The sequence below is a fragment of the Heptranchias perlo genome, unplaced genomic scaffold (genome assembly GCF_035084215.1).
Source record: "Heptranchias perlo isolate sHepPer1 unplaced genomic scaffold, sHepPer1.hap1 HAP1_SCAFFOLD_52, whole genome shotgun sequence".
Taxonomy (NCBI): Eukaryota; Metazoa; Chordata; class Chondrichthyes; order Hexanchiformes; family Hexanchidae; genus Heptranchias; species Heptranchias perlo.
The window spans coordinates 3,882,174-4,458,889 of record NW_027139537.1 but is presented as its reverse complement, the minus strand read 5'-3'; the positions used below and the strand labels follow the sequence as shown (position 1 = coordinate 4,458,889).

Genomic DNA, 576,716 nt, shown 5'->3' with positions numbered 1-576,716 from the left:
TCAACGTGTGTAGGAGAAGGAAGCAGAAACACCAAACATTCAGTAACAAAGAGTAAAACACAGGTTTCGGGCGGTCAACCCCCAGTGGGCGAGCAGAGCTTTCCCCGCACGACGTCAGTGCGTTATCTTAACTCAGCAATGACACAGCCCTTCACAAACTCCATGACATCAACCATCTCTTCACCCAGCTGGCAGCATTCGTGCCTCTGAGTCAGAAGGTTGTGGATTCAGGCCCCTCGCTTCAGTGGGATTTGGGAACGAAAATCTGCCCGTAAAAAGTTTCCAATCTAACGGGTTGTGGGGTATTAGCCCAGGAGTACAGACACACACCGGCCAGCGGTGGGGCCCCACACACAGCGGGCGGCTCCTAGGATAACCAGGGACAGTGAACCTGGGAATTTCCCCGAATCTGCCCCACTCTGTGTGTGGTCCCGCTCGGGAGGGAACTTCAGAAAATTCCCCATAAACTGTCGGGCCAGTTACACCTGAATAAATGTAGAGCCAGTTTAACTGGAATAAAGTGAGATGCTCTCCTCTCTATAAATGAGGGAATCTTACAACACCAGGTTATAGTCCAACAAATTTATTTTAAAATCACAAGCTTTCGGAGATTATCCCCTTCGTCAGATGAATGAGTGAAAAGGTTCTCAAATCGCGTATCTTATACTTGGCTGGGACAGCATCACACCAATCAAAAGGTGTCGTTGTTATTCAAACAGGCCAGTCACGGAGAACAGCACGTCCCAGTACACTGGATAAACATTGTGTCTATTACACAGGCAGGCAGAAAGAAACCCAAAATGGCAGAGAGAGAGAGAGAGAGAATATGAAAAAACATATAATTTTGTTCCCCCTTTTTGCTGGTGGGGTTACGTGTAGCGTGACATGAACCCAAGATCCCGGTTGAGGCCGTCCTCATGGTTGCGGAACTTGGCTATCAACTTCTGCTCGACGATTTTGCGTTGTCGTGTGTCTCGAAGGCCGCCTTGGAGAACGCTTACCCGAAGATCGGTGGCTGAATGTCCTTGACTGCTAAAGTGTTCCCCCACTGGGAGGGAACCCTCCTGTCTGGCGATTGTTGCGCGGTGTCCGTTCATCCGTTGTCGCAGTGTCTGCATGGTCTCGCCAATGTACCATGCTCTGGGGCATCCTTTCCTGCAACGTATGAGGTAGACAACGTTGGCCGAGTCACAGGAGTATGAACTATGCACCTGGTGGGTGGTGTCCTCTCGAGTGATGGTGGTATCTGTGTCGATGATCTGGCATGTCTTGCAGAGGTTACCGTGGCAGGGTTGTGTGGCGTCGTGGACGCTGTTCTCCTGAAAGCTGGGTAATTTGCTGCGAACGATGGTCTGTTTGAGGTTGGGTGGCTGTTTAAAGGCGAGCAGTGGAGGCGTGGGGATGGCCTTAGCGAGGTGTTCGTCGTCATCGATGATATGTTGAAGGCTGCGGAGAACATGGCGTAGTTTCTCCGCTCCGGGGAAGTACTGGACGACGAAGGGTACTCTGTTGGTTGCGTCCCGTGTTTGTCTTCTGAGGAGGTTTAAGCGATTCTTCACTGTGGCCCGTCGGAACTGTCGATCGACAAGTCGAGCGTCATATCCCGTTCTTACGAGGGCGTCTTTCAGCGTCTGTAGGTGTCCATCGCGTTCCTCCTCGTCTGAGCAGATCCTGTGTATTCGTAGGGCCTGTCCATAGGGGATGGCCTCTTTGACGTGGTTGGGGTGGAAGCTGGAAAAGTGGAGCATCGTGAGGTTGTCCGTGGGCTTGCGGTAGAGTGAGGTGCTGAGGTGCCCGTCTTTGATGGAGATTTGTGTGTCCAAGAAATAAATGAGGAGTACAGGGACATTTAAAACTTGTAACAGGACAGAATAAACTCTCCTCATCAAATAAAACATCCTGGGGGTCACCATTGACCAGAAACTTAACTGGACCAGCCACATAAATACTATGGCTGCGAGAGCAGGTCAGAGGCTGGGTATTCTGCGGCGAATGACTCAACTCCTGACTCCCCAAAGCCTTTCCACCATCTACAAGGCACAAGTCAGGAGTGTGATGGAATACTCTCCACTTGCTTGGATGAGTGCAGCTCCATCAACACTCAAGAATCTTGACACCATCCAAGATAAAGCAGCCCGCTTGATTGGCACCCCATCGACCACCCTAAACATTCACTCCCTTCACCACCGGCGCACAGTGGCTGCAGTGTGTACCATCCACAGGATGCACTGCAGCAACTCGCCAAGGCTTCTTCGACAGCACCTCCCAAACCCGCGACCTCTACCATCTAGAAGGACAAGAGCAGCATGCACATGGGAACAACACCACCTGTGCGTTCCCCTCCAAGTCACACACCATCCCGACTTGGAAATATATCGCCGTTCCTTCATCGTCGTTGGGTCAAAATCCTGGAATTCCCTTCCAAACAGCAGTGTGGGAGAACCTTCACCACAAGGACTGCAGCGGTTCAAGAAGGCGGCTCACCACCACCTTCTCAAGGGCAATTAGGGATGGGCAATAAATGCCGGCATCGCCAGCGACGCCCACATCCCATGAACGAATAAAAAAAATCCTGGGGGATGAATTTTGCACCAGCCGTTAGCGCAGTTTCACAATATAACTCACCCCGAGATATTATACAGATTAATATAAAACTGCATAAAGTACAGGTAATCACCGCTTTATCATTTAATTCCGGGAAAACCCCCATTCCAATAAAATCTGGGATTTACGAAGCAGCAGAAATGACATAGTTTCCCCAAACATGACTGGACCAGTCACTGACCTTCAGAAGGGTGATTCTGATCATCAGGGAATGAAACCTTCAGCAGGTTAATTCTGATCATCAGGGAATGAAAAGTTCTGATCGACAGGGAATGAAACCTCCAGTAATTTAATTCTGATCATCAGGGAATAAAACCGGACTGAGGGACATTTAAAGGCTTCACGCAGACAGCACTTTATTTAATAAATACATTTACTGACAGTCCCTGAATATATGGGCTGTTGGACAGAATTAGATTCATTGTCAGTGACAGGGAAATCTGGTTATTAATTTCCTGAAGATTTTTCATTGTTTCCTGTAATATCAGAGAAAAAATGTATCAGATCTGGGATTGGATTCAGTTTGTTTCCAACTCGCTGTCTGTTTGTGCTTCGACTGGGGAGAAATAAACTGGGAGATTCAGGAGTGAAACTACTATCTGCGGCTCTGGGGAACCCGGACTGTAAAATACAGGAACTGTAGTAAGTATCAGACTGTGAGATTGTGTTTATCATAACTGGATGTCTAACACTGTACATTAATGTCGGTATAAGTAATAATAATTCAAATAAACATTGGGGATTTATCTTGATTCCTGTTTTTTCTCTATCTCTCTCTGATCCCCAGTCTGGATGGTGCCGGTCTCACAGATTCTTGTACCAAGGATCTCGTCTCCGCTCTCAGTACAAACCGGTCACTGACGGATCTGTCCCTGGGATCAAACTCCTTCACAGACCGATCTGTCCCCGCTCTCCGCTCCCTCATACTGACCCGCAAAAGTCTGGAACAGAACGGATGAGTGTTTGTGCTAATGTTTAATGTAATAAATAAAATATCGATGAGATCCAGTTCCTATTATCGGTAATATTTGTCAGTAATTATTATTGAAATATTAACCCCAGTCTCCCTGTTATTTACACTGTTGTTCAATCTGTTTATTTCCTGTTTAATCTTTAATTTGTTTCAGGCTGGTGGAGAATCAGTTCTGTCGAAACGGAAAGAGACACCTGGAGTCACTGCGGGAATCCAGACCCGGACTGAGTGTGGGAGTGTGAACATTTCAATTTATAACCATTCCTGGTCTCATTATATGAACATTTCAATTTATAACCATTCCTGGTCTCCTTATATGAACATTTCAATTTATAACCATTCCTGGTCTCATTATATGAACATTTCAATTTATAACCATTCCTGGTCTCATTATATGAACATTTCAATTTATAACCATTCCTGGTCTCATTATATGAACATTTCAATTTATAACCATTCCTGGTCTCATTATATGAACATTTTTGGCCGATTCTCTGTCCCTCCCCTTTAACCGGCCGCGCTCCAGGTTTAAATCCAAACGGCCCTTTAACGGTTTCCAGCTCGAGCTGAGCGAGCGTCGTCTCCCATTGTGACGTCAGAGGCCCAGCGACAGGGTCACGAGACTCAGTCACCCGGTCCCACAGCGCTGATTCTGCCGGATATCCGGGGCTGGATGGTCCCCAATGGGACACTGGGTCAATGTACAGACAGGAAGGGCCCAGGGTGGGTCTCAGTCTGGGCTGCAGTGGGACACTGGGTCAATGTACAGAGAGGAAGGGCCCAGGGTGGAGCTCAGTCTGGGCTGCAGTGGGACACTGGGTCAATCTACAGACAGGAAGGGCCCAGGGTGGGGCTCAGTCTGGGCTGCAGTGGGACACTGGGTCAATGTACAGAGAGGAAGGGCCCAGGGTGGGGCTCAGTCTGGGCTGCAGTGGGAGACTGGGTCAATGTACAGACAGGACGGGCCCAGGGTGGGGCTCAGTCTGGGCTGCAGTGGGACACTGGGTCAATGTACAGACAGGAAGGGCCCAGGGTGGGGCTCAGTCTGGGCTGCAGTGGGACAATGGGTCAATGTACAGACAGGAAGGACCCACGGTTGGGCTCAGTCTGGGCTGCAGTGGGAGACTGCGTCAATGTGCAGACAGCAAGGGCCCAGGGTGGGGCACAGTGTGAGCTGCAGTGGGAGACTGGGTCAATGTACAGACAGGAAGGGCCCAGGATGGGGCTCAGTCTGGGCTGCAGTGGGACAATGGTTCAACGTACAAACAGGAAGGGCCCAGGGTGGGGCTGCAGTTTTACATCCACTGAAACAAAGGGGGCCCTGGTTTAACATCGCATCGGGGCAAGCAGCATTCAATGGAAAATAAAATCAGGCAGAGTGGAAAACTAGCTGCCAATTCGCTCTCGCCTGTTTTGCTCGAACATCCGAGATGAATTTATTCTCTAATCTGTTCCCTGGGCTGGCGATCTAATGATGTTAAATTATCAGATATCTAAATGGTGAATCCTAAATTAATCTCAACAATCTGCAGTCGTGTCAGAAATTGATCTAAACTATAATGTGATAATCAGTGATCCAGCTAATGCTGAATTACGGTGATACTCTCAGCTGCTTTTATAATCGGTTATTCGTTGTGTTAATTATCTGTCATTAAAATTTCTACATGACCCTGTATACAACTGTTTATATTTAATTTTTATTTGTGTACTCAATGTTTCAACAACGGTAGTTATGATTTCCAAGTCAATAAAACATTATTGTGCATGACTTGCTGTCTGACTTCTTTGAAGATTTGGTAAGAAAGTGTTAACCCAATCACTCAGCAGCTTGTGGGGATTCTAATCAATGGTCGGTGAGGTGAACTCATTCAATCTGAACTGGGTGATGTAAGACTGTTCAGCGAGCAATATTAGGCATCATTCACTTCTAGACATAGGCTGGGAGGTTAAACCCAGACGGTTCCTTCGTGAGGAGGTGAGGTGAAGGGGTCAAAGTTTCATCTGGTGCCTTGCCATGTATTTGTTGAGACACTGAATACCAGCGTTCAAACGGGCTTATGACACACAACTCTCTGGATCAGAAACGATTGTGCTCCCACTGAACCACAGCTAACACTAGTATGGAATGAAATCTCAATCCACCTGTATGAATGAGCCACGCTACAGATGTCAAGATATGAATAGGATTGAAGGTACAATGTACATGAAGATCTCAGAGTGACAGCATCTGGTCTCGGGGAAGACCCCCAGTTTCAGTACTGAGAACTAAACCAGTGCATCGTGACAGTAAGGGACAGGATAGGAAAAGTCGAATCTGCAGAGGTACAAACCCAGGATCAGTCTGCCCAGTGAGGAGAGGACACAGCTCCACATCTCGAGTTATTGAATCTTCCGTTGGCATCAGTTAATTAACCTCAATATTTCTAGATCAAATTCAAAAAATGTTTCCTTGTTGGTTGCCTGCTAAAAACGGAGACCAAATGTCATACCTGGTCATCAAATAGTGTGTGCCCTCCCCCCATTATAGAAACAGTCTCTGCCGGATCTAACCGAGCACTTTAAGCCGCAGTCATCCCTCGATAGAAACAGTCTACACTTTCTGGAAAGCCATGCGGAGGGAGAGGGGAAAGCTGTCTGTTTATCGTTCCCTCCATCGGTTTCCCTCTCTCCCGTCTCCCTCTTTCTTTTTCTCCCTAATTCTCTGTTTTTAATTGTTATTTTTCTTTCTCTGATCTCCGTAGAATCATAGAAGTAATAACATTACAGTTGATTGTTATAATGAAAATGATAACTGATAGAGTGGAATGAAGTTATAGATAGTAGTTAGATTGGACATAATAACTAATACACTGGGGAATGAATTTACAGTTGTTTGTTAATATAGGCATGATAACCAATACAATGGGGAATGAATTTAATTTACAGTTGTTTGTTAAATTGGACATGATAACCAATGAACTGGGGAATGAATTTACAGTTGTTTGTTAAATTGGACATGATAACTAAAGCACTGGTGAATGAATTTACAGTTGATTGTTAATGTAGTCATGATAACCAATAAACTGAGGAATCAATTTACAGTAGTTTGTAAATATAGCATGCCAACCAATACACTGGGGAATGAATTTACACTTGCTCGTTAATAGAGTCATAGAGTCATAGAGTTATGCAGCACGGATAGAGGCCCTTCGGCCCATCGTGTCCGCGCCGGCCATCAAGCCCTATCTACTCTAATCCCATATTCCAGCATTTGCTCCGTAGCCTTGGATGCTATGGCATTTCAAGTGCTCATCCAAATGCTTCTTGAATGTTGTGAGGGTTTCTGCCTCCACAACCCTTTCAGGCAGTGAGTTCCAGACTCCAACCACCCTCTGGGTGAAAAAGTTCTTTCTCAAATCCCCTCTGAACCTCCAAGCCTTTTACCTTGAATCTGTGTCCCCTTGTTATAGAACCCTCAACGAAGGGAAAAAGCTCTTGTTGTCATGATAACTAATGTAGTCATGATAACTAATACACTGGGGAAAGAATTTACAGTTTTTTGTTGATATAGTCATGATAATGAATACACGGGGGAATGAATTTACAATTGTTTGTTAATAGAGTCATGATGACCAATACACTGGTGAATGAATTTACACTTGTTTGTTCATGTAGTCATAATAACTAAAATACTGATGAATGAATTTACAGTTGATTGATACGATTGTCATGACAACCAATTCATTGGGGAATGAATTTACAATTGCTTGTTATTATAGTCAAGTTAACTAATACACTGGGGAATAAATTTACAGTTGCTTGCTAATGTCGTCATGATAACCAATACAGAAGAGAATGAATTTACAGTTGCTTGTTAACATTGATAATGATAACCAACACACAGGGGAATGAATTTACAGTTGATTGTTAATATAGTCATGATAACCAAAACAGTGGTGAATAAATTTACAGTTTTTTTGTTATTGTGGTCATTATAACTTATACACTGTGGAATGAATTTACAGTTGATTGTGAATATTGACCTGATAACCAATACACTGGTGAAATAATTTACAGTTGATTGTTAATATAGTCATGATCACCAAAACAGTGGAGAATAAGTTTACAATTGTTTGTTAATATAGTCATGACAACCAATACACTGGTGAATGAATTTACAGCTGGTTGTTAATATAGTCATGATAACCAATACACTGTGGCATGAATTTACAGTTGATTGTTAAATGGATATGTTAACCAATAAACTGGGGAATAGATTTACAGTTGTCTGTTGATACAGTCATGATAACCAATACACTGGAGAATGAATTTACAGTTCATTGTTAATGTAGTCATGATTACGAAAACACTGATGAATGAATTTACAGTTGTTTGTTACTGTAGTCATGATAACCAAAACAGTGGTGAATAAATTTACAGTTGTTTGTTATTGTGGTCATGATAACTTATACACTGTGAAATGAATTTACAGTTGATTGTGAATATTGACCTGATAACCAATACACTGGTGAAATAATTTACAGTTGGTTGTTAATATAGTCATGATCACCAAAACACTGGGGATTGAATTTACAGTTGAATGCTAATATAGTCATCATCTCCAAAACCGTGGGGAATAAGCTTACAGTTGTTTGTTAATATAGTCATGATAAGCAATACATTGGTGAAAGATTTTACGTTTGGATGTTAATATAGTGATGATAACGAATACACTGGGGAATAAATTTCCAGTTGGATGTTAATATAGTCATGATAACGAATACACTGGGGAATGAATTTTCAGTTGATTGTGAATATAGTCATTTTACCCAATGCACTGTGGAATGAATTTGCAGTTGCCTGTTAATATTGTCATGATAACCAATACACCGGGGAACGAATTTACAGTTGATTGTTAATATATTCATGATAAGCAAAACAGTGGTGAATAAATATCCAGTTGTTTGTTAATGTAGTCATGATAACCAATACACTGTGGAATGAATTTACAGTTGATTGTTAAATGGATATGTTAACCAATAAACTGGGGAATAGATTTACAGTTGTCTGTTAATATAGTCATGATAACTAATAAACTGGGGAATGAATTTACAGTTGATTGTTATTGTAGTCATGATAACCAATACACTGCGGAATTAATTTACAGTTGTTTGTTGATATAGTCATGATAACCAATACACTGGAGAATTAATTTACAGTTAATTGTTAATGTAGTCATGTTTACTAAAACACTGATGAATGAATTTACAGTTGTTTGTTAATATAGTCATGATAACCAAAACAGTGGTGTATAAATTTACAGTTGTTTGTTATTGTGGTCATGATAACTTTTACACAATGGAGCGAATTTACAGTTGATTGTGAATATAGTCATGATCACCAAAACAGTGGGGAATAAATTTCCAGTTGGATGTTAATATAGTCATGATAACGAATACATTGAGGAATCAATTGACAGTTGTTTGTAAATATAGGCATGCTAACCAATACACTGGGAAATGAATTTACACTTGTTTGTTAATGTAGTCATGATAACTAATACACTAGGGAATTAATTTCCAATTGTCTGTTAAATTGGACATGATACCCAATACACTGGGGAATGAATTTACAATTCATTGTTAATGTAGTCATGATTACGAAAACAGTGGGGAATAAGTTTACAGCTGTTTGTTAATATAGTCATGATAACCAGTACATTGGGGGAATGAATTTACAGCTGTTTGTTAATATAGTCATGATAACCAATACATTGGGGGAATGAATTTACAGTTGATTGTTAAATTGGACATGATAACTAATAAACTGGGGAATGAATTTACAGTTGATTGTGAATATAGTCATGATCACCAAAACAGTGGGGAGTAAGTTTACAGTTGTTTGTTAATATAGTCATGATAACGAATACAATGGGGAATAAATTTACAGTTGTTTGTAAATACATTCATGCTAACCAATACACTGGGGAATGAATTTACACTTGTTTGTTAATGTAGTCATGATAACTGATACAAGAGGGAATTAATTTACAATTGTTTGTTAATTTGGACATGATAACCAATACAATGGGGAATGAATTTACAATTGATTGTTAATATAGTCATTACAACTAATCAACTGGGGAATGAATTTACAGTTCATTGTTATTGCAGTCATGACAACCAATACACTGTGGAATTAATTTACAGTTGTTTGTTAATACAGTCATGATAACCAAATACACTGGAGAATGAATTTACAGTTAATTGTTAATGTAGTCATGTTTACTAAAACACTGATGAATGAATTTACAGTTGTTTGTTAATATAGTCATGATAACCAAAACAGTGGTGTATAAATTTACAGTTGTTTGTTATTGTGGTCATGATAACTTATACACTGTGAAATGAATTGACAGTTGATTGTGAATATTGACCTGATAACCAATACACTGGTGAAATAATTTACAGTTGATTGTTAATATAGTCATGATCACCAAAACAGTGGAGAATAAGTTTACAGTTGTTTGTTAATATAGTCATGACAACCAATATACCGGTGAATGAATTTACAGCTGATTCTTAATATAGTCATGATAATCAATACACTGGGGATTGAAATAACAGTTGAATGCTAATATCGTCATCATCTCCAAAACCGTGGGGAATAAGCTTACAGTTGTTTGTTAATATAGTCATGATCAGCAATACATTGGTGAAAGATTTTACATTTGGTTGTGAATATAGTGATGATAACGAATACACTGGGGAATAAATTTCCAGTTGGATGTTAATATAGTCATGATAACGAATACACTGGGGAATGAATTTTCAGTTGATTGTGAACATCGTCATTGTGCCCAATGCACTGTGGAATGAATTTGCAGTTGCCTGTTAATATTGTCATGATAACCAATACACCGGGGAACGAATTTACAGTTGATTGTTAATATATTCATGATAACCAAAACAGTGGTGAATAAATTTCCAGTTGTTTGTTAATGTAGTCATGATAACCAATACACTGTGGAATGAATTTACAGTTGATTGTTAAATGGATATGTTAACCAATAACCTGGGGAATAGATTTACAGTTGTCTGTTAATATAGTCATGATAACTAATAAACTGGGGAATGAATTTACAGTTGATTGTTATTGTAGTCATGATAACCAATACACTGCGGAATTAATTTACAGTTGTTTGTTGATATAGTCATGATAACCAATACACTGGAGAATGAATTTACAGTTCATTGTTAATGAAGTCATGATTACTAAAACACTGATGAATGAATTTACAGTTGTTTGTTAATATAGTCATGATAACCAAAACAGTGGTGAATAAATTTACAGTTGTTTGTTATTGTGGTCATGATAACTTATACACTGTGAAATGAATTTACAGTTGATTGTGAATATTGACCTGATAACCAATACACTGGTGAAATAATTTACAGTTGGTTGTTAATATAGTCATGATCCCCAAAACAGTGGACAATAAGTTTACAGTTGTTTGTTAATATAGTCATGACAACCAATACACTGGTGAATGAATTTACAGCTGGTTGTTAATATAGTCATGATAACCAATACACTGGGGATTGAATTTACAGTTGAATGCTAATATCGTCATCATCTCCAAAACCGTGGGGAATAAGCTTACAGTTGTTTGTTAATATAGTCATGATAAGCAATACATTGGTGAAAGATTTTACGTTTGGATGTTAATATAGTGATGATAACGAATACACTGGGGAATAAATTTCCAGTTGATTGTGAATATAGTCATTTTACCCAATGCACTGTGGAATGAATTTGCAGTTGCCTGTTAATATTGTCATGATAACCAATACACCGGGGAACGAATTTACACTTGTTTGTTAATGTAGTCATGATAACTAATACACGAGGGAATTAATTTACATTTGTTTGTTAAATTGGACATGATAACCAATACAATGGGGAATGAATTTACAATTGATTGTTAATATAGTCATTATAACTAATCAACTGGGGAATGAATTTACAGTTCATTGTTATTGTAGTCATGACAACCAATACACTGTGGAATTAATTTACAGTTGTTTGTTAATACAGTCATGATAACCAATACACTGGAGAATGAATTTATAGTTAATTGTTAATGTAGTCATGTTTACTAAAACACTGATGAATGAATTTACAGTTGTTTGTTAATATAGTCATGATAACCAAAACAGTGGTGAATAAATTTACAGTTGTTTGTTATTGTGGTCATGATAACTTATACACTGTGAAATGAATTTACAGTTGATTGTGAATATAGTCATGATCACCAAAACAGTGGAGAATAAGGTTACAGTTGTTCATATAGTAATGATAACCAATACATTGGAGGAATGAGTTTACAGATGATTGTTAAATTGGACATGATAACTAATACACTGGGGAATTAATTTACAGTTGATTGCTAATATAGTCATGATAAACAATACACTGGGGAATGAATGTACAGTTTGTTAATGTAGTTATGATAACTAATACACTTAGGAATGAATTTACAGTTGATTGTCAACAGTCATGATCACCAATACACTGGTGGAATGAGTTTACAGTTGACAACATAGTAATGATAACTAATACACTGGGGAAAGAATTTACAGTTGATCGTGAAAATCGTCATGATAAACAATGCACTGCAGAATGAATTTACAGTTGATTATTAATGTAGTCATGATAACCAGTACACTGAGGAATGAATTTAAAGTTGTTGGTTAATATAGTCATGATAACTAATGCACTGGGGAATGAGTTTACAGTTGATTGTTCATATAGTCATGATAACGAAAACAGTGGTGAGTGAATTTACAGTTGATTGTTAAATTGGACATGATAACTTATACACTGGTGAATGAATTTTCACTTGTTTGTTGATATCGTCATGATAACCAAGACAGTGAGTAATGAATTTACAGTTGTTTGTTTAATTGCACTGATAACCAATACACTGGGGAATGAATTACAGTTTGTTAATATAGCCATGATAACCAATACATTGGGGAATGAATTTACACTTGTTTGTTAAATTGGACATGATAACCAATGAACTAGAGTATGAATTTACAGTTGTTTGTTAATATAGTCATGATAATTCATTCCACAGTGTATTGGTTAACAGTTGTTTCTTTAATATCGTCATGAAAACAATACACTTGGGAATGAATTTACCGTTGTTTGTTAATTTAGTCAAAATAACCAATACTTTGGGAATGAATTTACAGTTGTTTGTTAAATTGGATATGATAACCAATGCACTGGGGAATTAATTTACAGTTGATTGTTAATGTAGTCATGATAACCAATACACTGGGGAATCAATTTACAGTTGTTTCTTAAATTGGACATGATAACTAATACACTGGGGAATGAATTTACACTTGTTCGTTAATATAGTCATGATTACCAAGACACTGAGGAATGAATTTACAGTTCTATGTTAATATAGCCATCATAACCAATACACTGGGGGAATGAATTTACAGTTGTTGTTAATATAGTCATGATAACTAACACATTGTTGATTGAATTTACATTTAATTGTTAATGTAGTCATGATAACTAATACACTGGGTAATTAATTTCAACTTGTTTGTTCAATTGGACATGATAACCAAGACACTGGGGAATGAATTTACAGTTGTTTGTAAAATTGGGCTGATAACTAATGTACTGGGGAATTAATTTACAGTTGTTTGTTCATATAGTCATGAGAACCATTACACTGGGGAATGAACTTACAGTTGTATGTTAATATTGTCATGATAACCAATACAATGGGGAATGAAATTCCAGGTGTATGTTAATTTCGTCATGATAGCCAATACACAGGGGAATGAACCTAAATTTGTTTGTTAATATAGGCATGATAACCAATGCAGTGGGGAATGAATTTGCAGTTGTATGTTCGTATGGTCATGATAACCAACGCACTGGTAATTGAATTTACATTTAATTGTTAATGTAGTCATGATAACTAATACACTGGGTAATTAATTTACACTTGTTTGTTCAATTGGACATGATAACCAAGACACAGGGGAATGAATTTACATTTGATTGTTAAATTGGACATGATAAACAACACAATGAGGAAAAAAATACAGTTGTTTGTCAATATATTCATGTTAACAAATATACTGGGGAATAAATTTACATTTGATTGTTAACATAGTCATTATAACCAAAATAATGGGGAATGAATTTACACTTGTTTGTTAAATTGGACATGATAACCAATACACTGGGGAGAGAATTTACATTTGATTGTTCATGTAGTCATGATAACCAATACACTGGGGAATTAATTTACAGTTGATTGTTAATGTAGTCATGATAACTAATACACTGGGGAATTAATTTACATTTGATTGTTAATTTGGACATCATAACCAATGCACTGGGGAAATAATTTCCAGTTGTATGCTAATCTAGCCCTGATAACCAATACACTGGGGAATGAATTTACAGTTGTTTTTTAATGTGGTCATGATAACTAAAACACTTGTGATTGAATTTGCAGTTAATTGTTAATGTAGTAATGATAACTTATACAGGGGGGAATTAATTTACAGTTGATTGTTAATGTCACCAAGATAACTAATACAGTGTTGAATGAATTTACAGTTGTTTGTTAATATAGTCATGATAACTAATGCACTGGTGAATGAATTTACAGTTGATTATTAATATAGCCATGGTAACCAATACACTGGGGAATGTATTTATAGTAGTTTGTTAATATAGTCATGATAACTAATACAGTTGGGATTGAACTTCCCGTTGCATATCAATATAGCCATGATAACCAATACACCGGGCAATGAATTTCTAGTTGTTTGTTAATGTAGCCATGATAAGTAATACAGTTCGGAATGAATTTACAGTTGATTGTTAATGTAGTCTTGACAACCATTACCCTGGGTGAAAAAAATTACAGTTGTTTGTTAATATAGTCAAGATAACAAATACCCTGGAGAATCAATTTACAGTTGATTGTTGATAGAGTCATGAAAACCAATAGATTGGGGAATGAATTCACGGTTGTATCTAAATATAGTCATGATAAGCAATACACTTTGGAATCAATTTGTAGTTGATTGTTAATAAAGTCATGTTAACCATTACCGTGGGGAATCAATTTACAGTTGTTTGTTAAATTGGACATGATAACTAATAAACTGGGGAATGAATTACAGTTGTTTGTTCATAGAGCCATGATGACTATTACACTTGGGAATGAATTTACAGTTGTTTGTTAAGGTAGTCCTGAAAACTAATACACTGGGGAATGAATTTACAGTTGATTGTTAATGTAGTCATGATAACCAACACACTGGGGAATCAATTTACAGTTGTTTGTTAAATTGGACATGACAACTAAAACACAGGGGAATGAATTTACACTTGTTTGTTCATATAGTCATGAGAACCATTACACTGGGGAATGAATTTACAGTTGTATGTTAATATTGTCATGATAACCAATACAATGGGGAATGAAATTCCAGGTGTATGTTAATTTTGTCATGATAGCCAATACACAGGGAATGAACCTAAATTTGTTTGTTAATATAGGCATGATAACCAATGCAGAGAGGAATGAATTTACAGTTGATTGTTAATGTAGTCAGGATAACCATTGCACTGGGGAATGAATTTACAGTTGTATGTTCGTATGGTCATGATAACCAATGCACTGGTGATTGAATTTACATTTAATTGTTAATGTGGTCATGATAACTAATACACTGGGTAATTAATTTACACTTGTTTGTTCAATTGGACATTATAACCAAGACACAGGGGAATGAATTTACAGTTGATTGTTAAATTGGACATGATAAACAACACAATGAGGAAAAAAAATACAGTTGTTTGTCAATATATTCATGTTAACAAATACACTGGGGAATAAATTTACATTTGATTGTTAACATAGTCATTATAACCAAAATAATGGGGAATGAATTTACACTTGTTTGTTAAATTGGACATGATAACCAATACACTGGGGAGAGAATTTACATTTGATTGTTAATCTAGCCCTTATAACCAATACACTGGGGAATGAATTTACAGTTGTTTGTTAATGTGGTCATGATAACTAATACACTTGTGATTGAATTTGCAGTTAATTGTTAATGTAGTAATGATAATTTATACAGGGGGGAATTAATTTACAGTTGATTGTTAATCACCAAGATAACTAATACAGTGTTGAATGAATTTACAGTTGTTTGTTAATATAGTCATGATAACTAATGCACTGGTGAATGAATTTACAGTTGATTATTAATATAGCCATGGTAACCAATACACTGGGGAATGTATTTATAGTAGTTTGTTAATATAGTCATGATAACTAACACAGTTGGGAATCAACTTCCCGTTGCATGTCAATATCGCCATGATAACCAATACACCGGGGAATGAATTTACAGTTGTTTGTTAATGTAGCCATGATAACGAATACAGTTCGGAATGAATTTACAGTTGATTGTTAATATTGTCATGATAACCCATACAGTGGGGAATAAATTCACAGTTGTTTGTTAATGTAGTCTTGACAACCATTACCCTGGGGGAATGAATTTACAGTTGTTTGTTAATATAGTCATGATAACAAATACCCTGGAGAATCAATTTACAGTTGATTGTTGATATAGTCATGAAAACCAATATATTGGGGAATGAATTCACATTTGTATGTTAATATAGTCATGATAACCAATGCAGTGGGGAATGAATTTACAATTCATTGTTAATGTAGTCATGAAAACCAATATATTGGGGAATGAATTCACAGTTGTATGTTAATATAGTCATGATAAGCAATACACTTTGGAATCAATTTGCAGTTGATTGTTAATAAAGTCATGTTAACCATTAATGTGGGGAATCAATTTACAGTTGTTTGTTAAATTGGACATGATAACTAATAAACTGGGGAATGAATTACAGTTGTTTGTTAATATAGCCATGATGACTATTACACTTGGGAATTAATTTACAGTTGTTTGTTAAGGTAGTCCTGAAAACTAATACACTGGGGAATGAATTTACAGTTGATTGTTAATGTAGTCATGATAACCAACACACTGGGGAATCAATTTACAGTTGTTTGTTAAAGTGGACATGATAACTAATACACTGGGGAATGAATTTACACTTGTTTGTTTGTTAATATAGTCATGATTCCCAAGACACTGAGGAATGAATTTACAGTTGTTTGTTAATATAACCATCACAACCAATACACTGGGGGAATGAATTTACAGTTGTTGTTAATATTGTCATGATAACTAACACATTGTTGTTTGAATTTTATTTAATTGTTAATGTAGTCATGGTAACTAATACACTGGGTAATTAATTTACACTTGTTTGTTCAATTGGACATGATAAGTAAGACACTGGGGAATGAATTTACAGTTGTTTGTTCATATAGTCATGAGAACCATTACACTGGGGAATGAATTTACAGTTGTATGTTAATATTGTCATGATAACCAATACAATGGGGAATGAAATTCCAGGTGTATGTTAATTTTGTCATGATAGCCAATACACAGGGGAATGAACCTAAATTTGTTTGTTAATATAGGCATGATAACCAATGCAGTGGGGAATGAATTTACAGTTGATTGTTAATGTAGTCATGATAACCATTACACTGGGGAATGAATTTACAGTTGTATGTTCGATTGGTCATGATAACCAATGCACTGGTGATTGAATTTACATTTAATTGTTAATGTAGTCATGATAACTAATACACTGGGTAATTAATTTACACTTGTTTGTTCAATTGGATATTATAACCAAGACACGGGGGAATGAAGTTACAGTTTATTGTTAAATTGGACATGATAAACAACACAATGAGGAAAAAAAATACAGTTGTTTGTCAATATATTCATGTTAACAAATACACTGGGGAATAAATTTATATTTGATTGTTAACATAGTCATTATAACCAAAATAATGGGGAATGAATTTACACTTGTTTGTTAAATTGGACATGATAACCAATACACTGGGGAGAGAATTTACATTTGATTGTTAATGTAGTCATGATAACCAATACACTGGGGAATGAATTTACAGTTGATTGTTAATGTAGTCATGATAACCAATACATTGGGGAATTAATTTACAGTTGTTTGTTAATATAGTCATGACAGCCAATGCACTGGGGGAATGAAGGAACACATGATTGTCAACATGGACATGATAAACAATACAGTGCGGAATAAATTTGCAGTTGATTGTTAATATTGTCATGATAACGAATACAATAGGGATTGAATTTACAGTTGTTTGTTGAAACGCTCATAATAACTAATGCACCGGATAATGAATTTACAGTTGATTGTTAAAATGCACATGATAATCAATAAACCGGGGAATAAATTTACAGTTGTTAATATAGTCATGATAACCATTACACAGGGTAATGAATTTACAGTTGATTTTTAATGTAGTCATGATAACCAATACACTGTGGAGTGAAATTGAAATATTTTGTCAATATAGACATCATAAACAATTCATTGGGGGATGAATTTACAGTTGATTGTTAAATTGAACATGATAACGAATACAGTGGGGAATGACTTTACAATTGATTGTTAATGTAGTCATGACAACCAATACCTTGGAGAATGAAGTTACACTTTCTCTTTAATACAGTTATGATAACCAATACATTGGATAATTATTTACAGTAGTTTGTTGATGTCGTCATGATAACCAATACAATGGGGAATGAACTGACTTTTGTTGGTTAATATAGTCATGATAACCAGTACACTGGGGAATGAATTTACAATTGTTTGTTAATGTTGTCATGATAACTACTACAGTGTGGAATAAATTTACAACTGTTTGTTCATATAGTCATGATAATCAAAACACTGGGGAATGAATTTACAGTTGATTGTGAATATAGTCATGACAACCAAGACACTGGCGAATGAATTTACAGTTGTTTGTTGATATAGTCATGATAACTAATACACTGGGGAACGAATTTAGAGTTGTTTGTTAATTTAGTCATGATAACTAATCCAGGGGAATGAATTTACAGTTGATTGATAAATTGGACATGATAACGAACACACTGGGCAATGAATTTACACTTGTTAATATGGTCATGATAACTAATACAGGGGAATGAATTTACAGTTGATTGTTAAAATGGACATGATAACGAAAACACTGGGAAATGAATTTACAGTTGTTTGTTGATATCGTCATAATAGCTCATACGCTGGGGAATGAATTTACAATTGTTTGGTAATGTAGTCATGATAATCAAAACACTGGGGAATGAATTTACAGTTGTTTGTTAATATGGTCATGATAACTAATACACTGGGGAAAGAATTGAGTTTTTGTTAATTTAGTCATGATAACTAATACAGGGGAATGAATTTAGAGTTGTGTGTTCATGTAGTCATGATAACCAACACACTGAGGAATGAATTTACAGTTGATTGTTAAATTGGACATGATAACTAATACACTGTGGAATTAATTCACAGTTGCTTGTTGATGTCGTCATGATAACTAATGCAGTAGGGAAATAATTTACAGTTGTTTGTTCATATAGTCATGATAGCCAATACACTGGCGATGGAAGTTACAGTTAATTGTCAAATTGGACATGATAACCCATACATTGGGGAATTAATTTACAGTTGTTTGTTAATATAATCATGATGACCAAAACACTGTGTCATGAATTTACAGTTGATTTCTAAATTGGACATGATAACTAATACACTGGGGAATAAATTTACACTTGTTAATATAGTCACGATAATCTATACATTGGGGAATGAATTTACAGTTGATTGTTAAATTGGACATGATAACTAATACACTGGGGAATGAATTTACAGTTAATTGTTAAATTGGACATAATGACTAATACCCTGGGGAATGAATTTACAGTTGCTGGTTCATGTAGTCATGATAACTAATACACTGGGGAAAGAATTTACAGTTGTTTGCTGATATCGTCATGATAATCAATACACCAGGGAAAAAATTACAATTGCTTGTTAATATAGTCATGATAGCCAATACACTGGCGAAGGAATTTACAGTTGATTGTTAAATTAGACATGAAAACTAAAGACTAGGGAATGGATTTATAAGTGTTTGTTGATATAGTCATGATAACCAATGCACTGGGGAATGAATTTACAGTTTCTTAATGTAGTCATGATAACCAATACACTGAGGAATGAATTTACAGTTGATTGTTAAATTGGACATGATAAGTAATACACTGGGGAATGAATTTACAGTTGTTTGTTAATATAGTCATGATTTTCAATACACTGGGGAATAAATGTATTGTTGTTTGTTCATATAGTCATGATGTTCAATATACTGGGGAATGAATTTACAGTTGATTGTTATTATATTCACGATAACTAATACACTGGGTAATTAATTTACAGTTGTTTGTTGATATAGTTATGATAATCAGTACACCGGGGAAAAATTTACAATTGTTTGTTCATATAATCATGATAGGCAGTACACTATGGAATTAATATACAGTTGATTGTAAATTGGACATGATAACTGATACACTGGGTAATGAATTTACAATAGCTTGTTAATATAGTCATGATAACCAATACATTGGGGAATGAATTTACAGTTGTTTGTTAATATAGTCATGAAAGCCAATGCACTGGAGGAATGAAGTAACACACGATTGTCAACATGGACATGATAACCAATACAGTGCGGTATAAATTTACATTTGATTGTTAATATTGTCATGATAATGAATACACTAGGGATTTAATTTACAGTTGTTTGTTGATATACTCATAATAACTAATGCACCGGATAATGAATTTACAGTTGACTGTTAAATTGGACATGAAAATCAATACACCAGGGGAAAAATGTACAGTTGTTAATATAGTCATAACCAATACACAGGGTAATGAATTTACAGTTGATTCTTAATGTAGTCATGGTAACCAATACACTGGGGAATTAAATTACTATATTTTGTCAATATAGACATCATAAACAATTCATTGGGGAATGAATTTACAGTTGATTGTTAAATTGGACATGATTACTAATACACCGAAGAATGAATTTACATTTGTTTGTTCATATAGTCATGATGTTCAATACACTGGGAAATAAATTGACAGTTGATTGTTAATGTAGTCATGAAAACCACTACACTGGTGAATGAATTTGCAGTTGTTTGTTAATTTAGTCATGATAACTAATACAGGGGAATGAATTTACAGTTGATTGTTAAATTCGACATGATAACGAATACACTGGGGAATGAATTTACAGTTATTAATATGGTCATGATAACTCATACACTGGGGAATAAATTTACAGTTGTTTGTTGCTATCGTCATGATAGCTCATACACTGCGGTATGAATTTACAGTTGATTGTTAAATTGGACATGATAACCAAATCGCTGGGGAATCAATTTAGAGTTGATTGTTAAATTGGGCATGATAACGAATACAGTGGGGAATGCATTTACATTTGATTGTTAATGTAGTCATGACAACCAATACATTGGATAATGAAGTTACAGTTGTTTGTTGATGTTGTCATGATAACCAACACACTGGGGAATGGATTTACAATTGATTGTTAAATTGGACATGATAACGAATACAGTGGGGAATGCATTTACATTTGATTGTTAATGTAGTCATGACAACCAATACATTGGAGAATGAAGTTACAGTTGTTTGTTGATGTTGTCATGATAACCAATACACTGGGGATTGAATTTACAGTTGTTTGTTCATAGTGTCATGTTAATCAATACACTGTGGAATGAAATAACAGTTGTCTGTTAATATAGTCATGATAACGAATACACTGGGGAATTAATTTACAGTTGTTTCTTACTATAGTCATGATAATCAATACACTGGGTAATGAATTTACAGTTGTTTCTTAATACAGTCATGATAACCAATACACTGGGGAATGAATTTACAGTTGTTTCTTACTATAATCATGATAATCAATACACTGGGGAATGAATTTACAGTAGTTGATATGGTCATGATAGCTCATACACTGGGGTATGAATTTAAAGTTGATTGTTAAATTGGACATGATAACGAATACAGTGGGGAAAGCATTTACATTTGATTGTTAATGTAGTCATGATAACCAATACATTGGAGAATGAAGTTACAATTGCTTGTTAATACAGTTATGACAACCAATACATTGGAGAATGAAGTTACAGTTGTTTGTTGATGTTGTCATGATAACCAATACACTGGGGAATGCATTTACAGTTGTTTGTTAATACAGTCATGATAACCAATACACTGGGGAATGAATTTACAGTTGTTTCTTACTATAATCATGATAATCAATACACTGGGGAATGAATTTACAGTTGTTGATATGGTCATGATAGCTCATACACTGGGGTATGAATTTACAGTTGATTGTTAAATTGGACATGATAACGAATACAGTGGGGAAAGCATTTACATTTGATTGTTAATGTAGTCATGATAACCAATACATTGGAGAATGAAGTTACAGTTGCTTGTTAATACAGTTATGACAACCAATACATAGGAGAATGAAGTTACAGTTGTTTGTTGATGTTGTCATGATAACCAATACACTGGGGAATGCATTTACTGTTGTTTGTTGATATCGTCATGATAACCAATAAACTGTGGAATGAATTTAAATGTGTTTGTTCAAATAGTCATGATGACTAATACACTGGTGAATGAATTTACAGTTTTTTGTTAAATTAGTCATGACAACTAATACAGGGGGAATGAATTTGCAGTTGATTGTTAAATTGGACATGATAGCTCATAAACTGGGGAATGAATTTACAGTTGATTGTTAAATTTGACCTGATAAATCATACACTCGGGAATGAATTTACAGTTGTTAATCAAGTCATGATATTCAATACACTGGGCAATGAATTTTCAGTTGATTGTTCAGGTTGTAATGATAATCAATACGCTGAGTAATGAATTTACAGATTTTTTAAAATATCGTCATTATAGCCAATACACTGGGGAATGAATTTACAGTTTGTTATTATAGTGATGATAACTAATATACTGTGGAATCAATTTACAGTTGTTTGTTAATATAGTCATGATAACTAATACACTGGGGAATGAATTTACAATTTGTTGATATCGTCATGATAAGTACACTGGGGAATGAATTTACAGTTTGTTAATATTGTCATGACAAATACACTGGGGAATGAATTTATAGTTTAATATAGTCATGATAAATACACTGGGGAATGAATTTACAGTTTGTTAATATAGTGATGTTAAATAATAGAATGGGGAATCAATTTACAGTTGTTTGTTAAAATAGTCATGTTAAATAATACACTGGGGAATGAACTTGCAGATGTTTTTTTAATACATTCATGATAACTAATACACTGGGGAATGAATTTACAGTTGTTTGGTAATATCGTCATGATAACAATACACTCGGGAATGAATTTACAGTTTGTCAATATAGTGATGGTAACTAATACACTGGGGAATCAATTTACATTTGTTTGTTAATATAGTCATGATAACTAATACACTGGGGAGTGAATTCACAGTTTGTTAATATAGTCATGATATCTAATACACTGTGCAATGAATTTACAGTTGTTTGTTAATATAGTCATGATAACATACACTATTTAATGAATTTACCGTTGTTTGTTGATATAGTCATGACAACAATACACTGAGGAATGAATTTACAGTTGATTGTTAATATAGTCATGATAACAATACGCTGGCGAATGAATTTACAATTGTTTGTCAATATAGTCATGGTAACAATACACTGAGGAATGAATTTACAATTGTTTGTTAATATAGTCATGCTAACCAATACACTGGGGAATCGATTTACAATTGTTTGTTAATATAGTCATGATAACAAATACACGGTGGAAAAATGTGATGTTATTTGTTAAATTATACATGGTAACTGATACATCAGAACATAAGAAATAGGAGCACGTTTAGGATGCGCTCCTCGATCCTGCTCCGCCATTGAATAACATGAGGCCTGATCTTCTTCCTCAACTCCACTTTCCCGCCCATTCCCCATATCACTTGATTGCCCAAGAGTCCAAAAATCTATCGATCTCAGCCTTGATTGTACGCAACGGCTCAGCATCCAGAGCCCTATGGGGGAGAGAATTCCAAATATTCACTACTCTCTGAGTGAATAAATTCCTCCTCATCTCAGTATTATATGGCCAGCCCCTTATCCTGAGCTTATGGCGCCAAGATCTACACTCTCTAGCCAGGGGAAACAGCCTCTCAGCATCTACCTTGTCAAGCCCCATCAGAACCTTACATGTTTCAATGAGATCACCTCTCTTTCGTCTAAACTCCAGATCGTATAGACCCATTCTACTCAATTTTTCCTCACAGGACAATCCGTTCATCCCAGGAATCAATCGAATGAACCTTCGTTGCATTGCCTCTCAGGCAAGTATATCCTTCCTTATACGAGGATTCCGAAACTGTACACAGTACTCTCGATGAGGTCTCATGAAAGCCCTGTACAATTGTCGGAAGACTTCCTTACTCTTGTCCTCCAACCCCCTTGCAATACAAGGTAGAATGCCATTCGCCTTCCGAAATGCTTGCTGTACCGGCATGATAACGTCTTGTGTTTCTCGCATGAAGACACCCAGATCTCTCTGAACACAACATTTCGTGATTTCTTATCATATATAAAAAGAATCGTTTTTCTATTCTTCCTACCATAGTGAATAACTTCACATTTCCCCACATTAATTTTCATCTGCCACCTTCTTGCCCATTCAACTAACCTGTCCGTATCCCTTTGCAGACAATTTGTGTCCTCCTCAGAGCTTGCTTTCCAAATTAACTTTGTACCATCAGCGAACTTGGATACATTATACTCGGTCCCTTCATCTAAGTCATTAAAATAGATTGTAAAAAGCTGAGGCCCAAGCACTGATCCTTGCAGCACTCCACTAGTTACAGCCGAACAACCTGAAAATGACCCGCTCATTCCTAATCTCTGTTTTCTTTCCGTTAAACAATCCTCTGTCCATGCCAATATATTAGTCCCAACCCCCAAACGCAAGAACCATGTTTCTTGAACAAGGAAACACAAATCCCTCTGAGCACCAACATTTAATGTTTCTCACCATTTCAAAAAATATTCAATTGCTCTATTCTTCCAACCAAAGCGAATAATCTCACATTCCCCGCATTTTACTCCAACTGCACCCTTCCTGCACATTTCTTGGAATGATTGCCATTGCTTATCTACCATCACATCTCTTAATCTAGTTTCCCAATCAACCTAAGCCAACTCGCCCATCATAACTATGTGATTGGCTTTGATGAAGTTGAAGACTCTAGTTTTGGACTCAAATGCGTCACTCTAGAACTCAATGTGATATTCTATCATATTATGATCACTCTTCCCTGGAGGATCCCTTACTGTGCGATTATTAATTAATCCTGTGTCATTACACAAGACAAGATCTTAAATAGCCCGTTCCATGGTTGGTTCCATGTAGCATCGTTCTAGGAAACGTTCTCGAATGCATTCCATGAACCCGTCCTCCAAACTACTTTTGCCAATTTGATTTGCACACTCTATATGAAGATTAAAGTCCCCCACGATTATTGCAATACCTTTGTTACAAGCTCCTCTTATTTCTTCATTAATACTCTGTCCAACAGTATAACTACTATTAGTGGGCCTATAAACTACTCCCACAGTGTTTTCTGCCCCTTGTTACTTTTTATTTCCACCCATACTGATTCTACTTCCTGATCTCCCGAGCCAAGATCCTTTCTCACTACTGTCTTTATCTCGTCCTTTATTAACAGGGTTACGCCCGCTCCTTTTCCATTTTGTCTGTCTTTTCCAAAAATCATGTACCCTGTAATACTTTGTTCCCACCCCTGGTCTCCTTGCAACCACTTTTCAGTAATGACAACTAAATCAAACCTATTTATCTCTATTTGTGCCATTGATTTGTCTATCTTGTTACAAAATACTTCATGCATTCAGATGAACCACTTTTTGTTTTAATTTTTTGCTCTTTTCCACTGATTTGACCTTATTCACTGATGCACTATTACCATTAAACTCTCTGTACCTCCCTGACACACTATAGCTATCTTTACCCAAATTCCTACACTGCTCTATGGCCTTGACTTTTCGCCATGAATCGAAACCCCTGTCTGCCACACCATGCATTTACTCCATGATCTGTTTGACCCGATGCCAATTTGCTTGTGGCTCAGGTAGTAATCCAGACCTGATTACCTTTGAGGTTTTGCTTATTAATTTGGACCCTCGCTCCTCAAGCTCCCTCAGCAGAACCTCTTTCGTTGACCTACCGATGTCGTTGGTTCCTACGTGAACTACGACAACTGGATCCTCCCATCTTGCTCCAAGAGCTGTGTGTTGTCACTGTACATGTGGAATCTGACGTTGTGTTTTCAGATGATGTCTCCGAGGGGCAGCATGTAGATGAGAACTAGGAGGGGGCCAAGGATAGATCCTTGGGGGACTCCAGAGGTAACGGTGCGGGTGTGCGAAGAGAAGTCATTGCCGGCGATTCTCTGCCTATAACTGGATCGATAAGAATGGAACCAGGCCAGCGCATTCCCACCCAGCTGGGCGATGGACGAGAGGCGTTGGAGGTGGGTGGTGTGTTCTATCGTGTAAAAGGCTGCAGACAGGTCGAGAAGGATGAGGAGGGACAGTTTACCACGGTCATAGTCACATGGGATGTCATGTGTGAATTTGATAAGGGCCTTGGTACTGTTTCTGCAACGTTTCAGAAACAGAAAAATCTACTGGTTCAAACTCAGATCCGAAGATTGGTCGGGTCTGACATGCAGATTGGAGGATCTGCGATTTAGTTTTGAGAAACGTTTATTCAATAGATAAAATAGAAGCGCAAAATACACGGCTGAAGCGTTTGCAACCATCTTCAGCCAGAATTGCCGAGTGGATGATCCATCTCGGCGTGTTCCCGATATTCCCACCATCACAGAAGCCAGTCTTCAGACAATTCGATTCATTCCACATGATATCAAGAAACGGCGGAGAGCACTGGATACAACAAAGGCTATGGGCCCCGACAACATCCCTGCTGCAGTGCTGAGGACTTGTGCTCCAGAACTAGCCGCACCTCCAGCCAAATTGTTCATATACAGCAACAACACTGACATCTACCCGACAATGTGGAAAATTGCCTCGGTATGTCCAGTCCACAAAATGGAGGTCAAATCCAATCCGGACAATTACCGCCCCATCAGTCCACTGTCAATCATGAGCAAAGTGACGGAAGGTATCATCGACAGTGCTAGCAAGCGGCACTTACTCACCAATAACCTGCTCACCGATGCTCAGTTTGGGTTCCGCCAGGACCACTCGGCTCCAGACCTCATCACAGCCTCGGTCTAAACATGGAAAAAAAAGCTTAATTCCAGAGGTGAGGTGAGAGTGACTGCCCTTGCTATCAAGGCAGCATTTGACCGACTGTGGCACGAAGGAGCCCGAGTAAAATTTAAGTCAATGTGAATTAAGGGGAAAACTCTCCAGTGGCTGGAGTCATACCTCGCAAAAAGGAAGATGGTAGTGGTTGTTGGAGGCCAATCATCTCAGCCCTATGATATTGCTGCAGGAGTTCCTCAGGGCAGTGTCCCAGGCCCAACCATCTTCAGATGTTTCATCAATGACCTGCCCTCCATCATAAGGTCAGAAATGGGGATGTTCGCTAATGATTGCACAGTGTTCAGTTCCGTTCGCAACCCCTCAGAAAAAAAAGCAGTCCATGCCCGAATGCACTAAAACCGGAATAACCGACAGACTTCGGCTGAAAAGCGGCAAGTTACATTTGCACCAGACAAGTGCCAGGCAATGACCATCTCCAACAAGAGAGTCTAACCACCTCCCCTTGACATTCAATCGCCGAATCCCCCACCATCAACATCGTGGGGTTCACCATTGACCAGAAACTTAACTGGACCAGCCATATAAATACTGTGGCTACAAGAGCAGGTCAGAGGCTGGGTATTCTGCGGAGAGTGACTCACCTCCTGACTCCCCAAAGCCTTTCCACCATCTACAAGGCACAAGTCAGGAGAGTGATGGAATACTCTCCACTTGCCTGGATGAGTACAGCAGCAATAAATCTCAAGAAGCTCGACATCATCCATGACAAAACAGCCCGCTTCATTGGCACCCCATCCACCACCCTAAACATTCACTCCCTTCACCATCGGCGCACAGTGACTGCAGTGTGTACCATCTGCAGGATGCACTGCAGCAACTCGCCAAGGCTTCTTCAACAGCACCTCCCAAACCCACGATCTCTACCACCGAGAAGGACAAGAGCAGCAGGCACTTGGGAACAACACCACCTGCACGTTCCCCTCCAAGTCACACACCATCCTGACTTGGAAATATATCGCCGTTACTTCATCGTCGCTGGGTCAAAATCCTGAAACTCCCTTCCTAACAGCACTGTGGGAGAACCGTCACCACACGGACTGCAGCGGTTCAAGAAGCCAGGTCAGCACCAACTTCTAAAGGGCAATTAGGGATGGGCAATGAATGCTAGCCTTGCCAACGACACCCACATCCTATGGACGAATAAAAAAACAGTTATTAAACATAACAACGAGATCTGCACCTGTGTTTTATCTGTGCAATTTCTGATCTCCATTCAGAACTGTATCTGTGTTTCACTTTATATTTCCTGTCCTCTGTACAGTGTGTTTCTTTCCCAGTGAGGAGTGGTACTCTGTAATAAATGTCCCACTGCTGTGTTGACACAAAATGGTGGCCCTGAATAAACACAAAATTGAGACATACACCTGTAAAAAAATCAGTGCCTTTACATTTCAACAAAATGCCCCTCTCAGTGTGTCTCGCCTTCTCGGTACTTTACGGCCCATGTATGGAACAGTGACAGCTCCTGGACATGTACAGTACACAGTGGGTAACAGGGAACCATTCATTCCCTCCCTGAACTGAAAACATAATGTCTGCCAGCAAGGCTCACTGAGGGGCAAGGCGGCCATCATACTGTGGGGCAATGCGGCCATCTTACTGAGGGGCAAGGCGGCCATCATACTGAGGTGCAATGCGGCCATCTTATTGTGGGGCAAGCTGGCTATCATACTGAGGGGCGAAGGCCATAAAAATGCAAACATTTCTCGAGGAATAGAATTGAAAAGCAGAGATATTATGTTGAACTTGTACAGGAGCTTGGTTAGACCAGTCTATGTGAAATGTAATTAAATCAGATAATGCTGGACACACACAACATGTCAGGCAGCCTCTGTGGAGAGAGAGACAGTGTTAACATTTCAGGTCTGTGAACAGTTCTGGTCTCCATATTATAAAAACGATACACGGTCACTGGAGAAGGTGCAAAAAATGATTCACTGGAATGATACCAGAACTGAGAGGTTATAAATATCAGGAAAGACTGAACAGGCTGGGTATTTTTATTCTAGAGAAGAGAAGGCTGAGGAGTGCCCTAATAGAGGTCTTTACAATTAGGAAGGGGTTTGATATGTTAGAGGTAGGGAAGATGTTTCCACTTGTGGGGCGTCCAAAACTTGGGGTCATCAATATAAAATAGTCACTAAGAAACCCAATAAGGAATTCAGGAGAAACTTTTTAACCATGAGAGTGGATGGAATTTTGGATCTTGCTCCTACCTGGATGACTTGAGGCGAATAGTGGAGATGTATTTAAGGGGAAGCTGGAAAAAGTACACGAGGGAGAGAGGAACAGAAGGATATTCTGAAAGAGTTAGATGAAGTCAGGAGGAGGCTCGTGTGGAGCATAAACACCGGAATGGAACAGTTGGGCCGAATGGCCTGTTTTTGTTTAAGATTAAGTCTCGTCTTTTCTATTCCCATGGAAATAATCCTGTTTTTTCAAGTCTTTCCAAATAAGTTTCTCTTCCCTGGCCTCATTCGAGTGAATCTACATTGTGCTCTCCCTATGGCTTTAATGTTGTTTCTATAATGGGACACCGAAACTGCTCTGGAACTATGTGGTTTAACCGAACAGAATAACTCATAAATCTTCATCATAATCATCAGTCCCAGGGAGCAGTAAAACGGGTTATAATCAAAGAGTAAAAAGACAAATAACTAATAAATCTACATCCTAGTCAGTGTTGCTTGTCTCCTATTAGATCAAGGATCCCCTAAAGGATCCCTCACGGTTGTACAAACCGATTTCAATGCGATGCCTGAACATAAACCAAGTTATGTTGTTCGAACAAAACGGTGTCCACGAGCAGTTTCCAATGTTTATTTATGTGAGCAAGTCTGTGTCTGATATAAATCTCTTTCTGGTACAAGAATATGATCCCAGAAACTACTTTTGCTCAGACAGTGGACAACTAATGAACACATTCCAATGAAAGTTAACAACAACTTGCATTCCCAGACTGCCTTTAATGGAATAAACATTCCCAAGCGGATTCACGGAGAAGTAAAAGGAATAAGAAGATGTCAGGAGGACTGGCGAAAACCTTGGTCAAAGAGTGGGTTTAGGGAGGATGTAAAAGGAGGAGAAGTAAATGGAGAGTTGGAGGGGATATGATTGGTTTTCAAGAGTAGAATTTCGACGACCCCTGACCAAGGAAGGAAATAGTAGGAAGGACGGCAAAAGCTTGGAGCGAGAGATGGGTTTCTTGGAAGGTCTGAAAGAAGGAAAGAACTTGCTTTGAAATAGTGCCGTTCTTGACCTCGGGACGTCCCGAAACAATCAATGAAGTGCATTGTTAAGTGTAGTCGCTGTGTTAATGTAGGAAACGTGGCAGCCAATTTGCGCACATCAAGCTCCCACACACTGCAATGAGATCAATGGCCAGAAAGTCGGTTTTGTAAACATTGGTTGAAGGGTAAATATTGGCCAGGACACTGGAAGGAACTCCCCTGCTCTTTTTCGAATATTGCTGTGGGATCTTTTACATCGACCTGAGAGGGCAGATGGGCCCTCGGCTGAAAGTATCCTACCGTCGGCACCTTCAACAGTACAGCGCTCCCAGAGTACTGCCCGTCCGACAGTACTGCACTCTTTTAGCACTGACCATCCAGCAGTGCGCCAGTCCCTCAGTACTGACACTCAGAGAGTAATGTGCTCCCTCAGTAGTGACCCTCCGATAGTCGAGTGCTCCCTCAGGACTGCACTGCAGTGTCAGCCGGGATTATATGTTCAAGTCTCTGGAATTAGACTTCAATGCACAGACTTCTATCTCACAGGTGAGACTGCAACCACTGAGCCACGTCTGACACGTGAAAGGAGGAATGGAGATGGAGGGGCTTAGGGAGGGCAATCAGGAGCGTGGATATGGCTGAAGGCACGCCTGTCAGAAGTGGGACAAATGGACTCCAGATGCACAAGCGGCCAGAGGGGGAGGAGCAGAATGTTTGGGAGGGGCTGTCGGAACTGGTAGTTTATAGAGATAGGGAGGGGTGAGACACTGATGGATTCAAGTGTGAGAAAGAATAAAAATAAACTAAAGGCTGAGGAGATTGGAATCCAAAGCAAGTCAGTAAGGGCTTGAGTGATTGGTGAGTGACTCACCAATCAAAAAACCAGGGGTGAGGATGGAATCCCTGGCAAGGATGTGGAGATTGTGGGGCCAAAGATCATGACATCTCAATTTTTAACTGGAGGAACTGGTGGCTGATCTAAAACAGAATGTGGACCTGACAACACAAAGATATTGGAAGGGTCAAGAAAGGCGGTGGTTTCGTCAGCGTCCATCTGAAAGCTGGTCCGTGTCTGTGGACTGTGTCACCAAAGGGCAGCATATGGATGAGGAAGAGGAGGGAGCCAAGGATTGAACCTTTAGAAACATCAGAGATAACGGTGATAGGGTGGGAAGAGAAGCTTCTCCTGGCTCTGATCAGATAGGTGAGTGGAACCAAGAGAGGGTAGTCCCAGCAAAAGAGGCCAGTGTCCGATGAATGAGATGGTGACGGGTGGGTTGTCTGTAGGTGTGGAAATGGGGAGGGTTTTAAACCCAAGGATGAGAATTTTAAATTTATTGAATATGTAACTGGGAGCTAGTGAGGGTCAGTGAGTCCGAGCAGGACCTGGTGCTGGTTGGACACGGACAAGACTTTTGGACGAGCTCACGTTTATGGAAGGTGGAGGTTGGGTGGCCGGTCAGGAGTGCATTGGAGGAATGGAGTCTGGAGGGGACAGAGGCATTGATGAGGGTTTCAATGGCAATGGGCTGAGGAAGGAATGGAGGCGGGTGAGGGAATTACGGGGCCTTTGTGATGGAGGTCAAAAAGGGTCATGAGCTCAGCTCGGTTTTACACGGGACCAATTTTACTGGAGTCGTTAACCAATGTAGAATAAACGGGTAAACATCTGCAGTAAAATAGCGGAGAGAGGAATGTCAATGGGACACGTTCAGTGTCCGTCCCCAAATATCACCCACAGTCATTTCTAGGCTGCAATCCTCAACCTGCCCTTTAACTGTCCCCGTGTCAGAGACTCAAAATTCATATTTTAACTGGAAACTGCAGGAACAGAGTGAAACGGGTCTGCTTGTGTCCCTGGATTCAGTGCACACTGCGCAGACATCTGTCTAAATTATAAATGAAACACCAGGAGTGAACATGGTCAATATAGTTATATAAAAGCTGTAAATGAAGCCGTTTATTATTATTGGATCAGTCCTGTATGAGAACAGATTTAAACTTTATTCCTGAGAGAGGTCTGATTAAGTAATATCGTGGACTTAGAGATTTTTGTGTTTTATTCACCACATTATTTACAGCGGAGTCAAAGCTGCTGATGTAATGTGTTTGTTAAACTGACTGTAACTAATAGCAATGATCAGGAGTATAACCGTGTCAGTGGAGACTTCTCCCCTGTATAAATCAGGGCTTGTTGGAATGGATCAGCTCAGAGTGTCTGCCGAAGCTGTGGTTTCCAGGCCAACAGAAGTCAGTGCTTCTCACAGAAATGGGATATCCAGTAATATTTCTGGTACAAGATATTTATTTTCCTGTTCTTGCAGCGGTTGGAGTTCCAGGTATGCCGTTATCTCAGCTGTTAATGACGTAAATCAGAGTTGACTCCGCTGCTGTACTTGGTACATGATTTTTTTCTCCTACCATGTTCAACACAGTCACCTGTTCTATCGGTTGAATGATGGAATATGTTAAGTCTCTGCTCTTTCGGTCTTGTCAGAGCTGCATTGTATCCATAATGACCCTTTTATATCCAACCCTGGCATTGTTACTGGATTATTCTCTGTACTGAATGTTGTGTTGAATAATGGTACGTCCTTAGCTTCCAAATGTTCGATCTTGTAGGAGTTACATTATATCTGTAATGACTTTATATATACAAAGCTGACATTGTTACTGGATTATTCTCTGTACTGAATGTATTGCAATCAGGTGTTTGGGCTAAGAGTTGGTTTCAGACCATCAGGAGCTGTTAACAGTTTCTTGTGGAACTAACCTGTCCTGGAATATGTTTTCATCAATGTGTTTTCAGTGATTAATAATGAGACAGCTCACGGTCTCAGTGTTACAAGGAGGCAGTGCAGTGTCCTCCCTCCCCAATAACATGCTTCAATTCAACTGAAATTTCAATGTATTTATTGGTGATCACTGTTATGAAATATTATTTCATTATGTGTGTATCTGACGCCGCTTCAGATGTTTGGTTACTGATCTGAATTTACTGCTGACTCTTTCACATCTCCTTCTCTGCTTCACTGTGGATGAATTCACTGACTGTCACTGGACTTCACTGTTAAATGAAAAGTGTGGTTGTTATGTTATCTCAATTTGCACCGTATCTGTTGGAATCAGGAGCCCTTCTATGTATCTGTCGATTATCCGTGTGATTTTGGCGTTTTGTTAATTGAACAATCCCGCCATCTATCACTTTACTTTATAATTACAGGAGAAGGAATCTCAATTATTGTGAGATCTGCCTGGGAGAGGCATTCGATTCTGTTTATTCCTTGATTTGAAGATGAAGTGAACAGTGTCGGTGAACAGGTGGAGAATTGGGTGATCTGTAGAAACATTAAACTATTCCACAGAGGCTTCACTATTTAACAAAATGAGACTGAGAATAGGATCGGTGGAACACGGGGCTGGTGAACAGAATGCAGGCAAAGGATGATAGGATTTAATCGGATATGAAAATGGACTTGAGAAAGAGAGTAGAGTGCGTGATAGAGAGGGCGACTGAGAGGGAAAGCGAGAGGCTGTGGTGTGAATAATTCATCAGAATGAACTGCTGAAACTTCCAGTACAATTAAATATAGAAAATGTGATTTGAAGCTGTTATTATGATGTGGTCATATTGGGTGAGTTTTTATTGTGGGACTCGCTCCTCATGTTTATATCCCTGTCAGGTCCTCAGTCTGTTTTTGTGAATGTTCTTTGTTTTCCAACTTAACACTAAACATAATTAAAATTTGCTGAAAAAAATATAATCAGAAATGTCTTGATCGGAATGACTAAATATAATTACAATTTACTTGAAGAGTAGAATTAGCAATTTATTTATCGTGATGAATTATGAGGATTCTGTGTTTTAGAAGCTCGGCTGAATTAAATAAACAACAAGTTTGATATAATTAATACCCAACACAGGTTGCCTGACACCAATAACCACAGAAATGAACCGTTGAATGCATTAGTTGGATTGTGTTCTTGGGACCTAGAGATTAGATTTCCTCTCACACTCTGCTGCTTTCTCGCCCTGTAATTCACAGCCTCTCCTCTCACTGCTTTGAATCCTCTGTCTCTTCTTCCCTTACTTCAGTTCGTGCAAGTTCCCAAATTATCTGCTCCTGACTCCCCTCCAGCTCTGACATGTCCTTTTCCTTGTCGACCTCCCAATGTGTCTCACTGGGACGGTCCTCAGCCGCCTTTCCCGTTTAGTGCCAGCCCCTGTCAGCTCTCTTAAACCAGAGCAACAAACTAAATGTACCTCTCTTTGTCCCCTCACCTTCCTGACCCTTCCCTCTCTTTCCCGTCAGTCTGGAGCCCAAATCCGGCTTTAATCCGCTGGATTCCCGGTGTGTAAAACCCCTTCTCCCTTCTCCACCGGCACTGCGCCCTCACTCAGCCCTTCCAGTGGATCCAGCGCTCACTTTATTCACTTTCTGTATCAATCTCCCAATTCATTATTGATCATTGTGTTTAAAAATATCTCTCTGCCCGAAAGCGCTGCCCAGGTCAATCAATCACTTTCCACCCTTCGATGCAGCAACAAAGCTGGAAATTTCACCTCAGATCCTCTCAATCTGCTGCTTTGGCTCCAGGTCTGATCAGTAATTTCTCTGCTTCCTTTTCTCTTACAGTTAACTTGGTGGCGATTGTGATCCTGTCCCGAGGAAAGTGCGGTCTCTCCAAATGTATCAGTCGCTACCTGGTGGGAATGGCAGTGGCCGATCTCCTGGTCGTTATCATTGGTGTAATATTGAATTGGATTGGTGCGATTTATTTCCCAGGTTCATTCCTGTTCATTACTCCCGTGTGTAGTTTTATTTCCTCCTTGAGTGAAGCAGCCACGAATGTTTCTGTCTGGTTCACAGTCACTTTCACCTTTGATCGATTTGTGGCCATTTGTTGTGAGAAGCTGAAAACTAAATATTGCACCGAGAGAACGGCGGCTGTGGTTCTGGGAACAGTGAGTGTGCTGGGCTGTTTGGAGAGTGTCCCCTGGTACTTTACATATGAACCTGACTATATAATTGATAATGTTCCCTGGTTTTGTGTGACTAAACCGAGGTTCAGTACTTCCCCCGCATGGGCCGCATTTGACATCTTTCACCTAATTTTAACCCCTTGTGTCCCGTTCTGTCTGATTTTGCTGCTCAATGTTCTGACGGTCAGGCGTATTTTAATGTCCAGTCGAGTCCGCAGGGGACTCCGGGGCCGCAGCAATGGAGAGAATCAGAGTGATCCAGAGATGGAGAACCGAAAGAAATCCATCATTTTACTCTTCAGTATATCGGGCAGTTTTATACTGTTGTGGCTGATACGGGTTGTATTTTTCATTTATCTGCGAATTGCAGACATTTGGTCTTATTACTCCACCGCTGACCCTGGTTATATCACACAACAGACAGCAGGAATGCTGCAGCTTCTCAGTTCCTGCACAAACACGTGTATTTATGTCCTGACCCAGACTAAATTCAGAGAGGAGCTGAAGAACGCGGTGAAATACCCAATAAATCTATTTGTTAAATTAGTGAAATAATTGAAAGAGCTGAAGGGTTTCAAGCACTAGAACTGAATCCCATTTCATTCTCCATCCCCTACACTTCCCAGGGGACGGAAAGTACATTTTATATTAGCAGCTCAGAGCCATTAAATGATCTGAAATATGGTTCTGATGTTATATTTTATTGAAAATCTGACCAATTGAGGCAGGATTTATTCTGCAGACGACACATGCATTTTGCTCGAAATGGCAGTCCTAAAGAGCCCAGCTGGACTTCAACTAAATGGTGATCCAGCAAAATGTGCAAAGCTGGGAGTCAAAGTAGCTGCTTTGGGCCAGATCAGAATGGGTGCAGGGGGAGAGAGGGAGAGAGAGGGGGAGAGGGGGAGGGAGAGAAGGAGCGAGAGAGAGAAATTCATAGAGTTTGAGAAAGAGGGAGAGAGATTGAGAGAGGCCGAAATACAGAGAGGGAGAGAGAGAGGGGAGAGTGACTGACATAGAGACAGAGAGGAACTTACTGCGATAAAGAGTGTGAGAGAGCGATATAGTGATATAAAGAGCGAGGGAGAGACAGAAAGTGAGAGCGAGAAAGAGAGAGAGAGAGGCAAAGAGTGACACAGGGAGAGCGTGAGAGAGATCAGAGAGAAAGACAGGGAGATATTGGGACAGAGAGAGTAAGAAAGACAGAAAGACAAGGAGGGAGACAGAGAAAGACAGAAGGAGAGAGAGGCGGAGAGAGGAGTGGACAGAGACAGAGAACACAGGGCAAAAGAAATATAATGATTAAATAGCGCAGAAAATTAAAACAGGTTCACATAAAGGCGAGAGGGTCTGTGACAAAGAGAGAGAGATGGAAACAAAGAGGGGTAGAGACAGAGGTACACAGAGCTGGAGATAAATAAAGTGAGTTTGTTTGACAGGAGAGAAAAAATAAAGAGAGAAAGAAAGTGAAAGAAAGCATATATGTATATATGTATATAATGAGAGAGAGCAAGCAGACATGGATGGAACGAGAGAGAGAGACTGACAACGAATTACAAATTGATGGAATAGAAGTGGAAATAACAAGATAGAATAACACACAGAAAATAAATAGAGACAAACGACATAAACAGAGAACAGACATATTGAAAGACGGACAAACACAAACTGTGTAATCAGCCTGGAGTGTGTGAGAGTGCTGACCAGCAGAACAGCAGCAGATGAAGCAGGCCAGACAGTTCATGTTTGTTCTGGGGTAACACTCGTGTGGATTTAATTTTGACATTTCTAAAGGTGATGCCTGGAGGCTGCACATTAAAGTCACTCAGTCTTGTGAACCTGACCCTGACCATTACTTACTGCAGGAGTCTCCCAGCTGTTCTGTGCAGTAAACATTCATCTGATGAACGAAAACCTGAGATTGAATCGGCTTCAGCATGTCTGAAGGAAAAGGACGATTAAAAGGTGGAAGCGCTGTTGAAAGATTGTTAATGACACATTGTAAAAAGATCACACAGCCGAGGATAGATCACCATAGCAACAAGAACGATTCCAGGGGGGCGAGAGGTCGTTTGAACTCCTGCCGAATTAACTTGGTTACGTTGTGGACACTGAGAGAAAACAAGTGAAGTGTCAATCAATCGTGGGTTGTATTTGGAGGAACCTATTGTTGAGAAGCCACTGTCCCAGAGGTGTGATTCTCTGTAAAAACGGTCTTAAAAATCTGGGCAGAAGTTGAGTGGAGAGAGAAGCAGATCCACCATAACTGCTCCAAGCTCACCTTTCGCTTCCTGACAGCACCACCTCACCTTGAATCTTCCTGACTACTCGCTACCTCCCAGCTTGATGCCTCGATGCAGGTTTACAAATTGCCTGTGAAGCAGATGACCTGTCTACTAGAGAAAGTCACGCTACATTACAACGGTATCCATCAAAATACCTGGAATCTTCCCGGCAAGTCTAAAACTTTCGTTATGGGCTTAGTCTAAGATAAACATTTGATTTCCAAACGGTTATGCATTTTGAGAATTGAGAATGTGTTGTTTAATTTTTGCGAAAGCAATTCTAAATCGGGCATAAAACCAAGATGAAGTTTAAATTCTAATGTCATTTTTTTCTATTGAATGAATAATAAATACTTGTTTTCTCTGTAAAGCCATGGTTTGTGCCTGAAGTTTGTTTAGGATAAAGAGCTCATTAAGTTAAATGTAAAACTAAACCTTGTGGAGATAAAAAGGCATTGCTCCAAATTAAAGTGTAAAATCACTTTCCATCTTTTTGCTCCTCCATCTGTACCATGTGTAACTTTCCCAGTGAGCTGCTGAATTCTGTGACAAATAATATGTATTTTACCCCTTCTGCAGTATTAATAAACTGGACAGGCTCCCGCAGCACTCTCTTGCTCTGTTACTGTTACACATGTTATTCTTTCAGATTAAAGAAAAAATATGAATAATGGAGAAATGAATTAAATCCCAGATCAGAACTACATTCAGATTGAGTCCAATTTTACTCTGATTTGTTGAATAGAAGCTAGAATTACATTCTCTACAAAAAATGGCTAATTGGACCTTTCCTCCGAATGTCTGGTCTCTCCTTTTCTGTAACCATTAGGTCCAAATAACCAAATGTTAATCCATTTTTTTGCAGAAGTTCACATTTTGATGTTTAATTCCCTCACTGCACCGCTGTCTTTATGTTGAACACCAGCTAGTGTTAGTCTCACTCAGTTTGTATTTTTAACTAGAGTGCAACAGTGATTTTACAGGAAAAGCAAATTATCCCTCTCTGTGTCTCTCATCACAAGCTTCACCTTGCCCCTCAGTAAGATGTCCGCCTTTCGGGTGCCATTTTGTTTCAGGTTCATGGCGTTGAAGTTGTTGTTCATCGATTCATATTTTGATAGCAGGCACGGTGCAAGAGGAGTCCATTCAGCCCACCCTGCCTGTGCCAGCTCCTTGAAAGCATGATCCAATTATTCCCATTTCCCTTTCTGCTTTCCCCCCACAGCCCTCATGGATGCTTGTAATAGTAGTTTTGATAATACACACACATATATATATATATATATATATATACATATGTATACAATTTGCTGTTGTAGGGGGTGGACATATGAGGAGAGGTTGAGTAGATTGGGACTCTACTCATTGGAGTTCAGAAGAATGAGAGGCGATCTTATTGAAACATATAAGATTGTGAAGGGGCTTGATCGGGTGGATGCGGTAAGGATGTTCCCAAGGATGGGTGAAACTAGAACTAGGGGGCATAATCTTAGAATAAGGGGCTGCTCTTTCAAAACTGAGATGAGGAGAAACTTCTTCACTCAGAGGGTAGTAGGTCTGTGGAATTTGCTGCCCCAGGAAGCTGTGGAAGCTACATCATTAAATAAATTTAAAACAGAAATAGACAGTTTCCTAGAAGTAAAGGGAATTAGGGCTTACGGGGAGCGGGCAGGAAATTGGACATGAATTTAGATTTGAGGTTAGGATCAGATCAGTCATGATCTTATCGAATGGTGGAGCAGGCTCGAGGGGCCGATTGGCCTACTCCTGCTTCTATTTCTTATGTTCTTGTATATATATATATATATATATATATATATATATATATATATATAAGTTGTTGTTGTGGATAAAGCTGTTTCTCAACCTTTTACTCTTTAGATTCTTCTCCTTTATAAATTGGGCTTTGTTTCTGTGTAAATGAATGTTGCTGAGCGATTGTCCCTGTAACTGAGTGAGGGATCTTGCTGTATATTGGGTTTTTAAAAAATTGCTTTGGCTCTTTTATATGTCATGAATTTATTTGAAATCTTTGGCTGATTGGAAAAAGCCACAAACTGTAAGTTGATCACAAACTGCTGGCATTTTGTCCACTGCAAATTAAAACAAGAGAAAAGAGCAAAGGTAAAGTTCGTTCACCTTTGCAAACTGCAACATAAAGGGCGAAGTAGCAAAAAATGCCCAGGGTTTTTGTCCCCTGCTCCAGGAACAGAAGTGAAAATGAGCACAGGGGCAATTTGAATCTTGCAGCGAACATTAACCAAGGACAGGCAGACAGACCAGCACCTTTTAGGGGAGGGGTTGGGTGAGGGAGTGAGTGGCAAAGCAGGAGAGAAAACCCTGCAAACTTGTATTAGAGAGAGAGAGAAGCAACATGTGCTCTTCAGTCTGCCCGAGTGTCTTTCTGTTTCTCTCTGTCCCAGCTTTTCACTCTTTTCTTCAGATTCTCTGCTTTGTAACTTGGGATTTTTTTTTGTCAGTGGTGTTTGCTGAGAGATTGCCTGCCTGTGTCATGGAATGAGTGAGTGACTGAGTGTGAATGTGTGTGTGTGAGTGAGTGTGAGGGAGCTCTGAGCTCTTGCTGTGCTTTTTTATTCGCTTGCTTTGTTTTTAATCCATTTTTAAAAATCAATTAAAAGATTTTTTTGTGGAAATGCTGTAACATGAAGTTGTGGAAAGAGAATTTTTGGGAGGAATTGGATTCCTTGGACAAGAAGCTTTCTCTCCACAGGGGACTGATCGAGGCCTTCACCACAGGCTCACGTGAATTGTGTCTGGGTCACTGTGGGATCACTGGGAGCACTGTGGGATCATGGGTTGCTATGGGATCACTGGGATACTGCAGGTTCACTGGGACATTGTGGGATCAGTGGGACATTGTGGGATCAGTGGGACATTGTGGGATCAGTGGGACATTGTGGGATCACTGGGACATTGTGGGATCAGTGGGACATTGTGGGATCACTGGGACATTGTGGGATCAGTGGGACATTGTGGGATCATTGGCTTCCTGTGGCATCACTGGGATACTGGCGGCCATGTTGTTTAAGATGGCCGCCTTAATGGCCACCATTTCGTTTCAGCTTCATGGGGTCACAGGAGAAACGACTTTACCCATTCTAAGTAATATAGAAATATTATATATGTACATATATATATATATATATATATGGACATGTAGAAATATTATATGTATATATATATATAGACATGTTATTTCATACACGCAAGTTGTTGTATATAAAGACAGTCTCAAACGTTTACACAAATGCAGTGAACTGGGATACTGGGACCTCTGGGTGCACTGTGGGATCACTGACTGCACGGTGGGATCACTGGGATCAATTAGCGAGCATTGTGGCATTATCAGTGGGTGTGCAGCTGGATCACCGGGTCACTCTGTTTTCACTTTGGGATCACTGGGTGCACTAGATCGCTGGGACACTGTGGATCAATGGGGCACTATCACTGGGTGCAGTGTGGAATCACTTCGTCACACTGTGGGGACTCGATGGGATACTTATTTACCCAGTTGGGCCGAATGGCTTGTTTCTGTGCCGTGCTGTATTCTATGTAATATATATGTATAAAGATATGTACGGGGTTAAATTCGATAAACCCCCGAATCCGGGCGCGATGGTCGATAAACCTCCACGTGATTAACCTGCACCCGGTCGTTGAGATGCAGACAGTCCGTGAGATTGGTGCTGCCTGGTGATTTATCGGATTCCTGCGAGCAGTCAGGCCTGACTGCGCTGTTCAGCGGCTTCTCACCAGCAGGGGGTCCCCGATATTGCGTGAGTGGTTTGCACCTCTGAAAGGCAGGCTGCACCTCTCAACGGCAGCCTGAACTCACAAAGTCAAACATTTGATTCAGATACAAACCTCCGGGGTCATTTCTCCTCGTACAGTTTTGATTGGCAGCTTCTTTTGAATTAAACAGACCGTTGCTTAAAATGACTGGCTCCCAGTCACTGTTTTGAAGGCATTTATCAGCCTGTCTTTTTCAAACTGGTGAGTCTGTTTGGAATCTCTGAGAATGTTAATCAAGTCGACAGTTTGCATAGTCTGTGCGAAAAAGACAACAAAGAACCAGGATGTTCGAAAGTTCGGGCACAGTTTCGTATGGTATTTTGAATTATTTATTATTTTTTATTTTCCAATAATGATCTGGTTGAGCTTTACAGTAAAACTGTTGTCTTATTGCTACTATTCTGTTTATTCTCTTAATGTTTCATCAATTTGTTTGGCAGTTAAAGTCTAAAACAAGCTCCAGTGTAGTGTGAATCTGTCACGCTCTGAAGAGCAGGTACTATTCGGCACTGGATAGAACGAGTGGGCTGAGATAATCTGAAGGGGTTTCACTGTTCATTATCTGGAGCCCTTCAAATGTTACATTGATATCAGGACAAGCAGAAACACTGAGACATTGGGAGTGAAGCCTCACCTCACAGAGGAGATGCTTTTTCAAGCTAAGAAATACAGCTGATTTTAAATCAGCAAAATTTCACTTCATTAAAGTAGACAAAAAGCAAATATATCTGAACTGTCTCCATTATCTGAAAAACACGGATATTTTACTGATCGGGTAATAATGGTCTTGTTCAAACTGTACAAAATAAAAATCAATTGTGATCTTTTTAAAATAATGAACTGATTTAAAGCATTGCCCAACCAAACAAAAGCACCAAGCATTCCCAGGACAATGAGAAATTATGTGAGTGGGCAAAACTGTGGCAAATGGAGTTCAATGTCGGGAAATGTGAGGTCATCCACTTCGGATCTAAGAAAGATAGATCAGAGAGTTTTCTAAATAGTGAGGAGCTCGGAACTGTGGGGGAGCAGAGAGATTTAGGGGTCCAAGTACAGAGATGATTAAAAGCTAGTGGACATTTGCAAAAATAATTAACAAGGCTAATAGAATGTCGGCCTTTATTTCAAGAGGGCTGGAATATAAAGGGGTGGAAGTTATGTTCCAGCTGTACAGAGCTCTGGTTAGACCCCATCTGGAGGGCTGCATTCAGTTCTGGGCACTGACCCTCAGGAAGGATATATTGGCCTTGGAAGGGCTGCAGCACAGATGCAACAGAATGATAATGGGTCTAAAAGCGTTAAATTATGAGGACAGGTTGAATTATCAAGGCTAGTATTCCCTGAATATAGAAGATTAAGGTGTGATTGAATTGAGGTGTTTAAGATGATGAAAGGAGTTGATAGGGTGCAAAGAGAGAAACTACTTCCTCTGTTGGGGGAGTCTAGAACAAAGGGGCATAACCTTAAAATTAGAGCTCGGCCGCCCAGGGGTGATGGTAGGAAGTTCTTCTTCACAAAAGGGTAGTGGAAATCTGGAATTCTCTCCCACAAAAGTCTGTTGAGGCTGGGGTCAATCCGAAATTTCAAAACGGAGATTGATAGACTTTTGTTCCGCAAGGTTATTGAGGATCAAGGAACCAAGGCGGGTAGTTGGAGTTAAGATACAGATCAGCCATGATCTAATTGAATGGCAGAACAGGTTGAGGAGCTGAATTGTCCACTCCTGTTCCTGTGTAACAGGCTCGTGTGGCTGAATGGACTCCTCTTGTTCCTATGTAACATGCTCGAGGGGCTGAATGGACTCATCTTGTTCCTATGTAACATGCGTGAGGGGCTGAAAGGCGTCCAGATCCTGTATAACAGTCTAGAAGGACTGAATGGCCTCCTTCTGTTCCATTGCAACAAGCTCGAGGGGCTTAATGGCCGAGTCCTATTCCAGTGTAATGGGCTCGAGGTGCTGAATGGCCTTCAGTTCCCGTATAACATGCTCGAGGGGCTGAATGGCCTGCTGCTTTTCCTATGCAACAGGCTTGAGGGGCTGATTGGCCTCCAGGTCTGGTGTAATGGGCTCGGGGCTGAATGGCCTCCTCCTGTTGATATCTGACAGGCCTGAATGGTTGGTTGGCGTCTAGTTCCTGGATAACAGGCTCGAAGGGCTGAATAGCCTCCTCCTGTTCCTATGTCATAGGCTTGAGGGTCTGTCTGGCCTCCAGTTCCGTTGTAATGGGCTCGAGGGGCTGGATGGCCTTCAGTTCCCGTTAACACGCTCGAGGGGCAGAGTGGCCTCCTCCTGTTCCTATGTAACAGGATTGAGGGGCTGATTGGCCACCAGATCTGGTGCAAGGTGCTCCAGGGGCTGAATGGCCTCCTCCTTTTGCTACCTGACAGGGTTGAACGGTTGATTGGTGTCTAGTTCTTGTATAACAGGCTCGAAGGGCTGAATGGCCTTCAGTTCCTGTATAACAGGCTCGATGGGCTGAATGGCCTCTTCTTGATTCTATGTAACAGGCTTGAGAGGATGATCGGCCTTCAGTAACGATGAAACGGGCTTGATGGGCTGTATGGCCTCCTCCTTTCCCTGTGCAGCAGCCGTGAAGGACTTGCCGCCATTTTGTCCAAGATGTCCCGCGAACTTGCCACAATTTTGTCTAAAAATTAGAGCCGGACCTTTCAGGAGCAAGATTAGAAAACATTTCTACACACAAAGGGTCGTAGAAGTTTGAAACTCTCTTCTACAAACGGCAATTGATACTAGCTCAGTTGCTAAATTTAGATCTGAGATGGATAGCTTTTTGGCAATGAAAGGTATTAAGGGATATGGGCCAAAGGCGGGTATATGGAGTTAGATCACAGATCAGCCATGATCTTCTCAAACGGTGGAGCAGGAACGAGGAGCTGAATGGCCTACTCCTGTCCCTATGTTCCGATGATATTATTTATATGGAATTCCGGCAGGCATTTGATAAGGTTCCACACATGAGACTATTGGCAAAAATGAAAACACGTGGATCTTGAGGCAATGTATTGACATGGGTAGAGAATTGGTTCGGAGATGGGAGACAGAGAGTAGGGATAATGGGTAAATACTCCAATTGGCAGGATGCGACTAGTGGTGTCCCCCCAGGGATCTGTAACTGGGGTCTCAGCTTGTCACCATATTTATCAATGACTTAGATGAAGGAACAGAGAGTCGTATATCCAAGTTTGCTGATGACACTAAGTTGGGTGGTACAGTAAGTAGTGTGGATGCGAGTGAAAAGTTGCAAAGGGACATTGATAGATTAAGTGAGTGGGAGAAACTATGGCAGATGAAGTTCATTGTGGGGTCATCCACTTTGGACCGATGGTCAGGGTATTTACCAAATGGTAAGAAGCTCGGAACTGTGGAGAAGCAGAGAGAATTAACGGTTCATTTACATAAATCAGTAAAAGCTAACGGACGGGTCCAAAAATAATTTAAAAGGCTAACGGAGCGTTAGCCTTTATCTCAGGGGGCTGGAATATCAAGAAGTGGAAGTTATGTTCCAGTTATATAAAGCTCTGGTTGGACTGCGTCTGGAGTAACTGCGTTCAGTTTTGGACACTGCACCTCAGGAAGGATAGATTGACCTTGGAGGGGTTGCAGAGCAGATTCACCAGAATGTTACCGGGGCTAAAAAGGTTGAATTATGAGGACAGGCTGCTTAGATTGGGCTCGTCTTCCCTCGAGTATCGAAGATTGAGGGGCGGTCTGAGCGAGGTGTTTAACATGTTCAAATTATTCGATAGAATAGAGAGAGAGAATCAATTTCCTCTGGGGAATCAAGAACGAGGGGGATATAATCTTAAAATTAGAACCATGCTATTCAGGTTCGAAATCAGGAAGCACTTTTTTACACAAAGGGCAGTAGAAGTCTGGAACTCTGTCCCCCAAAAGGCTGTGAATGCTGGGGGTCAATTGAAGCTTTCAAGACTGAGATCGATAGATTTTTGTTGGGTAAGGGTATCGAGGGATAGCGAGCAAAGGCGGATAAATTGATTTGAGGTTCAGATCATCTCTGATCTAATTGAAGGACGGAACAGGTTCAATGGGCTGAATGGCCTCCTCCTGTTCCCAATGGAAATGTTGAGAAAATGCTTTGTTGAGGCTGTGACGTCAGGGTCAACCCCTGTCCAAACAAGACAGGCCACATTTGGGAGTTTAATAACTTTGAAATGAACATTTTTCTTTTGTGACTTGTGCAACTTCGATCAAGTGAATTGTTATGAATGAGAATCAATACAGTCATTCTAACTTCTGGCTGGTAACCAGATCAGAGGTTTCCGTAGTGTAGTGGTTATCACGTTCGCCTCACACGCGAAAGGTTCCCGGTTCAATCCCGGGCGGGAACATTATTTTGGGGCAGATTTTTCTGTCCTCTGTGAAAGAGCCTGTTTTGTTCAGTTCGACACAAATTCGTGGTCTCACGAGCACTGAACATTTTAAACGGAGCCCTTCAAAATACAGTGTGTAAAATGAGAAGGAATAAAAAGTTCATCGCACAAAAGACATTATTAAACTTTTCCAACATCCCTCAGTGGCCTTTCATTCTGCAAAATAACGTTATCGGTTAATTAATGGTGAATAACAAAAATATTGTTTTTTTTTTCTTCCATGCGATTAATATAACAAGTGTTCAAAAGTTGCTCTTCTGGCTGGAAATCGCACCCCGGCCGCAGTGGTAAAAGCGGCGAATCTTAACCACTGGACCACCAGCGAGTTTTACTTACAGCATTATCAGATTTAACGAGGATTTCCATTTCTCTGTGATTCAGCTTTTAATCCTTTTTGGCTACTGATTGCGAATATTCCCGTCATTAAATAGGAATAAAGTACAATAGGCTCAGGAAAACCCGGGGAGGTGGCATCCCGCTCACCGAGCCTTTCCAGCATCATTTATATCACCAAGCACTCGAGTGAATGAACCTTTCTCCGGGGGGGGTCTCAATGTGGAAAGGGTGGCGAGGCAAAGTGCTATTTATCCGTCAGGATGGCCGAGCGGTCTAAGGCACTGCTTTCAGGTCGCAGTCTCCTTCCCACTTCCGACATTGGTTACTTTAACTCTTATTTTATTTCTTGCTTGAGCTGCAGTTGATTTTTCGGCCCAGTTGATTTGCTCTTCCCGCAATAACCAACCCGGTCTCGATCCACGGCACGTTTTGACGCCCACCGGCTCATCCCTAAACCAACCTTTAAACGAAAATATGCTTTAAACACAAGGTCGCAACTATGGAGAGAGCAGACACTTGGGGAAATGTACCATCGGAATTAGAGTAGGCCATTCAGCCCCTCGAGTCCGCTCCGCCATTTGATAAGATCATGGCTGAACTGTGATCGAACTCCATATACCTGCCTTTGGCCCTTATCCCTTCATACGTTCTTTTGGCAAAAAGCTATCGATCTCAGATTTAAAATTTGCAATTAAGCAAACATCAATTGCCGTTAGGGAAAGAGAGTTCCAAACTTGTTCCATCCTTTGTGTGTGGAAATGTTTTCAAATCTCACTCCTGAAAGATGTAGCTCTAATTTTTGGACTGTGCCCCCAAGTCCTAGAATCCCCAACCAGCGGAAATAGTTTCTCTCTATCCAGAAAATGTCAATGACACAGTCAATGAAAGGTGCAGTTCACGAAGGCGACTCACCAGCACCTCCTCAAGAGCAATTAGGGATGGGCAATAAATGCTGATCTTGCCATTGACACCCACATCCCATGAATGAAGACAAAAAAAGTCGCCTGCAAGGCCGACTAATTTCCTGCTGCTAAACGACGGGAAGAATGAAACCATCGGCTTCAGTCCTTTGAACGAACTGTATACACTTGCCGTCGAGCTCAATCCCCACTTGGTCCTCTGCCCCGAATATCCACTGCATCAGAAAATCCTCCATAACATCGAATCACAGCATGAAAACATCACAGAAGGAGGCCATTCGGCCCATCGTGCCTGCGCCAACTCTTTGAAAGAGCTATCCAATTGGACCTACTCCCCTTCCCTTTCCCCATAGCCCTGCAAAATTTTCCCCTTCAAGTATTTATCCAGTTCCCCTTTGAATGTTATTATTGAATCTGTTTCCACCAACCTTTCAGGCAGTGCATTCCAGATCATGACAACTTGCTGCGTAATAACATTCTCCTCATCTCACCTCTGTTTCCAATTACCTTAAATCTGTGTCCTCTGGTTACCATCCTTTCTGGCACTGGAAATAGTTTCTCCTTATTTATTCTATCAAAACCGTTCATGATTTTGAAGACCCCTGTTAAATCTCCCCTTAACCGTCTCTGCTCTAAGGAGAACAACCCCAGCTTCTCCAGTCTCTCCACCTCACTGCAATCCCTCATCCCTGGCACCATTCTAGTAAATCACCTCTGCACCCTCTCCAAGGCCTTGACATCCTTCCTAAAGTGTGGTGGGCAGAATTGTGTGATGGCCAGCTGGGGTCTAACCAGTGATTTATAAAGGTTCAGCATAAGTTCCTTGCTTTTGTACTCTATGCCTCTATTAATAAAGTCAACGATTCCGAATACGTTTTCGTTTACAATCTCTTCAACTTGTCCTGCCACCTTCAAAGATTTGTGTACGTATACCCTCAGGTCTCTCTGTTCCTGCACCCCCTTTAAAATTGCACCATTTATTTTAAAGAGCTGGCCAACGCACGATGGGCCGAATGGACTCCTGCGATTCCATGATTCCATGTTTTTGATTACACCTCTATGAAGCGCTTTGGGACATCCCCCAGAAGTGGGAGTCAGCAGTTCACTTTCTCCCTTAACACTTCCATCTGACCTGGGCTGGACTAAATAGATGTTTTCGTGGTGTAATGGTTATCATGTTGGCGTCACACGCGAAAAACTCCCGGTTTAATCCCGGGACAGAAACAATTTGCTGGAACATGCTCCTCACAAACCTCCAGGCACGAGCTTTCTCTCGTGTAAATTGGGCTGCAATCCTTTCACATTCAACAACGGCTGCACCAGATTCCTCGTCTCATCACCACTGAACACTTTGAAGCAGACTCCAAAAATAAAGTGCGTAAAATGAGAAGGGATGAAAGTCAGAGAAGTTCGCGTCTTTTCTACATTTACTCGGCAAACTTGTTAGCATTTCGTTCAGTGTGAACCAGAAAGTTGTGGGTTTATTAATGGTAATTGAAAGAATCATCTAAGAGACTTGTATAATTTTGCGTAATTAAGTGAACTGTTTTGTAAAAACAAATGCGCTGACCGGGAATCAAACCCGGGCCATAGTGCTGAAAGCGCCGAATTCTAACCACTCGATAACCATAAACCCGACTTATACATTGTCAACAGATGGTTATAAATATATTGGGCTGCAGCCGTGTTAGATTGAAAATATATTTCTGATTTGTAAGATGTAAATGCATTTCATGACTGCTGCTTACAAATCTATTTAGATATATCTTTTAGTTATTCCTTTTTTTGTGGGGTATATATTGTAAATGTATTTTCTGGATATTTATTTCTCTATGTCTTACTTTTCATTACACACAAATACATAACACAGATACACAGAGATATAATGATAACCACCAAGCAGTTACACCCAAATGTATTTATAAGTGTCACAGGTGCAATCATATATATTTATAACAAGATATATCATATTGTAAAAATAATCAAAATAAATTTATAAATGGCACACATAACTTAAACACTCAATTTATAAAGAAGCATGACATCCATTTATACACATCCATAGTTTAAATTTTCACACCGTCCTGTTAGCAGTCCTGAACAAAGTCCAAACACCGAAAGTCTCAGCGTTTTTTCAGATGCTGCCCGTCCTGTTATGTATTTTGAGCAGTTCCTTTCCTGTGATGTGATGATTCTGGGTGCCGGGTGTGTGTCATTGGATTTGCTGCAGTCATGCTGCCGCGGACAGGTGAAGGCTGCTTCTGAGGCTGCCTGATACCCGGTGGGAGTGGGCGGGATTTGGAAATCTGAAATAAATGAAATGGTGCATGAGAAACTTTCATAAAGGTAAATAACCCGATCGCTACCATCAGACCTCGTAGCGCAACGTTAGCGCGTCTGAATCTAAATCAGAAAGCTGCGTATTTAAATCACGGCGGGGGTCGCATTTGGTTTTAGCGCTGGTAGAATTCTGAATAATTCCGGAATTCATATTGCATTCCCTTTTTCACAATAAACAGAACCCTGCTCTGAATTCTGCCTCACTAGTTCCCCAGTGTCAGGGAGAGAAGCGTCTGATTCACTCATTTATTTGTTGCACGAAACATACACAAACACACTTATGAATTCAAAATCAGCCTGCAGCTCCACACGCACAGAGATAAACGCAGTCAGATAGACAGGGAAAAACCGGGAAAAAGACAAACCGGTTTGTCACAGAATTGCCTGTACCTCCACGGTCGAATGTCAGGGCTTTTGTTGTTCGCTTTCGTTCCACACCCTGGAATTCAGGAGAATCTGGTACATGGTTTGTTGGATAAGGCACGGGCGCGATGGCCCGAATGGCCTGCTTCTGAGCTGTATCCTTCGAAGATTCTGAACTCAGCCCCTGGGAGGGGAGGCCGGTTCATGTGGAAAAAGATCCGGATGAGAATGATCTGATTCATAAAGGGGAGGGAAATTAGGGAGCTCCTTCGGAACATTAATTACTTGAAAATGAAGACATTTTCCAGAGTATCTTGTTTGGTTTTGATGAATGAAATGTTTGCAAAAAGGCATCCGTGGAGAAGGATTGTGAGCTTTTAGGACGAGAGGGGAAATGAGGAGATTTTTTTTTTCACACAGAGGGTTGTTCCGATCTGGTAGCCACTCCCTGAAAGGGTGGTGGAAGCAGCTTTCATAGGAACTTTCAAAAGGCAATTGGACAGGTACTTGAAGAGAACTGATTTGCAAGGTTACGGGGAAAAGGCTGGTTTTTTTGGACTAAATTGGACAGCTCTTTCAAAGAGTAGGCACGGCAACACAGCCGAATGGCCTCCTTCTGTGCTGTAATAGTCTATGATTCTGGTCCATGATTTTAGTGTGGGACAGGAGAGATGTTGTTTAAAGAGAAGTAAAAATGTCCCAATCAGAGCAGAGAGAGGTGACTGGTCAGTTCCCCTCTGCCCAGTATAAGTCAGCAGCGGTTACCAGTTCGCTTTACACGCGAACGGCCCTGCTTTCGATCCTGGGCGGACAATTTAAGTTGCAATTGCTGTTTACAATCTATATTAATGACTGAGATGAGGGGACCGAGTGCAATGTATCTAAGTTTGCTGATGATACAAAGGTCGGTGGGAAAGTAAGCCGTGAGGAGGACGCAAAGGGAGGTGGACAGGTTAAGTGATTGGGTAAGAAGGTGGCAGTTGGAGGATAAAGTGGGAAAATGTGAAATTGTCCACTTTGGTAGGAAGAATAGAAAAGCAGAATATTTTTTAAAAGGTGAGAGTCCAATAAATGTCGGTATTCAGAGAGAGTTGGGTGTACTTGTAAACAAATCACAGAAAGTTAACATGCAGGAACAGCAATCAATTAGGGAGAAAAATGGTATGTTGGCCTTTTTGAAAGGAGGTTGGAGTATAAGAGTAAGGAAGTCTTGCTGCAATTAAATAGGGCTTTGGTGAGAACACACCTGGAGTACTTTGATGTCGTCTACATGGATTTTAGCAAGGCTTTTACAAGGTCCCAAATGACAGACTGGTCAAAAAAGCTGCGATTTCACTAGAGACGGTACAGAGGAGATTTACGAGGAGGTTGCCATGGCTGGAGAATTTTGGCTGTGAGGAAAGATTGGATAGTCAGGGGTTGTTTTCTTTGGAACAGAGGAGGCTGAGTGGTGATTTAATTGAGGTGTACAAAATTATGAAGGGCCCAGACAGAGTGGAGGCGAAGGACCTATTTACCTTAGCAGGGAGGTTAATAACTAGGGGGCATAGATTTTAAATGATTGGTGGAAGGATTTAAGGGGAGCTGAGGAGATTTTTTTTCACCCAGAGGGTGGTAGGGGTCTGGAACTCACTGCCTGACTGGGTGGTCGAGGCAGAATCCGTCGTGACATTTAAAAAAATACTTGGATATGCACTTGAAGTGGCGTAACCTACAAGGTTAAAGACCGAGTGCTGGAAAGTGGCATTCGGCTGGGTAGCTCATTTCCGGCCGGTGCGGACAGGATGGGCCGAATGGCTTGCTTTTGTGCCGTAAGTTTGCTGTGATTCGACAAAATTGGCAATTCTTTTTTGTAACAGCATATTCCCAACCCAGGCCGCCGTGATGAAAACACCGAAGCCGAACGACGAGGCCAGCAGGGAAGGCATGTAAGAGTGTTAAATATATCAGGGAGTGTTTGCATTCGGTACAATTAATATTTCAGCTCCCAGTTACTGCAGATCAGGGATCAAAACCTGACATAAGCATCAGGACGCTCAGAATATTTTCTTTTTATTCGTTCATGGGATGTGGGCGTCGCTGGCGAGGCCGGCATTTATTGCCCATCCCAAAAAGCCCTTGAGAAGGTGGTGGTGAGCCGGCTTTTTAAACCGCTGCAGTCAGTGTGGCGAAGGATCTCCCACAGTGCAACTAACTAACAGACAAAGCACCGGTGGGCACGCCGGTTGCAGGAGAGCTGGTTGTCGGTGATATCGATGCTTTGAGCGAGACCAGACCGTTTCCATGTTTCCACAAGCAATGTCCCATCCTTTATTTCTGGAAAAGTAACACTGATAGTGGACAATTGCATTTCTGTGGCTGCAACATGTAACTTTGGCTCGGTGACACGCTGCTTTAGTGTATCTTGCAAGAAAAAGGACCAGGCGGTCTCTGTGGCGCAATCGGTTAGCGCGTTCAGCTGTTAACCGAAAGGTTGGTGGTTCGACCCCACCCAGGGACGAAAATTGCACCTTTTTCGTCCCACTTTTGGATTCATTGCCTCATTCTGATCGACCTGAAGCCGATGCCATGTTTCAATTCCTGATCAGCAGCAACTGGGAGCACTTTAAATGGCTCCGATCTCTTCATCTCATTTCAAGTTTTCTAATGTGTGATTTGGCTGCAAGAAAACACTCTGTGAACAATGTCATCTGAGCATGCCTGATTCGCCATAATTTACACTGCGGTCGGATATCAGGCACATGAAAAAAAAACAGTGAAATGTTTGTGTGGGCGCGATGCTCTGAGATTCCCTGCCTGACCATCGTCACCGATCCTTCTCTGCAGCCTTCCGAAATACAGCGCAGTAAATGTATCCCTGTGAAATGAGCTCCTGGACAGTAATGCGGAAATTAGTTTGGCTGAGGGGTTATATCCCTATCACGAGGTTGGAGGTGTCAGGTTTCCGTAGTGTAGTGGTTATCACGTTCGCCTAACACGCGAAAAGTCCCCGGTTCGAAACCGGGCGGAAATATTGTGAAACGTTGTCCCCATTAAAAATGATTAAATATTGAACGATTCACATTGCTGATTAAATGTGAACAAAGTCCATATCTCCAAGCCCTGTTAATGCAGTCCCCTGAGAGCAGGCGATGAATGCCAGCGTGATATTGGGGGTGAAGGCTGCTTCCAATGCTGTCTCATTACCGGTGGGATCTGGCGGAGATTTGATAAGCCTCATCCATTCAACCAATATATGAAACGGTGTTTGAGAAACATTCAAAAAATATAATAACATCCAGGAGCCTGTCTTCAGAGTGCGCGGCGCAAAGGTCTGACTCCGGATTAAAAGGCTGGTGAACTTGCTTCTGCTTTCTGAAATGTACTTGTCCATCCTTCAGAGGTCATGGGAAATATGTTTTTTGCCTTTCGAAAAAAGACGCGAAAGTTAGAGACATGTTTTGTTTTCAACACGGCTGGAGAAATGGCCAGACGATCATAAATTCGCAGTCGCCTTTGAAACATTTAAAGGCGACTACCTAAAAATCACTTCGTGCAAATTTAAAATCACGGTTCCTATTTATTTCGGTCTGAAAGAAATAACGATAAACGTGTCAGTCAGTGCCCGCGGTGAGACGGTGATGAACTTGTTTGCTGCGAAGTTCACCGCTGGGCTAAAGTTGACACCGTTTAAAGGACGCGAACCCACTCAATGTAAAGGATGAGCTCATAACCAACAGGTCCCGTCAACGTCAAACACCTCCTTTCTTGTTCAATGGAGGGAGCAGAGGCGTGTCCATCATCAGACGCCAGCAACTTTAAGAAATGGAACAGATAAAGGCATAGATGCAAGTTCCAAATCTTTTCAATGCAAAGTTATTTCACTTTATTTGAAGTGCCGTGAGGCTAAAAACGGGTCCGAGATGATTTGCGTTCACTCGTGACTTGTTTTCCAGTGTTTGTCCGTCAGGTTTGCAATTCAATTTGTATTGGATATTGAAGATATTTCAGGATGATTGCACAACATACCATGTGAAAAGCAACCATCTTGATAACTTCAATCATCACACACTCTACATCGACGCTGCAGAGGCCCCAGCACCCCTTTCAATATTGTTTTTCTCAACTCACAGTTTTCAAAAGGGAATTGGATAAACGCTTGGATCAAACTTTTTCAGGGTTATGGGGAAACAGCAGGCGAGTGGGACGAACTGGACAGCTCTTTCAGAGAGCTGGCACTGGCACGATGGGCTGAATGGCGCTATCTTATTCTATGATTCTATTAATAGATCAATTTCCGCCTTTCACTGAGCCTCCCTAAATGGAGCGCAGTAATCGTGTCCCTGTGAAATAAGCTCCTGAACAGTAATACGGAAATTAGCGTGGCTGAGCGGTTTGAAACTCTGGTTAGGCACCTAACAGGAAATTTCCTCTCTAAGATTGATTAGTTTATCAATTATCTCCCCCCTTTCGATCTTAAATGTCTTTACATATCTTTTTGATCTCTTCTTCTACTGTCATGCCCAACAATACGAGTCTCCCTGGTAAATACTGAAGCAAAGTGATTATTTAATATTTCTGCCATTTCGCTGTCATTGCCTGTGAGTTTGTCGTGTGTCTCCCTTAGTGGCCCTATTATCATAGAATCATAGAATCATAGAATCATAGAAGTTACAACATGGAAACAGGCTCTTCGGCCCAACATGTCCATGTCGCCCAGTTTATACCACTAAGCTAGTCCCAATTGCCTGCACTTGGCCCATATCCCTCTATACCCATCTTACCCATGTAACTGTCCAAATGCTTTTTAAAAGACAAAATTGTACCCGCCTCTACTACTGCCTCTGGCAGCTCGTTCCAGACACTCACCACCCTTTGAGTGAAAAAATTGCCCCTCTGGACCCTTTTGTATCTCTCCCCTCTCACCTTAAATCTATGCCCCCTCGTTATAGACTCCCCTTAAGAGACATGTTTTGTTTTCAACACGGCTGGTGAAATGGCCAGACGATCATAAATTCGCAGTCGCCTTTGAAACATTTAAAGGCGACTACCTAAAAATCACTTCGTGCAAATATTCCTATCCTAAATTTTCTTTGGCTGTTGATGTGTCTCGAATACTTTGCTTTTTTGATATTCCTTTTTTGCCTTTCCAATAGATCTTCAGACTTCTTTCCCAGTCTTATCACATTCCCCTCTCTCTTTATTGGCTAGTGTGTGCCCTTTTCTTCAGTTTAAATTTTGCCCTTGTTTCTTTATTCATCCCTGGTGTGTCATTTCTGGCTAGTTTGTTCTTGCTTTTTAGTGGGATATATTTCTCCTGGACTCTATTTATCACCGTTTTAAATGTTTCCCACTGCTGTTCTATTTCTTTGTCCAGGTCATTAATATGTCAAACATATCACCGTTTGAAACTTCTCAAGTCACATTTCCATGAAAAAGCCAGTTGCTTTTGTGGGAGGAGCAAATCAACTTGGTCTAAAAATCAGCTGCAGCCCAATCCACAAATAAAATATTTTCACGACTTCGTAAAAATAAGCAATGTCAGAAGAGGGATTCGAACCCACGCCTACCGGAAGAGATTGCGACCTGAACGCAGCGCCTTAGACCGCTCGGCCATCCTGACTACAAATTTAACGTTTCATTATGCATCAATTCTGCACCGTTGGCCAGTGAACGCAACATAAAAGTTTTAAATGACACTCGCCCAACGTGGGGCTCGAACCCACGACCCTGAGATTAAGAGTCTCATGCTCTACCGACTGAGCTAGGCGGGCCTGATGGTACATCACCGCCTTATCTATTATTGCAGCAAGCAGGAGAAAGACTCCATTTCAAATTATTGGAATCAATTCTGAGTGACAGGATCAACTGTCACTCCGAAAGGCACGGACGAATCAAGGACAGTCAGCATGGATTTTTTAAGTGGAGGTCGTGTCTGACTAACGTGATTGAATTTTTCGAGGAGGTGACAAGGAGGATCGATGAGGGTAGCGCAATTGATGCAGTCGACATGGATTTTCGCAAGGCTTTTGAAAAATTCCCACATGGCAGATTGGTCAAAAAAGTAAAGGCCCATAGGATCCAAGGGAATGTGGCTTATTGGAGCCAAAATTGGCTCAGTGGCAGGAAGCAAAGGGTAATGGTCGACGGGTGTTTTTTGTGGCTGGAAGACTGTTTCCAGTTGGGTGCTGCAGGGCTCCGTACTTGGTCCTATGCTTTTTGTGGTATACATTAACAATTTGGACTTAAACGTCGGGGGCATGATTAAGAAATTTGCCGGTGACACAAAAATTGACCGTGTCGTTGATAGCGAGGAGGAAAACTGTAGACTGTGGGGGTTCAGGCAATTTTCTGATAACAAAGCACTCAATCTATCTCTGAATGAATTTTGAACGAATACGTGTGTTTGACCCAGCACAGGCACGATGGGCCGAATGATCTCCTCTTGTGGACTAACATAATACGATGATACCAAGTGTTGTCAGACAGAAAAGCAACACATTCCAAATAAGAGCAGAGAGAGGAAACTAGTCTAACAGCATAACAGCACGTTGAGATATTTTATTTGAGAAGGATGAGGAGGGATAGTTTATCATGGTGGTAGTCACTTAGGGTATCATTTGTGACTTTGATAAGGACCATTTCATGCTGTGACAGTCTCTGGCACTGTGTGTGAGTGTGGGATTCATTCTGTATCTGTCAGTCTCTGGTACTGTGTGTGAGTGTGGGATTCATTCTGTATCTGTCAGTCTCTGGCACTGTGTGTGAGTGTGGGATTCATTCTGTATCTGTCAGTCTCTGGTACTGTGTGTGAGTGTGGGATTCATTCTGTATCTGTCAGTCTCTGGTACTGTGTGTGAGTGTGGGATTTATTCTGTATCTGTCAGTCTCTGGTACTGTGTGTGAATGTGGGATTCATTCTGTATCTTGTCACTCTCTGATACTGTGTGTGAGTTTGGAATTGATTCTGTATCTTGTCAGCAGTGTGTGTGTGAGAGTTTGTGATTAATTCTTTATATAAAACTGTGTGTTAGTGTGGGATTCTTTCGGTATCTGTCAGTCTCTGGTACTCCATGTGACTGTGGGACTCATTCTGTATATACAGTCTCAAGTACTGTATGTGGGAGTTGAATTCATCCTATATATGCAGTTACTCATACTGCATGTGATTGTGGGATTCATTCTGTATATACAGTCTCCAGTACTGTATGTGGGAGTTGAATTCATCCTATATATGCAGTTACTCATACTGCATGTTAGTGTGGGATTCATACTGTACCTGTCAGTCTCTGGCACTGTGTGTGAGTGTGGGATTAACTGTGTGTCTGTCAGTCTCTTGTACTGTATGTGAGTTTGGGATTCGTTCTGCATCTGTGAGAGTTGGAGTCATTCTGTGTCTGTGTGTCTCTGGTACTGTCTCTGAATGTGAGATTCATTCTGTATCTGTACGTAATTATTCTCTCAGATTAAATTATGGTGTTCAATATTGCAGCTTTTATATCTCAATGTTTAAATAGTTTTACTCCTTGTTTAATTGGTAAATATGGACATACTTTCGGATTTGATGCTGGAGGTTTTAACCAGATTATTTGTGCGCTTTTTGGAGTACTATTAAATCTCTATCTCTGTGAGTACTGTTGTGGATGATAATGTATCTTTAAAACTGATAAGGTGACATTTTTGAATTGGTATGTAATGTGTAGATCAGTCTGTAGAAATGGAATTGATACCGTATCTTTCAGTCTAATATTGTATGAGATTTTTGGACTGGTATGTAATGTGTATCTCAGTCTGCACTAATAGAATTGATACTCTATCTTTAAATCTCATTCTACGAGTTCATTCTGAACAGGTATCTAATTTGTCTCTAAGGTTTACTATCTTTCAATATTTCTCAATCTGATACTCTGCCTGAGTTTTGGACTTGTGTGCAATTTGTATCATATGATACACATTTCGAATGGATATTCCATGGATTAAAGTCATGTGTGTGAGAGTTCTGGGCTAGTATTCAATTTGAATCTCGGGGTACATTATTGGGATTCATTCTGTACCTTTGAATCGGGTACCATGTGTGATTTCTATCTGGTATTTAATTCGTAGCTAATGTTGCTCTATTGTGAGATTGACACAGTGCCTTTCACTCTGAGAGTGTGATTTTGGACTGGGATTTTTGTATCTACCTGTCAGCGGGACTGAGTTAGGGGGAAATGGAACATTGTCTGCCTCACCTACTCTGCTTGACTGTTGGATTGAAAATGTGTCTCTGGAAATTGTGATCATTGTGGGACTGACTACTCCTGCTGTCTGAGACAGTGGAACTGATGAGCTGTCTGTGTCTCTGTGCTCTGTGAGTGATAATATACTTACTGTGTGTGAGAAGGAGCTGGCTGTACTGTTCCTTCTGCCTCGGGTGGAGGAAGCATCACATTTATTCTGGATCGTTCAAGGGTTTGCCTGGAGAAAGAAAATGATCTCTTGTTACTCAGGAACAGGTGAGGTCGAAAAGACAGAAGTGATCAGTTTAATATCTCTGTTGATGATCATTTTGAATATCCACAAATGAAATCCAGTGATACAAACAGTGTCAGTGTCTGACTCCACTGCAGTACTGCAGCACTCCGCTTCTGCATACCAGGTGTGTTGGGCTGTTTTACAACAATTTAATAACATCCAGACACGGCCCAACCCCTGCACCGATCCATGAATGGGACTACCCGATGGGGCAGGGACCTTTGTACAGGTCAGGTTTCTAATCCCCTCTCCCATGGGACTAACCGTTAAACGGAAACCAAACAGCCGCTGTTTAAAATGTGTCCTTGACACTTCTCACCTGATGCCTGCAATAGATGCTCTTTGTATAACTCCCCACATCCTTACTGTCCGGCTCTGTTTCCACTCTTCACTATCCAATAACAATAAACAGGGTGAGGCTGGAACTAAACCAGGACCATTCACTCCTGGTTTGGGGAGAGAAAGCAGCAATGATTTTAATAGCAGGTTCTTCCCATTCTCTCTCCCTTCCCCTGGACACACCCTGTACACACACAGTCCGAGAATGACCTCTCCCTTCCCCCCTCTCACTCCATGTTCCGGGACCAGTTCCTGATCCACTCCGCCTCTTACAAACAGCCCCCGGACTCCCCCTGACCTTCCCCCGGACTCAATGCCGATGTCTGAGCCCATCTGCGGACACGGTCCCGAAGCGATGATCTGCTGTAACGAGGCTGCTCTTTGCTCCCTTCCCCCGGGGGCCGTGATCTCTCCATTCCCGGCTGTTTTAAACCATCTTCTTCCGCTCACTGAGGGAATGGCGCCCACAATTCCCAATCCAAAAATCGATGGAAACTTTCCCCAATTGGAATTTTTCCGAGTCTGAGCAAAGGAAGTGGGACTGGGGGAAAGGTCAGAGGGAATGGGGTCCACAGGCAGTGCAGGAACAGGCAGCAGAATGGGAAACAGATGGGATTCCACCAGTGCCTAACGCTGGAATCCAGACTGACTTTACAATCTCCAACTATTAAACTAGATGTTTCCATCCCTGCTGTTTCTCTAGGGGTCTTTTGATGGTAAAGAGCCTTTCAGAGATAAAGTGAGCGGCTGTGAAATCAGCCAATGGATTCTCTTCATTAATGGCCCCTATAATGTGTGACTGAGAGAGGATTTCTCAAACCAATCCTGGAGAAACATGGGAGGAAAGTGGGAGTCGGTGTATTTGCTGGGACCGTGTAGGGTTAATATCAGGCAGCAACAGTCGCAGATTAATTTAACCGGAGTGAAACTGTAGGTCACTGAGAGTAATATCGAACAGCCCTGAGCTGTAAAACTGCAGATAGTACAACAGGCATTAGAGGGTTAAATGTGACCCATTGTTTCTGTCCCTCTCTGTACTGTCCCTGAGTGTGGGATTAATAGTGTTTCTGATCCTTGTACAATATCAGTGAGAGATGTGATTGCATCTTCTGTCTCTCCAACGCGATCTTTCTGGATAAAATCGCACTTTCCCGGTCAGTCTGGAACTAATACTGTTAACGTCTGTCTGTCACTGTGTCTCACCGCTCTCTCTGTCTCTCTCACCGTGTCTGCCTCCCTCTCTCTCTCTGGTGCTGTATATGAAGGTGGATACTGTTATTGAGCGTGATTTGGACACAGATCGGAAGTGTAAGACTCATACTGTCTCTCTCTCTCTCTATTGCTGGACATGATACTGTCTGATATAAAATAGAGAGAATGAGATGTCCGGGCCGGGCCTCACTGTAACTGGGGATGTTTCGGCTCCAGTCCCAGTTCATGGTCATAATCCTTTCACAGATTCAGGTCGAGAGTCTCTGTGAGACGGTAACACTGGCGGAGAAACTCCGCGTCATAACTCAAACCCCAACACATGAGATTCTCCAAATAAGCTGCAATAAGGTGTTTGTAAAACGCTGAACCCGTCTGGGAGGGGATGTGTTGGGAGATAGAACAGGGAAACAGACTGAAATGGAGGAGCCGAGTTGACTTGTTATTGAAAGGACTGTATTTAGGCAGGAATATTAACGATTTCTAATTGTAACGGGGCTTATTTGAAAGCTTCTGGTTTTTGGGAATCCTTGAATATGAAGCCCGGGTCTGTCAGGGTTTGTGCGGAGCGCTGAGGTTCGGTTCTATTATCGATAAACGGTTTGAAACTGTCGAATGGAGAGAACTGGAGGTGGAGCTGGAAGATCAGAGGCCACTCTCCGCTCTGTCACTCTGACTGTCTCCTCCCCTCCCGATTTCTCTGTTTAATCCCCCATATGGAACCAAAGCGGGTCGGTGGACTCTAAACACGGTTTACTCGTTAACAGGACGAAAGTCGAGTCATGTTCCTGATCTCCTGGGCACCAGGCAATTCACTGTTATTTGTTTCAGTACAGAGTTACATTTCAGTGATTCCCCAGTGAGTTTGATGCGTTATGTAAATAATCCAACAAAATAGAACAGAAACGGAGCGAAGCGCTGAATTCCACAGATGTAGAAAGGTTAGTCGAGCAGTTCTGGTGATTCTTTACGAGCCCAGCATGGCAAGTAGTTTAAATAAATACAAGAAACCTGGTGATGTGTGGGCTGGGATCTATAAGTCACCGTTTAAAGTACCGGACTGTGGTCACTGCCCCGACTCCAGTCCCATTAATTCCTCATCTCGTCCACAACGAAACAAAAGCAGCTCAAAGCCACACTGGTAGCATGATATTCGCGTTTCCCTTCAGACAGTCACCAGTCCTTTCACAGATACAGAGGGTGGCTCTGAAAAGAGCCTTTACATCGAGTTACATTGAACCTACAGCACAGAAACAGGCCATTCTGCCCAACTAATCTATGCCAGCGTTTATGCTGCTGATGAGCCTCCTCCTTCCTTACTTCATCTAACCCTATCGGCATATCCTTCTATTCCTTTCTCCCTCATGTGCTGATCTATCTTCCCCTTAAATGTCCCTATGTTATTTGCCTCAGATACAACCTCGTAGTTGCAAGTTCCACATTCTAACCACTCTCTGGGTAAAGCAATTTCTCCTGAATTCCCTATTTGATTTATTAGTGAATATTTTATATTTATTACCTGAAGTTTTGGACTCCCCACAAGTGGAAACATTTTCTCTACATCTATCCGAACAAACCCTATCATTATCTTAAAAACCTCGATCAGATCAACCCTCAGCCTTCTCTTTTCTTGTGAAACGAGACCCAGTCTGTTCAGCCTTTCCTGATAAGAATATCCTCTCATTTCTGGTATCATCCTTGTGAATCTTGTTTGCACCTTCTCCAATGCCCCTATGTCTATAATATGGAGACGAGACCTGTTCGCAGTATTCCAAGTCTGGTCTAAACAAGGTTATATACAAGTTTAACATGACTTCTTTGCTTTTCAACTCTATCCCTCTAGAAATGAATCCTAGTGTTTGATTTGTCTTTTTATGACCTGATTAACCTGGGTCGTTACTTTTAGTAATTTGTGTATCTGTACCACTAGATCCCTTTGCTCCTCTATCCCGTTTAGACTCTTATTATCCAAGCAGTGTGTGACCTCCTGATTCTTCATTCTGCAAGTTTATTAATGCCCTCTTGCATTTTGATGCTTTCTTCCTTTGTATTAACTAAATCCCCCAATTTGGTGTCGTCCACAAATTTTGGAATTGTACTTCCGATTCCCGAATCCAAATCGTTAATGTAAATTGTGAAGAACAGTGGTCCCATCACCTGGAACTCCACTTCCCACGTTTTGCCACTCTGAGTAGCGACCCTTAACCTCTATTCTCGGCTTTCAATTTTGTACCCAACTGACCTGACTCCACGTGCTCCGAACTTAGCCATGAGTCTACAATGTGGTACATTATAGAAGGCCTTCGGAAAACCCAAATATATCACATCTACTGCATTAAACTTGTCTACACTTTCTGTTCCTTCTTCAAAGATTTCAATAAGGTTGTTCCTGTCCTTTGGGTTATCATATTAAGCCTTGGCCGGTTTACTTGCTCTTGGAGCTCACAATGCTGGTTTTCTTCGGCATCAGCACGGCCTGGATATCAGACAACACCCTGAGCGATGGTCACCCGTCCCAGCAGCTTGTTGAACTCCTCGTCGTTGCGGATGGCCAGCTGCAGGTGTCTGGGGATGATGCGGGTCTTCTTGTTTGTCCAGGGCCGCTTTGCCGGGCAGCTCGAGGATTTCAGCCGTCAGATACTCGATGCACAGCAGCCAGATAGACCGGGGCTCCGGCACCCACACGTTCAGCATAGTTCCCCTTTCGCAGGAGCCTGTGAACACGGGTAACAGGGAACTGCAGTCCGCCCCGGGATGAGCGAGACTTGGCCTTGGACCGAGCTTTACCGCCGGTTTTTCCTCTTCCAGACATTTCCACAATCTCACAAACACTTTCACAAAGAATGAAGAAATCCTCCCGCACTCGCCCTTCTTATACCTTCTGGGGGAGGACAGTGGGGGCACTTGTGATGGGTCTCTCTCAGAGTGTTCACACTGCCCGCTCACCCTCACTGATATTCTATCTTTGAACTGCTGTAATATTGTCCTTTAGTAATATTGCTGCTCCTCCTCCTTTCCCTATTTCCCTGTCCTTTCTAAACATCTTATAGACTTGAATATTAAGCTGCCATTCCTGTCCAGTTGGTAGTCAGGTCTCTGTAATGATTTAATGGAATTATTTAACTTTACTCAATGGCTGATGTGAGCTGTGGTAAAATGTATTTCCAGCTGGTCAAGTATTGCAGGTATCGACTGTCTCTTCAGTCCGATATAAGGTGAAGAATTACTGGCTGGTGTGGAATTTCCATTGATTGGGGGTTGGTGAAATCTACTGGGCGGAAACAGGAACTGCAACAGAGCGAGAAAGGATCCGTCAGAAACCAGTGAAAATGAAGAACAAAATCCAACAGCCTGCAGTGTCTGGTCAGGATCTGATGTTTGGGAACTATTTTATTGTCGATTATTTTCAGCGGTGGTGGTATAGTGGTGAGCATAGCTGCCTTCCAAGCAGTTGACCCGGGTTCGATTCCCAGCCATCGCAATTAAGTGTTCTTATTAGTTTATTTCCATCAGAAACTCTTAAGTTTATAATTGAATTTGATGCAGTTCAGTTGGATATTGTTTCCAAAACATAATCGGGTGTAATGATAGTAAAATATTTTCAACCTTCATTTCTTTTCCCGACAGAAGGAAAAGAGGAAAAACATGCTGGAAATACTGAGTTGCCAAGGGTCTCATGAGAGTGAGGAAGGGAAATGATATGTTAGCCTTTATTGTAAGGGTGTTGGAATATAAGAGTAAGGTGGTCGTACTGCAATTGTCGTCTGAGGAAGTATTGTGTAAAATTGGCCAATATCCGGTGGAGTTTAGAAGAATGAGAGGTGATCGCATTGAAATGTATAAAATTCTTAGACGGCTTGACAGGGTAGATGCTGAGAGTCTGATTCTCCTGGCTGGAGAGTCAAGAACTGGAGCTCATCGTCTCAAGATAACGGGTCGGCCATTGAGGACCGACATGAGGAAACATTTCTTCACTCAAAGGATTGTGAATCTTTGGAATTCTCTGCACCCCAGAGGGCTGTGGATGCTCAGTCGTTGAGTTATATTCAAAGCTGAGATCGATAGATTTTAAGAGAGCAACATGCATTATAAAGAGTTGGACGAACATGCATTATAAACAGTGAGAGCACCATGCATTATAAAAGTGAGAGCACCATGGATTGTTATCAGTGAGAGCACCATGCATTTAAAAAAGTGAGAGCACCATGCATGACAAACAGTGAGAGCAGCATTGATTATGAACAGTGAGACCAATATGCATTTTAAACAGTTAGAGCACCGTGCATTATAAACAGTGAGAGTACCATGCATTATAACCAGTGAGAGCACCATGCATTATAATCAGTGAGAGCAGCATTGATTATGAACAGTGAGACCAATATGCATTTTAAACAGTGAGAGCACCGTGCATTATAAACAGTGAGAGCACCGTGCATTATAAACAGTGAGAGCAACATGCATTATAAACAGTGAGAGCACCATGCATTATAACCAGTGAGAGCATCATGCATTATAATCAGTGAGAGCAGCATTGATTATGAACAGTGAGACCAATATGCATTTTATACAGTGAGAGCACCATGCATTATAACCAGTGAGAGCACCATGCATTATAATCAGTGAGAGCAGCATTGATTATGAACAGTGAGACCAATATGCATTCTATACAGTGAGAGCACCATGCATTATAAACAGTGAGAGAACCATGCATAATATACAGTGAGAGAACCATGCATTGCAAACAGTGAGAGCAGCATTGATTATGAACAGTGAGACCACGATGCATTTAAAACAGTGAGAGCACCATGCATTATAAACAGTGAGAGCACCATGCATTATAAGCAGAGAGAGCACCATGCATTGTAAACAGTGAGAGCACCATGCATTTTAAACAGTGAGAGCACCACGCATGATAAACAGTGAGAGCACCATGCACGATAAACAGTGAGAGCACCGTGCACGATAAACAGTGAGAGCACCATGCATTATAAACAGTGAGAGCACCATGCATTATATACAGTGAGTGCACCATGCATTACAAGCAGTGAGAGCACTATGCACATTAAACAGTGAGAGCACCATGCATTATGAACTGTCAGAACACCATGCATTATAAACAGTAGGAGCACAATGCATTATAAACAGTGAGAGCACCATGCATTATAAACAGTGAGAGCACTGTGCATTATAAGCAGTGAGAGCACAAAGCATTATAAACAGTGAGAGCACAATGCATTGAATGCAGTGAGAGCAACACGCATGATAAACAGTGAGAGCAACGTGTATTATAAACAGTGAGAGCAACGTGCATTATAAACAGTGAGAGCACCATGCACATTAAACAGTGAGAGCACCATGCATTATAAACTGTCAGAACACCATGCATTATAAACAGTAGGAGCACAATGCATTATAAACAGTGAGAGCACCATGCATTATAAACAGTGAGAGCACTGTGCATTATAAGCAGTGAGAGCACAAAGCATTATAAACAGTGAGAGCACAATGCATTGAATGCAGTGAGAGCAACATGCATGATAAACAGTGAGAGCAACGTGTATTATAAACAGTGAGAGCACCATGCATTATAAACAATGAGAGCAACGTGCATTATAAACAGTGAGAGCACCATGCACATTAAACAGTGAGAGCACCATGCATTATAAACTGTCAGAACACCATGCATTATAAACAGTAGGAGCACAATGCATTATAAACAGTGAGAGCACCATGCATTATAAACAGTGAGAGCACTGTGCATTATAAGCAGTGAGAGCACAAAGCATTATAAACAGTGAGAGCACAATGCATTGAATGCAGTTAGAGCAACATGCATGATAAACAGTGAGAGCAACGTGTATTATAAACAGTGAGAGCACCATGCATTATAAACAATGAGAGCAACGTGCATTATAAACAGTGAGAGCACCATGCATTATAAACAGTGAGAGCACCATGCATTATAAACAGTGAGAGCAACATGCATTATAAACAGTGAGAGCACCATGCATTATAACCAGTGAGAGCACCATGCATTATAATCAGTGAGAGCAGCATTGATTATGAACAGTGAGACCAATATGCATTATAAACAGTGAGAGCACCATGCATTATAAACAGTAAGAGCACCATGCATTATAAACAGTGAGAGAACCATGCATTGCAAACAGTGAGAGCAGCATTGATTATGAACAGTGAGACCACGATGCATTTAAAACAGTGAGAGCACCATGCATTTAAAACAATGAGAGCACCATGCATTATAAGCAGAGAGAGCACCATGCATTGTAAACAGTGAGAGCACCATGCATTTTAAACAGTGAGAGCACCATGCATTATAAGCAGAGAGAGCACCATGCATTGTAAACAGTGAGAGCACCATGCATTTTAAACAGTGAGAGCACCATGCATTTTAAACAGTGAGAGCACCACGCATGATAAACAGTGAGAGCACCACGCATGATAAACAGTGAGAGCACTGTGCACGATAAACAGTGAGAGCACCGTGCACGATAAACAATGAGAGCACCATGCATTATAAACAGTGAGAGCACCATGCATTATATACAGTGAGTGCACCATGCATTACAAGCAGTGAGAGCACTATGCACATTAAACAGTGAGAGCACCATGCATTATAAACTGTCAGAACACCATGCATTATAAACAGTAGGAGCACAATGCATTATAAACAGTGAGAGCACCATGCATTATAAACAGTGAGAGCACTGTGCATTATAAGCAGTGAGAGCAACATGCATGATAAACAGTGAGAGCACAATGCATTGAATGCAGTGAGAGCAACATGCATGATAAACAGTGAGAGCAACGTGTATTATAAACAGTGAGAGCACCATGCATTATAAACAGTGAGAGCAACGTGCATTATAAACAGTGAGAGCACCATGCATTATAAACAGTGAGAGCACCATGCATTATATACAGTGAGTGCACCATGCCTTATAAGCAGTGAGAGCACTATGCACATTAAACAGTGAGAGCACCATGCATTATAAACAGTGAGATACCAAGCATTATAGACAGTGAGAGCACGATGCATTTTAAACAGTGAGAGGACCATGCATTTCAACCAGTGAGAGCACCATGCATTATAAACAGTGAGAGCGCCATGCATTATAAACAGTGAGAGCGCCATGCATTATAAACAGTGAGAGCACTATGCACATTAAACAGTGAGAGCACCACGCATTATAAACAGTGAGATACCAAGCATTATAGACAGTGAGAGCACGATGCATTTTAAACAGTGAGAGGACCATGCATTTCAACCAGTGAGAGCACCATGCATTATAAACAGTGAGAGCGCCATGCATTATAAACAGTGAGAGCGCCATGCATTATAAACAGTGAGAGCGCCATGCATTATAAACAGTGAGAGCGCCATGCATTATAAGCAGTGAGAGCACCATGCATTTTAACCAGTGAGAGGACCATGCATTATCAACAGTGAGAGACCAATGCATTTTAAACAGTGAGAGCACCATGCATTACAAACAGTGAGAGGAGCATTGGTTATGAACAGTGAGACCAATATGCATTATAAACAGTGAGAGCACCTTGCATTAGAAACAGTGGGAGCACCATGCATTATAAAGAGTGAGAGCAACATGCATTATAAACATTGAGAGCACCATGCATTGTAAGCAGTGAGAACACCATGCATTTAAAACAGTGTGAGCACCATGCATTATAAAGAGTGAGAGCCCCATGCATTTTAAACAGTGAGAGCACCGTGCATTTTAAACAGTGAGAGCACCGTGCATTATAAACAGTGAGAGCACCGTGCATTTTAAACAGTGAGAGCACCTTGTATATTAAACTGTGAGTGCACCTTGTATTTTAAACTGTGAGTGCACCTTGTATTTTGAACTGTGAGAGCACCGTGCATTTTAAACAGTGCACCTTGTATTTTAAACTGTGAGAGCACCATGCATTATAAATTGTGAGAGCACCATGCATTAAAAACAGTGAGAGCACCATGCATTGTAAACAGTGAGATACCAAGCATTATATACAGTGAGAGCACCATGCATTTTAAACAATGAGAGCACACTGCATGACAAACTGTGGGAGCACCATGCTTTATAAGCAGTGAGAGCACCATGCATTATAAACCGTGAGAGCACCATGCATTTAAAACAGTGAGAGCACCATGCATTTTAAACAGTGAGAGCACCATGCATTATGGGCAGAGAGAGCACCATGCATTTTAAACAGTGAGAGCACCGTGCATTATAAACAGTGAGAGCACCGTGCATTTAAAACAGTGAGAGCACTGTGCATTATAAACATTGAGTGCACCGTGCATTTTAAACAGTGAGAGCACCTTGTATTTTAAACTGTGAGTGCACCTTGTATTTTAAACAGTGAGATCACCGTGCATTTTAAACAGTGAGAGCACCGTGCATTATAAACAGTGAGAGCACCGTGCATTTAAAACAGTGAGAGCACCGTGCATTTTAAACAGTGAGAGCACCTTGTATTTTAAACAGTGAGAGCAACGTGCATTTTTATCAGTAAGTGCACCGTGCATTTTAAACAGTGAGAGCACCGTGCATTTTAAACAGTGAGAGCACCATGCATTATGAACAGTGAGAGCACCGTGCATTTAAAACAGTGAGAGCACCGAGCATTTTAAACAGCAATTGCACCTTGTATTTTGAACAGTGAGAGCACCGTGCATTTTAAACAGTGAGAGCACCGTGCATTTTAAACAGTGAGAGCACCGTGCATTTTAAACAATGAGAGCACCGTGCATTTTAAACAGTGAGAGCACCGTGCATTATAAACATTGAGTGCACCGTGCATTTTAAACAGTGAGAGCACCTTGTATTTTAAACCGTGAGTGCACCTTGTATTTTAAACTGTGAGAGCACCGTGCATTTTAAACAGTGAGAGCACCTTGTATTTTAAACAGTGAGAGCACCGTGCATTTTAAACAGTGAGTGCACCTTGTATTTTAAACTGGAGAGCACCGTGCATTTTAAACTGTGAGAGCACCTTGTATTGTAAACTGTGAGAGCACCTTGTATTTTAAACTGTCAGAGCACCGTGCATTTTAAACAGTGAGAGCACCGTGCATTTTAAACAATGAGAGCACCGTGCATTTTAAACAATGTGAGCACCGTGCATTATAAACATTGAGTGCACCTTGCATTTTAAACAGTGAGAGCACCTTGTATTTTAAACTGTGAGAGCACCTTGTATTTTAAACTGTGAGAGCACCGTGCATTTTAAACAAGGAGAGCAGCGTGCATTTTAAACAATGAGAGCACCGTGCATTTTAAACAGTGAGAGCACCGTGCATTTTAAACAGTGAGAGCATCGTTCATTATAAACATTGAGTGCACCGTGCATTTTAAACAGTGAGAGCACCTTGTATTTTAAACTGTGAGTGCACCTTGTATTTTAAACAGTGAGAGCACCGTGCATTTTAAACAGTGAGAGCAACGTGCATTTTTATCAGTAAGTGCACCGTGCATTTTAAACAGTGAGAGCACCTTGTATTTTAAACAGTGAGAGCACCTTGTATTTCAAACTGTGAGTGCACCGTGCATTTTAAAATGTGAGTGCTCCTTGTATTTTAAACTGTGAGAGCAACGTGCATTTTAAACTGTGAGAGCACCATGCATTTTAAACAGTGCGAGCACCGTGCATTTTAAACAGTGAGAGCACCGTGCATTTTAAACAGTGAGAGCACCGTGCATTTTAAACAATGAGAGCACCGTGCATTTTAAACAATGAGAGCACCATACATTTTAAACAGTGAGAGCACCGTGCATTTTAAACAGTGAGAGCACCGTGCATTATAAGCAGAGAGAGCGCCATGCATTATAAACAGTGAGAGCGCCATGCATTATAAGCAGTGAGAGCACCATGCATTTTAACCAGTGAGAGGACCATGCATTATCAACAGTGAGAGACCAATGCATTTTAAACAGTGAGAGCACCATGCATTACAAACAGTGAGAGGAGCATTGATTATGAACAGTGAGACCAATATGCATTATAAACAGTGAGAGCACCTTGCATTAGAAACAGTGGGAGCACCATGCATTATAAAGAGTGAGAGCAACATGCATTATAAACATTGAGAGCACCATGCATTGTAAGCAGTGAGAACACCATGCATTTAAAACAGTGTGAGCACCATGCATTATAAAGAGTGAGAGCCCCATGCATTTTAAACAGTGAGAGCACCGTGCATTTTAAACAGTGAGAGCACCGTGCATTATAAACAGTGAGAGCACCGTGCATTTTAAACAGTGAGAGCACCTTGTATATTAAACTGTGAGTGCACCTTGTATTTTAAACTGTGAGTGCACCTTGTATTTTGAACTGTGAGAGCACCGTGCATTTTAAACAGTGCACCTTGTATTTTAAACTGTGAGAGCACCATGCATTATAAATTGTGAGAGCACCATGCATTAAAAACAGTGAGAGCACCATGCATTGTAAACAGTGAGATACCAAGCATTATATACAGTGAGAGCACCATGCATTTTAAACAATGAGAGCACCGTGCATTTTAAACAATGAGAGCACCATACATTTTAAACAGTGAGAGCACCGTGCATTTTAAACAGTGAGAGCACCGTGCATTTTAAACAGTGAGAGCAACGTGCATTTTTATCAGTAAGTGCACCGTGCATTTTAAACAGTGAGAGCACCTTGTATTTTAAACTGTGAGTGCACCGTTCATTTTAGCAGAGAGCACCTTGTATTTTAAACTGTGAGAGCACCTTGTATTTTAAATAGTGAGAGCACCGTTCATTATAAACATTAATGCACCGTGCATTTTAAACAGTGAGAGCACCGTGTATTTTAAACAGTGAGAGCACCGTGCATTTTAAACAGTGAGAGCAACGTGCATTTTAAACAGTGAGAGCAACGTGCATTTTTATCAGTAAGTGCACCGTGCATTTTAAACAGTGAGAGCACCTTGTATTTTAAACTGTGAGTGCACCGTTCATTTTAAACAGTGAGAGCACCTTGTATTTTAAACTGTGAGAGCACCTTGTATTTTAAACAGTGAGAGCACCTTGTATTTTAAACAGTTAGAGCACCGTTCATTATAAACATTAATGCACCGTGCATTTTAAACAGTGAGAGCACCGTGCATTTTAAACAATGAGAGCACCGTGCATTTTAAACAATGAGAGCACCATACATTTTAAACAGTGAGAGCACCGTGCATTTTAAACAGTGAGAGCACCGTGCATTTTAAACAGTGAGAGCAACGTGCATTTTTATCAGTAAGTGCACCGTGCATTTTAAACAGTGAGAGCACCTTGTATTTTAAACTGTGAGTGCACCGTTCATTTTAAACAGTGAGAGCACCTTGTATTTTAAACTGTGAGAGCACCTTGTATTTTAAACTGTGAGAACACCTTGTATTTTAAACAGTGAGAGCACCGTTCATTATAAACATTAATGCACCGTGCATTTTAAACTGTGAGAGCACCTTGTATTTTAAACTGTGAGAGCACCGTGCATTTTAAACTGTGAGAGCACCGTCCATTTCAAACAGTGAGAGCAACGTGCATTTTTATCAGTAAGTGCACCGTGCATTTTAAACAGTGAGAGCACCTTGTATTTTAAACTGTGAGTGCACCGTTCATTTTAAACAGTGAGAGCACCTTGTATTTTAAACTGTGAGAGCACCTTGTATTTTAAACTGTGAGAGCACCTTGTATTTTAAACAGTGAGAGCACCGTTCATTATAAACATTAATGCACCGTGCATTTTAAACAGTGAGAGCACCTTGTATTTTAAACTGTGAGAGCACCGTGCATTTTAAACTGTGAGAGCACCGTGCATTTTAAACAATGAGAGCACCATACATTTTAAACAGTGAGAGCACCGTGCATTTTAAACAGTGAGAGCACCGTGCATTTTAAACAATGAGAGCACCGTGCATTTTAAACAGTGAGAGCACCGTGCATTTTAAACTGTGAGTGCACCTTGTATTTTAAACTGTGAGTGCGCCTTGTATTTTAAACAGTGAGTGCACCGTGCATTTTAAACTGTGAGTGCGCCTTGTATTTTAAACTGTGAGAGCACCGTGCATTTTAAACTGTCAGAGCACCGTGCATTATAAACAGTGAGAGCGCCGTGCATTATAAACAATGAGAGCGCCGTGCATTTTAAACAATGAGAGCACCTTGTATTTTAAACAGCAATTGCACCTTGTATTTTGATCAGTGAGAGCACCGTGCATTTTAAACAGTGAGAGCACCATGCATTGTAAACAATGAGAGCACCTTGTATTTTAAACTGAGAGCACCGTGCATTATAAACAGTGAGAGCACCGTGCATTTTTTTCAGTAAGTGCACCGTGCATTTTAAACAGTGAGAGCACCGTTCATTATAAACACTGAGTGCACCGTGCATTTTAAACAGTGAGAGCAACGTGCATTTTAAACAGTGAGAGCACCGTGCATTTTTATCAGTAAGTGCACCGTGCATTTTAAACAGTGAGAGCACCTTGTATTTTAAACTGTGAGTGCACCGTTCATTTTAAACAGTGAGAGCACCTTGTATTTTAAACTGTGAGAGCACCTTGTATTTTAAACAGTGAGAGCACCTTGTATTTTAAACAGTGAGAGCACCGTTCATTATAAACATTAATGCACCGTGCATTTTAAACAGTGAGAGCACCGTGCATTTTAAACAATGAGAGCACCGTGCATTTTAAACAATGAGAGCACCATACATTTTAAACAGTGAGAGCACCGTGCATTTTAAACAGTGAGAGCACCGTGCATTTTAAACAGTGAGAGCAACGTGCATTTTTATCAGTAAGTGCACCGTGCATTTTAAACAGTGAGAGCACCTTGTATTTTAAACTGTGAGTGCACCGTTCATTTTAAACAGTGAGAGCACCTTGTATTTTAAACTGTGAGAGCACCTTGTATTTTAAACTGTGAGAACACCTTGTATTTTAAACAGTGAGAGCACCGTTCATTATAAACATTAATGCACCGTGCATTTTAAACAGTGAGAGCACCTTGTATTTTAAACTGTGAGAGCACCGTGCATTTTAAACTGTGAGAGCACCGTGCATTTTAAACAGTGAGAGCAACGTGCATTTTTATCAGTAAGTGCACCGTGCATTTTAAACAGTGAGAGCACCGTGCATTTTAAACAATGAGAGCACCTTGTATTTTAAACAATGAGAGCACCTTGTATTTTAAACAGTGAGTGCACCGTGCATTATAAAGTTGCAACAATGTCCAGATCTGAAATTACATTCTGCACATTACAAGGTGGCTTGGACTCAGTCCATATCTGAAATTACATTCTGTACAATACACAGTGGGTTGGACTCAGTCCATACCTTATATTACATTCTTTTCAATACACAGTGGAGTGGACTCAGTCCATATCTTATATTACATTCTGTACAATACACAGTGTGTTGGACTCAGTCCATACCTTATATTACATTCTTTTCAATACACAGTGGAGTGGACTCAGTCCATATCTTATATTACATTCTGTACAATACACAATGGGTTGTACTCACTCCATATTTTATATTACATTCTGTATATTACAAGGTGAGGTGGACCCAGTAAATATCTTATATTACATTCTGTATATTACAAGGTGAGGTGGACTCAGTCCATATCTTATATTACATTCTGGACAATACAAGGTGAGGTAGAGGTCGAGATTGAACAGGGAGGGGCGAGCTTCTAATTCAAACAGGAGAAAACAGTTGAGGGAAAAGCTGTTGACCTTTCGCTGACAGCAACTGCCAGAATTAAAGTTGCAACAATGTCCAGAGCAGGTGTGGGCGAGGCCCAGGGACAGAAGAGAAAACACACCCAGGGGGAGGGTTGGACCCTGCAGCAAACACTGAGCAGCTCAGACAGGCAGTGCGGCACCGGTTCGAGGCATTCAGAGGAAAGGCAGGGGAGAAACAAGCTGCAGACTTGGATTAGGGAGAGATTCTGTGCAACTGGGGGAGTGTGAGAGAGGGAGAGGGAGAGGGGTCGAGAGAGGGAGGGAGAGGGAGGGAGAGAGAGAGGGAGAGTGGGAGGGAGGGAAAGTGAGAGAGGGAGTGGGAGAGAGAGAGAGGGGGGAGAAAAAGAGAGAGTGAGAGAGGGAGTGGGAGGGAGGGAGTTCTGGCATCTTGCTGTGCCTTTTTAATCCCTTGCTTTTTTATTTTAATCAATTCCCTCTCTCTCCCCTCAGGAATCTTTTTGATGAAATGCTGCAAGGAGATGATCCAGAAAGAGACATTTTGTGAGGAGGAGGAGGAGTGGGAGAAATCCTGGGCCAAGCATCGTTCTCTCCGCTGGGGACGGACTGACTGAGACCTTCACCACAGCCTGGACCCGATGGGGAGCACGTGAGTAATGTCTGGGTTACTCTGGGGTCACTGGGTGCACACTGGAATCACTGGGATATTCAGGGGACACTGGGGGGGGGGTCACTGGGACATTCAGGGGACACTGGGGGGGGGTCACTGGGACATTCAGGGGACACTGGGGGGGGGTCACTGGGACAATCAGGGGACACTGGGGGGGTCACTGGGACATTCAGGGGACACTGGGGGGGGGGGGTCACTGGGACATTGTTGTGGTAGTTCTTATTGTTGTGGTGGTGGTCTGAACATCAAGACCGCCACTCTGACATCACTCTGGCATGACTGGGTGCAAGCTGGGAACCCTGGCTGCACCCTGGCATCATTGTGGGTTGACTGGGGGATCACTGGGGACACTCGGTTGGCTACTCATTAAATATCTGGTGTTCTCAGTCCATATCTTATATTACATTCTGGACAATACACAGTGGGGTGGACTCAGCACATATCTTAAATTACATTCTGCACATTACAACGTGGGTTGGACTGAGTCCATATCTCATATTACATTCTGCACATTGCAAGGTGGGTTGGACTCAGTCCATATCTTATATTACATTCTGTACATTACACAGTGGGTTGGACTCAGTCCATATCTTATATTGCATTCTGCACATTACACAGTGGGTTGGACTCAGTCCATATCTTATATTACATTCTGTACATTACACAGTGGGTTGGACTCAGCCCATATGTTATATTACATTCTGTACAATACACAATGGGTTGTACTCAGTCCATATCTTATATTACATTCTGTACAATACACAGTGGGTTGGACTCAGTCCATATCTTATATTACATTCTGCACATCACACAGTGGGGTGGACTCAGCCCATATGTTATATTACATTCTGTGCAATACACAATGGGTTGGACTCAGCCCATATGTTATATTACATTCTGTACAATACACAGTGGGGTGGACTCAGTCCATATTTTTTATTACATTCTGTACAATACACAGTGGGTTGGACTCAGTCCATATCTTATGTCATATTCTGTACAATGCACAGTGGGTTGGACTCAGTCCATATCTTATATCACATTCTGCACAATACACAGTGGGGTGGACTCAGCCCATATCCTATATTACATTCTGTACAATACACAGTGGGTTGGACTCAGTCCATATCTTATATTACAGTCTGTACAATACAAGATGGGTTGGACTCACTCCATATCTTATATTACATTCTGCACATTACAAGGTTGGGTGGACCCAGTACATATCTTATATTACATTCTGTACAATACACAGTGGGGTGGAATCAGTCCATATCTTATATTACATTCTGTACAATACACAATGGGGTGGATCCAGTCCATATCTTATATTACAGTTGGTACAATACACAATGGGTTGGACTCAGCCCATATCTTCCATTACATTCTGTACATTACACAGTGGGTTGGACTCAGCCCATATGTTATATTACATTCTGCACATCACACCGTGGGTTGGACTCAGTCCATATCTTATATTACATTCTGTACAATACACAGTGGGGTGGACTCATTCCATATCTTATATTACATTCTGTGCAATACACAGTGGGGTGGACCCAGTCCATATCTTATATTACAGTTGGTACAATACACAATGGGTTGGACTCAGCCCATATCTTATATTACATTCTGTACATTATAACATTGGGTTGGACTCAGCCCATATGTTACATGACATTCTGCACATCACACAGTGGGGTGGACTCAGTCCATATCTTATATTACATTCTGTACAATACACAGTGGGGTGGACTCAGTCCTTATCTTACATTGCATTCTGTACAATACACAGTGGTTTGGACTCAGTCCATATCTTATATTACATTCTGTACAATACACAGTGGGGTGGACTCAGTCCTTATCTTACATTGCATTCTGTACAATACACAGTGGTTTGGACTCAGTCCATATCTTATATTACATTCTGTACAATACACAGTGGGTTGGACTCAGTCCATATCTTACATTGCATTCTGCACAATACACAGTGGGTTGGACTCAGTCCATATTTTACATTGCATTCTGCACAATACACAGTGGGTTGGACTCAGTCCATATCTTATATTACATTCTGTACAATACACAGTGGGTTGGACTCAGTCCATATCTTACATTGCATTCTGTACAATACACAGTGGGTTGGACTCACTCCATATCTTATGTAATAGTCTGTACAATACACAGTGGGTTGGACTCAGTCCATATCTTATATTGCATTCTGGACAATACACAGTGGGGTGGACTCAGTCCATATCTTATATTACATTCTGTACAATATACAGTGGGTTGGACTCAGTCCCTATCTTATATTACAGTCTGTACAATACAAGATGGGTTGTACTCACTCCATATCTTATATTACATTCTGTACATTACAAGGTTGGGTGGACCCAGTAAATATCTTATATTACATTCTGTATATTACAAGGTGAGGTGGACTCAGTCCATATCTTATATTACATTCTGGACAATACAAGGTGAGGTTGAGGTCGAGATTGAACAGGGAGGGGCGAGCTTCTAATTCAAACAGGAGAAAACAGTTGAGGGAAAAGCTGTTGACCTTTCGCTGACAGCAACTGACAGAATTAAAGTTGCAACAATGTCCAGAGCAGGTGTGGGCGAGGCCCAGGGACAGCAGAGAAAACACACCCAGGGGGAGGGTTGGACCCTGCAGCAAACACTGAGCAGCTCAGACAGGCAGTGCGGCACCGGTTAGAGGCATTCAGAGGAAAGGCAGGGGAGAAACAAGCTGCAGACTTGGATTAGGGAGAGATTCTGTGCAACTGGGGGAGTGTGAGAGAGGGAGAGAGAGAGGGAGATGGGTAGAGAGAGGGAGAGGGAGAGGGAGAGAGAGAGAGAGAGAGAGGGAGAGTGGGAGGGAGGGAGAGTGAGAGAGAGTGAGAGAGGGAGTGGGAGAGAGAGAGAGGGGGGAGAAAAAGAGAGAGTGAGAGAGGGAGTGGGAGGGAGGGAGTTCTGGCCTCTTGCTGTGCCTTTTTAATCCCTTGCTTTTGTATTTTAATCAATTCCCTCTCTCTCCCCTCAGGAATCTTTTTGATGAAATGCTGCAAGGAGATGATCCAGAAAGAGACATTTTGTGAGGAGGAGGAGGAGTGGGAGATATCCTGGGCCAAGCATCGTTCTCTCCGCTGGGGACGGACTGACTGAGACCTTCACCACAGCCTGGACCCGATGGGGAGCACGTGAGTAATGTCTGGGTTACTCTGGGGTCACTGGGTGCACACTGGAATCACTGGGATATTCTGGGGACACTGGGGGGGGGGGTCACTGGGATATTCAGGGGACACTTGGGGTGGTCACTGGGACATTCAGGGGACAATGGGGGGGGTCACTGGGACATTGTTGTGGTAGTTCTTATTGTTGTGGTGGTGGTCTGAACATCAAGACCGCCACTCTGGCATCACTCTGGCATGACTGGGTGCAAGCTGGGAACCCTGGCTGCACCCTGGCATCATCGTGGGTTGACTGCGGGATCACTGGGGACACTCTGTTGGCTACTCATTAAATATCTGGTGTTCTCATTACATATCTTATATTACATTCTGGACAATACACAGTGGGGTGGACTCAGTACATATCTTAAATTACATTCTGCACATTACAAGGTGGGTTGGACTGAGTCCATATCTCATATTACATTCTGCACATTGCAAGGTGGGTTGGACTCAGTCCATATCTTATATTACATTCTGTACATTACACAGTGGGTTGGACTCAGTCCATATCTTATATTGCATTCTGCACATTACACAGTGGGTTGGACTCAGTCCATATCTTATATTACATTCTGTACATTACACAGTGGATTGGACTCAGTCCATATCTTATATTGCATACTGCACATTACACAGTGGGTTGGACTCAGTCCATATCTTGTATTGCATTCTGCACATTACACAGTGGGTTGGACTCAGTCCCTATCTTATATTACAGTCTGTACAATGCAAGATGGGTTGTACTCACTCCATATCTTATAATACATTCTGCACATTACAAGGTTGGGTGGACCCAGTAAATATCTTACATTACATTCTGTATATTACAAGGTGAGGTGGACTCAGTCTATATCTTATATTACATTCTAGACAATACAAGGTGAGGTAGAGGTCGAGATTGAACAGGGAGGGGCGAGCTTCTAATTCAAACAGGAGAAAACAGTTGAGGGAAAAGCTGTTGACCTTTCGCTGACAGCAACTGCCAGAATTAAAGTTGCAACAATGTCCAGAGCAGGTGTGGGCGAGGCCCAGGGACAGAAGAGAAAACACACCCAGGGGGAGGGTTGGACCCTGCAGCAAACACTGAGCAGCTCAGACAGGCAGTGCGGCACCGGTTCGAGGCATTCAGAGGAAAGGCAGGGGAGAAACAAGCTGCAGACTTGGATTAGGGAGAGATTCTGTGCAACTGGGGGAGTGTGAGAGAGAGAGAGGGAGAGGGGTAGAGAGAGGGAGGGAGAGTGAGAGAGGGAGTGGGAGGGAGGGAGAGAGAGAGAGTGAGAGAGAGACGGAGGGGGGACAAAAAGAGAGAGTGAGAGAGGGAGTGGGAGGGAGGGAGTTCTGGCCTCTTGCTGTGCCTTTTTAATCCCTTGCTTTTGTATTTTAATCAATTCCCTCTCTCTCCCCTCATGAATCTTTTTGATGAAATGCTGCAAGGAGATGATCAAGAAAGAGACATTTTGTGAGGAGGAGGAGGAGTGGGAGAAATCCTGGGCCAAGCATCGTTCTCTCCGCTGGGGACTGACTGACTGAGACCTTCACCACAGCCTGGACCCGATGGTGAGCACGTGAGTAATGTCTGGGTTACTCTGGGGTCACTGGGTGCACACTGGAATCACTGGGATATTCTGGGGACACTGGGGGGGTCACTGGGACATTCAGGGGACACTTGGGGTGGTCACTGGGACATTCAGGGGACACTGGGGGGGGTCACTGGGACATTGTTGTGGTAGTTCTTATTGTTGTGGTGGTGGTCTGAACATCAAGACCGCCACTCTGGCATCACTCTGGCATGACTGGGTGCAAGCTGGGAACCCTGGCTGCACCCTGGCATCATTCTGGGTTGACTGCGGGATCACTGGGGACACTCTGTTGGCTACTCATTAAATATCTGGTGTTCTCAGTCCATATCTTACATTACATTCTGGACAATACACAGTGGGGTGGACTCAGTGCATATCTTAAATTGCATTCTGCACATTACAAGGTGGGTTGGACTGAGTCCATATCTCATATTACATTCTGCACATTGCAAGGTGGGTTGGACTCAGTCCATATCATATATTACATTCTGTACATTACACAGTGGGTTGGACTCAGTCCATATCTTATATTGCATTCTGCACATTACACAGTGGGTTGGACTCAGTCCATATCTTATATTACATTCTGTACATTACACAGTGGGTTGGACTCAGCCCATATGTTATATTACATTCTGTGCAATACACAGTGGGTTATGCTCAGTACACATCTTATATTACATTCTGTACAATACACAGTGGGTTGGACTCAGCCCATATCTTATATTACATTCTGTACAATACACAGTGGGTTGGACTCAGTCCATATCTTATATTACAGTCTGTACAATACAAGATGGGTTGTACTCACTCCATATCTTATATTACATTCTGCACATTACAAGGTTGGGTGGACCCAGTAAATATCTTATATTACATTCTGTATATTACAAGGTGAGGTGGACTCAGTCTATATCTTATATTACATTCTGGACAATACAAGGTGAGGTAGAGTTCGAGATTGAACAGGGAGGGGCGAGCTTCGAATTCAAACAGGAGAAAACAGTTGAGGGAAAAGCTGTTGACCTTTCGCTGACAGCAACTGACAGAATTAAAGTTGCAACAATGTCCAGAGCAGGTGTGGGCGAGGCCCAGGGACAGAAGAGAAAACACACCCAGGGGGAGGGTTGGACCCTGCAGCAAACACTGAGCAGCTCAGACAGGCAGTGCGGCACCGGTTAGAGGCATTCAGAGGAAAGGCAGGGGAGAAACAAGCTGCAGACTTGGATTAGGGAGAGATTCTGTGCAACTGGGGGAGTGTGAGAGAGGGTTAGAGAGAGGGGTAGAGAGAGGGAGAGAGAGAGAGAATGAGAGGGAGAGGGAGGGAGAGAGAGAGGGAGAGTGGGAGGGAGGGAGAGTGAGAGAGAGAGAGAGAGGGGGGAGAAAAAGAGAGAGTGAGAGAGGGAGTGGGAGGGATGGAGTTCTGGCCTCTTGCTGTGCCTTTTTAATCCCTTGCTTTTGTATTTTAATCAATTCGCTCTCTCTCCCCTCAGGAATCTTTTTGATGAAATGCTGCAAGGAGATGATCCAGAAAGAGACATTTTGTGAGGAGGAGGAGTGGGAGAAATCCTGGGCCAAGCATCGTTCTCTCCGCTGGGGACGGACTGACTGAGACCTTCACCACAGCCTGGACCCGATGGGGAGCACGTGAGTAATGTCTGGGTTACTCTGGGGTCACTGGGTGCACACTGGAATCACTGGGATATTCAGGGGACACTGGGGGGGGGGGTCACTGGGACATTCAGGGGACACTTGGGGTGGTCACTGGGACATTCAGGGGACACTGGGGGGGGGTCACTGGGACATTCAGGGGACACTGGGGGGGTGGTCACTGGGACATTCAGGGGACACTGTGCAAATACACTTCCAAATATACAAACACATCATAAATATACAGGTAATATATCTATATTATAAACACAAGTCAGTCAGAGCTTGAGTGATTGGTGAGTGACTCACCAATCAAAAAACCAGTGGTGAGGATGGAATCCCTGGCCAGGATGTGGAGATTTTGGGGCCAAAGATCATGACTTCCAATTTTTAACTGGAGGAACTGGTGGCTCATCTAAAACAGAATGTGGACCTGACAACACAAAGATATTGGAAGGGTCAAGAGAGGCGGTGGTTTTGTCAGCGTCCATCTGAAAGCTGGTCCATATCTGTGGACTGTGTCACCAAAGGGCAGCATGTAGATGAGGAAGAGGAGGGAGTCAAGGATTGAACCTTTAGAAACATCAGAGATAACGGTGATAGGGTGGGAAGAGAAGCTTCTCCTGGCTCTGATCAGATCGGCGAGTGGAATCAAGTGAGGGGACTCCCAGCAAAAGAGGCCAGTGTCCGATGAATGAGATGGTGACCGGTGGGTTGTCTGTAGGTATGGAAATGGGGAGGGTTTTAAACCCAAGGATGAGAATTTTAAATTTAATGGATATGTAACTGGGAGCCAGTGAGGGTCAGTGAGTCCGAGCAGGACCTGGTGCTGGTTGGACACGGACAAGAGTTTTGGACGAGCTCACGTTTATAGAAGGTGGGGATTGGGTGGCCGGTCAGGAGTGTATTGGAGGAATGGAGTCTGGAGGGGACAGAGGCATTGATGAGGGTTTCAATGGCAATGGGCTGAGGAAGGAATGGAGGCGGGTGAGGGAATCACCGGGCCTTGTGATGGAGGTGAAAAAGGGTCATGAGCTCAGCTCGGTGTTACACGGGACCAATTTTACTGGAGCCGTTAACCAATGTAGAATAAACGGGTAAACATCCGCAGTAAAATAGCGGAGAGAGGAATGTCAATGGGACACGTTCAATGTCCGTCCCCGAATATCACCCACAGTCATTTCTAGGCTGCAATCCTCAACCTGCCCTTGAACTGTCCTCGTCTCAGAGACTCACAATTCATATTTTAACTGGGAAACTGCAGGAACAGAGTGAAACGGGTCTGCTGTGTCCCTGGATTCAGTGCACACTGCAGAGACATCTGTCTAAATTATAAATGAAACACCAGGAGTGAACATGGTCAATATAGTTATATAAAAGCTGTAAATGAAGCCGTTTATTATTGTTGGATCAGTCCTGTATGAGAACAGATTTAAACTTTATTCCTGAGAGAGGTCTGATTAAGTAATAACCTGGACTTTGAGATGTTTTTGTTTTATTCACCACATTATTTACAGCGGAGTCAAAGCTGCAGATATAATGTGTTTGTTAAACTGACTGTTACTAATAGCAATGGTCAGGAGTATAACCGTGTCAGTGGAGACTTATCCCCTGTATAAATCAGGGCTTGTTGGAATGGATCAGCTCAGAGTGCCTGCTGGAGCTGTGGTTTCCAGGGTAACAGAAGTCAGTGCTTCTCACAGAAATGGGATATCCAGTAATAATTCGGATACAACGTATTTATTATCCAGTTCTTGCAGCCATTGGAGTTTCAGGTAAGCCGTTATCTCAGCTGTTAATGGTGTAAATCGGTGTTAACTCTGCTGCTGTACTTGGAAAATTGTTTTTTGTCCCGACATATTTTACACAGTCACTGTTCTGTTGTATTGGTTGAATGATGGAATGTGTTAAGTCTCTGCTCTTTCGGTATTGAGGCGCTGCATTATATCTGTCATGAATTTGTCTATCCAACCATGGCATTGTTACTGGATTATTCTCTGTACTGAATGTATTGGGCTAAGAGTTGGTATCAGACCATCAGGAGATGATAACAGTTTCTTGTTGTGGAACTAACCTGTCCTGGAATATGTTTTCATCAATGTGTTTTCAGTGATTGATAATGAGACAGCTCAAGGTCTCAGTGTTACAAGGAGGCAGTGCAATGTCCTCCCTCCCCAATAACATGCTTCAGTTTAACTGGGATTTCAATGTATTTATTGGTGATCACTGTTATGAAATATTATTTCATTATGTGTGTATCTGACGCCGCTTCAGATGTCTGGTTACTGAACTGAGTTTGCTGCTGACTCTTTCACATCTCCTTCTCTGCTTCACTGTGGATGAAGTCACTGACTGTCACTGGACTTCACTGTAAAATGAAATGTTTTGTTGTTTTGTGGTCTCAATTTGCACTGTCCCTGTTGGAATCAGCAGCCCTTCTATGTACCTGTAGGTTATAAGTGTGATGTTGGTGTTTTGTAAATTGAACAATCCCGCCATCTATCCCTGTACCCTATAATTACTGGAGAAGGAATCTCAATTATTGTGAGATCTGCCTGGGAGAGGGATTCGATTCTGTTTATTCCATGATTTGTGGATGAAGTGAACAGTGTTGGTGAACAGGTGGAGAATTGGATGATCTGTGGAAATATTAAACTATTCCACAGAGGCTTCACTATTGAACAAACTAACACTGAGAATAGGATCGGTGGAACACGGGGCTGGTGAACAGAATGCAGGCACAGGATGATAGGATTTAATCGGATATGAAAATGGACTTGAGATAGGGAGTAGAGTGAGTGATAGAGAGGGTGACTGAGAGGGAAAGCGAGAGGCTGTGGTGTGAATAATTCATCAGAATGAACTGCTGAAACTTCCAGTACAATTAAACATCGAAAATGTGATTTGAAGGTGTTATTATGAAGTGGTCAGATTGGGTGAGTTTTTATTGTGGGACTCGCTCCTCATGTTTATATCCCTGTTAGGTCCTCAGTCTGTTTTTGTGAATGTTCCTTGTTTTCCAACTTAAAATTAAACATAATGAAAACTTACTTCAAGAACACAATCAGTAATTTCTTGATCGTAATGAATTATTCGGATACTCTGTTTTTAAAGCTCGGCTGAATTCAATAAACAACTGGGTTGATTTAATTAATAAATATCTATTTAATTTCAATTGAAGGTACAAAGTAAATTTAATGAACATATTTTACACCCAACACAGGTTCTCTGACATCAATAACCACAGAAATGAACTGTTGAATGTATTAGTTGGATTGTGTAAGTTGGAGCTATATATTTGATTGCCTCTAACACTCTGCTGCAGTCTCTCTCTCTCCGAATCCCAGCCTCTCCTCCCACTGCATTTTATCCTCTGTCTCCTCATCCCTTACTTCAGTTTGTCCACTTTCCCAAACCATCTGCTCCTGACTCCCCTCCAGCTCTTACATATCCTTTTCCTTGTCTCCCTCCCAATCTCACTCACTGGCTCGGTCTCCAACTGCCTTTCCCATTTAGTGCCAGCCCCTGACGGCTCTCTTCACCCAGAACAACAAAGCAGCTGCACCTCCCCCTGTCCCCTCACCTTCACGGCCTTTCCCCTCTCTTTCCTCGTCCGTCTGGAGCCCAAACCCGGTTTAATCCACTGTATTCCCGGTGTGTAAAACCCCTTCTCCCTTCCCCACCGGCACTGCGCCCTCACTCAGCCCTTCCACTAGATCCGGTGCTCACATTATTCACTTTCTGTATCCATCTCCCAATTCATTATTGATCATTGTGTTTAAAAACATCTCTCTGCCCGAAAGCGCTGCCCAGGTCAATCAATCACTTTCCACCCTTCGATGCAGCAACAAAGCTGGAAATTTCACCCCAGATCCTCTCAATCTGCTGCTTTGTCTCCAGGTCTGATCAGTAATTTCTCAGCTTCCTTTTCTCTCTCTTACAGTTAACTTGGTGGCGATTGTGATCCTGTCCCGAGGAAAGTGCGGTCTCTCCAAATGTATCAGTGTCTACCTGGTGGGAATGGCAGTGGCCGATCTCATGGTCGTTATCGCTGATCCGATATTGAGATGGATTAATGAGCTGTATCTCTCATGGTCATTCCTGCACATCACTCCCGTGTGTAGTTTTGTTATATTCTTGTGTTATGTAACCACGGGTGTTTCTGTCTGGTTCACGGTCGCTTTCACCTTTGATCGATTTGTGGCCATTTGTTGTGAGAAGCTGAAAACTAAATATTGCACCGAGAAAACGGCGGCTGTGGTTCTGGGAACAGTGAGTGTGCTGGGCTGTTTGGAGAGTGTCCCCTGTTACTTTATATATGAACCTGTATATATAATTGATAATATTCCCTGGTTTTGTGTGGTTAAACCGAGCTTCCGTACTTCCCCCGCATGGGCAGCATTTGACATGTTTCACCTCATTTTAACCCCTTTTATCCCGTTCTGTCTGATTTTACTGTTCAATGTTCTGACGGTCAGGCGTATTTTAGTGTCCAGTCGAGTCCGCAGGGGACTCCGGGGCCGCAGCAATGGAGGGAATCAGAGTGATCCAGAGATGGAGAACCGAAAGAAATCCATCATTTTACTCTTCAGTATATCGGGCAGTTTTATACTGTTGTGGCTGACATGGGTTGTATTTTTCATTTATGTGCGAATTGCAGACATTCGGAATTTTTACTCCTACACTGACCCTGTTTATCTCACACAACAGACAGCAAAGTTGCTGCAGCTTCTCAGTTCCTGCACAAACACGTGTATTTATGTCCTGACCCAGACTAAATTCAGAGAGGAGCTGAAGAACGCGGTGAAATACCCACTCAATCTAATTATTAAATTAGTGAAATCATAGAAAGAACAGAAGGGTTTCAAGCACTAGAACTAAATCCCATTTTATTCTCCATCCCCTACACTTCCCAGGGGATGGAAAGTACATTTTATATTAGCAGCACAGAGCCATTAAATGATCTTAAATCTGATTCGAAGATTATATTTGATTGATAATCTGACCGATTGAGGCAGCATTTGCTTTGCAGACAACACGTGAATTGTTGCTCAAAATAGCGGCACCAAAGAGCTCAGCTGGACTTTAATTAACTGACCGCAAGGCAAAATGGGCAAAGCTGGAAATCAAAGTCACTTCTGTGGCCCTGTTCAGAATGTGTGTACTCCACATAAATTGTGAGAGAGAGGGAGAGAGGAAGGGAGAGACGGAGAGAGAGACGGGAGACAGAGAGAGAGAGCGTGAGAGACAGAGAAAGAGGGACAGAGATAGTGTGGAGGGGGAGAGCGGGAGAGAGAGAGAGAGAGTGAAAGAAAGAGAGAAGGAGCTAGAAGGAGGGAGAGAAAGGGAGAGGCAATTAGAGAGGGACAGAGAGAGGGAGAGAGTGAAAGAGGGAGAGAGGGTGCTCGAAAGAGGGAAAGAGAGGGATAGGCAATTAGAGAGAGACAGAGAGAGGAAGACAGAGAAAGAGAGACAGAGGGGGAGAGAGGGAGAGAGAGACAGAGAATGTGACAGAGAGAGACACAAAGAGAGAGGCAGGGAGAGAGAGACAGAGAGAAAGAGAGAGGGAGGACAGAGAGAGAGAGACAGAGAGAAAGAGAGAGGGAGAGACAGGGAGGGCAGAGAGAGAGAGAGAGAGACAGAGAGAGGGAGACGGAGGGAGAGAGAACACAAGGACAAAAGAAATGTACCAATTACAAAAGTGCAGAAACAAAGAGGGGCAGAGACAGAGTTACTCGGAGACGAAGAGAAACAAGGAGTAGGTTATTTAGATTGGAGATAAAAATAAAGAGAGAAAAAAAGCATATATTATAATGAGAGAGAGACAACACAGATATGGATGGAACGAGAGTGAAACACTGACAAATGATTATATAGTGATAGGAGCGGAGAGGTAATTAGATGGAAGAAATCAATTCAAAATAACTAGAGACTGAGAGTGAGGCAGAGCAGGAGAGTGTCAGACATAAAAAGACAGTAAGAGAAAGAGAGAAATAGGAACAGAAAGCAAGGAGAATAATAGAAAACAGGAGAGATGGGAGAAATACAAATATTAAAACGGAGACTGAGAGAGATGGAATGAAATACTGAAACAGATGGAAAGAAGAGATCGAGAAGTCAAATGGAACCGGAGAGAAAGAAGGAGACAGAAGTAGAGCTGGAGAGAGTGAGAAACAAACAGAATAGAACAAAGACAGGTGAAAAGGGAAAAGTAGATCCACAGAGATAAACAAAGAAAGAGGTGATGCCGGGATGCCCCACAATAAAGCCACTCAGCCTTGTGTACCTGACCCTGACCATTACTTACTGCAGGAGTTTCCCAGCTGCTCTGTGCAGTAACAATTCATCTGATAAACGAAAGGCTGAGATTAAATCAGCTTCAGCATGTCTGAAGGAAAAGGATGATTAAAAGGAGGAAGGACTGTTAAAAGAATTGTTAATGACACATTGTAAAAGATCACACAGCAGAGGATAGATCACCATAGCAACAAGAACGATTCAAGGAGGGCTAGAGGTCGTTTGAACACCTGCCGACTTAACTTGGTTACGTTGTGGACACTGAGAGACAACAAGTGAAGTGTCAATCAATCGTGGGTTATATTTGTCTGAACCAATTGTTGATAACCCACCGTCCCAGAGGTGTGATTCTTTGTTAAAAAGGTCTTTAAAATCTGGGCAGACGTTGATTGGAGAGAGACACAGATCCACCACGACTGCTCCAACCTCACCTTTCACTTCTTGGCAGCACCACCTCACCTGGAATCTTCATGACTGCTCGCTACCTCCCAGCTTGATGCCTCGATGCTGGTTTACAGATTGCCTGTGAAGCAGATGGCCTGGATACAAGAGAAAGTCACACTACACTACAACGGTCTCCATCAAAATACCTGGAATCTTCGCGGCAAGATTGAACCAACCATGAGGATATAACTGTTGTTATGGGATCAGTCTAAGATAGATATTTGATTTCCAAACAGTTACGTATTTTGGGAATTCAGAGTGTGTTGTTTTATTGTTGTTGAAGCAATTCTAAATCTGGCATAAACCAAAGATGTTGATTAAATTGTAATCTCAATTTTTCTAGTAAATTAATAATAATAATAAATGATTGTTTTGTTCATAAAGCCATGGTTTGTGCCTGAAGTTTCTTTACGATAAAGAGCCCATTATTTCAATATAAAATTAAACATCGTGGAGACAAAAAGTCATTGATCCCAAATTAAAGTGTAAAATCACTTTGCACCTTTTTGCTCCTCCATCTGGACCATGTGTAACTTTCCCAGTGAGCTGCTGGATTCCGTAATAAATCACAATGTACTCTTACCCCTTCTGCTGTGTTACTAAACTGGACAGGGTCCCGCAGCACTCTCCTGCTCTGTTACTGTTACAAATACTGTTATTGTTTCAGATTAAAGAAAAGTATTAATAATGGAGAAATGAATTAAATCCCAGATCAGAACTACATTCAGATTGAGTCCAATTTTACTCTGATTTATTTAACAGAAGCTAGAATTACATTCTCTACACAAAATGGCTAATTGGACCTTTCCTCCGAATGTCTGGTCTCTCCTTCTCGGTCACCATTACGTCCAAATAACCAAATGTTAATCCACTTTTTTGCAGAAGTTCACATTTTTGTGTTTAATTCCCTCACTGCACGCTATCTTTGTGTTAAACACCAGCTAGTACCAGTCTCACTCAGTTTGTATCTTTAACGATAGTGCAACTGTGATTTAACAAGAACACGAAATAAACCCTTTCCGTATCTCTCACCAGAACAAGCTCCACCTTGCCCCTCAGTAAGATGGATGCCTTACTGGTGGCCATTTAGCTTCAGGTTTAGAACGGCCATTTTGATTAAAATTCATCGCCGCCTTGCCCCTCAGTAAGATGGCTGCCTTATTGATGGCCATTCAGTTTCAGGATCAGCGCGGCCATTTTCTTTAAGCTTCATGGCGGCGAATTTGTTCAATATGACCATCTTGCACCCCCAGTAAGTTGGCCGCCTTACCCCTCAGTAAGATTGCCGCCTTAATCATGTCCATTTTGTTTCACGTTCACGGCGTTGAAATTATTGTTCATCGATTCATGGTTTCATTATGGGTACAATGCAAGAGGGAGTCCATTCAGCCCACCATGCTTGTGCGAGCTCTTTGAAAGCGCTATCCAATTAGTCCCATTTCCCGTTCTGCTTTTCCCCCACAGCCCTTTTGGAGGCTTTGTAATAGTAGGTGTATAATGGAAATACATATATATGTGTATGTGCAAATTTAGTTGCAAATGATTGTCTCTCAATCTTTTACTCTTTAGATTCTTCTCCTTTATAAACTGGGCTTTGCTTGTGCGTACATGAATGTTGCTGAGAGATTGTCCCTGTAACTGAGTGAGGGATCATGCTGTATTAGTTTTTAAAAAAAACACTTTTTTGCTTTGGCTCTTTTATACGTCATGAATTTGTTTGAACTCTTTGGCAGATTGGAAAAAGCCACTAACTGTAAGTTGACCACAAACTACAGGCTTTTCGTCTATTGCTAATTAAAACAAGAGAAAAGAACAAAGGTAAAGTTCGTTCACCTTTGCAAACTGCAACATAAAGGGTGAATTAGCAAAAAATGACCAGGGTTTTGTCGCCTGCTCCAGGAACAGAAGAGAAAATTAGCACAGGGGTAATGTGGACCATGCAGAAAACACTAACCAGGGCAGACAGACAGACCAGAACCTTTTAGGGGAGAGGTGAGAGGGAGTGGGTGAGTGAGGGAGTGAATTTCAAAGCAGTAGAGAAAACCCTGCAAACTTGTATTAGAGAGAGAGAGAGAAGCAACTTGTGCTCTTCAGCCTGCCCTGAGTGTCTTTCTGTCTCTCTCTCTCTCTCCCAACTTTTCTCTCTTTTCTTTAGATTCTCTGATTTGTAACTGGGGAGTTTCTTTGTCAGTGGTGTTTGGTGAGAGATTGCCTGCCTATGTAATGGAGTGAGTGAGTGAGTGAGTGAGTGTGAATGTGTGTGAGTGAGTGAGTGTGAGGGAGCTCTGGGCTCTTGCTGTGCCCTTTCAATCACTTGCTTTGTTTTTAATCAATTCCTTTTCAGCACCTCTCTCTCTCCCTACAGAGGATATTTTTTTGTGGAAATGCTGTAACATGAAGATGTGGAAAGAGAATTTTTGGGAGGAGGAGGAATCCTTGGACAAGAAGCTTTCTCTCCACAGGGAACTGACCGAGGCCTTCATCCCAGGCTGCACTCAATGTGACTCACGTGAGTTTTGCCTGGGTCACTGTGGGATCGGTGGGAGCACTGTGGGATCACGGGTTGCTGTGGGATCACTGGGATCCTGCAGGTTCACTGGGGCACTGGCGGCCATTTTGTTTCAGCTTCATGGGGTGACAGGAGAAACTACTTTACCCATTCTATGTAATATAGAAATATTATATACATATATATATATATATATATATACATATATATATATATTATTTTATATACACATGAAAGTCTCTCAAACATTTACACAAATTCAGTTTGGATACTGGGACCTCTGGGTGCACTGTGGGATCACTGGGATCACTTTGGGAGCACTGTGACATTATCACTGGGTGTGCAGGAGGATCACTGGGTCACTCTGCGATCACTGTGGGATCACTGGGTTCAATGTGGATCACTGGGACAATGTGGATCACTGGGATACTGTGCATGACTGTGGCATAACACTGGGTGTACTGTGGGGGTCACTGGGTCACTCTGCGATCACTGTGCGATCACTGGGTGCACTGTGGATCACTGGGACACTGTGGATCAATGGGGCACTATCACTGGGTGTACTGTGGGATCACTGGGTCACTCTGCGATCACTGTGCGATCACTGGGTTCTCTGCGGATTACTGGGACAATGTGGATCACTGGGACGCTGTGCAAGACTGGGGCAGTAACACTGGGTGCACTGTGGGGGTCACTGGGTCACTCTGCGATCACTGGGTGCACTGTGGATCACTGTGACACTGTGGATCAATGGGGCACTATCACTGGGTGCACTGTGGGATCAATAATCACTGTGGGGACTCTATGGGATATTTACTTACCCAGTTGGGCCGAATGACCTCTGTTTCTCTGCTGTACATTCGATGTAATTCTATGTAGTATACAAATATAGATAATGTTGTTATGATGTTGTGGGAAAACAGGGAATCCCGGAGAGACTTCCTTACACAGATGGGCCGAATGGCCTCTTTCTGTGCCGTGCAGTATTCAATGCTATATATATATATATATATATCTCAAAAGATAAATATTTTATATATACAAGCAAATGTTGTAAAATAGAATTAGAAATCGGGCTGAATGGCCTCTGTACTATACTCTGTTGTACTGTACATTCAATGTAAAATATATGTAACTGTATAATTCTATTATATATTATATTATACCATATATTCAACAATTTGTTGTTGTTGTCAAATAAGAAATTCAGGGGAATTTCTTTACCCAGATGGGCTGAATGGCCTGTTTCTGTGCCGTGCTGTATTCTATGTAAAATATATATAAAGAAATGTACGGGGTTAAATTCGATAACCCCCGAATCCGGGCGCGGGGGGCGATTAACCCCCGAGTGATTAACCTGCACCCGGTCGTTGAGATGCAGACAGTCCGTGAGATTGGTGCTGCCTGGTGATTTACCTGATTCCTGCGAGCAGTCAGGCCTGGCTGTGCTGTTGAGCGGCTTCTCACCAGCAGGGGGGCCCTGATATTGCGTGAGTGGTGAGCGCCTCGAAAAGGCAGCCCGCACCTCTTCAAGGCAGGCCGCACCTCTGAAAGGCAGGCTGCACCTCTTAAAGGCAGCCCGCACCTCTTAAAGGCAGCCCGCACCTCTTAAAGGCAGGCTGCACCTCTGAAAGGCAGCCGGCACCTCTTAAAGGCAGGCTGCACCTCATAAAGGCAGGTTGCACCTCTTAAAGGCAGGCTGCACCGATTAAAGGCAGCCTGTACCGATTAAAGTCAGGCTGCACCTCTTAAAGGCAGGCTGCACCGATTAAAGGCAGGCTGCACCGATTAAAGTCAGGCTGCACCTCTTAAAGGCAGGTTGAACCTCTGAAAGGCAGCCCGTACCTCTTAAAGGCAGGCTGAACCTCTGAAAGGCAGCCCGCACCTCTCAAAGGCAGCCCATACCTCTCAAAGGCAGGCTGAACATCTGAAAGGCAGGCTGCACCTCTTAAAGGCAGGCTGAACCTCTGAAAGGCAGGCTGCACCTCTTAAAGGCAGGCTGCACCGATTAAAGTCAGGCTGGATCTCACAAAGTCAAACATTTGATTCAGATTCAAACCTCCGGGGTAATTTCCTCTCGTACAGTTTTGATTGGCAGCTTCTTTTGAATTAAACAAACCATTGCTTAAAATGACTGGCTCCCAGTCACTGTTTTGAAGCCATTTTTCACCTTGTCTTTTTCAAACTGGTGAGTCTGTTTGGAATCTCTGAGAATGTTAATCAAGTCGACAGCTTCCATAGTTTGTGATAAAAAGACAACAAAGAACCAGGATGTTCGAAAGTTCGGTCACAGTTTCGTATAGTATTTGTGAATTATTTATTATTTTCTTTTCCATTAAGGATCTGGTTGAGCTTTACAGTAAAACTGTTGTCTTACTGCTACTATTTTGTTTGTTCTCTTATTGTTTCATCAATTTGTTTGGCAGTTAAAGTCTAAAACAAGCACTAGTGTAGTGTGAATCTATCTCCCTCTGAAGAGCAGGCACTATTAGGCACTGGATAGAACGAGTGGGCTGAGATAATCTGAAGGGGTTTCACTGTTCATTACCTGGAGCCCTTCAAATGTTACATTGATATCAGGACAAGCGGAAACACTGAGACATTGGGAGTGAAGCCTCACCTAACAGAGGAGCTGCTTTTTCAAGCTTAGAAATACAGCTGATTTTAAATCAGCAAACATTCACTTCATTAAAGTAGACAAAAAGGCAACTATCTCTGAACTGTCGCCACTCTCTTAAAAACATAGATATTTTACTGATCGGGGAATAATGGTCTTGTTCAAACTGTACAAAATAAAAATCAATTGTGATCTTTTTAAAATAATGAACTGATTTAAAGCATTGTCCAACCAAACAAAGGCACCAAGAATTCCCAGGACATTGAGAGATTATGTGAGTGGGCAATACTGTGGCAAATGGAGTTCAATGTGGGGAAATGTGAGGTCATCCACTTCGGATCTAAGAAAGACAGATCAGAGAGTTTTCTAAATGGTGAGGAGCTCGGAACTGTGGAGGAGCAGAGAGATTTAAGGGTCCAAGCACAGAGATGATTAAAAGCTAGTGGACAGTTACAAAAATAATTAAAACGGCTAATGGAATGTCGGCCTTTATTTCAAGAGGGCTGGAATATAAAGGGGTGGAAGTTATGTTCCAGCTGTACAGAGCTCTGGTTAGACCACATCTGGAGGACCGCATTCAGTTCTGGGCACTGCAACTCAGGAAGGATATATTGCCAATGGAAGGGCTGCAGCGCAGATTCACCAGAATGATCTCGTGGCTAAAAGGGGTTAAATGATGAGGACAGGTTGAATAGACTAGCCTTGTATTCCCCTGAATAAAGAAGATTAAGGCGTGATTGAATTGAGGTGTTTAAGATGATGAAAGGATTTGATAGGGTAGATAGAGAGAAACTACTTCCTCTGTTGGGGGAGTCCAGAACAAAAGGCCATAACCTTAAAATTGGAGCTCGGCCGTCCAGGGGTGATGTCAGGAAGCACTTCTTCACACAAAGGGTCGTAGAAATCTGGAACTCTCTCCCACAAAAGTCTGTTGAGGCTGGGGGTCAATCCGAAATTTCAAAACGGAGATTGATAGATTTTTATTAGTCAAGGGTATTGATGATTAAGGAACCAAGGCGGGTAGATGGAGTTAACATACTGATCAGCCATGATCTAATTGAATGGCAGAACAGGTTGAGGAGCTGAATTGTCTACTCCTGTTCCTATGTAACAGGCTCGTGTGGCTGAATGGACTTCTCTTGTTCCTATGTAACATGCTCGAGGGGCTGAATGTTCTCATCTTCTTCCTATATTATCATGCTCGAGGGGCTGAATGGACTCCTCTTGTTCCTATGTAACATGCGCGACAGGCTGAATAGCGTCCAGATCCTGTATAACAGTCTCGAAGGGCTGAATGGCTTCCTCTGTTCAAGTGCAACGAGCTCGAGGGGCTTAATGGCCGAGTCCTATTCCAGTGTAATCGGCTCGAGGTGCTGAATGGCCTTCAGTTCCCGTGGAACACGCTCGTGGGGCTGAATGGCCTGCTGCTGTTCCTATGTAACAGGCTTGAGGGGCTGATTGGCCTCCAGATCTGATGTTTCGGGCTCGAGGGGCTGAATTGCCTTCAATTCCCGTATAACACGCTCGAGGGGCTGAATGGTCTGCTGCTGTTCCTGTGTAACAGGCTTGAGGTGCTGATTGGCTAACAGATCTAGTCTAAGGTGCTCGAGGGGCTGAATGGCCTCCTCCTGTTGCTATCTTACAGGCTTGAAGGGTTGATTGGCGTCTAGTTCCTATATAACAGGCTCGAAGGGCTGAATGGCCTTCAGTTCCCAGATAACAGGCTCGAAAGGCTAAATGGCCTCCTCCTTTTGATATTTGACAGGCTTGAGGGGTTGATTGGCCTCAAGTTCCTGTATAACAGGCTCAGAGGGCTGAATGGCCTCCTCCTGATTCTATGTAACAGGCTTGAGGGGATGATCGGTCTCCAGTAACGATGTAACGGGCTTGAGGGGCTGAATGGCCTCCTCCTTTTCCTGTGTAACAGCCTTCAGAGGCTGAATGGCCTTCAGTTCCCATATTAAAGGCTTGAGGAGCTCAATGGCCTCCTTCTGTTCCTGTCGAACAGCCGTGAAGGACTTGCGGCCAATTTGTCCAAGATGATTGCCAGACTTGCTGCCATTTTGTCCAAGATGTCGGGCGAACTTGCCACCATTTTGTCTAAAAATTAGAGCCGAACCTTTCAGGAGCGAGATTAGAAAACATTTCTACACACAAAGGGTGGTAGAAGTTTGGAACTCTCTTCCGCAAATGGCAATTGATACCAGCTCAATTGCTAAATTTAGATGTGCGATTGATAGCTTTTTGGCAATCAAAGGTATTAAGGGATATGGGCCAAAGGCGGGTTTATGGAGTTAGATCACAGATCAGCCATGATCTTATCAAATGGCGGAGCAGGAACGAGGGGCTGAACGTCCTACTCCTGTTCCTATGTTCCTATGATATTATTTATATGGAATTCCGACAGGCATTTGATAAGGTTCCACATAAGAGACTGTTGGCAAAAATGAAAGCGCATGGAACTTGAGGCAATGTATTGGCATGGGTAGAGAATTGGTTAGGAGATAGTAGTGAGAGAGTGGGGATAATGGGTACATACTCCAATTGGCAGGATGCGACTAGTGGTGTCTCCCAGGGATCTGTAACTGGGGTCTCAGCTTGTCACCATATTTATCAATGACTTAGATGAAGGAACAGAGAGTCGTATATCCAAGTTTGCTGATGAGACTCAGTTAGGTGGTACAGTGAGTAGTGTGGAATGCGAGTGGAAAGTTGTAACGGGACATTAATAGGTTGAGTGAGTGGGCAAAACTATGGCAGATGGAGTTCAATGTGGGGTAATCCACTTTGGACCTACGGTCAGGGAATTTTCCAAATGGTAAGAAGCTCGGAACTGTGGAGAAGCAGAGAGAATTAACGGTTCATTTACATAAATCAGTAAAAGCTAACAGACGGATCCAAAAATAATTTAAAAGGCTAACGGAGTGTCTGGAATATAAAGAAGTGGAAGTTATGTTACAGTTATATAAAGCTCTGGTTAGACTGCGTCTGGAGTAACTGCGTTCAATTTTGGACACTGCACCTCAGGAAGGATAGATTGGCCTTGGAGGGGTTGCAGAGCAGATTCACCAGAATGTTACCGGGGCTAAAAAGCTTAAATTATGAGGACAGGCTGCATAGACTGGGCTCGTATTCCCTCGAGTATGGAAGATTGAGGGGCGGTCTGAGCGAGGTGTTTAACATGTTTAAATGATTCGATAGAATAGAGAGAGAGAGAATCAATTTCCTCTGGGGAATCAAGAACGAGGGGGACATAACCTTAAAATTAGAACCATGCCATTCAGGTTCGAAATCAGGAAGCACTTTTTTACACAAAGGGCAGTAGAAGTCTGGAACTCTGTCCCCCAAAAGGGTATGGATGCTGGGGGTCAATTGAAGCTTTCAAGACTGAGATCGATAGATTTTTGTTGGGTAAGGGTATCGAGGGATCGGGAGCAAAGGCGGAGAAATGGATTTGAGGTACAGATCATCTATGATCTAATTGAAGTGCGGAACTGGTTCAAGGGGCTAAATGGCCTCCTCCTGTTCCCAGTCGAAATGTTGAGAATATGCTTTGTTGAGGCTGTGACGTCAGGGTCAACCCCTGACCAAACAAGACAGGCCACATTTGGGAGTTTAATAACTTTGAAATTAACATTTTTCTTTTGTGACTTGTGCAACTTCGATCAATTGAATAGATATGAAAGAGAATCAATGCAGTTAATCGAACTTCTGGCTGATAAATCCAGCAGAGGTTTTCGTAATCTGGTGGTTATCACATTCACCTCATACACGAAAAATCTCCGGTTCGATCCTGGGTGGGGCCATTATGTTGGGACAGAATTTTTTTCTTTCTCTGTGAAATAGCCTGTCCTGTTAAATTGAACACTAATTCGTGGTCTCACGAGCACTGAACATTTTCAACCGAGCCCTTAAAAATACAGTGTATAAAATGAGAAGGGATAAAAAGTTCATCGCACAACATAAATTGTTAAACTTTTTCAACTTCCCTCAGTAGGCTTTCATTCTGCAAAATAACGTTATCGTTTAATTAATGGTAATTAAAACAATAATTGTTTTTTTTCTTCCCGCAGAGTATGAAGAATCCATGCAATTAATAAAACAAGTGTTCAAAAGTTGCTATTCTGACTGGGATTCGAACCAGCGCCTCGGCAATGAGAGCGCCGAATCCAAACCACTGGATCACCAGGGAGCTCAGTTTCTATCCTTATCAGATGTAACATGGATTGCCCTTTCTCTGTGATTCAGCTTTTAATCCTTTTTAGTTCCTGATTGCGGATATTCCCGTGATTAAACAGGAATAAATTACAATAGGCTCAGGAAAACCCGGGGAGGTGGCATCCCGCTCACCGAGCCTTTCCAGCAGCATTTATCTTACCAAGCACTGGAGTGGGTGAAACTTTTTTCCGCGGGGGGGGGGGGGGGGGGTGGGGGGTCTCAGCGTGGAAAGTGTGGCTAGTGAAGAAGGCATTTGGTAGTTAAGATTGCCGAGTCGTCGAAAGCGCTGCGTTCAGGTCGCTTTCTCCTCGCGAGGCGTGGGTTCGAATCCCACGTTTAACATTGGTTATTTTGACTCCTGTTTTATTTTTACCTTGAGCTGCAGTTGATTTTTCGTCACAGTTGATTTGCTCTTCCCGCAATAACCAACCCGGTCTCCATCCACGGCACGTTTTAACGCCCACCGCCTCATCCCTAAACCGAGCTGTAAACGAAAATATGCTGGAAACTCAAGGCGGTCATTCAACAACTGTGGAGCTGGCCACAGTCACAGAATCAGAATGGCGACTTTCTGAGCGGGGGAGGCCGGTTCATGTGGAAAAGGATCCGGACGAGAATGATCTGATTCATAAGGTTAGGGGAGGGAAATTAGGGAGCTCCTTCGGAACGTTAATGACTTGAAAATGAAGTCTTTTTCCCGTGTAACTTGTGTGGTTTTAATGAATGAAATGTTTGTAAAAAGGCATCCATGGAAAAGGATTGAAAGCTTTTTAGGACCAGAGGGGAAATGAGGAGATTTTTTTTCACACAGATGGTTGTTCCGATCTGGTAGCCACTCCCTGAAAGGGTGGTGGAAGCAGCTTTCATAGGAACTTTCAAAAGGCAATTGGACAGGTACTTGAAGAGGACTGATTTGCAAGGTTACGGGGAAAAGGCTGGGTTTTTTGGACTAAATTGGACAGCTCTTTCAAAGAGTAGGCAGGGCAACACGGCCGAATGGCCTCCTTCTGTGCTGTAATATTCTATGATTCTATTCCATGATTTTAGTGTGGGACAGGAGAGATGTTGTTTGAAGAGAAGTAAAACTGTCCCAATCAGAGCAGAGAGAGGTGACTGGTCAGTTCCCCTCTGTCCAGTATAAGGCACCAACGGTTTTTTGTGGGGTAGTGGTTAAAAGTTCACTTAACACGCGAAGGGCCCTGCTTTCGATCCTGGGCGGACAATTTGTGTTGCAATTGCTGTTTACATTCTATATTAATGACTTAGGTGAGGGGACCGAGTGTAATGTATCCAAGTTTGCTGATGGTACAAAGGTAGGTGGGAAAGTAAGCCGTGAGGAGGACGCAAAGGGAGGTGGACAGGTTGAGTGATTGGGTAAGAGTTGGAGTATAAGGTGGGAAAATGTGAAATTGTCCACTTTAGTAGGAAGAATCGAAAAGCAGAATATTTTTTAAAAGGTGAGAGTCCAATAAATGTTGGTATTCAGAGGGAGTTGGGTGCACTTGTAAACAAATCACAGAAAGTTATCATGCAGGTACAGCAAGCAATTAGGAAGAAAAATGGTATGTTTGCCTTTTTGCAAGGAGGTTGGAGTATAAGAGTAAGGAAGTCTTGATGCAATTAAATAGGGCTTTGGTAAGAACACACCTGGAGTACTTTGATGTGGTCTACATAGATTTTAGCAAGGTTTTTGACAAGGTCCCAATTGGCAGACTGGTCAAAAAAGATGTGATTGCACTAGAGAGGGTACAGAGGAGATTTACGAGGAGGTTGCCAGGGCTGGAGATTTTTGGCTGTGAGGAAAGATTGGAGAGGCTGGGGTTGTTTTCTTTGGAACAGAGGAATCTGAGGAGTGATTTAATTGAGGTGTACAAAATTATGAAGGGCCTAGATAGAGTGGATGGGAAGGACCTATTTACCATAGCAGGGAGGTCAATAACGAGGGGGCATAGATTTAAAGTGATTGGTAGAAGGATTAGAGGGGAGCTGCGGAGAATTTTTTTCACCCAGTGGGTGGTAGGGGTCTGGAACTCACTGCCTCAAAGGGTGGTAGAGGCAGAATCCCTCGTTACATTTAAAAAAAAATACTTGGATTTGCAGCTCAAGTTGTGTAACCTGCAAGGCGACGGACCGATTGCTGGAAAGTGGGATTCGGCTGGGTGGCTCATTTTCGGCCGGCGCGGACGCGATGGGCCGAATGTCCTCCTTCTGTGCCGTCAATTTGCGATGATTCTGCAAAAGTGTTTTTTGTAAGAGCAAATTCCCTGACCGGGAATCGAACCCGGGTCGCAGCTTTAAAAGCGCCGAATCCTAACCACTAGACCACGAGGGAATGTGTGGAACATTTCTAAATATATCTGGGAGTGTTTGTATTAGGTACAAATAATATTTATGCTTTAGTGACTGTTAGTTGCAAATGTATTTACATGAATCTGTATTATTTATTTATTTATTGGGGTGTATAGATTCTAAATCTACTTCTGGCGCTGATAAGAGTCCATATAATTCCTCAATTAATGTTTCATTTGCGTTTTGACAATAACAGGTCTGTCTCACTGGTTCCCCAGTGTCAGGGAGGGAAGTGTCTGATGCCCTCTTTTATTTGATGTTAGAAACAGAAGACAAACACTCGTTTTCGTTCAAAATCAACCTGAAGGTGGACACACACACAGAGATAAACACAGCCAATGATATGGTCGTTATGTTGGGATTGCTGCACATGCATACCCAGTGGCGAGTTTACTGCAATGATAGACAAGAGCAGCTGAGTTTTTCAGGCCCGGTTAGCTCAGTCGATAGAGTGTGAGGCTCCAAATCTGAGGGGCGTGGGCTCAAACCTCATGTTGGGCGTATTCTGATTTAAACTTTTTATTTTGCTTTCAGGGGTGAACCCAAGCTCTGACTCCACCCGACCTCCCGTGCAGTGTCACCGCGCACATTGTGACCGCGCCCGGGCTGATTTCTCTCTATCTCACCCGGGACCGCTGAGTCTGCTGTACCGTGATCACCAAATCACCCAGTTTGCGAATTTAAACCGGAACAGGTGTCTCGCAAAGGGCAAGAGAAGTCGGGAAGGCTGCAACCTCTGACAAAATCTCATTCCCATTAAAGGTTTGTGAAACTGAATCCCGAACACTTTCTGCAACTTTTAAAAGTTTTGACATTCACTGTACAGGACGCGGCACCTTGAGACTCGTCTCTGACACTCACAGTGATGCGTTGGGCTGTTTTCACTCGTAAAACAGCTTTTGTGATATTGTGATATTGTCTTTCACTCCCTCACCAGTGGAAAGGGTTTGCCTATCTCCCTCTCAAAATCCTAAAAAGCCTTCTATATTCCAGGGAATACAAGGATGTAACCGCTCCTCATAATTTAACCCTTCGAGCCCTGCTAACATTCTGGTAATTCTGGTCTGCGCTCCTTCCAAGGCCAAAAAACCCTTTTGGAGTAAAAGGGAATAAAATTTAAAATGAGCGTCACTGAGGATCAGTATTCTGTCACTCAAAGTTATCTGCTTAATGAAGTAAAAGATGCAGCTTACAAAGAATAAGGGAGCAACCACTGTCTCCCTTTTTGACAAGAGAAGAAAATCAACCTGGATGTTTATGGAGACCAAGTTCCAACATAATGTTGCCACCCGGGATCGAACCGGGGACCTTTCGCGTGTGAAGCAAATCTGATAACCGCTGCACGACAAAAACCGATGGCATTTTGCTCAACACAATGGGCAACTGAATGGTGTCCTCTCTCTGCTCGTACTTGGAATGTGTTCTTTCAAGTACAGCAAGAGATTCAGACAGTTGCTGCTCCACCTTTTCTTTAAAAACTCTCAGGGTTGTGGGTTTGAGCCTCACGTTGGGCGAGTACCGTTTTAAACTTTTATGCTGCTTCCACCGGTGAGCCCCAGCTCTGGCACTTCCCACACCCCCTCCGTCTCACCGCGCACGATGGGGCCGCGCCCGGGATGAATATCTCCAATTAGGTTTCCGCCCCAGTCGCAGCATGAAATGGTCCTTATCAAAGTCACAAATGATACTCCATGTGACTACCACCATGATAAACTATCCCTGCTCATCCTTCTCAAATACAATATCTCACCGTGCTGTTATGCTGTTCGACGAGTTTCCTCTCTCTGCTCTTATTTGCAATGTGTTGCTTTTCCGACTGATAACACTTAGTATCATCGTATTATGTTAGTCCACAAGAGGAGATCATTCGGCCCATCGTGCCTGTGCTGGGTCAAACACACGTATTCGTTCAAAATTCGTTCAGAGATGGATTGAGTGCCTTGATATCAGAAAATTGCCTGAACCCCCACAGTCTGCAGCTTTCCTCCTTGCTATCAACCACATGGCCTATTTTTGTGTCACCCGCAAATTTCTTAATCATGTCCCCTAAGTTTCGGTCCAAATCGTTAATGCAGAGCACAAAAAGCAAAACACCAAGTACCGAGCCCTGCGGCACCCCACTGGAAACAGCCTTCCAGCCACAAAAACACCCGTCGACCATTACACTTTCCTTCCTGCCACCGAGCTAATTTTGGATCCAATAAGCCACATTCCCTTGGATCCCATGGTCCTTTCCTTTTTTGACCAATCTACCATGTGGGAACTTTTCAAAAGCCTTGCTAAAATCCATGTAGACGACATCAAATGCGCTACCCTCATCGATCCTTCTTATCACCTCCTCGAAAAATTCAATCAGGTTAGTCAGACACAACTTCCCCATAACAAATCCATGCTGACTGTCCTTGATTAGTCCGTGCCTTTCGAAGTGACAGTTCATCCTGTCCCTCAGAATTGATTCCAATAATTTGAAATGGAGTCTTTCGCCTGCTTGCTGCAATTAAAGATAAGGCGGTTATGTGCATTCAGGCCCGGCTAGCTCAGTCGGTAGAGCATGAGACTCTTAATCTCAGGGTCGTGGGTTCGAGCCCCACGTTGGGCGAGTATCATTTTAAAGTTTTATGATGCGTTCACTGGCCAACGGTGCGGAATTGATGCAGAATGAAACGTTAAATTTGTAGTCAGGATGGCCGAGCGGTCTAAGGCGCTGCGTTCAGGTCGCAGTCTTTTCTGGAGGCGTGGGTTCGAATCCCACTTCTGACATTACTTATTTTTTACTAAGACGTGGAAGTATATTATTTGTGGATTGGCCTGCAGCTGATTTTTCGACCAAGTTGATTTGCTCCTCCCACAAAAGCAATTGGCTTTGTCATGGATATGTGACTTGAGAAGTTTCCAACGGTGAAATGTTTGACATATTAATGACCTGGACAAAGAAATAGAACAGCAGTGGAAACATTTAAAACGGTGATCAATAGAGTCCAGGAGAAAGATATCCCACTAAAAAGCAAGAACAAACTTGCCACAAATGAAACACCAGGGATGAATAAAGAAATAAGGGCAAAATTGAAACTGAAGAAAAAGGCACACACTGGACAATAAAGGAGAGAGGGGAATGTGAAAAGACAGGGAAAGAAGTCTAAAGAATTATTGGAAAGGCGAAAAGGAATATCAAAAAAGCAAAGTATTCTCGACACATCAACAGCCAAAGAAAATTTAGGATAGGAATTGGGCCACTAAGGGATACACACGACAAACTCACAGGCAATGACAGCGAAATGGCAGATATATTAAATAATCACTTTTCTTCAGTATTTACCAGGGAGACTAGTATTGTGGGCATGACAGTCGAAGAAGAGATCAAAAAATATGTAAAGACATTTAAGATCGAAGGGGGGGAGATAATTGATAATCTCATCAAATTGAGAGAGGAAATTTCCTGTTAGGAGCCTAACCAGAGTTTCAATCCGCTCACCCACGCTAATTTCCGTATTACTGTTCAGGAGCTCATTCCACAGGGACACGATTACTGTCCTCCATTTAGAGAGGCTCAGTGAAAGGCGGAAATTGATCTATTAATAGAATCATAGAATAGGACAGCGCCATTCGAATGACATTCGGCCCATCGTGCCTGTGCCAGCTCTCTGAAAGAGCTGTCCAGTTAGTCCCACTCGCCTGCTGTTTCCCCATAGCCCTGATAATGTTTCCATCCAAGCGTTTATCCAATTCCCTTTTGAAAACTGTGAGTTAAGAAAAACAATATTGAAAGGGGTGCTGGGGCCTCTGCAGCGTCGATGTAGAGTGTGTGATGATTGAAGTTATCAAGATGGTTGCTTTACACATGGTATGATGTGCAATCATCCTGAAATATCTTCAATATCCAATACAAATTGAATTGCAAACCTGGCGGACAATCATTGGAAAACAAGTCACGAGTGAACGCAAATCATCTGGGACCCGTTTTCAGCCTCACGGCACTTTAAATAAAGAGAAATAACTTTGCATTGAAAAGATTTGGAACTTGCATCTGTGCCTTTATCTGTTCCATTTCTTAAAGTTGCTGGTGTCTGATGATGTACACGCCTCTGCTCCCTCCATTGAACAAGGAAGGAGGTGTTTGACGATGACGGGACCTGTTGGTTATGAGCTTATCCTTTACATTGAGTCGGTTCGCGTCTTCTGAACGGCGTCAGCTTTAGCCCAGCGGTGAACTTCGCAACAAACAAGTTCATCACCGTCTCACCGCGGGCGCTGACTGACACGTTTATTGTTATTTCTTTCAGTCCTATATAAATAGTGACCGTGATTTTAAATTTGCACTAAGTGATTTTGAAGTAGTCTCCTTTAAATTTTTCAAAGGTGACCCCTAATTTATGATAGTCCGGACATTTCACCAGCCGTGTTGAAAACAAAACATGTCTTTACCTTTTGCGTCTTTTTTCGAAAGGCAAAAAATATATTTCCCGTGACCTCTGATGGATGGACGAGTGCATTTCAGAAAGCTGAAGCAAGTTCACCGAGCTTAAATCGTCTGACCACGTTAAAGGCGATATATATATATGTGTGTGTGCAAATAGTTGCTGTCTGTTTCTGTGGTTGTCTTTTTTCTGTGTGTGTCCATCTGCAGGTCGATTTTGAATCAATACCAGTGTTCGTGTCAGTTTGTTGCATGAAATAAATGAGGTTATCAGGCGCTCCCCTCCCTGCCACTGGGTAGGTACTGAGTCAGGGTTTAGACCAAACATCTGTTTCGTTTTGTGTGAAAAAGCAATTAAAACATTCATTCGGGAATTATCCAGTCTCATGTGAGCGGTGAAAGAAACAGTGACCCCGATGTGATTTGAACACGCAGCCTTTTGATCTGGAGTCAGACCTTTGCGCCTCGCACTCTGAAGACAGGATCCTGGATGTTATTATATTTTTTGAATGTTTCTCAAACACCGTTTCATATATTGGTTAAATAGATAGGGCTTATCAAATCTCCGCCAGATCCCACCGGGTGTGAGACAGTCTTGAAAGCAGCCTTCACCCCGAATATCACGCTGGCATTCATCGCCTGCTCCCAGCGGACTGCATGAACAGGGCTGGGAGATATGGACTTTGTTCACATCATTCAGCAATGTGAATCGTTAAATATTTAATCATTTTTAATGGGGACAAGGTTTACAAAATGCTCCCGCCCAGTTCCGAACGGGGGACCTTTCGCCTGCTCGGCAAACGTGATAACCACTATACTACGGAAAACTGATGCTTCAAGCTCTGTGATATGGATATAACCCCTCAGCGAAACTAATTTCCGTATTACTGTCCAGGAGCTCATTTCACAGGGATACATTTACTGCGCTGTATTTCGGAAGGCTGCAGAGAAGGATCGGTGGCAATGGTCAGGCAGGGAATCCCAGAGCATCGCGCCCACACAAACATTTCACTGTTTTTTTCATGTACCTGTTATCCGACCGCAGTTTAAACTATTGCGAATGGCATGCTCAGATGATATTGTTCATTGAGTGTTTTCTTGCTCGAAACATCAGCCTTTACGGTTAACAGCCGAACGCGCTAACCGATTGCGGCACAGAGACCAACCGGTGTGGGTTCTTGCAAGATACACGAAAGCAGCGTGTCACCTGGCCAAAGTTTCATGTTGCAGCCACAGAAATGTAGTTGTCCATTATCAGTGTTACTTTTCCAGAAATAAAGGAAGGAACATTGTTTGTGGAAACATGGAAACGGTTTGATCTCGCTCACAGCATCGATATCACCGCCAACCAGCTCTCCTGCAACCGGCGCGCTAATCGCTGCTTTGTCTGTTACTTATTAGCACTGCGGGAGAGCCTTCGTCACACGGATTGCAGCGGTTCAACAAGGCGGCTCACCACCACCACCTTCTCAAGGGTAATTAGGGATGGGCAATAAATACCGGCCTCGCCAGCGACACCCACATCCCATTCACGAATAAAAAAAAATATTAATTTCAGATTCTGCATCAGTTTGAGGTGCTGTATTTGATTAAGCTGTTGTATTTGTTTGAGGTACTTTATTGCTTTGAGATACTGTATTAGATTGAGATGCTGTATTAGTTTGAGGTATTAATTTATGTTTCAGGTTCTGTTTCGGTTTGAGGTACTGTATTAGTTTAAGGTGTTGTACTTGATTGAGGTACTGTATTAGTTTGAGGTTCTTTATTAGTTTGAGATGATGTATTAGCTTGAGGTATTATATTAGTTTCAGATTCTCTATCCGTTTCAGGTATTGTATTAGCTTGAGGTACCGTATTAGTTTGAGGTACTCTTTTAATTTGAGAAGCTCTATGAGTTTGAAGTGTTATATTAGTTTGGGGTATCTGTATTGTAAGGAAAGAGTTAGTCTTTATATTGAATTAATATTAACCTTTACCATTTGCCTCTTAAGTAAGGAAGTATAAATCTCTGTTGGGAGAATGAAACTACAATCATCAGACAGATTTGCTTCATTTTATATGCATGCATATGTTTAATATAGAGACGAGTAGATTCTGAAGTCCAGAAACTCTTGGATCGGAGCTGATATCATAATACTCATAAGTTTAATTATCCTTTTGATATAAACAATTCTCTGACAATCATAACAAGGCCTTTAAATCATTCAGAGCTGGTGTGTATGTGTGTCAGACAGCATTGTGTGCTATTCGTCTTACCAGCTTCACAGGGAAGCAGGAGAGGTGTGAGATATGTATGATTGCTACGTATCATTCCAAGCTGATGCAGCGGGAAAGGGCTGTACTGGTGAGAGACAAACACCATTCTGCTCTCTGGTCAATGGGCAAGGCCATATGTTTTAACTAACAAGTTCAAAAGTTATAGTTATAATTAATGTCTAAAGCAGAACACCTGGCTGTGTGGAAGGAGCCTGTTTGCACCACAAGGCTGCATCTAGTGGAGGAGTGTAGTTAGGTGATGAGGGAAGTGATACTCTGATGACATCGAAAATTCTGGAAACCCTCAGCAGGTCAGGCAGAATCTGTGGAGAGAGTAACAGAGTTAATGTTTCAGGTCAATGACCTTTCATCAGAACCACGTTGGGCAGTTGTGTTTGGTAATAGTATGAAACATTGGAATTGTTTCACTCATGTGGGGTGATTTGGGTACTTTTCTGTCTTTGGAAGTTGAAGAGTAAAATAAGGGCTCGTCCGGGATCTCTCACATATTTGGATCGACAACCCCGAAGCGAGAATCATACCTCTAGACCAACGAGCCCGTTGATAAAAACTAATGCATTCAAGAGCCAGCCGTCTTAAAACCCTTTTTGTTGGCTATCCTTGATAAGCAATTGTGAGGACAGGTTGCAAAGACCAGACTTGCATTCCCTTGAGTGCAGAATATTAAGGGGTGATCTAATTGAGGTGTTTGGATTATTAAAGGATTTGACAGGGCAGATAGAGACTATTTCCTCTGGTGGGGAGAGTCCAGAACAAGGGGGCATAACTTTAAAATTAGAGCTGGGCCGTTCAGGGTTGATGTCAGGAAGCACTTCTTCACACAAAGGGGAGATTGATAGATTTTGGGGCTAATTCTGGAGTTTAATGACTTTGACATTTTTTCCCTGTGACTTGGAGAGTTTCGATCGATGAAATATTCGTGAAAAGAGTCAGTGCAAAGAGAGTCAACAGTTCATGTTTTCCCTTGACACTTCCTTCAGAGCTAAGAACGAAAAGTTTGTCATTTCCATCGTGTAGCGGTTATCATGTTCACCAGTTACACGCAGAAAGTCCCCGATTTAACCTAGGAGGGAAGCATGTTGTTGGGACTTGCTCCCCATAAACCTTCAGGGTCGAGTTTGTTCATGCATGAAAGGGGCTACAAACCTTTTTAAATTTAACAACGGCTACACCAGATTCCTGGTATAATAAGCACTAAACACTTTTAAGCAGACTCCTAAAATACAGTATGTAAAACGGGAAGGGATAAAAGTTCATGACATACAAAACACAAAGATTTATTGACGTTTTAATTGTCACTTGGCAAACAAGTTAGCATTTCCTTCAGTGTGCAACAGAACGTATTAATGGCGATTAAAAAAACATTAAATGTCTCACAGACTTGAATTATTTTTGTGCAATGAACTATTCCCAACCACAAGGGAACACTGCATCAAACATATATATTTAAGTATATAATAAGTATATATAATATATATATATATATATATATATATATATATATATATAATCTATGCCATCAGTAGACCTCGTGGTGAAACGGTAGCGCGTCTGACTCTGGATTCTGAAGGCTGCGTATTTAAATCATGTCGAAATCACTACTTCTTATACTATTCATATCAGCCTGGATAATTTCGGAATCAGTGCGTTTTAATGATAAACGAAACTTTGCTCACTAGTTCATTGTTCATTGCTCCCTGTCATTGATAATTGAAATGAAATATTAATCTGGCAAAGCCGGAGAACAAAATGTTAAACAAGCGAAACAAATACTGAGCAAAATTAATTGCAATGTTTGGGGGGAAGTGCAGCTGAAAAGCAGAAGATCTGAATGGAATGATCAATGATTGAGCGGAATACATTGCTCGACTTGTTACTCGATTGCCTTCTTGCACAGCACCTCACAAACCCGTGACCTCAACCACCTAGAAGGACAAAGGCAGCAAGTACATGGGAATAACACCACCTGCACGTTCCCCTCCAAGTCACACACCATCCCGACTTGGAAATATATCGGCCGTTCCTTCATCGCCGTTGGATCCTGGAACGCCCTACCTAACAACACTGAGGGAGAACCTTCACCACACGGACTGCATCGGTTCAAGAAGACGGCTCACCACCACCTTCTCAAGGGCAATTAGGTTTGGGCAATAAATTCTGGCCTTGCCAGCGACACCCACATCCCATGAACGAATAAAAAAAATCTCTGTGCTCCTCCAATTCTGGCCTCTTGCGCATCCCCGATTTAAATCGCTCCACCATTGGCGGCTGTGCCTTCAGCTACCTAAGCTCTGGAAATGCCTCCTTAAACCTCTCCGCCTCTCTCTCCTTTAACACATACCTTAAAACCTACCTCTTCGACTAAGCTTTTGGTCACCTGTCCCAATATCTCCTTATGTGGCTTCGTGTCAAATTTTGTTTAATAACGCTCCCGTGAAGCACCTTGTGACGTTTTACTACGTTAAAGGCGCTAGACAAATGCAGGCTGTGTCCTCTGGTTATCGACCCTCCTGCCAATGGAAACAGCTTCTCCCCATCCATTCTATCAAAATCCCCTCATAAGTTTGAATACCTCCATTAAATCTCCCCTTAACATTTTTTTGCTCGAAGGAGAACAATCCCAGATTGTCCAGTCTCTCCACATAACCCATCCCTGGACACGATGCAAGGCGGAGGTTTGCAACCAGGTTTGCAAATTATTGCCAGTCGGGAGCTGGACAAATCGAAAGGAACCGAAATGACAAACAGCTTTGTGAATCTATAGATACGCTTTGGGAAACGGAATTGGAGGCGAATAAAAGACTGACCAGACAGGCGGCCAAGACGCAGCTGAGTCGGCATGTCCCCCTGGAACAGTTACTCTGATGTTGTGGGTGAAATTAAGAGGTCGGAGCCATTTAAAGCGCTCCCAGTTACTGCAGATCAGGGATCAAAACCTGACATCAACGATCAAAACCTGACATCAGCGTCCGGACGCTCAGAATGATTTTTCTTTATTTGTTCATGGGATGTGGGCGTCGCTGGCGAGGCCGGCATTTATTGCCCATCTCTAATTGCCCTTGAGAAGGTGGTGGTGAGCCGCCTCCTTGAACCGCTGCAGTCAGTGTGACGAAGGTTCTCCCACAGTGCTACTCAGTAACAGACAAAGCACCGGTGGGCGCGCCGGTTGCAGGAGAGCTGGTTGGCGGTGATATCGATGCTGTGAGCGAGACCAGACCGTTTCCATGTTTCCACAAACAATGTCCCATCCTTTATTTCTGGGAAAGTAACACTGATCGTGGTCAATTTCATTTCTGTGGCTGCAACATGTAACTTTGGCTCGGTGACACGCTGCTTTAGTGTATCTTGCAAGAAAAAGAACCGCATGGTCTCTGTGGCGCAATCGGTCAGCGCTTTCGGTAATTAACCGAAAAGTTGGTAGTTCGAGCCCACCCAGAGACGAAAGTTGCATCTTTTTTTCCCACTTTCGGATTCATTGCCTCATTCTGGAAGCCCTCAAGCCGGTGTCAGGTTTTAATTCCTGATCTGCAGTAACTGGGAGCACTTTATATGACTCCGATCTCCGAATCTCTTTTCAAGTTTTCTAATGTGTGATTTGGCTGCAAGAAAACACTCTGTGAACAATGTGATCTGAGCATGCCTGATTCGCCATAATTTACACTGCCGTCGGATATCAGGCACATGAAAAAAAACAGTGAAATGTTTGTGTGGGCGCGATGCTCTGGGATTCCCCGCCTGACCATCGCCACCGATCCTTCTCTGCAGCCTTCCTAAATACAGCGCAGTGAATGTATCCCTGTGAAATGAGCTCCTGGACAGTAATAAGGAAATTAGTTTGGCTGAGGGGTTCTGTCCCGAACACGGCGTATCAGGTGTTAGGTTTCCGGAGTGTAGTGGTTATCATGTTCACATAACACGCGAGAAGTCCCCGGTCCAAAACCGGCGAAAAACATTTTGAAACGTTGCTCCCATTAACAATGAGTAAATATTTAATGATTCACACAGCTGATTCAATGTGAACAAAGTCCATATCTCCCAGCCCTGTTGTTGAAGTCCGCTGGGAGCAGGCGATGGAAGCGAGGGTGATATTGGGGGTGAAGGCTGCTTCCAATACTGTCTCATTCCCGGTGGGACCTGGCGGAGATTTGATAAGCCCTATCTATTCAACCAATAAATGAAACGGTGTTTGAGAAACATTCATATGCATAATAACATCCAGGACCCTGTCTTCAGAGTGCGTGGCGCAAAGGTCTGACTCCAGATCAAAAGTCTGCGTGTTCACATCACATCGGGGTCACTGTTTCTTTCACCACTCACATGAGACTGGATAATTCCCGAATGAAGATTTTAATTGCTGTTTCACAAAAAAAACAGAAGTTGGGTCTAAACCCTGACTCAGTACCTACCCAGTGGCAGGGAGGGGAGCGCCTGATAACCTCATTTATTTCATGCAACAAACTGACACGAACACTGGTGTTGATTCACAATCGACCTGCAGATGGACACACACAGAAAAAAGACAACCACAGAAACAGACAGCAACTACATGCATAAATATATATATACATATATATATATATATCTGTGCATAGCGCCTTTAACGTGGTCAGACGATTTAAGCTCGGTGAACTTGCTTCAGCTTTCTGAAATGTACTTGTCCATCCTTCAGAGGTCACGGGAAATATATTTTTTGCCTTTAGAAAAAAGACGCGAAAAGCAGAGACATGTTTTGTTTTCAACACGGCTGGTGAAATGGCCGGACTATCATAAATTAGGAGTCGCCTTTGAAACATTGAAAGGCGACGACCTAAAAATCACTTAGCGCAAATTTAAAATCACGGTTACTATTTATTTAGGTCTGAAAGAAATAACAATAAACATGTCAGTCAGCGCCCGCGGTGAGACGGTGACGAACTTGTTTGCTGCGAGGTTCACCGCTGGGCTAAAGTTGACGTTTATAGAACGCGAACCCACTCAATGTGTAGGATGAGCTCATAACCAACAGGTCCCGTCCACGTCAAACACCTCCTTTCTTGTTCAATCGAGGGAGCAGAGGCGTGTACATCATCAGACGCCAGCAACTTTAAGAAATGGAACAGATAAAGGCAAAGATGCAAGTTCCAAATCTTTTCAATGCAAAGTTATTTCACTTTATTTGAAGTGCCGCGAGGCTGAAAACGGGTCCCAGATGATTTGCATTCACTCGTGACTTGTTTTCCAGTGTTTGTCCGTCAGGTTTGCAATTCAATTTGTATTGGATATTGAAGATATTTCAGGATGATTGCACAACATACCATGTGTAAAGCAACCATCTTGATAACTTCAATCATCACACACTCTACATCGACGCTGCAGAGGCCCCAGCACCACTTTCAATATTGTTTTTCGTAACTCACAGTTTTCAAAAGGGAATTGGATAAACGCTTGGATGGAAACTTTTTCTGGTCTATGGGGAAACAGCAGGCGAGTGGGACGAACTGGACAGCACTTTCAGAGAGCTGGCACAGGCACGATGGGCCGAATGGCATCCGAATGGCGCTGTCTTATTCTATGATTCAATTAATAGGTCAATTTGTGCCTTTCACTGAGCCTCCCGAAATGGAGCACAGTAATCGTGTCCCTGTGAAATGAGCTCCTGAACAGTAATACGGAAATTAGCGTGGCTGAGCGGTTTGAAACTCTGGTTAGGCTCCGAACAGGAAATTTCCTCTCTAAGTTTGATTAGCTTATCCATTATCTCCCCCCTTTCCATCTTAAATGTCTTTACATAATGTTTGATCTCTTCTTCTACTCTCACGCCCACAATACCAGTCTCCCTGGTAAATACTGAAGCAAAGTGATTATTTAATATTTCTGCCATTTCGCTGTCATTGCCTGTGAGTTTGTCGTGTGTATCCCTTCGTGACCCTATTCCTATCCTAAACTTTCTTTGGCTGTTGATGTGTCTAGAATTCTTTGTTTTTTTATATTCCTTTTTGCCTTTCTAATAGTTCTTTAGACTTCTTTCCCAGTCTTTTCACATTCCCCTCTCCCCTTTATTGTCCAGTGTGTGCCTTTTTCTTTAGTTTCAATTTTGCCCTTATTTCTTTATTCACCCCTGGTGTGTCATTTCTGGCTAGTCTGTTCTTGCTTTTTAGTGGGATATATTTCTCCTGGACTCTATTGATCACCGTTTTAAATGTTTCCCACTGCTGTTCTATTTCTTTGTCCAGGTCATTAATATGTCAAACATTTCACCGTTGGAAACTTCTCAAGTCACGTATCCATGACAAAGCCAGTTGCTTTTGTGGGAGGACTGAATCAACTTGGCAGAATAATCAGCTGCAGCCCAATCCACAAATAAAATATTTCCACGTCTTAGTAAAAATACGTTATGTCAGAAGTGGGATTCTAACCCACGCCTCGAGAAGAAACTGCGATCTGAACGGAGCGTCTCAGACCACTCGGCCACGCTGACGACCGATCTCTCATTTCATTCTGCATAATTTCTGCACTGTTGGCCAGTGAAAGCAACATAAAAGTTTAAAATGATACTCGCTCAACGTGGGGCTCGAACCCACGACCCTGAGATTAAGAGTCTCATGCTCGACCGACTGAGTGAGCCGAGCCTGGGTTTTTTTAATCGCCTTATCTGTTATTGCAGCAAGCAGGAGACGGACTCCATTTCAAATTATTGGAATCAATTCTGAGGAACTGTCACTTCGAAAGGCACGGACTCATCAAGGACAGTCAGCATGGATTTGTTAAGGGGAGGTCGTGTCTGACTAACCTGATTGAATCTTTCGAGGAGGTGACAAGGACGATCGATGAGCGTAGAGTAATTGATGTAGTCTACATCGATTTTAGCAAGGCTTTTGAAAAGTTCGCACTTGGCAGATTGGTCGAAAAAGTAAAGGCCCATGGGATCCAAGGGAATGTGGCTTATTGGATCCAAAATTAGCTCAGTGGCAGGAAGCAAAGGGTAATGGTCGACGGGTGTTTTTGTGGTTGGAAGGCTGTTTCCAGTGGGGTGCCGCAGGGCTCGGTACTTGGTCCTTTGCTTTTTGTGGTATACATTAACGATTTGGACCTAAACTTAGGGGGCATGATTAAGAAATTTGCGGGTGACACAAAAATAGGCCGTGTGGTTGATAGCGAGGAGAAAAGCTGCAGACTGTGGGGGTTCAGGCAATTTTCTGATAACAAGGCACTCAATCCATCCCTGAACTTATTTTGAACGAATACGTGTGTTTGACCCAGCACAGGCACGATGGGCCGAATGATCTCCTCTTGTGGACTAACATAATACGATGATACTAAGTGTTATCAGTCGGAAAAGCAACACATTCCAAATAAAAGCAGAGAGATGAAACTAGTCTAACAGCATAACAGCACGGTGAGATATTGTATTTGAGAAGGATGAGGAGGGTTAGTTTATCATGGTGGTAGTCACATTGGGTATCATTTGTGACTTTGATAAGGACCATTTCATGCTGCGACTGGGGCGGAAACCAAATTGGAGAGATTCAGCCCGGGCGTGGCCCCATCGTGCGCGGTGAGACGGAGGGGGTTGGGGAAGTGTCAGAGCTGGGGCTCACCGTTGGATGCAGAATAAAAGTTTAAAACGGTACTCGCCCAACGTGGGGCTCAAACCCACTACCCTGAGAGTTTTTAAAGGAAAGGGGGAGCAGCCACTGTCTGAATCTCTTGCTGTACTTGAAACAACACATTCCAAGTACAAGCAGAGAGAGGACAGCATTCAGTTGCCCATTGTGTTGACTAAGGAGCCATCGGTTTTTGTAGTGGAGCGGTTATCACATTTGCTTTACACGCGAAAAATCCTCGATTCGATCCCGGGCGGAAACATTATGTTGGAACTTGGTCTCCACAAACATCCAGGTTGATTTGTTTCTCCTGCCAAAAAGGGAGACAGTGGCTGTTCCATTATTCTTTGTAAGCTGCATATTTTACTTCATTAAGCAGATAACTTTGAGTGAGAGAAAACTGATCCTCAGTGACGCTCATTTTAAATTTTATTCCCTTTTACTCCAAAAGGGTTTTTTGGCCTTGGAAGGAGCGCAGCCCAGATTTACCAGAATGTTAGCAGGGCTCGAAGGGTTAAATTATGAGGAGCGGTTACATACTTGTATTGCCTGGAATATAGAAGGCTTTTTAGGATTTTGAAAGGGAGATAGACAAACCCTTTCCGCTGGTGAGGGAGTCAAAGACAATATCACAATATAAACAAAAGCTGTTTTACGAGTGAAAACAGCCCAACGCATCACTGTGAGTGTCAGAGACGAGTCTCTCGGTGCCGCGTCCTGTACAGTGAATGTCAAAACTTTTAAAAGTGTTAGGGATTCAGTTTCACAAACCTTTAATGGGAATGAAATTTTGTCAGAGGTTGCAGCCTTCCCTACTTCTCTTGCCCTTTGGGAGACACCTGTTCCGGTTTAAATTTACAAACTGGGTGAGTTGGTGATCACGGTACACCAGACTCAGCGGTCCCGGGTGAGAGAGAGAGAGAAATCAGCCCGGGCGCGGCCACAATGTGCGCGGTGACACTGCAAGGGATGTCGGGGGGAGTCAAAGCTTGGGGTCACCCCTGAAAGCAACATCACAAGTTTAAATCAGAATACGCCCAACATGAGGCTTGAGCCCACGCCCCTAAGATTGAGAGTCTCACACTCTAGCGACTGAGCTAACCGGGCCTGAAAAACTCAACCGCTCTTGTCTATCATTGCAGTAAACTCGCCCCTGGGTATGCATGTGCAGCAGTCCCAACATTCCGACAATATCATTGGCTGTGTTCATCTCTGTGTGTGTGTCCACCTTCAGGTTGATTTTGAACGAATACGAGTGTTTGTCTTCTGTTTGTAACATCAAATAAAAGAGGGCATCAGACACTTCCCTCCCTGACACTGGGGAACCAGTGAGACAGACCTGTTATTGTGAAAACGCAAATGAAACATTAATTGCGGAATTATATGGACTCTTATCAGCGCCAGAAGTAGATTTACAATATATACACCCCAATAAATAAATAAATAATACAAATTCATGTAAATACATTTGCAACTAACAGAGTCACTAAACCATAAATAGTATTTGTACCTAATACAAACACTCCCAGATATATTTAGAAACTTTCCACGCCTTCCCTGGTGGTCTCGTGGTTAGGATTCGGCGCTCTCACCGCTGCGGCCTGGCTTCGATTCCCGGTCAGGGAATTTGCTCTCACAAAAAGCACTTGTCATTTTTGCAGAATCATCGCAAATTGACGGCCGAAAATGAGCCACCCAGCCTCATCCCACTTTCCAGCAATCGCTCCGTCGCCTTGCTGGTGACACCACTTCAGGTGCATATCCAAGCATTATTTATATATAACAAGGGTTTCTGCCTCTGCCATCTTTTCACGCAGTGAGTTACAGACCCCAACCACCCTCTGGGTGAAAAAAATTCTCCACAGCTTTTTTGGCCAGTCTGCCAATTGGGACCTTGTCAAAAAGTCTTGCTAAAATCCATGTTGACGACATCAAAGTACTCCAGGTGTGTTCTCACCAAAGTACGATTTAATTGCAGCAAGACTTCCTTACTCTTATACTCCAACCTCCTTTCAAAACGGCAAACATACCATTTTTCTTCCTAATTGCTGGCTGTACCAGCATGTTAAATTTCTGTGATTTGTTTACAAGGACACCCAACTCCCTCTGAATATCAACATTTATTGGACTCTCACCTTTTAAAAACTATTCTGCTTTTCTGTTCTTCCGACCAAAGTGGACAATTTCACATTTTCCCACCTTATACTCCCACTGCCACCTTCTTACCCAATCAATTAACCTGTCCACCTCCCTTTGCGTCCTCCTCACGCTTACTTTCCCACCTACCTTTGTATCATTAGCAAACTTGGATACATTACACTCGGTCCTCTCATCCAAGTCATTAATATAGAATGTAAACAGCAATTGCAACATAAATTGTCCACCGAGGATCGAAAGCAGGGCCGTTCGCGTGTAAAGCGAACTGGTAACCGCTACACCACAAAAAAACCGCTGGTGACTTATACTGGACAGAGGGGAACTGACCAGTCATCTCTCTCTGCTCTGATTGGGACAGTTTTACCTCTCTTTAAACAACTTCTCTCCTGTCCCACACTAAAGTCATGGAATAGAATCATAGACTGTTGCAGGACAGAAGGAGGCCATTCGGCCGTGTTGCCCGGCCTACTCTTTGAAAGAGCTGTCCAATTTAATCCAAAAAACCCAGCCTTTTCCCCTTAACCTTGCAAATCAGTCCTCTTCAAGTACCTGTCCAATTGCCTTTTGAAAGTTCCTATGAAAGCTTCTTCCACCAGCCTTTCAGGGAGTGGCTATCAGATCGTAACAACCCTCTGTGTGAAAAAAATCTCCTCATTTCCCCTCTAGTCCTAAAAGCTCTCAATCCTTCCCCACGGATGCCTTTTTACAAACATTTCATTCATCAAAACCACACAAGTTACAGAGGAAAAATACTTCTTTTTCAAGTAATTAACGTTCCGAAGGAGCTCCCTAATTTCCCTCCCCTAACCTTATGAATCAGATCATTCTCGTCCGGATCCTTTTCCACATGAACCGGCCTCCCCCCTCAGGAAGTAGCCATTCTGATTCTGTGACTGTGGCCAGCTTTGTTCGGGCAGTTGGTTTGACAGGGACCTCCTACCGTGTTTTCTTCCACATTCTCAGATTGGGACCAGGCCAACTCAGATCACAAACCAGCTCTCCTACACCCGATCACCAACTCACCCAGTTTGTAAATTGAAACCGGAGCAATTGCCTCGTCAGAGAGCAAGAGATGTCAGAGAGGCAGCAACCTCTGACAAAATCTCAGGCTCATCAGAGACGTTTGTGTATCTGAACCCCGAATAACCTTCTGCTCCTTTTAAACTTGTGATCATTGCACACGACGCGGCACTGACAGACTCGTCTCTTGCACTGACAGTCAAGCAAGTCGGAGGGTTCACTTGAGAAAGCAGTGTAAAGTTTAAAACAGAAGTCGTCCAACTTGGGGCTCGAACCCACGACCCTGAGACTCGAACACACGACCCTGAAACTAAGAGGCTCATGCTCTACCGACTGAGCTAGCCGGACCTGTAGAAATGTCTCCATTTGGTCTGTTATTGCAGCGAGGCAGCTGCTGGCTCCGCCCCAGGGGCTGAGTTTCGAATCGTGGAAGGACACAGCTCAGAAGCAGGCCATTCGGGCCATTGCGCCCATGCCTTGTCCAATAAACCATGAACCAGATTATCCTGAATTTCAAGGTGTGGAACGAAAGCGAACAACAAAAGCCCTTCCATTCGACCGTGGAGGTACAGGCAATTCTCTGAGAAACCGGTTTGTCTATTTCCCGGTGTTTGCCTATCTCTCTGGCTGTGTTTATCTCTTTGCGTGTGGAGCTGCAGGTTGATTTTGAATTCATAAGTGTGTTTGTGTATGTTTCTTGCAATAAATAAATGAGTGAATCAGACGCTTCTCTCACTAACACTGGGGAACTAGTGAGGCAGAATTCAGAGCAGGGTTCTGTTTATTGTGAAAAAGGGAATGCAATATGAATTCCGGAATTATTCAGACTCCGACCAGCGCTAAATGCAAGTGTGACCCCGACGTGATTTGAATACGCAGCCTTCTGATCTGGAGCCTATTGTACTTTCTTCCTATTTAATCACGGGGATATCCGCAATCAGGAGCATAATCGAATCAAAAGATGAATCACAGAGAAAGGGAAATCCATGTTACATCTGGTAATGTTCCAAATCTTACTCCCTCGTGGTTCGGATTCGGCGCTCTCACCGCTGCGGCCTAGGTTCGATTCCCGGTTAGGAGAGCAACTTTTGAACTCTTGTTTTTTTTTAATCGCATGAACTTACTCAAACTCTGTGGGGGGAAAAAACAATCATTGTTTGAATCACCATTAATTAACCAATAACGTTATTTTGCACAATGAAAGGCCACTGAGGGAAGTTGGAAAACTTTAATAATTTCTTTTGTGTGATGAACTTTTTGTCCCTTCTCATTTTACACACTGTATTTTTAAGGACTCGGGTTAAAATGTTCAGTGCTCGTGAGACCACGAATTTGTGTTAAATTTAACAGGACCGGCAAATTCACAGAGATTTTTTTTTGCTGCAACATAATGTTTCCAGCCGGCATTAAACCGGGAACTTTTCGCGTGTGAGGTTTACGTGATAACCACAACACTCCGGAAACCTCTGCGCTGCTAACCAGACAGAAATTAGAATGACTGCATTGATTCTCTTTCATAACTATTCAATTGATCGAAGTTGCACAAGTCACAAAAGAAAAATGTTCATTTCAAAGTTATTAAACTCCCAAATGTAACCTGCCTTGTTTGGACAGGGGTTGATCCAGACGTCACAGCCTCAACAAAGCATATTCTCAAGATGTCCATTGGGAACAGGAGGAGGCCATTCAGCCCCTTGAACCTGTTCCGCCTTTCAATTAGATCACAGATGATCTGTACCTCAAATCCATTGACCCGTCTTTGCTTCCTATCCCGCGATACCCTGACCCAACAAAAATCTGTCGAGCTCAGTCTTGAAAGCTTCAATTGACCCCCAGCATCCACAGCCTTTTGGGGGAGAGAGTTCGAGACTTCTACTGCCCTTTGTGTAAAAAAGTGCTTCCTGATTTCGAACCTGAATGGTATGGTTCTAATTTTAAGGTCCTGTTCCCCTCGTTCTTGATTCCCCAGAGGAAATTGATTCTCTCTCTCTATTCTATCGAATCATTTAAACATGTTAAACAGCTCGCTCAGACCGCCCCTCAATCTTCTGTACTCGAGGGAATACGAGCCCAGTCTATGCAGCCTGTCCTCATAATTTAACCTTTTTAGCCCCGGTAACATTCTGGTGAATCTGCCCTGCACCCCCTCCAAGGCCAATCTATCCTTCCTGAGGTGCAGTGTCCAAAACTGACTGCAGTTACTCCAGACTCAGCCTAACCAGAGCTTTATATAACTGGAACATAACTTCCACTTCATTATATTCCAGCCCCCTGAGATAAAGGCTAACATTCCGTTAGCCTTTTAAATTATTTTTGGACCCGCCCGTTTGCTTTCACTGATTTATGTGAATGAACCGTTAATTCTCTCTGCTTCTCCACAGTTCCGAGCTTCTTACCATTTGGAAAATACCCTGACCATAGGTCCAAAGTGGATTACCCCACATTGAACTCCATCTGCCATAGTTTTGCCCACTCACTTAATCTATCAATGTCCCTTTGCAACTTTCCACTCGCATCCACACTACTTACTGTACCACCTAACTTAGTGTCATCAGCAAACTTGGATATACGACTCTCTGTTCCTTCATCTAAGTCATTGATAAATATAGTGACAAGCTGAGACCCCAGTTACAGATCCCTGGGGGACACCACTTGTCCCATGCTGCCAATTGGAGTATGTACCCATTATCCCTACTCTCTGTCTCCTATCTCCGAACCAATTCTCTACCCATGTCAATACATTGCCTCAAGTTCCATGCGCTTTCATTTTTTCCAACGGTCTCTTGTGTGGAACCTTATCAAATGCCTGTCGGAGTTCCATATTAATAATACCAGAGGAACATAGGAACAGGAGTAGGCCATTCAGCCCCTCGTGCCTGCTCCGCCATTTGATAAGATCTGTGAACTAACTCCATATACCCGCCTTTGGCCCATATCCCTTAATACATTTGATTGCCAAAAAGCTATCTATCTCAGATCTAAATTTAGCAATTGAGCTAGTATCAATTGCCGTTTGTAGAAGAGAGTTCCAAACTTCTACCACCCTTTGTTTGTCGAAATGTTTTCTAATCTTTCTCCTGAAAGGTCCGGCTCTAGTTTTTAGACAAATTGGTGGCAAGTTCGCCGGACATTTTGGACAAAATTGCTGTAAGCACGGCGGCCATCTTGGACAAAATGGCGGCAAGTCCTTCACGGCTGTTCGACTGGAACAGAAGGAGGCCATTGAGCTCCTCAAGCCTCTTATATGGAAACTGAAGGCCATTCAGCCTCTGAAGGCTGTTACACGGGAAAAGGAGGAGGCCATTCAGCCCCTCCAGCCCGTTTCATTGTTACTGGAGGCCGATCATTCCCTGAAGCCTGTTACATAGAATCAGGAGGAGGCCATTCAGCCCTTCGAGCCTGTTATACAGCTACTGTAGGCCAATCAACCCCTCAAGCCTGTCAAATATCAAAAGGAAGAGGTCATTCAGCCCCTCGAGCCTGTTATCTTTGAACTGAAGGCCATTCAGCCCTTTGAGCCTGTTATACAGGAACTAGACGCCATTCAACCCTTCAAGCCTGTCAGATAGCAACAGGAGGGTGCCATTCAGCACCTGGAGCACCTTACACCAGATCTGGTGGCCAATCAGCTCCTCAAGCCTGTTACATAGGAACAGGAGGAGGCCACTCAGCCCCTCGAGCGTGTTATACCGGAACTGAAGGCCATTCAGCACCTCGATCCTATTACACTGGAACAGGACTCGGCCATTAAGCCCCTCGAGCTTGTTGCACTGAGAACAGGAGGAGGCCATTTTGCCATTCGAGACTGTTATACAGGATCTGGACGCCAATAAGCCCCTCGCGCATGTTACCAAGGAACAAGAGGAGTCCATTCAGCCTCTCGAGCATGTTACATAGGAACAAGAGAAGTCCATTCAGCCCCTCGAGCATGTTACATAGGAACAAGAGAAGTCCATTCAGCTACACGAACCTGTTGCATAGGAACAGGAGTAGACAATTCAGTTCCTCAACCTGTTCCGCCATTCAATTAGATCATGGCTGATCTGTATCTTAACTCCATCTATCCGCCTTGGTTCCAGAATCCTTAATACCCTTGCCGAACAAAAATCGATCAATGTCCGTTTTGAAATTTCGTATTGACCCACCGCCTCAACTGACTTTTGTGGGAGAGAGTTCCAGATTCCCACGACCCTTTGTGTGAAGAAGTGCTTCCAGACATCACCCTGAACGGCCGAGCTCTAATTTTAAGGTTGTGCCCCCTTGTTCTGGACTCTCCCCACCAGAGGAAGTAGTTTCTCGCGATCGACCCAATCAACTCCCTTATTCATCTTAAACAACTCAATTAGATCACCCCTTAATCTCCGATATTCAGGGGACCTGAACGCAGCTCCTTAGACCGCTCTAGCTGACTGACAAATGTCTCGTTCACTCGCCATCCTTTCCACACTGAGACCCCCCCGGAGAAAGTTTCACTCACTCCAGTGCTTGGTAAGATAAATGCTGCTGGAAAGGCTCGGTGAGCGGGATGCCACCTCCCCGGGTTTTCCTGAGCCTATTGTGCATTATTCCTATTTAATCTCGGCAATATCCGCAATCAGGAGCTAAACAGAATAAAAAGCTGAATCACAGAGAAAGGGAAATCCATGTTACACCTGATAATCATGCAAACAGCGTTCCCTGGTGGTCCAGTGGTTAGGATTCGGCGCTCTCATTGCCGCGGCGCGGGTTGGATTCCAAGTCAGAGAAGCAACTTTTGAACACTTGTGATATTAATCGCATGAACTTACTCAAACTCTATGGGAAGGAAAAAAAACAATCATTGTTTTCATCACCATTAATTAACCGATAACGTTATTTTGCAGAATGAAAGGCAACTGAGGGAAGTTGGAAAACTTTAATAATTTCTTTTGTGCGATGAACTTTTTATCCCTTCTCATTTTACACACTGTATTTTTAAGGGCTCGGTTTAAAATGTTCAGTGCTCGTGAGACCACGAATTTGTGTTAAATTTAACAGGACCGGCTATTTCACAGAGAAAAAATAAATTTGCCCAACATAATGTTTCTGCCTGGGATTGAACCAGGGACCTTTCACGTGGAAAGAAAACATGATAACCGCAACACGAAATAAACTTCTGCTCTAATCGTCAGCCAGAAGTTCGAATGACTGCATTGACTCTCTTTCATAACTATTCAATTGATCGAAGTTGCACGAATCACAAAAGAAAAATGTTCATTTCAAAGTTATTAAACTCCCAAATGTGACCTGCCTTGTTTGGACAGGGGTTGACCCTGACGTCACAGCCTCAACAAAACGTATTCTCAACATTTCGATTGGGAACAGGAGGAGGCCATTCAGCCCCTTGAACCTGTTCCACCCTTCAATTAGATCAGAGATGATCTGGACCTCAAATCCATTTACCCGCCTTTGCTCCATATCCCTCGATACCCTTACCCAACAAAACTCTATCGATCTCTGTCTTGAAAGTTTCAATTGACCCCCAGCATCCACAGCCTTTTGGGGGACAGAGTTTCAGACTTCTACTGCCCTTTGTGTGAAAAAGTGCTCCCTGATTTCGAATCTGAATGGCATGGTTCTAATTTTAAGGTTTTTCCCCCCTCGTTCTTGATTCCCCAGAGGAAATTGATTCTCTCTCTCTATTCTATCGAATCATTTAAACATGTTAAACACTTCGCTCAGACCGACACTCAATCTTCTGTACTCGAGCGAATATGAGCCCAGTCTCTGCAGCCTGTCCTCATAATTTAACCTTCTTAGCCCCGGTAACATTCTGGTGAATCTGCTCTGCACCCCCTCCAAGGCCAATCTATCCTTCCTGAGGTGCAGTGTCCAAAACTGAACGCAGTTACTCCAGACGCAGTCCAACCAGAGCTTTATATAACTGGAACATAACTTCCACTTCTTTATATTCCAGCCCCCTGAGATAAAGGCTAACACTCCGTTAGCCTTTTAAATTATTTTTGCACCCATCCGTTAGCTTTTACTGATTTATGGAAATGAACCTTTAATTCTCTCTGCTTCTCCACAGTTCCGAGCTTCTTACCTTTTGGATAATACCCTGACCATAGGTCCAAAGTGGATTACCCCAAATTGAACTCCATCTGCCATAGTTTTGCCCACTCACTTAATCTATCAATGTCCCTTTGCAACTTTCCACTCGCATCCACACTACTTACTGTACCACCTAACTTAGTGTCATCAGCAAACTTGGATATACGACTCTCTGTTCCTTCATCTAAGTCAATGATAAATATGGTGACAGCTGAGACCCCAGTTACAGATCCCTGGGGGACACCACTAGTCGCATCCTGCCAATTGGAGTATGTGCCCATTATCCCTACTCTCTGTCTCCCATCTCCTAACCAATTCTCTACCCATGTCAATACATTGCCTCAAGTTCCATGCGCTTTCATTTTTGCCAAAAGTCTCTTGTGTGGAACCTTATCAAATGCCTGTCGGAATTCCATATAAATAATATCGTAGGAACATCGGAACAGGAGTAGGCCATTCAGCCCCTCGTCCCTGCTCCGCCATTTGATTAGATTATGGCTGATCTGTGATCTAACTCAATATATTCGCCTTTGGCCCATATCCCTTAATACATTTGATTGCCAAAAAGCTATCTATCTCAGATCTGAATTTAGCAATTGAGCTGGTATCAATTGCCGTTTCTGGAAGAGAGTTTCAAACTTCTACCACCCTTTGTGTGGAGAAATGTTTTCTAATCTCGATCCTGAAAGGTCCGGCTCTAATTTTTAGACAAAATGGTGGCAAGTTCGCCGGACATCTTGGACAAAATGGCTGTAAGTACGGAGGCTATCTTGGACAAAATGGCGGCAAGTGAGGCGATCATCTTGGACAAAATGGCAGCAAGCCCTTCACGGGTGTTCGACAGGAATAGAAGGAGGCCATTGAGCTCCTCAAGCCTCTTATATGGGAACTGAAGGCCATTCAGCCTCTGAAGGCTGTTGCACAGGAAAAGGAGTTGGCCATTCAGCCCCTCAAGCCCGTTACATCGTTACTGGAGGCCGATCATCCCCTCAAGCGTGTTACAAAAAGTCAGGAGGAGGCCATTCAGCCCTTCGAGCCTATTATAAAGGAACTTGAGGCCAATCAACCCCTCAAGCCTGTCAAATAGCAAAAGGAGGAGGCCATTCAACCCCTCGAGCCTGTTATCTGGGAATTGAAGGCCATTGAGCACTTCGAGCATGTTATACAGGAACTGGACGCCAATCAACCCTTCAAGCCTGTCAGATAGCAACAGGAGGAGGCCATTCAGCCCCTCGAGCCCTCTACACCAGATCTGGTGGCCAATCAGCCCCTCAAGCCTGTTACATAGGAACAGGAGGAGGCCACTCAGATCCTCGAGCTCGTTATACTGGAACTGAAGGCCATTCAGCCCCTCGAGCCCGTTACACAAGACCTGGAGGCCAATCAGCCCCTTAAGCCTGTTACATCGGAACAGCAGCAGGCAATTCAGCCCGTCAAGCGTGTTATACTGGAACTGAAGGCCATTCAGCACCTCGATCCTATTACACTGGAATAAGACTCGGCCATTAAGCCCCTCGAGCTTGTTGAACTGGAACAGGAGGAGGCCATTCAGCCCTTCGAGTCTGTTATACAGGATCTGGACGCCATTCAGCCAATCACGCATGTTACAAAGGAACAAGATGAGTCCATTCAGCCCCTCGAGCATGTTACATAGGAACAAGGGAAGTCCATTCAGCCACACGAGCCTGTTATATAGGAACAGGAGTAGACAATTCAGCTCCTCAACCTGTTCCGCTATTCAATTAGATCATGGCTGATCTGTATCTTAACTCCATCTACCCGCCTTGGTTCCATAATCCTTAATACCCTTGCCTAACAAAAGTCTATCAATCTCAGTTTTGAAATTTCGGATTGACCACCCGACTCAACAGACTTTTGTGGGAGAGAGTTCCAGATTTCCACGACCCTTTTTGTGAAGAAGTCATTCGTGACATCACTCATGGACGGCCGAGCTCTAATTTTAAGGTTGTGCCCCTTTGTTCCAGACTCCCCCACCAGAGGAAGTAGTTTCTCTCTATCTACCCTATCAACTCCTTTCATCATCTTAAACACCTCAATTCAATCACGCCTTAATCTTCTATATTCAGGGGAATACAAGCCTTGGCAATTCAACCTGTCCTCATCATTTAACCCTTTTAGTCCCCATATCATTCTGGTGAATCTGCGCTGCAACCCTTCCAAGGCCAATATATCCTTGCTGAGGTGCAGTGCCCAGAACTGAATCCAATCCTTCAGGTGGGGTCGAACCAGAGCTCTGTACAGCTGTAACATAATTTCTACCCCTTTATATTCCAGCCCTCTTCAAATAAAGGCCGACATTCTATTAGCCTTTTAAAATTATTTTTGTAACTGTCCACTAGCTTTTAATGATTTCTGTACTTGGACCCCTAAATCTCTCTGCTCCTCCACAGTTCCGAGCTCCTCACCATTTAGAAAACTCTCTGATCTATCTTTCTTAGATCCGAAGTGGATGACCTCACATTTTCCCACATTGAACTCCATTTGCCACAGTTTTGCCCACTCACACAATCTCTCAATGTCCTGGGAATGCTTGGTGCTTTTGTTTGGTTGGAGAATGTTTTATATCAGATCGTTATTTTAAAAATATTACAATTGTTTTTTATATTTTTACAATTTGAACAAGTTCATTATTCCCCGATCAGTAAAATGTCTGTACTTTTCAGATAGTGGCGACAGTTCAGAGATAGCTGCCTTTTTGCCCACTTTAATGAAGTGAAATTTTGCAGATTTAAAACCAGCTGTATTTATAAGCTTGAAAAAGCAGTTCCTCTGTTAACTGAAGCCTCAATCCCAATGTCTCAGTGTTTCCGCTTGTTCTGATATCAATGTAACATGTGAAGGGCTCCAGGTAATGAACAGTGAAACCCCTTCAGATTATCTCAGCCCACTCGTTCTATCAGTGCCTAATAGTGCCTGCGCTTCAGAGGGTGACAGATTCACACTAAACTAGAGCTTGTTTTAGACTTTAACTGCCAAACAAATTGATGAAATATTAAGAGAATAAACAAATAGTATCAATAAGACAACAGTTTACTGTAAAGCTCAACCGGATCCTTATTGGAAAAGAAAATAATAAATAACTCACAAATACGATACGAAACTGTGACCGAACTTTCGAACATCCTGGTTCTTTGTTGTCTTTTTCTCACAAACTATGGAAGCTGTCGACTTGATTAACACTCTCAGAGATTCCAAACAGACTCACCAGTTTGAAAAAGACAGGCTGAAAAATGCCTTCAAACCAGTGACTGGGAGCCAGTCATTTTAAGCAATGGTCTGTTTAATTCAGAAGAAGCTGCCAATCAAAACTGTACGAGAAGAAATGACCCCGGAGGTTTGTATCTGAATCAAATGTTTGACTTTGTGAGGTGCAGGCTGCCTTTAAGAGGTGCTCACCACTCACGCAAAATCGCCCCCCACCCCTCCCGCTGGTGCGAAGCTGCTCAACAGCGCAGCCAGGCTTAACTGCTCGCAGGAATCAGGTAAATCACCAGGCAGCACCAATCTCACGGGCTGTCTGCATCTCAATGACCGGGTGCAGGTAAATCACGTGGGCCTAATCGACCCCCGCGCCCGGATTCGGGGGTTATCGAATTTAATCCCGTACATATGTTTACATATATTTACATAGAATACAGCACGGCATAGAAGCAGGCCATTCAGCCCATCCGTGTAAAGAAGTTCCCCTGAATTTCTTATTTGACAACAACTTCTGAAGTAGAAAAAAGAATACAATATGTAATTTAATAATATATTTATATATATTTAACATCGAATGTATAGTACAGCACAGTACAGTGTCCATTCGGCCCGACTACTATTTCTGTTTTACAACAGCTACTTCTTTTATGTAAACTACAATACAATATATCTTGGTATAAATATTGCATAGAATTCAGCACGTCACAGAAACAGTCCATTCGGCCCATCTGGGTAATTAAATATCCCACAGTGTTCCCACAGTGACCAAGTGATCCCACAGTGCACCCAGTGAGAGTGCCCCATTGATCCACAGTGTCCCAGTGATCTAAAGTGCACCCAGTGATCCCACAATGATTGCAGAGTGAACCATTGATGCCACAATGCATTCGTGATAATGCCCCAGTCATGCACAGTGTCCCAATGATCCACAGTGCACCCAGTGTTCCCACAGTGATCGCAGCGTGACCCAGTGATATTGCCGCAGTGATCCAAAGTGTCTCAGTGATCCCAAAGTGTCCCAGTTCTCTCAAAGTGATCCCAGTGATCCCACAGTGCCACCAGTGTCCCCACCATGCACCTGGTGATTCCACGGTGCACCCAGAGGTACCAGTATCCAAACTGCATTTGTGTAAACGTTTCAGAGACTTATATATATATATATATATAATATATTACATAGAATGGTAATGAAATTCCTCCTGTAACGAAATGGCGGCCATGAAGGCGGTCATCTTAAACAAAGTGGTCGCCAGTGTCCCAGTGCTCCCACATTAACCCAATGATTCCACAGTGTCCCACTGATCCCACAGTGTCCCAGTGATCCCAAAATACCCCAGTGAACCTGCAGTGTCCCAGTGATCCCACAGCAACCTGTGACCCCACAGTGCTTCCATTGATCCCACAGTGACCCAGACAAATCTCACGTGAGTCCCATTCTGTGCAGCCTCTGTTAAAGGCCTCGGTCAGTGCCCTGTGGAGAGAAAGCCTGTAGTTTGTGGTCAACTTATAATTTGTGGCTTTATCCAATCAGCAAAAGATTTTTAAAAAATCCTGACATTTAAAAGAGCCAAAGCAAAAAGTTTTTTAAAAAAACCTAACACACAGCAAGATCCCTCATCCGTTACAGGGACAATCTCTCAGCAACATTAATTTACACAGAAACAAAGCCCAGTTTATAAAGGAGAAGAATCTAAGTGGTAAAAGATTGAGAGACAATCTTTATCGACAACAACTTGTATTGAAATCTTACAGCAACATACGACAACATCAATTTGCATATATATATATATATATATATGTACTTGCATAATACAACTACTATTACAAAGCCTCCATAAAGGATGTGGGGAAAAATCAAAGGGGGAAATAGGACGAATTCGACAGTCCGTTCAAAGAGCTCGCACAGGCAGAGGGGGCGAAAGGCCTCCTCTTTTGCCGTAGTTACCATGAAACCTTAAATCCATGAACAACAACTTCAATGTCATGAACCTGAAACAAAATGGACACTAGTAAGGCAGTCATCTTACTGAGGGACAAGGCTGCCATTTAACTGAGGGGCAAGGCGGCCAAATTACTGGGGGACAAGATGGTCATATTGAACAAATTGGCCGCCATGAAGCTTAAACAAAATGGCCGCCTTGATCCTGAAACCCAACGGCCACCATTAAGGCAGCCATCTTACTGAGGGGCAAGATGAAGCTTGTTGTGGTGTGAGATACGGAGAGGGTTCATTTGCTGTTCCTGTTAAACCACTGTTGAACTATAGTTAAAGATACAAACGGAAATCAAGGACCAAAATGTGAACATCTGCAAAAAAATGGATTAACATTTGGTTATTTGGACGGAATGGTCCTGGAGAAGGAAAGACCAGACATTCGGAGGAAAGGTCAAATGAGCCATTTTGTGTAGTGTTTACAATTCTAGCTTCTATTAAATAAATCAGAGTAAAATTGGACTCAATCTGAATGTAGTTCTGATCTCGGATTTGGTTCATTTCTCTATTAATCATATTTTTCGTTAATCTGAAACAATAACAGTGTTTGTAACAGTAACAGAGCAGGAGAGTGCTGCGGGACCCTGTCCAGTTTAGTAACACAGCAGAAGGGGTAAGAATACATTGTGATTTATTACAGAATTCAGCAGCTCACTGGGAAAGTTACACATGGTCGAGATGGAGGAGCAAAAAGGTGCAAAGTGATTTTACACTTTAATTTGGGGCAATGACTTTTTATCTCCAAAAGGTTAAAATTTATGTTTAAATAATGGGCTCTTTATCCAAAAGAAACCTGAGGCACAAACCATGGCTTTATGAACAAAACAAGCATTTATTATTCTTAATACACTAGAAAAATTTACATTAGAATTTAAACAACATCTTGGGATTATACCCGATTTAGAATTGCTTTAACACCAATAAAACGACACAGTCTGAATTCCCAAAATGCATAACCGTTAGGAAATCCAATGTCCATCTTCGACTAAGCTGATAACGAAAGTTATATCCTTATGGTTGACTCAAGCTTGCCTGGAAGATTCCAGGCGTTTTGATGGATACCGTTGTCGTGTAGCCTGTCTTTCTCTTGTATCCAGGTCATCTGCTTCACAGACAATCTGTAAACCAGCACCGAGGCATCAAGCTGGGAGGTGGCGAGCAGTCATGATGATTCCAGGTGAGGTGGTGCTGCCAGGAAGTGAAAGGTGAGTTTGGAGCGGCAGTGGTGGTTCTGTGTTTCTCTCCACTCAACTTATGCCCAGCTTCTTTGTAACATCGAACCACACCTCTGGGGCGTTAGCTTATCAAAAATAGGTTCCGACAAATACAACCCACGATTGATTGACACTTCATTTGTTTTCTCTCAGTGTCCACTTCGTAGCCAAGTCAAGCCGGCAGGTGTTCAAACCATCTCCAGCCCTCCTGGAATCGTTATTATTGCGATGGTGATCTATCTTCTGCTGTGTGGTCTTTCACAAGGTGACATTAACAATCCTTCCAACAGCCCTTCCTCCTTTTAATCGTCATTTTACTTCAGACATGCTGAAGCCGATTTATTCTCAGGCTTTCGTTTATCAAATGAATGTTTACTACACAGAGAAGCTGGGAAACCCCTGCAGTATGTAATGGTCAGGGTCAGGTACACAAGGCTGAGTGACTTTATTGTGCAGCCTCCAGGAATCACCTGTCTGTTTCCCTCTGTGGATCTACTTTTCCCTTTTCCTTCTTTCTATCTCTCTCTTCTTCCTTCCCTTTCCATCTGTCTTTATTTCATTCTGTTTGCTTCTCACTCTCTCCAGCTTTACTTCTGTCCACTTCTTTCTCTCTGTTTCTATTTGACTTCTCGAACTCTTCTTTGCATCTGTTTCTGTATTTCATTCCATCTCACTCAGTCTTTTTTTTCTATTTTCTCCCTGCTTTCTGTTCCTCTTTTTCTCTTTCTCTTTGTCGTTTTTCTGTCTGACACTCTCCTGCTCTGACTCTCTCTCAGTCTCTCGTTATTTTGAATTGATTTCTTCTGTCTGTTTACCTCTCCTCTCCTCTCACTTTGTAATTATTTGGCAGTGTCTCTCTCTCTCTTTTTATGTATATATACACACATATATACATATATATATATATAATATATATATATATATATATATATATATATATATTTATTTATATATATATATATATAGAATTGTTTCTCTCTTTATGTTCCTCTCTTGTCTTAATAACTTACTCTTTATATCTCTCCGTCTCTGAATAACTCTGTCTCTGCCCTTCTTTATTTCTGCACTTTTCTAATTGGTACATTTATTTTGTCCTTATGTTCTCTCTCTGTCTGTCTTTCTCTCTGTCTCTCGTCTCTCTCCCTCTGCCTTTCTATCTATCTCTTTCTCCCCCTCTCTCTACCCTCTCTGTCTCTCAATCTCTCTGTGTCTCTCTCTCCCTGCCTCTCTCTTTGACTTTCTCCTGGTCTCTCTCTCTGTCTCTCACTTGGTCTCTCTCTGTCCCACTTTCTCTGTCTCTCTCTCTCTGTCTCTCTCTACCCCTCGCTTCCCCATCTCTATATCTCCCTCTCTGTCTCTTTGCCTCTCCTTCTTTCTCTCCCTCTCTCTCTCCCACTCTCTCTCCCTCTCTCGCACTTTCCCTCTCTCTTCCCCTTTGTCTCTCTTTCTCTGTCTCTCTCTCTCTGACTCTCTCCAACTCTCTCTTTGTCTCTGACTCTCCCTCTCTCATTCTCTCTGTCTCCCTCTCTCTGTCTCTGTCTCTCTCTAATTTCCTCTCCCTTTCTCTTCCTCTTTATCGCTCCCTCACTCCCTCTTTCTCACTCTCTCTCTGTCTCCCGTTCTCCCCCTCCCCTCTCTCTCTCTGTCCCTCTCTCTGTCTCCCCTCTCTCTCTCCCTCTCTCCCTTCCTCTCTCCCTCTCTCTCACCATTTATGTGAAGTACACACATCCTGATCAGGTCCACAGAAGTGACTTTGATTTCCAGCTTTGCCCATTTTGTCTTGCGGTCAGTTAATAAAAGTCCAGCTGAGCTCTTTCGTGCCGCCATTTTGAACAATAAATTCAATTGTTGTCTGCAAAGCAAACCCTGCCTCAATAGGTGAGATTATCAATAAAATATAATCAAAGAATCAGATTTAAGATCATTTCATGGCTCTGTGCTGTTAATATAAAATGTACTTTCCATCCCCCGGGAAGTGTAGGGGATGGAGTATGAAATGGGATTTCGTTCCAGTGTTTGGAACCCTTCAGCTCTTTCTATGATTTCACTGATTTAACAATTAGATTGAGCGGGTATTTCACCGCGTTCTTCAGCTCCTCTCTGAATTTATTTTGGGTCAGGACATAAATACACGTGTTTGTGCAGGAACTGAGAAGCTGCAGCATCTTTGCTGTGTGATCTGTAATATAACCAGGGTCAGTGTAGGAGTAAAAAGACCGAATGTCTGCAATTCGCACATAAATGTAAAATACAACATATGTCAGCCACAAGAGTATAAAACTGCCCGATATACTAAAGAGTAAAATGATGGATTTCTTTCGGTTCTCCATCTCTGGATCACTCTGATTCTCTCCATTGCTGCGGCCCCGGAGTCCCCTGCGGACTCGACTGGACATTAAAATACACCTGACAGTCAATACATTGAGCAGCAAAATCAGACAGAACGGGACACAAGGGGTTAAAATGACGTCAAACATGTCAAATGCGGCCCATGCGGGGGAAGTACGGAAGCTCAGTATAGTCTCACAACCCCAGGGAACATTATCAATTATATATTCAGGTTTCAATGTAAAGTACCAGGGGACATTCACCAAACAGCCCAGCACACTCACTGTTCCCAGAACCACAGCCGCCGTTCTCTCGGTGCAATATTTAGTTTTCAGCTTCTCACAACAAATGGCCACAAATCGATCAAAGGTGAAAGCAACGGTGAGCCAGACCGAAACCACGGTGGCTGCACCACTCAAGACGATAATGGAACGACACACAGGAGTCATGTCCAGGAATGGCCATGGCCTATACATCGCATTAATCCACACCAGTATGACACGAATAATAACGACCATGAGATCGGCCACTGCCATTCCCACCAGGTAGCGACTGATACATTTGGAGAGACCGCACTTTCCTCGGGACAGGATCACAATCGCCACCAAGTTAACTGTAAGAGAGAGAAAAGGAAGCAGAGAAATTACTGATCAGACCTGGAGACAAAGCAGCAGTTTGAGAGGATCTGGGGTGCAATTTCCAGCTTTGTTGATGCATCCAAGGAATGTGTTTCATTGACCTGGGCAGCGCTTTTGGGCAGAGAGATGTTTTTAAACACAATGATCAATAATGAATTGGGAGATGGATACAGAAAGTGAATAAAGTTAGCACTGGATCCACTGGAAGGGCTGAGTGAGGGAGCAGTGTCGGTGGGGAAGGGAGAAGGGGTTTTACACATCGGGAATCCAGTGGATTAAAGCCGCATTTGGGATCCAGACGGACAGAGAAAGAGATCGAAGAATGGGGAAAGTGAGGGGAGAGGGGGAAGAGCAGCTCTGGGTTAAGACAGCTGGCAGTGAGTGAGATTGGGAGGGAGTCAAGGAAAAGAGTAGTGTACATGAACGTGTCGGAGCTGGAGGGGAGTCATGAGCAGTTGGTTTGGGAAAACGGACAAACTGAAGCAACCGACGAAGAGACCGAGGCTTCATTGCAGTGTGAGGAGAGGCTGGGATTCACAGGGAGAGACTGCAGCGGTGTGTTAGAGGAAATCTTATCTGGAGGTCCCACGAACACAATCCAACTAATACATTCAACAGATCATTTCTGTGGTTATTGGTGTCAGGGAACCTGTGTTGGGTATAAAATGTCTTTAATAAATTTAAGTTGCACATTAAATTAAATTTAAACTGAAAAGTATTATTAAAATCAACTCCGTTGTTATTGAACTCAACCGAGCTTCAAAAATACAGTATCCGAATAATTCATTATGATCAAGAAATTTCTGATTCTATTTTTGAAGTAAATTGTAATTATGTTTCGTGTCAAGTTGCAAGAAAAGGAACATTCACAAAAACAGCCTGAGGACCTGACAGGGATATAAACATGAGGAGCGAGTCCAACAATAAAAACTCACCCAATCTGGCCACATCATAATAACACGTTCAAGTCACATTTTCTATGTTTAATTGTACTGGAAGTTTCAGCAGTTCATTCTGATGAATTATTCACACCACAGCCTCTCGCTTTCCCTCTCAGTTGCCCTCTCGATCACTCACTCTATTCTCTTTCTCAAGTCCAGTTTCATATCGAATTAAATTCTATCATCCTGTGCCTGTATTCTGTTCACCAGCCCCGTGTTCCACCGATCCTATTCTCAGTGTTCGTTTGTTAAATACTGAACCCTCTGTCGGATAGTTTAATGTTTCGACAGATCGTCCCATTCTCCACCTGTTCACTTAAACTTCATCTACAAATCATCAAATAAACAGAATGAATTGCCTCTTCCAGACAGATCTCACAATAATTGAGATCCCTTCACCTGTAATTGTAAAGTAAAGTGATAGATGGCAGGATTGTTCTGTTAACAAAACGCCAAAATCACACCTATAATCCACAGATACACAGAAGGGCTCCTGGTTCCAACAGATACGGTGCAAATTGAGACAACACAACAACCAAACATTTCATTTTACAATGAAGTCCAGTAATAGACAGTCAGTGAATTCATCGACAATGAAGCAGAGAAGGAGATGTGAAAGAATCAGCAGCAAACTCAGTTTAGTAACCAGACATCTGAAGCGGCGTCAGATACACACATAATGAAATAATATTTCATAACAGTGATCACCAATAAATACATTGAAATCTCAGTTAAACTGAAGCATGTTATTGGGGAGGGAGGACACTGCACTGCCTCCTTGTAACACTGAGACCGTGAGCTGTCTCATTATCAATCATTGAAAACATATTGATGAAAACATGCTGCAGAACAGGATAGTTCCACAAAATGAAACTGTTAACAGCTCCTGATGGTCTGATACCAACTCTTAGTCCAGACACCTGGTTCCATCACATTCAGTACAGAGAATGATCGAGTAACAATGCCAGCTTTGTACATACAAAGTCATTACAGATGTAATGTGACTCCTACAATATCGAAAGTTTGGAAGTTAATGTGATATCATTATTCAACAATAGACTCAATACAGGGAATAATCCAGTAACAACGACAGGGTTGGATATAAAAGGGTAACTATGGATATAATGCAGCTCTGACAAGACCGAAAGAGCAGAGACTGAACACATTCCATCATTCAACCAATAGAACAGAACAGTGACTGTGCTGAACATGGTCGGAGAAAAAATCATATCCCAAGTATAACAGCAGATTCAACACTGATTTACACAATTAACAGCTGAGATAACGGCTTACCTGGAACTCCAACCGCTGCAAGAACAGGATAATAAAAGTCTTCTATCTGATGGATTACTGGATATCCCATTTCTGTGAGAAGCACTGACTTCTGTTGGCCTGGAAACCACAGCTCCAGCAGGCACTCTGAGCTGATCCATTCCAACAAGCCCTGATTTATACAGGGGATAAGTCTCCACTGACACGGTTATACTCCTGATCATTGCTATTAGTTACAGTGCCTTGAACAAACACATTATATCAGCAGCTTTGACTCCGATGTAAATAATGTGGTGGATATAATACAAACATCTCAAAGCCCAGGTCATTATCTTAATCAGACCTCTCTCAGGAATAAAGTTTAAATCTGTTCTCCTACAGGACTGATTCAATAATAATGAGCGGCTCCATTTACAGTTTTTATATAATTGTATTGACCATGTTCACTCCTGGTGATTCATTTGTAAATGTTAAAGATTCTCCGCAGTGTGCACTGAATCCAGGGACACAAGCAGACCCGTTTCACTCTGTTCCTGCAGCTTCCCAGTTAAAATATGAATTTTGATTCACTGACACCAGGACAGTTAAAGGGCAGGTTGAGGATTGCAGCCGAGAAATGACTGTGGGTGATATTAGGGGACGGACACTGAACGTGTCCCATTGACATTCCTCTCTCCGCTATTTTACTGCAGATATTTACCCGTTTATTCTACATTGGTTCACGGCTCCAGTAAAATTGGCCCCGATTAATACCGAGCTGTGCTCATGACCCGATTTGACCTCGATTACATCGGCCCCGTGATTCCCTCACCCGCCTCCATTCCTTCCTCAGCCCATTGACCACTGAAACCCTCATCAATGCCTCTGTCCCCTCCAGACTCCATTTCTCCAATGCACTCCTGGCCGGCCACCCAACCTCCATCTTCCAGAAACGTGAGCTCGTCCAAAACTGTCTAATCCGCGTCCAATCAGCACCGGGTCCTGCTCGGCCTCATTGACACTCACTGGCTCCCAGTTCCATATCACTTAAATTTAACATTCTCATCGTTTCGTTCAAATTCCTCCAAGACCCACCCCTCCCTGTCTACCTACCTGCAGACAACCCATCCCCCACCCCCTCATTCATCAGACACTGGCCTCTTTTGCTGGGACTGCCCTCACTTGGTTCCACTCACCTATCTGATCAGAGCCAGGAGAAGCTTCTCTTCCCACCCTATCCCCGTTATCTCTGATGTCTCGAAAGGTTCAATCCTTGGCTCCCTCCTTTTCCTCATCTGCATGCTGCCCTTTGGTGACACAGTCCACAGACATGGACGCTGACAAAACCACCGCCCCTCTTGACACTTCCAATGTCTTTGTGATGTCAGACCCACATCCTGATTGAGATGAGCCACAATTCACTCCAGTTAACAATTGCGTCGTCTTGATCTTTGGCTCCACAATATCCACATCCGAGCCACGGATTCTTTATCCCCACCCCTGTTTTTTTTTGATTGGTGAGTCGTTCACCAATCACGTAAGCCCTTACTGAACTGCATTGGATTTCAGTCTCATAATCCTGTAGTTTATTTATATCCTTTCTTCTATTTAAAATCGATCAGGCCTCACCCCTCCCTAGCTCTTTAACCTCCACCAGTCCGACACCCCCTCCGAAAACACTCTGCTCCTCCACCTGTGGTCGCTTGTGCATCCGCAGTCCATTTGACCTCCTTTTGACAGCCGTGCCTTCATCCATATCCACGTTCCAGAATGCCCTCCCCAAACCCCTCCATCTCCCTCTCCTCCTTTCAGGTGTCAGCAGTGGCTCAGTGGTAGCAGTCTCACATCTGATGTTAGAAGATTGTGGGTTCAAGTCCCAATCTAGAGACTTGAACACATACTCCAGGCCGACACACAGTACAGTCCTGAGGGAGCGCAGTACTGTCGGAGGGAGCACTGTACTGTCGAAGGGTCATAAGAACATAACAAATAGGAACTGGAGTAGGCCATACGGCCCCTCGAGCGTGCTCTGCTATTTAATAATGTCATGGCTTATCTTCGACCTCAACTCTACCTTCCCGCCCGTTCCTCGTTTCCATTGGAGCCCAAAAATCTATTTATTTCAGTCTTGAATATATTCAATGACTCAGCATCCACCCACTCTGGGAAAGAGAATTCAAAAAATTCACCACCGTCTGAGTGAAGAAATTCCTCCTCATCTCAGTCCTAAATGCCCGACCCCTTATCCTGAGACTATGTTCTGGACTCTCGAGCCAGGGGAAACAACCTCTCAGCATCGACCCTGTGAAGCCTTTTTCAGAATTGTACACGTTTCAATGAGACCACCTCTCATTCTTCTAAATTACAGAGAATATTGACCCATTCTTCTCAATCTCTCCTCAGAGGATAATCCTCTCACCCCAGGAATCAATCTAGTTAAACTTCGTTGTACCGCCTCCAAGGCAAGTTTATCCTTCCTTAGATAAGGAGATCAAAACTGTATACAGCAGTCCAGGTGAGTTCTCACCAAAGCTCTGTACAATTGTAGCAAGACTTCCTTACTCTTGCACTCCAACCCCCTTGCAATAAATGCCAACATATCATTTGCCTTCCTACTTGCTCGCTGTACCTGCATGTTAACTTCCGGTGTTTCGTGGACGAGGATACCAAAATCTCTCTGAACAACAATATTTAATAGTTTCGCATCATTTAAAAAATTATTCTGTTTTTCTATTCTTCGTACCAAAGTGAATAACCTCACACTTCCCCAATTATACACCAACTGCCACCTTTTACCCACTCACTTAACCTGTCTATATCCCTTCGCAGACTCTTTATGTCCTCCTCTCAGCTGACTTTCCAACCGAGCTTTGTATCGTCGTAAAAATTGGGTACATTCGTCAGTATTGAGGGAGCACAGTGCTGTCGGAGTGTCAGTAATCAGGGAGTGCAATACTATCGAAGGATCACTACTGAGGGAGCACAGTGCTGTCAAGGGTCATGACTGAGGGAGTGCTGTACTGTCGGAGGGTCATCACTGAGGGAGTGCAGTGCTATCGGAGTGGCAGTACTGAAGGAGAACAGTGCTGTCGGAGGATCACTACTGGGGGAGTGCAGTGCTGTCGGAGATCAGTACTGAGGGAGCACAGTGCTGTCGGAGGGTCAGTACGGAGGGTGCACAGTGCTGTCGGAGGGTCAGTATGAGGCAGCACAGTTCTGCCGGAGGGTCAGTACTGAGGGAGCACAGTGCTGTCGGAGGGTCATTGCTGAGGGAGCACAGTGCTGTCGGAGGGTCAGTATGGAGGGAGCACAGTGCTGTCGCAGGGTCACGACTGGGGGAGTGCAGTGCTATCAGAGGGTCACTACTGACGGTGCGCAGTGCAGTTGCAGTGGCCGTACTGAGGGAGCACATTGTTCTCGGAGAGTTATTACGAGGGGAGCACAGTACTGTCGGAGGGTCAGTATGAGGCAGCACAGTTCTGTCGGAGGGTCAGTACTGAGGGATCAAAGTGATGTCGGAGGTTCACTAGTGAGGGAGCATAGTGCTGTCGGAGGGTCAGTACTGAGGGAGCAAAGTGCTGTCGGAGGGTCACTACTGAGGGAGCACAGTGATGTCGGGGGGTCACTACTGAGGGAGCACAGTGCTGTCGGGCGTCACTACTGAGGGAGCACAGTGCTGTCGGGGGGTCACTACTGAGGGAGCACAGTGCTGTCGGGCGTCACTACTGAGGGAGCACAGTGCTGTCGAGGGTTCACTACTGAGGGAGCACAGTGCTGTCGGGGGTTCACTACTGAGGGAGCACAGTGCTGTCGGAGGGTCACGACTGCGGGAGCACCGTGCTGTGGGAGGGTCACTACTGAGGGAGCACAGTGCTGTCAGAGGGTCACTAATGAGGGAGCACAGTGTTGTCGGAGGGTCAGTACTGAGGGAGCACAGTACTGTCGGACGGTCAGTATGAGGCAGCACAGTTCTGTCGGAGGGTCAGTACTGAGGGATCAAAGTGATGTCGGAGGTTCACTAGTGAGGGAGCATAGTGCTGTCGGAGGGTCAGTACTGAGGGAGCAAAGTGCTGTCGGAGGGTCACTACTGAGGGAGCACAGTGATGTCGGGGGGTCACTACTGAGGGAGCACAGTGCTGTCGGGCGTCACTACTGAGGGAGCACAGTGCTCTCGGGGGGTCACTACTGAGGGAGCACAGTGCTGTCGGGCGTCACTACTGAGGGAGCACAGTGCTGTCGAGGGTTCACGACTGAGGGAGCACAGTGCTGTCGGGGGTTCACTACTGAGGGAGCACAGTGCTGTCGGAGGGTCACGACTGAGGGAGCACCGTGCTGTGGAAGGGTCACTACTGAGGGAGCACAGTGCTGTCAGAGGGTCACTAATGAGGGAGCACAGTGCTGTTGGAGGGTCACTACCGAGGGAGCACAGTGCTGTCGGAGGGTCACTAGTGAGGGAGCAAAGTGCTGTCGGAAGGTCAGTACTGAGGGAGCAAAGTGCTGTCGGAGAGTCACTACTGAGGGAGCACATTGCTGTCGGAGGGTCACGACTGAGGGAGCACAGTGCTGTCGGAGGGCCAGTACTGAGGGAGCACAGTACTGTCGGAGGGTCAGTACTGAGGGAGTACAGTGCTGTCAGACGGTCAGTACTGAGGGAGCACAGTGCTGTCGGAGGTTCACTACTGAGGGAGCATAGTGCTGTCGGAGGGTCACTAAAGAGGGAGCACAGTGCTGTCGGAGGGTCACTCCTGAGGGAGCACAGTGCTGTCGGAGTGCCACTACTGAGGGAGCATAGCGCTGTCTGATGGTCGGTACTGAGGGAGCACATTGCTGTCGGAGGGTCAGTACTGCTGGAGCACAGTGCTGTCGGAGGGTCACTACTGAGGGAGCACAGTGCTGTCGGAACGTCACTATTGAGGGAGCACAGTGCTGTCGGAGGGTCACAACTGAGGGAGCATATTGCTGTCGGAGGGTCAGTACTGAGGGAGCACAGTACTGTCGGAGGGTCACTACTGAGGGAGCACAGTGCTGTCGGAGGGTCACTACTGAGGGAGCACAGTGCTGTCGGAGGGTCACTAGTGAGGGAGCATAGTGCTGTCGGTGGGTCAGTACTGAGGGAGCACAGTGCTGTCGGAGGGTCACTACTGAGGAAGCACATTGCTGTCGGAGGGTCACGACTGAGGGAGCACAGCACTGTCGGAGGGTCAGTACAGAGGGAGTACAGTGCTGTCGGAGTGTCAGTACTGAGGGAGCACAGCACTGTCGGAGTGTCACTACTGAGGGAGCACAGTGCTGTCGGAGGGTCACTAGTGAGGGAGCATAGTGCTGTCGGAGGGTTAGTACTGAGGGAGCACAGTGCTGTCGGAGGGTCACTACTGAGGAAGCACATTGCTGTCGGAGGGTCACGACTGAGGGAGCACAGCACTGTCGGATGGTCAGCACTGAGGGAGTACAGTGCTGTCGGAGGGTCACTACTGAGGGAGCACAGTGCTGTCGGAGTGCCACTACTGAGGGAGCATAGTGCTGTCTGATGGTCAGTACTGAGGGAGCACAGTGCTGTCGGAGGGTCACTACTGAGGAAGCAAGGTGCTGTCGGAGCGTCACTATTGAGGGAGCACAGTGCTGTCGGAGGGTCACTACTGAGGGAGCATATTGCTGTCGGAGGGTCAGTACTGAGGGAGCACAGTACTGTCGGAGGGTCAGTATGAGGCAGCACAGTTTTGTCGGAGTGTCGCTGCTGAGGGAGCACAGTGCTGTCCGAGTGTCAGTCCTGACGGAAAACAGTGCTGTCGGAGGGTCAGCACTGAGGGAGCACAGTGCGGTGGGAGGGTCACTACTGAGGGAGCACAGTGCTGACGGAGCGTCACTACTGAGGGAGCACAGTTCTGTTGGAGGGTCACTAATGAGGGAGCATATTGCTGTCGGAGGGTCAGTACTGAGGGAGCAGAGTACTGTCGGAGGGTCAGTATGAGGCAGCACAGTTCTGTCGGAGGGTCAGTACTGAGGGATCACAGTGCTGTCGGAGTGTCACTAGTGAGGGAGCATAGTGCTGTCGGAGGGTCAGTACTGAGGGAGAAATGTGCTGTCGGAGGGTCACTACTGAGGGAGCACAGTGATGTCGGGTGCTCACTACTGAGGGAGCACAGTGCTGTCGGGGGGTCACTACTGAGGGAGCACAGTGCTGTCGGGCGTCACTACTGAGGGAGCACAGTGCTGTCGGGGTTTCACTACTGAGGGAGCACAGTGCTGTCGGAGGGTCACTAATGAGGGAGCACAGTGCTGTTGGGGAGTCACTACCGAGGGAGCACAGTGCTGTCGGAGGGTCACTAGTGCGGGAGCAAAGTGCTGTCGGAAGGTCAGTACTGAGGGAGCAAAGTGCTGTCGGAGAGTCACTACTGAGGGAGCACATTGCTGTCGGAGGGTCACGACTGAGGGAGCACAGTGCTGTCGGAGGGTCACAACTGAGGGAGCACATTACTGTCGGAGGGTCACGGCTGAGGGAGCACAGTACTGTCGGAGGGTCAGTACTGAGGGAGTACAGTGCTGTCAGAGGGTCAGTACTGAGGGAGCACAGTGCTGTCGGAGGGTCACTACTGAGGGAGCATAGTGCTGTCGGAGGGTCACTACTGAGGGAGCACAGTGCTGTCGGAGGGTCACTACTGAGGGAGCATAGTGCTGTCGGTGGGTCAGTACTGAGGGAGCACAGTGCTGTCGGACGGTCACTACTGAGGGAGCACAGTGCTGTCGGAGGGTCACTACTGAGGGAGCACAGTGCTGTCGGAGGGTCACTACTGAGGGAGCATAGTGCTGTCGGTGGGTCAGTACTGAGGGAGCACAGTGCTGTCGGAGGGTCACTACTGAGGGAGCATATTGCTGTCGGAGGGTCAGTACTGAGGGAGCATAGTACTGTCGGAGGGTCAGTATGAGGCAGCACAGTTCTGTCTGAGTGTCGCTACCGAGGGAGCACAGTGCTGTCCGAGTGTCAGTCCTGACGGAGAACAGTGCTGTCGGAGGGTTAGTACTGAGGGAGTACAGTACTGTCGGAGGGTCAGTATGAGGCAGCAGAGTTCTGTTGGAGTGTCGCTACTGAGGGAGCACTGTGCTGTCGGATGGTCAGTACTGAGGGAGCATAGTGCTGTCGGAATGTCAGTACTGAGGGAGCGCAGTGCTTTCGGAGGGTCAGTCCTGACGGAGCACAGTGCTGTCGGAAGGTTGGTGCTGCGGGAGCATAGTGCTGTCGGAAGGTCAGTACTGAGGGAGCGCAGTGCTTTCGGAGGTTCGGTATGAGGCAGCAGAGTTCTGTTGGAGTGTCGCTACTGAGGGAGCACTGTGCTGTCGGATGGTCAGTACTGAGGGAGCACAGTGCTGTCGGAATGTCAGTACTGAGGGAGCGCAGTGCTGTCGGAATGTCAGTACTGAGGGAGCGCAGTGCTTTCGGAGGGTCAGTCCTGACGGAGCACAGTGCTGTTGGAAGGTTAGTACTGCGGGAGCATAGTGCTGTCGGAAGGTCAGTACTGAGGGAGCGCAGTGCTTTCGGAGGGCCAGTCCTGAGGCAGCACAGCAATGTCGGAGGTGCCGACTTTTTTCGGACACATGAAAGCGAGCGCCCATCTGCCCTCTCAGGTAGATGTAAAAGATACCCCGCCAATATTTATAATAGTGCAGGGGAGTTCTCCCTGGTGTTCTGGCCAATAATTATCCCTCAACCAATATTACTGAAACCGATTTTCTGGTCATTTATCTCAATGAAGTGTGTGGGATCTTGCTCTATGCAACTTGGCCGCCGCGTTTCCTACATTACTACAGTGACTACACTTCACAATGTCCTTCATTGACTGTTTTTGGACGTCCTGAGGTCTTGAAAGGCGCTATTTAAGGCAAGTTCTTTTCTTCTTTCAGACCTTCCATGAAACCCATCTCTTTCTCTAAGCTTTTGTCATCCCTTCTAATATCTCCTTATTTTGGGCCTTCTTTCGGGTACAATTGGGACCTGCTCTCCTCTGCCCAAACTGTTCAATATTCCAGGATCATCCTGGGATGTGAAGATAACCACCAGCTTCTCTTCTCCACTACAAACCATCTTCTTAAACCCCTCTCCCCTGCCCCCTCCACCCTCACCTCCAATAAAAAGTGCATGGAGATCATGGAATTCTTTATCATCATCCGTTCAGCTGCCTCCAGTCCCATAGCCCACCGAGCCAAACTTCCCCTCCGGCTCCCCCCTGCCCTATCCGTAAACTCACATCTTTCTCTTGTTTCTCTCCTGCCTCCCCTCATAACCTCTCCGAGCTCATCTCGACCATGAGACCCACCTCCTGCTCCATCGACCCTAATCCCACTAAACTGTTGACCATCCGACTTCCCTTCCTGGGCCCCATGTTAGCTGATATTGTTAACGGTTCCTTCTCCTCAGGGACTGTCTCCCTCCTCTTCAAATCTGCCATCATTACCCCCTCCACAAAAGAACCAACCTTGACCCCTCTGTCCTTGCAAACTATCGCCTCCATCTCCAACCTCCCTTTCCTCTCCAAAGTCCTTGAACTTGTTATCGTCTCCCAAATCCGTGCCCATCTTTCCCACAAATCCATGTTTGAATCCCTCCAATCAGGTATCGTCTCCTGCCACAGTACTAAAATGGCCCTTACAAAAGTCACAAATGATAATCTATGTGACTGTGACCGTGGTAAAATATCCCTCCTCATCCTTCTCGACCTATCTGCAGCCTTTGACACGGTTGACTACACGAAGGCCTAACCTCCTTTGTTCAGCTGGGTGGGACTGCGCTCGCCTGGTTCTATTATTATCTATTCAGTGGTAACCAGTGAATAACCTGCAATGGCTTCTCTTCTTTCTACCGCATCGTTACCTCTGGAGTCCCCCAAGGTCTATCCTTGCACCCCTTCTATTTCTCACCTACATGCTGTCCCTCGGCGACATCATCCAATAAGACAACGTCAGATTCCATATGTACGCTGACGACACCCAGCTCTACCTCACAATCACCACCCTCGATCCATTCACTGTCTCTCATTTGTCACATTGCTTGTCTGACATTCAGTAGCAGATGAGCAAAAATTTCCTGCGACTCAATATTGGGAAGACTGAAGCCATTGTCTTTGGTCCCTGCCACAAACTCCGTTCCCTCGGCACCGACCCCATCCTTCTCCCTGGCCGTTCGCAATCTTGGCGTCCTTTTTGTCCATGAGATGAGCTTCTGAACACATACCCGTTCCATCACTAAGACCGTCTACTTCACCTCCCTAACATCACCCGTCTCTGCCCCTGCATCAGTTCATCTGCTGATGAAACCCTATTCCTTGCCTTTGTTACCTTCAGACTGGACTATTCCAATGGTCTCCGGGCCGGACTCTTATCTTCCACTCTCCATAAACTTGAGTTCATCCAAAACTCTGCTGCCTGTATCCTAACTCGCACCAAGCCCCTTTCTCCCATCACCACGGCCCGCATCCTAACTCGGACCAAGGCCCTTTCTCCCATCACCACGGCCCGCATCCTAACTCGGACCAAGTCCCTTTCTCCCATCACCACGGCCCGCATCCTAACTCTCACCCAGTCCCTTTCTCCCATCACCACGGCCCGCATCCTAACTCGCACCAAGTCCCTTTCTCCCATCACCACGGCCCGCATCCTAACTCGGACCAAGTCCCTTTCTCCCATCACCACGGCCCGCATCCTAACTCGCACCAAGCCCCTTTCTCCCATCACCACGGCCCGCATCCTAACTCGGACCAAGTCCCTTTCTCCCATCACCACGGCCCGCATCCTAACTCAGACCAAGTCCCTTTCTCCCATCACCACGGCCCGCATCCTAACTCGGACCAAGTCCCTTTCTCCCATCACCACGGCCCGCATCCTAACTCGCACCAAGTCCCTTTCTCCCATCACCACGGCCCGCATCCTAACTCGCACCAAGTCCCTTTCTCCCATCACCACGGCCCGCATCCTAACTCGGACCAAGTCCCTTTCTCCCATCACCACGGCCCGCATCCTAACTCGCACCAAGTCCCTTTCTCCATCACCACGGCCCGCATCCTAACTCGCACCAAGTCCCTTTCTCCATCACCACGGCCCGCATCCTAACTCGGACCAAGTCCCTTTCTCCATCACCACGGCCCGCATCCTAACTCGGACCAAGTCCCTTTCTCCATCACCACGGCCCGCATCCTAACTCGGACCAAGTCACTTTCTCCCATCACCACGGCCCGCATCCTAACTCGGACCAAGTCCCTTTCTCCCATCACCACGGCCCGCATCCTAACTCAGACCAAGTCCCTTTCTCCCATCACCACGGCCCGCATCCTAACTCAGACCAAGTCCCTTTCTCCATCACCACGGCCCGCATCCTAACTCGGACCAAGTCCCTTTCTCCCATCACCACGGCCCGCATCCTAACTCAGACCAAGTCCCTTTCTCCCATCACCACGGCCCGCATCCTAACTCGGACCAAGTCCCTTTCTCCATCACCACGGCCCGCATCCTAACTCGGACCAAGTCACTTTCTCCCATCACCACGGCCCGCATCCTAACTCGGACCAAGTCCCTTTCTCCCATCACCACGGCCCGCATCCTAACTCGCACCAAGTCCCTTTCTCCCATCACCACGGCCCGCATCCTAACTCAGACCAAGTCCCTTTCTCCATCACCACGGCCCGCATCCTAACTCGGACCAAGTCCCTTTCTCCCATCACCACGGCCCGCATCCGAACTCGCACCAAGTCCCTTTCTCCCATCACCACGGCCCGCATCCTAACTCGGACCAAGTCCCTTTCTCCCATCACCACGGCCCGCATCCTAACTCGGACCAAGTCCCTTTCTCCCATCACCACGGCCCACATCCTAACTCGCACCAAGTCCCTTTCTCCCATCACCACGGCCCGCATCCTAACTCGGACCAAGTCCCTTTCTCCCATCACCACGGCCCGCATCCTAACTCGGAACAAGTCCCTTTCTCCCATCACCACGGCCCACATCCTAACTCGGACAAAGTCCCTTTCTCCCATCACCACGTCCCGCATCCTAACTCGGACCAAGTCCCTTTCTCCCATCACCACGGCCCGCATCCTAACTCGGACCAAGTCCCTTTCTCCCATCACCACGGCCCGCATCCTAACTCGGACCAAGTCCCTTTCTCCCATCACCACGGCCCGCATCCTAACTCGCACCAAGTCCCTTTCTCCCATCACCACGGCCCGCATCCTAACTCGGACCAAGTCCCTTTCTCCCATCACCACGGCCCGCATCCTAACTCGCACCAAGCCCCTTTCTCCCATCACCACGGCCCGCATCCTAACTCGGACCAAGTCCCTTTCTCCCATCACCACGGCCCGCATCCTAACTCGGACCAAGTCCCTTTCTCCCATCACCACGGCCCGCATCCTAACTCGGACCCAGTCCCTTTCTCCCATCACCACGGCCCGCATCCTAACTCGGACCCAGTCCCTTTCTCCCATCACCACGGCCCACATCCTAACTCGGACCAAGTCCCTTTCTCCCATCACCACGGCCCGCATCCTAACTCGCACCAAGTCCCTTTCTCCCATCACCACGGCCCGCATCCTAACTCGGACCAAGTCCCTTTCTCCCATCACCACGGCCCGCATCCTAACTCGGACCAAGTCCCTTTCTCCCATCACCACGGCCCGCATCCTAACCAGGACCAAGTCCCTCTCTCCCATCACCACGGCCCGCATCCTAACTCGGACCAAGTCCCTTTCTCCATCACCACGGCCCGCATCCTAACTCGGACCAAGTCCCTTTCTCCCATCACCACGGCCCGCATCCCAACTCAGACCAAGTCCCTTTCTCCCATCACCACGGCCCGCATCCTAACTCGCACCAAGTCCCTTTCTCCATCACCACGGCCCGCATCCTAACTCGGACCAAGTCCCTTTCTCCATCACCACGGCCCGCATCCGAACTCGCACCAAGTCCCTTTCTCCCATCACCACGGCCCGCATTCTAACTCGGACCCAGTCCCTTTCTCCAATCACCACGGCCCGCATCCTAACTCGGACCAAGTCCCTTTCTCCCATCACCACGGCCCGCATCCTAACTCGGACCAAGACCCTTTCTCCCATCACCACGGCCCGCATCCTAACTCGGACCAAGTCCCTTTCTCCCATCACCACGGCCCGCATCCTAACTCGGACCAAGTCCCTTTCTCCCATCACCACGGCCCGCATCCTAACTCGGAACAAGTCCCTTTCTCCCATCACCACGGTCCGTATCCTAACTCGCACCAAGTCCCTTTCTCCCATCACCACGGCCCGCATCCTAACTCGGACCAAGTCCCTTTCTCCCATCACCACGGCCCGCATCCTAACTCGGACCCAGTCCCTTTCTCCCATCACCACGGCCCGCATCCTAACCAGGACCAAGTCCCTTTCTCCCATCACCACGGCCCGCATCCTAACCAGGACCAAGTCCCTTTCTCCCATCACCACGGCCCGCATCCTAACTCGGACCAAGTCCCTTTCTCCATCACCACGGCCCGCATCCTAACTCGGACCAAGTCCCTTTCTCCATCACCACGGCCCGCATCCTAACTCGGACCAAGTCCCTTTCTCCCATCACCACGGCCCGCATCCTAACTCAGACCAAGTCCCTTTCTCCCATCACCACGGCCCGCATCCTAACTCGGACCAAGTCCCTTTCTCCCATCACCACGGCCCGCATCCTAACTCGGACCAAGTCCCTTTCTCCCATCACCACGGCCCGCATCCTAACTCGGACCAAGTCCCTTTCTCCCATCACCACGGCCCGCATCCTAACTCGGACCAAGTCCCTTTCTCCCATCACCACGGCCCGCATCCTAACTCGGACCAAGTCCCTTTCTCCCATCACCACGGCCCGCATCCTAACTCGGACCAAGTCCCTTTCTCTCATCACCACGGCCCGCATCCTAACTCGGACCAAGTCCCTTTCTCCCATCACCACGGCCCACATCCTAACTCGGACCAAGTCCCTTTCTCCCATCACCACGGCCCGCATCCTAACTCGCACCAAGTCCCTTTATCCCATCACCACGGCCCGCATTCTAACTCGGACCAAGTCCCTTTCTCCCATCACCACGGCCCGCATCCTAACTCAGACCAAGTCCCTTTCTCCCATTACCACGGCCCGCATCCTAACTCAGACCAAGTCCCTTTCTCCCATCACCACGGCCCGCATCCTAACTCGGACCAAGTCCCTTTCTCCCATCACCACGGCCCGCATCCTAACTCGGACCAAGTCCCTTTCTCCTATCACCACGGCCCGCATCCTAACTCGGACCAAGTCCCTTTCTCCCATCACCACGGCCCGCATCTTAACTCGCACCAAGTCCCTTTCTCCTATCACCACGGCCCGCATCCTAACTCGGACCAAGTCCCTTTCTCCCATCACCACGGCCCGCATCCTAACTCGCACCAAGTCCCTTTCTCCTATCACCACGGCCCGCATCCTAACTCGCACCAAGTCCCTTTCTCCCATCACCACGGCCCGCATCCTAACTCGCACCAAGTCCCTTTCTCCAATCACCACGGCCCGCATCCTAACTCGGACCCAGTCCCTTTCTCCCATCACCACGGCCCGCATCCTAACTCGGACCAAGTCCCTTTCTCCATCACCACGGCCCGCATCCTAACTCGGACCAAGTCCCTTTCTCCATCACCACGGCCCGCATCCTAACTCGGACCAAGTCCCTTTCTCCCATCACCACGGCCCGCATCCTAACTCGGACCAAGTCCCTTTCTCCCATCACCACGGCCCGCATCCTAACTCGGACCCAGTCCCTTTCTCCCATCACCACGACCCGCATCCTAACTCAGACCAAGTCCCTTTCTCCCATCACCACGGCCCACATCCTAACTCGCACCCAGTCCCTTTCTCCCATCACCACGGCCCGCATCCTAACTCGCACCAAGTCCCTTTCTCCCATCACCACGGCCCGTATCCTAACTCGGACCAAGTCCCTTTCTCCCATCACCACGGCCCGCATCCTAACTCGCACCAAGTCCCTTTCTCCCATCACCACGGCCCGCATCCTAACTCGGACCAAGTCCCTTTCTCCCATCACCACGGCCCGCATCCGAACTCGCACCAAGTCCCTTTCTCCCATCACCACGGCCCGCATCCTAACTCGCACCAAGTCCCTTTCTCCCATCACCACGTCCCGCATCCTAACTCGGACCAAGTCCCTTTCTCCATCACCACGGCCCGCATCCTAACTCGGACCAAGTCCCTTTCTCCCATCACCACGGCCCGCATCCTAACTCGGACCAAGTCCCTTTCTCCCATCACCACGGCCCGCATCCTAACTCGGACCAAGTCCCTTTCTCCCATCACCACGGCCCGCATCCTAACTCGCACCAAGTCCCTTTCTCCCATCACCACGGCCCGCATCCTAACTCGCACCAAGTCCCTTTCTCCCATCACCACGGCCCGCATCCTAACTTGGACCAAGTCCCTTTCTCCAATCACCACGGCCCGCATCCTAACTCGGACCAAGTCCCTTTCTCCCATCACCACGGCCCGGATCCTAACTCAGACCAAGTCCCTTTCTCCCATCACCACGGCCCGCATCCTAACTCGGACCAAGTCCCTTTCTCCCATCACCACGGCCCGCATCCTAACTCGGACCAAGTCCCTTTCTCCCATCACCACGGCCCGCATCCTAACTCGCACCAAGTCCCTTTCTCCCATCACCACGGCCCGCATCCTAACTCGCACCAAGTCCCTTTCTCCCATCACCACGGCCCGCATCCTAACTCAGACCAAGTCCCTTTCTCCCATCATCACGGCCCGCATCCTAACTCGGACCAAGTCCCTTTCTCCCATCACCACGGCCCGCATCCTAACTCGGACCAAGTCCCTTTCTCCCATCACCACGGCCCGCATCCTAACTCGGACCAAGTCCCTTTCTCCCATCACCACGGCCCGCATCCTAACTCGGACCAAGTCCCTTTCTCCCATCACCACGGCCTACATCCTAACTCGCACCAAGTCCCTTTCTCCCATCACCACGGCCCACATCCTAACTCGGACCAAGTCCCTTTCTCCCATCACCACGGCCTACATCCTAACTCGCACCAAGTCCCTTTCTCCCATCACCACGGCCCGCATCCTAACTCGGACCAAGTCCCTTTCTCCCATCACCACGGCCCGCATCCTAAATCAGACCAAGTCCCTTTCTCCCATCACCACGGCCCGCATCCTAACTCGCACCAAGTCCCTTTCTCCAATCACCACGGCCCGCATCCTAACTCGCACCAAGTCCCTTTCTCCCATCACCACGGCCCGCATCCTAACTCGGACCAAGTCCCTTTCTCCCATCACCACGGCCCGCATCCTAACTCAGACCCAGTCCCTTTCTCCCATCACCACGGCCCGCATCCTAACTCGGACCAAGTCCCTTTCTCCCATCACCACGGCCCGCATCCTAACTCGGACCAAGTCCCTCTCTCCCATCACCACGGCCCGCATCCTAACTCGGACCAAGTCCCTTTCTCCCATCACCACGGCCCGCATCCTAACTCGGACCAAGTCCCTTTCTCCCATCACCACGGCCCGCATCCTAACTCGAACCAAGTCCCTTTCTCCCATCACCACAGCCCGCATCCTAACTCAGACCAAGTCCCTTTCTCCCATCACCACGGCCCGCATCCTAACTCGGACCAAGTCCCTCTCTCCCATCACCACGGCCCGCATCCTAACTCGGACCAAGTCCCTTTCTCCCATCACCACGGCCCGCATCCTAACTCAGACCAAGTCCCTTTTTCCCATCATCCCTGTGCTCGCCGACCGACATTGGCTCCAGATCCGGGAGCGGCTCGATTTTAAAATTCTCATCCTTGTTTTCAAATCCCTCCATAACCTCGCCCCTCCGAACATCTGTCACCTCCTCCAACCCCACAACCCTCCGCGACCTCTGCGATCTTCCAATTCTGGCCTCTTGCGCATTACCGATTTTAATCGCTGCACCATTGGCGGCCGTGCATTTTGCTGCCTCGGCCCGAAGCTCTGGAATTCCGTCCCTAAACCTCTCCACCTCTCGACCTCTCTCTCCTCCTTGAAGGCACTCCTAAAAAACCTACCTCTTTGACCCCTGTTCTAATGTCTCCTTACGTGGCTCAGTTTTAAATTGTGTTTGCTAATCGCTCCTGTAAAGTGCCTTGAGACGTTTTCCTACGTTAAATGAACTGTGTAAAGGCAAGTTGTTGATGTTCATGTTTCAGTTTGTAGAGGGGTCTGGGAGAGTGAGTCAACATGAAAAAGGGGGACCAAGGACTGTAGATATCCAGACAGTCCCCAGATTGTGTCCTCATATCGAGGGATGTCTGTGAGTGAGCCAGTTTGTAAAATGGTTCCGAGGACTGTGGATATTCAGGAAGTTCCCAGATTCTGTCATTATTTACGGGGGTCTGTGGGAGTGAGTCGATATTTACAGGGATACCAAGGACAGTGGATCGTCATGGAGTCCCCCGATTGTGTCAGTATTTATAGGGGTTTGTGAGGGTGAGTTGATATTTACAGGGGGACCAAGGACTGTAGATATTCAGGGAGTCCCCCGATTGTGTCTGTTTTTACAGGGGTCTGTGAGAGTGAGTCAATATGTAAAATGGTTCCAAGGACTGTAGACATTCAGGGAGGCCCCACAAATTGTCAGTATTTACAGAGGTCTGTGAGAGTGAGTCAAAATATAAAGGGGTACCAAGGACTGTAGATATTCAGACAGTTCCCAGATTGTGTCATCATTTACAGGGGTCTGTGAGAGTGTGTCGATATTTATAGGGCTACCAGGGATTGTATATATTCAAGCTGTACTAGTCTATGTCAATATTTACAGGGGTCTGTGCGACTGATTTAATATTTACAGTGTTACTCGGCAGTGCACACATTTAGACAGTCCACAGATTGTGTGAGGAAATCCAGAAGTGGATCAATATTTTAAAGTATCCAGATCCTTTCTCATAGTCTGTATGAATAATTGAAGGGAATTCCAAAGACTGTGCGAATATTTACAGTAGAATCCAAAGACTGTGTCATTATTTACAGGTAGATCCAGAGACTGCCCCCAATATTTACAAGAGGATCCATAGACTTGCCAATATTGACGGGGTATCTAGAGATTGTACCAATATTCGCAGATTGGTCTCCAAACTGACCAGTAGAATGGTTCAGTTCCCATCTCTGAGTTTAAACCCATCCCTTGTTAAGTGGGTAGAAACTCTCTGAAATTAAAGGGTTTCACTCAGAAATAAGCTGCAATCTGTGAATGAAGCTGCTCTCCCTTCACATCAGTGCTGTCAGACTGTGGGTCTCATAGATTCTCTTCTTCCAAATATTTATTAAAATTATATACTGAGCTTTGGGTTTTCCACCTGTGTAATATTTGGTTAAATGTATGTTGTGATATAAATATTGTTGGATTTAAAGTTGTTAACTGAATCTGTTTGTTCAGTGACTGTAATTAATGTCAGCCTCCATGGGCCCTACTTGTGTCAATGGAGTGTTTCTCCCTGCTATTAATAAGCGAATACTTTCAACATGTTATCCCATAGTGTCAGTGGGAGCATCACCTCCAAGGTGGCCGACGGAACACGTCACGCTAGATTTATGTGCGCGCATTCCGGACGCCATCTGGGCACATTGGAAGGCTGCATAGCGCCGATACAACGGGTGTTACACGACCCAGTTTATAGCCCAGTGAGCTGGCACACCGGGGGAGGCCTCACAGTTTTGGAAATGCAGTGAAATACATTGAAGTGTTTATAAATACAGAGAGCTGACAAACCAGGGGAGGCCTCACAGTGTTGCAAATGCAGTGAAATACATTGACGTGTTTATAAATACAGAGAGCTGACATACCAGGGGAGGCCTCACAGTTTTGGAAATGCAGTGAAATGCATTGAAGTGTTTATAAACACAGGGAGCTGACATACCAGGGGAGGCCTCGCAGTGTAGGACACGGAGTGAAATACAGTGAAGTGTTTATAAACACTGAAAGCTGATACACAAGGGGAGACCTCACAGTGTTGGGCACGGAGTGAAATACAGTGAAGTGTTTATAATCACTGAAAGCTGATACACAAGGGGAGACCTCACAGTGTTGGGCACGGAGTGAAATACAGTGAAGTGTTTATAATCACTGAAAGCTGATACACAAGGGGAGACCTCACAGTGTTGGGCACGGAGTGAAATACAGTGAAGTGTTTATAATCACTGAAAGCTGATACACCAGGGGAGGCCTCGCAGTGTTGGGAACGGAGTGAAATACAGTGAAGTGTTTATAATCACTGAAAGTTGATAGACCAGGGGAGGCCTCACATTGTTGTACAAGGAGTGAAATACACCGCAGTGTTTGTAACACAGAAATCTGACACACCAGGGGAGGCCTCACAGTGATGGACACGCAGTGAAATACAATGAAGTCTTTATAAACACAGAAAGCTGACACATAGTTACATTGGAAGATCGGAACAGGATTAGGCCATTTAGTCCCTCGAGCATGTTCCAACTTTCAATGAGATCATGCTTAATCTTTGACCTAACTCCACATATCAGCCTTAGCCCCAAATCCCTTCATACCTTTGGTTACCATAAATCTTTCAATATCAAATTTATAATTAACATTTGAGCTAGCATCAACTGCCGTTTGATGAAGAGATTTCCAAACTTCTCCCACCCTTTCCCTGTAGAAGTGTTTCCGAACTTCACTCCTGAAAGTCCTGGCTTTAATTTTCAGGCTATGCCCCTAGTCCGAGACTCCCCAAACAGCGGAAATAATTTCTCTCTATCGAACCGATCAGTTCCTCGTAATACCTTGAAAACTGCGATCAAATTATCCCTTAATCTTCTAAATTCCAGGGAACACAAGTCTAGTTTGTTTACTCTCTCCTCGTAATTGAACCCTTAGTGCCCAGGTATCATTTCAGTAAATCTGCTCTGCACTCCCAAGGCCAATATGTCCTTCCTAAGGTGTGGTACCCAGGACTGAACACAGTAATCCAGCTGTGGTCTAACCAGGGCTTTATACAGCTGTAGCATAACTTCTACCCACGTATTCTGTTCCTCTGGATATAAAGGCCAGCATTCCATTCGCCTTTTATGATTATTTTCTGTGCCTGTCCATGATATTTTAATGATCGATATACATGGACCTCTAAGTCTCTTGTGATTTTGTGATTTCCGTTCCCACTGCTGTTTCCCTGCACCAGTTACAAAGTACAGTCCTGGTCCCACTGCTGCTGAGACCCTGTGATTCTGCCATCTCAAGCCTTCATTTCTCCAACACTCTCGTCACCTCACATATTTAAATTAGCTGAGCGAGGACATACCACCTGGAATCACAAAGCCTTTCCCTGATTTCTCTCGGTGTGACCCGTCCAGTTAAAGAGGCCTCATTCTGTTATCTCACGGTGTGACCCAGCCAGTTAAAACAGTCTCACCCTGAGATCTCACGGTTTGATCCGTCCAGTTAAAGGGGGTCTCACCGTGTGGTCTCACGGTGTGACCCGTCCAACTAAAGAGGCTTCAACCTGTGATCTCATGGTGTGACACCTCCAGTTAAAGGGGCCTCACGCTATGATCTCACGGTGTGACCCGTCCAGTGAAAGAGGTTTCATCCTGTGATCTCACGTTGTGACACCTCCAGTTAAAGGGGCCTCACCATGTGATCTCACGGTTTGACCTGTCCAGTTAAAGGGGCCCCACCCTGTGATCGCACGGATTGACCCGTCCTGTTAAGGGGACGAGAGAGAGACAGAGGAAATTGTCCCAGCTCCAGAAAAGCATGCAGGATCTGCTCCAGCTGCAGTCGATGGGGATCGATGTCGGGGAGGAACTCAGAGAGTTGAAGGGCCAGAAGTCTCAATCTTCACCTCCGAGGCCTCAAAGATCACCTTTTGGTCCAGAGTCCGCTCCGTGGGGCAGGACGAGAAGTGCTCGCGCTTCTTCTTCCAGAAGCTGCACAGAGAGACCTCTGATGATCAGCAGACTGAAGGAGGAAGAGAGCTCGGTGACGTCTTCACAGACCGACATACTGAGTGTCAGCAAGTCCTTTTGTGCCGGGCTGTATGACGCGAAGCCCAGAGACAGCACAGCCTCTCAGTCCTTCCTGTCCTCTCTCTGTTTGAGGACAGCGAGCGGGAGACCCTGGATTGGTCACTGACCTTGGACGAGTTGACAAAGGCCGTCCAGTCCTTCGAGAAGAGTAGAAGTCCGGGTAACGATGGTTTACCGGTTGAGTTGTTCTCAGCTCTGTGGGACTGGAATAGTCCAGACCTACTGGAAGTGTATGGGGTTACGCTTCTGGCAGGCAGCATGTCAGAATCCATGAGGAAAAGCATCATCATCATCATCTACAAGCAGAAGGGGGAGAGGGAAGAAATCAGAAATTGGTGACCCATTTCCTTGCTAAATGACGACTTGAAAATTCTGTCTGCGGCCATCGCCAACAGGCTCAAGTCTGCTCTGGAGAGGTTGATCCATCCGGATCAGTCCTGCACGGTACCCGGCAGGAAGATCTCTGATAGCCTTGTGCTGCCCAGGCATACGATCGCCTACGTGCAGGACAGGGGGCTAAACATGGAACAGGAGAAGGCCTTGCTCAGAATATCTCACACCGACATGATGGACGTGCTCTCCAAAATGGGGTTTGGGGAGGGAATCCGCGATTGGATCCGACTGCCCTATGTGGACATCCGCAGCACATTCCTAATCAATGGGCGGGAGTCGGAGAGTTTTCCGATCATATCTGGAGTCAGGCAGGGCTGTCCTCTCTCTACGGTCTTGTTCAAGTGTTGTATCGAGCTATTTGCCCCGTCCATCAGGAAGGGCACAGGTATCAGGGGGATGACGATCCCAGGCAGCGGAGGCTCTCAGGTTAAGGCCTCCCTGCACATGGATGACGTCACCGTCTTTTGCTCCGACCAGCAGTCGGTCCACAGACTGATGGGCATCTGTGAACGATTCGAACTGGCCTCGGGGTCCAGAGTGAACCGCAGTATGAGTGAGGCTACGTTCTATCGCAGGTGGGAGACCCGATCCTTTGTCCCTTTCACCGTCAGGTCCGACTACCTGGTTCAGGGGGGCCCCAGGTCTCCAGCAAGCAATGGGAGGAGCGGGTAGCCAAGGCGAAACAGAAGCTTGGTGTGTTGGGGGGCTCAATAACGGGCAGGAACCTGGTGATAAAGTGTGAGGTACTCGCGGTGTTGCTCTACGTGGCCCAGGTCTGGCCCATTCCCCACCGCTCGGTCGCCACAGTCACCCGAGCTATCTTCCACTTTGTCTGGAGGTCCAAGGTAGAATGTGACCACAGGGACACCATGTACAAGTCCCCAGGCAAAGGGGGCAGAAGCGTCCCCAATGCTGCCCTGATCCTGATGGATATTTTTGTGTGTGGCTGCCTCAGGATGTGTGTAGAGCGCGGGTACACAAACAGCAAGTGTCACTACGTGCTCAGTTTCTACCTGTCCAATACACTGAGAAAACTGGGTCTGGCCATGCTGGCCGAGCAGACGCAGGAGGTCCCGTCCAGCTAGACAATCCCCCACCACTGTCCCAGGTGGAGAATTTCCTGAGGAGGAACCACTTCGACCACAAGGCCGTCAGACAGTGGTCGACGAGGAACGTTCTGGGGGTCCTGCAGGAAAATGAGAGGGTGGATCCATTCGGGCAGTTCCCCGACCAGACGGTTGATGCCATTTGGCAGAACATCTCGTCGCTGGAACTGACCAACAGGCACAGGATGTGGCCTGGATGGTGGTGAGAAAGGACCTCCCAGTGCAGTCCTTCCAACACGCACGGAATCTCAGCACCACCTCGAGCTGCCTTCAAAGCTGCAACGGGGATGAGACCGTTGTCCGTCTTCTGGTGGACTGGACCTTCACGCAGAATGTGTGGAGAGAGATGCGTTTGTCTCTGTCCCAGTTCATCCCCAACACCTCGGTAACACAGGACGCTGTGCTCCATGGGTTGTTCCCCAGGACGTAAACTGAGACAGATATCGACTGCTGCTGGAAGACCATCAACTCGGTGAAGGAGGCCCTTTGGTCCACTCGAAACCTACAGGTTTTCCAGCTGAAGGAGCGGTCCACGACCGAGTGTTGCCGACTGACACACTCCAAGGTCCAGGGGAATGTGCTGCGGGACGCACTGAGGCACGGTGCGGCCTACACAAGGGCTCTATGGGGAAAGAGCACCGTGTAAAGCCATCCCACCTTTTATTACACAGAATGTATGACAAGAAATGCACTCTGCATTGTATCGAAATAATGGGATAAGAGTGTGTGCGATCTGTTTTGTATTGTTTAGAATTGAAATTGCGATTTTTACCCTGAACTGTATGCATCCTTAAATTTTATGAAATAAAGTATATTTTGAAAATAAAAAAAAATTGCTGCTCAACGGCACTCCTCTGAGCAGCGAGAGACCTGTCTGACTGTCTGAGAGAAGTCTTTTTTGCCTGAAAGTGAGTCCGGTTTCACGTGTTGTTGCACAAAGGCGCTCCCTGCTGGTGAGCAGAGGAAAATGCTCGAGCAAAACAGCCGTGTTCGGACAGACACAGAAAGCTTTCAGGTTTGAGAAAGGAAAAGCGCCAATATTTTAAGCAGTAAGCAATCTGTAAAGTTAAGAAAGCGGCCTTGAGCTCAACACCATTCGCTCCAAAAGCAAGTTTGCTACTTTGCGCCGGAATTAAACCAGCGATTGAAGAGTAATTTTGCTTTCAAGATTTAATCTCTACAAGTTTTCCGCATTACCAGCTGAGCTATCGAAGGGAAGCAGCAAAGGTGATTGTTCACCGTGCGCCTTTTGACACTCCCGGACTCGTGGAGTTGCGTGGGCATGACCGAGACTGACTCGGTACCTGCTCATACCGCAGCGCTTTGAGAGTGTGAGCTGCTCCTTACTCTCCACAACCTGGGTTAGTGGAGCAATGGAGAACGTGTCTGGCCAGAATTCAGAAGATTGTTGGTTCGATTTCCACCTGGATGGAGAGTTTTTTGCAAACTGCCGATTAGTTTATGATTTTACAACTTGCAAACTGTCCTACTTGGTAGTGCTGCCTGGATATGTATGGATCAAGTGCCTTCTTAGCGCAGCAGGCAGCGCGTCAGTCTCATAATCTGAAGGTCCTGAGTTCAATCCTCAGAGAAGGCATCTTTAAGCTTTTTTTTCCATCTTTGCTCAAGACCAAAATCAAGAATTTTTGCTGCCTGCAGCACACCAAAAGATTTGCTGCCCCTTGACCCCTCTGTACCGTAGCACGCAGTGAAGCTTAAGAAGTACATGGACCATGGGCTCGCTGAAAACTGACACCACTTTTGTTTCTGGACAATTGACCCAAGTCAAAAGGTGAGTGGAGAATACAAGAAACGATCCTGCTATCTCTCACATGCTCAGCGAGCACTCTATCAGAATCATAGAAAGGTTACAGCACGGAATGAGGCCATTTGGCCTATCGAGTCCACACCATTTGGCCTATCGAGTCCACAGTATCTCAAACTAATAGAGCACCTCAAACTAATAGAGCACCTCAAACTGTATTAGCTTGAGGTGCTGTATCAGTTTGAGGTGCTCTATTAGTTTGAGGTGCTCTATTAGTTTGAGGTGCTCTATTAGTTTGAGGTGCTGTATTAGTTTGAGGTCCTCTATTCGTATGAGGTTCTCTATCATTATGAGTTGCTCTATTAGTTTGAGGTACTATATTAGTTTGAGGTGTTGTAGTAGTTTGTGGTATTAGATTAGTTTCAGAATCTGTATCAATTTGAGGTGCTGTATTAGATTAAGGTGCTGTATTCGTTTGAGGTGCTGTATTAGTTAGAGGTACTTTATTAGTTTGAGATACTGTATTAGATTGAGATGCTGTATTAATTTGAGGTATTATATTGGTTTCAGGTTCTGTATCGGTTTGAGGTACTGTATTAGTTTAAGGTGTTGTATTTGTTTGAGGTACTGTATTAGTTTGAGGTACTTCATTCATTTGAGATGATGCATTAACTTGAGGTATAATATTCGTTTCAGATTCTCTATCCGTTTGAGGTACTGTATTGGTTTGAGGTACTGTTTTAGTTTGAGAAGCTCTATCAGTTTGAGGTGTTATATTAGTTTGGGGTATCTGTATTGTCAGGAAAGAGTTAGTCTTTATATTGAAGTAATATTAACCTTTAGCTTTTGCCTCTTAAGTAAGGAAGTATAAATCTCTGTTGGGAGAATGAAACTACAATCATAAGACAGATTTGCTTCATTTTATATGCAAGCATATGTTTAATATGGAGACGAGTAGATTCTGAAGTCCAAAAACTCTTGGATCGTAGCTGATATCATAATACTCGTAAGTTTAATTATCCTTTTGATATAAACAATTCTCTGACAATTATAACAAGGCCTTTAAATCATTCAGAGCTGGTGTGTATGTGTGTCAGACAGCATTTTGTGCTGTTCGTCTTACCAGCTTCACAGGGAAGCAGGAGAGGTGTGACATCTGTATGATTGCTACGTATCATTCCAAGCTGACGCAGCGGGAAAGGGCTGTACTGGGGAGAGATAAACACCATTCTGCTTTCTGGTCAATGGGCAAGGCCATATGTTCTCACCAACAAGTTCAAAAGTTAAGTTATAATTAATGCCGAAAGCAGAACACCTGGCTGTGCGGAAGGAGCCTGTTTGTACCACAAGGCGACATCTAGTGGAGGAGTGTAGTTAGGTGATGAGGGAAGTGATACTCTGATAACATCGAAAATTCTGGAAACCCTCAGCAGGTCAGGCAGAATCTGTGGAGAGAGAAACCGAGTTAATGTTTCAGGTCAATGACCTTTCATCAGAACCAAGTTGGGCAGTTGTGTTAGGTAATAGTATGAAACATTGGAATTGTTTCACTCATGTGAGGTGATTCGGGTACTTTTCTGTCTTTGGACGTTCAAGATCAAAAGGAAAATAAGGGCTCGTCCGGGATCTCTCACATATTTGGACAAACAACCCCGAAGCGAGAATCATAACACGAGACCAACGTGGCCATTGGCAAAAGCCAATGCACTCAAAAGCCAGCCATCGTAAAACCCGTTTTGGTGGATATCCTTGATAAGCAATTATGACGACAGGTTGCATAGACTAGACTTGCATTCCCTTGAGTATAGAATATTAAGGGGTGATCTAATTGAGGTGTTTAAGATGATTAAAGAATTTGACAGGGCAGATAGAGACTATTTTCTCTGGTGGGGAAAGTCCAGAACAAGGGGGCGTAACCTTAAAATTAGAGCTCGGCTGTTCAGGGGTAATGTCAGGAAGCACTTCTTCACACAAAGGGGAGTGGAAATCTGGAACACTCACCCCCAAAAAGCTGTTGAGGCCGGCGGTCAATTGAACATTTCAAAACTGAGATTGATTGGTTTTGGGGCTAATTTGGGAGTTTAGTGACTTTGACATTTTTCCCTGTGACTTGTATAGTTTCGATCGATGAAATGTTCGTGAAGAGAGTCAGTGTGAAGAGACTCAGCAGTTCATGTTTTCCCGAGACACTTCCTTCAGACCTGAGACCGAAAAGTTTGTCCTTTCCGTAGTGTAGCGGTTATCATGTTTACCAGTAACATGCAGAAAGTCACCGATTTGACCTCGGAGGGAAACATTTTGTTGGGACTTGCTCCCCATAAACCTCCAGGGTCGAGTTTGTTCATGCGTGAACGGGGCGACAAACCTTTTTAAATTTAACAGCGGCTGCACCGGATTCCTTGTATAATAAGCACTAAACATTTTTAAGCAGACTCCTAAAATACAGTATGTAAAACGGGAAGGGATAAAAGTTCATGACATACAAAACACAAAGATTTATTGACGTTTTAATTGTCACTTGGCAAACAAGTTAACATTTCCTTCAGTGTGCAACAGAACGTATTAATGGCGATTAAAAAAACATTAAATGTCTCACAGACTTGAATTATTTTTGTGCAATGAACTATTCCCAACCACAAGGGAACACTGCATCAAATATACATATTTAAGGATATAATAAGTTTTTATACATATATAATCTATGCTATCAGTAGACCTCGTGGAGAAACGGTAACTCGTCTGACTCCAGATTCTGAAGGCTGCGTATTTAAATCATGTCGAAATCACTATTTATCTTACCATTCATATCAGCCTGGATAATTTCGGAATTACTGCTTTTTAATAATAAACGGAACTTTTGTCACGAGTTCATTGTTCATTGCTCCCTGTCATTGATAATTGAAATGAAATGCTAATCTGGCAAAACCGGAGAACAAAATGTTAAACAAGCAAAACAAATACCGAGCAAAATTATTTGCAATGTTTGGGGGAAGTGCAGCTGAAAAGCAGAAGATCTGAATGGAATGATCAATGATTGAGCGGAATACATTGCTCGATTTGTTACTCGATTGCCTTCGACACCATGGAATTCAGGAGAACCTGTTTCATGGTTTGCACTGAACCCTTGGAGCGGAGCCAACAGCCGCTCGCTGCAACAACAGACAAGGAAGTAACAGTTTCCTCAGGCTTGGCTAGCTCAGTCGGGAGAGGCATTCCCCTCGGGATCGTGGGTGCGAGTTGCAACTTTTACGCTGCCCTCATGAGCGGACCCCAGCGCTCCATTTTCGCTGAAATGGAGAATTTCTCCGCAACCTTTTTCTTGATATCACAATTGCTGGCGGTGCGAGTGAAAACGGCCCTCAGCTATACTGTGAGTGCAAGAGACAAGTCTGTAGGTGCCGCGAGGCGTCCAATGAAAGTCAAAACTTTAAAAGAAGAGTTAGCGATTCAGGTACACAAACCTCGCTGGTGGACAAGAGATTTTTTTTTGTCAGAGGTTCCAGCCTTGCCTTCATCTCTTGCCTTTTGCGAGGCACTTGTTCTGGTTTAAATTTACAAACAGGATGAGTTGGTGATCGGGGGGACTGCAGGAGACTCAGCGGCCCCGGGTGAGACACAGAAAAATCCGCCTAAGCCCTGTCCCAATGTACGTATGTGGAAGTAAAGACGGGAGGGGACGGTGTGACGCTCCAGTCATACCCCCTGTCCGGGAACGCCTTGATTTTAAAATTCTCATCCTTGCTTTCAAATCCCACCAGAATCTCGCTACCCCACCCTATCATGTGGCTACAAGAGCAGGTCAGAGGCTGGGTATTCTGCGGCGAGTGACTCACCTCCTGACTCCCCAAAGCCTTTCCACCATCTACAAGGCACAAGTCAGGAGTGTGATGGAATACTCTCCACTTGCCTGGATGAGTGCAGCTCCAACAACACTCAAGAAGCTCGACACCATCCAGGACAAAGCAGCCCGCTTGATTGGCACCCCATCCACCACCCTAAACATTCACTCCCTTCACCACTGGCGCACAGTGGCTGCGGTGTGTACCATCCACAGGATGCACTGCAGCAACTCACCAAGGCTTCTTCCACAGCACCTCCCAAACACGCGACCTCGACCACCTAGAAGGACAAGGGCAGCAGGCGCATGGGAACAACACCACCTGCACGTTCCCTTCCAAGTCACACACCATCCCGACTTGGAAATATATCGCCGTTCCTTCATTGTCGCTGGGTCAAAATCCTTGGAGCTCCCGACCTAACAGCACTGTGGGAGAACCTTCACCACACGGACTGCATCGTTTAAGAAGGCGGCTCACCACCACCTTCCCAAGGTCAATAAATGCCGGCCTTGCCAGCGACGCCCACATCCGATGAACGAATAAAAAAAATCTCTGTGCTCCTCCAATTCTGGCCTCTTGCGCATCCCCGATTTTAATCGCTCCACCATTTGCGGCTGTGCCTTCAGCTGCCTCGGCCCCCAGCTCTGGAATTCGATCCCGAAATCTCTCCACCTCTCTCTCCTTTAACACATACCTTAAAATCTACCTCTTCGACTAAGCTTTTGGTCACCTGTACAAATATCTCCTGATGTGGCTTCGTGTCAAGTTTTGTTTAATAACGCTCCCGTGAAGCACCTTGTGAACTTTTACTACGTTAAAAGCGCTATATAAATGCAGGTTGTGTCCTCTGGTTATCGACCCTCCTGCCAATGGAAAAAGCTTCTCCCCATCCATTCTATCAAAATTCCCTCATAATTTTGAACACCTCTATTAAATCTATCCTTAACCTTTTTTTGCTCTAAGGAGAACAATCCCAGCTTCTCCAGTCTCTCCACATAACCCATCCCTGGACACAATGCAAGGCGGAGGGTTGCAACCAGGTTTGCAAATTATTGCCAGTCGGGAGCTGGACAAATCGAAAGGAACCGAAATGACAAACAGCTTTGTGAATCTGTAGATACGCTTTGGGAAACGGAATTGGAGACGAATAAAGGACTGACCAGACAGGCGGCCAAGACGCAGCTGAGTCGGCATGTCCCCCTGGAACAGTTACCCTGATGTTGTGGGTGAAATTTAGAGGTCGGAGCCATTCAAAGCGCTCCCAGTTACTGCAGATCAGGGATCAAATCCTGACATCAGCGTCAGGACGCTTAGAATACTTTTTTTATTCGTTCATGGGATGTGGGCGTCGCTGGCGAGGCCAGCATTTATTGCCCATCCCAAAACGCCCTTGAGAAGGTGGTGGTGAGCCGGCTTTTTAAACCGCTGCAGTCAGTGTGGCGAAGGATCTCCCACAGTGCAACGAACGAACAGACAAAGCACCGGTGGGCGCGCCGGTTGCAGGAGAGCTGGTTGGCGGTGATATCGATGCTGTGAGCGAGACCAGACCGTTTCCATGTTTCCACAAACAATGTCCCATCTTTTATTTCTGGAAAAGTAACACTGATAGTGGTCAATTGCATTTCTGTGGCTGCAAAATGAAACTTTGGGTAGGTGACACGCTGCTTTAGTGTATCTTGCAAAAAAAATATCCAGACGGTCTCTGTGGCGCAATCGGTAAGCGCGTTCGGCTGTTAACCGAAAGGTTGGTGGTTCGAGCCCACCCAGGGAAGAAAATTGCACCTTTTTCGTCCCACTTTCGGATTCATTCCCTCATTCTGATCGCCCTGAAGCCGGTGCCAAGTTTTGATTCCTCATCTGCAGCAACTGGGAGCACTTTAAATGACTCCGATCTCTTCATCTCATTTCAAGTTTTCTGATGTGTGATTTGGCTGCAAGAAAACACTCTGTGAACAATGTCATCTGATTCGCCATAATTTACACTGCCATCGGATATCAGGCACATGCAAAAAAAAACAGTGAAATGTTTGTGTGGGCGCGATGCTCTGAGATTCCCTGCCTGACCATCTCCACCGATCCTTCTCTGCAGCCTTCCGAAATACAGCGCAGTAAATGTATCTCTGTGAAATCAGCTCCTGGACAGTAATACGGAAATTAGTTTGGCTGAGGGGTTATATCCCTAACACGAGGTAAGCAGTGTCAGGTTTCCGTAGTGTAGTGGTTATCACGTTCGCCGAACACGCGAAAAGTCCCCGGTTCGAAACCGGGGAGAAAATATTTCGAAACCTTGTCCCCATTAAAAATGATTGAATACTGAACGAATCACATTGCTGATTAAATGTGAACAAAGTCCATATCTCCCAGCCCTGTTAATGCAGTCCGCTGAGAGCAGGCGATGAATGCCAGCGTGATTTTGGGGGTGAAGGCTGCTTGCAATGCTGTCTCATTACCGGTGGGATCTGGCGGAGATTTGATAAGCCTCATCCATTCAACCAATACATGAAACGGTGTTTGAGAAACATTCAAAAATATAATAACATCCAGGAGCCTGTCTTCAGAGTGCGTGGCGCAAAGGTCTGACTCCGGATTAAAAGGCTGGTGAACTTGATTCAGCTTTCTGAAATGTACTTGTCCATCCTTCAGAGGTCACGGGAAATATGTTTTTTGCCTTTCGAAAAAAGACGCGAAAGTTAGAGACATGTTTTGTTTTCAACACGGCTGGTGAAATTGCCGGACTATCATAAATTCGGAGTCGCCTTTGAAACATTTAAAGGCGACTACCTAAAAATCACTTCGTGCAAATTTAAAATCACGGTTCCTATTTATTTCGGTCTGAAAGAAATAATGATAAACGTGTCAGTTAGTGCCCGCAGTGAGACGGTGATGAACTTGCTTGCTGCGCAGTTCACCGCTGGGCTAAATTTGACGCCGTTTAAAGGACGCGAACCCACTCAATGTGAAGGATGAGCTCATAACCAACAGGTCCAGTCAACGTCAAACACCTCCTTTCTTGTTCAACGGAGGGAGCAGAGGCGTGTCCAGCATCAGACGCCAGCAACTTTAAGAAATGGAACAGATAAAGGCACAGATGCAAGTTCCAAATCTTTTCAATGCAAAGTTATTTCACTTTATTTAAAGTGCCGTGAGGCTGAAAACGGGTCCCAGATGATTTGCGTTCACTCATGACTTGTTTTCCAGTGTTGGTCCGTCAGGTTTGCGATTCAATTTGTATTGGATATTGAAGATATTTCAGGATGATTGCACATCATACTATGTGTAAAGCAACCATCTTGATAACTTCAATCATCACACACTCTGCATCGACGCTGCAGAGGCCCCAGCACCCCTTTCAATATTGTTTTTCTTAACTCACAGTTTTCAAAAGGGAATTGGATGAACGCTTGGATGGAAACATTTTCAGTGTTATGGGGAAACAGCAGGCGAGTGGGACGAACTGGACAGCTCTTTCAGAGAGCTGGCACTGGCACGATGGGCCGAATGGCGCTATGTTATTCTATGATTCTATTAATAGATCAATTTCCGCCTTTCACTGAGCCTCCCTAAATGGAGCGCAGTAATCGTGTCCCTGTGAAATAAGCTCCTGAACAGTAATATGGAAATTAGCGCGGCTGACCGGTTTGAAACTCTGGTTAGGCTCCTAACAGGAAATTTCCTCTCTAAGATTGATTCTTTTATCAATTATCTCCCCCCTTTGGATCTTATATGTCTTTACATATCTTTTTGATCTCTTCTTCTACTGTCACGCCCAAAATACCAGTCTCCCTGGTAAATACTGAAGCAAAGTGATTATTTAATATTTCTGCCATTTCGCTGTCATTGCCTGTGAGTTTGCCGTGTGTATCCCTTAGTGACCCTATTCCTATCCTAAACTTTTTTTGGCTGTTGATGTGTCTGGAACACTTTGCTTTTTTTGATATTCCTTTTTGCCTTTCTAATAGTTCTTTAGACTTCTTTCCCAGTCTTTTCACATTCCCCTCTCTCCTTTATTGTCCAGTGTGGGCCTTTTTCTTCAGTTTCAATTTTGCCCTTGTTTCTTTATTCATCCCTGGTGTGTCATTTCTGGCTGGTTTGTTCTTGCTTTTTAGTGGGATATATTTCTCCTGGACTCTATTGATCACTGTTTTAAATGTTTCCCACTGCTGTTCTATTTCTTTGTCCAGATCATTAATATGTCAAACATTTCACCGTTTGAAACTTCTCAAGTCACATTTCCATCACAAAGCCAGTTGCTTTTGTGGGAGGAGTAAATCAACTTGGTCGAAAAATCAGCTGCAGCCCAATCCACAAATAAAATATTTTCACGTCTTCGTAAAAGTAAGCATTGTCAGAAGTGGGATTCGAACCCACGCCTCCAGAAGAGACTGCGACCTGAACGCAGCGCCTTTGACCGCTCGGCCATCCTGACTACAAATTTAACATTTCATTCTGCATCAATTCTGCACCATTGGCCAGTGAACGCAACATAAATGTTTAAAATGATACTCGCCCATCGTGGGGCTCGAAACCACGACCCTGAGATTAAGAGTCTCATGCTTTACCGACTGTGCTAGGCGGGTTTTCGTGCTTTTCACCACCTTATCTGTTATTGCAGCAAGCAGGAGAAAGACTCCATTTCAGATTATTGGAATCAATTCTGAGGGACAGGATGAACTGTCACTTCGAAAGGCACGGACTAATCAAGGACAGTCAGCATGGATTTGTTAAGGGGAAGTTGTGTCTGACGAACCTGATTGAATTTTTCGAGGAGGTGATAAGAAGGATGGATGAGGGTAGCGCAATTGATGTCGTCTACATGGATTTTAGCAAGGCTTTTGAAAAGTTCCCACATGGCAGATTGGTCAAAAAAGGAAAGGACCATGGGATCCAAGGGAATGTGGCTTGTTGGATCCAAAATTAGCTCAGTGGCAGGAAGGAAAGTGTCATGGTCGACGGGTGTTTTTGTGGCTGGAAGGCTGTTTCCAGTGGGGTGCCGCAGGGCTCGGTACTTGGTCCTTTGCTTTTTGTGCTCCACATTTACGATTTGGACCGAAACTTAGGGGACATGATTAAGAAATCTGCGGGTGACACAAAAATAGGCCGTGTGGTTGATAGCGAGGAGGAAAACTGTAGACTGTGGGGGTTCAGGCAATTTTCTGATAACAAAGCACTCAATCCATCTCTGAACGCATTTTGAACGAATACGTGTGTTTGACCCAGCACAGGCACGATGGGCCGAATGGTCTCCTCTTGTGGACTAACATAATACGATGATACTAAGTGTTATCAATCGGAAAAGCAACACATTGCAAATAGGAGCAGAGAGAGGAAACTCGTCTAACAGCATAACAGCACGGTGAGATATTGTATTTGAGAAGGATGAGGAGGGATAGTTTATCATGGTGGTAGTCACATGGAGTATCATTTGTGACTTTGATAAGGACCATTTCATGCTGCGACTGGGGCAGAAACCTAATTGGAGATATTCAGCCCGGGCGCGGCCCCATCGTGCGCGGTGAGACGGAGGTGGGGGTGGGGGAAGTGTCAGAGCTGGGGCTCACCGGTGGAAGCAGCAGAAAAGTTTAAAACGGTACTCGCCCAACGTGGGGCTCAAAGCCACTACCCTGAGAGTTTTTAAAGAAAAGGCGGAGCAGCCACTGTCTGAATCTCTTGCTGGACTTGAAAGAACACATTCCAAGTACGAGCAGAGAGAGGACACCATTCAGTTGCCCATAGCGTTAAACAGCATGCCATCTGTTTCTGTAGTGTAGCGGTTATCACATTTGCTTTACACGCGAAAGGTCCCCGGTTCGATCCCGGGCAGAAACATTATGTTGGAACTTGGTCTCCATAAACATCCAGGTTAATTTTCTTCTCCTGCCAAAAAGGGAGACAGTGGCTGCTCCCTTGTTCTTTGTAAGCTGCATCTTTTACTTCATTAAGCAGATAACTTTGAGTGATAGAAAACTGATCCTCAGTGACGCTCATTTTAAATTTTATTTCCTTTTACTCTAAAAGGGTATATTGGCCTTGGAAGGAGCGCAGCCCAGAATTACCAGAATGTTAGCAGGGCTCGAAGGGTTAAATTATGAGGAGCGGTTACATACTTGTATTCCCTGGAATATAGAAGGCTTTTTAGGATTTTGAAAGTGAGATAGACAAATCCTTTCCTCTGGTGAGGGAGTCTAAGACAATATCAGAATATCACAATAGCTGTTTTACGAGTGAAAACGGCCCTACGCATCACTGTGAGTGTAAGAGACGAGTCTCTCGGTGCCGCGTCCTGTACAGTGAATGTCAAAACTTTTAAAAGTTGCAGAAAGTGTTAGGGATTCAGTTTCACAAACCTTTAATGGGAATGAGATTTTGTCAGAGGTTGGAGCGTTCCCTACTTCTCTTGCCCTTTGGGAGACACCTGTTCCGGTTTAAATTTACAAACTGGGTGAGTTGGTGATCACGGTACAGCAGACACAGCGGTCCCGGGTGAGAGAGAGAGAAATCAGCCCGGGCGCGGCCACAATGTGCGCGGTGACACTGCACGGGATGTCGGGGGGAGTCAGAGCTTGGGTTCACCCCTGAAAGCAACATGAAAAGTTTAAATCAGAATACGCCCAACATGAGGCTTGAGCCCACGCCCATGCGATTTGGAGTCGCACACTCTATCGACTTAGCTAACCGGGACTGAAAAACTCACCAGCTCTTGCCTATCATTGCAGTAAACTCGCCCCTGGGTATGAATGTGCAGCAATCCAAACATAACGACCATATCATTGGCTGTGTTTATCTGTGTGTGTGTGTCCACCTTCAGCTTGATTTTGAACGAATACGAGTGTTTGTCTTCCGTTTGTAACATTAAATAAAAGAGGGCATCAGTCACTTCACTCCCTGACACTGGGGAACCAGTGAGACAGACCTGTTATTGTGAAAACGCAAATGGAAGATTAATTGCGGAATTATATGGACTCTTATCAGCGCCAGAAGTAGATTTACAATATATACACCCCAATAAATAAATAAATAATACAGATTCATGTAAATACATTTGCAACTAACAGAGTCACGAAACCATAAATATTATTTGAACCTAATACAAACACTCCCAGATATATTTAAAAACTTTCCACGCCTTCCATGGTGGTCTAGTGGTTAGGATTCGGCGCTCTCACCGCCGCGGCCCGGGTTCGATTCCTGGTCGGGGAATTTGCTGTTACAAAAAAACACTTGCCACTTTTGCAGAATCATCGCAAATTGACGGCACACAAGCAGGCCATTCGGCCCATCGCGTCCGCGTCGGCCGAAAATGAGCCACCCAGACGAATCCCACTTTCCAGCAATCGGTCCGTCGCCTTGCAGGTTACACCACTTCAGGTGCACATCCAAGTATTTTTTTAAATGTAACGAGGGATTCTGCCTCTACCACCCTTTCAGGCAGTGAGTTCCAGACCCCGACCATCCTCTGGGTGAAAAAAATTCTCCTCAGCTCCCCTCCAATCCTTCTACCAATCACTTTAAATCTGTGGCCCATGGTTAATGACCTCCCTGCTGTGTTAAGTAGGTCCTTCCCATCCACTCTATCTCGGCCCTTCATAATTTTGTACACCTCAATTATATCACTCCTCAGATTCCTCTGTTCCAAAGAAAACAACCCCAGCCTCTCCAATCTTTCCTCACAGCAAAAATCTCCAGCCCTGGCAACCTCCACGTAAATCTCCTCTGTACCCTCTCTACTGCAATCACATCCTTTTTTGACCAGTCTGCCAAATGGGACCTTGTCTAAAACCTTGCTAAAATCTATGTAGACTACATCGAAGTACTCCAGGGGTGTTCTTACCAAAGCCCTATTTAATTGTATCAAGACTTCCTTACTCTTATACTCCAACCTCCTTGCAAAAAGGCAAACATACCATTTTTCTTCCTAATTGCTTGCTGTACCTGCATGTAAACTTTCTGTGATTTGTTTACAAGTGCAACCAACTCCCTCTGAATACCAACATTTATTGGACTCTCACCTTTTAAAACATATTCTGCTTTTCTATTCTTCCTACTAAAGTGGACAATTTCGCATTTTCCCACCTTATACTCCAACTACCACCTTCTTACCCAATCCCTCAACCTGTCCACCTCCCTTTGCGTCCTCCTCACGGCTTACTTTCCCACCTACCTTTGTACCATCAGCAAACTTGGATACATTACACTCGGTCCCCTCATCTAAGTCATTAATATAGAATGTAAACAGCAATTGCAACATAAATTGTCCGCCCAGAATCGAAAGCAGGGCCGTTCGCGTGTAAAGCGAACTGATAACCACTACCCCACAAAAAACCGCTGGTGACTTTTGCTGGACAGGGGAACTGGCCAGTCACCTCTCTCTGCTCTGATTGGGACAGTTTTACTTGTCTTTAAACAACATCTCTCTTGTCCCACACTAAAATAATGGAATTGAATCATAGAATATTACATCACAGAAGGAGGCCATTCGGCCGTGCTGCCCTGCCTACTGTTTGAAAGAGCTGTCCAATTTCATCCAAAAAACCCAGCCTTTTCCCTTTAACCTTGCAAATCAGTCCTCTTCAAGTACCTGTCCAATTGCCTTTTGAAAGTTCCTATGAAAGCTGCTTCCACCACCCGTTCAGGGAGTGGCTACCAGATCGGAACAACCCCCTGTGTGAAAAGAAATCTCCTCATTTCCCCTCTAGTCCGAAAAAGCTCTCAATCCTTTTCCACGGATGCCTTTTTACAAACATTTCATTCATTAAAACCACACAAGCTACACAGGAAAAAGACTTCATTTTCAAGTCATTAACGTTCCGAAGGAGCTCCCTAATTTCCCTCCCCTAACCTTATAAATAAGATCATTCTCGTCCGGATCCTTTTCCACATGAACCGGTCTCCCCCGCTCTGGAAGTCGCCATTCTGATTCTGTGACTGTGGCCAGCTCCACAGTTGTTGAATGACCGCCTTGTGTTTCCAGCATATTTTCGTTTACAGCTCGGTTTAGGGATGAGCCGGTGGGCGTCAAAACGTGCCGTGGATCGAGACCGGGTTGGTTATTGCGGGAAGAGCAAATCAACTGTGACGAAAAATCAACTGCAGCTCAAGGTAAAAATAAAACAGGAGTCAAAATAACCAATGTTAGAAGTGGGATTCAAACCCACGCCTCGCGAAAAGAAAGCGACCTGAACGCAGCACTTTGGACTACTCGGCAATCCTGACCACCAAATGCCTTCTTCACTGGCCACACTTTGCACGCTGAGACACCCCCCCCCCCCCCCCCACCAGAGAAAGTTTCACCCACTCCAGTGCTTGGTAAGATAAATGCTGCTGGAAAGGCTCGGTGAGCGGGATGCCACCTCCCCGGGTTTTCCTGAGCCTATTGTACTTTATTCCTGTTTAATCACGGGAATATCCGCAATCAGGAGCTAAAAAGGATTAAAAGCTGAATCACAGAGAAAGGGCAATCCATGTTCCATCTGATAAGGATGGAAACTGAGCTCTCTGGTGATCCAGTGGTTTGGATTCGGCGCTCTCATTGCCGATTCCCGGTCAGAATAGCAACTTTTGAACACTTGTTTTATTAATTGCATGGATTCTTCATACTCTGCGGGAAGAAAAAAAACAATTATTGTTTTAATTACCATTAATTAAACGATAACGTTATTTTGCAGAATGAAAGGCTACTGAGGGAAGTTGAAAAAGTTTAATAATTTCTTTTGTGCGATGAACTTTTTATCCTTTCTCATTTTACACACTGTATTTTTAAGGGCTCGGTTGAAAATGTTCAGTGCTCGTGAGACCACGAATTTGTGTTCAATTTAACAGGACCGGCTATTGCACAGAGAAAGAAAAAATTCTGCCCCAACATAATGGCCCCACCTGGGATCGAACCGGGGATTTTTCGTGTATGAGGTGAATACGATAACCACGAGACTACGAAAACCTCTGCTAGATTTATCAGCCAGAAGTTAGAATGACTGCATTGATTCTCTTTCATAACTATTCAATTGATCGAAGTTGCACAAGTCACAAAAGAAAAATGTTCATTTCAAAGTTATTAAACTCCCAAATGTGACCTGCCTTGTTTGGACAGGGGTTGACCCTGACGTCACAGCCTCAACAAAACATATTCTCAACATTTCCACTGGGAACAGGAGGGGGCCATTTCGCCCCTTGAACCTGTTCCGCCCTTCAATTTGATCACAGATGATCTGTAGCTCAAATCCATTTCTCCGCCTTTACTCCCTATCCCTCGATACCCTCACACAACAAAAATCTATCGATCTCAGTCTTGAAAGCTTCAGTTAACCCCCAGCATCCACAGCCTTTTGGGGGACAGAGTTCCAGACTTCTACTGCCCTTTGTGCAAAGAAGTGCTTCCTGATTTCGAACCTAAATGGCACGGTTCTAATTTTAAAGTTATGTCCCCCTCGTTCTTGATTCCCCAGAGGAAATTGATTCTCTCTCTCTATTCTATCGAATCATTTAAACATGTTAAACACCTCGCTCAGACCGCCCCTCAATCTTCTGTACTCGGGGGAATACGAGCCCAGTCTATGCAGCATGTCCTCATAATTTAACCTTTTTAGCCCCGGTAACATTCTGGTGAATCTGCTCTGCACCCGCTCCAAGGCCAATCCTGAGGTGCAGTGTCCAAAACTGAACGCAGTTACTCCAGACGCAGTCTAACCAGAGCTTTATATAACTGGAACATAACCTCCACTTCTTCAGATTCCAGCCACCTGAGATAAAGGCTGACATTCCGTTAGCCTTTTAAATTATTTTTGGACTCGTCCGTTAGCTTTTACTGATTTATGGAAATGAACCTTTAATTCTCTCTGCGTCTCCACAGTTCCGAGCTTCTTACCATTTGGAAAATACCCTGACCACAGGTCCAACGTGGATTACTCCACATTGAACTCCATCTGCCATAGTTTTGCCCACTCACTTAATCTATTAATGTCCCTTTGCAACTTTCCAATCGTATTCCACATAACTTACTGTACAACCTAACTTAGTGTCATCAGAAAACTTGGATATACGACTCTCTGTTCCTTCATCTCAGTCATTGATAAATATGGTGAGAAACTGAGACCCCAGTTACAGATCCCTGGCGGACACCACCAGTCGCATCCTGCCAATTGGAATATGTATCCATTATCTCTACTCTCTGACTCCTATCTCATAACCAATTCTCTACCCATGTCAATACATTGCCTCAAGTTCCATGCGCTTTCATTTTTGCCAACAGTCTCTTGTGTGGAACCTTATCAAATGCCTGTCGGAATTCCATATTAATAATATCATAGGAACATAGGAACAGGAGTAGGCCATTCAGCCCCTCGTGCCTGCTCCGCCGTTTGAGAAGATCATGGCTGATCTGTGATCTAACTCCATATACCCGCCTTTGGCCCATATCCCTTAATACCTTTGATTGCCAAAAAGCTATCTATCTCAGATTTAAATTTAGCAATTGAGCTAGTATCAATTTCCGTTTGTAGAAGAGAATTCCAAACTTCTACCACCCTTTGTGTGAAGAAATGTTTTCTAATCTCGCTCCTGAAAGGTCCGGCTCTAATTTTTAGACAAAATGGTGGCAAGTTCGCCGGACATCTTGGACAAAATGGCCGCAAGCACGGTGGCCATCTTGGACAAATTGGCCACACTCCTTCACGGCTGTTCGACAGGAACAGAAGGAGGCCATTGAGCTCCTCAAGCCTCTTATATGGGAACTGAAGGCCATTCAGCCTCTGAAGGCTGTTACACAGGAAAAGGAGGAGGCCATTCAGCCCCTCAAGCCCGTTACATCGTTACTGGAGGCCGATCATCTCCTCAAGCCTGTTACATAGAATCAGGAGGAGGCCATTCAGCCCTTCGAGCCTGTTATACAGGAACTTGAGGCCAATCAACCCCTCAAGCCTGTTAAATAGCAAAAGGAGGAGGCCATTGAGCCCCTCGAGCCTGTTATCTGGGAACTGAAGGCCATTCAGCCCTTCGACCCTGTTATACAGGAACTAGACGCCAATCAACCCTTCAAGCCTGTCAGATAGCAACAGGAGAAAGCCATTCAGCCCCTCGAGCCCTCTACACCAGATCTGGTGGCCAATCAGCCCCTCAAGCCTGTTACATAGGAACAGGAGGAGGCCACTCAGCCCCTCGAGCGCGTTATACTGGAACTGAAGGCCATTGAGCCCCTCGAGCCCGTTACACAAGACCTGGAGGCCAATCAGCCCCTTAAGCCTGTTCCATAGGAACAGCAGCAGGCCATTCAGCCCCTCAAGCGTGTTATACTGGAACTGAAGGCCATTCAGCCCCTCGATCCTGTTACACTGGAATAGGACTCGGCCATTAAGCCCCTCGAGCTTGTTGCACTGGAACAGGAGGAGGCCATTCATCCCTTCGAGACTGAGAGGAGCCGAGCCGAGGGGAGGGAGCGTCCGATAAAAGGCGGGATTTCAGAGCGCTGAGAGGAGCCGAGCGGAGCTGCGACCGAGTTCGAAGTGACGTCAGGAATCAGATCGGGACGCGACACAGGGGAGGCACCTGATTGGGGAGTAGGTTCAGGTGAGTATTTCTACTTATCTAAAGTCACCAAAGTAAAAGGAAAGGGAAGGTCTGCAGGTCTTATAGGAAGTCGCGTTTATTTTTTAGTGAATCAAGGTCCCTAGTGTAGTTAACATTCTCTAAATTGAGAACAATTTAAAGGAGTAAACTCCTTAAAGGGAGTGGTAAGTAGTTTTTCTTTCCTTTTTTTTCTCTTGACATTGTAGTTGTTCTTAAGCTAATTTAAGGGTTAAGTCATGGCAGGAGATCCCAGGGCCGTGTCATGTTCCTCTTGTGGGATGTGGGAATTCAGGGCTCCTTCCTGTATCCCTGATTCCTTCACCTGCGGGAAGTGTGTCCAGCTGCAGCTATTGTTTGACCGCTTGACGGCTCTGGAGCTGCGGATGGACTCACTTTGGAGCATCCGCGATGCTGAGAAAGTCGTGGATAGCACGTTCAGTGAGTTGGTCACACCGCAGATAAAAATTACTGAGGGAGATCGTGAATGGGTGACCAACAGACAGAGGAAGAGTAGGAAGGCAGTGCAGGGGTCCCCTGCGATCATCTCCCTCCAAAACAGGTATACCGTTTTGGATACTGTTGGGGGAGATGGCTCACCAGGGGAAGGTGGCAGTGGCCAGGTTCATGGCACCGTGGCTGGCTCTGCTGCACAGGAGGGCAGGAAAAAGAGTGGCAGAGCTATAGTGATAGGGGACTCGATTGTAAGGGGAATAGACAGGCGTTTCTGCGGACGCAACCGAGACTCCAGGATGGTATGTTGCCTCCCTGGTGCAAGGGTCAAGGATGTCTCGGAGCGGCTGCAGGACATTCTGGAGGGGGAGGGTGAACAGCCAGTTGTCGTGGTGCATATAGGCACCAACGATATAGGTAAAAAACAGGATGAGGTCCTACAAGCTGAATTTAGGGAGTTAGGAGTTAAACTAAAGAGTAGGACCTCAAAGGTAGTAATCTCAGGATTGCTACCAGTGCCACGGGTTAGTCAGAGTAGGAATGACAGGATAGCTAAGATGAATACGTGGCTTGAGAGATGGTGCAAGAGGGAGGGATTCAAATTCCTGGGCCATTGGAACCGGTTCTGGGGGAGGTGGGACCAGTACAAATTGGACGGTCTGCATCTGGGCAGGACTGGAACCAATGTCCTCGGGGGAGTGTTTGCCAGTGCTGTTGGGGAGGGTTTATACTAATGTGGCAGGGGGATGGGAACCGATGCAGGAAGTCAGTGGGAAATAAAGTGGTGACAGAAACAAAAGGCAGTAAGGGAGAGTGTACAGAACATGACCGGACAGATGGTCTGAGAAAGCAGGGCAAAGACCAAGGGAAGTCTAGATTAAACTGCATTTATTTCAATGCAATAAGTCTGATGGGCAAGGCAGATGAACTCAGGGCATGGATGGGTACATGGGACTGGGATGTTATAGCTATTACTGAAACATGGCTAAGGGAGGGGCAGGGCTGGCAGCTCAATGTTCCAGGGTACAGATGCTATAGGAAAGATAGAGCAGGAGGTAAGAGAGGAGGGGGAGTTGCGTTCTTGATTAGGGAGAACATCACGGCAGTAGTGAGAGGGGATATATCCGAGGGTTCGCCCACTGAGTCTATATGGGTAGAACTGAAAAATAAGAAGGGAGAGATCACTTTGATAGGATTGTACTACAGACCCCCAAATAGTCAACGGGAAATTGAGGAGCAAATATGTAAGGAGATTACAGACAGCTGCAAGAAAAATAGGGTGGTAATAGTAGGGGACTTTAACTTTCCCAACATTGACTGGGACAGCCATAGCATTCGGGGCTTGGATGGAGAGAAATTTGTTGAGTGTATTCAGGAGGAATTTCTCATTCAGTATGTGGATGGCCCGACTAGAGAGGGGGCAAAACTTGACCTCCTCTTGGGAAATAAGGAAGGGCAGGTGACAGAAGTGTTAGTGAGGGATCACTTTGGGACCAGTGATCATAATTCCATTAGTTTTAAGATAGCTATGGAGAAGGATAGGTCTGGCCCAAAAGTTAAAATTCTAAATTGGGGAAAGGCCAATTTTGATGGTATTGGACAGGAACTTTCAGAAGTTCATTGGGAGAGTCTGTTGGCAGGCAAAGGAACGTCTGGTAAGTGGGAGGCTTTCAAAAGTGTGTTAACCAGGGTTCAGGGTAAGCACATTCCTTATAAAGTGAAGGGCAAGGCTGGTAGAAGTAGGGAACCTTGGATGACTCGGGAGATTGAGGCACTAGTCAAAAAGAAGAAGGAGGCATATGACATGCATAGGCAGCTGGGATCAAGTGGATACCTTGAAGAGTATAGAGATTGCCGGAGTAGAGTTAAGAGAGAAATCAGGAGGGCAAAAAGGGGATATGAGATTGCTTTGGCAGATCAGGCAAAGGTGAATCCAAAGAGCTTCTACAAATACATAAAGGGCAAAAGGGTAACTAGGGAGAGAGTAGGGCCTCTTAAGGATCAACAAGGTCATCTATGTGCGGAACCACAAGAGATGGGTGAGATCCTGAATGAATATTTCACATCGGTATTTACGGTTGAGAAAGGCATGGATGTTAGGGAACTTGGGGAAATAAATAGTGATGTCTTGAGGAGTGTACATATTACAGAGAGGGAGGTGCTGGAAGTCTTAACGCGCATCAAGGTAGATAAATCTCCGGGACCTGATTAAATGTATCCCAGGACGTTATGGGAGGTTAGGGAGGAAATTGCGGGTCCCCTAGCAGAGATATTTGAATCATCCACTGCTACAGGTGAGGTGCCTGAAGATTGGAGGGTAGCAAATGTTGTGCCTTTGTTTAAGAAGGGCGGCAGGGAAAAGCCTGGGAACTACAGACCAGTGAGCCTGACATCTGTCGTGGGTAAGTTGTTAGAGGGTATTCTGAGGGACAGGATCTACAGGCATTTGGAGAGGCAGGGACTCATTAGGAACAGTCAGCATGGTTTTGTGAGAGGAAAATCATGTCTCACGAATTTGATTGAGTTTTTTGAAGGGGTAACCAAGAAGATAGATGAGGGCTGTGCAGTAGACGTGGTCTACATGGACTTCAGCAAAGCATTTGACAAGGTACCGCATGGTAGGTTGTTACATAAGGTTAAATCTCATGGGATCCAAGGTGAGGTAGCCAATTGGATACAAAATTGGCTTGACGACAGAAGACAGAGGGTGGTTGTAGAGGGTTGTTTTTCAAACTGGATGCCTGTGTCCAGCGGTGTGCCTCAGGGATCGGTGCTGGGTCCGCTGTTATTTGTTATTTATATTAATGATTTGGATGAGAATTTAGGAGGCATGGTTAGTAAGTTTGCAGATGACACCAAGATTGGTGGCATTGTGGACAGTGAAGAAGGTTATCTCGGATTGCAACGGGATCTTGATAAATTGCGCCAGTGGGCCGATGAATGGCAGATGGAGTTTAATTTATATAAATGTGAGGTGATGCATTTTGGTCGATCGAATCGGGCCAGGACCTACTCCGTTAATGGTAGGGCGTTGGGGAGAGTTATAGAACAAAGAGATCTGGGAGTACAGATTCATAGCTCCTTGAAAGTGGAGTCACAGGTGGATAGGGTGGTGAAGAAGGCATTCAGCATGCTTGGTTTCATTGGTCAGAACATTGAATGCAGGAGTTGGGATGTCTTGTTGAAGTTGTGCAGGGCATTGGTGAGGCCACACTTGGAGTACTGTGTACAGTTCTGGTCACCCTATTATAGAAAGGATATTTTTAAACTAGAAAGAGTGCAGAAAAGATTTACTAGGATGCTACTGGGACTTGATGGTTTGACTTACAGGGAGAGGTTAGACAGACTGGGACTTTTTTCCCTGGAGAGCAGGAGGTTAAGGGGTGATCTTATCGAAGTCTATAAAATAATGAGGGGCATAGATAAGGTCGATAGTCAAAATCTTTTCCCAAAGGTAGGGGAGTCTATAACGAGGGGGCATAGATTTAAGGTGAGAGGGGAGAGATAAAAAAGGGTCCAGAGGGGCAATTTTTTCACTCAAAGGGTGGTGAGTGTCTGGAACGAGCTGCCAGAGGCAGTAGTAGAGGCGGGTACAATTTTGTCTTTTAAAAAGCATTTGGACAGTTACATGGGTAAGGTGGGTATAGAGGGATATGGGCCAAGTGCAGGCAATTGGGACTAGCTGAGTGGTATAAACTGGGCGACATGGACATGTTGGGCCGAAGGGCCTGTTTCCATGTTGTAACTTCTATGATTCTATGATTCTATCTGGACGCCATTCAGCCCCTCGCGCATGTTACATAAGAACAAGAGGAGTCCATTCAGCCCCTGGAGCATGTTACATGGGAACATGAGTTGACAATTCAGCTCCTCAACCTGTTCCGCCATTCAATTAGATCATGGCTGATCTGTATCTTGACTCTATCTACCCGCCTTGGTTCCTTAATCCTTAATGTCCTTGCCTAACAAAAATCTATCAATCTCCGTTTCGAAATTTCGGATTGACCCCCCGACTCAACAGAATTTTGTGGGAGAGAGTTCCAGATTTCCACTACCTTTTTGCGAAGCAGTGTTTCCTGACATCACACCTGGACGGCCGAGCTATAATTTTAAGGTTATGCCCCTTTGTTCTGGACCCCCCCAACAGAGGAAGTACTTTCTCTCTATCTGCCCTATCAACTCCTTTCATCATCTTAAACACTTCAATTCAATCACGCCTTAATCTTCGATATTCAGGGGAATACGAGCCTTGTCTATTCAACCTGTCCTCATAATTTAACCCTTTTAGCCCGGATTTCATTCTGATGAATCTGCGCTGCAGCCATTCCAAGGCCAATATATCCTTCCTGAGGTGCAGTGCCCAGAACTGAATGCAGTCCTCCAGATGGGCTCTAACCAGAGCTCTGTGCAGCTGTAACATAACATCCACCCCTTTGTATTCTAGCCCTCGAGAAATAAAGGCCGACAATCTGTTAGTCTTTTTAATTGATTTTGTAACTGTCCACTAGCTTTTAATGATTTCTGTACTTGGACCCCTAAATCTCTCTGCTCCTCCACAGTTCCGAGCTCCTCACCATTTAGAAAACTCTCTGAGCTATCTTTCTTAGATCCGAAGTGGATGACCTCACATTTCCCCACATTGAACTCCATTTACCACAGTTTTGCCCACTCACATAATCTCTCAATGTCCTGGGAATGGTTGGTGCCTTTGTTTGGTTGGAGAATGCTTTACATCAGATCGTTATTTTAAAAGAAAATAGTATTGATTTGTAATTTGTATGTTTTGAACAAGATCATTATTCCCCGATCAGTAAAATGTCCGTGTTTTTCAGATGGTGGCGACAGTTCAGAGATAGTTGCCTTTTTGCCTCCGTTAATGAAATTACATTTTGCTGATTTTAAATCAGTTGTACTTCTAAGCTTGAAAAAGCAGCTCTTCTGTTAGGTGAGGCTTCACTCCCAATGTCTCAGTGTTTCCGCTTGTCCTGATATCAATGTAACATTTGAAGGGCTCCAGGTAATGAACAGTGAAACCCCTTCAGATTATCTCAGCCCACTCGTTCTATCCAGTGCCTAATAGTGCCTGCTCTTCAGAGGGTGACAGATTCACACTACACTGGACCTTGTTTTAGACTTTAACTGCCAAACCAATTGATGAAATAGTAAGAGAACAAACAAATAGTTGCAGTAAGACAACAGTTTTACTGTAAAGCTCAACCAGACAATTATTCGAAAAGAAATTAATAGATAATTCACAAATACTATACGAAACTGTGACCAAACTTTCGAACATCCGAGTTTGTTGTTATCTTTTTCCCACAAACTATGGAAGCTGTCGACTTGATTAACATTCTCAGAGATTCGAAACAGACTCACCAGTTTGAAAAAGACAGGCTGATAAATGCCTTCAAAACAGTGACTGGGAGCCAGTTATTTTAAGTAATCATCTGTTCAATTCAAAAGAAGCTGCCAATCAAAACTGTAGGAGAAGAAATGACCCCGGAGGTTTGTATCTGAATCAAATGTTTGACTTTCTGAGGTGGAGCCTGCCTTTAAGAGGTGCAGCCTGCCTTTAAGAGGTGTCGGCTGCCTTTCAGAGGCGCTGACCACGCAAGCAATATTGCCCCCCCCCCCCCCCCTTGCTGGTGAGAAGCCGCTCAACAGCGCACACTTCCTGCTCGCAGGAATCAGGTGAATCACCAGGCAGCACCAATCTCACGTGCTGTCTGCATCTCAACGACCGGGTGCAGGTTAATCACATGGGGGTTAATCGACCATCGCGCCCGCATTCGGGGGTTATCGAATTTAACCCCGTGCATATCTTTATATATATATTTACATAGAATACAGCACGGCACAGAAAAAGGCCATTCAGCCCATCTGGGTCAAGAAGTTCCCCTGAATTTCTTACTTGAAAACAACAGCTTCAGGAGTAGAAAATATAATACAATATATAATCTAATAATATATTGATATATGTTTAACATCGAATGTACAGTACAACACAGTGCAGAGGCCATTCGGCCCGACTGCTATTTCTATTTTACAACAACTACTTCTTGTATGTATAATACAATATCATATATCTTTATATAAATATTACATAGAATGCAGCACGTCACAGAAACAGGCCATTCGGCCCATCTGGGTAAATATTTTCCCCTGAATTCCTTATTTGACAACAACAACAAATTCTTGAATATGTAGTATAATACAATATATAATAGAATTATATAGTTATATATATTTTACATTGAATGTACAGCACAGCACAGTATAGCACAGAGGCCATTCGGCCCGATTGCTATTTCTATTTTACAACAACATCTTCTTGTATATATAATATATATTGCATAGAATACAGCACGGCACAGAATGAGATCATTCGGCCCATCTGGGTAAAGAAGTCTCTCCAGGATTCCCTGTTTTACTACAACAACATTATATATATTTGTATACTACATAGAATTACATCGAATGTGCAGCAGAGAAACAGGGGCCTTTCGGCCCAACTGGGTAAATAAATATCAACAGTGTTCGCACAGTGACCAAGTGATCCACAGTGCACCCAGTGATAGTGCCCCATTGATCCACAGTGTCCCAGTGATCCACAGTGATCACAGAGTGACCCGATGACCCCACAGTGCACCCAGTGATAGTGCCACAATGATCCACAGTGCCCCAGTGATCCCGCAGTGTCCCAGTGATCCCACAATAACCCAGTGATCCCACAGTGTCCCAGTGATCCCACAGTGTCCCAGTGATCCCGCAGTGTCCCAGTGATTCCGCAATAACCCAGTGATCCCACAGTGCTCCCGGTAATCCCACATTGCCCAACAGTGATCCCATAGTTATCCAGTGATCGAACAGTGTCCCAGTGATCCAAAAGTAACCCAGTGATCCCACAGTGCTCCCAGATTGTCCCACAGAGATCACAAAGTAGCCGGGTGATCCCACAGTAACCCGGTGATTCCAAAGTGCTCCCAGTGATCCCACAGTGTCGCACACTGATCCCACAGTAACCCAGTGATCCCATAGTGTCCCATGGTGATCCCATAGTAACCCTGTGATCTCACAGTAACCCAATGATCTCACAGTGCTCTCAGTGATCCCACAGTGACCCAGACACAAGACCCCTCCATTGGGTGCAACCTGTGGTGAAGGCCTTGATCAGTCCCCTGTGGAGAGAAATCTTCTTGTCCAAGGAATCCTCCTCCTCCTCCCAAAATTTCTCTTTCCACATCTTCATGTTGCAGCATTTCGACAATAATTTCCTCTGGAGAGAGAAAGAAATAAGGAATTGATTAAAAACAAAGGAAGTGTTTAAAAAGGCATAACAAGAACCCAGAGCTCCCTCACACTCACACGCATTCATACTCACTCAATCATTCCATTACACAGGCAGGCAATCTCTCAACAAACATCACTGACAAACAAAATCCAAAGTTACAAAGCAGTGAATCTAAAGAAAAGAGAGAAAAGTTGGGAGAGGGAGAGATAGAAAGACACTCAGGGCAGACTGAAGAGCAAATGTTGCTTCTCTCTCTCTAATACATGTTTGCAGAGTTTTCTCTCCTGCTTTGCCACTCATTCCTTCACTCACCCCCCTCCCCATCCCTCCCCTAAAAGTTGCTGGTCTGTCTGTCTCTCCTGGTTAGTGTTTGCTGCAGGGTCCAAATAGCCACTGTGCTCATTTTATCTTCTGTTCCTGGAGCAAGGGACTAAAACCCTGGGCATTTTTTGCTATTCACCATTTTTGTTGCAGTTTGCAAAGGTGAACGAACTTTCCCTTTGCTCTTTTCTCTTGTTTTAATTAGCAGTGGATAAAAAGCCTGTAGTTTGTGGTCAACTTACAGATTGTGGATTTTTCCAATTAGCCAAAGAGTTCAAACAAATTCATGACGTTTAAAACAGCCAAAGTAAAAAAGTTTATTTAAAAACCTAATACATTTACACAGAAACAAAGCCCAGTTTATAAAGGAGAAGAATCGAAACAGTAAAATATTGAGAGACAATCTTTATCAACAAGAACATGTTGAATGTATACATTACAGCAACGACTACAACATCAATTTGCATATATGCATATATATATGTATTCCCATAATACAACTACCATTTCAAAGCCTCCATAAAGGCTGTGGGGAAAAAGCAGAGGGGGAAATGGAACTAATGCAACAGCTCTTTCAAAGAGTTGGCACAGGCACAATGGGCCGAATGGGCTCTTCTTGTGCCGTACCTACTATGGAACCATGAATCTGTGAACAACAACTTCAATGCCATGAACCTGAAACAAAATGGACACCAGTAAGTCAGTCATCTTACTGAGGGACAAGCTGGACATCTTACTGAGGGGCAAGGCGGCCATTTAACTGAGGGGCAAGGCAGCCAACTTGCTGGTGGGCAAGATGGTCATATTGAACAAATTGGCCGCCATTACATTTAAACAAAATGACCGCCCTGATATTGAAACCTAATGGCCGCCAATATGGAGCCATCTTACTGAGGGGCAAGGTGGAGCTTGTTCTGGTGAGAGACACGGAGAGGGTTCATTTGCTGTTCCTGTTAAATCACAGTTGCACTATAGTGAAAGAAACAAACGGAGTGAGACTGGCACTAGCTGGTGTTTAACATAAAGACAGCGGTGCAGTGAGGGAATTAAACACCAACATGTGAACTTCTGCAAAAAAAATGGATTAACAATTGGTTATTTTGAAGGAATGTTTACGGAGAAGGAGAGACCAGACATTCAGAGGAAAGGTCAAATGAGCCATTTGATGTCGAGAATGCAATTCCAGCTTTGATTCAATACATCTGGGTAAAATTGGACTCAATCTGAATGCAGTTCTGATCTGGGATTTGGTTCATTTCTCCATTATTCATATTTTTCTTTAATCTGAAACAATAACAGTATTTGTAACAGTAACAGATCAGGAGAGTGCTGCAGGACCCTGTCCAGTTTAGTAACACAGTAGAAGGCGTAAGACTACATTGTGATTTATTACAGAATCCAGCAGCTCACTGGGAAAGTTACACATGGTCCAGATGGAGGAGCAAAAAGGTGCAAAGTGATTTTACACTTTAATTTGGGGCAATGACTTTTTGTCTCCACGAGGTTTAATTTCACATTTAACTTAATTGGCTCTTTTTCCTAAAGAAACTTCAGGCACAAACCATGGCTTCATAAAGAAAACAATCATTTATTATTATTAATAGAGCAGAAAAATTGACATTACAATTTAATCAACACCTTGGGTTTATGCCCGATTTAGAATTGTTTCAACCACAATAAAACAACACATTCTGAATTCCTAAAATGGATAACCGTTTGGAAATCAAATGTCTATCTTAGACTAAGCCCTTAACGAAAGTTTTATACTGATGGTTGGCTCAGTCTTGCCGGGAAGATTCCAGTTATTTTTATGGATAATGTTGTCGTGTAGCGTGACTTTCTCTTGTATTCGGGTCATCTCCTTCACAGGCAATCTGTAAACCTGCATCGAGGCATCAAGCTGGGAGGTAGCGAGCAGTCATGAAGATTCAAGGTGAGGTGGTGCTGTCAGGAAGCGAAAGGTGAGCTTGGAGCAGTCGTGGTGGATCTGCGTCTCTCCCCACTCAACAACTGCCCAGCTTTAAAGACCGTTTCTACACAGAACAACACCTCTGGGACGGTGACTTGTCAACAATAGGTTCCAACAAATACAACCCAGGATTTATTGACACTTCACTTGTTTTCTCACAGTGTCCACAACGGAACCAAATCAAGTCGGCAGGAGTCCATACGACCTCGAGCCCTTCTGGAATCGTTATTATTGTTATGGTGACCTATCATCTGCTGTGTGGTGTTTCACAACGTGTCAGTAACAATTATTTTAATAGTCCTTCTATCAGCCCTTCCTCCTTTTAATCGTCCTTTTCCTTCAGACATGCTCAAGCCGATTTAGTCCCAGGCTTTCGTTTATCAGATGAATGTTTACTACACAGAGCAGCTGGGAAACTCCTGCAGTAAGTAATGGTCAGGGTCATGTACACAAGGCTGAGTGACTTTATTGTGCAGCCTCCAGGCATCACCTTTTTCTTTGTTCTTCTCTGTGGATCTACTTTTCGTTTTTCATTCTTTCTATCTGTTTCTTCCTCCTTCCCTTCTCATCTGTCTTTATTTCATTCCTTTTGTTTCTCACTCTCTCCAGCTTCACTTCTGAACACTTCTTTCCCTCTGTTTCTATTTCACTTCTCGATCTTTTCTCTGCATCTGTTTCTGTATTTCATTCCATCTCTCTCAGTCTCTGTTTTAATCTTTGTGTTTCTCCCCTCTCTCCTGTTATCTATTATTTTCCCTGCTTTCTGTTCCTCTTACTGTCTGTTTATGTTTGACACTGTCCTGCTCTGCCTTACTCTCATTCTCTAGTTATTTTGAATTGATTTCTTCTGTCTATTTACCTCTTCGCTCCAAACACTTTGTAATTATTTGTCAGCGTCTCTCTCTCGTTCCATCCATGTCGGTGTTGTCTATCTCTCATTGTATATATATATATATATATGGTTTCTTTCTCCATTTATTTTTCTCTCCATCTCCGAGTAACTCTGTCTCTGCCCCTCTTTGTTTCTGCACTTTTATAGTTGGTACACTTATTTTGCCCTTGTGTTCTCTCTCCGTCTGTCACACTCTCTGTCTCTGTCTCTCCCTCTCTCTGTCTCTCTGTCATCCTCTACCTGCCTCTCGCTTTCTCTCTCTTTCTGTCTCTCTATGTCTGCCTCTGTCTGTCGCTCTCTCTCTGTCTCTCTATTTCCCTTTCCCCCTCTCTGTCTCTCTGTCTATTCTTCTCTCTCTCTCCCTCTCTCTCTCCCCCTCTCTCGCACTCTCCCACTCTCTCCCCCTCTGACTCTCTTTCTCTGTCTCTCCGTCTGTCTCTCTACATCTCCCTCTTTGTCTTTGCATCTCCATCTTTCATTCTCTCTGTCTCCCTCTCTCTCCCTCTCTCTGTCTCTCTCTAATTGCTTCTCCCTCTCTCTCCCTCTTTCACTCTCCTGCTCTTCTTCTTTCTTTCTCTCTCTCTCTCTGTCTCTCACGTTCTCTCTCTATCTCCCTCTCTCTCTCTCTCCCCCTCTCTGCCTTCCTCTCTCCCACTCTCTCATCATTTACGTGCAGTACACACATTCTGATCAGATCCACAGAAGTGACTTTGATTTCCAGCTTTGCACATTTTGCCTTGATCTCAATTAGTTCAAGTCCAGCTGAGCGCTTTAGTGCCGCCATTTTGAACAACAATTCATGTGTCATCTGCAAAGCAAATCCGACCAATATAGGTCAGGTTATCAATAAAATATAATCTCAGGATTAGATTTAAGATCATTTCAGGAATCTGTGCTGCTAATATACCATTTACGTTCCTTCCTCTGGGAAGTGCAGGGGATGGCGTATGAAATGGGATTTAGTTCGAGTGCTTGAAACCCTTCAACTCTTTCTATGATTTCACTAATTTAACAATTAGATTGAGTGGGTATTTCACCGCGTTCTTCAGCTCCTCTCTGAATTTAGTCTGGGTCAGGACATAAATACACGTGTTTGTGCAGGAACTGAGAAGATGCAGCATCTTTGCTGTGCGATCTGTGAGATAAACAGGGTCGGTGTAGGAGTAATAATACCGAATGTCTGCAATTCGCACATAAATGTAAAATACAACATATGTCAGCCACAACAGTATAAAACTGCCCGATATACTGAAGAGTAAAATGATGGATTTCTTTCGGTTCTCCATCTCTGGGTCCTTGTGATTCTCTCCATTACTGCGGCCCAATAGTCCCCTGCGGACTCGACTGGACATTAAAATACGCCTGACTGTCAGAACATTGAGCAGAAAAATCAGACAGAACGGGACACAAGGGGTTAAAATGAGGTCAAACATGTCAAATGCGGCCCATGCGGGTGAAGAACGGAAGCTCAGTATGGTCTCACAACCCCAGGGAACATTATCAATTATATATAAAGGTTCAAATGTAAAGTACCAGGGAACATTCTCTAAACAGCCCAGCACACTCACTGTTCCCAGAACCACAGCCGCCGTTCTCTCGGTGCAATATTTAGTTTTCAGTTTCTCACAACAAATGGCCACAAATCGATCAAAGGTGAAAGTGACTGTGAGCCAAACAGAAAACACGAAGGCTGCACCACTCAAGAACATAATAGAACTACACACAGGAGTAATGAGCAGGAATGGCCATGGCCGATATATCGCATTAATTATCACCAATATGACACGAATGATAACGACCATGAGATCGGCCACTGCCATTCCCACCAGCTAGACACTGATACATTTGGAGAGACCGCACTTTCCTCGGGACAGGATCACAATCGCCACCAAGTTAACTGTAAGACAGAGAAAATGAAGCAGAGAAATTACTGCTCAGACCTGGAGACAAAGCAGCAGTTTGAGAGGATCTGGGGTGAAATTTCCAGCATTGTTGCTGCACCGAAGGGTGGAAAGTGATTGATTGACCTGGGCAGCGCTTTTGGGCAGAGAGATGTTTTTAAACACAATGATCAATAATGAATTGGGAGATGGATACAGAAAGTGAATGAAGTGAACACCGGATCCACTGGAAGGGCTGAGTGAGGGCTCGGTGCCTGTCAGGGAGGGAGAAATGGTTTTACACACCTGGAATCCAGCAGATTGAAGCAGCGTTTGGGCTCCAGACGGACGGGGAAAGAAAGGGAAGGGTGAAGAAGGTGAGGAGACAGGGAGAAGTGCAGCTTGTGTGTTGCTCTGGGTTAAGACAGCTGACAGTGAGTGAGGTTGGGTGGGAGACAAGGAAAAGAGTAGTGTACATAAACGTGTCGGAGCTGGAGGGGAAAGAGGGGCAGGTAGATTGGGAAAACGGACAAACTGAAGGAACGGATGAGGAGACAGAGGATTCATTGCATTGGGCGGTGAAGCTGGGATTTACAGGGAGAGACTGGAGCAGAGTGTGAGAGGAAATATAATCTATCGGTCCCACTAACACAATCCAACTGATACATTCAACAGTTCATTTCTGTGGTTATTGCTGTCAGGGAACCTGTTGAGTATAAAATGTCTTTCATAAATTTAATTTACACATTCAATTAAACTTAAATTGAAAAGTATTAATAAATCAACCACGTTATTATTGAATTCAGCAGAGCTTTAAAAATACAGTGTCCGAATAATTCATTATGATCAAGAAATTTCTGATTCTATACTTGACGTAAATTTTAATTATGTTTAGTGTTAATTTGGAAAACAAGGAACATTCACAAAAACAGACTGAGGACCTGACAGGGATATAAACATGAGGAGCGAGTCGCACAATAAAAACTCACCCAATCTGACCACATCATAATAACACCTTCAAATCACATTTTCTATATTTAATTGTACTGGAAGTTTCAGCAGTTCATTCTGATGAATTATTCACACCACAGCCTCTCGCTTTCCCTCTCAGTCGCCCTCTCTATCACTCACTCTACTCTCTTTCTCAAGTCCATTTTCATATCCGATTAAATCCTATCATCCTGTGCCTGCATTCTGTTCACCAGCCCCGTGTTCCACCGATCCTATTCTCAGTGTCGGTTTGTTAAATAGTGAAGCATCTGTGGAATAGTTTAATGTTTCTACAGATCATCCAATTCTCCACCTGTTCACCTACACTGTTCACTTCATCTACAAATCACGGAATAAACAGAATCAAATGCCTCTTCCAGACAGATCTCACAATAATTGAGATTCTTTCTCCTGTTATTATAAAGTAAAGTGATAGATTGCGGGATTGTTCAATTAACAAAACGCCAAGATCACACTTATAATCTACAGATACATAGAAGAGCTCCTGATTCCAAAAGGGGCAGTGCAAACTGAAACATCATAACATCAAAACATTTCATTCTACAATTATGTCCAGTGACAGTCAATTAATTCATCCACAGTGAAGCAGAGGAGGAGATGTGATAGAATCAGCAGAAACCTCAGTTCAGTCGCCAGATATCTGAAGCGGCGTCAGATGCACAGATAATGAAATAATATTTCATAACAGTGATAACCAATTGAAATCCCTGTTAAACTGAAGCTTGTTATTTGGGAGGGAAGACACTGCGCTCCCTCCTTGTAACACTGAGACCGTGAGCTGACTCATTATCAATCACTGAAAACACATTGATGAAAACATATTCCAGGACCGGCGAGTTCCACAACATGAAACTATTAACAGCTCCTGATGGTCTGACATCAGCTCTTAGCCCAGACACCTGACTTCAATACATTCAGTACCGTGATTATTCCAATAACAATGCCGGGCTTGGATATAGAAAGGCCACTACAGATGTGATGTAACTCCTTCAAGACCGAACTTTTAGAAGTTAAGGACATACCATTGTTCAACAATACATTCAGTATAGAGAATGATCCAGAAACAATGCGAGGTTTGGATACACAAAAATCATTCCGGATATAATGCAGCTCCTACAAGATCGAAAGAGACTTAACGCATTCCATCATTCAACCAATAGAACAGAAGAGGCGATTGTGTAAAACATGCAGGGAGAAAATATAATTTGCCAAGTACAGCAACAGAGTTAACACCGATTTACACCATCACCAGCTGAGATAACGGCTTACCTGGAACTCCAAATGCTGCAAGAACAGGATAATAAATTCGTTCTATCTGATAGATTACTGGATATTCCATTTCTGTGAGAAGCGCTGACTTCTGTTGGCCTGGAAGCCACAGCTCCAGCAGGCACTCTGAGCTGATTCATTCCAATAAGCCCTGATTTATACAGTGGATAAGTCTCTAATGACACGGTTATAATCCTGACCATTGCTATCAGTTACAGTCAGTTTAACAAACACATTATATCTGCAGCTTTGACTCCGATGTAAATAATGTGGTGAATAAAACACAAACATCTCAAAGCCCAGGACATTATCTTAATCAGACCTCTCTCAGGAATAAAGTTTAAATCTGTTCTCATACAGGACTGATCCAATAATAATGAGCGGCTCCATTTACAATTTTTATATAATTTTATTGACCATGTTCAATCCTGGTGATTCATTTATAAATGTTACCGATTCTCCGCAGTGTAGACTGAATCCAGGGATACGAGCAGACCCGTTTCACTCTATTCCTGCAGTTTCCCAGTTAAAATATGAATTGTGAGTCTCTGACACGGGGACAGTTAAAGGGCAGATTGAGGATTGCAGCCCAGAAAAGACTGTGGGTGATATTAGGGGACGGATGCTGAACGTATCCCATTGACATTCCTCTCTCCGCTATTTTACTGCAGATGTTTACTCGTTTATTCTATATTGGTTAACGGCTCCAGTAAAATTGTTCCCGTGTAAAACCGAGCTGAGTTCATGACCGGAAGTGACCTCAACCACAAAGCCCCGTGATTCCCTCACCCGCCTCCATTCCTTCCTCAACCCATTGCCATTGGAACCCTCATCAATGCCTCTGTCCTCTCCAGAACCCATCACTCCAATGCACTCCTGACCGGCCACCCAACCTCCACCTTCCATAAACATGAGCTCATCCAAAACTCTGTTGTCCGTGTCCAACCAGCACCAGGTCCTGCTCGGCCTCACTGACCCTCACTGGCTCCCAGTTCCATATCCCTTAAATTTATAATTCTCATCCTTGGGATTAAATCCCTCCATGGCCCACCCCTTCCCATCTCCACACCGACAGCAAACCCACCAATGACCTCATTGTTCGGACTACACTCACTTGGTTCCACTCAGCTTTCTGATCAGAACCAGGAGAAGCTTCTCTTCCCACCCTATTGCCATTATCTCTGATGTTTCTAAAGGTTCGATCCTTGGCTCCGTCCTCTTCCTCATCTACATGCTGCCCTTTGGTGACACAGTCCACAGACATAGACCAGCTTTCAGATGGACGCTGACAAAACCACCGCCTCTCTTGACCCTTCCAATGTCTTTGTGATGTCAGACCCACATCCTGTTTGAGTTGAGCCTCAATACCCTCCAGTTAAAAATTGTCCAGTCATGATCTGTGGCTCCACATCCTAGCTACGAATTCCACAACCACCCCTGTTTTTTTGATTGTTGAGTCGTTCACCAATCACCCAAGCCCTTTCTGAACTGCATTGGATTCCAGTCTGATAATCCTGTAGTTTATTTGTATCCTTTCTGACAACTTAAAATCCATCAGAACCTCACCCCTCCCTATCTCTGTCACCTCATCCAGTCCGACAGCCCCTCCAAAACATTCTGCTCCTCCACCTGCAGCCGCTTGTGCATCCGCAGTCCATTTGCCTTACTTTTGACAGCTGTGCCTTCATCCATATCCACCCTAAGCTCCTCCATCTCCCGCTCCTCCTTTCAAGTGTCAGCAGTGGCTCAGTGGTAGCAGTCTCACATCTGAAACAGAAGATTGTGTGTTCAAGTCCCACTCCAGAAACATGAACACATAATCCAGGCTGACACTGCAGTGCAGTACTGAGGGAGCGCAGTACTGTCGGAGGGAGCACCGAACTGTCGGAGGGTCATAAGTACATAAGACATAGGAGCAGGATTAGGCCATACGGCCCATCGAGCCTGCTCGGCCATTTAATAAGATCATGACTGATCTTCGACCTCAACTCCACCTTTCCGCCCAATCCTCGATTCCATTGGAATCCAAAAATCTATTGATTTCAGTCTTGAATGTGTTAAATGACTGAGCATCCACAGTCCTCAGAGGTAGAAGAAATTCCTCCACATCTCAGTCCTAAATGGCAGACCACTTATCCTCAGACTATGTTCTCGACTCTCGAACCAGGGGTAACGGCCTCTCTGCATTTACCCTGTCAAGCCGTCTAAGAATTTTATACCTTTCAATGAGATGACCTCTCATTTTTCTAAATTACCAGAGAATATGGAACCATTCTTCGCAATCTCTCCTCAGATGACAACCCTCTCACCCCAGGAATCAATCTAGTGAACCTTTGTTGCACCGCCACTAAGGCAAGTATATCCTTCCTTAGATAAGGAGACCAATACTATACACAGTAGTCCAGAAATGGTCTCACCAAAGCTCTAAACAATGGCAGCCAGACTTCCTTGCTCTTGTACTCCAAACATTTTTCAATAAATTCCATCATACCATTTGCCTTCCCAATTGCTTGTTGTACGTGCAGGTCAATTAACTTCCTGTGTTTCGTGGACAAGGACATGAAAATCTCTCTGAACACCAACATTTTATCGTTTCTCATCATTTCAAAAACATACGGTTTTTTCTATTCTTCCGACCAAATTGAATAACCTCACATTTCTCCACATTATACTCCATGTGCAACCTCTTGCCCACTCACTGAACCTGTCTATATCGCTTTGCGGACTCTTTATGTCCTCCTATCAGCTTACTTTCCAACCTAGCCTTGTAGCGTCAGCATAATTGGATGCATTGGTAAGTACTGAGGGAGCGCAGCACTGTCGGAGGGTCACTACTGAGTGAGTGCAATGCTGTCGGAGGGTCACTATTGAGGGAGGCAGTGCTGTCGGAAGGCCAGTACTGAGGGAGCGCAGTGCTGTCGGAGGGTCAGTATTGAATGAGCACAGTACTGTTGGAGTGGCAGTACTCAAGGAGCGCAGTGCTGTAGATGGGTGAGTACTGAGGCAGCACAGCAATGTCGGATGTACCGACTTTTGTAGGACACATGAAAGCGAGGGCCCATCTGCCCTCTCAGGTAGGTGTAAAAGATCACCCGGCAATATTCAAAATAGTGCAGCGGAGTTCTCCCCGGTGTCCTGGCCAATAATTATCCTTCAACCAACATTACTAAAACTGATTTTCTGGTCATTTATCTCAGTGAAATGTGTGGGATCTTTCTGTGTACAAATTGGCTGTCACGTTTCCTACATTAAGAGAGTGACTACACTTCACAATATACTTCATTGACTGTTTTGTGACGTCCTGAGGCCTTGAAAGGCGCTATAAAAGGCAAGCTCTTTCCTTCTTTCAGACCTTCCATGAAACCCATCTCTTGCTCCAAGCTTTTGTCATCCCTCCTAATATCTCCTTCTTTTGGGCCTTCTTTCGGGCACTATCGGGTCCTGCTCTCCTCTGTCAAAGCTCAGTATTCCAGGATCACCCTGGAATGCAAAGATAACCCCGGCTTCTCTTCTCCACCACAAACCATCTTCTCCAACCCCTCTTCCCCGCCCGCTCCATCCTCACCTTCAACGTAAAGTGTGAGGAGCTCATGGAATCCTTGTCACTGAGATTGAGACCATCCGTTCAGCTGCCTCCCTTCCCTCAGCCCACCAAGCCAAATTTCCGCTCCGGCTCCCCCTGCCCTAGCCCTGAACTCACACCTTTCTCTTGTTTCTCTCCTGTCTTCCCTCATACCCTCTCCGTGGTCATCTTGACCATGAGACCCACTTCCTGCTCCCTCGACTCTATTCCCACTAAACTGCTGACCACCCAACTTCCCTTCCCGGGCCCCATGTTTGCTGATATTGTAAACGGTTCCCTCTCCTTAGTAACTGTCCCCCTCCACTTCAAATCCGCCGTCATCAAGACTCTCCTCAAAAAACTACCTTGACGCTTCTTTCCTTGCAAACTACCGCCCCATCTCCAAACTCCCTTTCCTCTCCAAACTCCTAGAACATATTGTCACCTCTCAAATCCGTGCCCATCTTTCCCGCAACTCCATGTGTGAATCCCTCCCATCAGGTTTCCGTCCCTGCTACGTTACTGAAACGGCCCTTATTAAAGTCACAAATGACATCCTATGTGACGGTGACGATGGTAAAATATCCCTCCTGATCCTTCTCGACCTGTCTGCAGCCTTTGACATGGTTGACCACACCATCCTCCTCCAACGCCTCTCCTCCATCGTCCAGCTGGGTGGGACTGCGCTCCCCTGGTTCCATTCTTATCTATTCAGTCGTAGCCAAAAAATCACCTGTAATGGCTTCTCTTCCCTCTCCTCCACCGTTACCTCTGAAGTTCCCCAAGGATCTATCCTTGCTCCCCTCCTATTTCTCATCTACACGCTGCCCCTCGGCGACATCATCCGAAAACACAACGTCAGATTCCATATGTACAATGACGACACCCAGCTCTACCTCACAACCACCTCCCTCGACCCGTCCACTGTCTCTCATTTGTCACACTGCTTCTCCGACATCCAGTACTGGATGAGCAAAAGTTTCCTCCAACTAAATATTGGGAAGACTGTAGCCATTGTCTTTGGTCCCCGCTGCAAACTCCATTCCCTAGCCACGGACTCCATCCCTCTCCCTGGCCACTGTCTGAAGATGAACCAGACTGTTCACAACCTTGGAGATCTGAGATGAGTTTCTGACCACATATCTGCTCCTTCACCTGTATCCACCTCCATAACGTCGCCCGTCTCCGCACCTGCCTCAGCTCATCAGCTGCTTGAAGCCTCATCCATGCCCTTGTCACCTCTAGATTTGACTATTCCAATGCTCTCCTGGCCGGTCTCCCATCTTACACCCTCCATATGCTTGACCTCTTACAAAACCCTGCTGCCCATATCGTAACTTGCATCAAGTCCCTTTCACCCATCACCCCTGTGCTCGCTAATCTACATTGGCTCCCGGTCGGCGAACGCCTCAATTTTAAAATTCTCATCCTTGTTTTCAAATCCCTCCATGGCCTCTCCCCTCCCTATCTCTGCAAACACCTCCACCCCTACCACCTGCCGAGATCTCTGTGCTCCTCCAATTCTGGCCTCTTCTGCATCCCTGTTTTTAATCACTCCACCATTGCCTGACGTGCCCTTAGCTGCCTAGGCCCCAAGCTCTGGAATTCCCTCCCTGAACTTCTCCGCCTCTCCACCTCTCTCTCCTCCTTTAAGACGGTCCTTAGAATCTACCTCTTTGAACAAGCTTTTGGTCACCTGTCCTAATATCTCCTTGTGTAGTTCGGTGTTAAATATTGTTTGACAATCGCTCCTATGAAGCACCTTAGGACATTTTACTACGTTAAAGGCGCTATATAAATGCAAGTTGTTGTTGTTATTGATCATGGTTGATCTGTATCTTAACTCTATCCACCTGCCTTGGTTCCAGACCCTTTAACACCCCTGCCTACCAAAAATCTATCAGTCTCAGTGTTGAAATTATCAATTGACCCCCAGCCTCAACAGCTTTTTAGGGCGGAGAGAGTTCCAGATTCCCACTACTCTTTTTGTGAAGACGTGCTTCCTGACGTCACCCCTGACCGCCTTGCCTCTATTTTTAAGGTCATGCCCCTTGTTCTGGACTCTCCATCTACCCTAATTAAATCGTTTAATCATCTTAAACACCCCAATTAGATCAACCTTTAATCTTCTATGCTCAAGGGAATAAAATACTGGTTAATGCAATCTGTCCTTATAATTGAAACCTTTTAGTCCCGGTATCATTCTGTTGAATCTGTGCTGCACCCCCTGCAAGACCAGTCTATCTTTCCGGAGGTGTGGTGCCCAGAACTGAACACAGTACTCCAGATGCTGTTTAGCCAGAGCTCTGTAGAGCTGTAATATAACTTCTACCCCTCTGCATTCCAGTCCTCTCGAGATAAAGGCCAACATTCCCTTAGCCTTTTAATTTTTTTTTGTACCTGTCCATTAGCTTTTAGTGATTTCTGTACTCGGACCCCGAAATCTCCCTGCTCATCCACAGTTCCGAGCTTATTACCATTTAGAACATTCTCTGACTGTCTTTCTTAGGTCCCACGTGAACTCTATCTGCCACAGTTTTGCCCACTCACTTAATCTATCAATGTCCCTTTGCAACTTTCTGCTCCCATCTGCACTATTTACTGTTACACCTCACTTAGTTTCATCAGCAAACTTAGATATACAGCTATTCCTTCACCCAAGTCGTTGATAAATACAGTGAAAAGCAGTGGTCCCAGAATAGATCACCAAGTCACATCCTGCCAATTTGAGAATATATCCATTATTCCTATTCTCTGTCTCCTAATTACTAATCAGTTCCCCATTCAAGCCATTCGGTTGCCTCCCGATCGATGTGCTCTCAGTTTCTTTAACAGTCCCTTATATGGAACCTTGTCGAATGTTATCAGCATGATCTGTAAAATCTCCCACCAAACTCCCGCCTCCTGGGGGAGTGAGGCCTCCACATTGAGCAGCCTACCACCTCGCTTTGACTCTGAAAAAACTCCAAGCCAGGCCAGCCCGGCAATTGACTTGTGGACTCCTTCAAATATGTGGCCCCATGAACGGCCACTGCAAGATCATGCGGGGAGCTATAACCATTTCTCTGAGGCTGAATTTGATAAATCGACAGCATTTCACATGATGTGAGCTGTAAGGTTGGTTTAGTGAGAGTGCATTTCATTCAACGAGAATGCTGAGAGTGACGTCATTGGAAGCGGTCACTAACGGAGCCGTACCTTTTTAACACGCGCTGAGAGTGATGTCATCGGGTGGCGCGGCGCATGTGACGTCACGGGTTGAACACAAACCGGAAATATCCGCATTGTCACGAATCACTCCCATGAAACGAAAGAACAAAAGAACGTAAGAAATAGGAGCAGGGGTGGGCCATACAGCCCCACGATCCTGCTCCGCCATTCAACCAGATCATGGCTGATCTTCGACCTCAACTCCACTTTCCCGCCCAACCCCCACATCCCTTAATTCCCGAGAGTCCAAAAATCTATCGATCGCAGTCTTTGATACGTTCAATGACTTAGCATCCACAGCCCTCTGGGGTAGAGAATTCCAAATATTCTCAACGCTCTGCTTGAAAAAAATCCTCCTCCTCTCAGTCTTAAATGGCCAAACCCTTATCTTAAGACAAAGCCCCCTAGTTCTAGACTCTCCAGCCATGGAAAACATCTTCTCAGCATCTATCATTTCAAGCCTTCTCAGAAACTGATATGTTTCAATGAGATCACCTCTCCTTCTTCTGAACTCCAGAAAGTATAGGCCCGTTCTACTCAATCTCTCCTCATCGGACAACCCTCTCATCCCAGGAATTAATCGAGTGAACCTTCGTTGCACCGCCTCTAAGGCAAATATATCCTTCCTTAGATAAGGAGATCAAAACTTCTCACAGTAATCCAGTGTGGTCACACCAAAGCCCTGTGCAATTACAGCAACAATTACTTACTCTTGTACACCAAAGCCTTGCAATAAAGGCCAACATGTCATTTGCCTTCCTAATTGCCTGCTGTACCTGCATGTTAACTTTCTGTGTTTCATGCACAAGGACATCCAAATCCCTTTGAACACCAATAGCTTCTAACCATTTGAAAAATATTCTGTTTTTCTATTTTTGCTCCCAAAGTGAATATCCTCACATTTCCCCACATAAAACTCATTCTGCCACCTTCTTGCCCACCCACTGAACCTGTCTATATCTCTTAGCAGACTCTTTGTGTCCTCCTTGCAGTTTACTTTCCCACCGAGCTTTGTATCATCAGCAAACTTGGATACATTACACTCGGTCCCTTCATTTAAGTCATTAATATATATTGTAAATAGCTGAGGCCCAAGCACTGATCCTTGCGTCACCCCAATACTTACATCATTCCAACCTGAAAATGACCCGTTTATCTCTACTGTCTGCTTTCTGCTCTTCAACAAATCCCGTTCCCTCCGCTTCTCCGCTGCTCCCTGCTCCTCCCCTGCCGCCTACTTCTCCCCTTCACCCTGCTCCGCCCTTTCTCCCTGCTCCTCCCTTCCCCTGCTGCTCCCCTCCCCTCTTCCTCCTGTTTCTCCCTTTCCCCCGGGCTCTTCTCTCCTCCCCATGGTTCTTCCCCCTTCCCCCTGCTTCTCTCCCCTTCCCCCGGCTTCTCCCGTTCACCGGCTTCTCCCCTTCACCTGCTCCTGCCCTTCTCCTCTTCTCCCCGTTTCTCCCCTTCTCCCCGTTTCTACCGTTCTCTCTGATTCTCGCTTTCCCCCTAGCTCTGCTCTCCTCTCACTGCTTCTCTCCCCTTACCCCTGTTTCCGTCCTTTCCCCTGCTTCACCCCTTCCCCCTGCTTTTTCCACTTCCCTCTGTTCCCCTTCCCCCTGCTACTCTCCTTCCCCACTTCTTCCCCCCTTCCCCCTTTCGCTCCTCCCTTCTCTCCTCTCCCTCTATGCTTCCGCGCTCACCTGTTCCGCCTCTTTCGTCTCCCCTGTTGAGTGTGTGAGAGTGTGTCCGGTTACTCTACGAGATAATATAAAGCAGAACAAGCTGTTTTCATCTCGTTCATAACAGTAGAACCAGAGGACAGGGCCTGCGCTTGAAGGGGGTAAATTCAAAACTAAATTGTGGAAATATTATTTCAGTGAGTGAGTGGTCGATCTCTGCAAATCTGTGGAACAGGCTTTTTTCCCAATCTGTATCAATAAAACTGGAGGATAGACGAATTTAATTGAACACAGCACCTGTTTAATTGCAAGAAGAGGGCAGTGGAATTTAGGGCAACACAATAACTGTTCAATAGGAAATTGAATAAATTGGAATAAAGGGGGAACACAGTAAGTGTTTAATCAGAAACACAACGAAGTGGAATATAGAGGGGACACAGTAACTGTTCAATTAGCAATAGAATAAAGTGGAATAAAGGGGGAACACAGTAACTGTTGCATTAGAAATAGAATAAAGTTGATTGTAGGGGGAACACAGTAACTGTTGCATTATAAATAGAATACAGGGAAATATGGAGGGAACACAGTAACTGTTCATTTAGAAATAGAATAAAGTGATTGGCAAAAGAACCAAAGGTGATTTGAGAAAAAGCTTTTCATACAGCGAGTGGTTAGAATCTGGAATGCACCGCCAGAGGGGTTGGTGGAGGCTGATTCAATCACGGCCTTCAAAAGAGAACTGGATATTACTTGAAAGGAAGAAAATTGCAGGACTACGGGGATAGGGTGGGGGTGTGGGACTGGCTGGATTGCTCTTGCATAAACCCGACACGGACTTGATGGACCGAATCGCCTCCTTCCGTGCTGTAGCCTTTCTATGATTCTATGATTGCATAATTATACGAGTGTTAAAATAAAACTCTATATAAGGAGAATATAATTGACGTATCCTTTATCAATTGCGATAGTTTTCCTTATAACGAGCTCTTTTTCCGTTGGGTGAACAAGTATAACTCCCTTAGTTCGTTATCTTGTCAGTAGTTTCACTCTTGATCCATAGAATTGCAATTCTACCAAATGAAACATTTAATTTTAAGTCTGTCTTTGTATCTGTAACATACATACCGATCAGAAATTATGACGTATGCCGAGATGTTTGTAGAACTAACTCCTTTCTCACGTTGTTTTGAAATGATTGAATTTCTCTGAAATTTATGATTCAGTAAACAATGGCATGTCTGCAATTAAACCTCTTATTACTTCATCCTGAAACTGACCTTAGCTGCAGGGTTATCCCTGGCCCAACAGTCCAGTGGTACTTTAAATTGACTGATGCTTTCCTGCTTAACAGCAGAAACTAATACAGTCTAACATTAGCAGATTTGAGGACAGTCTGATGAACGCTTTCCTTACAGTGCCCTCTCTGTTGGTGTTAGTGTGTTTAAGATCAACACTGAACAATATCCCATCAGCATCGTACATTTACTTCCATCTATTCTATTGTGCAGATATCGACCCATTGGTTTTTCATATGTTCTCACTCTCCAGACCCACACTAACCATTTCCTGTAGTGGTGTTGTCAGCATGACTGACCATGTCTTGGACCCGTTCTTCAGGGTATCTTCATCATGCATATTGCATGCTGGTTGCTTCACACACAACACGTCACTTCTGAACACACCGCGATATCCCAAGATCAGGCAGCACCAGACATCCGATACAAGCCATTCCTGCCCTTTCTGGTTATCTATCAATAGATCGGGGGGGTCTGGAGGTTTGTGACTAGAATCTCCCCCTGCACGGTACCGATCTATCAGGTAGTGACCAAACTATCAAATACATTCTTCCCATTGTCCAGTAAAAGCGAGGACACAACCATCTCCAAGAGAAAGCTATCATTAAAGGACCTTACGTAAAATGTCCTGACTTTCACTAGATTGTGTATTGATACCAGATTGATGTCTTTTGGCTAGTTGTGTCTAGGTGATTTAAGTTAAGAAGGGACAGGACATGGTGGATAGAAGCAGACTGCTTCCATTCGTTGGGGGATCAAGAATTAACAGTTGTAAATACAAGAATAAATGTGAGAGATTTAGAACTGAGTGTAAGAGAAACCTTTTCATATGGAGAGCTGTGAGGCTTTGGAATTCAGGGAGGCATAAATTATGTCAATATTCAAGATTAAATTGTGTAGACGGATGAATAAAATAGGTTGAAGGGATGTTGAGACCGAGAGGGTAAAGTGATTGGAACTATTTGCTCGGGTGGAGGGTAAACTCCCACAGGGACTGGTTGGGTCGAATGGTCTGTTCTCCTGTTTTAACATTCCAACATTTTAATGATCAGTTGAGATTTTAATAAAAATCTGTAAACAAAGATGCCTAATGTCACATTGAGGAGTCACGTTCCGACTGCCTCCATCATTACATCACTTATCAGGGGACAGGAGCCCCGTTCCATTGGGCCAGGAGTTAATGGGGAGCGGTGTCTGATGGGGACACCAGCGCCTGCAACATTCACACCGAGATTACAGAGGAATTACAAATAACCAGGATTGTAACAGCCTTTATTGTTTCTACACTAAAGCTTGAACTATTAACAAAACTGGGCATCATTCCAGTCCCTGCCGTGTCAGGCAGTTAACGCTGACGCCCACATGTTCTACTCCATTGCTGAAACTCAATCAGGACTGTTCTCTTTGAATCTTGAGCAATAAGTGGGCTTTTTTACCTGGAAACGATTCTGTTCACCCGGGGAAAGCTGCCGACATCAAACAAACGGCACAAAATGGAAGAAATGTTTTCTGATCCCTATTCATTTTCAGAAGAATCATCTTGACGGCCATTCTAAAATTCAGCACGGTCTGTAATTGAGCTGTTGTTAGGACGGGAAGCTTTGGTTTGATTTTTCATTTATTTAACCAATGTCAGAAGAAATGTCCAAGGAGATTTCACCAACTTCTTCAGCTCTTCCCTGAATTTAGTTTGGGTAGCTGCATAAATACACGTGTTTGTACAGGAACTGAAATACATGAGCAGATAGCCGGTTTCAGTGGCGATATACGCAGGGCTTGCATGATCGATTAGGTATTGTTCTGTGTTTGTCAGTCTGGTCGTTAAAAAGCTCACGGCGGATGTCAGCCACAACAGCATAAAACAGCCCGACACAGTGAACAGTAGAATGATGGATTTCTTTCGGTTCTCCATCTCTGGATCACTCTGGTTCTCACTGCTGTGACCCCGGAGTCCCCTGCGGGCTCTACTGGCCACCAAAATACGCCTGACTGTCAAACAATTAAACAGCAACATCAAAGCAAAAGGAATCCATGGAACTAAAACACTTTCAAAGGAGTTGTATGCAACACCTTCAGGCGATGTGAAAAAGTCCACTCTGGGGAGGCAACCCCAGTGAATATTGTTAATTATTCGTTCAGGTTCATATGCAAACCAATAGGGGACGTTATCTAAACACAAAAGGACAGCGACAGTTGTTAAAACTGCCGCCGCAGTTCTCAATGTGCAATACTTTGTTTTAAATTTCTTACAACAAATAGCTACAAATCGGTCAAATGTGAACGAGACTGTAAACCACACCGATATATCCAGGGCGATACATTGCATGTACACAATGAACGTACACACAGCAGTATAGGACAGGACTGAAAGTGGAAAGAGTTTACTGAAAATGTGATACACTATTACATTGAAGATCATGACCAGGAGATCTGCTGTTGCCATGGCCACCATGTAGACTGAGATACATTTGGAGAGGCCGCAATTTCCTCTGGAGAGAATCACGATTGTCACTAGGTTCGCTGTAGGAAATTGGGAGAAGAGGTAAGTATTTCGGTCGAGAGGACGATCATTAATAGTATACATATGCGAGAATACTATGAGAATACCTTCCTTCAGGTAGGGTCTATTTGAGCCTTATAAATACCGACATGGGTAGCCTTGAACCCTCTATATTTGGTAAGGTGATTGTGATTTGTTCCCCTTCACTCACACGGCTGCTCAGTAACAGAGCAGGAACTGGTGGAACCGCGAAGGTTCTTTGCAGCCGAGGCGAGGGGAGCTGCAATTATTTCTCCAAATATCTCTCAAAGTCCCCTGTTGCGTGGAGGCGGCTACAGTCCGAGGGATTATCAACTTAAACCAGATAGAGAACAATGGGATAAATGAAATGTTGACCATTGACATTCAGAAACACATCCTTGAGTGATCTATGTACAGTTGGAGGGGTCGGGGGTTCAGCCTCGCCCTCTCTCAGGACAGGGAGGATAGTTGAGCGTACAGTGCCCATCATCTACCGATCAGAACAGCACCTCACCGGCCGGGAGAACAGGGAGGATTCTCGCTGATATTCACCAACTTCTCCAGGTGGATAAGAGACTCTGCAATGAGGACATTCTGGGAATCTGTTGCATGATCATTAACAGTAAGATAGACAACAGCTATTAAACAACAGGATACATTGACTTACCGGGAACAGCAAAGGATGCGAGAATAGGGTAATAAATATCCTTTATCTGGAGTATTGTTGGCCGTTCCATTTTTTGAAGACTGAGTGAATTCTGTCCGGATTTAAGGCTCCGATCGGAGTGTATATGCGATCGGTAAATGCTTCCCCTTTATAGGGCAATCGGTGCTCCGGTGCGAAAATCAGATTACACAATAATTGGCGTTTGTTACAGTCACTTAACAAACAAAGAGAGATTTGCCGCCTCATTGCGCCTGGGCCGCCAATGGGAAATTGTGCAGCCCAGTCCAAGAAACTCCATCCATTCAAGTTAATGCACGGATGGTAATCCCAGAGGGAATGAGATCTGCGCACGCTCTGTGATCACTGATGGGAACGTCCATTCCGGAGACTGCTTTAGGTTCTTGGGGCCTTACATTAATTGATCGAAATCTAAACTCATGCATTACATCAATAAAATTGGATTGTACTGTGATTATGACAGGCGGTGAATTTACTCTCATATTATTCGGTTAACAGTGCTCTAGCACTGGTGGGAGAGACCGTACTCTCACATTACTGGTGGAAAATCAACTCTAAGATTACTGGTGGTGCCCCGACTCCACATTACTGGTGGTGACTCTAATCTATCATCACTGGTGGTGACTCTACTCTAACATCACTGGTGGTGACTCTTCTCCAACATCACTGGTGGTGATTCTAATCTATCATTACTGGTGGTGACTCTAATCTATCATTACTGGTGGTGACTCTAATCTATCATTAATAGTGGTGACTCCAATCTATCATTACTGGTGGTGACTCCAATCCATCATTACTGGTGGTGACTCCAATCTATCATTACTGGTGGTGACTCCAATCCATCATTACTGGTGGTGACTCCAATCTATCATTAGTGGTGGTGACTCCAATCTAACATTACTGGTGGTGACATAGGCTAAAATTACTGATGCTCATTTTAATCTAACATGACTGGTGGTGATATTACTCTAACTTTACTGGTGGTGACTCTACTCTAACATTATGGTGGTGACTCTAGTCTAACATTACTTGTGGTGAATCCACTCTAACATTATTGGTGGTGACTCCATTCTAACATTACTGGTGGTGACCCTACTCTAACATTACTGGTGGTGACCCTACTCTAACATTACTGGTGGTGACCCTACTCTAACATTACTGGTGGTGACCCTACTCTAACATTACTGGTGGTGACCCTACTCTAACATTACTGGTGGTGACTCCACTCTAACATTACTGGTGGTGACTCTACTCTAACATTATGGTGGTGACTCTAGTCTAACATTACTTGTGGTGAATCCACTCTAACATTATTGGTGGTGACTCCATTCTAACATTACTGGTGGTGACCCTACTCTAACATTACTGGTGGTGACCCTACTCTAACATTACTGGTGGTGACCCTACTCTAACATTACTGGTGGTGACCCTACTCTAACATTACTGATGGTGACCCTACTCTAACATTACTGGTGGTGACCCTACTCTAACATTACTGGTGGTGACCCTACTCTAACATTACTGGTGGTGACCCTACTCTAACATTACTGGTGGTGACCCTACTCTAACATTACTGATGGTGACCCGACTCTAACATTTCTGGTGGTGACTCTACTCTAACATTACTGGTGGTGACTCTACTCTAACATTACTGGTGTTGACCCTACTCTAACATTACTGATGGTGACTCTACTCTAACATTACTGGTGGTGACTCCACTCTAACATTACTGGTGGTGACTCTACTCTAACATTACTGATGATGATTCTACTCCAACATTACTGGTGGTGAATCGACTCTAACATTACTGATGGTGACTCTACTCTAACCTTACTGGTGGTAACTCCACTCTAACATTACTGGTGGTAATTCTACTCTAACATTACTGATGGTGACCCTACTTTAACATTACTGGTGGTGACCCTACTCTAACATTACTGGTGTTGACCCTACTCGATCATTACTGATGGTGACCCTACTCTAACATTACTGGTGGTGACCCTACTCTAATATTACTGGTGGTGACCCGACTCTAACATTACTCGTGTTGACCCTACTCTAACATTAATGATGGTGACCCTTCTCAAACATTACTGGTGGTTACCCTACTCTAACATGACTGGTGGTGACCCTACTCTAACATTACTGGTGGTGACCCTACTCTAACATTATGATGGTGACCCTACTCTAACATTACTGGTGGTGACCCTATTCTAACATTATGATGGTGACCCTAATCTAACATTACTGGTGGTGACCCGACTCTAACATTACTGGTGGTCACCGTACTCTAACATTATGATGGTGACCCTACTCTAACATTACTGGTGGTGAATCTACTCTAACATTACTGGTGGTGACCCTACTGCAACATTACTAGTGGTGACTCCACTCTAACATTACTGGTGGTGACCCTACTCTTACATTACTGATGGTGAATCTACTCGAATATTACTGGTCGTGACCCTACTTTAACATTTTTGGTGGTGACCCTACTCTAACATTACTGGCGGTGACTCTACACTCACATTACTGGTGGTGACCCTACTCCAACATTACTGGTGTTGACTCTATTCCAACATTACTGGTGGTGACCCTACTCTAACATTACTGGTGGTGAATATACTCCAACATTACTGGTGGTGACCCTACTCTAACATTACTGGTGGTGAATCTACTCGAACATTACTGGTGGTGACCCCACTCTAACATTACTGGTGGTGACTCTATTCCAACATTACTGGTGGTGACCCTACTCTAACATTACTGGTGGTGAATCTACTCTAACATTACTGGTGGTGACCCTACTATAACATTACTGGTGGTGACTCTACTCTGACATTACTGGCGGTGACTCTCCTCTAACATTAATGGTGGTGACCCTACTCCAACATTACTGGTGGTGACTCTACTCTAACATTACTGGTGGTGACTCTATTCCAACATTACTGGTGGTGACCCGACTCCAACATTACTGGCGGTGACCCTACTCTAACATTACTGGTGGTGACTCTATTCCAACATTACTGGTGGTGACCCTACTCTAACATTACTGGTGGTGACTCTCCTCTAACATTAATGGTGGTGACCCTACTCCAACATTACTGGTGGTGACTCTACTCTAACATTACTGGTGGTGACTCTATTCCAACATTACTGGTGGTGACCCTACTCCAACATTACTGGCGGTGACCCTACTCTAACATTACTGGTGGTGACTCTATTCCAACATTACTGGTGGTGACCCTACTCTAACATTACTGGTGGTGAATCTACTCTAACATTACTGGTGGTGACCCTACTCTAACATTACTGGTGGTGACCCTACTCTAACATTACTGATGGTGACTCTACTCTAACATTAATGGTGGTGACCCTACTCTAACATTACTGGTGGTGACCCTACTCCAACATTACTGGCGGTGACCCTACTCTAACATTACTGGCGGTGACTCTACTCTAACATTACTGGCGGTGACTCTACTCTAACATTACTGGTGGTGAATCTACTCCAAAATTACTGATGGTGACCCAACTCTAACATTACTGATGGTGACCCTACTCTAACATTACTGATGGTGACCCTACTCTAACATTACTGGTGTTGACCCTACTCCAACATTACTGATGGTGACCCTACTCTAACATTACTGATGGTGACCCCACTCTAACATTACTGGTGGTGACCCTACTCCAACATGACTGGTGGTGACTCTACTCTAACATTATGGTGGTGACCCTATTCTAACATTACTGGTGGTGACGCAACTCTAACATTACTGATGGTGACCCTACTCTAACATTACTGGTGGTGACCCTACTCCAACATTACTGGTGGTGACTCTACTCTAACATTATGGTGGTGACCCTATTCTAACATTACTGGTGGTGACGCAACTCTAACATTACTGATGGTGACTCTACTCTAACATTACTGATGGTGACCCTACTCTAACATTACTGGTGGTGACCCTACTCCAACATTACTGGTGGTGACTCTGCTATAACATTACTGGTGATGACCCTACTCTAACATTACTGGTGGTGACCCTACTCTAACATTACTGGTGGTGACCCTACTCTAACATTACTGGTGTTGACCCTACTCTAACATTACTGGTGGTGATCCTACTCTAACATTACTGCTGGTGACTCTACTCTAACATTACTGGTGGTGACTCCACTCTAACATTACTGGTGTTGACTCTACTCTAACATTACAGATGATGACTCTACTCTAACATCACTGGTGGTGACTCTTCTCTAACATCACTGGTGGTGACTCCAATCTATCATTACTGGTGGTGACTCCAATCTATCATTACTGGTGGTGACTCTAATCTATCATTACTGGTGGTGACTCTAATCTATCATTACTAGTGGTGACTCCAATCTATCATTACTGGTGGTGACTCCAATCTTTCATTACTGGTGGTGACTCTAATCTATCATTACTGGTGGTGACTCCAATCCATCATTATTGGTGGTGACTCGAATCTATCATTAGTGGTGGTAACTCCAATCGAACATTACTGTTGGTGACATAGGCTAAAATTACTGATGCTCATTTTAATCTAACATGACTGGTGGTGACATTACTCTAACTTTACTGGTGGTGACTCTACTCTAACATTATGGTGGTGACTCTACTCTAACATTACTGATGGTGACTCTACTCTAACGTTACTTGTGGTGAATCTACTCTAACATTATTGGTGGTGACCCTATTCTAACATTACTTGTGGTGAATCTACTCTAATATTATTGGTGGTGACTCCACTCTAACATTACTGGTGGTGACCCTACTCTAACATTACTGGTGGTGACTCAACTCTAACATTACTGATGGTGACCCTACTCCAACATTACTGATGGTGACTCTACTCTAACATTACTGGTGGTGACCCCTCTCTAACATTACTGATGATGACTCCACTCTAACATTACTGGTGGTAACTCCACTCTAACATTACTGGTGGTAACTCTACTCTAACATTACTGATGGTGACCCTAGTCTAACATTACTGGTGGTGACTCTACTCGAACATTACTGGTGGTGACTCTACTCTAACATTACTGGTGGTGACTCTACTCTAACATTACTGGTGGTGACCCTACTCGAACATTACTGATGGTGACCCTACTCTAACATTACTGGTGGTGACTCTACTCGAACATTACTGGTGGTGACTCTACTCTAACATTACTGGTGGTGACCCTACTCTAACATTACTGGTGGTGACTCAACTCCAACATTACTGGTGGTGACTCTACTCCAACACTACTGGTGGTGAACCTACTCTAACATTACTGGTGTTGACCCTACTCTAACATTACTGATGGTGACCCTACTCTAACATTACTGGTGGTGACTCTACTCGAACATTACTGGTGGTGACCCCACTCTAACATTACTGATGATGACTCTACTCTAACATTACTGGTGGTGACTCGACTCTAACATTACTGATGGTGACTCTACTCTAACCTTACTGGTGGTAACTCCACTCTAACATTCCTGGTGGTGACTCTACTCTAACATTACTGATGGTGACTCTACTCTAACATTACTGGTGGTGACCCTACTCTAACATTACTGATGGTGACCCTACTCTAACATTACTGATGGTGACCCTACTCGAACATTACTGGTGTTGACCCTACACTAACATTACTGGTGGTGACCCTACTCGATCATTACTGATGGTGACCCTACTCTAATATTATTGGTGGTGACCCTACTCTAACATTACTGGTGTTGACCCTACTCTAACATTACTCGTGTTGACCCTACTCGAACATTGCTGATGGTGACCCTTCTCAAACATTACTGGTGGTTACCCTACTCTAACATTACTGGTGGTGACACTACTCTAACATTACTGGTGGTGACCCTACTCTAACATTACTGGTGGTGACCCTACTCTAACATTACTGGTGGTGACTCTACTCTAACATTACTGGTGGTGACCCTACTCTAACATTACTGGTGGTGACCCTACTCTAACATTACTGGTGGTGACCCTACTCTAACATTACTGATGGTGACCCTACTCTAACATTACTGGTGGTGACCCTACTCTAACATTACTGGTGGTGACTCCACTCTAACATTACTGGTGGTGAATCTACTCGAACATTACTGGTGGTGACCCTACTCTAACATTACTGGTGGTGACTCTACTCTAACATTACTGGTGGTGACCCTACTCCAACATTACTGGTGGTGACCCTACTCTAACATTACTGGTGGTGACCCTACTCTAACATTACTGATGGTGACCCTACTCTAACATTAATGGTGGTGACCCTACTCTAACATTACTGGTGGTGACCCTACTCTAACATTACTGGTGGTGACTCTACTCTAGCATTACTGGTGGTGACCCTACTCTAACATTACTGGTGGTGACCCTACTATTACATTACTGATGGTGAATCTACTCGAACATTACTGGTTGTGACCCTACTCCAACATTACTGGTGTTGACTCTACTCTAACATTACTGGCGGTGACTCTACACTAACATTACTGGTGGTGACCCTACTCCAACATTACTGGTGTTGACTCTATTCTGACATTAATGGTGGTGACTCTATTCCAACATTACTGGTGGTGACCCTACTCTAACATTACTGGTGGTGACTCTACTCTGACATGACTGGCGGTGACTCTACTCTAACATTAATGGTGGTGACCCTACTCCAACATTACTGGTGGTGACTCTATTCCAACATTACTGGTGGTGACCCTACTCTAACATTACTGGCGGTGACTCTACTCTAACATTACTGGTGGTGAATCTGCTCCAACATTACTGATGGTGACCCTACTCTAACATTACTGATGGTGACCCTACTCGAACATTACTGATGGTGACCCTACTCTAACATTACTGGTGGTGATTCTACTCTAACATTACTGGTGGTGAATCTACTCCAACATTACTGGTGGTGAATCTACTCCAACATTACTGGTCGTGACCCTACTCTAACATTACTGGTGGTGACCCTACTCCAACATTACTGGTGGTGACTCTATTCTAACATTACTGGTGGTGACCCTACTCTAATAATACTGGCGGTGAATCTACTCTAACATTACTGGTGGTGAATCTACTCTAACATTACTGGCGGTGACCCTACTCTAACATTACTGGTGGTGACTCTACTCTAACATTACTGGTGGTGACCCTACTCTAATAATACTGGCGGTGACTCTACTCTAACATTACTGGTGGTGAATCTACTCTAACATTACTGGCGGTGACCCTACTCCAACATTATTGGTGGTGACTCTAATCTAACATTACTGGTGGTGACTCTACTCTAACATTACTGGTGGTGACTCTACTCTAATATTACTGGTGGTGACTCTACTCTAACATTACTGGTGGTGACTCTACTCTAACATTACTGGTGGTGACCCTATTCTAACATTACTGGTGGTGACCCTACTCTAACATTACTGGTGGTGACCCTATTCGAACATTACTGGTGGTGACCCTATTCTAACATTACTGGTGGTGATTCTACTCTAACATTACTGGTGGTGACTCTACTCTAACATTACTGGTGGTGACCCTATTCTAACATTACTGGTGGTGATTCTACTCTAACATTACTGGTGGTGACCCTATTCTAACATTACTGGTGGTGATTCTACTCTAACATTACTGGTGGTGACCCTACTCTAACATTACTGGTGGTGACTCTACTCTAACATTACTGGTGGTGACCCTACTCTAACATTACTGGTGGTGACCCTACTCTAATAATACTGGCGGTGACTCTACTCTAACATTACTGGTGGTGAGTCTACTCTAACATTACTGGTGGTGACCCTACTCTAACATTACTGGTGGTGACTCTACTCTAACATTACTGGTGGTGACCCTACTCTAACATTACTGGTGGTGACCCTACTCTAATAATACTGGCGGTGACTCTACTCTAACATTACTGGTGGTGAATCTACTCTAACATTACTGGCGGTGACCCTACTCCAGCATTACTGGTGGTGACCCTACTCCAACATTGCTGGTGGTGACTCTGCTATAACATTACTGGTGATGACCCTACTCTAACATTACTGGTGGTGACCCTACTCTAACATTGCTGATGGTGACCCTACTCTAACATTACTGATGGTGACCCTACTCTAACATTACTGCTGGTGACTCTACTCTAACATTACTGGTGGTGACTCCACTCTAACATTACTGGTGGTGACTCTACTCTAACATCACTGGTGGTGACTCTTCTCTAACATCACTGGTGGTGACTCCAATCTATCATTACTGGTGGTGACTCCAATCTATCATTACTGGTGGTGACTCTAATCTATCATTACTGGTGGTGACTCTAATCTATCATTACGAGTGGTGACTCCAATCTATCATTACTGGTGGTGACTCCAATCTATCATTACTGGTGGTGACTCTAATCTATCATTACTGGTGGTGACTCCAATCCATCATTATTGGTGGTGACTCGAATCTATCATTAGTGGTGGTAACTCCAATCGAACATTACTGTTGGTGACATAGGCTAAAATTACTGATGCTCATTTTAATCTAACATGACTGGTGGTGACATTACTCTAACTTTATTGGTGGTGACTCTACTCTAACATTATGGTGGTGAATCTACTCTAACATTACTGATGGTGACTCCACTCTAACATTACTTGTGGTGAATCTACTCTGACATTATTGGTGGTGACCCTATTCTAACATTACTTGTGGTGAATCTACTCTAACATTATTGGTGGTGACCCTATTCTAACATTACTTGTGGTGAATCTACTCTAACATTATTGGTGGTGACTCCACTCTAACATTACTGGTGGTGACCCTACTCTAACATTACTGGTGGTGACCCTACTCTAACATTACTGGTGGTAACTCCACTCTAACATTACTGGTGGTAACTCTACTCTAACATTACTGATGGTGACCGTACTTTAACATTACTGGTGGTGACCCTACTCGAACATTACTGATGGTGACCCTACTCTAACATTACTGGTGGTGACTCTACTCGAACATTACTGGTGGTGACTCTACTCTAACATTACTGGTGGTGACTCTACTCTAACATTACTGGTGGTGACTCCACTCCAACACTACTGGTGGTGAACCTACTCTAACATTACTGGTGTTGACCCTACTCTAACATTACTGATGGTGACACTACTCTAACATTACTGGTGGTGACTCTACTCGAACATTACTGGTGGTGACCCCACTCTAACATTACTGATGGTGACCCTACTTTAACATTACTGGTGGTGACCCTACTCGAACATTACTGATGGTGACCCTACTCTAACATTCCTGGTGGTGACTCTACTCTAACATTACTGGTGGTGACTCTACTCTAACAATATTGGTGGTGACTCTACTCTAACATTACTGGTGGTGACTCTACTCTAACATTACTGGTGGTGACCCTACTCTAACATTACTGATGGTGACCCTACTCGAACATTACTGGTGTTGACCCTACACTAACATTACTGATGGTGACCCTACTCGAACATTACTGGTGGTGACTCCACTCTAACATGACTGGTGGTGACCCGACTCCAACATTACTGGTGGTGACTCTACTCTAACATTACTGGTGGTGACTCTACTCTAACATTACTGGTGGTGACCCTACTCTAACATTACTGCTGGTGACCCTACTCGATCATTACTGATGGTGACCCTACTCTAATATTATTGGTGGTGACCCTACTCTAACATTACTGGTGTTGACCCTACTCTAACATTACTCGTGTTGACCCGACTCGAACATTGCTGATGGTGACCCTTCTCAAACATCACTGGTGGTTACCCTACTCTAAAATTACTGGTGGTGACTCTACTCTAACATTACTGGTGGTGACCCAACTCTGACATTACTGGTGGTGACTCTACTCTAACATTACTGGTGGTGACCCTACTCTAACATTACTGGTGGTGACCCTACTCTAACATTACTGGTGGTGACCCTACTCTAACATTACTGATGGTGACCCTACTCTAACATTACTGGTGGTGACCCTACTCTAACATTACTGGTGGTGACTCCACTCTAACATTACAGGTGGTGAATCTACTCGAACATTACTGGTGGTGACCCTACTCAAACATTACTGGTGGTGACTCTACTCTAACATTACTGGTGGTGACCCTACTCCAACATTACTGGTGGTGAACCTACTCTAACATTACTGGTGGTGACTCGACTCTAGCATTACTGGTGGTGACCCTACTCTAACATTACTGGTGGTGACCCTACTCTAACACTACTGGTGGTGACCCTACCCTAACATTACTGGTGGTGACTCTACTCTAAAATACTGGTGGTGAATCTACTCTAACATTACTGGTGGTGACCCTACTCTTACATTACTGATGGTGAATCTACTCGAACATTACTGGTTGTGACCCTACTCCAACATTACTGGTGTTGACTCTACTCTAACATTACTGGCGGTGACTCTGCACTAACATTACTGGTGGTGACCCTACTCCAACATTACTGGTGTTGTCTCTATTCTGACATTAATGGTGGTGACTCTATTCCAACATTACTGGTGGTGACCCTACTCTAACATTACTGGTGGTGACTCTACTCTGACATTACTGGCGGTGACTCTACTCTAACATTAATGGTGGTGACCCTACTCCAACATTACTGGTGGTGAATCTACTCCAACATTACTGGTGGTGACCCTACTCTAACATTACTGGCGGTGACTCTACTCTAACATTACTGGTGGTGAATCTACTCCAACATTACTGATGGTGACCCTACTCTAACATTACTGATGGTGACCCTACTCGAACATTACTGATGGTGACCCTACTCTAATAATACTGGCGGTGACTCTACTCTAACATTACTGGTGGTGAATCTACTCTAACATTACTGGCGGTGACCCTACTCCAACATTATTGGTGGTGACTCTAATCTAACATTACTGGTGGTGACTCTACTCTAACATTACTGGTGGTGACTCTACTCTAATATTACTGGTGGTGACTCTACTCTAACATTACTGGTGGTGACTCTACTCTAACATTACTGGTGGTGACCCTATTCTAACATTACTGGTGGTGACCCTACTCTAACATTACTGGTGGTGACCCTATTCGAACATTACTGGTGGTGACCCTATTCTAACATTACTGGTGGTGATTCTACTCTAACATTACTGGTGGTGACTCTACTCTAACATTACTGGTGGTGACCCTATTCTAACATTACTGGTGGTGATTCTACTCTAACATTACTGGTGGTGACCCTATTCTAACATTACTGGTGGTGATTCTACTCTAACATTACTGGTGGTGACCCTACTCTAACATTACTGGTGGTGACTCTACTCTAACATTACTGGTGGTGACCCTACTCTAACATTACTGGTGGTGACCCTACTCTAATAATACTGGCGGTGACTCTACTCTAACATTACTGGTGGTGAGTCTACTCTAACATTACTGGTGGTGACCCTACTCTAACATTACTGGTGGTGACTCTACTCTAACATTACTGGTGGTGACCCTACTCTAACATTACTGGTGGTGACCCTACTCTAATAATACTGGCGGTGACTCTACTCTAACATTACTGGTGGTGAATCTACTCTAACATTACTGGCGGTGACCCTACTCCAGCATTACTGGTGGTGACCCTACTCCAACATTGCTGGTGGTGACTCTGCTATAACATTACTGGTGATGACCCTACTCTAACATTACTGGTGGTGACCCTACTCTAACATTGCTGATGGTGACCCTACTCTAACATTACTGATGGTGACCCTACTCTAACATTACTGCTGGTGACTCTACTCTAACATTACTGGTGGTGACTCCACTCTAACATTACTGGTGGTGACTCTACTCTAACATCACTGGTGGTGACTCTTCTCTAACATCACTGGTGGTGACTCCAATCTATCATTACTGGTGGTGACTCCAATCTATCATTACTGGTGGTGACTCTAATCTATCATTACTGGTGGTGACTCTAATCTATCATTACGAGTGGTGACTCCAATCTATCATTACTGGTGGTGACTCCAATCTATCATTACTGGTGGTGACTCTAATCTATCATTACTGGTGGTGACTCCAATCCATCATTATTGGTGGTGACTCGAATCTATCATTAGTGGTGGTAACTCCAATCGAACATTACTGTTGGTGACATAGGCTAAAATTACTGATGCTCATTTTAATCTAACATGACTGGTGGTGACATTACTCTAACTTTATTGGTGGTGACTCTACTCTAACATTATGGTGGTGAATCTACTCTAACATTACTGATGGTGACTCCACTCTAACATTACTTGTGGTGAATCTACTCTGACATTATTGGTGGTGACCCTATTCTAACATTACTTGTGGTGAATCTACTCTAACATTATTGGTGGTGACCCTATTCTAACATTACTTGTGGTGAATCTACTCTAACATTATTGGTGGTGACTCCACTCTAACATTACTGGTGGTGACCCTACTCTAACATTACTGGTGGTGACCCTACTCTAACATTACTGGTGGTAACTCCACTCTAACATTACTGGTGGTAACTCTACTCTAACATTACTGATGGTGACCGTACTTTAACATTACTGGTGGTGACCCTACTCGAACATTACTGATGGTGACCCTACTCTAACATTACTGGTGGTGACTCTACTCGAACATTACTGGTGGTGACTCTACTCTAACATTACTGGTGGTGACTCTACTCTAACATTACTGGTGGTGACTCCACTCCAACACTACTGGTGGTGAACCTACTCTAACATTACTGGTGTTGACCCTACTCTAACATTACTGATGGTGACACTACTCTAACATTACTGGTGGTGACTCTACTCGAACATTACTGGTGGTGACCCCACTCTAACATTACTGATGGTGACCCTACTTTAACATTACTGGTGGTGACCCTACTCGAACATTACTGATGGTGACCCTACTCTAACATTCCTGGTGGTGACTCTACTCTAACATTACTGGTGGTGACTCTACTCTAACAATATTGGTGGTGACTCTACTCTAACATTACTGGTGGTGACTCTACTCTAACATTACTGGTGGTGACCCTACTCTAACATTACTGATGGTGACCCTACTCGAACATTACTGGTGTTGACCCTACACTAACATTACTGATGGTGACCCTACTCGAACATTACTGGTGGTGACTCCACTCTAACATGACTGGTGGTGACCCGACTCCAACATTACTGGTGGTGACTCTACTCTAACATTACTGGTGGTGACTCTACTCTAACATTACTGGTGGTGACCCTACTCTAACATTACTGCTGGTGACCCTACTCGATCATTACTGATGGTGACCCTACTCTAATATTATTGGTGGTGACCCTACTCTAACATTACTGGTGTTGACCCTACTCTAACATTACTCGTGTTGACCCGACTCGAACATTGCTGATGGTGACCCTTCTCAAACATCACTGGTGGTTACCCTACTCTAAAATTACTGGTGGTGACTCTACTCTAACATTACTGGTGGTGACCCAACTCTGACATTACTGGTGGTGACTCTACTCTAACATTACTGGTGGTGACCCTACTCTAACATTACTGGTGGTGACCCTACTCTAACATTACTGGTGGTGACCCTACTCTAACATTACTGATGGTGACCCTACTCTAACATTACTGGTGGTGACCCTACTCTAACATTACTGGTGGTGACTCCACTCTAACATTACTGGTGGTGAATCTACTCGAACATTACTGGTGGTGACCCTACTCAAACATTACTGGTGGTGACTCTACTCTAACATTACTGGTGGTGACCCTACTCCAACATTACTGGTGGTGAACCTACTCTAACATTACTGGTGGTGACTCGACTCTAGCATTACTGGTGGTGACCCTACTCTAACATTACTGGTGGTGACCCTACTCTAACACTACTGGTGGTGACCCTACCCTAACATTACTGGTGGTGACTCTACTCTAAAATACTGGTGGTGAATCTACTCTAACATTACTGGTGGTGACCCTACTCTTACATTACTGATGGTGAATCTACTCGAACATTACTGGTTGTGACCCTACTCCAACATTACTGGTGTTGACTCTACTCTAACATTACTGGCGGTGACTCTGCACTAACATTACTGGTGGTGACCCTACTCCAACATTACTGGTGTTGTCTCTATTCTGACATTAATGGTGGTGACTCTATTCCAACATTACTGGTGGTGACCCTACTCTAACATTACTGGTGGTGACTCTACTCTGACATTACTGGCGGTGACTCTACTCTAACATTAATGGTGGTGACCCTACTCCAACATTACTGGTGGTGAATCTACTCCAACATTACTGGTGGTGACCCTACTCTAACATTACTGGCGGTGACTCTACTCTAACATTACTGGTGGTGAATCTACTCCAACATTACTGATGGTGACCCTACTCTAACATTACTGATGGTGACCCTACTCGAACATTACTGATGGTGACCCTACTCTAACATTACTGGTGGTGATTCTACTCTAACATTACTGGTGGTGACCCTACTCTAACATTACTGGTGGTGACCCTACTCCAACATTACTGGTGGTGACTCTACTCTAACATTACTGGTGGTGACCCTACTCTAATAATACTGGCGGTGACTCTACTCTAACATTACTGGTGGTGACGCTACTCTAACAATACTGGTGGTGACTCTACTCTAACATTACTGGTGGTGACTCTACTCTAACATTACTGGTGGTGACTCTACTCTAACATTACTGGTGGTGACTCTACTCTAACATTACTGGTGGTGACCCTATTCTAACATTACTGGTGGTGACTCTACTCTAACATTACTGGTGGTGACCCTATTCTAACATTACTGGTGGTGACCCTACTCCAACATTACTGGTGGTGATTCTACTCTAACATTACTGGTGGTGACTCTACTCTAACATTACTGGTGGTGACCCTATTCTAACATTACTGGTGGTGATTCTACTCTAACATTACTGGTGGTGACCCTATTCTAACATTACTGGTGGTGATTCTACTCTAACATTACTGGTGGTGACCCTATTCTAACATTACTGGTGGTGAATCTACTCCAACATTACTGGTGGTGACCCTACTCTAACATTACTGGTGGTGACTCTACTCTAACATTACTGGTGGTGACTCTACTCTAATAATACTGGCGGTGACTCTACTCTAACATTACTGGTGGTGAATCTACTCTAACATTACTGGTGGTGACCCTACTCTAATAATACTGGCGGTGACTCTACTCTAACATTACTGGTGGTGAATCTACTCTAACATTACTGGTGGTGACCCTACTCTAATAATACTGGCGGTGACTCTACTCTAACATTACTGGTGGTGAATCTACTCTAACATTATTGGTGGTGACCCTACTCTAACATTACTGGTGGTGACTCTGCTCTCACATTACTGGTGGTGACCCTACTCTAATAATACTGGCGGTGACTCTAATCTAACATTACTGGTGGTGACTCTACTCTAACATTACTGGTGGTGACTCTACTCTAACATTACTGGTGGTGACCCCATTCTAACATTACTGGTGGTGACCCAACTCTAACATTACTGGTGGTGACCCTATTCTAACATTACTGGTGGTGACCCTATTCTAACATTACTGGTGGTGACCCTACTCTAATAATGCTGGTGGTGACTCTACTCTAACATTACTGGTGGTGATTCTACTCTAACATTACTGGTGGTGACTCTACTCTAACATTACTGGTGGTGACCCTATTCTAACATTACTGGTGGTGATTCTACTCTAACATTACTGGTGGTGACCCGATTCTAACATTACTGGTGGTGATTCTACTCTAACATTACTGGTGGTGACCCGATTCTAACATTACTGGTGGTGAATCTACTCCAACATTACTGGTGGTGACCCTACTCTAACATTACTGGTGGTGACTCTACTCTAACATTACTGGTGGTGACCCTACTCTAACATTACTGGTGGTGACCCTACTCTAATAATACTGGCGGTGACTCTACTCTAACATTACTGGTGGTGAGTCTACTCTAACATTACTGGTGGTGAACCTACTCTAACATTACTGGTGGTGACTCTACTCTAACATTACTGGTGGTGACCCTACTCTAACATTACTGGTGGTGACCCTACTCTAATAATACTGGCGGTGACTCTACTCTAACATTACTGGTGGTGACTCTACTCTAACATTACTGATGGTGACCCTACTCTAACATTACTGGCGGTGACTCTACTCTAACATTACTGGTTGTGACTCTACTCTCACATTACTGGTGGTGAATCTACTCCAACATTACTGGTCGTGACCCTACTCTAACATTACTGGTGGTGACCCTACTCTAACATTACTGGTGGTGAATCTGCTCCAACATTACTGGTCGTGACCCTACTCTAATAATACTGGCGGTGACTCTACTCTAACATTACTGGCGGTGACTCTGCTCTAACATTACTGGTGGTGACTCTACTCTAACATTACTGGTGGTGACCCTATTCCAACATTACTGGTGGTGACCCTACTCTAACATTACTGGTGGTGACCCTACTCTAACATTACTGGTGGTGACTCTACTCTAACATTACTGGTGGTGACTCTACTCTAACATTACTGGTGGTGACCCTATTCTAACATTACTGGTGGTGATTCTACTCTAACATTACTGGTGGTGACCCTATTCTAACATTACTGGTGGTGATTCTACTCTAACATTACTGGTGGTGACCCTATTCCAACATTACTGGTGGTGAATCTACTCCAACATTACTGGTCGTGACCCTACTCTAACATTACTGGTGGTGACTCTACTCTAACATTACTGGTGGTGACCCTACTCTAACATTACTGGTGGTGACCCTACTCTAATAATACTGGCGGTGACTCTACTCTAACATTACTGGTGGTGAGTCTACTCTAACATTACTGGCGGTGACCCTACTCTAACATTATTGGTGGTCACCCTCCTCCAGCATTACTGGTGGTGACTCGAATCTAACATTACTGGTGGTGACCCTACTCTAACATTACTGGTGGTGACTCTACTCTATCATTACTGGTGGTGACTCTAATCTAACATTACTGGTGGTGACTCTACTCTCACATTACTGGTGGTGACCCTACTCTAAAATTACTGGTGGTGACCCTACTCTAACTTTACTGGTGGTGACCCTGCTCTAACTTTACTGGTGGTGACCCTACTCTGCGTTTCTGGTGGTGACCCTATTCTAACATTACTGGTGGTGACCCTACTCTAACATTACTGGTGGTGACTCTACTCTAACATTACAGGTGGTGACCCTATTCTAACATTACTGGTGGTGACCCTACTCTAACATTACTGGTGGTGACCCTATTCTAACATTAGTTATGGTGACCCTATTCGAACATTACTGGTGGTGACTCTACTCTAACATTACTGGTGGTGACTCTACTCTAACATTACAGGTGGTGACCCTATTCTAACATTACTGGTGGTGACCCTACTCTAACATTACTGGTGGTGACCCTATTCTAACATTAGTGATGGTGACCCTATTCTAACATTACTGGTGGTGACCCTACTCTAACATTACTGGTGGTGATTCTACTCTAACATTACTGGTGGTGACCCTATTCTAACATAACTGGTGGTGATTCTACTCTATCATTACTGGTGGTGACCCTATTCTAACATTACTGGTGGTGACTCTACTCTAACATTACTGGTGGTGACCCTACTCTAACATTACTGGTGGTGACCCTACTCTAACATTACTGATGGTGACCCTACTCTAACATTACTGATGGTGACCCTACTCTAACATTACTGGTGGTGACCCTACTCTAACATTACTGGTGGTGACCCTACTCTAACATTACTGATGGTGACCCTACTCTAACATTACTGGTGGTGACCCTACTCTAACATTACTGGTGGTGACTCTACTCTTACTTTACTGGTGGTGACTCTACTCTAACATTACTGGTGGTGACTCTACTCTAACATTACTGGTGGTGACTCTACTCTAACATTACTGGTGGTGACTCTACTCTAACATTACTGGTGGTGACTCTACTCTAACATTACTGGTGGTGACTCTACTCTAACATTACTGGTGGTGACTCTACTCTAACATTACTGGTGGTGACTCTACTCTTACTTTACTGGTGGTGACTCTACTCTAACATTACTGGTGGTGACTCTACTCTAACATTACTGGTGGTGACTCTACTCTTACATTACTGATGATGACCCTACGCTGTCATTACCGATGGTGACCTTATCCTAACATTACCGGCAGTGAGCCTACCCGAAAATTGCTTGTGGTGTCCCCACCTTAACTTTAAATGTGATGACTCTACTCTAACATCACTGATGGTGACCCTACGCTATCATTACCGATGGAGACCTTATTCTAACATTACCGGCAGTGAGCCTTCCCGAAAATTGCTTGTGGTGTACCGACCTTAACTTTAAATGTGATGACTCTACTCTAACATTACTGCTGATGACACTTTTTTTTATTCGTTCATGGGTTGTGGGCGTCGCTGGCGAGGCCAGCATTTATTGTCCATCCCTCAATGCATTTGAAAAGGTGGTGAGCCGCCGTCTTGAAGCGCTGCAGTCCGTGTGGCGATGGTTCTCCCACAGTACTGTTCGGAAGGGAGTTTCAGGATTTTGACCCAGGGAAGATGAAGGAACGGCGATATATTTCCAAGTCGGGATGGTGTGTTACTTGGAGGGGAACGTGCAGGTGGTGTTGATCCCATGTACCTGTTGCTCTTGTCCTTCGAGGTGGTAGAGGTCACGGGTTTGGGAGATGCTGTCGAAGAAGCCTTGGCGAGTTGCTGCAGTGCATCCTGTGGATGGTACACACTGCAGCCACTGTGCGACGGTGGTGAAGGTAGTGAATGTTTAGGGTGGTGGATGGGGTGCCAGTCAAGCGGGCTGCTTTATCTTGGATGGTGTCGAGCTTCTTGACTGTTGTTGGAGCTGCACTCATCCAAGCTAGTGGAGAGTATTCCATCACACTCCTGACTTGTGTCTTGTTGATGGTGGAAAGGCTTTGGGGAGTGAGGAGTTGAGTCGCTCGCCGCAGAATACCCTGCCTCAGACCTGCTCTTTTCGCCACACTATTTTTATGGCTGGTTCAGTTAAGTTTCAGGTCAATAGTGACCCCCAGGATGTTGATGGTGGGGGATTCGGCGATGGCAATGCCGTTGAATGTCAAAGGGAGGTGGTTAAACTCTCTCTTGTTGGAGATGGTCATTGCCTGGCACTTCTCTGGCACCAACTTTACCTGCCACTTATGAGCCTAAGACTGGATGTTGTCCAGGTCTTGCTGCATGCGGGCTCGGATTTCTTCATTATTTGAGGGGTTGCGAATGGAACTGAACACAGTGCAATCATCAGCGAACATCCCCATTTCTGACCTTATGATGGAGGGAAGGTCATTGATGAAGCACCTGAAGATGGTTGGGCTTGGGACACTGCCCCGAGGAACTCCTACAACAATGCCCTGGGGCTGAGATGATTGGCCTCCAACAACCACTATCATCTTCCTTTGTTCTAGGTATGACTCCAGCCACTGCAGAGGTATCCCCCTGATTCCCATTGACTTCAATTTTACAAGGGCTCATTTGTGCCACACTCCGTCAAATGCTGCCTTGATCTCAAGGGCAGTCACTCTCACCTCATCTCTGGAATTCAGCTCTTTTGTCCATGTTTGGACCAAGGCTGTAATGAGGTCTGGAGCCGAGTGGTCCTGGCGGAACCCAAACTGAGCATCGGTGAGCAGGTTATTGGTGAGTAAGTGCCTCTTGACAGCACTGTCGACAGCACCTTCCATCACTTTGCTGATGATTGAGAGTAGACTCATGGGATGGTAATTGGCTGGGTTGGATTTGTCCTGCTTTTTGTAGACAGGACATACCTGGGCAATTTTCCACATTGTCGGGTGGATGCCAGTGTTGTCGCTGTGCTGGAACGGTTTGGCTCGAGGTGCGGCTAGTTCTGGAGCTCATGTCTTCAGCAATACAGCCGGAATGTTGTCGTGGCCCATAGTCTTTGTTGTATCCAGTGCACTCAGCCGTTTCTTGATATCACGTGGAGTGAATCAAATTGGCTGAAGACTGGCTTCTCGAATGGTGGGGATATCGGGAGGTGGCCGAGATGGATCATCCACTGGGCACTTCTGGCTGAAGATGGCCGCAAACGCTTCAGCCTTGTCTTTTGCACTCACGTGCTGGACTCCGCCATCATTGAGGATGGGGATGTTTGCAGAGCCTCCTCCTCCTGTTAGTTGTTTAATTGTCCACCACCATTCACGACTGGATGTGGCAGGACTGCAGAGCTTTGATCTGATCCGTTGGTTGTGGAATCGCTTCGCTCTGTCTATAGCATGTTGCTTCCCCTGTTTAGCATGCATGTAGTCCTGAGTTGTAGCTTCACCAGGTTGGCACCTCATTTTTAGGTTCGCCTGCTGCTGCTCCTGGCATGCTCTTCTCCACTCCTCATTGAACCAGGGTTGATCCCCTGGCTTGTTGGTAATGGTAGAGTGAGGAATATGCCGGGCCATGAGGTTACAGATTGTGGTGGAATACAATTCTGCTGCTGCTGATGGCCCACAGCGCCCCATGGATGCCCAGTTTTGAGCTGCTGGATCTATCCCATTTCGCACGGTGGTCGTGCCACACAACACGTTGGATGGTGTCCTCAGTGCGAAGACGGGATTTCATCTCCACGAGGACTGTGCGGTGGTCACTCCTACAAATACTGTCATGGACAGATGCATTTGCGACATGGAGATTGGTGAGGACGAGGTCAAGTCAGTTTTTCCCTCGTGTTGGTTCGCTCACCACCTGCCTCAGGCCCAGTCGAGCAGCTATGTCCTTCAGGACTGGGCCAGCAGTAGTGCTGCCGAGCCACTCTTGGTCATGGACATTGAAGCCCCCACCCAGAGTACATTTTGTGCCCTTGCTGCCCTCAGTGCTTCCTCCAAGTGGTGCTCAACATGGAGGAGGACTGATTCATCAGCTGAGGGAGGACGGTAGGTGGAGATCAGCAGGAGGTTTCCTTGCCCATGTTTGACCTGATGCCATGAGATTCAGAGTCAAAGTTGAGGACTCCCAGGGCTGCTCCCTCCTGACTATATGTCACTGTACCGCCACCTCTGGTGGGACAGGACATACCCAGGGATGGTGATGGGAAGAGTCTGGGACGTTGGCTGAAAGGTATGATTCTGTGAGGATGGCAATGTCAGGCTGTTGCTTGACGAGTCTGTGGGACAGCTCTCCCAATTTTGGCACAAGTCCCCACGCCGTTGTCGTGTCCGGTGCCCGTCCGGTTTTATTCTTATCATGACTTTTCTTAGCGAGATATTACAACTGAGTGGCTTGCTGGGCCATTTCAGAGAGCAATTAAGAATCAACCACATTGCTGTGGGTCTGGAGTCACATGTAGGCCAGACCGGGTAAGGATGGCAGGTTTCCTTCCCTGAAGGACATTCGTGAACCAGATGGGTTTTTACGACAAGCCGGTCGTTTCGTCGCCATCATTACTGATACTAGTATTTTAATTCCAGATTTTTTTTATTTAATTAATTGAATTTAATTAATTAATTGAATTTAAATTCGCCAGCTGCCGCGGCGGGATTTGAACACATGAATCTGGATTTTAATCCAGGCCTCTGGATTACTAGTCCAGTAACATAACCACTATGCTACCGTACCCGGTAGTAATGAAGAAATAAGAGGAGCTTCCAACAAAGGTATTGCAATAATCGCGGAGGACTTTAATCTTCATAAAGAGTGGGCAAATCAAATTGGCAAAAGTAGTTTGGAGGACGTGTTCGTGGAATGCATTCGAGATCGTTTCCAAGAACGATGCTATATGGAACCAACCATGGAACAGGATGTTTAAGATCTTGTCTTGTGTAACGACACAGGATTAATTAATAATCGCACAGAAAGTGATCCTCGAGGGAAGAGTGATCATAATATGATAGAATTTCACATTGAGTTCTAGAGTGACGCACTTGAGTCCAAAACTGGAGTCTTAAACTTCATCAAAGACAATCACATAGTTATGCAAGTTGGCTTCGGTTGATTGGGAAACTCGATTAAAAGATGTGATGGTGGATAAGCAATGGCGATCATTTCAAGAAATGTGCAGGAAGGGTGCAGTTGGAGTAAAATGCGGGGAATGTGAGATTATTCGCTTTGGTTGGAAGAATAGATAAATTGAATATATTTAAAATGGTGATAAATTATTAAATGTTGGTGCTCAAAGGGATTTGTGTTTTCTTGTTCAAGAAATGTGGCTCATGCGTTTGGGGGTTGGGAGTAATATATTAGCATGGATAGAGGATTGTTTAACGGACAGAAAACAGAGAGTAGGAATGAGCCGGTAATTTTCAGGTTGTTCGGCTGTAACTAGTGGAGTGCTGCAAGGATCAGTGCTTGGGCCTCAGCTTTTTACAATCGAAATTAATGACTTAGATGAAGGGACCGAGTATAATGTATCCAAGTTTGCTGATGGTACAAAGTTATTTGGGAAAGCAAGCTCTGAGGAGGAGACAAATTATCTGCAAAGGGATATCGACAGGTTAGTTGAGTGGGCAAGAGGGTGGCAGATGGAGAATAATGTGGGGAAATGTGAGGTTATTCACGATGGTGGGAAGAATAGAAAAACAAAATATTTTTAAATGATAAGAAATTACGAAATGTTGGTGTTCAGAGAGATATGGGTGTCTTCATGCAAGGAACACAAGAAGTTATCATGCCGGGACAGCAAGCAATTAGGAAGACGAATGGCATTCTACCCTGTATTGCAAGGGGGTTGGAGTAGAAGAGTAAGGAAGTCTAACGACAATTGTATAGGGCTTTCATGAGACCTCATCGAGAGTACTGTGTACAGTTTTGGTCTCCGTTTATAAGGAAGGATATACTTGCCTCAGGGGCAGTGCAACGAAGGTTCACTAGATTGATTCCTGGGATGCGAGGATTGTCCTGTGAGGAAAAATTGAGTAGAATGGGTCTATACTCTCTGGAGTTAAGACGAAAGAGAGGTGATCTCATTGAAACGTACAAGGATCTGATGGGGCTGTTTCCCCTGGCTGGAGAGTGCAGATCTCGGGGCCATGAGCTCAGGATAAGGTGCTGGCAATTTAATACTGAGATGAGGAGGAATTTCTTCACTCAGAGAGTAATGAATATTTGGAATTCTCTACCCCAGAGGGCTCTGGATATTGAACCGTTTATTATATTCAAGGTTGAGTTCGAAATATTTTTGGACTCAAGGGGAATCAAGGAATAGACATAGAAATACGACAGGGGGACTGTGATATACTCGAACATATTAACATCGAGCGGGAGGAGGTATTGGCGGTTTTAGCAGGCCTAAAAATGGATAAATCCCCAGGCCCGGACGAAATGTATCCCAGGCTACTGGGTGAGGCAAAGGAGGAGATTGCGGGGGCTCTAACACATATATTCAGAACCTCTCTGGCCACAGGGGATGTGCCAGAGGACTGGAGAACCGCTAATGTAGCACCATTATTCAAGAAGGGGAGTAGGGAAAAACCGGGGAACTACAGGCCAGTGAGCCTAACATCAGTGGTAGGAAAATTATTGGAAAAAATTCTGAAGGACAAAATTAGTCTCCACTTGGAGAAGCAAGGATTAATCAGGGATAGTCAACATGGCTTTGTCAAGGGAAGATCATGTCTGACTAATTTGATTGAATTTTTTGAGGGGGTGACTAGGCGTGTGGATGAGGGTAACGCAGTGGATGTGGTATACATGGATTTCAGTAAGGCCTTCGATAAAGTCCCGCACAGGAGACTGGTCAAGAAGGTACAAGCCCATGGAGTCCAGGGTGCCTTGGCACTTTGGATACAAAACTGGCTTAGTGGCAGAAGGCAGAGGGTGATGGTCGAAGGTTGTTTTTGTGACTGGAAGCCTGTGGCCAGTGGGGTACCACAGGGATCTGTGCTGGGGCCCTTGCTGTTTGTGGTCTACATTAACGACTTGGATATGAATGTAAAAGGTATGATCAGTCAGTTCGCTGATGATACAAAAATTGGTAGGGTGGTAAATAGCGAGGAGGATAGCCTCAGTCTGCAGGACGATATAGATGGGTTGGTCAGATGGGCGGAACAGTGGCAAATGGAATTTAACCCGGAAAAGTGCGAGGTGATGCACTTTCGAGGGACTAACAAGGCAAGGGAATACACAATGAATGGGAAGACCCTCGGCAAGACAGAGGGTCAGAGGGATCTTGGTGTGCAAGTTCACAGATCCCTGAAGGCGGTGGAACAGGTAGATAAGGTGGTAAAGAAGGCATATGGGATACTTGCCTTTATTAGCCGAGGCATAGAATATAAGAGCAAGGAGGTTATGATGGAGCTGTATAAAACACTGGTTAGGCCACAGCTGGAGTACTGTGTGCAGTTCTGGTCGCCACACTACAGGAAGGATGTGATCGCTTTGGAGAGGGTGCAGAGGAGATTCACCAGGATGTTACCAGGGCTGGACCGCTTCAGCTATGAAGAGAGACTGGGAAGATTGGGTTTGTTTTCCTTGGAGCAGAGGAGGCTGAGGGGGGACATGATTGAGGTGTACAAAATTATGAGGGGCACAGATAGGATGGATACTAAGGAGCTTTTTCCCTTCGTTGAGGGTTCTATAACAAGGGGGCATAGATTCAAGGTATAAGGCGGGAGGTTTAGAGGGGATTTGAGAAAGAACTTTTTCACCCAGAGGGTGGTTGGAGTCTGGAACTCACTGCCTGAAAGGGTTGTGGAGGCAGGAACCCTCCCAACATTCAAGAAGCATTTGGATGAGCACTTGAAATGCCATAGCATACAAGGCTACGGAACAAATGCTGGAATATGGGATTAGATTAGACTGGGCTTGATGGCCGGCGCGGACACGATGGGCCGAAGGGCCTCTATCCGTGCTGTATAACTCTATGACTCTATGACTCTAATATGGGGATCGGGCGGGAAAGTGGATTTGAGGTCGAAGATCAGCCCTGATCTTTTTGAATGGAAGAGCAGGATCAAGGAACGCATCCTACCCCCACACCTGCTCCTACCCATGTTCTTATGTAACAGTTACCATGTATAATTTAACAATTAATAGTAAATTATTCCACCGTGTATTTCATTTCATGACTGTATCAACAAACAAATGTAAATTCATTCACCAGTGTATTGATCATGACTATATTAACAAACAAGTGTAAATTCAATCCCCAGTGTATTAGTTATCATGACTATATGAACAATCATGTGCAAATTCATTCGCTAGTGTATTGGTTATAATGACGATATTAACAGACAACTGTAAATCCATTCCCCAGTGTATTGGTTATCATGAAGATATTAACAAAAAAATGTAAATTCATTCCCCAGTGTATTAGTTATCGTGACTCTATTAACAAACAACTGTCAATCCATTCCCCAGAGTATTGGTTATCATGACGATATTAACAAACAACTGTAAATTCATTTCCCAGTGTACTAGTTATAATGACTATATTAACAAACAACTGGAAATCCATTCCCCAACATATTGGTAATCATGACTATATTAACAATCAACTGTAAATTCCATCCCCAGTGTATTGGTTATCATGACTATATCAACAAACAACTGAAAATCCATTCCCCAGTATATTGTTTATCATGACAAGATCAACAAACAACTATCAATCCATTCCCAGTGTATTGGTTTTCATGACTCTATTAACAAATCAATGGAAATTCATTCCCCAGTGTATTAGTTATCATGACTATATTAACAAACAACTGTAAATCCATTCCCAGAGTATTGGTTATCATGACTATATTAACAAACAAATATAAATTCAATTCCCATTGCACTCGCTCTCAAGACTTTATTAACAAACAACTGTAAATCCATTCCCCAGTGTATTGGTTCCAATGACAATATTAGCAATCAACTGTAAATTCATTCCCGAGTGTACTGGTTATGATGACTCGATCAAAAAACAACTGTGAATTCATTCCCCAGTGTATTGCTTATCATGACTTTGTTAACAAACAACTGTAAATTAATTCCCCAGTGTATTGGTTATCATGACTCCATTAACAAACATCTGTAATTTCATTCCCCATTGTATAAGTTATCATGACGATATCAACAAACAACTGTAAATTCATTCCCCAGTGTATTACTTATCATGACTCTATTAACAAACAACTGTAAATTAATTCCCCAGTGTATTGGTTATCATGACTATGTAAACAAATAACTGTAAATTCATTCCCAAGTGTATTAGTTATGATGAATATATTAAGAATCAACTGTAAATTCATTCACCAGTGTATTGGTTATCTTGACTATATTAACAATCCACTGTCGATTCTTTCATCAGTGTATTGATTTTCACGACTATATTAAGAATCAACTGTAAATTCATCCCCCAGTGTAATGATTATCGTGACAACATCAAGAAACAAATGTAACTTCATTCCCGAGTGTATTAGTGATCATGACTCAATTAACAAACACATGTAAATTCATTTCCCATTGTATGGTTATCATGACTCTATTTACAAACAACTGTAACTTCATTCCCCAGTGTATTGGTGATCATGACTCAATTAACAAACACATGTAAATTCATTTCCCATTGTATGGTTATCATGACTCTATTTACAAACAACTGTAACTTCATTCCCCAGTGTATTGGTGATCATGACTCAATTAACAAACACATGTAAATTCATTTCCCATTGTATGGTTATCATGACTCTATTTACAAACAACTGTAAATTCATTCCCCAGTGTATTGGTTATCATGACGATCTCAACAATCAACTGTCAATTCATTTCCCAGTGCATTGGTTATCATGCCTCTGTTAACAAACAAATGTAAATTCATTCCCCGGTGGATTGTTTATCATAACTCTGTTAACAATCAACTGTAAATTAATTCCCCAGTGTATGAGTTGTTATGACGATATTAACAAACAACTGTAAATCCATTGCCCAGTGTATTAGATATCATGACTATATTAACAAACAACTGTCAATCCCTTCCCCAGTGTATTGGTTACAATGACTCTATTAACAAATAACTGGAAATTCATTCCCCAGTGTACTGGTTATCATGACAATATTAACAATCAAATCAAAATTAATTCCCCAGTGCATTATTTTCCATGACTATATTGACAAACAACCGTAAATTCATTCCCCATTGTATTGGTTATCATGCCTCTATTAACAATCAACTGTAAATTCATTCCCCAGTGTATTGGTAATCATGACTCAATTAACAAATAAATGTATATTCATTCCCCATTGTAATTGTTATCATGAATCTATTAACAATCAACTGTAAATTCATTCCTCAGTCTTATGGTTATTAAGACGATTTTAACAATCAACTGTAAATTCATTCCCCAGTGTATTGGTAATCATGACTCAATTAACAAATAAATGTATATTCATTCCCCATTGTAATTGTTATCATGAATCTATTAACAATCAACTGTAAATTCATTCCTCAGTCTTATGGTTATTAAGACGATTTTAACAATCAACTGTAAATTCATTCCCCAGTGTATTGGTAATCATGACTCAATTAACAAATAAATGTATATTCATTCCCCATTGTAATTGTTATCATGAATCTATTAACAATCAACTGTTAATTCATTCCTCAGTCTTATGGTTATTAAGACGATTTTAACAATCACCTGCGAATTCATTCCCCAGTGTACTGGTTATCATGATTGTATTAAAAAACAAATGTACATTCATTCCCCAGAGAATTGGTTGTGATGCCTATATTAACAATCAACTGTAAATTCGTTCCCCCAGTGTACTGGATATCATGACAAAATTAACAAACAACTGTAAACCAATTACACAATGTATTGGTTATCATGACTATGTTAACAAACAACTGTAAATTCATTCCGCAGTCTATTGGTTATGATGAGGATTTTAACAATCACCTGTTAATTCATTCCCCGGTGTACTGGTTATCATGACTAAATTAACAAACAATTGTAAATTCATTCCCCACTGTATTGGTTATCATGACGATATTAACAAACAACTGCAAACCAATTACACTGTGTATTGATTATCATGACCATATAACAAACAACTGTAAATCCATTACCCAGTTTATTGGTCTTCATGACTATATCAACAAACAAATGTAAATCCATTCCCCATTGTATTGGTTATCATGGCTCGATTATCAAACAACTGTAAATTCATTCCCCATTGTATTGGTTATCATGACTCTAATAACAATAAACTGTAAATTCATTCCCCAGTGCCTTGGGCATCATGACTCTATTTACAAACAACTGTAAATTCAATCCCCAGTGTGTTGGATGTCATGACTATATTAACAATCAATTGTAAATTTATTCCACAGTGTATTGGTAATCATGACTCTATCAACAAACAAACGTAAATTCATTCCCCATTGTATTGCTTTTCATGACTCTATTAACAGAGAACTGTGAATTCATTCCCCAGTGTATTGGTTATCATGACAATATTAACAATCAACTGTGAATTCATTCCACAGTGTATTGTTGATCAAGACTCTTTTAACAATCAACTGTAAGTTCATTCCCCAGTGTATTGGTTATCATGACGATATTAACAAACAACTGTGAATTCATTCCCCAGTGTATTAGTTTTCATGACTACATCAACAAACAACTGTAAATTAATTCCACAGTGTATTAGTTTTCATGACTATATTAACAATCAATTTTATATTCATTTCCCACTGCATTGGTTATCATGACTCTATGAACAAATAACTGTAAATTCATTCCCCAGTGTATTACTTATCATGACTCTATTAACAGAGAACTGTGAATTAATTCCCCAGTGTATTGGTTATCATGACAATATTAACAATCAACTGTGAATTCATTCCACAGTGTATTGTTGATCAAGACTCTTTTAACAATCAACTGCAAGTTCATTCCCCAGTGTATTGGTTATCATGACGATATTAACAAACAACTGTGAATTCATTCCCCAGTGTATTAGTTTTCATGACTACATCAACAAACAACGGTAAATTAATTCCACAGTGTATTACTTTTCATGACTATATTAACAATCAATTTTATATTCATTTCCCACTGCATTGGTTATCATGACTCTATGAACAAATAACTGTAAATTCATTCCCCAGTGTATTACTTATCATGACTCTATTAACAAAGAAATTTAAATTCATTCCCCAGTGTATTAGTTACTATGACGACATTAACAAACAACTGTAAAACATTTGCCCAGTGTATTAGATATCATGATTATATTAACAAACAACTGTAAATTCATTTCCCAGTGTATGAGTTATCATAATAATATTAACAAACAACTGTAATTCCATTCCACCGTGTATTGGTGAACATGACTCTATTAACAACCAACTGTCAATTCCTTCCCCAGTATTTTGGTTATCATGACTATGTTAACAAACAAATGTCGATTCATTCCCCAGAGTTTTGGTTATGATGACTCGATAAACAAAAAACTGTGAATTCATTCCCCCGTGTGTCGGTTATCATAACTATATAAACAAACAACAGTAAATCCATTCACCAGTGTATTGGTTATCAAGACTCAATGAACAAACAGCTGTAAATTCATTCCCCAGTGTATTGGTTATTATGACTATATCAACAAACAACCGTAATTTCATTCCCCATTGTATTGGTTATCATGGCTCTACCAACAAACAACGGTAAAATCATTCCCCAGTGTATTGGTTATCATGATTGTTTTAACAATCAACTGTAAATTCATTTCCCAGTGTATTGGTTATCAGGACGATATCAACAAACAACTGTGAATTGATTCCATAGTCTATTGGTTATCAGGACTCCACTAACAATCAACTGTAAATTCATTTCCCAGTGCATTGGTTATCATGAATTTATCAACAAACAACTGTAAATTCATTCCCCAGTGTATTAGATATCGTCATTATATTAACAAACAACTGTAAATTCTTTCCCCAGTGTAATGATTATCGTGACTACATCAAGAAACAATTGTAAATTCATTCCCCAGTGCATGAGTTAGCTTGACAATATTAACAAACAACTGTAATTCCATTCCACAGTGTATTGTTGATCATCACACTTTTAACAATCAACTGTAAGTTCATTCCCCAGTGTATTGGTTATCATGACGAAATTAACAATCAACTGTAAATTAATTCCCCTGTGTATTGGTTGTCATGACTCTATTAACAGAGAAGTGTGAATTCATTCCCCAGTGTATTGGTTATCATGACAATATTAACAATCAACTGTGAATTCATTCCACAGTGTATTGTTGATCAAGACTCTTTTAACAATCAACTGTAAGTTCATTCCCCAGTGTATTGGTTATCATGACGATATTAACAAACAACTGTGAATTCATTCCCCAGTGTATTAGTTTTCATGACTACATCAACAAACAACTGTAAATTAATTCCACAGTGTATTAGTTTTCATGACTATATTAACAATCAATTTTATATTCATTTCCCACTGCATTGGTTATCATGACTCTATGAACAAATAACTGTAAATTCATTCCCCAGTGTATTACTTATCATGACTCTATTAACAGAGAACTGTGAATTCATTCCCCAGTGTATTGGTTATCATGACAATATTAACAATCAACTGTGAATTCATTCCACAGTGTATTGTTGATCAAGACTCTTTTAACAATCAACTGCAAGTTCATTCCCCAGTGTATTGGTTATCATGACGATATTAACAAACAACTGTGAATTCATTCCCCAGTGCATTAGTTTTCATGACTACATCAACAAACAACGGTAAATTAATTCCACAGTGTATTACTTTTCATGACTATATTAACAATCAATTTTATATTCATTTCCCACTGCATTGGTTATCATGACTCTATGAACAAATAACTGTAAATTAATTCCCCAGTGTATTACTTATCATGACTCTATTAACAAAGAAATTTAAATTCATTCCCCAGTGTATTAGTTACTATGACGACATTAACAAACAACTGTAAAACATTTGCCCAGTGTATTAGATATCATGATTATATTAACAAACAACTGTAAATTCATTTCCCAGTGTATGAGTTATCATAATAATATTAACAAACAACTGTAATTCCATTCCACCGTGTATTGGTGAACATGACTCTATTAACAACCAACTGTCAATTCCTTCCCCAGTATTTTGGTTATCATGACTATGTTAACAAACAAATGTCGATTCATTCCCCAGAGTTTTGGTTATGATGACTCGATAAACAAAAAACTGTGAATTCATTCCCCCATGTGTCGGTTATCATAACTATATAAACAAACAACAGTAAATCCATTCACCAGTGTATTGGTTATCAAGACTCAATGAACAAACAGCTGTAAATTCATTCCCCAGTGTATTGGTTATTATGACTATATCAACAAACAACCGTAATTTCATTCCCCATTGTATTGGTTATCATGGCTCTACCAACAAACAACGGTAAAATCATTCCCCAGTGTATTGGTTATCATGATTGTTTTAACAATCAACTGTAAATTCATTTCCCAGTGTATTGGTTATCAGGACGATATCAACAAACAACTGTGAATTGATTCCATAGTCTATTGGTTATCAGGACTCCACTAACAATCAACTGTAAATTCATTTCCCAGTGCATTGGTTATCATGAATTTATCAACAAACAACTGTAAATTAATTCCCCAGTGTATTAGATATCGTCATTATATTAACAAACAACTGTAAATTCTTTCCCCAGTGTAATGATTATCGTGACTACATCAAGAAACAATTGTAAATTCATTCCCCAGTGCATGAGTTAGCTTGACAATATTAACAAACAACTGTAATTCCATTCCACAGTGTATTGTTGATCATGACACTTTTAACAATCAACTGTAAGTTCATTCCCCAGTGTATTGGTTATCATGACGAAATTAACAATCAACTGTAAATTAATTCCCCTGTGTATTGGTTGTCATGACTCTATTAACAGAGAAGTGTGAATTCATTCCCCAGTGTATTAGTTTCCATGACTACATCAAGAAACAAATGTAAATTAATTCACCAGTGTATTAGATTTCATGACAATATTAACAATCAATTTTTTATTCATTTCCCAGTGCATTGGTTATCATGACTCTATTAACAAACAAATTTAAATTCATTCCCCAGCGTATTAGTTATTATTACGACATTAAAAACAACTGTAAATTCATTCCCCAGTGTAATGATTATCGTGACTACATCAAGAAACAACTCTAAATTCATTCCCCAGTGTATGAGTTATCATAACAATATTAACAAACAACTGTGAATTCATTCCACAGTGTATTGTTGATCATGACTCTTTTCACAATCAACTGTAAGTTCATTCCACAGTGTATTGGTTATCATGACGATATTAACAAACAACTGTGAATTCATTCCCCAGTGTATTAGTTTTCATGACTACATCAAGAAACAAATGTAAATTAATTCCCCAGTGTATTAGATTTCATGACAATATTAACAATCAATTTTTTATTAATTTCCCAGTGCATTGGTTATCATGACTCTATTGACAAACAAATTTAATTACAATCCCCAGTCTATTAGTTATGATGACGATATTAAAAAACAACTGTAAATCCATTGCCCATTGCAATAGATATCATTATTATATTAACAAACAACTGTAAATTCATTCCCCAGTGTAATGATTATCGTGACTACATCAAGAAACAACTGTAAATTCATTCCCCAGTGTATGAGTTATCATGACAATATTAACAAACAAATGTAATTCCATTCCACAGTGTATTGTTGATCAAGACTCTTTTAACAATCAACTGTAAGTTCATTCCCCAGTGTATTGGTTATCATGACGATATTAACAAACAACTGTAATTCCATTCCACAGTGTATTGGTGAACATGACTCGATGAACAACCAACTGTCAATTCCTTCCCCAGTATTTTGGTTATCATGACTATGTTAACAAACAAATATCGATTCATTCCCCAGAGTTTTGGTTATGATGACTCGATAAACAAAAAACTGTGAATTCTTTCCCCAGTGTGTTGGTTATCATAACTATATAAACAAACAACAGTAAATCCATTCACCAGTATATCGGTTATCAAGACTCTATGAACAAACAGCTGTAAATTCATTCCCCAGTGTGTTGGTTATCATGATAATATTAACAATCAACTGTAAATGCATTCCTCAGTATATTAGTTATCATGAACATATCTACGAACAACTGTAAATTCATTCCCCATTGTATTTGTTATCATGACTCTTTGAACAAACCACTGTAAATTCATTCCCAAGTGTATTAGCTTTCATGACTATATCAACAACCAACCGTAATTTCATTCCCCATTGTATTGGTTATCATGGCTCTACCAACAAACAACGGTAAAATCATTCCCCAGTGTATTGGTTATCATGAATGTTTTAACAATCAACTGTAAATTCATTTCCCAGTGTATTGGTTATCAGGACGATATCAACAATCAACTGAGAATTGATTCCACAGTCTATTGGTTATCATGACTGCATTAACAATCAACTGTAAATTTATTCCACAGTGCATTGGTTATCAGGACTCCACTAACAATCAACTGTAAATTGATTCCCCAGTGTATTATTTATAATAAGTCTGTTAACAAATAACTGGAAATTAATTCCCCAGTGTATGAGTTATGATGACGATATTAACAAACAACGGTAAATACATTCCCCAGTGTATTATTTATCAAACGTCTGTTAACAATCAACTGGAAATTAATTCCCCAGTGTATGAGTTATGGTGACTCTATTCACAAACAACTGTAAATTCATTCCCCAGTGTATTATTTATCATGACACTATCAACAAACAAATTTAAATTCATTCCCCAGTGTATTAGTTATTATGACGATATTAACAAACAACTGTAAATCCATTGCCCAGTGTATTAGATATCATGACTATATTAGCAAGCGACTGTAATTTCATTCCCGCTCGTATTAGTTATCATGAATCTATTAACAAACCACTGTCCATACATTCACCAGTGTATTGGTTATCATGAATATTTTAACAAACAACTATAATTTCATTCCCCACTGTATTGGTTATCATGACGAAATAAGCAATCAACTGTAAATTCATTCCCCAGTGTATTTGTTACAATGACTATATTAAAAAAAACTGTAATTTAATTCCCCACTGCATTGGTTATCATGACGATATAATCAATCAACTGTAAATTCATTCCCCAGTGTATTGGTTATCATGACTCTATTAATGAACAACTTTAAATTCGTTCCCCAGTGTATTGGTTATCATGACTATATTAACAAACAACTGTAAATTCATTTCACAGTGTATTGGTTATCACGACTGTAAAAGCAATCAACTGTAAATGCATTCCCAAGTGTGTTGGATAACATGACGATATTGACAAACAACTGTAAATTCATGCCCCGGTGTATTGGTTATCATGACCTTATGAACAAACAACTGTAAATTCATTCCCCAGCGGATTTGTTGTCATGACTTTGTTAACAGACAACTCTAAATCCATTCCCCAGTGTATTAGTTATGATGACTATGTTAACAAATAACTGTAAATTCATTCTCCAGTGTATTTGTTCCAATGACTGTATTAGCAAACAACTATAAATTCATTTCCCAGTGTATTGGTTATCATGACTCTGTTAACAAACAACTTGAAATTCATTCACCAGTGTAGTGGTTATCATGACGATATGAACAAACAACTGTAAATTGATTCCCCGGTGTATTGGTTATCATGAATATGTGAACAAACAACTGTAAATTCATTCCCCAGTGTTTTGGTAATCATGACTATATTGACGGACAACTGTAAATCCATTCCCCAGTTTATTGGTTATTATGATTCTGTTGTCAAGCAATTGTAAATTTATTCCCCAGTGTTTTCGTTATCATGACATATGAACAAACAAATGTGAATTCATTCCCCATTGTATTGGTTATCATGACGCTGTTAACAAACCACAGTAAATTCATTCCACAGCGTATTGGTTATCATGAATATATGAACAATCAATTGTAAATTCATCCCCCACTGTATTGGTAGTCATGACTCGATTAACAAACAACTGTAACTTCATTCCCCAGTGCATTGGTTAACATGACTATATTCACAAACAACTGTAAATTCATTCCCCAGTGGATTTGTTGCCATGATTCAGTTAACATACGACTGTAAAACATTTCCCCAGTGTATTGGTTATCATGACTATATTAACAAACAACTGTAAATTCATTCCCAATGTATTTGCTTTCATCACTATATTAACAATCAAACGGAAAATCCATTCCCCAGTGTATTGGTAATCATGACTCTGTGAGAAACAACTGTAAATTCATTCCCCAGTGTATTGGTTATAATGACTCTTTTCACCAACAACTGTCAATTCATTCCCAAGTGGATTTGTTATCATGACTATATTAAGAAACAACTGTAAAATCATTCCCCAATGTATTTGTTATAATGACTATATTAACGAACAACTGTAAATTCATTCACCAGTGAAAAGGTTATAATGACTCTATGAACAAATCACTGTAAATTCATTCCCCATGTATTGGATATCATGACTATATTAACAAACAACTATAAATTCATTCCCAATGTATTTGCTGTCATCACTATATCAGTAAACAACTGTAAATTAATTCACCGGTGTATTGGCTGGCATGACTCAATTAAGAAACAACTGTAAATTCATTCCCCAGTATATTGGTTGTCATGACTATATTAACAAACAAGTGTAAGTTTATTCCTCAGTGTATTGGTAATCATGACTCTTTTAACAAACAACTGTAAATTTATACCGCACTCTATTGGTTAGAATGACGATATCAACAACTGTAAATACATTCCACAGTGAACAAACAACGGTAAATTCATTCCCCTGTGTCGTGGTTATCATGGCTATACTAAGAAACAACTGTAAATGCATTCCCCAATGTATTGGTTATCATGACTATATGAAGAAATAAATGTATATTCATTCACCAGTGTATTTGTTATATTGACTAAATTAACGAACAACTGTCAATTCATTCACCAGTGAAAAGGTTATAATGACTCTAGTGACAAAAAACTGTAATTTCATACCCCAGTGTATTGGTTATCAGGACTATATTAACAAACAACTGAACATTCATTCGTCAATGTATTTGTTATCATGATTATCTTAACAAAAAATTGTAAATCCATTTCCCAGTGCATTAGTTATCATGACTTTCTCAACAAACAACGATAAATTCATTCCCCAGTGTATTGGTTATCATGATTATATCAACGACAACGATAACTTCATTCGCCAGCGTATTGGTTATCATGACGACATAAACAAACAACTGCAATTTCATTCACCAGTGTATTTGTTATCATTACTATCTTAACAAACAACTGTACGCTCATTTCCCAGTGCATTGATTATCATAACAATATTAACAAACAGATGTAAATTCATTCCTCACTGTATTGGTTATTATGACTATATTAACAAACAACTGTAAATTCATTCCCAAAGTATTTGCTATCATCACGATATCAGCAAACAACTGTAAATTAATTCACCGGTGTATTGGTTGGCATGACTCGATTAAGAAACAACTGTAAATTCATTCCCCAGTATATTGGTTATCATGACTATATTAACAAACAACTGTGAATTCATTCCCCAGTGTATTGGTTATCATGAATATATTAACAAACAACTGTAAATTCATTCCCCAGTGTATTGGTTATCATGACTCTGTTAACAAACAACTGTAAATTCATTCCCCAGTGTGTTGGTTATCATGACTCTGTTAACAAACAACAGGAAATTCATTCCCCAGTGTATTGGTTATCATGGCTCAATGAACAAACAACTTTAAATTCATTCCCCAGTGTATTGGAAATCACGACTCTGTGAGAAACAACTGAAAATTCATTCACCGGCGTATTGGTTAGAATGACTCCATTAGGAAACAACTGTAAATTCTTTCCCCAGCATATTGGTTATCATGACAATATTAACAAATAACTGCAATTTCATTCACCAGTGTATTTGTTATAATAACTATATTAACGAACAACTGTAAATTCATTCAACAGTGCATTTGTTATCATGATTATATTAACTAACAACTGTAAATCCATTTTCAAGTGCATTGGTTATCATGACGACATTAACAAACAACTGCAATTTCATTCACCAGTGTATTTGTTATCATTACTATCTTAACAAACAACTGTAAGTTCATTCCCCAGTGCATTGATTATCATAACAATATTAACAAACAGATGTAAATTCATTCCTCACTGTATTGGTTATTATGACTATATTAACAAACAAATGTAAATTCAATTCCTAATTTATTGGAAATCATGACAATATTAATAATCAACAGTAAATTATTTCCCCAGTGTATTGGTTATCACGACCATTTTAACAAATAACTATAAATTCATTCCCCAGTGTATTGATTATAATGACTCTTTTCACCAACAAATGTCAATTCATTCCCAAGCGGATTTGTTATCATGACTATATTAAGAAACAACTGTAAAATCATTCCCCAATGTATTGGTTATCATGACTATATTAAGCAATAACTGCAAATTTATTCCCCATGTATTGGTTATCATGACTATATTAACAAACAAATGTAATTCATTCCCAAAGTATTTGCTATCATCACTATATCAGCAAACAACTGTAAATTAATTCACCGGTGTATTGGTTGGCATGACTCTATTAAGAAACAACTGTAAATTCATTCCCCAGTATATTGGTTATCATGACTATATTAACAAACAACTGTAAATTCATTCCCCAGTGTATTGGTAATCATGACTCTGTGAGAAACAACTGTAAATTCATTCCCCAGTGTGTTGGTTATCATGACTATATTAACAAACAACTGTAAATTCATTCCCATTGTATTTGCTTTCATCACTATATTAACAATCAAACGGAAAATTCATTCCCCAGTGCATTGGTAATCATGACTCTGTGAGAAACAACTGTAAATTCATTCCCCAGTGTATTGGTTATAATGACTCTTTTCACCAACAACTGTCAATTCATTCCGAAGTGGATTTGTTATCATGACTATATTAAGAAACAACTGAAAAATCATTCCCCAGTGTATTTGTTATAATGAATATATTAACGAACAACTGTAAATTCATTCACCAGTGAAAAGGTTACAATGACTCTATTAACAAATAACTGTAAATTCATTCCCCATGTATTGGTTATCATGACTATATTAACAAACAACTGTAAATTCATTCCCAATGTATTTGCTATCATCACTATATCAGCAAACAACTGTAAATTAATTCACCGGTGTATTGGCTGGCATGACTCAATTAAGAAACAACTGTAAATTAATTCCCCAGTATATTGGTTGTCATGACTATATTAACAAACAAGTGTAAGTTTATTCCTCAGTGTATTGGTAATCATGACTCTTTTAACAAACAACTGTAAATTTATACCGCACTCTATTGGTTAGAATGACTATATCAACAAACCACTGTAAATACTTTCCACAGTGAACAAACAACGGTAAATTCATTCCCCTGTGTCGTGGTTATCATGACTATATTAACAAACAACTGTAAATTCATTCCCAAAGTATTTGCTATCATCACTATATCAGCAAACAACTGTACATTAATACACCGGTGTATTGGTTATCATGACTATATTAACAAACAACTGTAAATTCATTCCCAAAGTATTTGCTATCATCACTATATCAGCAAACAACTGTAAATTAATTCACCGGTGTATTGGTTATCATGACTATATTAACAAACAACTGTAAATTCATTCCCCAGTGTATTGGTTATCATGACGACATTAACAAACAACTGTAAATTCATTCCCCAGTGTATTGGTTATCATGACTCTGTTAACAAACAACTGGAAATTCATTCCCCAGTGTATTGGTTATCATGGCTCAATGAACAAACAACTTTAAATTCATTCCCCAGTGTATTGGTAATCATGACTCTATGAGAAACAACTGAAAATTCATTCACCGGTGTATTGGTTAGAATGACTCCATTAGGAAACAACAGTAAATTCTTTCCCCAGCATATTGGTTATCATGACAATATTAACAAATAACTGCAATTTCATTCACCAGTGTATTTGTTATAATAACTATATTAACGAACAACTGTAAATTCATTCAACAGTGCATTTGTTATCATGATTATATTAACTAACAACTGTAAATCCATTTTCAAGTGCATTGGTTATCATGACGACATTAACAAACAACTGCAATTTCATTCACCAGTGTATTTGTTATCATTACTATCTTAACAAACAACTGTACGTTCATTCCCCAGTGCATTGATTATCATAACAATATTAACAAACAGATGTGAATTCATTCCTCACTGTATTGGTTATTATGACTATATTAACAAACAAATGTAAATTCAATTCATAATTTATTGGAAATCATGACAATATTAATAATCAACAGTAAATTCTTTCCCCAGTGTATTGGTTATCACGACCATTTTAACAAGCAACTATAAATTCATTCCCCAGTGTATTGGTTATAATTACTCTTTTCACCAACAAATGTAAATTCATTCCCAAGTGGATTTGTTATCATGACTATATTAAGAAACAACTGTAAAATCATTCCCCAATGTATTGGTTATCATGACTATATTAAGCAATAACTGCAAATTTATTCCCCATGTATTGGTTATCATGACTATATTAACAAACAACTGTAAATTCATTCCCAAAGTATTTGCTATCATCACTATATCAGCAAACAACTGGAAATTAATTCAACGGTGTATTGGTTGGCATGACTCTATCAAGAAACAACTGTAAAATCATTCCCCAATGTATTGGTTATCATGACTATATTAACAAACAACTGTAAATTCATTCCCCAGTGTATTGGTTATCATGACGACATTAACAAACAACTGTAAATTCATTCCCCAGTGTATTGGTTATCATGACTCTGTCAACAAACAACTGTAAATTCATTCCCCAGTGTGTTGGTTTTCATAACTCTGTTAACAAACAACTGGAAATTCATTCCCCAGAGTATTGGTTATCATGGATCAATGAACAAACAACTTTAAATTCATTCCCCAGTGTATTGGTAATCATGACTCTATGAGAAACAACTGAAAATTCATTCACCGGTGTATTGGATAGAATTACTCTATTAGGAAACAACTGTAAATTCTTTCCCCAGCATATTGGTTATCATGACAATATTAACAAATAACTGCAATTTCATTCACCAGTGTATTTGTTATAATAACTATATTAACGAACAACTGTAAATTCATTCAACAGTGCATTTGTTATCATGATTATATTAACTAACAACTGTGAATCCATTTTCCAGTGCATTGGTTATCATGACGACATTAACAAACAACTGCAATTTCATTTACCAGTGTATTTGTTATCATGACAATATTAACAAACAACTGTAAGTTCATTCCCCAGTCTATTGGTTATCATGACAATAATAACAAACAGCTGCAAATTAATTCCTCAGTGTATTGGTTATTATGACAATATTTACAAAGCACTGTAAATTCATTCCCCAATGTATTTGTTATCATGATTATCTGAACAAACAAATGTAAATTCATTTCCCAGTTTACTCGTTTCCATGATGTTATCAACAAGCAGCTGTTTATCCATTCCACAGTGTATTGATTATCATGACTATATTAACATACAACTGTAAATCCATTCCCCAGTATACTCGTTATGATGACCATATCAACAAACAACTATAAATTCATTTCCCAGTGTATGTGTTACAATGACAATGTGAACAAACAACTGGAAATTCATTCCCCACTGTATTGGTTATCAAGGCTCTGTCAACAAACAACTTTAAATTCATTCCCCAGTGTATTGGTTATTATCACGATATGAACAAACAACTGTAAATTCATTCCCCAGTGTATTGGTTATCATGATTATATGAACAAACAATTGTAACTTCATTCCCCAGTGCATTGGTTATCATGACTCTATGAACAGACAACTGTAAATTCATTCCCCAGTGTTTTGGTTATCATGATTATTTAAACAAACAACTGTAAATTCATTCCCCAGTGTATTGGTAATCATGACTCTGTGAGAAACAACTGTAAATTAATTCCCCAGTGTATTGGTTATCATGACGACATTAACAAACAACTGTAAATTCATTCCCCAGTGTGTTGGTTATCATGACTATATTAACAAACAACTGTAAATTCATTCCCATTGTATTTGCTTTCATCACTATATTAACAATCAAACGGAAAATTCATTCCCCAGTGTATTGGTAATCATGACTCTGTGAGAAACAACTGTAAATTCATTCCCCAGTGTATTGGTTATAATGACTCTTTTCACCAACAACTGTCAATTCATTCCCAAGTGGATTTGTTATCATGACTATATTAAGAAACAACTGAAAAATCATTCCCCAGTGTATTTGTTATAATGAATATATTAACGAACAACTGTAAATTCATTCACCAGTGAAAAGGTTACAATGACTCTATTAACAAATAACTGTAAATTCATTCCCCATGTATTGGTTATCATGACTATATTAACAAACAACTGTAAATTCATTCCCAATGTATTTGCTATCATCACTATATCAGCAAACAACTGTAAATTAATTCACCGGTGTATTGGCTGGCATGACTCAATTAAGAAACAACTGTAAATTAATTCCCCAGTATATTGGTTGTCATGACTATATTAACAAACAAGTGTAAGTTTATTCCTCAGTGTATTGGTAATCATGACTCTTTTAACAAACAACTGTAAATTTATACCGCACTCTATTGGTTAGAATGACTATATCAACAAACCACTGTAAATACATTCCACAGTGAACAAACAACGGTACATTCATTCCCCTGTGTCGTGGTTATCATGACTATATTAACAAACAACTGTAAATTCATTCCCAAAGTATTTGCTATCATCACTATATCAGCAAACAACTGTAAATTAATACACCGGTGTATTGGTTATCATGACTATATGAACAAACAACTGTAAATTCATTCCCAAAGTATTTGCTATCATCACTATATCAGCAAACAACTGTAAATTAATTCACCGGTGTATTGGTTATCATGACTATATTAACAAACAACTGTAAATTCATTCCCCAGTGTATTGGTTATCATGACGACATTAACAAACAACTGTAAATTAATTCCCCAGTGTATTGGTAATCATGCCTCTATGAGAAACAACTGAAAATTCATTCACCGGTGTATTGGTTGGAATGACTCCATTAGGAAACAACTGTAAATTCTTTCCCCAGCATATTGGTTATCATGACAATATTAACAAATAACTGCAATTTCATTCAACAGTGTATTTGTTATAATAACTATATTAACGAACAATTGTAAATTCATTCAACAGTGCATTTGTTATCATGATTATATTAACTAACAACTGTAAATCCATTTTCAAGTGCATTGGTTATCATGACGACATTAACAAACAACTGCAATTTCATTCACCAGTGTATTTGTTATTATTACTATCTTAACAAACAACTGTACGTTCATTCCCCAGTGCATTGATTATTATAACAATATTAACAAACAGATGTAAATTCATTCCTCACTGTATTGGTTATTATGACTATATTAACAAACAAATGTAAATTCAATTCCTAATTTATTGGAAATCATGACAATATTAATAATCAACAGTAAATTCTTTCCCCAGTGTATTTGTTATCACGACCATTTTAACAAATAACTATAAATTCATTCCCCAGTGTATTGGTTATAATGACTCTTTTCACCAACAAATGTAAATTCATTCCCAAGTGGATTTGTTATCATGACTATAATAAGAAACAACTGTAAAATCATTCCCCAATGTATTGGTTATCATGACTATATTAAGCAATAACTGCAAATTTATTCCCCATGTATTGGTTATCATGACTATATTAACAAACAACTGTAAATTCATTCCCAAAGTATTTGCTATCATCACTATATCAGCAAACAACTGTAAATTAATTCACCGGTGTATTGGTTGGCATGACTCTATCAAGAAACAACTGTAAAATCATTCCCCAATGTATTGGTTATCATGACTAGATTAACAAACAACTGTAAATTCATTCCCCAGTGTATTGGTTATCATGACTCTGTCAACAAACAACTGTAAATTCATTCCCCAGTGTATTGGTTATCATGACGACATTAACAAACAACTGTAAATTCATTCCCCAGTGTGTTGGTTATCATGACTATATTAACAAACAACTGTAAATTCATTCCCATTGTATTTGCTTTCATCACTATATTAACAATCAAACGGAAAATTCATTCCCCAGTGTATTGGTAATCATGACTCTGTGAGAAACAACTGTAAATTCATTCCCCAGTGTATTGGTTATAATGACTCTTTTCACCAACAACTGTCAATTCATTCCCAAGTGGATTTGTTATCATGACTATATTAAGAAACAACTGAAAAATCATTCCCCAGTGTATTTGTTATAATGAATATATTAACGAACAACTGTAAATTCATTCACCAGTGAAAAGGTTACAATGACTCTATTAACAAATGACTGTAAATTCATTCCCCATGTATTGGTTATCATGACTATATTAACAAACAACTGTAAATTCATTCCCAATGTATTTGCTATCATCACTATATCAGCAAACAACTGTAAATTAATTCACCGGTGTATTGGCTGGCATGACTCAATTAAGAAACAACTGTAAATTAATTCCCCAGTATATTGGTTGTCATGACTATATTAACAAACAAGTGTAAGTTTATTCCTCAGTGTATTGGTAATCATGACTCTTTTAACAAACAACTGTAAATTTATACCGCACTCTATTGGTTAGAATGACTATATCAACAAACCACTGTAAATACATTCCACAGTGAACAAACAACGGTAAATTCATTCCCCTGTGTCGTGGTTATCATGACTATATTAACAAACAACTGTAAATTCATTCCCAAAGTATTTGCTATCATCACTATATCAGCAAACAACTGTAAATTAATACACCGGTGTATTGGTTATCATGAGTATATTAACAAACAACTGTAAATTCATTCCCAAAGTATTTGCTATCATCACTATATCAGCAAACAACTGTAAATTAATTCACCGGTGTATTGGTTATCATGACTATATTAACAAACAACTGTAAATTCATTCCCAAAGTATTTGCTATCATCACTATATCAGCAAACAACTGTAAATTAATTCACCGGTGTATTGGTTATCATGACTATATTAACAAACAACTGTAAGTTCATTCCCCAGTCTATTGGTTATCATGACAATAATAACAAACAGCTGCAAATTAATTCCTCAGTGTATTGGTTATTATGACAATATTTACAAAGCACTGTAAATTCATTCCCCAATGTATTTGTTATCATGATTATCTGAACAAACAAATGTAAATTCATTTCCCAGTTTACTCGTTTCCATGATGTTATCAACAAGCAGCTGTTTATCCATTCCACAGTGTATTGATTATCATGACTATATTAACATACAACTGTAAATCCATTCCCCAGTATACTCGTTATGATGACCATATCAACAAACAACTGTAAATTCATTTCCCAGTGTATGTGTTACAATGACAATGTGAACAAACAACTGGAAATTCATTCCCCACTGTATTGGTTATCAAGGCTCTGTCAACAAACAACTTTAAATTTATTCCCCAGTGTATTGGTTATTATCACGATATGAACAAACAAATGTAAATTCATTCCCCAGTGTATTGGTTATCATGATTATATGAACAAACAATTGTAACTTCATTCCCCAGTGCATTGGTTATCATGACTCTATGAACAGACAACTGTAAATTCATTCCCCAGTGTTTTGGTTATCATGATTATTTTAACAAACAACTGTAAATTCATTCCCCAGTGTATTGGTAATCATGACTCTGTGAGAAACAACTGTAAATTCATTCCCCAGTGTATTGGTTATCATGACGACATTAACAAACAACTGTAAATTCATTCCCCAGTGTGTTGGTTATCATGACTATATTAACAAACAACTGTAAATTCATTCCCATTGTATTTGCTTTCATCACTATATTAACAATCAAACGGAAAATTCATTCCCCAGTGTATTGGTAATCATGACTCTGTGAGAAACAACTGTAAATTCATTCCCCAGTGTATTGGTTATAATGACTCTTTTCACCAACAACTGTCAATTCATTCCCAAGTGGATTTGTTATCATGACTATATTAAGAAACAACTGAAAAATCATTCCCCAGTGTCTTTGTTATAATGAATATATTAACGAACAACTGTAAATTCATTCACCAGTGAAAAGGTTACAATGACTCTATTAACAAATAACTGTAAATTCATTCCCCATGTATTGGTTATCATGACTATATTAACAAACAACTGTAAATTCATTCCCAATGTATTTGCTATCATCACTATATCAGCAAACAACTGTAAATTAATTCACCGGTGTATTGGCTGGCATGACTCAATTAAGAAACAACTGTAAATTAATTCCCCAGTATATTGGTTGTCATGACTATATTAACAAACAAGTGTAAGTTTATTCCTCAGTGTATTGGTAATCATGACTCTTTTAACAAACAACTGTAAATTTATACCGCACTCTATTGGTTAGAATGACGATTTCAACAAACCACTGTAAATACATTCCACAGTGAACAAACAACGGTAAATTCATTCCCCTGTGTCGTGGTTATCATGACTATATTAACAAACAACTGTAAATTCATTCCCAAAGTATTTGCTATCATCACTATATCAGCAAACAACTGTAAATTAATACACCGGTGTATTGGTTATCATGACTATATTAACAAACAACTGTAAATTCATTCCCAAAGTATTTGCTATCATCACTATATCAGCAAACAACTGTAAATTAATTCACCGGTGTATTGGTTATCATGACTATATTAACAAACAACTGTAAATTCATTCCCCAGTGTATTGGTTATCATGACGACATTAACAAACAACTGTAAATTCATTCCCCAGTGTATTGGTAATCATGCCTCTATGAGAAACAACTGAAAATTCATTCACCGGTGTATTGGTTAGAATGACTCCATTAGGAAACAACTGTAAATTCTTTCCCCAGCATATTGGTTATCATGACAATATTAACAAATAACTGCAATTTCATTCAACAGTGTATTTGTTATAATAACTATATTAACGAACAATTGTAAATTCATTCAACAGTGCATTTGTTATCATGATTATATTAACTAACAACTGTAAATCCATTTTCAAGTGCATTGGTTATCATGACGACATTAACAAACAACTGCAATTTCATTCACCAGTGTATTTGTTATTATTACTATCTTAACAAACAACTGTACGTTCATTCCCCAGTGCATTGATTATTATAACAATATTAACAAACAGATGTAAATTCATTCCTCACTGTATTGGTTATTATGACTATATTAACAAACAAATGTAAATTCAATTCCTAATTTATTGGAAATCATGACAATATTAATAATCAACAGTAAATTCTTTCCCCAGTGTATTTGTTATCACGACCATTTTAACAAATAACTATAAATTCATTCCCCAGTGTATTGGTTATAATGACTCTTTTCACCAACAAATGTAAATTCATTCCCAAGTGGATTTGTTATCATGACTATAATAAGAAACAACTGTAAAATCATTCCCCAATGTATTGGTTATCATGACTATATTAAGCAATAACTGCAAATTTATTCCCCATGTATTGGTTATCATGACTATATTAACAAACAACTGTAAATTCATTCCCAAAGTATTTGCTATCATCACTATATCAGCAAACAACTGTAAATTAATTCACCGGTGTATTGGTTGGCATGACTCTATCAAGAAACAACTGTAAAATCATTCCCCAATGTATTGGTTATCATGACTAGATTAACAAACAACTGTAAATTCATTCCCCAGTGTATTGGTTATCATGACTCTGTCAACAAACAACTGTAAATTCATTCCCCAGTGTATTGGTTATCATGACGACATTAACAAACAACTGTAAATTCATTCCCCAGTGTGTTGGTTATCATGACTATATTAACAAACAACTGTAAATTCATTCCCATTGTATTTGCTTTCATCACTATATTAACAATCAAACGGAAAATTCATTCCCCAGTGTATTGGTAATCATGACTCTGTGAGAAACAACTGTAAATTCATTCCCCAGTGTATTGGTTATAATGACTCTTTTCACCAACAACTGTCAATTCATTCCCAAGTGGATTTGTTATCATGACTATATTAAGAAACAACTGAAAAATCATTCCCCAGTGTATTTGTTATAATGAATATATTAACGAACAACTGTAAATTCATTCACCAGTGAAAAGGTTACAATGACTCTATTAACAAATGACTGTAAATTCATTCCCCATGTATTGGTTATCATGACTATATTAACAAACAACTGTAAATTCATTCCCAATGTATTTGCTATCATCACTATATCAGCAAACAACTGTAAATTAATTCACCGGTGTATTGGCTGGCATGACTCAATTAAGAAACAACTGTAAATTAATTCCCCAGTATATTGGTTGTCATGACTATATTAACAAACAAGTGTAAGTTTATTCCTCAGTGTATTGGTAATCATGACTCTTTTAACAAACAACTGTAAATTTATACCGCACTCTATTGGTTAGAATGACTATATCAACAAACCACTGTAAATACATTCCACAGTGAACAAACAACGGTAAATTCATTCCCCTGTGTCGTGGTTATCATGACTATATTAACAAACAACTGTAAATTCATTCCCAAAGTATTTGCTATCATCACTATATCAGCAAACAACTGTAAATTAATACACCGGTGTATTGGTTATCATGAGTATATTAACAAACAACTGTAAATTCATTCCCAAAGTATTTGCTATCATCACTATATCAGCAAACAACTGTAAATTAATTCACCGGTGTATTGGTTATCATGACTATATTAACAAACAACTGTAAATTCATTCCCCAGTGTATTGGTTATCATGACGACATTAACAAACAACTGTAAATTCATTCCCCAGTGTATTGGTAATCATGCCTCTATGAGAAACAACTGAAAATTCATTCACCGGTGTATTGGTTAGAATGACTCCATTAGGAAACAACTGTAAATTCTTTCCCCAGCATATTGGTTATCATGACAATATTAACAAATAACTGCAATTTCATTCACCAGTGTATTTGTTATAATAACTATATTAACGAACAACTGTAAATTCATTCAACAGTGCATTTGTTATCATGATTATATTAACTAACAACTGTAAATCCATTTTCAAGTGCATTGGTTATCATGACGACATTAACAAACAACTGCAATTTCATTCACCAGTGTATTTGTTATTATTACTATCTTAACAAACAACTGTACGTTCATTCCCCAGTGCATTGATTATCATAACAATATTAACAAACAGATGTAAATTCATTCCTCACTGTATTGGTTATTATGACTATATTAACAAACAAATGTAAATTCAATTCCTAATTTATTGGAAATCATGACAATATTAATAATCAACAGTAAATTCTTTCCCCAGTGTATTTGTTATCACGACCATTTTAACAAATAACTATAAATTCATTCCCCAGTGTATTGGTTATAATGACTCTTTTCACCAACAAATGTAAATTCATTCCCAAGTGGATTTGTTATCATGACTATATTAAGAAACAACTGTAAAATCATTCCCCAATGTATTGGTTATCATGACTATATTAAGCAATAACTGCAAATTTATTCCCCATGTATTGGTTATCATGACTATATTAACAAACAACTGTAAATTCATTCCCAAAGTATTTGCTATCATCACTATATCAGCAAACAACTGTAAATTAATTCACCGGTGTATTGGTTGGCATGACTCCATCAAGAAACAATTGTAAATTCATTCCCCAATGTATTGGTTATCATGACTAGATTAACAAACAACTGTAAATTCATTCCCCAGTGTATTGGTTATCATAACTCTGTTAACAAACAACTAGAAATTCATTCCCCAGAGTATTGGTTATCATGGTCAATGTACAAACAACTTTAAATTCATTCCCCAGTGTATTGGTAATCATGACTCTATGAGAAACAACTGAAAATTCATTCACCGGTGTATTGGATAGAATTACTCTATTAGGAAACAATTGTAAATTCTTTCCACAGCATATTGGTTATCATGACAATATTAACAAACAACTGCAATTTCATTCACCAGTGTATTTGTTATAATAACTATATTAACGAACAACTGTAAATTCATTCAACAGTGCATTTGTTATCATGATTATATTAACTAACAACTGTAAATCCATTTTCAAGTGCATTGGTTATCATGACGACATTAACAAACAACTGCAATTTCATTTACCAGTGTATTTGTTTTCATGACAATATTAACAAACAACTGTAAGTTCATTCCCCAGTCTATTGGTTATCATGACAATAATAACAAACACTGCAAATTAATTCCTCAGTGTATTGGTTATTATGACAATATTTACAAAGCACTGTAAATTCATTCCCCAATGTATTTGTTATCATGATTATCTGAACAAACAAATGTAAATTCATTTCCCAGTTTACTCGTTTCCATGATGTTATCAACAAGCAGCTGTTTATCCATTCCACAGTGTATTGATTATCATGACTATATTAACATACAACTGTAAATCCATTCCCCAGTATACTCGTTATGATGACCATATCAACAAACAACTGTAAATTCATTTCCCAGTGTATGTGTTACAATGACAATGTGAACAAACAACTGGAAATTCATTCCCCACTGTATTGGTTATCAAGGCTCTGTCAACAAACAACTTTAAATTCATTCCCCAGTGTATTGGTTATTATCACGATATGAACAAACAACTGTAAATTCATTCCCCAGTTTATTGGTTATCATGATTATATGAACAAACAATTGTAACTTCATTCCCCAGTGCATTGGTTATCATGACTCTATGAACAGACAACTGTAAATTCATTCCCCAGTGTTTTGGTTATCATGATTATTTTAACAAACAACTGTAAATTCATTCCCCAGTGTATTGGTTATCATGACGACATTAACAAACAACTGTAAATTCATTCCCCAGTGTGTTGGTTATCATGACTATATTAACAAACAACTGTAAATTCATTCCCATTGTATTTGCTTTCATCACTATATTAACAATCAAACGGAAAATTCATTCCCCAGTGTATTGGTAATCATGACTCTGTGAGAAACAACTGTAAATTCATTCCCCATGTATTGGTTATCATGACTATATTAACAAACAACTGTAAATTCATTCCCAATGTATTTGCTATCATCACTATATCAGCAAACAACTGTAAATTGATTCACCGGTGTATTGGCTGGCATGACTCAATTAAGAAACAACTGTAAATTAATTCCCCAGTATATTGGTTGTCATGACTATATTAACAAACAAGTGTAAGTTTATTCCTCAGTGTATTGGTAATCATGACTCTTTTAACAAACAACTGTAAATTTATACCGCACTCTATTGGTTAGAATGACTATATCAACAAACCACTGTAAATACTTTCCACAGTGAACAAACAACGGTAAATTCATTCCCCTGTGTCGTGGTTATAATAACTATATTAACAAACAACTGTAAATTCATTCCCAAAGTATTTGCTATCATCACTATATCAGCAAACAACTGTAAATTAATACACCGGTGTATTGGTTATCATGACTATATTAACAAACAACTGTAAATTCATTCCCAAAGTATTTGCTATCATCACTATATCAGCAAACAACTGTAAATTAATTCACCGGTGCATTGGTTATCATGACTATATTAACAAACAACTGTAAATTCATTCCCCAGTGTATTGGTTATCATGACGACATTAACAAACAACTGTAAATTCATTCCCCAGTGTATTGGTTATCATGACTCTGTTAACAAACAACTGGAAATTCATTCCCCAGTGTATTGGTTATCATGGCTCAATGAACAAACAACTTTAAATTCATTCCCCAGTGTATTGGTAATCATGACTCTATGAGAAACAACTGAAAATTCATTCACCGGTGTATTGGTTAGAATGACTCCATTAGGAAACAACTGTAAATTCTTTCCCCAGCATATTGGTTATCATGACAATATTAACAAATAACTGCAATTTCATTCACCAGTGTATTTGTTATAATAACTATATTAACGAACAACTGTAAATTCATTCAACAGTGCATTTGTTATCATGATTATATTAACTAACAACTGTAAATCCATTTTCAAGTGCATTGGTTATCATGACGACATTAACAAACAACTGCAATTTCATTCACCAGTGTATTTGTTATTATTACTATCTTAACAAACAACTGTACGTTCATTCCCCAGTGCATTGATTATCATAACAATATTAACAAACAGATGTAAATTCATTCCTCACTGTATTGGTTATTATGACTATATTAACAAACAAATGTAAATTCAATTCCTAATTTATTGGAAATCATGACAATATTAATAATCAACAGTAAATTCTTTCCCCAGTGTATTTGTTATCACGACCATTTTAACAAATAACTATAAATTCATTCCCCAGTGTATTGGTTATAATGACTCTTTTCACCAACAAATGTAAATTCATTCCCAAGTGGATTTGTTATCATGACTATATTAAGAAACAACTGTAAAATCATTCCCCAATGTATTGGTTATCATGACTATATTAAGCAATAACTGCAAATTTATTCCCCATGTATTGGTTATCATGACTATATTAACAAACAACTGTAAATTCATTCCCAAAGTATTTGCTATCATCACTATATCAGCAAACAACTGTAAATTAATTCACCGGTGTATTGGTTGGCATGACTCTATCAAGAAACAACTGTAAAATCATTCCCCAATGTATTGGTTATCATGACTAGATTAACAAACAACTGTAAATTCATTCCCCAGTGTATTGGTTATCATGACTCTGTCAACAAACAACTGTAAATTCATTCCCCAGTGTATTGGTTATCATAACTCTGTTAACAAACAACTAGAAATTCATTCCCCAGAGTATTGGTTATCATGGATCAATGAACAAACAACTTTAAATTCATTCCCCAGTGTATTGGTAATCATGACTCTATGAGAAACAACTGAAAATTCATTCACCGGTGTATTGGATAGAATTACTCTATTAGGAAACAATTGTAAATTCTTTCCCCAGCATATTGGTTATCATGACAATATTAACAAACAACTGCAATTTCATTCACCAGTGTATTTGTTATAATAACTATATTAACGAACAACTGTAAATTCATTCAACAGTGCATTTGTTATCATGATTATATTAACTAACAACTGTAAATCCATTTTCCAGTGCATTGGTTATCATGACGACATTAACAAACAACTGCAATTTCATTTACCAGTGTATTTGTTATCATGACAATATTAACAAACAACTGTAAGTTCATTCCCCAGTCTATTGGTTATCATGACAATAATAACAAACAGCTGCAAATTAATTCCTCAGTGTATTGGTTATTATGACAATATTTACAAAGCACTGTAAATTCATTCCCCAATGTATTTGTTATCATGATTATCTGAACAAACAAATGTAAATTCATTTCCCAGTTTACTCGTTTTCATGATGTTATCAACAAGCAGCTGTTTATCCATTCCACAGTGTATTGATTATCATGACTATATTAACATACAACTGTAAATCCATTCCCCAGTATACTAGTTATGATGACCATATCAACAAACAACTGTAAATTCATTTCCCAGTGTATGTGTTACAATGACAATGTGAACAAACAACTGGAAATTCATTCCACACTGTATTGGTTATCAAGGCTCTGTCAACAAACAACTTTAAATTCATTCCCCAGTGTATTGGTTATTATCACGATATGAACAAACAACTGTAAATTCATTCCCCAGTGTATTGGTTATCATGATTATATGAACAAACAATTGTAACTTCATTCCCCAGTGCATTGGTTATCATGACTCTATGAACAGACAACTGTAAATTCATTCCCCAGTGTTTTGGTTATCATGATTATTTTAACAAAACAACTGTAAATTCATTCCCCAGTTTATTTGGTATCATGATGATATTAACAAGCAATTGTAAATCCATTTCCCACTGCATTGGTTATCATGACTCTTTCAACAAACAACTGTAAATTCATTTCACATTGCGATGGTTGTAATGACTATATTAACAAACAACTTCAAATTCATTACCCAGTGTATTGGTTATCATGATTATATCACAAACAACGATAACTTCATTCCCCAGTGTATTGGTTTTCATGACTACATTAACAAACAACTGCAATTTCATTCACCAGTGTATTTTTTATCGTGACAATATTAAGAAACAGCTGTAATTTCACTCTGCAGTGTATTGGTTATTATGACTATATTAACAAAGCACTGTAAATTCATTCCCCAATGTATTTGTTGTCATGACGATCTGAACAAACAAATGTAAATTCATTTCCTAATTTATTGGTTAACATGACAATTTTAACAAACAACTGTAAATTCATTCCCCAGTGTATTAGTTTTCATGACAGAATCAACAAACAGCTGTAAATCCATCCCCCAGTGTCTTGGTAATCATAACTATGTTAACAATCAACTATAAATTCATTCACCAGTGTATTTGTTATCATGACTATGTTAACAATCAAATGTAAATTATTTCTCCAGTGTGTTGGTTATCATGACTACATCAACAAACTACTGTAAATTAATTCCTCAGTGTATTGGTTACCATGACAATAATAACAAACAACTGTAAATTCATTCCCCAGTGTATTGGTTATCATGACTATATTAACAAAGAATTGCAATGTCATCCCCCAGTGTATTGGTTATTATGAATCTGTGAACAAACAACTGTAAATTCATTCCCCAGTATATTGGTTATCATGACTATATTTACAAACAACTGTAAATTCATTCCCCAGTGTATTGGTAATCATGACTCTTTTAACAAACAACTGTAAATTTATTCCCCAGTCTCTTGGTTGTAATGACTATGTCAATAAACCACTGTAAATTTACACCACAATGTATTGGTTACCATGATTCCATTAACAAACAACTGTAATTTCTTTCTCCAGTGTATTTGTTATCATGACAATATTAACAAACAACTGTAAGTTCATTCCCCAGTGTATTGATTGTCATGACAATATTAACAAACAACTGGTAATTCATTCCTCATTGTGACTATCTTAACAAAGCACTGTAAATTCATTCCTCAGTGGATTTGCTATAATGACTATATTAACAAACAACTGTAAATTCATTCCCCAGTGTATTGGTTGTCATGACTATATTAACAATCAACTGTAAATCCATTCCCCAGTGCATTGCTTATCATGACACTTTCAACAAAAAAACTGTAAATTCATTTCACAATGTGATTGTTCTAATGACTATATTGACAATCAATTATAAATTCATTCCCCAATGTATTTGTTATCATGACTATATGAACAAACAAATGTAAATTATTTTCGTAATTTATTGGTTCTCATGACAATATTAACAATCTACTGTAAATTCATTCCCCAGTGTATTGGTTATCATGACTATATCAACAAACCACTGTAAATTCATTCCACAGTGTATTGGTTATCATGACTCTGTTAACAAACAACTGTAAATTCATTCCCCTGTGTATTGGCAATAATGGCTATATTAACAAACAGCTGTAAATCCATTCCCCAGTGTTGTGGTTGTCATGAATCTCTTAACAAACAACTGTAAATTCCTTCCCCAATGTATTGGTTATCATGACTATATAAACAAACAACTGTAAATTCATTCCTCAGTGGATTTGTTATAATGACTATATTAACAAACAACTGTAAATTCATTCCCCAGTGTATTGGTTGTAATGACTATTTTTACAAACAACTGTAAATCCACTCCCCAGTGTATTTGTTATCATGACTATAATCACAATCCACTGTAAATTCATTCCCCAGTGAATTGTTTATCATGTCTATTTGAACAAACAACTGTAAATTCATTCCCCAGTATAATTGTTATAATGACGATATTAACAAATAACTGACAATTCATTCCCCAGTGGATTTGCTTTCATGACTACATCATCAATCAACTGTAAATTCATTCCCCGGTGTATTGTTTCGCATGACTCTGTTCAGAAACAATTGTAAATTCATTCCCCAGTATATTGGTTATCATGACTATATTAACAAACAACTGTAAATTTAATCCCCAGTCTGTTGGTTATCATGACTATATCAACAAACCACTGTAAATTCATTCCACAGTGTATTGGCAATAATGGCAATATTAACAAACAGCTGTAAATCCATTCCCCAGTGTTGTGGTTGTCATGACTATATTAACAAACAACTGTAAATTAATTCCTCAGTGTATTTGTTATATTGACTATATTAACAAACAACTGGAAATTCATTCCCAGTGTATTGGTTATCAAGACTACATTAACAAACAACTGTAAATTCATTCCTCAGTGTATTTGTTATAATGTCTATATTAACAAACAACTGGAAATTCATTCACCAGTGTATTGGTTATCATGGCTCTATCAACAAACAAGTTTAAATTCATTCCCCAGTATATTGGTTATCATGACTATATTAACAAACAACTGTAAATTTAATCCCCAGTCTGTTGGTTATCATGACTATATCAACAAAACACTGTAAATTCATTCCACAGTGTATTGGTTATCATGACTCTTTTAACAAACAACTGTAAATTCATTCCCCAGTGTATTGGCAATAATGGCAATATTAACAAACAGCTGTGAATCCATTCCCCAGTGTTGTGGTTGTCATGACTATATTAACAAACAACTGTAAATTCATTCCTCAGTGTATTTGTTATATTGACTATATTAACAAACAACTGGAAATTCATTCCCCAGTGTTTTGGTTATCATGGCTCTGTCAACAAACAACTTTAATTTCATTCCCCAGTGTATTGGTTATCATGACTACATTAACAAACAACTGCAATTTCATTCACCAGTGCGTTTGCTGTCATGACGATATGAACAAACAATTGCAACTTCATTCCCCAGTGCATTGTTTATCATGACTCTATGAACAAACAACTGTAAATTCATTCTTCTGTGTTTTGGTTATCCTGAATCTATTTACAAATAACTGTAAATTCATTCCCCAGTGTATTGGTTCTCATGACTACATTCACAAACAACTGTAAATTCATTCCTCAGTGTATTTGTTGTAATGACTATATTAACAAACAACTGGAAATTCATTCCCCAGTGTATTGGTTATCATGGCTCTATCAACAAACAAGTTTAAATTCATTCCCCAGTGTATTGGTTATCATGACTCCATCAACAAACAATTGTAAATTCATTCCCCAGTGTATTGGCAATAATGGCTATATTAACAAACAGCTGTAAATCCATTCCCCAATGTATTGGTTATCATGACTATATCAACAAACAACTGTAAATTCATTCCTCAGTGTATTTGTTATAATGACTATATTAACAAACAACTGGAAATTCATTCTTCTGTGTTGTGGTTCGCATCACTATATTAACACACAACTGTAAATTCATTCCCCAGTGTATTGGTTGGAATTACTATATTCGCCAACAACTGTCAATTCATTCCCCCGTGGATTTGTTATCATGACTACATCAACAAACAAGTGTAAATTCATTCCGCGGTGAATTGGTTACGAGGACTCTGTAAAAAGACAACTTTAAATTCATTACCCAGTATATTGGTTATCATGACTATAATAACTAACAACTGTCAATTTATTCCTCATTGTTTTGGTTACCATGTCGATGTGAACAAACAACTGTAAATTCATTCCCCTGTGTATTGGTAATCATGACTCTTTTAACAGACAACGGTAAATTGATTCCCCAGTCTATCGGTTACAATGACTGTATCAACAAACCACTGCAAATTCATTCCACAATTTATTAGTTCTCATGACTCAATTAATAAAGAACTGTAAATTCATTCCCCAGTGTATTGGCAATCATGACTATATGAGCAAACAGGTATAAATCCATTCCCCATTGTATTGGCAATCATGCCTCTTTTAACAATTAACTGTAAGTTAATTCCACAGTGTATTGATTATCATGAATATATTAAGAAACAACTGTAAATTAATTCCCCAGTGTATTGGTTCTCATGAATCTGTTCACAAACAACTGTAAATTCATTCCCCAGTGTATTGTTCATCATGACTATATTAACAATCAACTATAAATCCATTCCCCAGTGCATTGCTTATCATGACACTTTCAACATAAAACTGTAAATTCATTTCACAATGTGATTGTTATAATGACTATATTGACAAACAACTGTAAATTCATTCCCCAATGTATTTGTTATCATGACTATATGAACAAACAAATGTAAATTATTTTCGCAATTTTTTGGTTCTCATGACAATATTAACAATCTACTGTAAATTCATTCCCCAATGTATTGGTTGGCATGACTATTTTCACAAACAACTGTAAATTCACTCCCCAGTGTATTTTTTAACATGACTATATTCACAATCAACTGTAAATTCATTCCCCAGTGCATTGTTTATCATGTCTATTTTAACAAACAACTGTCAATTCATTCCCCAGTGTAATTGTTATAATGACGATATTAACAAATAACTGACAATTCATTCTCCAGTGGATTTGCTTTCATGACTATATCAACAAACAACTGTAAATTCATTCCCCGGTGCATTGTTTCGCATGACTCTGTTCAGAAACAACTGTAAATTCATTCCCCAGTATATTGGTTTTCATGACTATATTAACAAACAACTGTAAATTCATTCCCCAGTGTGTTGGTTATCATGACTCTGTTAACAAACAACTGGAAATTCATTCCCCAGTGTATTGGTTATCATAGCTGTATCAACAAACAACTTTAAATTCATTCCCCAGTGTATTGGTTCTCATGACTACATTAACAAACAACTGCAATTTCTTTCACCAGTATGTTTGTTGTCATGACGATATTAACAAAGAATTGCAACTTCATTCCCCAGTACATTGCTTATCATGATTCTATGAACAAACAACTGTAAATTCATTCTTCTGTGTTTTGGTTATCATGACTGTATTAACAAACAACTGAAAATTCATTCCCCCAGTGTATTGGTCGTCATGATTATTTTAACAAGCAACTCTGACTTCATTCCCCAGTGTATTTGTTATCATGACACATTAACAAACAACTGTAAGTTCATTCCCCAGTGCATTGATTATCATGACAATATTAACAAAGCACTGTAAATTCATTCCCCAATGTATTTGTTATCATGACTATCTGAACATACAAATGTAAATTATTTTCCTAATTTATTGGTCATCATGACAATATTAACAAACAACTGTAAATTCATTCCCCAGTGCATTGGCTATCATGAATATTTGAACAAACAACTGTATATCCACTCCCCAGTGTATTGTTAATTGTGATTGTATTTACAAACAACTGTAAATTCGTTTCCCAGTGTATTGGTTATCATGGCTATATTCACAATCAACTGTAAATTCATTCCCCAGTGCATTAGTTTCCATGAGGACATCAACAAACTGCTGTGAATCCATTCCCCAGTGCATTGGTTATCATAACTATATGAATAATCAACTATAAATTCATTCACCAGTGTATTTGTTATCATGACTATATAAACAATCAACTGTAAATTAATTCTCCAGTGTGTTGGTTATCATGACTATGTCAACAAACACCTGTAACTTCATTCCCCAGTGTACTGGTTATCATGACTCTGTCAACAAACGACTGGAAACTCATTCACCAGTGAATTGAATAGAATGATTATATTCACAATCAACTGTGAATTCATTCCCCAGTGGATTTGTTGTCATGAATCTGTTAAGGTACAACTGTAAATCCATCCCCAGTGTATTAGTTATCATGACTATATTCACAAATAACTTTAAATTCATTCCCCAGTGCATTGGTTGTCATGACAATTTTAACAAACAACTGTAAATTCATTCGCCAGTGTATTGGTTATAATTACTATCTGCGCCAACAACTGTAGATTCATTCCCCGATGTATTGGTTTTCATAACGAGGTTAATAATCAACTGTAAATTCATTCTCCAGTGTGTTGGTTATCATGACGATATTGACACCCAAATGTAAAATCATTCCCCAGTGTATTTGTTATCATGACACTGTTAACAAACAATTGTACATTCATTCCCCAGTGTATTAGTTATGATGAATATATCCACAATCCACTATAAATTCACTCCCCAGTGGATTTGTTGTCATGACTCTGTTAACATACTACCGTCAATCCACTCCCCAGTGTATTGGTTATCATCGCTATATTAACAATCAACTATAAATTCATTCACCAGTGTAATTGTTATCATGACTATATTAACAATCGACTATAAATTCATTCACCAGTGTATTTGTTATCATGACTATATTAACAATCAACTGTAAATTCATTCCATCAGTGTATTGGTTGCCATGACAATATTCACAAACAACTGTAAATTAATTTCCCAATTTATTAGTTATCATGACTATATCAACAAACAACTGTAAATTCATTCCCCAATGTGTAGGTTATCATGCCTATATTAACAAACAACTGAAAATTCATTCCCCCAGTGTGTTGGTCATCATGAATATGTTAACAAACAACTGTAAATTCATTCCCCAATGTATTAGTTATCATGACTACATTAACAAACAACTGTAAATTCATTCCCCATTGTATTAGTTATCATGACTATATTAACATACAACTGTAAATTAATTCCCCGCTGCATTAGTTATCATGACTATATTAACAAACCACTGTAAATTCATGCCCCCCAGTGTATCGATTATAAAGTCTATATTAACAAACAACTTTAAATTCATTCACCAACGTATTAGTTATCATGAATATAGTTACAAATAACTGCAAATTGTTTGGCCGATGTATTCGATATCATGATTACATTAATAAACAACTGTAAATCCATTCCCCCAGTGTATTGGTTATCATGACGATTTTAACAAACAACTCTAAATTACTTCCCCATTGTATTGGCTCGCATGATTGTATGAACAAACAATTGTAAATTCGTTCCCTCAGTTTATTGCATACCATGGCGAAATTAACAAGCAACTAAATTCATTCCCCAGTGTCTTGGTTATCATGACTATGTTAACAAACAATTCGAAATTCATTCCCCCAGTGTGTTAATTATCATGACTATATTAACAAACCACGGTAGATTCCATCCCCAGCATCTTGGTTATCATGACGATATTAACAAACAATTTAAATTATTTCCCATTGCATTAGTTATCATGACAATATTAACAAACAACTGCAAATTCATTCCCCCGTGTCTTGGTTATCATGACTATTTTAACAAACAACTGTAATTTCATTCCCCAGTGTATTGGTTATCATGACTATTTTAACAATCAACTGTAAATTCATTCACCGATGCATTGGTTATCATGACTATATCAACATACAACTCTAAATTACTTCCCCATTTTATTGGTTATCATGATGGTATCAACAAACATTTGTAAATTCGTTCCCTCAGTGTATTGGTTACCATGATTTTATTAACAAGCAACTAAATTCATTCTCCGGTGTCTTGGTTATCGTGACTATATCAACAAACAATTCTAAATTCATTCCCCCAGTGTGTTATTTATCATGACTACATTAACAAAGAACTGTAAATTCATTCCCCGATGATTTGGTTGTAAGGAATATATTAACAAAAAACTGTAAATTCATTCCCCGATGTATTAGTTATCATGACTATATGAACATCCAACTGTAAATTCCTTCACCAGTGTATTGGATATCATGACTATATCAACAAACAACTGCAAATTCATTCCCCAATGTTTTGGTTATCATGACTATATTCACAAACAACTGTAAATTCATTCTCCAGTGTATTGGTTATCATGGCTCTATTGACAAACAACTGTAAATTCATTGCCCAGTGTCATTGTTATCATGACTCTATTAACACAAAACTGTAAATTGATTCCCCAATGTATTCTTTATTATGACTATATGAACAATCAACTGTAATTTCATCCCCAGTGTATTTGTCATTTTGACAATATTAACAATCAACTGTAAAGTCATTCCCCAGTGTGTGAGTTATCATGAGCATATTAAAAAAACTGTAAATTCATTCCCCAGTGTATCGATTATAAAGTCTATATTAACAAACAACTGTAAATTCATTCACCAACGTATTAGTTATCATGAATATAGTTACAAATAACTGCAAATTGTTTGGCCGATGTATTCGATATCATGATTACATTAACAAACAACTGTAAATCCATTCCCCCAGTGTATTGGTTATCATGACGATTTTAACAAACAACTCTAAATTACTTCCCCATTGTATTGGCTCGCATGATTGTATGAACAAACAATTGTAAATTCGTTCCCTCAGTTTATTGCATACCATGGCGAAATTAACAAGCAACTAAATTCATTCCCCAGTGTCTTGGTTATCATGACTATGTTAACAAACAATTCGAAATTCATTCCCCCAGTGTGTTAATTATCATGACTATATTAACAAACCACGGTAGATTCCTTCCCCAGCATCTTGGTTATCATGACTATATTAACAAACAATTTAAATTATTTCCCATTGCATTAGTTATCATGACTAGATTAACAAACAACTGCAAATTCATTCCCCCGTGTCTTGGTTATCATGACTATTTTAACAAACAACTGTAATTTAATTCCCCAGTGTATTGGTTATCATGACTATTTTAACAATCAACTGTAAATTCATTCACCGATGCATTGGTTATCATGACTATATCAACATACAACTCTAAATTACTTCCCCATTGTATTGGTTATCATGATGGTATCAACAAACAATTGTAAATTCGTTCCCTCAGTGTATTGGTTACCATGATTTTATTAACAAGCAACTAAATTCATTCTCCGGTGTCTTGGTTATCGTGACTATATCAACAAACAATTCTAAATTAATTCCCCCAGTGTGTTATTTATCATGACTACATTAACAAAGAACTGTAAATTCATTCCCCGATGATTTGGTTGTAAGGAATATATTAAAAAACTGTAAATTCATTCCCCGATGTATTAGTTATCATGACTATATGAACATCCAACTGTAAATTCCTTCACCGGTGTATTGGATATCATGACTATATCAACAAACAACTGCAAATTCATTCCCCAATGCTTTGGTTATCATGACTATATTCACAAACAACTGTAAATTCATTCTCCAGTGTGTTGGTTATCATGGCTCTATTGACAAACAACTGTAAATTCATTGCCCAGTGTCATTGTTATCATGACTCTATTAACACAAAACTGTAAATTGATTCCCCAATGTATTCTTTATTATGACTATATGAACAATCAACTGTAATTTCATCCCCAGTGTATTTGTTATTTTGACTATATTAACAATCAACTGTAAAGTCATTCCCCAGTGTGTGAGTTATCATGAGCATATTAAAAAAACTGTAAATTCATTCCCCAGTGTATTGTTTATCATGACTATATTAACAAACAAATGTAAATTTATTTCCCAGTGTTGTGGTTATCATGACTCTGTTAATAAACAACTGTGAATTCATTCCCCAGTGTATTACTTCTCATGACTATATTTACAAACATATGTAAATTCATTCCGCAGTGTATATGTTATAATGACTGTACTAACAAACAAAATGAGAATTCATTCCCCAGTGTATTGGTTTTCATGACGACATGCACAAACAAATATAAATTCATTCCCCGTTTTTTTTGTTATGTTGACTAAATTAACAACTGTAATTTCATTCCCCAGTGTCTGAGTTATCATGAGTATATTAACACAACACTGTAAATTCATTCCCCAGTGTATTGGTTATTATGACTATCTGAACATTCAACTGTCAATCCATTCCACAGTGCATTGGTTATCATGACAATGTGAACAATCAACTGTCAATTCATTTCCCCAGTGTATTGGCTATCATGACTATATTAACAAACAATTGTAAATTCATTCGCACAATGTATTGGTTTGCAGGACTAAAGTAACACATGTAAATCCATTCCTCAGTGTATTGGTTATCATGACTATATTAACAAACAACTGTAAATTGTTTTCCCAGTGTATTAGTTATTATGACCATCTGAACAAACAACTGTAAATCCACTCCCCAGTGTATTGGTTATCATGACTAAAAGAACAAACCAATTAAATTCATTTCCCCAATGTATTGATTATCATGACTACAATAACAAACAACTGTAAATTCAATCTCCATTGTATTTATTATCTTGACTATATGAATAAACAAGTGTAAAGTCGTTCCCCAGTTTATTAGTTATCATGACTGATATCAACACAGAACTGCAAATTCGTTCCCCAGTGTATTAGTTATAATGTCGATGTGAACAAAGAGCTGTAAATTCATTCCCCACTGTATTGGTTATCATGACTCTATTGACAAACAACTGTAAATTCATTCCCGATTGTATTGGTTATCATGAATACCTTAACAAAGAACTTTAAATTCATTCCACAGTGCATTTGTTATCCTGAATATATAAACAAACAACTGTAAATTCATTCCCCAGTGTATTGGTTATCATGACTATATTAACGAACAACTGCGAATACATTCCCCAGTGTATTGGTTCTCATGACTATATTAACAAACAACTGTAAATTCATTCTCCAGTGTATTGGTTCTCATGACTATATCAACAAACAATTGTAAATTCATTCCCCAGTGTATTGGTTATCATGACTATATTAACAAACAACTGTAAATTCATTCCCCAATGTGTTGGTTATCATGACTACAATAACACACAACTGAAAATTCATTCCCCCAGTGTATTGGTTGTCGTGACTATGTCAACAAACAACTGTAAATTCATTCCCTAATGTATTAGTTATCAAGACTATATTAACAAACAACAGGAAATTCATTCCCCAGTGTATTAGTTATCATGACTATATGAACAAACAACTGTAAATTCATTCCCCAATATGTTGGTTATCATGACTATATTAACAAACAACTGTAAGTTCATTCCATAATGTATTCGTTATCATGACTATATCAACATAAAACTGTAAATTAATTCCCCGATGCATTAGTTATCATGACTATATTAACAAACCACTGTAAATTCATGCCCCAGTGCATTGGCTATCATGACTACCTTAACAAAGAACTTTGAATTCATTCCACAGTGCATTGGTTATCATGACTATGTTAACAAACAACTGTAATTTCATTCCCCAGTGTATTGGTTATAATAACTTATTAACAAACAACTGTTAATTCATTCCCCAGTGCATTGGTTATCACGTCTTTATTAACAAACAACTGTAAATTCATTCCCCAGTGTATTGGTTATCACGACTTTATAAACAAACAACTGTAAATCAATTCCCCCAGTGTATTGGTTATCATGGCAATTTTAACAAGCAACTCTAAATTAATTCTCTATTGTATTGGTTATCATGATTGTATCAACAAACAATTGTAAATTCGTTCTCCCAGTGAATTGGTTACCATGACTATATTAACAAGCAACTAACTTCATTCCCCTGTGTCGTGCTTATCATGACTATATTAACAATCAACTCTAAGTTCATTCCCCCAGTGTGTTATTTATCATGACTACATCAACAAACAACTGTAAATTCATTCCCCGATGTATTAGTTATCATGACTATATTAACATACAACTGTAAATTCCTTCCCCATCATCTTCGTTATCATGACTATATTAACAAACAATTTACATTATTTCCCATTGCATTAGTTATCATGACTATATTAAAAAACAACTGTAAATTCATTCCCCAGTGTTTTGGTTATCATGACTCTATTGACAAACAACTGTAAATTCATTCCCCAGTGTATTAGTTCTGATGACTATACTAACAATAAACTGAAAATTGATTCCCCAATATATTTGTTATCATGTCCAATTTAACTACTCACTGTAACTTTATTCCCCTCAATCAGTTATCATTTTCATTATAACAATCAACTGTAATGTTATTACTTCTATGATTCTATGGAGATAGAGAACGAAAAATAATAAATATAAAGAGAATTCGGGAGGAACAGAAAGAGGGAGAGGGGTGAGAGGGAAACCGATAGAGAGAGGGAAAGTGAAACAGACTGGCTTTTCCTTCTCCCTTCGCATGGCTTTCTGGAAAGTGCAGACTTTTTCGATCGCGGGATAAATGCAGCTGAAGTGCTCGGTTCGATCAAGCAGAGACTATTTCTCTAATGGGGGGAGGTGCTGCATCTTAAGTCACCTTAGAATCAGACACACGCTGTTTGATAAACAGGTATGACATTTGCTCTCCGTTTTTAGCAGACAACCAACAAGGAATCATTTTTTGAAATTGATCCAGAAATATTGTCGTTTATTTGATGATGGCAAAGGAGGATTGGAGAACGAGAGGAGATGGGTCCTCTCCTCACAGGGCAGACTGTTGCTGGTTTTGTACCTCGACAGATTCCGCTTTTCCTATCCTGTCCCTGACTGCCACGATGCACTGGTTTAGTTCTCAGTTCTGAAACTGGTATCTTCCCCGAGACCAGATGCTGTCACTCTGAGATCTTCATGAACATTGTACCTTCAATCCTAATCATATCTTGACATCTGTAGCTTGGCTCATTCATGCAGGTGGATTTTGATTTCATTCCAAACTCGTGTTAGCTGTGGTTCAGTGGGAGCACAATCGCTTCTGAACCATAGGGTTGTGTGTTATAAGCCCGTTGGAGCGCTGGTATTCAGTGTCCCAACAAATACCTGGCAAGGGACCAGATGAACCTTTGACCCCTTCACCTTACATCCTCACTGAAGAACTGTCTGGGTTTAACCTCCCAGCTTATGTCCAGAAGTGAATGATGCCAAATATTGCTCGCTGAACTGGCTTACATCTCCCAGTTCAGATTGAATCAGTTCATCTCACCGACCATTAATTAGGATCCCCACAAGCTACTGAGTGAATGGATTAACACTTTCTTTCCAAATCTTCAAAGAAGTCAGACAGCAAATCATGCACAATAGTGGTTTATTGACTTGGAAATCATAATTAGCGTTGTTAAACATTGAGTACAACAATAATAAGTACATATAGAGAGTTGCATACAGGGTCAAGTAGCAATTTTAATAACAAATAATTAATAGGCATACAATTAACACAATGAATAACCGATTGCAAAAGCAGCTGAGAGTATCACCGTAATTCAGCATTAGCTGGATCACTGATTCTCACATTATAGTTTAGATCCGTGTCTGACAATATTGCAGATTAGTGAGATTAATTTAGGATTCACTGTATGGATATCTGACAATTTAACCCCATGAGATCGCCAGGCTAAGGAATAGATTAGAGAACAAATTCACATCGGGCGTCAGAGCAAAACGGGCGACAGCGAATCGGCAGCTCGTTTTCTACTCTGCCTGATTCTATTTTCCATTTAATGCTGCATTCCCCGATGAGATGTTAAACCAGGGCTCCCTTTGTCTCAGTGCATGTAAGAATGCAGCCCCACCATGGACCCTTCCAGACTCTGCATTGACCCACTGTCCCACTGCAGCCCAGACTGAGCCCCACCCTGTGCCCTTCCTGTCTGTACATTGACCCAGTGTCTCACTGCAGCCCAGACTGAGCCACACCCTGGGCCCTTCCTGTCTGTACATTGACCCAGTGTCTCACTGCAGCCCAGACTGAGCCCCACCCTGGGCACTTCCTGTTTGTACATTGACTCAGTGTCCCACTGCAGCCCAGACTGAGCCCCACCCTGGGACATTCCTGTCTGTACATTGACCCAGTGACCCACTGCAGCCCAGACTGAGCTCTACCCTGGGCCCTTCCTGTCTGTACATTGAAATAGTGTTCCACTGCATCCCAGACTGAGTCCCACACTGGGCCCTTCCTGTCTGTACATTGACCCAGTGTCCCACTGCATCCCAGACTGAGCCCCACCCCGGGCCCTTCCTGTCTGTTCATTGACCCAGTGTCCAACTGCAGCCCAGAATGAGCCCCACCATTGGTACCCCTGTAAATATCGACTCACTCTCACCGACCCCTGTAAATAATGACAGAATCTGGGGACTTCCTAAATATCTACAGTCCTTGGAACCATTTTACATATTGGCTCACTCACAGACATCCATCATTTTGATGACACAATCTGGGGGCTGTCTCTATATCTACAGTCCTTGGTCCCCCTTTTTCATGTTGATTCACTCTCCCAGACCCCTCGACAAGCGGAAACAAGAACATCAACAACTTGCCTTTATACAGCACCTTTAACGCAGTAAAACTTCTCAATGCACTTTACGGGAGCGATGAGCAAACACAATTTGACACTGAGCCACATGAGGAGACATTAGGACGGGGTCAAAGAGGTAGGTTTTAAGAGTGCCTTCAAGGAGGAGAGAGAGTTGGAGAGGTGGAGAGGTTTAGGGAGGGAATTCCAGAGCTTCGGGCCGAGACAGCAGAAGGCATGGCCGCCAATGGTGCAGCGATTAAAATCGGGAATGCGCAAGAGGCCAGAATTGGAAGATCGCAGAGGTCGTGGAGGGTTGTGGGGTTGGAGGAGGTGACAGATGTTCGGAGGGGCGAGGCCATGGAGGGAATTGAAAACAAGGATGAGAATTTTAAAATCGAGGCGCTCCCGGATCTCGAGCCAATGTAGATCAGCGAGCACAGGGATGATGGGAGAAAGGGACTTGGTGCGAGTTTGGATACGAGCAGCAGAGTTGTGGATGTGCTCAAGTTTCTGGAGTGTCGAAGATAAGAGTCCGGCCAGGAGACCGCTTTAATCGTCCAGTCTGGAGGTAACAAAGGCATGGATGAGGGTTTCAGCAGCAGATGAACTGAGGCAGGGGCAGAGACGGGGGTGATGTTAGGGAGGTGAAGTAGGCGGTCTTAATGATGGAACTGGTTTATGTTCAGAAGCTCATCTCATGGTCAAATAGGACGCCAAGGTTGCGAACGGCCAGGGAGACAGATGGAGTCGCTGGTTTGGGAACGGAGTTTGTGGCAGGGACCAAAAACAATGACTTTGCTCTTCCCAATATTGAGTCGCAGGAAATTGTTGCTGATCCAGTACTGAATGTCAGACAAGCAATGTGACAAATGAGAGACAGTGGAAGGGTCGAGAGAGGTGGTTGTGAGGTTGAGCTGGGTGTTGACATTGTACATGTGGAATCTGATTTTGTGTTTTCGGATGATGACGCCGAGGGACAGCATGTCGATGAGAAATAGGAGGAGGACAATAATCGATCCTTGGGGGACTCCAGATGTAACGATGAGGTAGAAGGATGAGAAGCCATTGCAGGTTATTCACTGGTTACCACTGGATAGATAAGAATGGAACCAGGCGAGCGCAGTCCCTCCCAAGCTGGACAATGGAGGTCAGGCCTTGGAGGAGGATGGTGCGGTCAACCGTGTGAAAGGCTGCGGACAGGTCGAGAAGGATGAGGAGGGATAGTTTACCACAGTCTCAATCACATAGGATGTCAATTGTGACTTTTATAAGGGCCATTTCAGTACTGTGACAGGAGCGGATACCTGATTGGAGGGATTCAAACATGGAGTTGTGGGAAAGATGGGCACGGATTTGAGAGATGACAACACGTTAAATAAATTTGGAGAGGAAAGGGACATTGGAGATGGAGGCGATAGTTTGCAAGGACAAAGGTGTCAAGAGTGTTTTTTTGAGGATAGGGTAATGACTGCAGATTTGAAGTGGAGGAGGACAGTACCTGAGAAGAGGGAACCGTTAACAATATCAGCTAACATGGGGCCCGAGAAGGGAAGTTGGGTGGTCAGCAGTTTAGTGGGAATAGGGTTGAGGGAGCAGGAGGTGGGTCTCATGGTCAAGATGAGCTCGGAGAGGTTATGAGTGGAAACAGGAGAGAAACAAGAGAAAGATGTGAGTTCAGGGCTTGGGCAGGGGGGAGCCGTAGGGGAAGTTTGCCTCGGTGGGCTAGGGGAAGCGAGGCAGCTGAACGGATGGTCTCCATCTTAGTGACAAAGAATTCCATGAGCTTCTCGCACTTTTCATTGGAGGTGATGGTGGAAGGGGACAGGGGAGAGGGGGTTAAGAAGATGGTTTCTGGTGGAGAAGAGAAGCCGGGGGTTATCTTTACATTCCAGGATGATCCTGGAATAGTCAGCAGTTTTGGCAGAGGAGAGAAGGACCCGATAGTGCCCAAAAGAAGGCCCAAAAGATGGAGAAATTAGGAGGGTTGACAAAAGCTTGAAGCAAGAGATGGGTTTCACGGGAGGTCTGAAAGAAGGAAAGAACTTGCCTTTGTATCGCGCCTTTCAAGACCTCAGGACGTCCCAAAACAGTCAATGAAGAACATTGTGAAGTGCAGTCACTGTGGTAATGTAGGAAACGCAGCAGCCAATTTGCACACAGCAAGATCCCAACATTTCATTGAGATAAATGAGAAGAAAATCAGTTTCAGTGATGTTGGTTGGTGGATAAATATTGGCCAAGACACCGGGAAGAGCTCCTCTGCACTATTTTGAATATTGCCGGTGGATCTTTTACATCTGCCTGAGAGGGCAGATGCGCCCTCGGTTTAACGTGTCCTACAAAAGTTGGCACCTTCGAAATTGTCGCGTTCCATCATTACTGCCCCTCCGAACGTTCAGCACTCCCTCAGTACTGCCACTCCGACAGTTGCGATCCCTCAATACTGACCCTCCGACAGTACTGCACTCCCTCAGTACTGACCAATGTACCAAGTTTCTTGACGATGCAAAGCTAGGTGGGTAAGTCAGCTGGGAGGAGGACACAAATATTCTGCAAAGGGATATAGACAGATTAAATGTGGGCAAGAAGGTGGCAGATGGAGTATAATGTGGGGAAATGTGAGGTTATTCACTTTGGTAGAAATAATAGAGAAACGGAATATATTTTAAATGGTGAGAAACTATTAAATGTTGTTATTCCGAGAAATTGGGGGGAACTTGTCCACAAAAAAGAAAGTTAATATGCAGGTACAGCAAGCAATTAGGAAGGCAATTGGTATGTCGGAATTTATTGCAAGAGGGTTGGAGTACAAGAGTACGGAAGTTTTGTTACAATTGTACAGGGATTTGTTGGGACCACAGCTGGAATACTGTGTACAGTTTTGGTCTCCATATCTAAGGAGGGATATACTTGCCTTAGTGGCGGTGCAACGAATGTCATCAGATTGATTCCTGGGATGAAAGGGTTGTCATAAGGGGAGAGATTTTTTTTCTTCGTTCATGGGATGTGGGCGTCGCTGGCTAGGCCAGCATTTATTGCCCATCCCTAATTGCCCTTGAGAAGGTGGTGGTGAGCCGCTTACTTGACCCGCTGCAGTGCGTGTGGTGAAGGTTCTCCCACAGTGCTGTTAAGAAGGGAGTTCCAGGATTTTGACCCAGCGAAAATGAAGGAACGGCGATATATTTCCAAGTCGGGATGGTGTGTGACTTGGAGGGAAACTTGCTGGAGGTGTTGTTCGCATGTACCTGCTGCTCTTTTCCTTCTGGTGGTAGAGGTCGCGTGTTTGGCAGGTGCTGTCGAAGAAGCCTTGGCGAGTTGCTGCAGTGCATCCTGTGGATGTGTCGGGTGGTGGATGGGGTGCCAATGAAGCGGGCTGCTTTGTCCTGGATGGTGTCGAGCTTCTCTAGTGTTGTTGGAGCTGCACTCATCCAGGCAAGTGGAGAGTATTCCATCACACTCCTGACTTGTGCCTTGTCGATGGTGGAAAGGCTTTGGGGAGTCAGGAGATGAGTGAATCGTCGCAGAATAACCAGCTTCTGACCTGCTATTGTAGCCACTGTATTTATGTGGCTGGTGCAGTTAAGTTTCTGGTCAATGGTGTCCCCAAGGATGTTGATGGTGGGGGATTCGGCGATGGTAATGACGTTGAATGTCAAGGGGAGGTGGTTAGACTCTCTCTTTGTGGAGATGGTCATTGCCTGGCGCTTGTCTGGCGCGAATATGACTTGCTACTTATCAGCCCAAGCCTGATGTTGCCCAGGTCTTGCTGCATGCGGGCACGGACTGCTTCATTATCCGAGGATTTACGAATGGAACTGATCACCGTGCAATCATCAGCTAATTTCCCCATTTCTGACCTTATGATGGAGGGAATGCCATTGATGAAGCAGCTGAAGGTGATTGGGCCTAGGACACTGCCCTGAGGAACTTCTGCAGCAATGTCCTGGTGCTCAGATGAATGACCTCCAAAAACCACTACCATCTTCCTTTGTTGCAGGTATGACTCCAGCCACTGGAGAGTTTTCCCCCTGATTCCCATTGACTTCAATTTTACTCGGACTCCTTGGTGCCACACTCAGTCAAATGCTGCCTTGATGGAATTCAGCTCTTTTATCCATGTTTGGACCAAGGCTGTAATGAGGTCTGGAGCCGAGTGATCCTGGCGGAACCGAAACCAAGCATCGGTGAGCAGGTTACTGGAGAGTAAGTACCGCTTGATAGCACTGTCGACGACACCTTCCATCACTTTTTTGATGATTGAGAGTCGTCTGATGGAGCGGTAATTGGCAGGATTGGATTTGTCCTGCTTTATGTGGACAGGACACACCTGAGCAATTTTCCACATTGTTGGGTAGATTGAGAACAATCGGCCTATATTCTCTAGTTCAGAAGAATGAAAGGTGATCTCATTGAAAATTATAACATTCTTAGAGGGCTTGACAGGGTAGATGCAGAGAGGCTGTTTCCCCTGGCTGGAGAGTCCAGAACTTGGGGTCATAGTGTCAGGATAAGAACATAAGAACATAAGAAATAGGAGCAGGAGTAGGCCAATCGGCCCCTCGAGCCTGCTCCGCCATTCAATAAGATCGTGGCTGATCTGATCCTAATCTCAAATCTCAATTCATGTCCAATTTCCTGCCCGCTCACCGTAACCCCTAATTCCCTTTACTTCTAGAAAACTGTCGATTACTGTTATAAATTTATTTAATGATGTCGCTTCCACAGCTTCCTGTGGCAGAAAATTCCACAGACCCACCACCCTCTGAGTGAAGAAGTTTCTCCTCATCTCAGTTTTGAAAGAGCAGCCCCTTATTCTAAGATTATGACCCCTAGTTCTAGTTTCACCGATCCTTGGGAACATCCTTACCGCATCCAGCCGATCAAGCCCCTTCACAATCTTATATGTTTCAATAAGATCGCCTCTCAATCTTCTGAACTCCAACGAGTAGAGTCCCAATCTACTCAACCTCTCCTCATATGTCCACCCCCTCATCCCCGGGATTAACCGAGTGAACCTTCTTTGTACTGCCTCGAGAGCAAGTATGTATTTTCTTAAGTATGGACACCAAAACTGTATGCAGTATTGCAGGTGCGGTCTCACCAATACATTATACAACTGCAGCAATACCTCCCTGTTTTTATATTCTATCCCCCTAGCAATAAAAGCCAACATTCCGTTGGCCTTCTTGATCACATGCTGCACCTGCATACTAACTTTTTGATCTTCTTGCACTAGGACCCCCAGATCCCTTTGTACTGCATTACTTTCCAGTTGCTCGCCATTAAGATAATAACTTGCTCTCCGATTTTTCCTGCCAAAGTGCATAACCTCACATTTTCCAATATTGTATTGCATCTGGCAAATCTCCGCCCACTCACCCAGCCTGTCTATATCCCCTTGTAGGTTTTTTATGTCCTCCTCACTCTCTACTTTCCCTCCCATCTTTGTATCATCTGCAAACTTTGATATGTTACACTCGGTCTCCTCCTCCAAACTGTTAAAATAGATTGTAAAGAGTTGGGGACCCAGCACCGACACCTGCGGAACAAAACTGGCTACTGGTTGCCAGTCCGAGAATGTACCATTTATCCCAACTCTCAGCTTCCTGTTAGATAACCAATCCTCCACCCATGCCAGAATATGACCCGCAATCCAGTGATTCTCTATCTTGAGCAATAATCTTTTCTGTGGCACCTTGTCGAATGCCTTCTGGAAGTCTAAATACACTATGTCCACTGGTTCCCCTTTATCCACCCTGTACGTTATATCCTCAAAGAACTCAAGCAAATTTGTCAGACATGACTTCCCCTTTGTAAAGCCATGCTGACGTTGTCCTATTAAATTATGTTGATCCAAATGTTCTGCTACTTTCTCCTTAATAATAGACTCCAAAATTTTACTCACCACAGATGTTAAGCTAACTGGTCTATAATTTCCAGCCTTCTGCCGACTATCCTTTTTAAATAAGGGTGTTACATTGGCAGTTTTCCAATCTGCCGGGACCTATGCCGAGTCTGAGAATTTTGGAAAATTATTACCAAAGCATCCACAATCCCTCCTGCCACTTCCCTCAAGACCCTAGGATGTAAGCCATCAGGTCCAGGGGATTTATTCGCCTTGAGTCCCATTAATTTACTGAGTACCAATTCCTTAGTGATTTTAATCGTATTTAGCACCTCCCCCCCTAGAGCCCCCTGTTTGTCCAGTATTGGGATATTCTTAGTGTCCTCTACCGTAAAGACTGAAACAAAATATTTGTTCAGCATTTTTGCCATCTCCATGTTTCCCACCATTAATTTCTCGGTCTCATCCTCTAAAGGACCTACGTTTGCCTTAGCCACACTTTTTCTTTTTATATAACTGTAGAAACTCTTGCTATCTGTTTCTAAATTTTTTGCTAATTTATTTTCATAATCTATCTTCCATTTCTTAATCAATCCTTTCGTTACTTTTTGCTGTCTTTTGAAGAGTTCCTAATCTTCTATCCTCCCACTAAGTTTGGCTACCTTATATGTCCTTGTTTTTAGTCGGATACTATCGTTAATTTCTTTACTTAGCCACAGATGGCTGTCATTTCTTTTACACCCTTTTTTTCCTCAGTGGAATATATATTTTCTGAAATTTGTAAAATAACTCCTTAAATGAACACCTCTGCTCATGTACCGTCTTACACTTTAATCTATTTTCCCAGTCCACTTTAATCAATTCCGCTCTCATGCCATCATAGTCTCCTTTATTCAAGCTCAGTCCGCTTGTTTGAGAACCAACCTTCTCACCCTCTAATTGGATATGGAATATAACCATGTTATGGTCACTCATTCCAAGGGGATCCTTAACTAGGACATTATTAATTAATCCTGGCTCATTACACAGGACCAGGTCCAAGGTTGCTTGCCCCCTTGTTGGTTCAGTTACATACTGCTCAAGAAATCACCCGGTCCGGCTGGGATGCATCCAAGATTGCTGAGGGAAGTAAGGGTGGAAATTGCAGACGTTCTGGCCTTAATCTTCCAATCATCCTTTGATATGGCGGTGGTACCGGAGAATTGCAAATGATACACCCTTATTCAAAAAAGGGTGTAAGGATAAACCCGGCAACTACAGGCCAGTCAGTTTAAACTCAGTGGTGGGGAAGCTTTTAGAAACGATAATCTAGGTCAACATTAACAGTTACTTGGACAAGTGTGGATTAATAAAGGAAAGCCAGCACGAATTTGTTATAGGCAAATCGTGTTTAACTAACTTGACTGAGTTTTTTGATGAGGTAACAGAGGGTTGATGAGGGCAATGCAGTTGATGTGTTGTATGTGGACTTTTAAAAGTTGCTTGATAATGTTCCACATAATAGGCCTGTCAACAGATTTGAAGCCCTTGGAATAAAAGGGGCAATGGGAGCATGGATACGAAATTGGCTAAGTGAAAGGGAACAGAGAGCAGTAGTGAACGGTTGTTTTTCTGACTGGAGGAAGTGTTCCCCAGGTGTCGCTATTAGGACCACTGCTTTTCTTGATATATATTAATGACTTCGAATTGGGTGTACAGGGCACAATTTCCAAATCTGCAGATGGCTCAAAAATTGGAAGTTTAGCGAGCATTGAGGAGGATAGTGATAGACTTCAAGAGGACATTGACAGGCTAGTGGAATGGGCGGACGCGTGGCAGATGAAATTAACGCAGAAAAGTGAAGTGACACATTTTGGCAGGAAGAGGAGAAGAAATGTAAACGAAATGGTACAATTCTAAAGGAGATGCAAGAACAGAGAGACCTGGGGGTATATATGCACAAATCTTTGAAGGTGGCAGGATAGTTTGAGAAATCGGTTAAAAAAACATGTGGCGTCAAGGGCTTTATAAATACAGACATTGAGTACAAAGGCAAGGAAGTTATGTGGAAACTTTATAAAACACTGGTTCGACCACAACTGGAGTATTGTGTCCAATTCTGGGCACCACACTTTAGGAAGGATGTGAAGAAGATCGAGAGGGTGTAGAAAAGATTTACTACAATGTTTCCAGGGATGAGGGACTTCAGTTACGTGGAAAGTCTGGAGAAGGTGAGGTTGTTCTCCTCAGAGCAGAGAAGGTTAAGAGGTGATTTGATAGAAGCGTTCAAAATCATTTCAGGTGATTTGCAAAATAACAAAAGGCGACATGAGGAAATACTTTTTTTATGCAGCGAGTTGTTACGATCTGGAATGCTCTGCCTGAAATGGCGGTGGAAGCAGATTCAATCATGGTCTTCAAAAAGGAATTGGATAAATACTTGAAGTGAAAAACTTTGCAGGGCTACGAGGATAGAGCGGGGGTTTGGGACTGACTGGATTACACTTACAAAGAGCCGGCACGGGCTCGATAGACCGAATGGCCTCCTCCTGTGCTGTAACCATTCTATGATAATCTGATTTTGAAGTGTGGTCATTGTGGTAATATTGGAAATGCTGCAGCCAATTTGTACACAGCAAGATCCCACATGCGGCAATGAGATGAATGACCAGAAAATCGGTTTTAGTGATGCTCGTTGAGGAATAAATATTCCCCGGGGAGAACTCGCCTGCACTTTTTCGAATAGTGCCGTGGGATCTTTTACATCTACCTGGGAAGGCAGATGGGGCTTTGGTTTAACGTCTCGTCTGCAAGGCGGCATCCACAACAGTGCAGCAATTTCTCAATACCACCCCTTCGACAGTAAAGCGCTCCTTCACTACTGACCCTACGACACTGCAGAACTTCCTCGATACTGCCCCTTCGACAGTACAGCGCTCCCTCAGTACTGACCATCTGACAGTTCTGCGTTGCCTCAGTACTGCCTGTTCACAGTGCAGAACACCCTCCGCACTGCCCCTCCGACAGTGCAGCACACCCTCAATACTGCCCCTTCGACAGTACAGCGCTCACTGCCTACTGATCCCCCGACAGTGCAGTTCTCCCTCAGTACTGACCCTCTGACAGTGCAGCGTTGCCTAAATACTGCCCCTCCGGCAGTGCAGCACTCACTCACTACTGACCCTGCGACAGTGCAACACTCACTCAGTACTGCCTCTCCGACAGTGCAGCACTCCCTCAGTACTGACCTTCTGACAGTACAGTGCTCCCTCAGAATGACACTGTGGTGTCTGCCTGGATTATGTGTTCAAGTCTCTGGAGTTAGACTTGCATTCACAACCTTCAAACTCAGAGGCGAGACTGCTGCCTCTGAGCCTCTTCTGACACCTGAAAGGGGGAGAGGGAGATGGATGGGCTCAGGGTGTGCTTTCTGGAACGTAGATCTGACTGTAGGCACGGCTGTCAAAATTAGGGCAAATAGACTGCGGATGCAGAAGCGACCACAGGTGGAGGAGCAGAGTGTTTGGGAGGGGGTTTCTGACTGGAGGAGGTTACAGAGATAGGGAGGGGTGAGGCCCTGATTGATTTAAATGTAAGAAAGAATAAAAATATACTGCAGGCTTAGGAGACGGGAATCAAATGCTGGTCAGTAAGGGCTTTGGTGATTGGTGAGCCGCTCACCAATCAAAAAGCCAGCGGTGGCGATGGAATCTGTGGCAAGGATGTGGAGATTTTGGGGCCAAAGATCATGACTTCCCATTTTTTACCTGGAGGAAATTGTGGCTCATCTAAAACAGAATGTGTGGGTCTGACATCACAAAGACATTGGAAGGGTCAAGATGAGAATCCTTAGGCTTCGGGACCCTAAAAGAATGCTGACCTTACCCCTTGCTAAATAGTTCACGACCACTGTATTGCAGCATGCTGAGGGTAGAACAATAGCATTCATTATAAAGTATCCAGTTATGTCCTAACAGTGCAGGTGACTTGATAAGACATTGTGCAACTGGAACATTCTGTGGTTTGGAGATTATTGTCCGGTTGAATTGTTTACTGGACATTGTGCAACTGGAACATTCTGTGGTTTGGAGATGATTGTCTTGTTGAGTTGTTTAATGGACATTGTGCAGCTGGAACAGGTTAATGATTACCTTGACCTTTAAGTGTTTTGAACCAGGGCATGACTACCAGAATGTGTACATGTACCACTTATGATTGGCTCCTGATAATCTGCTGTTATGCTAATGTTCTAGCTGTAAATGTATAAGAATGCAACACATTGAATGTAACTTTGCCTTTCTCTGCTGGATTCGACGGACTCTGGTAGGAGTCACTGCCGATGCACTAGAATAAAGCCCCGCGGAAAATAAAGATCTGTTTAATTCTGAAGGTGTGTTCGAGTCAGTGTTTGCTGAACCAGACTGAGGGAAAATAATCCAGATCATCATTTGGTGTCAGATGTGGGATCTCAACGGTCGATCACCGAGAGTTCGCGAAATTAGAGGCGGATCGTCTCGGACACGGAGGAAGGAGAGGGCGCCCCGATGTGAGTAAAACTTTCTTTTACTACTTCGGCTTTCCTAAATCCGTTAAGTCTGACGACGGATCGTCCAATCGCTGACCCTCGTGTGGCGTCCTTACAAGATCCAGATCAGTCTGGCGAACACCGGAAGAAACAGAAAGTAGGTCAGTGATTATACATCACTGAGTGTCAGCTTAATCTGAGTGTCAGCATAGTCTGAGGGTCAGCTTAGTCTGAGGGTCCGCTTAGTCTGAGGGAAAAAGCGAGCTCAAGTGTTGCGCATATACAGCGGTCTTAATTGTTTAACTGTTTAAAGAGATGGGATGGGTAATTGTTTAGATACCACTAATGAGCCAGGTAGTGCCTTACAGACTCTTTGTGAACAATATCCGGACAAAGCAATTACATTTAGACAACTATCAGGGGAACTGAACAAGCAATTAGGGAATGGTCAGTGGCCACTGGGAGGAACTAAACATCTAGATGTAGTCAAAAAGGCTCAAGAAATAATTTGGACAACTAACAGGGGTACCACGACTAAGGATCTAATTGGCTTATGGAGAAAATATTGTGGGGAGTTAAGGGAAGCTTCGTTGTTAGCCAGCTGGCAGGACAACGCCCTGAAGTTAGGAATAGGACTCACGGAGGGTGGCATGCTTAAATCAGCAGCAGTACTGAGGAAGGAGTGTGCACAAGAGAAGCGTGCCAAACAGGAGTCTGCAAAGACCCTGGGCAAAACCGGTGAAAAAGAGAAAAGTGAGCTACGTAGCTCAATGGCTGGCCTTGCCTTGGTTGAGGGAGACGATGATGATTTAGATGAATGGACCCGTAGGTGTCCGACGGCACCCACAGCCCCTATTGCCCCTCCACCGTACGTTAACATTTACCCACAGATAGGTCCTGATCCAACTGTGTTTATTCCCCCTCCGGTCCCTCACGAGACCGCGGCGGCTCACAGAAGCCCCCGGTACACTGACCCAATTGCCTGGCGTACCCGGAGTAAGACCAGAGACCCATCACCCCCACCCTCTAGACCCCCACCCATCCCACCTGGCCTGAGAAGACGGAGAAATCAGAGGCAACTGACCCAAAATCAGGAAACGGGCAATTATAGAGACCGACGTAGTGAGACTTCAGAAGAAGAATTATCCTCATTGGACCCAGACTCTGATACTGAGTCATTAGTCAGGACTAAGGCAATCCCTCGGCAGTTACCAATGAGGCAGATGCCGAACCCCGCTTTTAACCCAGCTAACGCCGTGGCAGCCGGCAACCCCCGAACAATAGATGTGTATTGCCCATGGAAACCCAACGAAATAATGGCCATTCTAACCGGGATGCTGGATAGAAAGAAATCACCTACCTCATTTGTAGACTTCCTTCGGACCACCATTTCCGTTTATGATGCGGAATCAAGAGACTTGTGGGCATTAGTACGGCAAGTTTTAACCCCTGCTGAGCACGCAAGACTATTGGCTAACTTGCAGTTTGCAGATCACGCTGCATTGGCAAACCATTATGCACAGAATGATGCTCGCGAACGGGCTATACTGACCGCCTTTACCACCACCCCACAAAAGCCGATTGACATATCGAAGGTCTTAGATACCAAACCCAAGAGAGGTGACGGAGCAGAGGAATTTCTAGAAAGATTCTCCGAGGTATATCGGAGTCAGTCAGGAGTTGCAAACTATCAGGATGGAGCAAACTCGCCACAATACTGTGCTATCCTGATAAGATGCCTACCGACTCAGGTCTCGGAAGCAATTAAGACTAACAATATGGACTGGTCCGAGAACAGTCCCAGCCAGATGGCGAGGGCAGTAACATACTACTGGAAAGAAAGTAAGAATCAGGAAAATCAACCGCAGGTCAAAATCAAAACTGAGTATGTGATGAAAAAGGAAGAGCGGAAACCCACCCCAGATAGAGTAGGATACCAAATGGAACCCCAGTATTGTGTCCCAGGATGGGTTGATGGACAAGGGTACGGGTATGTTAGACATCCTAATGGACCAACTGCCCCTAATTATGGCCCTCCCTACGCTCCCCCGAGATATAGCTTCGACACTAGACGAGGAGGAGGGAGACAAGCAGGGTCGGACGCCTGTTTCAACTGTGGTCAGCAAGGCCATTGGAGCAAGGAATGTCACTCCCATAGACAAGGAAGAGGGGGCTATAAGAAAGCACAACAGCAGGGAGGTTGGCAAGGGAATCGAGGACGAGAAAGATATACGGACTTTTCCCAGAATAATCCATTTCCCCAGTACTGACTAGCCAACCTTGTAGTAAGCAGGATCCAGCCAGAACAGGAGCCCGTTCTATTACTAACGATTGGAGGATACCAGTACACATTCCTAGTAGACACCGGAGCAACTATGTCATCCGTCCGGTCGGAGCTCAATCTCCCTGAGTCCGGGGAAAAGCAGAGTCTGTCTGGTATTCAAGGACAAGTGTGCCAGTACCCGATATCGGAACCAGTTGAGGTAAAATTTCAGAATGAATCCGTAAAACACCAATTTGTAATTACCCATGGATTCGACTGTAATCTCATGGCTAGAGACCTGTTATGTGCATTCCGACTGAAAATCGAGTGTGGGAACGAAGGAATAACTGTGCAACCATGGGCCCCTAAAATACAATGTTACGTCTCCATTACCCCACAATGGTGGTCTCTAGACTGGAGAGACGAAGGTCCCCTTCATGTAACCTTGGCCTATGATTGGAGTGGGAGAAATAAGGAATTGGAGAACTTTTACCTAAACTATGTAGGAACGGAATGGGATGTTATCCGCCGAGCTATGGTTATAGGACCAGAAGGAAGAGCAGAGTATGTTGAGGCTCCCTCGGAGTTATGGATGGAACCAACCACCGCAGGCTATATCACTCGGGGCGCTGCAAAAACAATGGGATGGGACCAGGGGACCTTTGAAATAAAGGGAGCCCCACATGTCACTAGGGAAGTGAATTTCCCCTACCATGCAAAAGATCTAGGACCCATGGTGAGACAGGCAGTCGAACAAGCTGATAGCCGGCAGGAGCAGCCCCTGTCAGGCGGCCGAACTATTCTGTTCTACCCAACACCAAAGGTCACTCGGGCACAGTTGCACCACCACGTGGGGAAGGAAAAACCAGAATACGATAATCCGCAAGTGTGGGCAAAGGATCCCACACAGGTAGGCTGCGCTAAAATGACTCCCATCCACATCGCTCTGCAGGAAAATGTTGTACTACCCTCCATACGACAGTATCCCCTGAAACAACAGGCGATACCAAGCATTGATAAACTGATCATGGGACTACTAAGACAAGGAATTCTGGTTAAATGTCAGTCCCCGTGCAACACGCCCAGACTTGCAGTTCCAAAACCAGGAAAGCCAATCCAGTACAGACTAGTACAGGACTTACGATCTATCAATGCTATTGTACAACCGCTCCATGCGCTAGTACCTAATCCAGCTCACATTCTGGCCCAAGTCCCCGCGCAAGCAAAAATCTTTGCAGTAGTGGATCTCCAACACGCCTTCTTTGCCTTGCCACTGGAACCAACAAGTCAGTACCTCTTTGCCTTTACTTACGAGGGACAACAGTATACATGGACCCACTTGCCACAAGGCTTTGTTAACTCTCCAACATTATTTTCTAGGTGCCTACAGGGACAGTTGCAGAGCTTAACCTTAAAACATGGGTCCGCACTAGTCCAGTATGTGGACGATTTACTGATAGATAGCCCTGATGTACAGAGTAACCGAAAAGACACCGCCCAAATGCTAAATCACTTATCCTCGCTAGGGTACATAGTATCTCAATCAAAGGTACGGGTGGCCCAACAGAAGGTTAAGTTTCTTGGCGTCATGCTCTCAGCAACCGAGCGGAGCCTAGAAAAGAGCAGGGTTGAACCCATCTGCCAATTCCCTGTACCTCGAACTGCAAAGGAGGTCCGGCAGTGGATGGGAATGGTCAACTATTGTAGACAGTGGATACCCAATATTGCAGTGGAAACCAAGCGGCTAACGCCATATACTAGTATGGAGGGCGAGTTCCAACTAGACCCTGATGCCGTGGAAGCATTTGAAAGGTTGAAGAAAGCCTTGTTACAAGCCCCCGCCTTGGGAAGTCCCTTCTATGACAGACCGTTTCAGCTTTACTGTACCATCCTTACGGACTGCTCAACAGCCGTCTTGACTCAGAAGCATGGGGACAAACATAGACCGGTGGCGTACTACTCCTCAAAATTAGATCCAGTAGCCTTAGGACATCCCTTCTGTACCCAGATTCTGACCGCTATTTATAATAGCTTACAATCGGCTGCCAATTTGACTCTACAGCAAGATATCACGGTATATAGTTCGCACTCGGTAACGACACTGTTGGGACAATTGCAGACCCAACTCCTTACCATGGCCCGACAAAATAAGTATGACATTTATCTACTGAACAACCCAAAACTGCAGTTTAAACATTGTACTACCATCAACCCAGCATGCTTCCAGATACATACTACGCCGGCCAGTGCAGCAAGGCTAAGTCCTGCTGAAATTATATATGGTAGGCCTCTCAAGACCCCATGGAACCAAAACGTTCTGAAAACCGTTCACTTTCACCACATGACGACAGAAATGACTAACTATATTTTTTCACTAACCAAGGTATTGAGAAGCCTCCACTCCCGGGTACGAGCCGCCTACGTCGAACTTCCTACTATAGCCAGTCCATCTAAAATCAAGTCCGGAACGTACGTATTGATCAGGAATTGGACAAGGAAAGGACTGGAACCTCGTTGGGAAGGGCCCTACCAAGTCCTACTCACCACCCCTACTGCTGCTAAAGTAGAGGGGAAGAGCGCTTGGGTTCACCTCTACCACTGTAAAACTATCAGTAAAACTTAAAATGCTAACTTCTCTTTTCTTCCAAGAAATCTTCCCTATACAGATGTGTCGTGACCAGCCATGAGGGCCTTGCTATGGATCTTCTGCCTTGGACTCTTGCCGACCCTGGCAGTAACCAGAAAAAGAACATGTCGACAGGACCAGCCTGAACGCATACACCATCTATGCCAAGGAAGACGTACTTTGGTGCAACGATGATGACCCAGAAGGATTCGGAAAGTGGGACGTCACCAGGATAGACGGATATACCTGGCTCCTGAGGCAGCCCCACCATACACTAGAGTTGGGAGGTCGATTAGATGGCGGTCTGCCGTGTCATTGGACTGAATAAAGTAGATGTGACCGAGTATTATGCCCTACCAAGAGGGGTCCAGGGACCGATGTACTGATTGGTTATCATGGAATGATAAAAGGAGGGAATGAGAATCCTTAAGCTTAGGGACCCTAAAAGAATGCTGACATTACCCCTTGCTAAATAGCTCAGGACCACTGTATTGCAACATGCTGAGAGTAGAACAATAGAACAATGTGCTTCATTCATTACAAAGTATCCTGTTATGTCCTAACAGTGCAGGTGACTTGATAAGTTCAAGGGTCTGGTTGAGTTGTTTACTGGACATTGTGCAACTGGAACATTATGTGGTTTGGAGATGATTGTCTTGTTGAGTTGTTTACTGGACATTGTGCAACTGGAACAGGTTAATGATTACCTTGACCTTTAAGTGTTTTGAACTATGTAACCGGGGCGTGACTACCAGAATACTGCTTATGATTGGCCCTGATGATTGTCAGTTATGTTAGTGCTCTTGCAAAAATTGTATAAGAATGTAACCTTTTGACTGAAGTTTTTGCCTTGCTCTGCTGGACTCGAAGGACTCTGGTAGGAGTCACTGTCCATGCACTAGAGTAAAGCCCCGCGGAAAATAAAGATCTGTTTAATTCTGAAGGTGTGTTCGAGTCAGTGTTTGCTGAACCAGACTGAGGGAAAAGAATGCAGATCATCAATACTATCTAACAGGCTTGTGGGGCTGATTGGCCACCTCTTCCTGAGTAAAAGGCTCGAGGATTTGAATTGCCTCCTCTTGTTGCTACCTGACAGGCTTGAGGTGCATATTGTCCTCCTGTTCGTGTGGAACAGGCTCGAGAGTCCAAATGGCCTCCTCCTGTTCCTATATCACAGACTCCAATGGCTGAATGGCCAATTCAAATCCTCGAGCCTTTTACTCAGGAAGAGGTGGCCAATCAGCCCCACAAGCCTGTTAGATAGTATTGATGATCTGGATTCATTTCCCTCAGTCTGGTTCAGCAAACACAGACTCGAACACACCTTCAGAATTAAACAGATCTTTATTTTCCGCGGGGCTTTACTCTAGTGCCAACTAACAGGCTCGAGGGGCTGAATGGTCTCGTCCTTTTCCAATGTAATAGGCTGGAGGGGCTGAATGTCCTTTAGTTGCACTATAGCAGGCTTTAAGGAACTGAATGACCTTCTCCTGATCCTATCTAACATGTTTGTGGGGCTGATTGCCCACCTCTTCCTGAGTAAAAGGCTCAAGGATTTGAATTGCCTCCTCTTGTTGCTGTCTGACAGGCTTGAGGTGCAGATTGTCCTCCTGTTCGTGTGGAACAGGCTCGAGAGTCCAAATGGCCTCATCCTGTTCCAGTGTCATAGGCTTGAGGGGCTGCATGACCTCCAGTTCCTGCATCATAACAGGCTCCAAGTGCTGAAAAGCCTCATCCTGTTCCTTACTAACAGGATTGAGGGGCTGATTGGCTTCCTGTTACTGTCTGATAGGCTCGAAGGGCTCAATGGCCTCCTGCTGTTCCTGTACCGTACTTGCCGCCATTTTGTCTCAGATGGCAAAGGCACTTGCCGCCATTTTCTCGAAGATTTTGTCGAAGATATACCAGTGACTATTTTGCCCAAGATGGCCTCCGTACTTGCCGTCATGCGGACAGTGTGTAAATACACACATATACATATTTATGTTATAAATACAGGCTGTTGTTGCAGTACGAGTTGTTGTGGTCGAGATACAAATATAAAGACTGCCACTCTGCGATCTCTCTGGGGTGACTGGTTGCACTCTGGGATCAATGGGTGCACTCTGCAATCACTGTCGGGTCACTGTGGGTCACTGGAGAGGCTCTGCGCGGTACTTGCATCCATGTTGTCCAAATGTCAGCACCTACTAGCTGCCATTTTGTCCAAGTTGGCCAAAGTACTTGCTGCCATTTTGCCAAAGGTGGCTGCGGTACGTGTTGCCATGCTGGCCATGTGTAAATATACACATATATATATATATATATATATCGTATATCTATATGATACATATCTTATAAATACAAGTTGTTGTTGTTGTGGTCCTGGTCTAAATATAAAAACTGCCACGCTGGGATCACTCTGGGGTGCCTGGGTTCAGTCTGGGATGCCTGGGTGCAGTCTTGGACCACTCTGAGCTGACAGGATTCACTCTGGGATACTACATGCAATCCGGGATCACTCTGGGGTGACTGGGTGCAGTCTGGGATCCGTGATTGCACTCTGGGATCAATCTATGGTGACAAGGTGCACTCTGAGGTCACTGAGGGTTCACTGGGACATACTGGGATCAATGTTGTATCACTATCGACACTCTGCATGGTAATGTCCACCGTTTTGTCCAGGATGGCTGAGTGGTTGCTGCCATTTTATCCAAGATGGCTGCCGCATTGGCCGCCATTTTTCCATGTTGGTGGCCTTGCATGCCGAAATTTTGTCCAAGATGGCCGCCGTTCTTGATACCGTTTTGTCCAAGACCGCCGCCGTATTTGCCGCCATTTTGTCCAAGATGGCGGCAGTAGTTGACGACCTTTTGTCCAAGACGGCTGCACGACTTGCGGCTTCTTTTCCAACATGGCCGCCGTTAAAGCCGCCATTTTAACCAGGAAGACCGCATAACAAACCCGCCTTTTGTCCAAGATGGCTGGCGTACTTACAGCCATGTGGGCAGTGTGTAAATTCATATATATATATAAATAATAAATACAAGTTGTTGTTGTTGTTGCAGTTGTCGTTGTGGTGGTGATCTAAGTATAAAGACTGCCACTCTGTGATCCATCTGGGGTGCCTATTGCCTCGCCGTGAGGGGACCGACCGGGGCCTTCTCCACAGGCTGCAACCAAACAGGGCCCACGTGAGTTTGCTCTGTTTATTGCCCTGGGGTTTAATTTCCTCTCTGGGCCCTGGCTTTGGGGCCTCGGTTTAACATGTTCCTGTTCGATTGTGGCCAGTCTTGAGAAGTGAATTAATCCAAATATTGCTCGCTGAACTGTCTCACATCTCCCAGTTCATATTGAATATGTTCACCTCAGCGACCATTAATTAGGATCCCCACAAGCCACTGAGTGAATGGATTAACACTTTCATACCAAATCATCAAAGAAGAAGAAGTCAGACAGCAAGTCATGCACAACAGTGATTTATTGACTTGGAATTCATAATTATCATTATTTAAACATAATTACTGGTATACTCAATTACATATTAACAGTTACAGACAGGGTCACCTCGCAATTTTAGTAATATAATTAATATGCAGATACTTAACACAATGAATAACCGATTGGAAAAGCAGCTGAGAGTATCATCGCAATTCAGCCTAAGCTGGATCACTGATTATCACATTATAGTTTAGATCAGTGTCTGACATGACTGCAGATTGGTGACATTAATTTCAGATTCACTATTTAGACATCTGATAATTTAACCACATTCGATCGCCAGTCAAGGGAATAGATTAGAGAATAAATTCACGTCAGGCGTGAGAGCAAAATGGGTGATAGTTAATCGGCAGCTCGTTTTCCACTCTGCCTGATTTTATTTTCCATTGACTGTTGCGATCACCGATGAGATGCTAACCCAGGGCCCACTCTGTCTGTTTCAGTGGACAGAACAGATCCAGCAACACGAACAGAAGAAGAGATGGGGAGTCACCTGGTGTTCCGATGAACATTGATCCAATCTTGACCCGGTGTGCCACTGCAGCCCAGTCTGAGCCCCACCCTGGGCCCTTCCTCTCTGCCCATTGACCCAGTGTCCCACGGCAGCCAAGACTGTACCCCACCCTGGCCCCTTCCTGTCTGTTCATTGACCCAGTGTTCCATTGCAGCCCAGACTGAGCCCCACCCTGGGCCCTTCCTGTCTGTACATTGACCCAATGCCCCACTGCAGCCCAGACTGAGCCCCACCCTGTGCCCTTCCTGTCTGTACATTGACCCAATGCCCCACTGCAGCCCAGACTGAGCCAAACCCAGGGCCGTTCCTGTCTGTATATTGACAGAGTGTCCCACTGCAGCCCAGATTGAGCCCCACCCTGGGAGCTTCCAGTCTGTACATGGAGGGAGTGTCCCACTGCAGCTCAGTCTGAGCCCCACGCTGCGCCCTTCCTGTCTGTACATTGGACCAGTGTCTCACTGCAGCACAGACTGAGCCCCACCCTGGGCCCTTCCTGTCTGTACATTGACCCAGTGTCTCACTGCAGCACAGACTGAGCCCCACCCTGGGCCCTTCCTGTCGGTACATTGACCCAGTGTCACACTGCAGCACAGACTGAGCCTCACCATGTGCCCTTCCTGTCTGTACATTGACCCAGTGTCCCACTGCAGCCCAGATTGAGTTCCACCCTGTGCACTTCCTGTCTATACATTGAACCAGTGTCCCACTGCAGCCCAGACTGAGCCCCACCCTGGGACCTTCCGGTATGTTCATTGACCCAGTGTCTCACTGCAGCCCAGACTGAGCCACACCCTGGGCCATTCCTGTCTGTGCATTGACCCAGTGTCCCACTGCAGCCCAGACTGTGCCCCACCCAGTGCCCTTCCTGCCTGGACATTGACCCAGTATCCCACTGCAACCCAGACTGAGCCCCACCCTGGGCCCTTCCTGTCTGTACATTGACCCAGTCTCCCACTGCAGCCCAGACTGAGCCCCACTCTGGGCCCTTCCTGTCTGTACATTGACACAGTTTCCCACTGCAGCCCAGTCTGAGCCCCATTCTGGGCCCTTCCTGTCTGCACATTGACCCAGTGTCCCACTGCAGCCCAGACTGAGCCCAAACCTGGGCCCGTCCTGTATGTACATTGACCCAGTGTCGCACTGCAAACCGGACTGTGCCCCACCCTGGGCCCTTCCTGTCTGTTCATTGACCCAGTGTCCCACTGCAGCCCAGACTGAGCACCACGCTGGGCCCTTCCTCTATGTACATTGACCCAGTGTCCCACTGCTGCACAGACTGAGCCCCAACCTGCGACCTTGCTGTCTGTACATTGACACATTGACCCACTGCAGCCCAGACTGAACCCCACCATGGGTCCTTCTTGTCTGTACATTGACCCAGTGTCCCACTGCAGCCCAGACTGATTCCCACCCTGGGCCCTTCCTGTCTGTACATTGACCCAATGTCCCACTGCATCCCAGAGTGAGCCCCACCCTTGCACCTTCCTGTCTGTACATTGAACCAGTGTCCCACTGCAGCCCAGACTGAGCCCCACCCTGGGAGCTTCCTGTCTGTACATTGAGGCAGTGTCCCACTGCAGCCCAGACTGAGTCCCACCCTGGGCCCTTCCTGTCTGTACATTGACCCAGTGTCCAACTGCGGCCCAGACTGAGCCCCACCCTGGGCCCTTCCTCTCTGTACATTGACCCAGTGTCCCACTGCAGCCCCACTCTGGGCCCTTCCTGTCTGAACATTGACCCAGTTTCCCACTGCAGCCGAGACTCAGCTCCACCATGGGCCCTTCCTTTCTGTACATTGACCCAGTGTCGCACTGCAGCCCACACTGAGATCCACCCTGGGCCCTTCCTGTCTCTACATTGACCCAGTGTCCCACAGCAACCCAGAATGAGCTCCACCCTCGGCCCTCACTGTCTGTACATTGACCCAGTGTCCCACTGCAGCCTAGACTGAGCTCCAACCTGGGCCCTTCCTCTCCTTTCATAGACCCAGTGTCCCACCGCAGCCCAGACTGAGCACCTCGTTGGGCCCTTCCTCTCTGTACATTGACCCAGTGTCCCATTGCAGCCCAGACTGAGCCCCACCCTGCGCCCTTGCTGTCTGTACATTGTCCCAGTGACCACTGCAGCCCAGACTGAGCCCCACCCTGGGCCCTTCCTCTCTGCCCATTGACCCAGTGTCCCACTGCAGCCTAGACTGAGCCCACCTGGGACCGTCCTGTCTTCACAATGTCAATGTGTCCCACTGCAGCACAGACTGAGCCCCACCCTGGGCCCTTCCAGTCTGTACATTGACCCAATGTCCCACTGCAGCCCAGACTGAGCCCCACCCTTGCACCTTCCTGTCTGTACATTGACCCAGTGTCCCACTGCAGACCAGACTGAGCCCCACTCTGGGCTCTTCCTGTCTGTACATTAACGCAGTGTCGCACTGCAACCCAGACTGTGCCCCAACCTGGGCCCTTATTGTCTGTTCATTGACCCAGTGTCCAACTGCAGCCCAGACTGAGCACCACGCTGGGCCCTTCCTCTCTGTACAATGTCCCATTGTCCCACTGCAGCCCAGAATGAGCCCCACCCTGCGACCTTGCTGTCTGAACATTGACCCAGTGACTCACTGCAGCCCAGGCTGAACCCCACCATGGGCCCTTCCTATCTGAACATTTACCCAGTGTCCCACTGCAGCCCAGACCGAGCCCCACCCTGGGCCCTTCCTCTCTGCCCATTGACCCAGTGTCCCACTGCAGCCTCGACTGAGCCCACACTGGGCCCTTCCTGTCTTTACAATGTCCCTGTGTCCCACTGCAGCCCAGACGGAGCCCCACCCTGGGCCTTTCCTGTCTTTACAATGTCCCTGTGTCCCACTGCAGCCCAGAATGAGCCCCACCCTGGGCCCTTCCTGTCTGTACATTGACCCAGTGTCCCAATGCAGCCCAGATTGAGCCACAAACTGGGCCCTTACTGTCTGTATATACAGACAGGAAGGACCCAGGGTGGTGCTCAGTATGGGCTGCAGTGGGACACTGGGTCAATGTACAGACAGGAAGGGCACATGGTGGGGCACAGTCTGGGCTGCAGTGGGACACTGGGACAATGCACAGACAGGAAGGGCCCAGGGTGGAGTTCATGTCTGGGCTGCAATGGAACACTGGGTCAATGTACAGACAGGAAGGGACCAGGGTGGGGCTCAGTCTAGGCTGCAGTGGGACACTGGGTCAATGTGCAGACAGGAAGGGCCCAGGGTGGGGCTCAGTCTGGACTGCAGTGGGACATTGGGTCAATGTACAGACAGGAAGGGCCCAGGGTGGGGCTCGGTCTGGGCTGCAGTGGGTCACTGGGTCAATGTACAGACACCCAGACTGAGCCCCACCCTGTGCCCTTCCTGTCTCTGCATTGACCCAGTGTACCACTGCATCCCAGACTGAGACCCACTCTGGGCCCTTCCTGTCTGTACATTGACCCAGTTTCCCACTGCAGCCCAGACTGTGCCCCACCCTCTGCCCTTCCTGTCTGTATATTGACCCAGTGCCCACTGCAGCCCAGACTGAGCCCCACCCTGTGCCCGTCCTGTCTGTATATTGACCCAGTGCCCACTGCAGCCCAGACTGAGCACCACGCTGGGCCCTTCCTGTCTGTACATTGACCCAGTGTCCCACTGCAGCCAAGACTGAGCCCCACTCTGGGCCCTTCTAATCTGTGCATTGGCGCAGTGTCCCAATTCAGCCCAGATTGAGCCCCTCACTGGTCCCTTCCTATCTATACATTGATCCAGTGCCCCACTGCAGCCCAGACTGAGACCCAACCTGGGCACTTCCTGTCTGTTCATTGACCCAGTGTACCACTGCAGCGCAGACTGAGCCCCACTCTGGGCCCGTCCTTTTCTGTACATTGACCCAGTGTTCCACTGCAGCCCAGACTGAGCTCCATCCTGGGCCCTTCCTGTCTGTACATTGACCCAGTTTCACACTGCAGCCCAGAAATAGCTCCACCCTGGGCCCTTCCTGTCTGTACATTGAGCCAGTGTCCCACTGCAGCCCAGATTGAGCCCCACCATAGGCCCTTCCTGTCTGTACATTGACCCAGTGTCGCACTGTAGCCCCACTCTGGGCCCTTCCTGTCTGAACATTGACCCAGTTTCCCACTGCAGCCGAGACTGAGCTCCACCCTGGGCCTTTCCTTTCTGTACATTGACCCAGTGTCCCACTGCAGCTCAGACTGAGCCCCACCCTGGGCCTTTGCTGTCTGTATATTGACTCAGTGACGCACTGGAGCCCAAAGTGAGCCCCACCCTGGGCCCTAACTGCCTGTACATTGACCCAGTGTCCCACTGTATCCCAGACTGATCTCCACCCTGGGCCCTTCCTGTCTCGACATTGACCCAGTGTCCCACTGCAGCCCAGCATGAGCTCCACCCTCGGCCCTCCCTGTCTGTACATTGACCCAGTGTCCCACTGCAGCCTAGACTGAGCTCCAACCTGGGCCGTTCCTCTCTTTTCATAGACCCAGTGTCCCACTGCAGCCCAGACTGAGTCCCACACTGGGCCCTTCCTGTCTGTACATTGATCCAGTGTCCCACTGCAGCCCAGACCGAGCCCCACCCTGGGCCCTTCCTCTCTGCCCATTGACACAGTGTCCCACAGCAGCCTAGCCTGAGCCCACCCTGGGCCCTTCCTGTCTTTACAATGTCCCTGTGTCCCACTGCAGCACAGACTGAGCCCCACCCTGGGCCCTGCCTGTCTGTGCATTGACCCAGTGTCCCATTGCAGCCCAGAGTGACCCCACCCTGGGCTCTTCCTGTTTGTACATTGACCCAGTGCCCCACTGCAGCCCAGACTGTGCCCCACCCTGGGCCCTTCCTGTCTGTACATTGACCCAGTTTCACACTGCAGCCCAGAAATAGCTCCACCCTGGGCCCTTCCTGTCAGTACATTGACCCAGTGTCCCACTGCAGCCAAGATTGAGCCCCACCATAGGCCCTTCCTGTCTGTACATTGACCCAGTGTCGCACTGCAGCCCCACCCTGGGCCCTTCATGTCTGAACATTGACCCAGTTTCCCACTGCAGCCGAGACTGAGCTCCACCCTGGGCCTTTGCTGTCTGTATATTGACCCAGTGACGCACTGGAGCCCAAAGTGAGCCCCACCCTGGGCCCTTCCTGCCTGTACATTGACCCAGTGTCCCACTGTATCCCAGACTGATCTCCACCCTGGGCCCTTCCTGTCTCGACATTGACCCAGTGTCCCACTGCAGCCCAGCATGAGCTCCACCCTCGGCCCTCCCTGTCTGTACATTGACCCAGTGTCCCACTGCAGCCTAGACTGAGCTCCAACCTGGGCCGTTCCTCTCTTTTCATAGACCCAGTGTCCCACTGCAGCCCAGACTGAGTCCCACCCTGGGCCCTTCCTGTCTGTACATTGATCCAGTGTCCCACTGCAGCCCAGACCGAGCCCCACCCTGGGCCCTTCCTCTCTGCCCATTGACACAGTGTCCCACAGCAGCCTAGCCTGAGCCCACCCTGGGCCCTTCCTGTCTTTACAATGTCCCTGTGTCCCACTGCAGCACAGACTGAGCCCCACCCTGGGCCCTGCCTGTCTGTGCATTGACCCAGTGTCCCATTGCAGCCCAGAGTGACCCCCACCCTGGGCTCTTCCTGTCTGTACATTGACCCAGTGCCCCACTGCAGCCCAGACTGTGCCCCACCCTGGGCCCTTCCTGTCTGTACATTGACCCAGTTTCACACTGCAGCCCAGAAATAGCTCCACCCTGGGCCCTTCCTGTCTGTACATTGACCCAGTGTCCCACTGCAGCCAAGATTGAGCCCCACCATAGGCCCTTCCTGTCTGTACATTGACCCAGTGTCGCACTGCAGCCCCACCCTGGGCCCTTCATGTCTGAACATTGACCCAGTTTCCCACTGCAGCCGAGACTGAGCTCCACCCTGGGCCTTTCCTTTCTGTACATTGACCCAGTGTCCCACTGCAGCCCAGACTGAGCCCCACCCTGGGCCTTTGCTGTCTGTATATTGACCCAGTGACGCACTGGAGCCCAAAGTGAGCCCCACCCTGGGCCCTTCCTGCCTGTACATTGACCCAGTGTCCCACTGTATCCCAGACTGATCTCCACCCTGGGCCCTTCCTGTCTCGACATTGACCCAGTGTCCCACTGCAGCCCAGCATGAGCTCCACCCTCGGCCCTCCCTGTCTGTACATTGACCCAGTGTCCCACTGCAGCCTAGATTGAGCTCCAACCTGGGCCGTTCCTCTCTTTTCATAGACCCAGTGTCCCACTGCAGCCCAGACTGAGTCCCACCCTGGGCCCTTCCTGTCTGTACATTGATCCAGTGTCCCACTGCAGCCCAGACCGAGCCCCACCCTGGGCCCTTCCTCTCTGCCCATTGACCCAGTGTCCCACTTCAGCCTAGCCTGAGCCCACCTTGGGCCCTTCCTGTCTTTACAATGTCCCTGTGTCCCACTGCAGCACAGACTGACCCCCACCCTGGGCCCTGCCTGTCTGTGCATTGAACCAGTGTCCCATTTCAGCCCTGAGTGAGCCCCACCCTTGGTTCTTCCTATCTGTACATTGACCCAGTGCCCCACTGCAGCCCAGACTGTGCTCCACCCTGGGCCCTTCCTGCCTGTACATTGACCCAGTGTCCCACTGCAACCCAGACTGAGCACCAGCCTGGGCCCTTCCTGTCTGTACATTGACCCAGTGTCCCACTGCAGCCCAGACTGAGCCCCGCCCTGGGCCCTTCCTGTCTGTACATTGACCCAGTGTCCCACTGCAGCCCAGACTGAGCCCCACCCTGGGCCCTTCCTGTCTGTGCATTGACCCAGTGTCCCACTGCAGCCCAGACTGAGCCCCACCCTGGGCCCTTCCTGTCTGTACATTGACCCAGTGTCCCACTGCAGCCCAGACTGAGCCCCACACTGGGCCCTTCCTGTCTGTACATTGACCCAGTGCCCCATTGGTGACCATCCAGCCCCGGATATCCGGCAGAATCAGCGCTGTGGGACCGGGTGACTGAGTCTCGTGACCCTGTCGCTGGGCCTCTGACGTCACAATGGGAGACGACGCTCGCTCAGCTCGAGCTGGAAACCGTTAAAGGGCCGTTTTGAATTTAAACCTGGAGCGCGGCCGGTTAAAGGGGAGGGACAGAGAATCGGCCAAAAATGTTCATATAATGAGACCAGGAATGGTTATAAATTGAAATGTTCATGTAATGAGACCAGGAATGGTTATCAATTGAAATGTTCACATTTTCACACTAAGTCCGGGTCTGGATTCCCGCAGTGACTCCAGATGTCTCTTTCCGTTTGCACTGAACTGATTCTCCCACAGCCTGAAACAGATTAAAGATTAAACAGGAAATAAACAGATTGAACAACAGTGTAAATAACAGGGAGACTGGGGTTAATATTTCAATTATAATTACAGACAAATATTACCCATAAAAGGGACTGAATCGCATTGATATTTTATTTATTACATTAAACATTAACAAAAACACTCACCAGATCCGCTCCAGACTCCTGCGGGTCAGTATGAGGGAGCAGAGAGCGGGGACAGATCGGTCTGTGAAGGAGTTTGATCCCAGGTTCAGACCCGTCAGTGACCGGTTTGTCCTGAGAGCGGAGACGAGATCCTCGGTACAAGAATCTGTGAGACCGACACCATCCAGACTGGGGATCAGAGAGAGAGAAATAACAGGAATCAGGGTAAATCCCCAGTGTTTATTAATAACACTATTAATGATAATAATGTACAGTATTTATAATAACACTATTACTGATATTAATTAAAATTGGGGATTATTATTAGTAACAGTATTACTGATACTAATAATGTACAGTCTTCATTACTAACACTATTATTGATACTAATAATAATGTACAGTGTCAGACATCCAGTTATTTTTAACACAATCTCACACAGTCTGATGCTTACCGCAGTTCCTGTATTTTACAGTTCGGTTTCCTCAGAGCCGCAGAAAGTAGTTTCACTCCTGAATCTCCCAGTTTATTATAACTCAGGTCCAGAAAGGTCAGTGACCGGTTTGTACTGAGCGCGGAGGAGAGATCCTCTGCACAAGAAGCTGAGATATCGTTATCCCATAACCTGGAGATCAGAGAGAGGAGAGAGAGACAGAGACGAGCAGGGATAACAGGAATCTGAGTAAATTTCCAATATTTATTTGTGTTATTACTTATACTGACATTAATGTACAGTGTTTATTAATTGCACCATTATTGATACTAATAATAATGTACCGTGTTCGGCATCCAGTTATTATAACACAATCTCACACAGTCTGATTCTTACTCCAGTTCCTTTATTTTACAGTTCGGGTTCCTCAGAGCCGCAGAGAGTAATTTCACTCCTGAATCTCCCAGTTTATTATTGCTCAGGTTCAGAACCGTCAGTGACCGGTTTGTTCTGAGAGCGGAGGAGAGATCCTCGGTACAAGAAGCTGTGAGATCGTTCGACCATAACCTGGAGATCAGAGGGTCAGAGACAGAGAGCAGAGATAACAGGAATCAGAGTAAATTCCCAGTATTTATTTGTATTATTATTACTTATACTGACATTAACGGACAGTGTCAGACATCCAGTTATGATAAACACAATCTCACACAGTCTGATACTTACCGCAGTTCCTGTATTTTACAGTCCGGTTTCCTCAGAGCCGCAGACAGTAGTTTCACTCCTGAATCTCCCAGATGATTATTACTCAGTCTAAACACAAACAGACAGAGAGTGAGAAACAAACTGAATCCAATCCCCGATCTGACACAATTTTTCTCTGACATTACTGGAAATACTGAAAAATCTTCAGGAAATTAATAACCAGATTTCCCTGTCACTGACAATGAATCTCAGTCTGTCCAACGCCCCATATATTCAGGGACTCTCAGTAAATGTATTTATTGAACAAAGTGCTGTCTGTGTGAAGCCTTTAAATGTCCCTCAGTCTGGTCTCATTCCCTGATGATCAGAATAACTCTCCTGGAGATCAGTGACCGGTCCCGTCATGTTTGGGGAAACTTGTCTCATTTCTGCTGCTTCTTAAAGCCCAGATTTTCTGGGAATGGGGCGATTTTCCCCGAATTAAATAATAAAGCGGTGATTACCTGTACTTTATGCAATATTATATTAATCTGTATAATACCTCGGGGTGAGTTATATTGTGAAACGGCGCTAACCGCTGCTGTAAAATCCGTCCCCCAGGATTTTAAGTAATAAGTAGAGTTTATTCTGTCGTGTTTACAAGTTTTCCATGTCCCTGTACTCCTGGTTTTTCGGGGAGGGAAGTCTCTAACTTTATTCCCATTAAACTGACTCTACATTTATTTCAGGTCTAACGGGCCCGACAGTTTTTGGGGAATTTTCTGACGTTCCCTCCCTGAGCGGGACCTCACACACAGGGGGACAGATGTTGGGAAATTCCCGGGTTCACTACCACTGGTTAACCAAGGAGCCTCCCGCTGTGTGTGGGGCCCCACCGCTGGCCGGTGTGTGTCAGTCCTCCTGGGCTAATATACCACTACCTGATAGATTGGAACATTTTTACCGGCAGATTTTAGTTCCCAAATCCCACTGAATTGTCGGCCTGGATTAATGAGCGAGGGGCCCGAATCCACGACCTTCTGACTCAGAGGCACGAGAGCTGCCACCTGGGTGAAGAGATGGTGGATGGATTGGAGTGTGTGAAGGGCTGTGTCATTGATGAGTTAAGACAACGAACCAATACCCCTCGCGGAAAGCTCAGCTCGTCCACTGGCGGTTGACTGCCCGAAAGCTGTGTTTTGCTCTTTGTTACTGAATGTTTGGTGTTTGTGCTTCCCTCTCCGACACACGTTGACAGTCCGGTGACAGTCACTGGTTCCCACACCTCGGTAAGATGGTGGGATGTTCCGACACACGGACTGCTGCAGTTAGTGTCGGTCTGCGTGTAAGTAACAGTGAGAAGGAGTCTCTTCAATGGACGTATCTCAGGCAGTGAGAAAAACAATAAATATCATATATTGCAATTAAATTATCAGACTCTTCAAGTGATCTGTATTTACTGATCCGATAAAGACTGTAAAATCCAGACTTGTTCACAACGATCCATTTTAGATTATCCAGTACTTAGGGAATTACTAACCGATCCTCTTATCATTTGTCATATTTGTGTTGAATCTGCTTCTTTCTGGTTTAACTGAACTGTTTGTTTCCCTTCATTACGGAGCAACACCACGATCCGTGACTGTTCGACAATTGGCCGAACAGTTAGAGACAAATAAACAGTTACCTCAACACCCGGCATTTGTGCAGTGCGGGTCGCAGCCGCTGGAGTCCTTCACACTGAATGGAGCAGTGCTCCAGATTGAGGTGTTTTATTGTATCACAGAGTCCAATGACATGAGACAGGACGACACAGTCAATCGGAGTCAGTCCCAATCTACTAAATGTAAGTGTTTCCACAGATCCCACTGTGACCCGAACCAGCGTTTTATTCTGAGACTCAAACAGGTAGTGGAATGTATTCAGGAGGTCCCTTTTACCAGTTTCACTCTCTGTGTTTGCAAACTGTCCTTCAACTTTCTCCTTCACCCAGTCAATCACTCGGCAGATTGTTTGATGAAGAAATGGACCCAGAAACTCCTCCAGCGGCCGAGCTGACTGTGATGAGGAGAGACCAACAACAAAGCGGAGAAATATCTCAAATCTTCCATCTTTCTTGCTGTGGGCTTCAATGAGGAATTTCCGGATGTCCCATGGATCTGGAGTCAGGAATTGTGCGAGTGCGGCTACAAACTCTTGGATGGTGAGGTGCGGGAATGTGTAAACCACACTCTGGGCAGAATCATCTCTCTCCAAAAGTTCCATCATGAACCCAGACAGGAACTGAGAAGGTTGCAGATTGTACTTGATCAAATCTCCATTTCTAAACACAATCTTCTTCTCGGAGACTCCAGTGAAGGCCATCTCACCGATCTTCAGTAATACATCACGGGGGGATTCAATCTCTCGGCCATGGTTTTTCAGAATGTTGTAAATATAGTAGGAATATAGTTGGGTGATGGTCTTGGGAACTCGCTGCTGTTTCCTGTCTCTTTGTGTGAAGAAGGGACCCAGTGACAGACCAAGGATCCAGCAGTAGGAAGGGTTGTAACACATGGTGTATAGGATCTCGTTCTCCTCCACATGTTTGAAAACAGCTGCTGCCACCGCCTGATCTTCAAAATACTTGTTGAAATATTCCTTCCGTTCCTCACCATCAAATCCCATGATTTCAGCCCAGACACTTATCTCAGCCTTTTCCAATAAATGTAATGCAGTGGGGCGGCTGGTCACGAGCACTGAACATCCTGGGAGCAGCTTGTGCTGTATTAAACTGTACACAATGTCAGACACTTCACACCAGTCTTCAGGGTCTGTGCACATGTACTGAGGTTCTGTATTTCTCCGATTGTCAGCAAAATCGATACTCTCCTTGAATTCATCTAAACCATCGAATATAAACAGTAATCCCTCTGGGTTCTTCCAGAGCTCTCCCAGAATATTCCCAAAGTAAGGATACAGATCCAGTATCAGATTCCTCAGGTTTATTATACAGTTAATAGCGTTCAAATCCCGGAATTTAAAACTGAAAACAAATTGAAAGTGTGGGTATATTTTCCCAGTGGCCCAGTCATGAACAATCTTTTGTACCATTGTTGTTTTTCCAATCCCCGCGACTCCGCTCACTGCTGCTGAACTCCCAGATTTGGATTCTCTCCGGGAAAAACTGCTCTGGAACAATTGATCAGTTCGGATTTTTTCTAGTTCTCTCCTGAGATGTTTCTTTCTCCACTCTTCATGGTCTCGGCCTCTTGCCAGCAGTTCATGTTCTACAAGTTTCCGATCTCGAACAGTAGAAATGACCGTTAGCTCAGTGTATAGAGTGACCAGCTGGAAAATCTTAACCTTCTCCTTTATTAGGATCGTGTTCACCATCAGTGTTTCAGTTTGGACCCGGAGTGTTTCCTTGTGTTTCTGTTGAACATCTTCAATTAGAACAGACAGAAAGTGGTTCTCAATGTTAGTTGTATTGACATAAAATCAAATTCTCAATCTCACTTTACTATTCAGTAAAATGTTGCGAGATTTAATTCACAGCTTCAATAAAGGTGCGAGCAGGAAATTAAACTCAGTTACTGAAAACCTCGCTTGAAAGTGAACAAGGGCTGAGAAAAGTTTCAAATCCTCACTTGATTCTAATATTTACTGAACATGGAGATTTCTATGAAGGTGATATTTTCTGTCTGATGGTTAATACTATCAGCCCTGCCCCGTACTATCGACATCTCATTACCAATCCAAACGTGATTATACGACAGCAGAGGTTCGAGGGATTAATCTATGAAACAGTCAGTGGTGCTGACCTTCTGCGGAAATGGGAAATAAGGTATTTGCTATCAGTGGGAGAGGGACAGACTGGGAATGGACAAAAATCCCACTGTTATTGTATCAGACCTCGGGCAGGTCATCTTGGATATTGTGGGCACTTGTAGAGGGACAGACTGGGAATGGACAGAAGTTCCACTGTTATTGTATCAGATCTCGGGCAGGTTATCTGGGATATTGTGGGCACTGGGAGAGGGACAGGCTGGGAATGGACAGAAGTTCCACTGTTATTGTATCAGACCTCGGGCAGGTTATCTGGGTTATTGTGGGCACTGGGAGAGGGACAGACTGTGAATGGACAGAAGTTCCACTGTTATTGTATCAGATCTTGGGCAGGTTATCTGGGATATTGTGGGCACCGGGAGGGGGACAGACTGTGAATGGACAGAAGTTCCACTGTTATTGTATCAGACCTCGGACAGGTTATCTGGGGTGTTGTGTGCACTGGGAGAGGGGCAGATTGAATGGACAGGAGTTAAGTTGCTATTGTGTCAGAACTCGGGCAGGTTATCTGGGGTATTACGTATATTTGTATGTTAACCTGTTCACAGGTAACGATTACTGCCATTCTGAAGGTACAGAGGGGAATCAGAATGATGATGTAAGGTACTCGGACTATAGGTTGAGGGAATGGTGAGAGGGTTTGGTGTATTTTGTTTGTGCAAGCGAATTCGGGATTGAAATGTTTCAATGGAATTCACAACATTAATAAGAACATAAGAAATAGAAGAAGGAGTAGACCATACGGCCTCTCGAACCTGTGCCACCATTCATTAAGGTCATGGCTGATATATCTCAAATCCACTTGCCCACCCTGTCCACATATACATTGATTCCATTCGTGTCCAAAAATCTATCGATCTCAGTCTTGAATATACTCATCGGAAACAGGAAACAGACTCACAATCAACAAAATAATGAATAATGGAGAAGGGAAGTCAGGGTAATTTTCTCACCCAAAGGGCCCGAGTGCCTGGGAAGGACACTACAGGGGCAGTGTAAGTGGGGTCAATAGATAATTGAACGTGTTTCTGTGGATACACTGAGAGGAGGGGTAGGTGGGATCATCTCTCTAACAGGGATAGGCTTATTTAGAGACAGGAAAAGGTCACTTGGTCCAATCATTCTTCTGTTATATTGTGTTTCAGAATTTGCGAACAATTTTTCAGTCGTTTTACACCTACATCGAATGTGCTTTCATAACAGTCCTGTTATATCACCGATTAGAATTAACAATACAACGACATCACTCAGTGCAATGTTAGGGTCGAAAACAGTCACAGTTCATTTCAACTGTTCTCCCAATAATTATGCTCCGTTGTTTCATATTGGTCTGAATTTCCGATAATGCAGGTTTGAGAAATTGCATTGGGTCTGAAAAGACCCTGAGTTAAAGGACTATTCTTTGAGTAGAATAAGTTCTCTCTTTCACTGCCATTAGGAAGCCAGCCCACAACTTTCGAATTACCCTTAACATTGTGTTTCCCTCATATTTCTACACGGATTAATGATCTATTGTGTGAACATCAGCACATCTTCTCAGATCAGATCGAACACGTTGACGTCTCGTTCTGTGCTGTAAAATGATAACATTTTTAATATTTCGCATTTCTCCACCTAGTTCCCGACAGATGATTGTGAGCAGATTTCTGGGGGCGCAGGTAAACCGTGACGTCTGGCTCAAAGCACTGTTCATTAATTGTGAGCCCAGAGCATCTTTGGGGCACATTGGTGTTGTGCATAGGATTCAAAATATATCAGGATCCAGCCAGGTGTGTATGGAGATTCACAAAATATCAGGATCCTGCCAGGTGTGTATGGGGATTCACAGTGTATCAGGATCCTGCCAGGTGTGTATGGGATTCACAGTATATCAGGGTCCTGCCAGGTGTGTGTGGGGATTCAGAGTGTATCAGGGTCCTGCCAGGTGTGTGTGCGGAGTCACAGTGTATGAGGATCCAGCCAGGTGTGTATGGAGATTCACAAAATATCAGGATCCTGCCAGGTGTGTATGGGGATTCACAGTGTATGAGGATCCTGCCAGGTGTGTATGGGGATTCACAGTGTATCAGGATCCTGCCAGGTGTGTATGGGATTCACAGTATATCAGGGTCCTGCCAGGTGTGTGTGGGGATTCACAGTGTATGAGGATCCTGCCAGGTGTGTATGGGATTCAAAGTATATGAGGATCCTGCCAGGTGTGTGTGGGGATTCAGAGTGTATCAGGGTCCTGCCAGGTGTGTGTGGGGATTCACAGTGTATGAGGATCCTGCCAGGTGTGTATGGGATTCACAGTATATGAGGATCCTGCCAGGTGTGTGTGGGGATTCACAGTAGATCAGGGTCCTGCCAGGTGTTTGTGGGGATTCAGAGTGAATCAGGATCCTGGCACTTGTGTATGGGGATTCACAGTGTATCAGGATCCTGCCAGGTGTGTATGGAGATTGCCAGTGTATCAGGATCCTACCAGGTGTGCATGGGGATTCACAGTGGATCAGGATCCTGCCAGGTATTATGGGGATTCACTGTGGATCAGGATCCTGACAGCTGTGTATGGGGATTCGCAGTGTATCAGGATCCTGCCAGGTGTGCATGGGGATTCACAGTGTATCAGGATCCTGCCAGGTGTGCATGGGGATTCACAGTGTATCAGGATCCTACCAGGTATGTATGGGGATTTCACAGTGCATCAGGATCCTACCAGGTGTGTATGGCGTTTCACAGTGTATCAGGATCCTGCCAGGTGTGTATGGGGATTCACTGTGGATCAGGATCCTGCCAGGTGTGTATGGGGATTCACTGTGGATCAGGATCCTGCCAGGTGTGTATGGGGATTCACTGTGGATCAGGATCCTGCCAGATCTGTATGGGATTCGCAGTGTATCAGGATCCTGCCAGGTGTGTATGGGGATTCACAGTATATCAGGATCCTGCCAGATATATATGGGGATTCACAGTGCATCAGGATCCTGCCAGGTGTGTATCGGGATTCACAGTATATCAGGATCCTACCAGCTGTGTATGGGGATTCACAGTGTATCAGGATCCTACCAGCTGTGTATCCAGTTTGATTAATTGGAGTAAATGTACCAATAAATCAAAATTCTGAGTGACTGTTAACTTCAATCTACACAAAATATTCTTTGCCTGTGAGGCCATGGCAACTCACAGATGTGTGTGAAGTGCTTCAGTGTATTAGCATCCTGCCAGGTGAGTGTGTTTTCACAGGATTAATGACAAATCAAATGAATATTTATCCTCTTTCATTCGTCCTTTGAATTTCTGATTCCCAGATTCTGACAATCTCTAAATAAACGGCTAAAGTCAAACATTCTGATTCTCAGAAGTGAAATAAACGTTTGAAATCATAATTTCATCACTTACTTTTCAGGTGACTGGGTATTTCAGATAAACCTCGTCCGATGTTCATATAATCAAATGGATCAGGACCTGTTTAATTCAATTAGATTTCATGAAATCAGATCTGTGTAATATTATAGTAAATTCTGCAGTGTTTCAATCTGAAATTGAATTCAGTGTGTGATTTTACCGTACCAAGTTCCTGCATCTCTGTCAGTATTTTGTCCAACTTTGGTACCACATGGTGCATTTTCACAAAGGATTCCCACATCACCCTTCGGGCCCGAGAGCCTTTCTCCATCACCAGATTTAGGAGAAGTTTGGAACTGTCCGCCCTGTTTCCCTTCTCCACGAGATCAACGACTGTCTGTAAAGAATAATAATTAATATATTTGTCCCTCCTTTTCCCAGTCCCACTAAAGCTGCTTCTCTTTTTTTCCAGTCCCACACAAGAGTTATACCTGAACCGTTCCCCTGTCCTTTGTAAAGACACTGACCGATCCACTGGGTATTTTCACCTCTTCCTATCATTGTTTCAGATTCACTGTATTTTCAGTTTGATCCATTTCTTTCCTATTTGACCTGTTTCTCTTCTGTCACAATCTATGATTCTAAGATCTGATATCCTGTTAGTTCTGTGATGTTTAAATAATCCAACATCATTCTGTGTCCCTCCCACTTACCCGATGTTCCTGTCCACTGAAATGCCTCTCGTATGTTAACAACGAGCTGACTCCGTCCACCACTTCTTCAATCGCCTGTTCTAGTCTGTCCCGGTAGAATTTCGTCAACTGGAACAGCTGGTAATCGTCGCACTTTGTCAGGAACTCAGTGATTGCAGTTTTCGGATCTGTGAACAAAAATGGAGAAAAATAAACACATTATCGACTTTCTATCCGGGCGGCTACATTTCCTCTTATACCAAACGGCTGAAGCCTCCTGTGAGGCACATTATCAAACACCTTCTGAAAACCCATATGCACCGCGTGTGCTGCATCCCAACGATCTATACAGTCACCTCTCAACAAAGCTGTATCAGATTTGCCGAATACAACTTTTCTGCAGCGAATCAATTCCAGCCTCCCCTGATCATCCCCTGTATCTCTCAATGTTCACTAATTCGACCTGGAATTGCAGATTCGAGGAGTTTGCCCACAACTGATGGAGACTAATTGGTCTCCAGTTACCCTTTGACCCTCTCTCCCTATTTTATCAGGGACATTACTTGGGCTCCTTCAGTCCACCTGGATATTTTTGATAACAATCGAGGATTGAGAAATTGTGGTCAGGGCCCCTCCCAACTCCTCTCTGACTTCCTTTAACAGCCTCGGGTGCGTTATTTCTGGGCCCAGTGATTTATCCACCTCGGCGATGTTTCTCAGATCCAAATCCTTCTCTACGGTTGTCTCTGACTATGGGCCCACATCCTTCTGCAGTACACCAACATTTTCACTTCGACCATCATTTTTAGAAACGAAAGAAAATATTCTGTATCTCCCCAAAACTTCATCTCCAACTAGTTTCCCCTCGTTCCCCCTCTATCTCACCTCCACTGCTGGCGGGTCTGAAAATCCAACCGAGAATTGTGCTATTTCCCTTCCTACATATGGATTCTATCTGAACACAGCTCCCTGCACCATCCTTATGTTCAAAACCTCTCCTTCTCTCTGTTCTACTTTAAGATTCTCCTTAAAACCTATCTCTTTGTCCAAGCTTTTGGGTCACCCGTCCTAATATCTCCTTATTTGACTCGGTTTCAACTTTTGCTTGATAATCGCTCGGGTGAAGCGCCCTGGGTCGTTTTACTGCATTAAAGGTGCTTTATAAATGCAAGTTGTTGTTGTTCTAGCTCTGTAATGGAACCTTTTATTAATATTGGCGTCCAGAGCTAATTTTCTCTCCCCTCAAAATGTTATAACCAGGAACATTTCGCTCTGTATCCTGTGAAAACTCAGATTCTGTCTTATAAATACCAGATCATATCTCTTATGCTTCTGACTTTCCAAATGTGTTTGGAATGGTATTTTATATTCACAGACATAAAACAGAACCATAACTCCGATTTTTTGGAATGTTCATCCGTTTTCGTTTCTTTGCTTTTTTTCAAATTTCAAGTGACGTCATCTCTCTGTACTTCAAAACCACTTTCATTTTTACCTGCGAAGAACTTTTCACGATTTCATAAATCTTCTGTTCCCGCTCCAACAGTTTTATTAATTCCACTCTCCAGTCTCAGACCCGAATATTTCACATTCTTCTCCCCTACTACATTCACCCAGTCTGTAAAACCATTGTTGTTCGGTTCAGACCGTGACCGTCCCTTCCCTTCTCCCTGAACTCACTCTACTCCCCAAGACCGTGAACCCTTCCCTCCTGCTCCATTCACTCAGTCTGTAAAACCATTGTTGGTCAGTTCAGACCGTGACCGTCCCTTCCCTTCTCCCTGAACTCACTCTAGTCCCCAAGACCGTGAACCCTTCCCTCCTGCTCCATTCACCCAGTCTGTAAAACCATTGTTGGTCGGTTCAGACCGTGACCGTCCCTTCCCTTCTCCCTGAACTCACTCTATCCCCAAGACCGTGAACCCTTCCCTCCTGCTCCATTCACCCAGTCTGTAAAACCATTGTTCCTCGGTTCAGACCGTGACCGTCCCTTCCCTTCTCCCTGAACTCACTCCAGTCCCCAATACCGTGTACCCTTCCCTCCTGCTCCATTCACCCAGTCTGTAAAACCATTGTTGGTTAGTTCAGACCGTGACCGTCCCTTCCCTTCTCCCTGAATTCACTCCAGCGCTCCAAGACAGTGAACCCTTCCCTCCTGCTCCAGCCACACATTCACCTGTCTCATATTTCGCCGCTAACACGGCACAATGCAAACCATTCTGGAGATCACTACCTGGAGGCGTTGTTTTTTTAAACTACTACTGCCTCAGTCTTAATATTCCCTCTATAAATGTATTTCGATCCGTGTTATGGGTTCCGACCATGACTATTTTCTGCTCTCCTTTCCTTCCCAGAGATGGTCCCACCAGTTCCTGGAAATTCTTCCTTCTGGCACCAGGGAGGCAACTTACCATCAGGGACCTGCTCAGTGCTGCAGAAGAGTCTCTCTATTCCCCGACTATAGAATCTCCCACCACTATCACTCTCCTCTTCCTGTGTCCCACCTGCCTCTCAACCCCCGCCCCACTCAGGGCGTCCCCCTGCTCCCTGGTCTCACACTGTTACTCCGCTGATTCACTGTCTCTTTGACACCAGGGAGGTAACTTCCCATTCAGGGCTGCAGAAGAGTCTCTCTATTCCCCTGACTGTAGAATCTCCCACCACTATCGCTCTCCTATTCCTGTGTCCCACCTGCCTCTCATCCCCCGCCCCACTCGGGGTGTACCCCTGCTCCCTGGTCTCACACTGTTACTCAGGAAGACCATCCTCCGAGTCACTGTCTCTATCCTCCTTACAGTCCCCAACATTGGTACCTACTGTACAGTTCCAGTACTCAGGAGATCCCTCCACCTGTGACTGCACTATCCGTCCAGATGGTCACTCACTTCCCACTATCTACACAGTATCTGTGCTGTTACCTCTTCCTGTGTGAGCTGCAGGTTCCTGTTTGCGATCTGAACCCTTTGTCAGGATAGATTTGAAGATTTGATATTTTGATGAATTTTCTGAACCTACCTGTGTCCATTTTCATTCTTGTTGAAGATGTTTGACCTTCTCCCCTGTTTGGACCTTCAGCCATGTTGGTGACAGAAGTTCCCAGATTCTGATGCTCTGTAATAAATATAATATTCATAGTAAGGTTGGACAGAAATATTAAAATGAGCAGGAGAGCGTTCCCTTGTTAAACATGATACCAAGTCCCTTCTCCCCCATCAGTACAACAGCTGTTAGCTCTGGGATGGAGCATTTCCCGAGTGTTATGATCAACACTCCACATCAGGTGCAACACAGACAGCTGCCCAGTGAAATCCAGTGAGTCCCGCTGATCTCCACAACCCAGTTCCAGACGGGCACCCGTCAGCCGAGTCTCTGAACTGGGTGCGCCCATTGGTAAGGTTAACTCACATAGTACAGGCCAGAACCAGCCTCATTACTGAGGTAGTGAATAATCTGGAGGGAAATATTGAGCAGGGTGATCATTGATTAATTAAATGACCCTCACTCGGTTTTACACAGTCTGGGGGTATTGCATTATCTTATTCACAGACTTGCGTTGAATATTTTGATTTGTTCAGCTTCGTTATTAAATTTAGATACTTCATGCAAATGATATATTTCGACGAACACAATAAAAAGCTGGGTGGGATTCCTCTGGTTTCAATGGACAGTGACATTATCCGGGTGTTCATGGAGATGTGTCCTTGTTGGTGCTTCAATGAGAATATTTTTACAATATCTCCCATGGTGTCAGCACCTGACGAATGAGCACTGTGGATGGTGAGGAGATTTACCACTGTTCTAATATTGACACTAATGAGCACTGCAGGAGGTGAGGAGATTTATCACGATTCTAATGTTTCCACCAATGAACACTGTAGGAGGTGAGGAGATTTACCACTGTTCCAATATTAACACTAATGAGCACTGCAGGAGGTGAGGAGATTTACCACTGTTCTAATATTAACACTAATGAGCACTGTAAGAGGTGAGGAGACTTACCACTGTTCAAATATTAACATTAATGAGCACTGTAGGAGGTGAGGAGATTTACCACTGTTCTAATATTAACACGAATGAGCACTGTCGGAGATGAGGAGATTTACCACTGTTCCAATATTAACACTAATGAGCACTGTAGGAGGTGAGGAGATTTACCACTGTTCCAATATTAACACTAATGAGCACTGTAGGAGGTGAGGAGATTTACCACTGTTCCAATATTAACACTAATGAGCACTGTAGGACGTGAGGAGATTTACCACTGTTGTAATATTAACACTAATGGGCACTGTAGGAGTTCAGGAGATTTACCACTGTTCTAATATTAACACTAATGAGCACTGTAGGAGGTGAGGAGATTTACCACTGTTCTAATATTAACACTAATCAGCACTGTAGGAGGTGAGGAGATTTACCACTTTTCGAAAATTATCACTAATGAACACTGTAGAAGGTGAGGAGATTGACCACTGTTCTAATATTAACACGAATGAGCACTGTCCGAGGTGAGGAGATTTACCACTGTTCTGATATTAATACTAATGAGCACTGTAGCAGGTGAGGAGATTTACTACTTTTCAAAAATTAACACTAATGAGCACTGTCGGAGGTGAGGAGATTGACCACTGTTGTAATATTAACACAAATGAGCACTGCAGGAGGTGAGGAGATTTACCACTGTTCTAATATTAACACTAATCATCACTGTAGGAGGTGAGGAGATTTACCATTGTTATAATATTAACACTAATGAGCACTGTAGAAGGTGAGGTGATTTACCACTGTTATAATATTAACACTAATGAGCATTGTAGAAGGTGAGGAGATTTACCACTGTACTAATATTAACAATAATAGCACTGTAGGAGGAGAAGAGATTTACCACTGTTCTAATATTAACATTAATGAGCACTGTATGAGGTGAGGAGATTTACCACTGTTTTAATATTAACACTAACGAGCATTGTAGGAGGTGAGGAGATTTACCACTGTTCTAATATTAACACTAACGAGCATTGTAGGAGGTGAGGAGATTTACCACTGTTCTAATATGAACACGAATGTGCACTGTAGTAGGTGAGGAGATTTGCCAATGTTCAATATTAACAATAATGATCACTGTAGGAGGCGAGGAGATTTACCACTGTTCTAATATTAACAATAATGAGCACTGTAGGAGGTGAGGAGATTTGCCACTGCTCCAATATTAACACTAATGAGCACTGTAGGAGGAGAGGAGATTTACCACTGTTATAATATTAACACTAATGAGCACTGTAGAAGGTGAGGAGATTTACCACTGTTCTAATATTAACACGAATGAGCACTGTAGGAGGTGAGGAGATTTACCACTGTTCTGATATTAATACTAATGAACACTGTAGCAGGTGAGGAGATTTACCACTTTTCGAAAATTAACACTAATGAGCACTGTAGGAGGTGAGGAGATTAACCACTGTTCTAATATTAACACTAATCATCACTGTAGGAGGTGAGGAGATTTACCAGTGTTATAATATTAACACTAATGAGCACTGTAGAAGGTGAGGAGATTTACCACTGTTATAATATTAACAATAATGAGCACAGTAGGAGGTGAGGAGATTTACCACTGTTATAATATTAACACTAATGAGCACAGTCGGAGGTGAGGAGATTTACCACTGTTATAATATTAACACTAATGAGCACAGTAGGAGGTGAGGAGATTTACCACTGTTATAATATTAACACTATTGAGCAATGCAGGAGGTGAGGAGATTTATCACTGTTATAATATTAACACTAATGAGCACTGTAGAAGATGAGAAGATTTACCACTGTTATAATATTAACACTAATGAGCACAGTAGGAGGTAAGGAGATTTACCACTGTTATAATAATAACACTATTGAGCACTGCAGGAGGTGAGGAGATTTACCACTGTTCTAATATTAACACTAATCATCACTGTAGGAGGTGAGGAGATTTACCACTGTTCTAATATTAACACTAATGAGCACTGTAGGAAATTAGGAGATTTACCACTATTCGAAAAATAACACTAATGAGCACTGTAAGAGGTGAGGAGATTTACCACTGTTCTGATATTAACACTAATGAGCACTGTAGGAGGTGAGGAGATTTACCACTGTTCTAATATTAACACTAATGAGCACTGTTGGAGATGAGGAGATTTACCACTGTTCCAATATTAACACTAATGAGCACTGTAGGAGGTGAGGAGATTTACCACTGTTCTAATATTAACACTAATGAGCACTGTAAGAAATTAGGAGATTTACCACTTTTCGAAAAATAACACTAATGAGCACTGTAAGAGGTGAGGAGATTTACCACTGTTCTTATATTAACACTAATGAGCACTGTAGGAGGTGAGGAGATTTACCACTGTTCTAATATTAACACTAATGAGCACTGTCGGAGATGAGGAGATTTACCACTGTTCCAATATTAACACTAATGAGCACGGTAGGAGGTGAGGAGATTTACCACTGTTCCAATAGTAACACTAATGAGCGCTGTCGGAGGTGAGGAGATTTACCACTGTTCCAATATTAACACTAATGAGCAATGTAGGACGTGAGGAGATTTACCACTGTTGTAATATTAACACTAATGGGCACTGTAGGAGTTCAGGAGATTTACCACTGTTCAAATATTAACACTAATGAGCACTGTAGGAGGTGAGGAGATATACCACTGTTCTAATATTAACTGTAATCAGCACTGCAGGAGGTGAGGAGATTTACCACTTTTCGAAAATTAACACTAATGAACACTGTAGAAGGTGAGGAGATTTACCACTGTTCTAATATTAATACGAATGAGCACAGTCGGAGGTGAGGAGATTTACCACTGTTCTGATATTAATACTAATGAGCACTGTAGCAGGTGAGGAGATTTACTACTTTTCGAAAATTAACACTAATGAGCACTGTCGGAGGTGAGGAGATTGACCACTGTTGTAATATTAACACAAATGAGCACTGTAGGAGGTGAGGAGATTTACCATTGTTATAATATTAACACTAACGACCATTGTAGAAGGTGAGGAGATTTACCACTGTTATAATATTAACACTAATGAGCACAGTAGGAGGTGAGGAGATTTACCACTGTTCCAATATTAACATTAATGAGCACTGTAGGAGTTGAGGAGATTTACTACTGTTCGAATTTTAACACTAATGGGCACTGTAGGGGTTCAGTAGATTTATCACTGTTCAAATATTAACACTAATGAGCACTGTAGGTGGTGAGGAGATTTACCACTTTTCTAATATTAACACTAATCAGCACTGTAGGAGGTGAGGAGATTTACCACTTTCGAAAATTAACACTAATGATCACTGTAGGAGGTCAGGAGATTTACCACTGTTCTAATACTAACACAAATCAGCACTGCAGGAGGTGAGGTGATTTAACACTGTTCTAATATTAACACTAATCATCACTGTAGGAGGTGAGGAGATTTACCACTGTTATAATATTAACACTAATGACACTGTAGAATGTGAGGAGATTTAGCACTGTTATAATATTAACACGAATGAGCACTGCAGGAGGTGAGGAGATTTACCACTGTTATAATATTAACACTAATGAGCACTGTAGAAGGTGAAGAGATTTACCACTGTTATAATATTAACACTAATGAGCACAGTAGGAGGTAAGGAGATTTACCACTGTTATAATATTAACACTAATGAGCACAGTAGGAGGTGAGGAGATTTACCACTGTTATAATGTTAACACTATTGAGCACTGCAGGAGGTGAGGAGATTTACCACTGTTCTAATATTAACACTAATCATCACTGTAGGAGGTGAGGAGATTTACCACTGTTCTAATATTAACACTAATGAGCACTGTAGGAAATTAGGAGATTTACGACTTTTCGAAAAATAACACTAATGAGCACTGTAAGAGGTGAGGAGATTTACCACTGTTCTGATATTAACACTAATGAGCACTGTAGGAGGTGAGGAGATTTACCACTGTTCCAATATTAACATTAATGAGCACTGTAGGAGTTGAGGAGATTTACCACTGTTCGAATATTAACACTTATGAGCACTGTAGGACGTGAGGAGATTTACCACTGTTGTAATATTAACACTAATGGGCACTGTAGGGGTTCAGTAGATTTACCACTGTTCAAATATTAACACTAATGATCACTGTAGGAGGTCAGGAGATTTACCACTGTTCTAATATTAACATAAATGAGCACTGCAGGAGGTGAGGTGATTTACCACTGTTCTAATATTAACACTAATCATCACTGTAGGAGGTGAGGAGATTTACCACTGTTATAATATTAACACTAATGACACTGTAGAATGTGAGGAGATTTGGCACTGTTGTAATATTAACACTAATGGGCACTGTAGGGGTTCAGTAGATTTACCACTGTTCAAATATTAACACTAATGATCACTGTAGGAGGTCAGGAGATTTACCACTGTTCTAATATTAACATAAATGAGCACTGCAGGAGGTGAGGTGATTTACCACTGTTCTAATATTAACACTAATGAGCACAGTAGGAGGTAAGGAGATTTACCACTGTTATAATATTAACACTAATGAGCACAGTCGGAGGTGAGGAGATTTACCACTGTTATAATGTTAACACTATTGAGCACTGCAGGAGGTGAGGAGATTTACCACTGTTCTAATATTAACACTAATCATCACTGTAGGAGGTGAGGAGATTTACCACTGTTCCAATATTAACACTAATGAGCACTGTAGGAGGTGAGGAGATTTACCACTGTTCCAATATTAACACTAATGAGCACTGTAGGACGTGAGGAGATTTACCACTGTTGTAATATTAACACTAATGGGCACTGTAGGAGTTCAGGAGATTTACCACTGTTCAAATATTAACACTAATGAGCACTGTAGGAGGTGAGGAGATTTACCACTGTTCTAATATTAACACTGATCAGCACTGTAGGAGGTGAGGAGATTTACCACTTTTCGAAAATTAACACTAATGAACACTGTAGTAGGTGAGGAGATTTACCTCTGTTCTAATATTAACAAAATGAACACTTTCGGAGGTGACGAGATTAACCACTGTTTTGATATTAACACTATCGAGGATTGTAGGAGGTGAGGAGATTTACCACTGTTCTAATATGAACACGAATGAGCACTGTAGTAGGTGAGGAGATTTGCCACTGTTCCAATATTAACAATAATGAGCACTGTAGGAGGCGAGGAGATTTACCACTGTTCTAATATTAACACTAATGAGCAGTGTAGGAGGTGAGGAGATTTGCCACTGTTCCAATATTAACAATAATGAGCACTGTCGGAGATGAGGAAATTTACCACTGTTCCAATATTAACAATAATGAGCACTGTAGGAGGTGAGGAGATTTACCACTGTTGTAATGTTAACACTAATGGGCACTGTCGGAGTTCAGGACATTTACCACTGTTCAAATATTAACACTTATGAGCACTGTCGGAGGTGAGGAGATTTACCACTGTTCTAATATTAACACTAATCAGCACTGTAGGAGGTGAGGAGATTTACCACTTTTCGAAAATTAACACTAATGAACACTGTAGGAGTTGAGGAGATTTACCTCTGTTCTAATATTAAAACTAATGAACACTGTAGGAGGTGAGGAGATTTCCCACTGTTCTGATATTAACACTAATGAGCAAGGTCGGAGGTGAGGAGATTAATCAATGATCTAATATTAACACTAATGAGCACTGTCGGAGGTGAGGAGATTTACCAATGATCTAATATTAACACTAATGAGCACTGTAGGAGGTGAGGAGATTTTCCACTGATCTTATATTAACACTAATGAGCACTGTCGGAGGTGAGGAGATTTACCACTGTTCCAATATTAACACTAATGAGCACTGTAGGAGGTGAGGAGATTTACCACTGTTCTAATATTAACACTAATGACACCCCACTAACCCAGTCCTGCGATGTGAGAACTCCCAAGTTCCATGTCACTACGTCAATGAATCAGCTGCTTCTCTTGTCCCTTACCAATCACATTAGTTTTAACAATTACAATTCCCCAAGCTCTTGGTATAGCTTCACTTTGAATGAACTGTCCATGAAATCGTTCAACTGGAGACCGTCCCAGAGAGATTTATGAACAATAACCTCCTGCAGGCGGCGTTATCATTTGACTGCATTCCTGACACAGATGTTCTTTCCTCCCGGGCTTACCGCTATCACAGGTACCTTTCTGCAGCCAATTCGGATCACACCACGTGTGAATGAACGGGAGTCAGTGAATATGATTGGTCCTGACTGCATCCCACCGCCGTGCTGAAGAACGAGCTGTCGCCCAGACAAACTATGGCAGTGCACCGATTATACTGACTTTACCCGCCAATGCACAAGCTGGACCTGCTGTGTCCAGTGCACAGAATCAAGGACTAATTGGACCCGGACAATCAGCGCCCTATCAGTCACCTCTCAATCATCAGCAAAGTGATGGAGGGAGTTGGTCCATCAAGTAACATTCGCTCGTCAATAATCTGCCCGCCAGCGCTCAGAACTAATTCCGCCAGAACCACTCGGTTTCAGACTTCTTTCTGGTGTCAATCCATAAATGGATGCGAGAAAGGAGAACCAGAGGAGAAGTGAGAGGAACTCATCCCGTCAACAAGCGGCGTTTGATCGGGTGCTGCACCAAAGAGCTCCAGCAAACTGAGGTCAACGGGAGTCAAAGGGAAAACCTCCAGTGGCTGGAATCATCCGGGCCACCGCATTGGGTTATGTTGGTGGTTGGGGACTGTGTTAAATGTTGCAAAGTGTCAACCTCCAACTGTTTGTTCATAAGCGATGTAATAATTCAGAAATATCTTCCAATAATATTTTAAACAATAGAATTTTAGCGGAAGAGAATAGATTGAGGTTTTTGTCTCTTAAATGACCCTTCCACGAATGTTAATTTCAGGAAATAAGCAACCTTTACATTCTGATCCGTGAGTAATTCCCCGACTTTCAATATAATTGAATTACTTCACCATAAACGGTGAATTCCCCATTGGTCTACTTTGAAACACAATCATTGTGCTCAGTATATTCGGGGACCTTACCTTGTGCTCCGGCTCCTGATCCTGGTTCCAGAGTGTCCGGGTAAGTTAGTGGGGTCTTCAGGTTAATGAACACACCCTGGGTAAAGATCAGTTACACGTCACCGTCATAAACACGACCTTCAGCCTGATCAGTGCAATCGTCCCCGCCCTGTTCTCTGGTGTGGGGCTCGGTCTGAATCACGCACCGTCTCATTCAAATTGAAATAGTCTGATAAATTACTGATATTTTAACCAAAGTCATTAATTCTTTGTGTGGAAAAAAATACCAAATCAACCCACCCCCCACCCCAGCTCTTGCATCTGTGGTTCAGAAGACCCCGCGGTGAAACTGTGTTCTGTAGCCGGATTCAGTTCCATGTCCTCAATTCGATTTTAATACTCAGTATAAAACCTGTTTATTATCGAACCATAAAAGGACACAGATGGCAATGGGCCAAGCTCGCTGTTAGTTTATTGGGGTCAAACACCAGAGGGAAGGATTAAGTGAACTCTTTGAGTTGAAACGTTTCGTGTTTGGAATTATCTCCCCTTTTGATAATTGACTGTTTCATTGTCCCGATTCCAGCTCTGTATAAATGTAACACATTGCGATCCCGGCTCTATTAATCTCAGTATTGGGTCTATTATAATGCTAATCTGATCCAATTGCCCTGAATTTGTACCATTCCTGTCACATGACTGGTTACACTTTATCTTCCAATCATGGCCATTTATTACCAACAGAGCAATGAATATAATCTCCGGCAGATAGTCTCCAGTTAATGAGTAACAGTCTCGGCCTTGATCAGGATATTCACACCCTTCAGTATCAGGATCCAGGTTTCACTTACTGGAACTGATTCAGCAAATCTGTACGGTAAACAAGTGACTTTTCAGTTCATCGGCCTGTTAATCTTTATTGGGGATGATGGAATTTCACCTTTTCATTCAATCTTTGTTGTAAAAGTTTAGCAGCGGGTTCAATTTATTGTGAGGCTGAGAAACTCTGAACATGAAATTCACTTCCAAATTAGTATTTGTATTTAATAGAAATATTAAAGTCCATTGCGACTCCTCCATGTCTGATTCCACTTCTTGCTTCTCTCACCTCCCACTCCAGTTACGGCTCCCCCTGCTTCGTGTGTGAAATCCCTATCTTTTACCTGTCTACTCTCTCCACCGATTCTGTACCTGACCGCTAATGTTTGTTTCCCCCCTCCCCCAACAGAGACCGGTTCCATATCTGTGACTCCCCTTGTTTCCATTCACTCTGCTCTATGTCTGATTCTGCTCTAACTTGCCTTCCCCAGATGCACTCTCCATACCACCTGCACCTATATTTATTCTGAGGCTGCGAAACTCAACATTAGCATTTGTATTTAATATTAATATTAAACGTTGATATTACCTCGTGCGACTCCTCCGTACCTTATCCCCCTTCCTGCTTCTCCGTGTTGCCGCTCCCAGTTTGTTTATAGATCCCCTGATTCGTGTCTGACATCCCTCCCTTTTACCTGTCTACTTCCCCCACCCATTCTGTGCCCGACCGTTAATGTTTCTTACACTTAATATGTATTTATACACATTTTTCCCATTTGCCTTTCTATTATTTGCACTTTTTTCATATTTCCTTTTTGCAGCTCATAATATTTCCTCTGCCTTCCTTTGTTGTTTTCTATATCTCTCCCAGTCCTCTGGATTACCACTTTACTTGGTATTTGTGTAAGTCACTTCCTTTAGCTTTATACTGCCTCTTATCTCACACGTTCACCATGGTTGCTTGACTACATGTGGAATGTTTTGCTCTTTAGGGATATGTTTTGGATGAACAGCTCTGTTCTATCCACAAAACAAAAGAGCAGACTGAATCCAGCCAATTCCCGCCCTCCCAGCCACCTCTCAATGATCAGTAACCTGATGGACGGACTCATCAATCGGGCCATCAAGAAACATTCACTCATCAATAATCTGTACAGCGACGCTCAGTTCGGGCGGTGCCTCAAATCCCCGGATCCCCACTTCTTCACAGATACAAGAGTTGAATGCTAGAGAAGAAGTGACTGTAACTCGCCTGGACAACAAGGCAGCGTTTGTCTGGGTTTGGCACCAAGGAGCCCCAGCATCCTGAGATCAATGTGGGTCAAAGGGTAAACCGTCCCGTTGCTGGAAACATTGGATTTCGGTGACGGTTAGAGGCTGTGATATACTTTGAAAAGTCTCAACCTCTAACAGTGTCATAAACGAAGATTATCTTTGAATACTCGTTAAAACGCAGAATTTTAGTGAGGAGTTTACATTTGGTAATTTGGTTCTGTTAAATGGCGCTTCTTCCATTAAGTTCACTTGTGTAAAAAAAACAATCGTTTCTTACTTGATCCAATATGGGTACAACTTTTCAATCTCATTGAACTAATACACAATTACACGGCAATGGATCAGTTCTGCTGCATTAAAACACTGTAATTGTGCTCAGTATATTCGGGGTCCTTACCTTGTGCTGAGGCTCCTGATTCTGTTTCCACAGTGTCGGGGAAGTTAGTGTTCTGGGGTCTGCAGGTTAATGAACACAACCTGTGTAAAGATCAGTTACACATCACCGTCATAAACACGACCTTCAGCCTGATCAGTACAATCCCTCCCCGCCCTGTTCTCTGTGTGGGTCTCGGTCTGAATCACACACCGTCTCATTCGGATTGAATTGTTCTGATAAATTACTGATCTTTTAACCAAAGTCATTAATTCTATGCGTGGTAACAATGATTAAATTGTCCCCCAGCTCTTCCATCTGTGGTTCAGGTGACCCCACAGAGAAACTGTGTTCTGTCGCCGGATTCAGTTCCGTGTCCTCAATTCGATTTTATTGCTCATCATAAAACTTATTTATTATCGGAAAATAAAAGGGCAAAGACAGCAAGGGGCAAAGCTCGTTGTTAGTTTATTGGCGTCAAACACCAGAGGGAAGGACACAGTGAACTCTCTGAGTTAAAACGTTAAGTGTTTGGAATTATCTTGCCTTTCGATCAGTAGCTGTTTCTTTATCCCTATTCTAATTCCGTGTAAATGAATTGCATTCGGATCCGGGCTTTATTAATCTCAGTATCAGGCCCTTTATAATGTCAATCTGATCCTTATTGCCCTGAATTTGTACCATTGCCGTCACAAGTTATTTTCCTATTAACAACAGAGCAATGATTACGCAGGCAGAAAGGAAATGGCTGACTGCCAGGCAGAGTAAAAGGACTAGGCATGTCGAGCAGGAGTCCCGTGGGGCCATCTCCCTCTCGACAGATATACGGCTTTGGATACTTTTGGGGGAGTTGGCTTAACAGGGGAAAGCAGCAAGAGCCAAGTTCGTGGCACCACGGGTGGCTCTGCTGCACAGGAGAGGACGAAAGAAGTGGCAGGGCTATATTGATAGAGCATTCAGTTGTAAGGGGAACAGATAGGCGTGTCTGTGGCGGCAAATGTGACTCCAGGATGGTATGTTGCCTCCCTGGTGCTTGGTTCAAGGATGTCACGGAGCGGCTGCAGGGCATTCTGGAGGGGAATGGTGAACAGCCATTAGTCGTGGTCCATATTGGTACCAACGACATAGGTAAAAAGGGATGAGGTCCTGCAAGGTGAATTTAAGGAGTTCGGAGATAAATTAAAAAGCAGGACCTCAAAGAATTACTACCAGTGCCACGTGCTAGTGAGTATAGGAACAGGAGAATAGACCGGATGAATGCGTGGTTGCAGGGATGGTGTAGGAGGGAGGGATTTAGATTCCTGGGACATTGGGACCGGTTCTGGGGGAGGTGTGCGTTGTACAAGCGGGAGGGGTTACAGCCGAGCAGGACCGTGACCAATGTCCTCGCGGGTGGTTTTGCCAGTGCTGTTGGAGAAGGTTTAAACTGGAGTGGCAGGAGGATGGGAACCTGAGCGGGGAGTCAGAAACGAGTAAAGTTAGAGCAGCAAGAGAGGGGAAGACCTATGGGAAATTTTCAATTCAAATAGTACAAACAGTTGTTCAAGAACAAGTGAAAGGGAAAAGCATAGAGCATCAGAAATGAAGTGTACTTTAGGCACTACAGATAAAGTGAAAACTCGAAGGCGTCAAACGATTAACCCAGCATCAAAGCTGAAGGTCAGGCTAGGGTGTATGGCCCAACTAAGAGTTCTAAATACAAATGCACGGAGTATAAGGAATACATTAAATGAACAACAGGTTCAAATTCAAATTGGAGGGTATGACATGATAGCTATTACTGAGACATGGCTGCAGGATGGTTAGGATTGGGAACTAAATATACTGGATTATAAGATCTACAGGAGAGATAGGGAAAATGGAAGAGGGGGAGGAGTAGCCTTAGTGATAAGAGATGAAATCACTTTAATGATAAAGGAGGATATAACGAGAACTAAGCAGCAACAAAGACCTTATGGGTTGAATTGAGAAATCGGCAAGGATCTAAGACTATAGTGTGAGTTTTGTATAGGACCCCTGGCAGCAGCTCTGAAGTGCTAAATTGTGTAAATGCAGAGATTAGACAAGCGTGTAACAAAGACATAGTGGTCCTAATGGGGGCCTTTAACCTTCACATAGATTGGGAAAAGCAGACTTGCAACTGTCAGAAAGGGAGTGAATTTCTTGAGTGTGTCCGGGACAGTTTTCGACAGCAGTATGTCCTAGATGCAACAAGAGGGCAAGCCATACTAGATTTAGTAATGAGTAATGAACCAGATTTAGTTAACAGCTTAACTGCGTGAACATCTATCCAACAGCGTTCATAATATGATCGAGTTCAAGGTAGTGTTTGAAAGGGGAAAAAAGTGAATCAGCTGCTAAGATTCGAGACTTGGGAAAGGCCGACTTCAATGGGATGAGACAGAGACTGTCCACATTAAACTGGGCAAATCTGTTCATGGGTAAAACGAATGATGATCAGTGGGAAATGTTTAAATAAACCATACAGAATCGGTTTATAGCCCTGAGGGGCAAGAACTCTACTTGCCAAAAAAAACAGCCATGGACAATTAAAGAGGTAAGGGACAGTATAAGTCACAAGGAAAGGGCATCCAAAAAGGCAAACAATGGCGAATAGGAAAGAAACAAAGATCAATAAGTGGTCACAAAACAGATGGTAAGAGCTACAAAAAGAGAGTATGAAAATAAACTTGTATGGGATATCAAAACCAATACGAAGAACTTTTACAGTTATATTAGGAAAAAGAGGGTGGTCAGGAGCAGTGTTGGCCCCTTAAAAACTGAAAGTGGGGATATCGTCATTGACAATGGGGAAATGGCGGACATGTTGAATAATTACTTTGCGTGAGTATTTACAGTGGAAAAAGAGGATAGCATGCCGGAAATCCCAAGAAAACTAATATTGACTGGGGAACAGGGACTCAATAAAATTAACATAAGTAAAACAACAGTAATGAAGAAAATAATAGCACGAAAGTGTGTCAAATCCCCAGGAACAAATAGTTATCATCCCAGGGTTTTAAAGGAAGTAGGTGAGCACATTGCAGATGCCCTACCTATAATCTTTCAAAGTTCTCTAGATTCAGGAACCGTCCCTCTAGATTGGAACATTGTACATGTCACTCAGCTTTTTAAAAAAGGAGAGAGAGGGAAACCAGGGAATTATACACCAGTTAGCTAACATCTGTTGTGGGGAAAATGCAGGAATCTATAATTAAGGATAGGGCGACTGAACACCTCGAGAATTTTCAGTTAATCAGAGAGAGCCAGCATGGATTTGTGAAAGGTAGGTCGTGCCTGACAAACCTGATTGAATTTTTTGAAGAGGTGACTAAAGTAGTGGAGAGGGGAATGTCAATGGATGTTATTTATATGGACTTTCAGGAGACATTTGATAAAGTCCCACATAAGAGACTGTTAGCTAAGATAGAAGTCCATCGAATCGAGGGAAAAGTACGGACTTGCAGGCGACAGAGAGTAGGGATAATGTGTAGGTAGTCACATTGGCAGGATGTGACTAGTGGAGTCCCTTAGGGATCTGTCTTGGGCCCTCAATTATTCAAAATATTTATTAACGACGTAGATGAAGGCATAGAAAGTCGCATATCTAAGTTTGCCGATGTCACAAAGATTGGCGGCATTGTAAGCAGTGTAGATGAAAACTTAAAATTACAAAGGGATATTGATAGATTTGGTGAATGGGCAAATCTGTGGCAAATGGAAGTCAATGTAAGCAAATGTGAGATCATCCACTTTGGATCAAAAGTGGATAGAACTGTGTACTTTCTAAATGGTAAAAAGTTAAAAACAGTAGATGTCCAAAGGGACTTCAGGGTTCAAGTACATAGATCATTGAAGTGTCATGAACAGCTGCAGATAATAATCAATAAGGCGAACGGAATGCTGGCCATTTATCTGAAGGACTAGAGTACAAGGGGGCAGAAGTTATGCTGCAGCTATACAAAACCCTGGTTAGTCCGCAACTGGAGTACTATGAGCAGTTCTGGGCACCGCACCTTCGGAAGGACATATTGGCCTTGGAGGGAGTGCAGCGTACGTTTACTGGAGTGATACCCGGACTTCAAGGGTTAAGTTACGAGGAGAGATTACACAAATTGGGGTTGTATTCTCTGGAGTTTCGAAGGTTAAAGGGTGATCTGATCGAAATTTGTAAGATATTAAGGGGAACAGATAGGGTGGATAGAGAGAAACTAATTCCGCTGGTTGGGAATTGTAGGAGTAGGGGGCACAGTCTAAAAATTAGAGCCAGACCTTTCAGGAGTGAGATTAGAAAATGTTTCTACACGCAAAGGATGATAGAAGTTTGGAACTCTCCTCCGCAAACGGCAATTGATACCAGCTCAATTGCTAAATTTAAATCTGAGATAGATAGCTTTTTGTCATCTAAAGGTAATAAGGGATATGGGCCAAAGGCGGGTATCTGGAGTTAGATCACAGATCAGCCATGACCTTATTAAATGGTGGAGCAGGCACGAGGGGCTGAATGGCCTACTCCTGTTCCTAAATTCCTATCTTCCTAAATACCAGCTAGTGCCAATCTGACTTCGTTTGTATCTTTAAGTATAGTGTAACGGTGATTTAATAGGAACAGCAAATGAACCCTCTCCGTGCCTCTCACCATAACAAGCTTGCCCCTCAGTAAGATGGCTGCTTGATTGGCAGCCGTTACGTTTCAGGATCAGGGTGGCCATTTTGTCTTAGCTTCATGGCGGCCAATTTGTTCAATATGACCATCTTGCCTCCCAGTAAGTTGGCCGCCTTGCCCCTCAGTTAAATGGCCGCATTGCCCCTCTGTCAGATGTCCTGCTTGCGCCACAGTAAGATGACTGCCTTACTGGTGTCCACTTTGTTGCAGGTTCATGGCGTTGAAGTTGTTGTTCAGAGATTCATGGTTTCATGGTAACTACGGCAGCAGAGAAGACCATTCGGCCCACTGTGTCAGTGCCAGCTCTTTGAAAGGGTTGTCGAATTAATCCCATTTCCCACTCTGCTCTTTCCCTACAGCCATTGTGAAGGCTTTATAATTGTAGTTGTATTATGGAAATACATATCTATGTATATATGCAAATTGATGTTGTCGTAATTGGTGTAATATATAAATACAAGTTGTTGTTGTTTTCGATAAAGATTGTCTCAATCTTTTACTCTTTAGAATCTTCTCCTTTAATAACTGGGCTTTGTTTCTGTGTAAAGGAATGTTGCTGAGAGATTGTCCCTGGAACTGAGTGAGGGATCATGCTGTGTATTAGTTTTTTAAAAAAACTTTTTTGCTTTGTCTGTTTCAAAAGTCATGAATTTGTTTGAACTCTTTGGCTAATTGGAAAAAGCCACAAACTGTAAGTTGAACACAAACTCCAGGCTTTTTGTCCACTGCTAATTAAAACAAGAGAAAAGAGCAAAGGGAAAGTTCGTTCACCTTCGCAAACTGCAACAAGAAGGGTGAAGTAGAAAAAATGCCCGGGCTTTTTGTTGCCTGCTCCAGGAACAGAAGAGAAAAGAAGCACAGGGGGAATTTAGAACCTGCAGCAAACACTAACCAGGACATGCAGACAGACCAGCACCTTTTAGGGGAGGGGTGAGGGTGAGTGCTGAGTGAGGGAGTGAGTGGCAAAGCAGGAGGGAAAACCCTGCGAACTTGTATTAGAGAGAGAGAAAAGCATCATTTGCTCTTCAGTCTGCCCTGTGTGTCTTTCTGTCTCTCTCTCTCTCCCATCTTTTCTCTCTTTTCTTTCGATTCTCTGCTTTGTAACTGAGGATTTTGTTTGTCAGTGGTGTTTGCTGGGAGATTGCCTGCCTGTGTAATGGAATGAGTGAGTGAGTGAGTGTGAATGTGTATGAGTGAGTGAGTGTGAGGGAGCCCTGGGCTCCTGCTATGCCTTTGTAATCGCTTGCTTTGTTTTAATCAATTCCATTTCACTATCTTTCTCTTCCTGCAGAGGAATATTTTTTGTGGAAATGCTGTAACATGAAGATGTGCAAAGAAAATTTTTGGTAGGACGTTGATTCCTTGGACAGGAAACTTTCTCTCCACAGGGGACTGACCGAGGCCTTCATCACAGGCTGCACGCAATTAACCTCACATGAGTTGTGTTTGGGTCACCGTGAGATCAATGGGACCACTGTGGGATCACGGGTTGCTGTGGGATCTCTGGGACACGGCAAGTTCACTGGGATATTATGGGATCACTGGGACACTGTGGGATCGGGACAATGTGGGATCATTGGGTTGCTGTGAGATCACTGGGACACTGTGGGATCATGGGTTATTCTGAGATCACTGGGACACTGTGGGATCATGGATTACTGTAGGATCACTGGGACACTGCATGTTCACTGGGATATTGTGGGATCACTGAACACTGTGGGATCAGAGGGACACTGCTGGTTCACTGGGATATTGTGTTATCACTGGGACACTGTGGATCAGTTTAAAAAGGATAATGGAATGTTGGCCTTTATTTCAAGAGGGCTGGAATATGAAGGGATGGAAATTAAGTTACAGCTGTAAGGAACTCTGGTTAAACAACACCTGGAGGACTTCATTGAGTTTTGGGCACTGCGCCTCAGGAAGGATATTGGAGGGGGTGCGGCGCAGATTCACCAGAATGATATCAGGGCGGAAAGGGTTAAATTATGAGGCCAGGTTGCATGGACAAGGCTTGTATTCTTCTTAATATAGAAGATTAAGGGGTGATCTAATTGAGGTGTTTAAGATGATTAAAGGAGTTGATAGGGTAGATGGAGAGAAACTACTTCCTCTGGTAGGAAATCCAGAACAAGGGGGCATAACCTTAAAATTAGAGCTTGGCCGTTCACGGGTGATTTCAGGAAGCACTTCTTGACACAAAGGGTAGTGGAAATCTGGAACGCTCTCCCACAAAAGTCTGTTGAGGCGGGGGGTCAATCAGACATTTTAAAACGGAGATTTATAGATTTTTATTAAGCAAGGGTATTAAGGATTCTGGAACCAAGGCGGGTAGAAGGAGTTAAGATGCAGATCAGCCATGATCTAATTGAATAGCGGAACAGGTTCAAAGAGCTGAATTGTCTACTCCTGTTCCTATGTAACAGCGTCGTGGGGCTGAATGACCTCGTTTGTTCCTATGTAACATGCTCGAGGGGCTGAATGACCTCCACCTGTTGCTATGTAAGAGGCTCGATGGACGGAATGTCCTCCTGTTCCTGTGTAACAGGCTCGAAGGGCTGAATGGCCTCGTCCTCTTCGAGTGTAATAGGCTCGAGGGGCTGAATGGACTGTTCCTGTTTCTGTATCACAGGCTCGAGGGGCAATGGCCTCCTCCTGTTCCTGTGTAGCAGCCTTGAAGGGCTGAATGGCCGCCGCCTATTCCGACCTAACAGGCTTGAGGGGCTGAATGGCCTCGTCCTTTTCCAGTGTAATAGGCTCAAGGGGCTGAATGGCTTTCAGTTGCAATATAACAGGCTTGAGGGGCTGAATGGCCTCCTCCTGATACTATCTAACAGGCTTCTGGAGCTGGTTAGCCTCCTGTTCGTGTCTAACAGTCTCGAGTGGCTAAATGGCCTCGTCCTGTACCAGTGTTATAGGCTTGAGGGACTGCATGACCTCCAGTTCCTGTATAACAGGCTCCAGGGGCTGAAAAATCTCAACCTGTTCCTATCTAACAGGCTTGAGGGACTGATTGATCTCCTGTTACTGTGTGACAGGCTCGAAGGGCTCAATGGCCTGCTGCTGTTCCTGTTTAACAGCCTTGAGGTGCTTGCCGCCATTTCATCCAAGATGGCTGCCGTACTCGCTGTCATTTTGTACAAGTTGGCCGCCGGACAAACAGCCATTTTATCCAAGATGGCCGTCGTAATTGCCGCCATTTTTCCAAGATGGCTACCGTACTTGCCGGCATGCGGGCGGTGTGTAAATACACACATATATATGTTATGAATACAGATTGTTGTTGGTGTAATAGTAGTTGTTGTGGTGGTGGTCTGAATATAAAGGTTGCCACTTTGGGTTCACTCTGGTGTGACTAGTTTCATTGTGGGATCAATGTGTGCAATCTTCATTCACTGTAGGGTCGCTGTGGGATCACTGGGGAGGCTCTACGCGGTACTTACCGCCATTTTGTCCAAGATGGCCAAAGTACTTGCTGCCATTTTGCCAAAGGTGGCTGCTGTAGGTGCTGCAATGCTGGCCGCGTGTAAATACACACACATATATATCATATATTTCTATGATACATATCTTATAAAGACAAGTTATTGTTGTGGTCATGTTCTAAGTATAAAGACTGCCAAGCTGGGATCACTGTGAGGTGACTGTGTGCATTCTGGGAACCCTGGGTGCAATCTGGGACCACCCTGAGCTGACTGGATTCACTCTGGGATGCTGCGTGCAATCCGGGATCACTCTGGGGTGACTGGGTGCATGCTGGGATCCATCGGTGCACTCTGGAATCATTCTATGGTGACGAGGTGCACTCTGGGATCACTGAGGGTACATTGGGACATTCTAGGATCACTGTCGACACTCTGCATGGTAACTTCCGCCGTTGTGTCCAAGATGGCTGCTGAGTTGTTGCCATTTTATCCAAGATGGCTGCCGCACTGGTCGCCATTTTGTCCAAGATGGAAACCGTATTTGCGCTCATTTTGTCGAACATGGCCGCAATAGTTATCACCATTATGTTCAAGATGACCGCCGTACTTGCAGCTTTTTTTCCAAAATGGCCGCCGTTATTGCCGCCATTTTGACCAGGAAGGCCGCTGGACAAATCCGCGTTTTGTCCAAGAAGGCTCCTGTACTTGCAGTCATGCGGGCCGAGTGCAAATACACATATATATGTTATAAATACAAGTTGTTGTTGTGGTAGCAGTTGTTGTGGTGATGGTCCAGCTATAAAGACTGTCACTCTCGGATCACTGTGGGGTGAATGGCTGCATTCTGGAATCCCTGGGTGTACTCTGGGATCGCTGTGGGGTGACTAAGTGCACTCGAGATCCCTGAGTGCACTCTGGGATCACTCTGCGGTGACTGGATGCATTCTGGGATCCCTGGACGCACTCTGGGATCACTCTGCAGTGACCGGATGCACTCTGGGATCACTCTGAGGTGACTGGTTTGACTCTGGGATACTGCGAGCACTCGGGGATTATTTCGGGGTGACTGTGTTCACTCTGGGATCCTTGGGTGCACTTTGGGATCACTCTGTGGGTCGAGGTGCACTCTGGGATCACTGTGGCTTCACTGGGACTTTCTGGGATCACTGTCGTATCACTGTCGACATTCTGAGTGGTAATTGCCGCCATTTTCTCCAAGATGGCCGCTGTGCTTGCCGCCATTTTGTCCAAAATGGCTGACATACTAACGGCCATTTTGTCCAAGATGGCTGCAATAGTTGCGGCAATTTTTTCAATGAAAGCCGCCGTACTTTCCGCCATTTTTTCCAAAATGCCAGCCACGCTGTCCGTGTCTTAATGCACATATATATATATATGTTCTATATATTATAAATACATGTTGTTGTTGCAGTAGTAGTTGTTGTGGTGGTGCTCTAAATAAAAACGCTGCAACTCTGCGATCCCTCTGGGGTGACTGGGTGCACTCTGGGATCCCTTGGTGCAGTTTGGGATCAAAATGGGGTGAATGAGTACACTCTGGGACCACTGTGGGGATACTGGGAGATTCTGCAGTCACTGTGGTATCACTGGGGACATTCTGTGTGGTACTTTCCGTCATTTTTTCCAAGATGGCTGCCGCACCAACGATATTTGTCCAAGAAGGCCGACGGATATTCCGCGATTTTGTCCAAGATGCCGCCGTGCTGGTCATGTGTAAATACACATATATATGTATATAATATATATATATATATATTTATTATGAATACAAGTATTTGTTGTTGTCGTAGTAGTTGTTGTGGTGGTGGTCTAAATATAAAGATTGCCACTCAGGGATCCATCTCGGATGCCCATTGCCTCCCCGAGAGGGGACCAGCCGAGGCCTCCTCTAGAGGGAACCGACGAAGGCCTCCCCTATAGGGACCGACCGAGGTCTCCCCCAGAGGGGACCGACCGTGGCCTCCTTCACAGGCTGCAACCAAGCAGGGCCCACGTGAGTTTGGTCTGTTTATTTCCCTGGGGTTTAAATTCCTCTCTGGGACCTGGTTTTGGGGATTCGGTTTAACATGTTCCTATTCGATTGTGACCTATGTCTAGAAGTGAATGATGCCTAATATTGCTCGCTGAACTGTCTCACATCTCCCAGTTCAGATTGAATGAGTTCACCTCACCGACCATTAATTAGGATGCCCACAAGCTACTGAGTGACTGTGTTAACGCTTTCTTACCAAATCATCAAAGAAGAAGAAGTCAGACTGCAAATCATGCACAACAATGGTTTCTTGACCTGGAATTCATAATTACCTTTATTTAAACATTGAGTATATCAATAATAATAACATAAAAACAGTTCTCGATAGGGTCACCAAGCAATTTAGAAACAAAATTAATATGCAGATACTGAAAACAACGAATAACCGATGGTAAAAGCAGATGAGATTATCACCGTCATTCAGCATTAGCTGGAACACTGATTATCACATTATAGTTTAGATCAGTGTCTGAAACGACTGCAGATTGATAAGATTAATTTAGGATTAACCATTTACATATCTGACAATTCAACCCCATTAGATCGCCAGTCCACGGAACAGATTAGAGAATAAATTCACATTGAGCGTCAGAGCAAAACTGGCGAAAGCGAATAAGCAGCTCGTTTTCTACTCTGACTGATTTTATTTTCGATTGACTGTTGCTTTCAACGAAGAGATGTTAAACCAAGGCCTACTCTGTCTGATTTAGAGGACGGAACAGATCCAGCAGCAATAACACAAGAAGATATGGGGAGTCCCTGGTGTTCCGATGAACATTGATCCAACAATGACCCAGTGTCCCACTGCAGCCCAAACTGAGCCCCACCCTGGGCCCTTCCGTTCTGTACATTGACCCAGTGTCTCATTGCAGCCCAGACTGAGCACCAAACTGGGATCTTCCTGTCTGATCATTGACCCAGTGCCCCACTGCAGCCCTGTCTGAGTCCCACCCTGGGTCCTTCCTGTCTGTACATTGAAACAGTTTCCCACTGCAGCCCAGAATGAGCCCCACCCTGGGCCCTTCCTTTCTGTACATTGACCCAGTGTCCCATTGCAGCCCAGACTGAGCCCCACCCTGGGCCCTTCCTGTCTGTACATTGACCCAGTGTCCCACTGCAGCCCAGACTGAGCCCCACCCTGGGCCCTTCCTGTCTGTACATTGACCCAGTGTCCCACTGCAGCCCAGACTGAGCCCCACCCTGGGCCCTTCCTGTCTGTACATTGACCCAGTGCCCCATTGGGGACCATCCAGTCCCGGATATCCTGCAGAATCAGCGCTGGGGGACCGGGTGACTGAGTCTCGTGACCCTGTCGCTGGGCCTCTGACGTCACAATGGGAGACGACGCTCGCTCAGCTCGAGCTGGAAACCGTTAAAGGGCCGTTCGGATTTAAACCTGGAGCGCGGCCGGTTAAAGGGGAGGGACAGAGAATCGGCCAAAAATATTCATATAATGAGACCAGGAATGGTTATAAATTGAAATGTTCATATAATGAGACCAGGAATGGTTATAAATTGAAATGTTCATATAATGAGACCAGGAATGGTTATACATTGAAATGTTCACACTTCCACACTCAGTCTGGGTCTGGTATCCTGCAGCGACTTCAGCTGATTCTTCGCGTTTGAACTGAACTTATTCCCCCACAGCCTGAAACAGATTAAAGATTAAACAGGAAATAAACAGATTGAACAACAGTGTAAATAACAGGGAGACTGGGGTTAATATTTCAATAATAATTACAGACAAATATTACCCATAAAGGGGACTGAATCCCAGTGATATTTTATTTATTACATCAAACAATAACACAAACACTCACCAGATCCACTCCAGACTCCTGCAAGTGAGTATGACGGAGCGGAGAGCGGGGACAGATCGGTCTGTGAAGAAGTTTGATCCCAGGGACAGATCCGTCAGTGACCGGTTTGTTCTGAGAGCGGAAGCGAGATCCTCGATACAAGAATCGATGAGACCGACATCAGCCAGACTGGGGATCAGAGAGAGAGAAATGACAGGAATCAGGGTAAATCCCCAGTGTTTATTAATACCACTATTATTGATAGTAATACTGTATACCTTTATTAGTAACACAATTACTGATACTACTAATAATAGTTTATTAATAACACTATTATTGACACTAATAATAATGTACAGCGTTTATTAATAACACTATTTCTGATACTAATAATAATGTAAAGTGTTTATTAATAACACTATTACTGATACTAATAATATAGTGTTTACTAATAACACGATAACTGGTACTAATAATAATGTACAATCTTTATTATTCACATTATTACTGAAACTAATAATGTACACTGTGTATTAACTCCATTACTGAAAGTTATAATAATGTGTGTAATATACATCCAGTTATTATAAACACAATCTCACACAGCCTGATACTTACCACAGTTCCTGTATTTTACAGTCCGGGTTCCTCAGAGCCGCAGACAAAAGTTTCACTCCTGAATCTCCCAGTTTATTACCACCCAGGTTCAGAACCGTCAATGACCGATTTGTACTGAGAGCGGAGGAGAGATCCTCGGCACCAGAATCTGTGAGACAGACACTATTCAAACTGGGTATCAGAGAGAGAAAAATAACAGGAATCAGGGTGAATCCTCAGTGTTCATTAATAACACTATTACTGATACTAATAATAATGTAAACAATTTTACAACACCAAGTTATAGTCCAGCAATTTTATTTTAAATTCACAAGCTTTCGGAGACTTCCTCCTTCCTCAGGTAAATGTTCAGGAGCTCATTGAAGCCTACGCATTTATACATATAGAACAATACATGGTGTTTACAGAATGCCCCTGCAACTGCCCGTTGCCAAGGCAATCACCGTGTTCAGACAGAGAGGTGTCACCTGCAGAACCCCCGAATACACATTCAACAAAAAAACAAACAGGAAAAAAAAACAGAGAGAGGCAGAAACATCCGGAAGGCAGAGAAAGCCAGCAAATGACCCATTATATTAAAAACAGATAACATTTGTTCGCTGGTGGGTTAACGTGTTGCGTGACATGAACCCAAGATCCCGGTTGAGGCCGTCCTCATGGGTGCGGAACTTGGCTATCAATTTCTGCTCGTCGATTTTGCGTTGTCGTGTGTCTCGAAGGCCGCCTTGGAGTACGCTTACCCGAAGGTCGGTGGATGAATGTCCATGACTGCTGAAGTGTTCCCCGACTGGGAGGGAACCCTCCTGTTTGGCGATTGTTGCGCGGTGTCCGTTCATCCGTTGTCGCAGCGTCTGCATGGTCTCGCCAATGTACCATGCTCTGGGGCATCCTTTCCTGCAACGTATGAGGTAGACAACGTTGGCCGAGTCACAGGAGTATGAACCATGCACCTGGTGGGTGGTGTCCTCTCGTGTGATGGTGGTATCTGTGTCGATGATCTGGCATGTCTTGCAGAGGTTACCGTGGCAGGGTTGTGTGGCGTCGTGGATGCTGTTCTCTTGAAAGCTGGGTAACTTGCTGCGAACGATGGTCTGTTTGAGGTTGGGTGGCTGTTTAAAGGCGAGTAGTGGAGGTGTGGGGATGGCCATAGCGAGGTGTTTGTCCTCATTGATGACATGTTGAAGGCTGCGGAGAACATGGCATCGTTTCTCCGCTCCAGGGAAGTACTGGACGACAAAGGGTACTCTGTTGGTTGCGTCCCGTGTTGGTCTCCTGAGGAGGTCGATGCGATTTTTCGCTGTAGCCCGTCGGAACTGTCGATCGTTCAGTCGAGCGTCATATCCCGTTCTTACGAGGGCGTCTTTCAGCGTCTGTAGGTGTCTATCGCGTTCCTCCTCGTCTGAGCAGACCCTGTGTATTCGCAGGGCCTATCCATAGGGGATGACCTCTTTCACGTGGTTCGGGTGGAAGCTGGAAAAGTGGAGCTTCGTGAGGTTGTCTGTGGGCTTGCGGTAGAGTGAGGTGCTGAGGTGCCCGTCTTTGATGGAGATTCATGTGTCCAAGAAAGAAACTGATTCTGAGGAGTAGTCCATGGTGAGCTTGATGGTGGGATGGAACTTGTTGATGTTATCATCTAGTCTCTTTAGTGATTCCTCGCAGTGGGTCCATAGAAAGAAAATGTCGTCGATGTATCTGGTGTATAGTGTTGGTTGGAGGTCCTGTGCAGTGAAGAAGTCGTGCTCGAACTTGTGCATTAAAATGTTGGCATATTGGGGTGCGAATTTGGTCCCCATGGCTGTTCTGTGTGTTTGGGTAAAGAACTGGTTATCGAAGGTGAAGACATTGTGATCCAGGATGAAGCGGATGAGTTGTCGGATGGCGTCTGGAGATTGGCTGTTGTTTGTGTTGAGTATTGATGCTGTCGCAGCGATGCCGTCATCGTGGGGGATACTGGTGTAGAGTGCCGAGACGTCCATCGTGGTGAGAAGTGTTCCTGGTTCAACTGGTCCGTGGGTACTGAGTTTTTGTAGGAAGTCTGTAGTGTCGCGACAGAAGCTGGGAGGTCCCTGTACGATGGGTTTCAGGATGCTCTCGATGTATCCAGAGATGTTCTCACACAGGGTTCCGTTGCCTGATACGATAGGACGTCCGGGTGTGTTCGCTTTGTGTATCTTTGGGAGGCAGTAGAAGTCTCCCACGCGGGGAGTACGTGGGATGAGTGTGCGTAGGATGCTTTGAAGGTCTGGATCGAAGGTCTTGATCAGTTTGTTGAGCTGGTGGGTGTGTTCTTTGGTTGGATCTGCGGGTAACCGTCTGTAGTGTTCCTGGTTGTCCAGTTGTCGGTATGCTTCTTTGCAATAGTCCGTTCTGTTCTGTATGACGATGGCTCCTCCTTTGTCCGCTGGTTTGATGACGATGTTGCGGTTGGTCTTGAGAGCGTTGATGGCGTTGCGTTGTGCTCGGGTGACATTCTGGACTGTCTTCTGAGTGCGGCTGATGAAGGAGGAAGCCTCCGAAAGCTTGTGAATTTAAAATAAAATTGCTGGACTATAACTTGGTGTTGTAAAATTGTTTACAACTAATATTAACACTAATGGTTACTTTAGGAAGTGAGGAGATTTACCACTGTTCTCATATTAACAATAATGAGCACTGCAGGAGGTGAGGAGATTTACCACTGTTCTGATATTAACACTAATGAGCACTGTAGGAGGTGAGGAGATTTACCACTGTTCTAATATTTACACTAATGAGCAGTGTAGGAGGTGAGGAGATTTACCACTGTTCTAATATTAACACTAATGAGCACTGTAGGAGGTGAGGAGATTTACCACTGTTCTAATATTAACACTAATGAACACTGTAGGAGGTGAGGAGATTTACCAATATTCTAATATTAACACTAATTAGCACTGTCGGAGTTGAGGAGATTTACCACCGTTCGAATATTAACACTAATGAGCACTGTAGGAGGTGAGGAGATTTACCACTGTTCCAATATTAACACTGATGAGCACTGCAGGAGGTTAGGAGATTTACCACTGCTCTAATATTAACACTAATGAGCAGTGCAGGAGGTGAGGAGATTTACCACTGTTCTAATATTAACACTAATGAGCACTGTAGGAGGTGAGGAGATTTACCACTGTTCTAATATTAACACTAATGGTTACTTTAGGAAGTGAGGAGATTTACCACTGTTCTGATATTAACACTAATGAGCACTGTAGGAGGTGAGGAGATTTACCACTGTTCTAATATTAACACTAATGAGCACCGTAGGAGGTGAGGAGATTTACCACTGTTCTAATATTAACACTATTGTATAATATTATGAATCATGTAACTTTAAACATTTAGGTCATGCACAGTATTTATTTTCAGAATGTCTCCAGGGATCTTACAATCTCATAAATGTTCAAGTGGTAGATTTGACTGTTTTTATCTAATCATCTGTGTGTGTGACTCGCTGTTGTGTATGTGTCTCATGAATGTGCGTCCAATCAAACTATCAGTCAGTGTACTTTCCTTTCCCCACTGTGGAAATGTAAAAGTGAATAGGTTTCGGATCAGTGATTTACCATCACCGAATCCCCCACCGTCAACATCCTGGGGGTCACCATTTACCAGAAACTTAACTGGACCAGCCATATAAATACTGCAGCTGCAAGTGCAGGTCAGAAGCTGGGTATTCTGCGGCGAGTGACTCACCTCCTGACTGCACAAAGCCTTTCCATCATACTATTAGTACTCCTCCGCTCCATTCCGGACAGTATTAATAATCTCGAGCTTCATTACTCACACTATTAATGCTCCTCCGCTCCATTCCTGACAATATTTATAATCCCGGGCTTCATTACTCATACCATTAGCACTCCTCCGCTCTATTCCTGACAGTATTAATAATCCCGAGCTTCATTGCTCACACTATTAATGCTCCTCCGCTCCATTCCTGACAGTATTAATAATCCCGGGCTTCATTACTCATACCATTAGCACTCCTCCGCTCCATTCCTGACAGTATTAATAATCCCGAGCTTCATTACTCATACTATTAATGCTCCTCCGCTCCATTCCTGACAGTATTAATAATCCAGAGCTTCATTACTCATACTATTAATGCTCCTCCGCTCCATTCCTGACAGTATTAATAATCCCGAGATTCATTACTCATACTATTAATGCTCCCCCGCTCCATTCCAGACAGTATTAATAATCGCGGGCTTCATTACTCATACTATTAATGCTCCTCCGCTCCATTCCTGACAGTATTAATAATCGCAGCCTTCATTACCCACTATTAATGCTCCTCCGCTCCATTCCTGACAGTATTAATAATCCCAGGTTTCATTACTCACTACTAATGCTCCTCCGCTCCATTCCTGACAGTATTAATATTCCCGGGCTTCATTACTCACATTATTACGACTCCTCCGCTCCATTCCTGACAGTATTAATATTCCCGGGCGTCATTACTCACATTATTACTACCCCTCCGCTCCATTCCTGACAGTATTAATATTCCCGGGCTTCATTACTCACATTATTACTACTCCTCCGCTCCATTCCTGACAGTATTAATATTCCCGGGCTTCATTACTCACGTTATTACTACTCCTCCGCTCCATTCCTGACAGTATTAATAATCCAGAGCTTCATTACTCATACTATTAATGCTCCTCCGCTCCATTCCTGACAGTATTAATAATCCCGAGATTCATTACTCATACTATTAATGCTCCCCCGCTCCATTCCAGACAGTATTAATAATCGCGGGCTTCATTACTCATACTATTAATGCTCCTCCGCTCCATTCCTGACAGTATTAATAATCGCAGCCTTCATTACCCACTATTAATGCTCCTCCGCTCCATTCCTGACAGTATTAATAATCCCAGGTTTCATTACTCACTACTAATGCTCCTCCGCTCCATTCCTGACAGTATTAATATTCCCGGGCTTCATTACTCACATTATTACGACTCCTCCGCTCCATTCCTGACAGTATTAATATTCCCGGGCGTCATTACTCACATTATTACTACCCCTCCGCTCCATTCCTGACAGTATTAATATTCCCGGGCTTCATTACTCACATTATTACTACTCCTCCGCTCCATTCCTGACAGTATTAATATTCCCGGGCTTCATTACTCACGTTATTACTACTCCTCCGCTCCATTCCTGACAGTATTAATATTCCTGGGCTTCATTACTCACATTATTACTACTCCTCCGCTCCATTCCTGACAGTATTAATAATCCCGGGCTTCATTATTCACATTATTACTACTCCTCCGCTCCATTCCTGACAGTATTAATATTCCCGGGCTTCTTTATTCACATTATTACTGCTCCTCCGCTCCATTCCTGACAGTATTAATATTCCCGGGCTTCTTTGCTCACATTATTACTACTCCTCCGCTCCATTCCTGCCAGTATTATTACTCCCTGTTCCCACACCCACCTTCTGCTGGGTCCGCGGCCAGCGCCGAAGGCGGACTCTCAGTCCGCCCGTCCCGCTCCTCCTCCTCCTCTCCTTCCACCATCACCCCCGGGCCCTTCAACCGCCGCTCCTGATCCTGATCCTCGCCGCCCTCCACGGCCGCCGCCTGCCGCTCATCCTTCTTCTTCTTCTTCCTCTTCCTCAACCTCCACCGCCACATTACCGACTCTCGGGCGGACGCGCTCTCCCAACAAGTGCCCCCCACCGTGCGTCTGCAAAAGCGTCAGTGCGCCTGCGTCAAACGCAGCCCCGCCCCGCCCGTCGCCCCTGACAACCAGGCGGTGAGTGACAGCGCCGCCCCGCCCACTCCAACACCACGGCAGCTGATTGGTTGGTTGACTGACTGACAGGAAGGCGGTGACCCCGCCCTCGTCTCCCCGGCAGCCGCTAGGTGAGTGACAGCGAGGCCCAGGCCCGTCCCCTGTTACCCTGACAACCAGAGTGATTGACGGAGAGGGCGCTTCCAGGGACTGGAAATCATGGGTCAGAGAATCATTGTATTGTAAGGGGGGTGGAGTACAGGTGTGAGGAAGTCTGACTGTAATTGGACAGGGACTTGGTGAGAGCTCACCTGGAGTACAGGGGTGAGGAAGTCTGACTGTAATTGTACAGGGACATGGTGAGAGCTCACCTGGAGTACAGGGGTGAGGAAGTCTGACTGTCATTGTACAGGGACTTGGTGAGAGCTCACCTGGAGTACAGGGGTGAGGAAGTCTGACTGTAATTGTACAGGGACTTGGTGAGAGCTCACCTGGAGTACAGGAGTGAGGAAGTCTGACTGTAATTGTACAGGGACTTGGTGAGAGCTCACCTGGAGTACAGGTGTGAGGAAGTCTGACTGTAATTGTACAGGGACTTGGTGAGAGCTCACCTGGAGTACAGGGGTGAGGAAGTCTGACTGTAATTGTACAGGGACTTGGTGAGAGCTCACCTGGAGTACAGGGGTGAGGAAGTCTGGCTGTAATTGTACAGGGACTTGGTGAGAGCTCACCTGGAGTACAGGGGTGAGGAAGTCTGACAGTAATTGTATTGGGACTTGGTGAGACCTCACCTGGAGTACAGGAGTGAGGAAGTCTGACTGTAATTGTACAGGGACTTGGTGAGAGCTCACCTGGAGTACAGGGGTGAGAAAGTCTGACTGTAATTGTACAGGGACTTGGTGAGAGCTCACCTGGAGTACAGGGGTGAGGAAGTCTGACTGTAATTGTACAGGGACTTGGTGAGAGCTCACCTGGAGTACAGGGGTGAGGAAGTCTGACAGTAATTGTACAGGGACTTGGTGAGACCTCACCTGGAGTACAGGGGTGAGGAAGTCTGACTGTAATTGTACAGGGACTTGGTGAGAGCTCACCTGGAGTACAGGGGTGAGAAAGTCTGACTGTAATTGTACAGGGACTTGGTGAGAGCTCACCTGGAGTACAGGGGTGAGGAAGTCTGACTGTAATTGTACAGGGACTTGGTGAGACCTCACCTGGAGTACAGGGGTGAGGAAGTCTGGCTGTAATTGTACAGGGACTTGGTGAGAGCTCACCTGGAGTACAGGGGTGAGGAAGTCTGACTGTAATTGTACAGGGACTTTGTGAGAGCTCACCTGGAGTACAGGGGTGAGGAAGTCTGACTGTAATTGTACAGGGACTTTGTGAGAGCTCACCTGGAGTACAGGGGTGAGGAAGTCTGACTGTAATTGTACAGGGACTTGGTGAGAGCTCACCTGGAGTACAGGGGTGAGGAAGTCTGACTGTAATTGTACAGGTACTTGGTGAGAGCTCACCTGGAGCACTGGGGACAGTTCTGGTTTCCTTATATAAGGAAAGATATACTCGCCTTACTGTCAGTGCAACAAAGGTTCACTGGATTAATCCCTGGGATGAGGGGGTTGTCCTATGAGGAGAGGTTGAGTAGAATGGGCCGATACTCTCTGGAGTTTAAAATAATGAGAGGAGATCTCATTCAATCATATAAGATTCTGAGGTGTTTTGACAGGGTAGATGCTGAGAGGCTGTTTCCCCTGGCTGGATAGTCCAGAACAAGGGGGCATAGTCTCAGGATAAGGGGTCGGACATTTAGGACTGAGATAAGGAGGAATTTCTTCACTCAGAGGGTTGTGATCCTTTGGAATCATCTACCCCAGAGGGCTGTGGATGCTCAGTCATTGACTATATTCAAGGCTGAGATCGATAGATTTTTGGATTCTAGCGGAATTGAGGGATATGGGGATCCGGCGGGAAAGCGGAGTTGAGGTCGAAGATCAGCCATGATCTGATTGAATGGCTGTGCAGGATTGAGTGGCCGTGAGGCCGACTCCTGCTACTATTTCTTACGTCCTAATAGATCATAGAATCATATATCACAGAATGATGGATAACAGAGTCACATATCAGAATCATATATCATAGGATGATAGGTGATAGAATCACATGTCATAGGATCACATATCATAGGATCATAGATCATAGGATCATAGATCATAGAATCATATATCATAGGATGATAGGTGATAGAATCACATATCATAGAATCACATAACATAGAATCATATATCATAGGATGACATATCATAGAATCATATATCATAGGATGACATATCATAGAATCATATATCATAGGATGACATATCATAGGATGACCTAACATAGAATCATATATCATAGGATGACCTATCAGAATCATATATCATAGGATGACATATCATGTAATCATATATCATAGGATGACATATAGAATCATATATCATAGGATGACATATCATAGGATGACATATCATAGAATCATATATCATAGGATGACATATCAGAATCATATTTCATAGGATGACATATCATAGAATCACATATCATAGAATCTTAGAAATTTACAGCACAGAAGGATGCCATTTGGCCCATCGTGCCTGCGCTGGCCGAACATGAGCTATCCAGCTATGCAGCCTGATCCACTCCATCACTGAGAGAGTTCATTTTCTGCCACTCCATCACTGAGACTGTCAATACTCCCCGCTCCATTACTGACAGTATCAATACTGCCCCGCTTATCTCCTGACAGAATTAATGCACCCCCGTCCAATTCCTGACAGAATTAATACACCCCCGTCCCATTCCCGACAGAATTAATACGCCTCCGCTCAATTTCTGACAATATTAATGCTCCCTCGCTCCATTCCTGACAGTATCAATACTCCGGGTTCCATCACTGACAGATTTAGTACTCCAACGCTCCATTCCTGACGGTATTAATACTATCCCACTCTATTACTGACGGTATTAATAATCTCATGCTCCATTACCGAGGGTATTAATACTCCACCGCTCTAATTCTGATGGTATTAATACTTCACCGCTCGATTCCTGACAGTATAATACTCCCCAATCCATTGCTGACAGTATCAATACTCCCTCGCTCCATTCCTAACAGTATCAATACTTGCTGTTCCATCACTGACAGTATTATTATTCCAACGCTCCATTCCTGACAGTATTAATGCTCCCTCACTCGATTTCTGACAGTATTAATTCCACCCGCTCCATTCCGGAGAGTTATAATACTACCCCGCTCTATTACAGAGAGCATTAATACTCTCCCTGTCCATCACTGTATGTATTAATAGAACTACATATCAGAGAATCAAATATCATAGATCTTAAAATCATAGAATCACATATCACAGAATCACATATCATGGAATCATATATCATAGAATCATATAGAATCTTAGAATCATAGAAATTTATGACACAGAAGGATACCATTCTGCCCATCGTGCCTGCGCTGGCTGAAAATGAGCCATCCAGACTAATCCCACTATCCAGCACTTGGTCCATAGCCTTGCGGCTTACGGAACTTCAAGTGCATATCCAAGCACTTTATAAATGCGATGAGAGTTTCTGCCTCTACCACACTTACAGGCAGTGAATCCCAAACCTCTACCACCCACTGGGTGAAAAAAAATTCTACTCAGCTCCCTTCTGATCCATCTATCAATTACATTAAATCTATTCCCCCTGGGTATTGACCCCTCCACGAAGAGAAATAGGTCCTCCCTATCCGCTCTATCTCGTCCCCTCATAATTTTATATCTCTCAATTAATCTCCCCTCAGCCTCCTCTGTTCCAATGAAACATCCCCAGCCTATCCAATCTTTCCTCAATGCAAAAATTCCCCAGTCCTGGCAGCATCCTCGTAAATCACCTCTGTACTCTCAAGTGCATTCACATCTTTCCTGTAATGTGGTGACCAGAACTGTACGCAGTACTCAAGCTGTGGCCTAACTAGTGTTTCATAAAGTTCAAGCATAACCTCCCTGCTCTTATATTCTATGCATCGGCTATATCCCATTTGCCTTCTTAACGACATTCTCTACCTGTCCTGCTACCTTCAGGGATCTGTGCACATGCACTCCAAGGTCCCTCTGTTCCTCTATACCTCTCAGTATCCTCCCATTTATTGTGTATTCCCTTGCCTTATTTACCCTCGCCAAATGCATTTCCTCACAATTATCTGGGATTGAATTCCATTTGCCACTTTTCTGCCCACCTGACAAGTCCATTGATATATTCGTGCGGTCTACAGTTTTCCTCCTCACTATCAACCACACGGCCAATTTATGTATCCCCTGCCAACTTCTTAATCATGCCCCCTACATTTCAGTCTAAATCATTACTATATACCGCAAAAAGCAATGGACCTAGTACTGAGCCCTGCGGAACCCCACTGGAAACAGCCTTCTAGTCACAAATACATCCGTCGGCCATTACCCTTTTCTTCCTGCCAATGAGCAGTTTTGGATCCAACTTGCCTCTTTCCCTTGGTTCCCCTGGCCTTTTACTTTTCTGACCAGTCTGCCAAAATCCATGTAGATTACAATCAAACGCGCTACCCTAATCGACCCTCCATGATACCTCCTCAAAAAATTCAATCAAGTTAGTCAGACACGACCTTCACTCAACAAATGCATATATCATAGAATCATATGTCAGGGAATGATAGATCGTGGAATCCTAAATCATAGAATCACATATCATAGAATCATAAATTATAGAATCATGTTTCATAGAACCACATACCATAGGGTCACATATCATAGAAAGATAGAATCTTACAGCACATGTGTAGACCATTCGGCCCATTGTACCTGTGCCAGCTCTTTGAAAGAAAGAAAGACTTGCATTTGTATAAAAGCAGAATATGCTGGAAATACTCAGTAAGTCAGGCAGCATTTGTCGAGAAAGATTGTTAACTTTTCACGTCGATGACCCTTCGTCAGAACTGGAAGAAATTGAAGATGAAACAGATTTTGAACAGGGAAAGGAGGGTGGGGGGGGGGGGCGCGGGTGAAGGAGAAGAGGAAAGAACGAAAGGGAAGGACTGTGATAGAGTGGAGGGCAGGAGTGATTAAATGACGAAAGCGATGATGGTGCAAGGTAAGGAGGGTGCTAACGGGACAAGTAAAGAAACAAAAGTTGCGTCTAGAGGAGCTGTAAATGGCAATAACAGAACCACAATCAGCACCTGCTCGTCCGGAAAAATGGGAGCACTGGTGGTGACCTGAAGTTTTTGAGATCAGCAAAAAAGGACCAAGAGATTGATTGAGAGGAAAAATAGTGTATGAGAGTAAAGGTGGAAGGAAGATAAAAGCGGACTGGAAAAGATTCTCCAAGGATGGAAATAGAACAAGATTAGTGAAGACAAGTGTTGGTCGGTGAGGGTGAGAAAGGGGAGAATTTCTAATGGGGAACAAGGACTGACTGGGTTTCACTGGGCAGCTGTCAGTGTCCCACCTGATGGGGAGCGTTGATCATCACACTGAGAAATGTTCAATCCCAGAGCAAACCGATGGTGTATTGGTGTAAAGGGGCATCCTCGCTCACACTCACCGATATACAGGGACATCCTCATCACACTCACCGATATACAGGGGCATCCTCGCTCACACTCATTGATATACAGTGGCATCCTCGCTCACACTCACCGATAAAGAGGGGCATCCTCGCTCACATTCACCGATATACAGGGGCATCCTCGCTCACACTCACCGATATACAGGGGCATCCTCGCTCACACTCACTGATAATAAGGGCCATCCTCGCTCATACTCATTGATATAAAGGGGCATACTCGCTCTCTCACGCACACTCAGAGTCACTCAGATATACAAAGGCATCCTCGCTCATATACTCACTCAGAGTCACTCACTGATATACAGGGCCATCCTCTCTCTCACACACTCACTCAGAGTCACTCACTGATATACAGAGGCATCTTCTTTATCTCACACACACTCACCCAGAGTCACTCACTGAAATACAGAGGCATCCTCTCACATTCATCCAGAGTCACTCACTGATATACAGAAGCATCCTCTCTCATTCACGCATCCAGACCATGCGGGGAGTGTCCGGGACTGTGGGAAGGAGGGAGGAGGATCAGGATCAGACCATGCGGGGAGTGTCTGGGACTGGGGGAGGGAGGGAGGGAGGGAGGGGGATCAGGACAAGACCGTGCAGGGAGTGTCTGGGACTGGGGGAGGGAGGGGGTTCAGGATCAGACCGTGCGCGGAGTGTCTGGGACTGTGGGATGGAGTGAGGGAGGGTGATCAGGATCAGTCCGCGAGGGGAGTGTCTGGGACTGGGCGAGGGAGGGAGGGGTTCAGGATCAGACCGTGCGGGAGTGTCTGGGACTCGGGGATGGAGCGAGGGAGGGGGATCAGGATCAGAACGTGCGGGGATTGTCTGGGACTGGGGGAGGGAGGGAGGGGGATCAGGATCTGACCGTGCGGGGAATGTCTGGGACTGGGGGATGGAGGGAGGGGGATCAGGATCTGACCGTGCGGGGAGTGTCTGGGACAGGGGGAGGGAGGGAGGTGGATTAGGATCAGACCGTGCGGGGAGTGTCTTGGACTGGGGGAGGGAGGGAGGGAGGGGGATCAGGATCACACCGTGCGGGGAGTGTCTGGGACTGTGAGAGGGAGGGAGGAGGATCAGGATCAGACCGTGCGGGGAGTGTCTGGGACTGGGAGAGGGAGGGAGGGGGATCAGGATCAGACCGTGCGGGGAGTGTCTGGGACTGGGAGAGGGAGGGAGTGGGATCAGGATCAGATCGTGCGGGGTGTGTCTGGGACTGAGGGAGGGAGGGAGGGGGATCAGGATCAGACCGTGCGGGGAGTGTCTGGGACTGGGAGAGGGAGGGAGGGGGATCAGGATCAGACCGTGCGGGGAGTGTCTGGGACTGGGAGAGGGAGGGAGGGGGATCAGGATCAGACCGTGCGTGGAGTGTCTGGGACTGGGAGAGGGAGGGAGGGGGATCAGGATCAGACCGTGCGTGGAGTGTCTGGGACTGGGAGAGGGAGGGAGTGGGATCAGGATCAGATCGTGCGGGGTGTGTCTGGGATTGAGGGAGGGAGGGAGGGGGATCAGGATCAGACCGTGCGGGGAGTGTCTGGGATTGGGGGAGGGTGGGCGGCGGATCAGGATCAGACCGTGCGGGGAGTGTCTGGGACTGGGGGAGGGAGGGAGGGGGATCAGGATCAGACCGTGCGGGGAGTGTCTAGCAGGGGGGGAGGGAGGGCGGGGGATCAGGATCCGACGGTGCGGGGAGTATCTGGGACTGGAGGAGGGAGGGAGGGGGATCAGGAACTGACCGTGCAGGGAGTGTTTGTGACTGGGGGAGGGAGGGAGGGGGATCAGGATCAGACCGTGCGGGGTGTGTCTGGAACTGGGGGAGGGAGGGCGGGGGATCAGGATCAGACCGTGCGGGGAGTGTCTGGGACTGGGGGAGTGAGGGAGGGGGATCAGGATAAGACCGTGCGGGGAGTGTCTGGGACTGGGGGAGGGAGGGAGAGGGATCAGGATCAGACCTGGTGTGGAGTGTCTGGGACTGAGGGAGGGAGGGAGGTGGATCAGGATCAGACCGTGCGGGGAGTGTCTGGGACTGTGAGAGGGAGGGAGGGGAATCAGGATCAGACCATGCGGGGAGTGTCTGGGACTGGGGGAGGGAGGGAGGGGGATCAGGATCAGACCGTGCGGGGAGTGTCTGGGACTGGAGGAGGGAGGGAGGTGGATCAGGATCAGACCGTGCGGGGAGTGTCTGGGACTGGGAGAGGCAGGGAGGGGGATCAGGATCAGACCATGCGGGTAGTGTCTGGGACTGGGAGAGGGAGGGAGGGGGATCAGAATCAGAACGTGCGGGGAGTGTCTGGGATTGGGAGAGGGAGGGAGGGGGATCAGGATCAGACCGTGCGGGGAGTGTCTGGGACTGGGGGAGGGAGGGAGGGGGATCAGGATCAGACCGTGCGGGGAGTGTCTGGGACTGGGGGAGGGAGGGAGGGGGCTCAGGATCAGACCGTGCGGGGAGTGTCCGGGACTGGAGGAGGGAGGAAGGGGGATCAGGATCAGACCGTGCGGGGAGTGTCTGGGACTGGGGGAGGGAGTCAGGGGGATCAGGATCAGACCGTGCGGGGAGTGTCTGGGACTGGGAGAGGGAGGGAGGGGGATCAGAATCAGAACGTGCGGGGAGTGTCTGGGACAGGGAGAGGGAGGGAGGGGGATCAGAATCAGACCGTGCGGGGTGTGTGCGGGACTGGGGGCCGCTCGGAGTGGGGGGGCTCAGGATCCAGGGGCAAATGTGATCCTAAAACCAGAGGCGGGACATCGAGAAGGAATTGCCTCAAACTGGGGCTGGAGAATGAAACGATCACATGTTGTGGTCGGGGTGGTGAAGAGACATGGAATGTGGAACAGAGTTCCTCAAACAGTGTGTTAATTTTAATAATAGAGGAAAAGTGTTGATTAGATTCTCCTTCACACCGTCAGTATTGGTCTCATTTTCTGCCCTGCCATCATTAGATCTCCCGGTGAATGATGGAGTGATTGAGAAAAGCCCACAGCTGGAAGTAAACTGGGATTGTAGACTGAGGAACAACAGCAGGTGAATCAGCACAGGATTGTGAGAGCAGCAACCAGAGAGAACGCTTCCGATTCAAAGAGCTTCCATAGATCGACTGGGGAGAAAGGTAAGAGAAAGTCCCATTTCCTCAGATAAACACTGGTCCTGTCGACAGTCCACAAAGGTTACAAGGTAATGGGGGAAATGGTGAGAATGAGACTGGGAGAATCTGATCACCGAGTACAATTATCCAGCATGAGGCCGTGCAATGAAATGTGAAGTAAGATCAGTTTCTGTCTCAAAACACACAGGCACAAATGGATCTTGTGTGTGTTTTAGAGCAAAGGGGTTTGATCTAAGAGGTGACTCCAGTCTGAGGCAGAGCCCAGCAGATATGCAGTGTCTCCCAGCCCCCAGCACCAACTCGGAAACAATCCACCTTTATAGCCCCCATAATATCGATATGTTGTATGTTAATATTTTACCAGACAGTGTTACCGAATTCAAATATATTTCATATCCATCAAAATCAATCATCTTACAATTCTGAACTGGATACTGGGTTTTACTTAATGTTATTTCCCATCAGTAAATCTATTTCTGGATTTCACAATTGTAGTTGGATTAAATTATAATTTAAATATAAACTGGTGAAAAAATGATACGTAAATCGGATTCTAATATTGATTTGTAAAATTTCTTCCAATTGATTATGTTGTGTTTTGTATCAGAATAATGTTCTAGGTGATCACATAATCCAGCTCCCGGCCTCGGCCGAGGGTTCCTTTTATTAAACTGAGAGCGATCTTTTTCCCCATAGAATCCAGATTCATTTCCATGCTCTTTCAACACAATCACCTGATTATTGCAAGAGCGTTGGAGTACAAGAATAAGAAAGCCTTGCTGCAATTGTACAAGGCTTTGGTGAGACCACACCTGGAGTACTGTGTACAGTTTTGGTCTCCTTATCTAAGGAAGAATATGCTTGCCTTAGCTGGGGTGCAATAAAGTTTCATTAGATTGATTCCTGGGATGACAGGGCTGTCCTATGAGGCGAGATTGAGTCGAATGGGCCAATACTCTCTGGAGTTTAGAAGAATGAGAGGTGATCTCATTGAAACATATGATTCTGAGGGGGCTTGACAGGGTAGATGCCGAGAGGCTGCTTCCCCTGGCCGGAGAATCTGGAACGAGGGAGTGCAGTCTCAGGATATGGGATCGGCCATTTAGGACTGAAATGAGGAGGAATTTCTTCACTCAGAGGGTTGTGAATCTTTGGAATTCACTAGCCCAGAGGGCTGTGGATGCTGAGTCATTGAATATATTCAAGGCTGAGTTCGATAGATTTTTGGACTCGAGGGGAATCAAGGGAAATGGGAATCGGGCGGGAAAGTGGAGATGAGATTGAAGATCAGCCATGACTTTACTGAATGGTGGAGCAGGCTCGAGGGGCCGTATGGCCTACTCCTGCTGCGATTTCTTATATTCTTGTTATGGGAACCTGCTTTTAGCAGAAAATATAAACACCGTCTTTCAGCCCTTTAAACACTAACTGGAGTTTGCAGAAATGTGGTTTATACAAGTTTTGTACTATTCCAGATGTACAAAGAATGTGACGACCAGATGTTTCGCCATCGAATTCAGTGTTGTGGCAGTAATTTAAATGGTCACTGCTAACAGTTACAGATTTAGGTGGTTTAAGACGTTCAGATTTTCAGAGCAGACGCGGTCTGTTTTTAATAATGTGACTATTTTATCGATGTCCTTCTGTGGATGCGGTGCTGCTTAATGTTCTGCAGAGCTCAAACTGATGGTGAATTTACTAAATCCCAAGTATCAGCTCTTGTGGTGTAAAAAATCCGTTATTGGAATCGCAGCTTCATGGTTCGAAAAAGTGTCTGAATGTTCAGGGTTAATCTTCATCTGAACTAAACTCTCAACACGATGGTGGTTTTTGTTATTTCCATTTCAGTTATTTTCGTTGAGTGATTTCCTGTATTGCCAGGGTAACAATCTGTCAGATCTCAGTACAAGAGGCGTTGGTTCCAAATTATATCCGAAAGACCATGAAACATTCAGTGTAAACTCCTATCTATATATCCAGACCGTGAAACATTCAGTGTAAACTCCTATCGATATATTCAGACCATGAAACATTCAGTGTAAACTCCTATCTATATATTCAGACCATGAAACATTCAGTGTAAACTCCTATCGATATATTCAGTCCATGAAACATTCAGTGTTATCTCCTATCGATATATTCAGACCATGAAACATTCAGTGTAAACTCCTATCGATATATTCAGACCATGAAACATACAGTGTAAACTCCGATCTATATATTCAGACCATGAAACATTCAGTGTAAACTCCGATCGATATATTCAGACCATTAAATGAGGATGCCCAAATCTCTCTGAACACCAACATTCAATATTTTCTCATCATTTAAAAAATATTCAGTTTTTCTAATCTTCCTACCAAAGTGAATCACCTCATATTTCCCCACAGACTCTTTGTGTCCTCTTCACAGCTTACTTTCCCACCTACCTTTGTATCATCAGCAAACTTGGAGACATTACACTCGGTCCCTTCATCTAATTCATAAAATCATAGATTGGTTACAACACAGAAGGAGGCCATTCGGCCTGTCGACTCTGCGCCGGCTCTATGCAAGAGCAATCCAGCTAGTCCCACTCCCCCGCCCTATCCCCGTAGGCCGATATTTTTTTCCCTTCAAGCGTTTATCCAATTCCCTTTTGAAGGCCATGATTGAATCTGCTTCCACCACCCCCTCGGGCAGTGCATTCCAGATCATAACCAATCACTGTATAAAAAAAAGGTTTTTCCTCATGTCGCTTTTGGTTCTTTTGCCAATCATCTTAAATCTATGTCCTCTGACTCTTGATCCTTCCACCAATGGAAACAGATTCTCTCTATCCACTCTGTATGTTCCCTTCATGATTTTGAATACCTCTATCAGATCTCCTCCAAACCGTCTCTGTTCCAAGGAGAACAACCCCAGCTTCTCCAGTCGATCCACATTACACGAACATAGATTGTTAATAGCTGAGGCCCAAGCACCGATCCCTGCAGCACCCCACTAGTTACAGCCTGCCAACCTGAAATTGGCCCATTTATCCCTACTCTCTGTTTTCTGTCCATTAACCAACCCTCTATCCATGCCAATATATTACCCCCAACCACCTTAACTTATGTAATAACCTTTTATGTGAAACCTTATCGAATGACTTTTGGAAATCCAAGTATTCTACATCCACTGGTTCCCCTTTATCGACCCTGCTAGTGACATCTTCAAAGAACTCTTAGGAAAATCGTGTTTAACAAATTTACTTTCATAAAACCATGTAATCATATTATGATTTTCTAAGTGCCCTGTTACCACTGCCTTAATGGATTCCAGCATTTCCCTGATGACTGATGTCAGGCTAACTGGCCTGTCGTTCCCTGTTTTTTCTCTCCCTCCTTTCTTGAATAGCGGGGTTACATTTGCTACCTTCCAATCCGCTGGGCCCGCTCAAGAATCGAGGGCATTTTGGAAGATCATAACCAATGCATCCACTCTCTCTGCAGCCACCTCTTTTAGAACCCTCGGATGTGGGCCATCAGATCCAGGGGATTTATCAGCTTCAGTCCCATTAGTTTCTCAAGTTCTTTTTCTCTTCTGATATTAATTGTTTAAAGTTCCTCACTCTCATTTGCCCCTTTGTTCCCCACTATTTCCAGTATGTTTTTTCTGTCTTCTGCTGTGAAGACAGATACAGATTATCGACGCATATTAATCTTAAAAGGTTTTATCTAACCATCCGTTTATCGATTAATAAATATATTTAATTTTACTTAGCAGTTGTAAATAGAGGACTGTGTTTTAATATGTGATTTCAAAACATCAGTGAGCGACAGGCCCTTTAGATTAATGTACAAGTCTGGCGTGTCATGTAACTTTCATATTACAAAGTGATCATCATAAGTAATACCGTTGTTGAGAAATGGCGGGGTTATAATATGTTCGATGCAAAACAAGTATAAGTGCAGAGACACAAAGTTCAAAGCACTTTTTTCCACTTGGCGGCTGTAAGTTGTCAGCAAGCTCAGGGAACGGAAATGAGATTCTGGGTGGAAACCAGATGGTGATGAGAATTAAAGATAAACCCTAATGCAGAGAATTAATCAACACCAAATGCGGGTGACCCCATTATTCTCAGATGGATGTTAGGGTCGAATTGAAACCCAGTGCTACTTTAATCAAAAAACACTGGGATTGAATAAACCTTCTGGTAAAAAAATCAAACTGAAGGGGGAACTGAGTGGGTCTCAAAATGTCTGCCCCTGAGTGACACAAAGTAACAGCAAAATGCTGAAACTTGCAGAGACAGAAGCGAACGGTTTTCGTTTGTGGGAACTCACTTCCTCAAACTTTGGGTTGATATGAGGAAGAGCTTTCTGCACTTTGCACGGAGACACCACTTGCTGAGTCTGATCCAACCTGTGATATGGACACGTGTCTTCTGGCAATTTAACTTGTTCAATCCCAGTCTGTGTAGGATTTTCCAAGTTGTTGATAGTTAAAGGTCGGGTTTCATCATGATGCCGCTTGTCCCCAACACAAAATACACACGGATACTCAGAGTCACTCACTGATATACAGAGGCATCCTCTCTCTCACACACTCACTCACTGATATACAGAGGCATCCTCTCTCTCACACACTCACTCTCACTCAGAGTCACTCACTGATATACAGAGGCATCCTCTCTCTCTCACACTCACTCAGAGTCACTCACTGATGTACAGAGACATCATCTCACACACACACACACACACACACACTCAAAGTCACTCACTGATATACAGGTGCATCTTCTCTCTCACACACACACTCACTGATATACAGGGGCATCCTCTCTCTCACACACACACTCACTGATATACAGGGGCATCCTCTCTCTCACACACACACTCACTGATATACAGGGGCATCCTCTCTCTCACACACACACTCACTGATATATAGGAGCATCCTCTCTCTCTCACACACACTCACTGATATATAGGAGCATCCTCTCTCTCACACACACACTCACTCAGAGTCACTCACTGAAAAACAGAGGCATCCTCTCTCACACACACACTCACTGATATACAGAGGCATCCTCTCTCTCTCTCTCACTCACTCACTCAGAGTTACTCACTGATATACAGGGGCATCCTCGCTCACACACTCACTCAGCGATATACAGGGGCATCCTCGCTCACACACACACTCACTGATATACAGGGGCATCCTCTCACACTCACACTCACTCACTGATATACAGAGGCATCCTCTCTCTCTCACACTCATTCAGAGTCATTCACTGAAAAACAGAGGAATCCTTTCTCACATTCACTCACTCAGAATCACTCACTGATATACAGGGGCATCCTCTCTCTCTCTCACTCACTCAGAATCACTCACTGATATACAGGGGCATCCTCTCTCTCACACACACTCACTCAGTGTCACTCACTGAACCACAGAGACAGCGTCTCTCTCTCACACTCACTCAGAGTAACTCACTGATATACAGGGGCATCCTCTCTCTCTCACACACACTCACTGATAGACAGGGGCATCCTCTCTCTCTCACACACACTCACTGATAGACAGGGGCATCCTCTCTCTCTCACACACACACTCACTGATAGACAGGGGCATCCTCTCTCTCTCTCACACACACTCACTGATAGACAGGGGCATCCTCTCTCTCTCACACACACACTCACTGATAGACAGGGGCATCCTCTCTCTCTCACACACACTCACTGATAGACAGGGGCATCCTCTCTCTCTCACACTCACTCACTGAAACACAGGGGCATCCTCTCTCTCACACACACTCACTGATATACAGGGGCATCCCATCTCTCTCACACACTCACTGACATACAGGGGCATCCTCTCTCTCACACACTCACTGATATACAGAGGCATCCTCTCTCTCTCACACACTCACTGATATACAGAGGCATCCTCTCTCTCACACACTCACTGATATACAGAGGCATCCTCTCTCACTGTCTCTCTCACACGGTTCATTGCCTTCCGCAAAGTGTGTGACACTGTGTCATTACCCGTTTGTTTCACACCCCACCCAATAAACAGTACACAGGAACAGGAGAGGGCCGTCCGGTCCCTCGAGCCCGTTACACAGGAACAGGAGGAGGCCGTCCAGCCCCTCGAGCCCGTTACACGGGAACAGGAGGAGGCCGTCCAGCCCCTCGAGCCCGTTACACGGGAACAGGAGGAGGCCGTTCAGCCCCTCGAGCCCGTTACACGGGAACAGGAGCAGGCCGTTCAGCCCCTCGAGGCCTTCCAGCCCCTCGAGCCCGTTACATGGGAACAGGAGGGTCCATCCAGCCCCTCGAGCCTGCCCCGCCACTCTATTATATCGTAGCTGATCTGTACCTCAACTCCATATCACCTCAATATACCTAATAAAAGGGTAGATTTGATTACCTGTTACTTTGTACTGAAAACAGAATCTGACCCTGTTGGGGAAACTGGAAAGCAGGGACACAGACAGAGTGAGTGAGTGAGGAAAACTGTGGGAGATGGTGTTTAATGTGCGCAAGTGTGACGTCATCCACTTTGGATCAGAAAAAGACAAATCGGAATATTTTCAGAATGGGAAGAGTGTGGGAACTGTGGATGAGCACAGAAATTTACGGCTCCAAGTACACACATCTCTAAATCCCAGTGGGCAGGTACAAGAAGTTATCTCAAAGGCTAATGGAGTGTTGGCCTTTATCTCAAGGGATGGAATATAAAGTGGAGGAAGTTATGTTACAGCTGTACAGAGCTCCGGTCAGAGCCCATCCAGTGCTCGGTCAATGAGGTAGGTTTTAAGGAGCGTCTTAAAGGAGGAGAGAGAGAGAGGTGGAGAGGTTTAGGGAGGGAATTCCAGAGCTTGGAGTCCAGGCAGGTGAAGGCACGGCCGCCAATGGTAGAGTGATGGAAATCGGGGGATCGGCAAGAGGTCAGAATTGGAGGAGTGCAGAGATCTCGGAAGGTTGGAGGGCTGGAGGAGGTTGCAGAGAGAGGGAGAGGGGCGAGGGTCATGTCGGGATTTGAAAACCAGGATAAGAATTTTTAAATGGAGGCGTTCCCGGACTTGAGCCAATGTAGATCAGTGAGCACAGGGGGTGAAGTGTGAATGGGAGTTGGTGTGAGTTCAGATACGGGCAGTAGAGTTTCAGATGTTTATGGAGGGTGGAAGATGGGAGGCCGGGCAGGAGAGTATTGGAATAGTGGAGACTGGAGGTGAGAAAGGAATGGATGAGTCTGATTCACCGTCTGATTCACACTCATATCCGGGGGAGGATGGCGGTGGATTGAGATGATGGCGATGGATGGGGACCGGTTGATCCTCTCCAGGGGGAGGATGGCGGTGGAAGGGGACCGGTTGATCCTCTCCAGAGGGAAGATGGCGGTGGATTGAGATGATGGCGGTGGATGGGGATCGGTTGACCCTCTCCAGGGGGAGGTGGCGATGGATTGAAATGATGGCGGTGGATGGTGACCGGTTAATCTTCTCCAGGGGGAGGATGGCGGTGGATTGAGATGATGGCGGGGGATGGGGACCGGTTGATCCTCTCCAGGGGGAGGATGGCGGTGGATTGAGATGATGGCGGTGGATGGGGACCGGTTGATCTTCTCCAGGGGGAGGATGGCGGTGGATTGAGATGATGGCGGTGGATGGGGACCGGTTGATCTTCTCCGGGGGAGGATGGCGGTGGATTGAGATGATGGCGGTGGATGGGGACCGGTTGATCGTCTCCAGGGGGAGGATGGCGGTGGATGGAGAGGATGGCGGTGGATGGGGACCGGTTGATCGTCTCCAGTCCCCTGGACTCTTCCATCCATCAGGTCGCGACCCCGCCGGATTGCTGACATCACGCAAGCGCGCTGCATCAGGGCCCGTGCTGAGTCGGTGAAACAGCCAAAAGGGTTTAAAAATCTGGGGACACGTGACCCTTTCTGCGGTCGGTCAATCAAGTGAGAGAGGGCGGTGTCTGTGGGGGAGGCGTTCATTTGTCCCGAGTACGCAGTGCGCATATCCCGCTCCGGGTGGGCCCCGGGGGAGGAGACGGTTGGAGAGGACAGGGGAACGGACTTCTCAATCGGGTTTGACCCAATGGGTACAAAATCTATGGGGGGAGTTGGAGGATGAGAGAGAGCCCCATACTTTCATCAGTGATGGGCGGGGGGATGGGGGAGAGGGAGAATGAGAGAGAGCCCCTGACTTTAATCAGTGATGGGTGGGGGGAGGCGGGGAGGGAGAAGGAGAGAGAGCCCCTTTACTTTAATCAGTGATGGGTGGGGGGAGGCGGGGAGGGAGAATGAGAGAGAGCCCCTTACTTTAATCAGTGATGTCGGGGGGGGGGGGAGGGAGAATGAGAGAGAGCCCCTTAATTTAATCAGTGATGGGCGGGGGAGGCGGAGATGGAGAATGAGAGAGAGCCCCTTACTTTAATCAGTGATGGGCAGGGGAGGGAGAATGAGTGAGAGCCCCTTACTTTAATCAGTGATGGGAGGGAGAGAGGGAGAATGAGAGAGAGCCCCTTACTTTAATCAGTAATGTGGGGGGGGGGAGGGAGAATGAGAGATGGCCCCTTAGTTTAATCAGTGATGGGCGGGGGGATGGGGGAGAGGGAGAATGAGAGAGAGCCCCTTACTGTAATCAGTGATGGGCGGGGGAGGGGGCAGAATGAGAGATGGCCCTTTACTTTAATCAGTGACGGGCGGGGGGATGGGGGAGAGGGAGAATGAGAGAGCTCCTTACTTTAATCAGTAATGTGGGGGGGGGAGGGAGAATGAGAGATGGCCCCTTAATTTAATCTGTAATGTGGGGGAGGGGGGAGAATGAGAGATGGCCCCTTACTTTAATCAGTGTTGGGCGGGGGGATGGGGGAGAGGGAGAATGAGAGAGAGCTCCTTACTGTAATCTGTGATGGGCGGGGGAGGGGGGAGAATGAGAGAGAGCTCCTTACTGTAATCAGTGATGGGCGGGGGAGGGGGGGAGAATGAGAGAGAGCCCCTTACTTTAATCAGTGATGGGGGGAGGGAGAATGAGAGAGAGCCCCTTACTTTAATCAGTGATGGGGGGAGGGAGAATGAGAGAGAGCCCCTTAATTTAATCAGTGATGGGCGGGGGGATGGGGGTGGGAGAATGAGAGAGAGCCCCTTAATTTAATCAGTGATGTGAGGGGGATGGGGGGGAGGGAGAATGAGAGAGAGCCCCTTAATTTAATCAGTGATGTGGGGGGGGGAGGGAGAATGAGAGATGGCCCCTTACTTTAATCAGTGATGGGCGGGGGGATGGGGGGGAGGGAGAATGAGAGAGAGCCCCTTAATTTAATCAGTGATGGGGGGGAGGGAGAATGAGAGAGAGCCCCTTAATTTAATCTGTAATGTGGGGGAGGGGGGAGAATGAGAGATGGCCCCTTACTTTAATCAGTGTTGGGCGGGGGGATGGGGGAGAGGGAGAATGAGAGAGAGCTCCTTACTGTAATCTGTGATGGGCGGGGGAGGGGGGAGAATGAGAGAGAGCTCCTTACTGTAATCAGTGATGGGCGGGGGAGGGGGGGAGAATGAGAGAGAGCCCCTTACTTTAATCAGTGATGGGGGGAGGGAGAATGAGAGAGAGCCCCTTACTTTAATCAGTGATGGGGGGAGGGAGAATGAGAGAGAGCCCCTTAATTTAATCAGTGATGGGCGGGGGGATGGGGGAGGGAGAATGAGAGAGAGCCCCTTAATTTAATCAGTGATGTGAGGGGGATGGGGGGGAGGGAGAATGAGAGAGAGCCCCTTAATTTAATCAGTGATGTGGGGGGGGGGAGGGAGAATGAGAGATGGCCCCTTACTTTAATCAGTGATGGGCGGGGGGATGGGGGGGAGGGAGAATGAGAGAGAGCCCCTTAATTTAATCAGTGATGGGGGGGAGGGAGAATGAGAGAGAGCCCCTTACTTTAATCTGTGATGGCCGGGGGGAGGGAGAATGAGAGAGAGCACCTTACTTTAATCAGTGATGGGCGGGGGAGGGGGGGAGAATGAGAGAGAGCCCCTTACTTTAATCAGTGATGGGGGGAGGGAGAATGAGAGAGAGCCCCTTACTTTAATCAGTGATGGGGGGAGGGAGAATGAGAGAGAGCCCCTTAATTTAATCAGTGATGGGCGGGGGGATGGGGGAGGGAGAATGAGAGAGAGCCCCTTAATTTAATCAGTGATGTGAGGGGGATGGGGGGGAGGGAGAATGAGAGAGAGCCCCTTAATTTAATCAGTGATGTGGGGGGGGGGAGGGAGAATGAGAGATGGCCCCTTACTTTAATCAGTGATGGGCGGGGGGATGGGGGGGAGGGAGAATGAGAGAGAGCCCCTTAATTTAATCAGTGATGGGGGGGAGGGAGAATGAGAGAGAGCCCCTTACTTTAATCTGTGATGGCCGGGGGGAGGGAGAATGAGAGAGAGCCCCTTACTTTAATCAGTGATGGGAGGGGGAGAGGGAGAATGAGTGAGAGCCCCTTACTTTAATCAGTGATGGGAGGGGGAGAGGGAGAATGAGAGAGACCCCCTTACCTTAATCAGTGATGGGTGGGGGGAGGCGGGGAGGGAGAATGAGAGAGAGCCCCTTACTTTAATCAGTGATGTCGTGGGGTGGGGGGGGGGGGGAGAATGAGAGTTGGCCCCTTACTTTAATCAGTGATGGGCGGGTGGATGGGGGAGAGGGGGGATGGGGGAGAGGGAGAATGAGAGAGAGCCCCTTACTTTAATCAGTGATGGGTGGGGGGAGGCGGGGAGGGAGAATGAGAGAGAGCCCCTTACTTTAATCAGTGATGGGTGGGGGGAGGCGGGGAGGGAGAATGAGAGAGAGCCCCTTACTTTAATCAGTGATGTCGTGTGGGGGGGGGGGGGGAGAATGAGAGTTGGCCCCTTACTTTAATCAGTGATGGGCGGGTGGATGGGGGAGAGGGGAGATGGGGGAGAGGGAGAAAGAGAGAGAACCGCTTACTTTAATCTGTGATGGCCGGGGGGAAGGAGAATGAGAGAGAGCACCTTAATTTAATCAGTGATGTGGGGGGGGGAGGGAGAATGAGAGATGGCTCCTTACTGTAATCAGTGACGGGCGGGGGAGGAGGGGGGGGGGGAGGGAGAATGAGAGAGAGCCCCTTACTTTAATCTGTGATGGCCGGGGGGAGGGGGGAGAATGAGAGAGAGCACCTTACTTTAATCAGTGATGGGCGGGGGAGGGAGAATGAGTGAGAGCCCCTTACTTTAATCAGTGATGGGCGAGGGAGGGGGAGAGGGAGAATGAGTGAGAGCGCCCCTGACTTTAATCAGCGATGGGCGGAGGACGGGGAGAGGGAGTATGAGTGAGAGCCCCTTACTTTAATCAGTGATGGGCGGGGGGATGGGGGAGAGGGAGAATGAGCGAGAGCGCCCCTGACTTTAATCAGCGATGGGCGGAGGACGGGGAGAGGGAGTATGAGAGAGAGCCCCTTACTTTAATCAGTAATGTGGGGGGGGGGGGGAGAATGAGAGATGGCCCCTTATTTTAATCAGTGATGGGCGGGGGGATGGGGGAGAGGGAGAATGAGAGAGAGCCCCTTACTTTAATCTGTGATGGCCGGGGGGAGGGGGCAGAATGAGAGAGAGCACCTTACTTTAATCAGTGATGGGCGGGGGAGGGAGAATGAGTGAGAGCCCCTTACTTTAATCAGTGATGGGAGGGGGAGAGGGAGAATGAGAGAGAGCCCCTTACTTTAAACAGTAATGTGGGGGGGGGGGGGGGGGGAGGGAGAATGAGAGAGAGCCTCTGACTTTAATCAGTAATGTGGGGGGGGGGGAGGGAGAATGAGAGATGGCCCCTTACTTTAATCAGTAATCTGGGGGGGGGGGAGGGAGAATGAGAGATGGCCCCTTACTTTAATCAGTGATGGGCGGGGGGATGGGGGAGAGGGAGAATGAGAGAGAGCCTCTGACTTTAATCAGTAATGTGGGGGGGGGGGGGGGAGGGAGAATGAGAGATGGCCCCTTACTTTAATCAGTAATCTGGGGGGGGGGGAGGGAGAATGAGAGATGGCCCCTTACTTTAATCAGTGATGGGCGGGGGGATGGGGGAGAGGGAGAATGAGAGAGAGCTCCTTACTGTAATCAGTGATGGGCGGGGGAGGGGGGAGAATGAGAGAGAGCTCCTTACTGTAATCAGTGATGGGCGGGGGAGGGGGGAGAATGAGAGAGAGCCCCTTACTTTAATCGGTGATGGGCGGGGGAGGGAGAATGAGGGAGAGCCCCTTACTTTAATCAGTGATGGGCGGGGGAGGGGGAGAGGGAGAATGAGAGAGAGCCCCTTACTTTCATCAGTGATGGGCGGGGGGATGGGGGGGGGGAGGGAGAATGAGAGATGGCCCCTTACTGTCATCAGTGACGGGCGGGGGAGGGGGGGAGGGAGAATGAGAGAGAGCCCCTTACTTTAATCAGTGATGGGCGGGGGGATGGGCGAGAGGGAGAATGAGAGAGAGCCCCTTACTGTAATCAGTGATGGGCGGGGGAGGGGGGAGAATGAGAGAGAGCCCCTTACTTTAATCGGTGATGGGCGGGGGAGGGAGAATGAGGGAGAGCCCCTTACTTTAATCAGTGATGGGCGGGGGAGGGGGAGAGGGAGAATGAGAGAGAGCCCCTTACTTTAATCAGTGATGGGCGGGGGGATGGGGGGGGGAGGGAGAATGAGAGATGGCCCCTTACTGTCATCAGTGACGGGCGGGGGAGGGGGGGAGGGAGAATGAGAGAGAGCCCCTTACTTTAATCAGTGATGGGTTGGGGGAGGGAGAATGAGAGGGAGCCCGTTACTTTAATCAATGATGGGATGGGGGAGGGCGAATGAGAGAGAGCCCCTTACTTTAATCAGCGATGGGCGGGGGAGGGGGAGAGGGAGAATGAGAGAGAGCCCCTTACTATAATCAGTTATGGGCGGGGGAGGGGGAGCGGGAGAGGGAGAATGAGAGAGAGCCCCTGACTTTAATCAGCGATGGGCGGGGGAGGGGGAGAGGGAGAATGAGAGAGAGCCCCTTACTTTAATCAGTGATGGGCGGGGGAGAGGGAGAATGAGAGAGAGCCCATACTTTAATCAGTGATGGGCGAGGGAGGGGGAGAGGGAGAATGAGTGAGAGCCCCTTACTTTAATCAGTGATGGGCGAGGGAGGGGGAGAGGGAGAATGAGTGAGAGCCCCTTACTTTAATCAGTGATGGGCGGGGGGATGGGGGAGAGGGAGAATGAGAGAGAGCGCCCCTGACTTTAATCAGCGATGTGCGGAGGACGGGGAGAGGGAGTATGAGAGAGAGCCCCTTACTTTAATCAGTGATGGGCGGGGGAGGGGGAGAGGGAGAATGAGAGAGAACCCCTTCCTTTAATCAGTGATGGGCGGGGGAGGGGGAGAGGGAGAATGAGAGAGAGCCCCTTACTTTAATCAGTGATGGGCGGGGGGATGGGGGAGCGGGAGAATGAGAGAGAGCGCCCCTTACTTTAATCAGCGATGGGCGGAGGAGGGGGAGAGGGAGTATGAGAGAGAGCCCCTTACTTTAATCAGTGATGGGCGGGGGAGGGGGAGAGGGAGAATGAGAGAGAACCCCTTCCTTTAATCAGTGATGGGCGGGGGAGGGGGAGAGGGAGAATGAGAGAGAGCCCCTTACTTTCATCAGTGATGGGCGGGGGGATGGGGGGGGAGGGAGAATGAGAGATGGCCCCTTACTGTCATCAGTGACGGGCGGGGGAGGGGGGGAGGGAGAATGAGAGAGAGCCCCTTACTTTAATCAGTGATGGGTTGGGGGAGGGAGAATGAGAGGGAGCCCGTTACTTTAATCAATGATGGGATGGGCGAGGGCGATTGAGAGAGAGCCCCTTACTTTAATCAGCGATGGGCGGGGGAGGGGGAGAGGGAGAATGAGAGAGAGCCCCTTACTATAATCAGTTATGGGCGGGGGAGGGGGAGGGGGAGAGGGAGAATGAGAGAGAGCCCCTGACTTTAATCAGCGATGGGCGGGGGAGGGGGAGAGGGAGAATGAGAGAGAGCCCCTTACTTTAATCAGTGATGGGCGGGGGAGAGGGAGAATGAGAGAGAGCCCATACTTTAATCAGTGATGGGCGAGGGAGGGGGAGAGGGAGAATGAGTGAGAGCCCCTTACTTTAATCAGTGATGGGCGGGGGGATGGGGGAGAGGGAGAATGAGAGAGAGCCCCTTACTTGAATCAGTGATGGGCGGGGGAGGGGGAGAGGGAGAATGAGAGAGAACCCCTTCCTTTAATCAGTGATGGGCGGGGGGATGGGGGAGCGGGAGAATGAGAGAGAGCGCCCCTTACTTTAATCAGCGATGGGCGGGGGGATGGGGGAGAGGGAGAATGAGAGAGAGCCCCTTACTTTAATCTGTGATGGCCGGGGGGAGGGGGGAGAATGAGAGAGAGCACCTTACTTTAATCAGTGATGGGCGGGGGAGGGAGAATGAGTGAGAGCCCCTTACTTTAATCAGTGATGGGCGGGGGGATGGGGGAGAGGGAGAATGAGCGAGAGCGCCCCTGACTTTAATCAGCGATGGGCGGAGGACGGGGAGAGGGAGTATGAGAGAGAGCCCCTTACTTTAATCAGTAATGTGGGGGGGGGAGGGAGAATGAGAGATGGCCCCTTATTTTAATCAGTGATGGGCGGGGGGATGGGGGAGAGGGAGAATGAGACAGAGCCCCTTACTTTAATCTGTGATGGCCGGGGGGAGGGGGCAGAATGAGAGAGAGCACCTTACTTTAATCAGTGATGGGCGGGGGAGGGAGAATGAGTGAGAGCCCCTTACTTTAATCAGTGATGGGAGGGGGAGAGGGAGAATGAGAGAGAGCCCCTTACTTTAAACAGTAATGTGGGGGGGGGGGGGGAGGGAGAATGAGAGATGGCCCCTTACTTTAATCAGTGATGGGCGGGGGGATGGGGGAGAGGGAGAATGAGAGAGAGCCTCTGACTTTAATCAGTAATGTGGGGGGGGGGGAGAATGAGAGATGGCCCCTTACTTTAATCAGTAATCTGGGGGGGGGGGAGGGAGAATGAGAGATGGCCCCTTACTTTAATCAGTGATGGGCGGGGGGATGGGCGAGAGGGAGAATGAGAGAGAGCCCCTTACTGTAATCAGTGATGGGCGGGGGAGGGGGGAGAATGAGAGAGAGCCCCTTACTTTAATCGGTGATGGGCGGGGGAGGGAGAATGAGGGAGAGCCCCTTACTTTAATCAGTGATGGGCGGGGGAGGGGGAGAGGGAGAATGAGAGAGAGCCCCTTACTTTAATCAGTGATGGGCGGGGGGATGGGGGGGGGGAGGGAGAATGAGAGATGGCCCCTTACTGTCATCAGTGACGGGCGGGGGAGGGGGGGAGGGAGAATGAGAGAGAGCCCCTTACTTTAATCAGTGATGGGTTGGGGGAGGGAGAATGAGAGGGAGCCCGTTACTTTAATCAATGATGGGATGGGGGAGGGCGAATGAGAGAGAGCCCCTTACTTTAATCAGCGATGGGCGGGGGAGGGGGAGAGGGAGAATGAGAGAGAGCCCCTTACTATAATCAGTTATGGGCGGGGGAGGGGGAGCGGGAGAGGGAGAATGAGAGAGAGCCCCTGACTTTAATCAGCGATGGGCGGGGGAGGGGGAGAGGGAGAATGAGAGAGAGCCCCTTACTTTAATCAGTGATGGGCGGGGGAGAGGGAGAATGAGAGAGAGCCCATACTTTAATCAGTGATGGGCGAGGGAGGGGGAGAGGGAGAATGAGTGAGAGCCCCTTACTTTAATCAGTGATGGGCGGGGGGATGGGGGAGAGGGAGAATGAGAGAGAGCGCCCCTGACTTTAATCAGCGATGTGCGGAGGACGGGGAGAGGGAGTATGAGAGAGAGCCCCTTACTTTAATCAGTGATGGGCGGGGGAGGGGGAGAGGGAGAATGAGAGAGAACCCCTTCCTTTAATCAGTGATGGGCGGTGGAGGGGGAGAGGGAGAATGAGAGAGAGCCCCTTACTTTAATCAGTGATGGGCGGGGGGATGGGGGAGCGGGAGAATGAGAGAGAGCGCCCCTTACTTTAATCAGCGATGGGCGGAGGAGGGGGAGAGGGAGTATGAGAGAGAGCCCCTTACTTTAATCAGTGATGGGCGGGGGAGGGGGAGAGGGAGAATGAGAGAGAACCCCTTCCTTTAATCAGTGATGGGCGGGGGAGGGGGAGAGGGAGAATGAGAGAGAGCCCCTTACTTTAATCAGTGATGGGTGGGAGAGGGAGAATGAGAGATGGCCCCTTACTTTAATCAGTGATGGGTTGGGGGAGGGGGGGAGGGAGAATGAGAGATGGCCCCTTACTTTAATCAGTGATGGGTGGGGGAGGGGTTGAGGTAGAATGAGAGAGCCCCTTACTTTAATCAGTGATGGGTGGGAGAGGGAGAATGACAGAGAGCCCCTTACTTTGAACAGTCCAACTTGTTTCCTGTTTTAATATAAAATGCTGACTGTTCAGATTTCCCACATTCCTGAGCTGCTCGCATTGACTTAAATGACATTAACTTCCAGCGAATATCCTGCAATTTTCTGCGTCTGGCCCGAGGGACTTCAAAGCTCGGTTTGTTCGTCTTAGAGCAGGTAAAGGGGAGATTTAATAGTGGAGTTTTGATCGGGTAGATCGGGAGAAACTCTTTCCACTGGCAGGAGGGTCGGTTACCAGAGGACGCAGATTGATGAGAATTGGGAAAAAAGCCAGGTTGGAGATGAGTGGAATTTTCCTTACGCAGCGAGTTGTTCTGATCTGGAACCGAATGCCTGATAGGGCTGTGGAAGCAGATTCGTGTTTAAAATCTACCCCAATGACTCTGTCTATAACTGATGCTCCGACTGTCCAGTCGCTCGCGGTGAACAAATTTGTTTAGTAACTTTCAAAATGGAATTGGTTAATCACTTGTAAAGGAGAAAGTTTGCAGGACTATTGGGAAAGTGCAGGGGGGTGGGATTAAATGGATACCACTTTCAAAGAGCCAGCACGGACAGCAGGGGCCAAATGGCCTCCTTCTGTGCTGTCTGCTTCAAATCAATGGGGGGATTGTAAATCGAAGCATTTACGTCATTTGAGCTCTAAATACGAAACTTAACTCGCATCAAACCCACGTGAAACAGCTGGTAGGAAGAGTAAAGGCAACGCGAGGTTTCGGGTTCTGTCCCACATGATTTTTATATGTCAGTAACATTTAGCGGAAGAGGTGACAGCGAGGTTGATGTGCGCTGACACTTCCTGGAGGGCTCCACTCAGATTGTGTCCAGGGGAGAGCAAGGCGGGGAGATCAGCCGAATCCCCGAGTACCAGAGTCCTGACTGGGGACAGGGAGAGCAAGGCGGAGAGATCAGCCGAATCCACGAGTACCAGAGTCCTGACTGGGGACAGTGAGAGCAAGGCGGGGAGATCAGCCGAATCCCCGAGTACCAGAGTCCTGACTGGGGACAGTGAGAGCAAGGCGGAGAGATTAGCCGAATCTACGAGTACCAGAATCTTCACTGTGGACAGGGAGAGCAAGGCGGGGAGATCAACCGAATCCCCGAGTAGCAGAGTCCTGACCGGGGACAGGGAGAGCAAGGCGGGGAGATCAGCCTGATCCCCGAGTATCAAGTCCTGACTGGCGACAGGGCCCGTGCGGACCAGATCACATGTCGCTTCAGTCTTTTCAATGGACGAATTGGGTGAGTGACTGAGAATGATGAGAGTGGGGGATTATATCGAAGGAAACACATGTCTGCATTTAGTGCAGATCTCTCCTCTTTTTCTCTCGTCACACACACGGTTCTGGGTGGAAACCAGGTGGTGATCAGAATTAAAGATAAAACCTAATGCAGAGAATCAATCAACACCAAATACGGGTGACCCCATTATTCTCAGGTGGATGTTAGGGTCGAATTGAAACCCAGAGCGACTTTAATCAAAACACAGTGGAATTGAATAAACCTTTTGGTAAACATTAAACTGAAGGGGGAACTGAGTCGGTCTCAAAATGTCTGCCTCTGAGTGACAGAAAGTAACAGCAACATGCTGAAACTTGCAGGGACAGAGGCGAACGGTTTCCGTTTGTGTTAACTCACTTCCTCAACCTTTTAATCTATAAGAACAAGACGCTTTTGCACTTTGCATGTGGTCTGCCCTTGCTGTGTCTGATTGAACGTTTGATATGGACATGTGTCTTCTGGCAATTTAACTTGTTAAATACCAGTCCGTGTACGATTTTAGAAGTGGTTGATGGTTAAAGGTTAGATTTCATCATCCTGCCGCTTCTCCCCCAACAGAAAATACACACAGATACTCAGTCACTCGCTAATATACAGAGGCATCCTCTGTCTCCCTCTCACACACACAAACTCACTCAGATATACAGAGCCATTTTCTCTCTCTCTCTCTCTCTGCCTCTCACATACACAAACACTCAGTCAGTCCCACATTGATACACAGTGTGTCTCCCTCCGTCACGTCTACACACACCTGCTCAGAGTCACTCAGATATACAGACACATCCTCTCTCTCTCTCTCTCTCTCTCTCTCTCTCTCTCTGTCTCTCTCTCACACACACACACACCCACTCAGTTGTTCACTGATGCACAATGTATCTGGCTCCATCACATAAACACACATTCAGAGTCTCACAGTTAGACAGAGGCATCCATTGTCTCTCTCTCATACTCATACAATCCTCAGTTGCTCACTGATAAAATCTGTTTCACTCTCCCTCTCTCTCATGTCCACACAAACATTAAGATTCACTCACTGAAACAGACACGAGTTCACTTCCCCTATCTCTCTCTATCAAACACACAAAGAATCACTGACTGATATACCCACGCCTCCTCTATATCTCAAATGGTACATTGCCATCTTTTGGGGTCGGTACCCGAGAGAGCCTGCCCCGCCCATTGTGTAAGGAACGGTAAACTGCCATCCTGTGGTGACACGGTGCCCTCCCCGCCCCATTGTGCCATACACGGTACACTGCCATCCTGTGGTGACAAAGTGCCCTCCCCGCCCCCTTGTTCGAGACAAGGTACAATGCCATCCTGTGGTGACAAAGTGCCCTCCCCGCCCCGTTGTATCAGACACGGTACAATGTCATCATTGGTGACACCGTGCCCTCCCTGAAGTGTGAGTCCTTCGATCATATCCATTGTGTTTGGACAGTGGCCCCAATAAATCTTTCAATTCCAATTACGCATTCAACTACTGATATTTTTGGGGATAGTGATTTGATTTATCCTAAAACTAAGAATGGGCCATATTTGTTCACACATTCTACTTCAAATCATTTCGTTACTGATCGTGATTTTATCTAATCAGAGATATTTTATTACAGGCATGAGAATGAGTTGTAATCTATCGTCCAGTTCTGTACATCAATGACCATTTATAGCAAAATAGAAACAAGTTAATTGCTGAGAGCTTCTATTTTCTCTTGTTCTCTTAAATATGGTCAAAGTTCCCACCACATTCCCACACTGAGGTGTTGTTATTACAGTTAATACCTATTTGACTGTTAAATATTGTTATTAAAATGTCTCACTTGTAGTTACAAACGTTGCTTCCCCACCCCCACGTGCCAGAACTTTGGAATTTGCAGCTAACTGGAGACACATCCAGCCTCTGAGTCAGGAACTGTCAATTCAAGACGGTTAGAAACCCGGTCCACAGTTGTTAATAGGACTTATACTCATCGCAGTGTCCAAACAGTAACACTCACAGCAGGGGAAATCTCTTCTTTCTGTGATAAATCAGTCCCATGTTATGTTATGTTTTGTAAATATTCAGTGAAGTGAACTCACTGTAATAGTCACACTTCCCAGTCACGGTGTTGGGGCAGTACAGCTGCCTTCTGTGGGTAGAACCATATCCCTGAGGATATTGTCCCATCAACTCTCCCTGTTTGTCGATGATGCCACTAAAATACACTTGGAAACTGGGGGTCTCGCCCCTGGATGGAGTTCAGCCAGAAAATATAAAGGAATGGTCACTGATTCACAAATAGCAAATGTGATCCTAAAACCAGGGGCGGGACATGGAGAAGGAATTGCCTCTAACTAGGGCTGGAGAATGAAACGATCACATATTGTGGTCGGGGTGGGAAAGAGACATGGAATGTGGGAACAGAGTTCCTCAAACAGTGTGTTTATTCAATCAAATATTTGTTGTTCTATTGTTTAAGTTTCAATTACTTTTATTTTAATTCAAAATTAGAGGGAAAGTGTAGATTACATTCTCCTTCACACAGTCAATGTTTGTCTCATTTTCTGCCCTGCCATTATTAGATCTCCCGGTGAATGACGGAGTGATTGAGAAAAGCCCACAGCTGGAAGTAAACAGGGATTGTAGACTGAGGAACAACAGCAGGTGAATCAGCACAGGATTGTGAGAGCAGCAACCAGAGAGAATCCTTCCGATTCAAAGAGCTTCCATAGATCGACTGGGGAGAAAGGTAAGAGACAGTCCCACTTACTCAGATAAACACTGGTCCTGTTGACGGTCCACAATGGTTACAAGTTAAGGGGCGAAATGGTGAGAATGAGACTGGGAGAGTCTGATCACCGAGTACAATTATCCAGCATGAGGCAGTGCAATTAAATGTGAAGTAAGATCAGTTTCTATCTCAAAACACACAGTCACTGATGAATCTTGTGTCTGTTTTTGAGTGAAGGGGTTTGATCGAAGAAGTGGCTCCAGTCTGAGGCAGAGCCCAGCAGATATACAGTGTCTCCCCGCCCCCAGCATCAAATCGGAATGAACCCACCTTGATAGCCCTCATAATATCGATATTAAGCTGTGTGTTAAGGTAGTACCAGACAGTGTTACCGAATTCAAATATATTTCAGATTCAACTATCAAAATCAATCATCCTACTGGGTTTTACTTAATGTTATTTCCCATCAGTAAATCTATTTCTGAATTTCAAAATTACAGTTGAATTAAATGATTACCATTTCGATATAATTTGGTGATAAAATGATATGTAGATCTTAAATTTTAATAAAGATTTGTAAAATTTCTTCCATTTGATTATTTTGTGTGTGGTGTCACAATAAAGACCATCCTAAAACTCACTTCTTTGACCAAAATTTTGGCCATTTTCTGTCTGATTCGGCATCTGTGAAGCGCCTTGGGATGTTTTTTCGATGTTAAAGGCTCTGTGGTGATGCAAGTTGTTGCTGTTGTGTGTTTATTATACTAGTGTCAGTGTGAGTGAAACAGCAGGAATTCAATTTTACAAAGTCTCAAACTTGGTTATAAATTAATGCCGGAGAATAACTTCAAATATAGTTTGGAGAAATTACTGATCCGAGATTTAATCATTTTTACATTTCCACAGTGGGGAAAGGAAATGACACTGGGACTGATAGTTTGATTGGGAGCACATTCGTGAGACACACATACAACTGCCAGTCACAAACGTGATTATATAAAAACAGTCAAATCCACCACTTGAACATTGAGACTGTAAAACCCAGAACGACATTCTCTAAATAAATATTGTGCATCACCTGAATGTTTAAAGTTACACGATTCATAACATTATACATTAGTGTTAATATTAGAACAGTGGTAAATCTCCTCACCTCCTACAATGCTCATTAATGTTAATATTAGAACAGCGGTAAATCTCCTCACCTCCCACAGTGCTCATTAGTGTTAATATTAGAACAGTGGTAAATCTCCTGACTTCCTACAGTTTTCATTAGTGTTAATATTAGAACAGTGGTAAATCTCCTCACCTCACACAGTGCTCATTAGTGTTAATATTAGAACAGTGGTAAATCTCCTCACCTTCTACAGTGATTGTCAGGTGCTGACACCATGGGGATGTGGTAAATATATTCCAGTAGAAACACCAACCAGGACACCTCTCCATGAACACACGGACACTTTCACTGCCCAAAGGCACCAGAGGAATCCCACCCAGCTATATATTGTGTATGAGGATAGATATCATATTCATAAAGTATCTGAATTTAATGACGAAACTCAACAAATCAAAAATATTCAACACAATTTGTGAATAAAAATAACACAATTGCCTCAGACTGTGTTAAACCGAGTGAAGGGTCATTTAATCCATCAATGATCACCCCGCTCCAGATTTCCCTCCAGAATATTCACTGCCTCAGGAATAAGGCTGGTTCTGGCCTGTACTGTGTGAGTAAATCTTACCAAGGGACGCTCCCAGTTCAGAGTCTCTGCCGATGGGTTCCCGTCTGGAACTGGGTTGTGGAGATCAGCGGGACTCACTGGACTTCACTGGGCAGCTGTCCATGTCACACCTGATGTGGAGCGTTGATCATAACACTCGGGAAATGCTCGATCCCAGAGCGAACAGCTGTTGTGCTGATGGGGGAGGAGAGACTTGGAATCATGTTTAACAAGGCAATGCTCTCCTGCTTATTTTAATATTTCCGTCTAACCCTCCTATTTATATTATATTTATTACAGGGCATCAGAATCTGGGAACGTCTGTCACCACCATGGCTGAAGGTTCAAACAGGGGAGAAGATCCAACATCTTCAACAAGAATGAGAATGTACACAGGTACGTTCAGAAAATTCTTCACAATACAATTTCCGTCCTGACAAAGGGTCCAGATCAGGAGCAAGAACCTGCAGTTCACACAGGAAGATGTAACAGTACAGATACCGTGTAGATAGAGGGAAGTGAGTGACCATCTAGAGGCATAGTGCAGTCACAGGTGTAGGGATCTCCTGAGTACTGGAACTGTCCAATTGATACCTGATGGTGGGGACTGTAAGGTGGACAGAGACAGTGACTCAGAGGATGGTCTTCCTGAGTAACAGTATGAGGCCAGGGAGCAGGGGGACACCCCGAGTGGGGCGGGGGTGAGAGGCAGGTGGGACACAGGAATAGGAGAGTGATAGTGATGGGATATTCCATAGTCAGGGAATAGACAGGCTCTTCTGCAGCCCTGAGCAGGTCCCGATCTGAACCGATCAAGAACAATGGTTTTACAGACTGGGTGAATGGAGCAGGAGGGAAGGGTTCACGGTCTTGGCGAATAGAGTGAGTTTAGGGAGAAGGGAAGGGACGGACACGATATGAACCGACCACCATTGGTTTTACAGACTGGGTGAATGGAGCAGGAGGGAAGGGTTCACGGTCTCGGGGCACGAGGGTGAGTTCAGAAAGAAGGGAAGGGACGGTCACGGTCTTAATCGAACAACAATGGTTTTACAGACTGGGTGAATGGAGCAGCGGGAGGGTTTCAGCTGATAATCTGGAGGGTGGGAAATATCCGGGTCTGAGATGAGAGAACGGAATTCATAAAACTGTTGGAGCAGGAACAGAAGATTTATGAAATAATGAAAAGTTATTGGCAGGTAAAAAGGAAGGTGGTTTTGAAGTATTGAGAGATAAAGTCACTTGGTATTAAAAAAACACAATAAACGGAAACGGGTCAACATTCCAAAAAATCGGAGTTATGGTTGAGTTTTATCTCTAAATATACAAATCACTCCAAACACATTTGGAAAATCAGAATCATGAGAGATGTGATCTAGTATCTGCAAGACAGGGCCTGAGTTTTCACAGGACTCAGCGCAAAACGTTCTTGGTTATCACATTTTGAGGAGAAAGAAAAATACCTCTGGTCGCCAGTATTAATAAAGCTTCTATGACAGAGCTGGAACAATAACAACTTGCATTTATATAGCGCCTTTAATATAGTAAAACTACCCAAGGGGCCTCACAGGAGCGATTATCAAACAAAATTTGACACAGAGTCAAATAAGGAGATATTAGAACTGGTGACGGAAAGCTTGGTCAAAGAGGTAGGTTTCAAGGATATTCCAAAAGGAGAACAGAGAGGGAAAGAGAAGGATTTGGATCTGAGAAACATCGCCGAGGTGGATAAATCACTGGCCCCAGAGATAACACACCCGAGGCTGTTAAAGGAAGTCAGAGAGGAGATAGGAGGGATTCTGACCCCAATTTCTCAATCCTCGCTTGTTATCAAAAATATCCAGGTGGACTGAAGGAGCCCAAGTAATGTCTCTGCTAAAATAGGGAGAGAGGGTCAACGGGTAACTGGAGACCAATTAGTCTCCGTCAGTAGTGGGCAAACTCCTAGAATCTGTAATTCCAGATCGAATTCGTGAACGTTTCGAAATGCAGGGGATGATCAGGGGAGGCTGGAAATGATTCGCTGCAGACAAGCTGTATTTGACAAATCTGATGCAGCTTTGTTGAGAGGTGACAATATAGGTCGATGGAATGTATCACATGCGGTGTCTCTGGGTTTTCAGAAGGTGTTTGATAATGTGGCTCACAGGAGGCTTCAGCCGTTTGTTATAAGAGGAAATGTAACCGCCCGGATAGAAAGTCGATAATGTGTTTAGTTTTCTCCATTTTTGCTCACAGATCCGAACACTGCAATCACTGAGTTCCTGACAAATTGCGACGACTATCATCTGTTCCAGTTGACGAAATTCTACCGGGACAGACTAGAACAGGCGATTGAAGAAGGGGTGGACGGAGTCAGCTCGTTGTTAACATACGAGTGGCATTTCAGTGGACAGGAACATCGGGTAAGTGGGCTGGAAACAGAATGAGTTTGGATTATTTAAACAGCAGGGAACTAACAGGATATGAGATCTTAGAATCAAACAATGTTACAGAACAGAAACAGGCCAAATAGGAAATAAATGGATCAAACTGAAAATACAGTGAATCTGAAACAATGATACGATGAGAGGAAAATACCCAGTGGATCGGTCAGTGCTTGCACAAAGGATAGAGGGATGCTTCGGGTATAACTTTTCTGTGGACTGAAAAAAAGGAAACAGTTTCAGTGGGACTGGGAAAAGGAGAGACCAATATATTAATTATTGTTCTTTACAGAAAGTCATTGATCTCGTGGAGAAGGGAAACAGGGCGGACAGTTCCAAACTTCTCCTAAATCTGGTGATGGAGAAAGGCTCTCGGGCCCGAAGGGTGATGTGGGAATCCTTTGTGAACATGCACCATGCGGTACCAAAGTTGGACAAAATACTGAAAGAGATGCAGGAACTTGGTACGGTAAAATCACACACTGAATTCAATTTCAGATTGAAAAACTGCAGAATTTACTTTAATATTACACAGATCAGATTTCATGAAAGCTCATTGATTTAAACAGGTCCTGATCCATTTGATTATATGAACATCGGACGAGGTTTAACTGAAATACCCAGTCACCTGAAAGGTAAGTGATGAAATGGAGATTTCAAACTATTTATTTCACTTCTGAGAATCAGAATGTTTGACTGTAGACTTTTGTTTAGAGATTGTCAGAATCTGGGAATCAGAAATTCAAAGGGTGGAGGGAACAGAAATGAAACCTCGTTAGGAATATGCGGAGGTTGCATTATTTCACTTAATCCAGCTGATGATCGCCAGAACTTGTTAAATCCCCACACACCTGGCAGGATCCTGATACACTGTGAATACCCATACACACCTGGCATGATCCTGATACACTGTGAATCCCCATACACACCTGGTAGGATCCTGATACACCGTGAATCCCCATTCACAACTCCTATGAGGCACATAGAAGCTCTGGGCTCAGAATTAATGAGCAGTGCCCTAAGCCAGACTTTAAGGTTGACCGACTACTCTAGAAATCTGGCCCACCATCAACGGTAGGGAAAGAGGTGGAGAAATGCAAAATATTAAAATATTTTCATTACACAGCACAGAATGAGACGTCGGTGTTCGATCTGATCTGAGAAGATGTTTAGATGTTAACACAATAGATCATTAATCCGTGGAGTAATGTGAGGGAAAGACAATATTCAGGGTAATTCGGAAGTTCTGGGCTGGCTTCCTAATGGCAGTGAAAGAGAGAACTTATTCTACTCAAAGAATAGTCCTTTAACTCGGGGTCTTTTTAGACCCAATGGAATGACTAATGGCAGTGAAAGAGTGAACTTATTCTACTCAAAGAATAGCCCTTTAACTCAGGGTCTTTTTAGACCCAATGGAATGACTAATGGCAGTGAAAGAGTGAACTTATTCTACTCAAAGAATAGTCCTTTATCTCAGGGTCTTTTTAGACCCAATGGAATGACTAATGGCAGTGAAAGAGAGAACTTATTCCACTCAAAGAATAGTCCTTTAACTCGGGGTCTTTTTAGACCCAATGGAATGACTAATGGCAGTGAAAGAGTGAACTTATTCTACTCAAAGAATAGTCCTTTAACTCAGGGTCTTTTTAGACCCAATGGAATGACTAATGGCAGTGAAAGAGTGAACTTATTCTACTCAAAGAATAGTCCTTTATCTCAGGGTCTTTTTAGACCCAATGGAATGACTAATGGCAGTGAAAGAGAGAACTTATTCCACTCAAAGAATAGTCCTTTAACTCAGGGTCTTTTTAGACCCAATAGAATGACTAATGGCAGTGAAAGAGTGAACTTATTCCACTCAAAGAATAGTCCTTTAACTCAGGGTCTTTTTAGACCCAATGGAATGACTAATGGCAGTGAAAGAGTGAACTTATTCTACTCAAAGAATAGTCCTTTAACTCAGGGTCTTTTTAGACCCAATGGAATGACTAATGGCAGTGAAAGAGAGAACTTATTCCACTCAAAGAATAGTCCTTTAACTCAGGGTCTTTTTAGACCCAATGGAATGACTGATGGCAGTGAAAGAGAGAACTTATTCCACTCAAAGAATAGTCCTTTAACTCAGGGTCTTTTTAGACCCAATGGAATGACTGATGGCAGTGAAAGAGAGAACTTATTCTACTCAAAGAATAGTCATTTAACTCACGGTCTTTTTAGACCCAATGGAATGACTGATGGAAACAGATTTGTAATTACCCAAACCTGCATTGTAGGAATTTCAGACCAAAATGAAACAACGGAGTATAATTATTGGGAGAACAGTTGAAATGAACTGCGAATGTTTTCTGCTCTAACATTGCACTGAGTGATGTGGGCAGTAGTTCTAATTCTAATTCTATGAAAGGACTGTTATAAAAACACATTAAATATAGGTGCAAAGCTGCTGAAAAATTGTTCACAATTTCTGAAATACAATATAACGGGAGAATGATTAGAGACAGGAAAAGGCCATTTGGCCCAAATAAGCCTGCCTCTTTTTGAGAGATGGCCCCACCTACTCCTCCTCTCAGTGTATCCACAGAAACACGTTCAATTGTCTTTTAACCCCACTTACACTGCCCCTTCAGTGTGTTTCCCTGGTAACTGGGTCCCCCGCTCTCTGACCCTTCAGTGAGAAAATTACCCTGATTTCTCTTCTTATTTCCGACTTTAAATTTTCTCCGTCTCTAATTATTTTCATGAGTGTGAGCCTTTTTCCTGCATTAAAGTTGTGAATTACGTTGAAATGATTCAATACCGAAGTCTCTTACACTAACAAGATACATCAAACCCTCTCACCATTCCCTCAACCTAAACTCCTAATACCTTAAATTGTCTTTCTTAATCCCCCCTGTACCTTCAGAATGTCAGTAATATTTACCTGTGATCAGGTGACTAAAGAAGTATAGGTCTGATACAATAACATTGAAACTTCTGTTCATTCACAGTCTGTCCCTCTCCCAGTGCCCACAATATCCCAGATAAACTGCCCGAGGTCTGATACAATAACAGTGGAACTTCTGTCCATTCACAGTCTGTCCCTCTCCCAGTGCCCACAACACCCCAGATAACCTGCCCGCGATCTGATACAATAACAGTGGAACTTCTGTCCATTCACAGTCTGTCCCTCTCCGAGTGCCCACAATATCACAGATAACCTGCCAGAGGTCTGATACAATAACAGTGGGACTTCTGTCCATTTACATTCTGTCCCTCTCCCAGTGCCCACAATATCCCAGATAACCTGCCCGAGGTCTGACACAATAACTGTGGGACTTCTGTCCATTTACAGTCTGTCCCTCTCCCAGTGCCCACAATATCCCAGATAACCTGCCCGAGGTCCGTTCCAATAACAGTGGAACTTCTGTCCATTCACAGACTCTCCCTCTCGCAGTGCCCACAATACCCCAGATAACCTGCCCACGGTCTGATACATTAGAATCATAAAATTTTTACAGCACAGAAGAAGTCCGTTCAGCCCATCGAGCCCCTGCCGGCTCTTTGCAAGAGCTACCGAGTGCGCCACATTCCCCTGCTATTTCCCCGTAGCCCTGCAAAACTTTTCCTTCAAGTATTTATCGAATTCCTTTTCGAAAGCCACGATTGAATTTGCTTCCACAAACCCTTTCAGAGAGAGCAGTCCAGACCATAACTACTCGCTACTTTAAAAAAGTTTATTCTCCTGTCGCCATTGGTTCTTTTGCGAATCACTTTCAATCTGTGTCCTGTGGTTCTCGACCGTCCGATCAATGGGAACAGTTTCTCCTTATTTACTTGACCTAAACCCTTCATGGATTTGAAAACTTCTATCAAATCTCCTCTCAATCTTCTCTGCTCCAAGTGGAACAACCCCGGCTTCTCCAGTCTAATCACGTAACTGAAGTTCCTCATCCCTGGAGCGATTCGAATAAATCTTTTCTGCATCATCTCTAAGGCCTTCACATCCTTCGTAAAGTGCGGTGCCCAGAATTGGACGCAGTACTCCAGTTGTGGCCAAACTAGGGAATTATAAAGCTTCATCATCACTTCCTTGTTTTTGTCGTCTATGCATCTATTTTTCAAGCCAAGTATCCCGTATGCTTTTTAAACTGCTTTCTCAACTTGTCCTGTCACCTTCAAAAATTTGTGAACATACACCCCCAGGTCTCTCTGTTCCTACACCCCCTTTAGAATGATACCATTTAGTTTATATTGCCTCTCCTCATTCTTCCTGCCAAAATGTTTCACTTCGCACTTCTCTGCGTTAAATTGTATCTGCATATGTCCGCCCATTCCACCAGCCTGTCTATGTCCTATTGAAGTCTATCACTATCCTCCTCACTGTTTACTGCACTTTCACGTTTTGCGTCACCCAGATCCAAGTCATTAATATATAGCAAAACAAGCAGTGGTCCGAGTACCGACTCTTGGGGAACACCAATGTAAACCTTCCTCCAGTCCAAAAAACAACCGTTCACCACGACTCTCTGTTTCCTGTCACTGAGCCAATTTCGTATCCATGCTGCCACTGCCCCTTTTATTCCATGGCTTTCAAATTTGCTAATAAGCCTATTTTGCGACACTTTATAAAACGCCTTTTGAAAGTCCATATCAACATCAATCGTATTGCACTCCTCAACGCAATCTGTCACCTCATTTAAAAACTCAATCAAGATAGTTAAACACGATTTACCTTTAACAAATCGGTGCTGGCTTTGCTTAACTAATCCACACTTAATAAATTGAATACTAATTTTGTCCCGGATTATCGTTTCTAAAAGCTTCCCCACAACTGAGGTTAAACAATAGATTTCTGCCCATTTCAGTCTATTCAGTACACACAGTATCCCAGATAACCTGCCCTAGACCTGATACAATAACAGTGGGACTTCTGTCCATTCACAGTCTGTCTCTCTCCCAGTGCCCACAATAATCAAGATAACTTGCCCAAGGACTGACGAAATGACACTGACGAGTAAAGTGATAATGAGAAGTTGTTACTTTTTTCAAAATAACTAACATTGAGAACCACTTTCTGTCTGTTCTCATTGAAGATGTTCAACAGAAACACAAGGAAACACTCCGGGTCCAAACTGAAACACTGAGAGTGAACACGATCCGAATAAAGGAGAAGGTTAAGATTTTCCAGCTGGTCAATCTATACACTGAGCTAACGGTCATTTCTACTGTTCGAGATCGGACACTTGTAGAACATGAACTGCTGGCAAGAGGCCGAGAGCATGAAGAGTGGAGAGAGAAACATCTCCGGAGAGAACTGGAAAAAATCCGAACAGATCAATTGTTCCAGAGCAGTTTTTCTCAGAGAGGCAGTTTGTTCCAGAAAATGAAGAGTTTCTTCCAGCGATCCAGTTCTGGGAGTTCAGCAGCAGTGAGCGGAGTCGCGGGGATTGGAAAAACAACAATGGTACAAAAGATTGTTTATGACTGGGCCACTGGGAAAATATACCCACACTTTCAATTTGTTTTCAGTTTTAAATTCCGGGATTTGAACGCTATTAACTGTGGAATAAACCTGAGGAATCTGATACTGGATATGTATCCTTACTTTGGGAATATTCTGGGAGATCTCTGGAAGAACCCAGTAGGATTACTGTTTATATTCGATGGTTTAGATGAATTCAAGGACAGTATCGATTTTGATAACAATCGGAGAAATACAGAGGCTGATTACATGTGCACAGATCCTGAAGACTGGTGTGAAGTGTCTGACATTGTGTACAGTTTAATACAGCACAAGCTGCTCCCAGGATGTTCAGTGCTCGTGACCAGCCGCCCCACTGCATTACATTTATTGGAAAAGGCTGAGATCAGTGTCTGGGCTGAAATCCTGGGATTTGTTGGTGAAGAACGGAAGGAATATTTCAACAAGTTTTTTGAAGATCAGGCGGTGGCAGCAGCTGTTTTCAAACACTGGAGGAGAACGAGATCCTGTACACTATGTGTTACAACCCTTCCTACTGCTGGATCCTCGGTCTGTCACTGGGTCCCTTCTTCACACAAAGAGACAGGAAACAGCAGCGAGTTCCCAGGACCATCACCCAACTATATTCCTACTATATTTACAACATTCTTAAAAGCCATGGCCGAGAGATTGAATCCCCCCGTGATGTGTTACTGAAGATCGGTGAGATGGCCTTCACTGGAGTCTCCGAGAAGAAGATTGTGTTTAGAAATGGAGATTTGATCAAGAACAATCTGCAACCTTCCCAGTTCCTGTCTGGGTTCATGGTGGAACTTTTGGAGAGAGATGATTCTGCCCAGAGTGTGGTTTACACATTCCCGCACCTCACCATCCAAGAGTTTGTAGCTGCACTCGCACAATTCCTGACTGCAGATCCAGGGGACATCCGGAAACTCCTCAGTGAAGCCCACAGCAAGGAAGATGGGCGATTTGAGATATTTCTCCGTTTTTTTGTTGGTCTCTCCTCCTCACGGTCAGCTCGGCCCCTGGAGGAGTTTCTGGGTCCATTTCTTCATCACACAATTTGTGGAGTGATTGACTGGGTGAAGGAAAAGGTTGAAGGAGAGATTGGAAACAAAGGGAGAGAAACTCGTAAAACGGACCTCCTGAACACATTCCACTACCTGTTTGAGTCTCAGAATCAAACACTGGCTCGGGTCACAGTGGGATCTGTGGAAACACTTACATTGAGTGAATTGCGACTGACCCCGATTGACTGTGCGGTGCTGTCTCATGTCATTGGACTCTGCGATACTATAAAACACCTCAATCTGGAGAACTGCTCCATTCGGTATGAAGGACTCCAGCGGCTGGGACCCGTACTGCACAAATGCCAGGTGTTGAGGTAACTGTTTATTTGTCTCTAACTGTTTGGCCAATTGTAGAACAGTCACGAATTATATTGTTGCTCCGTAATGAAGGGAAACAAACAGTTCAGATAAACCAGAGAGAAGCAGATTCAACACAAATATGACAAATGATAAGAGGATCGGTTAGTAATTTCCTAAGGACTCGAGAATCTAAAATGGATCCTTGTGAACAAGTCGGGATTTTACAGTCTTTATCGGATCAGTAAATACAGGTCACTGGAGGAGTCTGACAATTGAATTGCAATAAATGATATTTATTGTAGTTTTTCTCACAGCCTGAGATACGTCCATTGAAGAGACTCCTTCTCACTGTTGCTTTCACGTAGACCGACAGTAACTGCAGCAGTCTGTGTGTCGGAGCATCCCACCCTCTTACCGAGGTGTGGGGACAAGTGACTGTCCCCGGACTGTCAACGTGTGTAGGAGAGGGAACCAGAAACACCGAACATTCAGTAACAAAGAGCAAAACACAGCTTTCGGGCAGTCAACCGCCAGTGGGCGAGCTGAGCTTTCCCCACAGGACGTCGGTCCGTTATCTTAACTCATCAATGACACAGCCCTTCACACTCTCCAATACATCCACCATCTCTTCACCCAGCTGGCAGCACTCGTGCCTCTGAGTCAGAAGGTCGTGGATTCAGGCCCCTCGCTCATTAATCCAGGCCGACACTTCAGTGGATTTGGGAACTAAAATATGCCGGTAAAAAGGTTGAAATTGAACGGGTTGTGGGATATTAGCCCAGCAGAACAAATACACACTGGGCAGCGGTGGGGCTTCACAAACAGCCGGAGGCTCCTGGGTGAACCAGGGGCAGTGAACCCGGGAATTTCCCATAATCTGTCCCCTTGTGCGTGATGTCCTGCTCGGGGAGGGAACTTCAGAAAATTCCCCAAAAACGGTCGGGCCCGTTCCACCTGAAATAAATGTAGAGCCAGTTTAATGGGAATAAAGAGAGAGACTCCCCTCCCCTATAAACTAGGAGTACAGGGACATTTAAAACTTGTAACAGGACAGAATAAACTCTCCTTGATACATAAAGTCCTGTGGGACGCATTTTACAGCAGCCGTTAGCGCCTTTTCACAATATAACTCACTCCGAGATATTATACAGATTAATAAAATACTGCATAATGTACAGGTAATCGCCGCTTTATCATTTAATTCAGGGAAATCGCCCCATTCCCATAAAATCTGGGATTTAAGAAGCAGCAAAAATGAGACAAGTTTTCACAAACCTGACGGGACCGGTCACTGATCTCCAGGAGGGTAATTCTGATCATCGGGGAATGAGACCGGACTGAGGGACATTTAAAGGCTCCACACAGACAGCACGTTATTGAATAAATACATTTACTGATAGTCCCTGAATATATGTGGCATTGAACAGAGCGAAATTCATTGTCAGTGACAGGGACATCTGGTTATTAATTTCCTGAAGATTTTTGTGTTTCCTGTAATATCAGAGAGAAATTGTGTCAGATCGGGGATTGAATTCAATGTGTTTCTCACTGTCTGTTTGTGTTTAGACTGGGGAGCAACAAACTGGGAGATTCAGGAGTGAAACTACTGTCTGCGGCTCTGAGGAACCCGAACTGTAAAATACAGGAACTGTGGTAAGTATCAGACTGTGTGAGGTTGTGCTTACAATAACCGGATGTCTAACACGGTATATTAATGTAAGTTTTAGTAATAATAATACAAATCAATACTGGGAATTTACTCTGATTCCTGTTATCTCTGCTTGCCTCTGTCTCTCTCCTCTGACTTTCTCTGATCTCCAGGTTATGGAATAACGACCTCACAGATTCTTGCACCGAGCATCTCGTCTCCGCTCTCAGGACAAACCGGTCATTGACGGTCCTGGATCTGAATTTCAATGGACTGGGAGATTCAGGAGTGAAATTACTGTCTGCGCTTCTGAGGAATCCGGACTGTAAAATACAGGAACTGGAGTAAGTACCAGACTGTGTGAGATTGTGATTATAATAACTGGATGTCTGACACTGTACATTATTATTATCATCAGTAATAGTGTTTTTAATAAACACTGTACATTATTATTAGTGTCAGTAATAGTGTGATTAATAAACACTGTACATTATTATTAGTATCAGTAATAGTGTTATTAATAAACACTGTACATTATTATTAGTAACAGTAATAGTGTTATTAATAAACACTGGGGATTTACCCTGATTCCTGTTATTTCTGTCTCTCTGATCCCCAGTCTGGATGGTGTCGGTCTCACAGATTCTTGTACCGAGGATCTCGTCTCCGCTCTCAGTACAAACCGGTCACTGACGGGTCTGTCCCTGGGATCAAACTCCTTCACAGACCGATCTGTCCCCGCTCTCCGCTCCCTCATACTGACCCGCAGGAGTCTGGAGTGGATCTGGTGAGTGTTTGTGTTAATGTTCAATCTAACAAATAAAATATCAATGGGATTCAGTCCCTTTTGTGGGTAATATTTGTCTGTAATTTTTATTGAAATGTTAACCCCAGTCTCCCTGTTATTTACACTATTGTTCAATCTGTTTATTTCCTGTTTAATCTTTAATCTATTTCAGTCTGGTGGAGAATCAATTCAGTTCAAACGGAAAGAGACACCTGGAGTCGCTGCGGGAATCCAGACGCGGACTGAGAGTGGGAGTGTGAACATTTCAATTTATAACCATTCCTGGTCTCATGATATGAACATTTCAATTTATTACCATTCCTGGTCTCATTATATGAACATTCCAATTTGTAACCATTCCAGGGCTCAATGTATGAACATTTCAATTGATAACCATTCCTGGTCTCATTATATGAACATTTCAATTTATAACCATTCCTGGTCTCATTATATGAACATTTCAATTTATAACCATTTCTGGTCTCATTCCATGAACATTTTTGGCCGATTCCCTGTCCCTCCCCTTTAACCGGCCGCGCTCCAGGTTTAAATCCGAACGGCCCTTCAACGGTTTCCAGCTCGAGCTGAGCGAGCGTCGTCTCCCATTGTGACGTCAGAGGCCCAGCGACAGGGTCACGAGACTCAGTCACCCGGTCCCACAGCGCTGATTCTGCCGGATATCCGGGGCTGGATGGTCACCAATGGGGCACTGGGTCAATGTACAGACAGGAAGGGCCCAGGGTGTGGCTCAGTCTGGGCTGCAGTGGGATACTGGGTCAATGCACAGACAGGAAGGACCCAGGGTGGGGCTCAGTCTGGGCTGCAGTGGGACACTGGGTCAATGTACAGACAGGAAGGGCCCAAGGTGGGGCTCAGTCTGGGCTGCAGTGGGACACTGGGTCAATGTACAGACAGGAAGGGCCCAAGGTGGGGCTCAGTCTGGGCTGCAGTGGGACACTGGGTCAATGTACAGACAGGAAGGGCCCATGGTGGGGCTCAGTCTGGGCTGCAGTGAGACAATGGGTCAATGTACAGACAGGAAGGTCCCAGGGTGGAGCTCAGTCTGGCCTGCAGTGGGACACTCGGTCAATGTACAGAGAGGAAGGGACCAGGGTGGGGCTCAGTCTGGGCTGCAGTGGGACACTTGGTCAATGTACAGACAGGAAGGACCCAGGGTGGGGCTCAGTCTGGGCTGCAGTGGGACACTGGGTCAATGTACAGACAGGAAGGGCCCAGGGTGAGGCTCAGTCTGGGCTGCAGTGGGACAGTGGGTCAATGTACAGACAGGAAGGGCCCAGGGTAGGGCTCAGTCTGGGCTGCAGTGGGACACTGGGTCAATGTACAGACAGGAAGGGCCCAGGGTGAGGCTCAGTCTGGGCTGCAGTGGGACAGTGGGTCAATATACAGACAGGAAGGGCCCAGGGTGGGGCTCAGTCTGTGCTGCAGTGGGACACTGGGTCAATGTAAAGATAGGATTGTCCGAAGGTGGGGCTCAGTCTGGCTGCAGTGAGACACTGGGTCAATGTACAGACAGGAAGGGCCCAGGGTGGGGTTCAGTCTTGGCTGCAGTGGGACACTGGGTCAATGTACAGACAGGAAGGGCCCAGGGTGGGGCTCAGTCTGGGCTGCAGTGGGACAATGGGTCAATGTACAGACAGGAAGGGCCCAGCGGTGGGGTTCAGTCTGGGCTGCAGTCGGGCACTGGGTCAATGTACAGACAGGAAGGGACCAGGGTGGGGCTCAGTCTGGGCTGCAGTGGGACACTGGGTCAATGTACAGACAGGAAGGACCCAGGGAGGGGCTCAATCTGGGCTGCAGTGGGACACTGGTTCAATGTACTGACAGGAAGGGCCCAGGGTGAGGCTCAGTCTGGGCTGCAGTGGGACAGTGGGTCAATGTACAGACAGGAAGGGCCCAGGGTAGGGCTCATTCAGGGCTGCAGTGGGGCACTGGGTCAATGAACAGACAGGAAGGGCCCAGGGTGGGGCTCAGTCTGGGCTGCAGTGGGACACTGGGTCAATGTACAGACAGGAAGGGCCCAGGGTGAGGCTCAGTCTGGGCTGCAGTGGGACAGTGGGTCAATGTACAGACAGGAAGGGCCCAGGGTGGGGCTCAGTCTGGGCTGCCGTGGGACACTGGGTCAATGTAAAGATAGGATTGTCCGAAGGTGGGGTCAGTCTGGGCTGCAGTGAGACACTGGGTCAATGTACAGACAGGAAGGTCCCAGGGTGGGGTTCAGTGTGGGCTGCAGTGGGACACTGGGTCAATGTACAGACAGGAAGGGCCCAGGGTGGGGCTCAGTCTGGGCTGCAGTGGGACATTGGGTCAATGTACAGACAGGAAGGGCCCAGCGGTGGGGTTCAGTCTTGGCTGCAGTCGGGCACTGGGTCAATGTACAGACAGCAAGGGCCCAGGGAGGGGCTCAGTCTGGGCTGCAGTGGGACACAGCTCAATGTACAGACAGGATTGTCCCAGGGTGGTGCTCAGTCTGGGCTGCAGTTGGACACTCGTTCAATGTACAGACATGAAGTGTTCCTGGTAATTAATGTCCCCATGTACAGTCTCTGTCCCTCCCAGTTATGAGTCGGACTCTGTAACAACTGACCCTCGAACCCTCCAAAATCTCTGTGCTCCTCCAGTTTTGGCCTCTTGCACATCCCCCACTCCCTTTGCTCCACGATTGCCGGCCGTGCCTTTCGCTGTCTCGGCCCTATTCTCTGGAATTCCCTCCATAAACCTCCCCGCCTCTCTCTCCTCCTTTAAGACTCTCCTTAAAACCTACCTCTTTGCCAAAGCTTTTGGTCACTTGTGCCAATACCTCCTTGTGTGGCTCGGTGTCACATGAATCGCTCCTGAGAAGCGCCCTGTGACGTTTTTCTACTATAAAGGTGCAATATAAATGTAAGTTATTGAAAGTTACTTCAGCTCAGGCCTGGTCTCGTTATTTTTTAAATGGTGTTCGTGTTTCAAATTATTGAGTAAAGGATCCTGGAAATTTCATCCTTCCTCCTCCAAGCAGCACCGCAGACGTGACTGTTTGGTCGAGTGAACTGTATGTGTTTATGTTTGTGTTGGGTGGAGGGGTCTTACTCGGAGGCTGGATATGCAGTTTGCACAAAATGGTGAGACGGACTGTGAGCAAAAGAGCTCAGCTGGGACCCCACAAAATGGCCTCCCGACATGCAAAACAAAATGACCGCCATGCACCTGCCGCAAAATGGCTGACGTGGACCCGCCGCAAAATCACAGAATGATCCATCACAAAAGGAAACCATTCGGCCCATCGTGCCATTGTCGACTCTATTAAAAAGCTAACCAGATAGTCCCATTACCCTGATCTTTCCCCGTGGCCAACACATTTTTCCTTTTCGAGTAATTATCGAATTCCCTTTTGAAAGTTACTTTTGAATCTGCTTCCACCTCCCTTTCAGGCAGTGAATTGCAGATCATTGCAACTCGCTGCATAAAAAATAATCCTCATGTCACCTCTCGCTTTTTGACAATTATTTTGAATCTGTGTCCTTTGGTTACCGACCCCCTGCCACTGGAAACAGTTTCTCCTTATTTACTCCATCAAAACCGACTCAACTCGCCGCTCTGTCCCCTCAAAGTTGTCGCATCTCCCCGAAACACAAGCATCATTTTGAAATTGTAACAAACCCTCGAAGCCCGTACAGGGGTTCATGTTTCCGACGTTAATCTCCTCTCGGCCCCTGTCTGTCTCACAGTGGGTTAACGTGTTTGTATAATATTGCAGGCTGGGCTACTTTAACCCCAGACTTTAACCTGGTTAAATCACAACGGTCACAATCGAACAGGAACGTGTTAAACCGAGGCCCCAAAACCAGGGCACAGAGTGGAAATTAAACCCAAGGGCAATAAACAGACCGAACTCATGTGGGCCCTGTTTGGGTGCAACCTGTGCAGGATCTCTGGCTCGGTCCCTTCTAGAGGAGGCCTCGGTCAGTCCCCTCTTCATGAGGCCGCATTCGGTACCCCCTGGAGGAGTCCTCGGTCAGTCCACTCTGTAGAGGAGGCTTCGGTTGGTCCCCTTTGGGGGATGGCTTTGTCGGTCCACTCTGGGGGAGGACTTGGTCAGGCGCTCTAAGGGAAGCCACCATCCATCCCCTCCAGGGAAGGAGGCCTTGGTCGGTCCCTTCTGGGGGTGTCATCCGTCACCCAGAGTGATCCCAGAGTTGAAGTCTTTATATTTAGACCACCTCAGCAACCCCCAACACAACAACAACAACAACAACAACAACAAAAAAAACAAACAAACAAACAAACAAACGACGACGACGAGGACGTGAATTAGTGTGGTGGCCATCTTGGACAAAATTGCCCCAAGTACCGAAGCCACCTTGGACAAATCGCCAGCGAGTACGGCAGTCATCTTGTTCGAAATGCTGGCAAGTACCGCGCAGAGTGTCCCCAGTTACACCACAGCGACCCCGGAATGTCCCAGTGACCCCACAGTGAATCCAGAGTGCACCCAGTGATCCAAGAGTGCAACCAGTCACCCGTGATTGATCGCAGAGTGCATCCACGGATCCCAGATTGCACCCAGAGTGATCCCAGAGTGCAGCCAGGGAATCCTGAGTGCAGCCAGGGACCTCAGATTGCACCCAATGATCCCACACTGTACTCAGTCACCCCAAGTTGATCCCAGTGTAGCAGTCTTTATATTTAGACTATCACCACAACAACTACAACAACAACAACTTGTATTTATCGTATATATATGATATATATATGTATATTTAAACACGGCGAACATGGCGGTAAGAATGGCAGCAATCTTGGAAAGAAATGGCGGCAAGCACAGCGACCACCTTGGACAAAATTGCGGCAAATATAGTGGCCATCTTGGACAAAGTGACTGCAAGTGTGGCTGCCATCCTGCAAAAAATGGTGGCAGAGTGCACCCAGTCACCCTGGAGTGATGCCAGAGCGCACATAGGGATCCCAGATTGCACACCGTCTCACAAGAGTGATCCCAGGATGCACCCAATGATCCCAGAGAGCGCCCAGACACCCCAGAGTGATCACAGAATGGCAAACTTTTATATTTAGACCACGAACACAACTATTACTAGTACAACAACAACAACTTGAATTCATAATATATATATCATATATGCGTATTTACACAAGGCCAGCATGACAGCAAGTATGGCAGCCATCTTGGACAAAATGGGCACAAGTTTGGCGGCCCTCTGGGACAAATGGCGGCAAGTAAGGTGGCTATCTTGGACAAAATGGCGGCGATTACGGCAGCCATCTTGGATGCAATAGCTGCAAGTAACTCACTGCAGTTCGACAGGAACAGGAGGAGGCCATTCAGCCCCTCATGGCTGTTACACAGGTACAGGTGGAGGCCATTCATCCCCTCGAACCTGTTATATAGGAAAAGGAGGATGCCATTCAGGTCCTCGAGCCAGTTACATCAGTACTGAGGCCGATCAGCCCCTCAAGCATGTCACATAGGAGCAGGAGGAGGCCATACGGACATTCGAGACTATTATACTGGAACTGGAGGCCTACCAACCACTCAAGCCTGTCAGATAGCAACAGGAGGAGGCCATTCAGCCCGTCAAGCCTGTTACACAGGAACAGGACGAGGCCATTAAGATCGTCGAGCCTGTTACACAGGTACAGGAGGAGGCCATTCAGTCCTTTAAGCCTGTTTTGCAGGAACTGGAGGCCATTCAGCCCCTCTATCATGTTAAGTAGGAACTGGAGAAGGCTATTCATCCCCTCCAAACTGTTGCACAGAAACTGGAGGAGGCCATTCAGCCCCACGATCATGTTACATAGGAAGAGGAATGGAACATTCAGATCCTCGAGCCTGTTCCGCCATTCAATTAGATCATGGCTGATCTGTATCTTAACTCCATCTACCCGCCTTGGTTCCTTAATCCTTAATACCCTTGCCAACAAAAATCTATCAATCACCATTTTGAAATTTCGTATTGACCCCCCGACTCAACAGACTTTTGTGGGCGAGAGTTCCATATTTCCACTACCCTTAGTGTGAAGAAGTGCTTCCTGACATCACCCCTGAACGGCCTAGCTCTAATTTTAAGGTTATGCCCCCTTGTTCTGGATTCCCCACCAGGGGAAATAGTTCCTCTCTATCTACCCTATCAATTCCTTTAATCATCTTAAATACCTCAATTAGATCACCCCTTAATCTTCTCTATGCAGGGGAATACAAGCCTCGTCAATGCAATCTGTCCTCATAATTTAGCCCTTTAGCCCTGAACGACAGATCAGAAGTAGGGAAAATGCTGGAGTCTATTATAAAGGATGTGATATCAGAACACCTAGAAAATATCAACGGGATCAGACAAAGTCAACATGGATTTATGAAAAGGAAATCATGTGTGACAAACCTACTGGGTTTTTTTGAGGACGTAACTGCTAGAATAGATAAGGGAGAACCCAGTGGATGTGGTTTATTTGGATTTTCAGAAGGCTTTTGATAAAGTCCCACATAAGAGGTCAGTGTGCAAAATTAAAGCACATTGGATTGGTGGTAATATACTGGCATGGATTGAAAAATGATTAACAGACAGGAAACAGAGAGTTGGAATAAATGGGTCTTTTTCGGGGTAACAGGCAGTGACTCGTGTGTTACCGCAGGGATCGGTGCTTGGGGTCCAGCTATTCACAATATATATCAATGATTTGGATGAGGGAACCAAATGTAATATTTCCAAGTTGCTGACGACACAAAACTAGGTGGGATCGTGAGTTGTGAGGAGGATGCAAAGAGGCTTCAAGGCGATTTAGACAAGTTGAGTGAGTGGGCAAATACATGGCAGATGCAGTATAACGTGGATAAATATGAAGTTAACCACTTCGGAAGGAAAAACAGAAAGGCAGAGTATTATTTAAATGGTGATAGATTGGGAAATGTTGATGTACAAAGGGACCTGAGTGTCTTTGTACACCAGTCACTGAAAGCAAAAATGCAGGTGCAGCAAACGGTGTGCGGACGACACAGTGTGCTGAGTGTTCGGTAAGTGTGGGAGTTTAAGGGTTAATCTCTTTAAATCTAGTGCATATTGCTTCAACTGTTTAAGGTCAATTTAAAAGTTTAAATTTTTAAGTTTCTGTCAGGCTTCAGCAGAGAACTGCTTTAGCAAGTTAATTGGTTAGCTAGATTCAACTGGTAATTGAAGGTGGGGCAGGCCTGACTCATCTGAGTCTCAACTGTAGAAATACAGGGGCCTGTCAGTGCGGACTGCATGGTGTGCGGACTACACAGTGTGCTGAGAGTTCGGTAAGTGTGGGAGTTTAAGGGTTAATCTCTTTAAATCGAGTGCATATTGCTTCAACTGTTTAAGGTCAATTTAAAAGTTTGATTTTTTAATTTCTGTCAGGCTTCAGCAGAGAGCTGCTGTAGCAAGTTAATTGGTTAGCTAGATTCAACTGGTACTTGAAGGTGGGGCCTGCCTGACTCATCTGAGTCTAAACTGTAGAAATACAGGTGCCTGTCTCTGCGGACGACACAGTGTGCTGAGAGTTTGGTAAGTGTGGGAGTTCGGTGTAGTGGGGGAGGGAGGTGCTGCTTTGCCTTGCTTTTCCGAACTTTTCCCGCAGAGCGGCAGTGTACCTGAGAGTAGAAGACTGAGATTGTGAAATAAAAGCAGCAGCAGACCTGCACCAAGAGACAACTACTGTGCGACATCACAGGTGAGGCAGGAGAGTCCGAGAGGTGAGCAGAGTATAAAAGGGGAGGCCGAGAGCGGGAAGAGAGTCTAGGAGTCTGAGGAAATTCATGGCAGCACAGCTCGCACCCGTGATATGCTCCTCCTGCACTATGTGGGAAGTCATGGACACTACCAGTTTCCCTGGCGACCATGTGTGCAGGAAGTGTGTCCAGCTGCAGCTACTGGCTAACCGTTTTTCGGAGCTGGAGCTGCGGGTGGACTCACTGTGGAGCATCCGCGATGCTGAGACTATCGTGGATAGCACGTTCAGTGAGGTGGTCACACCGCAGGTAAAGAATACGCAGGCAGAAAGGAAATGGGTGACCGCCAGGCAGATTAAAAGGACTAGGCAGGTAGAGCAGGAGTCCCCTGGGGCCATCTCCTTCTCAAACAGATATTCTGCTTTGGATACTGTTGGGGGAGATGGCTTATCAGGGGAAAGCAGCAAGAGCCAGGTTCGGGGCACCACGGGTGGCTCTGCTGCACAGGAGGGGAGGAAGAAGAGTGGCAGGGCGATAGTGATAGGGGATTCCATTGTAAGGGGAACAGATAGGCGTTGCTGCGGCCGCAAACGTGACTCCAGGATGGTATGTTGCCTCCCTGGTGCTCGGGTCAAGGATGTCACGGAGCAGCAGCAGGGCATTCTGGAGGGGGAGGGTGAACAGCCAGTAGTCGTGGTCCATATTGGTACCAGCGACATTGGTAAAAAAAGGAATGAGGTCCTGCAAGGTGAATTTAAGGAGTTAGGAGATAAATTAAAAAGCAGGACTTCAAAGGTAGTGATCTCAGGATTACTACCGGTGCCACGTGCTAGTGAGTATAGGAACAGGAGAATAGACAGGATGAATGCGTGGCTGCAGGGATGGTGTAGGAGGGAGGGATTTAGATTCCTGGGACATTGGGACCGGTTCTGGGGAAGGTGGGACATGTACAAGCGTGACGGGTTACACCCGAGCAGGACCGGGACCAATGTCCTCGCGGGGGTGTTTGCTGGTGCTGTTGGGGAATGTTTAAACTAGAATGGCAGGGGGATGGGAACCTGAGCGGGGAGTCAGAAGGGAATAAAGTTGAGAGCAGCAAGAGAGGGGAAGACCCAGGGGAAATCTACAATACGAATAGTACAAACAGTTGTTCAAGAACAAATGAAAGGGAAAAGCATAGAGCAGCGGAAAGAAAGTGTACTTTAGGCACTTTAGGCACGACAGATAAAATGAAAACTAGAAGGCGTAAGGCGATTAACCCAGCATCAAAGCTGTGACAGGGGGTTGGGAACGTGAGCAGCGAGACTGAGGAAAGCATATCAGGAAGGGACAGAAGGTATGGAGTAAAAGGTAAAGTGTTAAAAAAGGAAAAAGCAGGAACTAAGTGTCACAAAACATATTTGTAAGTTCTTCATCTGAATGCACGTAGCATTCGTAACAAAATGGACGAGTCAACGGCACAAATAACAACGTATGGGTATGATCTTGTGGCCATTACAGAAACATGGCTGCAGGGTGACAACGACTGGGAATTAAATATGCCAGGGTATTTAACAATCAGGAAGGACAGGCAGGAAGGAAGGGGAGGTGGGGTGGCTATGTTAATAAGGGAAGGAATCACTGTAATACAGACAAAAGATATTGGGACAAAGGATCAGGATAATGAAACAGTTTGGGTAGAGATAAGGAATAATAAGGGGCAAAAAACACTCGTGGGCGTAGTACATAGGCCTCCTAATAGTTGCAACTCTGCTGGAAGAAGTATTAATCAAGAAATAGTCGGGGCATGTAATAAGGGAACAGTTATAATTATGGGGGATTTTAACTATCATATTAACTGGACAAATCAAATTGGGCAGGGTAGCCTTGAGGAAGAGTTCATTGAGTGTATTAGGGATGGATTTCTTGAGCAGTATTTAACTGAACCAACAAGGGGGCAAGCAACCTTGGACCTGGTCCTGTGTAATGAGCCAGCATTAATTAATAATGTCCTAGTTAAGGATCCCCTTGGAATAAGTGACCATAATATGGTTACATTCCATATCCAATTAGAGGGTGAGAAGGTTGGTTCTGAAACAAGCGTACTGAGCTTGAATAAAGGAGACTATGATGGTATGAGAGCGGAATTGATTAAAGTAGACTGTGAAAATAGATTAAAGGGTAAGACGGTACATGAGCAGTGGTGTTCATTTAAGGAGTTATTTTAAAACTTTCAAAAAATATATATTCCACTGAGGAAAAAAGGGTGTAAAAGAAATGACAGCCATCCGTGGCCAAGTAAAGAAATTAAGGATAATATCCGACTAAAAACAAGGACATATAAGGTAGCCAAACTTAGTGGGAGGATAGAAGATTGGGAAGTCTTCAAAAGACAGCAAAAAGTAACAAAAGGATTGATTAAGAAAGGGAAGATAGATTATGAAAATAAATTAGCAAAAAAATATAAAAACAGATAGCAAGAGTTTCTACAGTTGTATGAAAAGAAAAGGGGTGGCTAAGGCAAACGTAGCTCCCTTAGAGGATGAGACCGGGAAATTAATGGTGGGAAACATGGAGATGGCAAAAATGCTGAACAAATATTTTGTTTCAGTCTTTACGGTAGAGGACACTAAGAATATCCCAACACTGGAAAAACAGGGGGCTCTTGGGGGGGAGGAGCTAAATACGATTAAAATCACTAAGGAATTGGTACTCAATAAATTAATGGGACTCAAGGCGGTTAAATCCCCTGGACCTGATGGCTTACATCCGAGGGTCTTGAGGGAAGTGGCAGAAGGGATTGTGGATGCTTTGGTAATAATTTTCCAAAATTCTCTGGACTCGGCAAAGGTCCCGGCAGATTGGAAAACTGCCAATGTAACACCCTTATTTAAAAAGGGTAGTAGGCAGAAGGCTGGAAATTATAGACCAGTTAGCTTAACATCTGTGGTGGGTAAACTTTTGGAGTCTATTATTAAGGAGACAGTAGCAGAACATTTGGATAAACATAATTTAATCGGACCAAGTCAGCATGGCTTTACAAAGGGGAAGTCATGTCTGACAAATTTGCTTGAGTTCTTTGAGGATATAACGTACAGGGTGGATAAAGGGGAACCAGTGGACGTAGTGTATTTGGACTTCCAGAAGGCATTCGACAAGGTGCCACATAAAAGATTATTGCTCAAGATAAATAATCACTGGATTGGGGGTAATATTCTGGCATGTGTGGAGGATTGGTTATCTAACAGGAAGCAGAGAGTTGGGAGAAATGGTACATTCTCGGACTGGCAACCTGCAGCCAGTGGTGTTCCGCAGGGGTCGGTGCTGGGTCCCCAACTCTTTACAATCTATATTAACGAGTTGGAGGAGGGGACCGAGGTTTGCAGATGATACAAAGATGGGAGGGAAAGTAGAAAGTGAGGAGGACATAAAAAACCAACAGAGGGATATAGACAGGCTGGGTGAGTGGGCGGAGATTTGGCAGATGCAATACAATATTGGAAAATGTGAGGTTATGCACTTTGGCAGGAAAAATCGGAGAGCAAGTTATTATCTTAATGGCGAGAAACTGGAAAGTACTGCAGTACAAAGGGATCTGGGGGTCCTAGTGCAAGAAAATCAAAAGGTTAGTTTGCAGGTGCAGCATGTGATCAAGAAGTCCAACGGAATGTTGGCTGTTATTGCTAGGGGGATAGAATATAAAAACAGGGAGGTATTGCTGCAGTTATATAAGGTATTGGTGAGACCGCACCTGGAATACTGCATACAGTTTTGGTCTCCATACTTAAGAAAATACATACTTGCTCTCTCGGCAGTCCAAAGAAGGTTCACTCGGTTAATCCCGGGGATGAGGGGGTGGACATATGAGGAGAGGTTGAGTAGATTGGGACTCTACTCATTGGAGTTCAGAAGAATGAGAGGCGATCTTATTGAAACATATAAGATTGTGAAGGGGCTTGATCGGGTGGATGCGGTCATGATGTTCCCAAGGATGGGTGAAACTAGAACTAGGGGGCATAATCTTAGAATAAGGGGCTGCTCTTTCAAAACTGAGATGAGGAGAAACTTCTTCAGTCAGAGGGTAGTAGGTCTGTGGAATTTGCTGCCCCAGGAAGCTGTGGAAGCGACATCATTAAATAAATTTAAAACAGAAATAGACAGTTTCCTAGAAGTAAAGGGAATTAGGGGTTACGGGGAGCGGGCAGGAAATTGGACATTAATTTAGATTTGAGGTTAGGATCAGATCAGCCATGATCTTATGGAATGGCTGGCAGGCTCGAGGGGCCGATTGGCCTTCTCCTGCTCCTATTTCTTATGTTCTTATAAACAGTTAGGAAGGCGAATGGTATGTCGGCCTTCATTGCAAGAGGATTTGTGTGTAGGAGCAGGGATGTCTTATTGCAGTTATACAGGGCCTTGGTGAGACCACACCTGGAGTATTGCGTGCAGTTTTGGTCTCCTTACATAAGAAAGGATACACTTGCCATCGAGGGAATGCAGCGAAGGTTCATCAGACTGATACCTGGTATGGCAGCACTGTCGTATGTGTTCACTCGAGTTTAGAAGAATGAGAGGTGATCTAATTGAAACGTATGAAATTCTCACAGGGCTCGAGACTGGATGCAGGGAGGAAGTTTCCCCTGCCAAGAGGTCCAGAACGAGGGGCACAGTCTCAGAATACGGGGTAGGACATTTAGAACTGAGATGAGAAGAAATTTCTTCACTCAGAGGGTGGTGAACCCGTGGAATTCTCTACCACAGAACACTGTGGAGGCCAAGTAACTGAATATGTATAAGAAGGAGCTAAATAGATTTCTAGACACAAAAGTCATCTCGGGGTATGGGGAGAGAGCGGGAATATGCTATTGAGATGGAAGATCAGCCAGGATGATATTAAATGGCTCGAATGGCCGAATGGCCAATTCCTGCTCCTATTTTCTATGTTACTGGATCAAACCTATTTATCTCTATTTGTGCCACTAATTAGTCGATCTTGTTCCGAATGCTTCATGCATTCAGATCAAGAGCGTTTAATTTTAACGTTTTACTATTTTCCCCTGATTTGACCTTATTCACTGAGGTACTATTCCCGTTACACTCTCTGTCCCTTCCTCACAAACTGTGCTTAGCTTTAACCAAATCGCTACACTGCTCTCTGGACTTGACTTTCCTCTTCATATTTATAAATTTAACCTTACTTGAATCTTCCCCCGCCCTTTTTAGTTTAAAGCCCTATCTACCGCCCTCGTTATTCAGTCCTGTTTAAATGGAGCCAGTTCCAACGGAACAGCTCCCTCTTTTCTCAGTACTGGTGCCAGTGCCCCATGAATTGATACCTCAGTCTCCCACATCACTCTTGGAGCCACGCATTTAAATCTCTGATCTGTTTGACCCGATGCCAATATGGGCGTGGCTTAGTTAGTAATGCAGAGATTATTCCCTTTGTGGTTCTTCTCATTAATTAGGACCCTAGCTCCTTAAAGTCCCTCAGCAGAATCTCATTCCTAGCATTAGCTATGTCGTTGGTTCCTACGTGGACCACGAAAACTACATTCCATACCCCAACCCCCTCATGTTCCAAGTTCTTCTCCAGCCATGAGGAGATATCCTTAACCCTGACACCAGGCAGGAAACACAGCCTTCGGGACTCCTGGTCACGGCTGCAGAGAACAGTATCTATCCCACTGAGTATATTATCACGTAACACCAGCATATTTCTTTTAATTCCACCCCTCCGGAAATTGAATGGCCCCTTGCACCACGGTGCCGTGGTCAATTTGCCCTTCCTCCCTGCAATCTTTATTCTCATCCACACAGGCAACAAGCACCTCGTTCCTGTTGGACAAAGCAAATGATGAGACTCCTCCACCACTGCATCTGAGGTCCCCTTAACTGCCTGACTCGCAGTCACATCCTCCTGTCCCTGACCACTAACCAAATCTAAACCACTACCTAACCTAAGGGGTGTGACTGCCGCCTGGGTCGAAGTATCCAGATAACTCACTCCTCCCTTATTCATCGCAATGTCTGCAACTCGGACTGCAGCTCAACAACTCTGAGCCGAAGTTCCTCGAGTTGCAGACACTTACTGCGAATGTGGATCCCTGGGATCACGCTGCTCTCCACAAACTCCCACATGCTGCAGTTACAGCACATCACCCGCCCTACGATCCCTACCTAACCTTGTTTTATTTATTTACTTCATTAAAGTCTTTATGTAATTAATTCACTTGGTTTATTTTGATAATTTTTTAATTAATTAATTGATCTAGTTTAAGTTAATAATTGAATAAAGTATTAGTAAGTTATAGGTCTCTAGTTTAAACCACTCCCCTAACTGAGAGAGCAAGAAAGTGTATCACTCACCAACCAGTCATCAAGCTGCTGTCCTCTGATTTGATCTGAGAAGCTCCTGTGACGTGCCTTATAATCACAGAATCATAGAAAATTTACGGCACAGAAGGAGGCCATTCGGCCCATCGTGTCCGTTGTGGCCGAAAATGAGCCATCCAGCCTAATCTCATTTTCCAGCAATTGGTCCGTAGCCATATAGGTTAAGGTACTTATTAAATGAGTTGACAATATGAAATAAGTGCATTTATTGAAAACAAGAAAACATTAAGGTGAACCACGATTATTTTTTGGATTTGAAGATAATATGTTAAGCCATTAAAGAAAAAGCTTTATCTCAGTGAAATAGTTACACTTGTTAAAAACAATCAAAAAGTGACCAGCACAACGGAAATTTACTGGATTTGAAGATGAAATGTTAAGCCATTAAAGAAAAAACTTCATCTCAGCGAAATGAGTGCATTTGATGAAAAGAATGAAATAGTGACTCGAACCTTGGGAGGATTCATTACGTTAAAGGCGTTATATAAACGCATGTTGTTGATAATTGTAAAGTCTCCCACCATTTAATAAAGTAAGGATATGAGAGTAAGCTTTGAATCGCTAAAGCATCTATTGCTATACCTGATTCACCGTTCCCATCACCAGCCCAGATGCACCCTCTCGAAAGGATGTTTATAGTGAGACTGAGGGTATATGACAGGGTTAAGCACAGAGCACCAGTGAGCAGGAGGAGCTTGAAATAATATATTTCTCCCGTTTGGAGGCCGAGGAACAACTGTCCTTGGCTGAGGGGCCCAAGGCCCCAGAGCTGAGGACGCCAGTCTTCAACAGAACTATGACTTGGCAGCACAGACCTAAAGGGCAGGCCGTGGAGACAGTCACCTCTCACATTCTGGAGATGACCGATCAGTTGGAGAAGTTCAAGATCTGCATTTGTAAGACAACGCAGGAGGTATGTAAGGCCATTCAGAGCACCCCGGACAATATGGCAGTCCAGGTGATTCCTGTTGCAACAAGGGATATGGTGGAGATTCTAAGGGCGTTCGTTACTTCTGGAGTGACAGTCATTACCGCCTCCATAGATTACTAGTCTGATGCCCTCAATAGCAGCATATTTCAGGCTTTCACAGCTTCACTGTAACAATTCGGTCAGTCTCACGCTGACCTTCAGTCCAACCGAGCCCATTCCCAGCACCAGTGACCTGCAAGGAGTGGTTGCACATTTCACTGTTTCTGATGGCGTGGATAATGAGGTTGTGTCATTCCAGTGTGTGGTTCTGGACTGAACCCAGTATGCATTACACGCACAAGTGAGATGAGAGCAGAAACAGGTCCAAGTCCCATTGCTACTGCTGTGTTGGACCTGACATAAAATGACTGGGGGGAAGATCGTTTGCGTTACATTGATAACAGGAATAAAAGGCAAATGTTATATTCCTTATACCAAAATTTACCGAGGCACCCAGACATAAACAGTGTATTGTTTATGGGGCAAAGTGTTGGACTATTCGAGTTGTGGAAATTGAGGACACTTTGAGCTGCTTGACAGATGGTCAGTGAGTTCAATCTGGAATGAACCTGCTGAGTGCCCCGGATCAGGTCGGAGGCTGGTGGCTGCACCCTGTGGATTATCAGGGATGAAATGTAACTTCAGTGGAGCGGAATTACAGTCGGTAGCGCATCGACCGCCTGTTTTACACACCGTGACTTCAATGCAAAGGAGAACTGAGTGGGGTGTATAATAGGCGGCCCATCCGCTACCGCCTGCGTTGTGCCCTGGTCGAAATATTGAATATCAGAGGTATTCAATATTTAGGAAGGACAGGCAAAAAGGGAAAGGAGGTGTTGTAGCGTTGTTAGTAAAGTTAGGAAATCAATGCAATAGTGAGGAAGCATATTGGCTCTGAAAATCACGATGTGGAATCTGTGTGGATGGAGCTAAGAAACACCAAGGGGCAGAAAACGTTAGTGGGGGTTGTCTATAGGCCCCCAAACAGTAGTGGAAATGTAGGGGTGGGCATTAAACAGGAAATTAGAGAGCATGCAACAAGGGTACAACTATAATCATGGGTGACTTTAATATACAAAGAGATTTTTCAAACAAATTAGCAATAATACTGTTGGGGGTGGGGGGGAATTCCTGGAGTGTGTAAGTGATGGTTTTCAAAACCAATATGTTGAGGAACCAACTAGAGAAAAGGCGATCCTAGCCTGGCTATTGTGCAATGAGAAAGGATTAATTAACAATCTTGTTGTGCGGGATCCCTTAGGGAAGAGCGACCATAACATGATAGAATTCCTCATTCAGATCGAAAGTGAAGTAGTTGAATCCGAAACTAGGTTCCTGAATCTAAAAAAAGGAAATTACGAAAGTATGAGGTGCGAGTTGGCTAGGATAGATTGGAGAACTTTACTGAAAGGTATGACAGTGGATAGGCAATGTCTAATATTTAAAGAACGTGTGCAGGTATTACAACAATTATTCATTTCTTTCTGGCACAAAAATAAAACAGGAAAGGTGGATCAACCGTGGCTTATAAAAGAAATCAGGCATAGTATTAGATCCAAAGAGGAGACATATAAAATTGCCAGTAAAAGCGGCAATGCTGAGGATTGGGAGCAGTTTAGAATTCAGCAAAGGAGGACAAAGAGATTTATTAAGAGAGGGAAAAAGTGTATGAGTGTAAACTAGCAGGGAACATAAAAACTGAATGTAAAGGCTTCTATTAATATGTCAAGAGAAAAAGATTAGTGAAGACAAATGTAGGTCCCTCACAGTCAGAAATGAGGGAAATTATAACGGTGAACAAAGAAATGACAGAACAATTAAACACATACTTTGGTTCTGTCTTCACAAAGGAGGACACAAATAACCTCCCAGAAATGTTAGGGAACCAAGGGTCTAGTGAGAGGGAGGAACCGAAGGAAACCACTATTAGTAAAAACTTAGTGCTAGGAAAATTTATGGGGCTAAAGGCTAACAAATCCCCTGGGCCTCATAATCAACATCCCAGAGTACTAAAGGAAGTGGCCCTGGAAATAGTGGATGCATTGATGATCATGTTCCAAAATTCTATAGACTCTGGAACAGTTCCTACAGATTGGAGGGTGGCAAATGTAACCCCACTATTTAAAAAAGGAGGGACAGAAAAAACAGAGAATTACAGATCAGTTAGCCTTACATCAGTAGGGGGTAAATGCTCGAGTCTATTATAAAAGATGTGATAACAGAACACTTGGATGACATTAACAGGATTGGACAAAGTCCGCATGGGTTTATGGAAGGGAAACCATGCTTAACAAATCTACTGGAGTTTTTTGAGGATGCAACTAGTAGAATAGATAAGGGAGAACCAGTGGATGTGATGTTCTTGGATTTTCAGAAGGCTTTTGATAAGGTCCCACACGAGAGGTTAGTGTGCAAAATTAAAGCACATGGGATTGGGGGGAATGTACTTGCATGGATTGAGAATTGTTTGACAGACAGGAAACAAAGTAGGAATAATCGGGTCTTTTTCCGGGTGGCAGGCAGTGAGTAGTGGTGTACCGTAGAGATCAGTGCTTGGGCCCCAGCTATTCACAATATATATCAATGATTTGGATGAAGGGACTAAATGTAACATTTCCAAGTTTGCAGACGACACAAAGCTGGGGTGGAAAGTGAGCTGTGAGGAGGATGCAAAGAGGCTCCAATGTGGTTTAGACAAGTTGGGTGAGTGGGCAAGAACATGGCAGATGCAGTATAACGTGGATAAATGTGAGGTTATCCACTTTGGTTGTAAAAACAGACAGGCAGATTATTATCTGAATGGTGATAGATTGGGAAAAGGGGGAGGTGCGACGAGACCTGGGTGTCCTTGTACACCAGTCGCTGAAAGCGAGCATTCTGGTGCAGCAAGAAATTAGGAAGGCGAATGGTATGTTGGCCTTCATTGTAAGAGGATTTGCAGTTAGACCGGGCCTTAGTGAGACCACATCTGGACTATTGTGTTCAGTTTTGGTCTCCTTATCTGAGGAAGGATGTCCTTGCCATGGAGGGAGTGCAACGAAGGTTTACCAGACTGATTCCTGGGATGGCAGGACTGACGTCAGAGGAGAGATTGGGTCGACTAGGCCTATATTCACTGGAGTTTAGAAGAATGACATGTGATCTCAGCAAAACTTGTAACATTCTAACAGGACTAGACAGACTAGATGCAAGGGGGATGTTCCCGATGGCTGGGGAGTCCAGAACCAGGGTTCACAGTCTCAGGATACGGGGTATGTCATTTAGAAGCGAGATGAGAAGAAATTTCTTCACTCAGAGGGTGGCGAACCTGTGGAATTCTCTACCACAGAAGGCAGTGGAGACCAAGTAATTAGATTTATTCAAGAAGGAGATAGATATATTTCTTAATGCTAAGGGGATCAAGGGATATGAGGAAAAAGCAGGAACAGGTTACTGAGTTAGACGATCAGCCATGATCATTTTGAATGGCGGAGCAGGCCAAGAGCCGAATGGCCTACTCTTGCTCCTATTTTCTATGTTTCTACGTAAGTTGAATTTTACCCACATATTTTTTGAGTTGCTTTCACCAGGGTTTTCAGTCTTTCCACTTTAGAGGCTTCTTCTTTCGTAACAACAGGGCTGGCACAACTGGTCGAGTAGCAGGGTGGGGAAATCTCCGGCCCACAGACGGATTTCTTCGATCTCCAGTCGATTTAAATTAGTGGGTAGAAAATAAAGCGCAGCGACCTTGTGGTTTATGGATGGGCTCTCCCAGAGCGCCCATTCGAGGAATCAGCCCTGACGTCAACAGCACTTTCAGAATGAAATTGTTCCATCACAAGCGATCGTGCAAAATGTGCGATCGTGCAAAATGAGCGATGGTACAAAATGAGCGGTGGTGCAAAATGAGCGATGGTACAAAATGAGCGATGGTGCAAAATAAGCGACAGCGTAAAATGAGCGATGGTGTATCAGCAGTCCGTTTTGTTGTTGGTCCGATTTTCCCAACAATTGACTTCAATGGAAAAGGAAATCGGGCGGATTGTAGAACGGGCGGCTGATTCTTTACCACCTGTTTTACGGAATTGCACGAGACTGATTTATGCCCTAAGATTCACAAAGCTCCACAGCTCATATTTGGGTCTGCTGTGGACCAATTTATACCCGAAGGTTCACAAAGCTCCACAGCTCATGTCTGGGTCTGCTGAAGATCAATTTATACCCTAAGGTTCACAAAGCTCCACAGCTCATGTCTAGGTCTGTTGTGGACAAATTTATACCCTGAGGTTCACAAACCGCTACAGCTCATGTCTGGGTCTGCTGTGGACCAATTCATACCCTGAAATTCACAAAGCTCCACAGCTCATGTCTAGGTCTGCTGTAGACAAATTTATACCCTGAGTTTCACAAAGCTCGACAGCTCATATCTGGGCTTGCTGTAGACAAATTTATACCCTGAGATTCACAAAGCTTCACAGCTCATGTCTGGGTCTGCTGTAGATCCATTGAGGTAGACTGTGATAGTGTAAAACGGGTCGCAAATCACTGTTGCACTATAATTAAAGATACAAACTGAGTCAGACTGGCGCTAGCTGGTGTTTAAAATAAAGACAGCGGTGCAGTGAGGGAATTAAACACCAAAATGTGAACTTCCAAAAACATGGATTAACATTTGATTATTTGAACTTAATGGTTAACGAGAAGGAGAGACCAGACATTCGGAGGGAAAGGTCAAATTAGCCATTTTGTGCAGAGAATGTAATTCTAGCTTCTGTTAAATAAATCAGAGTAAAATTGGCCTCAATCTGAATGTAGCTCTGATCTGGGATTTGGTTCATCTCTCCATTATTCATATTTTTCATTAACCTGAAACAATAACAGTATTTGTAACAGTAGCAGATCAGGAGAGTGCTGCGGGACCCTGTCCAGTTTAGTAACACAGCAGAAGGGTTAAGAATACATTGTGATTTATTACAGAATCCAGCAGCTCACTGAGAAAGTTACACATGGTATAGATGGAGGAGCAAAAGGGTATAAAGTGATTTTACACTTTAATTTGAGGCAATGACTTTTTATCTCCACAAGGTTTAATTTTACATGAAACTTAATGAGCTCTTTTTCCTAATGAAACTTCAGGCATAAAACCGTGGCGTCACAAAGAAAACAATCATTTGTTATTAATACAGTATAAAAATTGAGAATAGAATTTAACCAACACCTTGAGTTTATGTCCGATTTAGAATTGATTTACCCACAATAAAACAACACATTCTGAATTAACAAAATGCATAACCGTTTGGAAATCAAATGCCTATCTTAGACTAAGCCCATAACGAAAGTTTTATACTGATTGTTGGCTCAAGCCTGCCGGGAAGATTCCAGGTATTTTGATGGATAATGTTATAGTAAAGCATGGCTTTCTCTTGTCGTCAGGTCATCTGCTTCACAGGCAATCTCTAAACCTGCATCGAGGCATTAAGCAGGGAGGTAGCGAGCAGTCAGCAAGATTCCAGTTGAGGTGGTGCTGCCAGGAAGCGAAAGGCGAGGTTGGAGCAGTCGTGGTGGATCTGTGTCTCTCCCCACTCAACTTCTGCCCGGCTTTAAATACCTTTTTTAACACAGAATCACACCTCTGGGGACGGCAACTTATCAACAATAGATTCCTACAAATACAACCCACATTTGATTGATACTTCACTTGTTTTCTCTCAGTGTCCACAGTGTAACCAAGTTAAGTCGGCAGGTGTTCAAACGACCTGTCGCCCTCCTGGAATCGTCATTGTTGCTATGGTGATCTATCCTCTGCTATGTGGTCTTTTACAACGTGTCATTAACAATTCTTTTCACAGTCCTTCCTCCTTTTTATCGTCCTTTTCCTTCAGACATGCTGAAGCCGATTTAGTCTCAGGCTTTCGTTTTTCAGATGAGTGTTTACCACACAGAACAGCTGGGAAACTCCTGCAGTAAGTAATGGTCAGGGTCAGGGACACAAGACTGAGTGACTTTATTGTGCAGCCTCCAGGCATCACCTTTAGAAATGTCAAAATTAAAACCACCAGAGTGTTACCCCAGAACAAACATGAACTGTCTGGCCTGCTTCATCTGCTGCTGTTCTGCTGGTCAGCACTCTCACACACTCCAGGCTGATTACACAGTTTGTTTGTTTATTTAATGTTTTCTGTGTTCTATTCTCACTTCTCTCTCTACCCTCCTGTCACTTTATATGTTTGTCCGTCTTTCATTCTGTCTATTCCTGTTCATTTCATTGATCTCTGTTTATTTTCTGTTTGTTTTTCTACTTGTTATTTCCACTTCAACTGTAATTTCCGCCTCTGTTGCTGTTTACGTCTCCATCTTTTTCTATCTTGTTATTTCCACTTCTACTGTAATTTCAGTCTTCGTCACTGTTTATCTCTCCATCTTTTTTTATCTGTTGCTCTTGGCTTTTAGTTCTATACGCCTCCCTCTCTCTCTCGGTCTGCTCGTCGCTGCCTATCTTCTCTCTCTAGCTTCTCTGTCTCCCCCCGCTCTCTCTCTCTCTGACTTCATCCGTCTTTTAGTCTTTCCACCTCTCTCTCCGTATCCTTCTCCCTCTTTCCGTTTTCCTCTGTCTATCTCTGCCTTTGTTTCTCTCTGTGGGACTACTTTTCCCTTTTCTTTCTATCCATATCTTGCTCCTTCCCTTTTCATCTGTCTTTATTTCATTCTGTCTATTTCTCACTCTCTCCAGCTCTGCTTCTGTCGACTTCTTTCTCTCTGTTTCTAGTTGACTTCTCGATCTCGTCTTTGCATCTGTTTCTGTATTTCATTCCATTTCTTTCAATCTCTGTTTTTATCTTTGTATTTCTCCCTCTTTATTGTTTTCCATTATTCTCCATGCTTTCTATTCCACTTTCTCTCTTTTTGTTACAGTCTGTTTATGTCTTACACTCTCCTGCTCTGCCTCTCCCTCAGTCTCTACTTAATTTGAATTGATTTCTTCCGTTTATTTACCTCTCCGTTTCTATCACTTTGTAATTCTTTATCAGTGTCTCACTCTCGTCCCGTCCATGTCTGCTTTCTCTCTCTCTCTCATAATATATATTATATGTACCCGCTTTCTTTCTGCCTTTACTTTTCTCTCCTATCTTAATAACTCTATCTTTATTTCTCTCCATCTCTGAGTAACACTGTCTCTGCCCCTATTTGTTTCTGTCTCTCTCACACACACACTCTCACCCTTTTATGTGAATCTGTCTTAATTTTCTGCGCTTTTTAAATCGTTACCGTTCTTTCGTCCTTGTGCCTCTCTCCGTCCGTCTCTATCCCTGTCGTTCTCTCCCTGTCTCACTCTCTCTCTCTCTGTCTCTCTCTTTGTCTCTCTCTCTCTGTCTCTTTCTCCCTGTCTTTCTTTCTCTGTCTCTTTCACTCTGTCGGCCTCGCTCCGTCTGTTTCTCGCTGTCTGCTTCTCTCTCTGTCTGCCTCTCTCTCTCTGTCTGCCTCTGTCTCTGTTTCTCGCTTTTTGCCTCTCTCTGTTCGTCTCTCTGTCTGCCTCTCTCTCTCTTTGTCTCTCTCTCCCTCTCCGCCTCTCTCTCTTTCTGTCTCTCTCTGTCTCTCTTTCTCTGCACTCACTCCCTTTCTCCCTCTCCATTTATTTAGAGTGTACCCATTCTGATCAGACCACAAACATCTGCTTTGATTACCAGCTTTGCTTATTTATCAGGGCGGCCATTTAGTTGAAGTCCAGCTGAGCTCTTTAGTGCCTTCATTTCGAGCAACAGTTCATGTGCCGTGTGTGGAGCAAATCCTGCCTCAATAGGTCAGATTGTCAATAAAATATAATATCAGAAACAAATGTAAGATCATTTCAGAACTCTGTGCTGCGAATATAAAATGTACTTTCCGTCCCCTGTTCAGTTTGCAAGATAACATTTACAGAAAAGTTATAGTCCAAAGCAATTTCATGGTTGAGTAAAATGGTATTTATTTGGGTGGAAAAATGAATCCTTCAAAACATGATTATCTGATTTAATACTTGTGTAAAATCGACTTCAGTACAAATTCCATGAATACTGCTTTCACAGTTTGCAGTTATATTATTAATTCCTTGTGTTTTGAGTGTCTTGCATCACATACATTAACTCATTAGTGAGAAAAAATATATTGCCAACTATGTTAAAATGCCTTACAAGGTATGATTTTTTAAAAAGTGAACTTGTCAGATGCGAAGCTACTTTCAGCCTGTACTAAGTTTGAGGGGAAAGAGCATTCTTGATAGATCATGAGATAACACTGGCTCAGAGAAAGAAAACAGCAAGTTCGAGCTCCATTATTCCCTAATAGGAGCAAACCAACCTTTGACCTACCACCACCACTAGGAATTTGTGAAGTCAAACTTGAAAAACATGTTACACAATGTGAGAGGCGTAAATTCAAGGTTTGAGTACGAGCATGCACTTGTGCAAATTAGTCAGTAGTCAATTTGCTTTAAAAAAAAACAGCCAATTGTCTTACCATCCTGTTAGGGCCTATTAGAGACCAAAACGATAACCTATGTATGCAGGCGGAAGATGTGGATAAGGTTCTTAATGAATGCTTTGCGTCTGTCTTCATAAAAGAGGGGGACGATACAGAGATTGTAGTTAAGGAGGAGGAATGTGAAATATTGGATGGGATAAACATAGTGAGAGACGAAGTATTAAGGGATTTAGCATCATTGAAAGTAGATAAATCGCCAGGCCCGGATGAATTGCATCCCAGGCTGTTAAGAGAAGCAAGGGAGGAAATAGCGGAGGCTCTGACCATCATTTCCCAATCTTCCCTGGCTGTAGGCATGATGCCGGAGGATTGGAGGACTGGTAATATTGTACTGTTTGAATAGGGAAAGAGCAATTAATTACATGCCAGTCAGTCTAACCTCGGTGGTGGGCAAATTATTGGAATCAATTCTGAGAGACAGTATAAACCGTCATTTAGAAAGGCATGGATTTGTTAAGGGAAGGTATGTCTGACTAATTTGATTGAATTTTTTGAGGAGGTAATAAGGAGGGTCGATGAGGGTAGTGCATTTTATGTAATCCACATGGATTTTAGCAAGGCTTTTGACAAAGTCTCACATGGCAGACTGGTCAAAGAAGTAAAAGCCCATGGGATCCAAGGGAAAGTGGCAAATTGGATCCAAAATTGGCTCAGTGGCAGGAAGCAAAGGGTAATGGTCGATGGGTTTTGTGATTGGAAGGCTGTTTCCAGTGGGCTTCCACAGGGCTCAGTACCAGGTCCATTATTTTTTGTGGTATATATTAATGACTTGGACTTAAATGTAGGGGGTAGGATTAAGAAGTTTGCAGATGTTACAAAAATTGGCCGTGTGGTTGATAGTGAAGAGAAAAGCTGCAGACTGCAGGAAGATATCAATGGACTGGTCTATTAGACCATCTTATGCATTTAAAGTAATTGGTAGAAGGATTAGAGGAAAACTTTTTTCATCCAGAGGATAGTAGGGGTCTCGAACTCACTGCCTGAAAGGGTGGTAGAGGCAGAAACCCTCATCACATTTAAAAGGAACTTGGAGATGCACGTGAAGTGCCTTCACCGACAGGGCGACAGACTAAGTGCTGGGATGTGGGATTCGGCTGGGGAGCTCTTTTTCCACCTCCTGTGCTGTAAATTTTTCCACGTTTCTTTTCTATGATTCAGCTGATCCCAGAATGTTCCAGTGAACCCACAGTGATCCCAGAATGTTCCAGCAAACCCACAGTGATCCCAGAATGTTCCAGTGAACCCACAGTGATCCCAGAATGTTCCAGTGATACCACAGTGAACCCAGAATGTTCCAGTGATACCACAGTGATCCCAGAATGTTCCAGTGATACCACAGTGATCCCAGAATATTCCAGCAAACCCACAGTGATCCCAGAATGTTCCAGTGAACCCACAGTGATCCCAGAATGTTCCAGTGAACCCACAGTGATCCCAGAATGTTCCAGTGAACCCACAGTGATAACAGAATGTTCCAGTGATACCACAGTGATCCCAGAATGTTCCAGCAAAACCACAGTGATCCCAGAATGTTCCAGTGAACCCACAGTGATCCCAGAATGTTCCAGTGATACCACAGTGATCCCAGAATGTTCCAGTGAACCCACAGTGATCCCAGAATGTTCCAGCAAACCCACAGTGATCCCAGAATGTTCCAGTGAACCCACAGTGATCCCAGAATGTTCCAGTGAACCCACAGTGAACCCAGAATGTTCCAGTGATACCACAGTGATCCCAGAATGTTCCAGTGATACCACAGTGATCCCAGAATGTTCCAGCAAACCCACAGTGATCCCAGAATGTTCCAGTGAACCCACAGTGATCCCAGAATGTTCCAGTGAACCCACAGTGATCCCTGAATGTTCCAGTGATACCACAGTGATCCCAGAATGTTCCAGCAAACCCACAGTGATCCCAGAATGTTCCAGTGAACCCAGAGTGATCACAGAATGTTCCAGTGAACCCACAGTGATCCCAGAATGTTCCAGTGATACCACAGTGATCCCAGAATGTTCCAGTGAACCCACAGTGATCCCAGAATGTTCCAGTGAACCCACAGTGATCCCAGAATGTTCCAGTGATACCACAGTGATCCCAGAATGTTCCAGTGATACCACAGTGATCCCAGAATGTTCCAGTGATACCACAGTGATCCCAGAATGTTCCAGTGATACCACAGTGATCCCAGAATGTTCCAGCAAACCCACAGTGATCGCAGAATGTTCCAGTGAACCCACAGTGATCCCAGAATGTTCCAGTGAACCCACAGTGATCCCAGAATGTTTCAGCAAACCCACAGTGATCCCAGAATGTTCCAGTGAACCCACAGTGATCCCAGAATGTTCCAGTGAACCCACAGTGATCCCAGAATGTTCCAGTGATACCACAGTGATCCCAGAATGTTCCAGCAAACCCACAGTGATCCCAGAATGTTCCAGTGAACCCACAGTGATCCCAGAATGTTCCAGTGATACCACAGTGATCCCAGAATGTTCCAGTGAACCCACAGTGATCCCAGAATGTTCGAGCAAACCCACAGTGATCCCAGAATGTTCCAGTGAACCCACAGTGAACCCAGAATGTTCCAGTGATACCACAGTGATCCCAGAATGTTCCAGCAAACCCACAGTGATCCCAGAATGTTCCAGCAAACCCACAGTGATCCCAGAATGTTCCAGTGAACCCACAGTGATCCCAGAATGTTCCAGTGAACCCACAGTGATCCCAGAATGTTCCAGTGAACCCACAGTGATCCCAGAATGTTCCAGTGATACCACAGTGATTCCAGAATGTTCCAGTGAACCCACAGTGATCCCAGAATGTTCCAGTGAACCCACAGTGATCCCAGAATGTTCCAGTGATACCACAGTGATCCCAGAATGTTCCAGTGATACCACAGTGATCCCAGAATGTTCCAGTGATACCACAGTGATCCCAGAATGTTCCAGTGATTCCACAGTGAACCCAGAAGGTTCCAGCAAACCCACAGTGATCGCAGAATGTTCCAGTGAACCCACAGTGATCCCAGAATGTTCCAGCAAACCCACAGTGATCCCAGAATGTTCCAGTGAACCCACACTGATCCCAGAATGTTCCAGAGATACCACAGTGATCCCAAAATGTTCCAGTGAACCCACAGTGATCCCAGAATGTTCCAGTGAACCCACAGTGATCACAGAATGTTCCAGTGATACCACAGTGATCCCAGAATGTTCCAGTGATACCACAGTGATCCCAGAATGTTCCAGTGATACCACAGTGATCCCAGAATGTTCCAGTGATACCACAGTGATCCCAGAATGTTCCAGCAAACCCACAGTGATCGCAGAATGTTCCAGTGAACCCACAGTGATCCCAGAATGTTCCAGTGAACCCACAGTGATCCCAGAATGTTTCAGCAAACCCACAGTGATCCCAGAATGTTCCAGTGAACCCACAGTGATCCCAGAATGTTCCAGTGAACCCACAGTGATCCCAGAATGTTCCAGTGATACCACAGTGATCCCAGAATGTTCCAGCAAACCCACAGTGATCCCAGAATGTTCCAGTGAACCCACAGTGATCCCAGAATGTTCCAGTGATACCACAGTGATCCCAGAATGTTCCAGTGAACCCACAGTGATCCCAGAATGTTCGAGCAAACCCACAGTGATCCCAGAATGTTCCAGTGAACCCACAGTGAACCCAGAATGTTCCAGTGATACCACAGTGATCCCAGAATGTTCCAGCAAACCCACAGTGATCCCAGAATGTTCCAGCAAACCCACAGTGATCCCAGAATGTTCCAGTGAACCCACAGTGATCCCAGAATGTTCCAGTGAACCCACAGTGATCCCAGAATGTTCCAGTGAACCCACAGTGATCCCAGAATGTTCCAGTGATACCACAGTGATTCCAGAATGTTCCAGTGAACCCACAGTGATCCCAGAATGTTCCAGTGAACCCACAGTGATCCCAGAATGTTCCAGTGATACCACAGTGATCCCAGAATGTTCCAGTGATACCACAGTGATCCCAGAATGTTCCAGTGATACCACAGTGATCCCAGAATGTTCCAGTGATTCCACAGTGAACCCAGAAGGTTCCAGCAAACCCACAGTGATCGCAGAATGTTCCAGTGAACCCACAGTGATCCCAGAATGTTCCAGCAAACCCACAGTGATCCCAGAATGTTCCAGTGAACCCACACTGATCCCAGAATGTTCCAGAGATACCACAGTGATCCCAAAATGTTCCAGTGAACCCACAGTGATCCCAGAATGTTCCAGTGAACCCACAGTGATCACAGAATGTTCCAGTGAACCCACAGTGATCCCAGAATGTTCCAGTGATACCACAGTGATCCCAGAATGTTCCAGTGAACCCACAGTGATCCCAGAATGTTCCAGTGAACCCACAGTGATCCCAGAATGTTCCAGTGATACCACAGTGATCCCAGAATGTTCCAGTGATACCACAGTGATCCCAGAATGTTCCAGTGATACCACAGTGATCCCAGAATATTCCAGTGATACCACAGTGATCCCAGAATGTTCCAGCAAACCCACAGTGATTGCAGAATGTTCCAGTGAACCCACAGTGATCCCAGAATGTTCCAGTGAACCCACAGTGATCCCAGAATGTTCCAGCAAACCCACATTGATCCCAGAATGTTCCAGTGAACCCACAGTGATCCCAGAATGTTCCAGTGAACCCACAGTGATCCCAGAATGTTCCAGTGATACCACAGTGATCCCAGAATGTTCCAGCAAACCCACAGTGATCCCAGAATGTTCCAGTGAACCCACAGTGATCCCAGAATGTTCCAGTGAACCCACAGTGATCCCAGAATGTTCCAGTGATACCACAGTGAACCCAGAATGTTCCAGTGATACCACAGTGATCCCAGAATGTTCCAGCAAACCCACAGTGATCCCAGAATGTTCCAGCAAACCCACAGTGATCCCAGAATGTTCCAGTGATACCACAGTGATCCCAGAATGTTCCAGTGAACCCACAGTGATCCCAGAATGTTCCAGTGAACCCACAGAGATCCCAGAATGTTCCAGTGATACCACAGTGATTCCAGAATGTTCCAGTGAACCCACAGTGATCCCAGAATGTTCCAGTGAACCCACAGTGATCCCAGAATGTTCCAGTGAACCCACAGTGATCCCAGAATGTTCCAGTGATACCACAGTGATCCCAGAATGTTCCAGTGATACCACAGTGATCCCAGAATGTTCCAGTGATTCCACAGTGAACCCAGAAGGTTCCAGCAAACCCACAGTGATCGCAGAATGTTCCAGTGAACCCACAGTGATCCCAGAATGTTCCAGCAAACCCACAGTGATCCCAGAATGTTCCAGTGAACCCACACTGATCCCAGAATGTTCCAGAGATACCACAGTGATCCCAAAATGTTCCAGTGAACCCACAGTGATCCCAGAATGTTCCAGTGAACCCACAGTGACCACAGAATGTTCCAGTGAACCCACAGTGATCCCAGAATGTTCCAGTGATACCACAGTGATCCCAGAATGTTCCAGTGAACCCACAGTGATCCCAGAATGTTCCAGTGATACCACAGTGATCCCAGAATGTTCCAGCAAACCCACAGTGATCCCAGAATGTTCCAGTGAACCCACAGTGATCCCAGAATGTTCCAGTGATACCACAGTGATCCCAGAATGTTCCAGTGAACCCACAGTGATCCCAGAATGTTCGTGCAAACCCACAGTGATCCCGGAATGTTCCAGTGAACCCACAGTGAACCCAGAATGTTCCAGTGATACCACAGTGATCCCAGAATGTTCCAGCAAACCCACAGTGATCCCAGAATGTTCCAGCAAACCCACAGTGATCCCAGAATGTTCCAGTGATACCACAGTGATCCCAGAATGTTCCAGTGATACCATAGTGATCCCAGAATGTTCCAGTGATACCATAGTGATCCCAGAATGTTCCAGTGATACCACAGTGATCCCAGAATGTTCCAGCAAACCCACAGTGATCGCAGAATGTTCCAGTGAACCCACAGTGATCCCAGAATGTTCCAGCAAACCCACAGTGATCGCAGAATGTTCCAGTGAACCCACACTGATCCCAGAATGTTCCAGAGATACCACAGTGATCCCAAAATGTTCCAGTGAACCCACAGTGATCCCAGAATGTTCCAGTGAACCCACAGTGATCCCAGAATGTTCCAGCAAACACACAGTGATCCCAGAATGTTCCAGCAAACCCACAGTGATCCCAGAATGTTCCAGTGATACCACAGTGATCGCAGAATGTTCCAGTGAACCCACAGTGATCCCAGAATGTTCCAGTGAACCCTCAGTGATCCCAGAATGTTCCAGTGATACCACAGTGATCCCAGAATGTTCCATTGAACCCACAGTGATCCCAGAATGTTCCAGTGAACCCACAGTGATCCCAGAATGTTCCAGTGATACCACAGTGATCCCAGAATGTTCCAGTGATACCACAGTGATCCCAGAATGTTCCAGTGATACCACAGTGTTCCCAGAATGTTCCAGCAAACCAACAGTGAACCCAGAATGTTCCAGTGAACCCACAGTGATCCCAGAATGTTCCAGTGATACCACAGTGATCCCAGAATGTTCCAGCAAACCCACAGTGATCCCAGAATGTTCCAGTGAACCCACAGTGATCCCAGAATGTTCCAGTGATACCACAGTGATCCCAGAATGTTCCAGTGAACCCACAGTGATCCCAGAATGTTCCAGCAAACCCACAGTGATCCCAGAATGTTCCAGTGAACCCACAGTGATCCCAGAATGTTCCAGTGATACCACAGTGATCCCAGAATGTTCCAGCAAACCCACAGTGATCCCAGAATGTTCCAGTGAACCCACAGTGATCCCAGAATGTTCCTGCAAAACAACAGTGATCACAGAATGTTCCAGTGAACCCACAGTGATCCCAGAATGTTCCAGTGATACCACAGTTTTCCCAGAATGTTCCAGTGATACCACAGTGATCCCAGAATGTTCCAGTGATACCACAGTGATCCCAGAATGTTCCAGTGATACCACAGTGATCCCAGAATGTTCCAGTGATACCACAGTGATCCCAGAATGTTCCAGTGATACCACAGTGATCCCAGAATGTTCCAGCAAACCAACAGTGATCCCAGAATGTTCCACTGAACCCACAGTGATCCCAGAATGTTCCAGTGATACCACAGTGATCCCAGAATGTTCCAGCAAACCCACAGTGATCCCAGAATGTTCCCGTGAACCCACAGTGATCCCAGAATGTTCCAGTGATACCACAGTGATCCCAGAATGTTCCAGTGAACCCACAGTGATCCCAGAATGTTCCAGCAAACCCACAGTGATCCCAGAATGTTACAGTGAACCCACAGTGATCCCAGAATGTTCCAGTGAACCCACAGTGAACCCAGAATGTTCCAGTGACACCACAGTGATCCCAGAATGTTCCAGTGACACCACAGTGATCCCAGAATGTTCCAGCAAACCCACAGTGATCCCAGATTGTTCCAGTGAACCCACAGTGATCCCAGAATGTTCCAGTGACACGACAGTGATCCCAGAATGTTCCAGTGATACCACAGTGATCCCTGAATGTTCCAGTGATACCACAGTGATCCCTGAATGTTCCAGTGAACCCACAGTGATCCCAGAATGTTCCAGTGAACCCACAGTGATCCCAGAATGTTCCAGTGATACCACAGTGATCTCAGAATGTTCCAGTGATACCACAGTGATCCCAGAATGTTCCAGTGATACCACAGTGATCCCAGAATGTTCCAGCAAACCAACAGTGATCCCAGAATGTTCCACTGAACCCACAGTGATCCCAGAATGTTCCAGTGATACCACAGTGATCCCAGAATGTACCAGCAAACCCACAGTGATCCCAGAATGTTCCAGTGAACCCACAGTGATCCCAGAATGTTCCAGTGATACCACAGTGATCCCAGAATGTTCCAGTGAACCCACAGTGATCCCAGAATGTTCCAGCGAACCCACAGTGATCCCAGAATGTTCCAGTGAACCCACAGTGATCCCAGAATGTTCCAGTGAACCCACAGTGAACCCAGAATGTTCCAGTGACACCACAGTGATCCCAGAATGTTCCAGTGATACCACAGTGATCCCAGAATGTTCCAGCAAACCCACAGTGATCCCAGAATGTTCCAGTGAACCCACAGTGATCCCAGAATGTTCCAGTGACACCACATTGATCCCAGAATGTTCCAGTGATACAACAGTGATCCCTGAATGTTCCTGTGATACCACAGTGATCCCAGAATGTTCCAGTGAACCCACAGTGATCCCAGAATGTTCCAGTGAACCCACAGTGATCCCAGAATGTTCCAGTGATACCACAGTGATCCCAGAATGTTCCAGTGAAGCAACAGTGATCCCAGAATGTTCCAGTGAACCCACAGTGATCCCAGAATGTTCCAGTGATACCACAGTGATCCCAGAATGTTCCAGTGATACCACAGTGATCCCAGAATGTTCCAGCAAACCCACAGTGATCCCAGAATGTTCCAGCAAACCCACAGTGATCCCAGAATGTTCCAGTGATACCACAGTGATCCCAGAATGTTCCAGTGAACCCACAGTGATACCAGAATGTTCCAGTGAACCCACAGTGATCCCAGAATGTTCCAGTGATACCACAGTGATTCCAGAATGTTCCAGTGAACCCACAGTGATCCCAGAATGTTCCAGTGAACCCACAGTGATCCCAGAATGTTCCAGTGATACCACAGTGATCCCAGAATGTTCCAGCAAACCCACAGTGATCCCAGAATGTTCCAGTGAACCCACAGTGATCCCAGAATGTTCCAGTGAACCCACAGTGATCCCAGAATGTTCCAGTGAACCCACAGTGATCCCAGAATGTTCCAGCGAACCCACAGTGATCCCAGAATGTTCCAGTGAACCCACAGTGAACCCAGAATGTTCCAGTGACACCACAGTGATCCCAGAATGTTCCAGTGATACCACAGTGATCCCAGAATGTTCCAGCAAACCCACAGTGATCCCAGATTGTTCCAGTGAACCCACAGTGATCCCAGAATGTTCCAGTGACACCACAGTGATCCCAGAATGTTCCAGTGATACCACAGTGATCCCTGAATGTTCCAGTGATACCACAGTGATCCCAGAATGTTCCAGTGAACCCACAGTGATCCCAGAATGTTCCAGTGAACCCACAGTGATCCCAGAATGTTCCAGTGATACCACAGTGATCCCAGAATGTTCCAGCAAACCAACAGTGATCCCAGAATGTTCCACTGAACCCACAGTGATCCCAGAATGTTCCAGTGATACCACAGTGATCCCAGAATGTACCAGCAAACCCACAGTGATCCCAGAATGTTCCAGTGAACCCACAGTGATCCCAGAATGTTCCAGTGATACCACAGTGATCCCAGAATGTTCCAGTGAACCCACAGTGATCCCAGAATGTTCCAGCAAACCCACAGTGATCCCAGAATGTTCCAGTGAACCCACAGTGATCCCAGAATGTTCCAGTGAACCCACAGTGAACCCAGAATGTTCCAGTGACACCACAGTGATCCCAGAATGTTCCAGTGATACCACAGTGATCCCAGAATGTTACAGCAAACCCACAGTGATCCCAGAATGTTCCAGTGAACCCACAGTGATCCCAGAATGTTCCAGTGACACCACATTGATCCCAGAATGTTCCAGTGATACCACAGTGATCCCTGAATGTTCCAGTGATACCACAGTGATCCCAGAATGTTCCAGTGAACCCACAGTGATCCCAGAATGTTCCAGTGAACCCACAGTGATCCCAGAATGTTCCAGTGATACCACAGTGATCCCAGAATGTTCCAGTGAACCAACAGTGATCCCAGAATGTTCCAGTGAACCCACAGTGATCCCAGAATGTTCCAGTGATACCACAGTGATCCCAGAATGTTCCAGTGATACCACAGTGATCCCAGAATGTTCCAGTGATACCACAGTGATCCCAGAATGTTCCAGCAAACCCACAGTGATCCCAGAATGTTCCAGCAAACCCACAGTGATCCCAGAATGTTCCAGTGATACCACAGTGATCCCAGAATGTTCCAGTGAACCCACAGTGATACCAGAATGTTCCAGTGAACCCACAGTGATCCCAGAATGTTCCAGTGATACCACAGTGATTCCAGAATGTTCCAGTGAACCCACAGTGATCCCAGAATGTTCCAGTGAAACCACAGTGATCCCTGAATGTTCCAGTGATACCACAGTGATCCCTGAATGTTCCAGTGAACCCACAGTGATCCCAGAATGTTCCAGTGAACCCACAGTGATCCCAGAATGTTCCAGTGATACCACAGTGATCTCAGAATGTTCCAGTGATACCACAGTGATCCCAGAATGTTCCAGTGATACCACAGTGATCCCAGAATGTTCCAGCAAACCAACAGTGATCCCAGAATGTTCCACTGAACCCACAGTGATCCCAGAATGTTCCAGTGATACCACAGTGATCCCAGAATGTACCAGCAAACCCACAGTGATCCCAGAATGTTCCAGTGAACCCACAGTGATCCCAGAATGTTCCAGTGATACCACAGTGATCCCAGAATGTTCCAGTGAACCCACAGTGATCCCAGAATGTTCCAGCGAACCCACAGTGATCCCAGAATGTTCCAGTGAACCCACAGTGATCCCAGAATGTTCCAGTGAACCCACAGTGAACCCAGAATGTTCCAGTGACACCACAGTGATCCCAGAATGTTCCAGTGATACCACAGTGATCCCAGAATGTTCCAGCAAACCCACAGTGATCCCAGAATGTTCCAGTGAACCCACAGTGATCCCAGAATGTTCCAGTGACACCACATTGATCCCAGAATGTTCCAGTGATACAACAGTGATCCCTGAATGTTCCTGTGATACCACAGTGATCCCAGAATGTTCCAGTGAACCCACAGTGATCCCAGAATGTTCCAGTGAACCCACAGTGATCCCAGAATGTTCCAGTGATACCACAGTGATCCCAGAATGTTCCAGTGAAGCAACAGTGATCCCAGAATGTTCCAGTGAACCCACAGTGATCCCAGAATGTTCCAGTGATACCACAGTGATCCCAGAATGTTCCAGTGATACCACAGTGATCCCAGAATGTTCCAGCAAACCCACAGTGATCCCAGAATGTTCCAGCAAACCCACAGTGATCCCAGAATGTTCCAGTGATACCACAGTGATCCCAGAATGTTCCAGTGAACCCACAGTGATACCAGAATGTTCCAGTGAACCCACAGTGATCCCAGAATGTTCCAGTGATACCACAGTGATTCCAGAATGTTCCAGTGAACCCACAGTGATCCCAGAATGTTCCAGTGAACCCACAGTGATCCCAGAATGTTCCAGTGATACCACAGTGATCCCAGAATGTTCCAGCAAACCCACAGTGATCCCAGAATGTTCCAGTGAACCCACAGTGATCCCAGAATGTTCCAGTGAACCCACAGTGATCCCAGAATGTTCCAGTGAACCCACAGTGATCCCAGAATGTTCCAGCGAACCCACAGTGATCCCAGAATGTTCCAGTGAACCCACAGTGAACCCAGAATGTTCCAGTGACACCACAGTGATCCCAGAATGTTCCAGTGATACCACAGTGATCCCAGAATGTTCCAGCAAACCCACAGTGATCCCAGATTGTTCCAGTGAACCCACAGTGATCCCAGAATGTTCCAGTGACACCACAGTGATCCCAGAATGTTCCAGTGATACCACAGTGATCCCTGAATGTTCCAGTGATACCACAGTGATCCCAGAATGTTCCAGTGAACCCACAGTGATCCCAGAATGTTCCAGTGAACCCACAGTGATCCCAGAATGTTCCAGTGATACCACAGTGATCCCAGAATGTTCCAGCAAACCAACAGTGATCCCAGAATGTTCCACTGAACCCACAGTGATCCCAGAATGTTCCAGTGATACCACAGTGATCCCAGAATGTACCAGCAAACCCACAGTGATCCCAGAATGTTCCAGTGAACCCACAGTGATCCCAGAATGTTCCAGTGATACCACAGTGATCCCAGAATGTTCCAGTGAACCCACAGTGATCCCAGAATGTTCCAGCAAACCCACAGTGATCCCAGAATGTTCCAGTGAACCCACAGTGATCCCAGAATGTTCCAGTGAACCCACAGTGAACCCAGAATGTTCCAGTGACACCACAGTGATCCCAGAATGTTCCAGTGATACCACAGTGATCCCAGAATGTTACAGCAAACCCACAGTGATCCCAGAATGTTCCAGTGAACCCACAGTGATCCCAGAATGTTCCAGTGACACCACATTGATCCCAGAATGTTCCAGTGATACCACAGTGATCCCTGAATGTTCCAGTGATACCACAGTGATCCCAGAATGTTCCAGTGAACCCACAGTGATCCCAGAATGTTCCAGTGAACCCACAGTGATCCCAGAATGTTCCAGTGATACCACAGTGATCCCAGAATGTTCCAGTGAACCAACAGTGATCCCAGAATGTTCCAGTGAACCCACAGTGATCCCAGAATGTTCCAGTGATACCACAGTGATCCCAGAATGTTCCAGTGATACCACAGTGATCCCAGAATGTTCCAGTGATACCACAGTGATCCCAGAATGTTCCAGCAAACCCACAGTGATCCCAGAATGTTCCAGCAAACCCACAGTGATCCCAGAATGTTCCAGTGATACCACAGTGATCCCAGAATGTTCCAGTGAACCCACAGTGATACCAGAATGTTCCAGTGAACCCACAGTGATCCCAGAATGTTCCAGTGATACCACAGTGATTCCAGAATGTTCCAGTGAACCCACAGTGATCCCAGAATGTTCCAGTGAACCCACAGTGATCCCAGAATGTTCCAGTGATACCACAGTGATCCCAGAATGTTCCAGCAAACCCACAGTGATCCCAGAATGTTCCAGTGAACCCACAGTGATCCCAGAATGTTCCAGTGAACCCACAGTGATCCCAGAATGTTCCAGTGAACCCACAGTGATCCCAGAATGTTCCAGCGAACCCACAGTGATCCCAGAATGTTCCAGTGAACCCACAGTGATCCCAGAATGTACCAGTGAACCCACAGTGAACCCAGAATGTTCCAGTGACACCACAGTGATCCCAGAATGTTCCAGTGATACCACAGTGATCCCAGAATGTTCCAGAAAACCCACAGTGATCCCAGATTGTTCCAGTGAACCCACAGTGATCCCAGAATGTTCCAGTGACACCACAGTGATCCCAGAATGTTCCAGTGATACCACAGTGATCCATGAATGTTCCAGTGATACCACAGTGATCCCAGAATGTTCCAGTGAACCCACAGTGATCCCAGAATGTTCCAGTGAACCCACAGTGATCCCAGAATGTTCCAGCGATACAACAGTGATCCCAGAATGTTCCAGTGATACCACAGTGATTCCAGAATGTTCCAGTGATACCACAGTGATCCCAGAATGTTCCAGCAAACCAACAGTGATCCCAGAATGTTCCACTGAACCCACAGTGATCCCAGAATGTTCCAGTGATACCACAGTGATCCCAGAATGTTCCAGCAAACCCACAGTGATCCCAGAATGTTCCAGCGAACACACAGTGATCCCAGAATGTTCCAGTGATACCACAATGATCCCAGAATGTTCCAGTGAACCCACAGTGATCCCAGAATGTTCCAGCAAACCCACAGTGATCCCAGAATGTTCCAGTGAACCCACAGTGATCCCAGAATGTTCCAGTGAACCCACAGTGAACCCAGAATGTTCCAGTGACACCACAGTGATCCCAGAATGTTCCAGTGATACCACAGTGATCCCAGAATGTTCCAGCGAACCCACAGTGAACCCAGAATGTTCCAGTGAACCCACAGTGATCCCAGAATGTTCCAGTGACACCACATTGATCCCAGAATGTTCCAGTGACACCACAGTGATCCCTGAATGTTCCAGTGATACCACAGTGATCCCAGAATGTTCCAGTGAACCCACAGTGATCCCAGAATGTTCCAGTGAACCCACAGTGATCCCAGAATGTTCCAGTGATACCACAGTGATCCCAGAATGTTCCAGTGAACCAACAGTGATCCCAGAATGTTCCAGTGAACCCACAGTGATCCCAGAATGTTCCAGTGAACCCACAGTGATCCCAGAATGTTCCAGTGATACCACAGTGATCCCAGAATGTTCCAGTGATACCACAGTGATCCCAGAATGTTCCAGCAAACCCACAGTGATCCCAGAATGTTCCAGCAAACCCACAGTGATCCCAGAATGTTCCAGTGATACCACAGTGATCCCAGAATGTTCCAGTGAACCCACAGTGATACCAGAATGTTCCAGTGAACCCACAGTGATCCCAGAATGTTCCAGTGATACCACAGTGATTCCAGAATGTTCCAGTGAACCCACAGTGATCCCAGAATGTTCCAGTGAACCCACAGTGATCCCAGAATGTTCCAGTGAACCCACAGTGATCCCAGAATGTTCCAGTGATACCACAGTGATCCCAGAATGTTCCAGTGATACCACAGTGATCCCAGAATGTTCCAGTGATACCACAGTGATCCCAGAATGTTCCAGTGATACCACAGTGATCCCAGAATGTTCCAGTGATACCACAGTGAACCCAGAATGTTCCAGCAAACCCACAGTGATCCCAGAATGTTCCAGTGAACCCACAGTGATCCCAGAATGTTCCAGTGATACCACAGTGATCCCAGAATGTTCCAGTGAACCCACAGTGATCCCAGAATGTTCCAGTGATACCACAGTGATCCCAGAATGTTCCAGTGAACCCACAGTGATCCCAGAATGTTCCAGCAAACCCACAGTGATCCCAGAATGTTCCAGTGAACCCACAGTGAACCCAGAATTTTCCAGTGATACCACAGTGATCCCAGAATGTTCCAGCAAACCCACAGTGATCCCAGAATGTTCCAGTGAACCCACAGTGATCCCAGAATGTTCCAGTGATACCACAGTGATCCCAGAATGTTCCAGTGAACCCACAGTGATCCCAGAATGTTCCAGTGATACCACAGTGATTCCAGAATGTTCCAGTGAACCCACAGTGATCCCAGAATGTTCCAGTGAACCCACAGTGATCCCAGAATGTTCCAGTGATACCACAGTGATCCCAGAATGTTCCAGCAAACCCACAGTGATCCCAGAATGTTCCAGTGAACCCACAGTGATCCCAGAATGTTCCAGCAAACCCACAGTGATCCCAGAATGTTCCAGTGAACCCACAGTGATCCCAGAATGTTCCAGTGAACCCACAGTGAACCCAGAATGTTCCAGTGACACCACAGTGATCCCAGAATGTTCCAGTGATACCACAGTGATCCCAGAATGTTCCAGCAAACCCACAGTGATCCCAGATTGTTCCAGTGAACCCACAGTGATCCCAGAATGTTCCAGTGACACCACAGTGATCCCAGAATGTTCCAGTGATACCACAGTGATCCCTGAATGTTCCAGTGATACCACAGTGATCCCAGAATGTTCCAGTGAACCCACAGTGATCCCAGAATGTTCCAGTGAACCCACAGTGATCCCAGAATGTTCCAGTGAACCCACAGTGATCCCAGAATGTTCCAGTGATACCACAGTGATCCCAGAATGTTCCAGTGAACCAACAGTGATCCCAGAATGTTCCAGTGAACCCACAGTGATCCCAGAATGTTCCAGTGATACCACAGTGATCCCAGAATGTTCCAGTGATACCACAGTGATCCCAGAATGTTCCAGTGATACCACAGTGATCCCAGAATGTTCCAGCAAACCCACAGTGATCCCAGAATGTTCCAGCAAACCCACAGTGATCCCAGAATGTTCCAGTGATACCACAGTGATCCCAGAATGTTCCAGTGAACCCACAGTGATACCAGAATGTTCCAGTGAACCCACAGTGATCCCAGAATGTTCCAGTGATACCACAGTGATTCCAGAATGTTCCAGTGAACCCACAGTGATCCCAGAATGTTCCAGTGAACCCACAGTGATCCCAGAATGTTCCAGTGATACCACAGTGATCCCAGAATGTTCCAGCAAACCCACAGTGATCCCAGAATGTTCCAGTGAACCCACAGTGATCCCAGAATGTTCCAGTGAACCCACAGTGATCCCAGAATGTTCCAGTGAACCCACAGTGATCCCAGAATGTTCCAGCGAACCCACAGTGATCCCAGAATGTTCCAGTGAACCCACAGTGATCCCAGAATGTTCCAGTGAACCCACAGTGAACCCAGAATGTTCCAGTGACACCACAGTGATCCCAGAATGTTCCAGTGATACCACAGTGATCCCAGAATGTTCCAGAAAACCCACAGTGATCCCAGATTGTTCCAGTGAACCCACAGTGATCACAGAATGTTCCAGTGACACCACAGTGATCCCAGAATGTTCCAGTGATACCACAGTGATCCCTGAATGTTCCAGTGATACCACAGTGATCCCAGAATGTTCCAGTGAACCCACAGTGATCCCAGAATGTTCCAGTGAACCCACAGTGATCCCAGAATGTTCCAGTGATACCACAGTGATCCCAGAATGTTCCAGTGATACCACAGTGATCCCAGAATGTTCCAGTGATACCACAGTGATCCCAGAATGTTCCAGCAAACCAACAGTGATCCCAGAATGTTCCACTGAACCCACAGTGATCCCAGAATGTTCCAGTGATACCACAGTGATCCCAGAATGTTCCAGCAAACCCACAGTGATCCCAGAATGTTCCAGTGAACCCACAGTGATCCCAGAATGTTCCAGTGATACCACAATGATCCCAGAATGTTCCAGTGAACCCACAGTGATCCCAGAATGTTCCAGCAAACCCACAGTGATCCCAGAATGTTCCAGTGAACCCACAGTGATCCCAGAATGTTCCAGTGAACCCACAGTGAACCCAGAATGTTCCAGTGACACCACAGTGATCCCAGAATGTTCCAGTGATACCACAGTGATCCCAGAATGTTCCAGCAAACCCACAGTGAACCCAGAATGTTCCAGTGAACCCACAGTGATCCCAGAATGTTCCAGTGACACCACATTGATCCCAGAATGTTCCAGTGACACCACAGTGATCCCTGAATGTTCCAGTGATACCACAGTGATCCCAGAATGTTCCAGTGAACCCACAGTGATCCCAGAATGTTCCAGTGAACCCACAGTGATCCCAGAATGTTCCAGTGATACCACAGTGATCCCAGAATGTTCCAGTTAACCAACAGTGATCCCAGAATGTTCCAGTGAACCCACAGTGATCCCAGAATGTTCCAGTGAACCCACAGTGATCCCAGAATGTTCCAGTGATACCACAGTGATCCCAGAATGTTCCAGTGATACCACAGTGATCCCAGAATGTTCCAGCAAACCCACAGTGATCCCAGAATGTTCCAGCAAACCCACAGTGATCCCAGAATGTTCCAGTGATACCACAGTGATCCCAGAATGTTCCAGTGAACCCACAGTGATACCAGAATGTTCCAGTGAACCCACAGTGATCCCAGAATGTTCCAGTGATACCACAGTGATTCCAGAATGTTCCAGTGAACCCACAGTGATCCCAGAATGTTCCAGTGAACCCACAGTGATCCCAGAATGTTCCAGTGAACCCACAGTGATCCCAGAATGTTCCAGTGATACCACAGTGATCCCAGAATGTTCCAGTGATACCACAGTGATCCCAGAATGTTCCAGTGATACCACAGTGATCCCAGAATGTTCCAGTGATACCACAGTGATCCCAGAATGTTCCAGTGATACCACAGTGAACCCAGAATGTTCCAGCAAACCCACAGTGATCGCAGAATGTTCCAGTGAACCCACAGTGATCCCAGAATGTTCCGCTGATACCACAGTGATCCCAGAATGTTCCAGCAAACCCACAGTGATCCCTGAATGTTCCAGTGAACCCACAGTGATCCCAGAATGTTCCAGTGATACCACAGTGATCCCAGAATGTTCCAGTGAACCCACAGTGATCCCAGAATGTTCCAGCAAACCCACAGTGATCCCAGAATGTTCCAGTGAACCCACAGTGATCCCAGAATGTTCCAGTGAACCCACAGTGAACCCAGAATTTTCCAGTGATACCACAGTGATCCCAGAATGTTCCAGCAAACCCACAGTGATCCCAGAATGTTCCAGTGAACCCACAGTGATCCCAGAATGTTCCAGTGATACCACAGTGATCCCAGAATGTTCCAGTGAACCCACAGTGATCCCAGAATGTTCCAGTGATACCACAGTGATTCCAGAATGTTCCAGTGAACCCACAGTGATCCCAGAATGTTCCAGTGAACCCACAGTGATCCCAGAATGTTCCAGTGATACCACAGTGATCCCAGAATGTTCCAGCAAACCCACAGTGATCCCAGAATGTTCCAGTGAACCCACAGTGATCCCAGAATGTTCCAGCAAACCCACAGTGATCCCAGAATGTTCCAGTGAACCCACAGTGATCCCAGAATGTTCCAGTGAACCCACAGTGAACCCAGAATGTTCCAGTGATACCACAGTGATCCCAGAATGTTCCAGTGAACCCACAGTGATCCCAGAATGTTCCAGCAAACCCACAGTGATCCCAGAATGTTCCAGTGAACCCACAGTGATCCCAGAATGTTCCAGTGAACCCACAGTGATCCCAGAATGTTCCAGTGAACCCACAGTGATCCCAGAATGTTCCAGTGATACCACAGTGATCCCAGAATGTTCCAGTGATACCACAGTGATCCCAGAATGTTCCAGCAAACCCACAGTGATCCCAGAATGTTCCAGCAAACCCACAGTGATCCCAGAATGTTCCAGTGATACCACAGTGATCCCAGAATGTTCCAGTGAACCCACAGTGATACCAGAATGTTCCAGTGAACCCACAGTGATCCCAGAATGTTCCAGTGATACCACAGTGATTCCAGAATGTTCCAGTGAACCCACAGTGATCCCAGAATGTTCCAGTGAACCCACAGTGATCCCAGAATGTTCCAGTGAACCCACAGTGATCCCAGAATGTTCCAGTGATACCACAGTGATCCCAGAATGTTCCAGTGATACCACAGTGATCCCAGAATGTTCCAGTGATACCACAGTGATCCCAGAATGTTCCAGTGATACCACAGTGATCCCAGAATGTTCCAGTGATACCACAGTGAACCCAGAATGTTCCAGCAAACCCACAGTGATCCCAGAATGTTCCAGTGAACCCACAGTGATCCCAGAATGTTCCAGTGATACCACAGTGATCCCAGAATGTTCCAGTGAACCCACAGTGATCCCAGAATGTTCCAGTGATACCACAGTGATCCCAGAATGTTCCAGTGAACCCACAGTGATCCCAGAATGTTCCAGCAAACCCACAGTGATCCCAGAATGTTCCAGTGAACCCACAGTGAACCCAGAATTTTCCAGTGATACCACAGTGATCCCAGAATGTTCCAGCAAACCCACAGTGATCCCAGAATGTTCCAGTGAACCCACAGTGATCCCAGAATGTTCCAGTGATACCACAGTGATCCCAGAATGTTCCAGTGAACCCACAGTGATCCCAGAATGTTCCAGTGATACCACAGTGATTCCAGAATGTTCCAGTGAACCCACAGTGATCCCAGAATGTTCCAGTGAACCCACAGTGATCCCAGAATGTTCCAGTGATACCACAGTGATCCCAGAATGTTCCAGCAAACCCACAGTGATCCCAGAATGTTCCAGTGAACCCACAGTGATCCCAGAATGTTCCAGCAAACCCACAGTGATCCCAGAATGTTCCAGTGAACCCACAGTGATCCCAGAATGTTCCAGTGAACCCACAGTGAACCCAGAATGTTCCAGTGACACCACAGTGATCCCAGAATGTTCCAGTGATACCACAGTGATCCCAGAATGTTCCAGCAAACCCACAGTGATCCCAGATTGTTCCAGTGAACCCACAGTGATCCCAGAATGTTCCAGTGACACCACAGTGATCCCAGAATGTTCCAGTGATACCACAGTGATCCCTGAATGTTCCAGTGATACCACAGTGATCCCAGAATGTTCCAGTGAACCCACAGTGATCCCAGAATGTTCCAGTGAACCCACAGTGATCCCAGAATGTTCCAGTGAACCCACAGTGATCCCAGAATGTTCCAGTGATACCACAGTGATCCCAGAATGTTCCAGTGAACCAACAGTGATCCCAGAATGTTCCAGTGAACCCACAGTGATCCCAGAATGTTCCAGTGATACCACAGTGATCCCAGAATGTTCCAGTGATACCACAGTGATCCCAGAATGTTCCAGTGATACCACAGTGATCCCAGAATGTTCCAGCAAACCCACAGTGATCCCAGAATGTTCCAGCAAACCCACAGTGATCCCAGAATGTTCCAGTGATACCACAGTGATCCCAGAATGTTCCAGTGAACCCACAGTGATACCAGAATGTTCCAGTGAACCCACAGTGATCCCAGAATGTTCCAGTGATACCACAGTGATTCCAGAATGTTCCAGTGAACCCACAGTGATCCCAGAATGTTCCAGTGAACCCACAGTGATCCCAGAATGTTCCAGTGATACCACAGTGATCCCAGAATGTTCCAGCAAACCCACAGTGATCCCAGAATGTTCCAGTGAACCCACAGTGATCCCAGAATGTTCCAGTGAACCCACAGTGATCCCAGAATGTTCCAGTGAACCCACAGTGATCCCAGAATGTTCCAGCGAACCCACAGTGATCCCAGAATGTTCCAGTGAACCCACAGTGATCCCAGAATGTTCCAGTGAACCCACAGTGAACCCAGAATGTTCCAGTGACACCACAGTGATCCCAGAATGTTCCAGTGATACCACAGTGATCCCAGAATGTTCCAGAAAACCCACAGTGATCCCAGATTGTTCCAGTGAACCCACAGTGATCACAGAATGTTCCAGTGACACCACAGTGATCCCAGAATGTTCCAGTGATACCACAGTGATCCCTGAATGTTCCAGTGATACCACAGTGATCCCAGAATGTTCCAGTGAACCCACAGTGATCCCAGAATGTTCCAGTGAACCCACAGTGATCCCAGAATGTTCCAGTGATACCACAGTGATCCCAGAATGTTCCAGTGATACCACAGTGATCCCAGAATGTTCCAGTGATACCACAGTGATCCCAGAATGTTCCAGCAAACCAACAGTGATCCCAGAATGTTCCACTGAACCCACAGTGATCCCAGAATGTTCCAGTGATACCACAGTGATCCCAGAATGTTCCAGCAAACCCACAGTGATCCCAGAATGTTCCAGTGAACCCACAGTGATCCCAGAATGTTCCAGTGAACCCACAATGATCCCAGAATGTTCCAGTGACACCACAGTGATCACAGAATGTTCCAGTGATACCACAGTGATCCCAGAATGTTCCAGTGATACCACAGTGATCCCTGAATGTTCCAGTGATACCACAGTGATCCCAGAATGTTCCAGTGAACCCACAGTGATCCCAGAATGTTCCAGTGAACCCACAGTGATCCCAGAATGTTCCAGTGATACCACAGTGATCCCAGAATGTTCCAGTGATACCACAGTGATCCCAGAATGTTCCAGTGATAACACAGTGATCCCAGAATGTTCCAGCAAACCAACAGTGATCCCAGAATGTTCCACTGAACCCACAGTGATCCCAGAATGTTCCAGTGAACCCACAGTGATCCCAGAATGTTCCAGCAAACCCACAGTGATCCCAGAATGTTCCAGTGAACCCACAGTGATCCCAGAATGTTCCAGTGAACCCACAGTGAACCCAGAATGTTCCAGTGACACCACAGTGATCCCAGAATGTTCCAGTGATACCACAGTGATCCCAGAATGTTCCAGCAAACCCACAGTGAACCCAGAATGTTCCAGTGAACCCACAGTGATCCCAGAATGTTCCAGTGACACCACATTGATCCCAGAATGTTCCAGTGACACCACAGTGATCCCTGAATGTTCCAGTGATACCACAGTGATCCCAGAATGTTCCAGTGAACCCACAGTGATCCCAGAATGTTCCAGTGAACCCACAGTGATCCCAGAATGTTCCAGTGATACCACAGTGATCCCAGAATGTTCCAGTTAACCAACAGTGATCCCAGAATGTTCCAGTGAACCCACAGTGATCCCAGAATGTTCCAGTGAACCCACAGTGATCCCAGAATGTTCCAGTGATACCACAGTGATCCCAGAATGTTCCAGTGATACCACAGTGATCCCAGAATGTTCCAGCAAACCCACAGTGATCCCAGAATGTTCCAGCAAACCCACAGTGATCCCAGAATGTTCCAGTGATACCACAGTGATCCCAGAATGTTCCAGTGAACCCACAGTGATACCAGAATGTTCCAGTGAACCCACAGTGATCCCAGAATGTTCCAGTGATACCACAGTGATTCCAGAATGTTCCAGTGAACCCACAGTGATCCCAGAATGTTCCAGTGAACCCACAGTGATCCCAGAATGTTCCAGTGAACCCACAGTGATCCCAGAATGTTCCAGTGATACCACAGTGATCCCAGAATGTTCCAGTGATACCACAGTGATCCCAGAATGTTCCAGTGATACCACAGTGATCCCAGAATGTTCCAGTGATACCACAGTGATCCCAGAATGTTCCAGTGATACCACAGTGAACCCAGAATGTTCCAGCAAACCCACAGTGATCGCAGAATGTTCCAGTGAACCCACAGTGATCCCAGAATGTTCCGCTGATACCACAGTGATCCCAGAATGTTCCAGCAAACCCACAGTGATCCCTGAATGTTCCAGTGAACCCACAGTGATCCCAGAATGTTCCAGTGATACCACAGTGATCCCAGAATGTTCCAGTGAACCCACAGTGATCCCAGAATGTTCCAGCAAACCCACAGTGATCCCAGAATGTTCCAGTGAACCCACAGTGATCCCAGAATGTTCCAGTGAACCCACAGTGAACCCAGAATTTTCCAGTGATACCACAGTGATCCCAGAATGTTCCAGCAAACCCACAGTGATCCCAGAATGTTCCAGTGAACCCACAGTGATCCCAGAATGTTCCAGTGATACCACAGTGATCCCAGAATGTTCCAGTGAACCCACAGTGATCCCAGAATGTTCCAGTGATACCACAGTGATTCCAGAATGTTCCAGTGAACCCACAGTGATCCCAGAATGTTCCAGTGAACCCACAGTGATCCCAGAATGTTCCAGTGATACCACAGTGATCCCAGAATGTTCCAGCAAACCCACAGTGATCCCAGAATGTTCCAGTGAACCCACAGTGATCCCAGAATGTTCCAGCAAACCCACAGTGATCCCAGAATGTTCCAGTGAACCCACAGTGATCCCAGAATGTTCCAGTGAACCCACAGTGAACCCAGAATGTTCCAGTGACACCACAGTGATCCCAGAATGTTCCAGTGATACCACAGTGATCCCAGAATGTTCCAGCAAACCCACAGTGATCCCAGATTGTTCCAGTGAACCCACAGTGATCCCAGAATGTTCCAGTGACACCACAGTGATCCCAGAATGTTCCAGTGATACCACAGTGATCCCTGAATGTTCCAGTGATACCACAGTGATCCCAGAATGTTCCAGTGAACCCACAGTGATCCCAGAATGTTCCAGTGAACCCACAGTGATCCCAGAATGTTCCAGTGATACCACAGTGATCCCAGAATGTTCCAGTGATACCACAGTGATCCCAGAATGTTCCAGTGATACCACAGTGATCCCAGAATGTTCCAGCAAACCAACAGTGATCCCAGAATGTTCCACTGAACCCACAGTGATCCCAGAATGTTCCAGTGATACCACAGTGATCCCAGAATGTTCCAGCAAACCCACAGTGATCCCAGAATGTTCCAGTGAACCCACAGTGATCCCAGAATGTTCCAGTGATACCACAGTGATCCCAGAATGTTCCAGTGAACCCACAGTGATCCCAGAATGTTCCAGCAAACCCACAGTGATCCCAGAATGTTCCAGTGAACCCACAGTGATCCCAGAATGTTCCAGTGAACCCACAGTGAACCCAGAATGTTCCAGTGACACCACAGTGATCCCAGAATGTTCCAGTGATACCACAGTGATCCCAGAATGTTCCAGCAAACCCACAGTGATCCCAGAATGTTCCAGTGAACCCACAGTGATCCCAGAATGTTCCAGTGACACCACATTGATCCCAGAATCTTCCAGTGATACCACAGTGATCCCTGAATGTTCCAGTGATACCACAGTGATCCCAGAATGTTCCAGTGAACCCACAGTGATCCCAGAATGTTCCAGTGAACCCACAGTGATCCCAGAATGTTCCAGTGATACCACAGTGATCCCAGAATGTTCCAGTGAACCAACAGTGATCCCAGAATGTTCCAGTGAACCCACAGTGATCCCAGAATGTTCCAGTGAACCCACAGTGATCCCAGAATGTTCCAGTGATACCACAGTGATCCCAGAATGTTCCAGTGATACCACAGTGATCCCAGAATGTTCCAGCAAACCCACAGTGATCCCAGAATGTTCCAGCAAACCCACAGTGATCCCAGAATGTTCCAGTGATACCACAGTGATCCCAGAATGTTCCAGTGAACCCACAGTGATACCAGAATGTTCCAGTGAACCCACAGTGATCCCAGAATGTTCCAGTGATACCACAGTGATTCCAGAATGTTCCAGTGAACCCACAGTGATCCCAGAATGTTCCAGTGAACCCACAGTGATCCCAGAATGTTCCAGTGATACCACAGTGATCCCAGAATGTTCCAGTGATACCACAGTGATCCCAGAATGTTCCAGTGATACCACAGTGATCCCAGAATGTTCCAGTGATACCACAGTGAACCCAGAATGTTCCAGCAAACCCACAGTGATCGCAGAATGTTCCAGCGAACCCACAGTGATCCCAGAATGTTCCGCTGATACCACAGTGATCCCAGAATGTTCCAGCAAACCCACAGTGATCCCTGAATGTTCCAGTGATACCACAGTGATCCCAGAATGTTCCAGCAAACCCACAGTGATCCCTGAATGTTCCAGTGATACCACAGTGATCCCAGAATGTTCCAGTGAACCCACAGTGATCGCAGAATGTTCCAGCGAACCCACAGTGATCCCAGAATGTTCCGCTGATACCACAGTGATCCCAGAATGTTCCAGCAAACCCACAGTGATCCCTGAATGTTCCAGTGAACCCACAGTGATCCCAGAATGTTCCAGTGATACCACAGTGATCCCAGAATGTTCCAGTGAACCCACAGTGATCCCAGAATGTTCCAGCAAACCCACAGTGATCCCAGAATGTTCCAGTGAACCCACAGTGATCCCAGAATGTTCCAGTGAACCCACAGTGAACCCAGAATTTTCCAGTGATACCACAGTGATCCCAGAATGTTCCAGCAAACCCACAGTGATCCCAGAATGTTCCAGTGAACCCACAGTGATCCCAGAATGTTCCAGTGATACCACAGTGATCCCAAAATGTTCCAGTGAACCCACAGTGATCCCAGAATGTTCCAGTGATACCACAGTGATCCCAGAATGTTCCAGCGAACCCACAGTGATCCCAGAATGTTCCAGCGAACCCACAGTGATCCCAGAATGTTCCAGTGATACCACAGTGATCCCAGAATGTGCCAGTGAACCCACAGTGATCCCAGAATGTTCCAGTGATCCCACAGTGATCCCAGAATGTTCCAGTGAACCCACAGTGATCCCAGAATGTTCCAGTGATACCACAGTGATGCCAGAATGTTCCAGTGATACCACAGTGATCCCAGAATGTTCCAGTGAACCCACAGTGATCCCAGAATGTTCCAGTGATACCACAGTGATCCCAGAATGTTCCAGTGAACCCACAGTGATCCCAGAATGTTCCAGTGAACCCACAGTGATCCCAGAATGTTCGTGCAAACCCACAGTGATCCCAGAATGTTCCAGTGAACCCACAGTGAACCCAGAATGTTCCAGTGATACCACAGTGATCCCAGAATGTTCCAGCAAACCCACAGTGATCCCAGAATGTTCCAGCAAACCCACAGTGATCCCAGAATGTTCCAGCAAACCCACAGTGATCCCAGAATGTTCCAGTGATACCACAGTGATCGCAGAATGTTCCAGTGAACCCACAGTGATCCCAGAATGTTCCAGTGAACCCACAGTGATCCCAGAATGTTCCAGTGATACCACAGTGATCCCAGAATGTTCCAGTGAACCCACAGTGATCCCAGAATGTTCCAGTGAACCCACAGTGATCCCAGAATGTTCCAGTGATACCACAGTGATCCCAGAATGTTCCAGTGATACCACAGTGATCCCAGAATGTTCCAGTGATACCACAGTGATCCCAGAATGTTCCAGTGATACCACAGTGATCCCAGAATGTTCCAGCAAACCAACAGTGATCCCAGAATGTTCCACTGAACCCACAGTGATCCCAGAATGTTCCAGTGATACCACAGTGATCCCAGAATGTTCCAGCAAACCCACAGTGATCCCAGAATGTTCCAGTGAACCCACAGTGATCCCAGAATGTTCCAGTGATACCACAGTGATCCCAGAATGTTCCAGTGAACCCACAGTGATCCCAGAATGTTCCAGCAAACCCACAGTGATCCCAGAATGTTCCAGTGAACCCACAGTGATCCCAGAATGTTCCAGTGAACCCACAGTGAACCCAGAATGTTCCAGTGACACCACAGTGATCCCAGAATGTTCCAGTGATACCACAGTGATCCCAGAATGTTCCAGCAAACCCACAGTGATCCCAGAATGTTCCAGTGAACCCACAGTGATCCCAGAATGTTCCAGTGAACCCACAGTGATCCCTGAATCTTCCAGTGATACCACAGTGATCCCAGAATGTTCCAGTGAACCCACAGTGATCCCAGAATGTTCCAGTGATACCACAGTGATCCCAGAATGTTCCAGTGATACCACAGTGATCCCAGAATGTTCCAGCAAACCGACAGTGATCCCAGAATGTTCCAATGAACCCACAGTGATCCCAGAATGTTCCAGTGAACCCACAGTGATCCCAGAATGTTCCAGTGAACCCACAGTGATCCCAGAATGTTCGTGCAAACCCACAGTGATCCCAGAATGTTCCAGTGAACCCACAGTGATCCCAGAATGTTCCAGCAAACCCACAGTGATCCCAGAATGTTCCAGCAAACCCACAGTGATCCCAGAATGTTCCAGTGATACCACAGTGATCCCAGAATGTTCCAGTGAACCCACAGTGATACCAGAATGTTCCAGTGAACCCACAGTGATCCCAGAATGTTCCAGTGATACCACAGTGATTCCAGAATGTTCCAGTGAACCCACAGTGATCCCAGAATGTTCCAGTGATACCACAGTGATCCCAGAATGTTCCAGTGATACCACAGTGATCCCAGAATGTTCCAGTGATACCACAGTGATCCCAGAATGTTCCAGTGATACCACAGTGATCCCAGAATGTTCCAGTGATACCACAGTGATCCCAGAATGTTCCAGTGATACCACAGTGAACCCAGAATGTTCCAGCAAACCCACAGTGATCGCAGAATGTTCCAGTGAACCCACAGTGATCCCAGAATGTTCCGCTGATACCACAGTGATCCCAGAATGTTCCAGCAAACCCACAGTGATCCCTGAATGTTCCAGTGAACCCACAGTGATCCCAGAATGTTCCAGTGATACCACAGTGATCCCAGAATGTTCCAGCAAACCCACAGTGATCCCTGAATGTTCCAGCAAACCCACAGTGATCCCAGAATGTTCCAGTGATACCACAGTGATCCCAGAATGTTCCAGTGAACCCACAGTGATCCCCGAATGTTCCAGTGATACCACAGTAATCCCAGAATGTTCCAGCAAACCCACAGTGATCCCAGAATGTTCCAGTGAACCCACAGTGATCCCAGAATGTTCCAGTGATACCACAGTGATCCCAGAATGTTCCAGTGAACCCACAGTGATCCCAGAATGTTCCAGCAAACCCACAGTGATCCCAGAATGTTCCAGTGAACCCACAGTGATCCCAGAATGTTCCAGTGAACCCACAGTGAACCCAGAATGTTCCAGTGACACCACAGTGATCCCAGAATGTTCCAGTGATACCACAGTGATCCCAGAATGTTCCAGCAAACCCACAGTGATCCCAGAATGTTCCAGTGAACCCACAGTGATCCCAGAATGTTCCAGTGAACCCACAGTGATCCCTGAATGTTCCAGTGATACCACAGTGATCCCAGAATGTTCCAGTGAACCCACAGTGATCCCAGAATGTTCCAGTGAACCCACAGTGATCCCAGAATGTTCCAGTGATACCACAGTGATCCCAGAATGTTCCAGTGATACCACAGTGATCCCAGAATGTTCCAGCAAACCGACAGTGATCCCAGAATGTTCCAATGAACCCACAGTGATCCCAGAATGTTCCAGTGAACCCACAGTGATCCCAGAATGTTCCAGCGAACCCACAGTGATCCCAGAATATTCCAGTGAACCCACAGTGATCCCAGAATGTTCCAGTGAACCCACAGTGATCCCAGAATGCTCCAGTGATACCACAGTGATCCCAGAATGTTCCAGCAAACCCACAGTGATCCCAGAATGTTCCAGTGAACCCACAGTGATCCCAGAATGTTCCAGTGATACCACAGTGATCCCAGAATGTTCCAGTGAACCCACAGTGATCCCAGAATGTTCGTGCAAACCCACAGTGATCCCAGAATGTTCCAGTGAACCCACAGTGAACCCAGAATGCTCCAGTGATACCACAGTGATCCCAGAATGTTCCAGCAAACCCACAGTGATCCCAGAATGTTCCAGTAAACCCACAGTGATCCCAGAATGTTCCAGTGATACCACAGTGATCCCAGAATGTTCCAGTGAACCCACAGTGATACCAGAATGTTCCAGTGAACCCACAGTGATCCCAGAATGTTCCAGTGATACCACAGTGATTCCAGAATGTTCCAGTGAACCCACAGTGATCCCAGAATGTTCCAGTGAACCCACAGTGATCCCAGAATGTTCCAATGATACCACAGTGATCCCAGAATGTTCCAGTGATACCACAGTGATCCCAGAATGTTCCAGTGATACCACAGTGATCCCAGAATGTTCCAGTGATACCACAGTGAACCCAGAATGTTCCAGCAAACCCACAGTGATCGCAGAATGTTCCAGTGAACCCACAGTGATCCCAGAATGTTCCGCTGATACCACAGTGATCCCAGAATGTTCCAGCAAACCCACAGTGATCCCTGAATGTTCCAGTGAACCCACAGTGATCCCAGAATGTTCCAGTGATACCACAGTGATCCCAGAATGTTCCAGCAAACCCACAGTGATCCCAGAATGTTCCAGCAAACCCACAGTGATCCCAGAATGTTCCAGTGATACCACAGTGATCCCAGAATGTTCCAGTGAACCCACAGTGATCCCCGAATGTTCCAGTGATACCACAGTAATCCCAGAATGTTCCAGCAAACCCACAGTGATCCCAGAATGTTCCAGTGAACCCACAGTGATCCCAGAATGTTCCAGTGATACCACAGTGATCCCAGAATGTTCCATTGAACCCACAGTGATCCCAGAATGTTCCAGTGAACCCACAGTGATCCCAGAATGTTCTAGTGATACCACAGTGATCCCAGAATGTTCCAGTGAACCCACAGTGATCCCAGAATGTTCCAGTGAACCCACAGTGATCCCAGAATGTTCCAGTGATACCACAGTGATCCCAGAATGTTCCAGTGATACCACAGTGATCCCAGAATGTTCCAGTGATACCACAGTGATCCCAGAATGTTCCAGTGATACCACAGTGATCCCAGAATGTTCCAGTGATACCACAGTGATCCCAGAATGTTCCAGTGAACCCACAGTGATCCCAGAATGTTCCAGTGAACCCACAGTGATCCCAGAATGTTCCAGTGATACCACAGTGATCCCAGAATCTTCCAGTGAACCCACAGTGATCCCAGAATGTTCCAGTGATACCACAGTGATCCCAGAATGTTCCAGCAAACCCACAGTGATCCCAGAATGTTCCAGTGATACCACAGTGATCCCAGAATATTCCAGTGATACCACAGCGATCCCAGAATGTTCCAGTGATACCACAGTGATCCCAGAATGTTCCAGTGATACCACAGTGATCCCAGAATGTTCCAGTGATACCACAGTGATCCCAGAATGTTCCAGTGATACCACAGTGATCCCAGAATGTTCCAGTGAACCCACAGTGATCCCAGAATGTTCCAGTGAACCCACAGTGATCCCAGAATGTTCCAGTGATACCACAGTGATCCCAGAATCTTCCAGTGAACCCACAGTGATCCCAGAATGTTCCAGTGATACCACAGTGCTCCCAGAATGTTCCAGCCAACCCACAGTGATCCCAGAATGTTCCAGTGAACCCACAGTGATCCCAGAATGTTCCAGTGAACCCACAGTGATCCCAGAGTGCACCCAGTCACCACAGATTGAATCCAGAGTGCACCAGGGATCCCAGAGTGCATCCAATCACCCAAGTGATCCGAGAGTGGCAGTCTTTATATTCAGACCACCACCACAACAACTACTATTAAAACAACAACTTGCATTTATAAGATATGTATCATATATATATATATATCAGCACATGGATGGCGTGGTGGCACGTACGGCAGACATATTTGACAAAATGGCAGTATGTACGGCGTCCACCTTGAAAGAATTGGCGGCAAGCACTTCAAGGCTGTTAGACAGGAAGAGCAGGAGGACAATGAGCCCTTCGAGCCTGTTGCACAGCAACAGGAGGCCATTCAACCCCTCAAGCCTGTTAGATAGGAACAGGATGAGGATTTTCAGACCATATAGCCTGTTATACAGGAACTGGAGGCCATGCAGCCCCTCAAGCCGACGACACTGGAACAAGACGATGGCATTTCGCCCGCCGAGCCTGTTACACACGAAGAGCAGGCCAATCGACACCTCAGGTCTGTGAGATAGCAACAAGAGGTGGACATTCAAACCGTCCAGCCTGATACTCAAGAAGAGGAGGCCAATCAGCCCCACAAGCCTGTTAGATAGTATCAGGAGAGGCCATTCAGCCCATCGAGCCTGTTATACAGGAACTGGAGGACATTCCGCTCCTCGAGCCTGTTAAGTAAGAACAGGAGGAGGCTATTGAGCCCCTCAAACGAGTTGCACATGAATTGGAGGAGGTCATTCAGCCCCTCGAGCCTGTTACATAGCAACTCGAGCCTGCTCCACCATTCAATCAGATAACGGCTGATCTGCATCTTAACTCCAACCACCCTCCTTAATTCCGTAACCCTTAATACCCTGCCCGAACAAAAAATCTATCAATCGCATTTTTGAAACTTTTAATTGACCCCCAGCTTCAACAGACTTTTGTTGGAGAGAGTTCCAGATTTCCATTACACTTTTTGTGAAGAAGTGTTTCCTGACATCACCCCTGAACGGCTTAGCTCTAATGATAAGGTTCTGCCCCCTTGTTCTGGATTCCCCACCAGAGGAACGAGTTTCTCTCTATCAACCCTATCAACTCCTTTAATCATCTTAAACACCTCAATTAGATCACCCTGTAATCTTCTATATTCAGGGGAATACAAGCCCAGTCTGTGCAACCTGTCCTCATAATTTAACCCTTTAAGCCCCGATATCATTCTGGTGAATCCAAGCTGCACCCCCTCCAAGGCCAATATATCCTTCCTGACGTGCAGTGCCCAGAACTGAATGCAGTCCTCCAGATGGGCTCTAACCAGAGCTCTGTACAGCTGGAACATAACTTCCACCCCTTTATATTCCAGCCCTCTTGAAATAAAGGCCGACATTCTATTAGCCTTTTAAATTATTTTTGTAACTGTCCACTAGCTTTTAATGATTTCTGTACTTTGATCCCTAAATCTCTCTGCTCCTCCACAGTTCCGAGCTCCTCACCATTTAGAAATCTCTCTGATCTATCTTTCTTAGATCCTAAGTGGATGACCTCACATTTCCCCACATTGAACTCCATTTGCCACAGTTTTACCCACTCACATAATCTCTCAATGTCCTGGGAATGCTTCGTGCTTTTGTTTGGGTGGAGAATGCTTTATATCAGATCGTTATTTTAAAAAGATTACATTGATTTTTATTTTGTACAGTTTGAACAAGATCATTATTCCCCGATCAGTAAAATGTCGGTGGTTTTCATATACTGGTGACAGTTCAGAGATAGTTGCCTTTTTGCCGAATTTAATGAAGTCAAATTTTTCTTATTTAAAATCAGTTGTATTTCTAAGCTTGAAAAGCAGCTCCTCTGTTAGGTGAGGCTTCACTCCCAATGTCTCAGTGTTTCCGCTTGTCCTGATATCAATGTAACATGTGAAGGGCTCCAGGTAATGAACAGTGAAACCCCTTCAGATTATCTCAGCCCACTCGTTCTATCCAGTGCCGAATATTGCCTGCTCTTCAGAGGGTGACAGATTCACACTACACTGGAGCTTGTTTCAGACTTTAACTGACAAACAAATTGATGAAACAGTAAGAGAGAAACAAATAGTAGCAGTAAGACGACAGTTTTACTGTAAAGCTCAACCAGATACTTATTGGAAAAGAAAATAATAAATAATTCACAAATACTATACGGAACTGTGACCGAACCTTTTAACATCCTGGTTCTTTGTTGTCTTTTTCTCACAAACTATGGAAGCTGTCGACTTGATTAACATTCTCAGAGATTCCAAACAGACTCACCAGTTTGAAAAAGACAGGCTGATAAATGGCTTCAGAACAGTAACTCGGAGCCAGTCACTTTCAGCAATGATCTGTTTAATTCAAAAGAAGCTGCCAATCAAAACTGTACGAGAAGAAATGACCCCGGAGGTTTGTATCTCAATCAAATGTTTGACTTTGTAAGGTGCAGCCTGCCTTTAAGAGGTGCAGCCTTCCTTTAAGAGGTGCAGGCTGCCTTTAAGAGGTGCTAATCACTCACGCAATATTGCCCCCCTTGCTGGTGAGAAGCCGCTCAACAGCGCAGCGAGGCCTGACTGCTCGCAGGAATCAGGTAAATCACCAGACAGCACCAATCTCACGGACTGTCTGCATCTCAACGACCGGGTGCAGGTTAATCACATGGGGGTTAATCGCCCCCCGCGCCCGGATTCGGGGGTTATCGAATTTAACCCCGTGCATATCTTTATATATATTTTACATAGAATACAGCACTGCACAGAAACAGGCCATTCGGTCCATCTGGGTGAAGAAGTCTCTCCGGGATTCCCAATTTTACTCCAACAACAACAACATTATATATATTTGTATACTACATAGAATTACACAGAATGTACAGCAGAGAAACAGGGGCCATTCGGCCCAACTGGGTAAATAAGTATCCCATGGAGTCCCCACAGTGACTCAGTGATTCCACAATGCACCCAGTGATAGTGTCCCATTGATCCACAGTGTCCCAGTGATCCACAGTGCACCCAGTGATAGTGTCCCATTGATCCACAGTGTCCCAGTGATCCACAATGCACCCAGTGATAGTGTCCCATTGATCCACAGTGTCCCAGTGATCCACAATGCACCCAGTGATAGTGTCCCATTGATCCACAGTGTCCCAGTGATCCACAATGCACCCAGTGATAGTGTCCCATTGATCCACAGTGTCCCAGTGATCCACAGTGCACCCAGTGATAGTGCCCCATTGATCCACAGTGTCCCAGTGATTCCACAATGCACCCAGTGATCCCACAGTGATCACAGAGTGACCCGGTGACCCAGCTGCACACCCAGTGATAATACCACAATGCTCCCTAAGTGATCCCAGTGATCCCACATTGCAGTCAGTGATTCCACAGTGCACCCAGAGGTCCCAGTATCCCAGTTTACTGCATTTGTGTAAAAGTTTGAGAGACTGTCTTTATATACAACAACTTGCGTGTATAAAATAACGTGTGTGTATTTATATATATATATATATGTATATATATATATAACATTTCTGTATTACATAGAATGGGTAAAGTAGTTTCTCCTGTAACCCCATGAAGCTGAAACAAAATGGCGGCCAGTAAGGCGGCCATCTTAAACAATATGGCCGCCAGTTTCCCAGTGATGCCACAGGAAGCCAATGATCCCACAATGTCCCACTGATCCCACAATGTCCCAGTGATCCCACAATGTCCCACTGATCCCACAATGTCCCACTGATCCCACAATGTCCCACTGATCCCACAATGTCCCACTGATCCCACAATGTCCCACTGATCCCACAATGTCCCACTGATCCCACAGTGTCCCACTGATCCCACAATGTCCTACTGATCCCACAATGTCCCACTGATCCCACAGTAACCCAATGATCCCACAATGTCCCACTGATCCCACAGTGGCCCACTGATCCCACAATGTCCCACTGATCCCACAATGTCCCACTGATCCCACAATGTCCCACTGATCCCACAATGTCCCACTGATCCCACAATGTCCCAATGATCCCACAATGTCCCACTGATCCCACAATGTCCCACTGATCCCACAATGTCCCACTGATCCCACAATGTCCCACTGATCCCACAATGTCCCAGTGATCCCACAATGTCCCACTGATCCCACAGTAACCCAATGATCCCACAATGTCCCACTGATCCCACAGTGGCCCACTGATCCCACAATGTCCCACTGATCCCACAATGTCCCACTGATCCCACAATGTCCCACTGATCCCACAATGTCCCACTGATCCCACAGTGGCCCACTGATCCCACAATGTCCCAATGATCCCACAATGTCCCACTGATCCCACAATGTCCCACTGATCCCACAATGTCCCACTGATCCCACAATGTCCCACTGATCCCACAGTGGCCCACTGATCCCACAATGTCCCAATGATCCCACAATGTCCCACTGATCCCACAATGTCCCACTGATCCCACAGTGTCCCACTGATCCCACAATGTCCCAATGATCCCACAATGTCCCACTGATCCCACAATGTCCCACTGATCCCACAGTGTCCCACTGATCCCACAATGTCCCACTGATCCCACAGTGGCCCACTGATCCCACAATGTCCCAATGATCCCACAATGTCCCACTGATCCCACAATGTCCCACTGATCCCACAATGTCCCACTGATCCCACAATGTCCCACTGATCCCACAATGTCCCACTGATCCCACAATGTCCCACTGATCCCACAATGTCCCACTGATCCCACAGTGGCCCACTGATCCCACAATGTCCCAATGATCCCACAGTGTCCCACTGATCCCACAATGTCCCAATGATCCCACAATGTCCCACTGATCCCACAATGTCCCACTGATCCCACAATGTCCCACTGATCCCACAATGTCCCACTGATCCCACAATGTCCCACTGATCCCACAATGTCCCACTGATCCCACAATGTCCCAATGATCCCACAATGTCCCACTGATCCCACAGTGGCCCACTGATCCCACAATGTCCCAGTGAACCTGCAGTATCGCAGTGATCCCATAGCAACCTGTGAACCCACAGTGCTCCCAATGATCCCACAGTGACCCAGACACAACTCACGTGAGCCCCATTGGGTGCAGCCTGTGGTGAAGGCTTCGGTCAGTCCCCTGTGGAGAGAAAGCTTCTTGTCCAAGGAATCCACCTCCTCCCAAAAATTCTCTTTCCACAACTTCATGTTACAGCAATTCCACTAAAAAATCCTTTAATTGATTGAAAACAATTGATTAGAAACAAAGCAAACGATTAAAAAGGCACAGCAAGAGCCCAGAGCTCCCTCACACTCACTCACACACACACATTCACACTCAGTCATTCACTCATTCCATTACATAGGCAGGCAATCTCTCAGCAAAGACCACTGACAAACACACTCCCCAGTTACAAAGCAGAGAATCTGAAGAAGAGGGAGAAAAGTTGGGACAGAGAGAGACAGAAAGACACTCAGGCAGACTGAAGAGCACATATTGCTTTTCTCTCTCTCTAATACAAGTTTGCAGGGTTTTCTCTCCTGCTTTGCCAATCACTCCCTCACCCACCCCATCCCCCATCACCGCTCCCCTTAAAGGTGTTGGTCTGTCTGCCTGTCCTGGTTAGTGTTCTCTGCAGGGTCCAAATTGCCCCTGTGCTCATTTTCTCTTCTGTTCCTGGAGCAGGCAACAAAAAGCCCGGGCATTTGTTTCTACTTCAACCTTTATGTTGCAGTTTGCAAAGGTGAACTAACTTTCCCTTTGCTCTTTTCTGTTGTTTTAATTAGCAGTGGACGAAAGCCCAGTAGTTTGTGTTCAGCTTACAGTTTGTGGCTTTTTCCAAATAGCCAAAGATTTCAAATAAATTCATGACATATAAAAGAGCCAAAGCAATTTTTAAAAAACCTAATATACAGCAAGATCCCTCACTCAGTTACAGGGACAATCTCTCAGCAACATTCATTTACACAGAAACAAAGCCCAATTTATAAACGAGAAGAATCGAAAGAGTAGAAGATTGAGAAACAATCTTTATCGACAACAACAACTTATATATACATATATATATAAGAACATAAGAAATAGGAGCAGGAGTAGGCCAATCGGCCTCTCGAGCCTGCTCCACCATTCAATAAGATCATGGCTGATCTGATCCTAACCTCAAATTCATGTCCAATTTCCTGCCCGCTCCCCGTAACCTCTAATTCCCTTCACTTCTAGAAAACTGTCTATTTCTGTTTTAAATTATTTTAATGATGTAGCTTCCACAGCTTCCTGGGGCAGCAAATTCCACAGACCTACCACCCTCTGAGTGAAGAAGTGTCTCCTTATCTCAGTTTTGAAAGAGCAGCCCCTTATTCTAAGATTATGCCCCCTAGTTCTAGTTTCACCCATCCTTGGGAACATCCTTACTGCATCCACCCGATCAAGACCCTTCACAATCTTATATGTTTCAATAAGATCACCTCTCATTCTTCTGAACTCCAATGAGTAGAGTCCCAATCTACTCAACCTCTCCTCATATGTCCACCCCTTACAACAGCAAATTGTATCCATATGTGTATATATATATATATATATGTCTGTGTGTATTATCAAAACTATTATTACAAGCATCCATGAGGGCTGTGGGGGAAAAGCAGAGCAGGAAATGGGAATGATTGAATCGCGCTTTCAAGGAGCTGGCACAGGCAGGGTGGGCTGAATGGACTCCTCTTGCACCGTGCCTGCTATCAAAATGTGAATCGATGAACAACAACTTCAACGCCATGAACCTGAAACAAAATAGCACCCGAAAGGCGGCCATCTTCCTGAGGGGCAAGGTGAAGCTTGTTGTGATGAGAGACACAGAGAGGGATAATTTGCTGTTCCTGTAAAATCACTGTTGCACTATAGTTAAAAATACAAACTGAGTGAGACTAACACTAGGTGGTGTTTAACATAAAGACAGCGGTGCAGTGAGGGAATTAAACATCAAAATGTGAACTTCTGCCAAAAAAATGGATTAACATTTGGTTATTTGGACTGAATGGTGACAGAAAAGGAGAGACCAGACATTCGGAGGAAAGGTCCAATCAACCATTTTTTGTAGAGAATGTAATTCTAGCTTCTATTAAATAAATCAGAGTAAAATTGGACTCAATCTGAATGTAGTTCTGATCTGGGATTTAATTCATTTCTCCATTATTCATATTTTTCTTTAATCTGAAACAATAACTGCATGTGTAACAGTAACAGAACAGGAGAGAGCTGTGGGACCCTGTCCAGTTTATTAACACTGCAGAAGGGGTAAAAATACATATTATTTATAACAGAATCCAGCAGCTCACTGGGAAAGTAACACATGGTACAGATGGAGGAGCAAAAAGGTGGAAAGTGATTTTACACTTTAATTTGGAGCAATAACTTTTTATCTCCACACGGTTTAGTTTTACATTTAACTAATGGGCTCTTTATCCTAAACAAACTTCAGGCACAAACCATGGCTTTATAAAGAAAACAATCATTTATTATTAATTCAATAGAAAAAAATGACATTAGAATTTAAACATCATCTTGGGTTTATGCCCGATTTAGAATTGCTTTCGCAAAAATTAAACAACACATTCTCATAGACAAAGCCCATAACGAAAGTTTTAGACTTGCCGAGAAGATTCCAGGTATTTTGATGGATACCGTTGTAGAATAGTTTGACTTTCTCTGGTGGACAGGTCATCTGCTTCACAGGCAATCTGTAAACCTGCATCGAGGCATCAAGCTGGGAGGTAGCGAGCAGTCAGGAAGATTCCAGGTGAGGTGTTGCTGACAGGAAGCTAAAGGTGATGTTGGAGCAGTTATGGTGGATCTGTGTCTCTCTCCACTCAACTTCTGCCCAGGTTTTTAAGACCGTTTTTACAGAGAATCACACCTCTGGGACGGTGGCTTCTCAACAACAGGTTCCGACAAATACAACCCAAGATTGATTGAAACTTCACTTGTTTTCTCTCAGTGTCCACAACGTCACCAAGTTAAGTCGGCAGGAGTTCAAACGACCTCTAGCCCTCCTGGAATCGTTCTTGTTGCTATGGTGATCTATCCTCTGCTGTGTGATATTTTACAATGTGTCATTAATAATCCTTCTAACAGTCCTTCCACCTTTTAAGCGTCCTTTTCCTTCAGATATGCTGAAGCTGATTTAGTCTCAGGCTTTCGATTATCAGATGAATTTTTACTACACAGAGCAGCTGGGAAACTCCTGCAGTAAGTAATGGTCAGGGTCAGGTACACAAGGCTGAGTGAATTTATTGTGCAGCTCAAGGCATCACCTTGAGAAATGTCAAAATTAAATCCACAAGAGTGTTGGCCCAGAACAAACATGAACTGTCTGACCTGCTTCATCTGCGGCTCTTCTGCTGGTCAGCACTCTCACACACTCCAGGCTGATTACATAGTTATTTTTGTCCGTACTTCATTGTGTCTGTTCTCTGTTTATGTCGTTTGTCTCTATTTATTTTCTGTGTGTTTTTCTATCTTGTTATTTCCACTTCTACTTCCACCACTTTGCAATTCTTTGTCAGTCTCTCTCTCTCGTTCCATCCATGTCTGCTTGCTCTCTCTCATTATATATATATATATATATATATATATGCTTTCTTTCACTCTTTCTTTCTCTCTTTATTTTTTCTCTCCAGTCTAACAAACTCACTTTATTTATCTCCAGCTCTGTGTACCTCTGTCTCTACCCCTCTTTGGTTCCATCTCCCTCTCTTTGTCACAGACCCTCTCCCCTTTATGTGAACCTGTTTTAATTTTCTGCGCCATTTAATCATTATATTTATTTTGCCTTGTGTTCTCTGTCTCTGTCCACTCCTCTCTCCATCTCTCTCTCCTTCTGTCTTTCTCTGTCTCTCTCCCTGTCTTTCTGTATTTCTTACTCTCTCTGTCCCACTATCTCCCTGTCTTTCTCTCTGATCTCTCTCACGCTCTCCCTGTGTCGCTCTCTGCCTCTCTCTCTCTCTTTCTTGCTCTCACTTTCTATCTCTCCCTAGCTCTTTATATCAGTATCTCGCTCTCTCTCACTCTTTATCGCTTTATGTTCCTCTCTGTCTCCATGTCAGTCACTCTCCCCTCTCTCACTCCCTCTGTGTATATCTGCCTGTCTCAGTCTTTCTCCAACTCTCTGACTTTCTCTCTCTCGCTCCTTCTCCCCCTCTCCACCTCGCTCTCTCTCTCTCTCTCCCTCGCCATTTATTTGGAGTGCACCCATTCTGATCTGGCCCAAAGCAGCTACTTTGAATCCCAGCTTTGCACATTTTGCTGGATGACCATTTAGTTGAAGTCCAGCTCGGCTCTATAGTGCCGCCATTTCGAGTAAAATGCATGTGTCGTCTGCAGAGTAAATCCTGCCTTAATAGGTCAGAGTTTCAATAACATATAACATCAGAACCATATTTCAGATCATTTAATGGCTACGTGCTGCTAATATAAAATGTACTTTCCATCCCCCGGGAAGTGTAGGGATGGAGTATGAAATGGGATTTAGTTCTCGTGCTTGAAACCCTTCAGCTCTTTCTATGATTTCACTAATTTAACAATTAGATTGAATGGGTATTTCACCGCGTCCTTCAGCTCCTCTCTGAATTTAGTCTGCGTCAGGACATAAATACTCGTGTTTGTGCAGGAACTGAGAAGCTGCAGCATAACTGATGTCTGTTGTGTGATATAATTAGGATCAGTGTAGGAGTAAAAAGACCGAATGTCTGCAATTCGCAGATAAATGGTAAATACAACATATGTCATCCACAACAGTATAAAACTGCCCGATATACTGAAGAGTAAAATGATGGATTTCTTTCGGTTCTCCATCTCTGGATCACTCTGATTCTCTCCATTGCTGCGGCCCCGGAGTCCCATGCGGACTCGACTGGACACTAAAATACGCCTGACCGTCAGAACATTGAGCAGTAAAATCAGACAGAACGGGACACAAGGGGTTAAAATGAGGTGAAACATCTCAAATGCTGCCCATGCGGGGGAAGTATGGAAGCTCAGTTTACCCACACAACCCCAGGGAACATTATCAATTATATAGTAAGGTTCAAATGCAAAGTACATGGGGACACTCTCCAAACAGCCCAGCACACTCACTGTTCCCAGAACCACAGCCGCCGTTCTCTCGGTGCAATATTTAGTTTTCAGCTTCTCACAACAAATGGCCACAAATCGATCAAAGGTGAAAGCGACTGTGAACCAGACAGAAACCACAGTGACTGCACCACCCAAGAATAGAATAAAACTACACACGGGAGTAATGTTCAGGAATGACCATGGGAAATACATCAGATTAATCACCCTCAATATCGGATCAGTGATAACGACCAGGAGATCGGCCACTGCCATTCCCACCAGGTAGACACTGATACATTTGGAGAGACCGCACTTTCCTCGGGACAGGATCACAATCGCCACCAAGTTAACTGTAAGAGAGAGAAAAGGAAGCAGAGAAATTACTGATCAGACCTGGAGACAAAGCAGCAGTTTGAGAGGATCTGGGGTGAAATTTCCAGCTTTGTTGCTGCATCGAAGGGTGGAAAGTGATTGATTGACCTGGGCAGCGCTTTCGGGCAGAGAGATGTTTTTAAACACATTGATCAATAATGAATTGGGAGATGGACACAGAAAGTGAATAAAGTGAGCACCGGATCTAGTGGAAGGGCTGAGTGAGAGCTCAGTGCCGGTGGGGAAGGGAGAAGGGGTTTTACACACCGGGAATCCAGCGGATTAAAGCCGGGTTTGGACTCCAGACGGATGGGAAAGAGAGGGAAGTGTCGGAAGGTGGGGGACAGGGGGAGGTGCAAATTGTGTGTTGCTCTGGGTTAAGAGAGTCGATAGTGAGTCAGATTGGGAGGGAGTCAAGGAAAAGAGTAGTGTACATGAACGTGTCGGAGCTGGAGAGGAGTCAGGAGTAGATGGTTTGGGAGAATTGACAAACTGAAGGAACCGACGAGACAGAGGATTCATTGTAGTGTGAGCAGAGGCTGGGATTCACAGGGAGAGACTGTACACAATCCAACTATTACATTTAACAGTTCATTTCTGTAGTTATTGGTGTCAGGGAACCTGTGTTTGGTACAAAATGTGTTTAATAAATTTAATTTGCAAATTCAATGAAACTTAAAATGAAAAGTATTAATAAAATTAATCACGTTGTTATTGAACTGATCCGAGCTTGAAAAATACAGTTTCCGAATAATTGATTACAATCAAGAAATTTCTGATTCTATTCTTGAAGTAAATTTTAATTATGTTTAGTGTTAAGTTGGAAAACAAGGAACATTCACAAAAACAGACTGAGGACCTGACAGGGATATAAACATGAGGAGCGAGTCCCACAATAAAAACTCACCCAATCTGACCACATCATAATAACACCTTCAAATCACATTTTCTATGTTTAATTGTACTGGAAGTTTCAGCAGTTCATTCTGATGAATTATTCACACCACAGCCTCTCGCTTTCCCTCTCAGTCGCCCTCTCTATCACTCACTCTACTCTCTTTCTCAAGTCCATTTTCATATCCGATTAAATCCTATCATCCTGTTCCTGCATTCTGTTCACCAGCCCCGTGTTCCACCGATCCTATTCTCAGTGTCAGTTTGTTAAATAATGAAGCCTCTGTGGAATAGTTTAATATTTCCACAGATCACCCAATCCTCCACCTGTTCACCAACACTGTTCACTTCATCTACAAATCATGGAATAAACAGAATCAAATGCCTCTTCCAGGCAGATCTCACAATAATTGAGATTCCTTCTCCAGTAATTATAGGGTACAGGGATAGATGGCGGGACTGTTCAATTATCAAAACGCCAACATCACACTTATAACCTACAGGTACAGAGAAGGGCTGCTGATTCCAACAGGGACAGTGCAAATTGAGACCACAAAACATCAAAACATTTCATTTAACAGTGAAGTCCAGTGACAGTCAGTGAATTCATCCACAGTGAAGCAGAGAAGGAGATGTGAAAGAGTCAGCAGCAAACCCAGTTCAGTAACCAGACATCTGAAGCGGCGTCAGATACACACATAATGAAATAATATTTCATAACAGTGATCACCAATAAATACATTGAAATCCAAGTTAAACTGAAGCATGTTATTGGAGAGGGAGGACATTCCGCTGCCTCCTTGTAACACTGAGACCGTGAGCTGTCTCATTATCAATCACTGAAAACACATTGATGAAAACATATTCCAGGACAGGTTAGTTCCACAACAAGAAACTGTTATCATCTCCTGATGGTCTGATACCAACTCTTAGCCCAATACATTCAGTACAGAGAATAATGCAGTAACAATGCCAGGGTTGGATAGACAAATTCATGGCAGATATAATGCAGCGCCTCAATACCGAAAGAGCAGAGACTTAACACGTTCCATCATTCAACCAATAGAACAGAACAAGTGACTGTGTAAAATATGTAGGGACACAAAACAATTTTCCAAGTACAGCAGCAGAGTTAACACCGATTTACACCTTTAACAGCTGAGATAACGGCTTACCTGAAACTCCAAAGGCTGCAAGAACTGGATAATAAATAAGTTCTATCTGACAGATTACTGGATATTCCATTTCTGTGAGAAGCACTGACTTCTGTTACCCTGGAAACCACAGCTCCAGCAGGCACTCTGAGCTGATCCATTCCAACAAGCCCTGATTTATACAGGGGATAAGTCTCCACTGACACGGTTATACTCCTGACCATTGCTATTAGTTACAGACAGTTTAACAAACACATTATATCAGCAGCTTTGACTCCGATGTAAATAATGTGGTGAATAAAACACAAACATCTCAAAGTCCAGGTTATTACTAAATCAGACCTCTCCCAGGAATAAAGTTTAAATCTGATCTCATACAGGACTGATCCAATAATAATAAACGGCTTCATTTACAGCTTTTATATAACTATATTGACCATGTTCACTCCTGGTGTTTCATTTATAATTTAGACAGATGTCTCCGCAGTGTGCACTGAATCCAGGGACACGAGCAGACCCGTTTCACTCTGTCCCTGCAGTTTCCCAGTCAAAATATGAATTGTGAGTCTCTGATACGAGGACAGTTAAAGGGCAGGTTGAGGATTGCAGCCTAGAAATGACTGTGGGTGATATTAGGGGACGGACACTGACCGTGTCCCATTGACATTCCTCTCTCCGCTATTTTACTGCAGATGTTTACCCGTTTATTCTACATTGGTTAACGGCTCCAGTAACACTGGTCCCGTGTCACACCGAGCTGAGCTCATGACCCTTTTTCACCTCCATCACAAAGGCCCCGTGATTCCCTCGCCCGCCTCCATTCCTTCCTCAGCCCATTGCCAGTGAAACCCTCATCAATGTCTCTGTCCCCTCCAGACTCCATTCCTCCAATGCACTCCTGACCGGCCACCCAATCCCCACCTTCCATAAACGTGAGCTCGTCCAAAACTCTTGTCCGTGTCCAACCAGCACCAGGTCCTGCTCGGCCTCACTGACCCTCACTGGCTCCCAGTTACATATCCATTAAATTTAAAATTCTCATCCTTGGGTTTAAAACACTCCCCATTTCCAGACCAACAGACAACCCACCCGTCACCATCTCATTCATCGGACACTGGCCTCTTTTGCTGGGAGTCCCCTCACTTGGTTCCACTCACCTATCTGATCAGAGCCAGGAGAAGCTTCTCTTCCCACCCTATCACCGTTATCTCTGATGTTTCTCAAGGTTCAATCCTTGGCTCCCTCCTCTTCCTCATCCACATGCTGCCCTTTGGTGACACAGTCCACAGACATGGAGCAGCTTTCAGATGGACGCTGACAAAACCACCGCCTCTCTTGACCCTTCCAATATCTTTGTGTTGTCAGGTCCACATTCTGTTTTAGATGAGCCACCAGTTCCTCCAGTTAAAAATTGGGAAGTCATGATCTTTGGCCCCAAAATCTCCACATCCTGGCCAGGGATTCCATCCTCACCCCTGGTTTTTTGATTGGTGAGTCACTCACCAATCACTCAAGCTCTTACTGACTTGTGTTTATAATATAGATATATTACCTGTATATTTATGATGTATTTGTATATTTGGAAGTGTATTTCCACAGGGGCAGCACGGCAGCAGGTACGGCAGCCGGGCTTGGACCGAATGGAGGCCAGCGGGGAGTCCGTCCCGGACACAATGGGGGCGAGCGCGACCAACATTTTAAAAAAAGTCGCCGCTGGCGCGTCTCCCATGCCGTACAAAATGAGGCCCGCGTCGCCACCACCTTGGACAAAATGGAGGCCAGCTTGGCTAACCTCATTGGGCAAAATGGAAGACAGCCAGGCCAACATTTTGGAAAAATGGCGGCTGCGCCAGCCGGCATCTTGGTCAGATGGCGGCAAGTAGCCAACCGAGTGTCCCCAGTGATCCCGCAGTCAACCCACAATGATGCCAGGGTGCAGCCAGGGTTCCCAGCTTGCACCCAGTCATGCCAGAGTGATGCCAGAGTGGCGGTCTTGATGTTCAGACCACCACCACAACAATAAGAACTACCACAACAATGTCCCAGTGACCACCACAAGTGTCCCCTGAATGTCCCAGTGACCCCCCCACCAGTGTCCCCTGAATGTCCCAGTGACCCCCCCCCCCAGTGTCCCCTGAAGGTCCCAGTGATTCCAGTGTGCACCCAGTGACCCCAGAGTAACCCAGACATTACTCACGTGCTCCCCATCGGGTCCAGGCTGTGGTGAAGGTCTCAGTCAGTCCGTCCCCAGCGGAGAGAACGACGCTTGGCCCAGGATTTCTCCCACTCCTCCTCCTCCTCACAAAATGTCTCTTTCTGGATCATCTCCTTGCAGCATTTCATCAAAAAGATTCCTGAGGGGAGAGAGAGGGAATTGATTAAAATACAAAAGCAAGGGATTAAAAAGGCAAAGCAAGAGGCCAGAACTCCCTCCCTCCCACTCCCTCTCTCACTCTCTCTTTTTCTCCCCCCTCTCTCTCTCTCCCACTCCCTCTCTCACTCTCTCCCACTCTCCCTCTCTCTCTCTCCCTCCCTCCCACTCTCCCTCTCTCTCTCTCTCCCTCTCCCTCTCTCACACTCCCCCAGTTGCACAGAATCTCTCCCTAATCCAAGTCTGCAGCTTGTTTCTCCCCTGCCTTTCCTCTGAATCCCTCTAACCGGTGCCGCACTGCCTGTCTGAGCTGCTCAGTGTTTGCTGCAGGGTCCAACCCTCCCCCTGGGTGTGTTTTCTCTTCTGTCCCTGGGCCTCGCCCACACCTGCTCTGGACATTGTTGCAACTTTAATTCTGGCAGTTGCTGTCAGCGAAAGGTCAACAGCTTTTCCCTCAACTGTTTTCTCCTGTTTGAATTAGAAGCTCGCCCCTCCCTGTTCAATCTCTACCTTGTATTGTCCAGAATGTAATATAAGATATGGACTGAGTCCACCCCACCTTGTAATGTGCAGAATGTAATATAAGATATGGAGTGAGTACAACCCATCTTGTATTGTACAGACTGTAATATAAGATATGGACTGAGTCCACCCCACTGTGTATTGTACAGAATGTAATATAAGATATGAACTGGGTCCACCCAACCTTGTAATGTGCAGAATGTAATATAAGATATGGAGTGAGTCCAACCCACTGTGTATTGTACAGAATGCAATGTAAGATATGGACTGAGTCCAACCCACTGTGTATTGTATAGAATGTAATATAAGATATGGGCTGAGTCCACCCCACTGTGTATAGTACAGAATGTAATATAAGATATGGGCTGAGTCCAACCCAATGTGTATTGTACAGAATGTAATATAAGATATGGGCTGATTCCAACCCACTGTGTATTGTAAAGAATGTAATATAAGATATGGACTGAGTCCACCCCACTGTGTATTGTACAGAATGTAATATAAGATATGGACTGAGTCCAACCCACTGTGTATTGTACAGAATGCAATGTAAGATAAGGACTGAGTCCACCCCACTGTGTATTGTACAGAATGTAATATAAGATATGGACTGAGTCCAACCCACTGTGTATTGTACAGAATGCAATGTAAGATAAGGACTGAGTCCAACCCACTGTGTGTTGTACAGAATGTACTATAAGATATGGACTGAGTCCACCCCACTGTGTATTGTACAGAATGTAATATAAGATATGGACTGAGTCCAACCCACTGTGTATTGTACAGAATGCAATGTAAGATAAGGACTGAGTCCAACCCACTGTGTGTTGTACAGAATGTAATATAAGATATGGACTGAGTCCACCCCACTGTGTATTGTACAGAATGTAATATAAGATATGGACTGAGTCCACCCCACTGTGTATTGTACAGAATGTAATATAAGATATGGACTGAGTCCACCCCACTGTGTATTGTACAGAATGTAATATAAGATATGAACTGAGTCCACCCCACTGTGTATTGTACAGAATGTAATATAAGATATGGACTGAGTCCACCCCACTGTGTATTGTACAGAATGTAATATAAGATATGGACTGAGTCCAACCCACTGTGTATTGTACAGAATGTAATATAAGATATGGACTGAGTCCACTCCACTGTGTATTGTACAGACTGTAATATGAGATATGGACTGAGTCCACCCCACTGTGTATTGTACAGAATGTAATATAAGATATGGACTGAGTCCAACCCACTGTGTATTGTACAGAATGTAATATAAGATATGGACTGAGTCCACCCCACTGTGTATTGTACAGAATGTAATATAAGATATGGACTGAGTCCACCCCACTGTGTATTGTACAGAATATGACATAAGATATGGACTGAGTCCAACCCACTGTGTATTGTACAGAATATGACATAAGATATGGACTGAGTCCACCCCACTGTGTATTGTACAGAATGTAATATAAGATATGGACTGAGTCCACCCCACTGTGTATTGTACAGAATGTAATATAAGATATGGACTGAGTCCACCCCACTGTGTATTGTACAGAATATGACATAAGATATGGACTGAGTCCAACCCACTGTGTATTGTACAGAATATGACATAAGATATGGACTGAGTCCACCCCACTGTGTATTGTACAGAATGTAATATAAGATATGGACTGAGTCCACCCCACTGTGTATTGTACAGAATGTAATATAAGATATGGACTGAGTCCACCCCACTGTGTATTGTACAGAATGTAATATAAGATATGGATTGAGTCCACCCCACTGTGTATTGTACAGAATGTAATATAAGATATGGACTGAGTCCACCCCACTGTGTATTGTACAGAATGTCATTTAAGATATGGACTGAGTCCACCCCACTGTGTATTGTACAGAATATGACATAAGATATGGACTGAGTCCAACCCACTGTGTATTGTACAGAATGTAATGTAAGATATGGGCTGAGTCCACCCCACTGTGTATTGTACAGAATGTAATGTAAGATATGGGCTGAGTCTACCCCACTGTGTAATGTACAGAATGTAATATAAGATATGGGCTGAGTCCAACCCATTGTGTATTGTACCAACTGTAATATAAGATATGGACTGGGACCACCCCACTGTGTATTGCACAGAATGTAATATAAGATATGGAATGAGTCCACCCCACTGTGTATTGTACAGAATGTAATATAAGATATGGACTGAGTCCAACCCCCTGTGTGATGTGCAGAATGTAATATAACATATGGGCTGAGTCCAACCCACTGTGTAATGTACAGAATGTAATGTAAGATATGGGCTGAGTCCAACCCATTGTGTATTGTACCAACTGTAATATAAGATATGGACTTGGTCCACCACACTGTGTATTGTACAGAATGTAATATAAGATATGGACTGAGTCCACCCCACTGTGTATTGTACAGAATGTAATATAAGATATGTACTGGGTCCACCCAACCTTGTAATGTGCAGAATGTAATATAAGATATGGAGTGAGTCCAACCCATCATGTATTGTACAGACTGTAATATAAGATACGGACTGAGTCCAACCCACTGTGTATTGTAAAGAATGTAATAAAAGATATGGACTGACTCCACCCCACTGTGTATTGTACAGAATGTAATATAGCATATGGGCTGAGTCCAACCCATTGTGTATTGCACAGAATGTAATTTAACATATGGGCTGAGTCCACCCCACTGTGTGATGTGCAGAATGTAATATAAGATATGGACTGAGTCCAACCCACTGTGTATTGTACAGAATGTAATATAAGATATGGACTGAGTACAACCCATTGTGTATTGCACAGAATGTAATATAACATATGGGCTGAGTCCAACCCAGTGTGTAATGTACAGAATGTAATATAAGATATGGACTGAGTCCAACCCACTGTGTAATGTGCAGAATGCAATATAAGATATGGACTTTGTCCAACCCACTGTGCAATGTACAGAATGTAATATAAGATATGGACTGAGTCCAACCCACATTGCAATGTGCAGAATGTAATATGAGATATGTGCTGAGTCCACCCCACTGTGTATTGTCCAGAATGTAATATAATATATGTAATGAGAACACCAGATATTTAATGAGTAGCCATCCGAGTGTCCCCAGTGATCCCGCAGTCAACCCACAATGATGCCAGGGTGCAGCCAGGGTTCCCAGCTTGCACCCAGTCATGCCAGAGTGATGCCAGAGTGGCGGTCTTGATGTTCAGACCACCACCACCACAACAATAAGAACTACCACAACAATGTCCCAGTGACCCCCCCCCCCGCAGTGTCCCCTGAATGTCCCAGTGACCCCCCCGCAGTGTCCCCTGAATATCCCAGTGATTCCAGTGTGCACCCATTGACCCCAGAGTAACCCAGACATTACTCACGTGCTCCCCATCGGGTCCAGGCTGTGGTGAAGGTCTCAGTCAGTCCGTCCCCAGCGGAGAGAACGATGCTTGGCCCAGGATTTCTCCCACTCCTCCTCCTCCTCACAAAATGTCTCTTTCTGGATCATCTCCTTGCAGCATTTCATCAAAAAGATTCCTGAGGGGAGAGAGAGGGAATTGATTAAAATACAAAAGCAAGGGATTAAAAAGGCACAGCAAGAGGCCAGAACTCCCTCGCTCCCACTCCCTCTCTCACTCTCTCTTTTTCTCCCCCCTCTCTCTCTCTCCCACTCCCTCTCTCTCACTCTCCCTCCCTCCCACTCTCCCTCTCTCTCTCCCTCTCCCTCTCCCTCTCATTCTCTCTCTCTCTCCCTCTCTCTACCCCTCTCCCTCTCCCTCTCTCACACTCCCCCAGTTGCACAGAATCTCTCCCTAATCCAAGTCTGCAGCTTGTTTCTCCCCTGCCTTTCCTCTGAATGCCTCTAACCGGTGCCGCACTGCCTGTCTGAGCTGCTCAGTGTTTGCTGCAGGGTCCAACCCTCCCCCTGGGTGTGTTTTCTCTTCTGTCCCTGGGCCTCGCCCACACCTGCTCTGGACATTGTTGCAACTTTAATTCTGTCAGTTGCTGTCAGCGAAAGGTCAACAGCTTTTCCCTCAACTGTTTTCTCCTGTTTGAATTAGAAACTCGCCCCTCCCTGTTCAATCTCGACCTCTACCTCACCTTGTATTGTCCAGAATGTAATATAAGATATGGACTGAGTCCACCTCACCTTCTAATATACAGAATGTAATATAACATATTTACTAAGTCCACCCAACCTTGTAATGTGCAGAATGTAATATAAGATATGGACTGAGTCCACCCCACTGTGTATTGTACAGAATGTAATATAAGATATGAACTGAGTCCACCCCACTGTGTATTGTACAGAATGTAATATAAGATATGTACTGGGTCCACCCAACCTTGTAATGTGCAGAATGTAATATAAGATATGGAGTGAGTCCAACCCACTGTGTATTGTACAGAATGCAATGTAAGATATGGAATGAGTCCAACCCACTGTGCATTGTACAGAATGTAATATAAGATATGGACTGAGTCCACCCCACTGTGTATTGTACAGAATGTAATATAAGATATGGGCTGAGTCCACCCCACTGTGTATTGTACATAATGTAATATAGGATATGGACTGAGTCCAACCCACTGTGCATTGTACAGAATATGACATAAGATATGGACTGAGTCCAACCCACTGTGTATTGTACAGAATGTAATATAAGATATGGACTGAGTCCACCCCACTGTGTGATGTGCAGAATGTAATATAACATATGGGCTGAGTCCAAACCCACTGTGTAATGTACAGAATGTAATATAAGATATGGGCTGAGTCCAACCCACTGTGTAATGTACAGAATGTAATATAAGATATGGGCTGAGTCCACCCCACTGTGTATTGTACAGAATGTAATATAAGATATGGACTGAGTCCAACCCACTGTGTATTGTACCAACTGTAATATAAGATATGGACTGGGTCCACCCCACTGTGTATTGCACAGAATGTAATATAAGATATGGACTGAGTCCACCCCACTGTGTATTGTACAGAATGTAATATAAGATATGGACTGAGTCCAACCCACTGTGTGATGTGCAGAATGTAATATAACATGTGGGCTGAGTCCAACCCACTGTGTAATGTACAGAATGTAATGTAAGATATGGGCTGAGTCCAACCCATTGTGTATTGTACCAACTGTAATATAGGATATGGACTGGGTCCACCCCACTGTGTATTGTACAGAATGTAATATAAGATATGGACTGAGTCCAACCCACTGTGCATTGTACACAATGTAATATAAGATATGGACTGAGTCCAACCCACTGTGCATTGTACAGAATGTAATATAAGATATGTACTGGGTCCACCCAACCTTGTAATGTGCAGAATGTAAGATAAGATATGGAGTGAGTCCAACCCATCTTGTATTGTACAGACTGTAATATAAGATATGGACTGAGTCCAACCCACTGTGTATTGTACAGAATGTAATATAAGATATGGACTGAGTCCACCCCACTGTGTATTGTACAGAATGTTATATAAGATATGTACTGGGTCCACCCAACCTTGTAATGTGCAGAATGTAAGATAAGATATGGAGTGAGTCCAACCCATCTTGTATTGTACAGACTGTAATATAAGATATGGACTGAGTCCAACCCACTGTGTATTGTACAGAATGTAATATAGGATATGGGCTGAGTCCACCCCACTGTGTATTGTGCAGAATGTGATATAAGATATGGACTGAGTCCAACCCACTGTGCATTGTACAGAATATGACATAAGATATGGACTGAGTCCAACCCACTGTGTATGGTACAGAATGTAATATAAGATATGGGCTGAGTCCAACCCATTGTGTATTGCACAGAATGTAATATAACATATGGGCTGAGTCCACCCCACTGTGTGATGTGCAGAATGTAATATAAGATATGGACTGAGTCCAACCCACTGTGTATTGTACAGAACGTAATATAAGATATGGACTGAGTACAACCCATTGTGTATTGCACAGAATGTAATATAACATATGGGCTGAGTCCAACCCACTGTGTAATGTACAGAATGTAATATAAGATATGGACTGAGTCCAACCCACTGTGTAATGTGCAGAATGCAATATAAGATATGGACTGAGTCCAACCCACTGTGTAATGTACAGAATGTAATATAAGATATGGACTGAGTCCAACCCACCTTGCAATGTGCAGAATGTAATATGAGATATGGACTCAGTCCAACCCACGTTGTAATGTGCAGAATGTAATATAATATATGTAATGAGAACACCAGATATTTAATGAGTAGCCAACCGAGTGTCCCCAGTGATCCCGCAGTCAACCCACAATGATGCCAGGGTGCAGCCAGGGTTCCCAGCTTGCACCCAGTCATGCCAGAGTGATGCCAGAGTGGCGGTCTTGATGTTCAGACCACCACCACAACAATAAGAACTACCACAACAATGTCCCAGTGACCCCCCCCCCCAGTGTCCCCTGCATGTCCCAGTGACCACCCCAAGTGTCCCCTGAATGTCCCAGTGACCCCCCCCCCAGTGTCCCCAGAATATCCCAGTGATTCCAGTGTGCACCCAGTGACCCCAGAGTAACCCAGACATTACTCACGTGCTCCCCATCGGGTCCAGGCTGTGGTGAAGGTCTCAGTCCGTCCGTCCCCAGCGGAGAGAACGATGTTTGGCCCAGAATTTCTCCCACTCCTCCTCCTCCTCACAAAATGTCTCTTTCTGGATCATCTCCTTGCAGCATTTCATCAAAAAGATTCCTGAGGGGAGAGAGAGGGAATTGATTAAAATACAAAAGCAAGGGATTAAAACGGCACAGCAAGAGGCCAGAACTCCCTCCCTCCCACTCCCTCTCTCACTCTCTCTTTTTCTCCCCCCTCTCTCTCTCTCCCACTCCCTCTCTCACTCTCTCTCACTCTCCCTCCCTCCCACTCTCCCTCCCTCTCCCTCTCCCTCCCTCTCTCTACCCCTCTCCCTCTCCCTCTCTCACACTCCCCCAGTTGCACAGAATCTCTCCCTAATCCAAGTCTGCAGCTTGTTTCTCCCCTGCCTTTCCTCTGAATGCCTCTAACCGGTGCCGCACTGCCTGTCTGAGCTGCTCACTGTTTGCTGCAGGGTCCAACCCTCCCCCTGGGTGTGTTTTCTCTTCTGTCCCTGGGCCTCGCCCACACCTGCTCTGGACATTGTTGCAACTTTAATTCTGGCAGTTGCTGTCAGCAAAAGGTCAACAGCTTTTCCCTCAACTGTTTTCTCCTGTTTGAATTAGAAGCTCGCCGCTCCCTGTTCAATCTCGACCTCTACCTCACCTTGTATTGTCCAGAATGTAATATAAGATATAGACTGAGTCCACCTCACCTTGTAATATACAGAATGTAATATAAGATATTTACTGGGTCCACCCAACCTTGTAATGTGCAGAATGTAATATAAGATATGGAGTGAGTACAACCCATCTTGTATTGTACAGACTGTAATATAAGATATGGACTGAGTCCAACCCACTGTGTATTGTACAGAATGTAAGATAAGATATGGGCTGAGTCCAACCCACTGTGTATTGTACAGAATGTAATATAACATATGGGCTGAGTCCAACCCACTGTGTAATGTACAGAATGTAATATAAGATATGGACTGAGTCCAACCCACTGTGTAATGTGCAGAATGTAATATAAAATATGGAATGAGTCCAACCCACTGTGTAATGTACAGAATGTAATATAAGATATGGACTCAGTCCAACCCACCTTGCAATGTGCAGAATGTAATTTAAGATATGTGCTGAGTCCACCCCACTGTGTATTGTCCAGAATGTAATATAAGATATGTAATGAGAACACCAGATATTTAATGAGTAGCCAACCGAGTGTCCCCAGTTATCCCGCAGTCAACCCACAATGATGCCAGGGTGCAGCCAGGGTTCCCAGCTTGCAACCATTCATGCCAGAGTGATGCCAGAGTGGCGGTCTTGATGTTCAGACCACCACCACATCAATAAGAACTACCACAACAATGTCCCAGTGACCCCCCCCCCCACTGTCCCCTGAATGTCCCAGTGACCACCCCAAGTGTCCCCTGAATGTCCCAGTGACCCCCCCACCAGTGTCCCCAGAATATCCCAGTGATTCCAGTGTGCACCCAGTGACCCCAGAGTAACCCAGACATTACTCACGTGCTCCCCATCGGGTCCAGGCTGTGGTGAAGGTCTCAGTCAGTCCGTCCCCAGCGGAGAGAACGATGCTTGGCCCAGGATTTCTCCCACTCCTCCTCCTCCTCACAAAATGTCTCTTTCTGGATCATCTCCTTGCAGCATTTCATCAAAAAGATTCCTGAGGTGAGAGAGAGGGAATTGATTAAAATACAAAAACAAGGGATTAAAAAGGCACAGCAAGAGGCCAGAACTCCCTCCCTCCCACTCCCTCTCTCACTCTCTCTTTTTCTCCCCCCTCTCTCTCTCTCCCACTCCCTCTCTCACTCTCTCTCAATCTCCCTCCCTGCCACTCTCCCTCTCTCTCTCCCTCCCTCTCACTCTCCCTCCCTCTCACTCTCCCTCCCTCTCACTCTCCCTCCCTCTCACTCTCCCTCCCTCTCACTCTCCCTCCCTCTCACTCTCCCTCTCACTCTCCCTCCCTCTCACTCTCCCTCGCTCTCACTCTCCCTCTCTCTCACTCTCCCTCTCCCTCCCTCTCCCTCTCTCTACCCCTCTCCCTCTCTCACACTCACACTCCCCCAGTTGCACAGAATCTCTCCCTAATCCAAGTCTGCAGCTTGTTTCTCCCCTGCCTTTCCTCTGAATGCCTCTAACCGGTGCCGCACTGCCTGTCTGAGCTGCTCAGTGTTTGCTGCAGGGTCCAACCCTCCCCCTGGGTGTGTTTTCTCTTCTGTCCCTGGGCCTCGCCCACACCTGCTCTGGACATTGTTGCAACTTTAATTCTGTCAGTTGCTGTCAGCGAAAGGTCAACAGCTTTTCCCTCAACTGTTTTCTCCTGTTTGAATTAGAAACTCGCCCCTCCCTGTTCAATCTCTACCTCGAACTCACCTTGTATTGTCCAGAATGTAATATAAGATATGGACTGAGTCCACCTCACCTTGTAATATACAGAATGTAATATAAGATATTCACTGGGTCCACCCAACCTTGTAATGTGCAGAATGTAATGTAAGATATGGAGTGAGTCCAACCCATCTTGTATTGTACAGACTGTAATATAAGATATGGACTGAGTCCACCTCACCTTGTATTGCACAGAAGCAGGGACACAAGCAGACCCGTTTCACTCTGTCCCTGCAGTTTCCCAGTTAAAATATGAATTGTGAGTCTCTGACACGAGGACAGTTAAAGGGCAGGTTGAGGATTGCAGCCTAGAAATGATTGTGGGTGATATTAGGGGACGGACACTGACCGTGTCCCATTGACATTCCTCTCTCCGCTATTTTACTGCAGATGTTTACCCGTTTATTCTACATTGGTTAACGGCTCCAGCAAAATTGGTCCCGTGTAAAACCGAACAGAGCTCATGACCCGAAGTGACCTCCATCACAAAGGCCCGGTGATTCCCTCACCGCCTCCATTGCTTCCTCAGCCCATTGCCATTGAAACCCTCATCAATGCCTCTGTCCCCTCCAGACTCCATTCCTCCAATGCACTCCTGGCTGGACACCCAATCCCCACCTTCCATAAACGTGAGCTCGTCCAAAACTCTTGTCCGTGTCCAACCAGCACCAGGTCCTGCTCGGACTCATTGACCCTCACTGGCTCCCAGTTACATATTCATTAAATTTAAAATTCTCATCCTTGGGTTTAAAACACTCCCCATCTCCATACCTACAGACAACCCAACCGTCACCATCTCATTCATCGGACACTGGCCTCTTTTGCTGGGACTACCCTCACTTGGTTCCACTCACCTATCTGATCAGAGCCAGGAGAAGCTTCTCTACCCACCCTATCACCGTTATCTCTGATGTCTCTAAAGATTCAATCCTTGGCTCCCTCCTCTTCCTCATCCACATGCTGCCCTTTGGTGACACAGTCTACAGACATGGACCAGCTTTCAGATGGACGCTGACGAAACCACCGCCTCTCTTGACCCTTCCAATATCTTTGTGTTGTCAGGTCCACATTCTGTTTTAGATGAGCCACCAGTTCCTCCAGTTAAAAATTGGAAGTCATGATCTTTGGCCCCAAAATCTCCACATCCTCGCCAGGGATTCCATCCTCACCACTGGTTTTTTGATTGGTGAGTCACTCACCAATCACTCAAGCCCTTACTGACTTGCTTTGGATTCCAATCTCCTCAGCCTTTAGTTTATTTTTATTCTTTCTCACACTTGAATCCATCAGGGCCTCACCCTTCCCTATCTCTATAAACTACCAGTTCCGACAGCCCCTCCCAAACACTCTGCTCCTCCACCTCTGGCCGCTTGTGCATCTGCAGTCCATTTGTCCCACTTCTGACAGTCGTGCCTTCAGCCATATCCACGCTCCTGAATGCCCTCCCTGAGCCCCTCCATCTCCATTCCTCCTTTCACGTGTCAGACGTGGCTCAGTGGTAGCAGTCTCACCTGTGAGATAGAAGTCTGTGCATTGAAGTCTAATTCCAGAGACTTGAACATATAATCCCGGCTGACACTGCAGTGCAGTCCTGAGGGAGCACTCGACTATCGGAGGGTCACTACTGAGGGAGCACATTACTCTCTGAGTGTCAGTACTGAGGGACTGGCGCACTGCTGGATGGTCAGTGCTAAAAGAGCGCAGTACTGTCGGACGGGCAGTACTCTGGGAGCGCTGTACTGTTGAAGGTGCCGACGGTAGGATACTTTAAGCCGAGGGCCCATCTGCCCTCTCAGGTCGATGTAAAAGATCCCACAGCAATATTCGAAAAAGAGCAGGGGAGTTCCTTCCAGTGTCCTGGCCAATATTTACCCTTCAACCAATGTTTACAAAACCGACTTTCTGGCCATTGATCTCATTGCAGTGTGTGGGAGCTTGATGTGCTCAAATTGGCTGCCACGTTTCCTACATTAACACAGCGACTACTCTTAACAATGTACTTCATTGATTGTTTCGGGACGTCCCGAGGTCAAGAACGGCACTATTTCAAAGCAAGTTCTTTCCTTCTTTCAGACCTTCCAAGAAACCCATCTCTCGCTCCAAGCTTTTGCCGTCCTTCCTACTATTTCCTTCCTTGGTCAGGGGTCGTCGAAATTCTACTCTTGAAAACCAATCATATCCCCTCCAACTCTCCATTTACTTCTCCTCCTTTTACATCCTCCCTAAACCCACTCTTTGACCAAGGTTTTCGCCAGTCCTCCTGATATCTTCTTATTCCTTTTACTTCTCCGTGAATCCGCTTGGGAATGTTTATTCCATTAAAGGCAGTCTGGGAATGCAAGTTGTTGTTAACTTTCATTGGAATGTGTTCATTAGTTGTCCACTGTCTGAGCAAAAGTAGTTTCTGTGATCATATTCTTGTACCAGAAAGAGATTTATATCAGACACAGACTTGCTCACATAAATAAACATTGGAAACTGCTCGTGGACACCGTTTTGTTCGAACAACATAACTTGGTTTATGTTCAGGCATCGCATTGAAATCGGTTTGTACAACCGTGAGGGATCCTTTAGGGGATCCTTGATCTAATAGGAGACAAGCAACACTGACTAGGATGAAGATTTATCAGTTATTTGTCTTTTTACTCTTTGATTATAACCCGTTTTACTGCTCCCTGGGACTGATGATTATGATGAAGATTTATTAGTTATTCTATTCGGTTAAACCACATAGTTCCAGAGCAGTTTCGGTGTCCCATTATAGAAACAACATTAAAGCCATAGGGAGAGCACAATGTGGATTCACTCGAATGAGGCCAGGGAAGAGAAACTTATTTGGAAAGACTTGAAAAAACAGGATTATTTCCATGGGAATAGAAAAGACGAGACTTAAATCTTAAACAAAAACAGGCCATTCGGCCCAACTGTTCCATTCCTGTGTGTATGCTCCACACGAGCCTCCTCCTAACTTCAGAATATCCTTCTGTTCCTCTCTCCCTCGTGTACTTACCCAGCTTCCCCTTAAATACATCTCTACTATTCGCCTCAACTACTCCAGGTAGGAGCAAGTTTCAAAATTCCATCCACTCTCATGGTTAAAAAAGTTTCTCCTGAATTCCTTATTGGGTTTATTCGTGACTATTTTATCTTAATGACTGCAAGTTTTGGACTCCCCACAACTGGAAACATCTTCCCGACCTCTAACATATCAAACCCCTTCCTAATTGTGAAGACCTCTATTAGGGCACTCCTCAGCCTTCTCTTCTCTCGAATAAAAATACCAAGCCTGTTCAGTCTTTCCTGATATTTATAACCTCTCAGTTCTGGTATCATTCTAGTGATTCATTTTTTGCGCCTTCTCCAGTGACCGTGTATCGTTTTTATAATATGGAGAACAGAACTGTTCACAGACCTGAAATCTTAACACTGTTTCTCTCTCCACAGATGCTGCCTGACCTGTTGTGTGTGTCCAGCATTATCTGATTAATTACATTTCACATAGACTGGTCTAACCAAGCTCCTGTACAAGTTCAACATAATATCTCTGCTTTTCAATTCTATTCCTCGAGAAATGTTTGCATTTTTATGGCCTTCGCACCTCAGCAGGATAACCAGCTTGCCCCACAGTAAGATGGCCGCCTTGCCCCACAGTAAGATGGCCGCCTTGCCCCACAGTATGATGGCCGCCTTGCCCCTCAGTAATCCTTGCTCCACAGTAAGATAGCCAGCTTGCCCCACAGTAAGATGGCCGCCTTGCCCCTCAGTAAGCCTTGCCCCACAGTAAGATAGCCAGCTTGCCCCACAGTAAGATGGCCGCCTTGCCCCTCAGTAAGCCTTGCCCCTCAGTAAAATCGCCAGCTAGTGCCACAGTATGATGGCCGCCTTGCCCCTCAGTAAGATGGCCGCCTTGCCCCTCAGTAAGCCTTGCCCCTCAGTAAAATAGCCAGCTCGTCCCACAGTATGATGGCCGCCTTGCCCCTCAGTAAGATGGCCGCCTTGCCCCTCAGTGAGCCTTGCTGGCAGACATTATGTTTTCAGTTCAGGGCGGGAGTGAATGGTTCCCTGTTACCCACTGTGTACTGTACATGTCCAGGAGCTGTCACTGTTCCATACAAGGGCCGTAAAGTACAGAGAAGGAGAGACACACTGAGAGAGGTATGTTGTTTAAATGTAAAGGCACTGATTTTTTTACAGGTATATGTCTCAATTTTGTGTTTATTCAGGGCCACCATTTTCTGTCAACACAGCACTGGGACATTTATTACAGAGTACCTCGCCTCACTGGGAAAGAAACACACTGTACAGAGGGCAGGAAATATAAAGTGAAACATAGATACAGGTCTGAATGGAGATCAGAAATTGCACAGATAAAACTAGGTGCAGATCTCGTTGTTATGTTTAATAACTGTTTTTTTATTCCTTCATAGGATGTGGGTATCGCTGGCAAGGCTAGCATTTATTGCCCATCCCTAATTGCCCTTTAGAAGTTGGTGCTGACCTGGCTTCTTGAACCGCTGCAGTCCGTGTGGTGACAGTTCTCCCACAGTGCTGTTAGGAAGGGAGTTCCAGGATTTTGACCCAGCGACGATGAAGTAACGGCGATATATTTCCAAGTCTGGGTGGTGTGTGACTTGGAGGGGAACGTGCAGGGGGTGTTGTTCCCATGTGCCTGCTGCTCTTGTCCTTCTAGGTGGTAGAGGTCGTGGGTTTGGGAGGTGCTGTCGAAGAAGCCTTAGCGGGTTACTTCAGTGCATCCTGTGGATGGTGCACACTGCAGCCACTGTGCGCCAATGGTGAAGGGATTCAATGTTTAGGGTGGTGGATGGGGTGCCAATCAAGCGGGCTGCTTTATCTTGGATGGTGTCGAGCTTCTTGAGTGTTTTGGAGCTGTACTCATCCAAGCAAGTTCAGAGTATTCCATCACACTCCTGACTTGTGCCTTGGAGATGGTGGAAAGGCTTTGGGGAGTCAGGAGGTGAGTCACTCGCCGCAGAATACCCAGCCTCTGACTTGCTCTCGTAGCCACAGTATTTATATGGCTGGTCCAGTTAAGATTCTGTTCAATGGTGACCCCCAGGATGTTGATGGTGGGGGATTCGGCGATGGTAATGCCGTTGAATGTCAAGGGGTTAGATTCACTCTTGTTGGAGATGGTCATTGCCTGGCACTTATCTGGCGCGAATGTTACTTGCCACTTATCAGCCCAAGCCTGGATGTTGTCCAGGTCTTGCTGCATGCGGGCTCGGACTGCTACATTATTTGAGGGGTTGCGAATGGAACTGAACACTGTGCAATCATCAGCGAATATCCCCATTTCTGACCTTATGATGGAGGGAAGGTCATTGATGAAGCAGCTGAAGATGGTTGGGCCTTGGACACTGCCCTGAGGAACTCCTGTCGCAATACCTTGGGGCTGAGATGATTGGCCTCCAACAACCACTACAATCTTCCTTTGTGCCAGGTAAGACTCCAGCCACTGGAGAGCTTTCCCCCTGACTCCTATTGACTTCAATTTTACTGGGGCTCCTTGGTGCCACACTCGGTCAAATGCTGCCTTGATGTCAAGGGCAGTCACTCTCACCTCACCTCTGGAATTTAGCTCTTTTGTCCATGTTTGGACCAAGGCTGTAATGAGGTCTGGAGCCGAGTGGTCCTGGCGGAACCCAAACTGAGCATCGGTGAGCAGGTTATTGGTGAGTAAGTGCCACTTGTTAGCACTGTCGACGACACCTTCCATCACTTTGCTGATGATTGAGAGTCGACTGATGGGGCGGTAATTGGCCGGATTGGATTTGTCCTGCTCTTTGTGTATGAGATTTTTGGACTGGTATGTAATGTGTATCTCAGTCTGCACTAATGGAATTGATACTCTATCTTTAAATCTCATTCTCCGAGTACATTCTGAACAGGTATCTAATTTGTTTCTCAGGTTTACTATCTTTCAATATTTCTCAATCTGATACTCTACCTGAGTTTTGGACTTGTATGCAATTTGTATCATATGATACACTTTTCGAATGGATATTGCATGTATTAAAGTCATGTGTGTGAGAGTTCTGGGCTAGTATTCAATTTGAATCTCGGGGAACATTATTGGGATTCATTCTGTACCTTTGAATCGGGTACCATGTGTGATTTCTATCTGGTATTTAATTTGTAGCTAATGTTGCTCTCCTGTGAGATTATAACAGTGCCTTTCACTCTGAGAGTGTGATTTTGGACTGGGATTTTGGTATCTACCTGTCAGCGGGACTGAGTTAGGGGGAAATGGAACAGTGTCAGCCTCACCTACTCTGCTTGACTGTTGGATTGAAAATGTGTCTCTGGAAATTGTGATCAGTGTGGGACTGACTACTTCTGCTGTCTGAGACTGTGGAACTGATGACATGTCTGTGTCTCTGTGCTCTGTGAGTGATAATATACTTACTGTGTGTGAGAAGGAGCTGGCTGCATTGTTCCTTCTGCCTCGGGTGGAGGAAGCATCACATTTATTCTGGATCGTTCAAGGGTTTGCCTGTGGAAAGAAAATTATCTCTTGTTACTCAGGAACATGTGAGGGAGAAAATACAGAAGTGATCAGTTTAATATCTCTGTTAATGATCATTTTGAATATCCACAAAATGAAATCCAGTGATACAAACAGTTTCAGTGTCTGACTCCACTGCAGTACTGCAGCACTCAGCTTCTGCATACCAGGTGTGTTGGGCTGTTTTACAACAATTCAATGACATCCAGACACGGCCCAACCCCTGCACTGATCCATGAATGGGACTACCCGATGGGGCAGGGACCTTTGTGCAGGTCAGGTTTCTAATCCCCTCTCCCATGGGACTAACCGTTCAACCGAAACCAAACAGCCGCTGTTTAAATTGTGTCCTTCACACTTCTCACCTGATGCCTGCAATAGATTCTCTTTGTATAACTCCCCACATCCTTACTGCCCGGCTCTGTTTCCACTCTTCACTGTCCAATAACAATAAACAGGGTGAGGCTGGAACTAAACCAGGACCATTCACTACTGGTTTGGGGAGAGAAAGCAGCAATGATTTTAATAGCAGGTTCCTCCCATTCTCTCTCCCTTCCCCTGGACACACCCTGTACACACACAGCCCGAGAATGACCTCTCCTTTCCCCCCTCTCACTCCATGTTCCGTGACCAGTTCCTAATCCACTCCGCCTCTTACAAACAGCCCCCCGGACTCCCTCTGAACTTCCCCCGGACTCAATGCCGATCTCTGAGCCCACCCGCGGACACGGTCCCGAAGCGATGATCTGCTGTAACGAGGCTGCTCTTTGCTCCCTTCCCCCGGGGTCCGTGATCTCTCCATTCCCGGCTGTTTTAAACCATCTTCTTCCGCTCACTGATGGAATGGCGCCCACAATTCACAATCCAAAAATCGATAGAAACTTTCCCCAATTGGAATTTTTCCGAGTCTGAGCAAAGGAAGTGGGGCTGGGGGAAAGGTCAGAGGGAATGGGGTCCACAGGCAGTGCAGGAACAGGCACCAGAATGGAAAACAGATGGGATTCCACCAGTGCCTAACTCTGGAATCCAGACTGACTTTACAATCTCCAACTATTGAACTAGATGTTTCCATCCCTGCTGTTTCTCTCGGGGTCTTTTGATGGTAAAGAGCCTTTCAGAGATAAAGTGAGCGGCTGTGAAATCAGCCAATGGATTCTCTTCATTAATGGCCCCTATAATGTGTGACTGAGAGAGGATTTCTCAAACCAATCCTGGAGAAACATGGGAGGAAAGTGGGAGTCGGTGTATTTGCTGGGACCGTGTAGGGTTAATATCAGGCAGCAACAGTCGCAGATTAATTTAACCGGAGTGAAACTGTAGGTCACTGAGAGTAATATCGAACAGCCCTGAGCTGTAAAACTGCAGATAGTACAACAGGCATTAGAGGGTTAAATGTGACCCATTGTTTCTGTCCCTCTCTGTATTGTCCCTGAGTGTGGGATTAATAGTGTGTCTGACCCTTGTACAATATCAATGAGAGATGGGATTGCATCTTCTGTCTCTCCAACGCGATGTTTCTGGATAAAACGGCACTTTCCCGGTCAGTCTGGAAATAATACTGTTAACGTCTGTCTGTCACTGTGTCTCACCGCTCTCTCTGTCTCTCTCACCGTGTCTGCCTCCCCCTCTCTCTCTCTGGTGCTGTATATGAAGGTGGATACTGCTATTGTGCGTGATTTGGACACAGATAGGAAGTGTAAGACTGATACTGTCTCTATCTCTCTCTCTATTGCTGGACATGAAAGTGGGATACTGTCTGATATAAAATAGAGAGAATGAGATGTCCGGGCCGGGCCTCACTGTAAATGGGGATGTGTTCGTCTCCAGTCCCAGTTCATGGTCATAATCTTTTCACAGATTCAGGGCGAGAGTCTCTGTGAGACGATAACACTGGCGGAGAAACTCCGCTTCATAACTCAAACCCCAACACATGAGATTCTCCAAATAAGCTGGAATAAGGTGTTTGTAAAACGCTGAACCCGTCTGGGAGGGGATGTGTGGGGAGATAGAACAGGGAAACAGACTGAAATGGAGGAGCCGAGTTGACTTGTTATTGAATGGACTGTATTGAGGCAGGAATATTAACGATTTCTCATTGTAACGGGGCTTATTTGAAAGCTTCGGGTTTTGGGAATCCTTGAATATGAAGCCCGGGTCTGTCAGGGTTTGTGCGGAGCGCTGAGGTTCGGTTCTATTATCGATAAACGGTTTGAAACTGTCGGATGGAGAGAACTGGAGGTGGAGCTGGAAGATCAGAGGCCGCTCTCCGCTCTGTCACTCTGACTGTCTCCTCCCCTCCCGATTTCTCTGTTTAATCCCCCATATGGAACCAAAGCGGGTCGGTGGACTCTAAACACGGTTTATTCGATAACAGGACGAAAGGCGAGTAATGTTCCTGATCTCCTGGGCACCAGGCAATTCACTGTTATTTGTTTCTGTACAGAGTTACATTTCGGTGATTCCCCAGTGAGTTTGATGCGTTATGTAAATAATCCAACAAAATAGAACAGAAACGGAGCGAAGCGCTGAATGCCACAGATGTAGAAAGGTTAGTCGAGCAGTTCTGGTGATTCTTTACGAGCCCAATATGGCAAGTAGTTTAAATAAATACAAGAAACCTGGTGATGTGTGGGCTGGGGTCTATAAGTCACCGTTTAAAGTACCGGACTGTGGTCACTGCCCCGACTCCAGTCCCATTAATACCTCATCTCGTCCACAACGAAACAAAAGCAGCTCAAAGCCACACTGGTAGCATGATATCAGGGTCTCCCTTCAGACAGTAACCAGTCCTTTCACAGATACAGAGGGTGGCTCTGAAAAGAGCCTTTACATCGAGTTACATTGAAACGACAGCACAGAAACAGGCCATTCGGCCCAACTAGTCTATGCCGGCGTTTATGCTGCTCATGAGCCTCCTCCTTCCTTACTTCATCTCACCCTATCGGCATATCCTTCTATTCCTTTCTCCCTCATGTGCTGATCTATCTTCCCCTTAAATGCCCCTCTGTTATTTGCCTCAGCTGCTCCTCGTAGTTGCAAGTTCCACATTCTAACCACTCTCTGGGTAAAGCAATTTCTCCTGAATTCCCTATTTGATTTATTAGCGACTATTTTATATTTATTACCTGAAGGTTTGGACTCCCCACAAGTGGAAACATTTTCTCTACGTCTATCCCAGCAAACCCTATCATTATCTTAAAAACGTCGATCAGATCAACCCTCAGCCTTCTCTTTTCTACTGAAACGAGACCCAGTCTGTTCAGTCTTTCCTGATAAGAATATCCTCTCATTTCTGGTATCATCCTTGTGAATCTTGTTTGCACCTTCTCCAATGCCCCTATGTCTATAATATGGAGACGAGACCTGTTCACAGTATTCCAGGTCTGGTCTAAACAAGGTTCTGTACAAGTTTAATATAACTTCTTTGCTTTTGAACTCTATCCCTCGAGAAATGAATCCTAGTGTTTGATTTGTCTTTTTATGACCTGATGAACCTGGGTCGCTACTTTCAGTAATTTGTGTATCTGTCCCACGAGATCCCTTTGCTCCTCTATCCCGTTTAGACTCTTATTATCCAAGCAGTGTGTGACCTCCTGATTGTTCATTCTGCAAGTTTATTAATGTCCTCTTGCATTTTGATGCATTCTTCCTTTGTATTAACTAAATCCCCCAATTTGGTGTCGTCCACAAATTTTGGAATTGTACTTCCGATTCCCGAATCCAAATCGTTCATGTAAATTGTGAAGAACAGTGGTCCCAGCAACTGGAACTCCAATTCCCACCTTTTGCCAGTCTGAGTAGAGACCCTTAACCTCGATTCTCGGCTTTCAGTTTTGAAGCCAACTTACTATCCATTCTGCCACCTGACCTGACTCCACGTGCTCTGAACTAAGCCATGAGTCTACAATGTGGTACATTATAGAAGACCTTCGGAAAATCCAAATATATCACATCTACTGCATTAAACTTGTCTACACTTTCTGTTCCTTCTTCAAAGATTTCAATCAGGTTGGTCCTGTCCTTTGGGTTATCAGATTAAGCCTTGGCCGGTTTACTTGCTCTTGGAGCTCACAATGCTGGTTTCTTCGGCAGCAGCACGGCCTGGATATCAGACAACACCCTGAGCGATGTTCACCCGTCCCACCAGCTTGTTGAGCTCCTCGTCGTTGCGGATGGCCAGCTGCAGGTGTCTGGGGATGATACGCGTCTTCTTGTTTGTCCCAGGCCGCGTTGCCGGGCAGCTCGAGGATTTCAGCCGTCAGATACTCGATGCACAGCAGTCAGATAGACCGGGGCTCCGGCACCCACACGTTCAGCATAGTTCCCCTTTCGCAGGAGCCTGTGAACACGGGTAACAGGGAACTGCAGTCCGGCCCGGGATGAGCGAGACTTGGCCTTGGACCGAGCTTTACCGCCGGTTTTTCCTCTTCCAGACATTTCCACAATCTCACAAACACTTTCACAAAGAATGAAGAAATCCTCCCGCACTCGCCCTTCTTATACCTTCTGGAGGAGTACAGCGGGGGCACTTGTGATGGGTCTCTCTCAGAGTGTTTACACTGCCCGCTCACCCTCACTGATATTCTATCTTTGAACTGCTGTAATATTGTCCTTTAGTAATATTGCTGCTCCTCCTCCTTTCCCTATTTCCCTGTCCTTTTTAAAGTTCTTATGGACTTGAATATTAAGCTGCCATTCCTGCCCAGTTGGTAGTCAGGTCTCTGTAATGATTTAATGGAATTATTTAACTTTACTCAAAGGCTGATGTGAGCTGTGGTAAAATGTATTTCCAGCTGGTCAAGTATTGCAGGTATCGACTGTCTCTTCAGTCCGATATCAGGTGAAGAATTACTGGCTGGTGTGGAATTTCCATTGATTGGGGGTTGGCGAAATCTACTGGGCGGAAACAGGAACTGCAACAGAGCGAGAAAGGATCCGTCAGAAACCAGTGAAAATGAAGAACAAAATCCAACAGGCTGCAGTGTCTGTTCAGGATCTGATGTTTGGGAACTATTTTATTGTTGATTATTTTCAGCGATGGTGGTGTAGTGGTGAGCATAGCTGCCTTCCAAGCAGTTGACCCGGGTTCGATTCCCGGCTATCGCAATTAAGTGTTCTTATTAGTTTATTTCCATCAGAAACTCTTAAGTTTATAATTGAATTTGATGCAGTTCAGTTGGATATTGTTTCCAAAACATAATCGGGTGTAATTATAGTAAAATATTTTCAACCTTCATTTCTTTTCCCGACAGAAGGAAAAGAGGAAAAACATGCTGGAAATACTGAGTTACCAAGGGTCTCATGAGAGTGAGGAAGGGAAATGATATGATTGCCTTTATTGTAAGGGTGTTGGAATATAAGAGTAAGGAGGTCGTACTGCAATTGTCGTCTGAGGAAGTATTGTGTAAAATTGGCCAATATCCGGTGGAGTTTAGAAGAATGAGAGGTGATCGCATTGAAATGTATAAAATTCTTAGACGGCTTGACAGGGTAGATGCTGAGAGTCTGATTCCCCTGGCTGGAGAGTCAAGAACTCGAGCTCATAGTCTCAAGATAAGGGGTCGGCCATTTAGGACCGACATGAGGAAACATTTCTTCACTCAAAGGATTGTGAATCTTTGGAATTCTCTGCACCCCAGAGGGCTGTGGATGCTCAGTCGTTGAGTTATATTCAAAGCTGAGATCGATAGATTTTAAGAGAGCAACATGCATTATAAAGAGTTGGACGACCATACATTATAAACAGTGAGAGCACCATGCATTATAAAAGTGAGAGCACCATGCATTGTTATCAGTGAGAGCACCATGCATTTAAAAAAGTGAGAGCACCATGCATGACAAACAGTGAGAGCAGCATTGATTATGAACAGTGAGACCAATATGCATTTTAAACAGTTAGAGCACCGTGCATTATAAACAGTGAGAGCACCGTGCATTATAAACAGTGAGAGCAACATGCATTATAAACAGTGAGAGCACCATGCATTATAACCAGTGAGAGCACCATGCATTATAATCAGTGAGAGCAGCATTGATTATGAACAGTGAGACCAATATGCATTTTAAACAGTTAGAGCACCGTGCATTATAAACAGTGAGAGCACCGTGCATTATAAACAGTGAGAGCAACATGCATTATAAACAGTGAGAGCACCATACATTATAACCAGTGAGAGCACCATGCATTATAATCAGTGAGAGCAGCATTGATTATGAACAGTGAGATCAATATGCATTTTATACAGTGAGAGCACCATGCATTATAACCAGTGAGAGCACCATGCATTATAATCAGTGAGAGCAGCATTGATTATGAACAGTGAGACCAATATGCATTGTATACAGTGAGAGCACCATGCATTATAAACAGTGAGAGAACCATGCATTATAAACAGTGAGAGAACCATGCATTGCAAACAGTGAGAGCAGCATTGATTATGAACAGTGAGACCACGATGCATTTAAAACAGTGAGAGCACCGTGCATTTAAAACAGTGAGAACACCATGCATTATAAACAGTGAGAGCACCATGCATTATAAGCAGAGAGAGCACCATGCATTGTAAACAGTGAGAGCACCATGCATTTTAAACAGTGAGAGCACCACGCATGATAAACAGTGAGAGCACCATGCACGATAAACAGTGAGAGCACCGTGCACGATAAACAGTGAGAGCTTCATGCATTATAAACAGTGAGAGCACCATGCATTATATACAGTGAGTGCACCATGCATTACAAGCAGTGAGAGCACTATGCACATTAAACAGTGAGAGCACCATGCATTATAAACTGTCAGAACACCATGCATTATAAACAGTAGGAGCACAATGCATTATAAACAGTGAGAGCACCATGCATTATAAGCAGTGAGAGCACAAAGCATTATAAACAGTGAGAGCACAATGCATTGAATGCAGTGAGAGCAACATGCATGATAAACAGTGAGAGCAACGTGTATTATAAACAGTGAGAGCACCATGCATTATAAACAATGAGAGCAACGTGCATTATAAACAGTGAGAGCACCATACACATTAAACAGTGAGAGCACCATGCATTATAAACTGTCAGAACACCATGCATTATAAACAGTAGGAGCACAATGCATTATAAACAGTGAGAGCACCATGCATTATAAACAGTGAGAGCACTGTGCATTATAAGCAGTGAGAGCACAAAGCATTATAAACAGTGAGAGCACAATGCATTGAATGCAGTGAGAGCAACATGCATGATAAACAGTGAGAGCAACGTGTATTATAAACAGTGAGAGCACCATGCATTATAAACAATGAGAGCAACGTGCATTATAAACAGTGAGAGCACCATGCATTATAAACAGTGAGAGCACCATGCATTATAAACAGTGAGAGCAACATGCATTATAAACAGTGAGAGCACCATGCATTATAACCAGTGAGAGCACCATGCATTATAATCAGTGAGAGCAGCATTGATTATGAACAGTGAGACCAATATGCATTATAAACAGTGAGAGCACCATGCATTATAAACAGTAAGAGCACCATGCATTATAAACAGTGAGAGAACCATGCATTGCAAACAGTGAGAGCAGCATTGATTATGAACAGTGAGACCACGATTCATTTAAAACAGTGAGAGCACCATGCATTTAAAACAATGAGAGCACCATGCATTATAAGCAGAGAGAGCACCATGCATTGTTAACAGTGAGAGCACCATGCATTTTAAACAGTGAGAGCACCATGCATTATAAGCAGAGAGAGCACCATGCATTGTAAACAGTGAGAGCACCATGCATTTTAAACAGTGAGAGCACCATGCATTTTAAACAGTGAGAGCACCACGCATGATAAACAGTGAGAGCACCACGCATGATAAACAGTGAGAGCACTGTGCACGATAAACAGTGAGAGCACCGTGCACGATAAACAATGAGAGCACCATGCATTATAAACAGTGAGAGCACCATGCATTATATACAGTGAGTGCACCATGTATTACAAGCAGTGAGAGCACTATGCACATTAAACAGTGAGAGCACTATGCATTATAAACTGTCAGAACACCATGCATTATAAACAGTAGGAGCACAATGCATTATAAACAGTGAGAGCACCATGCACATTAAACAGTGAGAGCACCATGCATTATAAGCAGTGAGAGCACAAAGCATTATAAACAGTGAGAGCACAATGCATTGAATGCAGTGAGAGCAACATGCATGATAAACAGTGAGAGCAACGTGTATTATAAACAGTGAGAGCACCATGCATTATAAACAATGAGAGCAACGTGCATTATAAACAGTGAGAGCACCATGCATTATAAACAGTGAGAGCACCATGCATTATAAACAGTGAGAGCAACATGCATTATAAACAGTGAGAGCACCATGCATTATAACCAGTGAGAGCACCATGCATTATAATCAGTGAGAGCAGCATTGATTATGAACAGTGAGACCAATATGCATTATAAACAGTGAGAGCACCATGCATTATAAACAGTAAGAGCACCATGCATTATAAACAGTGAGAGAACCATGCATTGCAAACAGTGAGAGCAGCATTGATTATGAACAGTGAGACCACGATGCATTTAAAACAGTGAGAGCACCATGCATTTAAAACAATGAGAGCACCATGCATTATAAGCAGAGAGAGCACCATGCATTGTTAACAGTGAGAGCACCATGCATTTTAAACAGTGAGAGCACCATGCATTATATGCAGAGAGAGCACCATGCATTGTAAACAGTGAGAGCACCATGCATTTTAAACAGTGAGAGCACCATGCATTTTAAACAGTGAGAGCACCACGCATGATAAACAGTGAGAGCACCACGCATGATAAACAGTGAGAGCACTGTGCACGATAAACAGTGAGAGCACCGTGCACGATAAACAATGAGAGCACCATGCATTATAAACATTGAGAGCACCATGCATTATATACAGTGAGTGCACCATGCATTACAAGCAGTGAGAGCACTATGCACATTAAACAGTGAGAGCACCATGCATTATAAACTGTCAGAACACCATGCATTATAAACAGTAGGAGCACATTGCATTATAAACAGTGACAGCACCATGCATTATAAACAGTGAGAGCACTGTGCATTATAAGCAGTGAGAGCAACATGCATGATAAACAGTGAGAGCACAATGCATTGAATGCAGTGAGAGCAACATGCATGATAAACAGTGAGAGCAACGTGTATTATAAACAGTGAGAGCACCATGCATTATAAACAGTGAGAGCAACGTGCATTATAAACAGTGAGAGCACCATGCATTATAAACAGTGAGAGCACCATGCATTATATACAGTGAGTGCACCATGCCTTATAAGCAGTGAGAGCACTATGCACATTAAACAGTGAGAGCACCATGCATTATAAACAGTGAGATACCAAGCATTATAGACAGTGAGAGCACGATGCATTTTAAACAGTGAGAGGACCATGCATTTCAACCAGTGAGAGCACCATGTATTATAAACAGTGAGAGCGCCATGCATTCTAAACAGTGAGAGCGCCATGCATTATAAACAGTGAGAGCACTATGCACATTAAACAGTGAGAGCACCATGCATTATAAACAGTGAGATACCAAGCATTATAGACTGTGAGAGCACGATGCATTTTAAACAGTGAGAGGACCATGCATTTCAACCAGTGAGAGCACCATGCATTATAAACAGTGAGAGCGCCATGCATTACAAACAGTGAGAGCGCCATGCATTATAAACAGTGAGAGCGCCATGCATTATAAGCAGTGAGAGCACCATGCATTTTAAACAGTGAGAGGACCATGCATTATCAACAGTGAGAGACCAATGCATTTTAAACAGTGAGAGCACCATGCATTACAAACAGTGAGAGGAGCATTGATTATTAACAGTGAGACCAATATGCATTATAAACAGTGAGAGCACCTTGCATTAGAAACAGTGGGAGCACCATGCATTATAAAGAGTGAGAGCAACATGCATTATAAACATTGAGAGCACCATGCATTGTAAGCAGTGAGAACACCATGCATTTAAAACAGTGTGAGCACCATGCATTATAAAGAGTGAGAGCCCCATGCATTTTAAACAGTGAGAGCACCGTGCATTTTAAACAGTGAGAGCACCGTGCATGATAAACAGTGAGAGCACCGTGCATTTTAAACAGTGAGAGCACCTTGTATTTTAAATTGTGAGTGCACCTTGTATTTTAAACTGTGAGTGCACCTTGTATTTTGAACTGTGAGAGCACCGTGCATTTTAAACAGTGCACCTTGTATTTTAAACTGTGAGAGCACCATGCATTATAAATTGTGAGAGCACCATGCATTAAAAACAGTGAGAGCACCATGCATTGTAAACAGTGAGATACCAAGCATTATATACAGTGAGAGCACCATGCAGTTTAAACAATGAGAGCATACTGCATGACAAACTGTGGGAGCACCATGCTTTATAAGCAGTGAGAGCACCATGCATTATAAACCGTGAGAGCACCATGCATTTAAAACAGTGAGAGCACCATGCATTTTAAACAGTGAGAGCACCATGCATTATGGGCAGAGAGAGCACCATGCATTTTAAACAGTGAGAGCACCGTGCATTATAAACAGTGAGAGCACCGTGCATTTGAAACAGTGAGAGCACTGTGCATTATAAAGATTGAGTGCACCGTGCATTTTAAACAGTGAGAGCACCTTGTATTTTAAACTGTGAGTGCACCTTGTATTTTAAACAGTGAGATCACCGTGCATTTTAAACAGTGAGAGCACCGTGCATTATAAACAGTGAGAGCACCGTGCATTTAAAACAGTGAGAGCACCGTGCATTATAAACAGTGAGAGCACCTTGTATTTTAAACAGTGAGAGCAACGTGCATTTTTATCAGTAAGTGCACCGTGCATTTTAAACAGTGAGAGCACCGTGCATTTTAAACAGTGAGAGCACCATGCATTATGAACAGTGAGAGCACCGTGAATTTAAAACAGTGAGAGCACCGAGCATTTTAAACAGCAATTGCACCTTGTATTTTGAACAGTGAGAGCACCGTGCATTTTAAACAGTGAGAGCACCGTGCATTTTAAACAGTGAGAGCACCGTGCATTTTAAACAATGAGAGCACCGTGCATTTTAAACAGTGAGAGCATCGTGCATTATAAACATTGAGTGCACCGTGCATTTTAAACAGTGAGAGCACCTTGTATTTTAAACTGTGAGAGCACCGTGCATTTTAAACAGTGAGAGCACCTTGTATTTTAAACAGTGAGAGCACCGTGCATTTTAAACAGTGAGTGCACCTTGTATATTAAACTGGAGAGCACCGTGCATTTTAAACTGTGAGAGCACCTTGTATTTTAAACTGTGAGAGCACCTTGTATTTTAAACTGTGAGAGCACCGTGCATTTTAAACAGTGAGAGCACCGTGCATTTTAAACAATGAGAGCACCGTGCATTTTAAACAATGAGAGCACCGTGCATTATAAACATTGAGTGCACCGTGCATTTTAAACAGTGAGAGCACCTTGTATTTTAAACTGTGACAGCACCTTGTATTTTAAACTGGGAGAGCACCGTGCATTTTAAACAAGGAGAGCACCGTGCATTTTAAACAATGAGAGCACCGTGCATTTTAAACAGTGAGAGCACCGTGCATTTTAAACAGTGAGAGCACCGTTCATTATAAACATTGAGTGCACCGTGCATTTTAAACAGTGAGAGCACCTTGTATTTTAAACTGTGAGTGCACCTTGTATTTTAAACAGTGAGAGCACCGTGCATTTTAAACAGTGAGAGCAACGTGCATTTTTATCAGTAAGTGCACCGTGCATTTTAAACAGTGAGAGCACCTTGTATTTTAAACAGTGAGAGCACCTTGTATTTCAAACTGTGAGTGCACCGTGCATTTTAAACTGTGAGTGCACCTTGTATTTTAAACTGTGAGAGCACCGTGCATTTTAAACAGTGAGAGCACCGTGCATTTTGAACAGTGAGAGCACCGTGCATTTTAAACAATGAGAGCACCGTGCATTTTAAACAATGAGAGCACCATACATTTTAAACAGTGAGAGCACCGTGCATTTTAAACAGTGAGAGCACCGTGCATTTTTATCAGGAAGTGCACCGTGCATTTTAAACAGTGAGAGCACCGTGCATTTTAAACAATGAGAGCACCATACATTTTAAACAGTGAGAGCACCGTGCATTTTAAACAGTGAGAGCAACGTGCATTTTTATCAGGAAGTGCACCGTGCATTTTAAACAGTGAGAGCACCTTGTATTTTAAACTGTGAGTGCACCGTTCATTTTAAACAGTGAGAGCACCTTGTATTTTAAACTGTGAGAGCACCTTGTATTTTAAACAGTGAGAGCACCGTTCATTATAAACATGAATGCACCGTGCATTTTAAACAGTGAGAGCACCTTGTATTTTAAACTGTGAGAGCACCGTGCATTGTAAACAATGAGAGCACCATACATTTTAAACAGTGAGAGCACCGTGCATTTTAAACAGTGAGAGCACCGTGCATTTTAAACAATGAGAGCACCGTGCATTTTAAACAGTGAGAGCACCGTGCATTTTAAACAGTGAGAGCACCGTGCATTTTAAACAGTGAGAGCAACGTGCATTTTTATCAGTAAGTGCACCGTGCATTTTAAACAGTGAGAGCACCTTGTATTTTAAACTGTGAGTGCACCGTTCATTTTAAACAGTGAGAGCACCTTGTATTTTAAACTGTGAGAGCACCTTGTATTTTAAACAGTGAGAGCACCTTGTATTTTAAACAGTGAGAGCACCGTTCATTATAAATATTAATGCACCGTGCATTTTAAACAGTGAGAGCACCGTGCATTTTAAACAATGAGAGCACCGTGCATTTTAAACAATGAGAGCACCATACATTTTAAACAGTGAGAGCACCGTGCATTTTAAACAGTGAGAGCACCGTGCATTTTAAACAGTGAGAGCAACGTGCATTTTTAGCAGTAAGTGCACCGTGCATTTTAAACAGTGAGAGCACCTTGTATTTTAAACTGTGAGTGCACCGTTCATTTTAAACAGTGAGAGCACCTTGTATTTTAAACTGTGAGAGCACCTTGTATTTTAAACTGTGAGAGCACCTTGTATTTTAAACAGTGAGAGCACCGTTCATTATAAACATTAATGCACCGTGCATTTTAAACAGTGAGAGCACCTTGTATTTTAAACTGTGAGAGCACCGTGCATTTTAAACTGTGAGAGCACCTTGTATTTTAAACTGTGAGTGCACCGTTCATTTTAAACAGTGAGAGAACCTTGTATTTTAAACAGTGAGAGCACCTTGTATTTTAAACAGTGAGAGCACCGTTCATTATAAAGATTAATGCACCGTGCATTTTAAACAGTGAGAGCACCTTGTATTTTAAACTGTGAGAGCACCGTGCATTTTAAACTGTGAGAGCACCGTGCATTTTAAACTGTGAGATCACCGTGCATTTTAAACTGTGAGTGCACCTTGTATTTTAAACTGTGAGTGCGCCTTGTATTTTAAACAGTGAGTGCACCGTGCATTTTAAAATGTGAGTGCGCCTTGTATTTTAAACTGTGAGAGCACCGTGCATTTTAAACTGTCAGAGCACCGTGCATTATAAACAGTGAGAGCGCCGTGCATTATAAACAATGAGAGCGCCGTGCATTTTAAACAATGAGAGCACCTTGTATTTTAAACAGCAATTGCACCTTGTATTTTGATCAGTGAGAGCACCGTGCATTTTAAACAGTGAGAGCACCATGCATTGTAAACAATGAGAGCACCTTGTATTTTAAACTGAGAGCACCGTGCATTATAAACAGTGAGAGCAACGTGCATTTTTTTCAGTAAGTGCACCGTGCATTTTCAACAGTGAGAGCACCGTTCATTATAAACATTGAGTGCACCGTGCATTTTAAACAGTGAGAGCACCTTGTATTTTAAACAGTGAGAGCACCTTGTATTTTAAACAGTGAGTGCACCGTGCATTATAAAGTTGCAACAATGTCCAGATCTGAAATTACATTCTGCACATTACAAGGTGGCTTGGACTCAGTCCATATCTGAAATTACATTCTGTACAATACACAGTGGGTTGGACTCAGTCCATACCTAATATTACATTCTGTACAATACACAGTGGGGTGGACTCAGTCCATATCTAATATTACATTCTGTACAATACACAGTGGGGTGGACTCAGCCCATATCTTATATTACATTCTGTACAATACACAGTGGGGTGGACTCAGTCCATATCTTATATTACATTCTTTTCAATACACAGTGGGGTGGACTCAGCCCATATCTTATATTACATTCTGTACAATACACAGTGGGGTGGACTCAGTCCATATCTAATATTACATTCTGCACATTACACAGTGGGTTGGACTCAGTCCATATGTTATATTACATTCTGGACAATACACAGTGGGTTGGACTCAGCCCATATCTTATATTACATTCTGGACAATACAAGATGGGTTGTACTCAGTCCATATCTTATATTACATTCTGCACATTACAAGGTTGGGTGGACCCAGTAAATATCTTATATTACATTCTGTATATTACAAGGTGAGGTGGACTCAGTCCATATCTCATATTACATTCTGCACATTGCAAGGTGGGTTGGACTCAGTCCATATCTTATATTACATTCTGCACATTACAAGGGGGGTTGGACTCAGTCCATATCTTATATTACATTCTGCACATTACACAGTGGGTTGGACTCAGTCCATATCTTATATTACATTCTGCACATCACACAGTGAGGTGGACTCAGTCCATATCTTCTCTTACATTCTGTAGAATACACAGTGGGTTGGACTCAGTCCATATCTTATGTCATATTCTGTACAATGCACAGTGGGTTGGACTCAGTCCATATCTTATATTACATTCTGTACAATACACAGTGGGGTGGACTCAGCCCATATCTTATATTACATTCTGTACAATACACAGTGGGGTGGACTCAGTCCATATCTTATATTACAGTCTGTACAATACAAGATGGGTTGGACTCACTCCATATCTTATATTACATTCTGCACCTTACAAGGTTGGGTGGACCCAGTACATATCTTATATTACATCCTGTACAATGCACAGTGGGGTGGACTCAGTCCATATCTTATATTACATTCTGTACAATACACAGTGGGTTGGACCCAGTGCATATCTTATGTTACATTCTGTACAATACACAGTGGGGTTGACTCAGTCCATATCTTATATTGCATTCTGTACAATACACAGTGGGGTGGACTCAGTCCATATCTTATGTTACATTCTGTACAATATACAGTGGGTTGGACTCAGTCCATATCTTATATTACAGTCTGTACAATACAAGATGGGTTGGACTCACTCCATATCTTATATTACATTCTGCACCTTACAAGGTTGGGTGGACCCAGTACATATCTTATATTACATTCTGTACAATGCACAGTGGGGTGGACTCAGTCCATATCTTATATTACATTCTGTACAATACACAGTGGGTTGGACCCAGTGCATATCTTATATTACATTCTGTACAATACACAGTGGGGTGGACTCAGGCCATATCATACATTACATTCTGTACATTACACAGTGGGTTGGACTCAGTCCATATCTTATATTGCATTCTGTACAATACACAGTGGGTTGGACTCAGTCCATATCTTATATTACATTCTGTACAATACACAATGGGTTGTACTCAGTCCATATCTCATATTACATTCTGCACATTACACAGTGGGTTGGACTCAGTCCATATCTTATATTACATTCTGTACAATACACAGTGGGGTGGACTCAGCCCATATCTTATATTACATTCTGTACAATACACAGTGGGTTGGACTCAGTCCATATCTTATATAACATTCTGTACAATACACAGTGGGTTGGACTCAGTCCATATCTTATATTACATTCTGCACATCACACAGTGGGTTGGACTCACTCCACATCTTATATTACATTCTGTACAATACACAGTGGGGTGGACTCAGTCCATATCTTATATTGCATTCTGTACAATACACAGTGGGGTGGACTCAGTCCATATCTTATATTACATTCTGTACAACACACAGTGGGTTGGACTCAGCCCATATCTTATATTACATTCTGGACAATACAAGATGGGTTGTACTTAGTCCATATCTCATATTACATTCTGCACATTGCAAGGTGGGTTGGACTCAGTCCATATCTTATATTACATTCTGCACATTACAAGGGGGGTTGGACTCAGTCCATATCTTATATTACATTCTGCACATTACACAGTGGGTTGGACTCAGTCCATATCTTATATTACATTCTGCACATCACACAGTGGGGTGGACTCAGTCCATATCTTATATTACATTCTGTACAATACACAGTGGGTTGGACTCAGTCCATATCTTATGTCATATTCTGTACAATGCACAGTGGGTTGGACTCAGTCCATATCTTATATTACATTCTGTACAATACACAGTGGGGTGGACTCAGCCCATATCTTATATTACATTCTTTACAATACACAGTGGGTTGGAGTCAGTCCATATCTTATATTACATTCTGTACAATATACAGTGGGTTGGACTCAGTCCATATCTTACATTACAGTCTGTACAATACAAGATGGGTTGGACTCACTCCATATCTTATATTGCATTCTGCACCTTACAAGGTTGGGTGGACCCAGTACATATCTTATATTACATTCTGTACAATGCACAGTTGGGTGGACTCAGTCCATATCTTATATTACATTCTGTACAATACACAGTGGGTTGGACCCAGTGCATATCTTATATGACATTCTGTGCAATACACAGTGGGGTGGACTCAGTCCATATCTTATATTGCATTCTGTACAATACACAGTGGGGTGGACTCAGTCCATATCATACATTACATTCTGTACATTACACAGTGGGTTGGACTCAGTCCATATCTTAGATTGCATTCTGTACAATACACAGTGGGGTGGACCCAGTGCATATCTTATATTACATTCTGTACAATACACAGTGGGTTGGACTCAGTCCATATCTTATATTACATTCTGCACATTACACAGTGGGTTGGACTCAGTCCATATCTTATATTACATTCTGTACATTACACAGTGGGTTGGACTCAGTCCATATCTTATAATACATTCTGTACAATACACAATGGGTTGGACTCAGTCCATATCTTATATAACATTCTGTACAATACACAGTGGGGTGGACTCAGTCCATGTCTTATATTGCATTCTGTACAATACACAGTGGGGTGGACTCAGTCCATATCTTATATTACATTCTGTACAATACACAGTGGGTTGGACGCAGCCCATATCTTATATTATATTTTGGACAATACAAGATGGGTTGTACTCAGTCCATATCTTATATTACATTCTGCACATTACAAGGTTGGCTGGACCCAGAAAATATCTTGTATTACATTCTGTATATTACAAGGTGAGTTGGACTCAGTCCATATCTCATATTACATTCTGCACATTGCAAGGTGGGTTGGACTCAGTCCATATCTTATATTACATTCTGCACATTACAAGGGGGGTTGGACTCAGTCCATATCTTATATTACATTCTGCACATTACACAGTGGGGTGGACTCAGTCCATATCTTATATTACATTCTGTACAATACACAGTGGGTTGGACTCAGTCCATATCTTATGTCATATTCTGTACAATGCACAGTGGGTTGGACTCAGTCCATATCTTATATTACATTCTGCACAATACACAGTGGGGTGGACTCAGTCCATATCTTATATTACATTCTGCACATTACAAGGGGGGTTTGACTCAGTCCATATCTTATATTACATTCTGCACATTACACAGTGGGTTGGACTCAGTCCATATCTGATATTATATTCTGCACATCACACAGTGGGGTGGACTCAGTCCATATCTTATATTACATTCTGTACAATACACAGTGGGTTGGACTCACTCCATATCTTATGTCATATTCTGTACAATGCACAGTGGGTTGGACTCAGTCCATATCTTATATTACATTCTGTACAATACACAGTGGGGTGGACTCAGTCCATATCTTATATTACATTCTGCACATTACAAGGGGGGTTGGACTCAGTACATATCTTATATTACATTCTGCACATCACACAGTGGGTTGGACTCAGTCCATATCTTATATTACATTCTGCACATCACACAGTGGCGTGGACTCAGTCCATATCTTATATTGCATTCTGTACAATACACAGTGGGGTGGACTCAGTCCATATCTTATATTGCATTCTGTACAATACACAGTGGGGTGGACTCAGTCCATATCATACATTACATTCTGTACATTACACAGTGGGTTGGACTCAGTCCATATCTTAGATTGCATTCTGTACAATACACAGTGGGGTGGACCCAGTGCATATCTTATATTACATTCTGTACAATACACAGTGGGTTGGACTCAGTCCATATCTTATATTACATTCTGCACATTACACAGTGGGTTGGACTCAGTCCATATCTTATATTACATTCTGTACATTACACAGTGGGTTGGACTCAGTCCATATCTTATATTACATTCTGTACAATACACAATGGGTTGTACTCAGTCCATATCTCATATTACATTCTGTACAATACACAGTGGGTTGGACTCTGTCCATATCTTATATAACATACTGTACAATACACAGTGGGGTGGACTCAGTCCATGTCTTATATTGCATTCTGTACAATACACAGTGGGGTGGACTCAGTCCATATCTTATATTAAATTCTGTACAATACACAGTGGGTTGGACGCAGCCCATATCTTATATTACATTTTGGACAATACAAGATGGGTTGTACTCAGTCCATATCTTATATTACATTCTGCACATTACAAGGTTGGCTGGACCCAGTAAATATCTTGTATTACATTCTGTATATTACAAGGTGAGTTGGACTCAGTCCATATCTCATATTACATTCTGCACATTGCAAGGTGGGTTGGACTCAGTCCATATCTTATATTACATTCTGCACATTACAAGGGGGGTTGGACTCAGTCCATATCTTATATTACATTCTGCACATTACACAGTGGGGTGGACTCAGTCCATATCTTAGATTACATTCTGTACAATACACAGTGGGTTGGACTCAGTCCATATCTTATGTCATATTCTGTACAATGCACAGTGGGTTGGACTCAGTCCATATCTTATATTACATTCTGCACAATACACAGTGGGGTGGACTCAGTCCATATCTTATAATACATTCTGCACATTACAAGGGGGGTTGGACTCAGTCCATATCTTATATTACATTCTGCACATTACACAGTGGGTTGGACTCAGTCCATATCTTATATTACATTCTGCACATCACACAGTGGCGTGGACTCAGTCCATATCTTATATTACATTCTGTACAATACACAGTAGGTTGGACTCAGTCCATATCTTATGTCATATTCTGTACAATGCACAGTGGGTTGGACTCAGTCCATATCTTATATTACATTCTGTACAATACACAGTGGGGTGGACTCAGCCCATATCTTATATTACATTCTGTACAATACACAGTGGGTTGGAGTCAGTCCATATCTTATATTACATTCTGTACAATACACAGTGGGTTGGACTCAGTCCATATCTTATATTACATTCTGTACAATACACACTGGGTTGGACTCACTCCATATCTTATATAACATTCTGCACCTTACAAGGTTGGGTGGACCCAGTACGTATCTTATATTACATACTGTATATTACAAGGTGGGGTGGACTCAGTCCATATCTTATATTACATTCTGTACAATACACAGTGGGGTGGACTCAGTCCATATCTTATATTACAGTCTGTACAATACAAGATGGGTTGGACTCACTCCATATCTTATATTACATTCTGCACCTTCCAAGGTTGGGTGGACCCAGTACATATCTTATATTACATTCTGTACAATGCACAGTGGGGTGGACTCAGTCCATATCTTATATTACATTCTGTACAATACACAGTGGGTTGGACCCAGTGCATATCTTATATGACATTCTGTACAATACACAGTGGGGTGGACTCAGTCCATATCTTATATTGCATTCTGTACAATACACAGTGGGGTGGACTCATTCCATATCTTATGTTACATTCTGTACCATACACAGTGGGGTGGACTCAGTCCATATCATACATTACATTCTGTACATTACACAGTGGGTTGGACTCAGTCCATATCTTATATTGCATTCTGTACAACACACAGTGGGGTGGACCCAGTGCATATCTTATATTACATTCTGTACAATACACAGTGGGTTGGACTCAGTCCATATCTTAGATTACATTCTGCACAGTACACAGTGGGTTGGACTCAGTCCATATCTTATATTACATTCTGTAAATTACACAGTGGGTTGGACTCAGTCCATATCTTATATTACATTCTGTACAATACACAATGGGTTGTACTCAGTCCATATCTCATATTACATTCTGTACAATACACAGTGGGTTGGACTCAGTCCATATCTTATATAACATTCTGTACAATACACAGTGGGTTGGACTCAGTCCATATCTTATTTTACATTCTGCACATTACACAGTGGGTTGGACTCAGTCCATATCTTATATTACATTCTGTACAATACACAGTGGGGTGGACTCAGTCCATGTCTTATATTGCATTCTGTACAATACACAGTGGGGTGGACTCAGTCCATATCTTATATTACATTCTGTACAATACACAGTGGGTTGGACTCAGCCCATATCTTATATTACATTCTGGACAATACAAGATGGGTTGTACTCAGTCCATATCTTATATTACATTCTGCACATTACAAGGTTGGGTGGACCCAGTAAATATCTTATATTACATTCTGTATATTACAAGGTGAGGTGGACTCAGTCCATATCTCATATTACATTCTGCACATTGCAAGGTGGGTTGGACTCAGTCCATATCTTAGATTACATTCTGCACATTACAAGGGGGGTTGGACTCAGTCCATATCTTATATTACATTCTGCACCTTACAAGGTTGGGTGGACCCAGTACGTATCTTATATTACATACTGTATATTACAAGGTGGGGTGGACTCAGTCCATATCTTATATTACATTCTGTACAATGCACAGTGGGGTGGACTCAGTCCATATCTTATATTACATTCTGTACAATACACAATGGGTTGGACCCAGTGCATATCTTATATGACATTCTGTACAATACACAGTGGGGTGGACTCAGTCCATATCTTATATTGCATTCTGTACAATACACAGTGGGGTGGACTCAGTCCATATCTTATATTACATTCTGCACATTACACAGTGGGTTGGACTCAGTCCATATCTTATATTACATTCTGTACAATACACAGTGGGGTGGACTCAGTCCATGTCTTATATTGCATTCTGTACAATACACAGTGGGGTGGACTCAGTCCATATCTTATATTACATTCTGTACAATACACAGTGGGTTGGACTCAGCCCATATGTTATATTACATTCTGGACAATACAAGATGGGTTGTACTCAGTCCATATCTTATATTACATTCTGCACATTACAAGGTTGGGTGGACCCAGTAAATATCTTATATTACATTCTGTATATTACAGGTTGAGTTGGACTCAGTCCATATCTCATATTACATTCTGCACATTGCAAGGTGGGTTGGACTCAGTCCATATCTTATATTACATTCTGCACATTACAAGGGGGGTTGGACTCAGTCCATATCTTATATTACATTCTGCACATTACACAGTGGGTTGGACTCAGTCCATATCTTATATTACATTCTGCACATCACACAGTGGCGTGGACTCAGTCCATATCTTATATTACATTCTGTACAATACACAGTGGGTTGGACTCAGTCCATATCTTCTGTCATATTCTGTACAATGTACAGTGGGTTGGACTCAGTCCATCTCTTATATTACATTCTGTACAATACACAGTGGGGTGGACTCAGCCCATATCTTATATTAGATTCTGTACAATACACAGTGGGTTGGACTCAGTCCATATCTTATATTACATCCTGTACAATACACACTGGGTTGGACTCACTCCATATCTTATATTACATTCTGCACCTTACAAGGTTGGGTGGACCCAGTACGTATCTTATATTACATACTGTATATTACAAGGTGGGGTGGACTCAGTCCATATCTTATATTACATTCTGTACAATACACAGTGGGGTGGACTCAGTCAATATCTTATATTACATTCTGTACAATATACAGTGGGTTGGACTCAGTCCATATCTTATATTGCAGTCTGTACAATACAAGATGGGTTGGACTCACTCCATATCTTATATTACATTCTGCACCTTACAAGGTTGGGTGCACCCAGTACATATCTTATATTACATTCTGTACAATGCACAGTGGGGTGGACTCAGTCCATATCTTATATTACATTCTGTACAATACACAGTGGGTTGGACCCAGTGCATATCTTATATGACATTCTGTACAATACACAGTGGGGTGGACTCAGTCCATATCTTATATTGCATTCTGTACAATACACAGTGGGGTGGACTCAGTCCATATCTTATATTACATTCTGTACAATACACAGTGGGGTGGACTCAGTCCATATCATACATTACATTCTGTACATTACACAGTGGGTTGGACTCAGTCCATATCTTAGATTGCATTCTGTACAATACACAGTGGGGTGGACCCAGTGCATATCTTATATTACATTCTGTACAATACACAGTGGGTTGGACTCAGTCCATATCTTAGATTATATTCTGCACATTACACAGTGGGTTGGACTCAGTCCATATCTTATATTACATTCTGTACATTACACAGTGGGATGGACTCAGTCCATATCTTATATTACATTCTGTACAATACACAATGGGTTGTACTCAGTCCATATCTCATATTACATTCTGCACATTACACAGTGGGTTGGACTCAGTCCATATCTTATATTACATTCTGCACATTACAAGGTTGGGTGGACCCAGTAAATATCTTATATTACATTCTGTATATTACAAGGTGAGGTGGACCCAGTACGTATCTTATATTACATACTGTATATTACAAGGTGGGGTGGACTCAGTCCATATCTTATATTACATTCTGTACAATGCACAGTGGGGTGGACTCAGTCCATATCTTATATTACATTCTGTACAATATACAGTGTGTTGGACTCAGTCCATATCTTATATTACAGTCTGTACAATACAAGATGGGTTGGACTCACTCCATATCTTATATTACATTCTGCACCTTGCAAGGTTGGGTGGACCCAGTACATATCTTATATTGCATTCTGTACAATGCACAGTGGGGTGGACTCAGTCCATATCTTATTTTACATTCTGTACAATACACAGTGGGTTGGACCCAGTGCATATCTTATATGACATTCTGTACAATACACAGTGGGGTGGACTCAGTCCATATCTTATATTGCATTCTGTACAATACACATTGGGGTGGACTCAGTCCATATCTTATATTACATTCTGTACAATACACAGTGGGTTGGACCCAGTGCATATCTTATATGACATTCTGTACATTACACAGTGGGTTGGACTCAGTCCATATCTTAGATTGCATTCTGTACAATACACAGTGGGGTGGACCCAGTGCATATCTTATATTACATTCTGTACAACACACAGTGGGTTGGACTCAGTCCATATCTTATATTACATTCTGCACATTACACAGTGGGTTGGACTCAGTCCATATCTTATATTACATTCTGTACATTACACAGTGGGTTGGACTCAGTCCATATCTTATGTTACATTCTGTACAATACACAATGGGTTGTACTCAGTCCATATCTCATATTACATTCTGTACAATACACAGTGGGTTGGACTCAGTCCATATCTTATATAACATTCTGTACAATACACAGTGGGTTGGACTCAGTCCATATCTTATATTACATTCTGCACATTACACAGTGGGTTTGACTCAGTCCATATCTTATATTACATTCTGTACAACACACAGTGGGGTGGACTCAGCCCATATCTTATATTACATTCTGGACAATACAAGATGGGTTGTACTCAGTCCATATCTTATATTACATTCTGCACATTACAAGGTTGGGTGGACCCAGTAAATATCTTATATTACATTCTGTATATTACAAGGTGAGGTGGACTCAGTCCATATCTCATATTACATTCTGCACATTGCAAGGTGGGTTGGACTCAGTCCATATCTTATATTACATTCTGCACATTACAAGGGGGGTTGGACTCAGTCCATATCTTATGTTACATTCCGCACATCACACAGTGGGGTGGACTCAGTCCATATCTTATATTACATTCTGTACAATACACAGTGGGTTGGACTCAGTCCATATCTTATATTACATTCTGTACAATACACAGTGCGGTGGACTCAGCCCATATCTTATATTACATTCTGTACAATACACAGTGGGTTGGACTCAGTCCATATCTTATATTACATTCTGTACAATACACAGTGGGTTGGACTCAGTCCATATCTTATATTAGATTCTGTACAATACACACTGGGTTGGACTCACTCCATATCTTATATTACATTCTGCACCTTACAAGGTTGGGTGGACCCAGTACGTATCTTATATTACATACTGTATATTACAAGGTGGGGTGGACTCAGTCCATATCTTATATTACATTCTGTACAATGCACAATGGGTTGGACTCAGTCCATATCTTATATTACATTCTGTACAATACACAGTGGGGTGGACTCAGCCCATATCTTATATTACATTCTGTACAATACACAGTGGGTTGGAGTCAGTCCATATCTTATATTACATTCTGTACAATACACAGTGGGTTGGACTCAGTCCATATCTTATATTACATTCTGTTACAATACACACTGGGTTGGACTCACTCAATATCTTATATTACATACTGTATATTACAAGGTGGGGTGGACTCAGTCCATATCTTATATTACATTCTGTACAATACACAGTGGGGTGGACTCAGTCCATATCATATATTACATTCTGTACAATATACAGTGGGTTGGACTCAGTCCATATCTTATATTACAGTCTGTACAATACAAGATGGGTTGGACTCACTCCATATCTTATATTACATTCTGCACGTTACAAGGTTGGGTGGACCCAGTACATATCTTATATTACATTCTGTACAATGCACAGTGGGGTGGACTCAGTCCATATCTTATATTACATTCTGTACAATACACAGTGGGTTGGAACCAGTGCATATCTTATATGACATTCTGTACAATACACAGTGGGGTGGACTCAGTCCATATCTTATATTGCATTCTGTACAATACACAGTGGGGTGGACTCAGTCCATATCTTATATTACATTCGGTACAATACACAGTGGTTTGGACTCATTCCATATCTTATGTCATATTCTGTACAATACACAGTGGGTTGGACTCAGTCCATATCTTATATTACATTCTGCACATCACACAGTGGGGTGGACTCAGTCCATATCTTATATTACATTCTGCACAATGCACAGTTGGGTGGACTCAGTCCCTATCTTATATTACAGTCTGTACAATATGCAGTGGGTTGGCATTACATTCTGCACATCACACAGTGGGGTGGACTCAGTCCATATCTTATATTACATTCTGCACAATGCACAGTTGGGTGGACTCAGTCCCTATCTTATATTACAGTCTGTACAATATGCAGTGGGTTGGACTCAGTCCATATCTTATATTACAGTCTGTACAATACAAGATGGGTTGGACTCACTCCATATCTTATATTACATTCTGCACATTACAAGGGGGGTTGGACTCAGTCCATATCTTATGTTACATTCCGCACATCACACAGTGGGGTGGACTCAGTCCATATCTTATATTACATTCTGTACAATACACAGTGGGTTGGACTCAGTCCATATCTTATATTACATTCTGTACAATACACAGTGCGGTGGACTCAGCCCATATCTTATATTACATTCTGTACAATACACAGTGGGTTGGACTCAGTCCATATCTTATATTACATTCTGTACAATACACAGTGGGTTGGACTCAGTCCATATCTTATATTAGATTCTGTACAATACACACTGGGTTGGACTCACTCCATATCTTATATTACATTCTGCACCTTACAAGGTTGGGTGGACCCAGTACGTATCTTATATTACATACTGTATATTACAAGGTGGGGTGGACTCAGTCCATATCTTATATTACATTCTGTACAATGCACAATGGGTTGGACTCAGTCCATATCTTATATTACATTCTGTACAATACACAGTGGGGTGGACTCAGCCCATATCTTATATTACATTCTGTACAATACACAGTGGGTTGGAGTCAGTCCATATCTTATATTACATTCTGTACAATACACAGTGGGTTGGACTCAGTCCATATCTTATATTACATTCTGTTACAATACACACTGGGTTGGACTCACTCCATATCTTATATTACATACTGTATATTACAAGGTGGGGTGGACTCAGTCCATATCTTATATTACATTCTGTACAATACACAGTGGGGTGGACTCAGTCCATATCATATATTACATTCTGTACAATATACAGTGGGTTGGACTCAGTCCATATCTTATATTACAGTCTGTACAATACAAGATGGGTTGGACTCACTCCATATCTTATATTACATTCTGCACGTTACAAGGTTGGGTGGACCCAGTACATATCTTATATTACATTCTGTACAATGCACAGTGGGGTGGACTCAGTCCATATCTTATATTACATTCTGTACAATACACAGTGGGTTGGAACCAGTGCATATCTTATATGACATTCTGTACAATACACAGTGGGGTGGACTCAGTCCATATCTTATATTGCATTCTGTACAATACACAGTGGGGTGGACTCAGTCCATATCTTATGTTACATTCTGTACCATACACAGTGGGGTGGACTCAGTTCATATCATACATTACATTCTGTACATTACACAGTGGGTTGGACTCAGTCCATATCTTATATTGCATTCTGTACAATACATAGTGGGTTGGACTCAGTCCATATCTTATATTACATTCTGCACATTGCACAGTGGGTTTGACTCAGTCCATATCTTATATTACATTCTGTACAATACACAGTGGGGTGGACTCAGTCCATGTCTTATATTGCATTCTGTACAATACACAGTGGGTTGGACTCAGCCCATATCTTATATTACATTCTGGACAATACAAGGTTGGGTGGACCCAGTAAATATCTTATATTACATTCTGTATATTACAAGGTGGGGTGGACTCAGTCCATATCTTATATTACATTCTGCACATTACAAGGTTGGGTGGACCCAGTAAATATCTTATATTACATTCTGTATATTACAAGGTGGGGTGGACTCAGTCCATATCTTATATTACATTCTGTACAATACACAGTGGGGTGGACTCAGTCCATATCTTATATTACATTCTGTACAATATACAGTGTGTTGGACTCAGTCCATATCTTATATTACAGTCTGTACAATACAAGATGGGTTGGACTCACTCCATATCTTATATTACATTCTGCACCTTACAAGGTTGGGTGGACCCAGTACATATCTTATATTACATTCTGTACAATGCACAGTGGGGTGGACTCAGTCCATATCTTATTTTACATTCTGTACAATACACAGTGGGTTGGACCCAGTGCATATCTCATATGACATTCTGTACAATACACAGTGGGGTGGACTCAGTCCATATCTTATATTGCATTCTGTACAATACACATTGGGGTGGACTCAGTCCATATCTTATATTACATTCTGTACAATACACAGTGGGGTGGACTCAGTCCATATCATACATTAAATTCTGTACATTACACAGTGGGTTGGACTCAGTCCATGTCTTAGATTGCATTCTGTACAATACACAGTGGGGTGGACCCAGTGCATATCTTATATTACATTCTGTACAATACACAGTGGGTTGGACTCAGTCCATATCTTATATTACATTCTGCACATTACACAGTGGGTTGGACTCAGTCCATATCTTATATTACATTCTGTACATTACACAGTGGGTTGGACTCAGTCCATATCTTATATTACATTCTGTACAATACACAATGGGTTGTACTCAGTCAATATCTCATATTACATTCTGTACAATACACAGTGGGTTGGACTCAGTCCATATCTTATATAACATTCTGTACAATACACAGTGGGTTGGACTCAGTCCATATCTTATATTACATTCTGCACATTACACAGTGGGTTTGACTCAGTCCATATCTTATATTACATTCTGTACAATACACAGTGGGGTGGACTCAGCCCATATCTTATATTACATTCTGGACAATACAAGATGGGTTGGACTCAGTCCATATCTTATATTACATTCTGCACATTACAAGGTTGGGTGGACCCAGTAAATATCTTATATTACATTCTGTATATTACAAGGTGAGGTGGACTCAGTCCATATCTCATATTACATTCTGCACATTGCAAGGTGGGTTGGACTCAGTCCATATCTTATATTACATTCTGCACATTACAAGGGGGGTTGGACTCAGTCCATATCTTATATTACATTCTGCACATCACACAGTGGGGTGGACTCAGTCCATATCTTATATTACATTCTGTACAATACATAGTGGGTTGGACTCAGTCCATATCTTATGTCATATTATGTACAATGCACAGTGGGTTGGACTCAGTCCATATCTTATATTACATTCTGTACAATACACAGTGCGGTGGACTCAGCCCATATCTTATATTACATTCTGTACAATACACAGTGCGTTGGACTCAGTCCATATCTTATATTACATTATGTACAATACACAGTGGGTTGGACTCAGTCCATATCTTATATTAGATTCTGTACAATACACACTGGGTTGGACTCACTCCATATCTTATATTACATTCTGCACCTTACAAGGTTGGGTGGACCCAGTACGTATCTTATATTACATACTGTATATTACAAGGTGGGGTGGACTCAGTCCATATCTTATATTACATTCTGTACAATGCACAGTGGGTTGGACTCAGTCCATATCTTATATTACATTCTGTACAATACACAGTGGGGTGGACTCAGCCCATATCTTATATTACATTCTGTACAATACACAGTGGGTTGGAGTCAGTCCATATCTTATATTACATTCTGTACAATACACAGTGGGTTGGACTCAGTCCATATCTTATATTACATTCTGTTACAATACACACTGGGTTGGACTCACTCCATATCTTATATTACATTCTGCACCTTACAAGGTTGGGTGGACCCAGTACGTATCTTATATTACATACTGTATATTACAAGGTGGGGTGGACTCAGTCCATATCTTATATTACATTCTGTACAATACACAGTGGGGTGGACTCAGTCCATATCATATATTACATTCTGTACAATATACAGTGGGTTGGACTCAGTCCATATCTTATATTACAGTCTGTACAATACAAGATGGGTTGGACTCACTCCATATCTTATATTACATTCTGCACGTTACAAGGTTGGGTGGACCCAGTACATATCTTATATTACATTCTGTACAATGCACAGTGGGGTGGACTCAGTCCATATCTTATATTACATTCTGTACAATACACAGTGGGTTGGACCCAGTGCATATCTTATATGACATTCTGTACAATACACAGTGGGGTGGACTCAGTCCATATCTTATATTGCATTCTGTACAATACACAGTGGGGTGGACTCAGTCCATATCTTATGTTACATTCTGTACCATACACAGTGGGGTGGACTCAGTTCATAACATACATTACATTCTGTACATTACACAGTGGGTTGGACTCAGTCCATATCTTATATTGCATTCTGTACAATACACAGTGGGGTGGACCCAGTGCATATCTTATATTACATTCTGTACAATACATAGTGGGTTGGACTCAGTCCATATCTTATATTACATTCTGCACATTACACAGTGGGTTTGACTCAGTCCATATCTTATATTACATTCTGTACAATACACAGTGGGGTGGACTCAGTCCATATCTTATATTACATTCTGGACAATACAAGATGGGTTGTACTCAGTCCATATCTTATATTACATTCTGCACATTACAAGGTTGGGTGGACCCAGTAAATATCTTATATTACATTCTGTATATTACAAGGTGAGGTGGACTCAGTCCATATCTCATATTACATTCTGCACATTGCAAGGTGGGTTGGACTCAGTCCATATCTTATATTACATTCTGCACATTACAAGGGGGGTAGGACTCAGTCCATATCTTATATTACATTCTGCACATTACACAGTGGGTTGGACTCAGTCCATATCTGATATTACATTCTGCACATCACACAGTGGCGTGGACTCAGTCCATATCTTATATTACATTCTGCACATCACACAGTGGCGTGGACTCAGTCCATCTCTTATATTACATTCTGTACAATACACAGTGGGGTGGACTCAGCCCATATCTTATATTAGATTCTGTACAATACACAGTGGGTTGGACTCAGTCCATATCTTATATTACATTCTGTACAATACACAGTGGGTTGGACTCAGTCAATATCTTATATTACATTCTGTACAATACACACTGGGTTGGACTCACTCCATATCTTATATTACATTCTGCACCTTACAAGGTTGGGTGGACCCAGTACGTATCTTATATTACATACTGTATATTACAAGGTGGGGTGGACTCAGTCCATATCTTATATTACATTCTGTACAATACACAGTGGGGTGGACTCAGTCCATATCTTATATTACATTCTGTACAATATACAGTGGGTTGGACTCAGTCCATATCTTATATTACAGTCTGTACAATACAAGATGGGTTGGACTCACTCCATATCTTATATTACATTCTGCACCTCACAAGGTTGGGTGGACCCAGTACATATCTTATATTACATTCTGTACAATGCACAGTGGGGTGGACTCAGTCCATATCTTATATTACATTCTGTACAATACACAGTGGGTTGGACCCAGTGCACATCTTATATGACATTCTGTACATTACACAGTGGGGTGGACTCAGTCCATATCTTATATTGCATTCTGTACAATACACAGTGGGGTGGACCCAGTGCATATCTTATATTACATTCTGTACAATACACAGTGGGTTGGACTCAGTCCATATCTTATATTACATTCTGCACATTACACAGTGGGTTGGACTCAGTCCATATCTTATATTACATTCTGTACAATACACAATGGGTTGTACTCAGTCCATATCTCATATTACATTCTGTACAATGCACAGTGGGTTGGACTCAGTCCATATCTTATATAACCTTCTGTACAATACACAGTGGGTTGGACTCAGTCCATATCTTATATTACATTCTGCACATTACACAGTGGGTTTGACTCAGTCCATATCTTATATTACATTCTGTACAATACACAGTGGGGCCGACTCAGTCCATGTCTTATATTGCATTCTGTACAATACACAGTGGGGTGGACTCAGTCCATATCTTATATTACATTCTGTACAATACACAGTGGGTTGGACTCAGCCCATATCTTATGTTACATTCTGGACAATACAAGATGGGTTGTACTCAGTCCATATCTTATATTACATTCTGCACATTACAAGGTTGGGTGGACCCAGTAAATATCTTATATTACATTCTGTATATTACAAGGTGAGGTGGACTCAGTCCATATCTCATATTACATTCTGCACATTGCAAGGTGGGTTGGACTCAGTCCATATCTTATATTACATTCTGCACATTACAAGGGGGGTTGGACTCAGTCCATATCTTATGTTACATTCTGCACATTACACAGTGGGTTGGACTCAGTCCATATCTTATATTACATTCTGCACATCACACAGTGGCGTGGACTCAGTCCATATCTTATATTACATTCTGTACAATACACAGTGGGTTGGACTCAGTCCATATCTTGTGTCATATTCTGTACAATGCACAGTGGGTTGGACTCAGTCCATCTCTTATATTACATTCTGTACAATACACAGTGGGGTGGACTCAGCCCATATCTTATATTAGATTCTGTACAATACACAGTGGGTTGGACTCAGTCCATATCTTATATTACATTCTGTACAATACACAGTGGGTTGGACTCAGTCCATATCTTATATTACATTCTGTACAATACACACTGGGTTGGACTCACTCCATATCTTATATTACATTCTGCACCTTACAAGGTTGGGTGGACCCAGTACGTATCTTATATTACATACTGTATATTACAAGGTGGGGTGGACTCAGTCCATATCTTATATTACATTCTGTACAATACACAGTGGGGTGGACTCAGTCCATATCTTATATTACATTCTGTACAATATACAGTGGGTTGGACTCAGTCCATATCTTATATTACAGTCTGTACAATACAAGATGGGTTGGACTCACTCCATATCTTATATTACATTCTGCACCTTACAAGGTTGGGTGGACCCAGTACATATCTTATATTACATTCTGTACAATGCACAGTGGGGTGGACTCAGTCCATATCTTATATTACATTCTGTACAATACACAGTAGGTTGGACGCAGTGCATATCTTATATGACATTCTGTACAATACACAGTGGGGTGGACTCAGTCCATATCTTATATTGCATTCTGTACAATACACAGTGGGGTGGACTCAGTCCATATCTTATATTACATTCTGTACAATACACAGTGGGGTGGACTCAGTCCATATCATACATTACATTCTGTACATTACACAGTGGGTTGGTCTCAGTCCATATCTTAGATTGCATTCTGTACAATACACAGTGGGGTGGACCCAGTGCATATCTTATATTACATTCTGTACAATACGCAGTGGGTTGGACTCAGTCCATATCTTATATTACATTCTGCACATTACACAGTGGGTTGGACTCAGTCCATATCTTATATTACATTCTGTACAATACACAATGGGTTGTACTCAGTCCATATCTCATATTACATTCTGTACAATACACAGTGGGTTGGACTCAGTCCATATCTTTTTAACCTTCTGTACAATACACAATGGGTTGGACTCAGTCCATATCTTATATTACATTCTGCACATTACACAGTGGGTTTGACTCAGTCCATATCTTATATTACATTCTGTACAATACACAGTGGGGTGGACTCAGTCCATGTCTTATATTGCATTCTGTACAACACACAGTGGGGTGGACTCAGTCCATATCTTATATTACATTCTGTACAATACACATTGGGTTGGACTCAGCCCATATCTTATATTACATTCTGGACAATACAAGATGGGTTGTACTCAGTCCATATCTTATATTACATTCTGCACATTACAAGGTTGGGTGGACCCAGTAAATATCTTATATTACATTCTGTATATTACAAGGTGAGGTGGACTCAGTCCATATCTCATATTACATTCTGCACATTGCAAGGTGGGTTGGACTCAGTCCATATCTTATATTACATTCTGTACAATACACAGTGGGGTGGACTCAGTCCATGTCTTATATTGCATTCTGTACAATACACAGTGGGGTGGACTCAGTCCATATCTTATATTACATTCTGTACAATACACAGTGGGTTGGACTCAGCCCATATCTTATGTTACATTCTGGACAATACAAGATGGGTTGTACTCAGTCCATATCTTATATTACATTCTGCACATTACAAGGTTGGGTGGACCCAGTAAATATCTTATATTACATTCTGTATATTACAAGGTGAGGTGGACTCAGTCCATATCTCATATTACATTCTGCACATTGCAAGGTGGGTTGGACTCAGTCCATATCTTATATTACATTCTGCACATTACAAGGGGGGTTGGACTCAGTCCATATCTTATGTTACATTCTGCACATTACACAGTGGGTTGGACTCAGTCCATATCTTATATTACATTCTGCACATCACACAGTGGCGTGGACTCAGTCCATATCTTATATTACATTCTGTACAATACGCAGTGGGTTGGACTCAGTCCATATCTTGTGTCATATTCTGTACAATACACAGTAGGTTGGACGCAGTGCATATCTTATATGACATTCTGTACAATACACAGTGGGGTGGACTCAGTCCATATCTTATATTGCATTCTGTACAATACACAGTGTTGTGGACTCAGTCCATATCTTATATTACATTCTGTACAATACACAGTGGGGTGGACTCAGTCCATATCATACATTACATTCTGTACATTACACAGTGGGTTGGTCTCAGTCCATATCTTAGATTGCATTCTGTACAATACACAGTGGGGTGGACCCAGTGCATATCTTATATTACATTCTGTACAATACGCAGTGGGTTGGACTCAGTCCATATCTTATATTACATTCTGCACATTACACAGTGGGTTGGACTCAGTCCATATCTTATATTACATTCTGTACAATACACAATGGGTTGTACTCAGTCCATATCTCATATTACATTCTGTACAATACACAGTGGGTTGGACTCAGTCCATATCTTATATAACCTTCTGTACAATACACAATGGGTTGGACTCAGTCCATATCTTATATTACATTCTGCACATTACACAGTGGGTTTGACTCAGTCCATATCTTATATTACATTCTGTACAATACACTGTGGGGTGGACTCAGTCCATGTCTTATATTGCATTCTGTACAACACACAGTGGGGTGGACTCAGTCCATATCTTATGTTACATTCTGTACAATACACAGTGGGTTGGACTCAGCCCATATCTTATATTACATTCTGGACAATACAAGATGGGTTGTACTCAGTCCATATCTTATATTACATTCTGCACATTACAAGGTTGGGTGGACCCAGTAAATATCTTATATTACATTCTGTATATTACAAGGTGAGGTGGACTCAGTCCATATCTCATATTACATTCTGCACATTGCAAGGTGGGTTGGACTCAGTCCATATCTTATATTACATTCTGTACAATACACAGTGGGGTGGACTCAGTCCATGTCTTATATTGCATTCTGTACAATACACAGTGGGGTGGACTCAGTCCATATCTTATATTACATTCTGTACAATACACAGTGGGTTGGACTCAGCCCATATCTTATGTTACATTCTGGACAATACAAGATGGGTTGTACTCAGTCCATATCTTATATTACATTCTGCACATTACAAGGTTGGGTGGACCCAGTAAATATCTTATATTACATTCTGTATATTACAAGGTGAGGTGGACTCAGTCCATATCTCATATTACATTCTGCACATTGCAAGGTGGGTTGGACTCAGTCCATATCTGATATTACATTCTGCACATTACAAGGGGGGTTGGACTCAGTCCATATCTTATGTTACATTCTGCACATTACACAGTGGGTTGGACTCAGTCCATATCTTATATTACATTCTGTACAATACACAGTGGGTTGGACTCAGTCCATATCTTGTGTCATATTCTGCACAATGCACAGTGGGTTGGACTCAGTCCATCTCTTATATTACATTCTGTACAATGCACAGTGGGGTGGACTCAGTCCATATCTTATATTACATTCTGTACAATACACAGTGGGGTGGACTCAGCCCATATCTTATATTAGATTCTGTACAATACACAGTGGGTTGGACTCAGTCCATATCTTATATTACATTCTGTACAATACACACTGGGTTGGACTCACTCCATATCTTATATTACATTCTGCACCTTACAAGGTTGGGTGGACCCAGTACGTATCTTATATTACATTCTGTACAATACACAGTGGGGTGGACTCAGTCCATATCTTATATTACATTCTGTACAATATACAGTGGGTTGGACTCAGTCCATATCTTATATTACAGTCTGTACAATACAAGATGGGTTGGACTCACTCCATATCTTATATTACATTCTGCACCTTACAAGGTTGGTTGGACCCAGTCCATCTCTTATATTACATTCTGCACCTTACAAGGTTGGGTGGACCCAGTACGTATCTTATATTACATTCTGTACAATACACAGTGGGGTGGACACAGTACATATCTTATATTCCATTCTGTACAATACACAGTGGGGTGGACTCAGCCCATATCTTATATTAGATTCTGTACAATACGCAGTGGGTTGGACTCAGTCCATATCATACATTACATTCTGTACATTACACAGTGGGTTGGTCTCAGTCCATATCTTAGATTGCATTCTGTACAATACACAGTGGGGTGGACCCAGTGCATATCTTATATTACATTCTGTACAATACGCAGTGGGTTGGACTCAGTCCATATCTTATATTACATTCTGCACATTACACAGTGAGTTGGACTCAGTCCATATCTTATATCACATTCTGTACAATACACAATGGGTTGTACTCAGTCCATATCTCATATTACATTCTGTACAATACACAGTGGGTTGGACTCAGTCCATATCTTATATAACCTTCTGTACAATACACAGTGGGTTGGACTCAGTCCATATCTTATATTACATTCTGCACATTACACAGTGGGTTTGACTCAGTCCATATCTTATATTACATTCTGTACAATACACAGTGGGGTGGACTCAGTCCATGTCTTATATTGCATTCTGTACAACACACAGTGGGTTTGACTCAGTCCATATCTTATATTACATTCTGTACAATACACAGTGGGTTGGACTCAGCCCATATCTTATATTACATTCTGGACAATACAAGATGGGTTGTACTCAGTCCATATCTTATATTACATTCTGCACATTACAAGGTTGGGTGGACCCAGCAAATATCTTATATTACATTCTGTATATTACAAGGTGAGGTGGACTCAGTCCATATCTCATATTACATTCTGCACATTGCAAGGTGGGTTGGACTCAGTCCATATCTTATATTACATTCTGCACATTAAACAGTGGGTTGGACTCAGTCCACATCTTATATTCCATTCTGCACATCACACAGTGGGGTGGACTCAGTCCATATCTTATATTACATTCTGTACAATACACAGTGGGTTGGACTCAGTCCATATCTTATGTCATATTCTGTACAATACACAGTGGGTTGGACTCAGTCCATATCTTATATTACATTCTGTACAATACACAGTGGGTTGGACTCAGTCCATATCTTATATTACAGTCTGTACAATACAAGATGGGTTGGACACACTCCATATCTTATATTACATTCTGCACCTTACAAGGTTGGGTGGACCCAGTACATATCTTATATTACATTCTGTACAATGCACAGTGAGGTGGACCCAGTGCATATCTCATATTACATTCTGTACATTACACAGTGGGTTGGACTCGGGCCGTATCTTATATTACATTCTGTACATTACACAGTGGGTTGGACTCAGTCCATATCTTATATTACATTCTGTACAATACACAGTTGGTTGGACCCAGTGCATATCTTATATGATATTATGTACAATACACAGTGGGGTGGACTCAGTCCATATCTTATATTGCATTCTGTACAATACACAGTGGGGTGGACTCAGTCCATATCTTATATTACATTCTGTACAATACACAGTGGGGTGGACTCAGTCCATATCATACATTACATTCTGTACATTACACAGTGGGTTGGACTCAGTCCATATCTTATATTGCATTCTGTACAATACACAGTGGGGTGGACCCAGTGCATATCTTATATTACATTCTGTACAATACACAGTGGGTTGGACTCAGTCCATATCTTATATTACGTTCTGCACATTACACAGTGGGTTGGACTCGGGCCGTATCTTATATTACATTCTGTACATTACACATTGGGTTGGACTCAGTCCATATCTTATATTACATTCTGTACAATACACAATGGGTTGTACTCAGTCCATATCTCATATTACATTCTGCACATTACACAGTGGGTTGGACTCAGTCCATATCTTATATTACATTCTGTACAATACACAGTGGGTTGGACTCAGCCCATATCTTATATTACATTCTGTACAATACACAGTGGGTTGGACTCAGTCCATATCTTATATAACATTCTGTACAATACACAGTGGGTTGGACTCAGTCCATTTCTAATATTACATTCTGCACATTACACAGTGGGTTGGACTCAGTCCATATCTTATATTACATTCTGTACAATACACAGTGGGGTGGACCCAGTCCATATCTTATATTGCATTCTGTACAATACACAGTGGGGTGGACTCAGTCCATATCTCATATTACATTCTGCACATTGCAAGGTGGGTTGGACTCAGTCCATATCTTATATTACATTCTGCACATTACAAGGGGGGTTGGACTCAGTCCATATCTTATATTACATTCTGCACATTACACAGTGGGTTGGACTCAGTCCATATCTTATATTACATTCTGCACATCACACAGTGGGGTGGACTCAGTCCATATCTTATATTACATTCTGTACAATACACAGTGGGTTGGACTCAGTCCATATCTTATGTCATATTCTGTACAATGCACAGTGGGTTGGACTCAGTCCATATCTTATATTACATTCTGTACAATACACAGTGGGGTGGACTCAGCCCATATCTTATATTACATTCTGTACAATACACAGTGGGTTGGACTCAGTCCATATCTTATATTACATTCTGTACAATACACAGTGGGTTGGACTCAGTCCATATCTTATATTACATTCTGTACAATACACACTGGGTTGGACTCACTCCATATCTTATATTACATTCTGCACGTTACAAGGTTGGGTGGACCCAGTACGTATCTTATATTACATACTGTATATTACAAGGTGGGGTGGACTCAGTCCATATCTTATATTACATTCTGTAAAATATACAGTGGGTTGGACTCAGTCCATATCTTATAATACAGTCTGTACAATACAAGATGGGTTGGACTCACTCCATATCTTATATTACATTCTGCACCTTACAAGGTTGGGTGGACCCAGTACATATCTTATATTACATTCTGTACAATGCACAGTGGGGTGGACTCAGTCCATATCTTATATTACATTCTGTACAATACACAGTGGGGTGGACTCAGTCCATATCTTATATTGCATTCTGTACAATACACAGTGGGGTGGACTCAGTCCATATCATACATTACATTCTGTACATTACACAGTGGGTTGGACTCAGTCCATATCTTATATTACATTCTGGACAATACAGAGTGGGGTGGACTCAGTACATATCTTAAATTACATTCTGCACATTACAAGGTGGGTTGGACTGAGTCCATATCTCATATTACATTCTGCACATTGCAAGGTGGGTTGGACTCAGTCCATATCTTATATTACATTCTGTACATTACACAGTGGGTTGGACTCAGTCCATATCTTATATTGCATTCTGCACATTACACAGTGGGTTGGACTCAGTCCATATCTTATATTACATTCTGTACATTACACAGTGGGTTGGACTCAGCCCATATGTTATATTACATTCTGTGCAATACACAATGGGTTGTACTCAGTCCACATCTTATATTACATTCTGTACAATACACAGTGGGTTGGACTCAGTCCATATCTTATATTACATTCTGGACAATACACAGTGGGTTGGACTCAGTCCATATCTTATATTAAATTCTGCACATTACAAGGTTGGGTGGACCCACTAAATATCTTATATTACATTCTGGACAATACAAGGTGAGGTAGAGGTCGAGATTGAACAGGGAGGGGCGAGTTTCTAATTCAAACAGGAGAAAACAGTTGAGGGAAAAGCTGTTGACATTTCGCTGACAGCAACTGACAGAATTAAAGTTGCAACAATGTCCAGAGCAGGTGTGGGCGAGGCCCAGTGACAGAAGAGAAAACACACCCAGGGGGAGGGTTGGACCCTGCAGCAAACACTGAGCAGCTCAGACAGGCAGTGCGGCACCGGTTAGAGGCATTCAGAGGAAAGGCAGGGGAGAAACAAGCTGCAGACTTGGATTAGGGAGAGATTCTGTGCAACTGGGGGAGTGTGAGAGAGGGAGAGGGAGAGAGGGAGAGAGAGAGAGAATGAGAGGGAGAGGGAGGGAGAGAGAGAGGGAGAGTGGGAGAGAGTGAGATAGAGAGGGAGGGGGGAGAAAAAGAGAGAGTGAGAGAGGGAGTGGGAGGGATGGAGTTCTTGCCTCTTGCTGTGCCTTTTTAATCCCTTGCTTTTGTATTTTAATCAATTCCCTCTCTCTCCCCTCAGGAATCTTTTTGATGAAATGCTGCAAGGAGATGATCCAGAAAGAGACATTTTGTGAGGAGGAGGAGGAGTGGGAGAAATCCTGGGCCAAGCATCGTTCTCTCCGCTGGGGACTGACTGACTGAGACCTTCACCACAGCCTGGAACCGATGGGGAGCACGTGAGTAATGTCTGGGTTACTCTGGGGTCACTGGGTGCACACTGGAATCACAGGGATATTCAGGGGACACTGGCGGGGGGGTCACTGGGACATTCAGGGGACACTTGGGGTGGTCACTGGGACATTCAGGGGACACTGGGGGGGGGGGGTCACTGGGACATTGTTGTGGTAGTTCTTATTGTTGTGGTGGTGGTCTGAACATCAAGACCGCCACTCTGGCATCACTCTGGCATGACTGGTTGCAAGCTGGGAACCCTGGCTGCACCCTGGCATCATTCTGGGTTGACTGCGGGATCACTGGGGACACTCTGTTGGCTACTCATTAAATATCTGGTGTTCTCATTACATATCTTGTATAACATTTTGGACAATACACAGTGGGGTGGACTCAGCCCATATCTTAAATAACATTCTGCACATTAGAAGGTGGGTTGGACTGAGTCCATATCTCATATTACATTCTGTACAATACACAGTGGGTTGGACTCAGTCCATATCTTATATTACATTCTGCACAATACACAGTGGGTTGGACTCAGCCCATATCTTATATTACATTCTGTACAATACACAGTGGGGTGAACTCAGTCCATATCTTACATTGCATTCTGTACAATACACAGTGGGTTGGACTCAGTCCATATCTTATATTACAGTCTGTACAATACAAGATGGGTTGGACTCACTCCATATCTTATATTACATTCTGCACATTACAAGGTTGGGTGGACCCAGTACATATCTCATATTACATTCTGTACAATACACAGTGGGGTGGACTCAGTCCATATCTTATATTACATTCTGTACAATACACAGTGGGGTGGACTCAGCCCATATCTTACATTGCATTCTGTACAATACACAGTGGGTTGGACTCAGTCCATATCTTATATTACATTCGGTACAATACACAGTGGTTTGGACTCATTCCATATCTTATGTCATATTCTGTACAATACACAGTGGGTTGGACTCAGTCCATATCTTATATTACATTCTGCACATCACACAGTGGGGTGGACTCAGTCCATATCTTATATTACATTCTGTACAATACACAGTGGGGTGAACTCAGTCCATATCTTACATTGCATTCTGTACAATACACAGTGGGTTGGACTCAGTCCATATCTTATATTACAGTCTGTACAATACAAGATGGGTTGGACTCACTCCATATCTTATATTACATTCTGCACATTACAAGGTTGGGTGGACCCAGTACATATCTCATATTACATTCTGTACAATACACAGTGGGTTGGACTCAGTCCATATCTTATATTACATTCTGCACATCACACAGTGGGGTGGACTCAGTCCATATCTTATATTACATTCTGCACAATGCACAGTTGGGTGGACTCAGTCCCTATCTTATATTACAGTCTGTACAATATGCAGTGGGTTGGCATTACATTCTGCACATCACACAGTGGGGTGGACTCAGTCCATATCTTATATTACATTCTGCACAATGCACAGTTGGGTGGACTCAGTCCCTATCTTATATTACAGTCTGTACAATATGCAGTGGGTTGGACTCAGTCCATATCTTATATTACAGTCTGTACAATACAAGATGGGTTGGACTCACTCCATATCTTATATTACATTCTGCACATTACAAGGTTGGGTGGACCCAGTAAATATCTTATATTACATACTGTATATTACAAGGTGAGGTGGACTCAGTCTATATCTTATATTACATTCTGGACAATACACAGTGAGGTCGAGGTCGAGATTGAACAGGGAGGGGCGAGCTTCTAATTCAAACAGGAGAAAACAGTTGAGGGAAAAGCTGTTGACCTTTCGCTGACAGCAACTGCCAGAATTAAAGTTGCAACAATGTCCAGAGCAGGTGTGGGCGAGGCCCAGGGACAGAAGAGAAAACACACCCAGGGGGAGGGTTGGACCCTGCAGCAAACACTGAGCAGCTCAGACAGGCAGTGCGGCCCCGGTAGAGGCATTCAGAGGAAAGGCAGGGTAGAAACAAGCTGCAGACTTGGATTAGGGAGAGATTCTGTGCAACTGGGGGAGTGTGAGAGAGGGAGAGAGAGAGGGAGGGAGAGGAAGAGAGAGGGAGAGAGAGAGAGAGAGGGAGGGAGAGAGAGAGGGAGAGAGAGAGAGAGAGGGAGAGTGGGAGGGAGGGAGAGTGCGAGAGAGAGAGAGAGGGGGGAGAAAAAGAGAGAGTGAGAGAGGGAGTGGGAGGGAGGGAGAGTGAGAGAGAGTGAGAGAGGGAGTGGGAGAGAGAGAGAGGGGGGAGAAAAAGAGAGAGTGAGAGAGGGAGTGGGAGGGAGGGAGTTCTGGCCTCTTGCTGTGCCTTTTTAATCCCTTGCTTTTGTATTTTAATCAATTCCCTCTCTCTCCCCTCAGGAATCTTTTTGATGAAATGCTGCAAGGAGATGATCCAGAAAGAGACATTTTGTGAGGAGGAGGAGGAGTGGGAGAAATCCTGGGCCAAGCATCGTTCTCTCCGCTGGGGACGGACTGACTGAGACCTTCACCACAGCCTGGACCCGATGGGGAGCACGTGAGTAATGTCTGGGTTACTATGGGGTCACTGGGTGCACACTGGAATCACTGGGATATTCAGGGGACACTGGGGGGGGGGGTCACTGGGACATTCAGGGGACACTTGGGGTGGTCACTGGGACATTCAGGGGACACTTGGGGGAGTCACTGGGACATTGTTGTGGTAGTTCTTATTGTTGTGGTGGTGGTCTGAACATCAAGACCGCAACTCTGGCATCACTCTGGCATGACTGGTTGCAAGCTGGGAACCCTGGCTGCACCCTGGCTTCATTCCGGGTTGACTGCGGGATCACTGGGGACACTCTGTTGGCTACTCATTAAATATCTGGTGTTCTCATAACATATCTTATATTACATTCTGTACAATACACAGTGGGTTGGACTCAGTCCATATCTTATATTACATTCTGTACAATGCACAGTGGGTTGGACTCAGTACATATCTTACATTACATTCTGTACAATGCACAGTGGGTTGGACTCAGTCCATATCTTATATTACATTCTGCACATCACACAGTGGGGTGGACCCAGCCCATATCTCATATTACATTCTGTACAATACACAGTGGGTTGGACTCAGTCCATATCTTATATTACATTCTGTACAATACACAGTGGGTTGGACTCAGTCCATATCTTATATTACATTCTGTACAATACACAGTGGGTTGGACTCAGTCCATATCTTATATTACATTCTGTACAATGCACAGTGGGTTGGACTCAGTACATATCTTACATTACATTCTGTACAATGCACAGTGGGTTGGACTCAGTCCATATCTTATATTACATTCTGCACATCACACAGTGGGGTGGACCCAGCCCATATCTTTCATTACATTCTGTACAACACACAGTGGGTTGGACTCAGTCCATATCTTATGTCATATTCTGTACAATGCACAGTGGGTTGGACTCAGTCCATATCTTATATTACATTCTGCACAATACACAGTGGGGTGGACTCAGCCCATATCTTATATTACATTCTGTACAATACACAGTGGGGTGGACTCAGTCCATATCTTATATTACATTCTGTACAATACACAGTGGGTTGGACTCAGTCCATATCTTATATTACAGTCTGTACAATACAAGATGGGTTGGACTCACTCCATATCTTATATTACATTCTGCACATTACAAGGTTGGGTGGACCCAGTACATATCTTATATTCCATTCTGTACAATACACAGTGGGGTGGACTCAGTCCATATCTTATATTACAGTCTGTACAATACAAGATGGGTTGGACTCACTCCATATCTTATATTACATTCTGCACATTACAAGGTTGGGTGGACCCAGTACATATCTTATATTCCATTCTGTACAATACACAATGGGGTGGACCCAGTCCATACCTTATATTACAGTTGGTACAATACACAATGGGTTGGACTCAGCCCATATCTTATATTACATTCTGTACATTACACAGTGGGTTGTACTCAGCCCATATGTTCTATTACATTCTGCACATCACACAGTGGGGTGGACTCAGTCCATATCTTCTATTACATTCTGCACAATACACAGTGGGTTGGACTCAGCCCATATCTTATATTACATTCTGTACAATACACAGTGGGTTGGACTCAGTCCATATCTTATGTCATATTCTGTACAATGCACAGTGGGTTGGACTCAGCCCATATCTTCTATTACATTATGTACAATACACAGTGGGGTGAACTCAGTCCATATCTTATATTACATTCTGTACAATACACAGTGGGGTGGACTCAGTCCATATCTTACATTGCATTCTGTACAATACACAGTGGGTTGGACTCAGTCCATATCTTATATTACAGTCTGTACAATACAAGATGGGTTGGACTCACTCCATATCTTATATTACATTCTGTACAATACACAGTGGGGTGAACTCAGTCCATATCTTATATTACATTCTGTACAATACACAGTGGGTTGGACTCAGTCCATATCTTATATTACATTCTGCACAATACACAGTGGGTTGGACTCAGTCCATATCTTATATTACATTCTGTACAATACACAGTGGGGTGGATTCAGCCCATATCTTACATTGCATTCTGTACAATACACAGTGGGTTGGACTCAGTCCATATCTTATATTACATTCTGCACAATACACAGTGGGTTGGACTCAGTCCATATCTTATATTACATTCTGTACAATACACAGTGGGGTCGACTCAGCCCATATCTAACATTGCATTCTGTACAATACACAGTGGGTTGGACACAGTCCATATCTTATATTGCATTCTGTACAATACACAGTGGGTTGGACACAGTCCATATCTTATATTACATTCGGTACAATACACAGTGGTTTGGACTCATTCCATATCTTATGTCATATTCTGCACATCACACAGTGGGGTGGACTCAGTCCATATCTTATATTACATTCTGCACAATGCACAGTTGGGTGGACTCAGTCCCTATCTTATATTACAGTCTGTACAATATGCAGTGGGTTGGACTCAGTCCATATCTTATATTACAGTCTGTACAATACAAGATGGGTTGGACTCACTCCATATCTTATATTACATTCTGCACATTACAAGGTTGGGTGGACCCAGTAAATATCTTATATTACATTCTGGACAATACACAGTGAGGTAGAGGTCGAGATTGCACAGGGAGGGGCGAGCTTCTAATTCAAACAGGAGAAAACAGTTGAGGGAAAAGCTGTTGACCTTTCGCTGACAGCAACTGCCAGAACTAAAGTTGCAACAATGTCCAGAGCAGGTGTGGGCGAGGCCCAGGGACAGAAGAGAAAACACACCCAGGGGGAGGGTTGGACCCTGCAGCAAACACTGAGCAGCTCAGACAGGCAGTGCGGCACCGGTTAGAGGCATTCAGAGGAAAGGCAGGGGAGAAACAAGCTGCAGACTTGGATTAGGGAGAGATTCTGTGCAACTGGGGGAGTGTGAGAGAGGGAGAGGGAGAGAGAATGAGAGGTAGAGAGAGGGAGAGAGAGAGAGAGAGAGGGAGGGAGAGACAGAGGGAGAGAGAGAGAGAGAGGGAGAGTGGGAGGGAGGGAGAGAGAGAGAGAGAAGAGAGAGAGGGGGGAGAAAAAGAGAGAGTGAGAGAGGGAGTGGGAGGGAGGGAGTTCTGTGCTCTTGCTGTGCCTTTTTAATCCCTTGCTTTTGTATTTTAATCAATTCCCTCTCCCCTCAGGAATCCTTTTGATGAAATGCTGCAAGGAGATGATCCAGAAAGAGACATTTTGTGAGGAGGAGGAGGAGTGGGAGAAATCCTGGGCCAAGCATCGTTCTCTCCGCTGGGGACGGACTGACTGAGACCTTCACCACAGCCTGGACCCGATGGGGAGCACGTGAGTAATGTCTGGGTTACTCTGGGGTCACTGGGTGCACACTGGAATCACTGGGATATTCAGGGGACACTGGGGGGTCACTGGGACATTCAGGGGACAGTTGGGGGGGTCACTGGGACATTGTTGTGGTAGTTCTTATTGTTGTGGTGGTGGTCTGAACATCAAGACCGCCACTCTGGCATCACTCTGGCATGACTGGTTGCAAGCTGGGAACCCTGGCTGCACCCTGGCTTCATTCCGGGTTGACTGCGGGATCACTGGGGACACTCTGTTGGCTACTCATTAAATATCTGGTGTTCTCATAACATATCTTATATTACATTTTGGACAATACACAATGGGTTGGACTCAGCCCATATCTTAAATTACATTCTGCACATTACAAGGTGGGTTGGACTGAGTCCATATCTCATATTACATTCTGCACATTGCAAGGTGGGTTGGACTCATTCCATATCTTATATTACATTCTGTACAATACACAGTGGGTTGGACTCAGTCCATATCTTATATTACATTCTGTACATTACACAGTGGGTTGGACTCAGTCCATATCTTATATTGCATTCTGCACATTACACAGTGGGTTGGACTCAGACCATATCTTATATTACATTCTGTACATTACACAGTGGGTTGGACTCAGCCCATATGTTATATTACTTTCTGTGCAATACACAAAGGGTTGTACTCAGTCCATATCTTATATTACATTCTGTACAATACACAGTGGGTTGGACTCAGTCCATATCTTATATTACATTCTGCACATCACACAGTGGGGTGGACCCAGCCCATATCTTTCATTACATACTGTACAACACACAGTGGGTTGGACTCAGTCCATATCTTATGTCATATTCTGCACAATGCACAGTGGGTTGGACTCAGTCCATATCTTATATTACATTCTGCAAAATACACAGTGGGGTGGACTCAGCCCATATGTTATATTACATTCTGTACAATACACAGTGGGGTGGACTCAGTTCATATCTTATATTACATTCTGTACAATACACAGTGGGTTGGACTCAGTCCATATCTTATATTACAGTCTGTACAATACAAGATTGGTTGGACTCACTCCATATCTTATATTACATTCTGCACATTACAAGGTTGGGTGGACCCAGTACATATCTTATATTCCGTTCTGTACAATACACAGTGGGGTGGACTCAGTCCATATCTTATATTACATTCTGTACAATACACAATGGGTGGACCCAGTCCATATCTGATATTACAGTTGGTACAATACACAATGGGTTGGACTCAGCCCATATCTTATATTACATTCTGTACATTACACAGTGGGTTGGACTCAGCCCATATGTTCTATTACATTCTGCACATCACACAGTGGGGTGGACTCAGTCCATATCTTATATTACATTCTGCACAATACACAGTGGGTTGGACTCAGCCCATATCTTATATTACATTATGTACAATACACAGTGGGTTGGACTCAGTCCATATCTTATGTCATATTCTGTACAATGCACAGTGGGTTGGACTCAGTCCATATCTTATATTACATTCTGTACAATACACAGTGGGGTGGACTCAGCCCATATCTTATATTACATTATGTACAATACACAGTGGGGTGGACCCAGTACATATATTATATTACATTCTGTACAATACACACTGGGTTGGACTCAGTCCATATCTTACATTGCATTCTGTCCAATACACAGTGGGTTGGACTCAGTCCATATCATATATTACATTCTGTACAATACACAGTGGGTTGGACTCAGTCCATATCTTACATTGCATTCTGTACAATACACAGTGGGTTGGACTCAGCCCATATCTTATATTACATTCTGTACAATACACACTGGGTTGGACTCAGCCCATATCTTATATTACATTCTGTACAATACACACTGGGTTGGACTCAGTCCATATCTTACATTGCATTCTGTACAATACACAGTGGGTTGGACTCAGTCCATATCTTACATTACATTCTGTACAATACACAGTGGGGTGGACTCAGTCCATATCTTATATTACATTCTGCACATTACAAGGTTGGGTGGACCCAGTACATTTCTTATATTACATTCTGTACAATACACAGTGGGGTGGACTCATTCCATATCTTATGTCATATTCTGTACAATACACAGTGGGTTGGACTCAGTCCATATCTTATATTACATTCTGGACAATACACAGTGGGTTGGACTCAGTCCATATCTTATATTACATTCTGGACAATACACAGTGGGTTGGACTCAGTCCATATCTTATATTGCAGTCTGTACAATACAAGATGTGTTGTACTCACTCCATATCTTATATTACATTCTGCACATTACAAGGTTGGGTGGACCCAGTAAATATCTTATATTACATTCTGTATATTACAAGGTGAGGTGGACTCAGTCCATATCTTATATTACATTCTGGACAATACAAGGTGAGGTAGAGGTCGAGATTGAACAGGGAGGGGCGAGCTTCTAATTCAAACAGGAGAAAACAGTTGAGGGAAAAGCTGTTGACCTTTCGCTGACAGCAACTGCCAGAATTAAAGTTGCAACAATGTCCAGAGCAGGTGTGGGCGAGGCCCAGGGACAGAGGAGAAAACACACCCAGGGGGAGGGTTGGACCCTGCAGCAAACACTGAGCAGCTCAGACAGGCAGTGCGGCACCGGTTAGAGGCATTCAGAGGAAAGGCAGGGGAGAAACAAGCTGCAGACTTGGATTAGGGAGAGATTCTGTGCAACTGGGGGAGTGTGAGAGAGGGAGAGGGAGAGGGGTAGAGAGAGGGAGAGAGAGAGAGAATGAGAGGGAGAGGGAGGGAGAGAGAGAGGGAGAGTGGGAGGGAGGGAGAGTGATAGAGGGAGAAGGAGAGAGAGAGAGGGGGGAGAAAAAGAGAGAGTGAGAGAGGGAGTGGGAGGGAGGGAGTTCTGGCCTCTTGCTGTGCATTTTTAATCCCTTGCTTTTGTATTTTAATCAATTCCCTCTCTCTCCCCTCAGGAATCTTTTTGATGAAATGCTGCAAGGAGATGATCCAGAAAGAGACATTTTGTGAGGAGGAGGAGGAGTGGGAGAAATCCTGGGCCAAGCATCGTTCTCTCCGCTGGGGACGGACTGACTGAGACCTTCACCACAGCTTGGACCCGATGGGGAGCACGTGAGTAATGTCTGGGTTACTCTGGGGTCACTGGGTGCACACTGGAATCACTGGGATATTCAGGGGACACTGGGGGGGTCACTGGGACATTCAGGGGACACTTGGGGTGGTCACTGGGACATTCAGGGGACACTGGGGGGGGGTCACTGGGACATTGTTGTGGTAGTTCTTATTGTTGTGGTGGTGGTCTGAACATCAAGACCGCCACTCTGGCATCACTCTGGCATGACTGGGTGCAAGCTGGGAACCCTGGCTGCAGCCTGGCATCATTCCGGGTTGACTGCGGGATCACTGGGGACACTCTGTTGGCTACTCATTAAATATCTGGTGTTCTCATAACATATCTTATATTACATTCTGGACAATACACAGTGGGGTGGACTCAGTCCATATCTTATATTACATTCTGCACATTACAAGGTTGGGTGGACCCAGTAAATATCTTATGTTACATTCTGTCTATTACAAGGTGAGGTGGACTCAGTCCATATCTTATATTACATTCTGGACAATACAAGGTGAGGTAGAGGTTGAGATTGAACAGGGAGGGGCGAGCTTCTAATTCAAACAGGAGAAAACAGTTGAGGGAAAAGCTGTTGACCTTTCGCTGACAGCAACTGCCAGAATTAAAGTTGCAACAATGTCCAGAGCAGGTGTGGGCGAGGCCCAGGGACAGAAGAGAAAACACACCCAGAGGGAGGGTTGGACCCTGCAGCAAACACTGAGCAGCTCAGACAGGCAGTGCGGCCCCGGTAGAGGCATTCAGAGGAAAGGCAGGGGAGAAACAAGCTGCAGACTTGGATTAGGGAGAGATTCTGTGCAACTGGGGGAGTGTGAGAGAGGGAGAGGGAGAGGGGTAGAGAGAGGGAGAGAGAGAGAGAATGAGAGGGAGAGGGAGGGAGAGAGTGAGGGAGAGTGGGAGGGAGGGAGAGTGAGAGAGAGTGAGAGAGGGAGTGGGAGAGAGAGAGAGGGGGGAGAAAAAGAGAGAGTGAGAGAGGGAGTGGGTGGGAGGGAGTTCTGGCCTCTTGCTGTGCCTTTTTAATCCCTTGCTTTTGTATTTTAATCAATTCCCTCTCTCTCCCCTCAGGAATCTTTTTGTTGAAATGCTGCAAGGAGATGATCCAGAAAGAGACATTTTGTGAGGAGGAGGAGGAGTGGGAGAAATCCTGGGCCAAGCATCGTTCTCTCCGCTGGGGACGGACTGACTGAGACCTTCACCACAGCCTGGACCCGATGGGGAGCACGTGAGTAATGTCTGGGTTACTCTGGGGTCACTGGGTGCACACTGGAATCACTGGGATATTCAGGGGACACTGGGGGGGGGGTCACTGGGACATTCAGGGGACACTGGGGGGGGTGGTCACTGGGACATTCAGGGGACACTGGGGTGGTCACTGGGACATTCAGGGGACACTGGGGGGGTCACTGGGACATTCAGGGGACACTTGGGGTGGTCACTGGGACATTCAGGGGACACTGGGGGGGTCACTGGGACATTGTTGTGGTAGTTCTTATTGTTGTGGTGGTGGTCTGAACATCAAGACCGCCACTCTGGCATCACTCTGGGCTGACTGGGTGCAAGCTGGGAACCCTGGCTGCACCCTGGCATCATCGTGGGTTGACTGCGGGATCACTGGGGACACTCGGTTGGCTACTTGCCGCCATCTGACCAAGATGGCGGCTGGCGCAGCCGCCATTTTTCCAAAATGTTGGCCTGTCTGTCCTCCATTTGGTCCAATGAGGAAGCCAAGCTGTCCTCCATTTTGTCCAAGGTGGTGGCGACGCGGGCCTCATTTTGTCCGGCATGGGAGCCGCGTGAGCGGCGACTTTTTAAAAAATGTTGGTCGCGCTCGCCCCCATTTTGTCCGGGACGGACTCCCCGCTGGCCTCCATTCGGTCCAAGCCCGGCTGCCGTACCTGCTGCCGTGCTGCCCCTGTGCAAATACACTTCCAAATATACAAATACATCATAAATATACAGGTAATATATCTATATTATAAACACAAGTCAGTAAGAGCTTGAGTGATTGGTGAGTGACTCACCAATCAAAAAACCAGGGATGGGGATGGAATCCCTGGCCAGGATGTGGAGATTTTGGGGCCAAAGATCATGACTTCCAATTTTTAACTGGAGGAACTGGTGGCTGATCTAAAACAGAATGTGGACCTGACAACACAAAGATATTGGAAGGGTCAAGAGAGGCGGTGGGTTTGTCAGCGTCCATCTGAAAGCTGGTCCATGTCTGTAGACTGTGTCACCAAAGGGCAGCATGTAGATGAGGAAGAGGAGGGAGCCAAGGATTGAACCTTTAGAAACATCAGAGATAACGGTGATAGGGTGGGAAGAGAAGCTTCTCCTGGCTCTGATCAGATAGGTGAGTGGAACCAAGAGAGGGTCGTCCCAGCAAAAGAGGACAGTGTCCGATGAATGAGATGGTGACGGGTGGGTTGTCTGTAGGTCTGGAAATGGGGAGGGTTTTAAACCCAAGGATGAGAATTTTAAATTTAATGAATATGTAACTGGGAGCCAGTGAGGGTCAGTGAGGCCGAGCAGGACCTGGTGCTGGTTGGACATGGACAAGAGTTTTGGACGAGCTCACGTTTATAGAAGGTGGGGGTTGGGTGGCCGGTCAGGAGTGTATTGGAGGAATGGAGTCTGGAGGGGACAGAGACATTGATGAGGGTTTCAATGGCAATGGGCTGAGGAAGGGATGGAGGCGGTGAGGGAATCACCGGGCCTTGTGATGGAGGTGAAAAAGGGTCATGAGCTCAGCTCGGTGTTACACGGGACCAATTTCACTGGAGCCGTTAACCAATGTAGAATAAACGGGTAAACATCTGCAGTAAAATAGCGGAGAGAGGAATGTCAATGGGACACGTTCAGTGTCCGTCCCCTAATATCACCCACATTCATTTCTCGGCTGCAATCCTCAACCTGCCCTTTAACTGTCCTCGTGTGAGAGACTCACAATTCATATTTTAACTGGGAAACTGCAGGAACAGAGTGAAACGGGTCTGCTCGTGTCCCTGGATTCAGTGCACACTGCGGAGACATCTGTCTAAATTATAAATGAAACACCAGGAGTGAACATGGTCAATATAGTTATATAAAAGCTGTAAATGAAGCCGTTTATTATTATTGGATCAGTCCTGTATGAGATCAGGGTTAAACTTTATTCCTGAGAGAGGTCTGATTTAGTAATAACCTGGACTTTGAGATGTTTGTGTTTTATTCACCACATTATTTACAGCGGAGTCAAAGCTGCTGATATAATATGTTTGTTAAACTGACTGCAACTAATAGCAATGATCAGGAGTATAACCGTGTCAGTGGAGACTTATCCCCTGTATAAATCAGGGCTTGTTGGAATGGATCAGCTCAGAGTGCCTGCTGGAGCTGTGGTTTCCAGGGTAACAGAAGTCAGTGCTTCTCACAGAAATGGAATATCCAGTAATCCATCAGATAATATGGATTTATTATCCAGTTCTTGCAGCATTTGGAGTTCCCGGTAAGCCGTTATCTCAGCTGTTAATGGTGTAAATCGGTGTTAACTCTGCTGCTGTACTTGGCAAATTGTTTTTTGTCCCGACATATTTTACACAGTGACCTGTTCTATTGTATTGGTTGAATGATGGAATGTGTTAAGTCTCTGCTCTTTCGGTATTGAGGCGCTGCATTATATCTGTCATGAATTTGTCTATCCAACCCTGGCATTGTTACTGCATTATTCTCTGTACTGAATGTATTGGGCTAAGAGTTGGTATCAGACCATCAGGAGATGATAACAGTTTCTTGTTGTGGAACTAACCTGTCCTGGAATATGTTTTCATCAATGTGTTTTCAGTGATTGATAATGAGACAGCTCACGGTCTCAGTGTTACAAGGAGGCAGCGGAATGTCCTCCCTCCCCAATAACATGCTTCAGTTTAACTGAGATTTCAATGTATTTATTGGTGATCACTGTTATAAAATATTATTTCATTATGTGTGTATCTGACGCCGCTTCAGATGTCTGGTTACTGAACTGGGTTTGCTGCTGACTCTTTCACATCTCCTTCTCTGCTTCACTGTGGATGAATTCACTGACTGTCACTGGACTTCACTGTGAAATGAAATGTTTTGATGTTTTGTGGTCTCAATTTGCACTGTCCCTGTTGGAATCAGCAGCCCTTCTCTGTACCTGTAGGTTATAAGTATGATGTTAGCGTTTTGTAAATTGAACAGTCCCGCCATCTATCTCTATACCCTATAATTACTGGAGAAGGAATCTCAATTATTGTGAGATCTGCCTGGGAGAGGGATTCGATTCTGTTTATTCCATGATTTGTAGATGAAGTGAACAGTGTTGGTGAACAGGTGGAGAATTGGATGATCTGTGGAAATATTAAACTATTCCACAAAGGCTTCATTATTTAACAAACTAACACTGAGAATAGGATCGGTGGAACACGGGGCTGGTGAACAGAATGCCGGCACAGGATGATAGGATTTAATCGGATATGAAAATGGACTTGAGATAGGGAGTAGAGTGAGTGATAGAGAGGGTGACTGAGAGGGAAAGCGAGAGGCTGTGGTGTGAATAATTCATCAGAATGAACTGCTGAAACTTCCAGTACAATTAAACATCGAAAATGTGATTTGAAGGTGTTATTATGAAGTGGTCAGATTGGGTGAGTTTTTATTGTGGGACTCGCTCCTCGTGTTTATATCCCTGTCAGGTCCTCAGTCTGTTTTTGTGAATGTTCCTTGTTTTCCAACTTAAAATTAAACATAATGAAAACTTACTTCAAGAACACAATCAGTAATTTCTTGATCGTAATGAATTATTCGGATACTCTGTTTTTAAAGCTCGGCTGAATTCAATAAACAACTGGGTTGATTTAATTAATAAATATCTATTTAATTTCAATTGAAGGTACAAAGTAAATTTATTGAACATATTTTACACCCAACACAGGTTCTCTGACATCAATAACCACAGAAATGAACTGTTGAATGTATTAGTTGGATTGTGTAAGTTGGAGCTATATATTTGATTGCCTCTAACACTCTGCTGCAGTCTCTCTCTCTCCGAATCCCAGCCTCTCCTCCCACTGCATTTTATCCTCTGTCTCCTCATCCCTTACTTCAGTTTGTCCACTTTCCCAAACCATCTGCTCCTGACTCCCCTCCAGCTCTTACATATCCTTTTCCTTGCCTCCCTCCCAATCTCACTCACTGGCTCGGTCTCCAACTGCCTTTCCCATTTAGTGCCTGCCCCTGTCGGCTCACTTAACCCAGAACAACAAAGCAGCTGCACCTCCCCCTGTCCCCTCACCTTCACGGCCTTTCCCCTCTCTTTCCTCGTCCGTCTGGAGCCCAAACCCGGTTTAATCCACTGTATTCCCGGTGTGTAAAACCCCTTCTCCCTTCCCCAAGGCACTGTGCCCTCACACAGCCCTTCCACGAGATCCGGTGCTCACTTTATTCACTTTCTGTATCCATCTCCCAATTCATTATTGATCATTGTGTTTAAAAACATATCTCTGCCCGAAAGCACTGCCCAGGTCAATCAATCACTTTCCACCCTTCGATGCAGCAACAAAGCTGGAAATTTCACCCCAGATCCTCTCAAACTGCTGCTTTGGCTCCAGGCCTGATCAGTAATTTCTCTGCTTCCTTTTCTCTCTCTTACAGTTAACTTGGTGGCGATTGTGATCCTGTCCCGAGGAAAGTGCGGTCTCTCCAAATGTATCAGTGTCTACCTCGTTGGAATGGCAGTGGGCGATCTCCTGGTCGTTATCGTTGGTGTGATATTGAATTGGATTGGTGGGATTTATTTCAGCGATTCATTCCTGCTCATTACTCCCGTGTGTAGTTTTATTGCCTCCTTGAGTACTGCAGCCACGGGTGTTTCTGTTTGGTTCACAGTCGCTTTCACCTTTGATCGATTTGTGGCCATTTGTTGTGAGAAGCTGAAAACTAAATATTGCACCGAGAAAACGGCGGCTGTGGTACTGGGAACAGTGAGTGTGCTGGGCTGTTTGGTGAATGTCCCCTGGTACTTTACATATGACCCTTACTATATAATTGATAATGTTCCCTGGTTTTGTGAAGTGAAACCGAGCTTCCGTACTTCCCCCGCATGGGCCGCATTTGAGATGTTTCACCTCATTTTAACCCCTTGTGTCCCGTTCTGTCTGATTTTGCTGCTCAATGTTCTGACGGTCAGGTGTATTTTAATGTCCAGTCGAGTCCGCAGGGGACTCCGGGGCCGCAGCAATGGAGAGAATCAGAGTGATCCAGAGATGGAGAACCGAAAGAAATCCATCATTTTACTCTTCAGTATATCGGGCAGTTTTATACTGTTGTGGCTGACAAAGGTTGTATATTACATTTATGTGCGAATTGCAGATATTCGGTTTTATTACTCCTTCACCGACCCTGTTTATCTCACAGATCACACAGCAAAGATGCTGCAGCTTCTCAGTTCCTGCACAAACACGTGTATTTATGTCCTGACCCAGACTAAATTCAGAGAGGAGCTGAAGAACGCGGTGAAATACCCATTCAATCGAATTGTTAAATTAGTGAAATCATAGAAAGAGCTGAAGGGTTTCAAGCAACAGAACTAAATCCCATTTCATTCTCCATCCCCTACAGTTCCCGGGGAATGGAAAGTACATTTTATATTAACAGCACAGAGCCCTGAAATGATCTTAAATCAGATTCTGAGATTATATTTTATTGATAATCCGACCGATTGAGGCTGGATTTGCTTTGCAGACAAGACGTGAATTGTTGTTCAAAATATCGGCACTAAAGAGCTCAGCTGGACTTTAATTAACTGACCGCAAGACAAAATGGGCAAAGCTGGAAATCAAAGTCACTTCTGTGGACCCGATCAGGATGTGTTTACTTCACATAAATGGTGAGAGAGAGGGAGAGAGGAAGGGAGAGAGGGAGGGAGAGAGGGGAGACAGAGAGAGGGACTAAGAGAGAGAGGGGATGGGGAGAACGGGAGACAGAGAGAGAGTGAGAAAGAGGGAGTGAGGGAGCGAGGAAGAGGGAGAGAAAGGGAGAGGCAATTAGAGAGAGACAGAGACAGAGAGAGTGAGACAGGGAGAATGAGAGATGGAGAGGCAGAGACAAAGAGAGAGTTCGAGAGAGACAGGGAGAGAGAGACAGAGAAAGAGAGACAAAGGGTAAGAGAGAGGGAAAAGGCGAGAGAGGGAGAGAGGATGGGAGAGAGAGAGGGAGAGAAGGAAGGAGCGGCAGAGAGACAGAGAGGGAGATATAGAGAGAGGGAAGCGAGGGAAAGAGAGAGACAGAGAGAGAGGCACAGAGAGAGGCCGAGAGAGAGCGAGAGAGAGCAAGAGACCAGGAGAAAGACACAGAGAGAGGGAGAGACAGAGACAGAAAGAGAGGCAGAGGGAGAGAGACGAGAGACAGAGAGAGGACAGACAGAGAGAGAATCCAAGGGCAAAATAAATGTACCACTGAGAAAACTGCAGAAATAAAGAGGGGCAGAGACAGATTTATTCAGAGACGGAGAGAAATAAAGAGGAAGTTATTAAGACAAGAGAGAAAAATAAAGAGAGAAAGAAATCATATCGATATATATATTTATATATATATATATATATATATATATATATATATATATATAAATATATACACACATATAATGAGAGAGAGAGACACTGTTAAATAATTACAAAGTGATATGAGAGGAGAGGTAAATAGACAGATGAAATCAATTCAAAATAACTAGAGACTGAGAGAGAGTCAGAGCAGGAGAGTGTCAGACATAAAACGACAAAGAGAAAGAGAAAAAGAGATTCAGAAAGGAGGGAGAAAATAGAAAACAGGAGAGAGCAGGAGAAATGCAAATATTTAAACAGAGACTGAGAAAGATGGAATGAAATACAGAAACAGATTCAAAGAAGAGTTCGAGAAGTCAAATAGAAACAGAAAGAAAGAAGTAGGCAGAAGTAGAGCTGGAGAGAGTGAGAAACAAACAGAATGAAATAAAGACAGATGGAAAGCGAAGGAGGAAGAGACAGATAGAAAGAAGGAAAAGGGTAAAGTAGATCCACAGAGAGAAACAAAGAGAGAGGTGATGGCTGGAGGCTGCGCAATAAAGTCACTCAGTCTTGTGTACCTGACCCTGACCATTACTGACTGCAGGAGTTTCCCAGCTGCTCTGTGTAGTAAAAAATCATCTGATCAACGGAAGCCTGAGACTAAATCGGCTTCAGCATGTCTGAAGGAAAAGGACGATTAAAAAGAGGAAGGGCTGTTAGAAGGACTGTTAATGACACGTTGTGAAAGACACACACAGCAGAGGATAGATCACCACCGCAATAATAACGATTCCAGGAGGGCTGGAGATGGATTGAACTCCTGCCGGCTTGACTTGGTTACGTTGTGGACACTGAGAGAAAACAAGTGATGTGTCAATCAATCATGGGTTGTATTTGCAGGAACCTATTTTTGATAAGCTAACGTCCCAGAGGTGTGGTTCTATGTTACAAAGAAGCTGGGCAGAAGTTGAGTGGGGAGAGACACAGATCCACCACTGCTGCTCCAAACTCACCTTTCGCTTCCTGGCAGCACCACCTCACCTGGAATCTTCATGACTGCTCGCTACCTCCCAGCTTGATGTCTCGATGCTGGTTTACAGATTGCCTGTGAAGCAGATGACCTTGATGTCAGAGCAAGACAGGGTACACGACAACGGTATCCATCACAATACCTGGAATCTTCCAGGCAAGCTTGAGTCAAGCATAAGGATATAACTTTCGTTATCAGCTTAGTCGAAGATAGACACTGGATTTCCAAACGGTTATGCATTTTGGGAATTCAGAATGTGTTTTTTTATTGGTGTTAAAGCAATTCTAAATCGGGTATAATCCCAAGATGTTGATTAAATTCTAATGTAAATGTTTCTAGTGTATTAAGAATAATAAATGATTGTTTTGTTCATAAAGCCATGGTTTGTGCCTGAAGTTTCTTTAGGAGAAAGAGCCCATTATTTAAATATAAATTTTAACCTTTTGGAGATGAAAAGGCACTGCCCCAAATTAAAGTGTAAAATCACTTTGCACCTTTTTGCTCCTCCATCTGTACCATGTGTAACTTTCCCAGTGAGCTGCTGGATTCTGTAATAAATCACAATGTACTCTTACCCCTTCTGCTGTGTGACTAAACTGGACAGTGTCCCGCAGCACTCTCCTGATCTGTTACTGTTACAAATACTGTTATTGTTTCAGATTAAAGAAAAATATGAATAATAGAGAAATGAACCAAATCCGAGTTCAGAACTGCATTCAGATTGAGTCCAATTTTACTCTGATGTATTTAATAGAAGCTAGAATTACAAACTCTACACAAAATGGCTCATTTGACCTTTCCTCAGAATGTTTAGTCTCTCCTTCTCCACAAGCATTACGTCCAAATAACCAAATGTTAATCCATTTTTTTGCAGAAGTTCACATTTTGGTCCTTGATTTCCGCACTGCTCCGCTGTCTTTGTGTAAAACACCAGCTAGTGCCAGTCTCACTCAGTTTATATCTTTAAGTAGAGTTCAACAGTGATTTAACAGGAACAGCAAATGAACCCTCTCCATGTCTCACAACACAGCTAGCTTCATCTTGCCCCTCAGTAAGATGGCTGCCTTGTTGGCGGCCATTAGGTTTCAGGATCAAGTCGTCCATTTTGTTTAAGCTTCATGGCGGCCAATTTGTTCAATATGACCATCTTGACCCCCAGTAATTTGGCGCCTTGCCACTCAGTAATATGGCTGCCTTATTGGCAGCCATTAGGTTTCAGGAGCAAGGCGCCCAATTTGTTTAAGCTTCACAAAGGCCAATTTGTTCAATATGACTATTTTGCCCCTCAGTTAAATGGCCGCATTGCCCCTCAGGTAAATGGCCGCATTGCCCCTCAGGTAAATGGCCGCCTTGCCCCTCAGTAAATGGCCGCCTTGCCCCTCAGTTAAATGGCCGCCTTGACCCTCAGTTAAATGGCCGCCTTGCCCCTCAGTTAAATGGCCACCTTGCCCCTCAGTTAAATGGCCGCCTTGCCCCTCAGTTAAATGGCAGCCTTGCCACTCAGTTAAATGGCCGCCTTGACCCTCAGTTAAATGGCCGCCTTGCCCCTCAGTTAAATGGCCACCTTGCCCCTCAGTTAAATGGCAGCCTTGCCCCTCAGTTAAATGGCCGCCTTGACCCTCAGTTAAATGGACGCCTTGCCCCTCATTTAAATGGCAGCCTTGCCCCTCAGTTAAATGGCCGGCTTGCCACTCAGTTAAATGGCCGCCTTGCCCCTCAGTTAAATGGCCGCATTGCCCCTCAGTTAAATGGCCGCCTAGCCCCTCAGTTAAATGGCCGCCGTGCCCCTCATTTAAATGACCGCCTTACCCCTCAGTTAAATGGCCGCCTTGCCCCTCAGTTAAATGGCCTCCTTGCCCCTCAGTTCAATGGCAGCCTTGCCCCTCAGTTAAATGGCCGCCTTGCCCCTCAGTTAAATGGCCGCCTTGCCCCTCAGTTAAATGGCCGCCTTGCCCCTCAGTTAAATGGCCGCCTTGCCCCTCTGTTAAATGGCCGCCTTGCCCCTCAGTTAAAAGGCCGCCTAGCCCATCAGTGAAATGGCCGCCTTGCCCCTCAGTTAAATGGCCGCCTTGCCCCTCAGTTAAATGGCCGCCTTGGCCCTCAGTTAAATGGCCGCATTGCCCTTCAGTTAAATTGCCGCCTTGCCCCTGATTTAAATGGCCGCCTTGCCCCTCATTTAAATGGCCGCCTTGCCCCTCACTTAAATGGCAGCCCTGCCCCTCAGTTAAATGGCAGCCTTGCCCCTCAGTTAAATGTCCGCCATGCACCTCAGTTAAATGGCCGCCTTGCCCCTCGGTTAAATGGCCGCCTTGCCCCTCAGTTAAATGGCCGCCTTGCCTCTCAGTTAAATGGCCGCCATGCCCCTCAGTTGAATGTCCGCCTTGCCCCTCAGTTAAGTGGCAGTCTTGCCCCTCAGTTAAATGGCAGCCTTGCCCCTCAGTTAAATGGCCGCCTTGCCTCTCAGTTAAATGGCCGCCATGCCCCTCAGTTGAATGTACGCCTTGCCCCTCAGTTAAGTGGCAGTCTTGCCCCTCAGTTAAATGGCAGCCTTGCCCCTCAGTTAAATGGCCGCCTTGCCCCTCAGTTAAATTTCCGCCTTGCCCCATATTTAAATGGCCGCCTTGCCCCTCAGTTAAATGGCCGCCTTGCCCCTCAGTTAAATGGCCGTCTTGCCTCACAGTTAAATGGCCGCCTTGCCCCTCAGTTAAATGGCCACCTTGCCCGTCAGTTAAATGGCCGCCTTGCCCTTCATTTAAATGGCCGCCTTGCCTCACAGTTAAATGGCCACCTTGCCCTCCAGTTAAATGGCCGCCTTGCACCTCAGTTAAATGGCCGCCTTGCCCCTCAGTTAAATGTCCGCATTGCCCCTCAATTAAATGGCCGCCTTGTCCCTCAGTTAAATGGCCGCCTTGCCCCTCAGTTAACTGGCCACCTTGCCCCTCAGTTAAATGTCAGCCTTGTCCCTCAGTTAAATGGCAGCCTTGCCTCTCACTTAAATTGCCGCCTTGCCCCTCAGTTAAATGGCCGCTTTGCCGCTCATTTAAATGGCCGCCTTGCCCCTCAGTTAAATGGCAGCCTTGCCCCTCAGTTAAATGGCCGCCTTGCCCCATATTTAAATGGCTGCCTTGCCTCACAGTTAAATGGCCGCCTTGCCCCTCAGTTAACTGGCCACCTTGCCACTCAGTTAAATGTCAGCCTTGTCCCTCAGTTAAATGGCAGCCTTGCCTCTCACTTAAATTGCCGCCTTGCCCCTCAGTTAAATTTCCGCCTTTCCTCACAGATAAATGGCCGCCTTGCCCCATATTTAAATGGCCGCCTTGCCCCTCAGTTAAATGGCCGCCTTGTCCCTCAGTTAAATGGCCGCATTGCCCCATATTTAAATGGCCGCCTTGACCCTCAGTTAAATGGCCGCCTTGCCCCATATTTAAATGGCCGTCTTGCCTCACAGTTAAATGGCCGCCTTGCCCCTCAGTTAAATGGCCGCCTAGCCCCTCAGTTAAATGGCCGTCTTGCCTCACAGTTAAATGGCCGTCTTGCCTCACAGTTAAATGGCCGCCTTGCCCGTCAGTTAAATGGCAGCCTTGCCCCATATTTAAATGGCCGTCTTGCCCTTCATTTAAATGGCCGCCTTGCCTCACAGTTAAATGGCCGCCTTGCCCTCCAGTTAAATGGCCGCCTTGCCTCACAGTTAAATGGCCGCCTTGCCCTCCAGTTAAATGGCCTCCTTGCCCCTCAGTTAAATGTCCGCATTGCCCCTCAATTAAATGGCCGCCTTGTCCCTCAGTTAAATGGCCGCCTTGCCCCTCAGTTAACTGGCCACCTTGCCCCTCAGTTAACTGGCCACCTTGCCCCTCAGTTAAATGTCAGCCTTGTCCCGCAGTTAAATGGCCGCCTTGCCCCTCAGTTAAATGGCAGCCTTGCCCCTCAGTTAAATGGCCGCCTTGCCCCTCATTTAAATGGCTGCCTTGCCCCTCAGTTAAATGGCCGCCTTGCCCCTCATTTAAATGTCAGCCTTGCCTCACAGTTAAATGGCCGCCTTGCCCCTCAGTTAAATGACCGCCTTGCCCCTCCGTTAAATGGCCGCCTTGCTCCTCAGTTAAATGGCCGCCTTGCCCTTCAGTTAAATGGCCGCCTTGCCCCTCAGTTAAATGTCCGCCTTGCCCCTCAGTTAAATGGCCGCCTTGCCCCTCAGTTCAATGGCAGCCTTGCCCCTCAGTTAAATGGCCGCCTTGTCCCTCAGTTAAATGGCGGCCTTGCCCCTCAGTTAAATGGCCGCCTTGCCCCTCAGTTAAATGTCCGCCTTGCCCCTCAGTTAAATGGCAGCCTTGCCCCTCAGTTAAATGGCCGCCTTGCCCCTCAGTTAAATGGCCGCTTTGCCGCTCATTTAAATGGCCGCCTTGCCCCTCAGTTAAATGGCCGCCTTGCCCCTCAGTTAAATGGCCGCTTTGCCGCTCATTTAAATGGCCGCCTTGCTCCTCAATTAAATGGCCGCCTTGCCCTTCAGTTAAATGTATTCCTTGCCCCTCAGTTAAATGGCAGCCTTGCCCCTCAGTTAAATGGCCGCCTTGCCCCTCAGTTAAATGGCCGCCTTGCCCTTCAGTTAAATGTATGCCTTGCCACTCAGTTAAATGGCCGCCTTGCCCCTCAGTTAAATGTCCGCCTTGACACTCAGTTAAATGGCCGCCTTGTCCCTCAGTTTAATGGACGCCTTGCCTCTCAGTTAAATGGCCGCCTTGCCCCTCAGTTAAATGGCAGCCTTGCCCCTCAGTTAAATGGCCGTCTTGCCCCTCAGTTAAATGGCCGCCTTGCCCCTCAGTTAAATGGCCGCCTTGTCCCTCAGTTAAATGGCCGCCTTGTCCCTCAGTTAAATGGCCGCCTTGTCCCTCAGTTAAATGGCCGCCTTGCCCCTCAGTTAAATGTCAGCCTTGCCCCTCAGTTAAATGGCCGCCTTGCCTCTCACTTAAATTGCCGCCTTGCCCCTCAGTTAAATGGCCGCTTTGCCGCTCATTTAAATGGCTGCCTTGCCCCTCAGTTAAATGGCCGCCTTGCCCCTCAGTTAAATGACCGCCTTGCCCCTCCGTTAAATGTCCGCCTTGCCCTTCAGTTAAATGTCCGCCTTGCCCCTCAGTTAAATGTCCGCCTTGCCCCTCAGTTAAATGGCCGCCTTGTCCCTCACTTAAATGGCCGCCTTGCCCCTCAGTTAAATGTCAGCCTTGTCCCTCAGTTAAATGGCAGCCTTGCCTCTCACTTAAATTGCCGCCTTGCCCCTCAGTTAAATGGCCGCTTTGCCGCTCAATTAAATGGCCGCCTTGCCCCTCAGTTAAATGGCAGCCTTGCCCCTCAGTTAAATGGCCGCCTTGCCCCTCATTTAAATGTCAGCCTTGTCCCTCAGTTAAATGGCAGCCTTGCCCCTCAGTTAAATGACCGCCTTGCCCCTCCGTTAAATGGCCGCCTTGCCCTTCAGTTAAATGTCCGCCTTGCCCCTCAGTTAAATGGCCGCCTTGTCCCTCAGTTAAATGGCCGCCTTGCCCCTCAGTTAAATGTCAGCCTTGTCCCTCAGTTAAATGTAGCATTGCCTCTCACTTAAATTGCCGCCTTGCCCCTCAGTTAAATGGCCGCTTTGCCGCTCATTTAAATAGCTGCCTTGCCCCTCAGTTAAATGGCCGCCTTGTCCCTCAGTTAAATGGCCGCCTTGCCCCTCAGTTAAATGGCCGCCTTGTCCCTCAGTTAAATGGCCGCCTTGCCCCTCAGTTAAATGTCAGCCTTGTCCCTCAGTTAAATGGCCGCCTTGCTCCTCAGTTAAATGTCAGCCTTGTCCCTCAGTTAAATGGCCGCATTGCCCCTCAGTTAAATGTCCGCATTGCCTCTCACTTAAATTGCCGCCTTGCCCCTCAGTTAAATGGCCGCCTTGCCCCTCAGTTAAATGGCCGCCTTGCCCCTCATTTAAATGGCTGCCTTGCCTCACAGTTAAATGGCCGCCTTGCTCCTCAGTTAAATGGCCGCATTGCCCCTCAGTTAAATGTATGCCTCGACCCTCAGTTCAATGGCCGCCGTGCCCCTCAGTTAAATGACCGCCTTACCCCTCAGTTAAATGGCCGCCTAGCCCCTCAGTTAAATGGCCGCCTTGCCCCTCAGTTAAATGGCCTCCTTGCCCCTCAGTTCAATGGCAGCCTTGCCCCTCAGTTAAATGGCCGCCTTGTCCCTCAGTTAAATGGCCGCCTTGCCCCTCAGTTAAATGGCCACCTTGCCCCTCAATTTAATGTCAGCCTTGTCCCTCAGTTAAATGGCAGCCTTGCCCCTCAGTTAAATTGCCGCCTTGCCCCTCAGTTAAATGTATGCCTTGCCCCTCAGTTAAATGGCAGCCTTGCCCCTCAGTTAAATGGCCGCCTTGCCCCTCAGTTAAATGGCCGCCTTGCCCTTCAGTTAAATGTATGCCTTGCCCCTCAGTTAAATGGCCGCCTTGCCACTCAGTTAAATGGCCGCCTTGCCCCTCAGTTAAATGTCCGCCTTGACACTCAGTTAAATGGCCGCCTTGTCCCTCAGTTAAATGGCCCCGCCTTGCCCCTCAGTTAAATGTCAGCCTTGTCCCTCAGTTAAATGGCAGCCTTGCCCCTCAGTTAAATGGCCGCATTGGCCCTCAGTTAAATGGCCGCCTTGCCCCTCAGTTAAATGGCCGCATTGCCCCTCAGTTAAATGGCCGCCTTGCCCCTCAGTTGAATGGCCGCCTTGCCCCTCAGTTGAATGGCAGCCTTGCCCCTCAGTTTAATGGACGCCTTGCCTCTCAGTTAAAAGGCCGCCTTGCCCCTCAGTTAAATGGCCGCCTTGCCCCTCAGTTGAATGGACGCCTTGCCCCTCAGTTAAATGGCCGCCTTGCCCCTCAGTTAAATGGACGCCTTGCCCCTCAGTTAAATGGCAGCCTTGCCCCTCAGTAAGATATCCAGCTTGCCCCTCAGTAAGATGAGTGCCTTACTGGTGTCCATTTTTTTCAGGTTCATGACATTGAAGTTGTTGTTCATAGATTTAAGGTTTCATGGTAACTATGGCAGAAGAGGAGGCCATTCCACCCACTGAGCCTGTGCCAGCTCTTTGAAAGGGCTGTCGAAATCGTCCCATTTCCCCCTTTGCTCTTTATGGAGGTTTTGTAATAGTAGTTGTATTATGCAAATACATATATATATGTATATGTGCAAATTGATGTTGTAGTAGTTGCTGTAAGATATAAATACAAGTTGTTGTCGATAAAGATTGTCTCTCAATCTTTACATTTATCTCCTTTATAAACTGGGCTTTGTTTCTGTGCAAATGAATGCTGCTGAGAGATTGTCCTTGTAACTGAGTGAGGGATCTTGCTGTGTGTTAGGTTTTTTAAAAACTTTTTGCTTTGGCTGTTTTAAATGTCATGAATTTATTTGAACTCTTTGGCTGATTGGAAAAAGCCACAAACTGTAAGTTGACCACAAACTACAGGCTTTCTCTCCACAGGGCACTGACCGAGGCCTTTAACACAGGCTGCACCCAATGAGACTCACGTGAGTTTTGTCTGGGTCACTGTGGGATCAATGGGAGCACTGTGGTGTCAAAGGTTGCTGTGGGATCACTGGGATACTGCAGGTCCACTGGGGTATTTTGGGATCACTGGGACACTGTGGGATCAGTGAGATCACTTTGAGAGAACTGGGGCACTTTGGGATCACTGAGACACTTTGGATCACTGCGGCAATATCACTGGGTGCACTGTATGATCACTGGGTCACGCTGCGATCACTGTGGGATCACTGGGTGCACTGTAGATCATGGGGACACTGTGCAATCACTGTGGGATCACTGGGTGCACTTTAGATCACTGGGACACTGTGGATCCATGGGGCACTATCACTGGGTGCACGGTGGGATCACCTGGTCACTGTGGGAACACTGTGGGATATTTAATTATCCAGATGGGCCGAATGGCCTGTTTCTGTGACGTGCTGAATTCTATGTAACATTTATATAAAGATATATTGTGTTGTATTTTGTGTAAAAGAAGTAGCTGTTGTAAAACAGAAATAGTAGTCGGGCCGAATGGCCTCTGTACTGTGCTGTGCTGTACATTCGATGTTAAATATATATAAATATATTATTAGATTATATATTGTATTATATTTTCTACTCCAGAAGTTGTTGTCAAATAAGAAATTCAGGGAAACTTCTTTACCCAGATGGGCAGAATGGCCTGTTTCTGTGCCGTGCTGTATTCTATGTAATATTTATATAAAGATATGTACGGGGTTAAATTCGATCACCCCCGAATCCGGGCGAGGGGGTCGATTAACCCCCACGAGATTAACCTGCACCCGGTCATTGAGATGCAGACAGTCCGTGAGATTGGTGCTGCCTGGTGATTTACCTGATTCCTGCGAGCAGTCAGGCCTGGCTGCGCTGTAGCGGGTTCTCAACAGCAGGGGGGCCCTGATATTGCGTGAGTGGTCAGCACCTCTGAAAGGCAGGCTGCACCTCTTAAAGGCAGGCTGCACCTCTTAAAGGCAAGTTGCACCTCACAAAGTCAAACATTTGATTCAGATACAAACCTCCGGGGTCATTTCTTCTCGTACAGTTCTGATTGGAAGTTTCTTTTGAATTAAACAGACCATTGCTTAAAATGACTGGCTCCCAGTCACTGTTTTGAAGCCATTTTTCAGCTTGTCTTTTTCAAACTGGTGAGTCTGTTTGGAATCTCTGAGAATGTTCATCAAATCGACAGCTTCCATGGTTTGTGAGAAAATGACAACAAAGAACCAGGATGTTCGAAAGTTCAGTCACATTTTCGTATAGTATTTGTAAATTATTTATTATTTTCTTTTCCAGTAAGGATCTGGTTGAGCTTTACAGTAAAACTATTGTCTTACTGCTACTATGTGTTTGCTCTCTTACTGTTTCATCAATTTGTTTGGCAGTTAAAGTCTAAAACAAGGTCTAGTGTAGTGTGAATCTGTCACCCTCTGAAGAGCAGGCACTATTAGGCACTGGATAGAACGAGTGGGCTGAGATAATCTGAAGGGATTTCACTGTTCATTATCTGGAGCCCTTCAAATGTTACATTGATATCAGGACAAGCGGAAACACTGAGACATTGGGAGTGAAGCCTCACCTGACAGAGGAGCTGCTTAATCAAGCTTGGAAATATATCTGATTTTAAATCATCAAAATTTCACTTCATTAAAGTCGGCATAAAGACAACTATCTCTGAACTGTCGCCACTATCTGAAAAACACAGACATTTTACTGATCGGGGAATAATGATCTTGTTCAAAAAGTACAAAATAAAAATCAATTGTAATCTTTTTAAAATAACGATCTGACATAAAGCATTTTCCAACCAAACAAAAGTACCAAGCATTCCCAGGATATTGAGAGATTATGTGAGTGGGTAAAACTGTGGTAAATGGAGTTCAGTGTGGGGAAATGTGAGGTCATCCACTTCGGATCTGAGAAAGATAGATCAGAGAGTTTTCTAAATGGTGAGGAGCTCGGAACTGTGGAGGAGCAGAGAGATTTAGGGGTCCAAGTACAGAAATCATTAAAAGCTAGTGGACAGTTACAAAAATAATTTAAAAGGCTAATAGAATGTCGGCCTTTATTTCAAGAGGGCTGGAATATAAAGGGGTGGAAGTTATGTTCCAGCTGTACAGAGATCTGGATAGACCTCATCTGGAGGAGTGCATTCAGTTCTGGGCACTGCACCTCAGGAAGGATATATTGCCCTTGTCGGGGTTGCAGCTCAGATTCAGCAGAATTATATTTGGGCAAGAAGAGTTAAATTATGAGGACAGGTTGCATTGACTGGACTTGTATTCCTCTGAATATAAAAGGTTAAGGGATGATCTAATTGAGTTGTTTAAGTTGATTAAAGGAGTTGATAGGGTAGATAGAGAAACTACTTCCCCTGGTGGGGAATCCAGAACAAGGGTGCATAAAATGGATCTCGGCCGTTCAGGGATGATGTCAGGAAACACTTCTTCACACAAAGGGTCGTGAAAATCCGGAACTCTCTCCCACAAAAGATTGTTCAGGCGGATTTCAATACTAAATTTCAAAAGGAAAATTGATAGTTTTTTGTTAGGCAAGGGTATAAAGGATTCTGGATCGAAGACGGGTAGACGGAGTTAAGACACAGATCAGTCATGATCTAATTGAATGGCGGAACAGGCTCAAAGAGCCGAATTGTGTCCTTCTGTTCAATTGTAACAGGCTCGAGGGGCTGAATGGCCTCCTCCCTTTACTAGGCAACACACTCGACGGGCTGAATGGCCTCCTCCTGTTCTGTATAATAGGCTCGAAAGGCTGAATGGCCTCCTCGTGTTCCGACTTAACACGCTCGAGGGTTGATTGGCCTTGTTCTTTTCCAGTGTAATCGGCTGGAGGGTCTGAATAGACTTCAGTTACCAAATAACTGGCTCGAAGGGCTGAATGGCTCCTCCTGTTCCGATGTAACAGGCTGGAGGGGATGATTTGCCTCCAGTTCTGGAGTAACGGGCTCGAGGAGTTGAATGGTCTCCACCTGTTACTGTATAACAGACTCGAAGGGCTCAATGTCCTCCTGCTGTTCCTGTCCTACAGCCTTGAGGAGCTTGCCGCCATTTGTCCAACATGGTCGCCTTTCATGCTGCCATTTTGTCTTAGAATGCCGCCGTACTTGCCGCGATTTTTTCTAAGATTGCCGCCATACTTGCAGCGATTTTGTCCATGATGGTCGCCGTACTTGCCGCCAATTTGTCCAAGATGGCAACCGTCATGCAGGCCATGTATCAATACACATACATATAAGTTATAAATTCAGGTTGTTGTTCTTGTAGTAGTATTTGTTGTATTGGTCTAAATATAATGACTGCCACCCTGGGATCATTCTGGTGTGACTGGTTGCACTCTGGGGTTACTGGATGCAATCTGGGAACCCGAGGTGCACTCTGGGATCAATCTGGGGTAACTGGGTTCACTCTGGGATGCGGCGTGCAATCAGGGTTCACTCTGGGGTTACTGGGTGCATGCTGGGATCTCTGGGTGCACTCTGGAATCACTCTGTGGTGACCAGGTGCAATCTGGAGTCACTGAGGTTTCACTGGGACATTCTGGGATCACTGTCGTATCACTGTCGACACTCTGCATGTTACTTTTCGCGGTTTTGTCCAAGATTTCTGCGTACTTGCCGCCATTTTTTCAAGGATGGCTGTTGCACTTGCCGCCAATTTGTCCGTGATGGTGGCCGTACTTGCCGCCAATTTGTCCAACATGGAGGCCGTTCTTGCCAACATTTCTTCCAAGATGGCCACCGTACTTGCCGCCATTCTGTCCAAGATGGCGGCAGTCGTTGACGCCATTTTGTCCAAGATGGCTTCACTACTTGCGGCCATTTTGTCCAAGATTGCCGCAAAACCTGGCGCCATTTCATCCAAGATGGTCGCCGTACTTGCCGCCATTTCATCAAAGATGGTCGCCGTACTTGCCGCCATTTTGTCCAAGATGGCTGCCGTATGTACGGCCATTTTTTCCAAGATGGCTGCCGTTCTTGCCGTCATGCAGGCCGTGTGTAAATACATACATATATGTTATAAATACAAGTTGTTGCTGTAGTAGTAGTAGTTGTTGTGGTGGTGGTGCAATTATAAAGACTGCCACTCTGCGATCCCTCAGGGGTTACGGGTTGCACACGGGATCCCTGAGTGCATTCTGGAATCACTCTGGAGTGACTGGATGCACTCTGAGATCACTGAGCGCACTCTCGGATCAATTTAGGGAGACTGAGTGAATTCTGGGATCCCTCTAATGTGCCTGGGTTCACTCCGCGATACTACGAGCACTTCCAGAGTACTTTGGGGTGACTGGGTGTACTCTGGGATCCCTGTGCGTTCACTGGGACATTCTGGGGTGACTGTCGTATCACTGCCGACATTCTGCATGGTAATATCCGCCATTTTATCCAAGATGGCGGCATACCTTCCGCCATTTTGTACAAAATGGCTGCCGTACTTGCCGCCATTTTGTCCAAGATGTCCGCTGTACTTGATGCCATTTTCTCCAAGATGGCCGTCGTACTTGCCGCCATTTTGTCCAAAATTCCGCCATGCTGGCCGTGTGTAAATATACATATACGTAGTATATATATATATCATTTATATTATAACTACAAATTGTTGTTTTAGTAGCTGTTTTTGTGGTGGTGGTCTAAATATAAAGACTGCCACTGTGGGATTCATCTGGAATTCCTGAGTGCTCTATGGGATAATTCTGGGGTGCATTCTGGGGTCAAAAGAATATTCTGCGTTCACTGTGGTATCACTGGGGACACTCTGCCCGGTACTTTCCGCCATTTTGTCCAAGATGACTGCCGCACTCGCGACATTTGACCAAGATGGCCGCCATACTAGCGGACATTTTGTCCAAGAAGGCCGTCTTACTTGCCGCCATTTTGTGTAAGATGCCCGCCGTACTTTCTGCGATTTTGTCCACGATGCCACCGTGCTGGACGTGTGTAAATACACACATGTATATATTATGAATACACTTTGTTGTTGTTGTTGCCGCCCTGAGATGGGACCGACCTAGGCCACACCCAGAGGGGAAGGGCCGAGGCCTTCCCCATAGGGGACCGATCGAGGCCTTCCCCAGAGGGGACCGACCGAGGCCTCCTCCACAGGCTGCACCCAAACAGGGCCCACGGGAGTTCGGTCTGTTCACTGCCCTGGGGTTTAATTGCCTCTCTGGGCCCTGGTTTTGGGGCCTCGGTTTAACATGTTCCTGTTCGATTGTGACCTATATCTAGAAGTCAATGATGCCTAATATTGCTCGCTGAACTGTCTTAAATCTCCCAGTTCAGATTGAATGAGTTCACCTCACCGACCGTTAATTAGGATCCCCACAAGCTACTGAGTGAATGGATTAACACTTTCATCCCAAATCTTCAAAGAAGAAGTCGTCAGGCAACATATCATGCACAACAATTGTTTATTGACTGGAAAATCAGATTATCATTATTTAACCATTGAGTACACCAATAATAAGTAAATATAAACAGTTGTAGACAGGGTCATCGAGCAACTTTAACAACAAATAATTAATAGTCTGATCCTTAACACAATGAATAACCGATTGTAAAAGCAGCTGAGAGTATCACCGTAATTCAGCATTAGCTGGATCACTGATTATCACATTATAGTTTAGATCAGTGTCTGACACGACTGCAGATTGGTAAGATTAATTTAGGATTAACTATTTAGATATCTGACAATTTAACCCCATTAGATCGCAAGTCCAGCGAATAGATAAGAGAATAAATTCACCTCAGGCGTGAGAGCAAGACGGGCGACAGCGAATCGGCAACTCGTTTTCCACCGCGTCTGATATTATTTTCCATTGACTGTTGCTTTTCCAGATGAGATGCTAAACCAACGCTCCCTCTGTCTGTTTCAGTGGACAGAATAGATCCAGCAACACGAAGACAAGAAGAGACGGGGAGTCCACTGGTGTTCCGATGAACATTGATGCAACCTTGATCCAGTGCCCCATTGCAGCCCAGACTGAGCCCCACCCTGGTCCCTTCCTGTCTGTACATTGACCCAGTGCCCCACTGCAGCCCAGACTGAGCCCCACCCTGGGCCTTTCCTGTCTGTCCATTGACCCAGTGTCCCACTGCATCCCAGACTGAGTCACACCCTGGGCCCTTCCTGTCTCTACATTGACCCAGTCTCCCACTGCAGCCCAGACTGAGCCCCACCCTGGGCCCTTCCTGTCTGTACATTGACCCAGTGTCCCACTGCATCCCAGACTGAGCCCCACCCTGGGCCCTTCCTGTTTCTACATTGACCCAGTGCCCCATTGGGGACCATCCAGCCCCGGATATCCTGCAGAATCATCGCTGTCGGACCGGGAGACTGAGTCTCGTGACCCTGTCGCTGGGCCTCTGACGTCACAATTGTAAACAATTTTACAACACCAAGTTATAGTCCAGCAATTTTATTTGAAATTCACAAGCCTCCGAAAGCTTGTGAATTTAAAATAAAATTGCTGGACTATAACTTGGTGTTGTAAAATTGTTTACAATTGTCAGCCCCAGTCCATCACCGGCATCTCCACATCATCACAATTGGAGACGACGTTCGCTCAGCTCGAACTGGAAAGCGTTAAAGGGCCGTTAGTATTTAAACCTGGAGCGCGGCTGGTTAAAGGGGAGGGACAGAGAATCGGCCGAAAATGTTCATATAATGAGACCAGCAATGGTTATAAATTGAAATGTTCACACTGTCACACTCAGTCCGCGTCTGGATTCCCGCAGTGACTCCAGGTGTCTCTTTCCGTTTGGACTGAACTGATTCTCCCACAGCCTGAAACAGATTAAAGATTAAACAGGAAATAAACAGATTGAACAACAGTGTAAATAACAGGGAGACTGAGGTTAATATTTCAATAATAATTACAGACAAAAAAGGGACTGAATCCCATTGATATTTCATTTATTACATTAAACATCAACACAAACACTCACCCGATCCGCTCCAGTCTCCTGCAGGTCAGTATGAGGGAGCGGAGAGCGGGGACAGATCGGTCTGTGAAGGAGTTTGATCCCAGGTTCAGACCCGTCAATGACCGGTTTGTACTCAGAGCGGAGACGAGATCCTCGGTACAAGAATCTGTGAGACCGACACGACCCAGACTGGGGATCAGAGAGAGAGAAAGAACAGGAATCAGGGTAAATCCCCAGTGTTGATTAATAAGACTATTACTGATACTAATAATAATGTACAGTATTTATTAATAGCAATATTACTGATACTAATAATACTGTACAGTGTTTATTCATAACACTATTACTGATACTAATATACAGTGTTTATTAATAACATTATTACTGATACTATTAATATACAGTGTTTAATAACGACACTTTTATTGATAGTAATAACGTAGTATTGATTCATAAAATTATAGCTGTTACTAATAATAAGGTGGAGTGTTTATTAATATCACTATTACTGATACTAATAATAATGTGTTTATTAATAACAGTTGTGGATACTAATAATGTACACTGTTGATTAATAAAATTCTAGCTGTTACTAATAATAATGTGCAGTGTTTGTTAATAACACTATTACTGATACTAATAATAATGTACAGTGTTTAATAATATCACTATTATTGATACTAATAATAATGGACAGTGTCAGACATCCAGTTATCAAAACACAATCTCACACAGTCTGATAATTACTGCAGTTTCTGTATTTTAAAGTCCGGGTTCCTCAGAGCCTCAGACAGTAGTTTCACTCCTGAATCTCCAAGTTTGTTATTACGGAGGTTCAGAACCGTCAGTGACCGGTTTGTACTGAGAGCGGAGGAGAGATCCACGGTACAGGAATCTGTGAGATCGTTATCACGTAACCTGGAGATCAGAGAGAGAGAGAGAGAGAGAGACGATCAGACATAACAGGAATCAGAGTAAGTTCCCAGTATTTATTGGTATTATTATTACTTATACTGACATTAAGGTACCGTGTTCCGCATCCAGTTATTATAAACACAATCTCACACAGTCTGATACTTACTGCAGTTCCTGTATTTTACAGTCCGGGCTCCTCAGAGCCGCAGACAATAGTTTCACTCCTGAATCTACCAATTTATTATTACTCAAGTCCAGAATTGAAAGTGACGGGTTTGCACTGAGAGCGGAGGAGAGATCCTTGGTACATGAATCTGTGAGATCGTTACCCCATAGCCTGGAGATCAGAGAAAGAGAGCGAGAGAGACAGAGACGAGCAGAGTTAACAGGAATCAGAGGAAATTCCAAGTATTTATTTGTATTATTATTTAAACTGACATTAATACACCGTGTTCGGTATCCAGTTATGATAAACACAATCTCACACAGTCTGATACTAACCACAGTTTCTGTATTTTACAGACCGGGTTCCTCAGAGCCGCAGACAGTAGTTTCACTCCTGAATCTCCCAGTTTATTGCATCCCAATCTAAACACAAACAGACAGAGAGTGAGAAACAAACTGAATCCAATCCCCGATCAGACACAATTTCTCTCTGATATTACAGGAAACACTGAAAAATCTTCAGGAAACTAATAACCAGATTTCCCTGTCACTGACAATGAATCTCACTCTGTCCAACGCCCCATAGATTCAGGGACTGTCTGTAAATGTATTTCTTAAATAAAGTGCTGTCTGTGTGAAGTATTTAAATGTCCCTCAGTCCGGTCTCATTCCTTGATGATCAGAATTACCCTCCTGGAGGTCAGTGACCTGTCCGTCATGTTTGGGTAAACTTGTATCATTTCTGCTGCGTCTCAAATCACGGATTTGATGGGAAAGGGACGCTTTCCCCTGAATTAAATGAAAAAGCGGTGATTACCTGAACTTTATGCAGTATTATATAATCTGTATAATATCTGGGTGTGAGTTATATTGTGAAACGGCGGGAACCATTGCTGTATAATTCGTCCCAAAGGATTTTTTGTGACAAGGAGAGTTTATTCTTTCTTGTTACAAGTTTTAAATGCCCCTTTACTCCGAGTTTACAGTGGAGGGGAGTTTCTCTCTTTATATTAAACTGCCTTTACATTTATTTCAGGTGTAACGTGCCCGACAGTTTTATGGGGAATTTTCTGGTGTTCTGTCCCCGAGCGGGGCCTTGCACAGGGGGCAGATACTGGGAAATTCCTGGGTTCACTGCCCTTGGTTAACCCAGGAGCCTCCCGCTGTGGGTGAGGCCCCACCGCTGACCGGTGTGTGTCTGTACTCCTGGGCTAATACTCGACCACCCGTTAGATTTGAACCTTTCCAGCGGCGGATTTTAGTTCCCAAATCGCACTGAAGTGTCGGCCTGGATTAATGAGTGAGGGGCCTGAATCCACGACCTTCTGACTAAGAGGCACGAGTGCTGCCAGCTGGATGAAGAGATGGTGGATGTATTGGAGAGTGTGAGGGCTGTGTCATTGATAAGTTAAGATAACGGACCGACGTCCTGAGGGGAAAGCTCAGCTCGCCCACTGGCGGTTGACTGCCCGAAAGCTGTGTTTTGCTCTTTGTTAATGAATGTTTGGTGTTTCTGCTTCCCTCTTCGGCACACGTTGACAGTCCGGTGACTGTCACTTGCCCCAACACCTCGGTAAGAGGGAGGGATGCTCCGACACACAGACTGCTGCAGTTAGTGTCGGTCTACGTGTAACTAACAGTGAGAAGGAACCTCTTCAATGGGCGTATCTCAGGCAGTGAGAAAAACAGCAATAAATATCATTTATTGCAATGAAATTATCAGACTCTTTCAGTGACCTGTATTTACTGATCCGATAAAGACTGTAAAATCCTGACTTGTTCACAAGGATCCATTTTAGATTCTCCAGTCCTGAAGAATTACTAACCGATCCTCTTATCATTTGTCATATTTGTGTCGAATCTGTTTCTCTCTGATTTAACTGAACTGTTTGTTTCCCTTCATTACGGAGCAACAACACAATCCGTGACTTTTCGACAATTGGCCTAACAGTTAGAGACAAATAAACAGTTACCTCAACACCTGGAATTTGTGCAGTACGGGTCGCAGCCGCTGGAGTCCTTCACACCGAATGGAGCCATGCTGCAGATTGAGGTGTTTTATTGTATCACAGTGTGCAATGACATGGGACAGAACCGCACAGTCAATCGGAGTCAGTCGCAATCCACTAAATGTAAGTGTTTCCACAGATCCCACTGTGACACGGGCCAGTGTTTTATTCTGAGACTCAAACAGGTAGTGGAATGTGTTCAGGAGGTCCCTTTTACCAGTTTCACTCCCTGTGTTTCCAATCTCTCCTTCAACCTTCTCCTTCACCCAGTCAATCACTCCGCAGATTGTTTGATGAAGAAATGGACCCAGAAACTCCTCCAGGGGCCGAGCTGACTGAGAGGAGGAGAGACCAACAACAAAACGGAGAAATATCTCAAATCGCTCATCTTCCTTGCTGTGGGCTTCACTGAGGAGTTTCCGGATGTCCCCTCGATCTGGAGTCAGGAATTGTGCGAGTGCGGCTACAAACTCTTGGATGGTGAGGTGCGGGAATGTGTAAACCACATTCTGGGCAGAATCATCTCTCTCCAAAAGTTCCATCATGAATCCAGACAGGAACTGGGAAGGTTGCAGATTGTACTTGATCAAATCTCCATTTCTGAACACAATCTTCTTCTCGGAGACTCCTGTGAAGGCCATCTCACCGATCTTCAGTAACACATCACGGGGGGATTCAATCTCTCGGCCATGGTTTTTCAGAATGTTGTAAATATAGTAGGAATATAGTTGGGTGATGGTCCTGGGAACTCGCTGCTGTTTCCTGTCTCTTTGTGTGAAGAAGGGACCCAGTGACAGACAGAGGATCCAGCAGTAGGAAGGGTTGTAACACATGGTGTACAGGATCTCGTTCTCCTCCACATGTTTGAAAACAGCTGCTGCCACCGCCTGATCTTCAAAATACTTGTTGAAATATTCCTTCCGTTCCTCACCAACAAATCCCAGGATTTCAGCCCAGACACTGATCTCAGCCTTTTCCAATAAATGTAATGCAGTGGGGCGGCTGGTCACTCGCACTGAGCATCCTGGGAGCAGCTTGTGCTGTATTAAACTGGACACAATGTCAGACACTTTGCACTCGTCTTCAGGATCTGTGCACATGTACTGAGGTTCTGTATTTTTCCGATTGTCAGCAAAATCGATACTGTCCTTGAATTCATCTAAACCATCGAATATAAACAATAATCCCTCTGGGTTCTTCCAGAGCTCACCCAGAATATTCCCAAAGTAAGAATACAGATCCAGTATCAGATTCCTCAGGTTTATTCTACAGTTAATAGCGTTCAAATCCCGGAATTTAAAACTGAAAACAAATTGAAAGTGTGGGTATATTTTCCCAGTGGCCCAGTCATAAATAATCTTTTGTACCATTGTTGTTTTTCCAATCCCCGCGACTCCGCTCACTGCTGCTGAACTCCCAGATTTGGATTTTCTCTGGGAAAAACTGCTCTGGAACAATTGATCAGTTCGGATTTTTTCCAGTTCTCTCCGGAGATGTTTCTCTCTCCACTCTTCATGGTCTCGGCCTCTTGCCAGCAGTTCATGTTCGACAAGTGTCCGATCTCGAACAGTAGAAATGACCGTTAGCTCAGTGTATAGAGTGACCAGCTGGAAAATCTTAACCTTCTCCTTTATTAAGATCGTGTTCACTCTCAGTGTTTCAGTTTGGACACGGAGTGCTTCCTTGTGTTTCTGTTGAACATCTTCAATTAGAACAGACAGAAAGTGGTTCTCAATGTTAGTTGTATTGAAATAAAAATAACTTCTCAATATGACTTTCCTGTTCAGAAAAATGTTCCGAGATTAAATTCACAGCTTCAATAGAGGTGCGAGCAGGAAATTAAACTCAGTCACTGAAAATCTCACTCCAATGCAATGAGAGCGGGGGAAGAGTCAGTTGGGGAGAATATTGAAGGGGCAGTGTGTCAGGGTCTGGAGACAATTCGATGTTTTTCTGTAGATAAACTGAGAGGAAGGGTAGCCGGGGACATCACTTTAGCAGGGACGGCCTTTCCTGTTGCTATCCATCCCCCGTTTGTGTTGTGCTACAGCAAATGGTAACAAATTATTTCCGCTGGTTTTACACAGAGTAAATGATTGTGTTTTTCATAACAGACCAGTTATATCAGCGATCAGAATCAGGGATAGAACTACCGCACGCTTCACTCAGTCTAAAGTTAGAGCAGAAAACATTCCGACTTCATTTCAACTGCTCTATAAATAATTTGCTCTGTTGTTGCTACTTACCGCAACTTTTCTAAAATGTAATTTTGAAAATTACAAATATGCTTCCATTTGCCAGTAATTAAAAGGTTGCTAAATTAAAGGACTATTGTTTGAGCGGAACAGAGTTCTCTCTTCCACTGCCAGTGGGAAATGTCCCAATAACTTCCTCGTCATCCACAACAGATGAATGTTATATTGTGTGGACATCTGGACAACTTCTCAAATCGCATCGATCACTTTCTGGCGGCTCATCATGTGTTGTACAATGATAATACTTCACTGTTTCCCATTTCTCCACCTCTTCTCCTACAATTTCTGCTCGGATATAATTCCAGGGACAGAGATAAAACTCGACTTCGGGCTCAAGGTTCCTTATCTGTGAGCCCAAATTCACTGCCGTTACATCACATGTCTATATGGGGCTTCACGGTTATCATGATCCTGCCGGGTGTCTATGGCGATTCACAGTGTATCAGGATCCTGCCAGGTGTGTATGGGGATTCAGTGTATCAGGATTCTGCCAGGGGTGTGTGGGGATTCACAGTGTATCAGGATCCTGCCAGGTGTGTATGGGGATTCAGTGTATCAGGATTCTGCCAGGGGTGTGTGGGGATTCACAGTGTATCAGGATCCTGCCAGGTGTGTATGGGGATTCACTGTGTATCAGGATCCTGCCAGGTGTGGATGGGGATTTACAGTGTTTCAGGATCCTGCCAGGTGTGCATGGGGATCTACAGTGTATCAGCATCCAGCCAGGCGTGCATGGGGATTCACAGTGAACCAGGATCCTGCCAGGTGTGCATGGGGATTCACAGTGTATCAGGATCCTGCCAGGTGTGTATGGGGATTAACAGTGTATCAGGATCCTGCCAGGTGTGTATGGGGATTCACAGTGTATCAGGATCCTGCCAGGCGTGCATGGGGATTCACAGTGTACCAGGATCCTGCCAGGTGTGCATGGGGATTCACAGTGTACCAGGATCCTGCCAGGTGTGCATGGGGATTCGCAATGTACCAGGATCCTGCCAGGTGTGTTTGTGGATTCACAGTGTACCAGGATCCTGCCAGGTGTGCATGGGGATTCACAGTGTATCAGGATCCTGCGAGGTGTGCATGGGGATTCACAGAATATCAGGATCCTGCCAGGTGTGTATGGGGATTCACAGTCTATCAGGATCCTGCCAGATGTGTATGGGGATTCACAGTGTATCAGGATCCTGCCAGGTGTGCATGGGGATTCACAGTGTATCAGGATCCTGCCAGGTGTGCATGGGGATTCACAATGTACCAGGATCGTGCCAGGTGTGTTTGGGGATTCACAATGTACCAGGATCGTGCCAGTTGTGCATGGGGATTCACAATGTACCAGGATCGTGCCAGGTGTGTTTGGGGATTCACAATGTACCAGGGTCCTGTCAGGTGTGTATGGGTATTCACAGTGTATCAGGATTCTGCCAGTTGTGCATGGGGATTCACAGTGTATCAGGATCCTGCCAGGTGTTTATGGGGATTCAGTGTACCAGGATCCTGCCAGGTGTGCATGGGGATTCACAGTGCACCAGGATCCTGCCAGGTGTGTATGGGGATTTCACAAGTGACAACGATCAGCAGCTGGATTAGGTGAAATAATGCAACCTCCACATATTTATGGATAATTCAGAAATCTTATGATCTGTAATTTGAATCTACGCAGAATAGTTGAGTATTGATGACAAATCTAAACGATTGTAAACAATTTTACAACACCAAGTTATAGTCCAACAAATTTATTTTGAATTCCACAAGCTTTCCGAGGCTTCCTCCTTCCTCAGGTGGATGGTGTGGAAATGACATTTTCGAATCCTTCGCATTTGAAAATCACAGAACAATGCCTGGTGATTACTGCCCGTTGCCAAGGCAACCACAGTGAGCAGACAGAAAGGTGTCACCTAAAAGGCCACCGGATATACAACCCCCCCAAAAAAAGAGAGAGAGAGAGAGAAGGAAGACAGTCAATGACCCGTTATATTAAAAACAGATAACATTTGTTCGCTGGTGGGGTAACGTGTAGTGTGACATGAACCCAAGATCCCGGTTGAGGCCGTCCTCATGGGTGCGGAACTTGGCTATCAATTTCTGCTCGACGATTTTGCGTTGTCGTGTGTCTCGAAGGCCGCCTTGGAGTATGCTTACCCGAAGGTCGGTGGCTGAACGTACATGACTGCTGAAGTGTTCCCCAACAAGGAGAGAACCCTCCTGTTTGGCGATTGTTGCGCGGTGTCCGTTCATCCGTTGTCGCAGTTGGCACTACCAAGTAAGACAGTTTGCAAGCTATCTAAAGTCAAAAAGTAATGGGCAGTTTGCAAAAGCCATCCAGGCAGGTAGGTGTTGATCTTACAATCTTCTGATTTGTAGTCAGACACATTATCCATTGCTCCAGTGTGCGCAGGGTAAGTTGCATCTCACACTCTCACAGCGCTGTGATATGAGCCAATACCGAGTCAGTCTCGGTCATGCCCACGCGACTCCACGAGTCCGGGAGTGTCAAAAGGTGCACAGTGAACAATCACCAAAGAGAGGGAGTTTCGATGCCTCCCTTTCTTAGCTCAGCTGGTGGATTGGAGGATAATTAATTAACATCAAAGCAAAACCATCTTTAAATCACTGTTTCAATTCCAGTTTGAAGGAGCGAGTGCACTTTTGGAGGAAGCAGCAATTTGCTCAAGGACGCTCTTTTAACTTTCCAGACAGCCAACAGCTCAACATGTTGACACCTCTTTTCCTTTCTCAAACCTGAAAGCTTTCTGTGTCTGCCCGAAGACGGCTGTTTCACTCGAGTATTTTTCTCTGCTCACCAGCAGGGAGCGTCTTTGAGCTGCAACTTATTAAAAATTTCAAAATATACTTTATTTCAAAAAATTTAAGGATACACACAGTTCAGTGTAAAAGTCGCAATTACAGTTCAAAACAATACAAAATAGTTCACACACACTATGATCCTATTAATTCAATGCAAAACACAGTTCATATCTTATATTACATTCTGTACAATACAAGGTGGTGTGGACTCAGTACATATCTTATATTACATTCTGTACAATACAAGGTGGGGTGGACTCAGTATATATCTTATATTACATTCTGTACAATATAATGTGGGGTGGACTCAGTACATATCTTATATTACATTCGATACAATACAAGGTGGGGTGGACTCAGTACATATCTTATATTACATTCTGTACAATACAAGGTGGGGTGGACTCAGTCCATATCTTATATTACATTCTGTACAATACAAGGTGGGGTGGACTCAGTACATGTATTATATTACATTCTGTACAATACAATGTGGTGTGGACACAGTACATATCTTATATTGCATTCTGTATAATACAAGGTGGGGTGGACTCAGTACATATCTTATATTACATTCTGTACAATACAAGATGGGTTGGCCTTGAAGTTCAGCAAGTCCGGCTTAAAAGAATTTGCTGATCCTTAGTATTTTGGTCTGTGAAGACGTCACCGAGCCCTCTTCCTCCTTCAGGCTACTGATCACCAGAGGTCACTCTGTGCAATTTCTGGAAGAAGAAGCGCGAGCAATTCTCGTCCTGCTCCATGGAGCGGACTCTGGACCGGAAGATGATGCTTGAAGCTTCTTTAACTGGACGGGTCACCTCACACCCCTCCCGCCCCCCGCCATGAGATCACAGGGTGAGGCCCCTTTTACTGTATCGGTCACACAGTGAGATCACAGTTCATAGAGTGTATTAGGGACTGATTCTTAGATCAATACGTCGGGAACCAACAAGGGAACAGGCCATTTCGGATCTTGTAATGGGTAAAGAAACAGGTTTAATTAATGATCTCAAAGTAAAGGATCCCTTGGGAAGCAGTGATCATAACATGATAGAATTTCACATCCAGTTTGAGAGCGGCGATTTTGGGTCTGAAACTACTATATTAAACTTAAATATTGGCAATTATAAAGGAATGGGGGTGGAATGGGCTAAAGTGGACTGGGTAAACAGATTAGATGGTGTGATGGTGGATAAGCAGTGGCAAACATTTAAAAATATATTTTATGACTCGCAACAAAAATATATCCCTGTGAAGAAGAAAGATGCCACATAAAGGATGAACCAACCATGGCTAACCAAGGAAGTCAAGGATGGTACCAGGTTAAAAGTAAAAGCATACAACATGGCAAAGATTACCGGTAAGCCCGAAGATTGGGAAAACTTTAAAAACCAGCAAAGAATGAATAAAAGAACAATAAAGAGGAGAAAATAAATCATGTGAGTAAACTAGCAAGAAATATAAAAACTGACAGTAAAAGCTTCTACAAGTATATAAAAAGGAAAAGGGTAGCTGAAGTAAACATTGGTCCCTTAGAGGATGAGACTGGGGAAATAATAATAGAAACAAGGAAATAGCAGAGGAATTGAACAGATATTTTGTATCTGTCTTCACAGTAGAAGACACGAATAATGTACCAATAATAGCAGAAAACCAAGGGACAAAGGGGAGGGAGGAACTAAAAACAATCACTATCACTAGAGAAAAAGTACGAGGTGAACTATTGGGTCTAAAGGCTGACAAGTCCGCTGGACCTGATGGCTTGCATCCAAGGGTCTTAAAGGAAGTGGCTACAGAGAGAGTGGATGCTTTGGTTGTAATCTTCCAGAATTCACTAGATTCTGGAAAGGTCCCAGCAGATTGGAAAACCGCAAAACTAACACCCCTATTCAAGAAGGGAGTGAGACAGAGAGCAGGTAACTATAGACCAGTTAGCCTAACACCTGTCATTGGAAAAATGGTAGAATCCATTATTAAGGAAGTAGCAGCAGGACATTTGGAGACTCATAATACAATCAAGGAGAGGCAACATGGTTTTATGAAGGGGAAATCGTTTCTGACAAATTTATTAGAGTTCTTTGAGGAAGTAACGGGCAGGGTGGATAAAGGGGAACCAATGGATGCAGTATATTTGGATTTCCAAAAGGCATTCGATAAGGTGCCACATAAAAGATTACTGCGCAAGCTAAGATCTCACGGTATTGGGGGTAATATACTGGCATGGATAGAGGATTGGATATCAAACAGAAAACAGAGAGTCGGGATAAAAGAGTCATTTTAAAGATGGCAATCTTTAACTAGTGTGGTGCCGCAGGGCTCAGTGCTGGGGCCTCAACTATTTACAATATATATCAATGACTTGGATGAAGGAACAGAGTACCTTGTGGCCAAATTTGATGATAATACAAAGATGGGTGGAAAAGCAAGTTGCGATGAGGACACAAAGTGTCTGTAAATGGATATTGACAGGTAAGGCGAATGTGCAAAATTTTGGCAGCTGGAATATAATGTGGGAAAATGTGAAGTCATCCGCTTTGGGAGGAAAAATAAAAAAGCAAAATATTATTGGAATGGAGCAATACTACAAAATGCTGCGTCCAGAGGGATCTGGGTGTCCTCACAAATGAAACACAGAAAGTCAACATCCAGATGCAGCAGGTAATCCGGAAGGCAAACGGAATATTGGCCTTTAATTCCAGGGGGTTAGAGTATAAAAACAGGGAAGTCATGCTACAACTGTACAGGGTGCTGGTGTGACAACACCTGGAGTAATGCGTACAGTTCTGGTGCCCTTATTGAAGGAAGGACATACTTGCATTGGAGGCAGTTCAGTGAAGGTTTCTCTTATGAGGAAAGATTGAACAATTTGAGTCGTTACTCATTGGAGTTTAGAAGAATGAGAGGAGATCTTTTGAAACATACAAGATTCTGAGGGTACTCGATGGGGTAGATGCTGAGAGGATGTTACCCCTCATGGGGGAATCTAAAACCAGGGGCTACAGTCTCAGAATAAGGGGTCGCCTATTTAAGACGGAAATGAGGAGGAATTTCTTCTCCCAGAGGGTCGTGAATCTTTGGAATTCTTTACCCCAAAAAGCTGTGGAGGCTGAGCCATTGAATTCATTCAAGGCTGAGTTAGACAAACTTTTGATCAGCAAGGGCGTCAAAGGATATGGGGAAACGGCGGGAAAGTGGAGTTGAAGTAAAAATCAGATCAGCCATGATCTCATAAAATGGCGGAGCAGGCTCGAGGTCCCATGGCCTGCTCCTGCTCCTATCTCTTATGGTCTTAAGGTCTTATGATGAGGTCAAGTAGGTTTTTTCCTCGTATTGGTTCACTCACCACCTGTCGGAGGCCCAGTCTGGCAGTTGTTTTCTTCAGGACTCGGCCAGCTCCATCAGTTGTCGTGCTACTGAGCCACTCTTGGTGATGGACGTTGAAGTCCCCCACCAAGAATACATTCCATGCCCTTACTACCCTCTGTCCTTCCTCCAATTGGTGATCAACATTGAGGAGGACTGATTCATCAGCTGAGGGAGGAGGGTAGTTGGTAATCACAGGAGGTTGCCTTGCCCATGTTTGCCCTGATGACATGAGACTTCTTGAGGTCCCGAGTCAATGTTAACTACTTCAAGGGCCATTCTCCCCTGACTGTACACAGCTGTACTGCCATCCCTGTTGAGTCTGACCTGCCGGTGCGAAAGTAGATAACTGTGAATCAATGATTACAGTTTCAGTGTCAAGCACTCACTGTCTGAATCAATGATCACAGTGCTGGGTCACCCACCCACTGTGTGAATCAATGATCACAGTGCTGGGTCACACACCCACTGTGAGAATCAGTGATCACAGCGCTGGGTCACCCACTCACTGTGTGAATCAGTGATCACAGTGCTGGGTCACCCACACACTGTGTGAATCAATGATCACAGTGCCTGGGTTACCCACACACTGTGTGAATCAGTGATCACAGTGCTGGGTCACCCAAACACTGTATGAATCAATTATCACAGTGCTGTGTCACCCAACCACTGTGTGAATCAAAGATCACAGTGCTGGGACACCCACCCACTGTGTGAATAAATTATCACAGTGCTGGGTCACCCACCCACTGTGTGAATCAATGATCACAGTGCTGGGTCACCCACCCACAGTGTGAATCAATGATCACAGTGCTGGGACACTCACCCACTGTGTGAATCAATGATCACAGTGCTGGGTCAACCACCCACTGTGTGAATCAATGATCACAGTGCTGAGATACTCACTCACTGTGTGAATCAATGATCACAGTGCTGTGTCACCCAACCATTGTGTGAATCAAAGATCACAGTGCTGGGACACCCACGCACTGTGTGAATTAATTATCATTATGCTGGGTCACTCACCCACTGTGTGAATCAATGATCACAGTGTTGGGACACCCACCCACTGTGTGAATCAATGATCACAGTACTGGGTCAGCCACTCACTGTGTGAATCAGTGATAACAGTGCTGGGTCACCCACTCACTGTGTGAATCAGTGATCACAGTGCTGGGTCACCCACACACTGTGTGAACAATGATCACAGTGCCTGCGTCACCCACACACTGTGTGAATCAATGTTCAGAGGGCTGGGTCACCCACGCACTATGTGAATCAATGATCACAGTATTGGGTCACTACCCACTGTGTGAATCAGTGATCACAGTGCTGGGTCACCCACCAACTGTGTGAATCAATGATCACAGTGCTGGGTCACCCACCCACTGTTTGAATCAATGATCACAGTGCTGTGTCACCCAACCACTGTATGAATCAATTATCACAGTGCTGTGTCACCCAACCACTGTGTGAATCAAAGATCACAGTGCTGGGACACCCACCCACTGTGTGAAAAAATTATCACAGTGCTGGTTCACCCACCCACTGTGTGAAACAATGATCACAGTGCCGGGTCACCCACCCACTGTGTGAATCAATGATCACAGTGCTGGGTCACCCACCCACTGTGTGAATCAATGATCACAGTGCTGGGTCACCCACCCACTGTGTGAATCAATGATCATAGTGCTGAGATACTCACTCACTGTGTGAAGCAATGATCACAGTGCTGTCTCACCCAACCACTGTGTGAATCAAAGATCACAGTGCTGGGACACCCACCCACTGTGTGAATCAATTATCATTGTGCTGGGTCACTCACCCACTGTGTGAATCAATGATCACAGTGTTGGGACACCCACCCACTGTGTGAATCAATGATCACAGTACTGGGTCAGCCACCCACTGTGTGAATCAGTGATAACAGTGCTGGGTCACCCACCCACTGTGTGAATCAATGATCACAGTGCTGGGACAACCTCCCACTGCGTGAATCAATTATCACAGTGCCGGGTCACCCACTCACTGTGTGAATCAATGATCACAGTGCTGGGTCACCCATCCACTGTGTGAATCACTGATCACAGTGCTGGGTCACTCACCCACTGTGTGAATCAATGATCACAGTGCTGGGTCACCTACCCACCGTATGAATCAATGATCACAGTGCTGGGCCACCCACCCACCGTTTGAATCAATGATCACAGTGCTGGGACAACCACCCACCGTGTGAATCAATGATCACAGTGCTGGGACTCCAACCCACTGTATGAATCAATTATCACAGTTCTGGGTCACCCAACCAATGTGTGAAACAATGATCACAGTACTGGGTCACCCACCCACTGTGTGAATCAATGATCACAGTGCTGGGTCACTCACTCACTGAGTGAAGCAATGATCACAGTGCTGGGACACCCACCCACGGTGTGAATAACTGATCACAGTGCTGGGTCACCCACCCACTGTGTGAATCAATGATCACAGTGCTGGGTCACCCACCCACTGTGTGAATCAATGATCACAGTGCTGGGCCACCCATCCACCGTGTGAATCAAGGATCAGAGTGCTGGGAGACCCACCCACTGTATGAATCAATGATTACAGTGCTGGGTCACTCACCCACTGTGTGAATAAATGTTCAAAGTGTTGGGTCAACCACATACTGTGTGAATCAATGGTCACAGTGCTGTGACACACACTCACTGTGTGTATCAATGATCACAGTGTTGGGACACCCACCCACTGTGTGAATCACCGATCACAGTGCTCGGTCACACACACACACAGTGTGAATCAATTATCACAGTGCTGGTTTACTCACCAACTTTGTGAAACAAAGATCACAGTCCTGGGTCACCCACGCACTGTGTGAATCAATTATCACAGTGCTGGGTCACCCACTCACTGTGTGAATCAATGATCACAGTCCTCGGACACCCACCCACTTTTTGAATCAATGTTCACAGTGCTCGGACACCCACTCACTGTGTGAATCAATTATTACCGTGCTGGGTCACCCACTCAATGTGTCAATCAATGATTACAGTGCTGGGTCACCCACCCACTGTGTGAATCAATGATCACAGTGCTGGGACACCCACCCACTGTGTGAATCAATGATCACAGTGCTCGGACACCCACCCACTGTATGAATCAATGATTACAGTGCTGGGTCACCCACCCACTGTGTGAATCAATGATCACAGTGCTGGGACACCCACCCACTGTGTGAATCAATGATCACAGTGCTCGGACATCCACCCACTCTATGAATCAATGATCACAGTGTTGGGTCACCCACCCACTGTGTGAATCAATGATCACAGTGCTGGGTCACCCACCCACTGTGTGAATCAATGATTACAGTGCTGGGACACCCACCCACTGTGTGAATCAATGATTACAGTGCTGGGACACCCACCCACTCGATGAATCAATGATAACAGTGCTGGGTCACCCACCCACTGTGTGAATCAATGATCACAGTGCTGGGTCACCCACCCACAGTGTGAATCAATGATCACAGTGCTAGGACACTCACCCACTGTGTGAATCAATGATCACAGTGCTGGGTCACCCACCCACTGTGTGAATCAATGATCACAGTGCTGAGATACTCACTCACTGTGTGAATCAATGATCACAGTGTTGTCTCACCCAACCACTGTGTGAATCAAAGATCACAGTGCTGGGACACCCACCCACTGTGTGAATCAATTATCATTGTGCTGGGTCACTCACCCACTGTGTGAATCAATGATCACAGTGTTGGGACACCCACCCACTGTGTGAATCAATGATCACAGTACTGGGTCAGCCACCCACTGTGTGAATCAGTGATAACAGTGCTGGGTCACCCACCCACTGTGTGAATCAATGATCACAGTGCTGGGACAACCACCCACTTCGTGAATCAATTATCACAGTGCCGGGTCACGCACTCACTGTGTGAATCAATGATCACAGTGCTGGGTCACCCATCCACTGTGTGAATCACTGATCACAGTGCTGGGTCACTCACCCACTGTGTGAATCAATGATCACAGTGCTGGGTCACCTACCCACCGTATGAATCAATGATCACAGTGCTGGGCCACCCACCCACCGTTTGAATCAATGATCACAGTGCTGGGACACCTACCCACCGTGTGAATCAATGATCACAGTGCTGGGTCACTCACCCACCGTTTGAATCAATGATCACAGTGCTGGGACAACCACCCACCGTGTGAATCAATGATCACAGTGCTGGGACTCCAACCCACTGTATGAATCAATTATCACAGTTCTGGGTCACCCAACCAATGTGTGAAACAATGATCACAGTACTGGGTCACCCACCCACTGTGTGAATCAATGATCACAGTGCTGGGTCACTCACTCACTGAGTGAAGCAATGATCACAGTGCTGGGACACCCACCCACGGTGTGAATAACTGATCACAGTGCTGGGTCACCCACCCACTGTGTGAATCAATGATCACAGTGCTGGGTCACCCACCCACTGTGTGAATCAATGATCACAGTGCTGGGCCACCCATCCACCGTGTGAATCAATGATCACAGTGCTGGGAGACCCACCCACTGTATGAATCAATGATTACAGTGCTGGGTCACTCACCCACTGTGTGAATAAATGTTCAAAGTGTTGGGTCAACCACATACTGTGTGAATCAATGGTCACAGTGCTGTGACACACACTCACTGTGTGTATCAATGATCACAGTGTTGGGACACCCACCCACTGTGTGAATCACCGATCACAGTGCTCGGTCACACACACACACAGTGTGAATCAATTATCACAGTGCTGGTTTACTCACCAACTTTGTGAAACAAAGATCACAGTCCTGGGTCACCCACGCACTGTGTGAATCAATTATCACAGTGCTGGGTCACCCACTCACTGTGTGAATCAATGATCACAGTCCTCGGACACCCACCCACTTTTTGAATCAATGTTCACTGTGCTCGGACACCCACTCACTGTGTGAATCAATTATTACCGTGCTGGGTCACCCACTCACTGTGTCAATCAATGATTACAGTGCTGGGTCACCCACTCACTGTGTGAATCAATGATCACAGTGCTGGGACACCCACCCACTGTGTGAATCAATGATCACAGTGCTCGGACACCCACCCACTCTATGAATCAATGATTACAGTGCTGGGTCACCCACCCACTGTGTGAATCAATGATCACAGTGCTGGGACACCCACCCACTGTGTGAATCAATGATCACAGTGCTCGGACATCCACCCACTCTATGAATCAATGATCACAGTGTTGGGTCACCCACCCACTGTGTGAATCAATGATCACAGTGCTGGGTCACCCACCCACTGTGTGAATCAATGATTACAGTGCTGGGACACCCACCCACTGTGAGAATCAATGATTACAGTGCTGGGACACCCACCCACTCTATGAATCAATGATCACAGTGCTGGGACACCCACCCACTGTGTGAATCAATGATTACAGTGCTGGGACACCCACCCACTATATGAATCAATGATCACAGTGTTGGGTCACCCACCCACTGTGTGAATCAATGATCACAGTGTTGGGTCACCCACCCACTGTGTGAATCAATGATCACAGTGCTGGGTCACCCACCCTCTGTGTGCATCATCGGGACTTGATCGGGTAAATGCTGAGTGATTTTTTTCCCCCTTGCTAAAGAGTTCAGAACTATGGGGCATCGTTTCAGGATAATGGGTCGGCAATTTAAGACTGATATTTGAAAGAATTTCTTCACTCAGAGGGTGCTGAATCTTTGGAATTCTCTACCCCAGAGGGCTGTGGATCCTCAGTCGTTGTATGTGTTCAAGGCTGAGGTGGATAGACTTTTGGATTCTCGGGGAATCAAGGGATATGGGGATCGGGCGGGAAAGTGGTGTTGAGGTTGAAGATCAGCCATGATCTGATTGAAGGGCGGAGCGGGCTCAAGGGGCTCTTTCGCCTACTCCTGCTCCTATTTCATATATTCTTGTGTTCTTATGATCAGGACAGTTGCTGGAGACTGGTATCTACATGATGCAAATTAGTGCCTACTGGGTAATGGCTGTACGGTATTTCTTTTTCACACAATCACAAGTTTACAAAGGGTGTAGCGGAGATTAATTGCGTTTTTATTTGATTCCTCACAAATGAATAGCACAATGAATGGTCGAGGAATTGGTCCGCGCTCAGCTTATGTTAAAGGGGGCTCGCTAAGTTTGGAGAGCGGTGTTGCCGCATCTGTTTAGTAAGACTATACTTTTGGCGATCATTTCTATAGTTTTTCAACTTGAGAAATGTGTTCTGAAGCGTTTGGTTTCACTAACCATGAGGAGGAGATGGAATTTTTCCTTCTGAGCGTGAAGCGGGTTGCAAGTGTTGTTTTATACCAGCGCTTGTGGCCATTGATGACCGTTCCCTTCTCTCAGTGTGCGAGAAGTGGAAGAAGGAAACGCATTCTGAGTGGTTCGTGTTTCTACAGCTCAAAAGTAGCAATATTTATACGTCAATTATCTTATATTTACAGGTGCTTCCCTCCAGTGAGAGTGCAAGTCTCTACCATCTCAGCCGAACTCGTGCTGCTATCTGTTGCTCTCCCCTACTTTTGTCGGTTTTTAACTCATCAGTCAGAATGTGCACTGAATTGATTTGGTGCAGTCGATGTAGTTAATGGGGCACAAAATCTTGGCTTGCATTACTGATTAAAATGATGCCCCGCCTGCCATCTCAGGTGGATGTAGAAGATCGCATGAAACTATTTTGAAGATCTTGAGGGGAGTTCTCCCAGGTGTCCTGGTCAATATTTACCCCTCAACCAACATCACTAATACAGATTATCTGCCCAATACACCATTGCTGTCAAGGGTCAAGAGGGGCCTGCTGTTCCTGCAGGAGTGCGGGATACTGAACCTCAGCAACTATCGGCAGTGGTCACGCATATGGACCCAATAGCAATTGAACTGGTCGGGAATCAACGATAGTCATTCCTCAGGCCTGCGGATTCTGTTGTGAGGAGAACAATTCACCATCCCCGAGGTCAGAGAGGTGGTGGATGGCCGCCTGCTCGCAGCAGGCGTTCTGTACAATAACGCCCCGCTCCGACTGCGGCCAACATAAAAGGGAATCCAAACATCTTCTACAAGCATGTAAAAAGTAAACGGATCGTAAGAGGAGGGGTGGGCCGATTAGAGACCATACAAGAGATCTACTAATGGAGGCAGAGGGGATGGCCGAGGTACTAAATGAAAACTTTACATCTGACTTTACCAAGGAAGAAGGTACTGCCAGAGTCTCAGTAAAGGGATATACAGTTGAGATACTGGATGGGCTGAACATTGATAAAGAAGAGATACTAGAAAGGCTAGCTGTATTTAAAGTAGATAAGTCACTCGGTCCGGATGTGATGCGTCCTAGTTTGCTGAGGGAAGTAAGGGTGGAAATTGTGGAGGTCCTGGCCATAATCTTCCAAACATCCGTAGAAATGGAGCCAGAGGACTGGAGAATTGGACATATTACACCCTTGTTCAAAAGAGGGTGTGAGGATAAACCCAGCAACTATAGTCCAGTCAGTTTAACCTCGGTGGTGGGGAAACTTTTAGAAATGATAATCCGGGACAGAATTAACATTCAATTGAACGAGTGTGGGTTGATTGGGGAAAGCCAGCACGGATTTGTTGAAGGCAAATCGTGTTTAACTAATCTGACGGAGTTTTTTGATAAGGTAACAGAGAGTGTCGATGAGGGCAATGCATTTGAGGTCGTGTATATGGCCTTTCAAAAGGCGTTTGATAATGTATCTCATGGTCGGCTTGTCATCAAGATTGCGGCCCATGGAATAAAGGCGGCATTAGCAAGATGAATACAGAATTGTCTCAGTGACAGGAGACAGAGAGTAGTGGTGAACGGTTGGTTTTCGGACTGAAGGGAAGTGTGCAGTGGTGTTCTCCAGGGGTCGGTGCTGGGACCGCTGCTTTTCTTGATATTTAATAATGAATTGGGCTTGGGTGCACAGGGCACAATCTCAAAACTTGCAGATGATACGTAACTTGGAAGTGTAGTGAACAGTGAGGAGGATAGTGGTAGACTTTAAGAGGATATAAACAAGCTGGTGGCTTGGGAGGAGACGTGGCAGATGAAATCGAACACCGAAAGATGCGAAGTTATACATTTATGTCAGAAGAACGCGGAGAGGCAATCTAAACTAGAGGACACGATTCTAAAGGGGGCACAGGAATAGAGAGATCGGGGGGTATATGTGCACAAATCGTTGAAGGTGGCAGGGCAAGTTGAGAAAGCGGTTAAAAAACATACGAGATCATGTGTTTTATAAATAGGGGCATAGAGTATACAAGTAAGGAAGTCATGATGAACCTTTATAAAACATTGGTTCAGGCACAACTGGAGTATTGTGTCCAGTTCTGGGCACCGCACTTCAGGAAAGATGTGACGGCCTTAGAGAGGGTGTAGAAGAGATTTATTAGAATGATTCCAGGGCTGAGGGATTTTAGTTGCGTGGAAAGACTGGAGAAGCTGAGTGTGTTCTCCTTGGATCAGAGAAGGTTGCGAGGAGATTTGATAGAGGTATTCAAAATCATGAAGGGTTCAGACAGAGTGGATATAGAGAAACTGTTCCCATTGGTGGAACTATCAAGGATCAGAATGCACAGATTTAAGGTGATTGGCAAAAGAGCCAAAGGTGACATGAAGAAAAACTTTTCTACACCGCGAGTGGTTAGGTTCTGCAATGCACTGCCCAAGGGGATGGTGGAGGCAGATTAAATCATGGGCCTTCAAAAGGGAACTGGATAAGTACTTGAAAGGAAAAATGTGCAGGTCCACGGGGATAGGGCGGGGGAGTGGGACCAGCTGGATTGTTCTTGCATAGAGCGGGCGTGGACTCGATGGGGCGAATGGCCTCCGTGCATGCTGTTACTTTTCTACGATTCTAATGTGTACGCCCTGAAGCTCAGGGGCGAGCGGCTGGAGGTCTTTCAGCATTTCCCGATGCCGCTGGCGATCTCCGGTCCAGTCGTTCTCGCCGGAGACTTCAATTGCATCATCGATGCGGCTGGACGATCCAGCAGGACCGGGGGAATACTGGACACCACGTTCAAACTACTGATGAAAGCGGTGAAAGATGCTAAGCTTTGTGACATCTTCAGCAACCCTGTAGATGGAGCTGCGCAGAGAAACACCTGGTCCAGGCTGGGCGGGCCCATCCGTTCCAGGATAGATTTCCTCTTTGTGTCCCCAACGCTCAAGATCAGATCCACCGACGTCCAGCCGGTGTTCCTCTCTGGCGACTGCCTCCTACTGGCTGACTGCCAATCGCAGGAGGACCAGAGGATGGGCAGGGGGATATTGAAGATGAACGTGACACTGTTGACCCCGGAGAACATCGAGGAACTAACGAGGGATTACACAGGGTGGAGGACCGTGAAACCCCTCTTCGACACCACGGTGCACTGGTAGGAAGCGATGAAGGCCCATATCAGGAAGTTCTTCATCCTCAACGGTGTTCAGGAGGCGAGAGAGAGAGAGAGGGAAGTGTCACAACTCCAGAAAAGCATGCAGGATCTGGTCCAGCTGCATCTAATGGGGGTCGATCTCGGGGAAGATCTCAGAGAGGTGAAGGGCCAGCAAGCCTCGCTTTTCACCTCCGAGGCCTCAAAGATCATCTTCCAGTCCAGGTTCCACTCCGTGGAGCAGGGCGAGAATTGTGCGGGCTTCTTCTTCCAGAAGCTGCACAGAGAGACCTCTGAAATCAGCAGCCTGAAGGAGGAAGAGGGCTCAGTGACGTCTTCACAGACCGACATACTGAGGATCAGCAAATCCTTTTATGCCGGGCTGTCCGACCCAAGGCCCACAGACAGCACGGCCTCCCAATCTTTCCTGTCCTCCATCACGGAGGATTTAGAGGACAGCGAGCAGCAGGGCATGGATCAGCCACTGACATTGGACGAACTGACAAAGGCCGTCTGATCCTTCGAGAAGGGTAGAAGTCCTGGGAGTAATGTCTTACTGGATAAGTTGCACTCGGCTCTGAAGGACAGGATAGGCCCAGACCTGCTGAAAGTGTACGGGGGGTTGCTTCTGGCAGGCAGCATGTCAGAGTCCATGAGGAAAGGCATCACCACGGTTATCTCCAAGGGGAAGGGGGAGGGGGAAGAAATCAAAAATTGGCCACCCATTTCCTTGCTAAATGTCGACTACAAGATTCTGTCTAAGGTCATCGCCAATAGGCTCAAGTCTGCTCTGGAGCGAGTGATCCACCCGGATCAGACCTGTACTGTACCCGGCAGGAAGATCTCTGATAGCCTTGTGCTGCTCAGGTATCAGCCTGGACCAGGAACAGGCCTTTGACAGAGAATCCCACACGTATATGATGGACGGGCTCTCCAAAATGTGTTTTGGGGATGGAATCCGCGATTGGATCTGGCTGCATTACGCAGACATCCGTAGCACAGTCCTAACCAACGCGTCGGTGTCGGAGAGCCCTCCAATCAGATCTGGAGTCAGGCAGGTCTGTCCACTCTCTGCGACCTTGATCGTATGTGGCATTGAGCAGTGTGTTGCGTTGATCAGGTAGGATGCAGATATCAGTGGGTGACTATCGCAGGCAGCGGATGCTCTCAGGTTCAGGCCTCCCAACACATGGACGACGTCGCCGACGTTTGCTCTTATCAGCCGTCGGTTCACTGTCCTCAGCACCACCGTGAGCTTCCCTCGAGGCTGCGGCTGGGAGGAGACCGTCGTCCATCTAATGGTGAGCTGACCTTTGGTGCAGAAACTGTGGAGACAGATGCGTTTTATCTGTCCCGGTTCATCCCCAACACCTCTGTAAAACAGGATGCTGTGCACTACGGGCAGTTCCCCAGGACGCACACAGGGACAGATATCAACTGCTGCTGGAAGACCATCAACTCGGTGAAGGAGGCCCTTTGGTCCCCCCGAAACCTGCTGGTCTTCCAGCTGATGGAGCTGTCCATAACCGAGTGTTGCCGACTGGCACATTCCAAGGTCCAGGAGTACGTGCTGAGGGACGCAATGAAGCGAGGTGCGACCTATGCAAAGGGTCTATAGGGAAAGGTCATCGTGTCAGGCCATTTCAGCTTGTATTGCACAGAATGTACTCGAAGAATGAAATCTTGGGTCACAAATACACATATCACTAAAAGTAGCCACACAGGTTAAAAAGGCAAATCAAGCACTGGGGTTCAAATCTAGAGGGATAGAATTGATAAGCAAAGCAGTTATGTTAAACTTGTGTGGAGCCTAGGTTTTCCACACTTGGAGTATTGCGCACAGTTCTGGTCTCCATATTATAGAAAGAAATAAAGGCATTGGAGAGAGTGCAAAAAAGATTCACAAGGATGATACGAGAACTGAGAGGATATCCTTATCAGGAAAGGCTGAACAGGCTGGATCTCTTTTCTGTCGAAAAGACAAAGCTGAGGGGTGACCTGATAGAGGCCTTTAAGACAATGATGGGGTTTGGTAGGGTAGACGTAGATAAAATGTTTCCACTTGTGAGGGAGTCCAAAATTAGAGGTCATAAATAGAAGGTAGTCACTAATAAATCCAATAGTGAATTCAGGAGAAACTTCTTTACCAAAGAGTGGTAAGAATGTGGAATGCGTTACCACAGGGATTAATTGCGGCAAATAACATTGATGCATTTAAGGGGAAGCCAGATAAGCACAAGATGGAGGAAGGAATAGGGTATCCTGATCGGGTAAAATGAAGTGGGAGGGAGGAGGCTCGTGTGGAGCAAAAAAAGCTGGCTTAAACCAGTTGGGCCGAATGGCCTATTTCCGTGCTGGAGTTTCGATGTAAGTCAATGTACTATTTTGAGGGTGGTGGAAGAGCAGAGGGACCTGGTGGCGCATATTCACAATTCTTTGAAGGTAGCAGGGCAAGTTGATAAGGCGGTTAAGCAAGTGTAAGAGATATATGTGTTTGTAAATAGGGGCATTGAATATACAAATAGGGAAGTGATGTTAAACCTTTACAAAAGACTGGTTAGGCCTCAGCCGGACTATTGTGTACAACACTGGGCATCACACTTTAAGAAGGATGTCAAGGCCTTGGAGAGGGTACAGAGGCGATTTACCAGAGTGATGCCAGGGATGAGGGACTTCAGTTATGTGGACGGATTGTTCTCCTTCGATCAGAGAAGGTGAAGTGGAGACCGAATAGAGGTGTTCAAAATAATGAGGGATTTTTATGGAGCAAATATGGGAAACTGTTTACTCTGGCAACTGGATTGGTAACCAGAGGTCATAGGTTTAAAATAATTGAAAAAACAACTGGAGGGGAAATGAGGAGAATATTTTTCACACAGAGGGTTGTTAAGCATTGCCTGAAAGGATGGGGTCCCTTAAAAAGGTTGTCTTCGTGTCAGAGACTCGAAATTCATATCTTAACTGGGAAACTGCAGAAACAGAGTGAAACGGATTTGCTTGTGTCCCTGGATTCAATGCACAATGTGGAGAAATCTGTACAATTTATAAATGAATCTCCAGGAATGAACATGGTCAATACAATTAGATGAAAACTGTAAATGAAGCCGCTCATTGCTGGACCAGTCCTTTCTGAGCACAGCTTTAAACTTTATTCCTGAGAGAGGTCTCATTAAGACAAGGTTATGAACTTTGAGATGTTTGTGATATATCCACGTCATCATTAACATCGGAGGCAAAGCTGCTGATGTAATGTGTTTGTTCAAATGACTGTAACTAATAGCAATGATCAGGGGTATAACCGTGTCAGTGGAGATTTACCCCCTGTATAAATCAGGGATCGCTGTAATGAATCCACACAGACTGCCTGCCGGAGCTGCGGTTTCCAGGCCAACAGAAGACATTGCTTCTCACAGAAATGGGATATTCATTAATGTATCAGATAGAATGTATTTATTATCCTGTTCTTGCAGCCGTTGGGGTTCCAGGTAAGCCATTATCTCAGCTGTTCATGGTGTAAGTCGATATTAACTCCGCTGCTGTACTTGGCACTATTTTTCTCCCATTGTGTATTACGCAGTGGACTGTTCTGTTCTATCAGTTGATCCACTGTCCTAAGTCTCTTGTCTTTTTGTCTTGCAGCAGCTGCATTGTATGCATTATGATCTTGTATATCTAACCTTGTCTTTGTTACTGAAATATTCTCTGTACTGAATGTTTTGGAATCAGGTGTCTGGGCTAATAGCTGGTATGAGACCACCAGGAGCTGTTAACAGTTTCATGTTGTGGAACTAACCTGTCCTGGAATATTTTTTTCATAAATGTGTTTTCAGTGATTGGTCATGAGACAGCTCACGGTCTCGGTGTTACAAGGAGGCAGCGCAATGTCCTCCCTCCCCAATAACATGCTTCAGTTTAACTGGGATTTCAATGTATTTATTGGTTATCACTGTTATGAAAGATTGTTTCATTATGTGTGTATCTGACGCCGCTTCAGATGTCTGATTACTGAACTGAGTTTGATGCTGATTCTTTCAATCTCATTCTCTGATTAACTGTGGATGAATTCACTGTAAAATGCAATATTTTGAGGTTATGTTGTATCAGTTTGCACTTTATCTGTTGGAATCACGAGCCCTTCTCTTTATCTGTAGATTATAAGTAGCAGCGATGATGTTGGTGTTTTGTTAATTGAACAATGCCGCCATCTAACGCTGTACTTTGTAATTACAGGAGAAGGAATTTCAATTATTGTGAGAGATGTCTGGAAGAGGGATTCAATTCTGTTTATTCCATGCATTATAGATGAAGTGAAGAGTGTCGGTGAACAGGTGGAGACTTGGATGATCTGTGGCCATATTAAACTGTTCACAGATGCTTCACCATTTAACAAACTGACATTAAGAATAGGATCGTTGGAACACGGGGCTGGTGAAGAGAAAGCAGGCGCAGGATGTTAGGATTTACTCGGAAGTGAAAAAGGGGCATTGAGAAAGAGAGTAGAGAGAGTGCGGAGACATAGAGAGGAGCGATAGAGAAAGTAACTGAGAAGGAAAACGAGAGTTAGGGGGAGAAGAAAGGAGGGAAAGAGAGAGACAGAGAGAAAGATACACACACAGAGACCGAGAGAGGAGGAGAGAGAGAGCAGCAGCGGTGTGAATAATTGATCGGAATGAACTGGTGAAACTTCCAGTACAATTATGAAGAGGAAATGTGACTTGAAGGCGTTATTAGGATGTTGTCAGATTGTGAGAGTTTTATTGTACTCTCGCCGGGTGTGTTTATCGATATCAGATCCTCAGTCTGTTCATGTGAATGTTCCATTTACTTGTTTACTGATTGAATACATAAACATAATTGAAATGTAATTAAAGAACAAAATCAGTGATTTCTTTACCGCATTGAATTATTGGGATATTTTATTCTAAAGACTGTGTGTCAGCTTCATTGAATAAAGGACGAGGCTAATTCAATTATTGTATTTTAATGTAATTTTAATTGATTGTGCAAATTAAATTTATTGAACATATTATGCAACCAATGAGCAGTTCATTGAAACTGATAACCAAAGTAATTAAAGGTTGAATTTATTGAATGGAATATGTTACTGGGACCTATAGATTAGATTTCCTCTAACACTCTGCTGCAGTCTCTCCCTGTGAATCCCAGCCTCTCCTCCCACTGCATTGAATCATCTGTCTCCTCATCCGTTGCCTCAGTTTATTCGTTTTCCCAAACCATCTGTTCCTGAATCCTCTCCAGCTCCGACATGTCATTTTCCTTGTCTTTCTCCCAATCTCACTCACTCGTTCGGCCTGCAGCTGCCTCTTCCAATCCAATCCGAAGATCAAACTCACCGCCACGGATCTTGGTCTTTCCCGTTTTGTGCCGGTCCGTGTCGGCTCTCTTCACCCAGAGCAACAAACCAGCAGCACCTCCCCCTGTCCTCTCATCTTCCCGGCTCTTCGCTCAATTTCTCGTCCATCTGGAGCCCGAATCCGGATTTAACCTGTTGAATTCCCGGTCCTTAAAATCCCTTCTCCCTTCGCCACCGGCACTGCGCCCTCACTCAGCCCTTCCAGTGGATCAGGTGCTCATTTTATTCACTTCCTGTATCCATCTCCCAATTCATTATTGATCATTGTGTTTAAAAACATTTCTCTGCCCGAAAGCGCTGCCCAGGTCAGTGAATCAGTTTCCACCCTTTGCTGCAGCAACAAAGCTGGAAATTTCACCCCAAATCCTGTCAATCTGATACTTTGCCTCCAGGTCTGATCAGTAATTTTTCTGCTTCTGTCTCTTTCTCCTACAGTTAACTTGGTGGCGATTGTGATCCTGTCCCGAGGAAAGTGCGGTCTCTCCAAATGTATCAGTCGCTACCTGGTGGGAATGGCAGTGGCCGATCTCCTGGTCGTTATCACTGGTGTTGTATTCAGTGGGATTGGTGAGATTTATTTCCCAGTTTCATTCTTGACCATTACCCCCGTGTGCCGTCTCATTCTCACGCTCAGTTTAACAGCCACAGCGACCTCTGTCTGGTTCACAGTAGCTTTCACCTTTGATCGATTTGTGGCCATTTGTTGTCAGAAGCTGAAAACAAAATATTGTACTGAGAAAACGGCAGCTGCTGTTATCGGGGTGGTAAGTGCGCTGAGCTGTTTACTAAACATTCCCTGGTACTTTGTATTTGACCCGGAATATATAATGGACAATGTACCCCGGGGTTGTGTATTGAAACCGACCTTTTTCACTTCACCCGAATGGGCAGTGTTTGACTTGTTTAGTCTTGTGATAATGCCTTGTCTTCCATTCATTCTGATTTTGTTGTTCAATGTTCTCACTGCCAGGCACATTGTAGTGGCCAGTGGAGTCCGCCGGGGACTCCGGGGCCGCAGCAGTGGAGAAAATCACAAGGATCCAGAGATGGAAAACCGAAGGAAATCCATCATTTTACTCTTCAGTATATCAGGCAGTTTTATATTGTTATGGAGCACATTCATTTTTTATTTTATTTCTCTGCGTGTAACAAACGCCAAGTACGATACAGCCAGTGACATTGAGTCAGCCGGATTCATGCTTCAACTTCTCAGTTCCTGCACCAACACGTGTATTTATGCTGTGACCCAGACTAAATTCAGAGAGGAGCTGAAGAACGGCGTGAAATGCCCACTCAATCTAATTGTTACATTAGTTAAATCATAGAAACATCTGAAGATTTTTCATCCAAAATTAAATAGAGTCAATGAGAGTAGATTTTCACGTTTGGCGGTGGCGTAAGACGGGCGGTGGTGGATCGGGCGCCCGTTATTCAGTGCACCTGATTTTACTATCCATTGACATCAAAGTAACTGATATCAATACAATACTTTAAATAAATGTGGAAATACCAGACAGGAATTATATTTTACCCGACAAATGCGGTGTTGTGAAATGATACAAGATGTGATTCTAACATGAAATTGCTTGATGTTATTTGTCTGTAAATAATATGATTTCAATATTAAATGTTTTATCCTGAAATGAAAAAAATCAAATCCTCCTTTTCGGTTGATGATTATTTCCCATCACACTCACTGCCCGGTGGGATGGACTCAGGGTGAGCTGTCAGGGTCAGAAAGCGTCCTGTTCATTGGGACATTTGTTTTGATCAGAACAGAGTAATAATGGACCAACACCCGGACCGTTACTAACCGGTAAAATATTAATGTATTTTCAAACTCCAGTGGGGAGTTCTGGAGATTGTTTCCTCTCTGAGCTGCTGTTCAGCAATGTTTACTCACTGAAGCGAGATTAATGGGACATGAGTCTGGACCTGGTGACACAGATCTAAAAGGAAACCTCCTGTCACATTTCTGATACGATCAGGAGCTGAGAGATTTCTCACGGCCGCAGCAGGTCAATGGAAAGCTCTCCTGCTTCTCCTTGCTCAACAAATTATAAGTTAAAAAGAAACTTGTCCGTGTTCTGGACACTCAATGCCCATCGAAAGGGCGGCTCCTTCACCCATTTGTATCCAACATTAAATGGTGTCCCACGTACGTCATAATACTCTGATTTACATATTACACGTGGCCTGACCAGGATATTTCCCTCCACATGTTTTGAACCGATGCAGTTTGAATGAATGGACCAGCTTGTGGGCTTCGAAGATTGATACTAGGGCGTAGGTCCGGCCGCTCCTCTCAGGACCCTACCCACGATGGTGGAGGCAGGAACGTCACCAATAAAGGGACTGTAAGTGAACTGACACCATTTACTAGCCTCTACCACCCCATTTCCGCCAGGCGGGGATACTTAAAATCGGCCACACCTTTCCTGACCTACGCCCTGGTATCAATCTTCGAAGCCCACAAACTGGTCCATTGTCTCAAACGCCACCGGTTCACAACACGTGGAGGGACATTTTCACCATCGCTGGGGGCTGATCTGGTAGAGCGGATCACCCGCCCCTCATAGAACCGGCCCGATTTTAATTTCTGCTCTGTCCAAGCACTGAAAGTGAAATTACCCCCACGTCTCTGACCCCAAGGTTCGCCAGGTGTGAGAAACACATCAGACAGTGTTTGCCAAACACTGACATGGATATGGTCGATTGGATCGGTGTATTCATGTAAAAGGTGATAACCTCCCTCCACAGAGACAGGACCCCTATACCATGGAATCGAAGAGGGTTTCACCCCCAACAGTTCAGTAACACATTACGCTGTGCTCTACGGACTGTTCCCCGGGACACACACTGAGACAGATATCAACTGCTGATGGAAGACCATCAACTCGGTGAAGGGCGCCTTTTGGTCCGCCCGAAACCAGCTGGTCTTCCATCTGAAGGATCTGTCCATGACTGAGTGTTGCGGACTGGCACACTCCAAGGTACAGGAGTACGTGCTGTGGGACGCACTGAAGCAAAGTGCGACCTATGCAAAGGCTCTATGGGGAATGGCCACTGTGTAAGGCCATTTCACTTTGCATTGTACAGCATGTATTAGAAGATATGTCCCCAGTTTTGAATTGTAATAGTGGAATCGTCGTGTGTACGATCTGTATTGTGTTGTTTTGAATTGGTACTGTGATATTTACATTGAACTGTGTGTGTCCATAAATTTAATGAAATAAAGTATATTTAGAAATCTAAAAAATGTTCATGTCTCACCGTGTCTGTTATTATTGGACAGTGAACAGTGGAAACAGAGCTGGACAGTAAAGATGTGGGGAGTTATGCAAAGAGCATTTATTGCAGGCATTAGGTGAGAAATAGGAGTATTTTCTTAATGGTGAGAAACTAGGGACTGTACAGGAGTAAAGGGGTTTGGATGTCCAGGTACACCAATCAATAAATGTTTTTGCGCATGTATAAAAAATAAAGATCCCAATTTCAAGACTGTCACAGCCTTATGTGAGTTTGGACATTTCTGTTTTAAATGCAGATTATTGCATTTCCGTTTTTTCCCCTTTTTTGTACATTTCTGTCTTTACTTCATTCTTGCAGATTTTACATTTTAAACAAAATCTCCAAACCCTGTGTGCTGTGAATGCTGACTCCAGGCCCTTTGATTGACAGCTCTCACCTCCAAACCAGACCCCCGCCTCCTCCTGGACTGACTCCTCACATCACGTGACAAGCGAAAGCGACACGAAGCGGACGGAGCGCCCCCACCCGAGGGACGCTGCGCATGCGCCGCGCGGTCCCTGTGCCACATTCCCACAGCAACAGGCCAGCGCTTGGCGGGCGAGGGCGCGACCGACAGAGGGAGGGCCCGCACCCAGGAATGGTGCAGTAAGGGCGGTCCGAGCTGAAGCTCATCCGATTCCAGGCCCGAGCGGCGTTAATGGGGCCGCGACCCCTGGACGGAGGAACCGCGACCCATGGGACGGAGGGGGGAGACGGGAGAAAGGTCTGATGGAGGAGTGAGATGGTCTGAGGGTGGAGAGGTGGAGAGACGGGGAGGGGAGGGACTGAAGGGGAAGACTGGAGAAGGGACTGATGGGGAGGGGGAGGGACTGAATGCGGAGAGATGGGGAGATGCGGAGTGAGGGACTGAGGGGAGAGACGGGAGAAAGGACTGATGGTGGACACGGGAGAAGGGACTGATGGGTGAGTGAGATGGACTGAGGGCGGAGAGGTGGAGAGACGGGGAGGGGAGGGACTGAAGGGGTAGACTGGAGAAGGGACTGACGGGGGGAGAATCTAAGGGCAGTGAAGTGGGGAGACGGGGAGGGGAGGGACTGAAAGGAGAGAAGGGAGACGGGAGAACGGCCTGCTGGGTAAGGGGAGGATCTGAGGGCAGTGAGGTGGGAAGAAGTGGGGAGGGGATGGATTGAAGTGGGAGACTGGAGAAGGGACTGATGGGGCAGGGGCAGGGTCTGAGGTTGGAGAGTTGGGGAGACGGAGAGGGGATTGACTAAATGGGGAGATGGGAGTAGGGACTGATGGGGGATGGGAGGGCCTGACCGGGGAGAGGTGGGGAGACTGGGAGGAGAGTGACTGAGTGCGGAGACGGGTGGAGGGACTGATAGGGGAGAGGGGGAGGGAATGATCGGTGATGGGGAGGGAATGAGCGGGGCGAGGTGGAGAAATGGGGAGGGGAGGAACTGAGGGGCGGAGAGGACCTCTGGGTGAGACGGGGAGGGACGGGATGGTGAAGGTCTGAGGGGGAGAGGTAGGGAGATGGGAATGGGAGAGACTGAGGAGGGTAACTGGGGGAGGGACTGACGGGGAGGGGGACGGTCTGAAGGGGCGAATTGGGGAGACGGGTGGAGTTAATTGGGGCCTCCTGCGTAATCTGTGAATATTGACTCTCACAGCGTCCAGTGCCCAGCTGGTATTATAACTGGAGATCCATGTGCTGAAGGATAGAATACAAAAGCCGGGTCTTCAGTTGCTTCCAAACCTTTATTCACAGAGAACAACACAACCCACCCCCTGGATAAGTTCTCGTATATATTGATACAAGAGAGTCCCCAATTGATACGAACCATCTGAATACAATTAACACTAATTGATATAAATCACATGGATACAATTAACAGCTGGGCTCGGGGGAAGGGGAGGATGGAGCGGTCACTCTGCCGTCTCCCAGTCAAATGGGCAGTGAGTCGGAGCCCAAAAGTGACCGAGAATCAAACAGCACAGAAAGAGGCCACTCAGCCCATCGCGCCGATGCCGACTCTGTAAATTGTCTTTTCCACACTGCCTGAGGAAGGGGAAAGCCCCCGAAAGCTTGTGGGATTAAAAATAAAATCGTTGGACTATAACTTGGTGTTGTAAAATTGTTTACGACTCTGTAAAAGGGCGAGCAGATTAGTCCAACTCCACTGCTCTTTCCCCACAGTCTCGCAAATTTCCCCCCTTCAAGGATTGATCCAGTTCCCTTTTGAAAGTTATTATTGAATCTGCTTCCACCACCCTCGTCTCCTCACCACCCCACCTGGCTCTTTTGTCGATTATTTTAAATCTGTTTCCTCTGATTACAGACCCTTCTGCCACTGGGAGCAACCCCAGCTTCTCCAGTCTCTCCGCAAACTGACGTCCCTCATCCCTGGTACCATTCTGGTAAATCTGCTCTGCACCCTCTCCAATGCCTTGACATCCGTCACAAAGTACAATACCCAGAATTGGACAGAATTACTCCAGCTGGGGCTTAACCAGTGATTTATAAAGATTTAGCATAACTTCCTTGCTTTTGTACTCTGTGCCTCTATTTATAAAGCCAAGGATCACGTGTGCTTATTTAACAGCCTTAACACCGCCCTGCCATCATAAAGTCTCTCTATTCCTGCACCCCATTGAAAATTGTACAACAAAAAAAACCGTAATTGTTACTTTTTATTCAGTGGGTTGTGCTGGGTATCTGGAGGCTGTAATTCGGTGAGTAGAAAGCAGTGGGAGGATAAGTCTGTAGATTGATTTTGGGAGATGGTGAAGACGGCGATCGTTGATTCAGACAAGGGAGGGAGGTGGTCTTTGAGACCGTCCGTGCTCTGTTGTAAGATCTCTCTGTGTGTGTCTTGTTCCAGCTATTCCCATTTGTACCTGTGACCTGACTGGGGGAGTCTGCGAACTCGCCTGTCGCTGTGACCCTGACTGTTCCCCCGCGGACATCAATGTCTTCTCCACCTCTCTGCCGGGCAGTGAACCGTAAGTTTCTGTTCGTGTGTTGCAACACTGACTCCAGGTCCGGCAATGCCTCGATTTTAAAAACCTCATCCTCGTGTTCAAATCCCTTCCTGGCCTCGCCCCCTCCCTAATTCTGTAACCTCCTCCAGCCCAACGACCCTCCGAGATCCCTGTGCTACTCCAATTCTGGTCTCTTGCGCATCCCTAGTTTTGATTGCTGCACCTTTGGCGACCGTGCCTTCAGTTGTCTTGGCCCTAAGCGCTGGAATTCCATCCCTAAATCTATACAAACTCTCCCTTTCCTCCTTTAAGATGCTCCTGACAACAGCCCTCTTTTCTCAGTTAACTGATCTCACCTGGTGCGGAACTGAGCCCTAGAAAGTTTATAAACAGAATAACTGAGACCTGGGAGTGAGTTACAGACTGGAATCTAATCGAGGGGCTCGGGTGGTTTATATATGGAATAACGGATACCCGGGAGAGAGTTACAGGCTGGAATCTAATCGAGGTGTTCAGCGTGGGCTGGGGGAGGGGGGTGTTGTTATATATAGCATAACAGATACCCGTGAGTGAGTTACAGGATGGAATCGAATTGGACGAAGCGCAGGGGAGTTCTCTCAGGCCAAGTGGGTTCTGGAAGGCTATGAACAATCTCCCCTTTCATGAACTCTACCGAACTATTTTAATCTCCTCACGTAGCCCATGTACACTCTCCCCCATCATGATTTCTACCCATCCATTTAATCTCCTCCCACAGCCCATGAACACTCTCCGCCTTCATGCTCTTTACCAACCCATTTAATCTCCTCCCACACCCCATATATACTCTCACCTATCATGGACTCTACCCGCCCATATAATCACCTCCCACAGCCCATGTACAGTCTCCCCTATCATGGACTCTACTCACCCATTCAATCACCTCCCACAGCCCATGTACACTCTCCCCTATCATGGACTCTAGCCACCCATTTAATCTCCTTCCACAGCCCATGTGCACTCTACAATTCTGATCTCCATATTATAAAAAATATAGAGAGGCACTGGTCAAGGTGCAAATAAGATTGACTAGGATGATACCACAACTGAGAGGTGATATGTATCAGGAAAGATTATGCAAGCTAGGGCACTTTTTTTCTAGAAAAGAGAAGACTGAGGGGAAACTTGAGACAGGTCTTTAAGATTAGGAAAGCGTTTATTCGGGTAGAATTAGAGAACACGTTCCCACTTGCATGGAGACTAGTGCTCGGGGCCACAAGTAGAAGATAGTCATTCATAAATCCAATCGGGAATTCAGGAGAAACTTCTTTACCCTGAGAGTAATTGGAATGTGGAACTCGCTACCATGAGGAGTTGTTGAGGTTCCTAGCATAGATGGATTTAATGGGAATTTAGATAAACAAATGAGGGAGAAAGAAATAGGAGGATTTGCTGATAAGGTTAGATGAAATAGAGCGGGAGGAGGCTTGTGTCGCGCATAAACACCGGCATGGACCTGTTAGGCCGAATGGCTTTTTTCTGTACTTTACATTCTATGCAATACCCTATCATGGACTCTACCCACCCATTTAATTTCCTCTAACAGCCCATGTACACTCTCCCCTATCATGGACTCTAACCACCCATTTAATTGCCTCCCACAGCCCCTGTGCACTCTACACTATCATGGACACAACCCACCCATTTAGTCCCCTCTCTCACCCGATGTACACTACACCTAATCATGAACACTTCAAATTATCGCACAGCCCATCTACACTCTACCTATCATGGATTCTACCCACCTATTTAATGTCCTCCACAGCCCATATACACTCTAATTATCATGGATTCTACCCACCCATTTCCTCAACTCCCGCATACCACGTACATTCTATCTTATCATGGAATCTGCTCCACCCATTTAATCTCCTCCCGCAGCCCCTGTACGCTCTCCCCTATCGTGTTATCTCCCCATCCATTTAACCTACTCCCACACTCCGTGTGCACTCCACCCAATCATGCATGCTACCCAGCCATTTAATCTCCTCCCACAGCCCATCTACACTCTTCCCCTAACTTGGATTCTGCCACCCATGTAATCACCTCCCAAAGCCGAGGCATTCTTTCCCCTATCATGGATTCTATCCACCCATTTAATTTCCTCCCTCACCCCATGTACACTACACCCAATCATGAACTCTACCCACATTTAACTCGTCCCACAGCCCATGTACACTCGACCATATCATGGATTCCACTACCATTTACTCATCTCCAACATCCCATGTACACTCTCCCCGATCATGGATTCTACCAATCCAATTAATCTCCTCCCACAGCCCATGCACACTCTACCCCACAATGGATCCTACCCACCCATTTAATCTTCTCTTACAGTCCGCTTTTTAAGAAAGGAGATAGAGGGAAACCGGGGAATTATAGACCAGTTAGCCTAACATCTGTAGTGGGGAAAATGCTGGAGTCTATAATTGAGGATAGGGTGACTGTACACCTCGAGAATTTTCAGTTAATCAGAGAGAGCCAGCATGGATTTGTGAAAGGTAGGTCGTGCCTGACAAACCTGATTGAATTTTTTGAAGTACGGACTTGGTTAGGAAGTTGGCTGAGCGAAAGGCGACAGAGAGTAGGGAAAATGGGTAGGTGCTCACATTGGCAGGATGTGACTGGCGTCCCTCAGGGATCTGTCGTGGGGCCTCAATTATTCACAATATTTATTAACGACTTAGATGAAGGCATATAAAGTCTCATATCTAAGTTTGCCGATGACACAAAGATTGGTGGCATTGTAGGCAATGTAGATGAAAACATAAAATTACAAAGCGATATTGATAGATTAGGTGAATGGGCAAAACTGTGGCAAATGGAATTCAATGTAGACAAATGTGAGGTCATCCACTTTGGATCAAAAAAGGATAGAACAGAGTACTTTCTAAATGTTAAAAAATTGAAAACAGTGGATGTCCAAAGGGACTTAGGGGGTCAGGTATTTGGATCATTGAAGTATCATGAACAGGTGCAGAAAATAATCAAGAAGGCTAATGGAATGCTGGCCTTTATATCTGGAGGACTGGAGCACAAGGGAGCAGAAGTTATGCTGCAGCTATAAAAAAAACCATGGTTAAACCGCACCTAGAGTACTGTGAGCAATTCTGGGCACCGCACATTCAGAAAGACATATTGGCCTTGGAGGGAGTGCAGCATAGGTTTACTTGAATGATACCCGGACTTCAAGGGTTAAGTTGCGAGGAGAGATTACACAAATTGTGATTGTAGTCTCTAGAGTTTCGAAGGTTAAGGGGTGAACTGATCGAAGATTATAAGATATTAAAGGGAACAGATAGGGTGGATAGAGAGAAACTATTTCCACTGGTTGGGGATTCTAGGAGTCGGGGGCACAGTCGAAAAATTGGAGCCAGACCTTTCAGGAGCGAGATTAGAAAACATTTCTGCACACAAAGGGTTGTAGAAATTTGGAATTCTCTGCCGCAAACGGCAATTGATACTAGCTCAATTGCTAAATTTAATCTGAGATCGATAGCTTTTTGGCAACCAAAGGTATAAAGGGATATGGGCCAAAGGCAGTTATATGGAGTTAGATCACAGATCAGCCATGATCTCAACAAATGGCGGAGCAGGCACGAGGGGCTGAATGGCCTACTCCTGTTCCTATGTTCCTATGTAATCTAATTGAAACATATAAGATTCTGAGGAGGCTTGACAGGGTAGATGCTGAGAGGTTGCTTCCCCTGACTGTGGAATCTAGAACTAGGGGGCATAGACCCATGATAATGGGTCAGCAATTTAGGACTGAGATGATGAGGAATTTCTTCACTCAGAGGGTCGTGCATATTTTGAATTCTCTACCCCATAGGGCTGTGGATGCTGAGTCATTGAATATATTCAAGACTGAGATGGATAGATTTTTGGACTCGAGGGGAATCAAGGGAGATGTGGATAGGGCGGGAAAGTGGAGTTGAGATTGAAGATCAGCCATGATCATATTGAATGGTGGAGCAGGCTCGAGGGGCCAAATGGCCTACTCCTGCTGTGATTTCTTATACACTTTTGAGCAGAAGCAGGTCATTCATCCCCTCGAGCCTTAAACATAGGAACAAGAGGAGGACATTCACCCACTCGAGCCTGTTACACAGGAAGAGGAGGGGGCCATTCAGCCCTTAAAGCATATTGCACAGGAACAGGATGAGGCCATTCACCCCCTCGAGCTTGCTACACAACAAGAGGAGGCCATTCAGCCATCAAAGTCTATTGCACAGGAACAGGAGGAGGCCATTCAGCCCATCGAGCTTGATAAACAGGAACAGGAGGAGGCCATTCAGCCTGTCGATCTTGTTACGCAATAACAGAAAGCCAATAAGCCGCTCAAGTCCGTTGCATTGCAACAGGAGGAGGCCATTCAGTCCCTCAAGGCTGTTACACAAGAACAGGATGAGGCCAATTAGCCCCTCAAGCCTGTTGGATAGAAACAGGAGGAGGATATTCTGACCCTCAAGGCTGTTACGCAGGAACAGTCGGCCAATCAGCCCCTCAAGCCTATTACATAGGAACAGGAGGAGGCCGTTCAGCCCCTCAAGTCTTTTATGCAGGAACAGTAGGCCAATCAGCCCCTCAAGCCTATTAAATAGGAACAGGAGGAGGCCATTCAGCCCCTCAAGGCTGTTACACAGGAACAAGAGGAGGCAATTCAGCCCCTCAAGGCTGTTATACAGGAAGAGGAGGAGGCCATTCAGCCCTTCGAGGTTGTTACACAGGAAACAGAGGAGGCCATTTAGCCCCTCAAGGCTGTTACACAGAAAACGAAGGAGGCCATTCCACCCTCCAATTCTGTTAGACAGCAACAGGAGGCCAATCAGCACCTCAAGCCTGTTACATAGGAACAGGAGGAGACCATTCACCACATCAAGGCTCTTGCACAGAAACAGGAGCAGTCTACATTGACTCATTGATCCCAGTGACCAGGTGATCCCTCAATGCCCCACAGAGATCCCGCAGTGACCCAGTGATCAAACAATTTCACAGTGATCCCAAAATATCCCAGTGATCCCACAATGTCCCATTGATCCCACAGTCTCCCACAATGATCAGTGATCCCACTGTGTCCCAGTGATCCCACGGTGTCCCACAGTGATTCCACAATGACACAGTGATCCCACAGTGACCAAGTGATCCAACTGTGAACCCATAGTGTCCCCCAGTGATCCCACAATGACCCAGTGATCCCACAGTGAATCAATGATCCGACAGTGGCCCAGTGATCACAGTGATCAATTGAGCTCTCAATGTCCCAAAGAGATTGCACAGTGAGCCAATGACCCCACAGTGCTCCCAGTGATCCCACAATAACCCAGACACAACTCACGTGAGCCCCATTGGATGCAATCTGTGGTGAAGGCCTTGGTCAGTCCTCTCTGGAGAGAAAGCTTCTTTTCCAAGGGTTCCTCCTCCTCCCAAAATTTCTCTTTCCACATCTTCATGTTACGGCATTTCCATAAAAAATACTCCACTGGAGAGAGAGAGAGAGAGAAATAAGGAATTTGTTAAAAACAAAGCAAGGGATTAAAAAGGCACAGCAAGAGCCCAGAGCTCCCTCACACTCACACTCACTCACATTCATTCCGTTCCACGGGCAATCTCTCAGCAAGCACCATTGATATAATCCCCAGTTACAAAGCAGAGAATCTAAAGAGAAGAGAGGGAAGTTGGGAGAGAGAGAGAGAGAGACTCGGGACAGACTGAAGAGCGCATGTTGTTTCACTCTTTCTTTAATACAAGTTTTCAGGGTTTTCTCTCCTGCTTTGCCACTCACTCATTCCCCCTAAAAGGTGTCGGTCTGACTCTCTGTCCTGGTCAATATTTGCAGCAGGGCCCAAACTGCCCCGAGTTCGTTTTCTCTTCTGTTCCTGGAACAGGGGACAAAAAGGTGAACGAACTTTCCCTTTGCTCTTTTCTCTTGTTTTAATTAGCAGTGGATAAAAAGCCTGTAGTTTGTGGTCAACGTTCAGTTTGTGGCTTTTTCCAATTAGCCAAAGAGTTCAAATAAATTCATGTCATTTAAAAGAGCCAAAGCAAAGAACTTGAAAAAAACAAATAGACAGCAAGATCCCTCACTCAGTTACAGGGACAATCTCTCAGCAGCATTCATTTACACAGAAACAAAGCCCAGTTTATAAAGGAGATAAATGTAAAGAATGAGATGCAATCTTTATGGACATAACAACTTGTAACGTTATACATTACAGCAACTACTACAACAACAACTTGTGTATATATATATATATATATATATATTTATATATTTACACATTACGACTACTACATGGCCCAGATAAGGATTGGGGGAGGGGGAAGATCTGAGAGGGAAATGGGATCGACCTTTCAAAGAGCCAGAGCAGGCACGGTGGGCCGAATGGCCTCCTCTTGTGCTGTACCCACTATGATACTAGGAACAACAACTTCAAAGTCTGGGACAGGGATCAAAATAGCCGCCTCGACGGCAGCCATCTTACTGAGGTGCAAGCTGGATATCATACTTGGGGGCAAGATGGCCATCTTATTGGGGTCAAGGTGATCATGTTAAACCAAAGGCCGCACTGAAGATTAAACAAAATGGCTGCCCTGAATATTAAACAAAATGGCTGCCATGAACCTGAAACGAAATGGCCACCAGTGAGGCAGCCATCTTGCTGACGGGTAGGGTGGCCATCTGACTGAGGGACAAGGTGGTCATCTTGAAAAAAATGGCGGCCATGAAGTTTAATCAAAATAGCCGCATTGAACCTGAAGCAAAATTGGCATCAGGAAGGGTGAGGGGCAAGGTGGAGCTTGTTGTGGTGAGAGGGACGGAGGGGGT

At 44.2% G+C, this 576,716-nt stretch overlaps 3 protein-coding genes, 2 long non-coding RNA genes and 17 other non-coding genes across 22 annotated transcripts; 14 read left to right on the top strand and 8 right to left on the bottom strand.

The window, feature by feature from the left end:
* The first annotated feature begins 45,762 nt into the window (after window positions 1-45,762).
* Window positions 45,763-45,835, top strand: trnav-cac (transfer RNA valine (anticodon CAC)). The gene has a single exon. It is a non-coding gene; the product is annotated as a tRNA-Val (tRNA).
* A 6,427-nt stretch (window positions 45,836-52,262) lies between these two features.
* On the top strand, window positions 52,263-52,336 carry trnan-guu (transfer RNA asparagine (anticodon GUU)). The gene has a single exon. It is a non-coding gene; the product is annotated as a tRNA-Asn (tRNA).
* Window positions 52,337-52,776: 440 nt separating this feature from the next.
* Window positions 52,777-52,849, top strand: trnav-aac (transfer RNA valine (anticodon AAC)). Its single transcript has one exon. It is a non-coding gene; the product is annotated as a tRNA-Val (tRNA).
* Window positions 52,850-55,354: 2,505 nt separating this feature from the next.
* Window positions 55,355-55,438, bottom strand: trnal-cag (transfer RNA leucine (anticodon CAG)). The gene has a single exon. It is a non-coding gene; the product is annotated as a tRNA-Leu (tRNA).
* A 78-nt stretch (window positions 55,439-55,516) lies between these two features.
* trnak-cuu (transfer RNA lysine (anticodon CUU)) lies at window positions 55,517-55,589 on the bottom strand. The gene has a single exon. It is a non-coding gene; the product is annotated as a tRNA-Lys (tRNA).
* A 7,697-nt stretch (window positions 55,590-63,286) lies between these two features.
* Window positions 63,287-63,358, top strand: trnag-ucc (transfer RNA glycine (anticodon UCC)). Its single transcript has one exon. It is a non-coding gene; the product is annotated as a tRNA-Gly (tRNA).
* Window positions 63,359-101,704: 38,346 nt separating this feature from the next.
* On the top strand, window positions 101,705-101,777 carry trnak-cuu (transfer RNA lysine (anticodon CUU)). Its single transcript has one exon. It is a non-coding gene; the product is annotated as a tRNA-Lys (tRNA).
* Window positions 101,778-101,855: 78 nt separating this feature from the next.
* Window positions 101,856-101,938, top strand: trnal-cag (transfer RNA leucine (anticodon CAG)). Its single transcript has one exon. It is a non-coding gene; the product is annotated as a tRNA-Leu (tRNA).
* Window positions 101,939-109,236: 7,298 nt separating this feature from the next.
* trnan-auu (transfer RNA asparagine (anticodon AUU)) lies at window positions 109,237-109,310 on the top strand. The gene has a single exon. It is a non-coding gene; the product is annotated as a tRNA-Asn (tRNA).
* A 3,094-nt stretch (window positions 109,311-112,404) lies between these two features.
* trnak-cuu (transfer RNA lysine (anticodon CUU)) lies at window positions 112,405-112,477 on the bottom strand. The gene has a single exon. It is a non-coding gene; the product is annotated as a tRNA-Lys (tRNA).
* A 4,406-nt stretch (window positions 112,478-116,883) lies between these two features.
* On the bottom strand, window positions 116,884-116,977 carry trnak-cuu (transfer RNA lysine (anticodon CUU)). The gene is made up of 2 exons: window positions 116,941-116,977; window positions 116,884-116,920 (listed from the first exon to the last, which is right to left on the bottom strand). It is a non-coding gene; the product is annotated as a tRNA-Lys (tRNA).
* Window positions 116,978-157,372: 40,395 nt separating this feature from the next.
* trnam-cau (transfer RNA methionine (anticodon CAU)) lies at window positions 157,373-157,445 on the top strand. The gene has a single exon. It is a non-coding gene; the product is annotated as a tRNA-Met (tRNA).
* A 5,705-nt stretch (window positions 157,446-163,150) lies between these two features.
* trnan-guu (transfer RNA asparagine (anticodon GUU)) lies at window positions 163,151-163,224 on the top strand. The gene has a single exon. It is a non-coding gene; the product is annotated as a tRNA-Asn (tRNA).
* A 2,571-nt stretch (window positions 163,225-165,795) lies between these two features.
* Window positions 165,796-165,878, bottom strand: trnal-cag (transfer RNA leucine (anticodon CAG)). The gene has a single exon. It is a non-coding gene; the product is annotated as a tRNA-Leu (tRNA).
* Window positions 165,879-167,205: 1,327 nt separating this feature from the next.
* On the top strand, window positions 167,206-167,278 carry trnav-uac (transfer RNA valine (anticodon UAC)). Its single transcript has one exon. It is a non-coding gene; the product is annotated as a tRNA-Val (tRNA).
* Window positions 167,279-296,468: 129,190 nt separating this feature from the next.
* LOC137314554 (uncharacterized) lies at window positions 296,469-299,228 on the bottom strand. Its single transcript, XR_010961222.1, has 5 exons — window positions 299,130-299,228; window positions 297,485-297,571; window positions 297,158-297,328; window positions 296,783-296,953; window positions 296,469-296,517 (listed from the first exon to the last, which is right to left on the bottom strand). It is a non-coding gene; the product is annotated as an uncharacterized lncRNA (long non-coding RNA).
* Window positions 299,229-305,372: 6,144 nt separating this feature from the next.
* On the bottom strand, window positions 305,373-318,913 carry LOC137314521 (uncharacterized). Its single transcript, XR_010961215.1, has 4 exons — window positions 318,858-318,913; window positions 316,388-316,463; window positions 308,305-308,400; window positions 305,373-305,477 (listed from the first exon to the last, which is right to left on the bottom strand). It is a non-coding gene; the product is annotated as an uncharacterized lncRNA (long non-coding RNA).
* A 10,324-nt stretch (window positions 318,914-329,237) lies between these two features.
* LOC137314534 (NACHT, LRR and PYD domains-containing protein 3-like) lies at window positions 329,238-545,047 on the bottom strand. The gene is made up of 9 exons (XM_067979841.1): window positions 545,007-545,047; window positions 540,293-542,107; window positions 538,656-538,742; window positions 538,321-538,491; window positions 537,987-538,157; window positions 393,546-393,554; window positions 331,398-331,559; window positions 330,801-330,968; window positions 329,238-330,628 (listed from the first exon to the last, which is right to left on the bottom strand). Exons 1-9 carry the CDS (start codon window positions 545,045-545,047, stop codon window positions 330,541-330,543), a joined length of 2,712 nt encoding a protein of 903 aa, XP_067835942.1. The 3' UTR covers window positions 329,238-330,540.
* Window positions 376,406-382,656, top strand: LOC137314519 (NLR family CARD domain-containing protein 3-like). The gene is made up of 5 exons (XM_067979828.1): window positions 376,406-377,316; window positions 378,869-378,955; window positions 379,124-379,294; window positions 379,570-379,737; window positions 379,910-382,656. Exons 1-5 carry the CDS (start codon window positions 376,448-376,450, stop codon window positions 379,995-379,997), a joined length of 1,383 nt encoding a protein of 460 aa, XP_067835929.1. The 5' UTR covers window positions 376,406-376,447; the 3' UTR covers window positions 379,998-382,656.
* On the top strand, window positions 469,783-469,854 carry trnag-ucc (transfer RNA glycine (anticodon UCC)). Its single transcript has one exon. It is a non-coding gene; the product is annotated as a tRNA-Gly (tRNA).
* Window positions 545,048-555,019: 9,972 nt separating the features above from the next.
* On the top strand, window positions 555,020-555,237 carry LOC137314579 (small nucleolar RNA U3). Its single transcript, XR_010961236.1, has one exon. It is a non-coding gene; the product is annotated as a small nucleolar RNA U3 (small nucleolar RNA).
* Window positions 555,238-564,120: 8,883 nt separating this feature from the next.
* LOC137314533 (neuropeptide SIFamide receptor-like) lies at window positions 564,121-564,933 on the top strand. The gene has a single exon (XM_067979840.1). It carries the CDS (start codon window positions 564,121-564,123, stop codon window positions 564,931-564,933), a length of 813 nt encoding a protein of 270 aa, XP_067835941.1.
* The last annotated feature ends 11,783 nt before the right edge of the window (window positions 564,934-576,716 follow it).

Coding starts and splice junctions, on each gene's coding strand:
- LOC137314519 (XM_067979828.1), top strand. CDS start 376,448: ATGTGTTACAACCCTTCCTACTGCTGGATCCTCGGTCTGTCACTGGGT. Junction 377,317..378,868: donor CACAAATGCCAGGTGTTGAG/GTAACTGTTTAT, acceptor GTTTGTGTTTAG/ACTGGGGAGCAACAAACTGG. Junction 378,956..379,123: donor TGTAAAATACAGGAACTGTG/GTAAGTATCAGA, acceptor TCTGATCTCCAG/GTTATGGAATAACGACCTCA.
- LOC137314534 (XM_067979841.1), bottom strand. CDS start 545,047: ATGACCGAGACTGACTCGGTATTGGCTCATATCACAGCGCT. Junction 542,108..545,006: donor TTGGCTCATATCACAGCGCT/GTGAGAGTGTGA, acceptor TTTTCTGAACAG/GAAAGTCATATTGAGAAGTT. Junction 330,969..331,397: donor TGTAAAATACAGGAACTGTG/GTAAGTATCAGG, acceptor TCTGATCCCCAG/TCTGGCTGATGTCGGTCTCA.
- LOC137314533 (XM_067979840.1), top strand. CDS start 564,121: ATGGCAGTGGCCGATCTCCTGGTCGTTATCACTGGTGTTGTATTCAGT.